The sequence below is a fragment of the Manis javanica genome, chromosome 3 (genome assembly GCF_040802235.1).
Source record: "Manis javanica isolate MJ-LG chromosome 3, MJ_LKY, whole genome shotgun sequence".
In the NCBI taxonomy this organism is placed as follows: Eukaryota; Metazoa; Chordata; class Mammalia; order Pholidota; family Manidae; genus Manis; species Manis javanica.
In genome coordinates this window covers 24,525,252-25,101,967 of record NC_133158.1, presented here as the reverse complement: position 1 = coordinate 25,101,967, position 576,716 = coordinate 24,525,252, and the positions used below count along the sequence as shown (strand labels likewise).

The following is a 576,716-nucleotide window of genomic DNA, read 5'->3' as shown; positions in this document are numbered from 1 at the left end:
GTGGGGGATGTAGTCAGAGTACATAAGAAGGGCCAAGGTAAAGAACTGGAGACCCAGTGAATGTTTCGAATAGATCAGTGAATTGGAATCATTGCCCACTGGTTTATGCTCCTGAGCCACCTTCTACTCACATGTTGCCTTTTCAGTCCTGAGTCCAGAGTCACTGTTGTCTCATTTAACTTTAATTTACTTCTCCTTACTCTATCTTTCATGCTGCTCTTCTCACACATCATATCAATCTCTTGCATCTTTCCTTATGCTGAGCTCTCTACCTGGAATACCCTTTACCTGTTCCTTTCTCCTTAATCAAATCTGCCCTAATCAGTCATGCATTTAACTAACCTGCCCATAGTGATTTCTTCTTCCTTAGCATATTTAACACTTTCCATCTCACCAGCTAATTGACCCATCTCCCAACAAAAGTAAGACCTTTGAATGCAGAGAGTGTGCTTTCTATTTTCATTATTCCCTATGTTACTGGATGCACAGAAAGTGCTCAGCAAATGCTTGGCTGATGAGACAGGTAGCCCTTAAGATACCCAAGGGTCTCAGCATGAATCCAACAGGTCAGTGATGTCTTTCTGTAATATGCATAGTCATGACTGGTAGAGCAAAATATGACCGGCCTGTCTCGGCCCCTTCTAAAGAGGGTCTGATGATGTTAACATTATATGGCTGTTCTGTGAAATGGGAAATGTGCAGCTTCCAGGTAGCAATTTGGGAATAAAAACTGACTCATTCTATAATGTTTCAGATATAATTGACTTACATGCTTTTAAATTTCACCTTGATTCACTACTTGCTCTAGGCTAGAAGATAAGAGACTCAGTTTTAGTTCCAGCCTTGCCATTAATTAGCTATGTTGACTTTGGGCAAGTCTTTTCCTTTCTCTATTAATAATAGCTATCACTTATTGGACATTAAGTGCTAGGTACTTTACTAGGTGCTATACATTCATTATTCCATTTAATCCTATGTTAGCTCCATGAGGTGGGACCATGACTATTTCTGTTTTCAGGTAAATAAAATGAAGCTCAGGTCATTGAAATACTTTGCCCAGGGTCATAGAGCTAATAAGTGACAGTATCAGAGCTCAAAACTAGGACTGTCTGGTTCCAAAGTTGATGAGCTTAACTGTTAAGACTTTACTTCAGTTCTTTAAGTCTCAGCATTTTTGGCCTTAAATGAAGAGATGAGATTAGGATCTCTAGGATGCTTTCCAAGTGTGTGGCTCTTCTCTAAGAACATGTGTTATTTCAGGCATGAAATTGATATCTATAATTTGTAACCTAACTACAGTCAACTCAGCTTCTAGCAAAAGCTACTCCAATTTCACTGGGGAAACTCTCTCACCTACCCTCTTACCTGGCAGTTTTGCAGGGCATATGGAGGGGAAGTGACCTGGATCCAGGACCAAGCTGGTCTCATATTTCATCCTTGGGCCTCACTGCTTGATTCAGGCTTGGTCATGTAACTCAATTCAGGCTAGTAGTAGTCATACTCAGGGCTTTTATTATGACTTTTGGGGGAAAAAAGTACTTACTTATATTAAAATTGCATCTTGGAGAAAGCACACAGTCATTCTGCATGTTGCATTCTTCCATGTTGCTACTTGTGGAACTTAACCAACCCAGGGTAAAGCAGAGCCCAAAGAGAGGACTGGGTCCTGGTGACATTGTGTTATCCCTTCAACCCAACCTTACCTGAAGTCAGGCCTAAAGTTGGACTCTCCAGATAATCAAGCCAATGTTTTCCCTTTTGGGGGGTTTAGTTTTCTGTCACTAGCCACTGAAAAATAAGATGAGATTATGGGTCTTTTCTTTTTTTGCCAGAAATCTACCAAAATCTTATTGAAGAAGCAATTTCTTCAGAATCAGGCCCAGCCAGAGTGCATTAGGCCTTGAATCCTCTTTAATTATTGTAGGAAATATATTATTACAGTGAATGGAAAGGCACCTAATTTGTCATGTGATAAAATATCTGCTAAGTGGTACAGTGAAAAGTTTATGATTCCCTTCTGCCATTCGGCTTCCTGATCATTTGCTTACCTCCAGAAGATGTTAATTGCTAATTGTCAATGTGCATTTCAGGAAATTGAGCTGTGCCTGTGATGTCTATTAATTTTAACTGGCAACTCGTTTCTGTCCCTTCCATTTCTTTGTAATTACATCTGAACTTGGATATATATAATCATTTAGGTTAAGGCAATGTGACTTGATTGACTGAATTATCTCTGCACTTTTACATAAGTCACTATGTTTCACTGAATCGTAGAATTTTAGATTTGGAAGAGACCATTAGAGAACAGCTTCTCCAACCCTTCTAATTTAGTAGATGAGGTAAATGGCAGGCAGACTTTGGTACAGAGTCACATGGTAGAGATTGTCAGGGTTTAGAATCAAGGTCTTCTGACCTCAAGTCAGGATGATTTTCATCGGATCACACCACCACTTCTCCTGACCCTGTATTCATATACTACATGAATATAAACTACAAAAGCCTGAGAAACATGTCAAATATTTGCAAGTCTGCTGGATAAGAATTTGCCTCATTGACAGTCTCTCCATTGAGACAGGCTAAAGGGAGCACAAACTCCTCCTGAGTAGCCAATCCAATCACAAAACCTATCCAGAAGTTAATGTAAAAATGTTAGGCATTTTTCCTCAGAAATTAAGGAATTTGTGATGGGTTTTTGTGCCTAGAAAAGAAAATAATTTTCTAGAAAAGCACTTAAAAATACAGATAATTCTGGAGTTTTTATTTCTGTAGATTAGATCCATAACTCTTCTTAGTAATACCGTTAGAACTTCAATTTGTGTTAACTATCCTTGGAAATAAGAATATCCCAATTATTCATTATACTCTGTAAGTTTATCTATTTCTCCATTTCATATTCACTTTGTTCACCAAGATTTGAACCATATAAGGTTTACTACCATTGTAAGAGAATACTAAATTTATTTTAAGATCACTGAGTTCATTGTAGACTCAAGCTACTTAGCAAGTAGCAAGATTATAGCAATGTTATCCTAAGTTAATGGATCATTAGGGAGTCCTCCTCAGGAACTTAATCTGTATACTGCTGTCAGTCACTTGCTGGAAATAAGAAATCAGAGGAGAATCAGAAGGGAGACCAATAGGAGACTTAGAAGCTCAATACTTTTTTAGATTTATAGGGACACATTTTAGTGACAGTAAATAGCTGGCACTGCCAACAATCATCCCTAAGGTTGGCTAACGGAGGGCACAGGTTGTTACACTGTCTCTTGGAGTGGAGGGACAGCTGCACAAATTACCCTTTGAAAATGGACATGTTTAAGTGATGGCACTTTTCTGTTGTCTTTGAAAACTGCAGTTTATGTTGCAATTCATCAATAGAGCATCAAAGACAAGGTTTAGGTTCCCTGAAATTCAAGCTTTTTATAAACTGACTTTACAATAGACTATGAGAGCCTCAGTTCAGAATTAGAAACATAAATTGCAAACTTATTAAGTAAACTTAGATTTTCACACCAACTAAAAAAATAACATTACAAATATGTGTTCAATTATTGATTAGTATTAGTAGCATTAAGTTCAGAAGAAAAAGAAGAGTAATTTTGGGAGATTCCAAAATAAGTCCCAGTATAATTTTTCCTACAGAAAAATGACTTGTAGATGGTTGTACACCTTTCTTAAGTGACTAAGCAAGTGATACTATTGATCCTGATAAGTTGGAGTTTTAGATGAAGACAATAACCTTAGGATCCAGTTCTATCTTATGGAAGAGCTGTTGGGAGCTTTGTGGGTGCCTATTAGAAAATGTTGAATTCCTGTTAAAAATTCTGTTAAGCAAGAAGGAAAAGTCTCCACCCTCTGCCAGTAGTAAAGCATAATTTATGGACTCGAAGGGTTAAAGGTGAGCGGACAAGTTTACTGCTGATTTAGTGTCCTGTCTCTGCCGTTTTTTAAAGCTGCACATAGTAAAGAAAGGAAGGGCCTGTTGACAGGAACTGCCCCCTTGGAGCCACGGATGAGGGTGGAAGGAGAGCAGGAGACTGAATGGGGCTATTTAACAAAGTTGGCAGGTGTTACAAACGTGGCCGAGTTAACAACACAGAAAGGCCCCCCAGAGCCTATTCACAAAACTACTACAACAACTACCACCATAACAAAAAGCCTCCCAAGTCAGTGAAAGAAGGGAGAAGAGCTGGATTGTAGGCCCCCAGTGACATCTGATAGGCAAGTATAATGCCAGCTCTTCCTGAGCACATGAACACCCCTAGGACCTTCCAGGGCCCATAATCTTACAAGTCTTAAGTCATGGCAAAGGTGGCCTTTACCTGATGTCTGTGTAGTGGTGTGGACCTATATTTGAATACTTCTCTAAGAGCCACAGAATGCCCAAGTTAGAAGAGACTTACTCATTTCAATTAGTTAAAACCCTTTGTTGTGAAGATTAAATCATTAATGCAAATCAACAAATACTTATTGAGCCTCTATTGGGTATCAGACTTTATTGCCTGATAACCCAGGAAGGCTGTTTGTTTATTGAGTAACAACTGTGTGCCAGGCATGACACTAAATTAGTAAGATAAATACAGTTCTTGCCTTTTGGGAATTTTCAGTCTAGGGAGAAGACAGACAATAAGCAAATAAACAAAAAGAGAGCATATAAATTGTTTTAAGTACTAAGATGAAAACTAACAAGAACAGTATAAAAGAATAACAGGAGAAAGCACAAAGGTGAGACCAAGAGATGGATCATGTCTTGTTCTAGACCCTCAAGAAGTTAATGGTTGACAGGGATTGTTTGTTGAATTATTGAGCTCTTACTATGTACCAGGTTCTAATCTGGGCCCTGGTGATACAGCAGTGAAAACAAAACAGATTAAAGACCCAATGTTCTGGATCTTAAATTTTAGTTTGGAGAGATAGGCAAAAATAAATGGGCAAATAAAACATATAGTATGCTTGATATTTCTAATTACTTTACATTTCTAATTGCTTAGTTCTAGAAATTAAAAAAAACAAAGCAGGAATGGATAAGAGGACTACCAGATGAGGGGTGACATACTCTTTTAAATAGCTTGATCAGAGAAGGCCTCACTGATAAAGTGACATTTGAGCAGGTACCTGAAAGAGGAGAGGAAATGAACTGTGTGGGTATGTCAAGGAAGAACAGTCTAGACCTGCTCCTGCTCTCAGAGTGTCCTCACTTGTGCTCACCACATTTCACATGCTCAGTAGCCACAGCTGTCCAGTGGCTACAGTGTTAGACATCACAGGTATAGAAGATTTCCATCATTATAGAAGTTTTCTTGGGTAGGAAAAAGGTGTAGGCAGTGTGCAAAGTCCTTCAGATGAAAGAGGGCTTTTTGAACAACAGCAAAAAGACTGGTATGACAGAAGCAGAAGATTGAGAATAGGAGGGGAGGAGTTCATAAAAGTAATTGGCAGAATAATAGGATTTTATCTTGCAAGGATGTGGGCTTCCACTCTAGGGAGACGGGAAGCCATTGGAGAGTTTTGTGATAAAGAATTATGTGCTTGGTCTTCTATTTTAAGGGCTCATTTTAGCTACTCTGTTAAGAATAGTGTAGAGGGCAAGGGAAACCAGTGAAGAGACTTTTACAGTCAACCAGGCAAGAGATGATGGCTTTTGATCCAGGTGAGAACCCGTCAGACTATGGGTATTTTAAAGGAAAACCCCACAGAATTTGGCAGTAATTTCAAGTCAGAGGTGATTATGATGTGGATTGGGTTTGTATCATTGGAAGTAGCGAAAGTAGTTGGATTCCAATTTTATACTGAAGGCAGAGCCAACAGGATTTGCCAGGGGAATATGTAAGTGATATGAGAGGCATGGAAGACCCCAGGGTGATTCCAAGTTTTGAGGTTTGAATGAATGAAGGATGGAGTTGCTCTTAACTGATATGGAGAAGATTTTGGGTAGAGTATGGGGGAAAGATTGATGGTTCAGTTTTGAACACATTAACTTTAAGATACTGGTTCGGCATCAGCATAGAGATGCCAAGTAAGCCGTTGCATATTGAAGGCTGGAATTCGAGACAGAGTTCTGAACTGGAGATGAATTTCATAGTCATAAATGTGCAGATGGCACTTAAAGCCTGAGACTCCAGTGAATGTGGGCAGAGATGTGAGAACTGAGCCCTGGAGCACTCCACTGTGAAGTGGTCAGGGAGATAAGGAGAAACCAGCAAAGGAGACTAAGAAGGACTGGACAGTAAGGTAGGAGGAAAACCACAAGGGTGTGATGCTGTGAATGCCAATGGAAGAAACCATTTCCAGGGGGAGGACATGATCAACTGTGTCAAATGCTGCTCACTGTTCAAGTAAGATAAGGACTTAAAATCAGTGATTTGTCTTAGCTTCATGGAGGCCATTGTCATGGAGGTGACAGTAGAGGTGTCTTTGTCAAGACGAGTTTCAGGGAACTGGATTCCAGAGAGATTGGGAGGAGAGCAAGTAGAAAAGTTCTGCTGTAAAGGGCTGTCGAGAAATGAGGCTGAAGCAAGGGGGAGAAGTGAGTCAAGGTTGTTTTCTTTTGTTGAGATGGAAGAAATTACTGCACATTTAAATGCTGACAAGGATAATTCAGTAGAGAGGGAAAATTAATTATGCATGAAAGAGGGAACAATTGCTATGGCAATATCTTAAAGCAGACAAGAGGGGATGGGATCTAGTGCACAAACAGGGATAAGGAATTTAGGTAGGATCAAGGATGGTTATTCCAGGATGCCAACAAGAATAACAGGAGGGAAAGAAGAGAATATGGACACAGTGCAAATGGGTGTGTAGTTGTGACAGTGAGAGCTTAAGGAGTTTCTCTTTTGATTGGGTCTGATTTCCTAGTGAAATAGGAAGCAAGGTGATTAGCTGAGAGGGAGGCAGTAGAAGGAATTGGGGGTGGGAGGAGAGAGAAAGCATGAAATAATCCAGGAGAGGGGGAGAGGGGATAATTGGGAAATGCAATAGGATTATTGGTGAGCACTGAAGCCCTTTTGAGATTAATGATCATGAACTTAAAGGCAGAACATTTCTAGGAGTTGTAATTTTTCCCTAGCCATGTTCCGTTACACAGATAATTTCAGTGTTGCAAAGAGCTGGAGTTAGCTAGGGTGGGGTTTGGTTGGAGAGTATGAAAGCAAGAGGAGAGGCCGGGCAGTGGGGGTCATGTGCACATCAAGGAATGTAATGATGTAACAGGAATGCAAGCTTGGTAAGGAGATGAAGCTCTGGGGGTGTAGGGACAGGAAAATAGCATTAGTACTAGTGGATTGCTTGTTTTGGTTAGGTACAGAGAATAATCAGAGTGAGCTGGAATGATAGAAGATGGTGGATGGAGAATGGGATATTGGAGATTAGTGTATAGAAAGTTGCTAAGATCTAGAGTGTGGCTGTGAGGGTGAGTGGCTGGGGTCATGTGGGGGACAAAGCCATTGAAAGAGAGGAACTAAGTTAAGGGATTAAAATGCCAGGCAATTGGAAGTTACCTATGTGGATATTAAAGTCATCAGAAATTATGACAGGAGAAGTACTGGAGAAAGTGACAAACAAGTTGGGACCTAGAATATCCAGGAATAATGGAGAGTGACCTAGGGGTCTGTAGAAGCCTGTAACAAGGAGAAATAGTAAGTGGTATGTATAGCCAGATAGTGTAGGTTTTCTGGAGGAGGCAAGAAGTGTCTTTAAGTAGGGTGAGGCTCCTGCCACCTCAGGACCAATTCTTTCCCTAAACACCTTTGGTGTCACCTAACTCCATAATAGGGGATTCCTTCTGGATGAAGCAAAAGGGCTGGGTCTGCTTCCCACTTGATAGAATTGGTATTAGTCATGATTTTTGTCAGTTGAAAACAATACTGTGCACTGTAATATTTTTGGGTCTCAGTGTCTTGAATAGACGCATGATTGTAGGCGATGCTGGAGAGAATACAGTCCATTGGTGAAAGCCCTCAGTTTCAGAACTAGAGAATCCTATGATCAAATGCCCCTTTCACTGCTTTGTAACTGTGTGGCTGTGGGCGAATCACTGAACCTATTTTTCCCTCCATGTCCTCATCTGCGTAACAGAGTTAATAGCAGTATCTGCTGCCTCAGCTTATGGTGAGGATTAAGGGAAATAATCTAAGTTAAGGGCCTTGAATGTACTATGCATTTGGTAAATTTTCCTATTTTTAAAATTCAGTTTGTGAGGTTTATCTTTATTCAGTAAGGTTTATTTTACAAAATTAATTCATTCCCTAAATTGGCAAGTGGTTCATTCCTTTCAAGAACTGTACTTGTAATTCAAGTAGGTGCCACTAGGGGCAGGACGGCCTGTTAGATTTCCCAGACATACCTCCTCTCGCCGCTGGCCTGGCAGGTTGTGTCCTCTATTCATTTGAGAGGAAAATTTACTTGTGACCTTGAGCAAACCATTTAATCTTCTGCACCTTTGTTTCTGTAGGTGTAAGCCAAGATAATAACACTTCTATTACCTAACTCAGGATTACAGGAAGAATCAAATGATAAGGGTGAATTACATTGTATACCATACTATTTTATGTAAACATAAGAGCTTTGTGTTACTCTTACTACTAACACTAGCCATTTATACATTTTAAATGAGCTTTTCCCCAAATATCTGGGTAAACTGATGTTTGTGTAACTGGGGTTCATAAAGTTTTGCCCTTGTCCTCATCTGAAACTTTATATGTTTTTTTATATAAACAAAATCTCCCATGACAACCTTGTAGCTAACAGTTCACCAGAAGACAAGTTCTGTCAGGATGGGGCTATGTCTGTCTTGTTCCCCATTTTATTCTTAGTACGTGACATAATATCTGACAATAAATCAATCATTGAACCCATCAGTCAGTTTGTTACTACTTGGAAGACGTCTACCTTCCCAACCTACCTAATTTTTCACTGCTCCCCATCTTAAAATCCATGTTCTAGCCATAACAGACTACTTGCATTTCCAGGAATGCATCATTTACTTTTATACCTTTGTACTTTGCCTGTATTGCTCTATCAACTGGAATTTATCCCTGCTTTTCCAAACTGCAAAATTCTACTTTGCTTCAAAGACCACTCATAAAACAACCTCATTTTTAAAATGTGTTATGTGCCCAGATGAATTTATTCAAACATTTGAAAACTGAGTAACAGTAGCAACAAAACAAAAACTAATCACAGTCTCTATTGTATTTAAAGGCTGCAGAGGGAAATGGGTTGTAGAATAATATCTCTATGTGTTTATCAGGTCACCCTTCAGGACTGGTGATTGTCCCACTAAGTTGGTAATTGAAAATGACAACCGAACAGCTAAATATCCAGATATAACCAGTCACTTATTTGAAACTTTTCAAAGCAAAGACATCATAACACCTTCTATTCTTTAGCATTTCCTTGAAGGTAAAATGGGATTCTGAAACTTGCTACATTCAGTTTATTAGAATTTACAAACAATACTCCGTGCTCTGGGAGAGGAAAGTAATAGAGCCAGGAGGAAATAAGGCAAATGTGTTCAAATCCAAATTGTGAGGCCTGATAACTTGCATCCCAGACTTTTTTAAGAGATGGGCTTTTCATTTTGTTACAACTCTTGTAGTTAAGGATTTATGTTAAAACCGTGCAGTCCATAAAGGTTGGAAAAACTGAGTTTCTTTATTAAACAATAGGGGTAGAGGTGGGGACTAATACTTTTAGACCAGGAAATGGTAGCCATAGGAATACTATCCTTTTTGAAATCTCCTTTATTGTCCCTATTAAAAGATGTTCACTCCCAGCTTTTCCTCTGCACTGCATTCTGTGTGTGCAGTTATGTTTGTATTGACTATAATGTCATATAGTGGAGCATATAAGCATTTTTACTGCTACATAAGGGATCTCTATGGGCAGAGATGAGTCTTATTTATAATTGTATCCCCAATGGCTACTACAGTACCTCAAAAGTAGTACATGCCTAAGAACTACTGGCTGGGTATATAAGTTGCCAGTAACTCTGTGCTGATTATTTTACATGAATTATCTTTTAAATAATTGCAGTAATATCCCATGGGTGTGATTGCTATTATTATCTTCATTTTACAGGTGAGTTAAAAATCTTAAAGAGGTTATCCAAGGTTTCAGTAAATCAGAGAGCCTATATTTGACCTTAGACAGTTTAACTCCAGAGCCTATACTCCTGAGAACTTTGCAGTTAAAATGAAGGCTTTAAATACAGCACTCTCATCTTGAGCATCTCTAGTTCATGTTTCAAGAAGACAACTTTGCAGAATATTTTTGTGAAAAATAGTATTGGCTGCAACCGTGCACTGCTGAAATCTGCTGTCTTCCCTTACATTGTACAGTTATTGCTGCCTTTCAACTTTATTTCTTTAGCAAAATAGAGTCGCTTCATTTCATCTCTTCTTGAAAACTTAGCTGTCAATTCCCAGAAGTACTGTATTTCTAGAGAGATGGGAAAAGGAGCAAAACATGAAAGAGGCACTAGAAGAATAGGGTGATTAGACAGAGTAATGCTCATCTGGGCCTGTTTCTTTTGTATTCATGGTTTGGTATGAAGCAGATTCTAGTAGGTCATAAAAGAGCCTTTTCTTTGATATTTTCATTGCCTTTTTATAAAATTTCCCTATCCATTCTTTCCTCCTCTGAACTCCTGATTTAGGAATCTAGAATATACAATTTAGCATTTTGTGTTTATCTAGATGTTTCATAACTGCAAGATACCCTAAGATTCTGAGATTTTAGGGAGTTAAGACTAAGAGATACCTTAGATACCATTTGTCCAAGTCTCTCCTTTTCAAGTGGGAGAATGTAAATGACTTTCCTCGGGTCCAAAAGCAGGCAAGAAGTGGCCGGGCCACAATCAGGAGGTAGGGCTGCTTGCTTTCAGATTAGGAGTTTGGCCACTATATCAAACTTCCTCTTGCCTTTTAAATTAGATTTTTAAAAATCTCTTAAAATATATTCTTTCATTTAGCTAACAGACATCTGTAGAATGTCTCCTATGTGCCATGCATGTCTTGGTATGAGGTCCAAAGAATAAGCTGTGGTTTAAGGAGCTCAGGCATGGAGTGAAACATTCCCTGAAAACATATTCTTACACATGGTGAGCATTAACAGCGGTGTGTACAGAATGCTCCCAGGGCTTGTCTGCCCAGAGAATTCCCAGAGCAGGAGCTTCCCCAGACACGGTGGAAGGTGAAGAGCACCCCAGCAAAGGGCTGGGCTTTTGCAATCGCATGGTGCATGGAGGAGGATGGTGTGGCTGAAGGCAGAGTGTGTGAGGTAGGGGTGGTGTGAGGGTGCGGTGGCCCTGCAGGGAGGGAGGGAGCTGCTTGGGAAGTGGTGGGCAGAGGAGCACCAAATTGTGAAGGGCTAGTATGGCATCCCAAAAAGGACAAACTTTATCCTGTAGGGAAATGGGGAATTACTGCAAGGTTTTAGGTGAGAAATAATAGGATCAGATAATATTCCTTCTACCTTTTTTTCAAACCTCACATAGAGTCAGGCTGGTGCTGGGAAGATAAAACATGACTCTAATTAATTTAAAAAGAGAGTGATAAATTTCTTATCAATATGCACTTTCTCCTTTAGGAATTTCTGGAAAATAGCATACTTTATGAAAATTTAGCAGCATTTTTGGACAATACCTACCCTGGTTTATACATATGGTGGTGGTTGTAAAAGTTACCACCTTTAAAATAAAGGTGTAGTCCACTTATTCTGTTTTTTATTTTTTACATGTTTTTATTCAGATGTAATTCATATACCAAAAAATTCACCATTTTAACGTGACTACTTAAGTGCTTTTTATTTTAGTATGTTCACATAGTCGTGCAGCCAGCACCACTAGTCCTGGAACATTTTCATGGCCCTGAAAGAAACCCTGTGCCTCTTACCAGTCGCTCCTTATTCTCTCTTCCCTCCCCAGTCCCTGACAAACAGTAATATACTTTATGTAGATTTTTTTTCTAGACCTATTCTGGACTTTTCATATAAATAGAATTATACAATCTGTGGTCCTTTGTAAATGGTTTCTTTCACGTAGTGTTAATATTTTCAAGATTCAGCCATGTAGGAGCATGAATCAGTACTTCATTCCTTCTTATGGCAAAATAATACTCCATTGTGTACACACACACACCACATTTTGTTTATCCCTTCATCAACTGATGGACATTTGGGTCATTTCTACTTTTTGGCTATTATGAATAATGTCACTAGGAATGCTCGTGAATAAGTTTTTGTGTGGACGTATGTTTTCAATTCTCTTGGTTATATGCCTGGTAGTAGAATTGCTGGGTCATATGGTAACTGCATGTTTAAGCTTTGAGGAACTGCCAGACTGTTTTCTACAGGAGCTGCACCATGTTACATTTCCTCTAGCTGTATATAAGGGCTTCAGTTTCTCCATATACTAACCAGCACTTGTTATTGTTTGTCCTCTCTTTATATGGAGTAGTTCTCCATTCGCCATAAACATCAGAATCTCACTATAATGCTGCCCTCCAGGCATGCACATAGATGAAGAAGAAATAGAGAAAGAGGCAGCATGGATTAGTAGAAAATGCTCAGAAAGATCTTCAGGGATCCATACTGGGCACTTGACCTAATGATCAGAGGTTGACAGTTAGTGGGTATTTCAAACCCTCATTGGCCTTCATTTCTCTGAGTTGTTTCCTTATGTACAGATTATATTTGGTATTTCCTTCTGTGGAGAGTGCCATATAGTAACGTTCTCCAATTTTCTTTTCTTTTTTTTTTAATTTCTATTCTTATAATTTTTCTTTTTGTGATTTTAGTATATAAATTGAGATCTTTAGCTCTTCCTGGGCTTGTTCTGTAGATGTTTGTAAACTCACTTTTGGTCTTCTCTGTGATAGTTGGATGTTAAACATTGCAGAGGATGTTGTGAAGCTAAGCTTTATCACCACCAGTATATTATAAGCCCGTCCTTATGTAACACCTTTTTACATGGTAATACACAAGGCCATTTATTTTAAAATGCCAAGAACACCACGGCAAGAAAGTAACACTCTAAGATGAGATCCCCAGCGAGACTTGTCAAAATGTGCTTCTTTTGCCTCTTTTAGTAATAATACTCCTCAGTGATTATTTAATGATTGAGTTGTTGCAGCAGGAGAGGGTGCTTGTTGCTCTGGGAAGGGACCAGGGATGGGCCGCGGCTTGGTGATGCAGTAGAGGCAGTGTTCTTCCCTTACCTTGCTGAATGCACACCAGTCTGAGATGCAGATGCCAGCACCTTCATCTCTTTGCCTGAGGGCTTTCTGCGATTACCTTAGTACACTCGCCTGCCTGTAGGCTGAAAGTGCTATGAAATTAACACTGCAGGAGTTGTCCCTAACCAGTGACTGATGGGAGCTGGGTGTGCATTAGTTTCCTCTGGCTGCTGTAACAAATCCCTGTGAACTCAGTGAGTTAAAACAACACAGATTTATTATGTTACAGTTCTGGAGGTCAGAAGTCTATCTCAGCTTTCAGGGGCTAATGTCACAGTGTCAGCATGGCTGTGTTCCTTCTAGAGGATCTACTGGCTTTTTCTATCTTCTAGAATTATTTGGCTTGTGGCCCTCTCATCTCTCTGACCTCTGCTCCATGGTCACATTTCCTTCTCTGACTCTGACCCAGTCAGTTCCCTCTTACAACTGATCCTCATGACTACTTTGCATCTGCCTAGATAACCCCATATAATCTCCCTATTGCAATATGCTTAACTGAATCACACTAGCAAAGTCCTATTTGCCTTGTAAGGTAATATATAGATTCTTGGAATAAGGATGTGGACATCTCTGGAGGTCATTATTCTGTTTACCCCAGTATATAAACACCCCAGTTCCCTCACTCCTTGAGTGGGTTAACCCTGAGCGTGTGTTCTACACACTTCCCAGAGTTGCCCAGGGGCATTTAGCTCTGGCTGTCCCCATTTGGTTACTCACTTGACAATACACCCTTTCCTGGTTTCCTTCCCATTATTGTTTTTTTGCTGTACCTATTTCCTGGGTTTGCTTCTCAGAGCTCAGTTTCTTAACTTTTGTAAACCCTTAGAAGAGTGAATTTCATTACATTCTCAAAGAATGAGAACAAGTCAAAAGGACAGAAGAGCCAGTTTGAAGGAACTCCTACTGACCAAATCTGGGATAGTTAGAGCATCAAAATAAATAATGATCATAAAGGAATACAATCTATTGAACTAAAATTAAGAGTTCAATAATAAATAAACAACAAAACAAACAACTAAATAAGAAGAGGAAGCTCTTCCTTACTGTCAAAATCTAATAAATGTAGAAGGGAGGATCGACTTTTAAAATAATTATTTGGCAGATGTCATAAAAATAACTGATCCAAACAAGAATATTCCATGGATGCTAAAACCATGAAGGGTGTGAAAGGTTGAGAATAATAGACATTTTTGTGTTCTCATAGTATTTTCCTACAAGGTCATTACAAGGGGTAAGTGAGTAACTTTACACTGGAGAAACCGTGGAGAAAACCTGGTAGACATCACCCTAACCAAACGATCCATTTGGTTAATGGGATGCATTCATAGCATATGCCTTCTGATAAGATGCACTAAGAGGACCTCAGCATCACAGCCCAAAGTGCATACATAACTTGAATCTAATTGTGACAAAAGGTGTGACAAAACCAAATTGAGAGACATTTTATAAAAGAACTCGTCTGTCCTCTTCAGAAATGTCTGTGTCATGAAATATAAAGATGCAAGAACTATTCAAGATTAAAGGATACTAAAAATACGTGAAAACTAAATGAAACATATGCACTTGTATCTTTGTATTGCTATAAAAACCATTATTGGAGCAATTGGAAAAATCTGAATAAGGCCTGGAGATTAGATAATAGTATTTTATCAGTATTAATTGCCCTGATTTTGTAAATTGTACTGTGGTCATATGCAAGAATATTCTTGTTTTTTATGTTTAGAATGTTTAAGACAATATTTTAATTTTTCAGAAATACACACCAAATTACTTAAGGATAAAGGAACATCACAATGGAAACTTAAAACGGTTCAGAAAACAGGGTGGGGAAGAGTGAGTGAGTGTATTTTTTAAAATGTAGTAAAATATCATTTAGAGGATCAGGTTTAAAAGTATCTGGGGATTATTTGTATGATTCTTGCAACTTCCATATATACCTTAATTATGACAAAACTTAAAAAATGTAAACAAGTGCAAGGAATTGAAGTCATTGGGTTCATTGCTCTGCTTACTTACAGATACTATCTTGTCATTATAAGTAAAATGTCCTCCACATTCTTAAGCCACAATATCTCTGTCTTCACCATGTCTCAGGAAAGCGCTGACTCTTGAATTGAATTTCTAATACTTGTTAACAGAGCACTGGATTTAGAATCAAGAAACTGGAATTTGAGTTCTGGCCCAATAGTTGTGAGACCTTTGATAAGTCATTTTACTTTTCTTGGCTTCAAACCATGTCTGGAATGTTAAGGTTTGAACTAGTAGTTATTCCTTATTCCTTCCAGAACACTTATTTATGATTCTCTAATGTCCTTTGGATATTTAGATAACTGAATCTTTTCTTCTGGAGGTAAGAAGTCTATCGCAGGTTCCAGGGGCTGTGATTCATGATGACTCTGCCTCATGATAAATTTACTATGAATTTACATCAAAGATATTTCCAATGTAGGATTGTTTGCTAGATTTCTCATATAGGAAATTGCATAAGTGTAGGTAAACAAACTTCATATTAGTGACTGTTGGGAACAATTTTCTTGGTGTAATGAATAAGCCCTTTTTGCTGAGTTGAGTCTGAACTGGTTTGCTTCTGTAATCTCCAGGCATGTGTGGGTTCCCAAGTTACCACTGAAGTCTGAAATGAACAATATAGTGGAAAGTGCTAGGAACAGGGTGATCTGAGCTTAGCTACAGCATCAACCCCACAGCTGCTTCTTCACTCCTTGATATTTGGCTGGGGGTTGTTCTCTAGTCATTGCCCTTCCTCTACCTTAAATAGAGGTAATGAGGCTTGAATCTCCCTCTTGCCTCTCAGGAGTGCTGTATTGATGAATGGAAATGCCATTTGCTAACTGCTGTGAGTCCTTTTCTTGGGAATATTTAAGTAACAAAGCACCCTCATCAGAGTACAGTCAGCTCACTTCAAAGCCAGCACCAAGGGACTGAGTCTTTTCACATTAGTGTGATCTAGAATGTACCCTAGATAACTTTGCAAGAGGAAAGGAATAGACTGCCCTCTCTCTCTCACACCAGTTCTTCATTTTGCAGTACTTTCAGATTTTCTTCATAGCTCTTGTCATAAGCTGCAATTAATTAATTATTTAATCTATTTATTCATGAGTTCCCCTCAAGAACATAGGTTCAAAAGAGGGCAGGAACAAATCTGCTTTGTTCTCCCTGTGTCCCTAGAGCCCAGAACACTGCCTGACCAATAGAAAGAGCTCAATAAAGACTTAATTTAGTGATAAGCAAATTAATTATATAATTCATATATTTTTGCTATTCCTTATGAGATGATTTGACCACATTTGCCAAGATACTTACTTAAAACTGCTCATGAGCTTTCAGATTTCAATAACCAAACAACAATTTTCCATGCATGTAGTTTTACCAATTATGGACAGCAGATAAATAAGTTGGCACATGATACTTGACATGTCAGTCTCTCATATATCCGTGGCCACTTCTTAAGGTGTTTCAGCATATATACTTGGTAACAGTGAAATGGATAATTCAAAATGTGGATTCTTTTTAGGTTTGTGAAGTAATCTGTGATCTATTTATCTGGTGAAGAATCTCTCACATTTTGTTGTGTTAAGTTGCTGTAAAAACTGCTTCAGTTTTATGTCAGTTTTGAAAAGCTAAACAGCCCACATGGCTGAAGGCAGAAAAGGAGTTAAGGGGGCGCAGTAGGGATGCACACTGGGATTAATTATTTGCCCTAAATAATCCCCAACCTGTATATTTCTTCTATGGGTGATTTTTGCTTCTATATAGCTTTAAAAGTTGAGGCAATTTGTGTGTTAAACCTTCCAACAGCCATCTGCGAGGAGTGGAGTCACCTGCCCCTCCAGTCCTGTCTGTGCTGAAGCCCAGAGTCTGATGACCTGCAGCCATGCATGAAATGGTCGAGGGGAAAGATGGAGGCTCTTTTATTGACTGTATCAATGCTTTAATGGCAGCTGAATTTGGAAAATAGACAATGTTCTTGAAATTGTACTTCATTTTTTTACCCTCTCTGAATTCTAGGGAGGTTATTTTTGTATATATGTAGGACACCTGATCTATGGTCATAGATCCCTTTGCCTTTCTGAAGAATGCCATTGACTGTGTCATTTTCATTGCCCAAAACTCTCCACTGGCTCCCCAACACTTGCAGAATAAAGTCTCAAGCCTTCTCTTTGGCACTTGGTTTTCCTCATAATCAAATTTCAGGATAGTGTCTTGGTTATGAGCATAAATTCTGTGATGAAATATCTGATTCTGCCTCTTGGGTGATCTTGGGCAAATTGCTCAACCTTTCTAAGCCTTCAGTTTTCTTGTGGAGAAAACAGTGGAACCTGTCTTATGGGGTCTTTTTGAAGACTAAATGAAATTATACATGTGCAGTGCTCACAGTTGTGCCTAGGACATTGTAAAGGCTCAATAAAAGTTTATAAAAGTTTACCTCTCCTGATTCAGCAACAGAATTAATTACTGTTGTAAGCACTATTGTAAGAACCCCCTAATTTACATTTTCTTTCAGAATTCTTTAGTCTCACACTTTTCATCACTCCTTTTCCCATTTCCCAAGTTCAAATGATGTTCCTCATTTGCTGATATGCCCTGTCACAGGGTTGCCTCCTCTCTAAGTGCTTCTACAAAAGCAATTCCTGCTTTCCTGCTCTTCACAATCGAAAGTGATCTCTCCTTTCTCTAAATTCCCTTGACATTTCTTCTGAGATGAAAGTGACAGCTACTTGAATCAAGGATGCTCTTAGGTGGTTGAGAGCTGGAGAATGTATTTCTTTCCTATGCGTCTCTGGGATGAGGTGATGTCAGTCCTTCCTAGAATGCTGCTTGGCCCTAAGTGATCATGGCCAGCATATAGTAGATGCTCAAAAAAATATTTACTCAAGAAAAGGAACTCTGTGGAGTGAAAGGAACTTTCTTTGGCTACCATGTGTATCAGTCCATCAGAAGACCTCCTTTCATCCTAAATTGAAATTCTTCAGGGAGTGTATAAAGTGAGATTCCAGGGGCCTTTTTGAACTTTGAGCCTGTGGAGAATTCGGTGACATTTCAGATATATCTTATGGCTCATAAATTTAAATTGGTTTTGAGGATTCTATATGTGAGAACTGAATCTTTCCTGATTATTAGTTCTTTTCCCTATAATGATTGTTTTCATTCATGGCCCAGGTAAAAAAATGATTGCAAGGGGAACAGAGTGCTTTGGTATTTGAAAATATTATTATGGATTATTTCTATCTTGCTATCTTCTTCCTTCACAAAATGGCAGAAAAAAGATGAAGTACCCTGTATTTTGAAAAAAATGTCTCTTTTCAAGAAGATAGAAATGGCCTGTGGTTTTGCTTAGCAGCATTGATTTGGTCAAGGTGTTGGGGTAAAAACAGAAAGGCACTGCCCACATATATTATAGGAGCTAAAAGCAAGACTTTCATAACCAGAACTGTATGTGAGCATAGATTATTCATCCTTGACAGATTAAATGAAGTAAACCTGAGACAATTATCCTGATATTGCAAGGTAGAAAAATTGGGCGGAAATTTCAAGTTTTCCTGTTTCTGAAATTCAGGACGCCTGGGCTCTAGTTTCAGTTTCTCCACTCACTGGTTGAGAGATCTTGGCCCAGTTGATATTTTTACCCTGGATCTCAGTTTGTCCATCTGCAAAAGAAGGGTGTTAAACTCCATGGTCTGCAAAGTTTCCTCCAACTTTCATTAATCAGTAAACTGTTATGACATGCAATCAGGTTGGAGGCGCCCACTGGTAAGTGAGGAAGCAGAACTTGCTTTGTGTATCATTTTAATGAATGTGCCCTACCTAGAGTTCACCATGGCAGCTGGCTAACTGTATTACCCATCCAAGCAGGACTTTTATGGGCTGAATTGCGTCCCCCCAGATTCATATGTTGAAATCCTAACTCCCAGTACCTCAAAATGTCACTATATTTGAAGATAGAGCCTCTAAAAGAGGTAATTAAGTTAAAACCAGGACATGTATATGGTTCTGATACAATATGAGTGATGCCCTTATAAGAAGAGGTGATCAGGACACAGACACACACAAAGGGAAGACCCTGTAAAGACACAGGAAGAAGACAGCCATCTATAAGCCATAAAGAGAAGCCTTAGAGGAAACCAGCCTTGCTGACATTTTACATCAGATCTCTTTTCTCCAGAATAGTGAGGAAATAAATTTCTGTTAAGTTTAAGTCATTCAGTCAGTGGTGCTTTGTAATGGTAGCTACAGAAAACCAATACAAGGACTCTGTGTTCTCTAAAGGTAAGTAGAAATTCTATTAGGGGGCAGGAGGGAGGATTTTAGAAAAATTAAAGTGAGAGGAAATAGTTTGAGGGGCTACCCCTAAAATTTTGTTTCCTAAGTACCCAGTGTTTGGGGCAGAAGTTGGACATATATTCACTTATTGCTTGGTGTTAATGGCAGATTATGCAGGGAATAACAATTAAGAAGGTACCCAGGGTCATGTGCTATCTTAGGCCTAGGGATGCAGTAAGTGAGTGATGACAATCTGATTCCCTCCTCTCTGTCTTCTAGTGGTGGATAAAGTCAGCATCTTTCATGATTGGTCAGGAGAAAACAGGCTGGTGAGATAAGGTGTAACAGGGTGAACTGACTTAGTCTGAGAGTTTGGGGAAGTCTTGTCTAAGAAGCTCCAAGGAAAGAGTAAGAGTGAAGCAGAGAAAGAGGAGGCAGTGTTCCAGGGATAGGGTATGTGTGAAGGTGGGAAGGTCTGGTCAAGGATATGAAAAGTAGCCTCGTGTGGTTGCAGTGCTGAGAGCAAGAAGCAGGGATGTGTAAATTGAAGCTACTAAATTAGAAAAGATAAGCAGCTTCATAGAGGAAGAGACCAAGACTAGGACTGGGATTGAATCATCCAACCATTTGGCTTTGCCTGCTGGCTCTTCTTGATCATATCAGTCATTCTCTTCTCTCCAAGAGGAACAACCAAGGGATGCTCAAGCCAGCCATGTGCGATTTCTTAGAATTCATGGAAAGAGCTTTTACTGTGGATTTCCCTTTCCATGTTCCCTGGAGAACTGACAGGGCCAACTTAAAAGAACATGTGAAGACTAGGATCCTGCCTCCACTCTTCTAGGTCTGCCTTGATGCTCTCTTCACTCCCCAGAATTGATGTTGCCTGTGGAGAAGAGAACCCAAGTGAACGAGGGGCTGGGAATAATTATAGAAATGTCAGAGAAAAGGCCGGAAGGAGAGAGTAAAGAAGACTGAAACACAGAAGATCAGTTTAAAAGGCTCCTCCTTCAGGAAACTTTGATTTGTCCTTTCTCCGTTCCTACCACGGTTGCATAGTACAGAGCTTTTAGGGAGGTAGATGTCTGCCTGCACTCTGCCACTGAGCAGAGTTTTCTGTCTGTACTGTCCCCATTGTTTAACATTCCTATGGCGGGTACATGATTTTCTTTCCATGTCTCCCCTACTCTTCCCCAGACTCCTTCCCAGCCTGGCCATTGGTAGTTGTGTAATATGAGGAAGATTACGTATGCACTCCTGCTAGTTGTCTTCAAAGAGCAAGGTTTTCTGGGAAGAAACAAACAAAAAGGATGGCTGTGCTATTTTGAATAAGGCTTCCAGAGTTTGGAAATTGGGAAAGTGTACTTCGCTGAATTACAGAGAATATGTACTTATCTGCCTGAGGAGTGTATGAAGCTACCACATTCGATGACAATTGCTATTTGCCCAGAAAATGTGAGTCATTGTATCATGTGTCCAGGAAACCACCTTGGGGGGCTAAGTACAAATCCCAACAGTCCTGGGTTACCAAAGTGCTCAGCCCAAACAGATATCCTGGGTTGCCTGGTTTCTATAAACTCGGATGGAAGTTAAGGCAAAATTTTCCAGGCTTCAATACAGAAGAAGAAAAAAAATGGAGAACACAGGAAATACATTTTATTTCCTAAATCAACCAAATGCCAGCCAGCTTGCTCTTTGCAGCAGTCCAAAGCTCTATTATCAGACAAAACAGAATCTAACTAGGAAGATGAATTTGCTTCTAGCAACTTATATTTACTCCAAAGTCACAGTTATGAATGAATGAATTCATTCAAAAAAGCTCTGTTGACTCTTGGGTTGTCCAGCATTTTTCATTGTCCATAAATCTGCTTGTCTCACTTTATATACCTAATAGGAAGCTAACTATGACTTACATTGTCTGTCTGTGGAAATTGATTGGAATGAAGCTATCTGTAGAATGGTTATTTAAATCTTTCTCTGGAAGAGACAAATAATTCAGAAGGAGTGGGCGGGGCTGGGGGATGTTGGTAAAATCTATAGACAGTCTTGGCAAAATTTCCCATTTATAAAAACACCATTATGTGCTATGTCCACCAATATATTTGTTAAAAGCAGAATTAGGACAAAGCAACTTTTTTTTTAAATCAATCTCTTCTTGTTATCTTGAATTTCTATTCTCAGGAATTAATCAAATTAAGAGTCCAAAGGAAATCCCATAGGAATAGATTCTAGCTTCAGAAATATTTTGTATTAGGCTGTATTACAATGTCTTTGACCTGTTTTACTTTTGGGGGACAAAGAGTGAAGTAGATGTGTCAAAATATGCCTTGTTCTTTATTGCTATTCACAGCCCAAGGCCTTGTCTGTTATAACACTAAAATAATCATTTTATTCTAAGCAAGTGAACCATAAATATTTGTATTAATGGTCTAGGAATAAGTTGAAAAGAGGGTTACTTTGTGCTTTAAAACCCCACATAATCAGTTTCCATTTCCAAACATGCATTCCTATTTTCTTGTTACCACAGACACCAAAGGAAACTTGTATTAACTGCAGACTGCTAACTGGGGTAGACATCAGGATTTAGGGCAACCTCTCATCTGTTCAATGCTTGGGTTTTCCATATTACCACAACTGAGATTCTACATTGAGGCCCCAAGGGCTAGGAAGGTTTATCAAGCTGCTCTTGCGGGCTTCTTATCTTACCAGTTAGTCACTCCCCCAGGGATTATGTGCAATGGCTACAAAAAAAAATCAGAAACAAAGCTCCTTCTGGGCCCCACAGCCTTATTGTATAACTCAGCCTCTCCCTCTCATCCTTGCACAAAAAGTTGTATTTTCTCTTGTACCTTGGATTTCTATTAGTCACTCTATAATTTTGGTAGCCCTTTCTCTATCACCAGAGTGCCTCCAGAATCCCCAGCTCCTCTGGGAAGCTTTCTTCCCTATCCTTGGAAACTGGGATAACAGGGATTTGCTCCCTCTTCCCAGAATGCTCTTCCTCTGGATGCTGGCTTATTGAGTGCTACCTCATCTTCAAATTCTGAGCTGTAGTGAGATTTGAAGTTTGAGTTCCCAAAGCAGCCTGGGTCCTTCTTCCTTGTGCTTTTGTGCTACCATTTCATGCTGCTGGTAGTACTTCCATACTGAGTGGTCATTTACATAGGTACAGATTTTAACGTCATGCTTTCCAAAGTAACTCAATTATATGGGAAGTTACTTATTTTTGTGTGATGGAAAAAAAAACTGGTTTACAAAACCATGTATACCAGGATTCTAATTGTATATTCATAAGGATATATATCTTTATAATCATATGTATGTATACATATATAAATATACACACAGAGGGAAAAAAGACTAGAAGAAGGTACACCAAATTCTCACGTGGTTATTTTGGAACTGTGGAATCATACACTATTTTTCCTTAACACATGTTTCTCTAGATTGTCTATGATGAATATATATTACTTTTATAATCAGAAGAAGAAAATACCATGTTAAAATGAATGGCAGATAGGAACTGTCTTATGGGGGGCCACACCTAAGCACTTAGAATAGATTTGGTGAAGTCAAACATTGTTATAAGGGTGTGGTATCCTAACAAGAGGGAATATGGGAACATGCATTTTAGTTAATATTCATAGAGGCCTTCTTTTCATAGTTTCATCAGTAGAACAGGAGATATGTAAACCAATTTGTCTCTTAGAAGATAGAGAGTCATATATTTTTAAATTAAAGCCTGTTGAGATCACAGAGATAAGGGATTAGGCATAAAACTCTTCATTTTAGCAGTTCCAGGGATGATTTACCAGGAATGATTTACAGGAAAGTTAACATTAGGTTACACAGGGCATCAGAGCAAGGCTGTGCTCCAGATGATGTGGTATAGCTTAAAAGAATAGATCAGAGGAGTGGTTAAAATGTAGGACTAATCTTAACAGTTAGAAAGGAAAAAGTGAGGCAATGTTTTCCCTTACCTAAGCCTGTGGCATCGATCTCACATTAACCAACTTTTTATGGAAAGGACCATGAAATATCCTGGAAAGTCTTGAATCCTTTTTCCTTCTCCCCAGTCTCAGGAAAGAACTAAATCAATCAAGTAAATGAGATGCCCAGCACGTGACCCCGAGTTCCTCTTTATCTAGAAAATGGTTTTGCGGTTAGTCTTGGCCTTGGAGTCTGATAGCCAGGGTTGAAATCTTGGCTTCCTAACTTATGACTCATGAACAGATGCTCAGTTTCTCCATGTTAAAAACAGGATATACCAACTTCAAAAAGTTATTAAAGGTTACATGAGATAACACAGGTAAAGTGCTCTCAGCACATCTAAAACATTCCAACTTCTTAATAATGACAATATATGATATCTACTCTGACTTCCCCCACACCCCAGTGGCCTTTTACTTTTTCCTCTTTGGTTTGCTGTTATTTTCACATATTGATCTCGGGTGGGGGGCCTTAAATTAGATGCCTGTACTCTGAGGCCTCACTGTTCAGCAGTGCCTCCCTTTGCTCCACTTTTCCTTCTGTCTCAAGTGCCAAATTGGATTTTGGTTTATGTGTTCTACATTCCTGATCCAGATTTAGCTGACAGGCCACTTTGTAACTGAAAATCTACAAGCTTTAGTCATAGAGACTCTGTGTTTAAGTTCTGCTTCTTACCAGTGGTGGGATTTCAGATTAAATTGCTTGCCTCTCTGAGGTTGAGTATTCATTTTTCTTCTCTCTAATGGAGGGACAGGGGCACTAACCTGGGGCAATTAAGCAGATTAAATGAAAACGATCTTTTTGACACTCCTAGCAGAGGGCTCTGTATACAATAAATGTCTCTCCCTCCTTAGTCCTTCATAAGTAATATTTAAATAGTTTGTTTTCCTTTCCCCCATGACCACCCTGTCTTCCATTTATATAAATGATACAAGCTAACTTGCAGATTGATGAATTAGAATGCTACTTAATTCAGGACAGCCTCCGTGTTAGGAATTCATGAACATTCTGTCAGGACCCAGGCTGAGACTTACCTTGTCAGTTCAATCTTAGGGGAGAAAGAGAGGGAGGCCAAGGCGGAGAGGAGAAGAGTGGCATGGGCTGACCCATTTGGCACCCAGAGCTACTTTCATGAGGCGTATGCAACTAGTTTTGTGTCATATCAAGTAGACAAATGGGGCATTTGTTTTTTAAAAGGAGGGCTGTGTGTTTATTTTTTAAAAGACAGCCTTTTAATGTCCTATGGCATCTAGATGGACTTATTCAGGGGAATGGTTGCCTGAATATTAAATATCCCACAAACTGCAAACTTGGTGATTATAAAAAAGTCATTTGTTTCCAGATGTCAGATACCATTCTTGCAACTGCCCAATTATATGAACTCCACATTTCCCCATTTAAGCTTTGGAGCTAACAATTGAGTTTGTCACTAATTTTACATAGCCTTCCATGGTGTACTGCTAAGGAAAGAATGAGCTTGGAATCTCCTCCCCAAAATCTTCAAAATTATCTGAGTGGGTAACAGAGAGGAGAGTATAGGGAGAACTGAAAGTTACAATTAAAATTTATCCTGATGTAGACATAGTTTTATTGTGTATGTCACAGATCCCCAGCACATAAAGCTACTTAGGGGGAAGAGAAGAGCATTTGAAGACATAAAGAAAGCTTTCCAGGTTAACTCTGATGAGCTCTCCTTTATCCACTTTGCTTTTTTCCCATGTGCCCTGCGATCTCTGCCTTAGAACAGATGCTCCTCCCTCCACCACAGAAGGGCACTGGATGGGAGAGAGAGGAAAAAGATGTGGAGGGCCCCATCCTGGTCACCAGTTTACAGAGCTGTATGGTCTCAGGCAAATGATGACTCCTATGGGTGTGTTTCTTTATGTGCAAATTAGGAAGAATAATACCCAATTTACCAGAACCATTTTTGGGGATTAAATTAAATCCTCAGTTTCTCAGAATATATAGTACTCTGAGCTACACCAGTGGTCAAATGGCTGTGGGAAATGCTGAGTACTTCATATTCATACTATCAGATCTCTGAGGAGTTCTACAATAAAAAAAAGTACCACTTAATTCTGTTCACCTGTTCTGGGCAGTGCTGATCCAGCAAGTACAGAACTAATGAGCTCCCTCATCATCTCGCTCTTCTTACCAGCTCCTCTAACTTGGAGGGCAGAGGAGAGCCAGTGTCAGTGCAGAGGAGAGCCAGTGTCAGTGCTGGAGGACAGGGCAGGGAAATCATCCCCACCGGATTAGATCAAGTCCTGCAGAGGCTCCAGGCCAAAATCATTCTAGAGCTCAGGATGATGATTCTAAAACTCATCTTTAAAGAAACATTTTTCCTCCAGCTACTCCCTTATAAATAATAATAAAAAAATCTATTTGCAGGCAGGTTGAGAGAGGAAGAATTGAGGTGAAGAAAGCATTTTCAGTTGTAGTTGGAATGCATCAGAAGTAGTTAAATTCTCCTTTTCAATGACTAGAAAAACAGAAAGTATGGTTTTCCCAGTAAAGTGTTAAAAATATGAAATGATTTTTTTCTAATGGCAAAAACAATAATGAAGTAAAAAAAATGACTCAGAATATGAATGGAAAGATAGAAAGCAAACACCAAGGAAGGATTGATTGTGGTATCCTGAGGAAATGAGTGAACGAATAAATAGGGATCCACAGAGAGAAAATAATGGACTTTGGTATTAAAGCTGATTCCTTTTTGTCAATTACACAGCCAAATTAGAAAAAAATATACTGCATTTTCTTATACTCATGGCATCAGTTCAGTTTGTTAAGTAAATGGGCAAATTTAGGAGAGCCTGTTTTAAGAAACTGCTCCAAAAATAACCTTGTAAAATCAGGTTAGAGATGCATTATAATGTCCCAAGGGCAGCAGGAAGCAAAAGGGAAAATATGAAATTAGAAAGTGGCCTGTAATAGTCACTTGGCTGGTAAAGACGCTACAACCTCCATTATCAATCAGGACCCAGTTTGATGCCTAATTTCACTGGCTAAATTACCAAATTAAATTAAGTACAAATGAGGAAATACTTGGCTAGGGAAAAGAAGACTATACCATTTTGCTGTCTATCAACTGAAAACCAACTGAATTAGCACAGACAAGGAAAAATAAGCTCAAATATTTTATTGGAGGAGGAAAAGTTACAAGGGATTTTCTCCCCAAAACGGCCTGGCAAAATGTAGTTGACAGAAGGACCCAGATACCCTGGTGCCTGCTCTAAATGGCTGTTTTCAGTCATTTACCCCACTAATATTTGAGCACTGATTAGCACTGATTATGTGCCAGGTTCAAACCGTTGCTTTATGGGGTAAACAATGCCTCCTCTCTGCTCTGGGCCTAATGCTTCAGTGTCGCTCCCCTTTTACTGCTTGCAGAGTTAGCAGGAGAGTTGGTTAGATGTCTACTACTCTTTGGAGATATTTCAAGACAAGAATCTTCCAGTGGGAAACCCTTCAATGTGGCATCCAAAGCATCTCCAATTCCCTGTTTCCTGCATGTGCTCTGCAGCACCAACAATGTAGATGCTTTCCTGATCCTCCAGTCTGCCCTTGTGCTAAAATTTTTTTCGTGAGTAAACGGAAATTTGAGTATATAGTGTATTTTTAAAGCATGGGCACCAGAGCTTGTTAAGAATTGTAAAAGATGAGTTTTCCATGGGAGTCTGGAAGGCTCCTGGCCTCAGAGCAATAGACAGAATAAAGGGTCCTCAGTGGCCAGGAGAATTAGGGGAAGTTACAGTTCTTCCCTGGGCCTAGGATTTTCTCAGCAACAAATGAAGGCTGTGGGAAGAGATGCTTCTAGCTTAGATACTAATTTTTCTACTGTAGCTCATTGCTTCAGAATTTGAAAATCTTTTTTTGTCCTTAGAAATGGGAAGGAAAGTGATGATCTTATTTTCTAAGTGACTCATGAAATAAGGGATTTTACAAAGACATCCTTCAGCCTGCCTCACCTGCACTTTTTTTCTCTTGCTCGCTTTTGCTCAGCTGGCACCTGATTGCTCTCAGTCCCTTTTTACAGTCTCATCATTCCTGTTATAACAGTATGTCCCTGGCAGCAGGTGCCATATGGGACAGCCTTTCTTTGTTTCTCTGCTTTATCAATCCACATTTTCAGATGGTTCGTTTCCTCTAACACCTTTATATGCACCACCCACCCAAACCAAAAACACACACACAATTTGTAGACTGACCTCCTACCTATGTCTAACTTCTTTTGTTCTAGTTTTCACACATGCATTTATTTCCCAGGAAACAATTAAATCGGCAGAATTGTCTCTTTATATTATTTGGATGAAAAATGCCAACTGTACAGACGCTGTCCTATTTTCTTTTAATCATTTACTTATCTAGGTGGGTATCTCCCCACTGATCCATGAACTAATATGGGTCTAAGCATGTAGACAACTGTTAAAAAAGGAATAATATGTAATAGACTTCAGAGTACTACACAGCTGTATGTTTTAGACTTTGATGGAGGGCATGATTATACTAAAAGAAACCAAATTTTAACAAAACCGTTAAATAAAAGGAATGTGAGACATACCTAATCTCTATTTTTTTTTACCATGTTTAGTTATGCATGGGAAACAGTAATCAATACAGCTTTTTTAAAAATATGAACTTTTCCCTCCATTAGGTCTGGCTGGTAATATTTAAAATATAGGAATCCTGCTCATTAAAATAGCTTCATTAAAATAGAAATTTATCCCCTTAAAAAAGATTTCAAAACTTTCTAGGGCCTACTTGTAAAAAGCATCATGCTGTAGCTGATTTTGGTGATTGTTTTTAGGGGCGTGAAAAATACCACCACTACAACTAGCAAGAACTATAAATGATACATTATTGCAAGTGTTCTAAAAAATCAGAACAAAACTAATTTATTATAGTTCTGTCTTCATTATACACCACATGTTGGTGAGTTAAACACAACAAAATTATTGTCTTTTCTTTTAAAAGTGTCTACTAAAGATAAAAAGAATAAGGTAACAATTAACATGTAGTTCGTTACATTAAAAAATTTGATGTACATATTCTATTGCCTGTTAGTTTGTTCTATGCCTCTTTAACCATTACAAAAAAAAAAGTCATTGTTCAAAGGCAAACATTCAATTCAGTTGATACAACATTACAGTACAGTCAACTAACATCATTCAAAGAAGGTAACAAATCTAGCCTTAGCTTCTTGAGTTAAAAAGTCTGCAGACCAGATTGCTACAAAAAGGCTCAATGCTGCTTCACAACTGTATGTTAGCTTTTTGTAGGACATGGTACTTTCTGCTGATGGCTTCTGAAGAAGGGGTCATGCTACTGGTAAAAGCACAGGGGAACCCCAACCTGTCATTAATCATTTTATTGAGCATTGTAGTTAGAACAGCATTATTGAGTTTAGCACAACAACTAAAACAAAACAATAATAATAATAATAATAATATAATAATCATAATAATGATAAGAATAAAAACCAAACACAAACTGGAAGCCTAGAGATGCTGCCAGCGTGTCAAACCCTTGCGATACGCTATACTAAAAAAGTTTGAAATATCCACCTGTCCTTTCCACTCTGCCACAAACTAGCAAAGTCAAAAATACAAAAGTCTTCAACTTGTTACTTTTGCAGAATAAAGCAAAAACGTCTTTGTGCTCCTTACTACCAGAAGCAAAATAGCCACTGAATTACCACATGTAATAGCTTCTGGATGTATCAACTTGGGTTGGCTTGGTGTCTGCAGAACCATCTTTGTCTTTCTCACTGTCACCTTCCCAGAGGTTAATGAGTGGTGGATACAGCTCATTTAATGGGATTGAAGAGGTTTTTTGCATATACTTTTTTAATGAATGGTGGTAGTTTTTCCTCTTAAATCTTTTGGCAATGTACACAGCAATGGACGCGAGGCTAATGACGGCAAACATGGACCCCATTACTGCAGCAAGTGCTGTACTGGTTTCTTGATCAGAAATGTCCAGCGCAAAGGCTGCATTTTTGGTTGTGACATTAACACATGACTTTTGAGTCTGCTGATGAATATTAGATACCGTGAGACACACCTCATAATCTGTGGAAGGCTGCAGATGTGTTAGGTTGTACTCATGAACATCTACTGGGACCCTGGCAGTATACGTTATGTGGGGGTTGTCAATCTTCATGGTGGCAGATGACCATTTTAAGTTTGATGTCATGACATTGGAATTAACTTTCCAGGATACTAAAATGGAATGAGATTCTGTCTGCTTGACATATATTTTCAGCACCTGGGTACCATCCAGAAGGGTTCCATTGACCTTAATTGTCACCACACGAGTGTCTGCCCCTTCAACATTCTGGGCAACACAGGTATATCTTCCTGAGTCTTCAATTTGAATGTTAGATATTTCCAAGGTACCTTCACTACTTAGCTTGTATTTATCTGAAAGCATTTCCACAGTTATCTTATTTCCAAGAGGAGTGACCCAGTAAATTTCAGGTTCTGGTTCAGCCATGGCCCGGCAGTCTAGGAAAACTACTGTGCCGATATCCATGTTTAAATAATTTGGGAATGTGTCGTGAGATATCATTGGGAGGCACTGTTCACTTGAATCCTGAATTAGAACTTCCTTCACTTGCTGCCCTCTGTATTCAGGCGGCATGGCACAGAACATGGATAAGGGCTCCATGAAGCGGATGTTTGTCTTGTTGGAGCTGATCCAGTGGATGACACAGTCACACCTCAGGGGATTGCTGTGGATGCTGATCTCACGCAAGTTGGGGAGGGATTCTACCGTCTTTTGGTAAACGGCATTCAAGGCATTGTTGTTCAGCATCAGGCTTTCCAGGGCAGGAACACTTCGAAAAGCCAAGCGGTGGATGTACGATAATTTGGGATTGTTGGTGGCTTCTAACTTAGTGAGTTCAGGCAAGTTATCCAGGGCATAGCGGTCCACAGAAACAAGTTCCCCCATATTGTTGATTCCCAATTCTTTTAACCGAAGCATGTTTTTGAAGTCTCCTTCTTGGATTTTGTGGATGGGATTTTTATTGAGGTCTAAAAACTTCAAATTTGGAACTTTCTGCAGGGCAAGTTGAGGGACCTTGATCAGTTTGTTATCATAGAAAGACAAGCTTTCAAGGCTATCCAGGCCCACCAGGGCATTTCCAGGAATATCAGTGAGATACATTCCTGCCAAAACCAAGCTTCTCAAATTTGAGAGGGGTCTGAAGTTCATATCCAGAATTCCAATCACAGGGTTTTCCCCAATCATGAGAATTTCAAGGTTGGGTGTTGAATCAAACCAGCGGCTGTCGATAACTTTTAATTTATTGGAGTTCAGGTGGAGCCTTAAAAGATTTCTTAAGCCTGAAAATGCATTAGCAGAAATAGTGCTAATCTGGTTATGGTTGATGTAGAGTTCTTGAAGGTTGCTGAGGTCTTGAAGACAGTAATCAGTCATTTCTGCAATCTGATTTTCCTCCAGATGTAGAGTAGTAAGCTGGCTCAAGTTTGCCAGCCCTACCTCCTTAATATTTGTAAAGTTGTTTTGGGAGAAATCTAGCTCAGTCAAGTTGAAAAGCTGCTGAAGCTCATCCATGGTCTTTGCAATGTTATTGCTCTGTAAGAGAAGCACTTGAGTATCACTGGAAAGGTTACTGGGAATCCTTGTTAAGCGGAGATCATTGCAATCAACAGTGGTGGCTTCTCTGTATGTTGACTGCGGGGTAAACCAGGGCCTTATTTCACATACACAGAGGTGTGGACACTCACTGTTTTGTAGAGAAGACCCAGTTAATGAAGTCATTAGCAAACCCAGCACCAGTTGGCAAGCTGCTAAAATAAAGCTCATCCTAGCCATGCTGGCTTGTTGAGCAAGATCAACTCCCGGCACTTGAAAGTTTTAACAGAAGGCGGACACTGTCTGGTGATATGTAGGACAGCAAACTAAAAATGTAAACATTCAAGCAAAGCAAAATCTCTGCTGAGATGTGTAGAATTCCAGAGTCCAAAGGGATGGGTTTCTGGAGTTTCCAAAGGCAGGAAGTGATTTGGAGGCTTTAATTGTGTCTCTCAATTCCAGGCATGCCCACAGTTCTGTGGTGTGGGCTTCAGCCACAAAGTATGGAGATGTGCCTGAAAATTAAATTAGAACAGATGTTATGTTTATTCCATACATTTTCTATATTATAGCTTTGTCTATTAAAAATACATAATCACTTACAAACCCAATAACAGACTGTCCAAAATGATCAAACAAGATTTAAAGTTGCAGGACACTTACACCATGTTCTACTTACTACATTACAACTAGTTTCCACTTTTACAATTAAATTGAGACTGTTTGTATTACTGGGCAAAATCATCACAAACACACACACACACTTTTAATAGGAACACTCAGAAATAACCCAAGATATCATTTCTTTAAAAACAAAGATGATCTTAGAAATTACAGGTATTTATAGCTCTAAAAACAAAAAGTTGAAGAGCAAACATGAAAGAGTTTATTAAAGACCCAAAATTCATTTTTAGTTATTTATACTTCAACTAACACTTCATTTATCTTCAGCAATTCTTTCTTTTACAAACAGTACACTCTGTAGACATATTCAGCCAGAGCTTTTGTAGCTCAATTATTCTTATGCAAGATAACAAAACTACAAAAGGAATGTTTTTTATATTCTAATAAATCTTGCCTGAATAAAATAGTAAAAGGACTATTCCACCATACCACTAGTCTTCATTAAAAACACATATGTGTGCATATACCTCACATGTATAATTTCATCAGTTTCTTGGGAATGTCACTGGAGACTCACTAGTTATAGACCATGGATATACTGGATATGTTACTAACCACTTGAACCTCTGCTTCTTCAACTATGAAATAGGGTTTGTCCTAAAAGTATCTTTCTCATAGGGTCCCTGAGAGAATTAAAGGAATCTGTAAAGTTCTTAGTGTAGTGCCTGGCAGATATTAAGTGCTTATAAAAGTTAATTATATTTATTATCACTTTATGATACTGATTTATTATTACATTTTATTTATTATTTATAATAAAATTTATTTATCATTTTATTTAAAAATGGATTTTTTCATCCATTTTAGGTTTAGCTGAATAGTGGCTAATGGAAAAAAGTAGAAGAAGGAAAGCTGGGCAAACTTTATTTTATTGAGCCATCATTCTGTTGGCTTTAATAAGGTCTTCTCAGGTCAAATACATATTGCTCATTTGCTGATAAAGGTAATATTAGTAGTTAATGGTTCTAAATGTTCTGGATTCCAATCAGGTATAAAAAGTCATTATGAATCTAGTGTCTATCTTGCTTTCTCAAGATTAGGCCAGTCACTTGCTAAGATATTAAAAATAGAGTTATATGTTCCCTTATATTTATCTTTCTATAATGAACTTCAGCTTTGAGTATTAAGGGAACTTTAGTGACTAGTACTTTCTTTACCCTTATAAGATTCCTATAACGATTCAGTAAAATTCAGCATATAATGTACTTGAAGCCGAGTGGTCAACATAATAAGCTCTCAATGCCTACTAGTTGCTATTAGTATCTTTTTAATATGCAAAATATAGTTATCCTTGTGATTGAATAAGAAGGATAATACAAGGACCCTGACAGTCCTAAAAGTTCTGTATTTGTCATACTTTAGTAGAAAGAAAGAAAAGTGTGTGTTGCATAATGCTGGATGCTTGCTATTTTCTGCAGGAAGGAAACATGTTGGCATTTCCCTCCCCTAATTTAGTTATTTTACCATATACCATGTATGTACAAAATTTTACAATGTTATAAAACTATTTGATTCTGACTCTTACTAGGAAATGCCATAAAGTGAAAACATACCTCAGAGAATAACATTTTCTGAATAGTCTTACCTCCCAAATTTAGTTCAGTCTTTTTGTTTCCATTTAGAGTAATCCTAAACCAGGTTCATTGACCACAGTAAATGATCAGTTAAGAAAAGTTCTGCTATATGTTATTCCTTAATCTTAATTCAATATAAAAAACAAAAGAATAAATCTACTTTTCATAACTGTGAGATGGAATTTCAACCAACTTTTATGTTTTGATTGAATTTAAGGAAACATAGTGAAAAGTAACATGTATTAAAGTTATGTAAGACTCTCAAAACAATCTGTTGCCATTGAAAAATATATTTTATGGGGCTATATTTTGAATATTGTTATGAGTGATATCTCCACTTTAGATTAAATGATATGATTTGGGGTAACTGCATTGCAGTACTCAAATTTCTCTGTGATACATACACATACCTCTTTAAACAACCAACCAACCAAACCATATAAGCTCAGAATGACAAATGTATCAAACCTAGAGGGAAGACATTTTCCTCTCCCAAACCTGCATTTGGCTCCTTTGGGAGCAGAGAATGAAATTTACTTTAACACAAAAGTAGGTGTTTAAGATGTTCCTACTTATATACCATTCTGAATTCTCATTAGCATATTTTCCTAGCATAATGTTTGAACATGACATTATCCATAGAACAAAACTTCATAAAGTTCTTAAACCATTTTATATGTTTAAAACATAAGGCACATCTCAGGAGCTATTCATTAACTGTTTAAAAGTAAATATATTATTACAGCAAGAGAAGCAACCTACAGACTAATATTCCTGATGAATATTGATGCAAAAATACTCAACAAAATACTATCATACTGAATTCAACAGCACATTAAAAGGATTAAGTTGGATTTATACCTAGCATGCAAGTATGGTTCAATGTAATATACCAAAAATCAATGTATTAACAAAATGAATGACAAAACCCATATGATCATCTCAGTTGATATTGAAAATGCATTTAACAAAATTCAATACCCTTTCCTGATAAAAACACTAAAGAAACTGGGAATAAAAGTAAACTGCTACAACATAATAAAAGCCATATATGCAAAGCCCACAGCTAAAACCATATTCAATGATTAAAGAGTATATGCTTTTCCTCTAAGATCAGGAATGATGTAAAGCCTACTCTAGCCACTTCTATTCAGATTAGTACTGTAAGCCCTAATTAGAGCGATTAGATAATTAAAAACATCAAAACTGGAAAGGAAGAAATAAAATTTTCCTGTTTGCTGATGGTATGACCTCATGTATACAAAACCCTAAAGGTGACAGAGAAAACCCCAAACTATTATAACAAACAATTTCAGCAAAGTTACATGACACAAAACAAGCAAGTAAAAATCAGTTGTGTTTCTGAACACTAACAATGACCAATCTAGAAAGGAAATGAAGAAAATAACCTGACTTAAAATAGTGTAAAAAAAGAATCAAATACTTAAGAATAAATTTAACCAAGGAGATGAAAGGTTTGTACACAAACTACAAAACATTTCTGAAAGAAATAATAGATACAAACACATGAAAAGATATTCCATGTTATTGGGTTGGAAGGCTTAATATTATTTAAATGACCACAGTACCCAAATGACCTACAGATTCAATGCAATCCCTATCAAAATCTCATTGGCAATTTTTGCAAAAGTAGAGAAAAACATCTTAAAATCCACATGGAATCTCAGGGGATCCTAAAGAGCCAAAACAATCTTGAAAAAGAAGAGAGTTGGAATCCACACAATTCATGACTTCAGAAAATGCAACAAAGCAATACTCAAGATGGTGTGGTACTGGCATAAGACAGACATACAGACCAATGGAATAGAGAGCCCAGAAATAAACTGTTCCATATATGGTCAAATGATCTTTGACAAAGTGGCAAGACTACAAAGGAAATGGTGTTGGTTATACACATGCAAAAGAATGAGGTTGGACCCTTATCCTACATCATGTACAATTAACTCAAATGGACTGAAGACCTAAATGTAAGACCTAACCTGAAAAACATCTAGGAGAAAATATAGGGGAAAAGCTTCAGAACACTGGATTTGGCAATGACTTCTTGGGTATGCCACCAAAGGCACAGGCAACAGATAATCTGATTAAAAAATAGGCAAAAGATCTGAATAGACAGTTCTCCAAAAAAAGACACACAGATGGCCAATAGACATATGAAAAGATGCTCAGCATCACTGATCATAGAAGTACAAATCCAAACCACAGTGAGATACCACCTCATACCCATGAGGATGGCAACCCTCGGAAGAATGGAAAATTACAAGTGATGGTGAGGATGTGGAGAAATTGGAACTCTTGTGCATTGTTGGTGGGAATGTAAAATAGTGCATCCATTATGGAAAACAGTATGGAGGTTCCTCAAAAGAATAAAAATGGAATTACCATATGATCCAGTAATCCCTCTTCTAGGGGATTCAAAGCAAGATCTCAACGAGATATTTCTCACCCATGTTGACTGCAGCATTAATCACAACAGCCAAGAGCAGCCCATATGTCCGTTGGGTGGATGGATGGAAAAAGAAAATGTGGCATACAACATAAAATGGAATTGTAAACAGCTTTTAAAAAGAAGGAAATCCTATCATGTTTACAATATGGATGAAGCTTGAGGACATTATACTAGATGAAATAAGCCAGTTACAAAGGACAAATACTGTATTACTTTTATATGATGTACCTAAAGTAGTCAAAATCATATAAACAGAAAGCCAGGATGGTAGTTGCTGAGGGCTGTGGGAAAGGGAGTGGGAATTGGTGTTCAGGCACGTAATATCAGTTTTGTAAGATGAAAGAACGTGAGAGATCTGTTGCACAACAATGTGAACATACTTAACAACTCTGAACAGTATACTTAAAAATGAAAGATGGTAAATTAATGCTAGCTTTTAACAAAATTCTCCCTGTAGCCACTCTCCCTGGGGTGGGGAACAGCAAGTTGGAGCCAGACTCAGCTCTGTGTATTGATCTTCCAGAAAGGAATCCCCGTACCTGAAGGCAGCCCTGACTTCTGCAGGCACAAGTGGCTGATTGTTATATTTACAAGGCCTGTAAACTTTTTGAAACAGATGAGTTCAGCACAGAGTTAAAAGTGTAGCTTCTGGAAAGAGGCCTGGTTTCCAAGTCAGTTCAGTGACTTTGGGCAGATTATTGAAACTTAGTGAGCCTCAGTTTCCTTATTTTAGAAAGTGCATCATAAAACCTACCTTGCAGTATTTAAAATGAGAATGAGTTGTTGAATGTAAAGATTATACTAAAAATGTAAATCCATTATAATTCAGGACAACTTATATCACACACATACAAATTAATTATCTTAAATTCTGCAACAAATAAAAAATGGCTGGCATAGATTTTTTTTTTAAGTGGAATTGCTTTGTACTAGGGCTTACTGGGTTAAGTCAGTCAAATGTGAGAAGAAAATGTCTATGAGAATGATGTTCCACAAACAAATCTGCCAGTAAAGAAACAACCCCTTAAATAACAAACTATGCCTTAAAAGGCCCAGAATTGGCAAGGGACACATTTCAAAGAGGCCCATGAACAATTGTATAATTACATTTGATATGCGTCTTTTCCCAAAAATATATGTTTGGGACACTGTGCTCTGAATGTAAAATTCTAGAGGAAGTGGACTACATGGCCATCACCACCAGTGAATTTGGCACTGACCTCCATTTGCCCCATGGAATCATGTCAGAGGGGATGTTAGTTTAACAAAATCACAATATTTGATAGGGCTTCAGGTTAGGATCCTTCTGCATTAGGTTCTTATGGAATTGGGCAAAAGGAAATAAGCAGCCATGATCTCATGATGGTTATGTGAATTCTAGGTAGACTAAAAACCAGAGAGCTCTCAGTTTGTTCAAAGAATTCTGGCGTGGTGGAATTAAGCGATCTGTATTCAGATCCTGACTTCTTCATTTATTGTATGTGTTACCTTGTACAAACTATGTACATTCTTTGTGTTTTCAGTTTCCATAGCTAATTTAAGGCTCATTATGCATACTTCATATATGAAAATTATGGCAACTAAATAAAGTAATCTATGTGAAAGTATATACCTCAGAACCTGGTAAAGAGTCCAGCACAGAGGGAGCCCTCAAATATGTATTTGTACATCTGAAACCATATCAAGTTCACCATTAAATTTCATTTTCACCCACTGGGCTATTGGGAGGTAATGAATAAACAAATCTCTTTATGACCCTTGAGCATGACAGGTATTTAGACAAAAGTAATCGTTATTGTTCACCATTTCTGTTATATTTTCAACTGGGCACTATCATAATTAACTGTTAGAAATCTACAGACCATCTATTATACTGGGGCTAAATGAAACGCTATGCAGAAAAGCAAATTATGAAATACAAACCTTCAACCTGGAAATCAACATCACTTCATAGATACTGTAGACACAACAATGAAGAACTAAAGTTTTGATCCCAAAATATGAATGAAAATGCCTTCTGATGACATGTGCTTTTATTCATACTTTCTTTGGTGACCAAATTTATACCATGTATATAATGTTTACAAAAATCATTCTTTTACCTCTGTTGGTCCCTAAATAGATCCAGGGCTAGTGCAAGACTCAAAATTTGCTTATCTCCTGTTGGGAATGGCTGCAATCATGGGTAAATGGGATTTTTGTTCAAGTAAACTTTCCTTCTGGTTAAAAAAATTAATTACCTCAATAAAAATTCTCCCTGTAGCCACTCTCCCTGGGGTGGGGAACAGCAAGTTGGAGCCAGACTCAGCTCTGTGTATTGATCTTCCAGAAAGGAATCCCCGTACCTGAAGGCAGCCCTGACTTCTGCAGGCACAAGTGGCTGATTGTTATATTTACAAGGCCTGTAAGCTTTTTGAAACAGATGAGTTCAGCACAGAGTTAAAAGTGTAGCTTCTGGAAAGAGGCCTGGTTTCCAAGTCAGTTCAGTGACTTTGAGCAGATTATTGAAACTTAGTGAGCCTCAGTTTCCTTATTTTAGAAAGTGCATCATAAAACCTACTTTGCAGTATTTAAAATGAGAATGAGTTGTTGAATGTAAAGCTTTTGGCAGGGGGCCAGGCACATAGCGACTGTCCCAAAGATGTTAGCTATTATTATTTACAGATTTGATATATCATGTTGGATCTCTTTAAGGGCATTGAGGACGAAAGGAAGGAGTAGGTAGTTGAAATCAATACAGGGTGCCTTTTGTGGTATTATTAGCAACTGCAAGTTCTGAAAAGTGCATGAGCAGAGGTCTTCTAACAATATAGAATGCGAGTGCAGTTAGAGCCAGAGATTACAGCAAATTCTTTATGGAGGATATATTTTATTTCCCTTGGGAAGGGAAGAAGGTCTTGCAAATGCATTCTGAATGCTGAATCTGCATGGCCTGTTTTTAAAGATGTTTAGTTTCTTGGACTTTTGTCTGGCCCCTGCCTGACCCTTTCTGACTCTCAGATTTCTTTCACCAACCATTTTCCAAAGTTATGTTCCTTGTTCGCACATTATCTAAGGCAAAACACTCTGTAGTGTGTGTTAGTGATCACAGACGGGGGATGTGCATGGGAGAAAGAGCTGTAATAGTCTCTCCATAATGCATTAAGGGAACAATAAAGTGTATCCCCTTGCAAGGACATAATGGAGCTTGCTGAGGCTCTTTTGCATAAGGAACTGTTCCTGAGAACCCACATTATTCATCAGCAAGCCGTGAAGCAGCACGTCTGAGTGGGCTGAGCAACAGAATAAGGATGCCAGGGAAGGGATTCTTAATTTTGGCTTCACCACAGACTTCCTATGTGACCTTGAACAAATCTAGTAACTTTGTGTCCTATTTTACTTATCTTAAAGTAAGGAGGTTGATAGGAAAGGTAGTCTCAGCTTCCCAGGCCAAAAGGAACCTCAGGAAGTCATCATATCAATCCGTTCTCCTGATGTCATGAAAACCTATACTTCTAGCCATTTTCAGAGGCAGCCCTTCCCTCCCTCCCTCCCTCTCTCGCTCCCTTCTTTTCCCTTTTTTTGTTACTAAATTGTTATGGAGGCACACAGTTTGATCATGCCAAGGATCTCAAACTCCAATGCCTTCATGGGCTAGAGAGGAGAAGTCATTTGAATCAAACACAGTCATAAAAAGCTGTAGTGTGCACACACTCCAAAAGGCACGCAAAAATGTTTTTTAACTGTACAGGCCAAACAAAGTCCACCTGTTTTCTAAGGCCTTTTATGGCTTGTGACAAGTTTGTAACCTCCGAATTCTGTAAGTATGATAATAATAATAATAATAATAATAATAATAATAATAATAATGATATCACCTATAATGCTGAGCTAATGGGAGTATTTGATAAGTAGATTAGATATAAATTTTAATGTATTATTGGAAATACTCAATATTTGAAAATGTATAATTGGAAATTCCATGTATTACAGTGTGAATCTTTGAGGAAAATGTCTTTGATGCCTTTTAAAAAAGCATTATATTTATAAAAAATTATCTTACACTCCTTCATGTTGGAAGACCTACTTTTAAAAGCAGGCGAAACCTTAGAGATCCCCTAGGTGATCCAAAATGAGCCAGTTAATTGGCCGAGGAACAAAATAAAATCCAAATGCCCTGATGCCAAATTCAGCATTTCCTAATTTGACCACTTTAAATTTGTGTTGGTTTTCCTATTCCCAGAGAAAAATTTGTCCTTTCCCTAATTTTATGTTCTTCTATTTTTTCTTCCTGTACTCACCATTATTATTTATTAATAGTTTCAAAAATTCTCTGTTATGCTTGGGTATAAATGCACTAGTATGGGAAGAGGATGAACACAAGTGATCTTTTGATTCCCCTCAATTTTGAGCAGGGCAAACCCATCACCCTGCAGGTGCAATCTCAGCCAGAATCTCTGAGAAAAGCCTAAGGACATAGCTGGTCTCCAAGCTGCGCATAAAAGCTGGGGCACCATTCATCAGCTCATCAGCTCCTGAGAGGAAGCGGGCATGGAGAGCACATTAGCCCTTGCAGGAGTGTTGGCCAGGCAGGGTAAAGGGGGCAGGGCAACTGGATGGACTGAAGAATTACAAAAAAAATTAAAAAAAAGAAGAAGAAAAATGAAAAGCCAAAAAGCCCAGACAGAGCCAGCTGGCCTAAATCCAAATCCACGTAGGTGGCTTGGCATGCTTGGGAAAAGATGCTTGTGGAAGAACTGTTAGAGAATAACATGTACTCCAGATTTTGATTAGGCTTCAGCTGATTAAAGGCAAGCAGTCCAGCCTCCCTGTGAAATAGGAGAAGCACAGTCTGAAGGTTGGATAAGGCCTCAGAGATCACCTGGCACCTCTGAAACAACCTCTCACTTCATGGGGGATGTCTCAGTGAGGTGAGGTCCTATATTTGCAAGCTAAGCTTGACTCCATTCCTACTCCCCACAGACACAATCCTTCACCCTATAGAATCACATACTGCTTCACTTAGCTGAGGGCTAGTTGGCATTTGTGTCCCTGCTCTCTTGAATGGGGTCCTAACTCTTTGAAGGCTGTTGACCTTTGGCACTCCATTAATTAGTTACCATTTATTAGAAGCATAGGAGCACATCATTCAGTTTAGGGAGCATGCAGTGGGTTGTTTAATAACCTCCAGCTTGACCTCTGCTTAGGTAGATCAGAATTCGGGTGGACAGTTCAACCAATTATGCTGATAGCCAACTTATTCCAAAAAATTAAGTCAGGTCAGCTTAGCAACCCATACTGATTTTCTTTAGCATGGCAGTGAATCGATCATAATGCCTGATATACATAAGCATAGCCAAATTGCAAGTTTAATTTGTAAAATGCATAAATTAAACCTCTCTTAATTCAATGATGGATAGTGTGTTGCAAACTCTATAAGGGCGTAGAACTTCCAATGTAAGAAGTGTAAAGTGGATTTGAAGAATGAGTATGAGTTGGACATGTCCCTTCACAAAGGAAAAGCCTCCTGAATAATATTATAATAATATGAATACAGTTAACTTTACTAGTGGACTTACTAAAAACTCTGTATTAACAACTAGAGCAAGTGGCTCACACATGTTTGTTATAAAGTATCATCACCCCTATTTTTCACAAAGGAGTCATTACTTGTCCAAGATCTCTAGTGAGACAGTGAGTCAAGGACATAGGCCTGTGCCTTAATGCTCTCTTAGCTCAGAGTCCTTTCAGGTTTTGGACCAAGAGTTAGGAGACCCAAGTCCTTAGCTCTTTTTTGTTGCCAGCTCAGCTCATGCGGGCCATCTTCCCTACCTGCTAAGTGATGAGGCTGGGCTAAACCTCACTGATGATTTCTTTGGGCTCCTCCAGCTCCAGGATTTGATGCTGCTTTTCTGGGATGCTGCTTTTAAAGGTACCCATGTAAGTGGCACTCATTACGACTAGGCTCAAAACACTCAGTCATAGCTTTTAAAGAGAAATTGTGTTTAGCATTTTTTCTTTTTTTTAAAAGCATGGTCTAAGGAGGCAGGCAGAGCTAAGTCCATATCCTGGCAGTAACTCTGGTGCCTTAGACAAATGAGTCCCCTTGTCTAGGCCTTGGATGCCTCATCTGTTAAAAGAGGATAGTTACAGATCTGCTTCATGTGGGTGTTGTGAAGATTAAATGAGAGAACATTTCTTGAGCAGCACTTGGTACATACTAGATTCTCAACAATCATAAGTTTCCTTTGGAGTCCTGAATTTAGACAATTAGAATCTGGTACTGAAAACCTAAGTTAATATTTGCTTTTCTGACAAAGAAATTAATGTACTTGCTGAAAATGATCTAGAACAGATTTCTTTTCTTTATTTTTTTAAAACTCAACCCTCCTTTGGTGTTTTATTTTTTCTCTCAACATCCCTAGGAGGTTAAGCAGTATGATTGTCCCTTTTCACACTGGGGAAGCCAATGCATAGAGATAGTAAGTGACTTGCCTAAGACATACAGCAAGGAAGTGATGATCCATACCCTAAACACCACCTTCCACATGTCACATGAGCATCCCAAAGAACCTCCAAGTTTGAATAGGATAAGAGGACTGCTGGCTGGGAGCAGTTATAGCTCTTGAAGGCAATGGAGCTCCATAACTGGAGCTCAACAAATCACAGTGAAGATCAAGGGATGGGTCATCTCTGCCAAATAGCTTGATTACCACTGAGACATCCTCTATCCCTCAGGTAAGGATGGAATAGATTTCTAGAACACTAGAAAGGTTTTAAAGCGAGGCACAGGAATATTTCTGCAGTTTGGTTTGTATTGACTCTTGTGAGATAATCCAGAAGGTCCCAAGGTTTTTATTTTATTTTATTTTAATATGGTATACAGGTATATAAGCAGGTGTCCTCCCTCCGACCAAACAATGGGCAGGACTCAGAAAAGGCTCAACCTGCAAACTTCCCAAGTACATGACTGCCTTTTAAGTTCAATCCCCTCTCTTTCCCAGCTCCTTTCCAGAATGTATTTTCGAAGGCTATGTCATTTTTGGAAGAAAAAAGTCACACATTTACCTTGATGAGACAATGCTAATTAAATCTTTGCATGCTAGTTACTCAGGATTTCAATTTTGCAGTTTAATGGTAAGCCTCTTTAAACGACTCTCCTTTACAAGCACAATATTAAGAAGTGTATACCTCTTGCACCAAGAGGTTGAATGACACACCCAAAGCATTTCCATCCCTAATTGTCTTGGAAAGAAGTATTCCAAATGATTTAAAACATTTACCAAGCAAGGAAACAAAAAGAAGAAATGGACATTTACTAACACATTTGTATGTCAATCTTAGTTACTCTGGGTGCAAAGATATAAACAATAAGCAAAGGGAATTAAAATGGTTAGCTCAAGAAAGACAGGGTGCATCCTTTCCAAATAATGAGGTATTTTCTAGCCTTACACTTTTCATTTTTTATATCTAATGTTCACTGCAGGGTCACTTTGGCTGAGTGGTAGACCTAAGAATAACAGCAACTAGCTCTTACTATGCAACATGCACTCCACTAAGCACTTTCCATAAATTGTTTCATTTAATGCTCACAACCCTATGAGGTGGGAGCCATTATTTTTCTTATTTTTATGGATGACAAAATGGAGACTCAGAAAAATGAAACAGCCTGGCCAAGGTCTTGGAGCCTATAGGGCAGGAGAGGTTCTGTGTGAATCCAGGCATCCAAGGCTAGATCCCAAATCATACTCCTCTTCTGTCCCAACATTTCTGGCCAGGAGAAGTCCTTGGCAATGTTTTAATCTGCCAGGACTAGAATGAGTCTCACAGGGCAAAGTCCATGTTTCTGTCTCGTTCAGTTTGAGTCATTCACAGCCAGGCACTGGCGTAGTATGTACATGCTGGGCACTCAATAAATAAATTTAAAAATGAACAGAATCAATTAAAATGTGCTTTCCAGATGTTCACATAAGCTTGGAAATATTCACAGTCCTGTTGGGTCTCTTCTGCATAAGGGGTGGTACAAACTCTGTACCTTTAAAAGCTATATTCTTATTTTTTTTTAAAAAAAGCTTGTAACCTAGGAAAAACCTGCTCTCTGATTCATCCTTTACTCCAGACCCTGATTAAATCTGGATTCAGTCTAAATGCAGAAAAGGTCCAATGAACTGGTGCCTAATTTAATTAGATTGATTTAATTAAACAAATATTTATTAGGTGTTTACTTTGTCACAGGGCCAGAAAGACCAGACCTTGCCCTTAAAGAGTTTATTACCCTATAAAGAGAGAAAAAGAAAATACACAAGTGACTCTGAACATACATGTCAGAAGGGAGGAATGAAGGAGTAGTAGACATGTGGGTCCTTGGGAGGAAGAGATGAGAGTTGCTGGCCTGTGATTTCTCCATCAGTGATATCCAGTATGGTTCTCATCGATCACAGAAATGTTTTTATTGGCACTGCCTGATAGGGTAGCTATTCAATACTTGAATTGCGGCTGGTATCAATGAGAAATGTACTTAAGATTTTTTATCTTACTTCAGTTTATTTCAATAACATTTAAACACCCAGATGTGGCCAGCTGCTACTGTATTGAGCAGCACAGTCCTAGATCCCCAAACCTAGCTATTCATTAACTAGAGGAGCTTTTTAAGAATGTGAGTTCTCATACCTTATGGAGATTTTGATGAAGTCTGGGAATGTATATATAAAAAAGTTCCACAGAGGGCTCTAATGCAGACCAAATCTCAGTATAAATCTCCTGGATGGGAGCATTTATAGCTCTTGAAGGCAGTGAAGATTCTTCCCATAATTGGAGCCATGCTGGCTTGGCTGTGCCTACCAGCACTCACACAAGCTTAGAGGGGTCTAGGATATGTGTTGGCCTGGGACTGATAATCGCAAAGATGTGATATGACTTGGCTTTGTTCTATGCCACTGTTCCCTTCCTCTACCCACTCATCCTGGTATTTTCAGAGGTGACCCAAACTCCAAGTAGTATGTCACTGGGGAAGGTTATGTTCTATTTGTCCTAGTAGCACTGTGCCTGGCTTGTGAGTGTTTAGTGAATGTTAGCTGAAACAACCAAGGTTATGCCACAAGACACATTTTAGACAGTCTTCCATTCACATGGTCTGCTATACCACAGAACAAAGGCCACCTGAAATGGATGTTATGGACAGTGGATTACCAAAATCAAACACAAGAAAGCCAATGCTTTCTTAAAAAGGCTTATGATTTGAATCCAGAAGGAGAGTTATAAAAAGAGATTTATTTTGTCCAGAATCCTAGGATGAGGCAAACAAAGTTGTCGTCATCAGAATAGCGCTCCTGTTCTCAAACCAAGTATCAGAGTGCAGCTTTGTTCTGAGTACCATTTTTTTGAAGGAATAGTTGACAAAGAACATTTTGCATAGAAAATAACCTAAGCAAAAAAATGTTTAACCCTGTACCAAATGCCATGACTCTTAGCATATTTCCTAAAAGAAAGTCTGGTTATGAGAAATGTCAGAAATTAAGAATTTTGATGGAAAGTTTGCTACACGGTGTCTAGTAGAGTGCTGGGCATAGAGTAAGCACTCAAACATGGCTAATGAATGAATAAGCCTATGTAGGTGATAATGTACCTATTTTGTATTGCCTGTCATCAAAACATTTGTCATTTCACGATGGCATCCTTGGGTGAGGTAACTGCAGGAGATAAGAGATAGAGGCAATTCTAAAAACTAGCAAGGCCAATTCATATTATTGTGGCAAAGGTGGAAATGGTTTTTGGGAACTCAGGAAATTATCTCTATATTTCCCAATGGGAGAAAAAGATATGGGGAATTGTGCATGACACCTGATAAGGGAGCTCTTCAGAATATGAGCATAAATTCAGGCTTTTAAGCCAACAGATTGAATGAAAACCCAGCTCTGCATACACATGTGTGTCACTGTTCTAGTCTCCATGTCTTCTTCTCAGAGCAGGGTCAGTATTCTTTCTTTGTGGGTTTGTTAAGAGGTTCAAATGAGTTAACATACATAAAATGCCTAGAATATTACCATGTGTCCTATCATCTGGAACAAAGTGCTTGTTATGGGTTGAACTGGGTCTTCCCCCCAAAAATATATGTTGAATTCTTAATCCCAGGACTTCAGAATGTGACGTTTTTTGGAAATAGGGTTGTTGCAAATGTAATTACTTAACATGAGGTCTTTCTAAGGTAGAGTAGGTCCCTGATCCAGTGTGACTGGTGTTCTTATAAGAGGGAAGATGTGAAGGCAGAGGCACATGGAGAGGACAGACTACTGAGACAATTCCATGTGTCACTGAAAGCAGAGATTGGAATTACACAGCTGTAAACCAAGGAACACCAAAATTAGCCAATAGAGACCCCTAGAGCTAGGAGGAGGCAAGGAAGGATTCCTTTGTAGGTTTCAGACAGAGCACGACCCTGCTGACAGCTTGTTGCCTTGATTTCAGAATTCTAGCAGGCAGAACTGTGAAACAAGACATTTCTGTTGTTTAATCACTCAGCTGTTTGGTACTTTGTTACAGCAGCCCTGGGAAACTAAGGCAGTGCTACCTAAATATCAACTACTTTCCTAAGTATTATTAAAGACTTAAGTGCTGATTCTCCTCACCCTCCTTCTCCCCACTGTATACCTACTACATGTAAGAACTGATTATGAAAGGAGGTTGTTTTCTCCTGGTGCCTGTAAATCCTGTGGGTAGGGAGGTATCCGTTTCTTAATTTTAAAAGCTGTGGTGAGCTTGGTGATCTTTGCAGCTTCTTTTTCTAGGACCCGGCAAGACTAATACTTATTCACAAACTATCTCAGCTCTATGCCAAAATCATTTTCCAACCACTATTTTGAAAGTCATATACCAGATACAGTTTGAAGAATTCCCATAGCTATGGTCTTTAAAATCCCTTTTAAACCTGATGACAGGAAAGGGAGTAAGACCAGGGGAAAAAAAAAAAATTCTGTTTTAATCACTTGTAGAATCAAGAGTTTGCTTTTTTTGTTGCTTGTAAGAAATTAGCTATTTGCATAGCTGGAATCGTAAAGTAGCAATTTAACATTATTGAACTGAAAAACTGACAGAAGGCTAAACAGAAAAAAAACATGAACCAACAACTGGGCTATTTTTATTGCTCCTTTTTAGTACCAGCAAGTGCAGTGATAGAAAAAGTACCATGAAATCAATTAATTTCAGTCTTTTTACAAATTGTTTTAATTCTCCTCCTGTAATATGTCTATATGAAATAATTGCTTTGTAATTACTGACATGATTAAATGTTAAATAAATGCAAAATATTTAGTTTGGAAGCCTTAATATGCCTAGAAGTCTCAGTTTCATTACTTCTTTTTAACTACTTCACAATGTATTGCTTAGTATTTTCAGTGCAGACATAGATTTTGCCATACCATGTTAATAAATGTTGCATACAGAGCCAGATTCTACAGTGGCTCTTGATTATACATTCAAAACTATAGCTAGGCCAATGAAGAAGTAGATCACCATGGTTGGTACTGAAAGTGCCAATATGTAGGCTGATAATACCAATACTGTAGATTTTTGGATGTTAACCAAGGCAAGCAATTCCATTATATTGTTTCAGATTTGCGTTTGCTCCCAGACCAAATTTAAGTTTAGTTCATAATAGTGAAAATAACTTCTCATCAACAAAATGGCAAACATTTTCACATCCACTTCAGAATATTTACTGCATTTTTCTTTGTCCCATTCTGTACTGTCTATTGTTATATTTTTTTAATACAGTAGTCATCTTTATGAAATATCTGACACTGCAACAAAAATTTTATTAAAAAAAACATCCAATGTCCTTAAGATGGGAGCCTATATTTTTAGCCCTGATCTAGTGATATATCTCCAAAGTGACTGACTGCTTAGAATTTGCCCACTAGAAGACAAAGTGCTGTTTAAATTTTTGACAGAGAAAATGTCAAACACATATCCCTTCCATATTAAAGTGTTCCTTTAAAATTTGAAGACCAATATATGGAAGCATACATATTTTTAACATAAAAGTTTCCATTTACTCAAGGTTAAAGACAGCAGTGTTCAAGTGAATGACAGTATTTGCCCTTCAACTTGATAGACCTTAAGCACATTGTATTTCTCCAGAATGCCATCTTTTTTAAAGAAGCAAAATAAAGCCATCTGTCTCCGAACTTTTAAAATACACATGGTTTCATGTTCTTTTTCTAAACTATTTTTATGTGACAGTTTGTTATAACAAGGACTTAAAGAACTTGATTTTCTTCACCACTTGGAGAGGATGAATATAATAAAAAGTGTGCCTGCCTGTTCACACCTTCCCTCTGAAGGTGTGGGGACCACAGTGGCTCTCTAGGGAATGTGTCACAATGGCCAAAGGACAGGGGTGGAGAGCAAGCTACAGAACAGAAGCGACAGCACGGTGCAAAGTGCTTTACCTACAAGTTCAAAGCATTCAATGGAGGTAGTAGACATGGTTGATTTCCTTTTACAAATGGCTTTAGGGCTCAGAGTAAGACCTGTCCAAATTACCCCAGCTATTTGGTGAAAGAGCCGAGGTTAAAACCTAGTTTGTTGCATTCTGAAGTCAGGCCCTTGTGATACTACCTGTCTCAGTCATCTGACTGGACTTCTGGGAAAAGTTGTGGGTGCACCGCAGCATTCTCTTATGCATACACAAGAAAACAAACTTGTGCAGTAAAACTGTGGTTAACCAGAAAATAAGGCTCAGGGAATTCGCAAATTTAATTTTCTGGATAGCTGAAGGTTCCCAAGAAAGCTTTAGGTTTCCATCTTTAACACCCATTTTCCTGCCTTTGATAGGGTGGTTATGTTTTGGGGTTTTTTAGACATTTTTCTTCGAAGGCCCCGCTACTAAACTCATATGGGAAATATCTTTTTCAAATCCGAAGTCTTGGATATTAACTTATTTTCTTCTAAAAATGGACTCCACTACAAAAAATTCTAGTTAATTAGGATTTCTGGTAATCTGGTTTTTAAATTGTTTTGGTAAATTAAAATCAGATGAAAACTACCTCCCTGAATTTGAAATAGTTTCTTATAGATTCTCCTTGATGCCAATGTGTTTCCGTATGTTAGTATGCATTTGAAACTAATGGTGCAATACTCAAAGTGCTCAGATCGTTGATGACCTGGATGTGCCATAAATCCACCAGAGCGCATTAGTGAGACGGTCCTTAATTACACAGTTTAGGCTTTGTGTAATCAAATGGTGGAAAGGAACAGCTGAGAACATTAAAATGCCAGCAGGCATTATAAATCATGTGCTTTCTATAGGCTCTCTTTAATTCACATGTTCTATTAAATTCAAAGAATAATTTTAATTGAATATCCATATTGTCGTTCATAAACATTAACATGTAAAATAATCCTGCTATAATAAGATCATCTTTATTACTTTACCTCTTAGTATTCTAATATAAATTATAGTTAACTTTTGAACTTTAAATATAGGAATCATTTTTTTAATGAAGCAAAATTAGTTATCTCTTAGAAAGTTGACTAAACAAAATATAACATAAAATAAATAAATATAAAATATAATAAAATATATTTTAGAATAAATTGCAGTGCAATCTTACCTATCTAGGACTGACATGCACTTAATAGTTTTCTGTAGGTATTTAGGTTTAAAGGGTCACAATTTAAATTGTGGAATGTTCAAATGGTTATAATGGAGAGGAGAGATATATTAAATGAGGATAATGAAGACATAATTTGAAAACAAAACCAGCAAATGAGAATTATTTTTTTTGGAGAATTAAACAACTTAAAGTAGTTAAGTTTGGCAACTTGGTGCACAATGTGGACTGGTAGCTTATTCTTGCTTCAGGAATTTTAAGTCTCAAAAATCTAGCTAGCACCCAAGTTAGCACTCAAGAGAAAATTCTAGTTTAAAAGTATTACCGTCAACATGTAATTGCTGGTAATTTGGTACCATTTCAAATACCCACAGGAGTGATAGTAATCAATTAGAAGATAGTAGACCCTTGAGTAACACAAGGGTTAGGGGAACAATCCCACTCCCCTACCACTGTGCAGTCAAAACCTTCATATAATATTTGACTCCCCAAAACATAACCATGATAGCCTACTGATGACCAAAAGCTTACAGATAACACAATTAACACATATTATATGTTATATGTATTATATACTGTAGTCTTATAAAAACATAAGCTAGAGAAAAGAGTTTTTTCAAATTGTCACCAATCTCCAAAAGTCTCCCAGTATATCTGTTGAAAAAAATCTTGTATAAGTGGACCTGCATAGTTCAAACCCATGTTGTTCAAGGGTCAGCTGTAGTTTGCTGAGCAGCAATTCTGTGTAAGGCCCTGGATGGGTGAGGGGGGCACCCTAGGTAGGGGGAAGTTGTATGCATAGTAGTGGTGTCTTTAGTCATTTGTGAGCATTTCTTTACAAATCCAAGTTCAGAGACATCATGTTAGTAACTTAAAATTGGTCATAGTGGGCATATTTATATCACAGATATTGGCATGCACTGCAATTCAGGGCCTATCTTTTTGGAGAACCTCCCTTTAGACACTGACCATCACACTACAAGTGTAAAGGCACCAAAGCGGTAGAGCTGGAATAGGCATAGGGAATAGGAGCTATTTCATTTTGCATGTGATTTAAGGACTGCCAAGAGAGGAGTGGAAATCATGGCAGAAAGGTAGGATGGTACCTACATATGGAGGGCCTTTAATGATTTGCTAAGGAGTTTTCCCTCATTTATTATCCTGACACCTAGAAGAAAACAGATGGTACACTGAAAAGGAAGTGAACAAGGAAAGATTTAAGAAGGGATACTTTACAAGGCATGGACAAGGTTGAGGCAAACTCATAAAGGATGGCCAAGCACCCCTGGAGCTACCTACTGCAGAATGCAGGGGCCAAGAAGAAACCAGCTGACAAAGGCCCCATGGATACAGTCCATACAGCTCTGATTCCAGAGCACAAACCAAAGTGGAGAAGGACAGGGCGGATCTGGAGGGTGTGTCGAATATACAGCACAATCCTATAGCCAGTGGGGAACCACTGAATGTCATTTGCCTGGAACTACAGGATTATTCTATAATTCAGAAAGATTGACCCAACAGCTGTGTGTAAGAGAGACTAGAGAGGGAACATAATGGACATGGGGAGACCCAGTTAAGAAGCACTTAAAAGCTAAATAAGAGGTCATGAGACCTGGACTTGGGATTGTGGTGATGGGAACAGAGAAGGCCACAGTTAGGAGACATTAGGGAACTACAGGGGAGGGGTGCCTACTAGATAGTAGTTGACTAGATGTGGAGAAAGAGGAGGGAAGAGTTAAAAATACTACCATGGTTTTGAGCCTTGATGGCTTTGATGACAGTGGTTGTCAAACAAGAGAGGGGTGTGCAAGATCAAGAGCTCATTTTGAAACTCGGGTAAGTTACCATTTGTATGATTAGAGGGTGGGAAGAGAGAGAGCTTGGAGTACCTCTCCCCCTGGTACCCTCTCTGCTGGGCCAGTTTCCTGCAGCTTTGCTCCTCTGAAGAAGGCTCTGGTATCCTCTTGTATAGCCACAGCTCTTTCTGGATCCTAGAAACCACTGCCTCCTCCTGACCCATTAGTGGTGTTGTGATTTAGGATAAAAATATTAAGTAGGCATTTGGAAATACAGGACTTTAACCCTAGGGGTCAGGTTAAGGCCAGATAGAAATTTGGGTGTTTTTCTCATAAAGGTCTAGTATTGAAGACTGAAATCTCAAGAGGCATAGAGAGAAAAGCAGCTTAATAATGAAAGGGTTCAGGGGAGCCAGAGGTGTACTGCCCTAAAGCTAAGTGAAACTCTGCATCTTGCTGAAAAATAAGTGACTCTATTTCCACCATCTCCTTTGACAATTATTTGGTGATAGTGTCTCAGTTTCATTATATATCAATACAAAGATGGAGTTAAAACAAATTGTTACAGGGGCAGCCTGCTAACTCAGTGCTGAAATGGTCTCTGTATTATAAACCATAATAATTGAGATCAAGCAGAAAAGTAGATCTCTCCATGGAGGACAGATCAATAACAACTAGGTTTTATGGTCATTAGCACCCTAATGAAATTACTCACCACCTGAATCTCTTGAAGGATCTTACACACTGAGCATCAGTCACCTCTTTCACGCAATCACCAGCCAGATGTGGTTAAGGGCAGTGTACATAATGGAGATTGTGAACAAGAATGATACTCCACATATGCAAAGCATTTGCATGCTAAGCAAGAGGGATTTTTTGAGATATGCCCAAACTGGTATTTAAAATATATATCTGTATCTCTGGGCAGCACAGGTGATGAGTTGTCAGTCAGCCAATGTCATTGATCGGGTTCATATATAATAAAAGGAAAATGTATTATATGGGGGAAAAATGCAATGGAAAGCAGAAGATTAAAGAAGGTAGACTAACACTATATATACTGTGTCCACTTCATGTACATTTTATCCATAACCAAGAGTCAGAGAAGTTGAGTGACATGCACAAGACCACACAGAAATGAAGGAGAAACTTTCTCTGTGGTGTGCTATTTAACTCTTGGAGCTTGGCATGTGTCAGACCAATTATGCCAGGCACTGGCATGCCACTGAAGCAGCCAAGGCCCCTGAACCTTTGCTTATGCAGTTCGTCTCCAGGCATTCCAGCCTTTTGTTGTCTTTGCTCTTCCATGACTAAATTCAACACATCCCAACTTTCTGTACATAATGCAAACTTTCCCTTTGTGGAACTTCGTGCCAGTCTTCTCTGAACTCCAGGTGTACTCTAATAAGGGGGGAAAGGAAGGTCTGAGATGAATGAGCCCCTTTTGTTCTATTCTAAGCCACACTGGTCTCTTTCTATTCCTCAAACCCACCAAGCTCTTTCCAACCTCCAGGCCAAGCTCTCCCCTGCACTCCCTGTGCCTGAGTAACTCTCACCCTTGATATTTTGGATGAAATATCACTTCTTCAGGAAGGTTCTCTCTTAGAAGCCTCCAACTAATGTTCTCTTCTGGCCTTGTGTACTTTTTTCACCAGCCGTAAAAGAGCCATACTTTCACATTTACTTGTGTGATAATTGGATTAATGCTTTTATCCCCGATCAGATGACAAACCCTATATGGGAAAGGACTCCATTCCATGTTTCAGTCACCACTGTATCCCGAGGCCACAGAAAAAGATCTGCAAGGAGGTAGTGCTGTCAATATTTATGCCAAGTGACTGAAGTGAATGACTATTATGCTCTAAGTGTTGTTATCAAGTGCTTTCCCACATATCCACATAGCAACCCTGTGGGTTCATATCACTCCTCCACTCTATAAATGAGAGGCTTGGGAGCTAAATAAATTGAGTCTTTTAATTGAGATCACACAGGTAGTATGCGATAAAGTTGAGATTCAAACCCAGACTTGTTTTGTCTGAGCTCGTTTTTTTTCTGTCTTGTGGAATTTCCAGAGATGATCACTTAATTATTTTCTGTCTTGTCTCTTTTTATTCAATCTCCCCAGTGAGTCTTGAAACTCATTTGAGATGGAAATAACACCATGTACATTTTTTCACCCCCCCCACCCTTCTTTTAAAAGGATTTGATATTCTATATGCATTTAGTGAATTTTTTGATTAGTAACATTTTCTTGGCATTAATAGCATAAAAGCATTCCCCAATAAATTCAACTTTCTATAATATAATAACTTTCCTCAAGGTAGTAATGCACTAACATCTCTGGTATAATGCAGGTTTATGATCTACTCATTTCTACCAAACTATGTAAGGAAAAATTTTGTAAAAATTATTTAGAAATAGCAGTAGGATACAATGAGACAGGCATGATATGAAAATCCCTTTCCACTTTCATTCACTGAATATTTATTTATGAAGTACATTTTCTATATGCCATATGCTTTTCTAGGTGCCAGGGACCCAAGACAGAATAAGTCATAGTCTTTTCCCTTAAGGAACTGGTAGTGGTGGTGGTGGTGGTATCAGAACAATGCAAATAAATAGTCCTCAGTTAAGATAACACACGCTATACTTGAAGTAAGAGTAACTAGATGTGGGAACAATCAAGAACAATGTGACTAACTCGGCCTGGAGGAAAACCAGAGTTAAAGAGTACCTGATCTGACACATTTACTACCTGTTAAGATATTGAGCAAATTACTCGTCTCAGGTCTTTTTTCATCTTTAAAGTGGAGATAATACTTATTCCTGACAGTTGCTATGAACTCCTCTTAGCACACTTAGTAAATGCTATCTATTGGCCCACAAGCATAGCCAGAGGTGACTAGCTTGGTGGTAACGGCTGCCCCAAGAGCTGAGACAATTGATATCTACAATTAACTGTAAATACTGCCACCTATCAGTTGGGAAGCTCTGATTAGGAAGATTAAGCAAGACAATGAGAATGAAGTTCTCAGTAAATAATGATTATTTCTAGTACTGAAAGAATTCAAAGAAAATGGGGCATTTAATTAATAATATTCTCAACTCTTCACTTCATGTGTGTATGAAAATCTGCTAGCTGTACAGGGTAGAGGCTAAGTCATGGCAACCTGTCCCTGTGTCAGTATACCAGGGGTCTCCTTAAGGGCTACTTGATTTGTTTTGCTTGGTGACTGACCTTGCTTCCAGGAGGACTCTTGGTTATACTACTTTGGGTTCTAATGTGATTCCCAAACAGAAGCCTTGCATTTTGGTCAAGAAGCAAAATGATGATGTGGGAAGAATAATACTAAGAGTCAACAATTACAAGGATAGCATTGTGTTGTTGATTTATTGAGCACTTACAAGATGCTAGCCATTGTCCTAAGAATTTTACATGCCCCCAAAACTTTATTATGTAACAGTAGAGAGGTGAAGCTTTTGAACTGCTAGTCCTGATAATCTATTGAACTCAGTTCCTCTTTGGGGAATGGTAGCTCTGAACCAAATCTATTCTCTCTGGTTAGACAATGTGATTCTGTGAATTACAACTTGGGGCATTACAGTATTATCATAGAGAGAAAATAGAGAGTGGATAGCGAAGAGAATCTAGAAACATAAAAGGCTCTACCTAGTATATTCATCTGTTTGCCAGTTCTTTCAAAGCACATCAACTCACTGATTTCTTCATGTCACAAATATAAAGTTCCCTTGGGGTCTACTAAGGTGACAGCCAGTAGACCTACTGATCTCACACCCAGCCTGAATCTTCTTGTTTCTTAACATCTCTACACTTGCCTCTGAATAAGCATCCTTGGCATGTAGACACCATAGCAGTCAGAAATGTTCTATTTCAGCCATATCAACTCTACTCATTGTTGCTATTTCCTAAGTACTTATCTTAGTCCAGGAACTGTGCCCAGGGCTTTACATGCATGATCTCATTGAACAAATCTAATGATTCTATAAGGTAGATTCGATTATTATCCCTATTACACAGATGATACTGAGGTTCACTGAAATCACTCCAGACAACGGAGCTAACAGGTAGTTTTGGAACTAATTCTTCCCAGCTCTAAGATCTGTCTTGTTATCCACTTTCTTTGTCCTGCCTTGGGCTGTACATCCTGTAACACCATGGCAGTGACTCACATTGTTCTGAATCATTACTTGCATCTTAGAAGGACCCCTTACAGCAAAACAATCATAAGAAGCAAATCTCAAGTAGTTTTCATAACTGCTAGCAGTTTTAAGCTCTTATAACAATCATTTAATACTTTTCATAAGATTCAGCAATCTGCTTATGTCTGCAAATACCAAAGACAGTGACTTTTTTCAAAAGTAATCATTTTACTTATATCTTTTCTCTATGTAACAGAAAGATACTTTTCAATTATTAAAAACCTAAATTTAGACAATGATGATATAACTTAATATGCAGTATGATGACAATGGTTAGGAGAATGCAATCTTTAAGTACATGTTTTCATCCATTTAAAATTATTTGATCTTAAATACAGTTTAAAAATATGCTGTTAATAATTCCAGTGTAATTTTAAAGGATAATTCAATGATGATTGGTTAAATAAAAATACCAAGATTGAGTTCAAAGTTTAAAGTAATAAAAAATACATTATGCTTTATTTTACATAAACCTTACATTAACAATGGGATATAGAATCTTTAGGGCCAGATGGGCTATGAGAGCTAGTCTAGTCCAATCCTTTTGTTTTATAGCTGCAATTAAAAAGAAACACTGTCCCGTGCTGTAACAGTGCAGGTTCCGAGTCAGTCAGACCCATGTTCACTGCTCTGACACTTACCAGCTCTGACACTATCTGTCCATTAGTCACAGGGCCAGTTCTTGAAGTGCCCTGCCTAGAAAGCAGGACTGTTATAAACTGACAAGTGGAAAAAGGACTCTCTTCTCTAAAACAGATGTTCATTTATTCATTCATTCAGCAAATATTTATTGAATACACACTAGTTGTGTGACCTTGGGCAAGTTACTGAATCGTTTTGTGCCTAGTTTCCTGAGTTGTTAAGTGGGATCTACTTTACATAGTTGTTGCAAGGCTTTAATGAGTTAATAGATATAAGGTGCAAGAGATGGTTGCTAGCACACTGCAAAGGCACAATAACAACATGCCTCTACACTCTATACTAGGTAACAGGGTGACCCTGGGGATATCATTTGGGAGGCCTATGTAATATTTTCCTCCTTATTACTAAAGCATCTCATTTGCATGGAGCAAATCTCTCCTTCCATTTCCTACTCCTGAGGGTGAAGCCATTTGGAAACTTCTTCACCTAGGATTCTATTTTGACAGTGCTATCCTTCACACATGAAGAGAAAAATATCCCACCAGCATTTTCCAGCACACTTTTTGTTTTTTCTTGGGTTGGCTTTGAAGAGATCTAAGTTTTTTACTGTGCCTCCCAAGTGAGAAATGTAAGTTTGTGAGTATGTGAGGATTCCCCTTGGGATACAGCAAAGCTAACTGGTCCTTCGGGGGTTAAACCTTACATATAGTCCTTACGGCATGGAATCATAATCAGCTGGAAGAACAAGCAGAGAGAATCCAGTTAATTGTCACCCCAGGGTCTTCAGTGGTTTCTATCATGGTCAGATGAGTTAATATAGATTCCATTAGTGTCTTGGAAACTCAAGTCACGGCTGAACTTCCATATAACTCTCACTCATGATCTTGGAAATCACAGAATTATGAAGATGAAAAGAACCATGAGTGGTTCATAAATTTCTCAGTCTTCCTTCTCACAAGAAAACACTACACCATCCTAGAGAAGTGAGAAGTTGTTACATCTTTAAGACCTTGAGAGAAGGCTCTCTCTAAAAATTCATTTTGATGTGCAAGTTTAGTATTAAAAACAAAAACATAAACCTCTCAGTATGGAAACTAATATGCCTCCCCTGTTGTGTGGATGTATACACTGGTCATGATTATGTGGAAGTAAAGTTAAAAAAGCCCTGCCAAGAAAAGAAAGCACAAAAATCAAACAAAACCAGCAAACTATACCGCTATTGTATTTCTGTGCTAGGCAGAATACCCTCAGTTCTTTCCACATGTTCTGGGGTGTCTCATTTTCTTACCCTAGTATCACTCTCCTATGAACCTTTCTTCCTAGCCTGTCATGGAAATTTTTTTAAACTTCCAAGGTCATCTTCTGATAAGATACTAGAGAGAAAGTCTAATTAGTCCTTGGGTGTTGGGGAAACCCAGCTTAAGTTTCCCTGCATGGTACATTTTATTCAATGCATCCCAGGTCCTTGCAAGGGCCTGGGATGCATTGAATAAAATGCTAGAATGCTAGAATGCTAAATCACTGCCATACCCTTCCCCGTTCTGACTCCGCAGTTCAGGAAGCAGCCTCAGTGTGAATGGAAAAGGCATTGGGTCTGAAAGAGGCAGAGAGCCGCGGGGCTTATCCCAGCTTCAGCCTCCCCTTAGATGTGTGACCTTAGACAAATTCAACTTGAGCCAGCAAGAGGCAACTTGTCACTCCTCTTCTTTTACAGTTAAACCTTAGAGATGTATTAAGTGACTTGTCCAAGGTCACACTGAACCTCTCTATGGCCCTGGATGCTCAGTTATTGAAAAAAGGGGGAAAGAATAAGAATGCTTGGTGTGTCAGAATGTTACAGGTCAAATGAGATACGTATTTCAGGACTCTGCACAATTTGTTCTAAAACATGAGGCATGATTCACTTTCTTTGTGAACTCAGCCCCACCTTCTCTTCACGCAGTTTTTGCTGTTCTGTATTTCTTGCTACTGACTTTCATAGTTTCCAGCCTCCTTTCTTGCTTGCTCTAGACATTCTGAATTCTGAGTCCTACGAGGACTTACAAATCCATCCCAGTTAAGAGTTCTCAACACACTGAAGGAGTGTACCTTCTCTCAAGCAACCATCCCACTCACTTGTGCTCAGTGAGCCTAGATCTAAAATTGTCTCCTACTGAACACTCAGGCTCCAGGTGAGAGGCTCTTCTGTGAGTTAACTGGTTTGTCCTAAAACCTTCGCTGACACCCAAAATCTAATTAAGGCTCCTCCTACTGCAGCTCAGAGGCTCACACTTTCGCCATCATGGCACACTTCACTGTACTTGTCCTTTCTGTAACCCTATGAACTTAAAAAACTCACAGTGGGCAGGGCTGAGGTCGGCTAGAGCAGTGTTTCTCCGCCTTGGCCCCAGTGACAGTGGAACAGGTAATTCTCTGTTGGAGGATGTCCTGCCTATTTTAGGATATTTAGCAGTACCCCTGGCTTCTACTCACTAGGTGCCAGTAGTACCCTCCACCCTCAGCTGTGACAGCTGACAAAATGTCCACAGATATTCCCAGATATGCCCTTGGGGGCTAAATCACCCCCAGTTGAAAACCTCTGTGCTATATACCTAGCAAAGTGCCCTTGTCATACTGAGCACAATAAATATTTGTAGAATACACGATGGACAGAAACAAAATGCTTATGAAGAATTTAATGTATAAGCTGCGGAAAAATCAGAGCTAATTTTTTTCTGGCTTTAGGACCTCCTACAATGCCTGGCACACAGCTGAGGCTCACTCTATCTAGAGATAGATCTATCTATCTATCTATCTATCTATCTATCTATCTATCTATCTATCTATCTATCTATCTATCTATGTATCTATCTACCTACCTACCTACCTACCTATCTTCCTTGGGTAAACAACGGTTCTGTGGTCAAAAACAGCTTCCTGTTCCCAAAATTCTTTCCCTCAAGAAGGTCTAGGTGAGGTGGTGGGTGATTGTCATATTAGAGGGAGAACATTTTAAAAAGAACAACAAATCTCTTAGCTGTGGAATTAAAACCAGAAAAATCAGTTAGATGCAAAAAAGAGCATCATGGCTGTGTCCCCCAGACCTTTAGCTCTCAATTTAGTCATGGCATTTGGGGCAGAAACAGAACCGTTTGTAGTGGTGATACCAGAAACATCTAGCATTCCTGGATTCTTTTAAAAACATAACTTGGCAAGATGCAGGACATCTAGAAGGTCACACATTTCAGTCATTAGTGTCAGAGCTGGGAAATGAGCCTGTGCCTTCCTGACTCCCTGTACAGTACTGATTACAGTGATTATTATGGATGCAAATTAAGACTTATTACTATTGTGAAATAACAATGCAGGTTAATGATATTCTTTATTGCCATGCTAACATTTTTTCTAGAGGGGAAAATTATAGGCATGAAACCAATTAAGCAACCTTTCTTTCTTTGTAAAGCTTTTTTAGTGTTCCTAAATGAAGATTCTCTTTGTGCTTACTGCTTAATAGTATAAACCGAGTTTTTGTCTCTTAGGTCTTACTGAGATGGATGCTGTCCATTTTTCCTGTATGAATTGAAAATGACTATGCTAATATATTACCTCACAAAGGGCAGTCATAAATAGGAAGAACAAATATTTTGAAATGAATATTTAACGGACATCTCCTGTAGAGGGGAGGCATTGTTGGAAATGCCTCTTTTGGAAATCTTTGTTAGCTAGAGGCTTGCGATAACCCCTTCCTGGACACCACTGTAGGACAGCTCTCCTCCCGTGATTGAAATGGTGGCTCCAGAAAACAATGGCAGACTAATTTATATATCTCCCCAACTTTCAATAGTTGTCCTTTACTCCCAAGTCTACAAAACGTCTGCCACAAGAACCTTTCATGTAGAAGGATGTCATGTCACATGTATGGTGTTAATGTAACTATGGTAACCAAAAAATGCCACCAGTATGTCTGTTTCATATACAAATGAGGGGATAGCTGTGGAGTCCACATGTCTGCCAGTCATATAATAGATGTGAGTGAGGATGGCCTGGGTCAGAAAATCACAACTCATTTATATTAATCAGAGCTTTCAAAAAATAGTCTCACCCCTGGGCTGTAAAGGGTGTAAATGGAAGGCAGAAAGCCACTGTAAAAGCAGCCTTCCCTCACAGCTTTGCAAAGGAAGCATGGTATGTACATAGCTGGTGCAGCGTCTGTGCAGGGTACCGCCATGTCAAGAGGGGGCTGGCTTTTGGTGTGTATCATTGCATGGTTAAGTCAACATTCACTGCATCTCAGGGATGATTTTCAGTGTATTAAGTATAACTGTTCCATCTAAGTTAAATGTTTACCTTAGTTGTGGTACTGGAGGCACAGGTTCCATAAACCTTTAACAGTTTCACTGATTAAGTTAGTCCTTCCAGCTCTAATTATTCAATCCTGTCATGTTACAAATGAGAAAACTCAGGGTTGGCGGGGTTAAGAAACTGATCCAAGATCAGCTAGTTATGAGCAGATAATAGCTTTCTTACCAGTCAAATAACTATTAAAATTGCTAATAACATTCTACCTTTACTAGACCTTTTGAAAATGTTAAGAAGTAAAAAATAAAATAATATGTAAGCCTGCATATAATATTTCTTTTAAAAAAGCATATTGAGTGATATGCTTAATCATTCCAAACAGTGGCTGTAAGTTCTGTAAATACATACTATATTATTTTATCAAGTACTGTAACTGCAGTTGCAATAAACCATTGACTGTATTTGTCTACATTTCAAGACTCAGAGGCTATACTCTGATATATCCATAAAGTAGATGAATGATAGTATGTTAAAACAAGAAAATTTAAAAAGGAAAACTTCATTTAAGAAGATGTGTAGAATGAATGGTCACTGAAGTATTGAATTTTACAAATAGGGTTTAATTTTTATCTCTATTCTGTACTTTAAGCCAAAACAAGAGAAAATACATGTTTTCCAGACTTCATCTATATAATTATAATTTCAGCCTGAATAAGATACTAATCAAAGCTCTACTCATGAGTTAAAGATACTTTCATTGTTCCCAGAAACCAAAATATAATTCTAAAATAGGATTTGCTTTATCTCCAGACTGGCTTAACCCAAAATAGATGTTCAGCATAATAAGTTTGAAAAATTAAATACAACATTTGAGTAACCTTACATTAGTTTTCAAGTGACTCATTCAAAGAACCATTATTTTGTAGCCTAAAAATAAATTTTAAGAAAGCATAATCAAAGTCTAGTAAAAAATGACATCCAGGTCCTATTATTTAACATATATTGTTTATGGCATATGGCTTATTTATTGTGGCATAAAAAGCCCACCATTCTGATTTTTTTCATAATCATACCGAACTGGCTTGTGAAGTAGGGGCTGAGTTTTTTAGTACTTAACTGTTCCCATGAGTATCCCTGCTTTAGAATATGAGGTTATTGCCCCAGCAGTTCAGATCAAGAAGCTAGCCTAGAAGGGCCTGCCCAGAGAAAGATCAATGGTTGAGTTTTCCTTTGTGTTTTTGGAATTCCAGACACTACCCAGAGCTACCTGTGTTGTTGTTTAGAAACGGGTCTGTAGTTTGATCTGATCTAAGATTTTATTTAGCAGAGTGATTCTTTTCTAACATTTAGTACTTCTTCACTTTTATTTACCAAGGAATGAACTCTAATCTTTCCTTTCCTTAGAATTGCAGAATAAAGATTTCACAAAGACATGATAATAGCCAAAGATAAGTTCTCACAAATATGAGGCTTTGGTCATTTTAAAGTTACCAGTTTTTTTTTCCAAAAATACCTAGGTGGTAACTTTACAATAAAATGATTTATAGCCTAGTTTAGAGATGTCAACTGCGTTTTATTGTGAACCCTCAAGACCATAATGAAGACAGAATCCCAGGCTTAAGTCACATAAGAGTTTATATAATGATTTGCTACCTCCTGACTTCTAGACAGAAAATGTAATCTTGGCTATAACATTCACTCCCTTAAATTTAACTCATTCATTTTTTCCCCTCATGGGAAAATACTGCCTTATGCATGAAAGTCACTGAACCAGCAAAAAATAACTTAAAGAAACATTTAAAATAGCAGACTAACATCTGTTGCCCAATCCCCCACCAAATACTGAGCCCTCAAAACAATGTTGTCTTTTTTTTGGTTGTATTTTAATGTCCTTTTCAGTGACTATATAGAATACAGGGGCAAATGCTGTTCAGTGAATAGAGGCTTTTGCCCTTCAACAGTGTTTGAGACTGACAAAAGAAGAGGCCACTAGGCTGGCTTGTCAGTAGGTATAATCCCCAGGGCTCACGTGCAGTCCACACCGCCTGCCTTTTGTTCAGCGATCATCCAGCACCAGGAGGTAAGCAGTGCAGTGGTCTCCTAGTTAATGTTAAGACAAGGCAGAAATTTCCCTGCTTTGGGGTCCATTGAGTGACTGCCTCCCCATTCACTGTTCTGTCCTGTGACCCAACAACCTCTCAGGTGACTAAGGAGGAGAAGGTTTCATCACCTGCAGTTCCATAAGTTTGGTGCTTTAACAACTACAATAATTTTGACTGGACATTGAACATTCTAGTCTTCATATCAGTTAACTATAACTATCTCCTATGTTGTATATCTCTGAGGATGGAGAGCAAATGTGATCAGCTGGTAGAAATACAAAAAGAAAAAGAAAAGAAAGTCTAAAAGTTGGGAGGTCAATTCAGAAATCACTTCAAACTACCAGAAGAGGATTAAAGTTACTGTCTGCTTCACATAAACATTTTCCTCATTAGCACAGAACATCCAACTTGAATATTGCACAAAAATATATAGCCAGGTAAAGAGCAAGCAGTACTTTGAGCTTTCAGTACAACACTCAGAGAATTTGGCTCTTGCATAAAGGTGTCAGCAAGCCATGGAATTCCCAAACAGAAAAATTCACACTGCGCCTTTATTCCATTTTCTTAAGGTCTATTGTCAACTAAAGACTCCTTGTCTTTTCAAATTCCTTCATGTGAATGGATGAGGCCAGACATCTGCCAGGATCCCTTACATTTGCATGCAAATCAGAGACTTGGGAGCACACATGGCCCCAGAGCCACCACCACCACTTTTACTCTTGACCTAACACTGATCAAAGTACCTTCCTGAACTTCACACTCCTGTAACCCTAGCTCTTAGAAACGAAGTAGTAAGCATATTCAAGTAGTAATTATTTAGACCGTCCTGGCAAAGCAAATTGCAAAACAAAACATACTGTCTTTCAGAAAATCCTACAAGCAAAAGCCCAAGTCAGCAATACCTGTTACCTCGTTAAGTCTCACTTCTTTATTATCTAGGTCTGGGAATGAAAATGTTAATGGTGGTATGAAACTTAGAGAACGGTTCATTTTCCTGTACTATTGTCCTTTGCCTGTGCGGTTCAAATGCCTCAAAAACCATTCACACTCTCGTCATTCATTGCCAGGCACTGTTCTTGGCACAGGGGCTAAAGCGGTGAACCTAGCAGGTGAAGTCTTGGTCTCTCAGTGTGCATGTTCCACAGCCGAATCTCCCTCCCAGTCCAAGCATCCATCCCGGCTCCCTAGTAACCGTCCCGGGACGGCTTTTCCCTCCTGACTCGGGCGCGCGGCGCTCCGCCAGCTGCTGGATCTTTCTGCCCCACCGCAGCCTGCCAGGCAGGGACTCCCTCCACGGAAGGCGGTCGCTGCGAGGCCCTGGGAAGCACCAAGACGACGGCTGCCCACACCCCTCCACGCAGCACAAAGGACACTCGCTGGCAAACTTTCCTCTCTACCGACGCCAGCGGAGCGGGGAACCCAGCACGGGCTCCGTTTCTGGAGCCGAGCGAGGCTTCCCTGACATTTCAGCATCCCCGGCGAACCTCGTGAGGCTTTGACCAGTTCTAGGTTCAGAGCATGTAGAGTGTGGTCTTTTCTCCATTTAGACCTCCCGACAATTGAGTAGATTGTTCTGAATGCTCTGACTTGATACACTCAACGCTTTGCAAATTACGCCCTTTGCTTCTTTCTTTCACCAACAAGGCCACCACCACCAACACATCCTCTTTTCTCTTCCCACAACATCTCACCTTCCTTTTCCTTTCCCTCTCTCCGACCTCTTTCTAACTCCTCGGGGCCCCTTTCGCGCCCTTCTGAGACCCCGGCTGCCTACCCCGATCCCATCCCAGCAGCCCTCCTTCCTCCGGGTCTGCGGGCACCACGCTCCCCCGCGATGGTTCCTGAAATTCAGCGGGCTTGCCTCCTGACACAGCCATTTGCCTCTTTCTGCCTGGCCTTCCTTCCGAACTATCGCTCTACCCCACCCCAGTGTGTTTTGTTCCCCCGCCCCCCTTCCTTGGCGCTGGGGAAGGCGTGGGGGTACTAGATTCCCGTTTCCCCGACTTGGTCATTTCCCCCAGCTCGAAGAGCCGCGCCCCCTCGTACCCCTTAGGCCCGCAATCTTATCCCGCGGTTCCCCAGACCTTCTCGGGTTCGCCACGACGCCAAGTTTGCCTTGACTTCCCCTCGCTGCCGCCCACACCTCTCGCCGTCGCCCGGTTGGTTGAGCGCACTTACCCCGAGGCTCGGCTGGCGGGGATGTCGGGGTGCGCACGGGCCGGGCACCCGCGGCGGCAGCAGGAGGGAGAGGAGGAGGACCAGCTGAACAGCGCCTCCCCACCAACCCGCAGCGTGCACAGGCTCCTTGGGGGCCCCCCTAGCAGAGAACCGAGATGGGATGCGAGGCAGTGACACGAGCAACAGCTGCTGCGCGGGCCTCGACTCAATCAGGCTCTCGCGCGCCGGGGCACACAGGCAGGCAGGATTGGGAAGGAGGGTAGAATTGGGGTGCAGAGGGCGGGGCAGAGAGCGGCCAGGTGCCGAGGAAGGTGCCCAGGGCGCCTAGGGATGCCACCGCGCGGTTACCACCGCCCGGGCTAACGCCGCCGGCCCCTCTCCCCACCCAGAGGTCGCTGCAGGCGCGGGCGCACGGGCCTCGCCCAGCTCCCGGCTTGCTGCCGGCGCCCTCGGTGCGCCCTGCTTTGTGCTCCCCGCAGCCGGCGTGCACCTGGTGTAAGCAAAAGCGGTCAGCTGATGGGCTGTGCACTGATTGGCTGCCTCGCGGTCTCCTCCCCTCCCGCCCGACCCCCTTCCTGGCCTCCCGCCCCCGGCTCAATCCCGTGCTGGGGCACCATCTGTAGTCAGCCCAACAAAGGCGCAGCGCCTCGGGTCCCGAGTGGCCCGGCAGCCCTGCACCGCAGCCGCTGCCGCTGCAGGGAGCAGCCTGCCGCCGCTTTTTGTCTGGGGGACGACAGGCTGTGGCTGGGTTAGGGAGGCAAGCACCCTGCCGTTTCTTAGCAAAAGACATACCAAAAAAAAAGCCCGTGCTGGGGGGCCAGCCAGGCGCAATGGGATCAGATTTCTCCGCAGCGTAATTGTGCTCAGGGGCTGAGAAGCAGATAAAATTCAACCCGGGGGAGACCCAAGTTTTAGGATTAAATCTGACCCTACGTCTTTGCATGTTGATTCCTTCGGTTGTGTGTGCATGCCCCTGTGTGTGTATATGCCTCAGTGTGCATACACGCCTCAACTGATCTTCGCCCTTGCCGCGTGAAGTAGTATTTGCGATCATTTAAATGAATGGCGAAGCCATTTCTGATTTAGGGAGAGTTTCAGAAAACGTTTCTGAAACTTTGTAATTACAGCTTTCTGATTTGTTTGGTGTGAAACTTGTATTTAAATAAGCAGTGAATTGAGGATGCCGTTTGTTTGGAATGGGGGATCTCTGAGATCAAGGAATGAGAATGCGTCTTTGGAAATGGCTCATGAACCTGATTCTCCACTTCCAGTGGCGAGCTTAAGCCAGGCTCCAGGAAAGTTCTGGGTACTTGCTATTGAGAAATCTGTTTTAAACTAGAGAATTATTAACCTCTCAGCTGTAGACAGCTTTGAGGGAGAATGTGGTGACAGTTCCTGATAATGTCCAAGCTTGGAACTTCTGGAAAGTTTGGAAAGATACATTATTACAGAATCATTTTCTGAATTCCTTGAAGACATAAATTTAATAGCAATAATCTTATACCTTGATCCCGATAGCACTTCCTGGAGTCTTTCACAGATGTCTGCTAAATATTTGATGCTCTAATGTGTCCTGAAATGTTATCATGAAACTGGCATGTAAATACCAATGGATCACAGTGTGCCTTACAAAACTCTAGGGAAAGAATGATTAGGATTCAGGGTAGAATGTAGGTGAAAAGTAGAGCAGCTATACAAAAAGGCCCATTGTAATGAGGGTGGGAGGATGATGCCTATAAATGATTTTAAAACTTTCAAAGCGAGTTGAGTCTAGAACTTTACCCCAGGTCCATACTTGGGTGTCTTTCCCCCTTTCTCATACTAATTATATGTTGTTTGGAGTTTGTCTGAAAGAAGGTGGGCCTTTGGTGGAAATACAGAACTTGAATGATCAGGGAAAGATAGAACATGTATTTCTTGGGAATCTCCATCAAGTTTCACAAACTCTTTCTGAGAGCAGAGGGGAAATGATGCTGTACCCTGCATAGTGGGGTTTTACACAGGTATATCCTATGGGGCAGTTGGAGCAGTTAATGGTGGTAGGTAGTTTTTCTTTCTAGGAGGCAAGATCTGTCAGCCTCCAGGTTTGGGAAGAGATTCCATGAGAACGGTATGACACCCAGCTGAGAAGAAACCAAGTCAAACATAAGTATGTGAGCTTTGAAACCAGGCCCAACCTGCTTTAAACCCAAGTGCTGCAATTTATGAGATGTGTCCCTCTGGGGCAGGTCACTTTACGTCTTTAAGCCTTAGTTTCTTTGGCTGTAAAGTGGGCTTAATAATGGCACCTATCCCAAAGAGTTGTGCTGGTTAAGGAAGAGGAAGCATGTGAAATGCTTTGTGAAGTTCTTGCATATAGTAAGCATTTAACAAGTATAAGCACCAGGCATTATTAACCAGGTAGCGAAGACCAAAAGAGGACACCAGGTCTGACAGGCGGGCTGGTTGTTCAGAGAACTGACACAGCTGACAGAATATCTTAAAGGCACTAGCAACTCCAATGAGAGAAGCAGACTCTGTCTCCCCAGTGTTCAATCCATTTCTTTTTAAATCAGCATATCACTTTAAAAAACTGATTTCTTTCTTCCCCAAGGCAAGAGTGACAAAGGAACTCTGCTTTTTTTGCTTGACCAGTCCATTGATTTGGCTCTAGACTGAAGGAGCATTATCATTAGAAAGAAATGTATGTGTCAGAGGTGGGGAAGGAGCTTGAGCAGGAGGATGGGGATTGCTGTGTGTTGGACACATTGCTGTGGGATAGAAGGGGGCAAATGCAGGCTTAGCAATCAAAAAGGTGTCTGAAATTTGGTCCAATGACAGAAAATTTGGTGAACTGCCTAAATGGTTGCTTGGTCCAAATTTTAGGAACAACCATTTTGTGACTCTGCAAATGGATTTCTGGATTCTTTCAACCAACTGACACTTAAAGGTCCAGGACTTTATCTTAATATTTATTTATTTCAGTCATTGTAGACCTTGGAGGCTTTGGAGAAGAATGAAAGTAGATAGAAAGGCCTAAGATTTCCCAAGAGAGCCATATCTTACTGTTGATCTACGAGGAGTTCTTGCTCGTGGAGCTGGCCTTGTCGAGATAACTACACATCCCTCCTGGGTCCCCCACCATCCCCTTGAGGTTCTTTAGTTTCAGTTTGAAAGAGCGTTGTAATTGTATATGCCTAATTGTACTGATTCACGTGATAAATGAGGGGAGAAAAAGAAAGATGAAACTTTAGATGGTGATCATATTAGAATAATCTTTAAAAGAACGTCTGTATTTTGCAAACAAAACTATAATATGACATCTAAAGCCACAATTTTTAAGTTGAAAATATGTCTTCCTCTAATGAAATATGAATAGAGTGCTGGTAGTCAGTGTTCCTTCCAGCCTCTGAATTGATATAGTTTAAAAATGACCACCACCAAACTCTTAGAGGATGGTGACTGTACAACTCCTAATTATGTGACTATTGTGATTATTATTAACTTCCATATCAAATATGTTGTTTCTCTAAAAACTTTTGACATGAGTGAGTTTACTATATATACATAGTTCTTGTTCTTCTTGTTTTGTACCACATGCAAAATCATTCCAGTGTAAAAAAGCTGTTTGTTGAGGTTTTTGTAACTAAGTTTATTTTAGCATTTGTGTCTAATAATTTGACATGAAACTCAGATGACCAACCATCTCAGTATGCCTGAGACTCTCATTTAGTCCTAAAGGTCTCACATCTCACAAAACCCCTCAGTCTGGGGCAAAACAAGCTAGTTCTTTGCCCTAAATAGAACTCACATTAATAAGTGTATGTACTGTTGTGACTTTAGCTGGTATAATCTTGCAGGTACACTAAATAGCCTTCTTATGTGTGATTGGATCAGGAATTCTGTTTCCACTTGTAGAACTTAATTGCTGCAGAGCCCTCGAAAGTTACCTAATCCATTCTCTTCATTTTTATAGATAAGGAAAATAATCCCTAGAAAGGGCCTCTGCTGGTTTGTTAATAAAGAGTACACTAAAAAGCTAGACTGCCATTTGAAGGCAGAGGTCAGATGGTCAGCTTCTAGTCCAGCACCCAGCATGTAACAGGTACTCAGTAAACATTTTTTGAACAAATGAACTGAACCAATAAATAAATGAATACCTTTATGTAATTAGAGCACCTTATATCATGAGCATTTTCTTCATATTCTTAAAAAGTCATTGAAATTATAATGCTTAATGGCTATATACTTCCACCATTCTTCTGTTGAGAAATAAGGGCTTTATCAGTTATTTCATATAATATACATACCATATATATATAGTTAACATACTTATTAGAAATGTCCTTCTATTGAGCTATAGATACTTAAAGTTCAGTTTGAATTACCGATTTAATATAATCAATTTTTTTCTATTTTCATTACTATTTACCTTTAGACAGCCTGACTTTACTAAGAAAATAAAAGTTTATTTAGGTTTATTGCTTTTATAATGTAAATATTTTAGTTGGTAAGAGAAGTTTAGAATCAAGTTTCTTAGTTTTCAATTATTTGCTTTCCGTTTTACTTTGCCTATATAATAATAGCTAACATAAATTAAGTACTTACACGGAGTAAGTACTTAAGTTGTTAACAAGGTACTACACTTGTTAATATTTCCTATATGGAGAGAAGCAGTATAATATAGTAGTTATGAGCTCTTGGTTTGTGCTGTTGAGATTGGTATTCCACCTCAACATAGCTGTGTGAATGTGAAAAAGTTACATAAACTCTCTGTGTTTATAAAAGTATATATATTATGGGGTTTATGAGTCTGTGCCTAGCATTTACTTAGTACTAGCATATTAGTTAATGTAATGTTAGATGCTTGAACAAATAAACTGAAGAACCCCAGAGGCTTAAATAGGGCAAGTTTATTTCATACTCACGTAACAAGTGTGTTTCTCACCAAGTGGACATAGTCATTCAGAGCCCAGACTGCTTCCGTTTTTGGTTCTTCCTCCTCTGTTCTGCTGACTTCCTTCCATTCCCACAGAGGATGAGGAAAAAAGAGAAATATAAACAAGGACCACCTGGGAAAACTTTATGAACCAGGCTAAGAAATGGCTTGCATCACCTTCCCCTACATTCTATTGGCAAGAACTCAGATACATAGCTACACCTTTCAGCAAGGGAAGATGGGGAATGTAGAGGTGTGTGCCTGAAAGGTAGAGGAAGAAATTCTGCAGCATACACTGATCTACATTAAAATTATAGCAACATATTTTAGAAAGACAGCAGTCTCTCCTGTCAGCTCTTATCTTACTTAATCCTCGTAATGAATCTGATAAAGTAGGAGGGAGAGAATGTCTGGATCAGGATCATACAGCAAGTGAAAGGCCATCATCACAGCAAACAAAATACATCTGAAACAGCTAATAGACAGGGCTTTCAAATTCTTGGCTCCTCTTAAAACTGTTCTTGGCTGTTTGCCAACCTGATTACCATTACCACCTTGCCTTCCCAAAGTTCCCGGAGACCTCAAGCAAGGATAGGAAGACTGTCAGCTGCCCCATCAGTCATTTATACTCCATTTTCTTTCAGTACCTATAAAACCTTAAGGAAGTTCAGAATTGTTTCTCATAAGATAATGCTTAGAGACTACTGCCCTGGAATTCAGTGTCCCTATTACCATAAATTTAATATCCACATTTACTTTTAGTCCTAGGGGCCTACCAGGCTGTAAAAGAAAGATTGGCAGGTAGAGTAGACACAACTGGTTTATATACATTCTGCAGAAACACTGAGGCTCACAGAATTTTCCCTACATTTTATCTAAAACCTTCCTCTGTCAAGTTTGTCTGCATTTTGCCTGCACTTCAATTTATTTTTATAATAGAGATGCTCACGCTTTTTATCTCTGTGCATGTTAACAGTCTCTTCTGGTAAGACATAGCCCATATTCCATTTTCATGGATAACTAAGTACTCGTTTACCAGATTAATCATCTGCTGAAATCCTTACTCTCTTAAATTTGATTCAAATTTTACCCTTGATTTTGTATCTGTGCTTAAACCTTGCACTGAACACACTCTGTCTTTTGGAGAATGGACTTAATTTTTGAGTTTTGTGACTTCAGGAATGAAAAGCTGAAGAGAGGTATGTGATATATAAATGGTGATTTATGCTAGTCATTAGAAGCAAGTCCATATTGTAATTCAGTTCAACCAGTGCCATCAGTTTGAGGGTTGAAAAGAACCTTAGAGATAATCTGGCACAACCCTCTCATTTTATAGATGAACAAACTCAAGTGCCTGGGACACTAACACTTCCATGTATTTCAGAGCATCTGGGAAATTGACCCAAGGTCATACCGCTATTTAACAGGAGCACTAAGCCTAGAGCGTAGTTCTCTTGATATTCAGGTCAGGAATCTCTCTAATGTTAGCATGACCGTAATGACGATCCTCAGGCCTCCCAGAAGTCTGTGAATATACTCTCAGGAGTCAGCTAGGTTGCTATAAGAAATCTTTATATATCTGATTCCAGTGATAATAAGAAAAATTAATATAAGCTTATTCTGAATCATCTGAGTGACCTTCTTATAATTGAATGCAGACAATGACATCTAGCGCCAATGTCTTTGTTTGTGTTTATGATCATGTTGATGCCAAACAGTACCACTTAAACGAGAGTTGGAGTTAACGAGAGAAAAGCAGAGAAGTTTTGATGTATAAATGATGTCTTTTCACCAGGTAAAGGCCAAATGATTTCTGCGTGTATTCTAAGAAAGGTCCACAGAAATTTCATGAGTTTAAGGTGAAGAGAGAAAAAACATGGGTGAGAAAACCAAGTCACCTATGACATGTAATAGTCTAAGCATGCAAAAAGAGAAGAAAAAAATAGATTATCAGTACCATAATCACACTCCAAGAGGTGTCTTAATTTCAGAAAAAAAGAAGGAAAAAAGTTCAAGTATTATATAAAATTGATGGTTGAATTTGTGTTTAACTGGTTTGGTAGATTTTTTTTAACAGTTTTAGGTAGTTAGATATAATTGCTGGTGTGATTTGAATTGTGTCCCCCACCAAATTCATATGTTAAAGTCCTTACCCCCCAGTACCTCAGAATGTGACCTGATTTAGAAATGGGGTCATTGCAGGTGTAATCAGTGAGTCACATTGGAGTAGGGTGGGCCCTGATCCAATATGACTAGTGTCTTTGTAAAAAGGGTAAATTTTAACATAGACGCACATACACAAGGGGAATGCCATGTGAAAACAAAGGCAGAGATCTCTGTGATCCTTCTACAGACTAAGGAACAAACCAAAGCTTACCAGCAAACCACCAGAAGCTAAGCAAAGTGGCCTGGAGCATTCTCCTGCACAGCCTCAGAACTGCTCAGCTCTGCCAATATCTCAATCCCCAACTTCCAGTTTTCAAAACTATGAAAATATAAATTGCTATTGTTTAAGTCACTCAGTTGGTTGTATTTTGTTACAGCAGCCCTTGGCAAACCAATACAATTGCCATACAATAAACTGCACATATTTAAAATGTATAATTTTGACCTTTGTATACACCTGTGAAACCATCTTCACAATCAAGATAATGAACATATCCATCACCTTCAAAGGGGTCTTTGTGCCTTTTTGTACTAGCTTCCTTCCTCCCCACCATGCCCTCTTCCTTGCTGCCCATCGGTAGAGTCAGTAAACTTACCTACTTTCTGTCATTGTAGACTTATCTGTATTTCTTAGAATTTCTTTCACTTAGCATAATTATTTTGAGATTCATCCATGATGTTGTGTGCATTAAAGTTTGCTAACTTATTGCTGAAAAGAACTTTATTACATGGACATACCAATAAGTTTATTCATTCACCTGTCGATGGACATGTGAATTGTTTCCAGTTTTTGCCTGTAATGCTGCTTTGGATATTTGTGTTCAAGTCTTTGTCTGGATATGTGCTTTCATTCTCTTGGGTAAATACCCAAACATGAAGTCACTGAATTATGTGGTAGATGTATCTTTTAACTTTTTATGAAAATGCCAGACTGCATTCCAAAATGGTGGCACCATTTTTCATTCCCACCACCAATGTGTGAGAACACCGTATGACTTGCACATTAAAAACTCTTGAAGATGAATTCCTTAAAGGAAGTAGGAACTCTTAGATCACAGTTACCACCCTCCCTGTTGCCTTACACAAAGCTTGATTCATAAACTTATGTTACCCAACTGTATGGTTTTGAATGTGCAATCTCTGATTTATAAATTGGTTCAGAAATGGCTATTCACAGTGTTAGTCACACGCTGCATGTGCATAAATCTCTAAGGAGACCTGGAGCAAAAATCAGAAGATAGTAGTGTGCCACTGACAAGTCATGTACCTCTCTCTCACTGTGCCATCGTCCATCTCTCAGCTTTAATGTGCCCCCAGAAAAGTCAGAGTAAAGATATCTGTCCAGTCTTCTTCCTCATAGGGTTGTTTTCTGGATCAAATCAAACTGTTCAGGGAAGCCTTTTGCAAACTGTGGGATATGTAGACTATTTTTTTCATGATGCCAGGATAGTGGACAACTCTTTGAGAGGTGGGTTTCCATAATGAGGTTCTCACAGATTGTGACAGCCTGGATGATGTGGAGGTGTCTAATATAGAGTACACTGGCTGATTGTACCTACGCCTTTCCCACTCATTCCTGGGCAGAAACAATTTATCAGCAGAACTTGGGACAAATGGCTAACTGCCCTCTAGGACAGTTTCTCTTGAAGTCTGAAAAGAGTCTGGGATTGGAAGGCAAGAGGCAATTTTCTGTGCAATATTTCCCATCATAGTTAAGTTTTTGCTGTAGTAATAATAAGTATAGCAGCTAACTCTTAATAAGCACATATTATATACTAGGTTCAATTTTGCATAAATCCCATGTGATTTTATGACAATCCCATAAAATAGATAAGTAAGATTATTACTGTCAGTTTTTCAGATGTGATCATTGAGATCCTAATGATTGTAGATTGCCCCAGACACCAGAGTTCATGCTCTTAGCTATGATATGATCTATAGTCTCTGATCCTATTTATGTTACAGTGGTATAATCGGGAGGGTCTGTACCATTTTGATGGGAAAAAATTTGAAATTAAAAAAACAGAAAGGAATTGAAGTAGTGTGCCAGGAACTGTCCTCAAATACCTTAATACTTTAAGGAAGTAGGACTATGAGGAACATTACTCATATTTTATTAGAGTAAGAGTGATATTCACAAAATAGTAAGATCTGAAAGTCGACAGTGGGGGATTTGAAAATTTGTGAAATGTAAAAGGCAATGAAATTTCAATTTGTAACACTGGAAGTTGTTGAGAGGTGTGCAGGTAGGGCCAGCCTTGGGCTACGTAGTTTATTTTTAAGGGCTGAGCAATCATACTACACATAGTTTGCCAAGGACTGATTCCTGGAATGTTACTTGGTGAGCCTATAATGAGAATTGGATTCTAGATTAAGCTTTACCACTGATAGTTTTCACTTCTCCAAACCCCAGTTACTTTATGTGTAAAATGAAGCAGCTGTTTGAATGTATGTTCACATTTTCTTCCCAACAGAATTATTTGGTTAAGTTAAATCATAAGGAAGTAACACATTAAGACATGAAAGCCTCCTCACCGTTGTCACTGTTGCCTGTCACTTGCTGCCCTAGGCACCATGGAATAGAATCCAGAAACCCTGAACAGCTCTCCCTGTCTGATGATGCTGCCATTGTCTTTGCCAGAAGATCTGGGTCCCCAGCCTGTGGCTGCCTGTTCTTGTAGCTCTCTTGTATCTCTGTGTTGCTTAACTGAACCCAGGCCCTGTGCAGGGCAGGAAGCCAGCTAGAAAGTGGTTGGACTGGGTGCTGGGTAGGCCAGCTCACCGTATTTGCAGTCATTGCTCAGTGAAGATGGCTGGAGCAGGAGCCCCTACTGAACCTTCACCATCACTGCTCCTTGACAATGAGGGATCCTGTTGGCTGGTCACTCACTAAATAGGCTCCCAGAACTCTAAAGACTCAAGTTATAAAACCATCCAACTAGATTATTTCTAAGGTTCTCTCTAGTGCTAAAATTTCTTGACTCTGTGCATTTCCAAGGTTAAATTAAATTAGAGGTGTTTCAAGAAGTATTTTCCTGTAGGGCTTAGTACTTCCAAGATATTCTCTTTAATAAGGAGTAATTAAGAATATTATACTGAAGGGATATGACTTCATGTACATTTGTGTTTGGGTTGAATTCCTCAATTAGGTATATTAGTACAAGAATATCCAATCACACAAAACAGAAGGAAAGGGCAAGGGAGAAAAGGAGGAACGATAAACAAAGATGTATGGGTAATCTTTTCAGAAGGGTATATATTGAGTCCTTCAAGGGTGTATGTTTAAGTAGTGAGTACTTGCAGATGCAGTTATAGGAGAAGTGCTTATAGTGTTTGGCATGGGTTCAGATCTACACGCTCCAAGAATAGAATTCCAAAAATCAAAAGAAAGAGAAGGCAAACTTAAGCTACCTTAAATCATACAGATATCTGTTTACATAATCTTTTGCTTTCTAACGTTTCTCAATTGCTAGAAAATGACTATTCTAGTTATTATCTAGTCACCCTGACAACATCAGAACTCAGTGAGGTACCATATTACTAGGCATGGTATGTCCATCAACTATGATAGCTGGGAATGTACTATGTGATTATGCCTTAGAGCTTGGGATCTGGATTCATTCCCTTTACAATCATTAGTTAGTTTACCCGTTAGATGGAAATAATGATAAAGGCTGCATGGTGTTATTGCAAATGCAGTGGAATAACATATTAAATTATTAACATGTTGCCTAGGGCATAAGAGATGTTGTCTTGTACAGTCACAGGGACACTACATTGGCCTTTGGTCCTTTGGAAGCTGCTTGATGTTGGCAGCTGAGCAGTGATTTGGGGAGGCTGCAGCTTGAGAGGGAAAGCAGCTCTTCTAGTTGATCTTTTAGAGAAGAGAGATGTGATACTCATAAATGTGTAATCAACCCACAAGTTCTCCACCATCACTAAAACATAGATATGAATCACCCCTCTTCCTTGGAGTCTTGTTTAACTCTTTAATTATTCTTGCTCTTTCTTATGGGCCGATTTCATCCATGTTCATTTCAGTAAACATCGGCAGGCATTGACTACATGCAAAGCCTTTGAACTGACAGACTGGATAAACAAGGACCCTAATTCAGCAAATATTTGTTGAATTTCTACTACTATTTTATGGAATGTTTTTAGCTCAGAGCTTAGCTAGGCCCTAGAGGACCAAAATGGCCCATGGTAGAGACATGAGGGGATGATTAAAGGAATAGATTTAGGATTGAATCTACCCCTATATATGTGGGAAAACCACAGGTAGAGTAACAACCATCCCAGTTTTCCTGGGACTGAGGGGTTGCCTGGTGCACAAACTTTTTCTTTTTTAAACCAGGACTGAAATCCTTTCCCATATGTGATATGTTGGTGCTAAAACCAGGAAGGTTCTGGCTAACCCTGGATGAACTGGTCATACTGACAGATTTTATATCCCATCATTGGACAATCCTCTATCTTTGAGGAATTTAATTCCCTGCATTCAAAATGAGAAAATGTGCCCTGGGATGCAGCTGTGATGTGGTACAAAGAGATCTGGAAAGGGACTTAAGAGAGCTGCTGAGAACTGGGCCCTGGCTCTTGCTACTGTGATCACCCTTGACAAATCAGTCACCTCTCTGCACCATAACACCCCCATCCAGAGAAGCAGGGATACCTACCCCGTGGGTGTTTGTTTGAACAGGTTAAATGAGATAATGTTTTTAAATTTTCAATTTTTACACAAGGAAAACATACTATGGTAGCTTAAAAATAAGAAGTTTCATGTCCACACTTGTCTGCCTTAGCTTTCCATCATTTGTGCTTCTTGTATTGCCCTGAAAATGCTCTTTAAATGTTTCCATTGTTTGTGTTCTAAGCTACTCACAGAACTGTAAACTCCCTCAGTACAAGAATGATCTTTTAACGTCTTGGGTATCTCCTAAAAACTTCTAAAGATAGCATGGTCAAATTTGGGAACACAGAGTGCTTAGGTTGGTTTCAAACACCCTTTAAAATATGCAGCAAATACTGCCTTTATTTTTTATCTGCATTTTAGACTACAAGGCTACTACCACAAATGTTATTCTTACATAGATAAAAGGAGCCTGCTCAGACCATACCCTTTGGAATACTCCCCCTTAGCAAAATTACTGCATTTTAACACCTTTACCTGTGTGATTCTCTTGCCATGTGCAAATTTAATGGAAGGGAAAGGTGGCAGAGAGAGAACAGATGTATACCCTGCCATGCTAAGTAGGCAGAAATCCTTCCAAGCCCATGAGCCTGAGAAAACACAATTGAAATGTCAAACCTAACAGTGTGGTTTGTGGAGTTTATAATCAGCAAGAAGTCAGTACATACAACCGCACATTAGCCAAATGGTGATCAACTTCTTTGTAATTTCTAATTTTCTGTTAACGTAATAGGTTAGTGGGCCTGCTCATTTAGGAAATCTTAAAAAGCTTTCTTTAAAAGTACCAGGAGAGAAAATGTCAGCCATTATCAGCTAGCTTGACTCTTCCTGTATTAATTCCCTATCTCTCTTTCCAGCCTCCCTCCATCTCTTTCACATCAGGCAGTTTCTGCCACTAATTTCATATGGAATGGTCATTTGGCATCCCTGGTACATGTGGTGGTGCCGGTCTTTATATGAGGTCTCCTCCTGGTGATTGAATCAGCTGGGCCAGGTGCCCTTATGGCTAAAGGTGCCACAGATTCTGAGAGCTGGCTCATCACAAAGTCCTTATGCTCAACCCCTAAACCAGACTGGAGAGATGTACTAAAAATCACCAACTAGAATCATCCCCTTCTGATGCTTGAAGGGTGTTCCTGAGTTTGTGCCCATAGATTATAAGACATTATTCCCAGTGTTTTATTTTTAGGGTGGGAGAGGTGAGGAGGGTTTAACAGCATATTTGTAATTGCTAAACAAACTAATGTAACCTCAGGCTGTATTAAAAAAGGTATTGTGTTAGAAACAAGGGAGGAGGAGTTTTAGCAGCCCATGAGTAGCTGTCTTCAAATTATTCATTTGTTCAACTAAAATGTATGACATCTATTCTGTGAAAAGGCATTGGGCTGTGAAAGATACAAATATAATAAGTAGCACCCTAGGACAGATATAAGTCATATTAAATGATAATTCTGTGAGGGGACTTCTGCTTTTCTGGTTTGGCTCATGGGACTATCAGTCTTTACCACAGCAATCGTAAACCAAGATGTCTACATGAGGCTGGCTGATAAGTAAGAAAAATGGCCCAATGGAGATGTGCCAAATTGGATATACTAAGCCGTGTTTAAACTGATCAGCTGCTATTCAGTGCAATTAGATTGCCATATTGTGAGAATGTGGATCTGGTTTTGTCAAGAGAAACTGGGGATCAAGAATCTTACGTGAAATATTTCATTATAAAATGTTGTCAGGATGGTAGCTAATTCAAGTGTTTAAAAATTCTGAGTATTCTTATATGTCCTTGAGCTACATCCTGCTCATGGGCCTCCAATTTATAAATTCTGCTCTAATCAGTAAAGTTTACCCAATCAAGGTATATTTGCTAATATTTAGAGGGGATCTTCAATGTGAGACTCTGTGTAAATAACCGTTTGGTATAGATTGCCAGGACTCTGTAATAAGAATGACTCAGTTTACTTCATTTAAGTAGTAGGTGAACATAAGAGTGACATATGTATATTTATATGATTTTGGTGGATGGATTTGGTTCTTAACTTACAGTGGAAAGTTTTTAGCATATTCAGCTGCCTGCAACCTGGAAGCATTTCACACTTCCACTGGGACAGGTAAAGGGAATACAAACTCCTGGACTCCACTTGCTAATACAAGAGTGACTAAAACTATTTCTTTGGAGCTTTCTCAGGATAGATTAATGGCGCCTGCAGGCCAAATTATCTGCTGATGCTTTGAACTTGATGTCCAGAGCATCCTATCCATTACAAAGGAGGTTGCCTTCTCTGTGTCCTGACAAAAAAAGAAATGCATGTGCTCAATTACTGGGTTGGTGGTTCTCAAGTCAAGTCTGGAATTGCCTGGATGGAACTTCTGTTTCTCATGGACCATAACCACATCTCATGTCTTCTTCACCTGTTGTCTGTATCATGCCAAAAATAGAAACGTCCCAATTTAACCACATAGATGAACTAGTCCTATTAATGAGAGAAGCAATGGACCATTTTCTCCTCAGTTATTAATTATGTATAAAAAATTTGCAATACCAAATCTGATAATGGTTAGTATTTTCTATGTTAGTGTGGAATAGAGAAGGTAGATGGCATGTACTTAATATTTTTTTTTTTTGGCTAAGTAAAATAAATGGAGTAATAGTTGTTAATATCAAAGAAGGGTGATCATTCACTATTTGTAAAGAAGTAAAAATTTGGCTGGCAAATTTGTTCAGATTTTTCTTTCCTAGAGTGGGAAAGCTAGAATTCAGGCAGACCCTGTTACCCACACAGAAACTGAAGTTAACTATTTTGCTTATGATTCAATTGAATTAGGCAGTTTTCTTGTTAACCAGGCTGTCCTATATTTTCATAGGTAGAGTATGGTTAACATTCTTTGGGAGAGGCTGAGGAGTGAGGAACACATTTTATAAGGTATTTGAAGCATTTGAAGCATTATCAGGTGTTGAACTTTTCATCTTTATTTTTATTTTCTTAATGAAAGATTGTTATTTTTACATCTTTTGTATAGCAAATAGAACAGTAAGTTATGTTTCACAATTATCTGTAGGTAATATAAGGTACTTTTGACAAGTCTTTCATTTTCAACATTTATAATTTTATTACAATGGGGAGTTGAAGTTTTTGTGCCCATTTTATCTTTGTTTATGCAGTGTGTTTTCTAAATTTCTTTTTTGAGTGTGTGCTTTCTAAGCATTAAGTACTTCACAAAAATAACCCATTATTCATTCCACCAATCTCATGAGTTACATATTATTATCCTGCTTTTTGTAAGAGCTGAGGCTTAGCATAATTAGCAACTTGCTTGAAATATTATTGTTAATAACTTAAAAGAGCAGTATTTGAACCCAACTCTGTCTTATTCTTATGATAATTACACTGCCAGCTTTGAAATATCCATGTAGCCTGTTCAAGCCTCAAAAAAAATACTTTTATATTTACACTTACCCAGAACATAGTTGAGTCCAAATATTTCTAGCAAATACATTTAAACTGGGAAGTTAACACTTGAGAGGCAAAGAGATGGCACATACCCATGTGCCCATTAAATTTAAAATGGAACAGGAACACAATCAATACCAGGGTCTTGTGGCAAACTAACTGATATAACTAAGTAGGAATCATCTTCTTTCTTATGGAGAGTGGTAGTTGGATCTATGCTCTTACCTTATGAACATCTAGACTGAGGCTTGAGAACAGAATCCATCCAGGTGTCTGGACTCTCGGATTTTTTAGGCATATTATTTAGATCTGATCTCATCAAACTGTCTGTGTCAAAATGTGTGTAACCCAAATAAAAGCTGGTGCTCTACATAGTCCAGTCCTTGTCAGTGTTGCCTTAGAAGACAATTACAATTCATGAATCAAAAGCAATTTAGAGAATTTGAATCTTTACCGGAATCTCTTGAATATTGTCAAGGCAGATACATGAAAGCCCCATCAATTTTTTATTAAAATCATCTTCTCATAGTTCTCTCAAAAAGATCTCTCCTATCAGTAGCTGCTCTTAAATTTTTCTTTCTCTCTCCTGTCAACACTCCAACTTCTTTCTTTTATAGGTTTAGCAAGTCTCTGTTTCCAGTATCTTATCTCTTTTCCTTCTACTACTTGTTCTTTTCTTCCATGATTATTTTTTAAAATACTGCCTCTCTCTAGCCATTACCTAGATTCTCCTTCACAAAATCCCAGGAATTCATATTAGAGAACTCTTGAGGAAAGTAAGGCTAGGCATTTTCATATTTTAATAATTTTTGTTCTGCCACACATAAAAATACTGTATGTAATTCCTGAAGATGATACGTAACAGGTATGCCTGAGCATGCTTAATCCTCGAGTGCTCCTTGCGCCCTTACTGTGAACAAAACTGAAGAGCAGCATCAGGTTCAGGTACAGAGTGTGATTCAGTAATGGTTCAAGTATATGGTGAGGTGTAAGGTCAGGTTCACAGACAGAGTGAGTTTCAGGCCTGGGTTGAAGCTTAGCATTGGGTGGATAGGGTGGTATGTTTTTTGGGTGGTTTTTAAAATAACAGGTGATCACTTCTACTTTAAACAGCATTAAAGTCCCATGCCAAAATAATGGTGTCAGAATGTCATTTGCTTTGCCTTTGATGGAGTGTAATATTCTTGCTGCACTCTTTTCTAGTTTGATCAGTTTGTCCAAATGTCTAGATACCAGATGAAATATTAGGTTGGCAATCATAGAATCTCTGGCATAGAAAAGTAAAGGTCATGAAGTTCAGCAGTTTCCAAATCTCAAACCTCAGCTGCTTTTTCAAAATGCATGTTGTTGTATTCTACTCCTCAGAGGTTCTCATTTATTAGTATGCTCTAAGGCGTCAGAATTTGTTTGTTTTTTTTTTAAAGTCTTTCTGAGTGTTTTGTTAGCCATTCTGGTTTGACAAATTCTGATCAAATTCAGCTCCTTCCATCTCACCTGGTGCCTGAATTCCTTCCAAAAGCACACTTCTTGGTGTTTAGCCTAGGGATACTGTTGGTGCTGGTGAAGAAAGCTCAGATTTACCAGATGCTTGCTAATGGCTAGGCACTGAACTAGTCCGAATGTGTAGATCAAATATTAGGTTGGCAATTAGAATCTCAGGCATGGAAATGTAAAGGTCATGGAGTTCAGCAGTTTCCAAATCTCATACCTGAGCTGCTTTTTCATATTTAATTTGTCAAATTTGATACATATAACAATATCAGGAGATAGGTACAGTTTTTATACACATTTACCTACAAGTTTTTGAATTTGCTATGAACTCACTGTTTTCTAGGTTTTTGCTCAGCTGATACCTATCTTCTGAGACACTCCCTGTGTAATCTATAGCTTTGGTTACATGCCTCTCCTTTGAGCTTCTATAGCACGTACGCTTACTTTTATTCTTCTGTATATTGTGGAGAAGTCAGTAGAGTTTAACAGCTGAAAGTCTGAATTCTGGAGCCAGACTCTGTGGGTTTCAACCAGCTCTGCCAGTCTCTGGAAATGTTACTCTGGGCAAGCTCACCTTGCTCTGCAGTTTTCTCATCTCTGAAATGAGGATTTAAAATAGCACCTCCTCTTTCAGTCTTGAAGGAGTGGCCTTCGCTATGAGATGAACCTTACCATTCAATCCTGCCTCAGCTCTTAGTTGTTTTTTGGATCTTTGTACTTGTCCAATCAGCCTATTATATTTTTAACAGCTCCCAGTAGTTGAGGATGCACCAAGACCTGTCAGGGAGGATCTCAGTCAGCACCTAGATTCAGGCTGATTGGGAGCCAGACCCTCAAGCATCAGGTTTTAAAAGTACACAAATAAATACAGTCCTGTGGGACCATAGTCATAAGCCTTGCTGGCCACCAAAGTCAGGAGATCTGGAGCTGTCCCCTGAGCAGCCATCACAAAAATTAGGCTCTAGATGAGTGTATAAGCTCTTCTGGGTGATACAGGTGAGCCGAAATGAGGCAGACAGAGAGCACCAAGATGGTATCCACATCATATATTTCTTAAGAGCATTTCTGTGGTTCATTAAATGTGTGCCAGACTTGAAGCCTGCACCTCAGACAAAGTTCCAGGACAAGCAAAGAACCCTCTTCACAGAAAGACCAGGACTGTGCTTCATTCTGCTGTCTGCGCTGTGCCCTGTGGGTGGTAACCTGCCAAGAATGGCTCTCTAATTGGCAAAGTCTCTTGGGTCCAAGAGGGCAAGGCCTCCTGGCCACCAAAGTCAGTTATCAAGGGTGACTTCTAGACATCAGCCACAAAAACTGAGGCACGAGACATAAAAACCAGGGTACCAGGCATATGTAAAGCTCCTTTTCAGGAGACAGTGGCATTCTGGAGCATGGCAGAGAGAGAACACAGAGAGAGCGTCTGCATTGCAGTGTCTCTGAGAAGGATTACAGACAGCTCCTACATGCATTTTAATTAGAAACCTATCTGTCAGGCCACAGTCAAGATGATTAGCTAATATGCTAACTTCACAGTAGGACTGAGCTCCTGGGTCTGTTGTCTCTTGCTGTGTCCTGGGGATGGTAGGTGTTTAAGAACTATTTCTCCATTGGCTACAGCCCTGTGGGATCCACAGATGTGAGTCCCACTGGCTACCAGAGGGATAATGTAGAGGTGTCCCCAGGCAGCAGTTGTAAAAGTCAGGATACCAGACAAGAATATGAGCTCCTTTCGGGGTGACACTAATTATTATACTCCCATGGGACCAGGAATTCAAGCTTCCCCAGCCTCCAGAGCCAGGCAATCAGGAGGCATCCCCTAGGAAGCAAACACAAAACTGGGGCATCAGACGTGTGTAAAAGCTCCCTTCCAAGAGATACTGGTGCTCTGGAGCATGGCAAAGAAAGAGAGAGTGTGAAGATGATGCCTCTCATTCTCCAACCCTGAAGAGTGTTCTAGCAGGTGCCTAGATATGTGTTAAAGCAGATGCCTGCTGGTCAGGTCAGTGCTTATGTATAACCAGGTAAGCCTCCTTCACTTTAAGTCTAGGTGCAGTTGGCTCTCTCAGAGCTGGACAGGTGAGCTTGAGCATGGGGGCTATTTCAGTGTGGTTTCTCACATTGCTTCAGTCTTGTGGGTTTCAGGATGTGAGCCCCACTGGTTTTCAAAATAAGATGTTTAGGGGGCCCATCTCTCAAGTTGTGTTTTGGAAGTTGGGATGTCTAATTTGGGGTTTAAACCTTTTGCTCCTTAGGGAGAAGTTCTGAATTTTGAGTTCCCTTCTGGTTGTGGGTCACTGTACCAGGGGTGGGGTTTATGGTGATATTGTGTCCCAGTCTCTCCTACCCGTTTGATGTGGTTTTCTTCTCATTTGCTCTATGTGCATTTGTCATTCAGTGAGCCTATAGCCTAAAAGGAAATGATAGATATATAGACGGGAAGGAAGAAATAAAACCATTTGCTGCTGAGATTTCTATGAAGACAATGGTTTCTATCCAAATAAATGGCTAGAAACAATAAGTGAGTTCAGCAAGGTTGCAGTATACCAAAATGCCATCCAAAAAAACAATTATCTTTCTGTATACTACTAAAGATCACGTAGAAAATGAAAGTTTAAAAATCAATGCCATTTGTAATCACTCAAAAAGAAAAAAAAGAACCTATAGGTTTCTTTTAAAAGGCACTTGTTCCACATGTAGCTGTTGACTCAGTGTATCCGGGAGGAGGTCAGTTCAGGATCTTTCTACATCTTCATCTTAATCAAAACCTTAATTGTTGTTTCATCTATGGCATAAAACAAACACAAGAATTAAGCAGAATAAAGAAACAGAGGAATATGTTCTAAATGAAAGAACAAGACAAAACCTCTAAAATAAACAATGAAAGGGAGATAGGTAATTTACCTGATAACTCAAACTAATGGTCATAAAGTTGCTCAGTAAACTGGGGAGAATAGATGAATACAATGAGAACTTCAAAGGACACAGAAACTATAAGAAAGTACCATGCAGAAGTCACAGAGCTGAAGAATATGGTAACTGAACTGAGAAATACACTGGATGGGTTCAACCACACACTAGATGAAGAAGAAGAAATAGTCAACTCAAAGACAAAGCAGTGGAATTTACCCAGTCAGAGCAGCCAAAAGAAAAAAAAAAGGAATGAAAAAAAGTGAAGATAGCTTGAGTGGATTATGGGACCACAAAAAAGGACTAACATTTGCATCATAGGGTTCCCAAAAGGAAAAAAGAGAGAAAGAGGCAGAAATCTTATTTGAAGAAATAATGGCTGAAAACTTCACTAACTGGGGGAAAGAAACAGACATCCAGATCCAAGAAGCCCAGTGAGTTCCAGTAAGAGAAACCTAAAGAGAACAATACCAAGGTACATCATATGTAAAATGTCAAAAGTTAAAGGAAATATTAAAAACAGCAAGAGAAAAACAATTTATTATATACAAGGGGACCTCCACAAGTCTCTAAACAGATTTTTCAGCAGAATCTTTGCAGGCCAGAGGTAGTGGCATTTTATATTCAAATAAATAATCATATGACCAAGAAAAGTTATGCAGTTGTGAGAGAAAGAACTTTACAGACACATAGAAACTAAAGGAGTTTATCATCACTAAACCAGCCTTACAAGAAATGTTAAAGATACTTCTTTAAGCCGGAAAAAATGGTGCTAATTAGTACAAGAACACGTATGAAAGTATGAATCTCACTGGGAAGGTAAATCTGTAGTAAGGGTAGTGGATTAGTCACTTATAAAGCTGGTATGAAGGTTAAAGACATAAGTAATAAAAAAAAAACTATGATTACAAAAATTAGTTTAAGTACACACAGGGTAAAAAGATGTAAAATGTCACATCAAAAACAAAACATCAGGGAGAGAGTTTTATGGGATCAACCTTAAGATGTTGTCAACTTAAAACAGACTGTTACACATATAAGTTGTTACATGTAAGTCTCACCATAACCATAAAGTAAAAACATACAGTAAATATGCAAAAAAGAAAGGGAGGCATTAAGCATACCACTAAAGAAATTCATCAAACCACAAAAGAAGAGAGCAAGGGAACAAAAAAGAAACAAAGAGGAACTACAAAGCAACCAGAAAACAATAAACAAAAATGGCAGTAAACATGCTTTTCAATAACTATTTTAAATGTAAATGCACTAATTTCTCCAATAAAAAATCAGAGTGGAAAATGGATGAAAAGACAAGAATCATCAGTATGCTGCCTAAAAGAGATTTACTTTAGGTGTAAGTACATACTCAGACTAAGATGAAGGGATAGAAAAAGGTATACCATGAAAATGGTAACCAGAAGAAAGCTGGAGTAGATATACTTATATCAGACAAAATGGATTTTTAAATGCAGACTGTAATAAGAGACAAGGAGGGGTGTTACCTAATGATAAAGAGGTCCACTCATTGTGAAGATATAATATTTGTAAATATTTATGCACTTAATATAGAAGAACCTAAATATAGAAAGCAAATCTTAACAGATGTAAAAGGAGAAATAGATGGCAATACCATAATAATAGGGGTCTTTAATACCCAGTTTACATCAGTGGATGGATCATACAGACAAAAAAACCAATAAAGGAAATCAGTCTTAAATTACACATTAGACCAGACAGACTTAACAGATATTTAGAGATCATTTAATCCAAAAGCAACATAGTATACATGCACCATTTTCCAATATAGATAAAGTGTTAGGCCACAAAACAAGCTTAATAAATTTAAGAGTACTGAAATCATATCAAGCATCTTATCTAACCACAGTGGTATGGAGCCAGAAAATAATTAAGTAAAAAAACTGGAAACTTCACCAATATATGGAGATTAAACAACATGTTACTGAACAACTAGTGGGCAAATGAAGAAATCAAAAGAGTAATAAAAAATAGCTTGAAGCAAATGAAATTGGAAATGTACTAAAATTTATGGGATGAAAAAAAAGCAGTTCTAAGAAGGAAATTTTCATGGTTGTAGGTGCCTACCTCATGGAATTAGAAAAGTCTCAAGTAAACAGCTTTATACCTCCAAGAACTAGAAAAATAAGAAAAAAGTAGCCCAAAGTTAGTAGAAGGAAAGAAATAATCAAGTACAGTAGAAAAAAAAATGAAATAGAGACTAAGAAGACAATACAGAAGGTCAAGGACACTAACAGCTGGTTCTTTGAAAGGATAAACAAAAATGACAGACAAACCCTTAACTAGACTCACCAAGAAAAAAAGAGAGGACTCAAATAAAATCAGAAATGAAAGATATGTTACAACTGATACAGCAGGAATACAAATGATCATAAGAGACCACTATGAACAATTAGACACCAACAAATTGGACAGCCTAGAAGCAATGGAAAAATTCCTAGAAACAAACAACTACTGAAACTGAATCATGAAGAAACAGAAAATATGAACAGACTAATTACAGTAAGGAGATGGAATCAGTAACAAAAATTCCAATAAACAAAAGTCCAGGACCAGATGCCTTCACTGGTGAAAGAAGAACACCAGTCTTTCTCAAATGCTTCCAAAAAATGGAAAATTCTTCCAAACTAATTTTACAAGGCCAGCATCACCTTAATACTAAAACCAAACAAGGATGCCACAAGAAAACTGCAAGTCAATATCACTGATGAACATAGATACAAAAATCCTCAACAAAATTTTAGCAAGCCAAATTCAATAATGCATTAAAAGGATCATATACCATGATCAAGCAGGATTTATTCCAGGGATGCAAGGATTGTTTGACATCCACAAATCAGTCATTGTGACACACCACATTAATAGAATGAGTGAAAAATTCATGTGATCATCACAATAAGTGCAGAAAAGGTTTTTGAGAAAATTCAAAATTAGTTTATGATAAAAACTCTCAAAAGTAGGTATAGAGGGAACATACCTTGACATAATAAAGGTCATATGTGACAAGCCTATGCTAATATCACACTCAACAGTGAAAAGCTGAAAGTTTTCCTCTATGATTAGGAGCAAGACAACAATGCCCACTCTTTTCACTTTTATTCAGCATAGTATTGGAAGTTCTAGTTACAGCAATAAAGCAAGGGAAAGATAAAAGGCAGGAGTAAAATTGTCAGTTTGCAGATGACATGGTATTATATATTGAAATGTCCTAAAAATGCCATAAAAAACTATGAGAACTAATAAATGAATTCAATACATTTGCAAGAACCAAAATCAATATACAAAAATCTGTTGCATTTCTATATCCTAATAATGAACTATCAGAAAGAGAAATTAAGAAAACAATCCCATTCACAATTGTATCAAAAAGAGTAAAATACACAGGAATAAATTTACCCAAGGAGGTAAAAGACCTGTATATTGAAAACTGCAAGATATTAATGAAAGAAATTGAAGAAGGCACATACACAAGCATACCTCAGAGAGACTGCAGGTTCATTTCCAGCCACTGCAATAAAGCAAATACCATAATAAAGTGAGTCATTTAAATTTTTGATTTCCCAGTGCATATGTTATATTTATACTACACCATAGTCAGTTAAGTGTGCAATAGCACTATGTCTAAGAAAAATTATATATACTTTAATTTAAAAATAATTTATTGCTAAAAAATGGTAACCATCATCTTGAGCTTTCAGTGAGTTTCAGTTACTGATCACAGACCACCATAACAAATATAATAATATGAAAAAGTTTGAAATGTTGCAAAAATTATCAAAAGGTGACATGAAGTGAGCAAATGGCTGTTGGAAAAATGGTACTGATAGACTTGCTCAATATAGCATTGCCACAAACCTTCAGTTTGTTAAAAAAAAAATGCAGTATCTGTGGAGTACAAGAAAGCAAAGTGCAACAAACTGAGGTATTGCTTATAAATGGAAAGATGCGCCATGCTCATGGATTGGAAGGATTAATATTGTTAAACTGTCCCTACTACTCAAAATAATATACAGGTTCAATGCAATCCCTATCAAAATTCCAATGGCATTTTCCACAGAAATACAATTATAACAATCGTAAAATTTGTGTGGAACCATAAAAGACCCTGAATAGCCAAAGTAATTTTCAGACAGAAGAATAAAGCTGTAGGCATGCTCCCTGATTTTGAACTGTATTACAAAGCTATAGTAATTAAAACAACATGGTCTTGACATAAAAAAACAGACACATAAATCAGTGAAACAGAATAAAGAGCCTGGAAATAAACCCATGTATATATGATCAATTAATTTAAAACAAAGGAGCCAAGAAAATACATCAGAGAATAAGAAGCCTATTCAATAAATGGCAATAGGAAAATTGGAGAGCCACATGCAAAATAATTAAACTGACACACTGTCTTATACCATACACAAAATTAACTCAAAATGGATTGAAGATTTGAATGTATGACCTGAAAGCATTAAACTCCTAGAAGAAAATACAGCCAATAAGCTCCTTGACATAGGACTTGGCTATGATTTTTTAAATTTGACACCAAAAGTAGCATCAACAAAAGCAAAAATAAGTAAGTGGGACTCTATCAAACAAATATAGCCTGAACAGCCAAGGAAACCATCAGAAAATGAAAAGGTACTTATTTTTTATATAAACTGAATGGGAGAAAATAGTTGCAAATCATATAGGGGATGTTTGAAGTTCCCAGATGCCACTTTGCTTTTAGGAAAGATCTACATTAGTACTTTGCACTAACCAAAATAAATCTGAAGAGGATTTTCAAAAGACAAAGTATGAACATAGGCTTTTGGTTTGGGTTGCCCCAAGGCCTTTTAGAGACAGCATTCACCCTGAGCAGTGAGAGTGGCCAAACTCTTTTCCCAGAAACTACAGTCAGCCTCTCGGCATTAGCCACCATAGCTTTGAACTGAGTCTATTAGCATCTGTGCTTTATCTCGATTTATTTTGTGCATCCTTTGGCAAGATGTGTCCTAAAGTATCAGAAAAGCCTGAGAGAGGTTATTTTTTAGGTTTGGAAATGCTAAGACATTTTTCCATATAAATTAATGGTAATTCTTTCTTTGCTTTATGTCATTTTCAGCTTACAAATTGTTTCATAGGAATACTCTACTTTTGGATAGTAAGGGATACCAGTCAATAAAAATAAAAAAAAAATTGGTGGTTGCTAGGAGTGTGGGGTCTGGGGTCACTTCTTTTTAATAAAGTGAATTTTAAAAATAATTATACCAAAGTAAAGTTTGTGGAAGCACTTTTAACCATCATGTATCAGATTACATATGTAATAAAAAATTATAAATCATGTAATTGAACAAAAACTAATTTTTTATATAAATTGTTAATAGATACCTAACTATAATATAGTTTAAAAATGAAATCATGAGTATATAGTTTATAAGGATAAATACGCTAATCAAAAGCTATACAACAACATTAACAGCAAATCCAAATACAAAAGAAGATATTCCTCTCAGTTTCATTTTTCACTGAACATCAGAAACTGTCGCTGTATTAAACTGAGTTAAGGACAAAGAAAATATTTAAAAGTTAAATAAAAAGAGTTAATGCTTCCAAATCTCTTTCTTTTGAAACAAGGCAGTTTGTTATTTGATTTAAAATGTGCAAGAGAATTGAATTCAGCTTACTGTGACAATGGCAAATGAGTTAAAAAAAACCTATTTCAATTTTTATTAGTCCCCTTTCCGTGATACAAAAGACCAGCCCCCTGAACATTGAACCACTGAACCAATGTTAAAGGTGATAACTTAGTGATTTAAAAAATAATATTAGTTATCACATAACAATTTACTTTCAGTCTTTTAGCAAATATATAAGCTTCACTTTTTCCATTACAGAGCTTGCATACACTATATTTATATTCCTCATTGTATAATTTCATTTGTCTATAAACTCAAGCTCAAGAGTGAGTATTTAAGTATGGAATCCCTGAAAAATAGATTTATGAGAACCAAAATCAACTAGTATTTAGATTATTTAGTGTATAGTATTTACTTTTTAAGAAAATCATGCATTTTCTTAAAAAGTAATGCAAAAGTTATACCATTTTTACTATCAACAGAAGCCTTATTCTGCACTTCCTCATACCTCATATTTAGAAAGCATAGTTAAAAGGATACATCTTTTATTCCTTTTGTCAAGTATTATTCTCTGTGGATACATTCTCTGCATCTGATTGGATCTTTCAATTTTATTTTATTTTCTGTGTGATACTGTAGAAAAGAAAATGTGTTTAATCAATGTCTAAAATGAAAATATTACAAACAAGCAGTTAACCATATTTTTCACCCAAAGCGCTAAGACAAACTCAATCTCCAGGGTTTATTGCTATTACCAATGTATTAAAAGGGAAAGAGTTGTAGACAATGCATGTAAAAATATAAGTAAGTGAATAAATAAAATATGCACCTTTTCATAGGACTTATGTTAGGATTAATGCATTAATATATGTTACGTACTTATAATTGACCCAGGAATGGAATAAATGCCTGATAAATGTTGCCTAATTATTATCTTACTACACCAAATTTTAATTGTCCATTTATTTATCTTTTTAACTTGCTAGGCTATAAGCATCTTGATGAAAAAGATTATATCTTGTTCAGTCTTTTATCTCAAGTGTCCAAGTGCAAGGCCTCACAGATGATAAGTGCTCAGTAATTCATTAATTCTTTATGTAATTCTGATGTGCAAGAGGGTTCAGAATAAAACATCATAAAGACCTCCAGCTCACACACTGATTTCTCAGAACATTTACAACCCTTCTAACTGAAACCATTCTACTGTCAATTAGTAATAACTTATTTTATTGTTATTTAACCACATGGCTCTCTAAGTTTATTCACTGCTTTGCCTGTCAGACAAACTTGGATGTGAATCTTGTTTGCTTCTCTTACTCTCAGCTTGGTACATCATTGCACCTCTTAATTAAATGCTCACTTTCCTCATCCGTAGGCCTGAAATGAAATGTGTACTAGTAGGAGTCACAGTGTTATATGAGAGACATGATGTTGGTGCCTGTGATGGAAAAGATGCTTAGGAAGAGGAAGGCAGGCTTCTTGTTGCATGGAAGGAATTCATCACCAATGTTTGTTGATATGGTCTTGGCCTCTTTTCGGTATTCTTCATTTACATGGCCTGAAATCTTCTGGGGTCAGATTTTTTTAAGCCCTATGATGGTTGAATTGTGTCCCTGAAAATAAAAAACAAACAAAAACATTGAAATCCTAACCCCCAGAACTCAGAATGTGACCTTTTTTGGAAATAGGATCATTGTGGCTGGAATTAGTTAAGGTGAGGTCACACTGGGTGGGTTGGACCTCTAATCCAATATGACTGATGCCTTGTAAGAGGAGAAAGAGACACAGGAAGAAGAACACCAAGTGGTGCCAGAGAGACTGGATCGATGCTGCTGCAAGCCAGGGAACACCAAGAACTGAGGCCACCACTAGAAGCTAGGAAGGGACAAGGAGGGATCCCACCCAGAGTCACAGGGAGCATGGCGTTGTTGATACCTTGACATTGGACAGGTAGCCCTCAGAACTGTGAGAGAATATATTTTAATTTGTTTTAAACTACCTGGTTTGTAGTTCTTTGTTATGGTGGTCCTAGGAAATTAATACAAGTACAATGCTAAACTTAATGATGACCACTTTCCAAAGTTACTATAGAAAAAAAGGGAACTTGCACCCTATTAAAAAAATGGGCAGAGGATCTGAACAGACACTTCTCCAAAGAAGAAATCCAGATGGCCAACAGGCACATGAAAAGATGCTCCACATTGCTAATTATCAGAGAAATGCGAATTAAAACCACAATGAGATATCACCTCACACCAGTTAGGATGGCCAACATTCAAAAGGCAAACAACAACAAATGTTGGTGAGGATGTGGAGAAAGGGGAACCCTCCTACACTGCTGGTGGGAATGTAAACTAGTTCAACCAAGCAGTATGGAAGTTCCTCAAAATACTAAAAATATAAACACCATTTGACCCAGGAATTCCACTCCTAGGAATTTACCCTAAGAATGCAGGATCCCAGGCTCAAAAAGACATATGGAAGCAACCTAAGTGTCCATAAATAGAGGAATGGATAAAGAAGAGGTGGTACATATACACAATGGAATATCATTGAGCCATAAGAAGAAAACAAACCCTACCATTTGCAACAACATGGATGGAGCTAGAGGGTATTATGCTCATTGAAATAAGCCAGGCTGAGAAAGACAAGTACCAAATGATTTCACTCATCTGTGGAGCATAAGGACAAAGCAAAAACTGAAGGAATAAAACAGCAGCAGACTCACAGAACCCAAGAATGGGCTAACAGTTGCCAAAGGGAAAGGAACTGGGGAGGATGGGTGGGAAAGGAGGGAGAAAGGGAATAAGGGGCATTATGATTAGCACACATAATGTTGGGGGGGAGCACGGGGATGGCAGTATTGCACAGAGAAGACAAGTAGTGACTCTATAGCATCTTATTACACTGATGGACAGTGACTGTAATGGGGTATGTGGTGGGGACTTGATAATGGGGGGAATCTCGTAACCACAGTGTTGCTCATGTGATTATATATTAATGATACCAAAATTTAAAAAAATAGAAGAAATAAAAAAGGGAACTTGTGAAACTTACTCCCCAAAATGAGCAAATTGAGTTTTCCACAGATATCACATTTTTCCTCTTTAAAAACTAGTGTAACTATAGAATGGTAAATTTATGGGGAAAAGAGAGAGAAACAAATCCTTGATCTGCCACACTCCTCAGAGGCTTTCGTTTTAAAAAATTTTCTCTCTGAACTTCCAAACTTTTTGTAAAAAAGTTTGAGTACCTGGAGGAGCTGAAGGCTTTCAGTTGTACTTGCTCAGAAAGGTTAGAAAATCCTGTTTGCATTTATTATTTATGAGCTGTGGCTTCATATTACCACGTGACCACCTATTGCTTGCTTTTAAGAACCTGCAAATGAGACCAGATTCATTATTTTTTAATGTAAAGAGGATAATAGCAAACTCTGCAGTGCAATATACAGCCAATCTGTCACTCTTGCCCTAGAATATGTATTAACATTGTTCATTTAGAGACTAGTAAACTGTATGCCATATTTACAAACATCATATTTGACGTAATAGCAGTATTTGTTGGAAATAGCTTTCAGATGTTTAATTGTAGTACATGATTCATGGGAAAATCTTTAATTCTGAGTAATTTTATGGTACTAGAACTTGGGAGCACATTTTTCATTAAAGCACACATCTAATAAGGAAACCTATTAGCTTTACTCTCATATTTCTCGTTCAACAAGGCAGCAGCTGCCATTTCTGCTGCTAAGTTTCCCTCAGTATCTAAGTACAATGAGGATGAAACCAAAATAGTCAAATGAGTTGGGGTAAAAAGTAAAAACTAACCTTAAAGTAATCCAAAGTGTTCTGGAAGATAATTTTGTTTGTATTTATTTTAAAACAGCCTTTCTCCTGGGGAGAAAAGGTTTTCTGCTGCCAGTCTGAATTCATGTAACTGGGAATCCAGTCCTGTCCTGGAAAAGCTGCCATACTCTGACTTTTGCATCTGTCCACCTCTCATTTATCCCTCCTGACTTGAACTCGAAGGAATGTCTTCAGCTGTGGAATGATGAAATTCCTCTCTTGAAGGATGCAGTTCCACATTCCTGAGGCGATTTTTTTGGTTCTGGTTATTAATACACAGTTGTGATTTTTTAGTGTTTTTTTTTTTTTTTTACAGATTAGCCTATATTCTTCCTGGAATCTTCCTAAAATAGCTGGACTATCATAGAATTATTTTTTCCTCTTGAAATCCACCTTCCATTGCTTCTGGTGTCTCTATCTCTGTTCCCCAAAACACCTAATAAATCATTGTCACTTCATTATTCAACTATAATCTACTGGAGTTTACAAACTAAAGCCCCTGCCTGTGTTTGTACTACTCACAAACTAAGAATGTTTTTAATATTTTTAAATGATTGGATAAAAAAAAATGGAAGAATGGTATTTTGTGACATTTGAAAATTATATAAAATTCAAATTTCAGTGTTCAAATTAAGTTTTACTGGAACACAGCTGCACTACCTGTGTGCATATTATCTATGGGGGTCATGGCCTATAAAAGCCCCATGATTAGTCTAGTCCAGTCCACTACCTCAGGAGTTCTGCCTGCTCCTCACAGTTCTGAATCCACCAGCACCACCTTAAGACTTCTTGTTACTGTCATGTCCCTTGGCCTTGCATCTGTTTATTTCTGCCCTTTCCAGATCCTTCTGTGTGGCACTGCAGTAGTGTTCTCCATGACCAGATCCCAAAGCTGTCCAAGACGGCTCTGTAGGCCATGATCTAGTGTCAGGCACCCCTGATTCCAGCTCATCTGTCAGTATTGCATCTGTCCTAATCAGCTTGGGCTGTATAACAAAAGCATGAATAACAAACATGTCTTTTACATAGTTCTGGAGGCTGGGAAATCCAAGATCAAGGCACTGACAGATTCCAGATCAGTTGAGGACATGTTTCCTAGTTCACAGACAGCCATCTATGTCCTCACATGATGGAAAGGGGCAAGAGAGCTCCTTGGGGCATGTTTCATAAGGGTACGAATCTCATTTATGAGGCTCCGTCATCACCTAAGCACCTTCCAAAGACCCCACCTCTTTGTACTATCACATTGGGGATTATTATTTCCATACATGAATTATGGGGGCACACAAAGAATCAGCCCAGAATAGTACCCCATGTACTCTTTTCCAAGAGGAGGGCTTAGACAGTGAGGAGATAGAAGTCATGAATTTTTTTGAAAGGAATGGCTCTTAAGCTGACCCTCTCTCATCTTGTATTTGTTTGATTTTTTAATTAAAGCTTAAATATAGGAATCTGTTTTTATACTTGTTAAATTTCTTGATAGATTTCAGCTCAACATTTGCAGCCTGTGTGATGGTTTTGAAACTTCACTTTGTCACCCATTGTACTGCTATCTTTTCAACCACAGTTGTGTTGTCCTAAAAATCTTTTTGCAGACACGTTTTACATTTTCAATACATCTGATGTATTGATTAAAATATTGAAGAGAATTGGACCCCAAATAGAGCTTTGTGGCACCATCCTGGAGACTTCTTTCCAATTCAATATTGATTGATTAAGCAGCACTCATTGGGAATGGTTCAAATAATTACCAATCCCTATAACAACAGGTGATTATGGAAGACTGTGTGAGTGCTTTGCTAAAATGGATATGAACTGTATCTAAGCCCTTCCCCTGATTCAGTAGTTTAGAGGTTCCCATCAGGTTGTCTTTGAGAATGACAGGGTCAAAGGAGAAATTTTTGGAGGCAGAGAGACCTGAGTTCAAATGCTGTGTGCTGCCACTTCACTCAGTGAAGTGCTTGTCTAACCTTCGGTGCGGTTGCAAGGATTCGATGAATTGATAGGTACACTATTAAGGCAATCAGAACATGGCATTACACATAGCAACTGCCCTGTCAATCGTAGCTTCTATTATGATTAGCAATGAGATTATCAAGAAAGGAATGAGATCATTTTAGGACGACTTGCTCTCAGCGAATTCACAAAGGCATCCAGTGGAGAAGAAATTTGTTTCTAAATGCCCACATACAGGCATACTTTGTTCATTGTGCTGCACTGTACTGTGCTTCCCAGGTACTGCATTTTTTACTAATGGAAGGTTTGTGGCAGCCCTGTGTCAAGCAAGTCTGTTAGCTCCATTTTTCCAAAAGCATTTGCTCACTTTGTGTTTCTGTGCCATACTTTGGTAATTCTCACAATATTTCAAAGTTTTTCTTTGTTTTTATATTTGCTCTGGTGATCTGTGATTAGTGATCTTTGACAGTACTATTCTGATTGTTTTGGGTGCCACCAACTGTGCCCATATAAGACACTGAGCTTAATTGCTGAGTGGTGCGTGTGTTCTGACTGTTCCCCTAAACAGTTGTTCTCCATCTCTCTTCCTCCCCTTGGGCCTCCCTAGTCCCTGAGACACAACAATATTGAAATTAGGCCAATTATCACCCTACAGTGGTCTCTTAAGTGTTCAAGTGAGGAGAAGAGTCATATGTTTCTCACTTTGAATTAAAAGCCAGAAATGATTAACCTTTGTGAAGCAGGCATGTTGAAAGCTGAGATAGTCTGAAAGCTGAACCTCTTGTGCCAAACAGTTAAGCCAAGTTGTAAATGCAAAGGAAAAGCTCTTGAAGGAAATTTAAAGTACCATTCCATTGAACACATGAAGGATAGGAAAGACAGCCTCATTGCTGATGTGGAGAAAGTTTTAGTGGTCTGGATAGAAGATGGAACTGGCGGCAACATTCCCTTAAGCCAAAGCCTCATCCAGAGCAAGGCCCTCACTCTCTTCAATTCTAGGAAAGCTGAAAGAGGTGAGGAAGCTGCAGAAGAAAAATTTGGAGCTAGCCTAGGTTGATCCCTGAAGCTTAGGGAAAGAAGTTGTCTGTGTAGCATAAAAATGCCAGGTGAAAGCAGCAAGTTATCCAGAAGATCTATCTAAGATCATTAATGAAAGTGGCTATTCTAAACAATAGATTTTCAGTGTAGATCAAATAGCCTTAAATTGGAAGAAGGTGCTATCTGGGGCATTCATAGCTAGAGAAGAACGTGGCTTCAAAGCTTCAAAGAATATGTTGGCTCTTTGTAAGGGTTACTGCAGCTGCTGACTTGAGGTTGAAGCCAGTGCTCATTTACCCTTCTGAAAATTCTATGGCCCTTAAGAATTATGCTAAATCTATACTTACTGTGCTCTATAAATGGAACAACAAAGCCTGGATGATAGCACATCTCTATACATGTTTTAATGAATATTTAAAGCGCATTTTTGAGAACTGCTCAGAAAAAAGATTCCTTTCAAAATACTACTTCTCATTGACAGTGCACCTGGTCACCTAAGAGCTCTGATGGAGATGTATAATGAGATTAATGTTGTTTTTGTGCTTGCTAATGAAACAGCCGTTCCGCAGCCCAAGGATCAAGAAGTAATATTGACTTTCAAATCTTGTTATTTAAGAAATATTACATTTCATAAAGCTTTAGCTACCACACATAGTGATTCCTATAATGAATCTGGGAAAAGTAAATTGAAAACCTTCTGTAAAGGAGACACTATTTTAGATGCCATTTAGAGTATTTGTGATTCATGGGAAGAAGTCAAGCCATCAACATGAACAGGAGTTTGGAAGAAGTTGATTGCAACTCCGATGGATGACTTTGAGGGGTTCGAGACTTGAGTGGAGGAAGTCACTGCAGATATGGAAATAGCAAGAGAACTAGAAGTAGCAGTAGCAGTAGGGCCTGAAGATGTGAGTGAATCGCTACAATCTTGTAATTTACAAGACTTTATTGGGTGAGGGATTACTTCTTTGCATGAGCAAAGAAAGAGATGGATTCTACTCCTGGTGAGGATACTGTGAAAATTGCTGAAATGGCAACAAAGGATTTAAAATATTACACAAACTTGGTTGATAAAGCAGCAGCAGAGTTTGAGAGGATTGCCTCCAATTTTGAAAGCAATTCTGCTATGAGTAAAATGCTCTAAAACAGCATCATATGTTCATCAACATTTCAGAAAAATTGTTCATAAGAGGAAGAGTTGATTGATGTGGCAAACTTCATCATTGTCTTATTTTAAAGAATTGCCACAATCACCCTAATCTTCAGCAAACATCACCTTCATCAGTCAGCAGCCATCAACCTCAAGGCAAAACCCTCCACCAGCAAACACATAACTCACTGAAAACTCAGATAAAGGTTAGCATTTCTTAGCAATAAAGTATTTTTTAGTTAGTGTACCTTGATGTTTAGACATAATGTTATTGCACACTTAATAGACTACAGTATAGCATAAACACAACTTTTTTTTTTTGAGAGGGCATCTCTCATATTTATTGATCAAATGGTTGTTAACAACAATAAAATTCTGTATAGGGGGGTCAATGCTCAATGCACAATCATTAATCCATCTCAAGCCTAATTCTTGTCAGTCTCCAATCTTCTGAAGCATAATGAACAAGTTCTTACATGGTGAACAAATTCTTACATAGTGAATAAGTTCTTACATGGTGAACAGTACAAGGGCATTCATCACAAAAACTTTCGGTTTTGGTCACGTATTGTGAACTATAAACAATCAGGTCAAATATGAATATTCGTTTGATTTTTATACTTGATTTATATGTGGATCCCACATTTCTCCCTTTATTATTATTATTATTTTTTTTATTTCTAATAAAATGCTGAAGTGGTAGGTAGATGCAAGATAAAGGTAGAAAACATAGTTTAGTGTTGTAAGAGAGCAATTGTAGATGATCATGTGCGTGCCTGTAGACTATGTGCTAATCCGACCTAGACAAGGGCAATACAACATCCACGGATACAGAAGCTTTCTCTCAAAACAGGGAGGGTGAGGTTCTAAGCTTCACCACTGTTGTTCCCCGATTTCTCACCTGATGGCCCCCCTGCGACTGTGCCTGTCTTAGGTTGTTCCTCCCTTGAGGAATCTTACCCGTCTCTGGCTAACCAGTCATCTTCCGGGGCCATACAGGGAAATGTAAAGTTGGTAAGTGAGAGAGAAGCCATAGTGTTTGAAAAGGTTAGCTTTTTACTTCTTTGCAGATTTATGCCCTGTGGCTTCTATGCCCAGCACTTGTCTCGAGGTATCTTTACCACCTGGAGGAATTATGATGCTCGGTAAATTCGATATGAGGCACGAATTCTATTTAAGGGTTGTAATTAGGAAGGAAGAAGAAAAGCTATAGAGGTAGCATATGGAAGAAAACATGGGAGGATTGATTATTTCTTTGACATATCTTCTTGTAGAGTACCTTAAGCATGTATAGGTTTTAAACTACTAACTAACTTGTGCACACATATTAACATAATAGGAATACGGTGACATAAACTAAGCAAATCTATAATTACCAGCCATCTCCAGTGAAGCCAAGAAGCCCAGTTAGGCACCCTAGGCATTTGTGAAAATTTGTCTATGATATGATGGATATTGTCCAACTGTACTTGAACAGTCTGAGAGAAATCAGACAAATTAAAGCAACCCATTTCTGGGATCTGTTCACATCCCATATGTTCTTTTAACCGTAGATAGTCTGTAGTCTTAAGATTTTGGAGCGCTACAACTTGCACCCCTCCCAACTCCTGGTTGAGTTCCAACAGTACAGATCCACTCAAATTCGTTGTCTCACTGTATGCACATGCCAGCCTAGACATCTCCCTCCTCATTCCAGTGGCAAGTCCAGGAAATGGTGGGATGGACGCAGCCACAACCGCAGCTCGCCCAGATTCCTGTGGAGACTTTTTGATGATCATCCCCCGGCACGAGTCCTCCAGAGAGTGCTGATGCTGGAAGCTCCTCCTCATATTGTATCTTAGTTCATTTTCTGGGTATCCAAGCTAGGCCTTGATCTTCTGCATAAAAACAAACAGACCCTTTGCCCACACTTTGACATGCCCTCTATACCACTGTGTAGAACTCATTGGAGGTCAGCACACAGGAACTGCTTTTTTTTTTTATTTTTTATTTTTATTTTTAATAAGAGAAAGGAATATTATCAGAAAAGAGTACCTCCATAGCTGATCATCTGACACCCTTTAAGTGATCAAAATTAAGGATATTTAAAGCATGCGTTAATCTTTGATTTACCAATAGTTTTATCCTATCAAGGAGTAATCCCCCTTTTCTTTCTTTCTTTTTTTTTAATCTTTAATCTACACTTACATGAAGAATACTATGTTTACTATGCTCTCTCCTATACCAAGTCCCCCCTAAAAACCACATTACAGTCACTGTCCATCAGCATAGCAAAATGTTGTAGAATCACTACTTGTCCTCTCTGTGTTGTACAGCCCTCCCTCCCCTTTCTCCCTCCCCCCCATGCATGCTAATCTTAATACCCCCTTTCTTCTCCCCCACCCCTTATCCCTCCCTGCCCACCCATCCTCCCCAGTTCCTTTCCCTTTGGTACCTGTTAGTCCATTTTTGGGTTCTGTAATTCCGCTGCTGTTTTGTTCCTTCAGTTTTTCCTTTGTTTTTATACTCCTCAGATGAGTGAAATCATTTGGTATTTCTCTTTCTCCACTTGGCTTATTTCACTGAGCATAATACTCTCCAGCTCCATCCATGTTGCTGCAAATGGTAGGATTTACCCACAATGGTTGAATTAATTTACATTCCCACCAGCAGTGTAGGAGGGTTCCCCTTTCTCCACAGCCTCGCCAACATTTGTTGTTGTTTGTCTTTTGGATGGCAGCCATCCTTACTGGTGTGAGGTGATACCTCATTGTAGTTTCAATTTGCATTTCTCTGATAATTAGCAATGTGGAGCATCTTTTCATGTGTCTGTTGGCTATCTGTATTTCTTTTTTAGAGAACTGTCTGTTCAGTTCCTATGCCCATTTTTTAATTGGGTTATTTGTTTTTTGTTTGTTGAGGCATGTGAGCTCTTTATATATTCTGGACGTCAAGCCTTTATCGGATCTGTCATTTTCAAATATATTCTCCCATACTGTAGGGTTCCTTTTTGTTCTATTGATGGTGTCTTTTGCTGTACAGAAGCTTTTCAGCTTAATGTAGTCCCACTTGCTCATTTTTGCTGCATAAACACAACTTTTATATGCACTAGGAAACCAAGAAATACATTTGACTTGCTTTACGGTGATAATTGTTTATTGTGGTGGCCTGGAATCAAATCTTCAATATTGCAAAAGTATGGTTGTATCATTTTTTTGATCCTTGATTCTTGTATTTTGCATTCATTTGATGTTATGTATACTGTCCTGTGGTTCCTACAGTCTACTCTTCGCTGAAATTTGCCATCCTACATATGTTCCTTCAATTGACAAATCTCCTTTTTATTTAAATCCTTAAATATTTCTGATGATATTTTTGTTTTCAGGCTTTCTGTTATATAATTTGCTTGAATATGTGGATATGAGCATGTGGAAGCAACTAGGTATTTCTGTGTAATTTATTTTTGGGGAGGCTTCTCATCAGCTGAAAAACTTGATTTGGGGTTAAGAGCTCAGGATCAGGAATGAAAATACCTAGATACTGTTGCTTCATCTGCTACTTAACTAGCTGTGTGACCTAAGATGTAATGCCCAACCTCTCTTAGTTTATTCCTCTGTACATACTGGGTTCAACAAGATGCTTTCCATGAATTCCTTCTTGTACTAAAAAACATCATAAATGATCTATTGAGCATATACAAGAAACCCTCAGAGGAGTTTTTTGGGAGAGAGATGTGTGGTATCATTCAATAACTACACAAATTTCAAAAGATAGCAGCAAAAATAAGGGTGGCATATAAACTCTGCAGAAATTCAGAGAAGGGAGGGAACTATGGGTATCAGACTGTTGGGAATAGATTTCATGGATGAAGTCTAAACACAAGAGAGAATAGAGATGATAAAGAGTTGATGTTAGAAATATTTTTTATTCTTGTTTTATCTTGTTGATGTTTTAATCCTCTCCAAGGTCAGTGTCAGTGCCAGGGTATCTGCCAGTCTTCTTTGGAGTATTCCCTTGACCCTTAATGAGGAGTCCTGACTTCTACTTTGATTTCAGAAATGGACAAGACATCACCAGTTATTTCCAAGCACACTATTTTGAAGTGGAATATCATCTTAGTTAGAGTGAAATTATATTCAACAAGGAGTCATGCAGCTAGGCAGAACAATTTAATAATTGTTCTTTGGCTTTAGCAGCATTTGAAAGAAAATATCAGAGTTGCTTGCAACTCTGAAAAGTGCTACTGTTTGCTTCTTAAAGTTGAATAAAGATAGAAAAAAACCAGAAATAATTGATGACATCAATTTAGCTTGCTCTTTTGAGGTGCAATGAAATGGGGTAGTTAGGAATATAGTCTCTGGAGTTGGACTCTGGACCCATCATTTGTGTTTGGATGTGGCTGGGGAAGTTACTTAGCCTTTTTTACCTCAATTTCTTCATTCATAAAATAGGAAAATAAAATTTTTAGAGATTTTGTTAGGGTGAAATGCATTATGACATAAACAGCTTAAACTTGTTGGATTGGAGTAAATGCTCACTAAATATCATTTATTATTATTATTATTACTGTTATTATTATTAGTGTTTTCGTGTTCTATAAATGCATGTGTTTACTAAAAAGAGTACAAGATAGAAACAGGGCTGAGAACTAGAAGGGAGGAATGAGAAAAATTTTGAATATTTTTAAAGGCATAAATTATAATAGATGGAGTATTGGCTACTATAAATTCTTGAGAAGTGAATTCTTCAACAGTCAATGCCTCATGCCTGTTTATTTTTCATGCCTCTTCACTTTTTTTTGGTTGTAATCACCAGTCTGTTCTCTGTGTTTATGAGTTTCTTTCTGTTTTGTTTCTTTGTTCATTTGTTTTTTCAGACCCTACATATAAATGAAATTGTGTAATATTTGTCTTTCTCTGTCTTACTTATTTCACTTAGCATAATACCTTCCAGATACATCCATATTGTTGTAAATGGTCAGATTTCTTTTTCATGGCTAAGCAATATTCCATTGTGTATATATGTACTACTTATTTTTTATCCATTCATTTCTTGCTAGACATTTTGGTTGCTTCTATACCTTGCCTATTATAAATAATGCAGCCATAAACAAAGGGGTGCATATATCTTTTAAAATAAAGAATTCTGTTTTCTTTGGGTAAATGTCTAGAAGTGGAATTTCTATTTTTGTTTGTCCATACTGATTTCCATGGGAGCTTCACTAGTTTATATTCCCAGAAGTGGTGTATAAGGACTGCCTTTTCTCCACTTCCTCAACAACACTTGTTATTTCTTGTTTTGTTGATATTAGCCACTCTAACTAGTGTGAGGTGAAATCTCATTGTGGTTTTGATTTGCATTTCCTTGATGATTAGTGATGCTGAGCATCTTTTTTGTGTGTCTGTTGGCTATTTGTATGTCTTCTTTGGCAAAATGTCTACTCAAGTCCTCTGCCCATTTTTCAGTCAGATTATTTGGTTTTTTGGTGTTGAGTTTTATGAGTTCTTTATATATTTTGGATATTAGCCTCTTATTGGAAGTAACATTTGAAAATATCTTCTGTTCAATTGGTTGCCTTTTCATGTTTTTTATGGTGTCCTTTGCAATGCAGAAGCTTTTTAGTTTGAGGTAGCCCTACTTGTTTATTTTTTATTTTGTTTCCCTTGCCTGGGGAGACATAGAGAAAAATTTTACTAGTGCTTATGTTCAGGAGTTTGCTGCCTATATTTTCTTCTTGGAGTTTTATGATTTTAGGTCTTATATTTAAGTCTTTAATCCATTTCAAGTTTTGGTGTATAGCATAAGACTGTGGTCCAATTTCATTCTTTTGCATGTAGCTGTCCAGTTTTCCTAGTACCATTAATTGAAGAGACTGCCTTTATCTATTATGTTTTCTTGCCTCCTTTGTCCAATATATTAATTGACCATATAGGTGTGGGTTCGTTTCTGGGCTCTCTATTCTGGTCCATTGGCATATGTATCTGTTTTTGTGCTAATACCATACTGTTTTAATTATTGTAGCTTCATAGTATAGTTTGAAATCAAGGAGCATGATACCCACAGGCTTGTTCTTCTTTCTCAAATTGCTGTTATTTGGGGTCTTTTATGGTTCCATACAAATTTTAGGATTATTTGTTGTAGGTGAGTGAAAAATGCCATTGGTATTTTGATAGGCATTACTTTGAATCTGTAGATTGCTTTGTATAGTATGACCCTTTTGACAATATGAATTCTTCTTCTCCATGAGCATGAAATATCTTTCCATTTATTTGTGTCTTCTCCAGTTTCTTTTATCAGTGTCATATAGTTTTCCACATATAGTTATTTCACCTCCCTGGTTAATTCATTCTAGGTATTATATTCTTTCTGATGAAACTGTAAATGGGATTGATTTATTAATTTCTCTTTGAATTAAATTTCTGTTATTTCATTATTTGTATATGGAAATGGAACAGATCTCTGTGTATTGATTTTATATCCTATGACTTTACTAAATTTGTCAATTCTAGTGGTTTTTTGGTGGAGTCTTCAGGGTTTTCTTTATGTAATATGTCATCTGCAAATGTGACAATTTTATTTCCTCCTTACACATTTGGATGCCTTTTCTTTTTCTTGCCTTATTGCTATGGCTTACAGTATTTTGTTGAATAAAAGTGATGGGAATAGGCATCCTTGTCTTGTTCCTGATCTTAGAGGAAAAGCTTCCAGTTTTCCTCCACTGAATATGATATTAGGTGTGGATTTGTCATATAATGGCTTTATTATGTTAAAGCCATGCCTCTTTACTCTTAAATTCATAATTGTTTGCAAGTTGAAAAGATCTAGAATTTTGAGATCTCTCTGGACTCTAGAAACATAATTGTCATGTGACTCTATTATTTTATTGTTTAAGACTCATTTATTATTGGAATGTCATTCATTAAACATGGCATGAATGTAACAATATAAAAATTAAGCATTGCTTTGCCTAGCCTGTGAATTCATTTTATGATTAACTATGTAAAGAATTTAATTATACAACAAAACAGTAAAAAAACCAAAGCACATTTGTTGAAATTGTTAAAATGAATATGAATAATCAAAGATAAATACATCCCTTTAGGGGTTTTTGACAAAAAAATTATTCCTAACCCTCAAATGGGCATAATAAATACTCCCCTTTCTAAATTGCTCTGATCTGTTTGTCTTGGGTTAACTCAGTTATAAGAATCAACCCCTGGAGACTATAGAATATGAAATATGTAGAAATGAAGAAAGCACAATAAGGCATTAAGACTTGGAGCACCAGGTAGGAAATTCATCTGCTACTGCAGGGGGTCAACTAATTGATGATTATAGCACTGCATGCATTTTTAATTCTATAGCAGAGCTAAGAGGTATTTCCTCAACTCTGTATGTATTTTCTTTTCAGTCTTCTGACAATCAATTCTCTGTCTCTTTCTTTTTTCCCCTCTTTCCATATCTACTTTTACTGGGGACAAAATGGGTGCTAGTGGGAAGCAGTAAAAAGAAATAATGGGATGAACACAGTCTAATGTATATGTAAGTACAGGGAAAGGAAATCCCAGGGTAAAATACCCCTAAAAACCAAAATCAAATCAAAGGGAGAAATAAAGTTTAAAACCCGTTTATTTCTCACAAACTGTAGTCCCAGTCCATCTTTCTTTCTGCTCCAGCAGTCACCACACCAACCTTCCCCCTCACCCCTCAGGTACAGATAAACCCTCTGTTGCCCAGGTAATCACCCACTGATATGGAGATGAAAGATGTAAATGCACTAAAGCCTACTTCTTTACACCTCTGAACACCTGTTGATATGCAGATGTACCAAAGCCAGGTGAGATATTCTGGAAATATTACAATTTTACCCACACTCCACCCCTCCAGGATTCTCGCCTTACAATCTACATGCTTTCAATCTTCTGCAATGGTCCCTGTGCCAGAAAGCTGGAGCACTGTAACTAGATTCTACAATAGCAACAGAGGATAACAACAATTTAGAGATAATAAAGAGATAAAAATTAAGATACAGCAAGATTTTGGTACAAAAATTATAATAATCCTCAAGCCAGAGGAGGTTCCAGTCCACAAAGACTTTAGGGCCGATAAGACACGTGTTTTAATGTCACCAACATAGGTAAATCTTGTCCATCAGGTAGGATGCATGCAAGAGAATGCTCCTGTGATAGGACTGTAGCAGGAAGGGGGGCCCTTCCAGGGCTAGTACGCCATACTTTTACTCCTTTCCCCGTGGGGGTTACTGAAGGGTCTATATATAGTGCTACTGGAGGTGCATGCACTGGCCATAATGATAAAACAAAACTCCCCGGTAAGATGCTCTTACCTTCTGGCCTTTCAGGATATACTACTGTGACCTTTGGCGGCCACTCTGTGTTATTCCAGGAATACACAGGAGGCCAGCTTCCAGGCCTTGTCCCCAAGGTGCCAGGAGAGCCAGCCATCGTTGGTCCATGTGTCAAAAGGTCCAAGGCCACGTCCACTCAATGGAGGCTCTGGGGTTCAGTGCAGTTGGTGCTGGCAGCAAGATGTTATTCTGGTGGCCAAACCTCAGTTTCAGTGATTCTTCCTTGGTTTGTACTTGCAGTTGTATAGGGGAGGCAGCCATATGTGTTAACATGTCTATGGGGCTCAGAGCTCCCTTTCAGGGTCTCTCATTCAAACACTGTAGCACGGTCCATAAGCAGACTGACCATCCCTGAAGACTATTGGTATCTGACTTTTAGTCCTGATTTTAACAAACCATTGTGCCTCTCTATCATGCCTGCTGTGGTAGGATTGTATGGCACATGAAACTTCCACTTGATTCCCAGCTGTTGCACCCATTCTTGTAGTGTATGTCCAGTAAAATGGGTGCCCTGATCACTCTCAATCACCTGTGGTCGGCCATAGGCAGCAAAGAGATGCTCCAGGCCTCTTTTGGTCATTTTACTCCTAATTGCTGCACACATCCTTGCAACACATGTCCAATAAAGTGGGTACCTTGATTGCTCTCAGTAACCAGCGATCAACCATAGGCTGCAGAGAGACGCTCTAGGCCCCTCTTGGTGGTTTGCTTATCTGCACAACATGCAGGGCACTCCTTCTGAGCTTGGCTGACTTCTTCAAAGGTGAAAGGCAAGCCCCACAGACAGGCCCACATTGTCCGTTGCCCCATGTGCAACAAACACTGATGTAGCCATTGGGCCACATCAGAGGCAGGCTTTCCTTCTAGCCAGCGCATCTGGGCCAATGTGTCTGCTTCATCATTCCCTGGGCATGCCAAAGGCAAGTGGCCAGTCAAATGATACATGGTAGGTGTCTGTGCCACACCATTCCATGGCCTTTGGGTCCAGTCTCGCACCCACCCTGCGATGGGATAGGAGGTTATTACCTTGGTCAGAGCCATTCTGGCGATGGGCACTGTAGCCAGCAAGGCGTGGTACACAGCAGCCAGTTGCTTCTCTATCAAGGTGACCCGGATCTCTGCCCCTTTCCATGGTTGTGGCCATGCTCCAGCTGGCAGCAAGAGCAGCAGCAGAGACAGAAGCAGTAGCCTTAGGCACGGGCCACAGGCCGGGGTCGGCATGGCCAGCAGTGGTGGTGGTGCCTCCACGACCACACGAGTGTAGACACATGTCCCTCGGTGCGAATGCCACTTCTCCCCATCATTTCTAAGGGCTGCCTTCTCAAAGGTCGCACCCATTATAACAGATTTTGGGTTTGGAGGAATCCTGCCAATATTACGCCAATTCTAAGTCCAGGGAAAGGAAATCCCGGGGCAAAATACCCCTAAAAACCAAAATCAGTCAAAGGGAGAAATAAAGTTTAAAACCTGTTTATTTCTTACAAACTGCAGTCCCAGTCCGTCTTTCTTCTCTGCTCCAGCAGCCACCACACCAGCCCTCCCCCTCCCCTCTCCAGTACAGATAAGCCCTCTGTTGCCCAGGTAATCACTCATTGATATGGAGATGAGATGCAAAGGCACTAAAGCCTACTTCTTTACACCTCTGAACGCCTGTTGATATGCAGATGTACTAAAGGCAGGCGAGATATTCTGGAAATATTACAATTTTACCCACAGTATATTTAAAGGTAAGAAAGGGTATCTCTTCGCCAGTGCGAGGTTTTAGGGAGTGAAATGCTCCTTCCTTGATCCATTAAACAAGACTAAGCAAAGCACTCGAAAATACTTACCAAGAAAACCTCTGTTTTGGCAGGAAGATGGGTTAGATGCCCCAGTTTCTCCATCTTGAAGTTATCTATTTTGGTAACATAAGACTTGAATTTATCATACTGAGTACTGAGAAAATGTTTGCTTTCTCAATATGGCAATATCTGAGCAGTTGAAAATACAGCCAATAAAAAGCTGCAAGACAATAGCTTATACACAAAACCAAACAAACTTGGCCTCACAATGAGCCTCTTATTGACTAGAAGGCTTAGTTTTCTTCCAGGTAGGAAGTCACCAGTGAATGTATTGAAATGTGAATAGACTTACCTTTCCTCAAAGAGGAAGTTACTGTAGATAAGACACATGCAGTATTTGTCACCTGAGCATTTCTTTATCATTCATTCTCTTACCAACTTCATTTTCTTTGCTCACAAAATACACTGCTCCTTCTCTGCAAAACCCGTTTTTTTCTACTTAGAAAAAGGCATCATACTTGAAATGATACAATGTGTGTTCATGCACCCTCCTACCAAAGGACTGAAAACTACTAACATGAAAAACAAAGTTTTTTTTAACCTTTTCAAGAGTTTTGACTTGTAACATTTATGTTTTTACCTCCTGCCTGATTATCCATCATCACTTTGACATGGATAATGTGTTCTCTTTTATGATCTTCTTTCTTAAAATGAGTATGTAAAGTAAAGGCCCCTGTTGCCATTTAGGAGTACAATTTTTCTCTAAACCCATCTGACATTTCAAGGCTTCACATCTGCTACTTTGTGATAACATTTTCTTTATAGACCATGTGGTTTCTAAAATGGTGTCATGTGAATCAAAATCTAGCTAGGAATGTTTAACATTCCTAAGCTTAAGGTTGTTTTAGTATTTCATCCCTTATAGGGGAGAGGGCGCATGGTGATTATACTGTGCCCTTATCTAAAATGTATGAAGCACATTTTTTCTCTTGTGACCATTCTGCTCAATTGGAAGTAACTACCTGGATTATTGGGTTGATATTGGCTATTTATGGATGCACAAGTAAAAGAGTCCTTGCAATTTGAGGTGTCTGTCTTAGGTGAGGGATTGGGCAATGTCCTGTACTTGACAGTCCTTCTTTGGAGACTCTTTACAGATGAGAGAAGGATGTCAATTCTGTCCCAAACACACTTAAACATTCCTGGCTAAGACAACTGGGTGGCCATGGGCATATGACAACAAACTTCTACCTACCTCTACTACTCTTTCTCCTCCTCTCCTAGCTTGACTGATAATTAATCCCTGTGAGTTTTCTGAACAGAGAGGAATAATTGCTGGCCTTTATCAAAAAACCGTTGGCAATTTGATGTGTGCTCATCAAGATAAACGTTTATCTGCAGCACTCATTTCTGGGCCTCCGGGAGTTTCTTAATCAACAAAGAGATTCAGGTTGCAGCAATATTTGTTGATGCATTTTCAGAGGCCAAGGTAATTTGATGGCCTGCAAATGAAGATAAGAGGCAGGTTGCAGACTGGGGAGCAGTTGCCAGTAGATAAGAGCATGTTATTCCATGCCAGAGGTTAATGGGACTTGTCAGTGTGGTGGTGATTTTCCCAGTCCTTTGTCCCCATTTTCAGAGAGGACACAGCATGAGCCAAACACAAGATCCTGTTTCCAAGAACACCTGTTGCTTCATGAATCAAGCATATGGATACTTCTTGGGAACTCCTTCTATTCTGATATTCTGTCTACATTCCTGGCGTGAGCTTTCCTCTAGCTGTGCCTTTGGTTACCAAATGGCTAATCTTCTCTTTGATGCATGTTGTGTCCTTGCAAAGTTTAAAAATTTTTCTTTTTTGTTTCTGAGCAGGATATATAAATGACAGAAATATATTACAAGTCAACATGTAAATATCTGTCAGCTTTAGCAGAGAGCTCTGAGTAATAATGATCTGTGAAGGAGTCAAAGTTAATTTTTATCTTTGTATTTAGAATGCAGGCAGTCAGACACATATAAACTCAATACCCAGGACTCCTCTCATGCCTCTTGTCTGCATGTGAGTCCGTATCTAGGGAAATCTGGCCTCTGCACTCTAAGTGATTCAAACACGGTAACTAAATTACTAGCATTAATTTTCAGTGGGTTTTTTTTCTTTCTGCTTCTCTGAATAGCTGTAAATGAGTTCTATTAATTTAAAAATGAAAATATGTAGTGGCCCAGTGTATAACAGATAAGTGCCATTCACCAGCCTAAATAAAGCAATTTACTGTAATCAGGTTCTTTCACCTAGAAAAAGAAGGGTCATCTTGAGAAAATAAAAAGGCTTGTTGGCTCTGTTTTGGAGGCATTAGTCATTGGGTAATTTGCTCCCTATTATAATAATACCATATCCCATTTGTTGAGTACTTACCATGAGCCAAGCTTTGAGCTAATGTTGCATGCATGATCCCATTTCATCCTTATGGAAACGTCCCGAGGTGGGTATGTATTTCCACCTGAGAGGTGAGGATACTGGCTTAGAGTGAGGAAGCAGCTTGCCCAAGGTCACACAGCCCAGAGATTGAACTAGGTCTTTCTGTTTCCAGTGCCCATGTCCTTTCCTGCCTCCCAATAAAGCGACAAACAGCTTTCAAACAAACAGTGCAATAGAATGTCCTTCTAGTTACTGAATTTCTCAAGCCTTCCCAATTTTTGCCCAGGGTCTTGAATATACGCATCCTAACAAGAGTGAGCCCTTGGTGAGGAGGCTACAACTAAAGCCCGTCTCCTGGCTCCTGACCCAGAACTCGTTCTCAGATTCCCCACTCCCTATGGGGACTGATGGCAGGAGGAACACAATGGCGAACCATTTTCATGAGCCCTTCCTTCACGTACCCCCTCTTTTCTCTCTGTACTCCACAGCCCTTCCTCTTTTGTTGCTGTATTCATTTCAGACTATTCTGCCTTGGCATTTTGTTGCATATGTATTTGCTCTCTGTTCATCCTGTTTCCCCAGAAGAGAACACCTGCCTCAGGAGAGGATGCACACACTTTCACTCACTGCTGTGTCCTCAGGACCTAGAAGAGTATCTGGCCCTAGGCCCTCAGTAAATATTTGTGGGATGAACGAAGACACAGACCTTCACAAGGCTAACTAAGATGACTTCATTCCCTTGAACTCTTTGTTGTTTGAAATTTTGCAAAAACCCCTCTCCTTCACATGGTACATATGAAGAGCTGTGGACACTTTGTTCTATACTCTAGAAGCAGTGGGTTTTTTGCTTTATAAAAATGATTTAATACATCATTAATATAGTAACGCTTCATACTCAGGACATACCTATCTACACACTGTCTCTTTTGAAAGCTCAAGCCAGTTTGTAATTAAATACACTCAGAAGTAATTGCCCTAATTTTTTATGCAACATCATAGCACTTGGAAACATTTGACGTTTCCTCTCCTCCTCCATTTTTCAATAAGTAAAAAAAAACAAAACAGTAACAAAAGAACCTGTTCTATTGATTCAGTTTCTTGTAGAACCTTTCAAATGTTCTTAAATTTTGGCGGAGTGTGTACATACAATCTCATGCTAGTGGGTACAGATTTCCCAATTCTGAAAGCTGCAAAGGAAACTTAAGCTTCAGTGAGGTTTTGTTGTCTTTTGGGGAAGAAAGAAAAAAAGCTTCAGGATTTCCCAAGGCATTTCTGGTCTTGGGTGATCCCATGCATCGCAGAGTTCTTAAGGACTGTGGTTCAGGCAACATTACAAACTTTCTCAGGAATGAATATTTACGAAGGTGTGAATGTTGAAGGGTTAAGAAAGGCCATGAAAGTTTGGCACTTGCAGGAAAGAAAATATTTATATGTTTCTACTGTTAATCTAGGAAATCATATTCCTTGTGTTTGGGTAAGGGGAAAAAGCTTTCTCCAAATTTGATAATGCAACTACATAAAAAGTGATCTTCCTTGCATATGCAAATGACTCATTCTGAAAGGGTTTTCTCAGTTACCAGCTTTTTCACCTTTCCTTCAGTGCTACTAAAGGTTCTTTGCTTTCTCTTTTCTTACCTCCCCACAGTGAGCTTTTGCTATCTTTGCTTTCTCTTTTCTTACCTCCCCACAGTGAGCTTTTGCTATGTAATTTCTTCTGAAAGATCCAAATTCCATTGACTCCTTTTACTTTAAAGTGTTTAACAGCGAATGATCAATGTTGAGCTAAATAGGGAAGAATCATCTGTATAGTTACATTTCTTTATATCTCTCAGCACATGTTTGCCTATTTTAAATGCTAACATGGCAAACTATGTTGGGTAAGCGTTCTGGGGTGTCAGTGTGTTCGTTATTTTGCAATATAAAGTGGAGATATTCAATCCTTGAAATTGCTTTCTGAGATTGGATGCTGTACCGTTTCTCCTAACTCATACTTTTCCTTAATAAAAAGCTACTATAGGAGGAATATGCTTGTTCATACTAGATCAACTCTCTACTATAAAAATGGATTAAGATATTTTGACATTTGTTCTTTTGGGAAAAACTGTTTCAGAGTGTGTGTGTGTATGTGTGTGTGTGTTTAATATGCTGCTATTTATCAGCTAGGTCGACTTTTTTAGGAAAGGCATGGCTCCATTATAAGAAAGTCAAGAGTTACGAGTATGGCAGCTCTGGAAAGGCAGATCTGGATTTGAGTTTTCACTTCAGTTTCTAGCTTTGGGCAAGTGCTGAATCCATGTAGGGCTCTGCTTGCTTGCTCATCTACACAATGGGGATAATAAGAGCATCTGTCTTAAAGTAGAATTAGTATGAGGGCTAAATGGTTAATCTGTGTAAAGCACTCACCACAAAGCTGAGCACAAGACATGTCCTTAGTTTAAGTTAGCTACTATTATTATTTATTCAGCTGGCAAGTGAACACACACCGAAGCAGACCAGGGTTTGGAATGGGAATGGTCAGTAGCCTGTGGGTCTTAATTAGTTAATGCCATGCCCTCTGAGAAACCTGCTTTGAATCCCCAGATTAGGGTAGGCAAGCCCTGGTATAAGCTTTCACAGCATCCTTTATTTTTTTCTTTATAACATTTACCAGAGGTTTAATAATTTATGTGATTATCCATTTAGGTTCCAGTGCATAATGTAAGGGATCCTATATGTGTTTTGCCCACTGCTGTATGCCAAGTGCATTTTCCACAGTGCCTGGAACAGAGGGGATACTCAGAACCACTTTGTGGATGAATGATGAATTCAGGAGAGTTGGGAGGTATTCGGGTACCTGATGGAGCACCTTTGTTAATGAATGAATGGATAGATGGATGAATGGATGAACTCTCTGGTTTTATCTGACTTCTTTGGCTGCGCTTTTTTTTTCTAGGGTGCTTTCTGGAAAAGGTTGGCGCTTGCTCCTTTGATTAATGTTTAATTGTATTTATATATTTAAGAGTACAAATTCAGATTACTTTGCATTTCCAATTCCATGTCAGGAGAACTATCATATCACTTGGTTATATCACCATTCTAGAGTCTTCAGGCCAAATAGAGAAACATGGTCCTTGAGGCCTTGAAATAGGATCTATCTCTGTGTTGTGCATGATGCTATAAAATCCCCCTTTGATGATGGCTTCTACAAGCATACAGTGACTTGAGGGTCTTTGTGCAGTTGGTTTCATACAGTGTGCAGTGGGAACCACATGTTTACATGCACACGGGGCTAGACAAGTAACAAGCTAGTGAAGTTGGCAAGCTGGGGACAGTGGCAAACTGGACATGAGTCCCTCATTCCAGGGACAGCCCTCACTCAGTTCCTGCTGATTTTTATCATATTCAATAGAGTCTGGTATTGCCAAATCTGCCAATTTTTTCAAGAGAAGCTAGACATCTACATTTCTGTGAGAAATTCTTCTACTTAAAAGTACTGTCAACTAATTCTTTTATTTTTTGTTATGAAAAACTTATGTGGTCCCAGACAGTAGTTCTAATGGTTGAATTTCAGCACATAGGGAACTTGTTTTGACAGTTGTGTAAAACCCCAAATCATTCACTGTCAAGTGAAAAAAAATAGTGGCCTAAATAGTGTGAGAAAAGCTACTACAAAAAAATGTCTATAAAGAGTTGGCTTGTATAGATATAAATACAGGCTTTGGATTGATACAGATTTGAGTTTGAAATTTGACCTTGAACAAATTACTGAACCTCTCTGAGATTGTTTCTACTGATAAGATTCTTTGATTTTCTGGGGGCTTATTTAGCAAGAGAGGAACATAAACTTCTATCTGTACTTCTTAAATTTGATCAATTTACTCAATGCACATATGTAAAAAACTTGAAACATCAAAATGAACATTTAAAATTTATTACAAATGCAATTAACTGAACTCTTACAGTTCAGATTACAAATATTAATGTGCCTAGAAGTTTTAACACTATAAATACTGTAAAGAGTATACACTTGAACTGTTCAAAATTATTATTGCTGTCTGATTTATTTCTTCATTATTTCTGTATATAGTCTTAAGTACCCTTGTAAGGTTACAACAGTATTTGTTTTAATTTAATTTAAAAATTATAATAGGATTTATATTGACATCTTCCCAGGATTACAATGTCTTCGCTAGTTAAAAAAAAAAGGCAACCCCAGTATCTTATCATACCACCTCAGTTCTGGACCAAGGATTATCAACAAAGTTAATTATTAATCTAGGACCTGGATTATCAACAAGCTGATTTCTCATCTGTCAATGGTACTGATTATATGTTCCAAATTAATTCAAATTTTAGCCACTGATCATTTGTTAAGGTCCCTATGAAACTATACTTTGTTATATTAGTGGCATGGTTTGTTTTAGTTAGGTGTCTTTCTCTTAGATTCAGAAATTTTCAAGTAGTGTTTTTCTCCAGAATAAGGCATTCTTTAAGTTTTGCATGGCCAGCACCATACCATCAATTATTTTGCCAATGATTATGCATTGTGCAGTCCTATACATATTATTAGCAACTTACCTGTGCTTCATTAATATTTTATTATGAGTAGGGCCATCTAGCTCTCTGGTGGCATTTGGCAAACCAGTCATCACAAAATTCCCTGTTGAACCCTCTCCATTTGGTCATTGAGTCTGACCACTCTTTGGACCTCATTTACCTGGTTATTACCCAGTGACCATAATCAGTCTTTCATATTTGGGAGGCTAGTTCCAAAGTTCCCTGGAACCACTTGGCTGACTCATAATTCCTTTATCTACTCTTCTCTACTTATACATCAAGTACAATATCTACACCTTATGAACATATGTGCAGAAGAATAGAAGAAACAACACACCTACATGCAATCTCTTTTAATGATTACACCCAGTTAAAAAAAATATGTATTTATAGTCACTCTTCTTTTTTGCATTAGAACTGCTGTTTAGTTTGTTTTGTGTTAACTTTCCCCATTTTATCAGGATGGAATTTTGGCCTTTCAAAGACTCAAACGTGTTCCATTTAGTCATAATTATTTCTTGCTCTTTAATGTTCAAATTGCCTTGAGTTGGCTGGTATGGGTCTCTGAGCTGGCCATTTGCCCTGATGTTCTCAAGGGTATCATTGTTTTCTGGCAATATTGGATGCTACAGGCTTTTCTGATATTATTCAGCTCCAAGGCAGGGGAGCTGTTACCTTCTGAGAATTCCAGGCTTCTTTTTAGGAAAAACATATTAGAAACTCACGTCTGTTCTCCAGAGACCCACATAAAAAGATGATGGGGTCAAAGTGCTGCTAACACTAATGGGTCATTTTTAAAGGAAAAGGTGAAAAAGTACATTTCCTTTTAGGAAACTGAGTTCACATTAATTTTCCAACTTAGCTATTCTCTTACTCAACCTTCCCTTATATATGATTTTCTAAGTAATTTTCTCCATATTGGAAAAAAAGGTATCCCCCCAACCATATTGAAATTGTATAATCTCTATTACCATCCTTACATAGTTTTATATTCCACCGATCTTCAGTCACTGTGGGGGTTCTTCTTCCTATGGAATAATGTTTCTACTCCCGACCCAGAGCTCCTAAATCCCTTGGAATTTCCTGGGTGGTAGGAGCATGTTTTGTTCTAAGGAGGTAACTCTTGATGGGCCCCTGGATCAGGCTGGTGGCCCGAAAGACTAAGCCATGTTTAGAACCTTGGAACTTTCAACCCTACTCCCCATTCTACAGAGAGGTGAGAAGAGTTGGAAATGGGCTTAATAATTGATCATGCCTTTGTGATGAAGCCTCCATAAAAATCCCCAAAGTATGGGGTTTGAAGAGCTTTGAGGTTAATGAGCACACCCACAAACCAGGAGGGTGAGCACCCCAACTCTGCGGGGATGGAAGCTCTTGAGCTCAAGACCAACCAGACCTTGCCCTGTAAGCCTCTTCATCTGGCTGTTCCTTTGTATTCTTTAACATGTCCTTTGTAATAAACCAAAAGTAGTAATAAGCAAGCTTTTTTCCTGGGTTCTGGGAGCTGCTGTAGCGAATGATCAGATTTGAGGGAAGGGGCCATGGGAACCTCCCATTTGTATCCAAGTCAATCAGAAGCACGGGTAACCTGGGGCCATTACTTATGATTGGCATCTGAAGTGAGGGGTAGTGTCATGGGACTGAGTTCCTAACCTGTGGGGTCTGTCCTAACTCCAGGCAGTTAGTGCCAGAGTTGCTTGGTGTGGAAGACACACATGTGTCCTCAGTAGCATGGCTCTAGTTACATGTAGCTTGCAGGGTCATTGTGAGGAGTAAAGAAGTCTCACAGTACACAGCACAGAGGATACATTTGGCAAATGGAAAAGCTAACATGGATGCATAACCATAGATATGCTTACCTACTACGCAAGCTATCTCTTGCTTAGAAAGCAGAATTCATAGTAAGCTGTAGAAGCTCTATTTAAAATGTATAAGTGTTACACAGAAAAAAAGTTTTTTCCAGAAATTATTGCCATCTATATCTTTTGTATTGGTATTCCTTATGTGACATTCTTAGCTCTTTTAAATATTTTTGTATTAACATTGAAATTATCCATGTGAGTGTTTTCTGCATCTGCTTGGGTATTAATAGTTTGTTTTCATCTGTCTCCATCTGTGGAGCTGTTATACCATAAAGGATTGGATGGCTTGGCCTGCAACCGATGGGCAAAGCAAATCCGAAGGTTAGGTGACTCATGTATGTGGAGCAACCATGGCCACAATCCCACGGTTCTTTTTGTAGCTGCCTTTTAAATCCAAAAATTACCATGGGTGACACTATGAAAGTATAATCTTTATCCCCACTTCTTTTGCATTACTGATTAAGCTGATTTTGAAGGAGGCCTTATTTTTTCTATTAGTCAGAATTCAACCAGTCTTTCCATACATGCCCACTAAATACCTATTGTGTTATTAAAGCTGTCTGGAATACATAGAGGCATGATACCAAGGGTCCTATATTAAAACAACTCTTCGCTGTTAAGGAAAAAGAGCACTAATCTTAGAGCCAAAAGTTCTTGTTTTAAACTCAGTTAAATCTTACTAGCTGTGTAATCTCAGATTAATTGGCTTCCTTTTCTGGGGCCCTGTTTACTCTGTACATGAGGGAAGGAAATACTTACCTAGTTGGATTGTAGTGAGGGTTAAATTTAACAAGATAAAGTTTTTCAAAATTCTATTTATACACTATAAATGTAAATACAAATGTTTTACTAGTGAAAAGCAGAGTATGAGGTACATTGCTTTTATGACTTAGGCAGACATAGCTAATTTGCTAACTGTAAAGTAATAAATTGCCATTGTCAAAAAAGTATCATATTCATAAGGTGCCTTATAAGTTCTGAGGAGAAAAAGAGCATACTTTAGAAACTGAGGTGGTCAGGCAATGCTATATATAGGAGATAAGACTTAAATTAGACTTTGAAGAATTGCTAAGAATTTGGGAAGAAAACAAAGGAACAGAAGTAAGGAACCCCCTAACATTTCAGTGCACAGTAAATAGACCCATCTGGTTGTAACTGATTCTGAAAAGACCAGAGAGATGTAAATTTGGAGAAGTAAGATGGAGCTAAATTCTGGGGGTTCATGAATCTCTGGCTAAGGATTTCAGACTGTACAGTCAGCAGCAGGGAAACTTTAATGGCCCACAAATCAATTTTAAGCTATAAGTCTCCTGAAAGAGATTTTGTCTATCCTTTGACTCACACATAGGTAATTGCTTTATTTGATAATGGGGTGAGGTTTGCCTTGATGCTATTTTCAATGTTTTAAATAATTCTTTTGGCAGTCCTTGAAGATGATTCTGGGAAATATTTTTCTTTTCCTTTACAAAGGTGAAATTTCTGGATGAAGTTTTTGAGCCCAGTGTGTTGGATTTTCTAAGCCCATGTCTTCCTTTCCCCCTTCTTCTTAGAGACAAATATTTGGATCTCTTCCCAAGCCTTCCTGTGTGGAGCCCTCCTGTGCTGCCCAGCGTGCTGTCCTGTGGCAGCATTCCATTGCTGCGTGAGCGTGCACCCTCTGTCTTCTTTGCTGTCTCCCTGGCCCCTGCCCTAGTACCAGGTACATAGTAGCTCTCAAAAGAAGTTTGTTGAACAGATGAAAGAAGGAAAGAGGGAAGGCTAAAAAGGAAGGAAGGAAGGCAGGAAAGCAAGCCCTCCTAGAAAATGAAGGGCAACATCATCTGAACACAGCAGATTGCAACCCCATGTGTTGGACCATTTATAAGCTCAGTTCTTCATGATTTGGGTGTTAAAAAGTGAAATCAGTAAGAAAGATTTACCTTGCAAAAATATAGAATGTTTGAGAAGCACCTACGAATGGAAGGCCAGTGGGGAATTTCTAATTAACCATATTTTCCTGGCCATTTTTCCCATCCATCGACTTGGTATGATATAAGTTAAAATGGCTTAGATGCTTGAGGCAGATTTAAAGGAACTCTGAGTGGCATGAAGGATAGGAGTGTTGGGTAATAGTTGCTGTGTTGGCTGGTTGCCACTGTGTATTGACAAAAAGAAAGTCACAGGACTGTTTTGTTCTCTGTTGCCTTCTGACTTTTTTCTTCCATCAAAGAGGAAGCCCTTATGTCCAAAATGTGGTGGTATTTTTTATGAGAAAATGAATAAACAAGCGCAAGTAATAAATAACACTAATCTATTATTTAGAGACATTAACAAGTTCTCCTGTGTATATATGGTATTGAATAGGGGGAGAAAAGGGCAGAAAATAGCATCAGAAGATGAAATTACAGAGTGACCTTTGAAATGCCTTCATTGTATCACTGCTGTCCTATGGGACTAAGTTTATATGAGAGCAGGGGTTTCCTCTAGCTATAAAAATGAGGAAATCACCACTTTTTATTTTACCATTAATAGTCTCTAGAACGGTGGTATACATTTTGGTTGCCAAAACCATATATGGCTATTTAAATTTAACTTAGATGAATTAATTTTACGTAATTTTACATAAATGAATTAATACATAAAATTTGAAATTCCATGCCTCAGTCACATTACCACATTTCAAGTGCTCAGTAGACACATGTGGCTAGTGACAGGATCCTGGGGTCAAAGCTAAAAAGATACAGACCTTTCCATCATCAGAGAACATTCTATTAGATAGCGCTGCTTTACAACCAGCTTCACCTGTTTTCCTGACAACAACCAGGCTTTGGTCAGAAACACGAACAATGGTGACATCTGACCCGAATCTCAGTGTCTCTAGACCTTCCACTTCAGATTTTTTTTTAAGTTGTTCTCATTTTCATTACATGTATGGACAGTTGAGATTGCACTGAGCCTGTTGGGAAAGTCTAGGATGGTTTGGTAGGGAGCAGCAAAGGAGGAGCTTCTACTAATCACACTTACGTATTTATTTCTTGCTGCATGGGACAGGTTGAAAAATGATGTTAACTAATTACATGCTTCTTCAAAACTCCAAAAAAACATTTTCCAAAATATGCTCTGAGGGGCACTCCAGAGAAAGGTCCTTAGACAGACAGGGCTCCATGTCAGATAAGTGTAGGAAATATTCCAGGTCATTCTCCACACAGCAGTCGAAGAGAGCTTGTAAAATTGCTCAGGATATTTCCCTTCCTTCTTAAAACCAAAATCCAGACTCCCTACTAGGAGGTCCAAGGCCATGTGGATCCTGCTTGCCTTTGCAACTTCACTTCTTGCCACTCTCTCCTGCTTTACGCCGTCCAGACACATTAGCCTTTTTAGTCCTTTAAAGCACCATATTCTTTGTGGGCTTCTGTTTTTGCACATGCTGTTCCTCTCTCATGCAAAGTTTTCCTCCCCCTGCTCCTTTGGCAGGCTTCTTCTCATAAATTAGTTTGCAGCTAGAATATCCCTTCTCTGGGGAGGAATCATGTGCCCACCTCCCCAGTTCCCAGTAGTTGTCTATCTCAGAGGGCTAAGTTTTTTTTCCCCTGGCCATCCCCTTTGCAATTCATCTTTACATATTGGCTTATTAACTTGTTTATTTTCTGTTGACTCCATTAGTCTGTAAGTTCTACAAGTGTAGACTCCATGACTATTTTGTTCATTAGTTAGCACCTAGTGTGCTAAAGCCAGCTTGAGCTGGCTGGAAAGGGCTGACTGTGTGCATTTTTTCCCTACTCTGTGTTCAGTGATGTCACATTGATAGCTTGAAATCAACCACATTGGAATATATTCATTATAGAAATTGGCAAACACTACAAGTCAGGGTGTTTGGTTTCCTTTTCCTTGGAGAGCTGGTTTTTATACTTTTAAAATGTGCCAGCATACCTCTATTACTATGTTGCCTGGCATATGGTAAATCCTTAATCTTTGTTAGAGAATGAATTAGTGGCTCTTGGACAGTCAAAATACCCACCAAATAGGTTAATGTTCCAAGAAGTTCTGTGCATCAAATTTGTACATAACCTTATATTCCCAAGCATATATGGACAAGCAACACTTTCTCAAGTTTTTGAGTGTCACTCAAAAAAACACTGGAAAACACTGCCCAAAACATTAGGGAAAGGAAATACACACACCCTAATTTGGCTCCCGCACTGTATAAAGACTCCTAACAGAAGATCCACAGCATCTATTGTAAGGAAACTGAATCTTATAATCATTAGGTGTTACTGTTGTGCCTACTCTACAGAACACAGTGCTGGGATAATCTTACAGCAGTAATCTTATTCAGTAGGGAGCCCTTACGGGAGGTTATTTATATAATCTATAAGCATAAATTAGCTATGTGTTGTATATAGAAATTGTGTAGAAGCTATGTAGCATTCAAAAGAAGTAACAAAAATATTTCCTGCCCACTAGTAATTACAGTCTCATTGAGAAGACAGAGCCACTGTCTAAGGAGATGCTAAGTGGCTGTGCATCTGATCATGTATCCATTTTATGGACCATAATTGAGGCTAGATCAGAGAGATAGTATCTTCCAGATGAAGTAAGAGAGGTGGGAATACATGATCAGTTGTTTCTGTCACTTCAAGTCATCAGAGACGTTGGAAAAGGAAAATCAGATTTTGGGGATCTTGTAAACTTAACTAATGGGGGAGGAGGGCTCTGAAAATTTGGGTAAGTGAGGCTAAAATTCATAATGGAAGAGTCTGCTTTATAGAGACTCTTCTTGGGCTCTTAGAGTACAGCCAATCCTTAACCTGTCCTATGGAGAGCTTGCATGGTCTGGCCAGGCATCTGTAGCATCACTGTGCATGATTCTACCATGACCACTCTTCTTTATTCCAGACAAGACACCGTGCCCTCGGTTCTGATGCCTGAATTATGCTCTGCTTCCTTCTCCAGGACTTTTTCTGTGGTTAGAATGCTTTTCTCCATCCCTACCTCTTTATCTAGTTAACTTTTACTTATCCTTTAAGTCTCAACTTGACCATCACTAATTGAGCAAAGTCTTTTCTTACCATCACCCTGCTTGTATGTACATTAGATTATGTGGTTTTAGTCACAAATAAAATTGTATTTTTAGGATTTCAGAAGTTATATCAGTTTGTAATTACATATTCATTAATCTGAGCAGTTATGACCTGTCATTCTCACTACACCATGTATTTCCTAAGAGTAGAGACTGATGTTTTCTTTGTATCCCTAGAACCTGACACTATAATTGACACTTAATACATATTGGTTGAATGAATGAAATGAATTAAATGCAGTTGATCAAAATCACAAGTATCACAAAACAGGGTAAGGGAGCTGATACTTGTATAGTAGATACAGTCTTCAAAATTATCTTGACAGAGTAATACAATAGGTCATATGTAACAAGATGAAATTGAAGAGGGGAAAGTTTGAAGAATGGAGAATGCAGAGTAGAGCAGATGGGGAAGGAGCACGTTTTAACTAACGAGTTTTAATGTGATCTCAGTGTGGCAGGAAAGCTGATGGAGCTTCCAACTATAGTAGCTAGAGTGTATACACACTGCATGAGAAATAATTGTTTCCCTCTCCCCTGCATTCATGGAAGATTGTGCCCAATTCTGAATAAAAAATACAGAAAAGGAAGCATATCCAAAGGAGGATGAGCAGAATAAGTTGGAGACACAAAATGATATTATAAGAGCAAACTTCAAGGGATTAGCAATGCCTGTCCAGGAGAAAAAAAAGTCTGTGAGGGGTCATGTCCATTGTCTGAAAGCCTCTGGCTGTTTTGAATATTTTAAGAGAATAGATTGCAATGGTGGACAAAAACATAATAACACCAATGACTCTGTTACTTTTTTTCCTTTAAACAGTAGAAAAAATACTGAGATTTTAATTTTAAAAGATACTTTTGGAAATGCACATGGAAAGGAACTAGGCCTATTTTGAAAGGTATAGGAAAAGGTCACTATTAGAACAACTATTAATAATAATTAGAAATATCCTGTAATGGGCTGCCTTATGAAAATGGTGAGTAACTTGTAGGTAGAGGAAGAAAACTAAGTCAGTCTGGTAGAATGTTGAATTTGTTGTTGAGGGCACTTCATGTATTAGTTTAAAGCTTGGCTGGGTCGCCTCTAAAATTCAATGAGGAAGTAAGGATGGCAATTGATCTCAGATGGCTGCTCTTTGAAGATGGAGTTTGCAAATGACTTGTTGAATTTGGAGACAACCAAGATGTCCTTCAATAGGTGAGTGAGTAAAACTGTGGTACATCCAGACTGGACTCTTATTCAGCTAAAAAGAAATGAGCTATCAAGTTATGAAAAGACATGAAGGAATCTTAGATGCATATAACTAAGTGTTGGAAGCTAATCTGAAAAGGCTACATAGTGTATGATTCCATGTGTATGCCGGAAAAGGCAAAACTACGAGACAGTAGAAGGAGCCATAGTTGCCAGGGGTTGCTGGGAGGGAGGGATGAATAGGTAGGGCACAGATTTTCAGTGCAGTGAAACTATTCTGTCTGATACTATAATGGTGGATATATTTGTCAAAACCCATAGAATGCATATAACTGAGAATGAACTATAATGTAAACTTTGGGTGACCGTGATGTATCAGTGCAGATTCATAGACTGTTACAAATAAAGCAATCTGGTGAAGGATTGTCCGGGTCAGGAGTGCTATGCATGCTTCACATGGAAACTCTATTTCCTGCTCAATTTTGCTGTGAATCTAAAACTGCTCTAAGAAATAAAGCCTTTAAAAAAATAAGTTGTGCCCATTCAAAGAACTGTGGCCGTTCATCTTTTGTTTTTGAATGTTAGACTTAGAACTTTTATTTTCAAACTTTTACCATGTCTCTCCAATTTTGTCAAATAATTTTGTTGTAATTTTCCTGAAAATGTAGGAACACTTTTCTTGAGTATTGGTACCAAAATCACTTAGGCTTTTCCCCAAGTATCATTTGTATGAAAACCTAAATTTAGTCACAAAATAGTTTTAGATTTATCTGGTAATGTATGCAGAATCTTGTCCTGTATTCAGGACAATATAGCGCTTTGCTGTCCAGGACAATAAAAAGGGGGAAATAGGAGAATGTGACATTTCAATATATTTTTTTCCCTTCTTTAGTAAATGGAAATTCAGAATCAGTTACCCCAAAGGGAGTATTAGTACTTTGGGCAATAAAGAAGAATGCTTGATTCTGTTCAGTTGCCAATATAATGAAGATTCTAGAACATAGATCTGGAAACTCTGAAAGATTACGTGCTTTTGACGTTCGTTGTTTCTGAAATGCATCTTCTCTTAGTAACCTGTGGTCGCATATAGCTGGAGGGATTATTGGTTTCCTGAGGTGTGCCTTGATATGAGAACAGTGTATGTGGTTTTGAGCACATGGAACAAAGCACTGCTTTGATTTTTATCAACTACAAAATTTTAAAACTTTAAACTTGGGATCTCTATCTATTTATCCATCTATCTATGAAAGAATATATATGTATTCTTAGAAGCAGTAGTGAGAATTTTCAGGCTGTTACTATCATTTTTTAATTCAAGTCTACCCTAGGTCAGCATTTTCATTTTCTGTGCTTGCTTAATGTTTACCGAGTGGCTGTTCATACAGGAGAGGAAAGGTGGTATCAATGAGTCCATGCCTAATAGTCAGCATGACTCAAACTCTAAAGAGCCTCCACCTTTGGAGAATTACTCAGTGTTCATGCTGACCTACAGGGAAATGATGCCTGAGCTTTCTAATGGTTGGTAAGAAAAATAGGATCAAAAGTGAGCATTTTTATTAAATACAGCTGGGAAGTGGAATGTCTGAAAAAGGGAAAATCTTGAGCTGAGAGTACATGAAGGCACTGAGCTAAGGCTTGGGGATCAGGGCTGCCTGCTTCCAGGTAAATGAACCCAGGACACTGAGGGCACCCAGGACACCCAGCATCTCTGTGTAGCTCAGTCATAGCTGGCTGAGTCGGTGTTCCTGAGGAGCCCTTTCAGCACAGTGCCTTCTGGTCAGGCAAAAGTTTTTCTTCTCAACAAGTAACCTCATTGCTTTCTTCTATGAGTGAAAGTCATGTTGAGATTTTTTACAGTGGCTTCCAAAGAGGAGGTGAAATATCTCTTGCTTTTTTCCTCTTGGCCCTCTTCTTGCCTCTTTCCCTCTGCTTTTTCCATAGGGCACAAGTGAAGTACTGATTCCAGGGTCTCAAGGTTCCACGGAAATGTCATCTGGAGGTTCCCTGGGATAGAACGAAGGGGAACAGGCAAAGCCAGGCAGACCCTACTCATGCATAGGGCTCTCCACAGCCCTGCTCTCTAGTGTCATCTGCCCAGTTACCCCCTTTCTGTGTTGTGCTTCCCAGCACACCAAGTTGTTTCTCACATGTGCTTTATGATTTTGGCTTGCCTGGTATGATTTCCCTCATCAATAACTTGCTAGCTCTCCTTCTCTTCTTCAGGAAACTTCCCTGCTCCCGCTCAGCACGTGTTTGGTGCTGCCATAACATTCTGTGTGTGATCCTCCTTACATTTTCCACAGTTCTTTACAATACCAGACGGTGAGCTCCTTGATCATACAGACTGTCTGATTCATGGTAGTGCTTAACAATTGCCTATAATGTAGTTGATGACAAAGAAATGTTTTTGAATGAATGAATGAATGAATGAATAAACTCCCTGCTATGCCTTTCCCAGAGCTTGAAATCATTTATACATGTCTTTATTGAGCATCTGCTAAACTGTGGGGTTACTGAAGGTGTTAGGCACTGATGCTTTCTTTCCCCCTCCATTATATCTTCATGAAAATGGATGGAAAGGCCTCCTCTAAAATCCACTTAAACATTACTTACAATAAATGGCTAGATGGATTGTAGGGCTTAGACTACTAAAGCTCTATCATTATTGACTAATTCCCAGCTGAATGCACTGAGAGGGCATTTACATTTTTTAATAGAGCACATGACATTGATTTTCAAACTTGCCTACTGGTGCTGGAGTCATCTTCAGAGGGCTCAGAGGCAGACTCAGGGAACAAGGAGAGACTTTTTGTTTAGTAAACCACATCTAATACTCCATTTTAAAATCCATATTTTTTAACACTCATTTTCCCATAAAACTTCCTTTGAAGAATGGATTTTCTATCTAAAGAAAATTTTGCACACCATTGGTATTGCTTTTGAGAAGTGAGGTTAAAGAGAGAAAATAAAGAAATGTGCCCATATTCTTTTATTTTATTATTGTGGTAAAGAAACACATAAAAATTACCATCTTATTCATCTTACAAAACAATATTCTTTTAAATACGGTAACACTTGAACAGTATGACATTTTGCTATTAATTGCTCATTTCAGTTTTTTTTTAAATCTCTTTCCCTTTGTCTGACCAATTTACCATGCTAGCATGATAAAAGATATTTATTTCCCCTCTCCCATTATTTGCATGAAGAGGATATATTTGCATTGTAAAACTATGATTCTTCATTCTTAAATATGATGTCTTGGCTGTATTGTCTATAAACCTCTAAGGACTAGGGTTAATATGAATCATCTAGTTCAACTTCTTATTTGACAAATGGGAAAATATGTCCAAAGAAGCTAAGTGACTTGCTCACAATCATAGAAGTCAGCAATAGCAACGTATGGACTAGTTATCGTACCTCTTGATCCAACGTCATTCACACTATTAGCTTCATTTCAAAACTAAGGGTTAGTGGATTATCTGCCATCTTTTACATTGAATCCTATGCTGTGCAATTCTTTTTGTAGGTATTGGTGGGAGGAAGGAGAATATTAATGATGGAATGTGTGTAATTGCTGCCTGCTGTATGCCAGGCATTAATTAAAGCTTTACTTAGGCCATCTCATTTTTAACTTTAAAGAACTTATTTTAAAAATTATTTTTAAAATTGTAGTAAAATACACATAGCATAAAAATTACCACTGTAACCGTTTTGTAGTGTAGAATTCAGTGGCATTAAGAACATTTACATTGTTGTGCCACCATCATCACCATCCATCTCCAGAACTCTGCACCTTGCAAACTGTGCTTCTATACCCATTAAACTGACTCCCCTTCTCCCCTCCCCACAGCCCCTGGCAGCCACCATTCTGCTTTCTGTCTCTATGAATCTAAGTACCCTAGGTAGCTCATAGAAGTGGATGGTACAGTATTTATCTTTTTGTGAATGGCTTTTTTCGCTTAACATGATATCCTGAAGTCTCATGCATGTTGTAACCTGTGTCAGAATTTCCTTCTTTTTAGAGGCTGAACAATATTCCACTATATTTTGGTTATCCATCCATCTGTAAATGGTTAGGCTGTGTCACTTCTGAGGGAGAACTATTATCCTCATTTCATGGATGGTGGAACTGAGAATGAAAAATGCACAATAACTTCATGCTGTTCACAGAGCTGTAAGCATAGAGTTATAAGCTGAGCCCAGATATACATGAATGTTAAGGGCATGCTCTTTTCAGTGAATGAGGCTCTCTCTGAATGTCTGCAGTATAGTTTACTCATATCGACATGGTTGGGGAACAGAAGTCTGTAATATTACATTTTAGAGCTTTATTTCTTGTACTTTAGAGATAATCTAAAAGGAGCATTTACTAATCTTTTAAAAATTGATCAGATTTTTAACCTTTAAGGTTTATTTACTTGCTGGGAGTAAGGTGTTTATTCAAAGTGGTTTTTATCATATTTTGAATAAATGGAAATATTCAAATTAAAAAAGTGGATTTTTTTTTCAAACACATAGTTCCTTGATAAAATGCAAGTTGTGAAAATCAACTCACACTGTTAAGAAAAAATCATTACGCCCTTTAGACATGGAGGGAAATATTACTGGCATGGGCTTCTCTTCTGTAAAGCAAAGCAAAACAAACTGAGCTTTAAGTATCTATATCTCCACTTTCATAATAATAATAATTTACTGCCTACAGCTGTGTGCCAGGCATTTGGCTAAACACTTTATATACATTATCTCATTTCATCCTCTCAGCAACCCTGTGAGGTCAGCACTCCTTGTATCTCCTTCTGTAAGGGTAAGTGAGGTTAGGAAAGAGGTTAGGTAACTGAAATGTGTCCCTGCCAGAAAGCTATGTTGAGCTCCTAACTATTAGTGTCTCAAGATATGACCTTATTTGGCAATAGGGTCTTTGCAGAGTTAATCTAATTAAAATGAGGTTATTAGGGTGGGCCTTAATCCAACATAACTGGTGTCCTTATAAAAAGAGAAAGTTTGTACACAGAGAGGGAGACACATAGGAAGAAAAAGGCCACGTGACTGAAGTGATGCATCTATAAGCCACAGAACACTGAGGGTTGCCAGCAAATACTAGAAGCTAGAAGAGGCCAGGCTTTTTCCCTTAGAGCCAGCAGAGAAAACATGGCCCTGCTGACATCTTGATTTCAGACTTCCAGCCTCCAGAACTCCCAAACAATAAATGTCTGTTGTTGAAGGCATTTGGCTTTTGGAACTTGGTTATGGCAGCCTTGAGAAACTAATACAGTGACATTCCAAGGTCAAACTGACAGCAAGTGATAAGAGCTAATATTTGGACATAGGTGCCTATTAAGAACTAAGTAAGTGTTATCTACTATCATCGTAACACTACTAGCAATACTATTTAATACTGTTATTACTAAAAACAAAATTTAGAGCTATTGTTTCTTTTCTTCCAAGCATGTGCTATTATCCATCCACTTGCTTGTCATAGACTCAAAAATCTCTTATTCTCACTCAAATCTGAATGTGAAACCAGCTTGGCAAGTTCAGACACCAAATAGTCCCCACTTAAAGGAAATGTGCCTTATAGTCTGCTGAGATGTCTGTGAAATTTTGTGAGAGAACATTTGTGAAGTGGTCATTAAATATAGGCCTTTTACATGATACCTACCCAAACCTGAAGTGCTACATCCTGAGCAAGTAAAGAGAACAGACTATGGAAGTTTTGTGTTTGACGAGGATTTTTCTAGAGAAGCTTATTATAACTTTCAACTCTGCACTAGCATCTGGCATCTGAATGTGCATGCACGGAAACAAAGCTTCTTAATTTTCTAGACCTAAAGATAATTGGTTCCGTAGAGACACGAGGATTCTTGTTCTTAACACATACCCAAGAGACACTGCTTACTGGTAATCAGAGGATCAGTTCTCTTTGAAGTTAGAAAAGTGTGTGTGTGTGTGTGTGTGTGTGTGTGTGTGTGTGTGTGTGTGTGTGTGTGTGTGTGTGTGAAGGGGGTTGTGGGAGAAACTGAGGATCATTTCTGGGTTCTTTAGTATAATTATAGAAGATATTTTTTTTAAGGTGAAGCAAATTAGCAGAACCAGACCCCAAAGTTTTCACCCTCTCCCTGTTCTAGACCTCAGCTGAAATCTCATGTGGTTCACCATGCTGAAGAGTTCACTGGAATTTAGTGGAAAACAAAGCAAGCAGTTTTTCTAGTTTCATAAATTATCCCTGTCCTCATCTTTGAGGGAATTATGAACAGTTAAGTGAGGCCTGAGCTGGCCTTGTGGATAAAACCATAGGCAAGATATTTGGAGATGTGGTTTCTAAATTAGGCTCTGTCTCTGGCTTGCTTTGACCACCCCACCACTCTGGGAAATCACATGGTTCCTGTGACCTTGACTGGGTTATTTGCAAAATTCCAGAAACACACAGCCCAGAGCTGCAGCACAAAGGTGCTGGGCGGGTTACCATGGTGGTGGGTTTGTAAATATGGTGGTCTTCAAAAGCCAAGGGCACTACTAGGGAACCTTTTGTTTATGTTGAATTTATTTGTATGACATAATGCATCAGATTCTTAGAATAGCTGGGGAGAAGATTATCATGGCTAATATTAGGCATCCTTCTCATCTAACCTTTTATCATAGTTTTGGAGTCAAAATAGTTCCACAGGTCTTCATTATATTCCAGTTATGCCATGTGACTCTGGCTGTCTCCAAGGGTGAAAGAGTCAAGGCCAAGCAATTATAAGCAACCAGCAATGATTAACTCAGACGTGGGCTGTATCTCTTGGAGTAGTGAGAACCATTCCTTTATCCTGACCTGAACTCCAGCTCTAAACTGCTTCCCCCTCTAGTACAGGCACTATGAACTTCAAATTATTTTGTTTCAATCCCTCTTGTTTTAGCATTTGATAATAGTTCAGTTGTTCTCTTTGCTTGAACTCTTACCTTTGGCAGTTGCCTCTTGCTTGAGAAATTTAGATCCAAAAGAACAAATCTCACAGTATTGTGAACAATAGCTCTAGACACTGAATTCATAATATAATCAAGGGTTCCAGTGTGTGGCCCATCTCAGTCTCAGTCCTAGAGACATTCAGAGAAAGGAAAGCAGTGAATGTTTTGCTTATTCCCATTAGGGAACAGTTAAGGCAACTGCTTTCTAAATCTTATACACTATTTACAGATTCATCTTAAGGCCTCAGTTATGTTGCCTTACTACCTGCAAAAACCTTCAATGACTTCCCAGTTGTATAAGTTATCTTTCACTGTAGGCCATTCCAAAATTTAGTGGACTACAATAATAACTACTTACTTTTTCTCACAACTCTGTGGGTTGTTTCTTGGGCTGAGCTGGGCCGGGTTGGCTCTATTGGGCTAGAACGCCTTGGTTGGCCTCATCCATATGCCTGGAGGTGAGCAAGCTTGTCTGGCATGGCTTGTCTGAAGCCATCTCTCATTCTCCAGTAGGCTTACCCTAGTGTCTTCACCCCTGATCTCAGAGTTCCTAAAAGCAGTCATAGAGGGCAGGCGCCAATGCACAAGTACTTCTCATGACTTTGTTTGCATCACACTTGCTAGTGTATCATTGGCCAATCCCCGAATCAAAGCAGGGATACTGGAAGCTGTGATGGTTTCAGGAGGTCATCACTACAGCACCACTTTAATAAGGTCCAAACTCCTTAAGATGCTCCTGATTCATTCTGAATGTTACCTACGACATCCACACTCTACACCACTAGCACTTATGCTCCAGCCAAACTGAACTTGCTGTTTCTAATAGCCGCCATACTTCCTGGTCTACATGCCATCATTCATGCACTTATCTCTGTTATAATGTCTTTCCTCTATTTGCCACTTGGCCAGAATCATCACAGAATAAAAATATTTTAAGCCAATACAATGTACTATATGCTAGGTGCTGAAGACACAGCTGTGCAGAACATCAGAGCTACCCATCCTGCGTAGTTTGCTAGGGCTACTGTAACAAAGTAACATGAGCTAGGTGGTATGGACAGCAGAATGTATTTTCCCACAGTTCTGGAAGCTAGAAGTCTGAGATCAAAGTGTCAGCAGGATAGGTTTATTTAGAGGACCATAAGGAAAAGATTTATTCCAGAATTCTCTCATTGTATTCTCCCTGTGTTTTCACAGGGTCTTCCTTCTCTATGTGTCTCTGTCTGAATTTCCTCTTCTTCTAAGGACACCAATCATAATAGATTAGAGGCCATCCTTATGGCCTCAATTTAACTTCATTACTTCTTATGGACCCTGTTGCCAAATACAGTCACATTCTCACGTATTGGGTGTTAGGAATTTACCATATGAATTTCTTTGGGGATACATTTCAGCCCATAACATATCCTTAAATACCCCCACTCAAATGCTACCTCTTCTTTAAGACCTTCTTAATACCTCCTAAAGTAATTTTACCTTCTATTAACCTCACCTGCTAATTAATTGCCTCTTTGACAATTCTGATCAGGTACTATCTTGTATTACAGTTATCAAATTTGTTGATTGATTCATTCGTTCATTCATTCAATATTTATTGAGCACCAATCATGTGCCAATCATTGTGCTGAATGCCAGGTAATGGAGGAGCAGCAGACCTGCTGGTGCCCTGTCTATTTTCCTGTGGGCTCTCACTATTGTAGTGCATTCTGATGGGCTCTCATGCAAGCGCCACAAGTCTCTGCCCTAGGGCTTTCTACCAGCTATTCATGGCAGGTGGGAGTTAATGCCCCTGGGAGCAGCCCTCACCAGCGGTGGACAGGAGTCAGTGGCTAAATATTCCAGCTTCCTCGCCTCCCCAGTGGAACAACTCAGAGGTCTGACCTCTCAGAGACTCCTAATGGGATGGAGCCTCAGCTGCCCACAGCAGTAACTGGCTAGATAATGCATGCCCTCCTGATTGGCTCCCTCCCCCAATCTTGCCATATTTTCCTAGTCCTCTACCGGGTTTCTTGGGATCACTTCTAAATGAACTACTCCTTCCCAAATCCTTGTCTAGTTGACTGTGTCTGGGGCAACTCAACCTAAGTCAAGAGGTGAGCATGGAAATTGTAGTTTCTGTTCTTATAATTTATTCATTAGTGGGGGATACAGACACAACAATGGGGAATTTTCAGTACAGAATGATAATAGCTAACATGTGATTGTGTAGTCTCAAAGCAATTCTAGTAAAAATAAGAAAATCATCATTCCCATTTTAGATATAAGGAAACCAAGGCTTACAGAAGTTGAGAAGTGGTCCAGGGGCAACACAAACTGATAGCTACTGGGGATTTAAACCCAGGTCTGTAAGATTGCAGAGCCTGAATTCTGTCAAACCATTTAGTTACATGACTGTCACTTAGTTCTTCCTCCTCTGTTGGCAGATGGCTTCAAAGCATTTGATTTATAAAAGAACAAAAACAAAAAAACAAAAATCCTTAACAAGGATTGAAGTTACGGGCCGTAACTATTGCCCAGGTGTCTAATTAATGGTTACAGTCCATTGTGTGGAAACCTGGCATGAAGTGGTGAGGCACTAGGGCCCAGAGATGCCCCAGGCCCTGAGATGTGCTCATCCCTTCAAGCCAGCTGGTTACTTACAGCAAATCCCCTCTCCTCAAAGTCCCGCATGACTTGGGAACACTGGCTTGCTTCCTGTAGCAGAGCCAGAGGACCTAGCATCTTGGGTAATGGGAGCAGCTAGGATTGTCAGCTTCCAAGTAAAGTTCTCCTCCAGCCCTGCCTCCTCTCCTGACTGCTGCAGTAGTGGCATGGCCGGGTCACTGATGACAGACAGTTCATCCCGGGGAAGCTAATTGCTACATTCATTCTCCAGGTGACCCTTTCGTCTGGTCCAGGGCACTGGGGCACCCTTTCCCATGGGAAGCCAGAGAGACGGCTCATTCCTGAGAGCTGGTCTGGTGGGGAGGGCGGCACCAGGCACCTGGGGACAGCTGCGAAGCAGTCTCTGCACCGGTGAGCCACAGGACTGTGCCAGTTAGCAGGATGTCACAGCTAGGTTTCAGCACCTAGAAAGCCAGCAACCACTTTCACTTTTACTTTCCTCTTCGTATTAAAACCAACCAAACAACAATGAAAACCTCAAACAATGACAACCGTAACCATAGTTAATCATTCCATTCTGCTTTACCAGTTGCTATAATAGAAAACCTAGATTTGAACTTTTGTCCCACTAGTCCCTGGCTGTGTGACTTTGGGCAAGTGTCTTCCGTGCTCCCAACATCGGCATCTCCAGTAGTTAAGGAGGATAAGCATGTTGTTTAGGGCTGCATGGCTAATGTGCCCTGGCTAGGATTTGATCCTGTGCCTTTCTTTGTTGGTATCAAAACACATGTTTCTTCCTTTTAGAAAGGTGCGAGCAGATAGTAAAGGCTTGCTAAGTTCAGTTCTAGGACACTGTGCCGTCACTGAGGTGAAATTGTGAAGAAGTATTTGCTCAGCTGTCTCAGTGTCACCCTTTTCTAAATTCCTTAGAATCTCTGCCCTTTTCCCCATTCCACCCTCTTAGAAACAGCCTAGAACTTGGATTCTCCAGAAGTCCTTGGACAGGGGTCTAGCTCAGCCGCTTAACGCCCGCATCTTGGTGGACGCATCACTTCTACTTTATGCATCTCAATTTTGCACTTTTAAAAAAGAAGGGACTAGTCTGGATGGTCAGTAAATTTTCCTAATTTTAAAATAATAGCTTCAAAATCAGTCAGGTGTGTGAACTTGGACAAGCCCTTGCTTTCTCCAAGTCTGAAGTTCCTCATTTGTAAAACAGGAATAATGAACGCCCCTCGCTCACACGTTATGGTGAGAAAGGATCAATGCAAGTGAAGCATTTCTTTGGACAGTGCCTGGCAGGTGCTTTTGGTAGGAGGAGGAGTAGCAGTAATATTCCTAATTTAAAATTCTCTTATCTAGAATTAAGTTGGTCAGTTCTACCTCAGCCTGAATTTCATTCATTGGGGGAGTTGCTTTATAAAGATGTGGTTAGTTGTTAAGGGGATTTCAGTTAAAAGAAAGTATTCGAGTGGCTTTCCAAGCTCCCTGGAAAGCATGCCCCTTGGGTAGCTACTCCAGCGAAAACACGTTTTGTGTGGCGCACCCATGTTTTAGGCCAGGAGGTCGGGTATTTTTCCCAGATGCTCTCTGGAACCCCTGGGGCTGTATGCTGGAGTTGTCCGTTTCAGGGTGTGTTTGTGTCGGTGGAGGCAGGTTGAGGATCAGGGATGACGACGCCAACCCTGCCTGGTCTGATATTTTCTTTTGGAATTCAGAAAGATTTCCTTATGTCTTTGCTTTCTCTTGGCTCTGCCAGCTTGACAATCTTATTCAAATCAGCCCCAATCCGAGGGGAGTATGCATCAGTCAGCTGGACACGCTTGCGCGCCTGGGCTTTAATTACCCTGTGCCTTCCGACTGTTCACACCCAAAGGAAATTACTGCAGCAGAGGCTCTCAAAGGCAACATTTGGTGAATTGAAAGTGCAAAACCTGTGAAATGTGATAGAAATTGGCATGCAGACAGAGATAGTGGCAATCCATGGAAACTTCCCCAGTTGACTCTCAGAACCTGGCAGAGAACCTTAACTACTAAACACACTACGTTGCCCCAGGAGTGTCTATTTAAATATTTTTGCTTGTGGTTTGTAAGCTCCCACAACAGAAGTCCTAATCATAGGAGCATTAGCTTCATGAGATTCAAATGGACCTTAGTGGACTCACATGGTCCAATCATCCGTCTAATGTCTGAATCCCCACTACGCCATGTCTGCAAACAGGCCTGCTAGTCTCTGCTGGACTGTCTCCAGTAACAGAATACTTTCCTGGTCCAGTCCATCTTTGTTCAGCAATCTTAGAAAGTTCTTCTATGTTATCTTTTGCTTCTAGAACCTCTTTAGGCCATTCAGCATATATATCTCAATGTTTCCCAAAATTTGGGCAGTCGTGCACCACTTTTACAATCGTTCAGCATCTGTGTGTTATGTATAATGTGATCAATTTAATATTTTCTTAACTGACTTGTTTTTAACTTAAATACTTTCATTTTGTCCTAAGCAAAATTACCTATGACTCCATGTGTTTTAAGAATGAAAATTGTTTTTTTTTCACAATATATATAAAAATAAATACATGTGCCAGGTAAAAGCATCTGTGTGACATTAAGGGTAGCACACCATAGTTCTGCACTTTTAATATCAATGCTTTATAATCAATTGAATGAAATAAATTTGGGGGATTAATCATTATTGAGCACTTATTATATGCCAGTACACAATAGGTGCTTCATGTATGTTATCTCAATGAATAGTTTAATGCCCATGATAACTCTCTGAACTCAGTGTTATTTTTATACTTGTTAAAGTTAAAAAAAAAAGTAAAAGCTAAGAGAAGGGGAAATACTTGCCTAAAGTTACACAGTGAATGAAAAAGGACTTGAATTTATGTTTTATGATTTCAGATGCTAAGTTTTGCCTAGTGGGCCACATAATGACCAGAAGTTCTATTTGCCCCAGAAAAAAGGTACTTCCAGGGGTTTGGTGCCTTTTAATTTATTGTCTCAGTCATGGTGGAAGAAGATGTCTTTGTTTTTAAACAGCTTAGTGCTGATTAAAACAGTTGTTCCTTTTTCAGTGAGTGCTCTTAGAGGCCCTAAATAGCCAGCTGAGTAGACAGGCAAAAATGTGGCAGGTGTATCTTAGCCACAATTCCTTTCTTCTGAGAAATGTCTCAGCCTGTAATTGAGTCCATGACATGCCAGACACAAATAACAGATGTCAACATAAAAGTCTGAGATGGATTGGAGGAAGGGACAAGAATAGTTTCTCCCTAACATCCCAGATCAAATCCTTTCTACCTTTCATGTGCTACTTTGAATGTGCTGTGTACCATTTAGTGGGGTAGGAAGGTGGGAATGTGAGGAAAGGTAAGGACAAATTGCAGGAAACCTGATGGAAATAATTGCTCACCCAGCAGTGAGGGAACACCCTGAGAGTCTCCAAGATCCTCAGGCAAAGGGAGTGATGGCCTCCTGCCCTTTTCTTCTGTTATTTCTGGGAGGCTGTGGTGCTCACGTGCGTGGCTCCCGAAACAGTACCATGGAGTACTGATATTTTATAGTATCTTAAAAAGAATTCCATGAAAAACAGTCCCATGAACAAATAAATATTGGAACTGGTCCCTGCTATATTCTGTTCTTATTGGTTCTAAATGTACATTACCCGGTAAAGACTCTGAAAGAAAAAACAACCTGATAACTTTGTTTAACCCATTATCTCAAAATTACTTGACCACTGTCAGAAAAAGTTGAAAGACTTTGAAATGGTCAAAAGAGATTTCTGGGTGTCCTTTCAGTTAAATCTGAGGCATTAACTGCCTTATCCTTCTGGATTATTTGATTTTTTTTGGAGGTCTTGGCCTTTCATTGTCTTTGACCAAGCTATTTTACAGATACGTAAGTTGTAGATAACTGATGGTAACGCCAGTGATTCTTGTTCTTGGAAATGCAAACACATTTTTCTCTGGTGGAGTTGCACAGATGCATCTGCTAGTAAATTTATGTCAGCATTTATGGTTGCCTATGTGTTTCTGTTCCTTCGATTCTCCTTTGTACTCTTACATCTTATTTGGTCCCTCCTTATTTAATGAGCTAAATAATATCTTTAACACATCTACCTTTTACATTTGTAAAAAATGCACAATTTTCTCTTTTAAAAAAATTAGCCTTTCATACCCAGAACTTGATTTTGTTTCTAGTCTGTTATAAATTTGGTCTCTTCCCATATCTGTGCATCTCGTCCCTGTAGCCTATCACTTCTGGCTGCTGGCTTCTCTTTCTCATCCATCTCAGCACCTTGTGAGTAAGACCCAAATCTTACCCTTACTGGGTACTAGAAACCCCTCTCACTCCTCCCAACAATCTGAATCTTGCAGTAACCAAACACTTTCTGGTCTCAGGACACCCCTTTTGCAAAACCTGTGGGCCAGGTAGCCTTCAGAAGCACGGCATCCAACATGATTTCTCTACCGGCTTTTCCCGGTGCATACTTTCTATTTTCCCATCTTCATTTCTGGCACCATTTTCTACTTTTCCTGAGCTACTATCCTCCAGTCTTCACTTACCCAAATCTTTCCTATCTTTTCAGGCCCAACCCCCTCTTCCATGCAACCATCCTTGGCTGAATTACTTTCTTCCTGGCCTGAAGCACCTTAACATTTTCTATCACTCCTATGGCCTTCTTCATATGCTTCCTGATGCTATTTATGTACAATTAAAAAATCTTGACAAATTCCAGAAGGAGAGCATAATTCTTTTATTTTTTGATGGAAGAATCATCTGGCCAGTCCTGGGATGTGGATTCGTTCTTGCCAACTCAGTCACAAGGGGAACAGTAATGGCGTGTGTATGTGTGTGTGTCTCCATCCATGCACACAAGTGATTTACTAAGGAAGGGCTCCCAGAGCCTTTACTAAGGAAGGGCAGCACGACAGGGAACCAGGAATGGGAGGAAGCCAGGAAAAAGTCTGACTCCATGCAAAAATCTTTCAGAGGCTATTTCAGCCTGATCCCACTGGAATCTGGAGCTGTGCCTCAGAGTTGTCCTGACTGGGAAGCATCCGTGAGTTCTTGGCTAAGAGCCACTCAGGCACTTCCTGGACATTGTGAGCGCAGAGTGGCTCAGCTAGCTTCAGGGGAGCTCTCTAAAGATAAGCTCTGACTGCTGGTGGTTAGAAGCAAAATCACACAGGAAAAGGGTGCACAGAAATGTCAGACAGGAATCTGACAGCATCTAAGCGGAACACCAACATTGCCTGTGACACTCCTTCATAAGAAAAAAAATTAAATTCCAGTAAAATACATACAACATAAAACTGACCATCTTAACCATTTGTAAGTTGTCAGCAGCAGTTACATTCACAGCACTCTTTTCCTCTTACAGAACTGAAACTCTTCTTAAGAAACAATAGCTCCCTTCCCTTTTCCTAGCGCCTGACAACTACCATTCTATTTTATTTCTTTGTGAGTTCGGACTACTCCAGGGACCCCATATAAGTAGAATCATACAGTATTCTTCTTTTGGGGAAACTATAATGTTTGTAAACAAGGGCCAATAATCCTTTAAAAAATAGTCCCCTGAAATGTTTATATCACATAAATGACCTCTCCAGTCCACTCTCACCCTTACTGGGTACTAGAGACCCTCTCACACCTCCCAACAGTTCCAAACACTCATTCAATCAACAATGAGCCCAGGAGGGGCCTGATTTACCTGAAGCTATAAGACACACAATTCTGGTGACAAGATCAAGTCACCGTGGTACCTCTTAAGATAAAGATTCCAAGGTCCCTCTCCACACATGTGGCTCAGAGAGTCTCCCACTCTGGGAGTATATGTTCTGGTTAAGAAAATTCTTTTCCACATGAATTTTGTATAGCCATAAAGCATTTTCAGAGTCACCAGTTTTGAATGGTAGGCTTGTTTTTAAACCACTGAATTCTTCCTTGAAAAGACATTTCTTGCAAGATCCCATTTTCCGAAACAGAAAAAAGGCAAAGAGGTTCATGGTGGTGGGAGAGGGATAGGCCTCAGGATTCAGTTATGTCTTTCCTTCCTCTGTAATCCCTGCTATTCCACCTCTGAGCCACAAGTCTTTTTGGAAACAGATTGAAAACTAATGACCTAAAAATATATATTGAAAACTTCTTTTCTCTCCCTATGTGTGATATTTGAAGAATACCCGCCACCCCCAAAGAAATCCATGCCAGGTCCTTGGATCGTGAATGTTACCTATGTGGAAAAAGGGTCTCTGAAGATGTGATAAAGTCAGGGATTTTGAGATGAGAACATTACCCTGGATCACTCTTGTTGGCCCTGAATGCCATCACCTTTACACAGTGTCATTACACAAGAGAAAAGAGGGAGATTTCAGACAGAGTGGAGAGGGCACAGTGACAGAGAGGATCAGGCAACGTGAAGGCAGAGCAAGGCCAGCACGAATGGCAAAGGGATGCGAGGCAGACACCATGAACTGGAGGACGCAAGAAATGGGCTCTTCCCTGGAGCCTCCACAGAGAACATAGTCCTGCCAGATTACCGACCTGTAGCCTCCACGACTGTGTGGCAATCAGTTTATGTCCTTTTAAGCCATCAAGCTAGTGGTACCTTGTTAGAGCAGCCACAGGAAACTAATATGCCATGCAATTAAAACATGTTTTCAAAGGTGCTAAAAATTTCTGTAGTTACTCTCTACAAAAACAGCCGTTGATTGTTGTCATCCCCTCCTTGGGCAGAAGATGGTCCCAATACTGACATCTTGGATAAGCACCCCAATGGAATCATAAACCTTCCTGTCTCTTTCTTTCTTAGGGGAAATAATATATTGCTATCATTTCAGTTGTTTGATTTTCAACTGTTCCTCACCAACTTAGGCTTTGGAAAAACTCTTATGAGTGAAAAGATTCAGACAGTTTCAGGGTACAAGCCCTTTTCCAGTCAAATGTTCCTTTGCAAGAACGATATTCTGTTTCTATGCTGCTAATATATTTGCGTAAATTCTGTCTTGGGGAGATGGAAATGGAAAAGGACTCAGTAAGAGATAATGCACCTTTTGTTTTGTGGAAATTAAGCTGTTACTGAATCCACATGATATAAATATTTAAGCCATTAAGTGGCATTTTATGCAAATCAATAAGTGAGAAGGAAACAGCACTTGCAGGAAAAATAACTTCACTTTCATTGAAGCAGCAAGGCTACTTCTGGATAATTCTTATGTGCAGGATAATCATTAGGGTAGCATGTGCTGAAAGTCTCAAAAATCAAACTCCCAAGTATTTTAAGTCCTAGTAATTCCTTGTGTTTGTAGTACTTTATAGTTTGTAAAATGCTTTTATGTTTAGACTTTCCCCCAGATTTGGCAAGTAGGTAGAACAGGGATTACCAATTGTTAAGGGTTAAATTTAGTCTGTCCCCACCAAATTCACAGACTGAAATCCTAACCTCTACTATCTCAGAATGTGACCTTGTTTAAAAACAGAGTCACTGCAGGGGTAATTAATTAAGCTGAGGTCATAATGGAGTCATAATGGATCAGGCTGGGCTCCTGATCCAGTATCACTGGTGTCCTTATAAAAAGGGAAAATTGAACACAAACATATATAGAGGGAAGATTATGTAAGGAGACACAGGAAGATGATGGTCATCTAGAAACTAAGGAACACGGAGGCTGTGAGAAGCTCCAGGAGAGGCCTGGGACAGACCCCTCACACACAGCCCTCAGAAGAGGCCAAACCTGCTTACACCTTGATCTTGGGCTTTCAGTCTCCAGAGCTCTGAGACAATAAATGTGCATTCTTTCAGCCACTCAGGCTATGGCACTTCGTTATGGCAGCCCTAGAAAACTAATTTGTCAGTGGAGTTTAGGAAGTGACTTCATATCAAGAGATTATTGCCAAGATCATGTAAGAATGGATCCAGGACTGAAATACGGACTTTTTGATTCCTGGTAGAGTGATGTGAAAATTTCCAATTCTGTCATTTATCAGTGCCAGAGCTGGGTACGGGGAAGTAGGGAGACGTGCAACTGACTCTGAATAATGGCAAAAAGACTTTGCAGCAGGGATTGAGGAAGCAAAGTGGGAAGCCTACAGCTTCAGATTCAGTGCACATTCGCTAAGAATTTAACATGGGTTACATGCTGGGCTTGATGCTTTTACCGATTTCATTTGAAGATGAAAGCAGGATACCTCTTAAGGAGGGAGTTGTTTCTGTTTATGAACTACTTGGGCTGGTAGCTTTTCTGGATGTGCCAGAAGAAGTCTTCTCTGCACCTCACTTTTTGTGGGCAACAGCCAGATATGGAAAGATCTAATACTCTATGTAATGAACCCAGGGAATGTCTTCTTTCCAAAAATAGCTGAACAAGGAGGGATGATAGCTTCATATAATTTAATCCTCACAATGACTGTATGAGAGAGAGACCATTGTTATTTTCATATCAGAAAATAGAAGACTGTGCACAGTCAGGTTGAGCACCTGTTCAAGGCCACACAGCTAACTAGAGACAGAGATGAGGTTGGGAAGCATTCTGTTTGAAAGCAAAACCTGTGCTTTTAATTTTAACCATTAGGCTATACCATTTAGAGACATTTGCCTGTTAGTATGTATCTAATGCAGTAATAGAAAATAAATCTTTAGTGTCTCCAGATAGAGTTCCACTTGGCTTAAAGAATCCAACCTCTCTTTGGTATTCCTACATGGTTAGTGTATTTGCAGCTGTGTAGCCTGCAAAATGCTCTTGCAGACAGTCATCGTGAGGGAGACTAGAGAGTCATCTCTTCTTCCTCCAAGAGCTGGTGTGACACCTACAGCACAAAATGGCATCTCAACAGTGCTGCCTCCAGACGGGCTTGTATTTTTGGCTTAGACTTGATGTCGTAATATTTTTTGACTGACTGAAAGAGAGGCTGAAAGTTATGTTGTTCTTGAGATAATACAGCCCACTGGAATGTCTAGGTAACGTGCCAGGGGTATTACTTACCAAAACATGGAAAACAGTTTCTATTTGGAAATCTTACACTGTTTCAGAAATCTTAAATTTGGACTGGAGAACCTATTGCTCATGTGGTTATGTTAGCTAATTTTAAGTTTCTTGAAGGCTTAATTCCTCAGGTTAGTGGTAGGAATGGATTGAGTGTCAAGTTCCATTTGTGGAAGAGACCATGTATTTGGGCTCAAAAACTCACAAAAGTAGTTCTTAGTTTGCCTCCCCTGTAAGCGGATTATATAGAATTTGATTTTCACGTTCTGGGGATCTTACTTCAAAGCAGCCACTATTACCAAAGCTGTCAGCGGAAGGGAGATTCTCCTGTCTGCTAAGCCAAGTCACCGTGTTAACTTTGAATTTAGCAGCAGCAAAAAGTAGTACTTTCCCCAGATATACTTTGCTTTAAATCCTGAAAAACCTGGGGATGTTACACACCTACCTGACTTTGAAAACAGGATTCCTGAGGGGTGTTTATTTCTTTTATAACCATAAGATGAATTGATAGTGTGTGTGCTGGGACAGAGGAAACAAATAGACCATTTCCAAATGCTTTTGCAATGAATATAACTAAGCTATCTTTAAAAAGCCGGACTAGTCAAAATAAATGCAGTTATTTTTAAAAAATAAGTCATCTTTATAGGAGAAGCTGTCTGGAAATTTATACTGGAGAAAGTGGAGAGAGGAGAGTGAGGGGGGTGAAGAGAGAGAGAGAGAGAGAGAGAGTGTGTGTGTGTGTGTGTTATTGGGTGTCATTCTTCAAAGGCTACAGTTATCTGACAGTACTTGCTTAAATGCTTCAGGAGGTTTTTTCACTATATTGTATATCAAATGAAGGAGGAGAATAAAATCTGACCCACTATTTTATAATTCAGGATGCAGTCTGTATACTGTGCCCAGGGTTCTTATGATGTACAACATTGGTTTTCCTTAGTTTCTAGAAAGGTTTTGGAATCTACATGTCCATTCCCAGCTCTGTGAAAATGTATTTTTATTTACTTATTTTATACTCATGAAAACTAATTATTCCCATTTAGCCTCAGGATGCACTAATGCCATTTAAAAATACTCAGAATTAATGACAATATAAAAACTCCTCAGAAACCTCAATTTTTCCATTGTCTTTGTATCCTTTAGAAAGAAGGCACGGTGGAAAGAAAAAAAGATAGAAAACAGATCAAACTGGCCATGTGATAGCTTGAGTGCTGAGTCCCTTTCCTCACTTAGTAAATGACCTGTGTTACAAAGTAATGTCTTTGGAAAAACAGTGGCTGGTCATTAAATATTTGTTTCTTTGAGTCTGTTGGAAGAAGAAACCTACAAATTGAGTAATAATGACCATAGCATAAACTATGGTCATTATATGTAGTGCTTTAGCGATTACAAGGCAGATATCACACCACTATACCCTAGTGGCTATTGGGATTTGCCAGATAACTTGTGGCCAGAGATTGGGGTGTATTGGAGAGACAAAGAGGGAAGAGGGTGGCCCTTCACTGGTAATAACTCCTTATTTATTCCTTTTTACTATTGGTTGTTAACTTTTAAAGTTAAGAATTGGAGAAATGAATAGCTCTTTTTACTATTGGTTGTTAACTTTTAAAGTTAAGAATTGGAGAAATGAATAAAAGCCATGAACCCATTCCTTAGAAAAATAAACACACAAGCAATCAAAACCCTGTACTTCCAGGAGGTTAATAGGCCAGCTGTGGCTTGCCTTAGAGCACTGGGCTCCTTGGCTTAAGCTGAACGGCAGAGTGGTGAGCTACGAGATTGTGGGTAGGGAACTTGCACTTTTGTTTACCATTGTATGCTTAATGTCTAGTACTTCAATGACATATAGTAGGTGTTTAATAGACTCACTGAATGAATGAATGAAAATGAGACTTTGAATTTCTATAATGTGCCTTTCAAGATGCGTCTCAAAATATTAACATGGTCAGCTCATGATTATTCAAGTCTGGTTTTGGTTTTGAGGATTATCAGCAGAAAATATTCACTGTGGGTCAGTTTTTCCTCCTACTATGCCATCTTGTCTTATTTCTAACCAAGTGAGTACTTACGGAAAAACAACTGGTTCTAGTATCTGTACGTAGCTTTGTGAACTTAAGCAAATTTTGTCTTTGCTCATGTTGACATGTGAATTTAATGCCCTCTCTCTATATACCACTGGGTGTTGGAGAAAGGAAGTGATGTATGTATGAATTTTCTTTAAATAGGGCTAAGTATCTTCCAAAGCATTCTAACTTAACATTGGTGTGGTGCTTGGAATAAAGGTTCATCCCATTGGTTAAAGGGAAAGAGGTACCATATGCTGTTAAATATTTAGTGGCCAAGGTTTGGCCTGCCACATGGGTGATATATATATATATTTTTTTTGAGAGGGCATCTCTCATATTTATTGATCAAATGGTTGTTAACAACAATAAAATTCAGTATAGGGGGGTCAATGCTCAATGTACAATCATTAATCCATCTCAAGTCTAATTCTCGTCAGTCTCCAATCTTCTGAAGCATAACGAACAAGTTCTTACATGGTGAACGAATTCTTACATAGTGAATAAATTCTTACATGGTGAACAGTACAAGGGCATTCATCACAGAAACTTTCGGTTTTGATCACGCATTATGACCTATAAACAATCAGGTCAAATATGAATATTCGTTTGATTTTTGTACTTGATTTATATGTTGATCCCACATTTCTCCCTTTCTTCTTCTTATTATTTTTATTTTTAATAAAATGCTGAAGTGGTAGGTAGATGCAAGATAAAGGTAGAAAACATAGTTTAGTGCTGTAAGAAGGCAAATGTAGATGATCAGATGATCAGGTGTGTGCCTATGGACTAAGTATTAATCCAGGCTAGACAAGGGCAGCAAAACATCCACGGATGCAGAAGATTTCTCTCAAAGCAGGGGGGGTGAGGTTCTGAGCCTCACCTCTGTTGATCCCCAAATTCTCACCTGATGGCCCCCCTGCGACTGTGCCTGTCTTAGGTTGTTCCTCCCTTGAGGAATCTTACCCGTCTCTGGCTAACCAGTCATCTTCCGGGGCCATACAGGGAGATGTAAAGTTGGTAAGTGAGAGAGAAGCCATATTGTTTGAAAAGGTTAGCTTTTTACTTCTTTGCAGATTTATGCCCTGTGGCTTCTATGCCCAGCATTTGTCTCGAGGTATCTTTACCACCTGGAGGAATTATGATACTTGGTAAATTCGATATGAGGCACGAATTCTATTTAAGGGTTGTAATTAGGAAGAAAGAAGAAAAGCTACAGATGTAGCATATGGAAGGAAACATGGGAGGACTGATTATTTCTTTGACATATCTTCTTGTAGAGTACCTTAAGTATGTATAGGTTTTAAACTACTAACTAATTTGCACACACATATTAACATAATAGGAATATGGTGACATAAACAAAGCAAATCTATAATTACCATCCATCTCCAGTGAAGCCAAGAAAACCATTTAGGCACCCTAGGCATTTGTGAAAATTTATCTATGATATGATGGATATTGTCCAACTGTACTTGAACCGTCTGAGAGAAATCAGACAAATTAAAGCAGCCCATTTCTGGGATCTGTTCACATCCATATGTTCTTTTAACTGTAGGTAGTCTATAGTCATAAGATTTTGGAGTGCTACACCTTGCACCCCTCCCAACTCCTGGTTGAGTTCCAACAGTACAGATCCGGTCAAATTCATTGTCTCACTGTATGCACATGCCAGCCTAGACATCTCCCTCCTCATTCCTATGGCAAGTCCAGGAGACGGCGGGCTGGATGCAGCCACAACCGCAGCATCGTCCAGATCCCTGTGGAGGCTTTTAGATGATCATCCCCTGGCACAAGTCCTCCAGAGAGTGCTGATGCCGGAAGCTCCTCCTCATATTGTATCTTAGTTCATTTTCTGGGTATCCAAGCTCGGCCTTGATCTTCTGCATAGAAACAAACAGACCCTTTGCCCACACTTTGACATGCCCTCTATACCACTGTGCAGAACTCATTGGAGGACAGCACACAGTAACTGCTTTTTTTTTTTTATTAAGAGAAAGGAATATTATCAGAAAAGAGTACCTCCATAGCTGATCATCTGACACCCTTTAAGTGATCAACATTAAGGATATTTAAAGCATGCGTTAATCTTTGATTTACCAATAGTTTTATCCTACCAAGGAGTAATCCCCCTTTTCTTTCTTTCTTTCTTTCTTTTTTTTTTTTTTTAATTTTTAATCTATACCTACATGAAGAATACTATGTTTACTATGCTCTCCCCTATATCAGGTCCCCCCTAACAACCACATTACGATTACTGTCCATCAGCTTAGCAAAATGTTGTAGAGTCACTACTTGTCCTCTCTGTGTTGTGCAGCCCACCCTCCCCTTTCTCCCTCCCCCCCATGCATGCTAATCTTAATATCCCCCTTCTTCTTCTCCCCCCTTATCCCTCCCTGCCCACACATCCTCCCCAGTTCCTTTCCCTTTGGTACCTGTTAGTCCATTTTTGGGTTCTGTAATTCCACTCCTGTTTTGTTCCTTCAGTTTTTCCTTTGCTCCTATACTCCTCAGATGAGTGAAATCATTTGGTATTTCTCTTTCTCCGCTTGGCTTATTTCACTGAGCATAATACTCTCCAGCTCCATCCATGTTGCTGCAAATGCTTGGATTTTTCCACTTCTTATGGCTGAGTAGTATTCCATTGTGTATATGTACCACATCTTCTTTATCCATTCATCTACCGATGGACATTTAGGTTGCTTCCAATTCTTGGCTATTGTAAATAGTGCTGCGATAAACATAGGGGTGCATCTGTCTTTCTCAAACTTGATTGCTGCGTTCTTAGGGTAAATTCCTAGGAGTGGAATTCCTGGGTCAAATTGTAGGTCTGTTTTGAGCATTTTGATGAACCTCCATACTGCTTTCCACAATGGTTGAACTAATTTACATTCCCACCAGCAGTGTAGAAGGGTTCCCCTTTCTCCACAGCCTCGCCAACATTTGTTGTTGTTTGTCTTTTGGATGGCAGCTATCCTTACTGGTGTGAGGTGATACCTCATTGTAGTTTTAATTTGCATTTCTCTGATAATTAGCGATGTGGAGCATCTTTTCATGTGTCTGTTGGCCATCTGTATTTCTTTTTTAGAGAACTGTCTGTTCAGTTCCTCTGCCCATTTGTTAATTGGGTTATTTGTTTTTTGTTTGTTGAGACGTGTGAGCTCTTTATATATTCTGGACGTCAAGCCTTTATCGGATGTGTCATTTTCAAATATATTCTCCCATACTGTAGGGTTCCTTTTTGTTCTATTGATGGTGTCTTTCACTGCACAGAAACTTTTCAGCTTAATGTAGTCCCACTTGCTCATTTTTGCTGTTGTTTTCCTTGCCCGGGGAGATATGTTCAAGAAGAGGTCACTCATGTTTATGTCTAAGAGTTTTTTGCCTATGTTTTTTTCCAAGAGTTTAATGGTTTCATGACTTACATTCAGGTCTTTGATCCATTTTGAGTTTACCTTTGTATATGGGGTTAGACAAAGGTCCAGTTTCATTCTCCTACATGTAGCTGTCCAGTTTTGCCAGCACCATCTGTTGAAGAGACTGTCATTTTGCCATTGTATGTCCATGGCTCCTTTATCAAATATTAATTGACCATATATGTTTGGGTTAATTTCTGGAGTCTCTAATCTGTTCCACTGGTCTGTGGCTCTGTTCTTGTGCCAGTACCAAATTGTCTTGATTACTATGGCTTTGTAGTAGAGCTTGAAGTTGGGGAGTGAGATCCCCCCTACTTTATTCTTCTTTTTCAGGATTGCTTTGGCTATTCGGGGTCTTTGGTGTTTCCATATGAATTTTTGAATTATTTCTTCCAGTTCATTGAAGAATGTTGCTGGTAATTTGAGAGGGATTGCATGAAATCTGTATATTGCTTTGGGCAGGATGGCCATTTTGACGATATTAATTCTTCCTAGCCATGAGCATGGGATGAGTTTCCATTTATTAGTGTCCCCTTTAATTTCTCTTAAGAGTGACTCGTAGTTTTCAGAGTATAAGTCTTTCACTTCTTTGGTTAGGTTTATTCCTAGGTATTTTATTCTTTTTGATGCAATGGTGAATGGAATTGTTTTCCTGATTTCTCTTTCTATTGATTCATTGTTAGTGTATAGGAAAGCTACAGATTTCTGTGTGTTAATTTTGTATCCTGCAACATTGCTGTATTCCGATATCAGTTCTAGTAGTTTTGGAGTGGCGTCTTTAGGGTTTTTTACGTACAGTACCATATCATCTGCAAATAGTGACAGTTTGACTTCTTCTTTACCAATCTGTATTCCTTGTATTTCTTTGTTTTGTCTGATTGCCGTGGCTAGGACCTCCAGTACTATGTTAAATAACAGTGGGGAGAGTGGGCATCCCTGTCTGGTTCCCGATGTCAGAGGAAATGCTTTCAGCTTCTCACTGTTCAGTATAATGCTGGCTGTGGGTTTATCATATATGGCCTTTATTATGTTGAGGTACGTGCCCTCTATTCCCATTTTGATGAGAGTTTTTATCATGAATGGATGTTGAATATTGTCAAATGCTTTTTCAGCATCTATGGAGATGATCATGTGGTTTTTGTCTTTCTTTTTGTTGATGTGGTGGATGATGTTGATGGATTTTCGAATGTTGTGCCATCCTTGCATCCCTGGGATGAATCCCTCTTGGTCATGGTGTATGATCCTTTTGATATACTGTTGAATTCTGTTTGCTAATATTTTATTGAGTATTTTTGCATCTACATTCATCAGGGATATTGGTCTGTAATTTTCTTTTTTGGTGGGGTCTTTGCCTGGTTTTGGTATTAGGGTGATATTGCCTTCACAGAATGAGTTTGGGAGTATTCCCTCTTCTTCTATTTTTTGGAACACTTTAAGGAGAATGGGTATTATGTCTTCTCTGTGTGTCTGATAAAATTCCAAGTTAAATCCGTCCGGCCCCGGGGTTTTGTTCTTAGGTAGTTTTTTGATTACCGTTTCAATTTCTTTGCTTGTAATTGGTTTGTTTAACTTTTGTGTTTCTTCCTTGGTCAGTCTTGGGAGGTTGTATTTTTCTAGGAAGTTGTCCATTTCTTCTAGGTGTTCCAGCTTGTTGGCATATAGGTTTTCATAGTAGTCTTTATTAATTCTTTGTATTTCTGTGGAGTCTGTCGTGATTTTTCCATTCTCATTTCTGATTATGTTGATTTGTGTTGATTCTCTTTTTCTCTTAATAAGTTGGGCTAGAGGCTTATCTTTTTGTTTATTTTCTCAAAGAACCAGCTCTTGGTTTCGTTGATTTTTGCTATTGTTTTATTCTTCTCAATTTTGTTTATTTCTTCTCTGATTTTTATTATGTCCCTCCTTCTGCTGACTTTAGGCCTCATTTGTTCTTCTTTTCCCAGTTTTGATAATTGTGATGTTAGACTATTCATTTGGGATTGTTCTTCCTTCTTCAAGTGTGCCTGGATTGCTATATACTTTCCTCTTAAGACTGCTTTCGCTGCGTCCCACAGAAGTTGGGGCTTAGTGTTGTTGTTGTCATTTGTTTCTATATATTCCTTGATCTCTATTTTGATTTGTTCATTGATCCATTGATTATTTAGTAGCATGTTGTTAAGCCTCCATGTGTTTGTGAGCCTTTTTGTTTTCTTTGTAGAATTTATTTCTACTTTTATACCTTTGTGGTCTGAAAAATTGGTTGGTAGAATTTCAATATTTTGGAGTTTACTGAGGCTCTTTTTGTGAGCTAGTATGTGGTCTATTCTGGAGAATGTTCCATGTGCACTTGAGAAGAATGTATATCCTGTTGCTTTTGGATGTAGAGTTCTATAGATGTCTATTAGGTCCATCTGTTCTAGGGTGTTGTTCAGTGCCTCTGTGTCCTTACTTATTTTCTGCCCGGTGGATCTATCCTTCGGGGTGAGTGGTGTGTTGAAGTCTCCTACAATGAATGCATTGCAGTCTATTTCCCTCTTTAGTTCTGTTAGTATTTGCTTCACATATGCTGGTGCTCCTGTATTGGGTGCATATATATTTAGAATGGTTATATCCTCTTGTTGGACTGAGCTCTTTGTCATTATGTAGTGTCCTTCTTTATCTCTTGTTACTTTCTTTGTTTTGAAGTCTATTTTGTCTGATATTAGTACTGCAACCCCTGCTTTCTTCTCACTGTTGTTTGCCTGAAATATGTTTTTCCATCCCTTGACTTTTAGTCTATGCTTATCTTTGGGTTTAAGGTGAGTTTCTTGTAAGCAGCATATAGATGGGTCTTGCTTTTTTATCCATTCTATTAGTCTGTGTCTTTTGATTGGTGCATTAAGTCCATTTACATTTAGGGTGACTATTGAGAGATATGTACTTACTGCCATTGCAGGCTTTAGATTCGTGGTTACCAAAGGTTCAAGGTTAGCTTCTTTAGTATCTTACTGCCTAACTTAGCTCGCTTATTGAGCTGTTATATACACTGTCTGGAGATTCTTTTCTTCTCTCCCTTCTTATTCCTCCTCCTCCATTCTTCATATGTTGTGTGTTTTGTTCTGTGCTCTTTTTAGGGGTGCTCCCACTTAGAGCAGTCCCTGTAGGATGCCCTGTAGAGGTGGTTTGTGGGAAGTAAATTCCCTCAGCTTTTGCTTGTCTGGGAATTGTTTAATCCCACCATCATATTTAAATGATAGTCGTGCTGGATACAGTATCCTTGGTTCAAAGCCCTTCTGTTTCATTGCATTAAGTATATCATGCCATTCTCTTCTGGCCTGTAGGGTTTCTGTTGAGAAGTCTGATGTTAGCCTGATGGGTTTTCCTTTATAGGTGACCTTTTTCTCTCTAGCTGCCTTTAAAATTCTTTCCTCGTCCTTGATCCTTGCCATTTTAATTACTATGTATCTTGGTGTTGTTCTCCTTGGATCCTTTCTGTTGGGTGTTCTGTGTAATTCCATGGTCTGTTCGATTATTTCCTCCCCCAGTTTGGGGAAGTTTTCAGCAATTATTTCTTCAAAGAGACTTTCTATCCCTTTTCCTCTTTCTTCCTCTTCTGGTATCCCTATAATACGAATGTTTTTCCTTTTGTATTGGTCACATATTTCTCTTAGTGTTGTTTCATTCCTGGAGATCCTTTTATCTCTCTCTATGTCAGCTTCTATACGTTCCTGTTCTCTGGCTTCTATTCCTTCAATGGCCTCTTGCATCTTATCCATTCTGCTTATAAATCCTTCCAGGGATTGTTTCACTTCTGTGATCTCCTTCCTGACATCTGTGATCTCCCTCCAGACTTCATCCCACTGCTCTTGCATTTTTCTCTGCATCTCTGTCAGCATGTTCATGATTTTTATTTTGAATCTTTTTCAGGAGGACTGGTTAGGTCTGTCTCCTTCTCAAGTGTTGTCTCTGTGATCTTTGTCTGCCTGTAGTTTTGTCTTTTCATGGTGATAGAGATAGTGTGCAGAGCTGGTACAAGTGACCACTGGAAGAGCTTCCCTTCTTGTTGGTTTGTTGCCTTCCTCACCTGGGAGAATAGCGACCTCTAGTGGCTTGTGCTGGGCAGCTGTGTGCAGACAGGGATTCTGCTTCCTGCCCGGTTGCTATGGGGTTTATCTCTGCTGTTGCTGTGGGCGTGGCCTGGCTGGGGCTGCTCCTCCAAAGTGGTGGAGCCCTGTTGGAGGGGGAGCGGCTGGGAGGCTATTTATCTCCGTAAGGGGCCTCTGTGCTCCCTGCTGCCCAGGGTTTTAGAGTGCCCAGAGATCCCCAGATTCCCTGCCTCTGGTCTAAGTGACCTGTCCTGCCCCTTTAAGACTTCCAAAAAGCACTCTCCAAACCAAAACAACAAAAGCAAAATTAGAGAGTGAACAGAAAAAAAAAAAAGGAAAAAACACTTGATTTTCTTTTTTTGTCCTCAGGCGCCAGTCCCAGGCACCCGCTCATTGGTCCTGTTGCCCTGCCTCCCTAGCACCAGGGTCCCTGTCCCTTTAAGTCTTCCAAAAAGCACCCGCCCACTGGTCCCACAGGGAAAAACGCGCTATATTCTTTGTCCTCAGGTGCCGTTCCCATGCACCCGCTCACCAGTCCCGCCGCCCTGCCTCCCTAGCACCAGAGTCCCTGTCCCTTTAAGGCTTCCAAAAAGCACTCGCCAAAAAGAGAAGAAAAAAGGGGAAAAACGCGTGATTTCCTCCGTCCTCAGGTGCCAGTCTCAGGCACCCGCCCACCGGTCCCGCAGGGAAAAATGCGGGATATTCTTTGTCCTCAGGCGCCGGTCCCAGGCACCCTCTCACCAGTCCCACCGCCCTGCCTTCCTAGCACCGAGGTCCCTGTCCCTTTAAGGCTTCCCAAAAGCACTCGCCAGAAAGAGAAAAAAAAATGGGAAAAAAGCACGATTTCCTCTGTCCTCAAGTGCCGGTCTCAGGCACCTGCCCACCGGTCCTGCAGGGAAAAACGCGGGATATTCTTTGTCCTCAGGCGCCGCTCCCAGGCACCCGCTCACCAGTCCCGCCACCCTGCCTCCCTAGCACTGGGGTCCCTGTCCCTTTAAGGCTTCCAAAAAGCACTTGCCAAAAAGAGAAAAAAAAAGGGGAAAAACGCGTGATTTCCTCCATCCTGAAGTGCCGGTCCCAGGCACCCGCTCACCGGTCCCGCCACCCTGCCTACCTAGCAACGGGGTCCCTGTCCCTTTAAGGCTTCCAGAAAGCACTCGCCAAAAAAAAAACAAAAAACCGCTCCGGTTTCTTTCCACCCGCCAGGAGCCGGGGGGAGGGGCGCTCGGGTCCCGCTGGGCTGGGGCTTGTATCTTACCCCCTTCGCAAGGCGCTGGATTCTTGCAGGTGTGGATGTGTTCTGGATGTTGTCCTGTGTCCTGTGGGCCCTATTTTAGGAAGATTTTTCTTTGTTATATTTTCATAGCTCTATGTGTTTTTGGGAGGAGATTTCCACTGCTCTGCTCACGCCGCCATCTTGGCTCCGCCTCCCACATGGGTGATATTTTAAGGCAGTATTTTATCATGTGATTTTCTCAGACAGAGCTAAAACAAAAAATAAATTGGAGTGGCTGCTTATCTGTCTGATATTAAACCATGACTCCCCTACTTCTGTTTTTAGATCTTCAGGATCCCCTATTATTCATTATCATTAACCCAAACGGGTTAGTCCAGATTTCCTCACCAGGGAAATGGCATTGTTGACCCGCTGTTTTGTCCAGGAAACGCTAAAGCCTTTTTGCATCATCTGTATTGCTGATGTGGAAGCTTCAGCTTCACTCTGCCTGCAGGGATTCCATTTAAATAATTGCAACTGTTGTTCTTAAAATCACAGCATGCTCCTTTATAAATAACCATCCCAGTGAGGACTCCCCTTTTCTCCTTCTTGTTCTGTCATGTGATTGAAGACCTTGGTCCTACTGTAAAAGAGACTTGGCTTCAAACCCAAGCTCTGCTGTTTATTAGCTGTATGTTCATAAGTTTATAACCTCCTATGACCCGGTGCTCTTGTTTGTGGGTGAGGCTAATAGGATATTAGTTATTGTTATTTTGGATATTTTGATAGAGCATTGTACAGCTTAGGTAAGGAAATGTCTTTACAACACTTAGAACTGTGCCTGCATGAGAAAGAACTTTATAGCTGTTAGTTGCTGCTGCTCCTATCATGGATGCTGGTGATATTTGTTTGTTGAAGCAGCCGTCCTGAGGGTTCTAGTCTGACTCCAAGCTTAGAGGGAGTGCTGTGGCCCAGCCCAAGGGTGTTCCCTTCAGGCGACTCTGCTGGGTCTTTAGTCAAGGAAGAGGAGGGCCCAGGTGTCTGCTGTGCTCATGGTCTGGCACCCTGAGCCTTTTCTCAGGATGCTTAGGGGCCTACTTTCTCCCTGGGTCTGGATGGATGGAAACTTCATCAGGGGCTGAGTCTTTAAATATTCGAGGAGCTGGTGAAGTCAGCTACATCTGAAAGTGGAGCTTACTAGAGCCCCAGAACTCTCTGCCTACTCTCTGACAGCAGTTCCCAGAACCACAGTCCTGCAGCAAGGCTCTCTTCAGTCCGTTATTAATTCTGCCCGCCTCAGGGTGTCTCTTTGCGAATAGTTTCGTGATTTTTCTATTCATAGCCGGATTGCTGCATCAGAAACTCCTAACCAGTCTCCTCCCACCCTCCCAGTAACCAGTGCTTTCAGTCCCTCTGTGCAGCATATTGCCTAATGCCCTAAGAATGCTCCCAGCTAGTAGGCTGCTTTGTTTCACCCTGGCTCTTCTGTTCTCACCAGGACAGTTGCATATTTGCCAAGAGTCACTTGTTCACTGCCCATATCTATTTATGCCAGTTCTATTTGTTACTCAATTACATATATCAATTAAGTCTTTCACAAATGACTTAATATAAGTACAAAAGGAGAGGTCTTGACTCAATGAATGTTTTGGAAAGAGTTAGTAAGGTTGATTTGCTAAAAATGCTGTTGGATTAGATGTGGGTGAGGCAACTCTAAAAGCTGTGGGGGTGGAAGGAATCATTAAAATTAGAAAGATTTTCTCACAAAGGTCTGGGCATTCTCACTCTGCTTTATAAAAGCAACCCTGAAAATCCTAATTGACGACGTATTGTTTGAGTCATTTATGCAAGAGAGATGGTACAACTGATCATTGGACCAATTTAAACTCAACCACAACAAACCTTGACCTGCATGTAAAGCTTAGAACTGGATCCAATTTATATATTTTAAGTTGCAATTAAAATGTAAGATATGTAGGCATCATTTTTAAGTGTTTTCCAATTTAACCAGTATTTTTTTTTTCTTAACTGGCCAACTACAGGCTTCGCCTAGTATCCCAAAGTAGAGCATTTAGAGTGTCCCACCAAGTCTCCTTTGAGCTCACAGTGAAGCTGGTATCCAGGACAGCACCCTATGGCCAAAGTAAATAGGTATCGACCTACCTATATCAATAAATATTTTATGGATAATTTTTCCTGCACTGCTTTATTCAATCTCCAAATAGCCCCTGGAAAATAGGAATTATTATCACTGTTTTAAAGATGGAGCTGCTGAGGGTCAGAGAAGTTAAATAACTTGGGCCTAGTCCCACATCAAATAACACCAGGCTAAGGTGAGACCTGGACTCCAAATCCTATGATATATCCATCAGAATTGATTTGCCAATTGATTCAGATGGTGGCATTAACTGATCCACTCAGTACTGAGATCCAGGCCCTGATACCATCAGCTTTAACGAGCTTCACCTAAACACGGTTCTCACATTCTTAAGAGTCTGATCAGTTGGACTAGTTACAGGCAGGAAACTTGACGCACACCATCCTCTGGGCATCTGAGTCAGGGATTTGTCAAAGCAATACAACTCCCGATATCATAGTCTCTGATTGCCTTCCACGCTCCCGCTGATTCTGTGGCAGGTGTTCTGTGAAGAAAGAGACCCCAGAATATTCAAAGGGAGCCACCGAAATGGGAGGGGAATGCTTGGCAGTCCTTGTCATTTGCGCTGTCCCAACACTTGCTTATTTTGGTGCAAGATAAACATCTTCCAGAATTTCCATCATTTCCCCTATTCAGTGGGAGAGTCATTTGGCTAACTCTTTTCCCTCTTGTCTACAATTTTGGTAGATCACGGTATGGTGGTTCAGCTAGTGTTGCTTTATCATGGAGATTGTTGTTGACCATTTTAAGTTAATAGTGAACCAAACGCACATATGTGTTTTTTGTTCTCCAGAATACTTGTGGAAAAGTGCAGGAAAAAGATCTTGGCTTTTGATAAAAGCTGAGGAAAAAAGGAAAGCACTTGGGTAGTTTAAATTAGTGTTTTGTACAACTTTTCTGTGATGACCAGTATTAGAATTACCAGAGGAACTTATTAACCACACACACTTCTGGACTTTATCCCATATCTACTCAATTAGATGTTGTAGAAGTGGAACCTCAGATCAAAAGTCTAAGAGCCATCAGTTTAAATGAATTACATGGAACGATAAATATCTGTATCAGCTTCCTTGGCTGCTATAACAAATTACCTCAAATTTGGTGGCTTAAAGCAATAACAATTCATTCTCTTACAGTTCTGGGACCAAAAGTTTGAATTAGAGTGTCAGGTAGGCTGTGCCGTCTCTGCATTCTCCTGGAGAGAATCTTTTCCACGCCTTTCTCTTAGTTTCTAGTGTTGCAGGTAACCCTTGATGTTCCTGGACTTAAGATGAATCACTCCGACTTCTGCCTCCATCTTCACATGGTGTTCTCTGTGCTTCTGTGTCTCTTCTTTTCTTATAATACTATGCCAGTCATATTGGATTATAACTCACCCTATGAAGTGGGACCTTACTTTAATTTGATTACATCTGTAAGACCCTGCTTCCAAATAAGGTCACATTCATAGCAACAGGGTATAAGACTTCAACTTATCTTCTTAGGAGAAACAATTCCAACCATAATAACTTCCTATATATTTTTTGGCAGGACCTTTATATCAATGGAGACTATATATTTTACATCCTAATGTGAACATTTTAGCAAGACTTATGATTATGAGAAATAAGCATTCAACTCAAACTTAGAGATATTATTTTTTCATTGGTGAAAGCCATTTGAAATTCTGAAACCTTTTTAAAGTATGTTTTCAGTTGTGAAACCTCCTTCATGTAAAGAACTCTTGAATTTCTTATTTTTTAAAATATTTTTTCTACTAACTCAGGAAAATAGTAGTGAATTTCTCTTCTTTGTAACTTATTGTAAAGAAAGACATTATTTTAGTATCAATTGCATCCATTTATTCATCCAAAAGTATTTATTGCAGAGTCTCTTATGTTCTGTGCACTGATTTAGTCCCTGAAGATAACAAAAGCAAATGATACATAAGCTTTGGTATTTTAACATATGTATTTTTTTCTCACTAGAAATTTAATTTTTTCTCCATTGCTAGAGTGCACTTATTATCATCAGATATTTTGTTCACATGCTTTTTCCAGCTTTTCTGAGATATAATTGACATGTAACCTTGCATAAATTGAAGGTGTACAGTGTGTTAACTGATACACTTATATATTACAAAATGATTTACACCAAGGGTTAGCTAATAGCTCCATCGTGTCACATAATTGCCAATTCTTTTTATATTGAGAACATTTAAGATTTATCCTCTTAGTAATTTCAAGTATATAATACAGTATTATTAACTGTAGCCACTGTGCTGTACTTTTGATCCCCACAACTTATTAATCTTATAATGGGAAGTTTATACTCTTTGACCAAAATCTCCCCTTTTCCCCCACCTTCCTGCCTCTAATACCCATGACTCTACTCTCTGTTTCTATGAATTCACATAAGCCCTCACTATTGAGGGATTTGCATTCTAGTGCTAGAGATTGATATGTGCATTAGACATTACATATAGAGTGGCAAGTATTATGGTCAAAGTAAACTACAGGGGAATGTGGCAGGTGGGAGAGGAAGAACATGAGCATGGAAGTCTTCCTGGAGGGGATATTTTTGAATAAAGGTTTGAAAGAAAAATAGAAATTTGTTAGGTGGAAAGGATGGGAAGGGTGAGACAAAAGATTATTACTGAAACCTCAGGGATTTGTTAAGGTAGAGTAAGAAGAATAGTGAGCTGGCACTGGGGGATAGAAAGGTTGACAAGCTTGGACCACTAAGAGACTGTTTTTGGATGAGATGCCCAAGATTTTCTGTGGCACAGTGTTTGCTGAAGTTCACTAATTGATAGGAAAATCTGTTAAAGAAAAAAAAGGCTCCTCCTTGTAAAGTGCTTTCTTAACACTGCATGTTACTGTGAATTCCTTTCTTGTAGATTCACAACAATCTTTCACTATTAAAGGCTTTAAGTTACACTGTAGAAAGGAAATCTATTTTACTTTAACTCAGCATTTACCAAACTTCTTTGATAATGACACTCCATTACAAAACTGAATCTAAGTGTTTACTGGGCCTGCATTGAAATAGCCTAAGGGGACAGGGCTGGAGCTGGCTAAGGAAGACTCAGTGATAACCTCTGGACTGACTGCCCAAGAGTGATTTAAAAGCAATCTTCTAATAGTTTCAAATGGAAAGCTTTCCAAGGCTGCTGCTCTGACTTAAGAATGAGAGGAAGCAGGAGGAATAACAAGGGATATCGTATTAAGGGGTGTAAACAATCCTAAGGTTAAGGATTTTTTTTTGCTAAAGAAAAAGTTAACTTAAAAAACATAGTTACAATGATAATACAGTTTCATTGGTAAAAGTGTTAAAACAATACAGAAATACATAAAGTAAAGCTTTAGCTATTTTTATGCATATATTTTGTATTTATTTAAAAATTTTGATCATGCTCTGCTCTGTTTTCCAAGGCGCTTTTGTATTTAACTAAGTACTTTAACCGTATCTGTACAAAGAACATTATCACATTGTATTGGCATGCCAGTTAATTTATCCAAATGCTCGGTCTCCTAAGTTTGGTTGTTTTGAATAGTGCTATACTAACTATCCTTATGCTCGTATCTTTGATATGTCTGTAACTAGTTTCTGGAAGTGGAAATCTTATGGTCGATAGAGAGCAGAGATTGTTAGTTGCTTCTCAATATCTACGATTTCCTACTTCTTTAATGATGTAACTTCACATTTCTTCCTGGCAGCAGTGCAGCCAACTGAAAGACTATATTTCACAGTCTCCTTGGCAGCTATGGATGGCCGTGCGACTTATTTTTAACCAATTAAATACAAGCACAAGTGTTAAATAATTGTTTTAAGAAGTCTCCATACTAAGAAAATAGCAAGCATTTCTTTCTCCTTTCTCCTTTATGCTGGCTGGACTCCAGCAGCCTCTTGGGTCATGAGGTGACGTGCTAAGAGGGGTGAGTAGCAGGACTGCCAGAGCCCCAGAGTCTGATAATATAAAGCTACCATAGTCACCCTGGAGTGCTTCCCTCTGAAATTCTTTTACATAAAGAGAACTAAATTTCTATCTTGTTTTTGCTACTATATATATATTTTTCATATTACATACTCTCAAATGAGATCCTAACAATCAAACTGAATTTATATTGAGAAATTAAAAAATAATATACAAATGCCCTGAAAAGGGCCTGTACCAATGTACATTCTAACCAGCAGTTAATAAGATTGCCTGGAAAAAAAAAATAAATTTAGAGGGTTTTCAGAACTTTTATGGGAAGTCTCCAAACATATCTAAAGTCAACAGGATTCAGTACAGAAGTAAAATCATAGAAACATCTTCTCATATCTTTATTTGGGTGCTTAAAGTTGTCTAACTATGACCCTGAGCTAGTTATACATTTTAGAACCTCAGTTTCCTAATTTTTTAAATGGGGTAATTTTTGGGTTATTATGAAGAGTCAATAAGATAATGCCATAATGTACTTAGCATTGAACCTGGTATAAGACACTCAACAAATGTTAACCATTATTATTATGCAATAAGCAAAAAGAGTACCTGCTTTTGTGAGCTCTCATGTGGGATACAAGTGTGGAGAACCAGTAGCTCAATAGACTAGTTGGAAGGAAAAAACCTGGTCACACATAACTTAACCGCCGCAGTGAAGAAAGTAGGAAACTCAAAAAAAGAAAAGCTCACAATCATAGGAATTAGGGGAGAGGGAGATTACTTCTGTTTAGGAGCATGGTGTCAAGAAAGGCATCCGAAAGCTTAGAAGGTTGGGGAAAATTCTAGCTGGCAGAAGTAAAAGAGGACTTCATTCTAAATGAGCCAGCATGCAGCAAAAACATGGAGAAGGCGTGGGCTAGCCTGTGAGCCAGGTGGCTGAGGTGCAAGGAACATGTGGGTAACACAGAGCGGTAGCAGAAAGGTAAGTCCAGATGCTAAAGGACCTCTTCTCAGTGAACAGCTTAAATGGATCCTTAATGCACTGGGGAGTCACTGAGGGGCTTTAGCATGAGTGTGAGGACAGACAGAGGGTGAGTATGAGGACCGACAGTGCTATATGAAAGTTAACCTGCTATTGGTGTGCACTGTGGATTGGACAGAGATGAGACTGGAGGTGGGACTGGTAACTATTCTGCAGTGTTGAGTTATCACAATGGGAATGAGCAGGAACATAATTAACCCTGCACAGAACATCCACTGTTGTAAGTTTTTGCGTTTACCATTTGGAGAAACCAATAGGCAGAGCAGCCCATGTCTTCCAAGGTTGATAAATGAATCAGTAATGAAACCATTAACAAGTTGCCTTTGATTCTTGCTCCTTATTCACAAGGCAGGTTTGTCTCTTAGCAACACATTTTGAACTTGGCAACACTCAAAGCGCTCTCTGAATGAATAAAGCAAAGTGGAGAGAAATGTGAACATTACTCTGATGTGAGGAAGTGTGCCTGCTGGGGATGTGTATGTAGGCATGTGCTGGATCCCCAAAACATGGGGAGCCAGTGAAATGTACAGTAGGAGATTCAGCGTTCAGTAAATAGAAAGTTCCCTACTCCCTGGCATTGCAAATAGTACAAATCAGGCACTTATGGAAAATTGCCTAGTTTTTGTTATTAAAGAAAAGGTCAGCTAGGTATGAGAGATGACTTTTCAAAGGATGCGAAGAATAGCTATAAAGCTAAAATTAAAGCAGAATAACCACTATCTTGCCCTCCTCATCTGCCCTGGAACATAGATGTGATGCATCTTGAGGGCCTGTGCTGTGTCTTTTCAAACTGATTAATACATTCCCAAGATTGTGTTATAGGTGGGTAACTTAATGCTTTTATGTTTTTGTTCATTTAACACATTTACTGAAACCTTACACATATGGTTCAGGGTTTCTCACAAGGCGGCAGTCAAGGTGTTGGGCAGATTGCATTCCCCTCTGGAGGCTTGGCTGGTTAATTATCTGCCTTAAGCTTTCTTGGGTTATTGGCAGAATATTTGTATTTATTTGTCTTTACAGCATAGTTCTGAGAGCTTAAGCATTTTTGTTGGCTGTCAGCCATAGGCTGCCCTCGGCTCCTAGAGGCCTTCCTCAGTTTCCTGCCAGGTGGCCTTTTCCATATGCTGTGTACCTCCCCTCAGCTCACTTCTACAAAAGCATCAGTGGAGAAAGATACTCCACAGCAAGGCTGCTAGGGTGTTATTCAATGTATGGTAATCGTGGATTGGTTTATTTTGCCAAATTATATTGGTTAGAAGCAAGCCACAGATTCAATCCTGCACATATTCAAAGGGAAGAGATTACGGAAAGGTGTGAAGACCAGAAGGCAGATTTCAGGGGCGGGGGGTGGGGGTGGGGGGGTCATCTTAAAGTCTGCAACCAGAGAGGGCATTGAAGACAGATATTCAAGGCAGGCCCAAAGAGCTCTTACTTAACTTTCTCTCCTCATTGCCTGGTTCATAGTGACTAAGAGAGAAAACAAACATGTTGGGGCTTCTTTACTGATTGGATATGAGGAGTGATGGAGTAAGTAAAGAGGAAGCCTTGAGGATGTCTCCAAGGTTTCTAGCCAGGGCAACTGAATGCAGATGCCATTAACATCAGGGCACGGAAGTAAGTGGAAGAAATGTTGAAAGGCTAAAGGGATAATAGGCTAACTTGGAGATACTATCCAGTTGAAGAAATCTTGTAGAGCAGTTCTTAAAACTTTCATAAGATTCAGATCACTTGGGAATCTTAGTAAAATGATTCTGACTCAGCAGGTCTGAGGTAGGGCCCAACATCTGTATTTCTAACAAGGTCCTAGATGATGCTGACCAAGTCCAAGGACCACACTTGAGTAGCGAGTTCCAAGACCAAAGCACTTCAAATGTTTTTGTTTCTGAACCACTGAAATAATTCTGAAAATCTGCCTTTTTGTACACTTGTAAGTTGATACCAATATTTTTCATTGTCTTTAAACAAGGAATATGATTTCTAATGTGTTGTTACTATTCATATTTTAAAATAAAATGTTACATCTCTCTTCTAAATGTAATCTGAGGTGTAAAAGCCACAGTGATATGATCATCATCTATTTAACAATATACTTAAATTTTTCGTACATGGTCAAAAAATGATACATTTTCCTTTTCCTCATTGAACTCACAATTCCATTCTACTTTTCCCACAGAATTTTATCCTAAAGTGATACATTTTTCTGTTAATAACTTTTATTGTTCTACTTCCCTACTGCAAAAATATACATATGAATTAAAATTAAAAAAATAAATTTCTGTGTCCATAAAGTCTAAATGTTAAAAATGTATTTGGGATGAAATTATTTGTTACAATTCAACAATTGATCAAAATAACACATAATACAAAGTACAATAAACACTAGAGTTATGTTAGAAATGCAAATTTTACTGAGATAATTGGGGCTGGTTTTATTTTTTGATTAGCCCCTGTATCAAGGATAAAATTACCTGTTATTAGAATAAGACATGAGGCAGCATCAATTCTTTGTTATTCTCTCTTTTCTTTTGTAAGTAGCAGTGTTACTCAATTCTATGAACACCATTTAAGGATATATGCCTAAAATCACATAATCTACCATCAAACTTACTTGTAATGATGTGTTAGTGGAGATGTTCATTCAATTCTCCTTCAAGCTTATCTTAAAATCCTAAGAAACAGGATGGGTAAGAACTATGCCCTTCTTTTGCATAAAGAGAGAAAACACGGCTGGAGGAGTGGAAAGGAAATCAGCATAATGCTGACCAGCAGCACGTTCTTAGAAGATAAAGGGAAAAGTATAGATTGAAATTGAAGATCTGGAAACATATTTCCTGGAACCTATTCATGCCCATGTAATCTTTAGAAAGTCTATTCATGGGAAGGTACAAGAATTCCAGTGTGAAGACTGCTAATGGGAAGAACTGGAAATGTGTGGTGCTCTCAGGAGAGAGGCTGAGATGAAGGCAAAGTGAGGGAATGTACACAAATTCATGCGCGTTAAAATCTGCATTGCAGAGGCCCCATTGATTCAGAATTTTAGGGGTAGAGTCTGGATCAAAGGAGATTTTGTCCTATATGTGGAAAGAAGAAAAGTAGTTAGCAAACTCAGGGGCCAAATAGGAAGACTGAAAAACACAAAGTACTTCCAAATCCTTTAGGACATTGCAACTTTGTCAAAGTAATTGATAAGAAAATGCTGTAATCCAAGGCTGGGGAATTTTTGGCCTTAGCTGAACAAGGAAAAGGCAGACAACTAGACAGTTGCAAGCCACTTGTGTACAGAAGTAATGATACGTGATTGATGCATGATTATAAACCATCCTTATCTGTTTGTTAAACTTGGTTCTCTGCTCAGTAACACTGTCAGTTTCATTCTAGTTACTCTGTACACAGTGTGCCTGAGGTAATGAAACCTCATTACTTGAAAGGAAAAGAGGAGGAAGGAAGGAAGGAAGGAAAGAGGGGAGGGAAAGAGGAAGGGGAGGAATCCAACTTGGTCCTTTTGCTCAATCTGCCTGTCCTTCTGCCACAGCACATGTGCCTAAATCTAGGTAGCTTTAGAGGGGTCGCTCAACACCAACGTGTTTTGATTCTACGATTCATGTTTTTAAGACATGAAACGAGCCATGTCACACTTTTCTTTTTTCTTTTTCTTTGAAACTAATCCTTGGAAAGGCCTAGTCAGAAATGCCTCATTTATTTTCATAGGGAGGCCAGGTGGGAGAAAGAGGGTGAGAACTTCTACTACCAAGCAGATGCTGGAAGGCCCCTATTTGCAACTTTGTCAAAATAATTGATAAGAAAATGCTATCATCCAAGGCTGGGGAATTTTTGGCCTTAGCTTAACAAGCAAAAGGAAGACAACTAGACAGTCGCAAGCCACATTGAAAAATTAAATAGCCACATTCAGAAAGAATGTGTTATCCGCCTCTGACATCCGCACATCTTCATTGCGCCTACTTCTGTCATTCTGTTGTGCTCTCCTCTTTCTGGGCTGTAGGCTTTTGCCTGCCCTGTCGGTGTCTATCTATGATCAAATATTTTTTGACATTTAAGCTTAAGCAGCAAGATACTCCTGAGAACAGCTGTGGTTCAATATTTTCCATAGAACTAATAATAATCTGCTGCCTTAATAGCTATAAAGAGCAACAGATGCCTCACGGAAAATGTGGAGATGGAATTTTCCCAGGACAGACTCTCAGGGTCAGAAGAGACCTTTCTTTGTTCCTATATATCCATCCAGCACTTTTTTCCTCTCACTTACCATGTGAGGAAGTTGAAGGAGGCATAATAAAAGGTTCTAGATTCTTGCCTACACATTCGTTACATCTCCTCCCCCCACTTCTGTCCTATTTCTCCACTTCTGACCTAATATTCATTTACACTTCTCCCAGTTAAATAGGTTACAGGAGATGCTGACACTCCACAGTGCAAGTCAGCAGGGAGAATAATCTAAAATCAAAACTCCTCTTTGCCGCAAATCTTCAGTGCTGAAAGGCAAAGCTGTTTTTCTTCCAAATACATCTTTTATCTTTTCTTCCGAAGTGTGATTGGCTTTATATAGAGACTTAATTTTTAAAATCTGTTGCAGAATTTTGCATGATGGGGAGTTTTTCCCCATAGCTTTCATCAGACCCTTGAAGAGAAAAATTTCTCCCTGAACATCAAGAACCACTAATAGAATGGGCTGGTTTCTCTCCATGGCATTGAATTACTCCTAGGGCTGCCCTGGTTAAATGTAGAATTCATGGCACCTTCCACTCCACAGCCTTTTGAGACTTGGAAACATCAGATAAATAAATGCCAAAGTTTGCCCTCTGCTGTGTGCTCTCTAATAACAACTCTTCTCCTTCCCTCTAGACAATCTGAATTGCCTTTTTTATAAAAAATTTAGAAATAATGAGAATGTTTTTTCAAGGTCTGCTATGTAACTAGAGAGTCCTGCTGATAATAATTGGATAGTAATTCCCTAGTCCCTAACTACACCACCCCTCCTAACATCCACTGGTCCTCACTATGTGTCACGCACCATGCTAAGCACTCATGAGCATTATTTTGCTAAACCATCATAGTTGCTCTTTTAGGTAGGCACTAAATACATAGCTAGTAGGCATGAAATAGATATTCACATTCTAGATAATGCCATTATGGATAAGGAAACTACAGCACAGAGATGTAAGGACCTTGCTTATAGTCACAGAGCAAATATGTGATGAAACCCGAACTCATACCTCTACAGCCTGCTTGTGGAACCTGAACTCTAGCTCATCAAGCCATTCCTGTCACTTAGGTGACATCCATAATGGTGTGATCAATCTACCAAACAAATGGGAAAATGCAGAGAAGTAATCAGAAGTTTGGTATAGGAAAAGAAGCATTGGGTTGGGATTCCAGGAATCTGTTTCTTAATATCCCCTGCTCAGCAACTTCTGGGGTAATATTAGGACAGTTATTTGTTTAATATTTCTGTGCTATTTTTTAAAACAAAATTATTCTTTAAAATTTTCATTTGTTTATTATCAAAATTAATAGGTGGTATCAAGGGCTTTGGTAATGTTAATAATAATGATAATAACAAAAATAATTTATCTATAGATTTACATTAGGGCCTGAATGCAGGAAGGCCTCATATTTCTGTTGTGGGAAAAAAAAAATTCTTTTTGCAGTATTATCTTGACTACGGTTCTTATTGTCAAGAAGTGAATTCTCATCTTTTCTCCAGGTTTCTGCCTTTTCTCTCCACCTCTTCCCCCTCTTCCAATGCTCTCCTCATCCCTCTCCCTCCCCTCACCCCTTTCCTCCTCCTTTCTTCCCTTCCCCTGCACCCCTGTCTTAGATCACAAAGGCAGCACTGTGCCTGGGAGAGTGCCGAAGGGGTGCACTGTGAGATGAAAATGAGGCCACATAAGTTTTAACAAACTCTGTCTCTTTTTGCAGCTGCTGTTTGGAAAGCAGGCTTCCTGCCATTCTCGGGCTAAAACTGCCAAATGACTTGTCCTGGGCTGAGCCCCAGGACCTCAGCCACAGACCACTGTCTATGGCATTTCCAAATGCAGACCCTCAGCTGTGCTTCAGGCAATAAATATCTCTTTCTGTAATGGGGAAATGGGCCTGTGAAATCTACCCGTTCATCCTTCAGAGCCTCCACTAGGCTGCCTCTTTATTTTTCACCCAAATTGTATTATGGCTCTTTAAGATAGAATCTGGAGACATTTATCAAGGGCCTGTGTGCCAGAGTTCTGGGTATTAGAATATTATCAAATTCTTCAAGGAAGGGATCAATAGAACACTGTAGCCAAAGGACTGATTAGCAAGATAGTATGGAAGATATTTTTCTTTCCTAGAGAACGTAGCTAGTTCAATTCACATCATTTAAACTTTCTTAGCCTCTTATTATTAAAGACAGTAAGTAACTCAAAGTCTAAAGGTTAGAAACATAAGACTTATTTACTTAACAGTAAAGAATAGAACTGGGACCACTACAAATAGCTAATTTAATCTGGCAGGTTAAACCAAATGATAATAATAATATCAGTTATTATTATTTATTCATATATAATTTGTGGGTCAGACAATGTATGGAATTTCTTTCTATGCCAACTCATGTAATGTCCAAAACAGCCTTGCAAAAGAGATACTGTTAGCTAACTTTTAAAAGTAAGGAAAGCAAAGCTGAGAGAGTTTGACCATAGTTTTTTTTTCAGTACTCTACATCTTAAATATACATGCTGAAAAACAGACATTCTCATACATTGTGGGTAGGAATGTGAATGTTATAGTACATGATTTTTCAATATGAATCAAAGTTAAATACAAGCATAGCATAGTCTCTTTCAAAAGAGAGAATATGTATCTGTACTTACGCATGTGTGTATATATATGTATATACACAAGCACAGTTGTGTTTTTTATTGGGCAAAAGTTATAGAAGGACACACATGGTTATCTCTAAGGAATGATCCTGGAGGATTGTGGAGAGAAAGAAGGCTTTTATTCATAACTTAATGCTCATCCAAATTTTTTATTTATTTTTTGCCAAAATCATATATTGCCTTCATATTATAAAAATCTAGTTTAAGATGAAATGGAAATGAACATGCTCTTTAACTCAGCAGTTATACTTTTAGTAATTGACCATAAGAAAATAATTGGACAAAAAAGTGTAAAGGTGTTCATTGCAGTTTCATTAGAAATACCTGAATATCTATCAGTAGATACTCAGTTAAATAAAATACAGTGCATTCATACAATAGAATGTCAAAACACTTCTTTTTTAATAAACTTGTAGGGACATACATACTGACATCAAATTCCCTCCAGCCAATGCCCACCAGGAACTCTATAGTTGAAGAAGTTGGGATTGTTCCTCGTTTCAGAGAAGGTGGGGCATATCAGAGCATGATGGGAGGATTTACAGGGCAGTTGGCCGTGTGTCAGGTGGTTTGGGGGAGAGTTTAGGGAAGTAGGACTTTGCTGTGGACTGGATACTGTCAAATAGTGGACCGATTCCATGAAGGTATATCTTAATCTTTATAGAAGGAAGACAAAATCGAGATAGGCCAAATATATGATTTATAGAGGAAAAGCAGTCATTGATATTAGTCAGGAAAGGGGAATGAATATCTGGTTACTTTTGTGGTATCTTGGACAATGTTCATGTTTTGTCTATATTCAGGCATGAGTACAGGTTGTCTTTTTTTTTTTTTTTGTCTTGATGCATTATGGTCAGAGTGGCCTTGTCTGTTGTTGATGTTCCATAAAATTCTTTATGCTTAACAGCAGAATATCAAGTTCTAGCTAATAATACCAGGCCAGCTCTCAGATGTCAGAGGCTACTTTTCTTTTTCTCAAGAGATACCCATAGCATATTCAGGAAAAAATAAAGCAAACTATAGAACAGTACTTACGACATAATCTCACTTTGAAAATACCAACACGAAAGTTTGTTCAAACATAGAAAAAATATTGGGAGAATATACTCCTTATTATCAACAATGTTTCTGTTAAAGAGGGCTAGATTGTGGAATTTTTTGTTTTTGTTTTTGTTTTTTACTTTCTGCTTCTCAGTTTTGTTTGAAATTTAAAAAATATAATGAGCATGTATTGTTTTTACAATCAAGCAATTAAAATATTTCTAAATTAAAAATAAAAATTGCGTGGTATCCAGGTAAACTTGTGTTTGTTCTTCTCCACCCAGTATCCACATGGTAAACAAATCATCTTCTCCTTGCTGGCTCTGTCCCATGGAAGACTGGAGATAAAGCCACATCTTTGATTTTTTAAACATGATGGCCACAATTTGAGTTGTACTTGATCACTACAGAAACAGGAATTGGGGAGATGGTTTGAATTTCAATAAGCAAAGTAGTCTGTAACCCCGTCCTTCATCTCTACTCTCTCATCCGTCTATATACCTATACAAGGGACTATAAGCACATGTAATGGGAAGGTTCCAGCCAGTTGTCCCAGCTTAATTTTTGACAGCATTCTTGCTTTTAGAAGTATCCTGAATTGGATGACAGTTTTATAGTCACCCCAAGAAAGGCTTCCCAGAAGAAAGATGATTGGGTTGGGTGGTTGACAAGGGTAGAGGAGGTTGGCTAAGAAGGAAGGGAATACAAGGCAGATGGAGCAGTGTGTGCAAAGGCCTGTGGTGGGTGGGAGTAGGGCACATTTGAGGAACTGAAAAGCCAGTGTGGCTGGAGTTCAGGAGGAGTTAGGGGGAATGTGGTAAAATACAGAGCTGGAAAGGATTTGAGAGCTGAGTACCTGGGGCTTGTTGACCTGGTTAAGGAGTCTGGACTTTATTTTGAGAGCCATGGAGAGTCGCTGATTTGCTTTAAGCAGGGTGTGACATAATGAGGATGGTATTTTGAAATTAATCCTTTAACAATAGTGAGGAGAGAAACAATAGTGAAAAAGTTGCTTCCTGGAGGCTGTTTAGAAAGTTGTTGCCCAATTCCAAGTGAGAAGTGCTGGTGCCTTACACTATAGCCACCGTAGTGAAAATGGTGACAAAGGGACCACTTGGACAGATATATAGGAATTAATAGCATTCTTTAAAAATTATAAACTGTAAGTCCTAGAAAGAAAATATATGCACAGGAGAGCCTGGGGGAAAATAATGAGAATGGCCTATGGAAAATCCACCCTTAGTATCAGCAGAAGTTGGACAAGGTTGATTACATCATCATTTTATCCAGCATGTTGTGCCCGCCCCAGAACTGCACCCCACTGGCCTGCCTTTCTGCACCTATACAGTGGGCATCACTAACTGATCACAGCACTCTCTCCTTCTGAGCCCTGGCAGGGTTAAAGATCCATTTTCAAATCAACATTCCAAATGGCCTCTAATAATTGTTTGGGATTAACATATGAAAATGTCTCTCTGCCATTTGCTTAATTTTAAGAGAGATTATTGCCTGAAAGCTCTTGCTGATTAAGCAAGTCCCCTACCACTCTCTTTCTCCCTTGAACTAGACCGTATGAGCATCTGGAGGGCAGAATTGGACAAAATGAAAAGGAGCTCTGTGGATGCTGCATTCTTGGGATTCAGAGGGGTCTTATGACATTAAAATGAGATAAATCGAGGGGAAAATGAAGCATGTTCATGTTGGACTGAGGATATGTGTGCCATTATAATGCACCTTCAGATCTGGCATTGCCATGCAGGAGGAATTTGATGTTTTTTTAATCTTTTTCTCTGCTTAAAAGGACATACTGACTAGAAGAATGGAGTAGGTGAAGCACCCCTATATTTACAGTGTGCTTGTGAATGTCTTATATGCTAATAGGCAAAGTGGGCGGAATGGAATTGGTGTTAAAGTAAAAATCTTAACATTCAATTACCTTAAAACATGGGCTTAATTTGGAGAGTTTCATTTAACATATTGTTGGTAAAATCTCATTTTGTTTTTTAAACTTTCTTTTGCTAACACAAGGCAGAATAGGTTTGTGTACTAAATAAATAGAACAAGGTCTCATTGCAGAAGGTCAGAGATCCAGGATTCTTATATTTTGGAGAAAGTGATTTTATTTCCCTAGGATTTTCCATAGTCATGGGGATGACCCAGTAAATAGGGGCGGGGGTGGGGTGTCACAGAATTTTGCAAATGCTCGAGTCTGTCCCTAGAGGGGAAATACCCCTACCCACCCAAAGACATATCATAGGACTTTTGCTTCTTACAGAAATTGCTTCAGACAGCTCCTTTTTTTCAGACTCTGTGTCTTTCCTTTGCTATTTTTATTTCCTCTGATTGTACCACTGCAGAGGAAACCCTTTGTTTTAGTGGAGGGTCTAGGAGCAAGGCCTCTGAAGTCACACAGGCCTCCCAGCAAATTAGACACTACTAGTTACATACAGCACGATCTTCACTATTTCACTGAATCCCTTTGAGCCTTATTATTTTGTATTTTTTTAACATAGGAAATGAGGATGGTAATATTTCCTAACAAATAGAGTTGTTCGAACAGTGAATGAAATTGTGCATGTGAAGTGGTGAGCACTAAATGGGTATTGGCAGTTATCATTATTGTTGCTAGTATTGTTTTCATCTGTAAGGTTTTATCCAGCTCATGTCCTTGTACACTTGTTGGTTCCCATAGCTGTGCCTGCAGTGTCACGGGGGCCCTCTGGCTGTGGTGGTAACAGTGGAGGAGGAGGTGGTGGTGAAATGGGAGAGAAGTAAAGTTTTGGGGGAGGAAGGCATGGAGCAAAGGTGTAGCCTGGGAGAACATCCAGAATCAGGAAGCATCACGTAGTTGGAACAGATTCTGAACACATGAATCAGAAGGGTTTCTTACACAAAGTGCAATGCAAATGAATAATAACTAACAATATGAGATTCTCTTGTAGTGCTTAATTATACCTGAAACATGTCTGACAAAGAGCTTTTGCCCTTGGCATTTAGAATAGGCATTAATATTGAGAACAACCATTTTGAACAATAGTGGTTGGACCACGTAAAAAGGAATGTTGCAAACAGTCCATCCAGACAGAATGCAAGAAGTGATTTCACTTAACCACCGAGAATATTAACTGGCTGACATATCCATAGGACAGCTGACATAACACTTATCTCTACATGCTTGATTAGACAATTGTAGTTATTTGGTTTCTGTCAAATACACCTGGATTCTTTGTAAACACCCCAATTTACGTCTGTTAGAATTTGAAATAGAACCAACTTAAAATCAGGACAGAGCTGTTTAGGATCCTATTTGTATATGGAAAAATGGATAATTTTTTTAGGCCTGGAATCATCACAAAATAACCACTCAAAGGTCTTATTTGCTGTGGATTGCATGAGGCTATGTTTAATAGGCATAACCCTTGTTGCCTTCCTGCCAGGCCAGTTGGAGTAGTTATTAGGAACCAGACTAGGCATGTAAGTCTTGGCTCTACCGTTTGCTACCTTTCTTAGGTTGAGAAAATCACTTGCTATTCCATGCCTGCATGACAATAATAAAAGTATCTACCTCACTGGGATGCTTTCAAGATTAAATGAGTTAGTATGTGTATGTGGTTTGCCTGAGATGCTGGCAGGAAGGGGGCGGGCTACACTTTCTGTGGAGAGCTTAGAAAGAATAATGAAACCAACTAAAAATCTGGGTGCTTTTTACTATCATCATGGGCCTGCAGTTCTAAACAATATCAGCCCTGGAGTAGACTGCACCTTCTACCCCCATCCTTGATTACACCACTGGGGAGCAGTATTAAGAAGAGTGCTTGGCACAGAGAGCTCTCAGTGCATTGTCACCTGCTATTATTTTTCCTTGAAGTCCCAGCTCTCATTACCTGCTGAAAACCCTGCAATGGCTTCCTCCTGCCTACAGGAGGGTGGCTCAGGCTCAGCCTGTCACTCAAGGCCTTCCCTTTCTGAGTTTTTGTTATCCCCAAGGTATACTTATTAGGCCCTATCTTTTAACTTACAAGGAAACCAACAGAATTATTTTTTCCTGAAAGCCTTGAGGCATATGCACATAGGAAATTTTTTCTTCAATCTCTTCATGACCAAAGAACCCATGTAAGACCTAACCCAAAGGAAACCTATTCAGAAATCCTCCATCAAAATCATTGCTCTTGCTAAGAACTCGCCTAGCTTTTATCTTTTTATTTTCCTAAAGGGTTCTCTTTTCTTCTTTATACCTAGTTACAGCAGTACTTTATCTCTTCCACCACACTCTAAATTCCCTGGGACACAATCTAAGTCAAATTGACCTTTGATTTTTCATGCCTTGTACAGTACTTCACTCCTTGTGCATATTAATAAAGGCATGTTGAGTGAATGAACGCCAGGGATTACTATGGAGTTAAATCCAAAGCCAGTCTTTGTAAGGAGAGGAGACTTCATACCTTGCCACCATGATCATCATTCAACATAAACACTGTATAAAGCAACTAGCCACACTGTGTATTTTATTGGGCTTTTCCTAGAGATTGAGTGGTGGACATCCTGGACTCCCACGCTAGATCTGCTCTCCCTCTTGCCCACTCCACTCTGTGCCCCAGGGGCTGACCTTGATGGGCAGCAGGACACTCGGCCATGCTCACAGCTTCCCACAGGGCTCAGCCAGTGGAGGCACTTGGCAGGAGTCAGAGGGCAGGGGAAAGTGAGTTTGTGACAGGATATGTGTCACTGACTCCCGACCTCCCACAGAGAAGGGGAGACCCCACTTCATACCTGTGGCTTCAGCTGCTTTCTCAGGGTTCTCATAACTGCATTCCTTGATGGGGAATTTACCCTCACTCTGAGTAGACTTTGAAAGTCATCCATTTAGTCACCTCTCCTCAGTTACCTGGTGTGAGTGGGCATCAGTTTCTAGCCGACATCCTGACTAATACAAGTCAGGAGCTTAGTGCAACAGTTCGGTTCCAAAGAGCCCACTGAACATTCCTACATGTGAACCATGGGTCTACGCACTGGGGATAACGAGATAAAACACAATCTCTGTCATTAATAAACTTCTCGTGTTGCAGGAAAGACAAATACACAGATGGTTTCAAAATGACAATGGGTGTCAGAACAATGTAATATACCAGGTTATGAAAGAGACTAATAAAGCTTAAGCCAGCTGTCTGATGTTTTATTGTAAAATATGTTTAGGATTTTTAGAACCAAAAGCAATAATAGCTGTTTATCCGGACCAATGCCTTTATTTTAGAGAAGAGGGATTGCAGAGTCCATTGAATTAAAATTACCTGTCCCCACCTCTGAGTAGTGAAAAAACTGGTGTGAGACCCGAGAATTCTCACTTCTAGTCACCCATCCTCTCTCCCCCTTTCCTCGATACTGTGGATACTGCCAGCTCTAGCTTTCACCTCTGCCCTCCCTGTCTCTGCCTTGGCTTCTTCCATCTGAACCATTTTTCATTTCCAAGCACTTGAGTATTTGCAGCAAGGAGAGTGACCTTATTGATTTCAATATTCTCATTGTCACAGTCAGAGGGAAAGGTGAAGAGGGCTGAGACATAAGGAGGTGAAGTGTGTGGCTAAGGACAGACCACCGATACTAATCCACCCACCATCAGAAGCAATCTGAGTGTCAGCAGGCTTTGAAGTGTTTCCAAGCTCCTCCTGTGCTTGCAAGCTTACTGGAGGTTCTGGCCCAACTTGGGGTGCACTATTAAACATTATTAAACATCACGTAGGGGCTGATTTCATCCTTCCTTCCACCAGCACCAGAGAGAAACTGAAGTACAGGGTGGATTGTTCCACATGGTATTTTAGGTGATAGGAAAAGAAGTTTCTTTGTATGAAGTGACTTTGAATGTTACAACTTAATTTGCTTGAGGGCTGAAAGACTAGTATAATTCATACAAGTAACTGAATGACTTGGAGTTATCTTACATATTAGGGTTTTAATAATCTTCATAACTTCCATTTATGGAGTGACATTGTGTGCAGACACTGTTCTGAGCGCTTCACATGTGTCGATTAATTTAATTCTATGAGGTAGTCCCTATTATGATTATTAATGTTATTATTATTATTTCTTCCTTACAGATGAGGAAACAGGCACACAGAGCAGAAGTAACGTGACCAAGTTCATACGTCCTTGTAAGTGATGGAGCAGTGATACAGCCCAGGTACCTGGCCCCAGAGTCAGCCTTGTACATGTTAGGATATTTATATAGTCACCCAAAAACTAGTTTGCCCTTGTATTTGCTCTTCTTTGCTTACCTTTCATTTTCTGGAGTTCCTCTATTTCCAGGTATGAAGATGAGGGAATTTGGGGTAGATACATGATCTCTGGGAGCAGGACCTTCAGCCCAGGACCTCATGAGATTCTAACCTTCAGATCTTACCTGAATAAATATCATATTTGACTCAAGAAAGGAGTAACATAAAGTGTGTGTGTGGAATAGAAATGCTGGCGCCATAGGCAGTCCCCAGCATTGCAGAGAACTGAGGTGATGATGTGTAGGTAGGTCTTCAGTGAGCTACTGGGCACGGCGGAACTTCCCCGTATGCTAGAGACAGCATGGTTTCCTGGGACATAGCACTTTTCATGCTGAAACTTAGATCGTTTTGGGTACACAGACGGTCCGCAACTTACAGTAGTTCAGCTTAGAATTTTTCAACTTTATGCTAGTGTGAAATGGATAGGCACTCAGTAGAAACCATAGTTTGATTTTTGAATTTTGATCTTTTCCTGGCCTAGCCATATGCTGCACGATCCTCTCTCACGATGCTGGGCAGTGGCAGCGAACCGTAGACCCCAGTCAGCCACACCACCACCAGGTAGGCAACTTGGGACCATCTGTACCCACACAGCCATTCTGTTTTTCACTTTCAGTATAGTATTCAATAACTTACATGAGATATTCAATACTTTACTATAAAATAGGCTTTGTGTTAGATGACTTTGCCCAACTGAAGGCTGATGAAAGTGTGAGCATGTCTGAGGCAGGGTAGGCTAAGCAACGATGTGTGGTAGGTCAGGTGTACTGAACACGTTTTCAACTGAGGATGTTTTCAACTTATGATCGGTTTATCAGAATGTAACCCAATGTAAGTCAAGGAAGATCTGTACTGGGATGAGTTGATCACCCTACCATAAACATTGTTGAGGCCAGTTGAGGCTCTTTCCTTTTCTAGACGCTGGCCTCACCCTTACCTTGATTCATTGTTTCCTATCACATAGTGCACAGATCGACCACCTGTATCCTCGTCACTTGAGACTCTTGTTAAAAATGCGGATTCCTAGACTTCACTCCAGATCTGTAGAAGTGTGATATGTGGACAGGGCAAGGTTAGAGCTTAGGGCACCTGCATGTTTAAAACAAGTCTGCTAAATGATTCTTGTGCTCATGAATATTCCCAAACTGCTGACTTAGTGTCTAAGAAAATGAAGACACTAATTTTATAGCTTAGGAGTCTAGGTTATGTGAAAGAATGAGTTACATGTCAGTGACATAATAATGTTTCTGAGGTACTGTAAAATCTTAAAATATGTCCTAAAGCAGCCATTGTAGTCCTATAGGAGTTGTAATGTAGTAAAATTGAAAAATTTACTAGGGTTCTATAGGTTTCTTAATATCACCTCTCTTATTGGATTAACCAGAATACCCCATTCCTTCTATTGAAAACCTTCCATTGAAAACCAGTGCCAATTCCTAACAGAGCCTGCTGGGTGTATCATTCTCGCGGCTGCTCTTGTGCTGTCTTGGTGCCTCAGTTCTAGTCAATGGGATCCTGCTTTGTTTCTCCTTTCCTATTTGGATCACAATTTCAGGAACAGTGCTTCTGGTCTCTACTTCTATTCTACTTTGTAGTACCTGCCTTGAAGACTGATCCACATCCCCATTTTCTATGAGACCAAAGCCTCACCTGCCCTCTTCTGTTCTCCTGGGACTTAGTTTCTCTGCTGAAGTTTCAGTACCTGCAGAATTCCTGTGTCTGCTTGTCTGCTTTCAGCTTCCTGATGCCACCTCCACATCTTTTGGTCAAAGCCAAAGTTGAGAAGTAAAGCAGTTGTTTCTATAATTCTCGCAGGAAACTGTCCATTGTATAGTCAGTAGCTTGAAACGTCCACATTGGCTTTGAAAACTGGCCCATTGAGCATGTATCTACCTAAGGAAAAGCACATATACATTTATTTAAGCAGTGAATTTGATCACAGCCAAGTAGAGGTAGGACTCCATGCTCACTGACCTCTCTGTAATATCTTATTCCACTATATGTATCTGCAAATAAGTAGTAGCCCTCCACATCACTCCCTTACATTTACCCAAAGAAAAGCTACTCTGCTTACGTTCCTGCTGTCCTGTGAAGTCTCCCCTGACTCATCAGGTAGAACTGATTCTTCCCTCTTCTGGCTCCCTACTCTACAGTAATTGACTTCTACAACATCATCTGTAGCAGAGGCTGCTGTTACTACATCCCACATGCTCTTGGCTACCTCAAAGCCTACCTGCACCTGTGGTGGACAGTTTCCCCTGCATGCCAATGGCTTCCCTCCTCAAAAGCCTTTCTACCTCAGAGCCTTCCCACTTCTGCCGCTCTGCCTAAGGGTGTTTCCTAGCTGATAGCGCAGAACTTCCAGAGACAACCTCCAGCCAATGAGGAAGAGCATGATGGAAACCTCACCTTACTCAGCCCTCATCAGGTCAGTTCTGAGGTGTGCTGTACCTGGTTCCTCACAAGGCCCCATGGAATTGAGCCTCACTTGTCCATATAGTAACCTGCTCATTTGTGATTTTAGGATCTCCTTCTAAATAAACTATCCATGTCTTCCTAACAGAGTCTGCTTTTAGGGAGATCCAAATTCAGCTACCATATTTTACATATTACCGGACGTATATATTTATATGTCTGTCTCCTCCTCTCAGACTAGAAGCTTCTTTACAGAAAGGGTCATATCTTACATGTATTTGTATCCTAACATGTAGCCTGACACCCAATAAACACTCAGTCAATATTTGTTATGTGAAAGAATGAGTTACATGTCAGTGACATAATAATGTTTCTGAGGTACTATAAAATCTTAAAATATGTCCTAAAGCAGCCATTGTAGTCCTATAGGAGTTGTAATGTAGTAAAATTCTTTAAAATTGAAAAAATTTACTAGGATTCTATAGGTTTCTTAATATCACCTCTCTTATTGGATTAACCAGAATACCCCATTCCTCCTAATGAAAACCAAATAAGAGATCATGTATTATACATTTCTAATTATTGTATTACCTTTTGCCTAACCCAGGATAAAATCTTGTGTCTTCTTCTTGGTCTATAATAAATATTAAGCCTATCTTGAAAGTAAGACTTTCATCTGTGAGTGATGATAATATCAATGAGTGATATGGGAAAATTGTTAAAAAATTGAGGACTCCCTTTTTATTCTTTTATTTAAATGTCTTTTAAAAAATATGTTAGACTGAGAAGAATGCCAATCAGTTTATTCTCAAAGGACAACAGTTTTTAAGTATCTTTAAATGGAGAAAGATCTAGCTCTGGCAGTTGTATGTCATTTTGCTAATATTTTCAGAAAGCTGGTAGTTCTTGAGCAATATTATTAAACCAATAATTTATTCCAATTTTCATCTGAATCAGTAAGTAAAACATTTGTCATCAGTGAGCTCTTCCTTCACCACAAAATTTTTTTTCCTTCAAAGTTATGCACATTCAGTTGGTTCAGCAGCGAAAAAACACAAAGCCTGCAGAATTATGACTGTGTCCCTTTGCTTCTAGCAGAAGTATGGGAAGGATGGAAAGAAAGCAATGTGGACTAAAATAAAGACAGATGAACTGGTTGATAAGGAGCAAGTTCTCATGAATATTTATGGTTAAAAACATAATAATTTCCTATTTATCAACCTTGCTTTACACCAAAATAAGTGATATTATATTCATAACAGCAATGAAAAGGCTTAGCTTACAAGAGGGCTTTTAAATAATTTATGTTAGAAATACTGCTTTCATGAGATATTATTTTTAATAAATCACTCTAATAATCACATATTATTGAGCTTTGAGGTATCCTGTTTTTCATTAAAATATATAATGAGTCAAAATAGAAAAACTTTGTTAGCTTACTATATAGCTGAGGATCTTAATCATAAAAGACTTTTCAGGAATAATGTAAGTGTTGATATGGACTTTTCAACCAATACTAAAAAGTAGCAAAATTTTCATTATTTTTATACCGTAAGGTCTAAAAGGAAAGGGCTAGCATCACAATAACGTAACTAGTTAGATATAATAAATAAATAAGCTCCTAAACCATGCTGTGGTAGATAATTACTAATCTTGAGTGACCTCAATGTTGTTCCTTATTATATTGTAAACTTCTCAAGAGTAACACCTTTACATATCCCTTGGTGAATGCACATGGTAAAATTTCAATCATCTGTTGAATGTATATTCTCCCTTTAAATATTAAAAAAAAAATGTACCTTAAAAGGAACTCTGGAAATCCTCGTGAAAGGATGATATAGAAAGAGAACATTGTGATTTATTCCAACATCTCAAAAAAAAAAATCTTCTAAGCAAACGTATGTTATAGATTATGTGTTATAAAATGTTAAGTTTTCCCCCAAGAAAAATAGATTTTTTTATACTAACAGATGGTAAAGTCTGAACAACTAAAGACAACATATTCCAAAAGTCTAAATTTGTCAGTGATTCTAAAAGCAAAATAATAAATATAATAATTCTTTTCTTTGTAAAGAGGTATCATCTTCCTTCTTGCAAAGTTCCCAAAAAGTTTAATTCATGTAAGGTTTAATCTCCATGTTAATCCTCAACCAGTGTGCAATACCAGGAAATGCCAATCCCATGATTATTCAGTCACACTACTACATAGTTGTATGGAAAGTCCCAGTGGACATTCAGCCCACACACTGAGATTCTTTCAATAGTACGAAAAGTTAACCAGATATGAGGGAGATTGGTTTCTCAACCTATATTTAGCCAGATAATATTTTGATATGTTGAGGTTTTCCCTGGAGTTCTCTTTAAAGGGACCCATTTCCTTGAAAAAAAACTATTTTTCTCTTTTTAATCATAAGCATTCATTACCTCAGGTAAGGGGGAAATATGGCAGAAAAGCAGAGAAATTACTTTTGAATACAAAAAACTAAGGCTTTTGAGTCTTAAGAATCTTGGGATTAGTTTCAAAATTTGAAGTCCTTAAGATTTCAGGATGTAAAATTTATGCAGTAAACAATAGAGGAACAGAAATATAGGATGACCCCACCCCCTCCAAGCATACTTAAGTATAGTTTGGGATTGTTACAGTGGGAACAGGGCTCTCCGGGGTAACTAAACTTGAGCAAAGCATTTAGTAAATATTTATATAATATCCTGAGGGAAATATCTGACAAATGATAGTGATGTATTGGAAGTCAAAAGTTAAATGTGTTATCAGCATCAGCTTTGTGGCAGGTTCATTCTGCTCAGGCTGTGCTTTGTTCAAAATTTTAATAATTTAGATAACATGTGGAAAACTTGCCAATCAGATTTTTGGGAGGACTAAAATTAGGAGAGAATAGAAATTAGTTATAACAATAGCAAGGATATAGAAACAACCCAAGAGCCTACTGGTAGATGTATGGACAAAGAAGTGGTACATATACACAATGGAATATTACTCAGCCATAACAAATAAGGAAATCTTGCCATTTGTGATAACATGGATGGACCTAGAGGGCATCATGCTAAGTGAAATAGGCCAGGCAAAGAAAGACAGATACCATATAATTTCACTTAAATTGAAATATAAAAAGCAAACAAGAAGAAATAGACCCACAAATATAGACAGCAGACCATTGGTTATCATAAGGAAGGAGATGAGGAAATGGGTGCAATCACTGAAGGGGATAAAAAGGTACAAACTGAAAATTGTAAATTAATTAGACATAGGAATGGAAATACAACATAGAGAATTTTAGTTTTTATTTTTTTTATTATTTTTATTTTGGTTTCATTAATGTACAATTACTTAAACAATATTATGGTTACTAAATTCACCCATTATCAAGTCCCCACCACATACCCCATTACAGTCACTGTCCATCACTGTAGTAAGATGCTATAGAATCATTACTTGTCTTTTCTGTGTTATCTGCCTTCCCCGTGTCCGCCCCCTTCATTATGTCTGCTAATCATAACGTCCCTTTTTTCCCCTTATCCCTCCCTTCCCACCCATCCACCCCAGTCCCTTTCCCTTTGGTAACTGTTGGTCCATTCTTGGGTTCTGTGAGTCTGCTGCTGTTTTGTTCCTTCAGTTTTTAAAACATAGAGAATTTAACCAATAATATTTGTAACATCTTAGTATGACAATGGGGTAACTACATCTACTGTGGCAAGCATATAGTGATGTACACAGTTATCAAGTCACTGTGTTGTATATCTGAAACCAATATTGTTTATCAACTTCATTGCAAAAAAAAAATCATGTTGTAAACCACATGGGAGATTTAAAGAAAACCAGCCAACCAGAAAATTGGGAAGGATTTGGCAATTTAAAATCACAGGGATAAATGTAAAGACCTGTGTTTAGATTAAAAACAAAAACAAAAAACAAAAACCTGCACAAATGAGGGGCTGGCAAGTCTTGCCTGTAAAAATGTTTCTATGAGCATTGAGTTAAGTTCATATTCAAGCTGAATGAGTGACATTTTGCCAGAAAAGATAATGTTTCGTTGGATTCAAGGGAATGGCATGGACTTTGCAGTGGTCAAACTATACCCAGAAGAGTGTGCTCATTTCTAATTTTCATCTTCTGGGTGGATATCAGTAAACTGTAGGACATTTGGGTTAGTGGCTAGGATTTTATATCCAGCGAAAATGTTTTTGAATTCCTCTTATGTCCAAAGTACTAGGGATATAGTCACAAACAAGTTAAACATGGTGAAGTTTCTGGAAAGGGGATAGTTAATCTGGAGATGATACGAGGGTGTTTGTTAGCTGACACCCATTGAACAGCTGACATGTGGAAAAAGAATTAACAGTCATACAGTGTGGCTCCAGGGGGATTAAGTTAAAGGGATGCAGATTTTGGTTACAGCATCTGTTCACAAGTTGAGTATGGCCTTGGGTTAGAGAGTAACTTGTCATTTTTTTAGCAGAGGCAGAAGTGCATCTGTCAGGGTAAATGATACAATGCAGAAAACACTTAACACAGTACCCAGGCATGTTATAGGTGTACACATAATGCAACAGAAAAGTTGGGCAGGGTTTCTATATGTCTTTTGGGAGTATGTGATAGATGATTCTAGAATTCTAAAGATCAGGGACTTTTACCCACATTGTTTTTCTCTGTGTCCACCACAGTGTTTGGCATATGGTTGATGGTCTTTGCATGCCAGATAAATGAACGAGGGATTTGTATCATGTCCAAGATTATACGTTATTAATTATGATGTTAAAAGAAGTAGCATTTAGAATTCAGAAATCATTGTTTCCTGTTTCATTTTTAGTGATGATGTGGAGAACTAATGTTTCATTTTATTCAGTTTTTTTTCCTGCCTGTTACTTAAAGAAAATCTCAGTCATTCTCATGAGCACATGTATTTTTTTTGTCATTTCATAGAATGTCAACATTCAGTGACTTGTGGATTTACTGAGGATCCATAATTTCATTCTCCAAATCAAGTAGGATCCTTTGAAAGCTCAGCTCATTCTATTATAACCTGCCTTATTCTGATCCACACAACACATCTTTCTCTTCATTTATGAAGTCTTTTTATTCCCATTAGGTTCTCTTTATCCACTTTCTTCTCAAATGAACATTATTATTATTCTCAACACCTTTTCTAATCATGCTTCTCCCCCTGATAGTTCCCCATGAGCTGGATAAATGTGTCAATGTGAAACATCCCAAGGTTCCTCTACCATCTTGTCTCCTTTAGTGCTTTTGACAACTTTGTCATGGTGGTGTTATTATTCCCAATTAACAGATGAGGAAATGGAGGGTCAGGAAGGTAGGTAATTTCACTACTGCTACACAGCTCATTAGTAAAGGAGCTAGGATTTGAACCCACTTCTTTCTCCTAACCTCACATTCTATGGATTCTTTGTGTCAACTAGAATTTTGGATTGAAACTGTAAACAGGCAAAAAAGAGAAATGGAATATTAGGCTTTGTTTTGAATGGAATGGAGTTTGTCAAATAAGTTGCATAGCTCCTTTGTACAATTAACCACAAACAATTAGAGACTCAAAATGCTGATATCTCTCTATGTGTCCTCAGCCCTTCAGGGCTAAATAAATCACTATCAATCAGACTAGACAGTTTCTTTAAGTTTCAGGCCAATCTCCGGGTCTTAGAACAAAGAGTGGTGCACTGACTCTCTCAAGGTCACCTAGTGGTTAATAGCACAGAGGGGACCAAAGGCCAGGCCTCTAGATTTCCAGACTCTCAGACTATTCCTGCAAAGTTTTTGTGAAATCTCAACATTTTTCCCTGAATAGAATCTCTGTTCAGTCATAAGATACAATAGAAAAGATGTATCTCGATAGTTTCAAGCTAAAAAAATAATAATCTTGATTTAAGATCAAGCAAATATTTATAAAGCATTTCTGAACCCCTTAGAGAAAGGTACTTTCTAAATAAAAATTTCATTTGATCATTTTGAAATGTTTATTTTAGGCAAGCATTCTTTTCATAAAATATTTACACGTGTTCTAATAGCAAACATTCTCATTAGCATGTGCTAAAGATCTGAAATTTACTTAACAAAAACTGTTTGCTTTCCTAGGTCCAACCAGCAGGATTTCCTGAAATCCAAAAGAGATAAAGGGATTTACTTAAAAAGCCTGTGAAAGTATCAGGTAGGAATTTGGAAAGGGCGATTCAAAATAAAACAAGGCTCATTTAGAATAAGGTCTTCCTTAAGATCTTGACTTGAAGAGTCTACACTAGCTCACACACCTGCAAAATGAGCAGATAAGGCATAATTTCCTCAAGACATCATGCCAAAATCTTACTAAATTCTTTTCACTGCCAAGGACTCAGTTATGTTTCAAAGAGTAAAGCACATCAGGTTTTAGCAGTTTTTCTGGATTTCCAGAAGAGAGAATAGATTTGGGAATTGCTTGTTTTATCAAAAGAAAAGCAGTAAGAAGTAAACTTCTGCCTCTATTAGAGGTGGTTCTAGAGGTGTCAAAATATCTGAAAGTTGGCAGCAAGCCCCGTGATAGGCACATTTTGATTGGAAAACACCTTTTCCTTTGAGTTTATTTGAATAAATCTCCTGGGAAATCATCAAGAACAAGCTCTTTCTGATAAAAAGGAAATCTCACTGCTGGAAGTCCTATGATGTAGTGGGAAGAGGGTCAGGATGAAATAGCAGGATTTAGGTTCTTCTTCCAGCTTTGCTGCCTTTCAGACATGTGCCCTAAGGTATATCACTTAACTACCTAGGCCTCTGTTTCTCCCTCTGTAAAAGGAAGGCATCGGGCAATTTCTAAGGCATCTCTAGTATTCTTATTATCAATGTCATTTTCTAGTGATTTAGGTATGACTTTTCCCCAGGTTTCTCATGAATCCACCATCCAGGTGGCACTATATCATTATGAGATAATAGCTTCTATCTAACCTTGCAAATGATATTTATAAGATAAGAGGCACATATATCAGTTCTTCATCTTTTTAATCACTTTTTCAATATTTTAAAGCCTATCTAGTAAAACTTCTTTGTCGTAAACTGTATGCAGTTTTCTCTTTGCTCTCCCTCAAAAAAGGTGGCACTTAAAAAAGTATTTCATAGGGGAGAGCCTAGTAAACATAATGTTCTTCAAAAAAATAAAAATTAAAAAAAATATATTTCAGAATGTTTCATTTCCTTATGAAAATAAACTATTCAAGCATTGCAGCCGTTTGTTCTAATGATGCAAGAGTGAATGACAAGACTATAAATGGAGTAGGTTTTAGCAGTGCCTTACAATCTTTTAGCCTTAGTTGAATTTACAAAACATGATTGAAAGTAATGAGACACAGTTCCTTAAAAGTGGTCTGTGGATGAGCTTTTCTACTTTGTGCCTATACACATAGAACTAATTAGGTCTTTGGATCCAAATTGACCTATCAAATTGAGTAAGGGGGGGAAAAATAATTAGTTACATTTTAAAAGTACCATCCTCCAAAAGAGTTAATCTATTTCTACATCTAAATAAATGTTTTTCAGTCTGTAGATCAAGACCAATTAGCAGGTTGTGAGATCCATGCATTGGCTCATGGACAGCAGTAAAAAAAAAATAATAATAAAGTACACTGTAATAGAAAATATCAGACTATACCCTTATAATGGTTAGTATTGGTTTGTGAAAATTAAGTTTATTTATACAGAGAGAACACACATATATGCATATATATTCCTAGTTACAATGTAAATTTTATTTCTCTAGGTCAGGTTAAGAAAGGGACAAAGTTCCTGGGGAGACAAATTCTGAGATGGAAATTTTTGTGCAGTGGGTTTAGTGGGAAGTACAGTAGAGGAACAACACTTGTGGGAATGAGAGGGAGGCAGGAGCGGACAACAGCAGTTGAACAGAGATGCAATGACAACAGAGGTCTCAGTCAATCCATATGGGAACCCCTGGAGCTTGGATGGCCCTGCAGATTGTTCTAAATCGAGGCAGGGAGCTGGGCCTTTGTACCCCGCAGCCAGGTGTTGGTTGTGGGCTGCTCCCAGGATGAGGCATTGGCTTGGGTGAGGTGGTTTCCTTTGGTGGCCAAGTGCATTCCAGCAGCAGTTAGCAGCCTGACAGCACCCTCACGGGCATGATGAGGGGTGCCACCTAGAGGCACCCACAGAATCTACCCAGCCACTAGCTTGATACAGCTTGGGTTAGACTACCCCAACTCTAGCATGGGGCCTTTCAACCTGAGCATTTTTAAAATTTGAGCCTGGAAAATCTTTGTGTTGGGGGCTGCCTTGTATAATAAAAAAATCTGACTCCATTTTTGACAGTTGACCACTGATAACTTTCCAATCCCACCACTCCCCACTGCCTTTTTGCCCCCATCTGAACAAACTCTAAGACAGTTAGGGCATTCCTTCCCTTGGCTCCAGCAGGGAAGTTCAGATCAGGCAGACCCAGGCCTGTGGGTGGGCATCCTCACCCAAGCTTCACTTCCTAACCACAGTAAAAACCAAAGCCATCTTCAGAGTGGCTTAGATATCTGTCCTGCTCTGTCCAGGAAGCCTCATTATGTAATCAATAAACCTTTTCATACCCTCTTAGTGTGCTTGTGTGTGTCCTAAGTCTTGATATCTGAACCAAATTTTGGACCTATATATTCAACCATATCCCCATTCTCTACCCAGTAGATGCCAGTAGTATCCTCCCCTCTAATCTGGTGCAACCAAAATGTCCTCAGACATGGTCAGGTGCCCCTGGGAGACAAATCACACATGGCTGAGAATGACTGCTCCAGAGCATAAATGAACTTTGCTATATGGAAAATTGATAGCAAGATTTTTTAAGTCCAGTGTGCTGTGTTCCAAGTATTTTTGTATGATGCCCAGAAAATACCTGTGGTTATTCTATATTCTCGTGATTCAGTTGGATAGTAAAGATAGTTTCAAGGGTTCAGTGTGGCTAGTGAGAATGTCTGATTTCCTACTTACAGTCTAGCTATGAAGTCAGAATGGATGGTCTGGTGCGAAAACAGGCTGGAGGCTTTTACTTTGGTAGTTTTATTTATGGGGCATATTAGCTCCTTCTTTGGAAGGCACATAAAATCATTTAGACCCAGTAAAATGGGATAATGTGGCAATTTGCATTTGCCTGCCATTCTAAAAATCCATTTTATGAAGTGGGAGTGAAACAGAATGGTGTAGTTGGATTTTAATCACCAGAGTTCTGACCTCCTCTCCTGAGAGCTATTACACTATTTCAAGGATTAGAAACTGCAGAGACCAAGAGAATGGGGGCGGTGGAACCGGAAGGAGCCCCTTTGAGATGAGTGATCACTGAGGGGTGTTCTTGCTAACACCGTAGATCACAGAATCCCACGCTTTACCTTGGTTTCTTTAATTTTTAAATTCATGCTTACACTAAAATACAGGGATTGAAATGAGGTACAGTGGCTACACAATTGCATTAGACTCACTCAAAAATTATTTCCAAGTATTTATTTGGCACATACTAGAAAATATCTTCCCCCAGCTCTAATTCAGAGATCCCTTTTTCTTCATGGCAATGACTAACATTGTTTCTATGATTTGAAAGTTAGAAACTCTTCAGAGATCCCTTTTTCTTCATGGCAATGACTAACATTGTTTCTATGATTTGAAAGTTAGAAACTCTTCTATTTCAGTGGTACCGTTACCCAATGTTTTTAAAGAACATAATTTTTAAAAAATCAACTCATTTGTAGAGTACTTTAATCTTGACACACACTAATATGTATTTCAGCATTGCATGTTTTAGGTTGGTCAGTTCAAGACTAATTTTATTGAAGAGAAAATGTCTTTTAATGGGGAAATTAGTAACTAATCTGTGAGGGAGTCATCTTATTGCCGTGCTTGGGTGCTAAGAACATGCTGGGAGGTAACATCATGTTTTAAAAAAAAGTATAAGTGTTGGGAAACACTGTAGAAATCACTTAGTGCAATGACTTCTTCTCTGGACTCAATTATTTGATTGCTAGGAACAGAGGTTACTCAAATTAGAGCAAGAAAATTGGACATTATTATAAGGATTCAAACAGGTTTCATGGAACCCAAGAACAGGATACAGAGCATTGCTTGCTCTCATGGAAACCAGAAATTTGGCAGATACTAGGTCTACCTTTGCCACCGTCTCAGAATTTTTTGCCTCTACTCCAGGTTTGCTTTATTTTCTTGCTGTTCACTATAGATTGTTTTCTTCGGTGTTCCTAATATTATTAATGGTCCAAAATATTGGACTAAGGGCAATAGTAGAGATCACTTTCTCATAACTTCACACAGTTACTGCTCCAGAGTCCCAGAGCCAAATGTCTAAGAGAAGAATCTGATTGGCTTAGCCCAAAGGATGTGTTCCTTCATCCTCTCAGCTGTGGCTGCCTGAGCCAACTCCTGTGGCATTGTGGGTGGGTGAGCACAGCAAATCAGTTCTGCTGGGCTTTCACTTTAAAGATTAAATAACTGAATGCCAGTGAGGGGATGTGATTTGTCCTTGGTTGGATAGCCAGTTATTGACTGACGGACAGTAATAGAAGCCAGGGATCCTGTCCTCAAGCCTCTACAGTCCACACCACACTGCCCCACCCCCACACTGTTTTTTTAATCGTCAAAGATGTTTTACTTTGTTACACCTCTAGCATTTCTCCCTAATTAGAGGGAAGGAACACATTCTTGGACTGAGAAACTGAGACAACAGGTGACTGGCAAGTTAGAGATGCATCTAGGTTTTCTGCATTACTATTCTGTAATTCACTAGGTTGTCCATCCATTCAATTTCTTTTAAACAGCTTTATTGAAGTATAATTTACATACCATAAAATGTCCCATTTTAAGTAGAAGTCAATACATTTTAGTATATTTGCAGTTGTACAACCATCACCATAATCTAGTTGAGAACATTTCCATCACTGTATGCCATTTACAGCCCCTGCACATTTCAAACCACAACCTAAGTGATCACGCTTCTACTGTCTGTCTCTATATGTGTGCCTTTTTGGAACATTTTATAAATACGGAATAATATAATGTTCTTTCATGCCTGTTTTCTCTTACAAAGGATAATGGTTTTGAAGTTCATTTATGCCATAACATGTATCAGTACTTAGTTACTTTTTATTACTGATTAATAGTCCATTGTATAGATATGCCACCACCTTTCTCTCTCCACCACCTGACAGATAAGTATTTGGGTTGTTTCCATCTTTTGGCTATTGAAAATACTGCTTCTGTGAGTATTTGTGTACCAGTCTCTCCGTGAACGTAAGTTTGTTTTCTCTTGGATGGCAGTGGACCTCTAAATTACACGATAACTCTGTGTGTTTGAGGAACTGCCAGGTTTCCCAAAGCAGCTCCACCATTTTACATTTCCACCAGCAACAGCTGCAGCTTTCAGCATCTGTACATCCTCCCCACCCATCCACTTCAAGTACACTTGTTTCTCTACTCCTGCAGTCTATTTCTAATCCCTTCCTGCAGTCTATTTCTAAGCCTAGTTTTGTCAATTTTTACAGAAAAGCAAACTGCATTTTTTTCTGTCTCCAACCTCTGCTAGCTAGTTACTTTTTTAAAGTACACATTTTAAAAGTACTTTTTAAAAGTTATTTGAAGTTACTTGAAGTTATTCAATAAATCGGAGTGTTTGTTTCTGGTTGACTGTGAGCTTAGGGATAAAGGTGCGTTATAACACTGCCAAAACAATGAATCCAGTAAGGCTGTTACCTAGTTCTATCTAGGGCAATGGGGGTGGGTCTGGAAAAATTCATGAATAGGGATACATTTGTTTTGCGTGCAGTCCCTGTGGTCCAGTTTCAAAATGCAGTATCTCACGGAAGTAGAGAAAAATTTGTTTCTCAGCAACGAACAAAGAACAACATCACATATGACAAAGGAATTGTGATTTACTAGGAAGATCGAACAATGTCTCTGGAATGTGACAACAACCAAAAGGATTGTTGATAGATGAAAAATGGTGCTGATTTTTTTTAAATGTAGTTTTGTTTAGAATAGGACCTGTGAACAAATTAGCTGCACTAAAAACTTGGACCTAACTTAAAAACTAGTTAGTTTGGAAGAGGTTAAGGTATATCTTTCACAGAAGCTGCCTATGCACATACTTAGACATCTAATGTTTGATAGTTTTTGAGAACAATTATATTTCATCAGGTCCTTTGCTCTAAGGATTACATAGGCCCTTCCCACAAAACACCAAGAGGAAAACTGTCTATGAAATGCTAAGGTGGGATATGTATATGTGGGATATTTTCCAAGATATTATGTGGAAGTTAAAAGCATCTTAAATTATGACCTGAAGAACCTCCAGCTAGTTTCCCATCTATCCGTATTTCACTGTGCATAATAAAATACAATATCATACGATTTCCAGAGCCTATATAACTCTCTAATTTCCATATAAAATATTAATGTTAAGTAGCTTTGAAGGAAAATAGGATCCTGGTTTCATGTGCTTCTACAGCAATTTAATAGATACCATTGCACTAAATTGGCAACATTTCAAAGATACCTAGTGAAGAGCTACAAAATGAAAAGAGGTGATCTTTACGTTCACTAAGCAAACTACAAAAGAACTTGATAGTTAAAGGTTTTTCATTTTTATTGTAAGTCAAAGTGTAATCAATATAGTTAAAACAATATAATAAGATACTGATATTTTCATTCCAATGTTGCTCCTATAAAGTGAGACACATTGGAACCATCATTATTCTGTTAAAAATGAGTCAGCATTGAGTGTCTGTAAAAATTTATCATGGTCTGATTATAAAGTCGCATTAGCTATAGTTTATTTAAGCTGCAGTACACAATAAGCTCTAGAGAGATTGTTATTAAAAGCATAAATCCAACAAGTGAATAAATCCATAGCATTACTTCAATAAACAGAGAAAATTGTTTCTTTGTATCATAAACATTACACAATTTTACCCAAATGAAGAGCACTGGACTTCATATTCTCCAACCTAATATTTTATAATTGAAGAAATTGAGAATCAGTAAGTTAATTGATTTATCCAAAATCATACAGCTAATCAGCAATTAATCTAGAACTAGAATCCGTGTGACAGAGTAAAAGTAAAATATGCTCACAGGAAGTAGTATTCTTCATAGAGTATTGGTATGCTGAGTTGTGACACTTGCTGGTAAAACGGTTTTGCAGAAAGATGTGTGTTTTAATTAAGGATGGATGGGCACGTATCTCTTTCTGTCATTTATAAGCTAAAGCCAAATCACTTAATCTCAGTGTCATGATTTACTTGTTGGCTAATGGAGATAATCTCTGCCATGCTTCCTTCTTAGGTTTGTTGTGAAAAACAAATTAAGGGCAGATTCCTTTATTTACTTTGTATTTTATTGAACACTTAGATGTTTATACTGTCATGTTGGGTGTTAGCTCAAAAATAAATTGGGATGGAGTTTGCCTGTGAAGGCTTGCAGGATAGTCAGGAGCTAAGACTTGTCTATCTATCGTTCTTGTCCAGCAGAATGCAAAATTGTGTCCATTGCTGTATTCCCATTATGCACCTAGCATAATGTCTGGCATGTAGTCAGTGTTCAGTAACTACTAAGTGTGTAAATGAATAAAGGGCCAATTCAGCACATAGAAATAATTCTAATATAAGGTAAGAAGTACTAAGAGCCATAAGAGAAGAGTAGATTGAATGCTCTGGGTATTTATAGGTCTTTCTTAAATTCCAGAGAGCCCCTGAAACTGATGTTAATACCCTCAACTCAAACTCCAGAAGTCTTGGTTCCTAGAGCCAGTCCTAACACTGTCCCTATTTCTATAATTTTGGTCAAACCACAAAGACTTTTTCAATTTTATTTGTAAAATAAAAAGGTTAGACCACAGAGACTAGGCCAATATTATAAGTGAATAAAGTAGATGAGGGCAAGATAATGGGAACTGGTAGAGACTCTGCTTATCTCTCATGCATCCCTATCTGGAAGGGATCACCTCTTCTTAATCCAACATATTGTTTCCATCAGGAAGAAGGATCAAGTGTTATCTGATCTTTCATGTTTTCAAGAGAAATCCAGGTTTTCCAATTTTTAGAGTTTTCCAATTTTTAAATGTTGCAAACTATCTCAAAACTTTTTTTTAAAAAAAGCAAGTCAAACATATCTGACTCTGGACCAGATCTGGCCCATGAGTCCCGAGTATTTTACTTCTTGATTAGATGATCTTCAAGATTCCAATAATCTACAATTCTTTGTTTTGCTACATCTTAAACTAAGGTTGCTGAAGTTAGGAAATGATGCAACTAACTTTGGAGTGGCCCCTGATTTTTCCGAACTTTTATTCATGATGTTTGTGCTGACACACACTTATGATGTTTGTGCTGACAATTTCCTTGCAGGTATGGCCTGTGTCATCACAACATAAATATTGCTTCCTGGAATTTTCAAAGGATAATTAATATGTGAAAATCATGCTGAGTTCTGGAATTGCTGCTGACCACAGACAGGAGGACAAAAGCAGTTTATCTTTATTAGGGTTTCTCTATTCACTTTGTCTTACAATCTTTTTATAAACTGCGTTACCAGAGAGTATACCCTTAATTTAATGTTGACAGCTTAGAACTAACTGGAAGAGGTTCTTGGCTTTCCCATCATGCATTTCTCTTTCTGGTCTGGATATCCATTTACAATGAGCTGACTGTTTTAGAACAGTAGATGCCTTTTATTATTGCTGACATAGGTTTTGGAGTTTTTTCCCCCACATTTGCACCATGTAGATTGATTTCTTTTATGTTTATTCAGCTAAAACTTGCATGCCTGAGAGAAATTCAAATGGTATGCCATTTGTCATTTTACCTGGCCATGTTTTTAAATAATGCCTCCTTTTTTAATCGAATATTTGCAAAAATTATTTATGAAATTTATAGGAAAGCAGGCTGCTAACATATTACAATATCTTCCATCTAGGGACCTCATACTGCATGCCTCCCTGTTTACTTTTGTAAATGCACTTTTAGAAGGGGGAATTCATAGACTTCCTTTTACTCTCCTGTAATACAGTACAGTCTGCCTTCAGTAGTTTATATTCATTGCAAGCTTTCTGTAGTACTTTTTGAACTAAAAATTAAAATGTCACATGTAATAGTATGGTACAGGCTCTGGATTATATTGTCTGGGTGTGATTTTCATTTCTTTCCTCCATAACTGTGTCACTTTGGCAAGTTACTTAACCATGCTATCCTCAGTTTCCTCATCTGTAAAATGGACATAATAACACCACCTCATTCAACTGTTTTAAGAATTAACTGTGAAAATTAATAGTACGTAGTACACAATTGTTATTATGCAATAGTTATTGCTGTTATTTTCATTAATTCTGTTTTTAACTCTCGTAGGAAGAATAGCATGAGGCTGCAGTTTAGGGAATAACATTTGTCCTGCACTGTCTTTCTTTCCAAAAATCCCTTCCTTCCTCTTGTCCTTTCTTTCTGCTCTCCATTGTCATCTCTCCCTGTTTTCTTATACTCTTTCTTTAACTCTTTCTTAAATGTCTGAGTACCCATTCAGTGTCAGGCGTGGGCAAGAGACCAAGAAGACAGTGGTGATCAAAAGAGACTCAGTCCCAGCTCTCAGGGAGCTCGCAGGATGTTGGGTGCAGGAGGCAGCCATCAGGCCAGCACTAGCATGAGTATACAATTACAAACTGTGACAACTAAACAAAAATAATGAACACCTTCAGTTTGTCCTTGCTCAAAGCACTGTAAAGTATAGCAACATCAGCAACCAATATTTGTAAGATATTTTTCAAAGCTCTTGCACTTATTTTGTTTCATTTGAACCTTATAATGGTGGTATGATACAGATATTATTAATTCCCACTTCATGCATGAAGAAACTGAGAAGTTAAATGACTGGCTTAAGGTCACACAGTAGTCTTTACTAAAGATTTAATGCAGGGTTTTGACCTCTAGACTCTGCATTCTTTCTGATAATCTGCAAAATAAGAGTTTTTGATATTGTTGAACTCACCTGGCAGCTTCTGGAAATGACTGTTCCTCTCAAGGGTATTTTTGGGCCCACACTCTAGCCTTTAATGCTTTAGATTCCTTGACCAGTTTACCTTTATACTGTGGTTCTAATCCCAGCCAGTTTTTCCCAAAGCACATTGTGAATACCAAGGAAAGCCATGAAGATTATAGCCCTGACTTAACAGGCCCCATCACTGCTTCTGACAAAGCTCACTTAACAGACAGATGAATATGTAGATTTTTTTCCTACTCTGTGTTGCCAGCCTCTATACCAGAGTTCCTTTTCTTGCTCTCACAATGACTGGTCTGATTTTCTCTCAGTTTACAAAGACAAAAAGACAACAGTAGAAAATATCCACTTCTTTCCAGCAGAACAGAACATCTAAGAACAAAGTTGCAAAGGCACCATGGCATAACCAGTTAGACTTTTTCTGTGTGTTCGTGTGCTGTGCTGAGCACAGTGATGCCTGTGACGTTCACACATTTTAAGAAAATGGACGTGGGAATGGTCATTACAGCTGGGATCCATGATCAGAGGAATGTCTGCAGGAAACTTTGAAGTATACCTTTAAACAGTTCATAACATTGACTTGCTTTCTTGATAATACAACATGGCTCTAAAAGAAATGATTTTATTTTATAACATTCAGGAGGATCATAAGTAGCCTCAACACCTGGTTTCAGGGATCAGCCCTGATCATGCTCTGGAGGCTCTAGAGTGGTTATACAGGCTCAACACTGTAACTTACTCTCCTTTATTGGTCCTAGATGAAATGAGCACCCTCTTCAAATGAGAGATTGTTGCCTTCAATTTAGCAAAGTTTTCATGAGTTGTTAGAGAAAAGAAATATGACTTCTAGTTTTGAGAAGACATGGAGCAAAACAAGTCATGGCACTTGAGATTTGAAAGAGTTTTAGTTCAGTGCCTTCATTTACCAATTTACCAAAAAGGAAACTGAGCAGTGTGGTAGGCAAAATAATGCCCCCTCAAAGGCACACATTTCCCACTCCTCAGATCCTGTGAAGATGTCACCTTCCATGGCAAAAGGGACTTTGCACATGTGATCAAGGTTAAGTACCTTGAAATGGGGAGATGATCCAGGACCATCCTGGTGGGCCCCGTCTAATCACATGAGCCCTTAACAATAAGAGAGAGAGGCAAAGGGGAGATCAGAGAGATGCAGTGTGAGAGGGACTCTACCAGTGGGTGCTGGCTTTGAAGATGAAGGAAGGGGATCTCTAGCCAGCGAATGTAAGTCCTGTACAAGCAGAGAGTGGCTCTCTCTTATTGTCAGCAAGATACTAGGAGCCTTGGTCTGACAACAAGGTAATCAATTTTACCAACAACCTGAAGGAAAAAGAAATTAATTCTTCCCTAGAGCTTTCAGAAAGAAACAGTCTTGCCTACACCTTGATTTTAGCCCAGTGAGACCTGTGATTGATTTCTGACCTACAGAAATATAAGTAAGATATTTGTGTTGTTTTAAATTGCTAAATTTATGGCAGTTTGTTCTGGCAACAATAGGAAATGAATACAACCATGTAGAGGCAAAGAGACTTGGTTAATGTTGCATACCTTTTTTGCAGCCCAGCAGGGCTGTGCCCAGGACTTTCAATCACTCGTTGCTCTAGGTCTTCCCCACTCATCTCAACTTCAGTTGCCCCCTAACACATCACGTGGGTTTTTTTCCTTACCCCTGTGACCATCCCTTAAACAAATCTGAAAGTATTTTGTTCCTTTATTTAGTTTCCTATTATCTGTCTCACTGTGTAGAATGGCGGCTGCATGAGGACAGGGAATCTATTTTTATTTCTCACCACTTTATGCTTAGTAACTAATACAATGCCGCACGTGGAGTAGGGCTCAATAAAATTGCCTGAGCAAATGAATAAAATGAATGAGTGATCACTATGTTAAAATCAATGGAAATGGAACTATCAAGCTAAAAGAAATGTCACAAATTTGTGCTCAAATTTCTCATTTTATAAAATGAGGGAACCTGAGTCAAAGGAGCTCATAGATCCAATTCTTAGCAGGTCTAGAACAGAACCCAGGCCCCCTGATCACATGCATGGCACGTTCCTGTTTTTCATTTGATGTGCACCAAAAGACATGCAGAAGTAGATGGATGCTGTGTGACCAATGGGTAGAAATTGGAACTAATACTTCTTGGGGGTATATATTTCTGAAAATACCCAAGGCAGTACCTGTCTTGAAATTCTTTGCCTTTTTAAATCTGCCTTTCTGTGTTAGCTCAGATGGACCACACATATCTCAAGCAGGCAATTTCATTCAATCTTGAAAAAAGATTGTGAAGCTCTTTAGAAGGAGAAAATTTGGCAGCTCTGCCCAGCATCCTGATTGCAGTGGTCTGGACTAAAAGGAGTTGGCTGCCTGTCTGGGCTCCAATTTAAGAGTGGCTTTTAAAATCCACTCCTAAGTGTCTCCTTTGTTGTTCCTATTTCTTTTAGATTTTTACAGATTGTTTCCAACCTATCAGTTACCACCTGTATGTGTTTTATTTAGTCAACTCGTTTTTTGGTTGTGTTTGTGGGGTTTTTTATGCTAGAAAAGAATTTGAGATCAAACAGTTTCTTATGTCATCTACCACTTTCCTCATCAAATACCTATTGAGAATTCTACAGGAACAAGAGCAGAGATGCCAGCTTTGAGGGGACATTCAGACTAACATGAAGGGAATCTTGGCAGTGGCCATCATGGATAGCTGCCAGGTGGGGTGTCCCTGACATGGTCACAGCCAGGCCACTGGCTCCTGTGAAGCAAGGCTTCCGCCCAGATTGCAGTTTGCTCTCCTGCATATACTTGGTGCTATAGACTGGATGGTTGTTTCTCCCCAAAATTCATATGTTGAGACTTAATCCCCAATATAAGGGCAGTGGGGTGAGCCTCTGGGAGGTGCTGAGGTCACGAGGGCAAAGCCCTCATGAAGGGGATGTGCTCTTAGGAAAGAGGCTCCAGAGAGCTCCCCCAGCCCTTCAGCCATGTGAGGACACAGCAGAGGACAGCCTCCAGGACTATGAGAAATAAGTTTGTGTTGTTTATAAGCCATATAGTCTATGGCTCTTCATTGCAGCAGCCCAGACAGACTTGGACACGTGAGGTATGATTTTCTACTGAACCATTTTCCTTTAATTTACAAACCTTTCCTTACTTGTCCCACACTGGCTTCATCTCCTTCTCTTCCAGAAAATAATAACCCTTTCACCATCAGGGCCAAGGATGAAAAAAATAGGACATGTTAAAAATAGAAAATAATCAGACCAGCAGAATCAAGGGAAAGACAGGTAAAACATCAATTTCTAGCCACGAGTGACTCAAATCTTACTGGGTTTCTCTCCTTTCTCGTCCTGCCCTGCCATTCCCACCTCTGCCAGGCAGTGTCTTCAGTCAGGCTACAAGGCCATGTGAGATAAGCCTCCCAGGCTGTCAAGAAGCCCAACCCATGCCCAGACTGGTGGCTTCTATGAGCACAGCAGCCTCTGTCTGCTTCTCCTCAGCATCCTACAGCCTCCCGCCTGCAGTGAGGAGGTGGCAGGTGCACCCGGGCTCCAACAGGTGAATGCCACAAATCAAATCGTGTTTGCTTTCAAACCTGACCCAGGCAGGCACTCCCACGAAATAGCCATTTTCTAGGAGAGCTTTTTCCATTCTGACAAAACCCATGAGGCAACTATTTTTGTGAAGAGATTGATTCCAGCTTTTTCATCAGAAAGAAAACTGTCAAAATTATATTCTAAGCAGTGCCAAGTCACAGGAGACATGCCCAGAGTCCAGCTTCATTTCTGCCACTTGCCAGCTGGGCCACCCTGGGAAAATGTTTCAACCTCCCTGGGCCTAAAGTGAGAGTTGATCTGGTATCAGATATGACAAAATGGAGGCATGGTGTGTAAATTCAGTCTGCATGTGTATTTTATTTATTTTTCTTCCTTTCTGTTAAAGCAAGAATTTTAATGCCTCCAGTTACCCACCATTCTCTCACAGTCTCTTCCAATCTGTCTTGGCTTAAACTGAGTTCTACAGGTTTACCTCATCTATTTGGGCCCTGGAGGCATTACAGTTTGCAGCCTCTGGACTAGGTGACCTAAAAGTTTATTCTGACTTTAGGACTTCTTGAGGAGTCCCCACTTCTAAGTCATCTGCAATTGAACAAATCAAAGAGGGATGGATTGAACATTTCAAGCGTGCATTCCTATAGACTAGATTCTAGAGGACTAATGCTTGTTCCTATCTCACACGTCATCAGGTTTCCATGTGTGGTGATCATTTCCTGCAGTAACCCTGTTTCTGAACCCTGCCGTTTTCCAGAGAGATGGAGGAAATAACTAAAAAACTCCATCCATAATAAAATACAGTTAGCCCTTGAACAATGTGGGGATTAGGGGAACTGACTCCTCTTGCAGTCAAAAATCTGCATATAACTTTTAACTCCCCAGAAATGTAACTACCAATAGCCTACTGTTGATCATAAGCCTTTACAGTAACATAAACTCAATTAACCTAGATTCTGTATGTCATATGTATTATATACTGTATTTTTATAATAAAGTAAGCTAGAGAAAAGAAAATATTTTTTCAAATTGTCACAAATCCCCCCCAAATTTTCCAACATATATTGGAAAAAATCCACAGGTAAATAAAATGGTCCTGTGCTGTTCAAACACATGTTGTTCAAGGGTTTGCAATAACTATATATTATTGCATGGTTCACAATAAATAAAAGGCATGAACTAAATGACAATACAAAAGTAGCTGATCCCTCATTAGAGCTATGAGCCCCTAGAAAGAGGTTCAATATTTTCCAGTGTTCTATAGGATCTCATGGTCCAGTAAGTTTAGGAAATGCCACATGCTCTAAACTTCTCATGGAGATTAATTCTTCATTTTAACATATTAATACTCTGAGAAGTTTAAAAAGACCAGTGTAACACCAGTACTTCTTGAGAAACAACTAAAACGTCTCAGCAAACTTTGGTCTAACCTGACCTTCTCCTTTTGAGAAGGAGGACTGAGTTACTAGGTTAAGTTGTTTACTCAACCCCGTTAGTGCTAGAGATGAATTAGCACCGCAGTCTCCCAAGAAATTCTCGATCCTGGGTGTTCTTTCTTGGACTTCTCTTCATCTCAAACAAGGTAGTCATAGACCCTACCCCTGAATGTCAGGACAGTGAGGACAGTGAGTGCCATCAGTAGCAAGCCGCTGCCTTGCAAGTGAGAACCAATGTGGGCAAGCTCCCTGGCCATGGTGGAACTTGGGTTGGATTCTGAGTGACAGGGAGTACTTGGACAGGACAAATGAAGCAGAGCACATTCCAGAGGGCACACAGAACACCTCAGAGAGGACTCAACTTTCACTGCTGAATCCTCCATTTTTCCCCCAATTTTTATTTTAATAGCCTTTTTTTTTAAAAGGAGATTTAGATTCACAGCAAAATTGAGCAGAAGATAGTTTTCTTACATATAAACATAGCTTCCCCCACTATTACCTTCCAGCAGTGATACATTAGGTACATCTTATGAACCTGCACTGACACCTCATAATCACCTGGAGTCCCTGGTTTCCCTTAGGGTTACTCGTGGTGGTATTCATTCTGTGGGTTTGGACGACTTTATGATGACATGTATCCACTATTATAGTATCATACAGAATGCATCTGTCTTTATATTTGCCATACAGGTAAAATCAAAATACAAAAACAAGATACTTTCACTCTGTACAAATAAAGCAAAATCCAATTAGGGGAAAGAACCAAACTGCGCTGGGAAGGCAGTTTTATAAATCATTTGAGTTTGGAAATTTTTTTTCAACAGTGCATTCATGCTGTGATATTATGAATCATATCCAGAAGCATAATAGGGTAGGGAGGGTTCCCTCCTCTCTGTTCTCTCTTATTCTTGAGTATGTGATCAATAATTATTCCTGTCCTCTGCATATGAGTTTGCCTTCAGAGCATATTAATTCAGCTAAGATTGAGGAATAAGCCAGAAGCTTTTTAGGAAATTATGAGGGCAAGGTAGTGAAGAGAGATTTATTTAAGGTATTAATTACACAGTGTTGTGAAGATGCAGTGTGGGGGTCATGTAGATTAGAGGTGTAAGAATTGCACAGAATGTCCGGATAAAGTGATTAGATGTTCAAACAAATAATGGGTGTTTTCCAGGCCAGAATTCCATTAAACCTGATGTGCTCTCAGTCTCCAGCATGACAAACGGGCCTTTTGTTCTTGCTTGAGTATTTCACAACAAAGCAAGGAGAGCTCACTTAGGAATGAAGGGAGGAAAACACAAGAAATGAAGAAAAAAAGTGTGTAGATTATGAAGAATTAAAGTGTGTAATTGATCTTAGGTTTGAGGGCAAAGGGCCTTAGGTTTGAGGGCAAAGGGCCTTCTACAAAGTGTTTTGAATGACTTTCTTGCTCCTTCATTTACTCCCAATAAATGGACATGAATTTAATGCCAGGTTGACTATTCAGCAGAGGGATTTTTCTCCCTTCTCAGAACAGACGTACTGCAGAACTTCTCAAAGATCTTGTCTCTCCGTATTGCCCTTCCATTTTTCTCTGCCTTCCATTTCAAGAGCTGTAGCTTGCTCTGCCTGGGACTTCTTTCCCTGTGATTCGAAGCATGCACATTTTTAGAGGGAAGGTTATTTTCCTTTCTCATTTAAATCTGTCAGCCCTGCTTCCAGAGCTCTACCTTCCTATGGAAGGGTCACACTAGTGTAGCAGGTGTAAGTGACCCCTTTGTGTGGCTAGTTTCTCCTCTCTAAAGTGTTCATGAAAAACATGTTTTCAAAGGTCTCTGAAACTTTGGTTCCATCTTTTGAAGCCTCAGGTTAACTTCTGGAGTGTGGTTGGACTAAATCGTACAACAAACAGGCTCCAGCTTAGACATGACAATCTATTTCTTCAACCAGATTTTGTCTCTCCTCTAAAAATGCCCACTGCTTTCTCTGCTGGCTGTGTCCTGCTTCTCCCTCTCCCTGCCTAGAAACACAAACTGCTTCTTGCTTCTGGGGGGAACAGAAGCACAAGTGAACTGCAGTGGAGTTAGTGTTCAACTTTCAGGCGGCACAGGGAGTCTGATTTACAAAGACTCTGCTCATAATGGCCAATCTGGGACCAATAAAGACTTTTAAAGGAGGGGATTATAGAGAAGGAATGGCCCAGCCATTTTCGTGAGAATTTCTCTGTACTCCAGAGAGGCTCTGAGTTTCACCAGATGGCAGGATCAACTGCAAATTACAGCTTTCTGGATTATGGGGGGCGTGGGGGTTCTCTAGGCAAGGCTAGAAGGGGCTGGGTGGGGGCAGTTAGGAAGAGAGGTTATAAGGCACTAGAGAAGGCTCTCAACTGATAGATAACATATGCCTCCCCTCCAGGAGCATGGAGTCAATTCTAGGTAACCACTTAGGACCCAAAGGAGAGGGGATTAAGGAGCTACAAGTCACTAACATGTTATATGATAAAGGAGTGTCATAGGCAACAATTGTGAAAGAACTTGGGAAAAATTATCTTTCCAGAAGGTTTTGGAAAGGTTTCAAAGGGAAAGTAGTATATAATTTAGAGTTCAAAAGAACCAGCATTACATCAATTTAAAAATTATAAAAATAATTTTTTAATGTAAAAATCCCCTAACAAACAAAATCATAATCCTATCATGTAACCAAATTTTTATCATTTCATGTACTTTTATAATTTTGGTCTGGGATTATCTTTTCAGAATTAAAATATTGTGTGAAAATGATTATTGTAATTTTTTCTGCATTTTTTTCCTTATGCACATTTTGAACCTATTTTGTAGACAATGTGGTAGGTGTTCTGAAACAGCAGTGTACAATACAATGATCAAATTGTTGTCCTGTTTCAGTTTTTATGATTTTCCCAGTTTTAGCACAAATTCTTGCGTCAAGCAATCCTCCTCCTCACCCACCCAGCCCCAGCAAACCAGGACTGCTAGCCGTCCTATAAGAAAACCATGGTCTGTGGTAGGGACAAGACTGGAAGCCGGTAATTTTATGTGCACTGCATATTCCAAGGGAAGTGAAGGGGCCGTTATACTGGCCAGGGGAAGGCACCTGGAGGAGGTTATATTTCATGAAGACCAAAGAAGAGTTAGTTAGGGAAACAACCACCTTAAATATTCTACACCTGACAGCAGACCCATTGTGGGTAGTTAAATTCTGTTCCCAAAGTTGTTTTTGAACCTAGAATCAAATGCTAGTAGAACATAGGGTTGATCATAGTGTATAGATATGGTGGGGAGTATGTCTACATGGTTCAGTAGTAGAACTACATATTGGTTTTATTCTTCCGAAGTGGGAAGGTTTGTTTGTTTTCTATATTGGTAACGAATTTTTCAATTTTTCAATTATTGAACTTAAGATAGAATGCTGACTTCAGGGTCATAATTTACGTAGATGATTTCATGTATTTCTGAGACCTTTTCCTATATGTGTAGCATGACAGTTACACATATTTACTTCCTGTCTGAAAAATTTGGGACACCTGACCTCCATCTTCTCTTTGCCTTACCATGCTTAAGAAAGGGTGATAATTTTAAAGGATGCCTCTCCTGACATTGAAATGACTCTGTAAGAACAGACTAGTGGGGGGCAGTGCATCTCCACGGCTTGGGTGAGTACTGTCCAAATCTTCCCCCTTTTCTTATATTCCATGTAGACCACCCCCCATTTCTATCAGTGTGCTCTTTCTTTAGATATGTTAATACCATTGATTAAGCTACTGCTTTTTGTAGTCAAACTTTGATTAGGTTTTCCAAGTCCTTTTTTTCTCTTACTTTTTAAATTGAATTCTAATTGAAATACAATATATATTGGCTTTAGGTGTATGGCATAGTGATTTGATATCTTTATATATTACAAAGTGATCACCTCAGTAGCTTTACTTACCATCTGTCACTGTACAAAGTTATTACAATATTATTAACTGTTATAATATCCTATGCTGTATATTACACCCCCTGATTTATTTATTTTACAATTGAAAGTTTGTATATTTTGACTCCTTTCACCTATATTTCACTTGTTCATCCACCCCCTTTCCCTGTTGCAACCACTAGTTTGTTCTCTGTATCTATGCATCTGCTTCTGTTTTGTTTGTTTTGTTTTCCACATATAAGTGAAATCATACAGTATTTGTCTTTCTCTGTCTGACTTACTTCACTTGGCATAATACCCTGTAGGCCCTACCATGTTGCTGCAAATAGCAAGACTTCATTCTTTGTTATGGCTGACTAGTATTCCATTGTGTGTATCCTTTTTATCCATTCATCTCAGTCTTTTTTTTTCCCTTGCTTTTAGCTTGGGAAATATTCTACAAGGACGGTTGCTTTCTGAAACAGTTGAAAATCATCAATTAGGATTATACTAGTGAAGTTCTAAGAGGTGGTGGGGTTTTCACAGGTTCCCTTATGTTTTAAACACATTTCTTTGTTTATAGTATTTCCCCACCCTGTCCCTTGCCTTGCTCCAAAAAGAGGATTTTATGTGGCCAGTGCCTCTTTAGGTTTCCAAATAAGGTACAAACCCCTGAGCTAGAATAATGGGTCAGCCTCAAATGGAAGCTTAGAAGTAGAAGTCATCCCTGTCCCTAAAAAATGTGACATTGAGGAGCTGTCATAATGCAATGTTTATTTCTGAATGAAGGATAGGAAGAAAATAAGAGTTTTTAAGTTCAGGAGAGAGAGAAATTTTCACGTAGCGCAGGAATGTTTAATGGAGGGACAGACTTAATCTTTGAAAACTAGGGAGAGAGGAGCTCCCAGGAGAGACTGACATTTTCCTTACCAGTGTGTTATTGTGAGTAATTGAAAAGTGTGGTGGTATTTTTATGTACCACTTGGGGCTTCTACATCAAGCTCACTGACCTGTTAAAAGAGGTCTTAGGAATATTCTTCAAATAGACTACTCCTTATCTGGAATAGGTTAAGATTAGTAATCTAAGGTAGAAGGTTTTGCTTCTCGATTTCAGTCCAAGCTTGTGAGTCTATGGCCAGCCCAACTACTGTGCCATTCGTATATCCACCTCTTTTGAGGAGGGGATGATATATAATGTCCTTTCAGGTATAGGACTGTAGTAGGGACGTGGGGAACAAGGAAGAAGTTCTCTCATGAAGGAGAATATCTGATCAGATTACAGATCTTGTAAAATACCCAACAGGCACAAATACAGCTTTACTACTGCTGAAAATGATAAATCTTAAAGAAGGATGTGCTAAGTTTTTTCTAAATTAAATTTTCAATGTTGCCCATGGCTTCTGAAGATTAAAGTGAAGGTAGGACAGAATGTATTTTGTGTAGGCTTAAAATAGAATTTCAACTGAACAACAACAAAAAATAATAAATAAATGCAAGTTTAATGTCTAAAAAGACATACAGTATGTAATTAAAGTCAACTTTATCAGCTCCAGCATTCATTAATAGATTCTAAGCCTGAGGAGCTATGAAGTTCTTTAAGAGGCAATCAATAATCCATTACAATTGTGACACAAACTCTGAACCTAATTACCAGCAGCAGAAGAATGGTAGCCCGTTTAATAAGATAGTAGTATTATTAGAGGTGAGCAAAGGTATGTGGGGGTTAATTGACACTGGTTTATATTTCAGCAAACCTATACCTTAATTTTTCCTATATAATACCATCTAGGAAAAATGCTAATCAGAGCTATTCATTAAACATTCCTCTTCTTTCTAACCTTGAACTCCAGGTTTGTTCTTTCCAAAGACTTTGCTTTTCAAGTGCAGTGAGGAGTGAATCATTTAATTTTATGGTATTTTAGAAGATTTCTATGGAATGTTTCTCATTTTCAGCAGCCTTGTGAATTGCCTTTACCATTGTTTCTTTTAATGCTCTTTAATTTACTCTGATGGAAACATACTCCCCTATAGGCATTTTCACTTGGGTCTTTGCAGGGTCATTGACACTGAACATTCTATGTTGAGACTTCTAAGTGCCCGCTCTTCTAGAAAAGATTTGAAAGAACCCATTTTGTACATGCTGCCACTTTGTTACTGATGTTACCTACTTTCTTAATTTGGCTTCCCCAGAAGCAAACCCTGAGACAGAATTTGATGATGTACGTAGTATATTAGGGAGGTAAAGAGAACACTGTTAGGGGTTGGGCAAGTAAGACAGTGAAGGAAAGGTAACCATCAAAGTAGGGTAAAGCCAGATTTACCATGGGCCAATGGAATTTAATCCTGTAGGATGCACATTCCAGAGTTCTGCTACCCGATGGGTCAAGGAGCTGGTATTTATACACTGCCACTCATTGGTTGAGAACTGCTTCAAGGGGCAATAGCCTTGTCTACCTGGATGGCGAAGAGTGCTCAAGAACTAGAAGAAAGCCATCAGTGTAGGCAGTTGGAAATGAGGCAGGGTGCACTGACATGGTGAGGGCCAGGGGTGCGGGGAAGCTACCCAAAGCTTCTGCTCCATCTGCCATTGGTACTTCCTTAAGGACTTGAGGTCTGTAAGGACCTTGACTAAAATCTCACATTCCTAGCAATGCTGTTGTCCTGGCAGACATTTTAGATTTACATTAAATATCATTGACAAGAAAAATGGATTCGGATAGTTACTGAAATAACAAAAGGAAAGATACTGGCAGGAGATGAAGCTAAATGTCTTCAGATGAGAAGGGGAGGGGAGAAGGAGCTTAAAGACTGTTCCTGGAGTTTTCCAGATGATTACCACCAGGGATAGAGAGAAACCACACAAAGAGATCATTTGCCAAGTTCTGGTAGCACCCAAAGTGTGAAAATCAGGTAATAGCCTAGGATCACCCTTGCTGAGGTATGTAAGGTTTGGTGTGTGTGTGTGCATGCACATGCATGTGTACATGTGTGATCCAGAGCATATGTGATGTATATACATATTCTGGGAAAGGACAACAAATCAGAGGTAACAGTCTTGTTTTGGTTTGCTTTAGGCTGTATTCCCTGGTGCAACCTATGGTTTCCCATCTTTTCCCTTGTCTTAAAACACTGTTCTTCAGGTTGTATTCAAAACCATGGCCTGTGTCTAAAGACTGAAAGACTCTAAGTAGTTATAATACTCTAAGTATTATTTTAATGAAGAAGCAAAAGCACTTCTTAAGGAATTCAGCTGATTATCTTGAACATAACCCACGAGGCTTTTCTGTGATCTCAGTTTTCTCTTCAAGAGTGTTATTTTGAGGAGCAAAATCAGCATGTGTGAGGTTAGACTTCCAGATTGAGTAAGAGTGAGAAAAATCACTTAGCTCTTCAGCGTGGATTGTTCAGTCATCTTTCTTTGGGACTGTTCAGGTTCCTGTCGGTTGCTTAAGTTGGTCAACCCTGCAGTTATATACACTTACCTATGTGATCTAGACATGGACGTGCATTGGTTTCATTGTGCATGTGCATGCAAATGGGATCCCATGAAAAATTTTACAGTCTGAAAGTTTCTTTTGTTTTGATTGAGCTCTCATCCAAATCATTTTTTTCTCATTCATTTTCTACTTCTCAAGGAGCATTAATATACCTTGAAACAATTTTATGTGCAGCAGTCATGTGGAAGCTCATTAGGAAATTATCAGCCTTTGTAGTCTCTTGGAATCTCTTAGAAAATGAACATAATTGGCTATTTCTTGCCAATATTCTGAAGTTTGCCACATTTGGTGAAGGACGCATTCATCTTGCATTGATCTTTCCTCAATTTCACCTCCCTCTGTTCTTTGCACTTAATGGGAGTTCAATAAATCTTAGTTGAAATAAATATATCCTCTAAATCTTTCAAAGTCCGTCCTTCAGTCCTTTGTGCAGCTGACAGTCAAGTTGTTTGTTGACCAGGCCCTTTCAGCTGCTGTAACCTGAGTCCCGCTGCCAGCTCAGCGTACTCAGCCCTATGGGAGTAGGCAGGATGATATTAGAAGAGGGGGCTTTGGGATTGGACTTATTGCTTTGAATTTGGAATCTGTATTACCTGAGAGTACATGTCCACTGAGCTTTCACATGCTTCTCCTGTGGTGGCTTAGGATGTATGGCTGTAACTGCCTTGATTTCCTTCCCTAGGTAGCACTTAGTTCTCTGCTAGAACGGCACCTTTCTGGGAGCTGACTTACTCACTTGGGGCCCTGAGAACTTGTTCAAATCACAGTGGCTCCTTCTCTCAGAAGCCAAGTCATACACAAATAGCTGAAGACCACTATCTGTAGTTCTCCTAATGCATGTATTTAGGAGCCAAACTATTCTTCCACTGCACACTGGACCTAAGGGATTTGATGCCATCGGATCTGTGACTCTGTACCTTGCTGACTAAATTTGATCACTTTGCTTTTCTGTTTTCCTCAGCCATTCAAACATCTGTCTACCCCCCAGTTATTTATTCATTAATTTTTTACCCTTCTGTGAGAACTACTCTGCCCTAGGCACAATTTCAAAAGAGATTCTGTCTTTTGCACCCGTACTTTGGAGTGTCAAATAATATACCAAAAGCCAATTCTGTAAACAGGTATCTTTTTTGTGGCATTTTAGTGCCATGTTTTATATATTTTGTTTGTGAGTCTGCTATTTAAAATGGCCCCCAAGCTTAGTACTGAAGTGCTGTCTAGTGTTGCTAAGAAGGCTGTGATGTGGCCTTACCAAAAAAATATGTATGTTAAATAAGCTTCTTTTACTTGTGATTATAGTGCTATTGACCCTGATTTTAATGCTAATGAATCAACAATCTATATTAAATAAGGCATCTTTAACCAGATACACACATAAAGCAAGGTTATAGGTTGAGCAGTTGACAAAAGTGCAGTGACCAGAGACTCATAGGAAATCCAGCCCGTGTCTCCCCTGGAAGCAATGCTTCATTCGGTATTCACTAATGCAGTGCTCACGGTGACTTTAGAGAACATAAGTACTGGGAATAACCAGAATTGACTGTAATTTTATGAAAAACTCTTTAATTGCTTACATGATAAGTACTACAAGTTAATGGCATCCCATACTCTGAGAGTGCATAAGAGGGGCACTTCATCTGAGAGGTTAGGAAAGGCTTCCCTGAAGGAGTGATGTTATAGCTGCAACATGGAAGAGATGTGGAGATTGGCTGGGTCGAGAGAAGAGGAAGAACCCTTCAGATAAAGGGAACAGCACGGGCAAGGCCTGGTAGAGGAGTATGTGATTCACTTGAGAAATAAAAGAAGGCCACTGTGAAAAGATGATCATGGGTGCCCATGGGGGTGAGGAGAGTGGTGGAAAATAAAGCTGTAAAGATGGGCAGGGGGCAGTTCATGTGGGACCTTGTGGGCTAGGTTAAAGACTTAAGCTTTACTGGACAGCAGTGAAAAGATGCTGATGGGTTTATTGGAAGACTGATTACTTTTTTTTGCTTGAGGAAGAATGGGTTAAAGACAGGCAAAGGGAAAATGGGGTGACTACTGAGAGTCTATTTCAGGAGCCCAGACAGGTGGTGATGATGACTTGGACTAAGTCGTGTATATAGAGAGAAGATGATCGATTCATCAAAAATTTTAGAGGTAGAAAGGTAACATTCAGTGATTAAGGAGACAGAGAGGATGAGGGTAACGGCAGGTGCTCATGGTAGGAACATCTAGGTAGATGTTGACATCATTTATGGAAATGGGAACTCTGGAAGAGGAAGGAAATTAGAGTGTTGTGGTAAATTTTGTTCCCAAAGATGGCTGCACAATATCTCTTGTCTCAGCTGCTCTTTTGCAGTGTGACATTTCCACTTTTCCAGTAAAAGGTAGGATTTATTTTCCAGGATTTGAATCTGGGCTGGTCCTGTGACCTGCTTTGTCTAATAGAAAATAGTAAAAGTGATGCTGCATAACTTTTGAGGTGGGGCCATAAGAGAACTGCAGCTTTTGCCTTCATCTCTCAGAAGGCTCCTTCTTGAAATCCAGTTGCCATCAGCAAGGAAGCCCAAACAGCTACATGGAGGAGCTCATCAGGACCATGATTGATCACCCTAGCTGCCTTCATGTGACTTTTGGACCTTCCAGCCTTCTTAGCACCTGAGTTGCCCCACTTGGAGCAGAAGAACCATAGAGATAGCCTGTACAATCATGAGAAAAAATAGCTTTCTGTTTTAAACTATTAATCTTTGGGGTGATTCATTGTATAGCAATAGATATCCAAAACAGAGTTCAGGAGAAATTCAGTTTTGGACATGTACCTGTGACACTATGGAACATTCAGGTGAAGATAGCTGTTGGGGAGTTGGTTATAAGGTCTAGAGCTGAGAAGTGAGATCTGGGCTTGAGAGTTGTTAGCATGTAAGTGGCATTTTTAGTTATGGAAGTTGATAAAACAAACTAATGTAAAACTAGTGAGAATGTAGTGAAGAAAAAAAAAACACAGCAAGATGAAATTGGGACAGGCTTTGAAGGATTCTAACATTTAATGGTCATGTTTTGAGAAGGTAGCCTCTGTGGAGATTCAGGAGGAGCAGCCAGGGAGGATTTTTTTGGTATCACAGAATCCAAGCAAAGAGACTATCTCCAGAAGGAGTGTGTGCTTAATAGAGTTTCAAGAACCTGCATAAGCTGAGTTCAAAAAGTATCCTTTATTGACTTAAGAAGCAAGGGGGCAATTGATGAGTCATCTAAGTAAACTTCCAAAGAACTGTAATTGAATTCTTACACTGCCGCTATTTTTATTTTAGCCGCTTTAGGTATAAAAGCTGACAGGCACTCTTAAGTGTATACAAGGCACTGTGTTGTATTCTCCATATATACGGTGTCATCTCTAATTTAACCATTATAACAATCATATTTAGTTTTGAAACAACTGAAGCTTAAGGAAATTAAATTTCCCTAAAATTATTCAGCTAGTAGGTGGCTACGTGACCTCCCTCCTCACCTCCACTCTCCCCTCAACACCACCTTACTGCTCCAAGCCTATTGAAGGAAAGAAAGCCACAGAAGCAAGCTTGATGCAGTTATGTCCACAAAGAGTAGAAAGTAGCTGTTACCGAGATATTATTGTTAATTAATTTAAGTGTAACAATTGTCATTTTATGGTTGTTTTTTTAAAGCCCATATCTTTTAGAGCACAAACTGAAATATCTACAGATAAAATTTTCTATATTGCATATGTTTTAAAATAATCTGAGAGGGGAAGCGGATTAGGTATAGAGGCAATGGGGCAGGCTGTGAGTTGCTACCTGTTCAGACTGTGTGATGGGTAAAGAGGGACTCATTCATTATACCATACTCTTGTCTTTTCTGTAGTTTGAAATTTTAAAAACAAAGTTAAAACAAAAGTAAGTGGTTCAGTGAGGTTCTGAGATCTTCCCAGTGAGTAAAGGTGAATGGGCTTTATAATAGCTATTTTGGTACTTAGTTCTTTATTTCTGGTGGGATTTTTTTGTTTTGTTTTGTTCTTTCCCCTAGTGTTGTGGATAGCTAGAGGCACTAGACAAGTGGCAGTGGACATAGGAGGAACTATTTATTAAGTACTCCGTAAAATCTGTAAAAAGAAAATTGGACCTCACACTTCAATTTACTGAATAATCGCTAAATGTGACATTCATCATCACTCCATAAGCTTAGTAGTGTTTGTAAGATGACAGCCCAATAGCATTGTAAAATGCATGTTGCTTTTAATTGCTATGGCCCATTTTCCTTGTTTCACACAAAATCGGAAGCTCTTAAATGCATCAGAAATCTTTCTGGATTTGCTGTTGCAGGGTTCCACAGACATTTTTTCCCTGGAGACATGGTAATTTTGCAACTTTTAAATATTCAACACAACTCTAATTATAAATAGTTCTCTTTCAAAAGTGATAGCCAGACTCTTGGCAGAAACAACCTCTTGTTATATGGATAAGAATGACAGCACAGTGACTGATGATACAGGTTAGATTCCCTCATTTCTCTTAATTAGAATTTTCTCTGCATTATCATGCTTTGTAATAATCAGCTCATTCCTGACAATGGTTAATGTGAATGGGACTGGTTTTAATTTTGTATTTCATCTGGAGAAACAGCCCAGCCAGTCTGTCTGATAACCTGTTGGGCAGAGGAAGAAACCTCCCCCAACTCCCTCCAATTTTCTGTTCTACTTGGGATGGTCAGGATATGAGGGCAGAGAAGGGAAAAGGGAGCATGTTTTGTTCTCTTAGAAATGGAGGAGTAGATGCAGAGGGAGGAAGGACACAGCAGTGGGCTAAAAGGCAATGAGAAGGTTGGAGAAGGTGACCATATGGAGCCATAAATCAGTAGCTACCCAGGCAACAAAGCTGACCCTGGACATATGGTTTGTGATTCACCAGCATTTATTGAGCACCTGCTGTGAGTATAACCCTGCCATGGGCACTGTGGAGGAACACAAAAGACTCCAGAGACCTTTCTCCTGCCTTCAATTATAGTTGGAGGCAGGCTATCCACAAATTAATAGCCTCCATGAAGACAAAGACCCAAGTCTTTTGGTTCAGCCCTACATCCCATTGCCTGATTCTGGGTATAGCTCACAGTAGTTACCTTTAATAGATTATTTGCCAATAAATAGGTGGATGAATTAATAGTTAAGGGGCCACTTATAAAATGCCTAAACAACCCACTGCAGACTAAATATGTAAATGCTGAGGGGTGGTCACAGAATATAGGGATGATCAGAGCATGGTGAGATTTTACAGGAAGACGTCAGGCTTCTGAAAAGCCTGACCTGGGTTCCATTCTTGGACTTCTGGCCCCCACCTATGAGAAGATACATTTCTGTTGTTTAAGCCGCCCAGTCCATGGCATTCTGTTATGGCAGCCCTAGCAGACTATACAGTCATCTAAATGTAAATAAATAAAGCATGGCTCCTGTTTCTAATGAACTTAAGTTCAGTTGAGGAGAAAAGACTAATGTGCGTGAAATAGAGAAGGCATATTGCTATGCTGAATGGTGCTAACAGTATATGATACAAATAATAGCCTATTTTAATGGTTAGCTTACTATGTGACCATTAAACACTGTGTAATCATATCAACTTTATGTTAGACCCTTGTTATGGGCTGAATTGTGCCCTTGCCCCCAAAAAGATATGTTGAAGTCCTGACCCTCAGAATGCAGCCATATTTGGAAATAGGGTCTTACAGAGATAATCAAGTTAAAATGAGATGATAATTGTGGGTCCTAATCCCCAATGACTAATGTCCTCATAAAAGGGAGAAATTTGGACATGGAGACAGACATGCACAGAGGGAGGACAATGTGAAGGTGCACAGGGAGCAGGAGCCGTGTAACTGGAGTGATGCCTGGATAGGCCCAAGAACACTAAGGATTTCTAGCACAGACCAGAAGCTGCAAGGAAGGATTCTCTTCAGAGAAAGCATGGTCCTGCTGACACATGGATTTCAGACTCCTAGCCTTCAGAACTGTGAGACAAGAAATTGCTGCAGTTTTAAGCCACCAAGTTTTTGTTCTTTGGTACTTCCTGGCAGTCCTAGGAAACCAACACAACACTGTTCTCAGAGCTAAATAAAAGGTCGTTTATCAGGACAGCTTCTCAGCCGCTAATCCACAAGAGGCTCTCAGCTATCACTGGAATGACTTAGAAATTATAGTGCCAACCAATTCAGGTTTCCTCACATGTGGCAAAATGTCCACGCCGAAGTAGTATAGTGTTTCTACTGGAAAGAAAACGTAATAATAATTTAAAAGTAGCACTTGCCGTCACCCAACCAATGCTGCTGCGTATTTTTGTGACACACTCACAATTTGCATCATGACTTCCTAGTGAGCAGATGCTGTCAGTATGTCATTTCACAGCTCAGGAAATAAAGGCCAGAGAAATTAAATGATTGGCTGACTTGCCCTTGGTCACACAGCTAGTAAACTGTAGAGCTTGCATTCACTTTAAGGTTTCTTAAAGCTAGGAACTGAAAAGTGAAAGGACTTGGGTAAATAAAAAAGAGAGTAAGAGGCGTTTCAGAACTGGGAAAGTAAACTCAACTTTTTCCCCCTGAGATATTTGCAGGCCTATATAAAAGAGAGAGGGGAAATCGCGATTGGGGCACGAGGAGCCTAACCAAACAGGAATGGAGTGGGCAGAAGTTCAAGGTGACCCTGTAGTTTACTATAGGGTCAACTTTTTCTCATCCTGAGGATTTCCTGCTTCTAAGAGTAGGGTAAGAATAGATGAGCAGAAAGGAAGACTTGACCTGCATCCATTCTGCCCTGCAGAACCTGAAATTCAGGGTCCTTTCTCACTCCTCCTCTATGGCCTTCTGGAGGGCATTGAAAATCACAGAAAATCCATGTGTCCCTTGTGAGATTTACATAGAAGAATTTAAACAAACAATAATCATATAAGATAATTATGAAACAAAATAAAAATAGAGGGATAATAATCTAAGCAAAAAATGGAGAAAAATGCCCATTTTCCACAGAACTATCCAGTATTTTGCAAACAAGTAGTAGTAAGATCTATTATCTTCAAATTCTCCATTCATTAAGCACTGTGCTGTAGTAAATTAATCATCATGATAATAATAACAATAAACAGTGATAAAACAGTAACAACAAACTTAATGCAAATGTTCTGATGGGAAGACCAGCCTACTTCACAGGAATTCTGAATTATGGAGTAATTAATAAGGTGTGGTTTTGTAGCAAAAGTGTGCAGCTAATTATGGGCCAATGGAGTATGGCCAAATACAAACCTAAAGATTTATTAATATGTAAGACCAATTCGTCATTAACAAAGTAGGGAGAGGGGTATAGCCTTCGGTAAAAAAAGTTGTCACTTGTGACTGGAATATCTGATTTTGGTTCCACCACCGTGTGGGCTTCGGGAGGCCCTTCACTTCTCAGGGCCTCGTTGTTCTCATCTATGAAATGAGGGGATTTTGTTAAAAATCACAGATTGCTCTTGAGTTCCTTCCTTATCACGTGTATAACTCTGTGATTCTCGAGTGCCTGAAGTTACTTCCAAATGTCTCCGATACCTGAACTTTGTTAAAGTGGGGAGGATCTCCATGCAATACCTTTCAGCTTGGAAAACCCTGCCTTGGTCCAACTAGAATTACAACAAATGCAAATAAGTGATGTCTCAAGATGAAGGTGTATAGTTGAGCCCATAAGAAGGCCTGGATGGTTACACTGACACGATCTTTCTGTAATCAGAACCCTCTTGTGTCGTATTGATCATTTATTCCTTAAAAATGATGGTCTTAGATTCTGAACATAGTTATTTACAGTTGCACCAGTTTACAAGTGCTAGCCAATTGCTTGCATTACCACCCCCAACTGTAGAATCCTTATTGAGGTCACCTCAGGCTCCAGCATTTTAGTTACTATTTATATGGAGTTCCTCCAGTGTATCACTTAGGTAAAAAGCAGGTAATGACACAAATCATAATTTTGGGGGAAAAGATCAATGTTTCTCTCTCCTAATTAATCTCCCCATCCTGGAGGGAAGTTCTGTCCCCATCCTTTGTTGTCATTATTCTTCACCATGTTAGGAGGAATAAATAATTTAATTTGTCAAAACTGGGGAACATTCATTAAGCCATATGTTCTAGGGGCAGGATAACTAAATTTAAAAAAGAAGCCCAGATTATCTGTCACTTTGTTGTGTGCTTCTCAACAGCTTCTCAGCCACTAGTCCACAAGAGGCTCTCAGCTATCACTGGAAAGACTTAGAAATTATTCTGCTGCTGCTGATGTTGGCCACAGGAACTTGTCTTCCGTTGCTGTGGCTTGCAGAGGAAGCACGTCTCTTCTAAAACTCCAGTTATCCTCACACAGGTTGACCCCAAGATCCATGTGTATAAAAGGAAACGAGAGGTGCTCAATGACCTCAAATCTAGTCTACATTCTGTAAAACCATTTACAGAACCCCCCATTTGAGGGTCATTGGGTGCTTGCTTGGCCATGGGTAAAGCTGATAAGTTGTATCAGTTTCATGCCTCTATTGGTTAGGACCTTGGTAAGGAGGAGGGGTGAATCTTGGCCTTCTCCCAACTTCCATCATTCTTGTGCATCCGCATCGCAGACGAGAGCTTGCAAACTCCTGAGTCTTCATCAGATTCAGTCTGCCTCTTCAGACAGTCTCTCTATCCTAGTTTTCAAGATGTGTGTGTGTGTGTGTGCATGCGTGCGCATGTGTGTGTATATGCATACATTTTAAAGTAATCTGTTTTAAGTAGCATAGCTGTTACTTTTATGTGTTATTATAAAACAGAACTTCAGCTGTCAGCATACTGTTCTCTTTCCATATGTCTCCCTTGTGTCTTCTGACACTGCCTCTCCCAGGGCCCAGAGGAAGCAGAGGGAGCCTACAGCTTGCTTGGAGGGCTGCCTCTGGGTCACAGTGCAATTCTGAACAGTTCCGCCTTCGCACTTAGTGCTTTTCATTCACCCTTTTGCTGAGTCAGGAAGATGCTCCCATATCTCCTCCACTTTGTGCTTTTGGGCATGAAGCCTAGTTCTTAAACCCAAGTCTCATAACCCAATGCTGAAATTGCTATCACTGCCATTTTACTGTAGCAGGTGGGAAGATAGACAGTGTTTTGGAATGTTATATCTTCTAAGGACAAAAACTATCATGTTCTTTTGGGCCTGTAAAAATCTCTTGCATTTGTATAGTGCTTTGTGCTTCACAAGGTGTTTTCATATTAATTTATCTCCATTATGGTTAAAGGCATTAAATATTTGCTCAGTACTTATTACCAATAGAACAATTAGAATGGTGACAAATTAACCACTCAACAGGCATTATTTGAGCCCTTTCCTGTATGCTGGGCATTAGGAATTTGAGGGTACGTTTTTACTGTTGTTATTAATATTGTAATTTAATATTTATTTGCTTGTTGTCAACTATTTAGTACAATTTTATAGATAAGCACCCAAGCTGGTTGAAATTAAGTAAATTATGCTAAGACATTAAGGTAGTAAAAAGTGGAATGAAATTCTCAAGCTAGGTTTTTTCATTTCAGGTTAGTATAGTCCTTTTATATTCCATTCTAATTTGTCCCTCAGGTCCTTCTAAGTTACTACTTCTCTTCTGAGAGATTTTTTTTTTTCTGATTTAGCTCAAAGGCTAACAGAATAAGCAATTATTTACTGAGTATCAGAGAGCCATTGATTATTAGTCATTAATGCTAGGTTTAGTGTCATAAATGAGAAGGAATGTCTTGAAAACATAGATTTAGAAGATTCAGAGTAAAGAGTTACAGAAACAAACAGGAAAATAGCCCTCAAGGAGAAAACAGACGCATTAGAATGATCTATTTTGTACTTTCCACACTGGTGGGCAGATTTGTCAAATCTTTTCTGGACTGGCAGTTACACTACTTGGGTGTATTGGAAATTGAACTTCATTAAAAAAAATGGTTTCTATTATAATATAGTTTTAACTTATATAAATATTAAATTCAAGATAGGAAATTATTGTTTAGAAATGATCTAATGAATAGTAAGGACTTAACTGAAAAACTGTTAGAGATACCAACCAAACTCCAAAATAAAGATATAAAATAAATGTTTAAAAATTATCTCTCCTGTGTACCAGCAATAATATGCTATTACCACAAGAGATGATTGCAGAATAGCAAGAAAAATACTAAAGACCTAGGAATGAACTTAGAATGTAACATACTATTCCTAGAGGAAAATAACTAAGGGATCAAATACTGATCTTCAACACATACATAGGAAAACTAAATATTATAAGTACTTTAATTTTTCATTAAAAAAACACACAGGTTAGAGGAGAGGATCCAAGATGGTGACATAGGAGACCCTGAAATCATCCCCTCCCATGGACAGACCAAATCTATAGCTACGTATCACTCATTCCCTCTGAACCTGAAATCTGCATGAACTGCTCTCTATAACAAAGTGTAAAAGGATTACATCAGGACTGAAAGGAAAGGCAGAGATGCCATCTCACAGAACACATTCTTACAGAAACCTGGCACAGCAACAAACAGTAGAGAGGGATCCCATCAGTCAGGTGCTTCTCCTGGAGAAACAGGGGGTTGGTGGCCCACATCAGGCATTCTAGCCCTGGGGATTTGCACTTGAAAGATATACCCCAAGAATGGCTGGATCGGAGAACCAAGAGTGCTGATGTCTGAGGGTCCCAAAGTATAGGAAACTGAAATTCTCCTCTTGCAAGACTTACATGATGCCTCCCTTGCCCTGAGACTCGGTGATAAAAGAGCAGTGTGAAAAGCACCTAGACTATATGTGAGTAAGATTCATTTGCTGGCCCAGCAGCATTAGCCAGAGGGGTTGGGGACAGTTGAGATGCTCCATGGAGAGGAAAGAGCTGGTGGATGCCATTGTTGCCCTTACCACACAGCCTGCTAACACAGGCAGGCAAGCGTGGGCATGGCACCCCAGCACTACATCGATGGATGGGTAGGGGTGAGTGGTTGTAGCACTTGCTGAGGCCAAAGAGCATGTGAATTTGCATGGTTCCCCACTCCCTAGTAGGATAGATAAGCAGGAATAGTCATGTAGTTCTCCCAGTCCCTAGCTAAAGTCTGCTAGTGCAGGCAGTTGCAACACTACCACACCCCTTGCTAGGATAGCAGGTGCAAGCCGCAGTGGCATTATCCCACTCCCAGCCTAGCTGCGGTTGCACAAGGCCTTCCTTGCTGCATTGTTTGCACAATTGAGACATTTTCTCCTTGCTTTCCTGATGTCAGTGAGCATGGCCTGATCCTTGATCTCTCCAGTTGCCTTGATAAAGCCAGTGGGCACTCTTAACCCACATGGGGGGTACCCAGTGATTGCCTGGCCCTAGGGGCAAAGAAGACTGACATTCCAGAGCTCCATGGAACTATAACAATTGTTAGGTCATCATCACCAAAGCAGTGCACAGACAGCAGAGTGAAACACAATCCCAGTATTCCTGGGAAAAAAGGGCTATTTGTTAGCTTGGAGCTTCAGCCTGAGGGACAGGCTTCAGGTTTCAATACATCTAGAGGCTAAGGAGGTGCTCCAAGGAAATATAAGTAAGGAGACACCATCCTTGTGCACCCCTTGATGTTACTACAGCTCAGTGAGACTTCCCAGAAAGAAGCTTATACACTCACCTGGAACTCTGAATTTTGCAGTTATCATCCTGGGGACAACTCCAGATCTTCTGGTCTGGAGGCCAGAAGTGATTGCAGTTGTGGCCCCATAGGACTTTATATGTTTGCATACTTTAAAAGCTGCTGCCTGAGGGTCTGGCTTCCAGTTAGCCTGAAAATAGGTGCTTAATGAGATTCCTCCCCTTGGATCACTGACGGGTTTTAGCCACCCTCAACAATGGGGCATATCAAAAATAAATCAGGCAGGTTAGAAAATCAAAAGCTTGAGAGACAAGCAAGAGCTAGGGTAGGGTTGAACAAGAAGGGTCATCACCTCCAAAAGGCCACTCCTTCAAGATTAAACGAGGCAGTAGCTATTTCACCTAATACATAGAAACAGAGAGTCAAGCAAAATGAGGTAACAGAAATACATTCCAAATGAAAGAACAAGACAAAACATCAGAAAAGGGGTGTGGAGATAACTAACATCCCTTTAAAGGATTCAACATTACTTTAAAGGATTCAAAGTAATGGTCATGAAGATGCTCACCAAACTCAGGAAAAGAATGGTGGAACACAGTGAGAACTTTAACAAAGAGATCAAAAACATAAGAAGGCACCGCACAGAAGTCACAGAGCTGAAGAACACAGTGACACTGAGACACACCAGAGGGGTTTACAGCACAGTGGATGAAGTAGAAGAACAGGTTAGCAAGCTGGAAGGTAAAGCAATGGAACTCACCCAGATAGAAGAGCAAACAAAAAAAAAAAATTTAAAAAATGAAGATAATTTAAGGGACCTCCAGAATGACATCAAGTGGAATAGCATTCACTTTATAGGAATCCCAGAAGGAGACAAGAGAGAGAAAGGGGCAGAAAACTTATCTGAAGAACTTATGGTTGAAAACTGGGGAAGGAAACAGACATCAAGGTCCAGGAAGCCTAGAGAGTTCCAAGTAAGATAAATGCAAAATGAACCACACCAAATACACTATAATTAAAATGTCAAAAGTTAAAGAAAAAACCTTAAAAGAAGCAAGAGAAAGACAAATTATTATGTACAAGAAAATCCCATAAAGTTATCGGCAGATTTCTCACCAGAAATATTGCTAGCCAGAAGGGAGTGGCATGACATATTCAAAATGCTGAAAGAAAAGAACCTCCAAACAAGAATATTTTAGATTGCAAGGTTAATATTCTGATATGACAGAGAGAGAGAGAGTTTTTCAGACAAGAAAAGTTAAGGAATTCAGCACTGCTAGACTGTCCTTAAAGAAATATTAAAGGTGCTTCTTTAACCTGAAAAGAAATGGCACTAATGAATACTGGGCAAACATGTGGAAGTAAAAAGCTCACTGAAAAGGGTAAATATAAAGTGAATATATGGATTAATCACATATAAAAAAAACTACTAAGAAGGTTTAAAAAACGAAAGTAGCAAAACTAACTGAAACTACAATAATTAGTTATGGTTATATAAAATAAAAAGACGTTAAAAGTGACATCAGAAATAAAGTGTGAAATAGGGGGAAAAATTTAGAGTTTTGAAACTCATTCAAATTTAAGTTGCTATATACATAGTATGATACATGTGAACCTCATGGTAACCACAAAGCAAAAACTTACACTAAATACACAAAAGAAAATAAGAAATGAGTCTAGATATAACACTAAAGAAAGTTATTACACTGTACGGAAAGAGAGAAAGAAAAAGAAAAGAGAGAAATTACAATAATATCTAAACAATTCACAAAATGGCAATAAACACATACCTATCAATAATTAAATGTAAAGGGACTCAATTCTCCAATCAAGTGAGAGAGCCTGAAAGGATAAAAATATAGGACACATCTATATATTACTTGTAAGAGACTCAATTCAGAAGTGAGACTACACACAGATGGGAAGTAAAGGAATGGAAAAGTTATCCCATGAAAATTGAAATGGAAAGAAAGCTGGTATAGTTATACTCATACCAGACAAAATTGACTTTAAAACAAAGAATGTAGTAATAGAGGGGTATTACTTTATGATAAAGAGATTGATCCAGTAAGAAGATACAGTATATACAGCATATATAATATATATAATATATATATATATATATATATATATATATGCACTTAATATAGGAGCCCAAAATATGGAAAGTAAATATTAACAAACCTAAAGGGAGAAATTGATGGCAGTACAATAAAAGTAGGGGATTTTAACACCCAATTTACATCAATGGATAAATCACCTAGACAGAAAATCAATAAGGCAATGTCGGCCTTAAATAACACATTAGAACAAGTGGACTTAATAGATATATACAGACCATTACATCCAAAAGCAGCAGAATACACATTCTTCTCAAGTGCACATGGAACATTTTCCAAGATAGATTGCATGTTAGACCACAAAACAAGTCTCAGAAAAATCAGGAAGATTGAAATCATGTCAGGTATCTTAACCAACCACAATGGTATGAAACTAGAAATCAATTACAAGAAGAAAACCGGAAAACAAACAAGTACATGGAGATTAAAAAACATGTTAATGAACAACTGCTGGGCAGTAAAAGAAGTCAAAGCAGAGTTTTAAAAATACCTGCAGACAAATGCAACAGAAATACGACATATCCAAGTCTATAGAATGCAGCAAAAGCAGTTCTAAGAAGAAAGTTCATAGGAATCCAGGCCTAACTCAAGAAACAAGAAAAATGTCAAATAAATAATTAAACTTTACACTTCAAGAACTAGAAAAAGAACAAACAAAGGCCAAAATTGGTGGAAGAAATGAAATAATAAAGATCAGCATGGAAATAAATGAAAGAGAGACTAAAAAGACAATACAAAAGATCAGTGAAACTAAGAGCTGGTTCTTTGAAATGAAATAAAATTGCCACACCTTTAGTTAGACTACCAAGAAAAAAAAGAGAGGACTCAAATAAAAAAATCATAAATAAAAGAGAAGGTACAATTGATGCCACAGAAATACAAAGGTTCATAAGAAATGACTATGAACAATTATATGCAAAAAAATTAGACAACCAAGAAAAAAATGGATAAATTCCTAGAAATGTACATTCTTCCCCAAGACTAAGTTATGGAGAAATAGAAAAATCTGAATAAACCAATCACTAGTAATAATATTGTATCATTAATCAAAAACCTTCCAACATAAAAAAGTCAGTACCAGATGGCTTCACTAGTGAATTCTACAAAGCTTTCAAAGATTTAATACTTATCCTTCTCAAACTCTTCCAAAAAATAAGAGAAGGGAACTCTTCCAGAATCATTTTAACAAGGCCAGCATCAATCTGATACCAAACCATTACAAGAAGACAAATACACTACAAAAGAGAAAATTACAAGCCAATGTTCTTATGAACATAGATGCAAAAATTCTCAACAAAATATTAGCAAATAAAATTCAACAATATATTAAAAGGATTATGCACAGTAATCAAGTAGGAATTATTCCCAATATGTAAGGACCATTTAACACATCTGTAAATCAATCAGTATGGTTAATGTGATGTCATTAACAAAGTAAAGGATAAAAATTATATGATCATCTCAATAAATGCAGAAAAGTGTTTAACAAAATTCAGCATTCATTTATAATAAAAGCTCTCAACAAAGTGTGTAAAGAGAGAATATCCATCAATATAATGAAGACTATATAGGACAAACCCATAGCTAACATCATACTCAATTGTGAAAAACTGAAAGCTTTTCCTCAGAGATCAGGAACAAGGATTCTCACTCTCCCCACTTTTATTCAACATTGAAAGTTGTAGCCATAACAATGAGACAAGAAAAACTATATAAGAGGCATCCAAATTGGAAAGGAAGAAGTAAAACTGTAACTGTTGGCAGATGAGATGATACTATATGTAGAAAACCCTAATTACTCCACAAAAAACTGTTATAATGAATAAATGAATTCAGTAAATTTTCAGTATACTAAATTAATATACAAGAATCTCTTGTATTTCTATACACTAAATACAGAACTATCAGAAAGAGAAGTCAAGACAACAATCCCATTTACAATTGCATATAAAATAATAAAATAAGAATAAATTTAACCAATGAAGTAAAGCTATATGCTGAAAATTATAAGACATTGATGAAAGAAATTGAAGAAGACATAAATAAATGGAAAGATACTCCATGCTTATGGACTGAAAGAATTAACATTGCTAAAATGCCCATACTACCCAAAGCAATCTACAGATTCAGTGGAATGTCTATCAGAATTCCAATGAATTTTCTACTGAACTAAAAAAATAATTTTAAAATTTCTATGGAAACACAGAAGGGCCCCCAAGTAGCCAAAACAGTCTTGAGAAAGAAGAACAAGGTCAAAGATATCACACTCCTTGATTTGAAACTACACTTGAAAACTGTAGTAATCAAAACAATATGTATTAGCATAAAAGCAGACACACAGATCAACAAAACATAATAGAGATCCAAGAATAAACCCAAGCATGTATGGTCCATTGACTTACAACAAAGGAGGCAAGAATAGATTATAGGAAAAGGACAATCTATTTAATAAATGGTTCTGGGAAAATTGGACAGCTATATACAAAAAATGAAATTGAACCACTTTCTCACATGACATAGAAAAATTAATTCAAAATGGATTAGATACATGGATGTAAGACCTGAAACCATAAATCTGAAACCATAAATCTTCTACAGGAAAACATAAGTGATAAGTTTGACTTTGGTCTTAGCGATGTTTTTTTTGGATTTGACCGGAAATGCAAAGGAAACAAAAGCAAAAGTAAACAAATGGGATTATATCAGACTAAAAAGCTTCAACACAGCAAAGCAAACCATGAACAAAGTGAAAAGGCAATGTACTGAATGGAGCAAGGTATTTGCAAATGGTATATCTGATAAGGGGTTAATATCCAATAGAAAGAGAACTCATAGAACTTAATAACAAAAAACAAGCAACCCAATTAAAAAATGGGCACAGGGTCTGAATAGACATTTTTTTTCCAAAGAAGATATGCAGATGGCCAAAAGGCACGTGAAAAGAAGTTTAACATTACTTATCATTGGGAAATGCAAATCAAAACCACAAGGAGAATACCACCTTACACCTGTCAGAATGGCTGTTATCAAAAAGACAAGAAATAAGAAGTGCTGTCCAGGATGTGGAGAAAAAGAACCTTTGTGCACTGTTGGTGGGAATGTTTATTGGCACAGCCACTAGGAAAAACAGTTTGGAGGCTCCTCAAAAAATTAAAAATAGAGCTACCATAGGATACAGCAATTCCATTGTTGGGTATGTAGACAAATAATATGAAAAATAGTCAATTTAAATATATATATGTTCCCTATGTTCATTGCAGCATTATTTATAGTAGCCAAGGCATGGAAATAAGTGTCCATTGGTGAATGAATGGATAAAGAAGATGTAGTGTATATATACTATAGAATACTACTCAACCATGAAAAAGAATAAAATCTTGCTATTTGTAGCAACATGGGTGTATCTTGAATGTATTATGTTAAGTGAATTAAGTCAGACAGACAAAGACAAATACCATATGATTTCCCTTACATGTGGGATCTAGAAAACAAAACAGTCAAAACAAAACAAAACCCAGACTCATAGATGCAGAGAACAAATTGGTGATTGCCACTGGGGGTGGGGTTTTTGAGGTTGTGAAATGGGTAAAGGGGATTAAGAAATACAAACTTCGAGTTATAAAGTGAATAAGTCATCGGGATGTAATGTACAGCATGGGGAATATAGTCAATAATAGTGCATTAACTTTGTAAGATCACAAATGGTAACTAGTCTAATTGCCCAGTTCACAAAGTATACAAATGTCAAACCACTAGTTGTACAGCTGAACCTAATATAATACTGTATGTAATTTTACCTCCATGAAAAACAGTCCCCTAAGGAGGTGTGGGAAATGTTGATGTATTGTTCAAAGGATACAGACTTCCAGTTATAAGATTAATAAATCCTCGGCATGTAATATACAAGATGGTGACTATAGTTAATACTGTATTATATACTTGAAAGTTGCAAAGAGAGTAGATCTTAAATGTCTCATCACAGACACATACAAATTATAAATATGTGAGGTAATGGCTGTGTTTACTAACCATATGGTGGTAATCATTATGTAATCATAATATTGTACACCTTAAACTTACACAATATTACATGTCAATTATATTTCAATAAAGCCTGAAAAAACAAAGAAAATAAACAATCACCTATTGTCCCAGTGGAACAACAATAAAAAGAAATATACAGGTGATATTAATTTCAGTTAAAATCTCTAAAGGACATTCTCTAGATTTTGTCATTGTTATTCTGCAGTGTGTCTGAAAGAAAAGACATAGCAATAAAATAAAATTTTGAACAAGAAGAATAATGAAAGGGAAACTTGACTTCCTAGATGACAAAATATTTTAAAATACATCTATAATCAAAATATGATCTTAGTGGCTCTTGACTGGGCAGACAGCACAGAAATGGGCTTTGCTGCAAATAAGCAATAGAAGGACAAATGGAAGATAAATGTAAAGAAGGGCTCAAGCATCAAATAATAAGAAATCCAATTTAAACATCATAATATACTATTTTTCATCTATTAAGGTGAAAATTATTTGGCAACATTTAAAAAATGATCCATATTTAGTGTTAGTACATTCAAGATATGATCACAGAAATGGGCATGGGAAATATATGCGGAGAAATAGAATAAGCTATTATAGTGTTTATGGCTAGATAGGGAGTATGAATTGGTATGTTAGTCCTAGAGGTAATCAAATAGCAACAATATGAAAAATATCCATGACCTTTGACACAATCATTGACTTCTACAAGTGCAAGAAAATAGAGATGTTTACAAACAAAAACTCTATGTATATTAACTGCATCATTATTTATTTTAAGAAAAATTAGAACCCCCTTGTTAATGTTTAATGCTAATGACTAATTAAATTCTGATATATATAAATGCATACATAAATGTAATTAGCACCCATGTGCGTATATATATATATATATATACACACACGTATGTATATGTATATATATATATATATATATATCTTGTAATTCATCAATATATTTTCAAAGAATATTTCATAAAGTGGAGAAATGATCAAAATAGAATGTTAGGTTAGAACAAAACAGGATCCACAATTATATATATGAATATATTACTGGGTTAAAGGACATATCACACTATAAATAATGACTATGGAAGATAGACAATGTCATTTCAATATTAGTCTTTGTATTTTTTCATATTTTAAAGTTGTCTGTAAAGAGCATGTGTTAGTTATTTTTAAAAGTGAATGATATTTATTATTTAATAATTTTTATTATTTAGTTAAAAGTATTATTTCATGTATCCAAATCCAGATTCCCAGTTAATTAGAAGTCAGTTATTATTCCATTTCCCAAAGTATTTTCCTTGGTTAATATTATAATTTTACAAATTTCTACTTGATATGCCATTTGATAGTTATAAGTAGTATTTTTGGTGTTTTGACATTTCTTTGATATTAGTAACATTAAACATAGTTTTCTACATTTAGAGGTCATTATTATTTCTACTAAATACTTTTATATACTGAAGTATGATTACTATACCTTCTATTCCATTAATTTCTTTGGCTCTTCCTGTGCCACTACCAAATATTAATTATGTAATACTTAATTTTATAATATGCTTTAATAATGATTGTTGCAAGGGGAAATTATTCTACCTTTCTTTGCAGCACTGCCTTTTTTTTTCTTTTTAATATTCTGTCCGCTGTTAAATTCTTTGAATGTACATTGTTACACAGTGGAACTTATTTTCTGAGATTAACTGAGTATTGCACTTACAGTTAAGTAGTTAGGGCATTCTTTTAAATATACGTATATTGGATTTAAGTTGCTGATATAAGTCACCACTGCTAAATAATTTTCAATCAAGAATTCAATCTTGTGCTACTGAACCAAAATGAATATCACAAATTTAAGAGTTGTAGGCACTCAAGAAATGAACAGATCCAAATGACCATTATTTCTCCTTTTATATGAAGAGTTTAAGTGCTTGACTCAAAAAGGACTTGGCTTCATTTGGTACTTATTGGAAAGAGAAGAGCAGAGCGAATAGAATACTGGACCTAAGTTGAGATATAAATATGATGTTTGGGTTGGTGTATGCATGATGGTCATGTATACTTTTTTAAGTCATAGAGAGACTATCCCTCTTTTGACCTAGAATAGTGGTTCTCAACCAGTGGTGATTTGGAGCCCTAGGGATTGCCTAGCAAAATCTGGAGATATTTTGGGTTGTCACAACTGTGTGTGTGTGTGCACGCATGCTCACGAATGTGCCATTGACATCTAGTGGTTAAAGACCAAGGATTTCGTTGCATTCTGCAATGTACAGAACATGACCCAATAGCAAAGAATTATCTGGCCCCAAATGTCAATAATGCTGAGGTTGAGAAATCCCAGTCTAAAATGCCAAAACAACTCTTTCTGAAAAAAACGTCACATATGAAAGAACAATTTCTCCTATTTGGAGACATTAGTTATCTTCTTTTGTAGCCATATGCTCAATATGCACAAGCCATTAAAAAAAAAACAATCTCTATTCTGAAACCAGTTCTCAAAAAACTAGTGCTAGTGCTTCAGTACTAGGACTCAAGAGACTAGTGTACCTGCCTGTTCCCTGTTTCCACGTTGCCATGTGGTATGAAACAATTTACCCCATCTTTCTGGGGATCTTCATACCTTAATCTATAACATGATATAAAGACAGATAGAGAGATAATTGATATAAAAGTAATCAAAACTATGATGTGCTGTGTAGAAATATAGGTGCTGTTGAATGTAAGATGGTTACATGCTTAGTATGGCCAGCTGGTGGCCACTCTTTGGTTCTGACTATAGCGTCACCTTCACGAAGGGCATTAGCCTTTCCACTAATTTGTCCTTTACTTGCAGTAAATAAGAACTGATTGAATGAAACAAGGCTAAAAAGTATCTGCTAAGTTTGAGTAACAATCTTTCATCCAGAATCTCAAGAGCCATTTCCCTTACTGAAGAGTCTGTGGAACTTTCTACAGTTCCTGTACTGGATGGTGTTACCAGCTAAGTTGTGTCCCCCAAAATTCACTTGTCGAAGTCCTAACCCCCGGAACTGGAAAATATAACTCTATTTGGAGATAAGATATTTAAAGAGGTAATCAAGTTAAAATGAGGTCATTAGAGTGGGGTCTTAACCCACTATTACTGGTATCCTTATAAAAAGAGGAGATTTAGGACACGGACGTGTATAGAAGGAAAACCATGTCAAGATGCAGCAAACAGGCCACCATCTGTTGTCCAAGAAGGGGGACCTCAGAAGAAACTGACCTAGTGACATCTTGATTTCAGACTTCTGGCTTCCAGAATTGTGAGAAAATACACTTCTATTACTTAAACCACCCAATCTGTCATACTTTGTAACGGCAGCCCTAGGAAACTCATCCAGATGGGCCATTCTAAATGTTTCTCTCCGGAAAGCTACTGCACATAAAATACACATCTGGTCTTCTGACTCCAAGTTGCTGGGGTAATTTCAGCAAATAAAACTTGGCTCTAGAAAAGGCTTTGTGCTTTCATTACCTGCCATACTAGGGCTCTTTTGTGGAGAGCAGGGACAAGAGCCAAGCCCACATAAACTCAAGTGGAATCGGTTCAAGAGAACTGTTATAAATCCATCACTTCTGGATTACAGAGGAATTCTTAATCACTCCTTCTCTCCTGCAGCTTTAAAGACCAAGGGCCTGTAACCTTCGTGGGCAGCATCTGTCGATCCTGTGTGTTCTCAGCCTCCGGGCAGTGTGCCCTGCTTGTTTGTAAATATCTCACTAAAACCAAATGTCTTGGTCTCTTGAGGATGGCACTGTGAAACAAAGTCTGTAGGTCGCAAATGTTTTGTATCCATCTTGCCCAAGCTTAGCAGATGAGACCTAAAAGCATTTTGTTTCTCTCCTGGGATAATGGGTAATTTGACCTTGGGGCATCTTGAGAGCAAGATGCTTTCTGTTCTCCTGCTTTCCCTTCCAGGATAATTCTGGGAAGTTCTCAGACATGCTTTGTTGTTTGTACTTGTTTCTGCAAGAATGTGAGTCGAGGGCAGCGCTCAGGCTGGGCCAGATCACATGAGTTTGAGTACTGATCTGCTATCTCTGTGTGACTGCATGACTTTGGGCATGTTCAACCATGTGCTGCTTTGATTTGCGTACCTGTGTAAAAGGATACTACCAGTACCTGTATCCTATGGCAGTTGTGGTGATTAAATGGATTAGTGCATGCAAAACTATTAGAGGAGTACTTGGCACATAGTAAGCATTCAATAAATATCACCAATGTGTATGGAATATACCAGCTGTTGAATATGAGTTTATTTGTTGTCTTTTAATATGATAGAATGAAAGAGGAAATGAGAATGGACTTCACAAAAATTTTGCTGTGTAAATGCTACACTATATCTGTTCCCTGAGGCAGAATTAAAACAGTACTATTGAGGCTTCTTATATGACAGGTGCCATTATGCTGCACAGTTTATGTGTTTTATCTCATTTAAACTTCGTAACAATCCCATGAGATAAACAGTATCTATCTGTCAGGATAGGGTAGGTTACGCTGTAGGTTTTTTTTTTTTTTAAACTAAATTCTCAATGGCTTACTGAATCAAAGATGTCTTTCTTGTTCACACTACATTTCCAGTGCAGATAGACAGGAGTGTTTGCTTATCATTATTATTCAGGAAGCCAGGCTGATGGAGGGTGATTCAGTCATCTCACCACAAGTGTTTAGGATGAACCGTAGCAGAGGAAGAGAGCCAGGAGAATGCAGTGCTAACTCTACAGTATTTTTATGAGGGAGTGGCATGTATCGTTTCTGCTAGAATTAGCCATAGAACGTCAAATCACCGTGTAGAACATCAAAGGGGAGTATGGCTGCAGGGAGAGGAGAGAAAAATCTCAGTGAGCACATATTGCTCTTGTTCCTGTTTTACATACGAAGAAACTTCAGCTTTGGAGGGAAAAGTAACTTGTTCAGTGACACATAGTAAGTGGAATGTCACAGTTTCAGCTTTAGATGATCCAACTCTGAAACAGGTGCCTCTAACCAGTGACTATTGACTGCCTAGGCTGGTGACATTCTTTTGAAGCCTGTTGTGGTTAAATTGTGTCCACCAAAAGGCATGTTGAAAGGCTAACCCTCGGAACCTCAGAATGTGACATTTTTGGGGAGGGTCTTTACAGATGTAATCCTGTTAAGATGCAGTCCTCCTCCTTCAGGGTGGGCCCTATTCCAGTATGACTGGTGTCCTTATAAGAAGAGAAAACAGAGACACAGACAGGTACATAGGGAGGAGACCATGTGTTGATGGAGGCAGAGCCGAAATTACCAAGTATTTCCAGTGACATCAGAAGCTAGGAAGAGGCAAGAACACATGCTTCCCGAGAACCTGCAAAGGGAGCATGGCTCTGCTGACACCTTAATTTTGGACTACTAGCCTCTAGAATTGTTAGACAATAAATTTCTGATGTTTACAAATCCACCCAGTTTGTGGCACTTTGTTATAACTGCCCCAGGAAACGAATACAGACAAGCCCGCCTGTGATTGTGTGCTCGAGATGTTTATTTTCACACTGCTGCTTTCGCTCTCACGTCCTGTCTGACCAGCTTAGGCCTTGTCAGGGGATATCTGCAGGAAGCCTTCCATGAGGGCCCTGCGACATGTCTTACTCTGTGTCCCTGATGTCTCTGTTTCTGACTCTGAGTTGGCACTCATAAATGCTTGCTGAATGCATACAACAGAGTTGTTTTTATTCTTCATTCTGTTTTCCCAGCTTTGCAACAGGACAGGATGCTTATTTCAGACTTTGGGAAATAATGAGAGTCTATCAGAGGGCAGTCCATGCGTTGGTTCTCCTGATGAAACTCTTCAGCTCAGGTAACAGCCCTGGCTTTCATAGACAGCGGCTGTTGTGGTTTCTTCCATGCTGGTTGCTGCGGCTGATAAGGCTGGATTCTCCAGCGCAGACATGAGATGGAGTTTGGGGTTCAAAATATTTACTGGAGAACAATGCCAGTGAAAAGAAGGAGGGAAGAAGCATTGAAAAAGAGAAGTAAAACTGGGACACAGGCATGACACAGCCTCTATCTGCCTACCTATTGGGGGCTCTGGCTATGTTATGCCCATCAGAGTGCCTGCTGTCAGGCCAACGTGAACGGGCCTTTACACCCTATAGGCTTCCCCAGAACAAAGCTTCAGACAAAGCAGCTCTGTGCAGCTTACGCTGACCTGAAGTCAGAGAGCTGGAGGCCAGCTGCAGACTGCACTCCTGCAGCTGGAGAGCTAGTCCTTACTTCAAGAGGAACCCGAGTGGCCCTTCTCCACATCTCCTGCCTCTATCCGCCTCTCTGACTTCATCTCACGACCCTTGTCTTTTCCCACCATTACCTCCAGCAAGCACCAGCTACCCCTCCACTATAGTAACCATTTGCAGATCTTCAAAACCTCCTGTTTTGCACCTCTTCTCTTCACATTGCTGCCTCCTCACCCTGGAATGCCACCCTTCTCTCTCTCATCCACCAAACACTCTGCAACACTCCAGATCTTATCTTTTTAGGAAGATTTTATTAACCTCATGTCAATTTATTCTTTGTACTCCTTAATATCTTGTCACACCATCATAGCAGTGCTTATCACACACATCAGCTACTCACTGAACCATAAGCTGTCCTTCAAAAGGACTTCAGGTTCAAATTCTATGACACCTGTGCCTAGTTTGGTGCCTGGGACATAGAGGCAATTAATAAGTGTTGATTGATGATGGGCTGACTTAAGTGTACTGAAGGAAGCAGAAGGAGCCTTGTGATATGAAAAGAGGGAATGTTTAACTTGATTGTAGAAAACTCAAACTAAAAGGAAGTGTCTACTATCCGCTTCCACTTGGCCTCAGACCAGCCAGAACTGTCTCATGAAATCTAACAGATCAGTTCCTCCTAGACCTGAAATCCACACAGGAAAGGTACAAGCACAAATAGGGAAGACATATTTAGAGAATCAGCTTGCCCAAAGGACGTATCGTATAAACCAGACTCTAATTGCAGAGGGAAATGTCCCTTAAACACTCATCACTAGAATTGGCCTGGTCTTTAATCTACTGAAAGGCTCCAAAAGTAGCTGGTGTCTAAAGTCAGGGCTTAAAGAGCCTTGGATGGTCTAACAGACATCTTCTGTCTTTGTCTAAGCCAGTGCAAATTTCTTATTTATCTGAATCAACCCCAGTTTTTCATTAGGAACTCTTCTTCTCTCATTTGCATCGTTCTGAGGACACTGTTGGTCAAGGACTCTGCCCTCCCCAGATACCATAAATAGTTTTGCAGAGGGCTTGGGACTGAAGCCAAGCCAGTCAAACCAGTGGGCATCAGTTCTGGGAGGGAGAAACTCTTATTCTATTAGTTGTTAGGATAATAGAAAGTAAGATTGGAGCTATTGGAGATTTTCAGGACACCACGCAGGTAGAGATGCCTGATAGGAAGCCAACACAAAGAATGTCAGTGACAAAGGGTGGAAAGAGGCAAGCTCTTGATGGCAGAGTCGCAGGACTTAGACTTGCTTGAATTTAGCATAATCATCAGTTTTAATTAGTGAGTCAATAAATCCCCATTTTTTGGTTAATGCTGGTTTGAATTGTGTTCCTAGTACTTGAAAATTTCCTTATCAGACACAGTCTTTGTTTTCATTTAAATTTTGGTAATGGGACAGCTAGAGTAGGATCCCATGTTTAGGCTGTATATCCTAACCTCTGTACTTAAGACCAAAAGCCAAACAAAACTGTTTTATGTCATTTGGAAAGTGAATTGTGTCTCTGAAAATGCCAAAATATATATGAGAGGTTTTCTCTACTCTCAAGTGAGTCATAGTCTTAGATGGGGTGTATGGAAACAGGGCAGTGTAAGGGCTTACGTCTTGTTAGTCAGGGCAAAAGCTCTGACCTCTGATGACCTCAGTGCTTATCCTTTGGTAGGACTGGCAGCCAACGCAGAAGGTTTATATTTCTACCAGCATCTTGAACAGGCAGCTTCATTTGGGTGATGAGTGGTGACTTCTTCACCCTGGTAGTTAAGTTTTGCCAGCCTGGGACATAATGGAAATTAATAAAGTGGTATATTGAGGTGCCTTGCCTGGCCTTGTCAACAGGAGCATAGTTCCTTGGGGATAGACTTCTCAAGCTTCAGGCTTTTCAGGATTGGACTGAATCATTCATTGCTTACATTGTTTAAGAAACAAATAGCTTAGTTTTGGGAGGGTTTTGCAATGTAGTTAAGGAACCCTGGACATGGTTCCACAGATAACATAGCTTTTTATAGTTACCAACTTATTGGACATTTACAATATGCCAGGCATTGTGCTAAACACTTTACATGGATGGTTTCATTTAATTCTCATAGTAACCTTATGAGGTGTGCAATTCATCCTTTTTTGCAGATATGCAATCTATGGCTCAGAAAAATAAATTCAGTTGCCCAGAGTTCCAGAGCTAATAAACACAGGAGTCAGGATTTGAAATCAGTTCCAGAGCCTGCATCCTAACATATCTGTGCTGTCTTCCCAGCAAGGGAAATGACCCGGTCAGGAATCAGTGACTGGTGAAGAAGGTCACCGCACAGAGAGAGCTGGATTCTAACAGACCAACTCAGAATTTGCTTAACCTACCCCAGACCCAAGTAAAGAAGGCCTGGATTGATGTGGTGGCAGGAGGAGAGACGAGAAGGGTAACAATAAGAGATTTTTGCAAAGGAATGTTGCAGGATTTATATAGTGGGTGAAAGAAAAAGAAAGAACAATGAGTCAAAACATTTCAGAGCCCATTTTAAACATGGGTAGAAAGTATCAGGGTCTAAAATAGTACCTGTCAAGAGATTACTTGTAGTGTATTCCGGGAATGCATTTAGATTTCATGGCAGAAAGCTGTGTCAAGGAAAAGAACTGTTCACAAGTACATTTATTGGAGACTCATTAAGCTATTAAATGTATTTTTAAATTTAAAAAAAAACCGCTCACCACAATTGGGTGTGGGCACACATACAAGAGGGAAAAAAATCAATGTGAATTTTACAAGTAGATGCCTGTCTGCCCTCACTTTATCAGCCCATTAGGCAAATGACAAATCAACAGTAGTTTGCAGAGTTGAGATGTTTAGCAGGCCTGAAGAAAGTCTCTAAGATGCAAGTCTGTTCTTTTTAAACAAGTTCTTCACACTAGGCTTTCTTCAGTTTCATTCTCACAGGGACCCATACTATATTTATTATTTATTAAGACTCAAGTTGAAGTAGATGGGTATGAAGGTTAGCAAATGGGTTTCCCCAAGCCTGCAGGCTGGTGCAAGGCTGTAACACAAAGATGTCCACTGAATACTATAGAAGAAATAGCAGGCAGGACCTGGCCAGCAATAAACCAGATGTTGGTGACCATGGAGCCTGACTACAAAGCCTGCCTTACTGTGTTCCATGGCTGAGAGCTGGTCAGCTCAGCTCGCCATCCTCAGCACTTCCACATGGCCCTCTCCTTAAGCTGCTATCAGTGTTTAGTACAAAAAGAAGCCTGCCAGGCTCTCCCTTACCTCCTGACTTACAGTTCACCCTCCGAACAGTTCCACACTGGGGAAGGAGCTCAGTACTAGAGCTCAAGAGATGGCAATGGACTTGGGTTTGGTCTTCCTTGTGCTGGGCCGCAGCTTCCTCACATATTAAATGAGAGAATGGGGCAGTGTGGCTGTGACAGCTCCTTGGAGCTCATGCGATCTCATTTTACTTATATAGAACATTACTAAGACACATAAAAGAATATGAATTTGTTGGAGAAATAATGTAATAAACTTAACTCTTAAAAATGGAAGAGTAAATCTTGATATGAGATGATTTTTGTTACTATGCTTATAAGCATTTTAAATTTTCAGTCACTCATTTCTCTTACTGTGTATTAGAAAAGGTATGAATAGCACATCAAACCTGTGATTATGTTATTGCTTACAGTAATGGTAAATTTATTGAAGGCAAAAGTGAGTTGGTTTAAAAGTATTTTGTAATAAATAATTTTGCTGGCCTTTGTTCCTGGGAGGTAACCTCTTAATTCTTGGAATTACCAGTGAAAGAAATGTTTTTGTTATTCACAGTGGGCTTTTTCCAAATTTGTGCTATGAAGTGGCTCACAGTGGACCCCTAGGTAGCTTCAGAATAGGGGCCAGCCATGCTGGAAAGAACAGCCGCCATGTGATTCAAGGGTTGGGTTTCTGAGCTGCGTGAGGTTGGAGATGGAATACCATCATGTGACCAGTGATTCTCTCATGCCTGTATAATGAATCCCAGCAAAAATTCTGGACAGTGAGCCCTGATTGAATTTCCCGATTGTTGACACACATTAATGTACTAAGAGGGTGATACATCCTGAGGACATGGGATTTTTGTTTTGGGAGACCCTCCTCAATCTTGTCTTATGTGTCTCTGTATATGTCTGGTCCTGGTTATATTCTTTATAACAACCTATAATCATAGGTATAGAACTTTCCTGAGCTTTGTGAATCATTCTGGCAAATCATCAAACCTGAGGAGGTAGTGGGAGCCCTGAATTTGTGGGTGGTCTGGGAGCCCTAGAGCTTGTGGCTGTGTCTGAAGTGAGGCTAGTTGTATGGGGAACTGTTTCTTAACATTTGAAATTTGATCTGACTCTAGGTAGTGAATCACAGTTGCATTGCAAAAAGGTTATATTAGGTAAAAGTAATATTAATTCTTTAATAATACAATGGTACATAGTTATATGGCCCAAATCTTGTATATGGTATAAAAATGACCAAAGTTTGAGAAACTATAGTATAATGTTCTCTGTAGTGAGATTAGCTTTTAAGCCTGCTATATGTATTTTGTAATTTATTCCTCACAACAATCCTAAGAGATAAATAAGTACTAATATTCCCACTTTACAGATTAAGAAACTGAGGCCTAGTAAAATCGAGTAATTTGTCCAAGGTCATATCACAAGTAAGTGGCAGTGTTGGGATACTAACTCTCGCAGTCTGCCTTGTTTGCAGTGTTTTCATCACACAATTAAAATATCTACCCTGTAGGATCACTGTGAAAGTTAAATGAAATATTGCATATCAAGTTCGTTGTAAAGCTTCTGGCACATAGTAAGCACTCAGTGAATGTTAGCTTTAATTTTCTTGTAATTAGAAATATATTTCTGTATTAAGTAATATCAATCCTTAAAATAAATTAGGGAACATTTAATTTGGTCATAGTCTATAACATTGTCTAGAATCAGTTGGAAGTCATAAATGCTTTCTTACATATGAAAAAGAAGAGCTTTCCGTTTGTAAGGTAGAGAAGGTATAGGATTTGCACCACAGACTTTTCTAGGCATGAAGCAATCCCTTTTCCAGTCAATGAATATCATTAAATCCGAAAGTAAAGTCAGCATGACAATGAACCTGGCTTTTGCAGCCTTTTCTTGGTATTATGTGATTCTGGGTCACATAGTAGAAGACAATGAGAGGAGAAATTTCAGCTAACATAGCAAAATGTGGGTTTTGAGATTCATTTAAGTGACTGTAGTGGCTTAGTTAGTTAAAATGCTCTAGACTGGTGATTTGTCTTTTGTATTTGTCAGCTCCCAAGGGCTGAGTTCTTAGGAAGGGCAAAAAGTGAGTAGGAAAAAAAAAAAACTGCTGTTTTTTTTGAGTAGTGGTTGTCCTCAGATTTGGGGTTAATATATCTCTAAAATTTTGGTGGAAGAAAATCTAAATACTCTCTTAAAATATTAAATGTATGACCTAGCAAGAATTGGAAAACATGTTAATAGTTCACTTATTTTCTTTCACCTGATATATGATGCTGTTAATAATATTGGCTGGGGATGTAATAACTAGATATATTAATTTGAGAAAAAACACAATTTATTAGAAAAAAGGGGCTTGTGACATTATACAGGAAAAATTTTGACATGAGCCCCTTATCTGGACACAGCATCTGTGAGCAGTTTTGAGCTCTGAGAGAGACATGACTCTGTGAGTTTTCATGAAGGGAAAGAGCTTCAACTTTTACCCTGAAGTTATAGCAAAGGGAGGAAGATCCTATCTCCTTTGCAAATTCACTGACTGTATGGAAGAGGAGAACAGTGAAGGAAACAGTTTTAGCACAGTAGAAGAAAAATAAACAGATGCATCTCCAGAACAGAAGGAAAGGGTAAGTAAATTTCTATTAGTCAGCTCTATCCTAGGTGGTCAATTTCCACTGGATACAAATTACATGTGTTTTTCTTGCTTTCTACATAGGCCTGATCAGTTGGGCACTTTAAACGATTCCATTGGGGCAGCAGTTAACACTGATCAATGAATTAGAAATTCTGTTTTCTGGCCTGTTCTGGAAGGGGTTATTCTAGTTTGGTTAGTTAAATATTCTGATTAATAGATGCCATCATACATATTGTGGCAGATGGCAGTCATGATATTCATTCATTCATTCATCCACCCACCCAGCAAATGTTTATTGAGGGCTTCCCATGTTCTAGGCACCATTTTGGATACTATGGATGCAAGATGTTTGTGAATAGACAAACAAGATCCCTGCTCTTGTGGAATTTATATTTAGTAGGACAGAAAACAAGTAAATTCTTCAATGAATATGGTGATTTCAAATTGTAGAAAGTGTTTGAGGAAAGGGTACTGGGATCAGAAAGTAACTGTAGGAAGGTGGGCCTTAGACAGGGTGGTCAGGGAAGGCTTCTCTGAAGAAGAGCCATCAGAGTTGAGACTCCAATGACAAGAAAGGAGCAATGTTGTAAAGTACTCAGAGAAGATCTTCAACAGAGAGAGAAAATCAAGTGCCCTGAGGCTGAAGCAAGGTAGGTGGCTTAATGAGCAGAAGAAGGTAGGCTGGTATGAGGTGGAGTGCTGCAAGCAGGGAGGCTAAGGTGGGGGTGGTGGTCAAGATCCACTTGAACTTCCCACCAAGACACTGCAGGGTCTTGATAGTGTGGGGCCTTCATGCCTTGAGATTTAAAAAGTCTGGGATTTTATTTTGTATGTGATAGGAAAGCAGTGGAGGTCTAAAGCCGGGGTGTGGTGTGATATGATACATATTTTGAAACATTACTCTGACAGCTATTGTACAATGGAGAGAGAGGGCTGGAAATTTATTTGGGATGATGAGAAAAGGATGATCTGAGGAGGTGGTATGTGAACAGAAGGCCTGAGAAAATGACACACAGAATCGTGCAGATATAAAGGTGGAAGGAAGTGCTGGCTGGAAGCACATTTGGTATGTGATCTGAGTAAGGAGGCCAGTGTGGGGGGAATTACAGCAGCTGAGGTTCTAGAAAATAGTCGGGAGCCAGAGCGTGCAAGGATTGGTAAGCCATTGTGAGGATTTCCGTTTTAACTCTGATGGCTCACCCAGGCTGCTGTGTGTCTGGCCTCATAGTTTTCTTCAAACTATCAACAGCATATATAGAAGAAATTTTGGCTTAATGATGCTTAATATAGCAAAACAGGTAATTCAAGAAGGGGGCTGTTTGTGGTAAACATCTCAAGTCTCAGTACCAAGAACTGGGAGAAAGATTTTTGAGATTTTCCTCTGCTACCCAATGAGACTTTAACAGTGGGATTTAGCTAGACTTGTGTTTTTTCTGGTTCTTTAAATTTTAGTTTTCCTTCTTTTTATTCTTTCACATTTTGATGTTTTGAGCTAACAATTGTTCTTTAAAAAGAAAATTTCAGAAAGTGACCTCAAATGTAATAGCAACCACTTACCTCTCTAGCATCAATCCCTCACTTGGAAATTGGAGTTCAAATAATTAAAATCAATTTTTATGCTTTTTACTACCACCATGACAGGATATTCCTGTCAGACAGCTCCTAAGGGCTCCAGAGTACGTTTGCTAATGGGATCCGGCCCATCTACAGCTAAAGCATTTTCAGCAAAATACCCATAAAGCTCCAATTGCATAGGCTGGTCTTTTAAAAATCCTCATGGTGATTGTATTGAGCCACATTACAAGAAGTGAAATTGCATTATTAAAATGACCTTTAGATTATTTTTGTCTGTTTTTTTTTCCCTTCTTGCTTCTGAGAAAAAATAAATCTGATTTCAGACCTCCTTAGGATTTGTTTCTTCCAAGAATTTTCTGTACAATAAAGGATGGTAGGGTAGATACAAGACTCTTTGCAATTAGTAATTGATCAGTTTACAGAGTTAACCAATATACCAATATTAAATAAGCATGCTTGTGAAGAATACATTGGGATAGTGGTAAAATGGTCATAAACTGAATCAGAATCACCCTCAGGGCTTGGAAGATACAGATTGCAGGGCCCACCCCCAGAGTTTCTGAATCAGGAGGTCTAGTGGGCCCAATAATTCACATTTCTCCCAAGTTCCCAGTGAAGATAATGCTGCTGGTTTGCTCCAGTTATGGGACACTGTGCTGGGACCACTCTGCAATGCTGCACAGCCCTGGGCTTCATTCCAGCGGTTAATGTTGGTTCCCATCGGAGCCAATCTAGGTATTAGAGATTTCTGAACTTTGCTTTAATGCATACTCAGTGTAACAGGTGTCTAAGGCATGTTCTTAAGTCAGCAAGTCTTGATTTGAATTGGTTCAAATTCAGTTGGTTCAATTTTGAATTAGCTCAGATTGATTTGAGTAAGGTTCAAGTCTTCAAAAAGAAGCTGATCAATTTTAGAAAGTTTCTTTATCAGTTTTGGGTCTACTATAGCTAATTATTTGAAAACACATTCTCCACATCAGCTGGTTTACTTTTTGCTTTGGACACCCTCTGGATACATCATGGCTTCATTTCTGTTTTCCCACTCAGAGCGCCTCCTATCTTGTTCTGGGTCAAATCCCAACTCTCTTACGAAACCTTCCATAAAGCAGTTTGTCCTTCTTCTAAGAACCTATAGCTTTTATTATTCAGGCAATTAATATGGAATGACCCAGTGACCTGTTCTTGCCTTGAATTACTAGATAAACATCATTGTTACCTAAAAGTTTTGCAGAAATAGGTTTGACCTCAATTTAGACTGTAAGCTCCCATAAGCAGAGATTGAGGCTACCATGCAGTTGTTGCTTAACATGTATTTATTTGAATGTGAATGAAGGCACAAAATCTACCAGACTAAATGTACTATCTCAAATGCAAGAAAAATAATTAACGTGTATTGAGCACTTGCTGTGTACCAGGAATTTGTCCTGTCTCATTATTTTCCCTATAATAACTGTGCATACCATGTCAATACCGTTATTATCCTTGTCATACCAGTGAGGAAACAAAGACTTAAAGAGGTGAAATGCTTTGCCCAAGGTCACACATCCAGAGAAGGTAAAGGTGGAATTGGAAGCCAGTCATACTCCAGAGCCTGCACCTTGTCCTTTGCAATATTACTGAACTGTAGTCCTTTCCTCTCTGCCCTCTCTTGGCAGCCCATACCTTCAGCTCTGTGGGAAGCTTTCAGCAAAAAGTATAAAGCTAGCTTCTCTTGTCTCTGGTCCAAGCTCACATGAAACCACATGAAAAATTAGGGTCTGGTGACCTCTAATCTATGGATCCTAGCTCTCTTCTTCTCTCGTGATTCACCACCAAGGGGCCTACAAGCCATGGCAGCAATAAAGGACTCTTGTATTGATCTTTGAAATTATAGAGGAAAACAAATTATGCTGAGCTTTTTTATTGACATCAAGTATTGGTCTGGACATATTCTAGAAAAATATAGCTTTTAACGTTTAATTCAAAAGTCCCTTTTAAACAATGGATGCAGGAAAATAAATTATTTTATATTCGGAAGATAATGATGATAAATGCCTTTTTGAAAGTTTTGCGTTCCAAACATAAGCCTTTCCCTAATAGTTCATCAGAGTTGATTAGAAGCTCCAAAAATCCCATTATGAGACTTTTGATACCTGAGAGACACGCATACAGGCAAGCTGTTCGTAGACTCCAAGGTTTAGGTAAACCTGGGAGGAGCAGTCCTTCCCTGGTCCCACAAGGCTCCAAGATGTTAAAGAATCATAAAATAAAGAAAATGAAAAACACGATTAATACATTTTTCCATTTGGTGAACGTTTTGCTGTTTCTAGCTTGTTATTTTTGTTCTCATTCTGGCTACCTCACGAAGTGTGAAGGTCAAACAAGACAATGGATATGCAAAGACTGTCAGTTGAAAAGTGATGTGCACATGTGTGGGATGTTATTATCGTCTACAGTACCCGTGGTTGACTATGCTATCGCTGTAATGTTCTATATATTTTCATATATTTATATTGCCCTTATCTATATTATTATTAAGATATGGATGAAAGTAACATGTAAGCTAGCTGTAGACAGGGTTGTGTATAAAAATAGTAACATTTTATGCAGTCCCCATAATGATGTTAACTGCTAGGTCTTATGCCCATTTTGCAGATGACAACTTGGGAGCTTTAAAAAGTTAAAGTAGTTTGTACAAGGTGTCTCAGTTCCTAAGACAAGAACCAGCTGTGGTTTCTAACTTAGCTTTCTCTTGTCCTAAAATTCTTACTATGCATTTCTGATAATTCCAACACCCTCCCTCTTCTTTCTCCCACATTTAGGAACTATATCTATAAGTTAGGATCCCTGTCTGTAAGTCAGCTCTGCCTTTGGCCTCTGAGCTGGAAAGCTAAAGTAACACCATAGTAACCTGCCTGCCACAGGAACACTTGTATAGGGCACCTTATGAGATTTCACAGTGTCTCTGCCAAAGGCTGAGGTCACCCTGAACCTTGGTCTGTCCCTGGGATCTGATTGCCTGCCCAGAGATTCTCCAGATGCAGCCTGCCTCCTGGATTCCCTTTGATGATTCTGGCCAAGTTTCCTCCCCGACTAGAACCCAGGTGCCTGCTGCTTGCTTACTTCATGGCCCATTTTTTGCTTAGCCCTTTGAATGCTCTGCAGTGCCTGCCAGGCTGGGTTTTTCCTCAGCATCTGTAGTTGCTCTGTCCCCTGGTATCGCTCTAGTTCCAGGCACAGCTTCTGTAGCCAATCAGGCTGTGCTCAGCTGTGCCTCTAGTTGTGATCTTCTAGCTGCCCACCACCTCAAAGACCAGATAAAGCCCCTTATTTTTAATTCCCATTTTAAAAGATCACTGTTCTTCCCACTATTCTCTGCCTCCTTAAGTAGGTGCACTAACTTCTGTTCATGATAGGCTGATATGTCAGCACTTAATCCATCTGAGTTGTACCCATGCTGGAGGATGGAACCCACTCTCACTAGGGCCAGTCTGTCAGGATCTGTACTCTCAGGACAAACAGACCTCTTGCTACACCTCTCAAATCTTCACTCTTACATTTACCTAGAAGACTCACTGTGGCTGTCCTATGTATTAGACCACGTCTGGGTTGCATGCAATGTCAGAGGTGCTGTATGAGTGAAGCAGCCAGGGCTACTCATCAGCACAAGGGACTGGAGAAGAAGCAGAATTAACGTATAAAAGCAGTAAACTGGGTGTCGCTGAACTTGGATCCTAATCTTGCCTCTGCCTCTCGCTCATATTTAAAATGTGGGGAATAGCCAGAAAGGGCATCTCTTATTGCAAATCCTATTGACTGGGTAGTACTGCTTAGAGCGTGGTGTTGGAAGGATGTTCAGGCTGTATCTGGGCTCGGTAGTGCATCTGCGGAGGCGGGCGCTGTGAGTGTCAGGGATTTCCTTCCCTGAAAACTAACATCGAAACCCTAACATTCAGATACTATTGTTCTTTTCGTCTCCTTGAACCCGCACACAGGAGAGTCCAGGACAGGTCCCTCTTGAGAATTAGTATGAGTTGCTTCTACAGGGACCTTTCACACAGCTCTGAGGAAATGGCACACAGGTTAGCTGGTTAGTTGTGCTGAAAACTACTAAAACCTTTTAACCTAAAAGGAGGACTTTTCCTTGAAGACCTAAAAGGCTTGACACCCTTAAGTTCTTGAGGCACAATCCATGTTCTGATATTTTTGTCCTTCATCTCGGCCAGCAGTGTGTTAAGTACACACTACATAAGCTGGACAGAAAGTCGTTTCCTTAATGGGGGAGACAGAGGAGTGGAGGTGTTGAGGGTTGTTTCCCCTCTCATGTCAACATTGTTAACTGGAAGCTGAAGCCCATTTTGTGGCCCTAGAAGGCTTTTGCTTAGTCTTCCCATTAGCCTTTTAGCATATACTTTCCATTTGCCCAGCCCTTTTCCCTTTTATGAAAGTTCCTTCAGCCACAGAGAGGCACTTGGCCCTCTGTGACCCATGATACAGCAAAGGACAGGGGAGCTGTTATGCTCTAACTGACTCAGGCACCCAGGGACCCCCTCCATGACTGTTGGATACAGCAGGAAAGCTCAACTGTAAGTTATAAAGCTCTTAGTATTCCTCCATCAAAATTTGTGCTTCTTTCCAGACACGCATAGCACTCCATTCCAGTCCCTTCTTCTGGGTTTTGTATTTGTACGTTACAGGTGAATGCTTCTTTCATGGTAAGAAAACCACGAAGTAGCCAGCCCTGTCATTCCTTTGTGACACTGGGATGGCAGTTCTATACTGGGCTTCCCACTTGGGACCTTGTCCAAGACTCCCTTCCTCATTGTTGTCACCCATAGTATCTACTCTTTCCTTAACCAATCAGTGGGCTTGGTGCCTTGAACCACATTAAATATCATTCTTACTATTGAGAAGCAGCAGTAGGGAGAGTTAACACCCAAGAACAGTTCTCTGTTGCATCCATCATAAATAACCTGGGGACCCAGGTGATAAATGGCTCTAGACTCTTGGACAATATCCATGTTTCAGCTCTTCCTCCATCTCAGGACCAAGGCCGTGGAAGCTGTAATACGTTATGTCCTGAAGCTCCTCGCAAAATTCCTTGCAATTCTGTGTTGAGCTTTTTAGTTGTCTCTCACTTTTCTCTTCTTTGTCTCAATTTTTATTGTCAGAAATTAATTTGTAGGAGCCTGTAGTTATGCCTGTGAATTATTGAAAACAATCTCATTGTGTTCTTTCTGTATCTTTTCTGATGCTCTCTGTTGGATCTATTTTACAGTTTCTTTTATGCATTTTCTCCCCCTGCCCTTTGCTCATCATTTAAAAAAACCTCCACTCTGTCCCCTGTTTGCCAATCAGGATGAGGAGTGACCTGGAGAAGAGCCTGCAGTGGAGCCCTGGGCTGCCCTTCATTTCCTCTTTGGCAGCTCATTCCCCTTCTCTGACGTTTCTTCCCCTGTTAAATGAGAGGTTTGAACTAGATAATCTCTCATTTCTTCTTCCATGCTATATTGCGATTCTAGTTGACTCATAGATAAAAATACCTGAAATTTATTGAATACTTAATGAGCATTGGTCACTGGGCTCAATGCTTTTCTTGCATGCAGGTGATGTATGTACAAATTGCACAGCATCCCTAGGATGGTGATAATGATAATAACAACAACGGCAGGCATTTAGGATATGCATCCTGTGTGTCAGGCACTGTGTTAAGCTCCTTCTGTGTATCATCTCATTAAACAGTCACAATAATGATTATTGGTTTTTATTATCATGCCTATTGTACAGATGGGAAACAGAATCTCAGGGAGATTTAAGTTTCTCATTGAAAACCATGCAGCCAAAAAGTAGGGGTGCAAGAATTTGCATTCCAACCAGTTATACTCCAGTAGCCAAGATCATTTCTGGGTTAAATGATTCTAGTAGTTATTTCCACAGTGAGTGGCAAGGTTGGCCTGTGATTACCATGACTAGATTTCAGGAGTTGCAGGTGGATCCCCCAATATTAATAATTTGGCAAGGGAAGGTATAAGGCACATAGAAATAAGGCAGTTGGGGAAAGGGGTAACAGGAAAGGAAATTCAGTTTTAAGAAAAGAATAAACAAACCCAGGAGTAGGCCTTCTAAAAGCTTATGGAGAATAAAGAGGGAATAATTGAAATTAAGAAGATTATAAACTCTGTGGGCACCCATGACCCTGAGCCACTCAGCAGGCACCCACAAGGGCTGACATTTCAATGGTCCATGAAATCAAAAGACAGTTAATGAATTTAGCCAGTCCTGTGCCTCAGGAGGGAGTAACACAGTTCAAACTTAGTTCACCCAAAGATATAATATAATTAGAATACTTCAGAATCAATTTTTTTATTAAAAAAATAGTCTAAAAATAAAATATTGAATCGTGTAGAAATAAATGAGGCAATTAAGTTAATTCAGTGAACTTTAGACGGCCACCCATTCCTGCATTGCTTAGAAGCCCATGCTGTCAGGCTGAGGAATTTGTATTTAATCCCTTCACTCACAATCTATATTTAACAAACTCTTAATGTCTTCTATTACTTTGATATTTCCAACTTGGGAGATGCATGTAAGAGGTAAATCACTAAGGGATTTTTGTTGTGGGGGCTAAGAAAAAGTAGACAAATGCTTCTGAATTCAAGATGCATGAAAATCACAGAACACAACAGATGAAAAATGCAACTTAATTCTATAGAATGAGGGCAACTTCACAAGGTACCTATGTAATATCGGCATTCCATCTACTGAAAATGGAGCATCTCCCCATGTTCTGCAGCAAATAAAGCCCCTTTATAAAGATTATGTTTCAGTAGCCTGAAGGTTACACGACTGTTTTCAGTAGGACATTCTAATAGCAAAACCCAGCATCACTACATCCTTCCACAAATGTATTTAATCCCTTCAATTGCTTTTTTAATATCCTCAGCAGAGAGAGGTGAGAAGAGCACTAGTAAATCTATATGTTAGTTGTGAATTTGACCCCAAAGTTATCCTCTGTTATTCCACCATTCCTTATGGACACTGATGACCAAACATGTGGTCATACCAAAAACCTAAGGAACCCTGAATTTGTCCCTCTCCCTTACCCTGCACATACAATCAGGCAACAAATCCTGTTGTTGATATTCTAAAATATAATCCAACTGCACTCATTTCTCCTCATCACTTGTCTCCTGGACTCTTGCAATAGCCTTTATTACTCTTCCTGACTTCATTATTTTCCCCTTCTAGTGTACTTTCCAAAGAGCAGCTGTTATAAACTTGAAAAAAAACCTCCCCCACACAAGGGAACCTCCATAAGGCTATCAGTGATTTCTCAGCAGAAACCTTGTAAGCCAGGAGAAAGTGGGATAATATATTCAAAGTGCTGAAAGAAAATAAACTTCCAAACAAGAATACTTTCCTTGCCAAAGATTTCCTTCAGAAATGAAGGAGAATTAAAGATTTTCCAAGATAAACAAAAGCTGAGGGAATGCATCACCTTACAAGAAATTGCCTTATAAGCAATGTTCAAGGGAGTTAGCTGAAATAAAAGGATGCTAATTAGTAACATAAAAACATATAAAGGTATAAAGTTTACTGGTAAATATAAGAATACAGTCAAATTCAGGATTATTTAATACTGTAATGATGCTGTATAAATCCCTTAACTAAGATAGTATAAGATTAAAAGACAAAATAGTAAAAATAACTGTAATATATAACATATATATTACATATACCTACAAAAAATAATTTAATAGATACACAATATAAAAAGATGTATATGGTGACATCTAAACCATGAAATGTGGGGGGGGGGGGTAAAAGTGTAGCTTTTGTATGTAAAAGTTAACTTGTTACTAGCTTAAAATAGAATGTTATAACTATATGATGTTTTGAGTAAGCCTCATGGTAACCACAAAGCAAAAATTTGTGGTAGATACACAAAGATAAAAAGAAAGGAATCAAGGCATACTACATGGAAAATCATCAAGAGAGAGTAAGAGAGGAAGAACGAAATGAAGGAAGTATTAAACAGTTAGAAAACAATTAACAAGAGGGCAATAGTAAATCCTTACCTATCAATAATTACTTTAAATGGAAATTGATTAATTATTCAATCAAACAGTGGCTAACTGGGTAATAGAAAAAAAATACCCAACTGTATGCTGCCTAGAAGAGACTCACTTCAGATTTATAGACACATATAGGTTGAAATTGAAGGAATGGAAAAAGATATTCCTTGTAATTGGAACCCAAAAGAGCAGGGATCTGATATAAGCTCTAGTTATATCAGGCAAAATAGATGTTCAGTCAAAAACTGTAACAAAAAACAAAGAAAGGCCATTATATAGTGATAAAGGAATCAATTCACCAAGAGGGTTTAACAATTTGTATGTATCCAACATCAGAGCACCTAAATATATTAAGCAAATATTAATAGATCTGAAGGGAGATATAGACAGCAATCCAAAAATAGTAGGGGACTTCAATAGCCCACTTTCAATAATGGATAGGTCATCCAGATAGAACATCAACAATATGCTCAGTGAAATAAGTCAGGCAGAGAAAGACAAATACTAAATAATTTCCCTCATTTGTGGAGTATAACAACAAAGCAAAACTGAAGGAACCAAATAGCAGCAGACTCACAGACTCCAAGAAGGGACTAGTGGTTACCAAAGGGGAGGGCTAGAGGAGGGTGGGTGGGGAGGGAGGGAAAAGGGGATTGTGGGCTATCATGATTAACACACATAGTATGTGTGGGGTCATGGGGAAGACTGAGTAGCACAGAGAAGATAAATAGTGACTCTGTGGCATCTTGCTACACTGATGGACAGTGACTGCAATGGGGTATGAGGGGGACTCAATAATAAGGGTGAATGTAATAACCACATTATTTTTCTTGTGAAACCTTCATAAGAGTATATGTCAATGATACCTTAAAAAAAAAGGAGAAAAAATTAAAAAAAAAGAAAATCAACAATGAATTGTTGGATTACACTTTAGACTAAATGGATCTAACAAACATAAAGAACATTCCCTCAGTCTTCTCAAGTATATATGGAAGTTTTCCAGGATAGCTCATATGGTAGATCACAGAACAAATGTGAACAAATTTAAGAAGATTGAAATCATATTTTTTAGTGATAACAATGAGAGGACAATAGAAACTAATAACCAGAGAAAAACTGGAAAATTCACAATATGTGGGAATTAAACAACACATTCCTGAACAATCAATGGGTCAAAGAAGGAGTAAAAAAATTATCTCTGGACAAATGTAAATGGAAACAAAACATACCAAAATTTATGGGCTACAGCAAAAGCAATTCCAAGAGAGATTTACAGTGCTCAATGCATATGGTAAGGGAGAAAAAAACTTCAAATAACCTAATTTTATATCTCAAAAAAATAGGAGAAGAGAATAACTAAGACTAAAATTAGAAGAAAGAAGGAAATAATAAAAATCAGGAGAGAAGTAAATGAAATAGAGACTAGAAAAATTATAAAAACGTCATTGAAAGTAAGAGCTTGTTTTTTGAAAAGATACACAAAACTGAAAAACCTTTAGCTAGACTAAGAAAGAAAGAGAAAATACAAATAAGATTAGAAATGAAAGAGGAGACATTCTAAATGAGGATGGAGAAATACAAACAATCATAACCAAAGGAAGTGTAAAAATTATGATTCTCTCAATAAGATGCTAAAAAAGCATTTGAGAAAATTCAATATCCATTCACAATGAAAAACTGTTAAAAATTAGGTATAAAAGAAATATACTTCAATATAATAAAGGTCATATACAACAGGTAGCTAACATCATACTCAATAATGAAAAGCTGTAAACTTTTTTAAGATTAGAAAGAAGACAATAGTGCCTACTCTCACCTCTTCTATTCAACATGGTACTGGAAGTCCTAGAGCAATTAGGCAAGAAAAAGAAAAAGAGACATCCAAAATAGAAAGGAAGAAGTAAAATTGTCTGCTTAGAGATGATATTATATATGGAAAACCCTCAAGACTACACCACAAAACTGTACATTTACCTAGAACTAATAAATTAAGTAAAGTTGCAGGATACAAAATACAAAGACCAGTTGCATTTCTATACATAATAAATTATCTGAAAGAGAAATTAAGAAATCAATCTGTCCATCAAAAGGATATAACATTTGTAAATATTTTTTCACCTAACATAGGATCACTTAAATATATAAGGCGAATATTAATAGACCTAAAGGGAGAAATAGCAATATAATAACAGCAGGGGACTTTAATACTCCACTTATGTCATTGGACAGATCAACCACATCGAAAATCGAAAAAGGAAACATTGGCCGTACACAACACTTTAGGCCAGAAAGACTTAACAAATTTTACATAAGAATCCATCCAAAGCAGCAGACTACACGATCTTTGCAAGTGCACAGGGAACATTTTCCAAGATAGATAAAATGTTAGGCCACAAAGCAAGTCTTAATAAATTTACAAGTATTGAAATCATATCAAACCTTTTCTCTGATCACAATATGAAATTAGAAAATAATTAAATGAAGAAAACTGGAATATTCACAAACAAGTGGAGATCAAACAACATTCTAATGAATAGCCAATGGTTCAATGAAGAAATCAAAAGAGAATTAAAAAAATACCTTGAGGCAAATGAAAATACAGGTGTAACAACCAAAATTTGGGGAATGCAGCAAGAGTAGTTCTAAAAGGGAAGTTCACAGCAATAAATATCCACCTCAAGAAAAAAAAAAGCCTCAAACAGCCTAACTTTACACCTCAAGGAACTAAAAAAAAAATACAGTGGAATATTATTCAGCCATAAAAGGAAGGAAATTCTATATTTTGGAAAAACATAGTTGAATCTGGGTCACATTACAGTAAGTGAAAGAAACCAGATAGAAAGACAAATACTGAATTGCATTACTTAAATGTAGAATCTTTAAAAAAGGTTTAACTCATAGAAACAGAGCATAGAATGATGGTGGCCAGGGGCTGGGGGTGGGGAAAATAGAGCACACAATGTTAGCCAAAATATAACAAAATTTTGGTTGTAAGGTGAATAAATTCTAGGATTCTACCATATGGCCTGGTGACTAAAGTTAATAAAACTTGCATTGTACTCTAGAAATTGCTAAGAGAGTAGATCTCTTAGGCATTCTTGCCAAAAAAAGAACTATGTGAGGTGATGGATGTGTTAACTTGATTGTCGTAATCATTTCAAGGATTATAATATATACATATATCAAATCATCAGATTATGAACTGTAAATATATACAGTTTTATTTGTCAGCTAAACTTTAGTAAACTCGGGAAAAAAAGAAAAAGGAAAAAAAATCCCTGATAATTTGCAGTACTAAAACACTATTGTGAGGGTCAGCTTGCTCCCTGTTTGTGTACTCATACCTCAACCCAACAATTCTTATTTTCAGAGCCCTCTTAAAACCCTTACTTTGGCATACAAAATCGTACACAATACTTTCTGCTTTCTGGTCACAGTGGATTTTTCTCTCTCCCTTGACCTTGACGCCGTCTATCCTACAGGGCATTGGTGCCTCTAGTCCTGATTTTGGGAATGCTCTTGCTTGTCTTCTACTTCTACAGATCTCACCACTGTTTCTTCTGAGCATGACTGTCAGGGAAGGGAATCCAACTTTAGCTGAAATATTCCAAAACAGTATCTGTAGCCAAATCATGACTGATTTCTAAATTTGGCCAAATTATTGCAAACATGCGAAGTGCTGCCCAGAACAAAAGCACCTGTACTCTGAGGAATATGGGAAACTGATACAGCACCAAGACTGGCAGAGAGAGAGAGAGAGAGAGAGAGAGAGAGAGAGAGATTTTCTGTGTGTGTGTGTGTGTGTGTGTGTGTGTGTGTGTGTAGGTGATTATCAGGATATTTAGGCTCAGGAAGTGGAGTTTGTTGTTGGAATCACCAACTTTATTTTCCACTTCAATAATGAAGTTTAGCAGATAACTGTTTAATTTTATATTTCAGTTTGGAGAACACACACACACACACACACACACACACACACACACACACACACAGAGGTGTCTCATGCTCCTGTGTCTCAAAATGGGTTATGGTATGCCACAGGAATGTATTTGTGCTTATTTCTTTTTTTGTCTGTTAGCTCAGGATATTAATGTTGCTGTGGAAATTGTTACCATGGTCGTTCCAGGAGCATCTGCAAATGTGTACATATATTCCCCCTTGATATTTCTTTCACCTCGAAGATTAGCATCAGTATACAAATAGTTCAGATAGTCAGTATCACCCATTTGAGTGGAACAGTTGGGATGATATATGAAAGCCTGTGAGGTGTTTATTTTTGGGGGATGCATTAGATTTTCGGTCCTAAAGGATATTTTAGAAAGGTACAGAATATATGGAAATATATCTAAACGTGAACAAGACCACCTATGGGTCACCTTGATGAATATAAATTCTGTTCGGGAGAAGGAGCATCCTTTAGAAAAGACAGCTATCGATATAATTTGAGCTGACTTTAATAAGACAACTTTGAAAAGGACTATGTTGAAATCTGTGCTTGGAACTCCATCAGAACTTGAAGGCAATTGCCTAAGAAAGCTGTATTATCTCTTATGCTTCAGTTGCTCCTCAGGAAAAAGAAAATTAAGAATGAAAGTATACATAATGAATAGATTAACTGCCTAGCAATTGGGTTACATTGCCTCCCTAACTCAGTGGGGCCCAACTAATCTTTTAGGAGGCAAGTTCCTTAAATACATTTTAGACCAACTGGAAAATTAACTAGGATGTTGACTGGAGAGATCTCATTTCCATGCTAAAACTTGCCAAGTAGAAATGAGAAAGTTGTCCAACTCCTCATTTTTCAAATTGTGTCTGCTGTTGCTGGACCTTTTCATGTACATTATCTCTTCCAGGAAAAGGAGAGGAATTGAAAGTGTCCCTAGTCATTTAAAAAAAGATCAAAACATTAAACAAGGCTGTGATTAAGTCAAATGACAACTTCTCTAAATAGCCTGACATAATACTGGCCAAATGAATTTAGTCAATGTTAAGTTTCCATGACAGTTATATCTAATCTAACTCAAACTGTTAGGAAAAAAAGGGAGAAATATTTGCACATATACTTAAACATTTCAGGAGTGACTGGTTCAGCACATCTGGAACCAGGGGTCTGCAGGATATCAACTGTGTTTATTCCATCTTTCATGCTCTCTCATCAGGTTCCTTGCATTGACTCCTTTCTCAAGATTGTCCTCTCTTTGTAAGAAGGTGGCTTAAGCTCATGTTCATGACTTAAGCCTCACAGCAACTTCCATCAGAAAGAGACTTCTCTATCCCAATAACTCCAACAAAATTCCTAGAATTTAATCTCTTTTTGTCCTGGCTTGGGTCATATGCTTATCTCTGAACCAATGGCTGCGGCCAGAGTGGATAGAAGGCTGTCATTGTGCAGATCTAAGACATACCCCATACTAGGGAGTTGGGAGTGAGAACCAACCACACAGGGACCAAAAGTGTAGGAGTGGCTTCACTTAGGGATGGTTAGGATGTCCTCACTGGAAGTAGATATGGATGCAGAGCAGAGGGGAAAAGAGATGTTTGCTATGGTGGATTGCATTAATGCCTTCTTCCTCTGTCTATGAACTTTGCCATGAGACTTTGCTGTTCCTCTAAGAGAAGATGGAGCATATTTCTCTGTCCCTTGATTCTGTATTTGGCCATATGACTTGCTTTAGCAATGAGTTTTAGCAGAAATGATGCAAGCAGAAACATAAAAAAATAATCCCTACTGAATGGGCCTGCCTCTTGCACTTGTGTTACAACTATAAAGAGACTAGACAATTGGCCCCAGAGGAGGGAGAGAGACATACAAAGGAGAGTTTCCCCAGCTAAGGGGCCCTCAGCTGAGTCTAGCCCAGAGCAGAGGTCCCAGTTGACTAAAAAACACATGATGGATCCAACCAAGATCAGCTGACCCATTTGTCACTTGTGAGGCATAATGATTAGTGGCCATTACTTAGAGCCACTGCATTTTAAAGTGGTTTGTTAGGCAGAGATAGCTGCCTGATACATTTGTTGTTTCTGTTAATATCATTTCCAGGGTTAATTATCAACTGTTGTATACTAATTCTGATGTTCCAGTAGTTATAATAGTGAAATACTTTTGAATCAGTGGGTAGTTTCTTCCCCAAACTCTCCGAGCCTGCCCTAACTCTGACCCATCTTCTAGCACCCTTGGGTTTCCCTACAATCCAACAACTTAAGGAGTAATGCTTGCCCTGGCTGGGATCCGTCAATGCCCTCACCTAATTCTATAGCAGAAATCCATTCTGACTGCTCAGTGCCCAGGCTATACCATTTGTTAGATATTCTGAATAACAGTTCTGCTCATTTATAGACCTTCTCATTTCCTCTTTGGGCAGGTAGCTTCCCTAGGTAGTCTCTGTGACCAAGTCATCCTGATTACTTCCTCTGGGCCTTGCACAGTAAATACTGGTTGAATGAATTCTAGATGGAAATACATACTAGAAGAAGCAGTTATGGTCCACTGTGGTCACCAAAAAGCCTAAGGTCATTTGCTGCCCAAGTTTAAGTGCCTGATAGACTGGAGCTTAGAGTTCAGCCTCTGCCCAGAAGAGGCTTTAAGGCTATTGGAGACCACCTTGACTTTGGTGTCTTACCTGCTCTGTTAGCTAATCTGCCACCAGTCAGCAGATCCTGACACTTTCCTCCACAAAGGATCACATCTGTTTCTTCCTTTACATTCCTGGAGCCCGCAGCTTGAGTGAGCCCTTATCACAGGGCACAGAGACCTGCGCTGGCTCCTTAATATTGAAACAGGCTACCCCCAAACCTCTCCAGGATCTACTTTGTTTCCTTTTCAGACTTCCACAGGTTTAGAATTCCAAAATGGAGAGTAGAATGAGGTAGAAAATGATGCTGAAAGCAAAATCCCCAAATGGAAGCACTGGGATTACTGCTCCATTTTTTTTAATAGAATCTAGAAAATGTGGCAGTTATGCCCATGGGGCTCCGTGGTTTATTTGGGTTGTCTGAAGTGCTGAGATTTCTCTTATCTAGCACTGTCCTGCCAATTGCCTCATCTTCATTCTGCACTACCACCTGATAACTGACCTCTCTTCCGTGCACATTAAAATGTTGCTTTGTGGCAAGAGTCACAGAGTCTTAGTCAGAATTGCAAATCCAGCACTTATTCCTTGGGCAAGTGTCTTAGCCCGAGACTTTATTTATCTTTACAATGGTGGGAGATGGTGGTTAGTAGTGAGAATTAAGTGAGATCATTTATGTTATGCACCTGATATAGTGTTAGGCAGAAGAATAGATATGAGCAGGGTGGAGAGAGAATAAGGCCAGTGAAGTCCATTAAAAGGGACTAAAAGAGTTAACCAGATAAAACTAGAGAGCTGGAAACTCATAGTGTTAATGAGTTCATCAGTTGAAGCTCAAAAGGCCAGGAGTAACTTGGTATGTCCAAATGGTCCCCAGATAAAGAAAAGTATCTAAGCGCAGCCCGTGTCTTCCTTGTATCAATTAGATCATGCCATTGTAATATTACTTTAGCCTGCTTAAAGGCCCAATTTATTCTTTAACTTAACCTAGATGCTGTTTTTTTCCCTCCTCCTCCAGCCCCTAAACAAGTAATTTGGAACCTGGGCAGGAGACAAGCATCGTGATTAATTTTCCAAACAAGCCCAGATATAAACAGTGTAGTAAAAACAGGAAAGATACCATCTTAAAGCTAAGATTCCATTTTAAAACCCAGGAATTTAAGAAGTAAGATTCTTAACATATTCTTTAGCAAACAGGTAATAACTCAGCCCACCTTGGGGGCAGGGCAGACAGTCTTGATTGAGATGTTCCCAGAGGAAAGCTGCTATCCTGGGGAGGAACTGGATCAGTAATTTCTTGTGTTAAACTAATTTTGCAGAATTACCTAGTGGATTGATAATAGAAGAGACATAATATCCCATATCAAAGATAAACTTAAGACCAATTGACAAGTCCACATCCCAGCCCTTTGTCGCATTCCTGAAAAATCCTTAAAAGGGGGAACCCCCAATCTTTCCACGCACCTTTCTCTGAGTCACCCACACTCTTTCTCAACCTTTCAGGGCGCACCTCCTCTCCAAGGACACCTGCACTTTTTCTCTCTTTGAGTGTGTAAATTTAAATTAAACTTCTACTTTGCTTCACTCTTGTGTCTCTGCCCTTCAATTCTTTGTTGCAGCGAGGACAAGAACTGAGGAAAATAAACAACGCCCCACTAACAGTGCTTGGCACATATTAGAAACTACTACTATTATTGTTATGCATGCCTTCTCTCCCCTTGATTAATGCTTTCTGTTTTAGTTAGACAAAGTCTGCCTATGTATTGGTCAGGAGCCCCCAGAGCAATAGAACCAACAGGATATATCTATAGAAAGAGATTTATTACTGGAGATTGCCTTGTGCAATTATAGAGGCAGAGAAACCCCACAACCTGCCGTCAGCAAGCTGGGGACCCAGGAAAACTGGTCATCTGATTCTAGTCCAAGTCCAGAGATCTGGGAACCAGGGTAGCTTATGGTGCAAATCCCAGTCCAAGGGCATGAAGATGCCTATGTCCCAGCTGAAGCAGGCAGGCAGGAAGCAAAGAGGGGCAAATTCCTCCTTCCTTTTGTTCTATTCAGGCCCTCAGTGGATTGGATGATGCCCACCCACAGTGGAGAGAGCCATTTACTTTACTGAGTGCCCCCAGGTAAAGCTAATCTCATCCAGGAACACGTGGAGAGACACACCAGAAATAATCTTTAATCTGGGCAACTGGTGGCCTCATCAAACTGAGACATAAAAATTAACCAGCACAGCCTGTTTTCCCTTTCTCTGGCAGAATATAGACTTGAAACTCCTACTAACCACAATGATCAATTTTCTACACACTTCTGTTAAAATATAGAAACCAAACCCAGCATTCTGTTAAACTGTTATTTTCAAGTTCAGCCTCCTGGAGTGGTGGGTGTGTTCATTTGAGGCACAAAACCCCTGCGTAAATATATAAACCACACGGTAGCTAGTTCTTCTGGGTGTGCATGCCTTGGACCAAGACTGTTACCCCCAGCCAAAGCAGAAAATGTTGCCATCAAAGAATTGGAAGGGACTTAAAAGGTCATCCAGATTCTAGTCCGTCACCCTGTTGGATGTCTGATTCTCTTTTACATTCCCCAGGGCAAAGGTTTGTCCTACTCTACTTCAGCACAGCCTCTTAAAACAAAAAGTCCGTCTTTTGTCAGGTCTGATGACTCTGGGTCATTCACCTGTCCTGTGAGTCCCAAACCGGCCTTTCTTTAGATTCCCTTCTTCTGCTGAAACATGGATTGCAGAACTAGAGTGAGAACAGCTTTTGAGCTAGAATGCAGTCCTCCCGTTGAAACCTTGCATCTGAGGTCAACTACGCTGGAAATGAATTGGGCTCAACTGTCATTAGTTATTCATATGAACAATGTTTCAGGCAAGGGGAAAGTATCAAATGAAATTACAGTCAGGGAAATTCTCTAGATAGCTACCCACCACACTGAAATGCATGACTTCAGGGTGGGTACTGGGCTTGAATGTTCCCCAGTAGGAATATTTTCAGCCATTTTGAGTTTCCAGTTCCTTCCTTCTTTGGCAGCCACATGACACAGTGCACTCTTGGCGCTCTCCTTGGCTCCTTGGTTCACATGGATGTGTCTGTCCTTGGCACCCAACTTCAAGTGTGGACGCAGGAGGTCTGAGCAATCCAGACCTTCTTGGAGAACTTCACTCACGTGGAAAGGTAGGGGAACTTGGAGCAGGGAGAGTTAAAACCGAGGTTCTCCTGAGGACCCTCTTCTGAAAGTGCTGTCGGAACCCTCCTGATCTCAGGAGGGGCCGCGTAGCCTCAGACGCTCCACACCTCACCTCTGACACTCTGAGGCCAAGAGGCTGGCTTCTTGTGCCAAAAAGCCTACTTGGTCTGAAATTCTTCGTAAACATGAGACTGTCATTATCATCTTTAGCAGTTCCTACTGGGTCTGTCTGTGCCTTTTAGCAGCATACAGTTTGCAGTGCAGGAGGTGGGTGTATCTTAGTCCTAGAGGAACTCAGCTTGCTCTCTTTGTGGTTTCTTTTTTCCCCTTTTGGTTATTATTTTTTCTTTTCAGCTTTTGATTTTTTTCTACCAGGTCAGCCTTAGGCCAAACTGGAAAGTAGAGGATTAATGAAACTTTACTTGGGTGTTGTACTTTATAGATATTAAAGTGTTTCTACATCTATGACCTGATTTTATTGGGTGTTCACAAACCAAAGAAGGCAAGGCTACTTTCCTGCAGTTTGCAGAAGAGCTGGCTAGAGCCCAGAGAGGCTAAGCAGTATACCCAGTAACTCACACTAGGCCGAGTGGGAGTGAGAAATAGGACCCAGATATTCTCTTCTAGGCTCTACTTCCTTTTCTTTGTTTCTGAGCACTACCGGCCACTCCTCCCCAGTGGTCCAGTCGGTGGGGCCAGTCTATAACCCAGGGCAGCCAGGCTCTGGATCATTTCCTAAGCCTTTGCCCATCACAACTTCATGCCAATGTGTTGTTTTTTTAAGGCCTATTCTCTGCTAATGAATTAATTCAAAATATGTAGATAGTTAACTAAACAAATGTTTCTAGAAATAGGACACCAGGGGTCAGGGGTACAACAGGCTATAGACTCAAATGCCTCAGGCAGGCAGGAAGTGCCAATGAGTGGAATTGTCTTGGTGTCCACACTAGGGAGTGATAGGGACTGCAGCAAACAAGATAGCTTGTGACCTGTTTGATGGGAGCAGCTGCTACTCAGCCCCAGCTCTCTGTGGCATGGGGTGATGTAGACCTGACACTGTCAGATCTCCCCATATATTTTTTTCTTCCATGAAAAACTGAACATCCGGATATTCATGAGGGTTTTTCCTACATATTAAAACATTGGGCAGGCTTCACAAAACACACCCATGTGTGTAGCTGGCCATGTAACTGGCCAGTGTGTATCTTCTGATCTGGAGAGACAGAGAAGGAGGCCTGGGTTCTTGGCCCCATGGGACTTTAATAATAAAACAGCCAGTCGGGCTATCACTCATTATTTTATAAGGATACAGACCAACTTAAACATGTTTAGGGACATAGGACCATGGTGGCCGAGAGTCAGACAGATCTGAGGGAAGGTGAAGGAACAAGACACATTTTCTCTGGATGAGAGAATATTTGATGGGCTGCCATACATAAAACAGTAGGAAATTGCCCTGCTCTGTCCTAAGGGTTACTACATTTTGGCACTGGGCTTGTTGTTTCCTTCCCTCCACCCTCTCCCTGCTTTTCCTAACCGTACTTAACTTTATATACTCAGGATATAAGGATTTAATTTAAAAAAAATTTAATGTCCTAGGGCAGGGACAGGCAAATGTGATTTATAAAGGGCCAGATGAGCCACGCAGGTCTCATTGCATATTCTTCTTTATGGTTTTGTTTTTGTTTTTATTTTTACAACTGTTTACAAGTGTAAAAAGCCTTATTAGCTCCAGGGCCTTATAAAATAAGTGACAGGCCTCCTTTTGTGATTTGCTGACCCCTGTCCTGCTGGAGTGAATAGTTAAACATATCAGCTGAGATATTCTTTCATTTCTCTTAAAACAGCAATTTCTATACTCTGTTGCCACAAATATCAGTAGGTGTTACAAATAAAAGAAATCTTGGATCAAATAAATTTGGGAAACATTGGACTAAGCCCTGTTAAAAAGGGTTTTTTTTTTTTCAGAACATTTAATATGATAATGTAAATTAAGAGTTTTTAAGAAAAGCCACTTCCAAAAATGACCATGGACCCTTTGTCCTGAGGATTTTATCAACATCTCTCAGTATATTTGCTTAGGAGATGCTCTCCATCATGAAACTGTTCTTGCAAAACACCCAAACCAAATCAAAACAACAGTAATAAAACTTCCTCCAGTTCCTAATTCTCCTTTTTAAAACCACTGTACCTGAACTGTGGAAAAGATGTTTATTTAGAACCTTTCATATTCTAGAAAGGCGTGAGAGGTGCAATTAATATTCTTTGGAGGAAAAGGGCAACCAGCTGAGTTGGAGAGAAGAGGGGAAATATTTGGATTGCTTTCTACCTAAGGGTGATTTCTGTGAAGTGAGTTCCTAAATGCTTTAAATTACTCTGTTACTAACCATTAATCTGTGGAGCCCACACAGCAACCAATAGTGAATTACTTGATCAATTTAATTAAAAACAATTACCAGAAACTTTGTCTCTTTGCAGCTAAGTGCTAATTTCCCCAAAGGAAAAAAAAAATCTGCTTAAAATGTAAAGACTTGGCTCTAAGCTTTACAAGGCAAAAGAAGAGAACACCTTGCCCATTTTGTATAAGAAAGGAGCTACACTGAGGGGGTGATACAAAGGGCAGCCAGGCTTGGCTCCGAGCCTGAGGTAAGTCTTCTTGCGAACTGGGGATAGCACATGACCAGTTCTGCCGTGACCTGGGTGTGCTGTGAGCCACATGCATCTGCCTCTGAGCCCAGCCCTACCTCTTAATCACTGCCTGTCCTCAGTCACCTCGTTTAAACTTATATGATTCTCAATTTACTCATCTGTAAAGTGGAGACAGTAAAATTTATCTCACAGGGCTCTTTATAGTGTTTAAGAGAGTGCAATTAAAATAGGTTGCACACAGGGGGCACTTAGTTGCTAGTAGCTGGGACAAGTGACTCAAGAGGAAGGTGACTCGGCACTGCTGCAGCTGATGACCTTGGCTTCCAACTTTCTGCTCTGTCATTCTTAACAGGAAGCCTTCTGCCTCATGGCTGCAAGAGAACTGCTCCCTCTCTGTCTATTGTGGCTATATTCCAAACAGGACCATGAGTAGTGATTGAGGGGGAAATAATTTCTGTCAGCTTAGTTTGTTTACTTTTCACCATGAAATCAATAGCTTTCTCTGAAATCCCACAGTTTATTCTGCTTTTATGTCATTGGCCAAAAATAGATCACAAAGTAACTCTTATCTGCAAGGGAGTCTGGAGGGGAGAGTATTTTTAAAAAGCACAGTGGTATGTGAACAAAACTGAGTAATGAAATAAAGTAAGAGGAAACAAGAAGGGGAGAGTGAATAGGATGACCAGGTAAAAAGCAGAATCGGCCCCCAGGGATTTCAACCATACTTGCAGGCTGTACTCTAATTCCAGCCAGTTGGTTCCAGTTTGTCCTCCAAGATACAGAGAAGCTGACTGGGTTCTTCTGTCTTTGCCTCCAGAGGAAATGCTAATGATGGCTCTCAACTACTGGGCATTTACTACTGTTCCCAGTCCTCATATAAGTATTTATGTGTATTATCTCATATAATCCTCACAATAGCTCTAAGGGTTAGATACTGGTATTCTCTTCTTTGTATAGAGGAGAACCCTGATGAACAGAGAAGTTCAGTAACTTGCTCCAGGCCAAACAGCTATTGAAAGGCAGAATTAAGACCCCTTTCTTGGTTGTTCAGATCCATAGCCAAACTCTTAAGCACTATTCCAAATTTCCTCATTAAAAATAAGTGATCTTAGATATATTGCAATGCATATTTCACATGTATATTTTTTACGTATGTTAAATGTATCCCTTATGTATTTACTATAGTCCAGTTTGTAAGTTTTTTTCTTTACAGCTAGCTATTCTTGTATCTTGCTAAAATATTTTTTCATTAAAATTTTCTTTCATAATGCAAATAAATGCTCCCCTAATTAAAAAAAAAATAAGTGACCTTGTATTTATGGCCAATTGATTTTCAACAAAGGGGTATTGAGAAAAACAATATTCTTTTTAACATATATTGCTGGAATAATTTAGTATGCATGTGCAAAGAGATTAATTTAGACCTTTACCTCATACTGTACACAAAAATTAAATGAATCAGACCTAAATGTAAGAACTAAAAATTTTATGAGGAAAATTTGGGTTAGGCAGAGACTACTTAGAAATGGCATCAAAAGCATAATCCATGAAAGAAATTGCTGAGTCAAACTTAATCAAAATAAAGACTTTTGTGCTTCAAATAACACAACTTTAAAAATGAAAACTAAGCTATAGACTGGAAGAAATATTGAAAATTATGTCTATTAATGGACTTATATCCAGAATATATAAAGAACTTTCACAATTTAATAATAAGACAAATTACCTGATTGAAATTGAACAGATTTGAATAGACATTTCATCAAAGAAGAGACACGAATGAGTAATAATCATATGAAAAGATGCTCCACATCATTTGTTATTAGAGAAAAGCAAAGTATCACCACAATGAGATCCTTCACATCCACTAAAATGGCTTTAGTTAAAAAGACAGGCCATGACATATATTGGTGAGGATGTGGATAAACTGGATTCCTTTATATCCCAGGAATGTAAAAGTGACTGAAGAAAACAGCTTGGTATTTTCTTAAAAAGTTAAACATATTTTTATCATTTCACATAGTAATGCCATGTCTAGATAACTACCATTAGGGAAATGAAAACTACCTCCCTACAAAGAGTTATACACAAATGTTCATAGCACCATTATTCATAATAGCCAAGAAGTAGAAACAAACCAAATGTATATCAACAGGTGATAAGGAAAATCTGCTAGACCCATACAATCGAATACTGTTCAGCAGTAAAAAGGAATTAAATACTGATATGTTCTACAACATGCATTGGCCTCAAACACACTCAGCCAAGTGAAACAAGCCAGGTGCAAAAGGCTATATGTTGTATGATTCTATTTAGGCGAAATGTCCAGAAAAGGCAAATCTATAAAAAAAAAAAGCAGATTAGTGGTTTCCCAGGCAGGGAGGGGGACTAACTGCAAGTGGCCCTGTGGGATCTTTTCAGAGTGATGGAAATGTTCTGAAATTGCATTTTGATGATGTTTGTGCAACTCTGTGAATGTGTGAAGTCAATGTATTATGTACTTTAAATAGGTGAATTTTATGTTATGTAAAGTGTACATTAATAAAGCTGTTAAAATAAAAAGTGGTTTCAAAGGAAGAAGTTATATTCTAGATAACCCTCTCTACTTTGCTTTATTAATGAATTTGATTAAATGCATAAAATCAAGCAATTCCTGTCAGAAGCCAGCTGGCTTTCAATGCTAAATTTTGAAATCATTCTGTATCCATTCACTATGAGTATTTTATTGACTAAGCCGTTACTCAGGCTTCCAATCATGTAAGAAGTGTACTCCAATAAACAGTTATTAGCCAATCCAAACAAAAATTACCATTGACTTTACCCAACACTTTCATCTTGCACAAATTCTTTTTCAGTGTGTGTTGTGGAGTCAGGATTAACATGGAGCAGGGATCCTGGGGCTGGTCCTTGTGCTTGTCCAAGTCCCTTCATGGCCGCGGTATCATTTTGAAGTAGTTATTTGTCCCTTTGTCATAAAATCCTCTGCTAAATTAACTTACTTGTTCTGTATAGGACCTGGCACAGTATTATAATGTACATTCTGAAAACTGATCTAATATAATAAAAGATTTGCATAATTGAAACAAATCATCAAACCATCAAAATTTGGCATTTCTGTCAAACTGAAGTTTTACCATTTCCCTTGGGTAGCTTATATCAATTTACAACTTTGAAGTATTGAGAAAATATATTTGTGATGTTCTAACTGTGCAAAGCTCTTTAGACCCAGCTAACATGATTCCAAGGATGTAGCATTTCTTTTTTTTTAATTAAAAGAATGACATTATGTCTTAAAAAAAAATTAACCCATGACATGTTTTCTCTAGACCCCTCATTTGTCTAAAAAGAATCAGTTGCATACACAAGTCTCCTGTTCTGCCTTAACGCCACAAAAGAAAATGAGATTTTTTTTTTGAATTTTAGAGGGCCTGCCTGCATAGCTTTAAACTTTTGAAAACAGTTTATGTGGTACCAGGCAGCTTGTCCTCAGATCCTTGTCTCTACTTCACTACATTACAGCAGCATAGAGTATGAGCATGGGAGGGATCTCAGAAGATGCACAGCTCACCCTTCCCTTTGCAAATGGACCAACTAGTGCCCAGAGAGGTTCTGTAACTTGTTTCATCCAAAACCACATAGCCAGTTGGTGGGTCCCAGCCTAGTGCTCGTCCTGCCATACTGTTCTCTAAACATCTCAGAATTTCAGAGCCTGAAGATGCCTTTGAGACAGTGCCATCCAATGACTTGTAGACAGGCAGCTGACCACAGAGATGTGAAATGGCTTCTGCAAGGTGGTCTCAGAGCTCTCTTCTCCTTGGATAGCTTCCCTTTAGGGTGTGGTGCTGGTGTTCTGGAGACTTAAGATCTGCATATGTAGGGCACACTTCTAATACTTCAAGCTATTTTCAGTTACTTGTCACTGTAGCAAGCTAAGAGAGCAATGATCAATGCAACTGTTTAAGTCTGTTCAGGTGACCATTTAGAGACCAGCATGCCTGATGGCGAGAAGTGACTGGGGGAGTAAGTGCATTTTATTTTTATTAGGAAAGTAATGTGTAAATTAACTCATTTAACATGTGTTTCAGCCTTATTTTTATAAAGTCATTTTTGTTTGTACAGTGCTTTCATTTACTCTTACTTTACCAGATCATCCTAATAGCACCATAAGGTTGGTATTGCTATTTCAATTTAACAGGTTAAAATACAGAGTGTTAGAAACCGCGGGTGGATTGCCCAAGGTCACACTGCTAAACTGCATGGAGGATGTATTTAGAACACAGTCTTCTCATCCCAGAATATGCTCTTCTGAATCCATCTTACTACTTTTTGGAACTTAATAATACTGTTGTCAAATGGTTTTCAGTTTCCTGGTAAAACGAATAATTTATCACAGACTATATCCACAAGCAGGCTAGTTTGAAAAAATTCAGTAAAGCCCAGGGGCTATTGCTCTGACTGTGCTTTTTTATTTTTCAAGTTCTACTTTGTTGTGAGGTGAGTTTAACCTTAGATTATTTTTCTTCTGAAATACTGACTAGAAGCATTCCTTACTTTAAGAAGGCAAGATATTCATAGAGTTGAAACTGCAAAGCAGAGAAATTAGGAGTGATTGTTCTTTTCATATGCATCCACTTTATAAAAGATTTACCAAAAGAATCCTATAAGTAATGCACAAGTATTCCTTGTACATTTCAAATATGATTTGGTTGACCAAAAAAAAAAAAAAAAGAACAATTTTGCAATCAATTTTCCCAAGAAATTCATCTCTTATTCTTTGTTGACTTCTTGAAAATTTCTTTTTGTTCACCTTTGGACAGTAAGATTGGCCTTATCCTCTGTTTACAAAACTAGTGTGGAGTCATGGACTCCAAAAGGATCAGGGGAAATACTTAAGATTGAACCTGAATGTGCAGCGACTGGAGCTACCTCCAAATTCCTGAATGATGGAGTGCTGTTCACTCTGCTGTTATTGACATTGCTCCTGTTCTCATATTTGTAGCCCAAGAATGAGATTCCCTTGGCTTTCAGTGTAGGTGAGGAGTAAGGAGCTTCATTCCCAAAGGGTGCAAGAGCAGCAGGGGACTTCAGAGGCCCACAGTGTTTGCATAAGCACTCTCTGATCAATTAATTTATTATTTTTAGTCTGACAATGGAAGCATTTCTCTTGCAATTATATTTCTCTCCTGAGATGAAACAAAACTGATTTTTAAGATCTTCAGATGAATAAAAAATACATTTTTTTGTGGATGGAGGGGTAGGCATGGGGGGGTAGGGTTGGGTATTTGTGAGTTGTTCAAAGAAAAGAGGTTGGTGGTGAACAGATGGCCTCTTCCAACCATAAATATTCATGAGTGCATTAATTTCATTATGTCATCCCCTGGGAAACCCTACACTTCAGCTTTTATAAGTTTGTATGGCCATCAAATTGAACAGTCGGAAGCCCTCTGTCAAAAACTGTGTTGCTGCAAAATTTTAAAAGCCTTTGCTTCACACTTTTGTCTTAACTTTTCATTGCTGAAACACCTGTTATTTTGAGATATAAGACAAGAATGTCATTGAACATAATAAATGTGAAGTGTTGATAGCTGAGCTGACATGTTTCATTAATCAGATGGTGCTGTGCTATGTTTAGAGTATCACTAAGCACATTCTTTGCTAATTTCTTAAGAAACATGAAATTAAAACATGTCTGCATGTCTTGTTGCGGTATCTCCAAAGTTCATGCCAGGCTGTCCTCATTTGTAGATATGCATCAGGTCGATTGATGGTTTGGAAAATGTTCATTATTGAATTCCCTGTGTGTATGATGATTTGGCGGGAAACTGCCTATTATGTACTTCATCAAATTCTTTTCCACTGGACCAAGACACAGAGAGGACTGTGAACAGCACCGATTGTTCCCCCAGCTCATCCCCCTTACATTATGAGCGAGCTCCTGCCTAGCGATTAATGAAGCCATCTCAGTAAACTTTGTTTTAAATGATGTTATCACTGTCTCTGTTTAACTCCACATTCCTTTACCCCGAACAGGAATAAGAGCATTTCTGTCTTTTCCCATTGGCACCTGGCCTTGAGAGGCTGTGATGGATGATGGTGTGCTTTACAGAGCCGTCGGGATTATTACTTGTGCTCTTCTTTATCAAATGACAAGATGCCCTCTGCCCTGAGAATTTATGTGGGAATTGAGGCATTCATGAAGTCTACCCACTCAGATGAAGTAGGTCATTCATTTTTTTTAAATCCTTAAAATAATTTTCACGATGAATTTAGTAATAACCATAACAGTAACCATAACATAACCTAATATTTATAAAGTAGTTACTATATGGGAGGCACTATGCTAGAATTTTACAGAGACCTTATGACATTGACACTATTAGCATTCACATTTTGCAGCAAAGATACTGGTACTTAAAAAAATTGGGTGTCTTTTTATATTGTGTCAAAAAATGTGAGAGCCTTTTCAACAAAATGTTATCTAATTTAATTGTTGTGATTCCTCAGTAACAAGAGATCCAAGAATTGTGAGAAACTGAAAGGTCCCATAGAGTTCAGGCTGAGTAGATTTCATAGCAATAAAAGTCATGTACAAATGAGTTGCTAGGCATCAAAACCATGAAAAAGAAGAGAAAACTATTTTGCAGAGAAGATGATAGAGTAGAAAACAGAGAAGTATGCAGCTGGGTGTTTGGGTCTCTCATGGCTTCATAGCTCCTGCCTGTGTTTCCCAGGAACTCCAGCTGCAGTTCACCTGTAGATATGATATATAGTCTTAAAATAACCTTCCCTTGGCTTTAGGTCACTTCAGTGGGCTTCTGTTCCTTGCAACCAACAGTCTGGTCTTGCATATAATGAAGCTAAGATTCAAATTCTTGCTTTCAGACCTTAAGCCAAAGCCTGGGCTTGCTCTAGGTCATCCTCCATTTAGTGGCCTTCCACGTTAGATGAAAGAGGGCCCAGGGAGCATGGCCATGGAACAACACATCTAATTTTTTAGGACTTGGTATATATGATTTCACAAACAGGGTAGACAAACACAGCACAGAGAATATAACAATACTGAGAAAATTTAGAGAATTTCTGGTAATGTTTTACAAAATATGAGGAGTTTCCTTACTGAGGATGCAGAATACATCTATCCAAAAGCTGTGTGTTGTATGATTATTTACTGCCTTCTGAAGTCATGGTCCATATGGAAATCTTAAAAATGAATTGATATATGTGATAGCTATCTCAATGCTTCTTTATTAAGAACCAAGTAGGCAAAAATTCCATGTTAAACACTTTAGAAGATGTAAACACTAAAAAAACACAGACCCTACACAAAAAGCTGTATAATAAATTCATATATATTTAGTTTAAAAAAAGTGAAAAGTAATTAAAGGTCAATTTGTTGCCATGTTTTCATCAGTTCCTAAAAACAAACTTAACAGCTATATATGATTTTCCTAACAATACTCTTCTTTGCTCATATTCATCCAGTGCAAGGGGTTTGATTTGTTTGGTTGCTAAAAGGTCCTTGGGTAAGATTTTTATTTGATGAAAAATTTCAACTGTCATTGATTAAGGGCTTACTGGTTGGTCAGAACTATACTAAAAGCTTTAGGTGGGTTTGTAAAATTCTCCCAGCATACCCCTATGGAAGATTTTTACAGATGCAGAATCTGACAGCTATTAAGTGGCCAAGCTGGGGTCCTGTGCCAGGCTCTGTACCACTCTGTACCATTCTGCCAGCATTTACCCCAGTCATTGTCAAGTCACCTCAAGATGTTGGCCTTATCTCAGTACCACCCAAATTGTACTTTCTTAATGTTTTTCCTAAATCAACTCATTTTTCTTACCTGTTACTTGAGCCATTATTGTCTGTGTTGCTGTATAAAGAGCTCCACCTGGTGCTCTGCCTAGAGGCAGAGACAGAGATGGATTGTGGACTTGCTGGATGTGGATGGGACTCTAGCACTTGACCTATCACCTCTAGAATAAAGCTTGGTATAAGGCCTTTTATCCCCAACATTCTGTTGTCATTTGATTTTACTGAACCCAGAGTGAACTTGCCTGAAGCTGGAAACCTCCAGTGCAACAATTGGTGTAGTCAGCAGGATTCACTGCAGACCAAAAAGCAGAACAAGCTGCCCTCATGGGAGGGGTGTTTCAATGGGCTGCCCTTATGTGTGGGGAAATACTGAAGGAAACCCCTATAGATGAGGAGATACTTGAGTATCCCCCGAAGGGCATGTGGACTGAGTGGTTTTCCTCCTAGAGGAGTGGACCCCTCCCAGAGGTGGAGATGATGCCTAAGGCAGTGATAGAAGCATTCCACAAGATTGGGAGATTCTCAGAGAAACAGAGTGTTCATGTTGTGGGGGGAGCCATGGGTTGGCTATTTATCATAGTGTTAAGAAAGGCCATGAAGTGGAACAACAAACCCTATGGAAAGCATAAGAAGTGGCAACATGAGAACATGATCTGCAAGGTGCTGTGGAAGAGGCAAAGGATATGAAGGAGAAGGATGTACTACTGTGAGAAGCATGAGAAAAGGCAGCATAAGAATGCCAGCTGCAAGGTACTGAGGAGAAGGTAGATAGTTGTTAAAGACTGAGAAAGCGTCACTGCAAAGGATGTAAAGGATGCAGCAGAGAAGACATTCTGTGGAGTGGCGAGAGAGCTGCTGTCAGCCCCAGAAATGGTGGGGGATATGCCAGGGGAGAATGAGGAGGTAAAGGTGGTACCTCTGGTGGCACCAACCCCTCATCTATTGAAATCCTGCCTAGTAGTAGTTAAAAAAATGAAGACACAGCAACTGTGGGTTCCTCCGGGAGAGGAGAAACCCTCCTCCCAGGTTGTGGAGCACTCCATGCTCTGCACCAATACACAGGCAGACCTGGTAGATTTGGGCTCCCGGTTTCAGCAGAAACCCTCAGAGTCCATGTCAGCCTGACTTCTGTGCCCTTAGGATGTGGAGGTGGATATGATCAATGTGTCTGGATCAGAGATAGGAAAGCTGGCTTCCCTAACAACTCGTCCTCCATTATATCAGTGACTGAAGAATGCACACTAGACCCCTGGGACCCTTTTCCTTCTTGAATGACTGTTGGCTACCCTTCACACTATATGGCCCAAACAGGGTGACTTATCATCTTCCCCCATTAGATGAAAGACACATGCCATGCTCCAGCAGGTGTTGTGGTAGTTGGGCATAAAAAATGCCTATATAACCTAGTAAATTATGGCCCAGAAGTGGAACTGCTTACAGAAGGGATGAGGGATACAGTGCAGCAAATGGCTCCTTCGTCCTTCTTTGGGCCATTAATGACCATTTTTGCCTCTCACTTAGAACAGCCCATAAATTCAGTTATCCATACTGCGGCAGATTTGGGGATGGGGGGCAGCTGAAGCAATGCAGGCACAGAAGGGAGTATGGCTCACTATTGAGAGGAAGAGTTCAAAGAGCCCAGTTAAGGTCACAAGGACCCATATGTGGGTTGATTTGATAAAAGCAGGAGCAGACATAGAAATTGGATAGGAAGTCAAATAGGATCTTAATTGTACTGTGGCAATAAATGAAGCCAGAGCAATGGTTTCAGCTGTTGAGTACCAAGAAGGGAAGCCAGAGACAAAGCCACAAGTCCACCTTGTGTGCCTGCAAGATTTCCTGCTGGAGAGTGAGCTGATCTCACCTGGACCCTCATAGGAAGAAATTGGGTGATACTGTTTGACTGAGGGGAAGGTCGAGACACCTGCTTTGGGGGACTTCATGGGGACTGGAGGATACATGTTGAAATATCGTTTCATTGATATATTGAATGTACAGTGAAGGTACAATATGTCTTGGCTCTTGTAGACACAGAAGCTGAATGCTCACTGATTTATGGCAAAACTGAGCAGCTTCCTGGGATCACTGCTATTACAGATGGATATGGGAGCAAGGCTATTATTTCAGAATGAAACAAGCCTGAATCCTGTTGGGAATAGGGCATCTAATACTGTGTAGGATGTTATTCTTATTTCTCATTCTCTTAGACAACTATAACACTATTGCAAGGTTTTTTCATCTTTTAGGCTACTGGAGAGTGTTTATCCCATACTTGGCACAAATTCTGAAGCCCTTATATCCTTTGGTATGAAAGGGCATTAGGAGGAACTAGAACAAAACATGTGCTGTGTAGGCCTTGAGTGTGATAGACCCACCAAGGCTCTGCAAGTTAGATGTCTTTGTGACCAAAGATGCTTATGGCTGGGGCCTCTGATAGGGGGGCCAAGTTTGGAGCTTGAACAAACTTGCTAACCTATTAGATTCCGGTCCCAATTCTGGGAAGGAGCCAAGGTATGGTACACCTTAGTAGAGAAGCATTTGGCTGCCATGTACCATTCCTTGCTGGCTATGGAGGCCATTATTGAGGCTTGACTGTGGCTACTGACATGGTACCATGCTGACTGGTTGGTTGGTTACTGACCTCTTTGGAGGCAAGAGTTGTAAGACTTACAGGCCTCTGTTCATACTAAAATAGTTACCGTATATCATGTGACAGGCCATTTGCCACGGGCAATCCCAGGAATTGATGAAGCCAATGAATTGGCCCAGCTGTGTTGGCATTTGGGACAGAAGACAATGTGGGCTGTTGCCCATTCGTGGGGTACCTTTGACCTTTGAAGAAGTCAGCTAAGCCTGGCAAGAATATATTGATACTCTGAAAGGGATTTACACCGAGTCCCACAGCAACATGGGACGTCCCCTACACAACTGAAAATCTGGCCTGAAGTCAGACACCAGTAGTCTACAGGGGTGATCAGTCCACTTAGGGACAGTGCTATGGTATTTGAATGAGAAGCCCTGGAAGAGTACATTGAGCTCCGCAGACTTGCTAACACACATTGCTGCCTCCCCTATACAACTGCAAGTACAAACCAAGGAGGGATCGTTGAAGCTGAGATTTGGCCACCAGAATAATATCTTGCTACTAGCACTGACTACAATAACCCTGGAGACTCTGTACAATGGACATGGCCTTGGACATTTTGACACATGGACCAGCAATGACTGGCCCTCCTAGCACCTCGGAGGTAAGGCCTGAAAGCTGATGTCCTGAAGTAATGGCAGAGTGGCCCCCAAGGATCATGGTAGTATACCCTAAATGGCTAAAAATTAGGAGACCCTTACCAGGGAGTTTTGTTTTATCTTTATGGCCAGTGCATGCACCTCCAGTAGCACTATACACAGACCCGTCAGCAACCATTGGCAGTCCCCACAAAAGGGGTAAAGGTATGGTATACTAGACCTAGCAGGAACCCCTTTCTGCCATGTTCCTATCACAGAACCACTCTCTTACGTGCATCCTGCCTGATGAACAAGATTTGCCTGTATTAGTATGATTTAAATATGTGTCTTATCACCCTTAAGGTTATTCTCCTCTATTGTCTTCATGGATTGGACAAATAACCTAGCAAAAACTGCTACTCATTAGGTGTCCTTGGAGCTCCCTGTCAGTTCAACCATTGGCCTCCCATGGGAAGTGCAAATAGTGAACTGGAACTGGTTTGAATATAGCTAGAATGATGCCAGTCAGTTTCCTCAGGCTTGAGGATGACTGTTATGAATGTAATCTTTGTTGTCATCCTCTGTTGCTGTTGTGGAATCTGGTTACATTGCTCCAGCTTTCGTTCAAAGGGAACATTATAAAAGATTGAGGATGTGCAGATTGTGAGGCAAAAAACCTGGAAGGGTAAAGTGGAGGGAAAATAGAAGTTCCTGTGGCCAGGATCCTCACCTGACCCTAATCTACTTGCCCACAAGCACACTGCAATGATGTAATTGACCTACTGCATTACACACCTATTGGCAATGAACCATTATTGTCTGTGTTCTATATAAAGATCTCTGCCCAGTGCTCTACTCTGGGAAGAGATGGATTGTGGCCTTGTTGAATGTGATTGGAATTCTAACACTTGACCTTCCACGTCAAGAATAGAGCTTGGTAAAAGACCTTTTGCCCTTTTGCCCACAATATTCTGTTGTGTTCACTCAGTCTCACTGAATCCAGAGTGAACTTGCCTGGAGCTGGAAACTTCTGGCATGATAACATGTTTATTAACAATTTCTACTTCTTTAAAGGAAAATGGATGTGTAAAATTACGTTTGCATTTCAATTCATCATGAAAGCATACGTTTGTGTGTGGAGGAAATAATCAGTCCAAAGAGTTCATCTCACAAAAGCTGAACACAACAGGAAGTATGCTTCTATAGGTGATCCTAACAAATGCAACTTGGCAATAAAAGTTTTCAGTTGTCTGAAGACACTGGAATATGCCCTTAGCAGCAAAATCTTGCCATACGGGTTATTTTATCACTTAATTATTCTGGCTTTCTTTAAAAGGTAATTTAAAAATAAAAATAATAACAGGAGAAAAGGATTATATTTTTTACCATTTGGATTAATTGATAAAGTATACCACTTAATTAACTATTTCATTCTGTTATTAATATTATTAGTATTATGGAAAATCAAAGGAATATACTGTTCCAAAGGGCATTTAAAGGCTTTATTCATTTTGAGTAATCAGAGGGTCAAACATAACTTACAGAGCAATATATCTAATCAAAAGAAGCAATGGCCATAAGATAAATTATTATTTGTCTGCTTGTCATCGGTCAGTTTTTTACTTCATAGTCCCCACAGAAAGAGGAGTTGAGAAAAACATAATAGTATGTAAAGCTGTCCTTTCAGAAAATTAATTTTCAAAGCCATGCAACAGACTAAAAGGAAAATGAATTGAAGAGGTACCAGAAAAATTTTTTTACGACATTTTGGACTTCTCCCAGTTAGGTCAAAGTCCTCTTGCTTTTCTGAATGAGGAAGTCCATTAATTTGTGCAATGTGTGTGGGATATATAACTTTCTTTGGTTTTTAGAATTTCAGGACAAGGCAAAAATCTTCATTAACTGCCTATCCTGAGAGGTAGATAAGAATGACTAAGTTTACTCTTTCAATAATTTGGAGGTTGAAGCAGAATGTTAAACTGCGTGGTTCTGTTTTCAAATTTTCCACTTTGCATGTGATTCAAGCATGTAGACAATGTTTGCCTTCAAGGTCTAGTATCCTGGAGCTTAGAACCTCAAGGTTCCAAAAATAGTTGCATCGTATTACCAGCAGGCATCAGGAGGAACCTGAGAAGACTGCATAGCTCTGTGCCCAGTGTATCCAGCTCTGTATTTTGGGAGAAGAATGGGAAGAACTGGTCTCTTTCCAAAAAGCCAGTGTCCAGAGGGAGTTGGCAGTACAGTGCAGACACAAACTTTGCTCTGCCCCTGCAGTGCAGGTATTGGATTTTAGAGAGGAGTAGTACAGTAAGACAAGTCTTGACATAAGGACAAGTTCCACCCTGATGTCATGTTAGGTCCTACATTGGAGAACACCTTCTTTTGTGAGGGAGTGGGGTGCCAGGAAAGCCCTCGGGGCATTATGAGTCTGATATAACGACCTGAGAAGAGATTGTATTCTTTCTTTTGAATTCTGAATTTGTTACTGGATATTGAGATATGAGCTAAGGCATTTCCTCATAAGAAGATCTTTCATAATAGAATAAACTATGTACTTAGAAATGAGGAAGCCCTCAAGAAATTGAAGGTTATTTTTGTTGTTTCTTCATGGGGAAAATCATGGCTACACAGTGAAGATTTTTCTTCACATTCCAGAAGAATGAGACTGACTACTTGGAAATTGGCCTAATTTGGTAACTTGGAAAACTTGATAGATTGGCTTTGCATGGTAGGTTATTGGGTATTTTTCATGACACCCTTATTGTATTGCTTTCCCACTTTGGGTTGAAATCCTGTCCTTCAAACAGCTCACTTCACTAGAATAGCTCTTGACTTGATTGCAAATTAAAACTCTTGAAGGGGTGGCTCGCTCCAGTGATTTTTCAATGACTGTACTGTCAGTGGGGATTTGTGATTATCGCCACTGCTCCAAATTTCTGTAAGCATTCATATTTTGAGATGATTACGATGACCATTCACTGGGAGTGTAATATATAATTTTTTTCTTTTGGTGTTTTAGCAGCTTTTTGCAAGGAGAACAATGAGAGAGTAAGTTGCTATTGTATCCATTTGGATAGAAGCCCATTTCAGGGAGATTTGGGAGACATGGCTCACACTTTGGCTTTTACTTAGCCCTTTAGAAGTATTTCCACTTGAATCATTGAATGGCTCTTAGAGCCTTACAGCTTTCCAGCAGCTATGAATTCTTAATGAAAAAAGAAATTTGACTTTTATTTTGAGGTAGTATGGCTAATGCTGAAGATGGGGAAGGAATGGGGGTAAGTACAGCAGAATAAACATTTTCTTGAAGGCTAAAAGTTTCAGTTTTCTCTCTTCCTTCCTATTCCCCCACCCCCTGATCTCCCCTTTTCCTCTCTCTGGTAGTTTGATGTAGCACCTGGGAGAGGGAGTACTTGACACCATTACTCAAAGCATGGTCCACTTATGATGCCCTTTAGTAGAGTTAGGTGGGATATTTACTAAACATTCAGATTCCTGACCATTACACCAAGCCTGCCAAGTCAGGAGAGTCTCCACATTATGTGAATTTTTATTTAAAAAACATTATGCACTTTAGAGTTTATGAACAATTGGTTGGATTCAGGGAAGTAAAATTAAGCCTAATTAAAAAAAAAAATCTTTTCTCAAGCCTAAATATTTCATTTTTACAAGTAATTTGTAAAAACCTCATTTAAAAAAATGACATCATTTCTCCTATTGTAAAATAGGAAGGCCCATTGGTGACAATTCTGTGGCAGTCCCGAGGCAGTGGGACAGGTGCCTCCTGGGCTGCCCTGCACAGCCACAGCAGGTGCATTGATGCAGTAAAGCACCACACACAGAGCAGAACCGGGCATCATCTGAAGTCTTCATCATGTGCGGCAGCATCTCCATGGCTCCTCCTTAGCTAACATCACATGTGACTTCATAGAGCTGATGGCCCATTTTTCTACACCTAATGGAAAAAATGGGTTTTATATGGCAGGTAAATCATGCTCCTTCTCTTTAAAATCATATTGATGTAACCAAATTTAGTACTGATCTCCTCCTTAATATGTTTTTAAAAGCAGCAAGGGAATCACATTTCAACGCTAAAATCAATTCCTGTCATTCCACAGGACTGTTAAATGTTTCACTGCAAAATAATATTTCTTTCTACCAAACTCTGACATTTGCATCTATGAGATTGTTTACCCTTGATTTTTTAAAATCAGTTTACTGAAGTTTTGACAGATGCTGTATAATCACATCCTCTATTACCAGGTATTGTTCATGTTTTTTAAATTAGATTTTAATTCATTTTGCATATATAAACTATCAAGTAAAAGCCAGCAATTTGGTGATCAAAATTCAGCTGTGCATATGTCTGGGGAAAACTTTCTATTTCTTACTACAGGTTCCCTGTTGACAACAACAGAGCAAAGTGTGATCATGAAAAGTCGATTGGTAATGAAAATGCTTGGTAGTGAGAAAGAAAATCACCAACATGGTCACTAAGGTATCTCAAGGTGATGGCAGGAACGAGACAGGAGGAAAATGTCTGAGAGCCAGATGCCACAATTTTAAATGACTGTAAGGAGTAGAAGATATTGATTGCATGCCAATTTCACAATTCAATTACAAATAATTGAACTGTGTAAACTTAGAGGTATGGTGGTCAGAAAATTCCCCCAAGATCTCAATGGCCTAAAAGCTGAAGTGTGTTACACAATAAGACAAAAGGGACTTTGGTGATCAAATGCAGGTTAAGGACCTTAAAATAAGGAGATTGTCTTGGATTATCCAAGGAGGTCCAATCTAGTTACATGATCCTTAGAAGTAGAGAACTTTCTTTAGCTAGAAATAGGAGTGATGAGGCTGAAGGGGAAGTTAGAGTGATACGAAGTGTAAGAAATACTTGACCCACTATTACCGACTTGGAATAGGAGGGAGCCACAAATGAGGGAATGTAGAGGCCTCTATCTACTATGACCCCTGGCCAACAGCTAGCAAGAGAATAGGGACCTCCACCCTACAACCGCATGGAACTGAATTGTGCCACTAATCTAAATGGGTCTGTAAACAGCTTCTCCTCCAGAGCCTCTGGTCTGTCTGAGACTTTGATTTTGGTTTTGTGAAACCTACCAGCAGTGCAATTAGCCAAGCACCCTGGGACTTCTGACCCTCAGGGCTTTGAGGTAATAAATGTGTGTCGTTGTAAGCAGCCAAATTTGTGGTAGTCTCTTTTGGTAGCAATAGAAACCAACACAGAAGGCAGTGGGATTGTTGAAGAAGAGCTGATGATCTCTAATCTGGCATGGGCATGGGGAGACAGGCAGTAATGGTAACCTTTGGGCTTGGAAACAGTGAAATACAAATCCTAGCTGACACTTAGAAGCTGAGTGAGCTTACTCAGGAGATCACACCTTCATAAAGCTTGATTTCCTCCCCTACAAACTGGAAATAATGGCAGCATCTCCTACACTAGCTCGTGGTAGGGCTTAAAGGAAGATAATGGACATTCAAGCATTTATCAGCTCCTGACACAGAATTGGCACTGAGTAGAGTGGCCTTTACTAAAACATAACGTACACATCAGTTAATGGTAAAGGATAGTCTTTTCAACAATGGTGCTAGGAAAACTGGATACCACAGGCAAAAGAATGAATTTGGACCTTGGCCTAACACCATCTACAAAAATACATCAAAGGCCTAAATGTAAGACCTAACTAAAAAAAAAAACCCTTAGAAGAAAACACTGGCCAAAAGCTTCGTGACATTGAGTTTGGCAATGACTTCTTGGATATCTCATCAAAGGCACCTGCAGTGGAAGAAGTAGTATACAATTGGACTTCATGAAAATTTAAAAAAATTGTTTAGCAAAAACCAGTATCAAGAGTAAAAAGGCAACCCGCAGAATGGGAGTATATTCAAATCATATATCTGATAAGGGGTTAATATCTAGAATACATAGAGAATTCCTAAAACTATAACAAGAACAATGCAATTAAGAATGGGAAAGGACCTGAATATACATCGCTCCAAAGAAGATACACAAATGGCCAATAAATACATGAAAAAATGCTTAATATTACTGATAATTAAGGAAATGCAAGCCACAACTACAATCAGATACCACCTCACATCCATTAGGATAGCTACTATTTAAAAAAACAAATGAAAAAATATCGGCAAGGATGTGGAGAAGTTGGAACCCTTGTGCACTGTTGTGGGAATGTACAATGGAACAAAAAGATCCCCTTCTGCTATAGAAAACAGTACAGCAGTTCACCAAAAAATGAAAAGTACAATTACCATATGATCCAGCAGTTCCACTTCTGGGTATATGCCCAAAATAATTCAAAGCAGAGTTTTGAAACTTTATTTTTACACCCACATTCATAGCAGTGCTATTCATAATAGCTAAAAGGTGGAAGCAATGAAAGTGTGCAGAGACAGATGAGAGGATAAGCAAAATATGGTGTATACACACAATGGAATATTATTCAGCCTCAAAAAGGGAAGCAATGCTAACATGGTACAACATAGATGAATTGTGAAGACATGCTGACTAAAATAAGCCTGTCACAGACATATAAATGATCCCCCTTAGATACTTAGAGTTGTCACAACCATCGGGACAGAAAGTGGAGTGGTGATTTTTCAGAGGCTGGGGAGGGAGGAATTGAGTATTTTTTTAATGGATATAGAGTTTCAGCTTTACATTGAAAAAGAGCTGTGGAGATGGATGGTGGTGGAAGCTGCATAACATTATGGCAATATTTAATACCATGGAACTGTACACTTAAAGCTGGTTTAGGTAGGAAATTTTATATCATGTGTTATTTTACCACAGAAAAAATTGAGAAAATGAAAAATTGAAAGAACTAAAAAAAGAATCACGTGGAGATCTGGGTACACAGGTTCTGACCTAATTTGGGGGCCCGGAGTGCTGAGACTGCATTTCCAGGTTCCCAGGTCTGGCAGGTGCTGCGGGCCCGAGAACCGCACCTTGAGCAGCGAGGAACAGGGACTGTGAGAGGAGGGTCACGCGCTCGCCCACGCGAGGGGCGGTGGAGGGAGAGCCGGCGGAATCCCGGGGCAGGGCTGCCCGAGCCCCGCGGAGGGAATGGGCTGCGTAGGCGCAGGGTGTGCGTGTGTGTGCGTGCGTGTGCGTGAGTGTGCGTGCGCACGCACGGCTAGCACCTGCAAACGGGGAACTTCTTTGAGGCCCGTGTTTCTTCACAGCGCCTCTAAGAAAGCCCACGCTGCGGGCTGCTGGTGGGACGACCTCGGGACGCAGGTGGGTGAAACCCAGCCTGTCCTCACCGTGCTGCAGAGCCGAGGTGCGCATCAGAAGTGCGACAGGTAGGACGAATGACGTGAGGCCTTGGCTCACTCTGACTGACACTTCCCTCCATCCTTTCCGATCACTTCTGTCATACCTTGTTTTCACGATTTTGTTTTTCTGGGTTTTTTTTTTCTTAACTCTAAAACCATCGTGCAGTTTCTAAGTGTGATGCTTTGCCTTCTCGCCCGAAATTAAACAAGTGAGCACGTTTGCTGCCCCTGAAGTCTTAGCCCACAGGGTGTTCACTCTCTTCTTTGCCTTTCACATAAGGAAGCACCCATCGTGCTCCTCACAGCCTCAGGAAGTTAGCTGGTGGGGAGCACCGCGATTGTTGTTGCTTGGCCTCCTGGCTGAGTAGCCAGGGCAAATACCTGGAGCTGATTTAGGAATATTGATAAGGTTTTTATCACTTGAAAAATTAATTAGAATGAAGAGAATGTGGTAAGGTGCCAGGAGAGTGGAGTGTGACTTCCTGGCCAAGGTTCTGGCTAATGCTTATGCTTACAGTATTTCTTGTGGGCGATTAAGCATTTCTGGGGCTCTAATTTTGTGTTTTCTTTTGTTGGTGGATGGAAAATGTTGTGCTCTCATTATAGGAAATATTTTACATAAGCTGTTCTCATGTTCCTGTAAAGTAGAGCAAAATGATAGTAAATGCATAGCTAAGCAGGGAATATATTAATATTTTTATATATTCATTACTGTTGATGTTTTGTTACCACTGTAAGACTGAATCGTACAGTTACTGACTGAACTTTATGATCTAATCTTCAGGGATGCAATGCATGAATGAATTTATCAACTTCTATGGGTTTAAAAGTGATTTCATGAAAAATGAATTTTTAAGAAAAAGGATGGCAGGTAATAAATGAGATACTTTCCACCTGCTTCTGATATATGACCCAAGGGTAATTCTATTCACTTGTGCAAAATGTGGATCATTTTAGCCACACCAGAAAGAAACTTTAACTGAACGTTGTGAATGGCAATCAGAGAAAACAGGTCTCTTGGAGTCCCTCAGAAAGATTGTCTTGTCTAAAGTGAGATTTCAAAAGGAGAGGCTTATTAGTTTGAAGTGGGTTACGCTGCAGTAAAATTCCAGGAAATTAACCTACTTGCTTATTCAAATTCAATGAAAACTAAAAGTTTGACTCTCAGTTTATGGTGTTACTGCTGAAAAGGTGGGTTTGATACATCCTTTTCTATCTCCAGAGTTCATTGCCTCAGACACACTCACTTTGTGATTTAGGGCCGTGAAATCATTGAAGCAGAGTGGTTGAGGAAGTACTGAAGTTGTCCTTTGCAGGTCTGGGTTATGTCAAACTGTTTTCAGTCTACCCCCAGGTATTATGGGCCTACTGTGTCCCAGGCTCCAAACTAGTCACTACTGAACAGTGCTGAGCCAAAAGGGCAGTGCCCCCTGCGGTTACAGTTCCGCTTGGGATAGTGGATGATAAACCTATAAAAACATGGGCTTTGAGAGGGATAAATGCTGTGAAGGAGAGAGAAGCATGTCAGAGACTAACGCAGGGGAGGAGCTGTTCTTGCTAAGCGCTAGAAAGGCACTGAGATAGCACACGGCAGGGCTCAGGTTCCTGGGGATTCCTCTCAACGTGGGCACCTGCTTTGAAGAGGTTGCCAGCAGAAGCAAAAGTCAGAGGTTTGCTAGCTCCTCGACGTGGCGGTTACATTGAGCCGGTGGCACGTTCAAGTGTGGCTCTCAAACTTGGTTGAACTTGGAAACCAGCTGGCGAGTTTCCAACAGCCGTCACTTGATCCCTGCCCTAGGGATTCTGATATAATTGGCCGGGAAGGTTGGCTGGGGAGTTCCTAAAGCTTCCCAGGTGCTTTCTGTCTGCTCTCACCTGCAGCAAGGCCGGAGAACTCCAACACAGTGGCCTCTCCAGGGCAGTGTTCCCGTGCATCTGCAGCACCTAGTGGGCTTATCCAATCACAGACTGATGATCTCCCCGAGTTTCTGGTCAGTAGGTCTGGGCTGGGGCCCAAGAACTTACCAGCAGGTGTGCTGCTGCTTGCCCAGTAACCATGTTTTGAGAGCTATCCCTGTACTCCATTTCCTGTGTTACTGGTGGGAGACGGCTCACAGCAGAGCACAATTCAAATCATGATAGTCTTTGCTGTCTCTTCCATCCCTCCTCCCCTGGGAGGGAAACACTGCAGTTAGAAATCCCAACTTTTATTTTCTAAATACTAATTTTATTTCCTGTTCTTCCCGTATTTTCTTTGTTATATAGGAAATGGAGAACAGAGGCTGTTTCCCCAGTGTGAGACCACTTTGGTTTTTGTGTCTTACTACCCAGCAGTTGGGTTAATTAGAATGTAATTACTTAGGTAGAAATCAGGTAATTCTGTGACAGAGTGTATTCAGGCGCCCTCGCGGCATTCCGTTCTCCTTCTCTCTGCAGATTCTCTGTCTCAGGTGCTATTATAAAATATCTAGGCCTCTTGCTACACTTGGGAATCCCAGTGAGGTCATATGCCTTAAGTGGTGTTTTCTATGAACTTGTTAATTTATGATTTTAATAATAATAATGAATGTTAGAGGCTTACATAAAGAGGAGGATCCTAGCTATGAGGACTCAGCCTAAAGGCTTTCTTCCCCTTTTAGAGATGGGAAAATGGTTTAGAAGTTCTGTTTTAGAACTTTGTTTCAGTTGATACCCCAGCTCAAGCAAAATGATCCATTTCTGGATTCCTTACCTGAAAAGTCCAGGGATAGATCTAGCTAGCATCAAGTACCTGAATCTGGGTACTCACACAGCCTTTCCCCATCCCTGGACTTGGCTTTTTCTGTGTTGGCTTCAACCACCCCAGTGAACTCTCCCACTGGGGTGACAAAGATGGTATCACCACCCTCTGCCTTTATTCTATCATAGTTGTATCCCAGTGGAAAGCAAGTGCCTCTATCTCAGTGGCCCCAGCAAAACTCTCAAGGCTGTGTTAGGTAACATATGTCTGTTCCTCAACCAGTCACTCTGTTATTAATATAGAGGGCATCCTGGTGGAGATAAGGGCTGAAGTTGCTGTTAAAGAGTGGATGCAGGGAGAACAGAAGGCACTCAAGGCTGGCATAGAGGGAGAAGAAAAGAAAAAGTATAATATGTGGGAAATATTCACAGTACCTAACCTGTATGACATGGGCATTGTGCAGGGAGAACAAAGGTCTGGGGGGTTCTGGAGGGCCCTAGTGGAGGGAATTGCTGGATCAGGGGACCTACTGGGGCTCTCAGGGGTAGCGATAGTAGGAATTTGGGGTGACAGATATTTACCAGTCACTATACAAGTACAGTTGACTGTTGGACAGCACAGGTTTGAACTGCTTGGATCCGCTCATATGTGGAATTTTTTCTATTAGCTATATTGGAAAATTTGGGGGGGGGGATTTGCAACAATTTGAAAAAACATTTTTTTTCTAGCTTCATTATAAGAATGCAGTATAAAACACATACAAAATATGTGTCAAATCAACTTTGTTTTTGGCAAGAATTCTGGACAACAGGCTATGACTTAAGTTTTGGGGGAGTCAAACGTTATATACAGATATTTGATTGTGTAAGGGATTGGGGCTCCTAACCCTCATGTTGTTCAAGGGTCAACTGTATTTCAATATTTTACCAACCAGCACTTGCTGTTGTATGTGTAACACCCAATAACAACCCTGGTGTGCTGTTAAAATAGCAGCCCATGTTGTGGGGCAAAAAGAACCCAAGGACTCTCAGAAATCCCTTTGAATACCTTTGTGTAGTGAAAGTACCTTGAACTTGCAAAACAATTTTGTATTGTCAAAGCTCATTACATACTCAGTGTGTTTTTTAAAGAACTCATAAAAGTGAGTGAATTAACAGGTATCACTTGAATGGAAGTGGCCCGCAATGGACTGAATGTACAGCAAGATATTTCCAGTCACAAGTTCATACCAATTTTGTATTCTAGTCCTTGATATGTATTTACTTTGCACCTTGAAATGTTATTTTAAATCTTCTACTAGGAAGAATGTAGGAAAATACTTACAGTTCTTTAGCCATATGTTACATTGCATCTACCCATTTGGGACAATTAGTACAAATTAAACATCACCCAACATAGTGGGTACAATGTTTCAGCAATTTCTTCTGGGTCTTGGTGTCAAGTCTTCCACGAGTTCAGAATCATGTAATTATGTAGGTATAGATGATAGTATTTCTTACTATATTTCTTATACAGGATAGTACTTCATCAGTAAGTTGGAGTTTCACAACCTTAGCACTGAGTAGAGGTGCTCACAAATGCTACCCACAGGTGATCAAGCAAAACATTTTCAGACTTTAGCGGTTCTTCTACACACATTTTTAAGGGGTACTTATGTTACTGGTAGATTGAAAGGGTCACTGTTTCGGTCAGCCTCTTTTATCACCTCTGGGAAATACTCATCAAAGGAATTTTGCAGTGAAGAAAGATGGTGAATGGTAAAGAACTTATTATACTATGAATATTATATGTTTTCATAACAAATTTACATAAAGGATCTGGTTTATGTAGTGAGAACACACATGTGAAACTAGCTTGTGGGCCAGCCACTCTGATGGATACTCAAAATTCTGTATGCCAATGATAAGAATTTAATATATTCTCTTGTAAGTGGCTTATTGATATGATGTTTGTGCCAAAACCATTGGCTTCATTGAATTCTGAAGCACATTTTCCCATCAGTCACTGCAGATTAATTTTTAAGTCTCTGGGTTTGTACATATTCTTCCTTCTACACATACATACTCACACTCAAAGAAAAATTTAAAAAAATAGATTGTTGGTGAGAATGTGGAGAAAAGGGAGCCCTCCTACACTGCTGGTGGGATTGCACATTGGTACAGCCACTGTGGAAAGCAGTACAGAGGTTTCTAAAAAAACTAAAAATAGAAATACACAACCCAGCTATTCCACTTTGGGGAATCTACCTGAAGAACATGAAATCATTAATTCAAAGAGATATATGCTCCCCTGTGTTTATTGCCACATTATTTACAATAGCCAAGATATGAAAACAACCAAAGTGCCCATCAACAGATGAATGGATAAAGAAGATGTGATACATACACACACCAGAATATTATTCAGTCATAAAAAAGAAAGAAATCTTGCCACATATGACATCATGGAAGGACCAAGAGGGTATTATGGTAAGTGAAATAAGTCAGAGAAGGATGACTACCATGATTTCACTTACATGTAGAATCTGAAGAACAAAACAAATGGACAAACAAAACAGAGATAGACTCAAACACAGAGAATGGATGGTTGGTTACCATGGGGAGGGGGTGAAACAGGTGAAGGGGTTAAAAAGACATAAACTTCAAATTATAAAATAATTTAGTCACAGTGATGGAAGTGTAGCATAGGGATATAGCTCATACTGTTGTGTCTCTGGTGACAGATGACAACTATCCTTATTATGGGGAGCATTTAGTAATGTCTATAATTGATGAATCATTAATTTCATCTGAAACCAGTATAATATTGTATAAAAACTATTTCAATTAAAAAGTAAAAAAAAAAAAACAGGCCAGCATGAGAAATGAGTAAGCTTTGTGAGGCAATGTATTGGAGTGATTTTTATTCTATAACTTGTGTGTGTATGAAATGGCACATTTATTTCTCTAAACCAGCATTCACGTCCTCTCAGTGCCTACGTTTCCTGGCTGGTGGGAAATTCAGACTCAATCATTATTCTTAACCATTATTTGGGTTTCTTGTCCCATAGAGGTGTCTGAAGTCACAGAATCTTACATTGTCCACCTGGGAGGGCCTTTTGGCATTGCTGCTCTGTATGGAACTCTGTCCCTTCCCCTTCTTCACCCCACCAGAAAGAACCTCTTCCTCATCATAGGGGCATCTTTCGTCCTCTCTTCCCCTCTGGCCCAATTAGCATAATTGTCCTCAGCATTCCAGTTTTTTGGAGTTTTTTTTTTAGAACAAAAATGAGCTGCTGTTTTCACACAACACACATACTCCTGGGGTAAAGGAATAAGAATAAGAATTCCAGACTTCCTCCTTATAATAGGGTGGGAGAAAATGCAGAAAAAACAAAATACTAAAAACTAATGTTTTTAAAAATTATCCTATTAATAATATAAAAATTGAAAAACAGTTCTTCCCCTGAATATACTTGTTTAGCTTTACATAGTCTTAGAATTCCAGATGATTCCCTGGGGCATATGTATTCCAGTTGGAGAAACAGGGACGTCAATTCTCATTTGATTCTTCAAAACCATATGTGCTATGGGCTGTCATCTCCCTTTTACAGATGTTAAAACAGGCTCAAATAATTTGGGACTTGCCCTGGGTTAGCGATTGATACATTCAGCAAATCCTTTTAGTAGTACATGCCAGACACTGTTTTAAATACATTTGTGAAGAACAATGACCAGCTTCCTCCTCTTGGGAGACTTCTACTATAGTTGGGGGGGTGGAAGGCAGGGTAAAAGCAAACAGTAAAGTAAATAAAAAAAGGTGTTTGGGTTATGGCAATATGCATAGCTAAGATTTATTGAGTCATCAGTTTTTGCCAGTCCCAGGTGTAAGTGCTTAAATGTATTGTCATCTGATCCTTAAAAGCACCTTGTGCAGTGAGGAATGTCTTACACTATTTAGATGAAGAAACTAAGGGAGGCCCAGAGAGGTTAAGCAATGAATTCAATCCCAGATACCCATGAATAACTGTAGTGAAAGTAAATACTCTGTTGAAAGTAAAACAGGTCATGGCGTGGTGGGTATGGAGGGAGACTCCTTTCATAAGGCTGTGCTGGCTGCTCTGGAGTTATTAGTGGGCTGAGAGCTGAAGGAGAAGCTAGCTATGCACACAGCTAGGAAGACGAGTGTTCCAGTGCAAAGGCCCTGGGGTAGGACAGGACAAGGTGAGAAATATATCTGTTGGACTCCTAAATACAGAGATCTTTTCTGCTTTATCAAGAGTAAATTACAACTGTAGGGCCTCTAGCAAATCAAATACAAAGCCTTTATTACAAAAGAATAGCTATGGCTGACAAAGGCTTTTAACCCATTTGCAGGGCATTCAGCAGGAGGTTTTAAGACTTCCACAACAGCCTCATTCTTTTCTCAGTTTAGGCAGCCAGCTGAGGATGCCAGAGTTATCTAGAAGTTCACATTTTCTCTCAGTAATTGCTTTCATAAACATATGCCAATTCTTATTTTTTGGATACTTTTCTAGCCCTTAGTTTTGAATCAAAATATTTAGAAATAATTACTATTTCTACTGTATTGCTGAAGCAGTTTTCTTTCTGTTCTGTAATATTTGGGGAGCAGGGTTTTATTTTTTCCCCCAGATTTATTCAGCTTAGCTAAAGTTGTCAGTAGCTACCTCACCTCTGCCATTTTCAAGAAGTCTTTTAAGTGTTAACTGTGTGATGGATGGTTTTCTCCCAAGGCTGAAGTTCAGTGTGTGGCAGAGTGCTGTTTTTGCAAGCACAGGGATGAGAGATCCCCCAGCCTGGCAGGTTAAGTACCCCCCAAAATATATTTTAGTACCAAGGCAGAGCAGTGATGGACTGAGCTACAACACTTACTAAAATGGTCTGTTCCTCATTTGGCCAGAATTCCCTATTTTCTAGACATGTCAGGTAATTGAAATGTATTCAGTTATTGCTTCATTCATTCAACAGTGAATGGAGAGAACAGTAATAATGTCTGCTGAGCCCTGTGCCCAGTTCTGCCTTGAGCCAGCAAGGTGATCATCTCTAAATGAACTTGCATCTCTATGTTGGTTTCCATATCTATAAAATGAAGGAAGACAGAATGGGAGGGATGGAAATAGTTAAGGTTCAGGATACTGAATCCTTGCATGTATCAATATCTGGCCACCTAACCTCCTTTGAGTTCCAGAGGAAGAGAGTGACACCAGGCAAAGTAATGCTTTCCTTACTACTGACGGCCTCGGTCCCTGGACCAGTGTAGAGCTGCAGCTGTAGTTCCTCAGTTGCCTGAGGTCCTGTTGACCTGAGAGATGCTCCTTTTACCCATACAAGTGGCTGGCTGAGCCTAGAAGCAAAGCAAACCAGGGGAGCCAGCTGGTGACCTTCCCTCAGGTTTCCACTGATCCTGCTCTTCTGATTCACCATTCTGGCAGGAAGGAATGAATGGCCCTTCTGGGAAGAGCATATCTTCCTATGGGATGCTACAAGCCCCAAAGAAGGAGACCTGGAGAATGGTGTGATATGTGCCAATGCTCAGAATCTCTCAGCCCCTACATCTTTTCAGGTCTGAACAACTCCAAAGCCAGAGCACAGCCTTAGGAGGGCAAGATAGCAGGGCTGGGAATCCTCAACTGTTTTTTTCAGTCCATTCTCATGAAATGAAATTCCTAAAAAGAATTTCCTCCAAATAGGCTTATTTATGTATTTCTGCAAAGGCTCTGTACCCTGGAAAACACAGCCTAATGAATGCCTCTGAACCTGATCAGCCAGTGGCAGGTGTGCACTCGCTGTGGCGCTGGAGGGTATGAGAGGTGAAGGTGGGGAAGGAAAGGAGCTGTGCACTGCTGCAGACAGCAGGGAGGTCTCACTGTGTGATTCCTACGGCATCTCCACCGGCAGATGATGACTCTGATCCCAGCAGTCACGAGCCCTCAGGTGATAGCAAGGAAACGGGGAGCTCAGTCCTGCATCACGAGGAACTGAACTCTGCCGAAAACCTGAACGAGCAGGAACACAGTTTCTTCCCTAGAACCTACAGAAAGGAACACAATTCTGCTAACACCTTGATTTTAGCCCAGTGAGATTCATACCAACTTCTGACCTGCGGAAGTATATGATTATAAATTTGTGGTATTGTAAGCCACTAAGGTTGTGGTAATTTGTTGCAGTAGCAATAGGAAACAATACATCGAGAAAGGGAAATGTTGGAGTACTTTATGATTCAGACAGGAAATGACAGCAACCTAAGTGTTGAGTCAGCAGAGCATCTGACTTAATTTCCTTTACTATCAGGGTTATGGGAGTAACAGGGAGACCAGTTGAGTTGAGTGAATGAGATTTCAGTGTTCAGCCCCAGTGTCTGCTCTGAGTCCCATCAAGAGTGCCCTGAGGCATCTTCACCAAGTATGCTCTTTCCTTCTGTCCCTCTGGAGCTAGGTAAACATTTCTATTTTCGTGTCTAGTTAACCCTGCTGAGCCAGCCCCAAGTAGTATTTCGTAAGTAGTGTCAGCAACAGTTTTGTTTTTGGGACATAGTTTTTTGAAGCTGTGTTTGTTTCTATCAGAATTTCTGCAGAACAGAAGATATCAACTTTAATAAAATTTAGATTTCACTACATTTAAGTAGAGCTGGAGAGGTTATTAACCCTAGCCCCTAATATAACAATTTGAGATAAAAATCATAGCAACAGCCTGAGTTAAAAAGAAATGAAAGGCCCACTTCGTGCTGAAAGCTTGCAGGGTTTCTGCAGTTTGTTTGGGCCTGAAGGGAAGACTTCATCTGTTACTTTAGTGAAGCCTGCTATCTGATGAGTGGTGCCATTGACATCACTGTAGGCATTTTGTTTATTTCTGAAAGTAGAAGCAGCAGGAAAAACAGTTAAGCCCTTTAGAGAATTAAGGCTTGAAATAGAAAATTCAGCTTTGTCCTTAGTGACAAGCTTCCTCTAAGAGCTGTTTGAAAATAAAGCTCTCACTTGCAAATAAACAACTTGGAATCTTCTCCCACCGCTGACTGACTTTCCATGAGGAACTTCACCTGCACACACTCTCTGTGGGGATAATAAAACCAGCTGCTGGGATCCAAGTCGTCAGTTTCCTCTTTGGAAAGTCTGGATGCTGATTGGCTGTGCTTCCTCCCCATGGGTTATACGCAGGACCAATGATAAAGGATGGAGCACTGTGGTGACTGCTTCCTGCAGGGGCAGAGCAAAGTGTGGCTGGGCTTTGGGTCTCCTTAATCACACTGGCTCAGGCCCAATAACCAGGTCTCAGGATGAGACAGAGCCAGGCCATTTCCCTGTGCTGAGATAGGAAAGCAAATCAGAGAGTAGTAGTTATTTAATGAACATAGTGTTTCATAAGCATAAAGCATCATAGAATCAATAAGGAGCTGGGAAGTTTTAAAATCCAACCTATAGTACAAGGGACAAAGTTCTTCTACTATTCCCCAAAGACAAGACTGAACCGCACAGGGACAGAGACTTGTCATGTCCACAAAACTGTGTTTGTTAGAAGTCCAACCCCCATGTTGACCTGAATCCGGACTTTTGTACACATTCTCCTAGGGGTTCTGCAGTCTGTGGCTATAGAACAAGTCCAGTCTTGTTTCCTGTAGAATTCTCGAGCCCTGGAGGTTCTTAAAAAATCATGTCACTCAAACCTATCATTTTATAGGTAAGAAAACTTGGGGCAATGAAGTTCAGCATTTTACTCAGTTACAGAGCTGGTCTGTGGCAGTCAACAACCTGAGTAGCTCAGCTGCCTGGGTTTTCTCCACTCTGAGTAAGCGGCCCAGTGAGAGGACTGTGTGTGGTGCATGCTCCTCACCCAACCTGCTTGCTGTCGGTGTTGGGAGAAAAAATAAATTCAGGAGTGGAACACCTCTGCGTTCTAATCATGACCTTGAAATTTATTATCTCTTTGATCTTGGATGTTTTCTTAAATGTTCTTATTCTCAAGTTTATTAATTATAATTATAAAATACATGTACTATAGGTTGGACTCAACACTTGAGGGAATTACCCCGAGGATGAAATGAGCCCATAGTGTTCTGGAGCAGCACAGTGCCTCAAAGAGAGTGAACATGAACATGTTTTGTGTTCTTATTTGTTAAAATGTTCAGCAAATACTTCCTGAGTGCCCTTTTGGTTCTGGGCACTTGTAAAGACGCAGGGCATGTTGAACTGAACCAAAACATAGCCAGTCCTACAGTCATGTGAAGGGAGATAAGGAGCTAATACACAGATATATCCCAGTCAGGTGTTCATGTTTTCCAAAGAAAATACAACAAGCCCGGGGCATAGAGAGTAACAAGGTGCTCTTTTCTACAGACAGGTCAGGGAAGGCATCTCTGGGGAGGCGATATTTTAGGAGAGACGTGAATGAAGTCATGTTATGAACCATGTTAATATACGAGGGAGTGTATTCCAGGAGAAGGGAACATCAAGGGGAGAAGAACTTTGAAGAGTTGGGGAACATCTGGGTATGAGGACAGACAGCCAGGGACTAAGTCATGTAGAACACGTATGGACTTTGGTAAGAAATTTGGGTGGTGGTTTTGATGTAGTGGGCATTCTGAGCATGAGTGTGACATCATATAATGTACATTTTAAAGCAGTATGTTATCCAGTTCCTGGATGCACACTGGAATTGCATAGGGCTGTTTTTTAATTTTTAAATGCCAGTGCTTATTGCCAGAGACTTGTTGCCAAAGACTCAGACCTAAGTGGTCTGAGGTGAGGCTAAGCATCTGTGCATTATAAAAGCCCTCTGAGAGATGCTAATGGGCATCCAGAGAGGGAAGGACTCTTATAAAAGGATATCAATAGTTAATAGGGTAAGAAATGTATATGATGAGCCAATGAGTTCGATTGTGTGCTAAGGTGAGCGCTGCTTCAGTGCTGTGTGAAAGTCAGTATGATCAGATATCCCTTAATGATGAATGAGCCAAGAGTGCTTGCAAATCTTGGTCAAGAGTTAGGAAAATCTTGACAAAGAAAAATAATTTTCTCCCTTCCTGCTGGTCCTTCAGATTCTTTGAGTTATAATAAAGAAAAGATGAGAGGACCAAAAAACCAGGGGGGCACCCAATGGATCTATAAGAATGGGCTTCTAGAAGTTTGTTTCATAAAAGCATTTGAACTACAAAGAAATTCCTGGTGGCTGATGAGGATGCTAAATTTGATATTACATGTTAGACTTAAGTTGATTAATGACTGTGGCTTCCAGTGTCTTGAATACTTGGAGTAGAACTTGTGTAAGTAAGGTATCAGCCTTGTGTTTTAGCTAGTCTGCATTCTTTTAAACATTATTTAGCTCAGCATAAAAACCATACGGCTTCAGCAGTTAAAAATGATCTAGTCCAAAATGTTGGGGTTTCTCAATGGTTTTCACCTGGGGACAGTTTTACTCCTTATGGAACATTTGGTAATGTCTGGAGACATATTTGGTATTCAAACTGGGGTGGGGATGCCACTGGCATCTAGTAAGTAGAGATTAGAGATGGCTCAAAATGTCAATAGAGGCAAGGTTGAAAAATCCTGCCTTAAGGTCATTGTTCCCTAACATGGGAGGGAGGAAAGTTCAATTCTACATTTCCTGCCACTTAGCTATATAATAATAAGCAAGAAGTTTGACCTCTCTAAACTTAGAGGGCTTTCTCCTCTTAAGGTAAATTGTTGGTTTAGGTTCAATACAATGCAGCAAAAGGCAGTACATACCTGTTACCATCCTGAGCTGAAACATAAAAGTGTTCCTTCCTGTTTAGGAAAAAAACAATCTATGAGAATATATAAGTCAGCTATTGATATAGTTAGCTGTTTAACAAACCACATCAACTTTCACTGACTAAAAAACACCATCATATATTCTCACTCGTGCGTGGTCAGTTTGGCTGGGGTTCAAGTGATCTAGGCTTGGCTTGTCTCCTAGATAGGATCAAGTTCTAATGCACCTGTGATTGTCATTCTGTTTGGACCAGTAAATTATCCATAGCCTGATTTTCTCATGGTGATGGCAAAAAGCAGATGGGGCAAGTAGAAACATTCACTGCCTATCACAGTTTGAGGTCAGAACTGTTATCACTGACCTTTTTAACTACACTATTTTGGCCAAAACATGCCATATGGCTAAAACAGAAGGCAAAGAGGTGGTAAAAAATAAGTTTTCAGAGTTACAGACACTTATGTTCAAACCCCAGCTCTGCCTTTAATGGGAAAAATTCAAAAATCACATGTCAAATGGCATGAACCTAAGCAAAGGTGAAAATTAGGAACAGTAATGTATCTGTACAAATAGACCTTCCAACTCAAATGTGGAATAGTTTAAAAGCTCTATACTTGTCTTTGGATCTCTTGAGATTTTTTCATTTATTAAGCTGAATTCAATGGTGTCTCTTCATTTAAAGTTAATCTTAAGCCAAATTTCCAATTTGGCTTCCAAGATCCACTTAAAATTCCTTTGCAACCATGTCCTTTGATAGGAAGACTTCCCAGCAGTTTTTGTCCCTAGTTTTATTTGGCCTGATGTATTCCTTTCACCATGGAGGCTTGCTTCAGAAAGGGGCAGAACTTGATTGCTGCAAAGGATAATTTATGATGCTTTGGCTGTGGAAGGAGAAGGACCAGATGGCTGGCATCGTCAGTACCATACAGCATGTCAGCTGAGTGATGTGGCAGGTGTTCTTCCTCCTCAGCTGTCGGCGGGAATGGCTTCCTCCCAGTTACTGCTGCTTGAATCTGAGCACCAGTAAACCTTGTATTTCATAAGTGGTTCTGTAAAGTGCTTTGAAGAGTCCTCTAATACTGAGACTATGGACTAGATGCTTTACAAAATTGCCCCTGTGCCTAACGACAGTGCTAAAGATAGCTACTCAGATGTAGTTATAAAATATGTATTGTGTACATGCATGTGTTTATAATGCATAGAATATCTCCAGAAAAGAACTCAGGAAATAGTTAATAGTTTTACCAGGAGAAGCATTGAGTGGCTGTGGGACAGAGGAGAGAAGAATTTGTTTCATGAATATTCTTTTTTACCTCATATATTTAGTATCATGAGCACATATTACCTATTCAATATTTCAATAAGATGAAAAAGGACACTGGTATTCACATTCTACAACTGGGGGAACTGGGTAAGTTTCTTTACTATTCAAAATCTCAAACCATTATTCCTAGAAAAATGTCAGAGCTGGGATTTGAATACAAGTCTCTGTAAGTCTGAAAACTTTATTTTTTATCCTGCTGTCAAGTTACTTCTCAGAATTTTCTGGGAATGGATAGCTGTTCCTACATTTGACTTACTGTTTAGGAGACATGCATGTATTTTCATCAATAATGTCTCCATTAGCATCGTTTCTGTTCGTCAGGAGTTCTGTTTGAACAGGCTCTACAAAGCCCAGTAAGCAGGATGACCACAGCCGTTGAGCCGTCCACTAAGAGGAGCTGAGAAGTCTAGTTTGCTGACTCTTGCATTTGCATCCTCTTCAACTTTTACAAAAACTTGTAATAACATCACCCGCAAATATTGATCACTTGTGTCTTCCAGGAATAAAAGTTTCCTGAAGGACTCTTCTAAGTCTAGCCAGTCTCTGGAGACTCTATTTTTTTCTGACATTGGGAAATGGGCATCTAAGAACTCTGAAGTGTCAGTGAAGGAGAAAGTTACCCAAAGATCATGAACTTATTTTGCACCAAATATCCATGTGATCCACTTTGCCCAGGAGCACGTTAGGAAGTAAAGAGTCATTGTAAATAAACTAAGTTAAGAAATAGGTGGTGGTTTCTTCTCTGAGAGCATTTGCACTGCTATGAAGCAGACACAACGCCAGTTCTCCTAAACTGTTGAAGATTGGTTCTCAAGAGGAACTTCTATCAACTTTTATCTCAGCTCTCCTTTGGCTCCTTGTAGGTTTGGAGCACTTCGTTGTTGTCATTTGTTGTGATCTGTCTTTATGGAGAAGGGAGGGCATGGTATGGACAAATTCATGGCTTGGGAGTTTGGCCACTGGGACTTAAGTCCTTGCTCTTCATCCAGGCTGCTGGGTGACCCTCATTAAGTCTTTTCTCTCTGAACTTCAGTTTCCCAGTGTCTAAAAAAGAGTCAGTATCCACTCTAAGGTGTCTTCTGTCCCAAATATGATCATCTCAGAATTATTTTCCAGGATACTGTAACTAAAGAGCATGCTTCCCACCTGAGGCAGTTCTAGATAAAATGGTCAAATTGTACAAGTTTTCTTTGGTGGAATCTTATTTCCCTGCCCTGTGTGTCTCCTCCCTTTCCCTGCTTCTTCCCAGCTGTCTTCTCTACAGCAAAGGCTGTTTATGTCAGCCAGCTGCCCACTAGGCAACGAGAGTGCAGGAGAAAGAAACATCAGATATGGAGTCAAGCAGGAGCTGCTTTTATTTCCTGCTTTCCCATAAGTTGTATGATCTTGAAAGAGCCACTCAACTTCATTAGCAGAATTGCAGGGTAACTTAGTGTTGGTAATTCCTTCTAAATTCTAAAAAAGCTATTCTGTGTGCCACTAAAGTAGCAATGTATGGTGTTTTTCTCAAACCCCTCACCCAAGCCTAGGTAATCTTACAGAGTGCATTTTTTTCCTCTTGATTTTAATTTATATCAAGTAGTAAAGAAAGGAGACCCACCCCACAGTTCCACCACCCTGACATGTTAAGTGTCTTCATTATCCAGTGAATTCTGGTTTGGGTTGGGCTAGGAATTTGATTCACTGTAATGATCAGTGGGAGAGAGTTGAGGGCTCCCTGCCTAGCCCTGTGAAGTCACTGCATGGGCACTGAGTTTGTTGTAAGGGCAACCTATTTTTGTTACAAGGTGAGCCTCTCTCTGGCTTTGCCACCTATAAGATCATAGGAAAGATAGAACAGCAGCTTTCAAAATGTTTTTATTGAGACCCACAATAAGAAATAGATTGTGATTTATTCACACACAAATATACAAACTGAAATATCTTTAAAAACAATGACTATCCTTATATCCAGTGTACTCTGATACTTCTTATTCTATTTCCTTGAAAAAAAAACACAAAACCCACAAGTCATGACCTACTAAACTGATTTCACAGCCGTCTAATGGGTCTTGACCTGCTGTTTTGAAAAACAGTCACAGCCATTTACCATTTAGCCAGGATGCCCTAGGGACCCAAAACCATCTTGGCTTAGCTTTCAGCAAAGAGGTAAACAGCATCCATTAAACCACACATACTGGAGAGAGTATGGTACAGCGGAGAGCTTGTCAGATGGTCGTTTGGAATCCTCACATACGTATTAGCAGTGTCAAAACCCTGGAGGGTCTTATTAGGGTCGCCATTCTCTGTGGTACATGTTTTCAAGGTTTTTCATATTAAAAGAATTTCATATAATGTAGCAATGAGTGACTTTGTCATCCTGGAAATACTCTATAGCTTAGGTAGCTTATGGTACTCTAGGCATACCACCCTGTGTCCCTGTGCTGTGGCAGCCGCAGGTGGAGAGCCTGCATCTTTGCCCGAGAAGAGAAAAGGCCTGAACTCTGACAGACTGGCTGGGAGGCAGTGGGCAGGTCAGGACTCAGTGGTAGCACAAAGCAGGTGGAATAAGGTCTTCCGCTGAAGCCCTTTGACACATGAGCTGATCAACTTGTTTTCAACTGACTTCTAGAAACCAGCAATTTCCTGAGATCTCTCTCGAGCCCGAAATCCTCATCATTTTGTACATGGGGGTTATTCCCATGGCCCTGACGTTGTTTTCAAAGACAGAAGTAATCTTAGGAAAGGCTGGTATTTCCATAAAGGAAATAGAGAATAAAGGATATGTATTATGATTCTCAAACTGTTAAAGTGCCGTGATTTGTGGAAAATTGTTTAAGTTTGGGACTCAAAATAGGGTTTTGGCTCCTAGATTTTCTCAGTTCATACGCACATACCTAGTTATTTAGTTTAAAAAGGTTCTTCTATGCATCATTCTGTTACCGCTTCTTGCTCTAACTGTAAGATACCTGCATACATCTTTTCATACTAGGACCAAAGATATACTTTTATCTTCTGTAATGATTTCCTAGTATTCCATTTTATAAATGTATTTCATTTTCTAAGCTCCTGTTGGTGAATATATAGGTTGTTGCCATGTTTGTGCTATTATAAATAGTACATTTTAGCTAGTAGTTTTTTAATCTATATATCATTCTGTGTGAGTTAGTTCTATCAGATCGACTCAGATGAATTTGGGGGTCAGTGTGACCATGTAAAAAAAATGTTGATGTACTCTCCAATCATCTTCTACAAATGTTGTGTTTAATTAACAGCTAAGAGAGACCCTGTTTTCTCACACATTCCCACACAATGACCTTGACACTTTTTCCAGTTACCTAAATGGCTATTAGCTTCCATTGTATAAATCTGCATAACTTATGCAACAATAAGGAGACAAATAACCTAATTAAATAGTGGGCAAAGGATTTGATGAGACTTTTTTCCAAGGAAGACATACAAATGATTTGTAAGCATATGAAAAAATGCTTGACGTCTTTAGTCATTAGGGAAATGTAAATAAAAATCACAATGAAATACCATTTTGAACCCACTAGGATACCAGAATCAGAAAAGTCAGATAATTGAGTGTTAATGAGCATACACAGAAATCAAAACCCACTGTCGGAGAGAATGCCACTTTACAAAGTCTGTCAGTTCCCTAAATTATTAAACATAGAGTTTCCCTTTGACCCAGTAATTGCATTCCTAGGTATTTATCCAAGAAAAATGAAAATGTTTGTCTACAGAAAAATGTTTACATAACAGCTCATAGTAGCATTATTAACAGTAGCCAAAAAAGTAGAAAACCCAAATGTCCATCAACTAATGAATGGATAAATGGTTAAACAAAATATGGCCTATCCATAATTATTCACCCTTAAAAAGAAATAAATTCTGATATGTGCTATAACATAAATTAACTTGGGAAACATTATGCTAAATGAAAGAAGCCAGACAAAAAGATCACACTTTGTATGATTCCATTTGTATAAAATAGGCAAAGCCATAGAAACAGAAAGTAGATGAGTGATTGGGAGAGGTAACAGTGAATGAGTGAATTGGTTTGAGATTTCTATTTGGGGTGATAAAAATGCTCTAAAATTGGACAGTGGTGATGGTTCCACATTGTCAATATACTGAAGACACTAAGTATTATGCTTTATGACACATAAATAATATCTCAGTAAAGTTACTTTTAAAATTTCCGTATCATTTATTAGTAAAACTGAGTATATTTCTATATATTTATTAAACATTTACATTTCTTTAGGGATTTCCAGTTCTGTTCCTATCCATTGCCATTTATTTTCTAAAAAAATTGTGAATTTTATTTATTATTGTGATAAAATGGTGATAATATGAAACTCTATTTTAACCATTTTTATGTGCACGGTTCTGCGGCATTAAGAACGTTCATGCTATGCAGCAATCAGCACCCGTTGCAGAGCATTTTCATCTTTCTAAACTAATGCTCTGTGTCCGTCAAATAACAACTCCCGTTCCTCGGTTCCTCCAGCCCCTGGAGACCACCATTTATTTTCTGTCTTTGAATTTGATGGTTCTAGGTATCTAATGTTAAGTGGAATTGTATTTGCCCTATTGTGACTGGCTTATTTCACTTAGCATGTCTGCCAGATTCATTTATGTTGTAGCTTTTATCCGAATTTTCTTCCTTTTCTAAGGCTGACACAGGTATAGAATTCTTTTGGGAGGAGATAACAGAAACCTTTTACTTCTTTTTTGTTGCATTATATGAAGTTCTTACAGTGAGTGTATTTCACTTTTGTAAGTCAAAACTTTGAATTAAAAAAAAATCTGTGAGGAAAGTGTATGACTCATGAATGGATGTTAGGATAAATTGGCTTGTTGGACAGCAGATTTAATTACTACCTCATACCATATATAAAGATAAATTCCCCTTGGAACGATATTTGTATTCCCCTTGGAATGATCCCAGGGACTATGCTAGGATTTTTCTATGTACTTATTAATTCTCACAACCAAAAAATATGCACGTGCATATATTCCATTTTATAGGAAAAGCAAAAGGTTGCTTAGAGCAGATCTGGGCTTTAAATGCATATGTTTCTTTCTCTTCCTCCTTGCCTGCTTAGGTGTTAGCTTGCATTTCTCTTAAGCACGTAAGAGAAGTGTAAAGAAGTTTTGGATGAAATATAATGCATTGATTTGTTTAAAATAACAGAGGAAAATTTATTAAATTTCATTAGAAAAGATGGGAGAAAAATTAATTTCATAGTGTTTTCCTCATATTGTTATAGTAGGTAAATAGCCAGGCATAAGCACGGGAGGGGGAGGGCGACTTTGGCCGGTGTTTACATGTGGCTAGATATTCGCTTGTATTCTACACATTCTGTGTAAGCTGTTCCTGCAGGATGAAGGGAGTGACAATACAGATTACAGACCAGCCAAATCCGGCTAGTTCCAACATGGCGGACAAATGGACCTGAACTTCACCCTAAAATTCATTACTGTAGTAAAAATCATGCCCCTTTGTCATTAGCATAGTACAAAATCACTCCTTCCTGCTCACTGACAATTCTGATGGGGACCAAACAGAGTAAAAAATGGCCGATGGGAGCAGGCAGCAAGCCTGAACTCCTTAAAAACGCTACCTGTTCCCTTTGAAACCTAACCCTCCTTAGTGAATATTCATCTCCATGTGAAAAAGGCTCCCTATTGTTTCCCCTGCTTGACTCCCTGTGGGTCTGCCCACACCCCAACTCTTGGGTGTATATTCTTGTCTTTCTCTAAAATCTCATTTTCCAATAAACTCTTAAGGTTCAATGCCTTTTTGCATCTCTTCTTGAATTCTTTCTCACAAGGAGACCAAGAACCCATGTCTGGTAACATTGTCACCTCACTGTTGGAGTGCAATGTATTTCAAACCATGTGGACCTAGTGACAGAAGATTCTGATTATCATAATCTCCAAGTGGAAGAACTAAATTTGACTCTGACATTGAAGCCTTCAATCAGGGTGTTATTACATGAAATCAGAATGCAAGGCCATGCAGTGTTCTGTAAATAATCCTGCAGTTATATCATCTAGAATCTTCTGAACTATGACTGTTTTCCCGTGTGGTGACTTGTACTAGCCAGCAAACACAATTTATTACCTTTTTATTGTAAAAGTAATGGGTATCCATAGTTAGGTATTTTGATAAGTATGATCAGTATCGACTTCCACAGTAGAAGGGATTTGATTTTTTCCTATCTTCCTCTCCCAGGAGAAAGACTTACAGTAGTCCACAGCCAACTTACAGTAGTTGTTCAATTAATATTTCAAGTGACTAAATTAAATGACACTTTTTGCTTTTGTTTCCTACCCTGGAAATATATCAGTCATAACAGTCTGTAAGACATTTTTAATTAAATTTGTAACATCTTCATTATTTCTAAAGGATTATTTAGCCCTCATGTTAAACAGTTAACACCGTAAACTAATCTGTTTTCTCTGCCTCACTTGCTAATTGTATAGTTAGTACTTTAACCATCAAACAAGTTATGGAAATTGTGTGTCCAGTTAAGAGATATCAGGGTGTAATGAAAACAGGATAATGTATCTCAAGGTGGGATCATCTCTACAAACCTTGTCAAGTGCTGTGTGACCTCAGTGGTAACTTCCATGAGAACGGGTCTTCATTTTATGTAGTCTCCCCAACACTTGCCTAGCATGTAAGGGTAAATGATAATTGCTTATTGACTTTAAAAAAGGAAATGAGAAACCTATTACACTTTATATTTCCTAACTAAAAGTAGGTGTAGTTCTTCATGCCATACCCAAGTCGCTGAAGATGTGATGGGCAAATGATATAACAAATGGGTGAATATTTCTTGAAAAGAGATGAAGCTTTGTAAGAACATACAACAGGCTTGGGACCTTTTCTAGCTCCCTCATCCCCATAGCCAAAGAAGCAGTCATTTCTGCAGGGTATTTAGAGTTGTGTCCAGAATGTGACATTCTCCATGTGGTTGTCCTGTCTTGCCTTCCATTTTGAGTCCCCTACATTCAGATTTTGTGACATTTTCTTTCATGAAGTTTATGTCCCCCTCTCACAGGCTTTTGAATTGAAGACATTTGCCCAGTTCTCCTAGCTTCAGTGTAAGTTTAACTCTAGTTCCTCTTCACCCTGAACCCCACCCTGTTCAACAGTTTTTCTCTGACAAAATCCTGCCTCTCACCCCGCTTCCTCTTCAGCCTGTCCTTCACTACACCTGCACCCAGGCCAGGCTCCTAGCAGCCCAACACCCTAGGCTTGCACAAAATACAACAAATTCTGGTTAAACTGGGTCCTGCACCAAACCTCTGAAGTGTAACATTTCAGTGCTCTATGTCTGTGAGGCAACATTCCACAGAGGATGATTTAAAGAATAACATCAATTCAGTGGGCCTGTCTTTCAGTGCTGGTCCAGCAGCTTTTAATATTCAACTGGCACATGCAACAGCTTGCAGAGCATCCTAGTGTTTATGCTAACCATTAAAATCTAATCTAAATTTACCTTGAACTTCAGCACCAACTCTAGGGTTAGGAGACAAAATATTTGTTTACCTCTGAATGCTTTTATGGACTCTTTTTTCTGTTATTGTTACATCTTTGCCCCTAGAAGATCACATAAATCTTGAAATAAGGAGATACTCAGGATTATTTCACCTTATTCAGTCAAGTACTTTCATTTAATGTTAAGGTTGAAAGATGACATAATTATTCTTTCTTGGTAGAAACTTGCTAAAGTCAGTCTTTCTATCTATTCTAATTCTGTGTGTCCTAGTGAATTAAAAGTAGTCTTTGGAGTGCTTGGCTTTTTCCTGAATGGCTTGCCTGAGACTCATTTTATCAACTGGAAAATGAGGACACAGATGAAAGCTAACACTTACAGGTTTGCTATCTAGGTTTTTGCTTAATACTTCACAATAAAGGCAGTTCTAGCCAAACTAGAAGGTTGTCACATGAGGTCATTATGGCCCCCACTGACTCTGAAGGGACAGGGGGGACGTGGGCCAACATTTGGGAATCAGCTTACTTACTTAACAATATATCAAGTGTTCTGACTCCAGAGGAAAGATGTATGACCTAGGTTGACTTTGAGAGAAGCAAGGTTGATGGGGAGAGGTAGGGAAAGCAGTAGTTTCCATTTACTGTTGTGCTGTGGGGCTGATTCTTGCTCATCCCCTCATCTCTGTTCAGAAGCATGTTGCCACTTCTTCCATGACCTCCAAACACATGCCCTGGTACACCAGTAAATATCACTTGAAAAGCCCAGACCACACGATCATTTTTCTGCAGCTCCAGTATCAATGGGGGAAAGCACAGGACTAATAATTCCATATTAATTGGAATTAGCTGGTTTTGATCTGATCAGAAGATAAAACTGACCAGACCTATTTGTAGACTTTTTTCTTCTTGAACACATAGGAGCTTTCATTTATTTTTTTATTTAAAGATGGGAATCTTTCTTAAGAGTAAATCAAATTTAAATACCACATTAACCTCATAATCCTGGGCTTTGAAAGTGTTTTCAGAGCTTTCAAGTTGAAGTGAAAGTCAACATACTGGCAATAGCTAGATTCACCCCAGAAAGCTATTTCCTGGAGAAAGTGGCATTGCACATACTAAAAGGAGTATAATGCTCATGATACTAATAAAGGTAACTCAGAGATATACACAGTTCAATATCTGTTACCATTTTGAGTAGTATGTTACCATAATATTTAAATAGTATGTTACCATAGTATTATTAAACATAATCGTTTAGAATGAAATAACATCACTTTATGGATAGTCCTGTGACAATGGCTATGCTGGTCTGTGATATATTTAACCATCTACATAGGTGTTAGAGTAAATTGAGTATTACCTCCTTCAAAATTAATGTCCACCAGAACCTCGAATGTGACATTATTTGGAAATAGGGTCTTTGAAGATGTAATTAGTTAAGCTGAATTGAGGCCATGATGAATTAGGGTGGGCCCTAAATCCAGTGACTGATGCCGTTATAAGAAAAGGAAAGGACACACAGAGGTACAAACTGGGAGAAATGCCACATGAAGGTGGAGTCATGGGACTGGTGTAGCTCTACACTAAAAATGCTAACGATTGCTTGAAGCCACCAGAAGCTAAGAAGAGGCATCTAGGAATCATGGCTACCCTAGAGCCTTCAGAAGGAGCATGGCCCTGGCCACTCCTTGATGTTGGACTTTGACCTCCAGAAGTGTGAGAGAATAAATTTCTGTTGTTTTAGTGGTCATCTGCTATGGCAGCCCTAGGAAACTAATATGAGAGAGAAATCATTCTTTAAGCAAATTCACAAGAGGCAGGCTATAGAAGCTGGTGGAGTAGGAGGATCCTGAACCTACCTTTTGCCACAGACACATCAAGGCTGCAACTTCCTAGAGGGTAACTCTCTGAGAATGACCTGATGACTAGCATATTAGCTCTTCCACAGCTAAAGATAAAAATAAAAAGCCAGGATGGGTACAAAGAGGCAGAGATGTAGTCTGGTCAGAACCCACCCCTGGTTAAGGTAACCTCCAAGCAGAAGGACTATAACAGGCGTAGACTTCCTTGTAAGGAACGGAGGTTTCAAGCCCTGCATTGGGCGTCCCCTACCCTGGGTACCTGCACCAAGGAGATGAGCCACCATAATGTCTGGCTTTGAAAATCAATGGGGTGTAACTTCAGGAACTCAGAAAACCAGGACTTAACTCCAGGATTGCCAGAGACCTATAGGAAGCCAAGACTCTGACTCCGAAAGGCCCACACACAAACTCACTCTGAGACCCGGCCCAGAGGCAGCAGTTTGGGAAGCACCCTGGTTGTATGTGAGGGAGATTAGTCGACTAACTTTGGGGTGTGTGCCAGAGGGTCAGGGATCTGTAGGGACTTTCTCCAGTAACAGAGTGCAGGCAAGTGCCATTCTTCTTGCCTGCCTTCTGCTTGCCTGGCCCACTTCTGGTGGATGCCAGTTCTGACACTTGCCAACCACCTTGCTAGCACTGCTCACCCTGCCCTGGCATTCCCCTGTGGACCCACCCTATCCAACCTGTCTGTCCTGGAAGGCACCCCTCTAAAGTTTCTCCCACCCCACCACACTCAGCAGGAGGCCTCAGCCAGAACTAGTGCCCTGCCAAAGCAGCTCCCACCCCTTGTACCTGGTGGGTGGCCTTGGGTGAGACCAGTGTCCCTCCAAAGTGGTTACTGCCCTGAGTCAGGGGCAGCCCTGCCCACCAGTTGTGCCTGAAACAGTTGTGTCTGGGATGTGCAGTTAGGAGCTGGCACTGCCCACCAACATGCCCACAGCAGACACAGCTGGGTCTCCTAACTGGCCCTGGCTACCATTGCATCTATAGCAGTTGTGGCCAGGCATTGTAGTCACTTGGGGCAAGGGCCAGCCCCACATATTAGCCTGCCCGAAGCAGTCATGGCTCAGCCACAGTGGGAGAGCACATACAGCCCACACAGGATATCCCCAGGAGTGCCTGGTTCTAGTGACCAGGAGGGATTGAGCTGCTGTGCCCCACAGGATGTCTCCTACTTACGGGTACTCCTTCCTAGACCAGGAGAGGTAGCTGATCTACCTAGTACATAGAAACAAACACAGAGGGGCAAAATGAGAAAGGAATATGTTCCAAACAAAAGAATGAAGTAAAAACTCTGAAAACAAAACTTAATGAAATGGAGATAAGTAATTTACCTGATAATGAGTTCAATGTAATGATCATAAGATATTCATTGAACTCAGAAGAATGGCTAAACACATTTAAGAACTTCAACAAGACAGAGAAAATATTAAAAAAGAATCAATTAGGGCTGAATAATTCAATAACTGAAATGAAAAATACACTGAAAGAAATGAACAACAAATTAGAGGATGCAGAAGAACAGATCAGCAATCCAGAAGACAGGGTAATGGAAATCATCCAGGATGAACAGAAAAAAATATTTTAAAATGAGGCAGTTTAAGTGACTCTAGGACAGCATCATGTGTACTAACATTTGCATTTTAGGGGTCCCAGAAGAAGAAGAAAGAAAGAGGCAGACCATATATTTGAAAAAATAATAGCTGAACGCTTGCTGTGCAGATGGAATGAATGACACATGAAAAGGTCTTAGTAACATGCTGGGCCTGAGTCAGAACTAACAGTTGTGGCAGTTGCTCTTATTTGGTGTGACAATGATGCAGATGTGAAAGAACCAGAGCTTGTAAATAAATCCTCTTAACTAGGATTAAGGTGAGATTTATACCTCTCCTATATACCTTAAAACATTCTCCCTTAATGACCTAGACAACAAAAAATGAAAACAGGTCTTTGTCATCCTAACATATTCATAATCTGAATCACTTGCCACAACCTATCTCAAACTCTGGATTCACAATTATTTCCTGATCCCTCCTGTATGTTGTCAATATTTACTTCTGTTCTTGTGCTTTTGATTTGTCCTGATGTTTGACACATTTTCTATGGTGACATTTAGCTGCTCAACTTCACTACAATGAGATGTTCCCTTTAGTATCTTCCCATTTCTATGCATGTTCCTCTCTAGTTTCATCCCTAGAGCACATAGTAGAGGAAGTCCTAGGAAGGCAATTAGAATGTGATTATCTGAGGGCTCAAGCAATAGAAAGTTAGGAAGTAGCTCAAGGAAGCAGCTGTGGAGATAGGTTACAGGGAAGGAGATTACAGTTGTTTTGTTTGGGGTCTTGTTTTTTGTTTATTTGCTTTTTGATAATCTGTAACTAGTGGCTAGTTGTTAGGAAATACTATACCTGATCCCTTGGGCTTTAAACTAAAGACCAAATGGAAAGAATAATAGATAAATGGATCCTACTGACATACTGAGAGATGTTATTTCAGCATATAATGTGATTTGTAGAATCTCACATCCTGGATTGACTCCAGATACTTTGTACCCCAGAAATTCTTAACTGATGAAAATTAGGAAGCATTTGTACATTGTAATCCATGGCCATAATATATGCACACAAAATTGAACATACAGTTTTTCATAGACTTCCTGACCTTGGAAACCAAAGCTCATATAAAGAACCCCTAACTAGACCCAAACAGTAATATATTCAGTGGGGTAACAGAAGTTTAGGCAGGATACATGATCTGCCCAGGATGGCAGGGAGTATGTTACAGTCAAGAATGTAAGACCAGAACTTGAATCTAAGTTCTGGTTATGCAGAATATCAATAAAGAAAAAAGGTGTTCTGATGTCAGTCAAGAAGTGAGGCTGAATGAACTAAAGAAGCAATTTTGGGTGAAAGGGGAAGAAGCTTATGTGTTAGGTTCTTAAGTAGATAGTAATGCATTAAAGAAATTGTCCTTGTAGATCTTGAAGACCAGTAGGGGTTATTAGTTAGACTCCATTTAATTCCCTGCACAATCTGAGGCATGCAGATTTAGTTTTGGAGGAAAAAGGCATATTATGAAAATAGAAATGGTTCCTTACCCTGATTTTCTCATTAGCTCTCTGAGCATCTTTAAGCAGATCATTAAGTCATCTGTGAATAAGGGGTTTTACTGAGGGGAGCCTCTGATGTCTCCTAGCTTGGGCACTAATGACCCAAAGATCTCTCTACTGTGATTTAAGGAGATCTGCAGCTGGGCTTGCCTTTTGCTGTTGGTAGATGTGAGGACTGACCCAGCCGGCAAATGCTGGGTTTTGCAGCAAGTGTGCACCCAGCCAGGCTGCCCTTGTCCCCTTGCTGGAGTTCGCTCTCCAGAGCTGTTGAGTGAATGCTGCTCGATTATGACTGTTCATAAAAGGCACCAAGAGACAGTTTCATCTTGGGGATGTGGTTATTTTTGTCATTAGCATCCCAAGAGGTCTTGTCAAAGAAGTCCTGAAATGTTAGTCTGTCTACATGGGAAGAATTAATAGCTCAATCCTTACATAGTAAAATTGAAAAAGAACATCAAGAAGATTTATAGTCATTTTGGCCCAAAGAAGATGTGTGTTATTGAAATCAAATCCAATATTGTAATGTTATCCATTTCCCGTGGGAGAACCTGTGTTAGGTGATTTTGGACCCAGAAAAGGGCTCTTATGGGAAATCAAAAGGGAGTTGTTGATTTATCACTTGATATTAATGAAGGATGAAGTTCATAAGATCCTGTACAGAAAGGCAAATTACATTACCTGAATCCTACCACCACAGACTTTCTCTGTGATCCTCTGGAAGCACAGTACAAGCCTAAAAGCAATGGCATAAGAGAGGAATTTGTCACATTTGTTTTCATAGAAACTAAAATGTGAAGGCGTAGCTCCCAATAGAGTCTTTTCAACATATAGGGAGTGACAGAGAAGATGGTTTTCCATTTTAGATCAAAGACAGCATAGGGCAGGATTTTCATTTTCAGGACACTTGAACGGTATTAGATTTTTTTCTAACCCACTTAATGATGAGTTAACAACGGCAAACAGCTGCACAACTATGTTCTTTGGGGCTTTTTACATATTACACAAACCCTTGATAGCTGGATTGGTGGATAAATTCCAATATGTGGGAGGAGGTATTTCTCACACACAGAACCAAACAATTCTCAGACACCAGCAGGGTGTCAAAGTTCAACTCGATTCAGACACTGTCTACCTTGTGATAGCACCAGACTCCACAGGTCAAGGATTCAGTCTTACAAGACTGTCCCCAGCCTCCACTTCAGAGGCCAGCAGCAAGCCCAGGTTGTTACTCATGCTTCTGACCAACGAGCTATCTATTGGAGGTTCCCATGACCTCCTCTTTGGACTTCAAACCCCAGTTGCAAGTCTAGGCTGTTTATTACCTGCTCTTCTCACTGACTGTCTATAAATCAGAGGTTCCCAGGACATCTGCCCCCTAGGTTCAATTAAGGTGCTAGAGTGGCTCACAGAATTCAGAGAAACATTTTACTTACTAGATCACCAGTTTATTATAAGAGGATAAAGCTGAGAATTGGCCAGATGGCAGAGATGCAGAAGGTAAGGTATGGGGGAGGGGTGCGTAGCTCCCATTTTTTCTCCAGGTGTGCCACTCTCCCAGATCTCCTTGTGTTCATCAATCCAGAAGCTCTTTGACCCTGTTCTTTGGGGTTTTTTTTGAAGGCTTAATTGTATAGGCAGAAGTGATTAAATCATTGGCAATGGGCAATTAGACTATATTTCCAGCTACTCTCCAGCTACTCTCCCCTCCCTGGAGGTCAGATGGATGAGACGGGAAGTTCCGACCCTCTAATCACATGGCTGGTTCTCCTGGCTCCAGCCCCAGCCCCAAGTGCTTCAGAAAGTCAGCTCATTCACAGAACAGAAGACCCTTTTATCACTTTCAACATGTAGGAAATTCCAAAGGTTTTGGAAGCTGTGAGCCAGAAACTGTGGACCAAGACCAAATAAAATATAATATTTAATAGCATCAGATTCTAAAATGTAAAGATGTAACTCTTACTACAGTGTGCCAACACATGAGAGGGTGGTGGAAAAGGTTTTCAATTTTAGAGCCAAGACAACATATGGCAGGATTTTCATTTTCAGTGTACTTGATATACATTAGATTTTTTTCTTAACCATTTAGTGATAGTGTTTCTAACCCATAATGATAATGAAATAACACATGACATGTAATCTCATATATATTGCTCATCTGAATGACCAAGTTACTCTTTCTTAAAAATCACAATGTCACAGTGGAACAATGGCATGGCGTAACTCCAGGGGGAAGATATTTTCCCAGCCTGTGGCAAAATACCTTTCAACCAAAATCAGTCAGAGAGAAATGAAGTGGGTGAAATCTGTTTATTGCTTACAAGCAGTCGTCCACTTCTGCCTGCCCACGTCTCTCACCACCCAACCCCTCTGGTCCTGATATATATGCCCTGTTCCCCTTGCAGTTATCTATTGATACAGAGATGGCTACTTCTCTCCACCCCTTGGAAACACCTATTGATATGTAGATGCACCAAGGCCAGCGGACAGATTCTGGAAATGTTGCAATTTTACCCAAACATGGAAACTATAAGGAATCATGTGATAAAAACAAAACAAAAAAAACATGGCTTGGTAATGTGCTAGGTGAAGCTTATGATTCTATATTGTTTGCAGTATAAGTGTTTTTTAATTATTCCACCACACATAATTGAAGCGTAGGGTTACAAGTTGGTGAAAACTGTATATGGAGGATATTTACCATTATATTATACATATATTTATATAATTTCATATATATAGTAACAGGATAATTGAATGTTCACAATATTTTCATATTTCTTTTTTCTTTTTGCTGTTTCAATGCAGATTAAGTCTATGAGTTGCCAACCCAAGGGAGACTGGAAGTGGTTTCCAGCCTGGATTTTGTTTCTATGGTAACTCATGTGCCACCGTAGCTTGTTCTACTTCTTTTTCTAGCTGTTTAACTGACTTAGATCTTTAATATAGTGAAAAAGAATTGACTATTTGTAGGAGGTAGGCCAAGTGCAAAAAATCTGAAGAGTAAGAAAAGGCAGATTTCCAAGGGGAGAAGATTAGAAGTATTGGATTTACTGATGCTGTTCTTGTCAGCAATGCCTGATTTAGAAACCAGTGGTGCAGTTAGATTGTCATTTAGGCAGAGAATAGAGGAATATCCAAATCCCATTTACTGTCAATCAGTGGTGTTCTTTCACAAGGTCCCTGAAAGAGACACAGGCCCTAAACTCTCCAGCCAGCCAAGCCTGGGCCCCAAACCAATACAGAGAGCTGCCAGGGAGCCCCACTTTTCCTGAGCAGCCTCAAACCAAACACACGGTGAGGCTGTGTGGTCTGCACCACAGCCTTCACCCCTCACCCCTGAGCTCACAGGTGAGATTGCAGCGCCCAAGGGTTCTTCCCCTTCCCCTTTGTCAGACAGAGTGAGCGAGTCTGTCTCAAGGCAAGTCGCAGGCTGCAGAGGGGGTCTTCGTGGAAGATGGTCAGCCCATGGGTTGGTTTGTTTTCCCAATGTTATAGGACAGTAATGACGAAGACTTCCTGCTTGCATGTGTGCTGGTGTTTTAATCTCCCGTGGCTTCTCTGTCTAGAGAAAAGGCACTGTCTGTGCTGTGCAGATGGGGATGAGGGTGAGAAGTACGGAGCCTACTTGTTCCCTAGGAGCAAATGAGAATAAACTGCCGACTCTCCGGTTTTCTTTTTCTAACTTGGCATATCACTTTCCGTTGACAAATTAGTAGGTCATCCTGAGGAGACACCTTCCTGCTTTAACTGTTCTTGACTCAGAGATGCCTTGAATATTTAAACCCCAGGGGGACTTTTAAAATCATCGGCCTGTCTGCCAACATCCCAGCTGAGGAAATGGTGCCCGGGGCAGTTCAGTGACTTTCTCCAGATCACGAGGAGGCTGCCAAGCCAGGAAGGGAGTTGGGTGCCTTGTCTTGGGTTCCGTCTCCCATGTCAGCTGACCCTTACTCTTACTTCTGCTGCTTCACCTGCTCTTTCTTACCATGACTTTATTTTTCTCATGTTTACTCATTTGCCTTGATGCAACTGTGTTCTTCGCTCTGAGCTCAGTGTGGTTTAAATGTTGTTGGTTTAACACCCCAGATTCTGTTTGAGATAGCACTCCCGTATTATTGTTACTGAGTTCATTCTTTCTCTCTCTTTTAAGTTTATGGGGCAAATAAAAATCTGAGTTTTTTACAATGAATTTATACAATAAGATATCAGCACCTTATTGCTATGAAAGAAGGAAAGAATGTAGTTAGGTGCTAACTATCTTGAGGAGAACTCTCAACTGATCATTTGTCAAATCAAATGTTCTAAGACCTTCCTGACTCCGCTTGCAGAGTTCCCACCTTTCCTCTGCGACCTCAGAATAGTCAGCTCAGTTTTAGCACTCTCCACACTGTTTTAATTATCTTTGTCATGCAAACTGACCCATGCCATTCTCTGCAATGGTTTACCACTCTAATGAGGATAAAAGAGATCCTTCGAACTGTGCCAAGTGAGGCTCTCCAGCTTAAGTTAGTGCCATTGCCTTTCTTAACCTCACACAGGCCTGCTGTTCATCTCACAACCTCTTTTCTTTTTATGTCACTTATGTTAATTGTCACATATTTACCAGGATGATACAGTGACACAACACTTAGGAAGTGGTAAGAACTTTGCCTGACACAAAAAAAGACAGCAGTAAAGGTTAGCTATGTTATTATTTAAGGAGAATGAAGGAATCTCACAGTTGTTGTGGATGACAGGACAGCCTTCTTACTAGAGGAACATGGGAAGATAACTGGATGCCGTTTTCTCCAACACTGCTTATGTTTTGGAGAGGGTTTAGTCCCTGTGTCAGTGTGGTGGCATGAGGCAGCAAATTCCTTCTTTTCCTTATTGATATCATACTAAAGCAAAGAGATAAATGAGACAAGACCTGGTAAGTAATTTTTCAGTGGATGTAGGTGACAGCTGTAATATGCTGAGTCAGAAGTTCCTGGGGGCTGCCAAAAGCCCCTAAGATGATCACAGACACTCCGTGGGGGGACATGCAGCGCAAGCTTCATGGGGAAGGTGGGGAGGGAAGTGGGGGTGAAAAGATAGAACAGGGAAAGAGAGTCTGTACACTGACTATAATAGCTGGGACTCAAAAGTCATGATCAATTTCATAGATGCGTAAGACGTGTGACAAGTTTAACTAATGGGAATAGATAAATGTACTCTTAACATTATAAATCATGCCTATCTCAACTCAAGGTTAGCATCAAACTCTGATGAGACAACAGTAGGCTCATTTCTGACTAAAGATAGGAATAAAATAAGGAAGCCCCCTTTTGCCACTGTTAACATTTACTGGATATGCTATTAAAGATATTACATCTTAACCAATTTAAAAGAAGGTTATGATAAGGATGAATTTTATGGTATGAGAATTATATCCAAATAAAGTTCTTACAAAATAGAAGTGGAAAAACAAAAATGATTCCTCTTTTGTAAGTGATACAGATATTATCACATACCTGGGAAATTTGATGAAGTTATCAAAAATTCAGCTAGGTACTAGAGTGAACAATTCATATGCAGGTATCAACAGCTTTCATGTAAATAACAATCAAAGGAGGCATTTCATACTGGAGGTAGGAAGGTAGCAGTGGAGAGAAGGAGTATGCAGCATAGCTGGTCAAATTGGTAGTATTCCAGAAAAAAATAAAAGTTGCATCTGTCTCTTTTATCACATAGCAAGAAAAACTTCAAATGCATTAAAGATCTGAACGAAAAAAATTATAAAACTTCAGGAAAAAAACATGGAAGGACCACAATATAACTGGAGTAGAGAAAGAAGTACTTGGAATAAAATAAAATAATATAAAAGTAAAAATAGTACAAAAATATAAAGGCAGAGACCCTTTGAACCAGTTTTCTTTTGAGGAATTTAGAGTCAAATTTTTACAGGTGATGTCATAGGTAGTGTTATTTATTGAAACATTGTTTTTTATAGCACAGGTTAGAATGAACTCAAGTGCCCATCACTAGAGGGTTAAATTATGGTTCATCTATCACAGAGGTCAGCAAACTACAGTGCACAGGCCAGGTTGAGCTCAACATCTAGGTTTATATGGTCCCCAAGTTAGCAGTGGCTTTTACATATTAAATGGTTTTAAAACCCAGGTAATATTCTGTGGCACAGGCAAATTATATGAAATTCTAAATTCAGTGTCAATAAAGTTTTATTGGGACACAGCCATACTCCTCCATTTATTTATTATCTATGGCTGCTTTTGCCCTGTGGAGTTGAGTCGTCGTGTCAGAGACCATCCGTGCCTCTCTCGTTGCTTCCTACTGCTGCTTGGCTCAGTATAAATTTACGTGATGCAATTAGAATTTGACAGTATTTCAAGTGCCTGGCAACTTAAATATAACAACAAAAATGATAAATCTCCACATATGCGAGAAACTTTTTTTGAGGAGGGTAATAGTTACATTTTAGGATGCAGAGTCTTCTGGAACTGTGAAAGGAACATCCTATATGTTACTGACAAAAAGAGTGGCTGAAAAATAATTTTGTGCTGTTTGATCATTTTCTGGAACAATAAAAAATCCAATGATAAGACATAGTTTTACCAAAATGTTGACTTCATCTCAGAGATATGTAACACATTTACTAGAGAATGAGGAATTTATTTGGTATATTCAGCTGATTGGAGGGATACTTCTAACACTTAACGATGACTGTATGCAACTAACTCTTAGGATTCAATGACGTTTTTCACGGTTCTGAGTTTCATAGCATAGGTTTTATCTGTTGCAAACTAAACTTTTTTCCATGTTTTTGCCAAAATAAACATGAGCTCCAAGCACTTGGTTCCATGGCATTTGTAATGCATTTTCAGCTTTCATCAGTATTTGTTATTTTAACTTCATGGTTTTCATGGAAACCACTCTTCATTTCCCTTGAGTCATGTTGTGTCTGCTTTTCAGGTGCAACTCAGTTAACACCCTGCTAATTTATCAGTGATCAGATAATTGTTAAATAATTTTGACCAAAATTTTCCCATCTTCTCTTGCCGTAGCAGTGCAGCCAGAATCATTTATTGGCCTCCACACATCAGTTTCTCTATGTGCTTGCTCTTAAGAGGATTTTAATACTCTGATGGGGAAAAAATAAAATTTGAACAGTGTATTCATTTGATTAGTGAATCAAAGCATACTCACATTGAATGATTAGAAATTCCCTGTTAATTATTAGAAAGGAAAATAATTAAATTATAATTCAGCTTTTATTAGTTACTGGAGTGAATGCTGAGATGGGCCTCTTCAATTATTTTTCCATTAAAAGGAAGCAGATATATTGATGTAATTTTCCTTTTTCTACCCTTTCCAAATTATATCACTTAAATTGTATTTTGTGCCTCAGTTGTTTATGCAGACAACTCTGTATAATGTTAATTGGCTCCTGAGACTAAAGCTCAGCCTATGTATATATACTAAGAAGCATTGGGAATTCCTAAGTAAATATTCAGGTTAAAATTGATAGCCTGATTTTCTGATTATATTGATTTATTTGAGAGCACAACTTATAGTGGAAATTGATAATTCTAAAGGGGACTTTATGATGTTACGTGATTTGTAGTTACAGTACTAATCATAACTAAGCAGCACAGTTAAATGTTTGAAATAGAAAATAGGAAGTTTTATTACTTTAAACCTTTGAAATGAGGTAAGTGAACAAAACCCATAAGTATTTTTGAATCTTGCCATGCATTTACTTCATAATAAATGATTAAAGTAAGGAAGGAGAACATAAATGTAGATGGAAATAAATGCCTTCCTACTGAAATTAAGGTGACTGTGGGAGGAGAAATTCTCAGAACTCTGGACCAGGGCCAGTCTCAAACATGAATCACAGATATGTCTTCTATTATGGGAATATAGGGTTGCATGACGTATGCCCCAAATCACAGCTTTAGGAAGTGTTTGTTTGTCTGTTTGTTTATTAAGCTTCCTCAATGTCAGCCATCCTCTTTAAAGTGTTAACAATTCCTAGGAGAACTGTTCCCTCAGGCTTTCCTCATCAAAATGAGTGAGTACAGCAGAAGCACTGGCCATGGAGGCTGGGAGAGCTGAGAAGAGGGGAAGACGGAGGGGTGGGGAACGGTGGTAAGCGTCCACTCTGGTAGTGCTGACAACATTCACCTGTGTACTTAGGTGCCCACTAAGGCCACCACCAAGGTTAGCAGTACGTGTTCATTCGTGGTATCTCCTCACAGAGTAGTTTTCAAGGTGTAGCATTTGGGGGGTGAGGCTCAAGAATCTGCATCTCTAAGAATTTACCTGGTAATCCTGATACTCCTGGTTCAGAGGCTACACTTTAGAACCACTGTTAACTAGGCAACTGACATGCATTTGGTGGAAAAGAGGGAAGGGTGCACCTGGCACTGAAAAAGACTTAGTGCTGGGGTCTCAGTGGCCCTCTGACTTTTTTATTACATGAAGGTTAAATTGAGAGAATTTGGGAAAGTTGTGTGGAGAAACTATAAACACCTTACAGAATATGCTCACACTTTACCAGTAAAAAGATTATGTTCCTCATGTTTTGTGCCCATTTTACTAGCTAATAGCAAAAAGATTTCTGTAATCCTGCAGGCTGTACTATCAGAACATGATCCTCATTCATTTCACTATCCAAATTCCAGTCTGTCGGTGAAAAGACCAAGCTAAGTGATAAACTACCAGATGTCATATGTTCAGAAGTGGTTCACCCAATAAAAGGCCTTAGACAGCTTGGTGAGTGAGCTCTGTCCACTGTGCAGCCATCAGTGAAGGGACATAGAATAGCTTCCAAGAAGAGGTGAAACTTGAAGTTTGAAAATTACACAATCTAATGACTGATTCTCCAAATTTGGTCAATCAGAATTGCCTCCAGGAGTAAGGGAAAGCACAGAGGCCCAGGCTTGCTGAATTAGTAGGGGGCTTGGATCTCTCTTTACTAAGTTCCTCCAGTGAGTTTATAGCAATGCTTGAGAATCTCTGTTTTAGAACTGTGCTTCTCAAACTATCTATAACTATCTCCTCAAACTATATATAATCGGATTAAAAAAAAATTTCTAATCATCACAGACCAATACTTTGTAAAATGCAGGATCCTCCCAGAGGGCTCCTACCCTGGAAACGGCTATAAAACTCAGAGGCATTGAAGAGTGAAGAGAAGCAGACAGACTGGTGGGGAGTATGTGGGCAGAGGAGGGATAGTAGGGAGCTCTCAGAAGTAAGTTGCCCATTTCTGTAGCGTTTACCCTGCTCTAAGTGTGGTTTGATTTTCATGGCTCTTGTTTGTGGTGGTGGTTAGATGACTATATCCAACTACCAGAGTTCATCAGACTGCATCTAAGAGGAGTGTATGGATTACTGTGTGTGTCTTATAACTCAAAAAAGTACCAAAAATATTCATCAAGTTAGATTTAACCTAAAAAAATGAAACATGATATTCCAAGGAAGTTAGAAAGTAATGAAGAAATTGAATAGTTATTCGTTCAGAAAACACAAGTTGGTTTTTGTTATATTTTCCAAATTCTAAATAGAGTAAAATGTCAACATAATAAGATACCTCATCCAACATCCTGATTTTTACAGTTTAGGTAACTGAACACTAGAATCCTTGCAAAACAACCAGATTGTTGTGAGAGCTAATGTAATTAATATTGGGCTTCGTTTTCGGAGTTTTCCAGAACTAACGAGTACAGGTACATAAAATAGCCATAATTCATTGTTAAGGTCAAATTAGTAGTAAAAATACAAACTTCAGTGTTTTATTATTATAGTCAACAGGCCCAATTACCTTATCAAATTTATAAACATTTCTAATCACTCCAAATTTGTGTCTGTCTCTCTGTCATTGAGGACTAGTAATATACACTTTACAGGCCTACGCAGGTCTATGGAACACACTTTGAGTAATACTGGTCTCAAGAACTGATTTCAGCTGGTTAGCCCAGACAGCATAACCAAAGGTGAATTTATAACCCCTGCTTTGGGGCATTGCCAATAATTCATTATAATTGGCCAGTATCCAGATTGTTGCTATAAAACTAAGGCAAACATATAATTTTTGTCATTCTATTAGTTATTCAAGTACATATTTGTCTCCATTAAGTAAACTCTGAGTTGCTTGAAGCAGACACATGACCTACTCAGTTCTTTCTCTGAAGAGACTAGCACAGTCTTATAAATAGTAGCCATTCAGTATAATATTTGTGGAATTTAATGCTTGTTGAAAGAACACCAGCTATGTTTTAGATCTTCATAAAATCACTGATGGTATACTTAAAGCAACATGATATTTTCAGCATGCCTGAAGATTCTGATGGAAACAGACCAGAACAGAGTCATAGTTTTGATATTAATTATCATGAGGGAATAGCAAATAAAGCAAACCTTATTTGATCATATATGTGAATTCTGATATTATAAGACACATGAAACTTAAAACTGACCACCATGGGCTACTGCCATAGTATGTTCAACTCAATATCATGAAGAGAAGGCCCAGACTATGTCAAACGATGGTCTAAAAAAATGTAAGTTATGTAACTGTTTAACAGAGTAATAAATTCTTGCCACAAACCAGAAATTTTGCTGCTTGGAGTAAGTCTATACCTCGGCTTGCTCTTTTGTTCAGAAGATAGACTTCAGGAGTACACACCAAGAAGATCAATAAAGAAAATAATTCAGGTAGAGCTGAATCAAATGTGGAAGTTGAAGGAACACTCAGATTAAGACTGGAAAATCACACACTGGAAACTATCTTATAACCAAGATACAATTTTAATAATATGTAATTATGATGACTTTTGTTTATATTTCATTATTTAAAGCAAGATTAGAAATCTGACAAAATATCATTTTTTTAATTGAGATATCATTGATATACACACTTATGAAGGTTTCACATGAGCAACATTGAAACCTCCAACCTCCATTGCAGTCACTATCCATCAGTGTAGTACGATGCCACAGACTCACAACTTGTCTTCTCTGTGCTACATTGTCCTCCCTGTGACCCCTATGACCCACACCATTTGTGTCAATCATAATGCCCCTCAATACCCTTCTCCCTCCCTTCCCACCCTCCCTCTCCAATCCCTCCCCTTTGGTAACCTCTAATCCCTTCTTGGACTCCGTGAGTCTGCTGCTGTTTTGTTCTTTCAGTTTTGGTCTGTTGTTATACTCCACAAATAAGTGAAATCATTTAGAACTTGTCTTTCACCACCTGGCTTATTTCATAGAGCATAATGCCCTCTAGCTCCATCCATGTTGTTGCAAATGGTAGGATTTGTTTTCTTCTTATGGCTGAATAATATTCCATTGTGTATATGTACCACATCTTCTTTATCCATTCATCTTTTGATGGACACTTACGTTGTTTCCATGTCTTGGCTATTGTAAATAATGCTGCAACAAACATAGGGGTATATATGTTTTTTTTTTATCAGGGATCTTGCTTTCTTTGGGTAAATTCCTAGGAGTGGAATTCCTGGGTCAAGTGTTATTTCCATTTTCAGTATTTTGAGGAACCTCCATATTGCTTTCTACAATGGTCGAACTAATTTACATTCCCACCAACAGTGTAGGAGGGTTCCCCTTTCTCCGCATCCTCCCTAGCATTTGTTGTTCCTTGTTTTTTGGATGTTAGCCATCCTAACCAGTGTGAGGTGATATCTCATTGTGGTTTTAATTTGCATTTCCCTGATAATTAGTGATGTGGAGCATCTTTTCATGTGTCTGTTGGCCATTTGAATTTCTTCTTTGGAGAAATGTCTATTCATATCCTCTGCCCATTTTTTAATCGGGTTATTTGCATTTTGGGTGTCAAGGCATGTGAGTTCTTTATATATTTTGAATGTTAACCCCTTGTCACATATGTCATTTATGAATATATTCTCCCATATTGTAGGATGCCTTTTTGTTCTACTGATGGTATCCTTTGTTGTGCAGAAGCTTTTTAGTTTGATGTAGTCCTATTTGCTCAATTTTGCTTTTTTTCCCTTGCCCAAGGAGAAATGTTCAGAAAAAATTTCTTATGTTTATATTCAAGAGATATTTGCCTATGTTTTCTTCTTTTTATGGTTTCATGACTTACATTCAGGTCTTTGATCCATTTTGAGTTTACTTTTATGTGTGGAGTTAGACAATAATCCAGTTCATTCTCTTACATGTAGCTGTCCAGTTTTGGCAACACCAGCTGTTGGTGAGGCTGTCATTTCCCCATTGTATATCCAAGGCTCCTTTATCATATATTAATTGACCATATATGCTTCTATCTATATCTGGGCTCTCTGTTCTGGTCCATTGGTCTATGAGTTTGTTCTTGTGCCAGTAACAAATTTGTCTTGATTACTGTGCCTTTGTAGTAGAGCTTGAAGTTGGGAAGCATAATCCCCCCAGCTTTATTCTTCCTTCTCAGGATTGCTTTGGCTATTTGGAATCTTTAATGTTTCCATATGAATTTTAGAACTACATATTCTACTTTGTTGAAGAATGCTGTTGGTATTTTGATAGAGATTGCACTGAATCTATAGATTGCTTTCGGCAGGATGGTCATTTTGACAATATTCATTCTTCCTATCCATGAGCATGGGATGTATTTCCGTTTATTGGTGTCTTCTTTAATTTCTCTCATGAGTGTCTTCTAGTTTTCAGGGTATGGGTCTTTCCCTATTTGGCTAGGTTTATACCTAGGTATTTTAATCTTTTTGATGCAATTGTAAATGGAATTGTTTTCCTGATTTCTCTTCCTGCTAGTTCATCATTAGTATACAGGAATGTGACAGATTTCTGTGTATTAATTTTGTATCCTGCAGCTTTGCTGACATCTGCCCTTAGTTCTAGTAGTGTTGGGGTAGATTCTTTAGGGTTTTTTACATAGAATATCATGTCAAGTGCAAACAGTGACAGTTTAAATTATTCCTTACCAGTCTGGATGCCTTTTATTTCTTTCTGTTGTCTGATTGCTGTGGTGAGGTCCTCCAGTACTATGTGGAATAAAAGTGGGGAGAGTGGGCATCATCCTTGTCTTGTTCCCTGGCTTAGAGGAAAAGCTTTCAGTTTTTTGCTGTTAAGTATGATGTTGGTTGTGGCTTTGCATATATGGCCTTTATTATGTTGAGGTACTTGCCCTATATACCCATTTTGTTGAGAGTTTTTATGGCGAATGGATGTTGAATTTTTGAAGTGGTTTTTCAGCATCTATTGAGATGATCATGAGATTTTTGTCTGTTTTTTTGTTAATGTGGATGATGTTGATGGATTTTCAGATATTGTACCATCTTGTATTCCAGGAATAAATCCCACTTGATCATCATGTATGATCTTTTTGATGTATTTTTGAATCTGGTTTGGTAATATTTTCTTGAGGATTTTTGCCTGTATGTTCATCAGGGATATTGGTCTGTAATTTTCTTTTTTTGTGGTGTCTTTGCCTGGTTTTGGTATGAGAGTGATGCTGGCCTCATAGAATGAACTTAGAAATATTCTTTCCTCTTCTACTTTTTGGAAAACTTTAAGGAGGATGGATATTAAGTTGTCTCTAAATGCTTGATAAAATTCAGCAGTGAAGCCATCTGGTTCAGGCATTTTGTTCTTAGGTAATTTTTTGGTTACCAGTTCAACTTCATTGCTGGTAATTGCTCTGTTCAGATTCTGTTTCTTCGTGGTCAGTCTTGGAAGGTTGTATTTTTCTAGAAAGTTGTCCATTTCTTCTAGGTTATTCAGTCTGTTAGTATATAGTTTTTCATAGTATTCTCTAATAATTCTTTGTATTTCTGTGGTGTCCATAGTGATTGCTCCTTTTTCATTTCTGATTCTGTTTAGGTGTGTACACTCCTTTTTTCTTGATTAGTCTGGCCAGGGGTTTATATATTTTATTTATTTTCTCAAAGAACAGCTTCTGGTTTCATTGATTCTTTCTATTGTTTTATTCTTCTCAAGTTTATTTATTTCTGTTCTGATCTTTATTATGTCTCTCCTCCTACTGACTTGGGGCCTCATTTGTTCTTCTTTTTCTAGTTTCATTAATTGTGAGTTTAGACTGTTCATTTGGGATTGTTCTTCTTTCCTGAGGTAAGCTTGTATTGCATGCAGTGTACTTCCCTCTCAGCACAGTCTTCACTGCCTCCCGCAGATTTTGCAGTGTTGAGTTATTGTTTTCATTTGTCTCCATATATTGTTGATCTCTGTTTTTATTTGGTCATTGATCCATTGATTATTAAGGAGCATGTAGTTAAGCCTCCATGTGTTTGTGGGCTTTATTTGTTTTCTTTGTGCAATTCATTTCTAGTTTTCTACTTTTGTGGTCTGAGAAGCTGGTTGGTGTGATTTCAATCTTTTTAAATTTCCTGAGGCTCTTTTTGTGGCCTAATACATTATCTATTCTTGAAAATGTTCCATGTGCACTTGAGAAGAATGTGCATCCTGCTGCTTTTGAATGGAGTGTTCTGTAGATGTCTGTTAGGTCCATCTGTTCTGATGTATTGTTCAGTGCCTCTGTCTCCTTACTTCTTTTCTGTCTGGTTGATCTGTCCTTTGGAGTGAGTGGTGTGTTGAAGTCTCCTAAAATGAATACATTGCATTCTATTTCCCCCTTAATTCTGTTAGTATTTGTTTCACATTTTTGGGTATTCCTATCTTGGGTACATAGGTATTTATAATGGTTATATCCTCTTCTTGGACTGACCCCTTTATATAATGTCCTTTTTTGTCTGTTCTTATTCTCTTTGCTTTGAAGTCTATTTTGTTTGACAGAAGTACTGCACCTCTTGCTTTTTTCTCCCTATTATTTGCATGAGACATATTTTGCATCCCTTCACTTTTAGTCCATGTATGTCTTTGGGTTTGAAGCTAGTCTCTCTCTCTCTTTTTTAACAGGTCTTGTTTTCTTATCCATTCATTAACTCTTTTCTTTTCATTGATGCATTCAGACTATTTACATATGGGTGATTGTTGACAGATATGTACTGATTGCCATTACAGGCTTTAGATTCATGGTTATCAAAGGTTCAAGAGTTGCTTTTTTACTATCTAACAGTGTAACTTAGCACGCTATTTCAAACACAATCTAAAGGTTCTTTTCTTTTTCTTCCTTCTTTTTCTTCTTCCTCCCTTCTTTGTATATTAGGTGTCATATTCTGTTCTCTTTGTGTATCCTTTGAGTGACTTTGGGTGTACTTGATTTAATTTTGCATTTCCTTAGTAATGGCCTAATTCCTTTACAGTGGTTTTATTTTCTCTGGTGACAGTTATTTAGCCTTAGGATAATTCCCATCTAGAGCAGTCCCTCTAAAACACACTGTAGAGATCGTTTGTGGGAGGTAAATTCCCTTAAATTTTGCTTATCTAGAAATTGTTTAATCCCTGCTTCACGTTTAAATGGTAATCTTGCTGGGTAAAGTATTCTTGGTTCGAGGCCCTTCTGTTTCATTGCATTAAATGTATCATGCCACTCCCTTCAGGTCTGTGAGGTTTTTGCTGAGAAGTCTGATGAGAGCCTGATGGGTTTTCCTTTGTTTGTGATCTTTTTTTCTCTCTCTGGCTGCTTTTAATATTCTGTCCTTATACTTGATCTTTGCCATTTTGATTATTATATGTCTTGATATTGTCATCCCTGGGTACCTTGTGTTGGGAAATCTGTGCAGTTCCATGGCCTGAGAGAATATTTCTTTCCCCAGATTGGGACTTTTTCATCAATTATTTCCTCAGACACTTTCTATCCCCTTTTCTCTCTCTTCTTCTTCTGGTACTACTGTAATATGAATATTGTTCCACTGGATTGGTCACACAGTTCTCTTAATATTCTTTCATTTCTAGATATCCTTTTTTTTTTCTCTCTGCCTCAGCTTATTTTTATATTCCTGTTCTCTAATTTCTATTTCATTTGTCCTCTCCTCTACCTCATGTAATCTGCTTTTAAATCCCTCCATTGTATGTTTCATTTCAGATACTCCATTTTTTTAAAGTTTCTATCTCTTTCTTGAAGTCCTCCTGAGGTCCTGAGTATTTTTCTGTAGCTCCGTGAGCATGTTTATGATTTTTATTTTGAAATATTTATCAGGAAGTTTGATGATTTTAGTTTCACTTGGCCCTTGTTCTGGTGTTTGTGGGATTTTGGTTTGTACCAGGTTCTTTTAACATTTCATATTTGTAATGAAAAATATGGAATAATAACTTTGTAGGTGTTACCCTCTAGTGCCCAGAAACTTCTCTCTCTCTGGAGCTGCTCTGCACCTGGAGTGATGACGGGGCTTGCAGATGAGTGGTTCTTGTGCCTGTCAGAAGGAAAGAGCTCTTTCCTGCTTCCCTGCAGCAATGCCTGCCTCCACTCTGAGGGCCAGTAGGGCAAGCATGCAGGGAGGTGCCTCCGCAGCTTCCATAGTTAGGACTTTTCTCTGGCTGGCCTGACACAGTGGCAGTGGTAGCAGTTTTGTGAGCCAGTGCTGGCCTGGAGGAAGGAGTGGTAGGCTGCCTATCATAGTGGGGGGCCTCTGGGCTGCATTGCCAGCCAGGGGAATGGAGTGCCTGAAGCTCCTGAATGTTGCCAACCTTCTCAGCCGAGTGTGCAGGGACGATTTTGCCCACCTCTCCTTTCTCCTGAGTAGCAAACTCTATGTAATCCTTGCCCCTTTAGCAGCCCTCTCACTGTTGGGAAGTCTTTCAAAGTGCCTGCCTTTCTTTTGTTCTGCTGGGCCAGTTTGGTTACCTGTTTCCATAAGCAGCTGGAATCCCAGTCTCTCTGAGTATTCCACCTATCTTTGCTTTCCAACCTCTCCAGTCTCCATAGCTCCATGTAGTGTGGGTTTGTACTCCCAGAGTATATCTCCACAGGTGGGTATTTAGCAGTCCTTGGCTTCTACTCCCTCCCTGCTCCATTTATCTTCCTCCTGCCAGTGAGCTGGTGTAGGGGGAGGGCTTGGGTTCTGCCAGTTCACAGCTTTGCTACTTAACCCTTTTCTGTGAGGTCTTCTTTTTTCCCCAGATGTAGGCAATCTGTTGCAGTCTTCTTTTCTTTTGCTCTTTCATGATTAATTGTATATGCTGTATTTTCATATTATTGTGGTTTTTGGAGGAGGTTTCTGTCTAACTTCTCACACCTCCATCTTTAAGCCAAAATATCATTTTATTAATTCCATTTGGCATCAGGAGGCAACCATGATGACCATGAGCAGTATGGGATTGGTAATTGTGGAGGTTCCCTGAAGTTAGCTGGAGTAGGCTTCTGGAGAATGGGACAGTCAGTGAAGAGAATGAGATGTAATCCCTGTAAAGAGGTCTGGCGAGGCCAGAGAGAGAGGAAGGTTGTGTTAAGGCAAGCACAGGAAACAGGAGAGGCACTGGGAGAGAAGACAACAGAACAGCAGTCCTGACTCATGTAGAGACCAAGGAGAAGATGTATTCTTCATCCTTCAGTCCTTGATTTATATCCCAACTCTGCTTGCCAACCTATGTGAACCTGGACAAATTGCATGATGTCTCTGTGTCTTAGTTTCATTATCTATAAAATTTGCCTTTCTTAGAAGGTGAAGATAAATAGGAGTGTCTGCTTCATGTACACACACACTGAATGTTACATTCTTGTATTGATGATGTCTGTCTGTCTCTGCATATGCCATTAATCCTTTTCTGTGGTATCTGCTGCAAATAGTTTCTTCCAGTTTGTCAGTTCCTTGATTTTTGTGTATAAGTGGATTTTTTCTACAAAATTTATAAAAATCATAATCATATCTATTTTTTCTTTTATTGCCTCTGAATTTAAGTATTAGTAAGGCTTTTCCTACACATAGGTTAAAGAGAGATTTATTCATGCTTTCAAATACTTGTTTGGTTTCTTTTTTTTTTTTTTCATTAGAATGCCAATCCTTTTGGAGATTACTCTTGCATATGATGTGAGACGTGGACCTATTAGCCTTTTTCCAAATGGCTGTGCAGTTGTCCTAGCATGTTTATTTTCATTTCCTGTTCACATCATTGTTACCTATTATGTGCTAGGCATGTTCACTAAACAAATAAATGAATGGTCACTCATGTCCTTTAACATGTTTGGCAGGTGCTATAAAGGAAACAAATGGGATGCTAGGAGAGGAGATGAGGGGCATGAAGTCATCCAGGAGCTCATCTGGAAGAGAACAAACTCCTCTCTCCAGTCATAAGTGGGAGGAAACTGTGGAGAAGAAATGGGTGTTTGGATGTTTAATTAACAAATAATAGCAACTTTCGTGGGAAGGAAGAGACCATGTTCCACAGTTATTTAGGATCAGAAAAATTAGGGCTCTGGGCTTCTCTTGAGCCCTCTCACATGGAAGCATTTGAGCATTGTAGAGGCCAAATGAGCAGTCAGATGTTTTATAGCAGGGATTCTGGCATGGATGAAACATTGTACTACATAGTCTATTCCATCTTGGTACTCTATTATGAGTTTGTGTTCTCGTACTTCATTTATCTTCTGTCTTTTTCATGATACTTCTTTGAATTATTTTTGGTAGTTTCTTTAGGGGTTACAGTCTATATCCTTACCTTGTCACTGTCAACTCAGATTTAATATTATATCACTTTACATAAAATGAAAGAACTTTGCTGCTGTGTAGCCGTATTTACTCATTTTTCCTCATTCCTCTTTTATCTAGTTGTCACATGTACTTATTTCATCTAGATACATTATAAAACCCAAAGTGCAATTTTGTGATTCTTGTTTTAAACAACTCCATGTTTTTAAAGAAAATTAGAAGCAAAAAGGTAATCTTTATATTTACCCACATATTTAACATTTCTGGTACTCTTGGTTCCTTTCTAAAGGTCCAGGGGGTGTTTGCCTTCAGCCTGAAGACTTTCCTTTAGCATTTTGTGCAGTGCAGGTTGGCTAATGACAAAAATTATTATTTTTAATTTAGCTAAAATTCTGTTTTGCTTTCATACTTGAAGAATATTTTTGGCTGGTGCATGATTCTGGGCTGACAGTTTTTCTTTTCCTTTCAGAACTTTAAAGATGCCATTCTGCTGTCTTCTGGACTTCATATTTCTGAAGAGAAGTCAGTAGTAAGTGGCATTGCTGTTCCCTTGAATGTAATGTTTTCCTCTTGCTGAATTGAGGTTTTGAAATCTTTGGATTTCAGTAGTTTAATTATGGTGTGGTTTTCTTTGTATTTGTCTGTCTTAGGATTTGCTATGCATCTTGAAATCTGTAAATGCATGTCTCTGACAAAAGTTCACCATTATTTTTTAAAATAGTTTTTGTATCCCATTCTCTATATTTTCTTCTGGAATCCAATTACTTGTATATTAGACCATTTTATTTTGTCCCACAGGTCTTTGAAGCACTGTTACATTTTCAACCCTTTTACCCCCTCATTTTTGGTCTTGGGTGCTTTCTACTGATTTATTTTCCAGGGCATTGATTCTTATGTCCCCTCAATCTGCTGCTAACTTCATAAAATTAACTCCTTTACATACTGTATTTTTAGGTCTCAAATTTCCATTTGATTATTTTGTACACTTTCTATTTCTCTACTCAGATTTACTGTTTGTTCTTTTACTAAGGCCATATTCTCCTTTATGACATTTACCATAGTTATATTAAATGATTTATGTCTTTTAGATATTTAGAATACATGGTATGCAGCCTTCTCTTTTCTCTTTTCTGGGGACTGAAATAGGGGGTTATAGAGGATAAGATTGAAAGCGTTAGATTGTAAGTGAATAGAATTCTAAACCATTCCAGGTTTGAATATTATTTTAAGAATGTGTTTTGTTGATTTAAAAATTTGGAGCTATATGGTACCATATGTTATAGAGAATGATCTAGTAGAAAGTATGAAGGAGAGATGAGGAAGGCAGGACTAGAAGGAGCACAGGCAAGACTCGGTGTGGGAAATGACAAAGGCTCAAAGTGATAACACTGTAAATGTGGATTTACAAAAAAGGAAATGCAGTGAAGAAAGAATTTGCATGATGTCCCTTGGAAATATGTTATGGAACTTGGACAGTTAGGGCTGAAGATAATAGCATTGAATGAGAAACAAGTGGAGCTTTTCAAATCATCACTTTGTGGTAAAGGCTTGGCATTTGCAAAGGAAGTCCTTGTATCAAGTTCTAGTCTCCTTTATAAGCTATCTGTGAAACTGGAAACATATCACTTGAATTCATCAAACATTAGTGTTTTTTTTCTAGCCTTATTGAGATATAATTAACATATTATAATATTTTGTAAGTTTAAGGTATATATAATGTAATGATTTAATACATGTATATACTGTGAAATGATTAGCACAGTAAATTTAGTTAATGTTCATCACCTACATAATTGCAAACTTTTTTTTCTTGTGATGAGTAATTTTGTGATTTACTCTCAACAACTTTCAAATAACTGTTAACTATAGTCAACATGCTGTACACTAATTTCCCAGAACTTACTTATTTTATATTAGAAATTTCTATCTGTTGACCACCCTCATCCATTTGCCCCACCCATACACCCATACTTCTGGCAACTACAAATCTTTTCTGTTTCAGTGAGTTCAGTTTTTTACATTCCACATATAAGTGAGATTATATATTTGTCTTTCTCTGTTTGACTTATTTCACTTATTATAATGCCCTCAGTGTCCATCCACGTGGTCACAAGTGGTGAGATTTCCTTCTTTTTTACTACCGAATAATATTCCATTGTAAATATACACCACATTTTCTTTATCCATTCATCCATTGATGGACAATTATGTTGCTTTTAGGTCTTAGCTATTATAAATAATAATGTTGCAGTGAGCATGGGGGTACATATATCTTTTTGAATTAGTGCTTTGTTTCCTTCAGATAAATATCCAGAAGTGGAATTGCTAGATCATATGATAGATCTATTTTTAATTTTTTGGAGAGCCTCTGTACTGTTTCACATAGCAGCTGCACTAGTTTACATTCTCACCAACACGAGGGGACACGAGAGTTCCCTTTTCTCCACATCCTCACCAGCATTTATTTCTTGTCTTTTTGATAATATCCATTCTGGCAGGTATGAAGTAATACCTCATTGAGGTTTTGACTTGCATTTCCCTGATTATTAGTCATGTTGAGCACCTTCTCAATGACCTGTTGGTCCTTTGAGAATCTCCTTTGGAAAAATTGGCTATTTACACCCTTTACTTGTTTTTAAATTGGACTATTTGGATTTTTTTGCTATTGACTTGTGTGAGTTCTACATATTTTTTTGGATATTAATCTCTTATTAGGTATGTGGTTTACAAATGTTTTCTCCCATTCTGTAAGTGCCTTTTCATTTAGTTGATCATTTGCTGTGCAGAAGCTTTTTAGTTCAATATAGTCTCACTTGTTTATTTTTATTTTTATTTTTAATTGCATTTGATGTGATATTAGCTATTTTGAAGTGCTTTCTGCTACTTTAACATTTTAAGATTAATCTAGATTAATTTCCTTTTCTCATAATTATATGCTATGTTTTCTTTGTTTAAATTTTTTTCCTGTGTTTGAATTTTGGATTTTATCCTTGATTTTTCAGTGATATGTTGTGGAGACTCTGGGCTCTATTCTCTGATGAATGTTAACAAAAAAATTTTAGAAGACAGTTAACTTGGCTAAATTCAAATTCCAGACTCTTATCTCCTCTGTGATTGTAGTAGCTGGAATCTCTATGTGGCTCCTTTCAGTATTAGCTGGGCTGCCTGGAGTCTGTCCTATTCATGGGGTCAGACAAAGACCTGGACAGAGTTTATTCCCAGAATATGGGGGTTTCCCTCTCTGTTTCCTTCGTGTCATCCTCACTAACTTTCTACTTGTTGTGGGTCCTTCAAATGCTATCCCCTGTCTCTTCAAGCCAGTAACACTGCAGATTTGTATCTGAGTTATAGCATCTCACATTGCATTGATTGGAGCCTGACCTCTGATAAAAAAAAGATGTAAAAACAGGATCTTCACTGTACCACTGCCTTCCTCCAAGTGTATATTCCCCATTACTCCCCCAACCCCCTCCAGTGTCTGCCTACTTTTTATTAGTCTCCATTGCCTTCAGGTAATTTTATTCAGAGTTTGTAGTTTTTCTCTGTGGTGTAGTAGAAACCATACCACTGTAACTAGAAGTAAACTCCTCTCATTATGCTTGAAGGGATGAGCATGATACTGCAATATAGCACTGGTTTGAATTTGTCCACGAATCTGTGACTCAAACAAGATTTCCCCTCCTCTGTTGTTACCAGGGCTGCTCAGAATAGAATATGTGCTCTAAGTATCCTCAAATTCAGGCTGATCAAGAGCAAAATGAAAGAGAAATACATATGTAATGATAATGCATTTGATACTGTTTCTACTACTTTCCAAATTATGATTTACTTTAGTGTTACTGACCTTTTTCTTTCATAAAACAATTACAGCCAATCTAGTGTTACAATAAAACTGGTATGTATTGTGGCATGAGCACGAACTTCAATAGCCAAGAACAATGAAATAGGTTAGCATCAGTTACTCCACTTTTATTTAAGAAAATGCATCTTTTTTTAAGATATTTTTGAACTTAAAAGTTACATCTTAGAAAAATAAGTCAAGTTCAAAGATATTCATTGGTTTACTCAAGAATATAGTAAAGAAATTTACATAAGTAGGTGAAGGGAATCAGGAAATATTTTTTATATGTATCTGGTTGAGTCCTGTATTATTAGAATATAGCAGGGCAGCTCCCAAGCTGTATTTAATTCAGAGGTTAACATTTTCTGGAAAATCCAATCAGCCTTCTACTCTGCACTGCTTACAATGATGATAGCTGAAATGGAAAATACTGTGAAAATGGAAAATATTCTGTTACAAATGTTCTCTTCTGAATCTCCCCTGTTCTCCTATATAAAATTCAGGGAGTAAATAGTTGGTTTGGAGGTCCTCAGACCTCTCCCTTTTTTTTTTCTTTGTACTTTAATGCATAAGCTTAGAACAAACTCCAAGACAAATGCTTTTCTTCTGTAGTCTTCTTGATTCCATATATCTATCTTGGAGCAAGGCAGAATAGAAAATAAGAGAAAAATACATACATCTCTTCTCTAAAGTAAGTGGTGGTATGTGATCCCACTTCACTAGCAAAATAAATGAGACTGACAATGAGGAAGCTGGAGCTACTCCTTTTATTTTAAACCAATGTCTTGTGAGAGAAAGTACAGCTTTTTTGCTTACTTGTTTCTCATTTTCTCAGTATAATTTGGTGTGTTCTTAGGGCTGATTACTTCAGAATTGCACAAACAGATTTGTAATAAGAATGTCATTATGGGGGAGGGGGTCCAAGATGGTGTTGTCGGAAGATCTGTAACTCACTTCCCCCTGTAGACACACCAGATCAACAGCTACATATGGATCATTTCACTCTGAAAAAGATCTGAAATCTAAATGAACTACTTTCTGCACCAAAGGTTAAAAGGATCACACTGAGATGAGTAGGAGAGGCAGAGACACAGTCTTGCAAAAGACCACTCCCTTGGTGTGACGACACAGAATAGGGGCAGAGCTCACCAGATGGGTGCCTGTACCAGAACAGCAAGTGGCTAGAACCTGGGATCTGCCCAGGAGAGTCAAGCACCCAGAACAGCTGGCTTGGAAAACTAATGAGGTTTATGTCTAGGGGGTCCCAATGTGCTATTAGGAACTGAGATTCCCCTTTTGGAGGGCTTACTGTGGTCTTTTTGCTCCAATATCCAGTGAGAAAACAGCAGTTGGAAAATTGCCTGAAGTATATGTGAAGGAGAGTCATTTTCAGATCAGGGGCTATCGCTGGAAAGTCAGGGGACAACAGAGACACTGTCCAGAGACAGAGGTGCTCGTGGGCCCCCTGTTGCACTCTCCTCATAGCCCGCTAGCACAGGCAGGTGAGCTGTGATGTGCCACCTTCCATGGGCTTCTACCATACACCATACAGAAATGTTAACCCAAAGTGGATAAAAGAATGTAAAACCTGAAGCCATAAAGATCCTAGAAGTCAAATATAGGTGGTAAGCTCCTTGACATAGGTCTTAGGGATACTTTTTGGATCTGGCTCCAATGGCAAGGGAAACAAAAGCAAAAATAAACGAATGGGGCTACTTCAAAGCACATCTGGGCAGTGAAGGAAACCATCAACAAAATGAAAAGTCAGTCTACTGAATGGAAGAGGCATTTGCATATCATATATCCCATTAAGGGTTAATATCCAAAATATGTAAAGAACTCATACAACTTTATAAAAACATCTGATTGAAAAATGGGCAGAAGATCTGAAAAGACATTTTTTCAAGAAGTTATGCTGATGGCTGACAGGCACTTAAAAAGATCTCAACATCACTAATCATTAGGGGAATGGAAACTAAAATCACAATGAGATATCACCTCACACCTTTCAGGGTGGCTGTTATCCAAAAGACAAGAAATAACAAGTGCTTGTGAGCAATTGGAGAAAATAATCGCTTGTATACCATTGGTAGGGATGTGAATTGGTGCATCCACTATAAAAAACAATTTGGACGCTCCTCAAAAATTTAAAAATAGAGTTATCAGATGAGCCAGCAATTTCACTCCTGCATATCTATCCAAATAAAATGAAAACACTAATTCAAAAAGAGATATGCACCTCTGTGTTCATTTGCAGTATTATTTACAATAGCCAAGATACAGATACAATCTAAGTGTCCATCATGGATCAATGGATAAAGAAGATGTGGTGTGTATGGATATATACACGCAATGGAATACTACTCAGCCATAATAAAGAATGAAATCTTGCAATTTGCAGCAATGTGGATGGACCCTGAGGGTATTATGCTAAGTGAAATAAGGCAGACGGAAAGACAAATATTACATGATTTCACTTATATGTGGAATTTAAAAACAAAACAAAATCCAGACTAATAACAGAGAACAGATTGATGTTTGCCAGATGATGAGGAATTGGGGGGAATGGTGAAATGAATGAGGGGATTAATAAGTACAAACTTTCAGTTATGAAATAAATGAGTAAATAAGCATGAGGAATATAGTCATTGTAGGATATAATATACAGCATGAGGAATATAGTCAATGATAGTGTATTAACTTTGTAAGGTAACAGATGGTAGCTAGACTTATAGTGGTGACCATTTCACAGTGTATATGAATATGAAATCATTATGTTGTATACCTGAAACATAGTATTGTACATCAATTATGCCTTAATTAAAAAAGGTCATTACAAAAATATTCATTGTCATCTGGATAATGTTTGACCTCTGGGTCTTCATTCTGACTAGATTAATGACTTCATATTGATTTTTGTCTGTGTATTGCTATAGATAAACATGATGATCTATTTTTTTTTGAGGGGGCATCTCTCATATTTATTGATCAAATGGTTGTTAACAACAATAAAATTCAGTATAGGGGGGTCAACGCTCAATGTACAATCATTAATCCATCTCAAGCCTAATTCTCGTCAGTCTCCAATCTTCTGAAGCATAACGAACAAGTTCTTACATGGTGAACGAATTCTTACATAATGTAAATTCTTACACCATGTAAATTCTTACATGGTGAACAGTACAAGGGCATTCATCACAGAAACTTTCGGTTTTGATCACGCATTATGAACTATAAAAAATCAGGTAAAATATGAATATTCGTTTGATTTTTATATTTGATTTATATGTTGATCCCACATTTCTCCCTTTATTATTATTATTATTTTTATTTTTAATAAAATGCTGAAGTGGTAGGTAGATGCAAGATAAAGGTAGAAAACATAGTTTAGTGCTGTAAGAGGGCAAATGTAGATGATCAGATGAACAGGTGTGTGCCTATGGACTAAGTCTTAATCCAAGCTAGACAAGGGCAGCGAAACATCCACGGATGCAGAAAATTTCTCTCAAAGCAGGGGGGATGAGGTTCTGAGCCTCACCTCTGTTGATCCCCAATTTCTCACCTGATGGCCCCCCTGCGACTGTGCCTGTCTTAGGTTGTTCCTCCCTTGAGGAATCTTACCCGTCTCTGGCTAACCAGTCATCTTCCGGGCCCATACAGGGAAATGTAAAGTTGGTAAGTGAGAGAGAAGCCATATTGTTTGAAAAGGTTAGCTTTTTACTTCTTTGCAGATTTATGCCCTGTAGCTTCTATGCCCAGCACTTGTCTCGAGGTATCTTTACCACTTGGAGGAATTATGATACTTGGTAAAGTCGATATGAGGCATGAATTCTATTTAAGGGTTGTAATTAGGAAGGAAGAAGAAAAGCTGTAGAGGTAGCATATGGAAGAAAACATGAGAGGATTGATTATTTCTTTGACATATCTTCTTGTAGAGTACCTTAAGTATGTATAGGTTTTAAACTACTAACTAATTTGCACACACATATTAACATAATAGGAATATGGTGACATAAACAAAGCAAATCTATAATTACCATCCATCTCCAGTGAAGCCAAGAAAACCATTTCGGCACCCTAGGCATTTGTGAAAATTTGTCTATGATATGATGGATATTGTCCTACTGTACTTGAACAGTCTGAGAAAAATCAGACAAAGCAGCCCATTTCTGGGATCTGTTCACCTCCCATATGTTCTTTTAACCGTAGATAGTCTATAGTCATAAGATTTTGGAGTGCTACAACTTGCACCCCTCCCAACTCCTGGTTGAGTTCCAACAGTACAGATCCGGTCAAATTCGTTGTCTCACTGTATGCACATGCCAGCCTAGACATCTCCCTCCTCATTCCAATGGCAAGTCCAGGAAACGGTGGGGTGGACGCAGCCACAACCCGGATCCCTGTGGAAGCTTTTTGATGATCATCCCCCGGCACGAGTCCTCCAGAGAGTGCTGATGCCGGAAGTTCCTCCTCATATGGTATCTTAGTTCATTTTCTGGGTATCCAAGCTAGGCCTTGATCTTCTGCATAGAAACAAACAGACCCTTTGCCCACACTTTGACATGCCCTCTATACCACTGTGCAGAACTCATTGGAGGTCAGCACACAGGGACTGCCTTCTTTTTTTTTATTTATTAAGAGAAAGGAATATTATCAGAAAAGAGTACCTCCATAGCTGATCATCTGACACCCTTTAAGTGATCAACATTAAGGATATTTAAAGCATGCATTGATCTTTGATTTACCAATAGTTTTATCCTATCAAGGAGTAATCCCCCTTTTCTTTCTTTCTCTTTCTTTCTTTCTTTCTTTCTTTCTTTCTTTCTCTTTCTTTCTTTCTTTCTTTCTTTCTTTCTTTCTTTCTTTCTTTTTTTCTTTCTTTCTTTCTTTCTTTCTTTCTTTCTTTCTTTCTTTCTTTCTTTCTTTCTTTCTTTCTTTCTTTCTTTCCTTTCTTTCCTTTTCTTTCCTTTTCTTTCCTTTTCTTTCCTTTTCTTTCCTTTTCTTTTCTTTCTTTCTTTCTTTCTTTCTTTTCATCTTTAATCTACACTTACATGAAGAGTACTATATTTACTATGCTCTCCCCTATATCAGGTCCCCCCTAACAACCACATTACGGTTACTGTCCATCAGCTTAGCAAAATGTTGTAGAATCCCTACTTGTCCTCTCTGTGTTGTGCAGCCCACCCTCCCCTTTCTCCCTACCCCCCCCATGCATGCTAATCTTAATACTCCCCTTCTTCTTCCCCCCCCTTATCCCTCCCTGCCCACCCATCCTCCCCAGTTCCTTTCCCTTTGGTACCTGTTAGTCCATTTTTGGGTTCTGTAATTCCACTGCTGTTTTGTTCCTTCAGTTTTTCCTTTGTTCTTATACGCCTCAGATGAGTGAAATCATTTGGTATTTCTCTTTCTCCACTTCGCTTATTTCACTGAGCATAATACTGTCCAGCTCCATCCATGTTGCTGCAAATGGTTGGATTTTTCCACTTCTTATGGCTAAGTAGTATTCCATTGTGTATATGTACCACATCTTCTTTATCCATTCATCTACCGATGGACATTTAGGTTGCTTCCAATTCTTGGCTATTGTAAATAGTGCTGCAATGAACATAGGGGTGCATCTGTCTTTCTCAAACTTGATTGCTGCGTTCTTAGGGTAAATTCCTAGGAGTGGAATTCCTGGGTCAAATGGTAGGTCTGTTTTGAGCATTTTGATGAACCTCCAAACTGCTTTCCACAATGGTTGAACTAATTTACATTCCCACCAGCAGTGTAGGAGGGTTCCCCTTTCTCCACAGCCTCGCCAACATTTGTTGTTGTTTGTCTTTTTGATGGCAGCTATCCTTACTGGTGTGAGGTGATACCTCATTGTAGTTTTAATTTGCATTTCTCTGATAATTAGCGATGTGGAGCATCTTTTCATGTGTCTGTTGGCCATCTGTATTTCTTTTTTAGAGAACTGTCTGTTCAGTTCCTCTGCCCATTTTTTAATTGGGTTATTTGTTTTTTCTTGAGGCGTGTGAGCTCTCTATATATTCTGGACGTCAAGCCTTTATCGGATGTGTCATTTTCAAATATATTCTCCCATACTGTAGGGTTCCTTTTTGTTCTATTGATGATGTCTTTCGCTGTACAGAAGCTTTTCAGCTTAATGTAGTCCCACTTGCTCATTTTTGCTGTTGTTTTCCTTGCCCGGGTAGATATGTTCAAGAAGAGGTCACTCATGTTTATGTCTAAGAGGTTTTTGCCTATGTTTTTTTCCAAGAGTTTAATGGTTTCATGACTTACATTCAGGTCTTTGATCCATTTTGAGTTTACCTTTGTATATGGGGTTAGACAATGGTCCAGTTTCATTCTCCTACATGTAGCTGTCCAGTTTTGCCAACACCATCTGTTGAAGAGACTGTCATTTCCCCATTGTATGTCCATGGCTCCTTTATCAAATATTAATTGACCATATTTGTTTGGGTTAATTTCTGGAATCTCTAATCCATTCCACTGGTCTGTGGCTCTGTTCTTGTGCCAGTACCAAATTGTCTTGATTACTATGGCTTTGTAGTAGAGCTTGAAGTTGGGGAGTGAGATCCCCCCAACTTTATTCTTCTTTTTCAGGACTGCTTTGGCTATTTGGGGTCTTTGGTGTTTCCATATGAATTTTTGAATTATTTGTTCCAATTCATTGAAGAATGTTGCTGGTAATTTGATAGGGATTGCATCAAATCTGTATATTGCTTTGGGCAGGATGGCCATTTTGACTATATTAATTCTTCCTAGCCATGAGCATCGGATGAGTTTCCATTTATTAGTGTCCCCTTTAATTTCTCTTAAGAGTGACTTGTAGTTTTCAGAGTATAAGTCTTTCACTTCTTTGGTTAGGTTTATTCCTAGGTATTTTATTCTTTTTGATGCAATGGTGAATGGAATTGTTTTCCTGATTTCTCTTTCTATTGATTCATTGTTAGTATATAGGAAAGCTACAGATTTCTGTGTGTTAATTTTGTATCCCGCAACTTTGCTGTATTCCGATGTCAGTTCTAGTAGTTTTGGAGTGGAGTCTTTAGGGTTTTTTATGTACAGTATCATATCATCTGCAAATAGTGACAGTTTAACTTCTTCTTTACCAATCTGGATTCCTTGTATTTCTTTGTTTTGTCTGATTGCCGTGGCTAGGACCTCTAGTACTAGGTTAAATAACAATGGGGAGAGTGGGCATCCCTGTCTAGTTCCCGATCTCAGAGGAAATGCTTTCAGCTTCTGGCTGTTCAGTATAATGCTGGCTGTGGCTTTATCATATATGGCCTTTATTATGTTGAGGTACTTGCCCTCTATTCCCATTTTGCTGAGAGTTTTTATCATGAATGGATGTTGAATTTTGTCAAATGTTTTTTCAGCATCTATGGAGATGATCATGTGGTTTTTGTCTTTCTTTTTGTTGATGTGGTGGATGATGTTGATGGATTTTCGAATGTTGTACCATCCTTGCATCCCTGGGATGAACCCCACTTGGTCATGGTGTATGATCCTTTTGATATACTGTTGAATTCTGTTTGCTAATATTTTATTGAGTATTTTTGCATCTACATTCATCAGGGATATTGGTCTGTAATTTTCTTTTTTGGTGGGGTCTTTTCCTGGTTTTGGTATTAGGGTGATGTTGGCTTCATAGAATGAGTTTCGGAGTATTCGTCTTCTTCTATTTTTTGGAACACTTTAAGGAGAATGGGTATTATGTCTTCTCTGTGTGTCTGATAAAATTCCGAGGTAAATCCGTCCGGCCCCGGGGTTTTGTTCTTGGGTAGTTTTTTGATTACTGTTTCAATTTCTTTGCTGGTGATTGGTTTGTTTAACTTTTGTGTTTCTTCCTTAATCAGTCTTGGGAGGTTGTATTTTTCTAGGAAGTCGTCCATTTCTTCTAGATTTTCCAGCTTGTTGGCATATAGGTTTTCATAGTAGTCTTTAATAATTCTTTGTATTTCTGTGGAGTCTGTCGTGATTTTTCCATTCTCATGTCTGATTATGTTGATTTGTGTTGATTCTCTTTTTCTCTTAGTAAGTTTGGCTAGAGGCTTATCTATTTTGTTTATTTTCTCAAAGAACCAGCTCTTGGTTTCGTTGATGTTTGCTATTGTTTTATTCTTCTCAATTTTGTTTATTTCTTCTCTAATCTTTATTATGTCCCTCCTTCTGCTGACTTTAGGCCTCATTTGTTCTTCTTTTTCCAGTTTCGATAATTGTGATGTTAGACTATTCATTTGGGATTGTTCTTCCTTCTTCAAGTGTGCCTGGATTGCTATATACTTTCCTCTTAAGACTGCTTTCACTGTGTCCCACAAAAGTTGGGGCTTAGTGTTGTTGTTGTCATTTGTTTCTATATATTCCTAGATCTTTATTTTGATTTGTTCATTGATCCATTGATTATTTAGTAGCATGTTTTTAAGCCTCCATGTGTTTGTGAGCCTTTTTGTTTTCTTTGTAGAATTTATTTCTACTTTTATACCTTTGTGGTCTGAAAAATTGGTTGGTAGAATTTCAATATTTTGGAATTTACTGAGACTCTTTGTGAGCTAGTATGTGGTCTATTCTGGAGAATGTTCCATGTGCACTTGAGAAGAATGTGTATCCTGTTGCTTTTGGATGTAGAGTTCTATAGATGTCTATTAGGTCTATCTGTTCTAGTGTGGTGTTCAGTGCCTGTGTGTCCTTACTTATTTCCTGCCCGGTGGATCTATCCTTTGGGGTGAGTGGTGTGTTGAAGTCTCCTACAATGAATGCATTGCAGTCTATTTCCCTCTTTAGTTCTGTTAGTATTTGCTTCACATATGCTGGTGCTCCTGTATTGGGTGCATATATATTTAGAATGGTTATATCCTCTTGTTGGACTGAGCCCTTTATCATTATGTAGTGTCCTTCTTTATCTCTTGTTACTTTCTTTGTTTTGAAGTCTATTTTCTCTGATATTAGTACTGCAACCCCTGCTTTCTTCTCACTGTTGTTTGCCTGAAATATGTTTTTCCATCCCTTGACTTTTAGTCTGTGCATGTCTTTGGGTTTGAGGTGAGTTTCTTGTAAGCAGCATATAGATGGGTCCTGCTTTTTTATCCATTCTATTACTCTGTGTCTTTTGATTGATGCATTAAGTCCTTTTACATTTAGGGTGACTATTGAGAGATATGTACTTATTGCCATTGCAGGCTTTAAATTCGTGGTTACCAAAGGTTCAGGGTTAGCCTCTTTAGTATCTTACTGCCTAATTTAGCTCGCTTATTGAGCTGTTATATACACTGTCTGGAGATTCTTTTCTTCTCTCCCTTCTTATTCCTCCTCCTCCATTCTTCATATGTTGTGTGTTTTGTTCTTTGCTCTTTTTAGGAGTGCTCCCGTCTAGAGCAGTCCCTGTAGGATGCCCTGTAGAGGTGGTTTGTGGGAAGCAAAATCCCTCAGCTTTTGCTTGTCTGGGAATTGTTTAATCCTGCCATCATATTTAAATGATAGTCGTGCTGGATACAGTATCCTTGGTTCAAGGCCCTTCTGTTTCTTTGCATTAAGTATATCATGCCATTATCTTCTGGCCTGTAGGGTTTCTGTCGAGAAGTCTGATGTTAGCCTGATGGGTTTTCCTTTATAGGTGACCTTTTTCTCCCTAGCTGCCTTTAAAACTCTTTCCTTGTCCTTGATCCTTGCCATTTTAATTACTATGTGTCTTGGTGTTGTCCTCCTTGGATTCTTTCTGTTGGGGGTTCTGTGTAATTCCATGGTCTGTTCGATTTTTTCCTCCCCCAGTTTGGGGAAGATTTCAGCAATTATTTCTTCAAAGAAACTTTCTATCCCTTTCCTCTTTCTTCTTCTTCTGGTACCCCTATAATATGAATATTATTCCTTTTGGCTTGGTCACATAGTTCTCTTAGTGTTGTTTCATTCCTGGAGATCCTTTTATCTCTCTATGTCAGCTTCTATACGTTCCTGTTCTCTGGCTTCTATTCCTCTAATAGCCTCTTGCATCTTATCCATTCTGCTTATAAATCCTTCCAGGGATTGTTTCACTTCTGTGATCTCCTTCCTGACATCTGTGATCTCCCTCTGGACTTCATCTCATTGCTCTTGCATTTTTCTCTGCATCGCATCCCATTGCTCTTGCATTTTTCTCTGCATTTCTGTCAGCATGTTCATGATTTTTATTTTGAATTCTTTTTCAGGAGGACTGGTTAGGTCTGTCTCCTTCTCAGGTGTTGTCTCTGTGATCTTTGTCTGCCTGTAGTTTTGCCTTTTCATGGTGATAGAGATAGTTTGCAGAGCTGGTACAAGTGACTGCTGGAAGAGCTTCCCTTCTTGTTGGTTTGTGGCCTTCCTCTCCTGGGAGAATAGCGACCTCTAGTGGCTTGTGCTTGTCAGCTGTGCACAGGCAGGGCTTCTGCTACCTGCCCGTTTGCTATGGAGTTTATCTCCGCTGTTGCTGTGGGCATGGCCTGGCTGGGGCTGCTCCTCCAAAGTGGTGGTGCCCCGATGGAGGGGGAGCGGCCGGGAGGCTATTTATCTCTGTAAGGGGCCTCTGTGCTCCCTGTTGCCCAGGGGTTAGAGTGCCCAGAGATCCCCAGATTCCCTTCCTCTGGTCCTGTCCTGCCCCTTTAAGACTTCCAAAAAGCACTCTCCAAACCAAAACAACAACAGCAACAATGAGAGAGGGAACAGAAAAAAAAAAAAAAAAAAAGAAAAATCATGCGATTGTTTTTTTTTTTTTTACCTCAGGCGCCGGTCCCAGGCACCCACTCACTGGTCCTGCTGCCCTGCCTCCCTAGCACCGGGATCCCTGTCCCTTCATGGCTTCCAAAAAGCACCCGCCCACCGGTCCCGCAGGGAAAAACGCGCAATATTCTTTGTCTTCAGGCGCTGGTCCCAGGCACCCGCTCATCAGTCCTGCTGCTCTGCCTCCCTAGCACTGGGTTCCCTGTCCCTTTAAGACTTCCAAAAAGCACTTGCCAAAAAGAGAAAAAAAAGGGGAATAATGCGCAATTTCCTCCGTCCTCAGGCGCCAGTCTCAGGCACCCGCCCACCGGTCCCGCAGGGAAAAATGCGCGATAATCTTTGTCCTCAGGAGCCGGTCCCAGGAACCCGCTCACCGGTCCCGCCGCCCTGCCTCCCTAGCAACGGGGTCCCTGTCCCTTTAAGGCTTCCAAAAAGCACTCGCCAAAAAAAAAAAAAACCACTCCGTTTTCTTTCCACCCGCCGGGAGCTGGGGGGAGGGGCGCTCGGGTCCCGCCGGGCCGGGGCTTGTGTCTTACCCCTTTCGCAAGGCGCTGGGTTCTTGCAGGTGTGGATGTGGTCTGGATGTTGTCCTGTGTTCTCTGGTCTCTATTTTAGGAAGAGTTTTCTTTGTTATATTTTCATAGCTCTATGTGTTTTTGGGAGATTTCCACTGCTCTACTCACACCGCCATCCTGGCTCCACCCCCCTGATGATCTATTTTTATATTGATCATCTTTCTTCCAGGCAAGTTATAGACATGGAGGGATGTTTTCAGTATCTTCATGTAAATGCTAAAATCTTAGGACCATGCTAAATAAGATTTGGAATTTCTTATGAGGAAATGTTTGCTGTTTTTCTTGTTTATTTATGGAGCTGCCAAGTAAATGGTTTTATCAAAAGATTTTTGGGGGAATCCATCTTCATGGCAACTGCCCTTTAGGAAAAGATACTGAAAACCAAATGAACAACAGGTTTTTGTTGGGGGCAGTCACCAAACTACACAAAGCAATTATTTAGTTAAATTATATATTTACCATTTGTTATTTGAAGAAGTGCTCATGAAGCATTGGGAAGCAGACCAGAGCAGTCCGTCACGTAGTTAAGGTGCACAGTTTGAGTCACTTTTATTCATTCTGGGCACTGTCACTTGCTGAGCTGCAGTGGGCCACTCCCCCAACCTCAGTGTAATTTTGCTTATGCATTCCTAGATGGGTTAGTGTCATGGGTAATATTATACCCCTCGCAAGGCCATTGTGAGAAATAAAGAAATAAATATGTAGAGAACCTAAAACATGGTAATGGTCATTAAATGTTGGCTTTTATTATTACAGACAAGTCTAGAAGACAGCTATATAAACATAGTACTATTCTTTTAAGGGTCAGTTACCTTGATGAGGATTAAGCTTGGGATCTGCTGTTCTGTAGATTTCTAAACATGAGCCAGAAATAACTAGTAGTCAGAATGCATTGGTTTCACCTGTGACAAAAAAAATAATAATAATCAGGTTTACCTATATTATCTTCAGCAAATTTCTTTTGTTTACTTTCCATATTACTGTAGATTCTCTGTAGTTTTGACTATGAGATCCAAGATAAGGATATTTTCAGGAAAAACTGAACTTTTTTCTTTATACCACTCCATATCTGCTGAAAAATAAAGGACAATAGCCCTAGGTATCTGAAATAGACTGTGTCATGAAACACTGATTTAAAAATTGTCATATGGGATTAAAGGAACAACATTGTACTTTTTTTAAGTCTATTCTTTTAAATAACAAATTGATCAATAGATAAAAGACAAAAGTGATAAAAAGTAATTTTGAAGTTCTACCTGAAAGGATCTGCAGTCCTTTAATGTTTTTAAAAAAGGAACCATATGCCAGTTGAAGTTAGGAACTGAGCAAAAAAAGAGACCACAAAGCTGTATTACTAAAGTTTCCTCTTCTGGATTGGCAGAATTTCTCTAGGGCCACTTCATTACTTGGCATCCCACATTACGTATGCATTCACTGTGTATGGTGTGAGTTCACACTGGTCAGTATATTCATTTGTTCTCAAGCATATGGAGAAATAGCTTGTCATACCAGAAAAACCGCAAATGAGCTGTGGAATCCTAAAGTTTTCAGTTGTACTTTTAATTCTAAGACTTTTTAGTTCACTTGTTTAGTCCCAGTCTTCATCTGCAATTTGAGAAAAATAATACGTACCTCCCCCAGTGGGAAGTCTCAGTGAAATAGTGAATGGATAGTACATGTGTTTCCTGCAGAGTAGAGACTCAACAGTTGGGCACTGCTTTTTTATCCCATTAACCCAGAGGTTGGCAGTTCTCTTGTGAAATGCCAGATTGTAACTAGTTTAGGTTTTCTGGTGTGGGTTGTCATTGTAGCTACTCACCTCTGTTGTTGTAGCATGAAAACAACCTTTGATGATATGTAAAGATTTGGTTGTGTCCCAGTAAAACTTTATTGAAAATGTTGATATTGAATTTCATATCATTTTCACATGCCATAGAGTATTATTACTATTTTGATTTTTTCCAACCATTTAAAATTTAAAAATCATTCTTTAATTGCCGGTAATAATAACAAAAGGTGACAGGATGCAGTTTGCCAACCTCTTCATTACTCTGAAAATTATAATGAAGTTCAGAGAGCTTACAAGAATGGTGTACTTTTGTAACTGTGATAGTTAACGGATGCATTTTGGAAAATAATGAGAAATACGACTGGATTAGAGAAACCTTTTGACTCACACAGATGAGTTTTTGATTAAATGTGTAGACAATAGGAAACTACTGAAAACATTGAGTGAGGGCCTTCTGTATGGTTTATGGGAGAGATATCTGGGATTTGGCAAGGGAAGATATCACAGCGAAGCAGGACAGTTAGATACTGCTACAGTTACTGGGGTAGGAGGTGGGATCAGTGGGAACAGAGAAGCAAAGACCTTTTCTCAGACCATCTTTTTTTCTGTTATTTTCCTCCCAAAGAAAGTGTAGGGGAGATGCAAGCTAATTACTGCCTTTTTACTTGGTAACTATTTGACAGTACCGAAAGAATAAGCAGTCACCACCCTATGGGCTAAAGCTGAAGCCCCCTCTGAACTGAAAATATTTGTTCATTCCTTCATTGATTCCTCTGCGATGTCTGGTATTTTGCTAAGTCCTGAGGGGCAGAATTAAATAAAGTGTGTGGCCTGTAAAGGCCTTGCACTTAATGGTTAAGAGTATATAGACCCTAAAATCTGACCAGCCTGAATTAAAATCTCACTTGGGTTACTCTGAAGCTGTGCAAACAAGGGCAGGTACCCCTCTCTGAGGCATATTACTCTACTCTGCTCTAATATAATCATGATATAGTACCTGCTGTCGGGGAGGCTTGCAGCAGATGTCAGGCAGGGAGGTTGAGAGGATGAGAAGGCCTCATACTGCCTGAAAAGTGAGGGCAACCTTCCCAGAAGATGCCCTGTGAGGAAGCTAAGTGTCAGGTAACCAGGAAGACTGGCCAAGGGGTAGGAGGGAGGGGCTTGAGATGAGGGGAAAAGCCTCAAGTGCCAGATTTATTATTTAAACAATTAAAGATATTTGTACATGTACACGTTGTAAAAATGTAGTTAAGGTACTACAGTTTATTGAATAAAATAATGCAGAACTGATCTCTTAAAAAGTTCACAGTCTGAATTACTTCAGTTTGAAAGATAAAGCAGTGCCTCGTAAATTTTCATGTCCACTAAGGTTTCAGCAAGTGTCTTATAACATTGGTTAAGAGTCCATGGGTAATAGACTGCTTGCTAGAGAAATAATGTGTGATAAGATAGCATCTTTTAAAATAGCATCCTACTTATCTCTGATGTTTCTCCAAAGATATCAGTAATTCTACCAGTTATACCAATGAAACAGATTTTCATCTCAGATTTTTATTAATCAGTATTGACACATTCAAATTTTTTAGATATTGACATCTATTTTAATACAAGGTCTAGGAAATGCTTTCAAACATTGAGGGCAGATTTCAAATATCTTAATCATATACTGTAGCCTGTGTTCAAATCCAGACTCCATTTTTTTATAAACTGAGATTTAGGGCAAGTCCTTTAAACTACTTAACAGTTGCTGACACAAAATTGGGGTTGTTTACTGTGCCTGATTCACAGGGCTTTTGTAAAGATTGGAGACATTGTGTATGAAATGCCTCTAGGGCATGGTTGATAGTACCGGAGAGGTTTTCTCTAAGCAACGGATCTTGTCATTATCCTCATTCGCTGTTACATGTAGCGATCCATTAGGGCATTTCATGGTTTCAAAATAAGGACCACTACCCTAGACAAAGACTTCACAGAGATTCCTGAAATTGCTTCTCAGTGCATACCTGCCATCTCCCTCCTGCCGCCCCAATACATCCCACACACAGCTGCCAGAACAGTCTTCCGTTAGTATGCTTTCCTTAGCAGCTCATACCTTTTCTAGAATCTGAGGTGCTGCCCTATCCTTACTCTGTGTTTAAACTCTGAATGCTGATGTCATCATCTTCTTTTCCTTTTCCTGCTTGCCATACTTTTTATCTGATTATTCCTTCACAAAACAGTCAGTTCTAGATAAGCCAGCAGATTTGACATGCCCAGAAAACTTCCTCCACCCACCTTGCCCCTTCCATGCCTTTAGAACTGCCATTATCTTCCCTATACCCAGAATCAGATTATTTATTTGTGTTCTCGAAATATGAGCCAGGACTCATGCCCCAAAGCCACTTTTGGCTCCTGCCTCTTTTTCTTATTTTTCCACAGCTGCATCCTCTTGATATTTCCCTAAAAGGTCTTCATTAGAAGATAGATTAATTAATTAGTCCTTCCCCTGGAGGATTGGTATGGGGTTTTTGAGGTGATATATCTGTGCATATTAGTCAAATTAGTAATAGGAGCACCAGTCCTTCCTAGAGAACTTGAATAGATATTGGAAAGAATGAGGACCCATTGATGGAGTTAAATGACTTCTCATTGCTAATCCGACACCAGCCTTTTGGTCAGTGTCATAGTTACAACTGCTGAGCTTCTACGTTAGCTCCTGAGAGTCTCACTCAGGTAAGAATTCATTAGGCCCACAGTAAGTTCTGGGGGGCTGTGTAAGTGACTTAGATCCACCTTCTAGGATGTACTATGTTGGCTCTGATGATAGGACTGAAATCTTGCCTAGCCTTTCCTCATCTCCTTCCATACACATCCCGAGAATGGAGTCTGCCATGAGCTCTAGTTCTCACCTGGGACTCCGGAGCACACAACTCTTCTTGGTCCCATCCTTCCTCATTGCTAGGTTCTGCCCGTTGGCCCTGTCTTGCAGAATGCAGCAACGCTTAGATTCCCTGCCTTCTTGAAGGCCTCTAGTTATTGACAGAAAATAACTGTTTACACTATATTAGTATTCTCTTCCCAAAGTAATTGATCATTGAGAAGTCAAAGACAAAATAAGAGATGATACCACTGAAAATTAGAAAAGCTTTATTTGCCTACTGGTTTTCTGTATACTTAAACTTGACTTTCTTAGAATCTCGTAAATTATTTACCATCATTTAAAGCATCTATCACATCAGCAAAATGCCTTGGAGATACAGAACCCAGGCACCGATTCAATAAGGATCCTTATATGTTTCTAAACTTTGAGAGCACCTCTGCTGTTGAGGTCCTAGGTACCTTCCCCAGAACTGACATCTGTCACCCCCTTGATAGCATGAGCTAACAGGCTTTCTCTTAGAAGCGGGAAAGCTCTCATTCAATCTACAAATGCTTATGAGCATCTACTGTGTATAAAATTTTATTGGCCGCATTAGGGAAAACTCTCTTTGGGTCTAAACCAGAACACTGCCAGCTATTTAAAGAACTTCTAATGTTTTAATTCCTAATTATGATGATTTAACTAGCCATGGCTTTGGGCTCTGGTAGCCCTACAAACAGGTGAGTTAGTTTCCTTAACCATTATCCTTTTCCCAGCAAGCCCTGCTTTCCCATCCCTCCCCACTGGCTCATGTTGCCTCAAGCCTAATAAGTAATGAAGTTATGATGCAGTGATCCCAAGCTACTTCATGTTTCCAATGTCAGAACCACACATTTGCAACTCTGAAAGCTGCATCCTTATGGAACAGTCCCTGAAATCGATACCCAGCAAAGGGTGGTGATTTGGTTAAGGGCAAGCAGCCATCTGAAACCTCATATTCTATACAGTTCACTGTCAAACATCACATAATTACTTTGTGAATGTAACTTCATTTAGGAATACTTGTTTTTACAAAGCAGGATAAAAATTGTCAAGGTATTTCAAGTACAACTTTGTAAATGTGGTTAAAAAGTGTATTAACTAAATTACTATGTTTAATAATGCATGGTATATATCATGTCTTTTTTTCAAATACTGTGCTTATTCAAAATACTTAAATCATGAAGGCCTTTTTGGAAGGGGTGAGAAAAACCTTTGTGACCAGTGATAAATAACCATCCAAGAAAACAAACATTCATTTATCAGATACTTACTAGGTGTTTCCTTTATGCTAAGCAGTGTGCCAGTGTAGCATGGTAATTAAAATTGGCTTTTGAGACAGGCAGGATGGGATTCAAAGCCCAACTTGCTGGTTGTATGATTCTGAGCAAGTTACTCAAAATGTAAGCTTCAAATTCCTTATCTGAAAGATGAGGATGATGGTAATATTTACCTCCTAACTTTGGAGAGTTGTGCATGCAGAATGCTTAGAATCATTCCTGACATTTAATAAATATTTGTAATTAAAGAAATGTACATTCCACTAAGTATTCAAGTTATTGTGGAAAGCTTTTTGTCACTTTGGAATTGGCTCACCTTTGTTTCAGGGCTGGCACATTCTACTTTATAACACCACTTGCACAAAGTGGTAGTCACCGAATTATGGCATGTTCCCTTGAAAGTATTCTCAAGTTGGTATATGGGCATGTATTTTGCCAGTGTAATTAGACAGCAAGCTTCCCAAGAGCCACTAGTATGTTTCTGGTTCCTTTTTCCTTTTTCTTTCTTTCTTTTTGGAGTTAGCACTTACTAAATACTGGTTGCTCATCCAACTGGGAGCCTAATTCCCAGCCTTCCCACAGACATATAGATGACCATCAAACACAAATATGAGACAACACAAACAAGAAATGGTAGGAACCACTTGAAATATTTCTACACTTGGAGAAAAAGGCATCCCTGAAGGAAACCCATTTAAAAATACATGTTTAATCTCACAGAAGTCAATTTGAGTTCCCCCAAGCCATGCATATCCATGTACTGACTGCTTCTCATGTGGGAATTTAATATGCAGTCAAACAGTGAATAGGATGTCAGCTCCTCTGCATTTCCTTAGCATTGCGAATGTTGTTGTGTTTGCAGTGAAAAAAGTCAGTTAACTGTGAAATTGGAATTTAATTGTGATAAGATAGCCTCTCAAAAAATCACTGCCCGGGGAAGGATATGCAAGAAGTTTCCCTCCTACAGTCGGCTCTTCTTTAATTAAGCACAGTGGCAAACTCGCAGCAGCTAAGCCACTTACTATCTGTGCTCATCCTGGCAGCCCCAAGGAGGTGAGATCGCTTTGGGTCTGTGAAAAGGGCGAAGGGCCAAGTGTGTTTCAAGTCTTACAAGTCACCCAGAAATTAGGAATGAAATATTTTCCATTGCATTTGTGCCTAAAGTGTGTCATTACCTGAATGAAATTAGAAACTTGGCCCTGAGGGGAAAATGAACCACTAATTTTTAAGAACTTGCTTATCAAGTGCCTAAACTAAAATTTGAAGACTTGTAAAGGCCACTGTATATGTTGAATTTGGAATATTGTCCTGTATTGCACTTCCTAACACTCTTCAGTTAGTTGCCAAAATAAAATTTTCACATATAAATCCATATTTTTAGTTTCTTTTGAAAAAAAATTAGAGAACTTAAAATACAGGACTTGTATTCTTCTATATAATCTATTACTGGGAGCTGAGTAGTGTCTGCCCTCTTTAGCTGGGGCACCCATTTCCAGTTTTGCAGACTTCCCCCTATCCTGTTGTATACATGATATTGATATTGTGTCACTTAGCATTTATTTGTAAACCAGCATTGATTTTCTTTTTTTTGCTTTAAAGTCACATTCTATCCTTGTCTAAAAATGTTTCAAAGCAAAATATGTATCAAGAGAGTTGCAAGTTTCATGAAAAATAGGGGTATATTTTACCAGCTAATTTTCTAGTTAACTTTCTTGATTATATGGGGTTAAAATGACTATTAGTTTTAACACAAGAGGCCATGTAGCGTAGCAACTAAATATGAAGTCAGACAAGCTTGGACTAAATTCTGGCTCCTCCTAAACACACGCTATTACTTTAGCTTACCTAGCCTCATTCCCCATCCATAAAATAGGCAATGGAATGGCCACCACATGGAGTTGCTGTGAGGATTAAATGAAATAATGCTTATGGAACACTGGTAATATATCTACCAGCTGGCACTACATAAATAATAGCTGCTACTACCGGGACTATAATAGTAATAAGAATATGTTTTAGCACTACTAATATTACTAGCACGTTTGACTTGCCTGTTCTTTCATTTACTCTGTATTTCTTTGTGGTCTCTGGCTCAGTGGCTCATCTACTCAGTGGACAGAAGTGCTCCTACTGTGGCTCATCCAAAGAGAACAGGGCTCATGCAAACACTTGGTGCTGATCATGAATGAACGAGAAAATGCATTTGCCTGCATAGTTTTTGAAATTAAAAATGACATTTTTTATTGCTCTACTAGGAAAATAAATTCCTTCCATTCTAGCAAAAGGGAAAGTAGGATAAGACACTGATGGAGGTAAGAGAAATGGGAACAAGGCTTTCTACTTTATTTTTTAATCACAAAAGCATACAGTTAGATATTAAACATTACTGTGCCAATGGGAAGTAGGACAGAAAACAAATCCCAGCATTTCTTGCTGGATTGCTGTGACACTGCGTTATCAGCGGCTGCTGTCAACAGACATGATAGTGAGAACTCTCAGCTGTCATTAAAAATGTAATATACAGTGTTGGAGTCGATGAAGGAGGGCTCAGCTAGCTGCCTAATTTATGAGGTTTCGGGAAGCTAAGCTAAGAATGAGGAATGTGGCTTTCTTATTTCTTATTTCACTCAAGCGGTAGGCATGACTTCGGGTGAAACGCTGTCTCCAAGAATCAGCTAATTACTGCTTTCAAACAGAACCTGTAAGTTACTTGGTTAGCAAGCACAGTAATTTTCTTGATCACAAACTGCAATGTTCAAACATTTTTTAAAAGTACAAGCTTAGAAGTCTTCAATTCCGTAGCTTGATTTCCTTGTTTCATTATTAGTATTTTTTTACAATGACAGTTGCTAACCCAGATGCATCTGTCTTATTCTTGGGTCTTACTTTGTCTTCATAGTTCCTTTCTTTCCTCCTCACCCCTGAGAATGCTTCAAAAGGATATACTGTGCTGTGTTGCCTCCCAAGAGCTTGTCAGAGAGAACAGTTTTGTCATCTGAAGAATGTGTTCACAATGCCGTGACAGATTTGCCAGCATCCTTCCAGTGCCGTGCCTGAGATATGATAAGAGTCAGAAACCCCTTTCCTTTCCCAGAATCCTTCTGCCCTACCGCAAATGAGAAATCTTATTTGCCTTGGAAGGATTACTGAATCTGAAAACTGGTTTAGCTTGTGACCTTGAAAGAACTTCTAATTCTTTAGCTCCCAACCTCTTCATTTTCGTAGAAAACTACATTTCCCATAAAAATTTCTTTTTTTTTTAACCATCATGTTAGCAGATTAAAACATTTTAAAATAAATGTGATGCTAAAAAGAGTCAAAATTTATAAGCAAGGACTATTAAAAACATCTAATACTTTATGATGTTCTCAATAAACATCACAATTCCAGAAGAATATTTACTTGCATTAAACCTATGAATAAGAGTAAAACAAAAAGTCTAACAATAAGATTGATGATTAACAGATATCAGTGCTTAGAATCAAGTCTCAGTTTGGAAGCAGAGACTTGGTTCACTGTCAGGTTTGTTCATGCCCCACCCTTCCCACACCAACAGCCCACCATGCTGTGACCCTCCTGTCAGGTGGGCACAGACCCAGGGTAGTGTCTTTTGACTTAATCTAGCTCTCTGTCTCTTATGTTTATGTGGTGTAGCATAAACCAGTCCTTCGGCTTCTTGTTGACCATGTCTAGTGATAGAATCTCAATAACTCAAGAGAAAGTCGATTTGAGTGGGGGTACCTCTAAGTACTGGAGCGCTTTATCTCATTTTGAGCAGAACTCTAGCTCTCTAATACATATGGTCCCTTTCCATTTTACCATCTTCTGCATGACAATCTACCATCAAAGGAGGACTTGCTTCTGTCTCCTATGTTGAGGTGAATAGAAGCCAGTGATAGGGCACTCTCTATTTAAAAATGACCACTACTCTACCAGGTAGATATTTTTGTTCCTATGTTGTGGATGGGAATTCTAAGACTCATCAAGTTTAAGTAATGTGCCCAATGTTACCATGTTAGTAGTCATGGAGTCAGTATTCAAATCTATGGTTATATGAATTCTGAGATTGTTCTGCAAATTCATTCTTAATTTGAGATTTGCCAATAGCTTAGGCTTCTATAAATGGGCTCCAAGTTTCACAGCCTCCCTTGAATCCCAAATTGAATTCCAAATTTGCTGTGTATGGGCATGTTATTATTGTACAAGCAATCATAGAACTTCCTCATCTGTTTTTCGGCTAGGTGTGCAATCTCAAATGATGTTAATAGCCGTATTTTGTATTACCCCTTTTAATTTGCTCATATTATATGAAAACCTTGTACTCTGGTTTACATGTATTAGTCGTGTCTCGTTCTGCATTTTTTCTCCTTTTTAAGCCCAAGTGTTGACTTATATCTGTTTTGCTGAACTTAATCTTACTAAACTCAGCCTTTTCCTATCAGCTCATTCCAAACTCTTGGGATCCTGATTCTGCTGTCTAGTGTTCTTACCTATCTCTATTTCATGTCATCTGTCAATTCATACTAAAAAACCTGAAAAACCAATATATATGTACATATATATAGTCCAGCAATTCTGGGCTATATATGGGCTATTGCTAGCCTCCCAGAATCCAGGATGCAAATACCATCTCTTGCTATCAGGCTTCTGACAAAATAATTCCTTGAGAATAATCTCTTAAAGATATTAACCCCTGGGGGTCTGTTTTGTCAGAATATTATGGGTGTCCCTGTACACACCTTGGAGACCGACTAGATGGAGACAGTGGGCACCTCAGGCAGCCTAACAATATGGACATACCCATTCAAACTGATATTCTTCATATACTTGTTTAACATTTATTTAATAGACACCAAAAATACTAGCTTTTCTGATAATAAGATATATACATTTTCCGGTGACTTTTTAAACTTAGTTGGAGTTGTTTTTAGGTTTTTATTTTTAATTACCCATAACTAGATACTATGTCACTCAAAATCATGAAGAAAAGAAGTAACTTACATAGGTAAATGCTTTACGTTTTGTTCAAATATATCCCAAATTCTACTTTTTCTGGCTTCAGGTTGATGAATCTTTTCATACCTATCACCATTCTCATTCTCACTTCCAATTTATATTAATTTTTTGAAACAAAGTGTCTTAGGAGCATATTCCAAGGATAGAAATTTATATAATAAACTAAATCACTCATTTTTAGATTAGAAAAAAGAAAGACAACACTTTACCATGCCTTACTCAGTTTTGGAACATCAACTGACTGTCAGCAGGCCTGTCTCAAGGCTCCTGGAGCAGCCTGTAATTGCAACATGCAATTTGCAATTATGCTTTGCAAAATAACAGAGCAAGTTCAGTACCGTGAGAAGTGTTTTCACAATTTCCACTTGAGCGTGTTGCCAGCTTTTGCCAATTATATTAGTAGTCTCATGTGGAAACCTGAGTTAACTAGCACCATATTTACACTTTAGGGATGTTTTAATGCTCTGTGTGAACTGATGTCCCAGGCAGCTGTCCAGGTGACACCTCCTACCCCTTAAGTTAGCTCTGTAGAAAGAATGTAATAAAGATTAAGCACATATACTTATCAGACACTCCAGGCATGTAGTAAATACAGGCAGTAACCACAAAAGAGGTTTGATTAAACTAATCTGAGTGACTCCTTCCTTTCTTCAGAGAAAAAAACATGATTCATCACATCTTCAACTTTGGGCTGATTTAATACTGCTTAAGTAGGAAATGATTTATCAACCTGATAAACCAGAAAGTTAGAGTTTAGGTATACATTTTAAATAAAAATTTTCCATTTCACCCTTGTAAGTTACCTCTTTGGGGGTGTCAGGTACATGTGGCTTCCTTCTCTCTGTGACTTCCACATGCCTTAGGGATTGAGAAGAGTTGAACATGAAAATCCTTCTGCCATAGTTTGGAGTTTAAATATACTCCTAAATAAAGCCTTTAAGCAGAGACATGGCATATTTAGGAAAATGACAATGGAAAAGATTGGTTGGAAGGGAAAGGTCCTGAGGGTCAGGAGACCAACTCCTAGATCCCAGTAATAGTTCAGGTGAAAAGCATGTGAACTTGAACTAAGGCAGTAGTGAGGATGGAGTTGATCTCTGAAGAAAACTCCTCTGACTTCTCTCAGATACTGGTTCATTCAGTCTTACACTCTTTCCTATAGGAGTCACAGATTAGGACATAGACATCGAGGACAATAGGAGAAAGCTTTAATTATGCTTCAGTCTGGAAAAACCTAACACTTTTCTGACTGCACAATGAAGAAGAAAATGACTTTCCCCCAGGTTTACATTGGGAAGATGACACACTCCTTGACTTGCCTCCCTACGATGGATGATGGCAGGACATGGAGCCATCACCATACATCAGCTCCAAACCAGATGACTAGCCTATGCAAATAGTAATTTTACTCTTATACAGCTGAGCCCATGGGAGAAAACTCATTTAAATTCTTCCATGGTTTAGAGATATTTAAATGAATCAGATGGCTTTTACAAATGAATATATTACAAGGTTTATGTCAAGATATTGGTGATAAGCCTTAATGGACTTCATTAGTTTCATAAAAGTCACCTTGTTATTAGCAACACAGGTAAGGCAACTTTACAAAAGATTCCATTATCTATTGAATGAAACATTGAATTTGTTGAGCTGGAGTTAGGCATTCCCATTTCACCTTCATAATTCAACTTTATGTTGAGGTCCACATGCATAACCAATATGATGTTTAAAACTTAGTAAGATTCTATTTTCATAAAAAGATAAAATTTCTACATTAAACATTTATAATTGTTTTCTAGAAAAGTGGCACAGCCAGAGAGAAGTACAGTAATTGCATACAGAAGCCAGTTGTGTTACCAGCATTTCTTGTGAGTATCTTTTGGAACCCACATTCTGTCCAAGTCCAAGAATATGGAAGAACCATATTCTTCTGCATTTTAATCAGAGTAAGGATAGGGGTGTGCAGGGCAGAGGTTCTGTGTTGTCTTGTCAATCTTCTCCTTTTTCAAAGTTTATGAGGCCAGGCAGGTCACATTCAGGAGACATGGAATCATCTTGAAAATATTCTATAAATCCTTAAATGTTACATTAGAAAAAAATTGTCAAGTTTAGCTACTGAGAGAGGCTTTACTTTGGGAGACATTAATAAGTATTTAGAAAATGAAGATAGCAAAATTGTCAGGATAGTAACTTCAGAATCACACTGAGAATTATGGTAGAATAATTAAATTCTCTGTGCTAAGACCAATTATCTGTATTTTTTTTTTAAGAAGGAATTCTGGAAAAAATTTAGCAGGAATCCATGAGATTTCTCATGAGCTTTACCTAATCAGTAGACTCTTGCTTAGCATTGGCCACACCTATATGCCCAGCACCCCAGCCTTTACCTTCTTCATCGTCTCACTGCTTGCCATCTGCTTGCCGTGTCAGACAGTCATGAGTCACTTGTTCATGCAACAGATATATGCTTACTAGTCCTAGATGCCAGGCACTGTTCCAGGAATTGCTCCAAGAATTGGAGTGGAGCTGACTCCAAGCAGTAACTTGAAACTCCAGTCCAGTAAGAGAGATGCATTTTAAAGAAATAAGTACAAAATAATGCAATTGTAGGGAAAAAGATGGTGGCAAGAGAAGTGATGCAGAAATCTCCTCCCAAAACCCCATATACCATGAAAATACAGCAAATACAACTGATCCTGAAAGAGTGACCAGAAAGAAGACTACAACAGATGGTTTACATCTGGGGAAAAAGAGGAGATGTCACAGAAAGGGGTAAAGTAGCAAAGCCATGATCAGGCAGGACCCAAGACTGCCCTTCACCCCAGCTCACCAGTGGGAGGAAGAGAAATGTAGTTGAGAGGGAGTAGAAACCCAGGACTACTAAATACCCACCCCTGGAGATCTTCTCTGGGAGCACAAACCCACATTACGTGGTGTTCTAGAGATTAAAGGGGTTGGAAAACAAAGACAGGTGGAATACTCAGAGAGACTGAGATTCCAGCTAATTATGAAGCACAGATTACCCACACTGGCTGCACAAGGCCAAAGAAATTGCAGGCAATTTGAAAGACTTCCCACAGTAAGAGGGCTGCTAAAGGGGCAAGGACTACACAAAGCTTGATGCTCTGGAGAAAGGACAGGTGGACAAAATCTTCCCAGCACACTCAGCCCAGCAGGTTGGGAACTTTCAGAAGATTCAGGTACTCCAACTCCCTGGCTGGCAATGCAGTCCAGAGGCCCACCACCATGATGGAGCTGGCCACTCCTTCCTCCTGTCCTGCACCAGCCTACAAACCTGATGCCTCTGCTGTTGTGCCAGGCCAGCCAGAGGGCAGCCCTGCCAATGGCAGCTACAGGGGCATAACACAGAGGCTGCTCCATGGACGCTCAGCCCACTGGCCCTGGCAGTGGAGGCAGACACTGTGGCTGGGAAGGAGTAAAGAGCTCCTTCCTCCCCACAGGCACCAGCGCCTCTCGACTGCAACCCCCACCATTGCCCCAGGAGCTGGGAAATTCCATAGAGTAGAGCTACTGGACACTTGAAGGTGACACCAATACAAATTATTATTCCATATTATTCAGTAGACATATGAAGCTGCAAAAGAATCTTGTTCAATCCAAAATCCCTAAAACACCAGAAAGAGGGCTCAGTGGAACTGAATTCACCAATCTTCTGCATAAAGAATTCAAAGTAAAAATCATAAACGTGCTCATAGAGCTACAAAAAATATTCATGATATCAGGGAGGACTTCAAGAAAGAGATAGAAACTTTGAAAAATACAGTATCTGAAATGAAACATACCATGGAAGGATTTAAAAACAGACAAGAAGAGGTAGAGGAGATGGTAAATGGAATAGAAATTAGAAAATGAGAATACAAAGAAGCTGAGGCACAGAGAGAAAAAAGGATCTTTGGGAATGAAAGAATAATAAGAAAACCCTATGACCAATCCAAATAGAACAATATTCACATTATAGGGAAACCAGAAGAATAAGAGAGAGAAAAAGGGATAATAGAATGTCTTTGAGGAAATAATTGCTGAAAACTTCCCCAATGTGTGGAAGGAAATAGTCTCTCAGGCCATGGAAGTGTACAGATCTCCCAACACAAGGAACCAAATGAAGACAACACCAAGACATATAATAATTAAAATGGCAAAGATCAAGGACAACAACAGAGAATTAAAAAGAGCCAGAGAGAGAAAAAAGATCACATACAAAGGAAAACTCATTAGGCTATCATCAGATTTCTCAGCAGAAACCTTACAGGCCAGAAGGGAGTGGAATGATATATTTAATGCAATGAAACAGAAGGACCTCCAAGTAAGGATACTCTGTCTGGCAGGATTATCATTTAAATTTGAAGCAGGGATTAAACAATTTCCAGATAAGCAGAAGTTGAGGGAATTTTACCTCCCACAAACCATCTCCACAGTGTAATTTTTAGGGGCTGCTCTAAATGGAAGTGTTCCTAAGGCTAAATAGCTGTCATGAGAGAAAATAAAACCACAGTAAAAGAAGTAGACCAATTAATTGCTAAGCAAATGCAAAATTTAAATCAGGCAAGGGATACACAAAGAGTACAGAATATGACACCTAACATATAAAGGGTGGAGGAGGAAAAAAAGAAGATAAAAAAAAAATGAACCTTTAGATTGTGTTTGTAATAGCATAATAAGTGAATTAAGTTGAACTGTTAGATAGTGACAAAGCTGCCCTGGAACCTTTGGTCAACACAAATCTAAAGCCTGCAATGGCAATAAGTACATATCTATTGATAATCACCCTAAACTAAATCGACCAAATGCACCAATTAAAAGACATAGAGCTACAGAATGGAAAAAAAAACAAGACCCATCTATATACTGCCTACAAGAGACTCACTTCAAACCCAAAGACACACAGACTAAAAATGAAGGGATGGAAAATATATTTCATGCAAATAATAGGGAGAAAAAAGCTGGAGTTATACTACTTGTATCAAATAAAATAGATTTCAAAACAAAGAGAGTAAGAAGAGACAAAGAAGGTCATTATATAATGATAAAGCAGTCAGTCCAAAAAGAGGATATAACCATTATAAATATCTTCATACCCAACATAGGAGTACCCAGATACGTGAAACAAATACTAACAATTAAAGGGGGAAATATATAATCCAATGCATTCATTTTAGGAGACTTTAACACACCACTCACTCCAATGGACACATCAACCAGACAGAATATAAGTAAGGAGACAGAGGCACTGAACAACAAGTTAGAACAGAGGGACCTAACAGATATATACAGAATATTCCACCCAAAAGGAACAGGATACACATTCTTCTCAAATGCACATGAAACATTTTCCAGAATAGATCACATACTAGGCCACAAAAAGAGCCTTAGTAAATTCAGAAGGATTGAAATTGTACCAACCAAATTCTCAGACCACAAAGGTATAAAACTAGAAATAAATTGTGCAAAGAAAACAAAAAAGCCGACAAACACAGGGAAGCTTAACAACATTGCTTCAAATAATCAGTGGATCAATGACCAAATAAAAACAGAGATCAAGCAATATATGGAGACAAATGAAAACAGCAGCTCAACACCCCATCTTCTGTGGTACACATTGAAGGCTGTTCTAAGAGCTAATTATATAGTAATACATGCTCATCTCAAAGAGAAGAAAAATCCTAATGAACAGTCTGAACTCACAATTAATGAAACTAAAAAAAGATCAAATGAGGCACAAAGTCAGTCGAAGGAGGGACATAATTAAGATCAGAGAATAAAAAAAATCAAATTGAGAAGAATAAATAGTAAAAAGAATCAACAAGACCAGGAGCTGGTTCTTTGAGAAAATAAACAAAATAGATAACCCCCTACCCAGACTTATGGAGAAAAAAAGAGAGTGTACACATATAAACAGAATCAGAAATGAGAAAGGAAAAATCAATTACAGACACCACAGACATACAAAGAATTATTAGAGAATACTATGAAAAAATTATATGCTAACAAATTGGATAATCTAGGAGAAATAGACAACTTCCTAGAAAAATACAACCTTGTAAGACAGACCCAGGAAGAAACAGAAAATCTGAACAGACCAATTACCACCAGTGAAATTGAATTGGTAATCAAAAAACCACCTGACAACAAAAGCACCAGGCAAGATGGCTTCACCACTGAATTTTATCAAACATTTAGAGAAGAACTAATACCAATCTTCCTTAAAGTTCTCCAAAAAGTGGAAGAGGAAGGATTACTCCCAAACTCATTCTATGAGGTCAGCATTACTCTGATACCAAAACCAGGCAAAGAAATCACAAAAGAAGAAAATTAAAGACCAATATCCCTGATGAACATAGATGGAAAAATACTCAACAAAATTTTTGCAAACCAAATTCAAAAATACATAAAAAAGATAATCCATCATGGCCAAATGGAATTTAGTCCAAGGATGCAGGGATGGTACAATATTCAAAAATCTATCAACATCATATACCACATCAACAAAAAGGACAAAAATCACAGATCATGACAATACATGCTGAAAAAGCATTCGACAAACTTCAACTTCCATTTGTGATAAAAACTCTCAACAAAATGTATATAGAGATCAAATACCTCTACATATAAATATAAAGGCCATATATGACAAACCCACAGCCAACATTATACTTAACAGAGAGAAGCTGAAAGCTTTTCCTTTAAGATTGGGAACATGACAAGGATGCCCACTCTCCCCACTTTTATTCAACATAGTACTGGAGGTCCTAGCCACGGCAATCAGACAAAGAAATAAAAGGCATCCAGATTGGTAAGGAAGAATTAAACTGTCACTGTTTGCAGTTGACAAGATATTGGACACAAAACTCCCAAAGAATCTACCCCAATACTACTAGAACTGATAACTGAATTCAGCAAAGCTGCAGGATACAAAATTAATACACAGAAATCTGTTGCATTCCTATCCACTAATGATGAGCTTAGCAGAAAGAGAAATCAGGAAAACAATTCCATGTACAATTGCATCAAAAAGAATATAATACCAGGAATAAACCTAACCAAAGGAGTGAAAGACCTATACTGTGAAAAACTACAAGACACTCATGAGAGAAATTAAAGAAGACACTTGTAAATGGAAATACATCCCATGCTTACAGATAGGAACAATTAATATTGTCAAAGAAAATGGCCATCCTGCCTAAAGCAATCTACAGATTCAATGCAATCCCTATCAAAATACCAAAATCATTCTTCAACAAATTAGAACAAATACTTCCAAAATTCATATGGAATCACCAAAAACCCCAAATATCCAATGTAATCCTGAGAAGGAAGAATAAAGCTGGGGGGATTATGCTCCCCAACTTTAAGCTCCACTACAAAGCCACAGTAATCAAGCAGTTTGGTCCTAGCACAAGAACAGACCCATAGATCAATGGAATAGAATGGATAGCACAGATATAAACCCACACATATATGGACAATTAATATACCATGAAGGAGCCATGGATACACAATGGGGAAATGACAGTCTCTTCAACAACTGGTGTTGGCAAAACTGGACAGCTACATGTAAGAGAATGAAACTGGATTAGTGTCTAACCCCATACACAGAAGTAAACTCAAAATGGATTAAAGACCTGAATGTAAATCATGAAACCATAAAACTCTTAGAAGAAAATATAGGCAAAAATCTCTTGAATATAAACATGAACAACTTTTTTCTGAACACATCTCCTTGGGTAAGGGAAATAAAAGCAAAAATGAACAAATGGCACAACATCAAACTAAAAAGCTTCTGTACAGCAAAGGATACCATCAGTACAACAAAAGTCATCCACAGTATGGAAGAATATATTTGTAAATGACATATCTGACAAGGGGTTGACTTTATGTATTCAGTTGGAATATATAAAGAACTCACATGCCTCAACACTCAAAAATCAAGTAACCCAATTAAAAAATGGGCACAGGATATGAGCAGACACATCTCCAAAGAAGAAATTCATATGGCTAAGAGGCACATGAAAAGATGCTCCACATGGCTAATCATCAGGGAGATGCAAATTAAAACCACAATGAGAAATTACCTCACACTTGTTAGGATGGTCAACATTCAAAAGACAAGGAACAAATGCTAGCAAGAATGTGGAGAAAGGGGAACCCTCCTACACTGTTGGAGGGAGTGTAAATTAGTTCAACCACTGTGGAAAGCAATATGGAGGTTCCTCAAAACACTAAAAATAGAAATACCATTTGACCCAGGAACTCTACTCCTGGGAATTTACCTGAAGAAAGCAAGATCCCAGATTCAAAAAGACATATGTACCCCTATGTTTATTGCAGCACTATTTACAGTAGCCAAGAAATGGAAGCAACCTAAGGGTCCGTCAGTAGATGAATGGATAAAGAAGATGTCGTACATATACACAATGGAATATTATTCAGCCATAAGAAGAAAACAAATCCTACCATTTGCAACAACATGGATGGAGCTAGAGGGTGTTATGCTCAGTGAAATAAGCTAGGCAGAAAAAGACAAGTACCAAATGATTTTGCTCATTTGTGGAGTATAGTAACCAAGCAAAACTGAAGAAACAAAATAGCAGCAGACTCACAGTCTCCAAGAAGGAATGGAACTAGCAGTTACCAAAGGAAAAGGGGTGGGGAAGGCAGGAGAAATAGATTAAGGGGTATTATCAGCACACATAATGTGGGGGTGTATGGGGAAGCCAGTATAGCACAGAGAAGACAAGTAGTGACTCTGTAGCATCTTAGTATGTTGATAGACAGAGACTGCCATGGGGTGTGGGTGGGAGACTTGATAATATGGGTGAATGTAGTAACCACAATGTTGCTCCATGTGAAACCTTCAGAAGATTGTGTATCAATGATACCTTCATTAAAAGAATGAAAGCTGTGAGGAGAAAATACTCTAGGGTAAGTCAGCAACTGTTGGAGTCACACATTGTCCAGGAGGGAAAGGGAAGGATCCGAAGTAAGTAATTAACTGTTGCTTGAAGACCAAAAGGGACATGAATAAATAACAATCAACTGAGTAATAAACATGGGCAATACAAATATGCAAGCAGTAGAAACTGTGCGTATGTGTGTGTAGGACTCCGAGACGAAGAACTTGGCTAACTGGAGAAACAGAAATGCAGAGAGGCCAAGTACGGAAAGTCATGGAGGAGGTTTCATGGGGGTCAAGATCTAGCCCTCCCTCCCTCTTCTTTCATCTTGTTAAGGCTCTTATGAATTTTTGGCCACATTCATCAAACATGGATAATCACTGGAGTAGTTAAGCAAGGAAATGACATTATCAGATTTGTTATTGGGATATCATTTGACTTCTTGACAAAATTGCTCTACTGATTGTGGAGCAACATAGTAGGTCACAGTAAGTTTCTCTTCAGACCTATGGAACGACTTACTTTCAGCCCTCCATGATTTCTTTTGGAAACCAGTTAAGCAGACCATTGGCTATTTTCATGTCTGTTTAATCAGGCAGTGTTAAAATAACTCAGACATTGTGTGCCAGAGAGTTAAACTTCTTCAAAGTGTTCAGTAAGTTTTTAAATATAAATACACACATACACACACAGCCTTAGAAAGAGAGTTTTTTTTTAAAATTTGTTTGACGGCAGGCGGTGGTATGGTGAAGGGTTAGGAAAGTATCAGTTGGAATGCAGGATGCAGATTTGCTCATGACCAATATGTCCATTTTCTCTCTTGCACGCAGCTGAGAGGAGGAAACTATAGGAAGGAGCCTTGGAAGAAGACCATAGAGAAAGGGGTCTGGACTTCCAGGGCATGTCTGCTGTGTCTTTGCTCTTTTGCATGCAGAGACCCCTCCACTACACTACCTTTCTTTGTGTCAAACTGTCTGTTTTTTCAGATTATAGCCTAATGTTTATCATCAAAGTTACTGAGGTTAGGTCTCAGTTACAACTCCCCATAACCAACTGTACTACCCAGAGCCATATGTTGGGTAACATGGTTGAAGATGAGACATGGGCTGTGCTGGCCACATGCATTCAGGAGCCCCATCTGGGCATTGTTGAAATGCAAACCACTGAGCTCAGATGGACTCATCTTACTATCTGGTTGCAGTTTTGGTGCCTGGGCCCTGGATGTATTACTCCTCCATATTTGAATTATCTTGGAATAACCAATTTTTAAAAGGGAATCCAGAAACATGTCAATGCATATACTCAGTCTGATTATTTTGTCTGTTTAATTCAACCAACTTTTAAAAGGACATGACTGTATTCCTAGTTCTACAATATAAATATCAGATTGTGTGTTAAGACTCTTGGCAGAAGATGTTTTTTTTTTGTTTTTGTTTTTTGCTCTTTATTTACTAGGGCTAATGTTAATCTATGTGAACAAGATTCAATTTGCCATAACTTCCAAGTTTTATAGTGTTTGGCTAAAGCATGAAAAATAATTTTCTTATTTATAAAATGTTATTTTTATTGTTAATAGGGAATTGTTTGTGTTGTAATATTTTGAAAAAATGATTTCTTTCCCAGTACATTTTATGGCTCCTGTTTTAAAATGTACTCCTGTCAGTCCATGTTCATGGGGATGCAGGTGGTTTTGTGAGTTGAAACAGGGTAGGTTTGAAGGTTAAGTCTTAAATTGTTCTACTCTCTAGTGCATTCCAGGGCAACCTGGTGGACAGGGAAATCAAAGTCCTCTTCTAAACTTCCTTCTGTAGGCCTCTTCTTGGATTAGGCTGCTTGTTGAGAGGCTGAGCTCAGCCAGCTGCACCACCTCTAGCTCCCCGGCAGGCAGTTCTGCTGGCCACGTTCAGAATGAGTGGGGGAATATGGGCTAATACTTAAGATTATTACCATGTGCCAGGTACTGTCCAAAGCACTTTAGAAACATTGAATTATTTTAATCCTTATAAAAGCTTGTGAGTGAGGTATCTTTCTCACCCCATTTTACGGATGAGGATAACAAAGGGTTTCACTGGGAGAGGTTGAAAACTCCCTCTCCCTTATTTCCTGCATTTCCAACGCATCTTCCCTTAGTGCTGTTCCAGGCACATTTTATCCTGCTGGCCGTGTGTCATGTGAATAGACACAAGCCAAGTTTCCACTTGCCTCTTTGGAGGACAGACATTCTTTCCCTCTTCACCTGCCCCTCTCCAGGGAGCCTTTCACAGGCTGCCTTGACTGCCACCCATCCCACGGGTCAGATAATGTGGCTCACTCCATGTTAGGATTTCTGTTTGGTGTATTAATCTACTTACGTGTTTTTCCCTCCATCATAAAGTTGACTTCAGGTTTATTGCAAATTATATAAAGATAAAAGATGTTTCTAATGACCATCTCCAGATACTATAAAAAGAAATTCCTTCATTTGTTTACTTAATTATTTATTCAATGGCCATTTATTAAGCCACTTTGCTTGCTAGAATGTCAGCTCACTGGGTACAAGAAGGAAGTGACCAGCCACTCTGGGTTGCCCAGGACTGAGGGGTTTCCTAGAATGTGGCTTTTAGTGCTAAAACCAAAACAGTGCTGGGCAAATTGGGGCAAGTTGATCACCCTTTGCAGGAACCAGGTCTGCTTAGGTTTACTTGTATAAACTAGCAAATTGCTTGATGCATAGTAAGTGTTTAGTGTATATTAATTGTAAAATGAATAGATGCTAGGCTGAGTAGAAAATGTAGAAAGATTTAAATTCAGTAGAAGACATTTGAGACAGAGGGAATAACATATGTGAAGTTCTGGAGGTGGGAACACTTAGCATATGATTGTATAAGCACAGAAAACCCCGTGCAATGGAGGAGTAAACAGAGCAAAACAGAGGCTTGTGCTGTAAGGAGGAAGGCTTGTGAGATACAGATAATGGAGAACATTGTATTTAACGCTAAGGAGTTTAGTTTCATAAGGAGGAACAACTTGAGAATTTTAAACAAGGGCATTATCTGATCCTATTCCCACAAAGGAAGCTTTGTAGCCAGGAAAGGAGGGGAAGTTAGGAGGATTGAAAGAAGAGATGAGTGTGATGGATGGAGGGAGCAAGACCAGCTGGAAGGCTACTGCAGTAATGCCGGCAGAAGGTGATGAGAGCTTTCACTAGGCTGGTAAGATGGTGATGGAGAGAGAAAGGGCAAACAGGAGGAAGTCTTGCGTTTGAGAACCAGGTGGATGTTGAAATTCATTGAGCCTGCTCACCTGCTGTCCAGATGGGGACAGAATAGATGAGCTGTCTGGGGTGACTTCCGTTTTCCTTCTTGGATGGCTGGGTGGGTGGTGTCACCAACTCACCAAGAAAAGGAGTGAGGGTGAGAAGGTCTAGAGAGAAGGTGGACTTCCATCCATCTGGAACTGGTTGAGTTTGGGTTGACTGTCTTGGAATGCCAAGACATTCAACAGAATAGCTGAATCACCATAAAAGAACGAAGCTCTGTTCAGTATATGAAACATTTTCCCCAAAATGATAATAGCTGTTGATATTTATTTCCTGATTACAAAATACATATTTTCAAGGGAAAATAGTTATGTGTCACTCCATTTTTAAATAACAAAATGAGCATAACAGAAAATCCTGTTCCAATATCTGGAAATGATTATCATTACCGTGAACACGGCTATGTATTGATTCACCTGTCTGTCTCTCCATTCATCAATCTTTCCATCTTAATGAGACCATGGGAAATTTCCTTACCCTCTTTCTGTGTCTCAGTTTCCTGGTTTATCAGGTGGTAACTGGTACTCACGTGCAGAGTGAGGATTAAATGAATCAATACATGTAAAGCACTCAGAACAATGCCTGGCCTGTGGAGAGCACCAGGTGAGTGCTATCACAACATATCCATCTTTGTAAAACAAATGCGTTGTATTACATGCTGTTTTATAACCTGCTTCATTGTACATTACTGTTCTTTAATGCTTACTGACTCTTAATTGATGAAAATGTCTTTCTTCCACATTCCTTAACACTTTATGAGACTGACGGGCTACCTACTGCGCTAATGAGGCACCTTCGCATTCCTTAACACTTTAGTCCAAACTTAATTTTCACTACCAAAAGTCAGAACAAAACAAAAATGAAAAAACAAAACAAAAATGGAAAACCACTACCACTATGACACACTTAATTAGGTTAGTAATTGAAGATGCTTTAACTTGGCCTTTAGCCAATAGTAACAGTTGCAAGACATAATTCATTACATATAGATTATTTTATATTGTGATTTATAAAAGAAAACAGAGTTTTGCTTTCCTACTGTCCTTTGCTCTTCTGCATCCACATTAATAATTCTTCTAACCTTTACTGTCTCATGGATCACCCGTCAGGGAAGATTTCTACCTCTCATCCTGGCAGCATCTTTGCAGTGTTAGCTTTTCATTCACCTTTACTATGTGCTAATAAGATCTAAATTTGTTTCTGTGACTAACTAGAGGAATTTATACCTTTAACCCAAACCACTTCTTTTTATTTCTCAAAAGACAAAATCCAAATGGCTGTAATCCTTTATCAGAGGCACTTGAAAAATCAATTTTTCTTAGAGCTGAGAGTGAGGGCACAGAGAGTTTTGCCACTGTATTGGAATTCTAACAAACTCTTCCGTCATCCTCTAGAAGTGGCTCTGGAAAAAAATTAAAGTTACGATAACCTTTAGAAAGTTAAGTGATTGAAGTGCAGACATTCTGAGAGAATATAACCTCTAAAATATAGGATGTGGGTAAAGCGATTTTTAAATTACGTGGTGAGGAGGTGAAATAAATTAGCATTTCTTTTATAGCATTTGATGTATCTGCAGGCATACTGTTCTTTCTGTTAACTGGGGAATACCTCTTCTACTACAGTTCATACTAGTGCTTTGCATTTATATAGCACGTTTTGGGCCCTGAGCATTTTACCGGCATTAAGTGTAAATAGTGTGCCTACAAGCCAGGTAACTGAATATTCCAATGTCACAGACAGAGAAGCCCCAGCATAGAGAGCTGTAATACCCTGGGGCTCTTAGTCACCATGAGAAACTGAAATGGAAGCAGTGAGTCATTTTCCAGGTTGGAAAACAACTTACCTGGTCTAAAAATTTAAGTTTGTTCTACCTGCTCAGAATTTGGTTTTCTGGAAGTAGCAGCCTGAGATTTTTGGAAACTACTTCTACTTTTTGTCCTCATGTTTTGGTGATGTTGAAACCTGGCCCTAAGGGTTGAGAAAATGACCCAAACATGGCTATTTGGTATAGTCCATTTTCCTGGCTACTATAATAAGAACAATCCCAAGATAATGGTGTTACCAGAGTTTGAACTGTTAGACCCTTTCTTGACACTGGAGATGCTGAAAGAATATGCTGCAGTCCTGGTGCCATAGGTAGCAAGCAGTGAAAAACCATTTTAAATGAAACAGAGGTAAGCAAAGCTGAAAATATTAAGTCTTGAAGCTATCTGTTGATTCCTGGATTAAATTGTACCTGAAGAATTTTTAGTTACACAAGCCACTAAATTATGTGTATTTCACCTAATCAGTGTGAAGATTTTTTTTTTGAGTGGACTATGCGAATCACTTATACAAGATCTTTAAAAACTGATTTTTATATTAGAACATAAACTAATCTTAAATCAAGGCTTTTGTACCCTGATGTGCATTTCAGCAAAAGTATCAAAGTATTCTTAAGGAGAAACTCTGTTGAATATATAACAGAGGGCAAGCTTGGAGATAGCAAAGTAGACTATATTTCATTGGTTTTTTAAAGATATAGAGAAAAATCTCAAGTATATTTTTATGAGTATACAGTTGTATTAGATTTTTTAAGAATTAATTTTGAGAGATCCATGTTGATTTTAATCATGTTGTTCCCATATAATATAGTATCATATCAATTGCTCTGATGTCAGACTAGAGCTTCCATTGTTTGTGTTTAATCCTAGGTACTTTTTTTTTTCTATTAAGTGTTCTTTAGCCTGTTGTTTCATAAAGTAGTGATATAAGTTCATGTATTGCTTTGTTATAGGCAGGTATTTGGCAGAAGAATCCAAATGTTTGTGTTTTAAAGGTCAAGTCTGGACAGGGATAAAAAATGAGCTCTCATTGCTTCCATGAGGTAGCTTCCTCCCCAAAGGGGGTGTTCCTGGGTCATCCATCAATGTCTCCCCAAGAAAGCTAAAAGAGATGGAGAGTTCATGTTTCTCATTAATGCTAATCAAGTATAAGACTTAATAGGCTAATGATTGGTCCTAAATTGCATGGAAAGCATGAGAAGTGAGTTTTCCATCTCAGTCATGGAATGAATTTTGGTCTTGGGTATCTTCATTCTCATCTTTTTTCCCTTCTGTATGACAATTACAAAAGTGTACTATTAGCTACATGCAGGTCACTCAGCACCCCCAGCAGGACCACGTGCCAACGCTACCTTCTCCTGAAAGTTGGGACGAGTGTTGGTGGAGTGTGAGCAGGACTAGCAGAGGGCTAGTATGTGTCTGCAGTGCCTGTACCAATATCTGAACAACTGAATTATTTATAGATGTAAAGGGAGGCAAAGTGAACAGCTGTCACTTTCAGAGTTGTAGCTTAAAGTGCAGCCTCATAGAGCTACAGCAGACTTCCTTACAGGTGTGGGCAGAGCAAGCCTGCGGGGGTGGGGGTGGCAGCACTGGGAGGAGTGTAGGGGGAGTAGTTATGGGACTACTGCTAATTGTATGCTGACTACATCTAAGACATTGACTTTAAAAATGCCATCTCATTCCATCTTCACCGCAATCCCATGAGGGATATTTAGGTGCTTCATTAAACCTGTTTTATGGACAAAAAAAAATGAGGTTTAACAAGGGTTTTTAGTTTATAACTTTTAGCTCATAATCATAATCTGTGCTACAGCCAGGTATGTTGCTGAGCTGGCAACAGATTTCCTTGTCAGCCTGCCTGCATTCTTTCCCACTCTACAGCCTCAGCCCACCCATTTAAGGAAATATAAGAGCTCTACTTCCACTAAAAGAATGGAGGACAGTGGCATTGTTGACTGCGTAGCTCATTGACTAACCTGGATGAGAAAGAACAAATAAAATAGTAAGTGTTCCACATATTCTCATTATGATCACAGCATTGATGTTTCCTTTTCGTTGCGTTTGTTTCATTATCATATAAATGGGATTTTATGTGCCCCCTGTTTGCTGTGCACATTGTAGAAGGGTCAGTTGAAATGGATGGTCATGTTAGCAGTACTTAATGCAGACTTTATGCAGCATTTAGAGGGCGTTTGGCAAGCTTTTCAGTGCTGTAAGACTCACTGTTCTCATCTGTAAAATGGAGGCCTTGAATATCTATGTCTCCTATGTCCAAGTAAGCTGTGATTTGGTACTGTGACTGTAATGAGCCTATTCAGTTTTCCTTCCCCTCCACTTCTTCAGAGATAAGCTTTACTAATTTTGTACCATATTCAAACTAGAAACTAAACTGAACTCACCATTCCTCTGGACCTGTGTCTGCCTGGTATCCGTCCTGGTTGGCTACTGCTCAGCTGTCCCAGCTATCAATGTCTACTGTGTTGTATCTAAATATCACTCTTTACCTTATTTTAAAAATATATCCCTTATATCTAGTCTTTCAGTGATGGCTCTTTTTAATTGGGGTAAAATATATATAACATAAAATTTGCCATTTTTACCATTTTTTAATGTATAATTCAGTGGTATTAATTATATTCACATATTGTGCAACCATCATCACTATTTCCAAATCTTTTTCATTACTCCAAACAGAATCTGTTTAGTCATTAAGCAATAATTCCTTATTACCACAACCCCCAGCCCCTGGTAATCTCTATTATACATTCTGTCTCTTTCTGTTTGTCTATCCTGGATATTTCATGTAAGTGGATTCATACAATATATGTCCCTTTGTGTCTGGCTTCACTTAGCATAATGTTTTCACGGTTCATCCATTTATTGCATGCATCAGAACTTCGTTCCTTTTTAAGACTAAGTCATATTTCAGTGTATAGACGTGTCTTACTGTGCACACTCATCTGCTGATGGACACTTGGATCGTTCCCATCTTTTGGCTGTTATGAGTAGTGCTGCTGTGACATGTGTGTACATGTGTTTGTTTGAATCTCTGTTTTCTGTTCTTTGGAGGATATACCTTAGAGTAGAACTGCTGCATCATATAATAACTCTGTTTTTGACTCTTTGAGGAACTGCTAAATTGTTTTCCACAGCAGCTGTACCATTTTACATTCTCACCAGCAAGGTACAAGAGTTGCAATTTCTCCATATCCTTGCCAACGTGTGTTAGGTTCTTTTCTTATATTACAGTAATTGTAGGAGGCATGAAGTGGTACCCCATGTGGGTTTGGTTTGTATTTCCCTAATGACTAATGATGTTGAACATTTTTATTGGTGAACATGGTTTTGGTGATTTTTATGTGTTTTTGCAGAAATGTGTATTCAAGTCCTTTGCCCATTTTTGAATTGGGTTGTCTTTTTGTTGTTGAGTTGTAGGAGTTTTTAATACACCCTGAATACTAAACCCTTATCAGATAGATGATTTGCAAATATTTGCCCATCATAGATCATCTTTTTACTTGTTCATAATGTCCTTTGATAAGCAAAGTTTTAAAAAATTTTGATGTGGTGTAAATTGTGTACTTTTTTGTTTACTTTTCATGGTTTTGTTGGCCTATCAAGGAATTCCCCTGCCAAATCTAAGGTTATGAAGATTCAGCATTTTTTTTCTAACAGTTTTATGGTTTTAGCTCTTCTGTTGAGGTCAGTGATATATTTTGAGTTAATTTTTGTACATGGTATGGGGTAGAAGTACAACTTTATTCTCTTCCCTGTTGAAATCCATTTGTCCCCACACCATCTATTAAACAGACTATTCGATATTCATTGTGTCGACTTAGTACACTTGTCAGAAATCAACTGGGCAGAGATATATGGGCTTATCTTGGGCTCTGAGCTTCATTCCACTGGTCAGTGTCTGTTCCTGTGCCAGTACAACACTGTTTTGATTGCTGTAGCTTTGTGTCAGTGATTGCTTTTAGTCAAAGTAAAACAGCAACCTGGTCTTTCACTACCCCATCTCAGATTTGCTACTACTGGTCTACCTAAATTAAATGTACCAGCCAACAAAGTTCGTGATACCTGTGTGTTCTGGGCTCTGGAGCCTCCTTTGAGGAGCAAGTGGCACTTGGTCCCTGGCTTTCTGTTACTGGGCCCTGGCGGACGACCTGTTCTCTCTCTGCCACTCTCTCAACAGAACCCCGGGTGGCCGGGTATAAACAGAAGTGTTCAAGTTGCAGGGCAGAGTGTTCCATGGGCTCAGTTTCTCCAGAATCTGTATGTTCTAAAAGCTATTAGGGTAGACGTGACACTATTTGAAAACCTCTGGCACTGAGGCATTTTCGGTTTATTTTACTGTTGTGTTTTGTGTGGTTGTAGTTTTCTAAAATTCACCCTCCAGATAAACTGAGAATTACACTAACTGAAAAAACCCTACATTATTATTGATTTCTCCTTTTATGACTAGCTTTGGGGAAAAAAAGATGTTTACATGTATATTTTGTATAATTATAACCTATGATTTACATACTCCACAGACTATTTTCAGAGTCTTTTACTGAAGCTTCTTAAAATAGTGAGCAATTCATGGTTGACTGTGCAGTGTCACCCGTGGGTCACCGGGAGTATCATGTGTAACATGAAAGCACACACCCCTGAGCATATTGCCACAGTGCCCTCAGGTTCATCTTCCCGTGGACGGTCACTTTAAATATCACTGAATATGCAAAATGAAAAATCAAACCAGTAGTTAGTGCTATTATGCAGCAGAACCAGAATTACAGTTGTTTCAAATAATGTCATTATATGCTTTATAAATTCACTAAGGTGACCCAGGAGTGTTGATATACTTTAGCCTCACTTATTGTCACTTAACAGAGTAAACTAGAACTGAGGGCTCTTCAAACACTAATAGTAAATTATAGTTATGGTAAACACAAATGCCTAATTATGTCTAGTCAAGGTCTATTTCCCTTTTATAGAGCTAACTGGTAGAAAGTACTGTTTTTAACTTATGAATGAATATGTGTAGAAATCTTAGCTCCCCTATTTACATAAACCTGATAGACAGTTAATCTTCAACAAAGGAGCTAGAGATGGTTTAGAAAATGCAAACCACAACTGAAGTAAAAATTATAGTTCCAAAATATCAAGTGCTTTAAACACCAAAATGCCAAACCTTTATAACCTTGTATTATCTCACTTGTAAACACTTAAAAGTGGTAACGGTTTAACTAAATTATAAGGCATACATGCACTTGGATTACGTAAATTAGTAAATCAATCAATGTTGGTTAATTAAACACTGGAAAAGGAATTTAAATGTTTGGATTCTAAAAAGGTATTCTTTAGGGTTTTTTTTTGACTTACTTTGAACTGGTTTTGAAATTTGTGTTGTGAGGTCAACACAATTTAGAAAGGATTTGTTAGCAAGAATGAGAGAACTTTCAGTGGTGACAGAATTTCACTTACTTTGATATGTTGGGGAGACAGTTGTATACATTTATTAAAACTCACTGAATTGTGTAAGATTTGGGTATTTCACTGTGTGTCTATACACACACATGCACACAGATAGAGTCAGAGATTCCTGATAATATGTGTGGAACCAGTCATCCCTGTGGCTAGACTGACTCTCCTGTGATTTGGGTATATGCATCAGTAAGCTTCCTTAGGGATAAATTAATCTTCATTGTGTCTTTGTTACAATGAGAAGAATCCTAATACAGATTTCTACCTGAGATCTCTTTGGTTTGGGGAGAGGGGCCACTGTTCTTACCTCTGGGAGTATGAATACAACCTATTTGCTCCAAAGCCCCAGGTAGAGATGAACTTACCAACCTTACTCAGAAACTGGATTTTGTAAGAATGAAGATACATAAATGAGTGTGGGTGTCAGGGAGAAGCCTGTTATTTTGAGGCTGAGCGGTGCTAACAGGGTTAGCAATAATTTTGTTTTTGATAAGGCCTGTCTCTTAGATAATTGAGATTTTACACTCTTTATCCTAATAAATACTTCACTCTCAAGGATTTCCTTCTCCCAGGGCTATCATAAAATTCTAGTAATAGGATGGTGGTATGGTCCTTCCTCATGTCATTCTATGTAGAGATAGATCTGAAGACTACATGTAGCATTGTTTTTCCTATGATTTGGGAACATGCAATAGTGCCGTAGCTACAAGTTATTTTTCCAAGTAAAATAAAGCTGCTCAAGCCAATGTTACCACTTTCTTCTTCTTCTTTTTTTTTTTAAGGTTTGCTTTTACTCTGCAGGCAGTAAGAACAACAAAGACTTGTATTCTCTGTACTAGGAAAGCCCTCAGAAACAATTCAGTCGTGTACTTTTGTCAATTCATCTATCAAAGCTTCTTTTATACTTAGACCTGGGCTTATAAAGACAAGAAAAGTGATCAATAGTTACTTTGGTTTGATAACTCAAATGCTAGGGGTACCAGCATACAAACAGTATTTAGCTAAAACAAATTTGAGTGGGTTATATTTGATTTCTACCCTGAGGAAGCAAACTGAAATTCAGCAAATATCTACTCATTGTGGGCATAGAACCCTCATCTTTATAACAGCTGTGCCCAAGTTTGATTATTACCCACTGTTTTGTAGATTGTAACCTCACAAGAGCAGGGATTATGTCCCTTTGTCCAAAGTAGGCATCAAAAATAATTTGTTTACTGATAGTGTCAGAGAAGTTAAGTAATTTACCCGAAGGTCAACTTTATCTGCCTTCTCTTTCAGATCAAGGACATCGAGGTTAGTTGTTCTTATGGGCCAAAGTTAGCCAAGGTCACTTGAGACTTGCTGAGCAGCAGACTGCCAGTACTTAGCCAGCACATGTGGAGTTTTTAATCAGAATAAGCTATCAGGATAGAGAAATAACTAAAATGAACCAAAATTATAGCTATATAGGAAGAAGGTAAGATTGCATAGGAACTAGGGACCCAGAGAAAAATTAGCATTTATTAAGGATATTGTCTTTGAAATCAGAAAATCTGAGTTCATATCCCATTTCTGTCACTTCAAGTTAAGTGATATTAGATAAATTATTGTTTCCTTGTCTGCAAAGCATGGATTATACACCTATCACTGTTTTAAGGATTAAATAAAATAATCTATTTTATTTATAGAGGTAAGGTAATTGGAGGATGTCTGGCATACAGTAGTTCAGTAAATTTTTGATGGTGCTTGGATTCATAAAGCCATAGGCAGCTAACAATAGGGAAGGAAGCGATGACTTTTAAGGACATAGATCAACTTTTAGAGTCCCCACTTTGTGGCTCTTAGCGTCTTAATGATAGGTGTGCAGAATTTACTCTAGGAAATCCACCTGACATCTTCCTCCCTAGACTGTAGATCCTAAAACTCTCAGGTTCCCAAAATGCCCCTATTCTAGTGATTTACTGCACCTTGCTCCCATGTGGTATCGCCATGTTCTTCTTCGGCCCCATCAAAATTACTGTTCCCTCAGTGCATATGTGCTCTCAACTAGGTGGTAAGGTTAAAATTCTCATTAAATTAATTAACCCAAAGATATGATGAGTGTTTAACAGTCATTCCATTTAGTTTTTGTAATTTTAGAAGATGTGAGTTTATTTAAATACCCTCATATATTTCAGGTGTGCATTAGTGAGACCAAGGGAAGTAATGAGTTTCAGACAGCACGGAGAGATATTTTCGGGAAGGAGGATGAGATCACATTGCAAGAATTTACAGCCAACTAAGCTTTACTAACTTTCATTTCTAAATATTCTGGGCAAGCAGCTGAACATATTTTTATTACCACCTCCTTCCTACATTATTATGAAGTCTGAGACATCTGTGTTTTTTATACACAGCAATCCAAATCTCCTGGTTAATTATAAGTTAATTTGTTACTGCAAAGTTATACCGCCCATGCAAGGCAAAGCTGAAGGAGGCTTTAGAAAGTAGAGTCTTGGTGACTAGTTCACTATCTAACTTAATCTGGCACTCCTCTAGGACTAACAGTGTAACCACTTAATGGGCCATGTGAACTGTTTATTTTGATCATTGCATGAAGGTAGTTACACTGTCCATGAAAAGAATCGTGGTTTTGAGCTGTACCTAATTGACTTTTTATTAAGTTTCTGTGCACTGGCCTTGAGCACCACAGAGAGACTTCAGAGACGGTGAGGTAATTCTCTTTTCCTTCTCCATCCTTTCCGAATGGTGGCTGTGCATATGGCTTTGGTGCACATTTTGTATATTGCAAGCTGTTTCTTGTGCAGAGCGACCTATTTGATCTGCTTATTTCCTTCTTTTGAAAATAGTTACCCTATTTTCTGGATAGTACATTTGTTCTTTGTACTTTCAAAGACTCTTTTTAGAAGGACAGTTAAATGTATATGTAAAGACAAAGACAGTTGAATGTGTTCCCACTTCCCTTTTCAAAAAGCTATTCTTTATATCCAGAATTGCTTCCCTTTCTTAATTTAATGCAGATATTATAGAGCTGTTATCCACATCAAGTCAACACCCTAGAATGTGCAAAAGGAGCTTTTAAATCTGCCACGAATATTTGACGATTTGCGTGAATATTTCTAGTGGCTCTTTTCTGGGAAGGGATTTTCCTTAAGTTCTCATAATGATTGGTTCACATGTTTTTCATAAGACTTATTAATAGCTTCTGTTGTACTGAGGACTCTTGGCATTTGTGGTTTTGACTATTTTCAGATGACCCTGATAATCCATGACATGCTTTGATTTAAAGTTTTGCTGAGGTGCATATTCAAATTGAGCACACAGACAAGCTGATGTGTGGGATCAAGTCACCTAAGCTAATGGGTAATTGTAGCTCAGTGCCTGACACCCACATTTCAACAATCCTGTATTATTCTCTCCTCACTGGGAATATGGTAATTCCTCTGCAGTAATTGAAAACTTTGCTTCTTTGTGGAAAATGTCCACAAATCAGGGAAAAATCTTCAATAAAGGTCAATGTATATTATGGATATATGCAAAAAGAAAACCAAAATGGTACATTCTGGGATCTGTAGAAGCAGCATTCACAAAGTGAGGTGTTCTGAAGGTAATACATCCATCCAGAATGGGAAGGATATATTTCAGGGGTGGAAGACTCAACTCTAATACCAACTCTGAATTAGGAGGATGCACGCTTACTTTCTTATGTCTTACGTTGTAATTATTTGTGTGTCTTTCTTGCCTCCTATCCTACCACTATGCAAAAATAAATGATAAAATCAATGTGGACGTTATTGTCAGTTCATTATCCAACATCCATCTCTTTTCTCCTCACTTCCTCACAGAATCACAATTTTATTTCTTTATCCAGTCCTCCGCTAAACATCCATATTCTCTGATGTGGAGATGGGCACACCGGTTATTCTAAGCCATTCATTGCCTGGCATTCCTCCTGGAACCTACTCTTGGTCCAGAGCACCTATATTAAATGGTCCCCATCAATTGAAAGAGCAGGGCTTACGTTCTGTAATTGGGGAAGTTTTTCACTCTGTATTTTTGTGCCCTTGTCTTCCCGCTCTCAGTTTCTCTCTCTCCCTTGCTCCTCTGAATCCTCTCTCCTCATTCACATACTCACTCACACACACTAGATATCAACAGGAGAGGACCTAATCCTAATCATCCTCACAGCCACCCTGTAACCAAAAGAAGAACCTACTTATAGGGGATATCAGTGTGAAAAATACCAAGAATTGTATCTTTAGTGTCATAATTAAGTTACGTATTAAATCATGCCAAGAAACTGCCCACCTGCTAAAATTCTAATGTGAAATGGTATATTGTCTTTTAAAATATTTGAGCTCAAACAGTATGTTCTGTTTTTAGTGGACAGTTTCCTAACTGGTATACTCATGAAGGTAGGAACTTCACCATTTTCATTTTGAGGGCACTTGTGGTACCCAACACAGTGTTTTATATTAAAAAGTATTTGCACATAAAATCTTTATCTAGGTACATCAATTTCTTTATGAGTAAACTTACTACAAATCCCCTTATTTCTCCACTACCACTATCTTCCAGTAATCCTCCTGAACCAGTCCTTCAAAATATCCAGCCCAATTTGAAATGTATTAGCTTTAGATTTGTATAAACAAAGCTCCACAAGGGTAGAAGCTTAGCCAAAGCTTAATTACAAATGTGAAAAAAAAAATCAGTCAAATCATTTTGTCTACTTGGTGACACATTGAAGTGTTTTCATTGTGGTTTTGTCCATGTTGTACCCAAGAAACCTAAAATCTGTTCAGTTCAATTAAATAACTGATTAATTCACCAGAGAAAAACTGTAAGCCACTTACCTGACTAGATTGATCAGCCAGTTCAATTGCAATAGCAAATCCACCATTCCCATGGGGATAAAATTGGCTGCACATTTTTTCCCCTGATAATAAAAGATATTTTTATAAAATTTACCAAATCAATCATTTATTCAGATGTTTTGGAGATACAGCCTTATTCAGCATTTAGATAACAGTGCCATGCTTCCAAGCATGGTAAACCTGAAAGTTTAAAACCTTTCTGAAGGAGAAAAGAAAGAAAATGCCTTGAAGAGAAAATGGCTGAGACCTTTCCAGAGTTGATGACAAAGATACCTTCTTATACATTAAAGAAAGTTGTATAAGCAGATCTTGTCTTTACAAAGGAGAGGACCATCCCTAGTTCCTTTCCAGAAGAGACCAGGAAAGGTTTTATTCCAAGAAGCCCAGAAAAAACTAGTACACAGCATAGTCAAGGAAGGAATCTGGAAGTCATAGAGGCTGCTCTACACATCACATCTGTGGGATGAAATGAGATTCAAAGTGGGAAAAAACAAAAACAAAAACAATCCTAATGTCAGGAGGCAGAAAATATAAAATATTGGGACAAACTGTTCAGTGAAGATGCTTTTAACAATATGGACATATGGGAAACCCATTGGTGTGGTGTTTTCAGGTATACCCAGGTGTTCTCTCATTTTTCATCCCTACCAACCTTTTGCTAATATTTTACTTATTTCTTATTCAAAGCCACACCTTTCCTAATTTCTCTTTTCAAATGTTTTCCTGTTTTCCATCTCTTTTCCCCTCTCTCCTTCTGTACTGTCTGAAGAGGTATTTCTCTTGAGTTCCAAATGTAACTCTGTCTACCTGTTCATCTCATTCTTTTGCAAGGATTTCAAACTCACAAGTTTTCAGAACCCAGGTAAATAAAGAAAATGACCTAGTGGAAGACACAAGGGATTGGTGGGGACTGTGAATATAGAAAGTATATGCCTCACATAAAAATATTCACATTTTGAGTAGTTCTGTGCTGACTAAATTTGCACATCTATTGGTTACATGGGCCTCACTGGCCAGCAGTTTGTGACTTCTTTCTCAGATTTAAAAGTTATTACTCTCTGCCCGCTTTCTTCTGCCTGCAGAATTCTGTTTGAAAAATACAGTCTTCCTTTCATTGCTACTCATTCAGCCACACCTGCCTTTCATGGTTATGCTTGTCTCCACCTTGATTTTCCTCATTGCATGTTTATTTTTCTGTTTTTTTTCACAGTATCATTAATTCAAGAAACAAATTTAATTGAAGAATAGTTAGATTATACATGTAAGTACTGAAAGCAATATAACTGACTCCTATGCATGTATTGCACACATTTAATAGCTGGTAAGGTTTGATTCCTATAGCCTTTGACTTGGGAAATAAACTTAAGGCTCTTCCCCAATTCTTTTTCCTCTCTTAGAGGTACCAGTAACTTGAAGGTTATTATATTGTTCTTATGTGTTTTTTTAAAATCTTTGCTGTGTATGTGTGTAGCCATAAATCACATGTGGGTGTTGTGTACTTTTATCATTCAGGTATACATTTTTTTATGTTGAACATACCTTTTGAAACTGGCACAGTTGTGATTTTTAATTCCTATAGTTAACAAGTGCCTTAATGAATATCTTTGTAAATTACTTCTCATCCTTAGACATGTGAGAGCATCTCCAAAGTATAGTTCTTGTATTGGAGAGTTTATAATTTTTTAAATTCTCCTAAATATCAGCTGTGTATAAAAATCCCCAGTTGTTATATCTTTATGAACACTTGTTATTTCCAGACTTTTGAAGTTTTGCCAGTGTGATGGATATGAAATTGTATCAGTGTTTTAATTTGCATGTTCTCACTAAAAGTTAAATTGGACAAGTCTTCATATGTGTATTAGCCATTCAAATTTCATCTTCTGTGAGTTACAGGTCCACACCCTGTCTTTTCCCCCATTGGGTTATGCATCTCTTTGTATTTTGATTCATAGGAAATATTTATATATTCTAATTTTGCCACTTACTAGCATTGTGATCTTGGGTGACTCACTTTATTTCCCTTATAATTCAGCTTCCTTCTCTGTAAAATGGGAAGGGTGATCACATCAGCAAATTTGTTGTGAAGATTAAATAAATTTGATACAACGTGCTTGGAACAATGTCCAGCATATAATGGGTATTATGTAACTCTTTGCTGGCATATTACTTTTTTCTTAAATTTTACCTAATTGATCCATTTATTTTTTATTGCCTTATTATAATAGTTATTATTATTAACTGTGGTTGCCTTATAATAATTATTAAACTTGTACAAGTTATAAGTAATTATCCTCATCAACAACTTGCCCTTTGACTATGTTTATAATACCATTTTTCATATATGAAATTTTAACTTTAATGTAGACAAACTTGATGTTCACCTTTATGGTTTGTACTTGGCATGCCTTGTTTAAGAAAGTATTCTTTAGCCTAATACACAAAATGTATTCTTGCATGTTTTCTTATAAATTATTTGCCTATGGCATTTCCAAATTTCCCTAGTGTGTCCTCTAGGGAATGGGTCCTCTTTGCCTCATTGATTTGCTATGCCTCCTTCCTCTGTCATGTTCTATGTTCTCATTTATATTTAGGACGATTTTAAGTTTCTCTGTTTTGTGCCATTGATCTATTTGTCTATTCTTACAACTTTTCAGCCCTTGATCTGGAAAGTTTTCTTTCTTGTGAATCTTCAGAAACCTCTTTTTTGTTGGCAGTTCTTGAAACTCTTTCTTTCCTAACAATGTTACCTTTTTATTTTGAGTGTTGGTTCATTTACATATTTTGTGTGCTTACAATTTTATCTTGTCCATTATAAGGGCTCAAACATCTGGGAATAGAGATTTTAATAAAGACCATGTTTAGCTAAAATTTATAGTGTGTATTTGTAAGCCTTTAAATTGTTCTAGAGCCTGTTTGTTGCCTTGGAAAGATAAAAAATATATATAATTTTTGGTGTTAGGAATTAAATATTTTGAAATGATCATGTTACCTTTCTTGTTTAGAGCAAATCGTACTAATCTCTTCTGCAGTATCATTTATAGTGTTGCGTCCTCATTCTTTTCTGGATGTAAAAGAACATACCACATTTCACAGATTTGACTCTGCAGTGGATTAATTTGTTGCCATGGACTTTAAATATCCATTGAGGAGGGAGTCAGAACTAGTGAATTAATTTGAAATCCTTTGTTGGTATGGATGAAGTGAGAAACATATTTATAAAGCCATTAATCGTACTTCAAAATATATTCAAAAATTAATCAGAAGACAGGTGTAATAACTGTATTTCCATTTTGCTATCTCTTTAGAAGTCTTAGCACTTTAGAAAGCCTTATAAATGTTGCTTAATATTACGTGTTTTTCCATTTCCTTTATTTTGATAAATAAATATTGTCATGGAGCTATCTGTACTACCATGGGATGTAAATTGTTACCTAATACTAGGTCTGTACAGTTTCAGTGAATAAAAAAATTAAAAACCCAATAAAGTGCAAAATCATAAATCAAATAAATGTAATTCATGGCATTAAATAGCTCTCTGAAATCACAGCCCCCATTAGTTATTAAAGTTAGATCTGTTCCAAACAGCTACAAGTGCTGTTCTTTGAGTCTTTAAACTGTAGTTACAAAGCTGCCCTCAAGATAAGAAAAAGTTTCAAGATGATATTTATTTGTTATTTCACTGAAGTAAATAAAGGGGAAGCTATAATGTTTGTATCTAAAAAGAAAATGATGCCACGGAAATATGTTCTTGATTTACTGGTTTAACACATTAATTATTTTCTGAAACATTATTGCTTGTTCAGTTTTCTGAGAGTTGAGCTTGAATCTAGTTTTTCATGTAGGGGTCAAAATAGCATTTTAGATGTGTTATTCAAAATTCAGCACTTACTCCTAATAATAATAATTTTTAAAAAAGCAAAATAGGAATAGAAGAAAACTTCCTAAATGATGATGTAATACTGAATAGAAACAAAGAGTGAATGTCTTAATAAATAGCATTCCTATTAAAATCAGAACTATGATATGGGCACTATAATCCTTTTTATTCAAATCATTTTAGAAGTTCTTGTTAATGCACTGAGACAAACAGCATAAATGATACAGCTATTTGGAAGGAGGAAACATTTTTAAAAATTATTCACAGAAGAAATTCTATTAAAACCAATAAAAGAATTCAGTAAGTAGCTAGATTGAAGAAAAATACCACAAAAGGAGCAATATTTTCCCTTTATGTTAGCAATAACCAGTTAGAAATTGAAATGGGTAAAAACCATTTCTCATAGACAGAAATTAGAAAGACTTAAAATTTAACAAGAAATCTATAAAACCTAGTTAAATGAAAAGCATGAAATTTGATTGACTAGTACTAAATAAGACTTGAATAAATGGAGATACATACTCTGAAATCAAAGTACTATAAATATGTCAGTATTTTCAAATTAATGAATGTGTGGATTGTTAAGTGGATTTCACATAATGGAAAGCTTGTATCTTCCCAACTACAATGTTTTGACTATAACATCCTGTATGTTGATGTGTTAGAGACTTTAGAAAGTGTCGTATTATAATGAAAGAAATTTAAATATGTGATTTCAAGTTCTAAGCAAATAATCAATGGCTTTATTTGTAATGCAAACATCCATTGTGAGCTTTAGCTTTATCTGACACAAGAAATCTTTAATTTTTCAAATGAAATAGCAAATGCTTTAAATAAACTAGCTATAAATTTCCTTTGATAAGGATATAATACATTGATAATATCATAAATCTAGAGGTTTTTCCCCTGTATTTGATTTTATGTTTCTAGTTAAAAGTTTTAGTTCGCAAAGCTACATCATCTATAATTCCTTGGTAATAAATTCCTTGGTATCTAAATAGCACTTGGAGTAGTGTGCCTACATAGTAGGTATTCAATAAATGTCCTTGAAAGAAATGAATCCAGTGTGAAATGGTGTTACAGATCAAATGTGGATTTTAAATAGCAGTATCTAAAAGACTGGGTTAGGTATTCAATGCTTCTGTGATTACCTTATGGAGGTGGGATGTTCTCCACTCAAAATTTTGTTCAGCTTTTGAGACTAATGATGCCACACATGCATCAAGAGCCTGAGAAATGCTTATTCCTCACTTAATGAGGCTTTCTGGGAGACAGAGCAGGCTCCCACGCAGGTCTCAAAATGGCTTTGGAGAACAGGACAGACAGCCTAGCTTGGGGCTTCATGAATGTTAAGGACTGGGGCTGGGCTGCAGATTCCCTCAACAAGGCCTAGGATTTGAGAGTTTGGGGCTTCCCATGGGTGCTAGTGGTGCAACCAGCTTTCTTAATACTTGCTTAGATGAGCAGCAGAGAGGAAAGAGAGATAAGTGGTGCTTGAAAGCTGTCAATAGTCAAAGAACAATAATGCAGTTAGTATCTTTATTACAAGTGCTTTTTTGTATAGTTTGGAAATTTAGAATTTCACTTGTGCAACTCTCTGTTCATTATGGTATGTACTGTAGGACATGCGAAGTCTTTGCCCTTTATGTTCTTGTGGACACCTTGGTCAGAAATACAATTTGGCAGTTTGGTTTAGTAGAAAAAAAAGTGTCATTTCCAGGCAGGTACACCTGTTAGCCACTAACTAACATTTTAGTTTGGGGAAATTTATTTAACAACTCTGAACTTCAGTTTTCTTGTCTTGAAATAGATAATTCCCTTGTCTCATAGGGTTGTGAGGATTTAACTAGCTGAATTTTTTAAAACACGTAGCACATATGTAAGTCTCAAGGGACATTTAATTGATGTTCCTATTACAAATATTACTGTTACTCAGAGAAAATGTAGAAAATAAAGTAAGTGTTAAGAAAACAAGAATCTGTATAAATAGAAGTCCTGATATCATAAAAAGGTCACTGCCTCTCAAATTAATATATACATGTAATGCATTTCCAGTAAGAATCCCAAAGAATAACCAAAATATTTTTAGCGATTATATTAAAAAATCCACCTAAACAAAATATTTTTAGAGATTATATTTAAAAATCCACATGTGAGAATTGCCAAGAAAAATTTGAAAAACAATAGAAACTTGCCTACGAGTTGCTAAAATTTAGCATGTAACTAATATAGTCAAAACAACAGTATGAACCTGGCACAGAAACTGGCTGAATGGACAGGTGGAGTTTTTTAAACATAAATTTAAAATAAATTACCTTAATATGTAATTTATTTCCTTTGTCATCCTACATATCTCATTTTATTCATTTAGGAAGAAAATAATGAGGTTTCTCTTCAATTGCTAAAGGGATACCTGGCACAATAAAAATACATTAGATTAAATAGACTAAGAACCCTCTAGAAACACCAAGTAAAAATTGGTGAAGGAATAGTGGTCTATTGCTGCATAATAAATTACCTAAAAATTTATTGGCTTAAAGCATTAACATTTATTCCTTAATAGTTTCTGTGGGTCGGCATTCCAAGTGCAGTTTAGCCGTTCTCCTATCTCAGAGTTGCTCAGAAGACTAGTCTTGTCTGGAGGGTTGTCTGGGGAAGGATCCCGTGCCAGGCTCACTTGCGTGGTTGTTGCTGGGTTTAGTTCCTTCCACACTCTTAGAGTGTGGCCAGTGAGGTATCCCTCAGTTGTTTGCCACATCAGACAGTGTGCTTCATCCAGTGTGCCAGCAGAGAGAGGGCCACCGAAAGAGAGTTCTTGTAAACAGAGGTCATAGTCTTTGGAACCTGATCTCAAAAGTGATGCCCCATTGTGTTTTTCATATTCTGTTCATTAGAAGCAAATGACTAACTCCAGCTCACACTGAAGGGAAGAGGACTTCACGAGATATGGATATTAGTGGGCATAGGAATCACTGGGAGTCATTTTAGAAGCTGCCTGCTACAGTGAAGTTATTCCAATCCAGGGTAGATAGATTATTTAGTACATAGGTTTAGGATGTGTGGCTATGAAATTGACATATCATAAAGTTGTGTTCTCTGTCTTGCCCATATATAAAAACACATTCCAGGAGAACAAAGTATCTCAGTGAAAGCAGTTAAAAATTTTAACTATTAGAAGAAAAGTAGAATATAGTAGAGTTGGAATTTCATCTCAAGGATGTTTTCCAGAGAAAAACAGGGAAGCCACATTGATTTAGTTAATGATGGGTTTGATTAGAGATTGTAGGAAATGTTTATATAAATGAAGTAAAACATAAGAGTCACACTGGTAGAAAATATTTATGATTTTGTAACATAGAAAAAGTATCTTCATTTACATGTTATATATATATATGTATATATGTATATATAAGTAATGAATAATAAAGAGTCAACTCAGTTAAAAAAAGAAAATCTTAATAGCTGTTTATAGAAGAGCACACACAAATGGACCACAGGTATTTGGAAACATACTTACCTTCATCAGTACTTACATAAATTGAGGTAGACTTTTACTTCCACCAAATTGGCAGAAATTATCAAACAAGGAGCATGCAGTGCTAGAAAGTACAGAGGAAGTACACATTTGAAAGGTTGTAAAATTAAAAATACATTTACCCTTTAACTCAGAATTGCACTTATAGAAATATATTTTATAGAAGTAAAATGGTTTTTCAATGCACCACTGTTTGAATAACAAAATTTTTAAATTCCTAATTGTCCAATAATAGGAAAATTCTTGAATTATGGCACTTCAGTAACATGAGCTACTATATATTTGAATAATTTAAAAGAATTATATTTACATATATATATGGCATGACTGTCATACTGTTAAATGAAAAATGCAAGTTTCAGATCAGTATCAATAGCATGACTTTGTTTCAAGATATACCCACAGCCACATATATAGCTATTATATCTGCTTCTATATTCAGAAATTAAATTGCATGAAATTAGAAAAAATAACAATTTAGAATACCAAAATTAATTAGGAGTATCTATGGTTACTTCTTGTGAGAGGCAGGGAGAGACGAGCTGGGCGTGCAGAACTTCCATCACCTTGTACTTCATCTCACCTTGTACAATCACCTTAATAGGTAAGGACTTTTTTTTTTAAGTTGTGGGTTCAGGGTGATAAAAATACAAACTATGGCCACTGCCATCCTTAAGTGTTTTCTGGAACAATGCAGTACATAAATAAATGTATATGATGCTAGAGTTGTTTTTTTATAGCCTTTATTTTTTGACTAAATGAAATGCTAAAACATCCCAAAATTATGAAGCTTACTTATAAATAAAAATAGTAAGTATTATAGCACTTCCTAACTTTATCACCCTGTAGCCTATTAGTGTGAATACAGTTTAAGGTAGATACTGCCTGACAGTGATTTGGAAGAATCTCTCCTGTTAATTGCTTAATGCATTAGAGTTTTGTTGTTCTTGGGATTTAAGCACAGAGGTTGCCTTGTACATGAGGTTCCTAGAACTCTGCTCTATTAATTTTCCTCTAACTCCTTGATGATCCCACCTAAATATTCCTTTATATCCCTAACTGTTCATAAGGTTGAAACTACAAATTTCCAAAGTCTAAGTTATCAGGAAATCATTTATTTAAACCAAATCTGACACACAAGTGTCTCAAACAGTGATTCTCTTCTTTCTCAGGAGACACAGGAGGAAAAAAAGGGGGGTGGGAAAGGAATAGAGGGTAGTAAAGCAGGGAGACCAGTATTCCATGAAGGTTCAAAGTGTTGTCTTTTGTTACACATCATATAGGCACATATATAGTTCCATATAATTTCCAAAGTCTGCATAGTTTTGTAACTTTCACTGATTTATGTCCAAATACTCAATGAAATTATTTGGTAAAACTTAGGCTTTTGCTCATGAAATTAAATTGTTCAAATGCCTGGGCCTTACAGAGTCAGAGAACTATGGGACCTTAGTTATAGTATGCAACTTTAACCTTCATCTTGTCTAGCCTCCTCATTTTAGAAATGGGGAGACTGAGGCCCAGAGAAGGGAAGGGCAGACCCAGGGTACCCTACCTTGGAATGTTCAGAGGGAACACTTTTAAGTCAGTTCTTCTGAATTCACCCCATTGTTACTTTCACTGTTCTACTTTTGTGGAGGTAGTAGTATTTTTCCCCTGAAGAAATATACAATATTTACAAATACCATATGACTACATGTAAGTGCAATTTAAAGAACAAAACAAACATCTGTGTACCCATCAACCAAGAAATAGGTCATGACCATATTCCAGAAGCCTCCCAGTTGCATGTTCCCTCCCAGATACCCCAGAGGTAATCACTGTTCTCAGTATTTATCACTCTTATGCTTTCTTCGTAGTTTTTACTTATCCATCCTTCTGCATGGATTATTTAAACATATTTTTATTGTTTTGAATGCTAAAAAATGGAATCGTTTTTGTATGTTTTGAGTATATATGAGTATAGTATGTTTTGCTTCTGGACAGAATAATATGTATCTGAGATTCACCCACATTGATTTGTGTAACTAGAATTAACTCATGTTCTTTGCTGAATAATATTCTATTACATGAATACACTATTTATTCTGTTGTTATAGTTTTGGATTGTTTTCAGTTTTGAGTGTGTGTGTGTGTTATTTCAAGGGCAGCTGTAATAGTGTTCTTGTACATGACTTCTTGTACAGATAGAGAAGAGTTTTTATACCTTATTTATCTAGTATTGAACATTTTGGGAATTAGAGTGTACATAGGTTTCACTTTAATAGGTAATAGTGAACAGTTTCCAAAGCAGTAACAATTTGCCTACCCATCAGCATTTTGATAGCTGGTTGCTTCACACATTCACGAGTATTCAGTATTTGTCCAGTTCTCTAATTTTTGCCAATCATTTGGTATGAAATGGAATGTCATTGTGGTTTCATTTTCTTTTCTCAATAATTCATGAAGTTGAACAAATTTTTATACATTGATGGGCTGGGCCACTTGTACTTCTTTGTCCATAAAATTCCTGTTTCCTATGTTCATTTTCTATTTTGTTGCTTACTTTTTTATTGCTATAGAAGCCAGTTATATATTCTGAGTAGTCATCTTTTGCCAGTTAATGAATTGCTAATAGGTATAATTGCTAATAACATTTTCTACTGTAGGAATATGTGCAAGTCAATTTCTTTTCCTAGTAAGATAATATCCATACTATTTTTTTCAAACTAGGAAATCTTTTTACTAAATGCGGGTATGAGAACATGAAAATATCTGGGGGGAAATAATGTTCAAAGCTGAGGGATTAGGAAGTGCAAAAACCTTGAGGCAGCTAAAACAAAGTAATTTTTAAAGCCATTTTGTTGTGTAATACATGGTAGTTTTTTTTCCACAAATGAAGAATCATAAATGCAGTTTGGTTTTCCCTTAGCATTTTCTTGCTCAATAAACACCTTTGAAATAACCATAGATTAATCATAAAGACACCATTGTTCTAAGTGCAATTGCTCTAACAGTTCAGTGCTAACTCACCAGTTTTAGTTCAATGCAAGTTACTGAAATCTGCTGGCTTGATTGAAATTTATCATTATACATCCAATAAAAATACATTGAGCCCTAACTTTGCATTAAAAAGTACTTTAAGTGATTTAGATAAAATAGCAAATGGAATAGGCAAAGTCCCTCCTCTGTGGATTGTATGTTCTTATGAAGGAGATACACATTAGACATATATATATATGTGTGTGTGTGTGTGTGTGTGTGTGTGTGTGTGTGTGTATATACACACATATATATATAAAAATGTCAATAATTAAAAAATCTCAAGTAGTAGTAATATAATATCTGTATTGATGTTAGGTTTAAAATCTCTAGAGAAAATTTAAACAGGGTATTGATTGAGTAGTCAGGGAGTAAAGTGAGTACATGACCTCATAGGCATATATGAGGAAAGAATGTTCCAGATCAATAAAGAGTAGAAGAAAATGAGAGATGTGTGTGTGGAAGCCAGATGACATAGTGTCTAGAATTAGGTACCTGGTCCCTTACTTGGCTTTATTTTAAATACTATGTAATCATTAGGGAATTTTAAGTTTGAGAGTGTTATGATTTGATTTACAGTTTTAAAAGGGAGTATGTGGCAACATGAAGAATGATGCAGGGTGTTAATTAGAAGGCAACTTACATAGTACAAGAAAAATACAATGAGAACCTGTATTGGGGGTGGTGGTGAGATTGTGACAAGTGATAGTCACTTGGGTAGCCAGTTGGGTTTGCTAATAAACCTAATTTAAGCTGTGAGAGAAAGAGGGAACCAAAGATGACTCTTAGGTTTCTGAACTGAAAAACCAGCAAATGTTGGAACCATTTAACAAAACAGAGAATCCTTAAGAATAAGCATAATTGCTGCTGGCAGTGGGAATGAAGAGTTCACTATAGGGCATATTAACTTTGAAGTGCTTGTTAGCTAAGTAAAGATGCTCAGTAGGAATAAATATGAATATGGAGTTAGGGGAAAGTAGAGGCTAGAGATTGTATTTGAGATACATCGTTACACAGGTAGCACTTGAAGCCATGGGGCATGTTAAGATGGTCGAGGAAGGAGTGAGAACTGAGACAAGGGCTTATCTCTGGGGTATTCCCACATTTAGAAATGGGAAGAGATGGAGGGCCCAGCAGAGATGAGTGAGCAGCAGACTTTTTACCTTACTGGAGGGAGACAGAATGGTGTGGGATCCCAGAAGCTAGGGCAGCAAAGTGCTTCAAGGAGGAAGTAAACAACTGCATTAAAGCAAGATGCTGCTAAGAGGCTGAAACAAGAGAGGAATGGAGAATGGTTCTCTATCTGGCACCATAGAAACTGCTGGTGACTGATGCATCTGAAAGCCTGACTATGGTGGGCTGAGAAAGAATGGCGGGGCTGAGGAGGGGACAAAGGGGAGACCACAGCATACATAGCATGTTTCAGAGTTTTGCTCTAAAGGAAGCAGAGAGACCGTGCACACGTGGAAGAGAATATAGAATCAAGAAGACATGTGTTTAAGATGGAGTTATGACAGCACATTGCAGTGCTGATAGGAAGGATCAGGGTAGCGAATGAAGGTACAGGAAAGAGAATGGCTGGGGCATCATCCTGAGCAGAGGAGCGGGGGAATGAGTGGGTCTCCTGCACAAGTGGAGTGGCTGCTTTAAGTAGGAACATAAGAGGTGAATCCTTTGGGATGGGAGGTAGGTGATATGCTTAGAGACAGTGCACAAGGTGGGGAGATTTGGTATGAGAGTGAGAAATTTCTCTTCTTAGCTTATAGCCAAATACAGATAGGAAGCATCATTTAGTAAAATTAGTGAGAAGTCTTGAATCAGTTCTGCCCTCACTCCTGAAACTGGAGTGATATCAGACTTCCAAGACCAAGACAGCCCCCCAGACTTAGAGGAGATACCTCGGGGTATGTGTGCACTGGCCCAGGGCATCACATGCCTCATGTGCACATGATGCTGCCAGAGAGGGCCGCTGCCCTGCTACAGGGGACTCTGCTGCTCACCCCAGTTGCCTTTTACAACAGGTCTTCTCACACAGCAGCACCAAGTCCCTGTGCCCAAGCCAGGGGGCTCAGCATGCCACCTCACTGTGGGGCCTTAGACTGTACACCACCCAGAGTCCTTCCGGTGTGGGGTGGGGTCCTGCAAGTAGGGCACAGGTGCCGACCCTTCCCCCAGTGCACAGACCCCTCCACTGCTCTCATCTGATCCAAATCTCAAGAGCTGGGAAGCGTTCCTCAAAGCACTACAGCCTCCATTCCTTTTTGCCATCTGGAATGGGGAGAATATGATGCTTGTTATTTTCCCTGACCCAAGGGACAGGGCCATCTAAATCTATCTGTGATAGTTTTAACTTTGCTTTTTACATTTCTCCTTTATTTGAAATACAAAATCCTCTTTGTAAAAGTGTACCTGAAAAAGACCTATAATAATAAGTGGTGGGTGGTCTGAATGATGGAGATAGAGGGACAGCTGACTTACCTCTGGTTCTGGCAGCACCCCCAGGATCTCAGGCTGCTTCTCTAGAGAGCAGAGAGTGCTTGGCGGTTAAAAGTTGGCAGTGCATGTATCTGCAATTTACATGGAACAGAAGGAGAGAAAGTCAGCCAGGGATGCTCTGTTCCCGTTAGAGCATTAAATTTCTAATACTTCTATCTCGTTTACCCAGTCCTGGAGATTGTGCCACCACTTTCTTCCATATGTCATGCTGTTGTCCATTTATTGATAATCTACATCTACATGCAGCCCAGTGCTGAGTCCTGGGGAAGCCACTCCTTTCAAGGGGGTCATGGTTTGAAAAAGTCTTTGACCAAATCAGTGACATTACCATCATAAGTGCCTGACATTAAGCTGTGGGCCTTTTGCTTCTGGGATGTCTCTCTAAGAATTTGGTGCTCGGTAGCTTCTACTGAATCCCAGGTAATATCAGATGCCTCTGGTACAAATGTAGAAGGTTTAGACGAGGCCTTAAAACTAAAAGAAATAGTAACATGTTATATGCAAGATGGATAAAATGATTATCAGTATCAACAATATAGAATTAAGTATTGATAGCACTAGGAAATTATGAAATTCTGACTTGGGAATTGAAATACAAATGCCTCAAAGGCTGAAGGTAAGGATTAGCTATGACTTTCATTTGGAGCCAATGGTTGTAACATTTTTCCTTAGTCTTGAAATGTCTCCTTTTGTGTCTCCACATGCCCTCACATATTCACATCTTGGAGCCACTGATTAGCTGTGCAAATTTGGGCAAGTGGCTTAACCCTTCTGGCCTAAACCTGAAGTTCTTCATCTGTAAAATATGCAGTATTTGAACAGCAAAGCCATAAGGTTTCCTCTAAATTATTATTTGGCAAAGCTAAGAATTTCCTTTTTTTTAAAAAAAAATAACATTTACCTTGTATGTTAATTTGAGCTGCAGCCACACTTCAGTTGATGGCTTAATGTACATGATCAGATATCAGGCCAATGAATAGCATTGGCCTTTCAAAGCAGTCCAAGCCTTTCTTGTTATTCTGTGTTGACAGAAAATTGCATTCAGAAGAGTATCAGTTTTAACTGCCCTCTAGAACTGGGTTGATGATTTGATAAAGGTGCCTGCATTACTGCGTCTGAGGTTGTGGCCATGGCAGGAAAATATGGGAATAGCTTTTATCTGATCATCAATCCATATTGCCTGCTAACCACCTTGTGATTTCTAGTTGTACTTCTTAGCCAGCCTTGCTGGATACATAAGTATCCCTACTGTTGTGTTAATTAAATGCTGTTGTCCAAAGCTAATAGAATAAAGAAGGTAAGAGATTGCATCTTTCTCTTGGCTGTTGACATCTTAAGGTGCTGGGCTGCACGCAAAGTTCTACTCAGGTATTGTTGCACATTTTTATTTTTTAAAGGGAGCATATGTCAGAGGGGAAGTGCTTTGAAAAATGGAATTGGGAAGATATATTAGAAGGTCAGCCAAAATCATCTGTAAATGTTTCCTCTCAGTTAGGTTTAAGGAAGAAAGGTGTCCCCAACCCTCTAATTTAAGTTGGTAGAATCCTCTGAGAAAGTGCTATTAGCATTTGTCTCAATAGGCTTATCTATGTTTAGTGTAACTCCCTTTATCTCTTCGATGTGAGACTATCCAGTCATGAATGACACATATCATAAATATCTTGGAGAATTTTCTTGGTCATCAACAATAGCTGCAGGGATTTTTTGTCTTACTCCAGCCCACACTAGAGGCAGGCTGCTTACCCGTGAGAACTGCACTGCAGTCTTCTGTGTGAGCAGAGCCAGCAGAGCCCTCTGTCCTGTCAGATAACCAGGGCTTTACTGCTCAGTCCCGGGATGTACCAAGGCCCTGCCTTAGGACATTAGCTCAAGGGAAGATGGTGGTAAAGGGTCATTACTTTTAATGTCTTGATTTGTTCCTGAACATTGATTTTAATGGATAATAAACACAAATAATACATTTTTTGAGTGTGCTTTTAAAAACCGTAGGTCTACCCAGGCTTTCCTATATTTGTTCTATGAACACATACTTGTAATCAGTGCATATATGTTGCAACAACAAAAAAGATACACCTATTGCCTATTTTCAGTTGTGAGTTAATGGTCTGAGGAATGTATATGTAGACAGAAAGATAGATAATTATAAATATGACCACAAATGCATTTGATGCACATAGCCTGTAAATCTTGAAAAAACCTGGGTAGACCTTTCCATTTCATCTCCTTTTGATCCTCTTTAGTCCCCTTGCCTGTTTCCCCACATGGAACAGCTGCTCAGGAACGTTTCCTTGCTAATGCCACCCAGTCACACCTTCCCAAGTTCTGGCCAGCTCCCTCGCATCTTTTCTCTTCTTATGTCCTTTCCCCTCCATTTCCAGTGTGCACTCTCTCTCTCTGCATCCCCATCCCATCTTCTGATCTCCAATTTCAAAAAATCAAGGAGCCAGGCTTGGATGGGAGCGAGTGGGAATGGGGGAAAGGGAGTAGACAAGAAAGAAATTCTATTTAGCAGGAAGAGGGGAAAAACTAGGGGGCTGAGGACATCACAATAAATCTGTTAGCCCTGTCACCCAAATGAACAATAACTGTAATAAAGTAATTATAAGGGCTGAAAGTTGTCCACAGATGAAGGGAAAAAGAGCCGTCCCTTTCGGCTCAGGACAGAAGAAATGAGGAGGAGGAAGGGGAAAGATTAGAGTAGTGGTAGTAATAATGATCATAACTATTGTTGTCATACAGCAGCCACTGTAGAGTAGTGGTAGTAATAATGATCATAACTATTGTTGTCATACAGCAGCCACTGTATACTGAGCATTTCCTATATTTGAAGCCCTGACAGGGCACAGTGCATGGACCATTTCACTTAATCTTCATGACAGATTTGGCATGGAGGGGAAGAGGAAGCGACTGTCATCTCCATTTCTCAAATAAGGAAACTGAGCTTCCTAGTGGTTATTTAATTAGTTCAAGTTTATGCAACCAGGAAATAGTAGAGCTGGAATTTGAACTCAAGCCATCTGATAAATTCTGTGTTCCTGCTGCTAAGCCACACTGCTTCCTGGAGTGAGGCACCAGAACAGGGCTGGTGTGGCCAGGATTTGGTGGTGGTGGTTATGTTTGCTCAGTATCCTTCACACTTTCTTTTGGTGGATTCCCCTCCCTTTCTGTGCAGAAAGGCCCCTTCCCCCTCCATGTGGTGCACCATGTGGCCCATGCTTGACCTATCCTTAGTAACCTCTGCCTCAGCATTTAATGCAAATCAGGCCACACACAGTTATCTTCTGACACTGCTTATTTCCAGGTGCTGGCAGTAACTGCACTCTCTCCTCCAGGGTCACTAAACTAGGATGATGTAAGCCTGGACCTTTCTACACTCCCGGTGACAGCCCCCTGCCCCATATGCAAGGAAGAATGGCCACAAAAGGACAGAATGAGGCCAGTCTTCAGGAAAAAAGGAAACACAACACAGAGCTGTTGGAGACTAGGGAGATGGGGAACAGGAGAAGTCATCTCATTCCTCAGGGCCATGTCAGCACCCGGACTTCAGTCCTCAGCCAAGCAAGCCCAGATGTCAAGTTCATCGAGTTGGTTTTCTACCTCTTGTAACCGAGGCAGAATGAATGCTGCCTTCAAGAATGGGAAGGACTTTGAGGGGCAGGACAGTTGAGATTGAGAGAAGGGAAAGGGTAAAGGAAGAGAGACCAAAGCTCAGGGTCATTTCAGGGGCCAGCGTGTTCTAGTCTAGTGTCAGTGTCAGTTGGTGAAGTGGAGGGCTGGAGTGACATTTGGGGGATTAAGTGGTGGGGGTCACTGGGAGTTCCAAGGTGAGTCCTTAGGAAAATTCTGTTACTACCAAGTGTGTCCAGGTTAAGGCAGAACATAGCCCAGAGGAATTAAGAATGTTGTAGTAGCAATGAACCCAGAGCTATGTAGCCTGCAAGATGCTTTTTGTTTGAATGCCTTTAGGCCAGGCACCCAGTTTCCAACAGTCTCCACAGTCCTTATTTTCTCAGCCATAACCTGCTTCCCTCATTTATGTTATCTGCTTCTCCACAGGAAGAACTCCAGATGCCATCTCTGCATTCTGTCTTTTAAGTTTCCATCATTCCATTTCGATAAAATTGAAGTGTGTTGCTCCTCTAAGTCATACATCATGTTGTATGGTAATTCTTTGCTAGGAGGGTCCTGTCACTCCTGCACATCAATGGATTTAGTCCAGCTCATGTGGTTGTCGTGTTCATTTGGGCTGAAGAATGCCTTGTGCTCCCCTCTCTCTCTAAGTCCCACCTGACCTTCAGAGCATCCTTGAGACCCTAGGTCCATCAGACACCTTCCCTGATGTCTTTCCTCATCTCCTCAGCCTCCACTGACAGCTGGGGAATCGCTTCAGTAGTTCAAGTTAATTCACAAATTTAGTGCTCACTTTTACTACTACTAATTATTTGTTTCATGTGTCTAATTCTATTTATTCAAGAAAATTGTCAACTTCTTAAGGGCAGGGATCACTTCTTATGATTTGTTGCATTATTCTGTAGTTTTGCGGACACTATCGGAGCACCAGCAGAATGAGTGGTTCATGACAATAAGTCATATAATCCTATCTGTCAGTAAACCTCAAGTTTACATAGTAATTATTTGGAGAAAATTCATCTACTCCCATCTTCTAGTGTCTTGTCGTAATAGTCGGCCATAATGGTAGATAAAATCTTGGTCAAAATTCAAACTTTGTTCTCATTGGTGTAAGGTAGAATATTATGGTGAGAACATCCGACTATTAACTGGGACCCAGCTCCTCCAGCTCAGGGAAGTAGGGTGACCTCAGCTTCTGAGAATGTAAAAAGCCTTCAAGTTGGAGCCAAAGTGAAGCATGTCTTTGATGTTGCCTTCCATATTTGACAAGCAGTCTTTATACAAGGCTGTTTAAAGAGAAGAAAATGAATTTTGATCTAATAAAATCCATCTTCCAAGGACTTCTCTCTGTTCTTTTCTAGAAAAAGCTTTAGAAACTATAGCATTTTCAATTTTAATTGTCTTTGAAATAAAAAAGAACTTTAAAATGGCAACTAGAAAATAAAGAGGAGATTTACTTCTAGAAAAACAACTTCTTTTCAAGGCACTTGCTTTCTCACTTTTTTCCTGTTCATCTGTATTCTACTAATTTTGAAGGCCCATCTCAAATCACACTCTGCAGCCATGACAGACTCTGTAAAACAGTTTCATTGCTGTGACCACCTCCCTCAAGTGTGGAAAAACAGACATGGATCAATTAATTCACTTTGCGTGGCAAGTGCCCCAATGGCTGACTCCTCCCATCTGTATGTTTATCCTCTAAAATGCAGGGTCCTCAGGAGGAAGTGTGTGTTTAAATTTCAGGCACCATTGCACTTCCACAGGGAAGACATTTTTTGGAAAAATGAGTCTTCATGACATTCTTTGAGAAACGCATGGTAGATGAGCACTTCCAGGAGCATTGCTCAAGCAATTATTCAGAGCCTCATGGGGGTGGCCACCAGCAAGCCAGGCTTGGCACCCATGGAATCGCCCTCACGCCTCACTGAATCTGTCCAACTGCATGTTGGCTCCCAAATTCTTGACTGCAGGAATAAGCCTGCAAGCCTGCACCTTCCAGACATCTGCAGACCCTTGCCTGAAGGGAGCGAGACTTAGAGCTCCTAAGTTGGTAATAAGCTATTTACCTTAAAGTGTTTGCTTCCGCACTCCAGCTATTTTAACAAGGACCGTCATTTCACACACTGTTGTCCCAGAAATGTGATAGTGCTTGCCCTGCTTTAGATGGAAAGAGCTCACAGCTCGTAAGTTCGTAATGGGATCCTGTATTAAAACATTTGCTTCCGCAGTCTGGTGATTGCGGTCCTCCCGGCATTTCATGCACTGTTGTCTTGGAAACGCAGTGGTATTTGTGGAGCCTCAGTGCGCCTACCCTGAGACCCAGTCTTGCACTCCATCTAATAGGATAAGAGTGAGACAGGTGTGTACTAACACTAAGAATTGACTTGTGATGAATTTTTTAAAACACTGCTTGACTGCCTCCTGGGAAAAGCCCTCTGATGCTCTCTTACAAGGCTGGTTTGCCTTATTCTCTTCCACCCAGGTCAAATGAACAATTTACATGAGATCCTTTGGAAGATGTGGTGGATATGAATATACTTCCCACCAAATAGGATGAAGGATGTTTAGATTTGGAGCAATCAAATATAATCTGATACTTCTCTGTAGATAAGTGACTGCCTAGGCTCTTGTCATAATTATAGTTCATGGATTCCCACTATGTGCCAACCACTTTCTATACGATCTCCTCAACAAACCCTGGAGGAAAGTGATAATATCTCAAGTCCATCCAGTTAGCAAGGTCATTCCTTCAGAACCAAGATTTAAATGTGGGATTGGGTTACAAGGCTTTCTACTATATTACATTGCCTATAGCCATTTATGTTGTTTTAAAGCACCACTTTCTTCCAGAATAGAATGAAAAAGTAATAGCACTTGAAAGGGGAAGTGTCATTTAAATTCCCCAGGAAACAGCATTGAGAGCAGTCAACTTGACTTTGCTCTCAACTGGCTACATCATGTTGGATGTATCATTTAACCTCTCAAAATCCATTTTCTTCAGAAGGCCTGTTTTCCTCTTCGATAAGTAAGTTCAATTAGAAGATGTCTAAGTTTACTCCAATCTCTATGAAGGTTAATGATTCTATGAGGTAGTCTTAGTTTTCTTGTTAAGGTACTTTTTTTCTTTTTTTAACTGGTTGGGTTTCTAAGAAGATACCTTTTAAAGATAGAAAAATCAATAGAGTTTGGCCTTATCTGCCATATTCTACACAGCTGTTTTTTCTCTCCCATTTTTTCTCTCTCACTGGCACAGAGCCTCAGTTCTTGACTTAAGAAGAATCCACACAGGCAGGAGAGAGAAACTGCACCCCCCACCCCACCTGCAAGGCCTGCTGTGTTTGATGACAGCCAGTTCTCTGCTTAAGGGACCTTTCTTTTCTTGCCCTGGTCTTCACTACTTCAGCTCCATTGCTTCCCAGCTGGGTGGCCACAGGGTTCAAGGTCAAGGTGAAAGAGGAGAGGAAAAGGAGGTCTGTTCACAGTGATCTGACTTCAGCAGGTGGCATTTGCAATTTCTCCCTCCTTGATCACTCTGATCTACTTATATTGTCCTCATGTACCTCAGGTTAAGTTCCTGTCTCAGGGCCCTTGCATTTGCTCTTGCCACCTACAGTTATCTACTCTATGTATACATATGGACCACTTCCTTCAGGCATTAACTCCTATCTCAGTGAGGCTTACCCTGGCCAACCTGGTCAACTGTCTTCTCCCTACCCTAACCCCCAGCCCTTCTTGTCCTTTTGTTCACTGTATGGTATGCCAAGTATAGTTTTATTTACCACTCTATCTCTAGGACCTAGAACAATGCTTGACAGATTGCAAGTAGTCAATAAATATTTCATACCTGAATGCCCAGTAAGTAGCATCTATGGTGTCCTGTCACCTCCCCCTTAAGATCCAGCTCCCTCGAACCAACCCAAAGAACAGTTGACATTTTGTTATTATTATATGCAGCATACAAATAAAAACATCTGTAGTGAACTTTGCTTTTTATTTGGGAGCTGCTATTGTGAAATAGTACTTGTTTCCTGTTTTATACTTGACCTTGAAAGCAGAAAAGGAAGTTGACAGGAAAAAAACCCACCTTGCCACTGTCATACTGCCATTGCATGCATGCCATTGCCATACCATACACATGGACTGCAGTAGTCTATGAAATTTATAGTTTCTTTTATGTGGGTAATTCATTCATAATATGAGCAACTATCTGCCTTTATTTTCCTTATTTGACTCTACAACTTGGTAGCAAGGTCATTTCTACCTAACTTTAACAAAGTGTATTCTTCGACAGCTCTGTACTCAGCATTCAATAAAAAATGGTCTCAGTGAACTCTCCACAGTGTGAGCTCTGAAGCTTACTCATTCCAAGCAAGAAATTATCTTTTGAAAAATGAAAACTAAGACACCTATGGGTGTTTTAATTTTTTCAAGAGCTTTAGATCATGAAAAGAGCAGAACATGTTCCTCCTTGATAGTGGGTCCCCTTTCTCAATTAAAGTATAAAATAAGAATCAGTACCCCAAATTATAGACCTAGTTTTAAGAATAAAATGGTTATGAAATTTTCTAAGAAAGTTATTAAAGTTCTATGGAAATGTAATCATCAATCCTCATTAATTTTACTAGGCAGTACCTACAAAATGTTTGCCCCCACTAACCTGTTTGGTCTAATACAGAGTAGATAGGCCTAGGCTTTCTGCTTTACTAATGACTCTGAAGTCTTAGTGGGTAAGCACAGTGACAGTTTATTGTTCTTTCACCTCACAGTCCAGTGTGTTTTACAGGGTGAAGGGGGAGGACTGTGCTCCACAGTTATTCAAGGCTCCCAGCTCTCCCTCTGTGACATGGCCTTCTTTCACACGTGGCTCCAGGGCTCCAGCATGAAGAAGGAGGAAGACCATGCTGAGAGATATTTCATGGTCCATGTCTAGAAGGGGCAAAGGTTTCCCCAGCCAGAACCTACTCACATGGCCTCATCTAACTGTAAAGGGCTGGAATGGAGCTGGCCACCGACTCAGGTAGAATAGGGAGAAATGACCCCTGGTGCTCCTAGGCAGTCTCCGCAATGGTATCAGGTCTCCTTTGTATAGTTGCAGGGCTTTGAATGTGGTGCTGGCATAGAAGTCCACAAAGCAGCCTTTCCCAGTCTCTGTCAACACTTCAAATTAGTTACAGTAAGAGATTAATGATAATTAATAATAATATAGAATACTTATAATGGTATACCGTAATGAAAGTTACGCAAATATGGTCTCTTTCGCTCTTTCAAAATACCTTATTATACCGAACTCACCCTTATTCTTATGAGGATGTGAGAAGATAAAAAGGCTTACATCGTCAGATGCAGCGAGATGAATGATGTAGGCATAGGGACATAGCACTAGGCTACTCCTGACCATCTGAAGGTACATCACAAGGGGGATACATACAGCTGCTCCCAGACCACAGCTGACCATGGGAAACAAATCATGGAAAGCAAAATGCAGATGAGGGAGGACCACAGGACTACATTTAATACTGTGTTGCCTGAAGAGAATTCCTAGTGGTAGGAAGAAACAATATTGAGTAAAGGAAAAATGGTTGAATTTAGACTCAAAATCCTAGATGCTGCCAACTTTTTTTTGCCAAGTCACTTACCTTCCCTACAAAGCTCTAAGACTAGGCTGAGAAGGTCCTGCATTCCACAGCACGTAAAGTAGTGCCTTTTCTCCTGATTGCAGATAAAGACCTGTTCACATTTTCTATGACAATTGTAAAATAGGGCTGTGACATTTCAGATTAGGATGTGGCTTAAATATCAATATACCAAAGATTCCTCTGCTTAAACTTCTCCATTTTATGACACAAAACATTTTGCTGATATCTGAGTAACGAGTGTAATGAATGGAAACTTGAGCCATTCCCAGCTCCTTGTAAGCCCTGAACATTTGTTCCTCTAGTTCTTTGGGGGTGGTTCTTTCCAGGGGCCTGGGGTAGATAGTTTTCTGATACACACACCCTGGTCCCTATTCTGCTGGGTACTCAAGGGAGACAATTTAGAGATCCCCAGAGTTCTCTCCCTGGGCCGATCTCTCCCCTGCAGTACTCTGTCCTGTGAACCCCATCCATCTTGGTCTCCCCTGAGTCTCAAATCCATCATCTTTGCCCATGGTGTCTGCCAAACGCCACCTCAGTCTCCCATCCCTATATTAGGGCTCAGAAGTTCTCTTGGCACAGTCATAGGGCACCTCACTTGTTTCCTGTCTCTCAGAGATCATTGTCCTTTACTGTCTTATGTCCAGGATCTTGAAAACCACTTGCATGTATTTTGCACAGCTTTTTATTGTTTCAGGCAGTAAGTCAATCTAGTACCTGCTATTCCATCTTGGGTAGAAGCAGAAACCCTGTCCCCAACAGCCCCAAGTGCTATTTTAAGTATATTGAGCACATTACCTACCCCTTTAGAATTTAGTAAGTTTTTTTCCCTGTGTATTGGATATAATGTTACTTTACAAGCCTGTGTATGTTGTCCTCCACCTGGAAGGCTCATCATTCCCCATTGACTTTCTAAATGTATGAAGTTGCCAATTTGAAGTTGCTATGAAGTACACCACTTCATAGCATTTACATTCTCTTTTGTCTTTCTTCTAAAGAAGCCATGGCTATCATTTCTCAACATGTTCTTTAGATCATTTGAGCATGTTTGTGAGAATAACCCAGTAAACATTTGGGCGCCAAATGCACTGGGAAGAAAGAAAAGTGATACACAGTCTTCTCACTCAGCGACTCCCCGTGTGCGAGCACACCAGCCTAACATGGCCATTTCTGTCTATCTGCAATCTGGGTGGTGAGCAGAGGCCAGAAATAGCCTTAAAGGCTTTTCTGAGCCAGAGAAAGGTAAGACGGACTGGAAAATGTGACCTATTTTGAGCACTTCTCGCCCGTACCATTGTTGTTCAGCCTTACACCCAGAGAACTATGTTCACGATATAGACTACTTGGCAGACAGACCGTCTTGGTCAAAAACCTAGTGACACCCTTAACTGCCTTCCTGTGGCAACCTGAGACAGTGCTGACAGAAGAGAGTCTTGCTTCTTATGAGAGAGAGAAACCTGGTCCTTGACACTTTTGAAATAATCCTACGTAACACCATTTTGGCAAAGTGTGTTCAAGGAAATTGCTTTTTCTTACTGATAAAATTTAAATTGTGGGTATTTGAACATGATCTTTAGATTCAAAGTAGTTTTGTTTCTGCCACGTCAAAATTGTTACGAAACATGTTTAGTTCACTTAGGAAACTTTTGTTAGGTTGGCAACCTGGGAGATGTGCCAGTTACAAACACTTGATGCCATGAAGAATTTTGGCCAATATTTTGTAGTGAAACAATTTGAATCTCTATGAAAGAACCAGCAGTTTAGGATGAATGTAGAATACGTTGACATACTTCCTTTGCAAACAACTATCCCAGAAACATTCCTGAGATCTACAGAATAATGTAGTCATTCAAGGCTTGCTACAGCTGAACCCAAACCCAAACCCACCCAAAAACATGTTTCCACACATGGCTAGCAGAATTAGATATAAAAATCCCTGTTGCTCACTAAACTATGTTTTCTACCTTTATCTTGCATCTACCTACCACTTCAGCATTTTATTAAAAATAATAATAATAAAGAGAGAAATGTGGTATCCACATATAAATCAAGTATAAAAATCAAACGAATATTCATATTTGAACTGATTGTTTATAGTTCATAATGAGTGATCAAAACCGAAAGTTTCTGTGATGACTGCCCTTGTACTGTTCACCATGTAACTTATTCACTATGTAAGAATTTGTTCTCCATGTAAGAACTTGTTTGTTATGCTTCAGAAGATTGGAGACTGATGAAAATTAGGCTTGGGGTGGATTAATGATTGTGCATTGAGCATTGACTCCCCTATACAGAATTTTATTGTTGTTAACAACCATTTGATCAATAAATATGAGAGATGCCCTCTCAAAAAAAAAAATCCCTGTTGCTGTTGAAAATACAAAATCCAGCTACCTGCATTTGTTGGCCTGTTCTCTCTCACATCTCTCTCTGCTATGAAAACAATTGCTCTTCTTCGTCAAGACCAGGGCTGATCAACTCTTACACCCATTTAACAGGGAATAGCAATTGGCTTAGAGATGGAAGTGTGACCCAAAGTAAGCTAGACAGAACTCCCCCACAGTTCTTTTCTAATAGGAACTGACAGAAAGAGTGTTTTTCATTTCTGTCTGGTCAGAGATTTATTAAGATACACTTTTACTTGGGAGAGCCTGTCCATAGACTGGGAGAGTAAAGCTGGAATGGTGAAGGAGAGAAAGAGATGGAGAGAGAAAAAGGTTGCCATTATAGTTCAGTCCTTTTAGTGTCCCTATCCTTCTAGAAATTTGGAAATGTGAACCAACACATTACCGTATCTTACACTATTTGAGTTTTTGTCACTTGATTATACATTTGAGTTTTGACTGATACAAGCAGATGATATTAAAGACAGCATTTATTTTTTCATCTTTATGAAAGGCATCACTAATACTTATTCAATACCTTTTAAGTGGAAAAAAGCCATTTGTTACTCAAACATAAGAGAGATGGTGTTGCAAACAAGGGATATGGTTAAACAGTTTTAGTATTTTATTGCAAAAAATAAATGAAACACATGAAAAATGAATAAAAACCAAGTAGAATATTTTCCTTACTAATGAAAGAAACAATAAAAACATTAATATTGAATAACTTATTATCATATAATATAGTCCATGCCTTTTTTCTTTGTTGAAAGGCCTGAAATGGTATACAGTATAAGAAAATAAAAATTACCAAAAGAAATTTTCTTTGCCTGAGGTAGAAATAAAAATAAAATTAAGAGCCATAGACTCTGAAAGCTCTAAAGGAGAAGAAACATGCCCTTTGGGCAATTGGAGGTCATGTTTGAGATGCCTCAGCATTTTCAGGCCTGCATTTCCAACTTTTTCCTCACCTGCCAAGGACCCTTCACTCCAGGCACAGCTGCTTACCTATAAGGCTCAGCTCAGACAGCGCCTTCCCAGGCCCAAGTGGGGCTTTTCTCTTCAACTCAGGTAATCATTGATGCTGATTTTGTGCTCAGGATTAGCTTTAAAGTAAGAATATGTATCAAGTTTTCCCATTTCAAAGGCATGCCGAAAGCATACAAAAGCACTCAGAAGGAAGCAGAAAAAAAAAAAAAGTCATCTGCAGACTCAGATCCCTGTGATAACTGTGAGGAATTTGATGGGTTTCCTTGTGTGGGTTTTATCACTATTTTATGTAGTGGCAAACCTAGCACATACAAATGTGTAAGCTTTCTTGCCTCTGAACATTGGAACAAAAGTATTTTATTATGATATCTTTAATTCTCCATGCCCATATTTTTTTTTACTGAATAATATTGAATAATATTTTCCCTTTTTTATGGGTTATAAATAACATCACTATTCATTTATGTGCATATACTTCCTTTGTTAACACTACCTCCCGAAAGTTCACGTGTAAAATTTTTGAAATAGAATTGACAGGAAAACCTCGTAACATCAAATTTCTTCTACATGATAGAAATTATAAAGAGAAGAGAGTAAATTAAAGAACTATTAAAAAAAAACTGTGAGAAAGTATCTCTGGAATTTAAAAAAAAAGGAAACTTTAAAAAAGTATATTGACCAAGCTTTCCAGGCACTAAATAAATGAACATATCCTTATTCTAACAGATTTCTGAGCCCCAAGATTTAAAAAAAATATATATATATATATATATAAAATATATATATATATATATATTACAAGGAAAAAAATCAATGGCATCAGACTTCTAGCATTTGTTGTTTCAGGTAAGGCAGTATTAGGAGACTGTTCAGAATATGATGTTTAGAAAATTAGATTTTTATTTAAAAATACATCTATATTTAAAAAGAGTTCTAGGTTGGTTAAAAAGATTTAACTAAATAACAAGAGATAATCTAAAAGATGGTTTTAATATTGGGTGGTGGCAAGGAGCCGGGAATGTCCGTAGAGAGAATGAATTGACTATACAGTAATCCTTGGTAATGGACTTTTTCCTTTGGTTAAAAAAAATGCTACCACACAAACATAAGATATTAGATATATGACTATGAGAAAGATATATATGACTGAGAAAGTTAATATCTTTAACATATAGTAAGATGGTAACAGTCAACAAAAAATGAAACCCCATCTCAAATGAAAAATGGACAGATAGATACACTGACAGTTGAGATAGAGAAATAACCAATAAATATTTGAAAAGATATGCACAGATGAATGTCCTTTAAAAGACTGGAAGATATATGCAAGCATCTGTTCAGTAATTAAATACTGTTTAAATGATATGTCCAGGATAATGTTTCTTAAACTTGGAAAAGTAAAGAAGCCTACGCTCTACCCATTTCAATTGCTGTCTGGAAGGTTGGATGTGAGGCTCTTTGATGTACATTGTGTACGTTGAAAGTAGGTGTTTATATCAAGATATTTTGAGAAATACTGGACTAGAAGTTTTAAAAGTAAGGAGAGGCCCTCTTGTATGATCTTGGCAGGTTTAATTTTGTATAAACCTTCTTGGAGGGTTGTCTGGCAATATATCTTAAGATTTTAAATGTGCATACACTTTAATCCAGCAATGTTTAGAATTTTAAGCTGTATTTGTTGAACATGTAAAGGAAATTATCTGAAAATCAGGCCAAGATGTAGGTAATGTGTTTGTCAAGGCATTATTTATTACAAACATAGAAATAACCTCTGTGTCCATTAAAAGAGGATAGGTTATATGAAGGTACATTCATTAAGTAGGATACTAAGCTACACTATAAGGAATGAGGTAAATCTGCATGAAGTAATATTGAAGAAATAACCATGATATGCTAAATGTGTGTACATTGACAAAGGGGCAGGGTGCACAATATAAAACAATATGTAGGGTTTGATTCAAAGTATGCTTACATGGTTAAATATATATAAAAATCTGTAAAATAATACACAAAATTTAATAGTGGTTCTTTCTTAGGATTTTGATATCTATTTTATATACCTTATGTGATCTTATAAGTGTGGTGTGTGCATGTGTGTGTGAATAATTAATAAAAATACTTCATTTCAGGTAGTTCTGTTCAAAGAAAAAGTAACCCCAGACTCTTTTCACAGTTGAAAAGAAACGTTTGGCTAATTAATGAATTTGGATAAACTTGTCTCATGTAGACAAAGTGGAGCCAAATTTATGAGTAATGACAAGCTTGCATTATTGGGTAGAGTAGCATCGGACAGACTGAAAGGAAAAGAAGGGGCGTGAACTCCATAGTCCAAGCAGGTTTATTGCTAAACCTGAGAGGGACCCTTCTGTTCTGGCAAGCAAGCCAAAGAAGGTGTTTCTTACAGGCTAAGAGGCTTTTTGTGCCCACGTTTTTGGCGGGCTTTTTCAGGGGAGGGGTCAGGGGAAAGGTGGGTTTGTGGCTTGCTGATGTGTCCTCTGGAAAATGCCAAAGTAAGACGAAACCGAGGTCTCTGGGATGATGGGCGGGCTTCTTCAAAAAGCAGGTACTCCTGTCTGGGCTCTATCACAGACTACATTACAAAATAAATACCTTACATATTAATATGATTCTTCTAGAGACAGGCTTCAATTAGAGGTTTTGATTGAATTATGAGTGTCTTCGCAGAGTTATATTCAGTTAACTAGAATTGTAAAGCTTAAGCCAAAGTTTGTCAGAGATGAAATCAGAATGTGTATTACCAGGAAATATCTAAGCAGAAGAAAAGTTTCTCTATGACTCTAATAAGAAGAACATCATAAAAGAGCAAAATTAAATATTGATAATCTTTTCAAAGAAAGATAGGCCACATGGTGAGATGTAGAAAATTTATTACAGTTTTTTAACAGTGCAGCAGATTTCATTAAGAGCTGTATCTCTACATTCAAAAACAAAATGTCTTCAGCTTTTAAAATTTAATTTACTTTATTGTGAAGGAAATAATTAAAATGTAATTTGAAGTCACTGACTTTCATTTTCTTAAAGTCAAACAATAGCAAGATCACTTGAGGGAAATATCAAGGCCAAGAGGCAAACATTGGATAAAAAATTATTCTTAAGGGCTTATGAACTCATAAAAATAAACCTTTCTTGGGAATTAGGATGTAATTCCCATTCCAAGGGTGAATAGTGTTAAATTTAAAATGACAACTGAATAGACAGGGTAAAAGGCGCTTATTTTAGTGTATATTGGTATCCATTGCAGTACAGTTGTGGTAGTAAGGTCTCATTTAGTTGCAAGTGACAGATACCTCAAACTGACTTAAGAAAATTAAAAAGGAGGGAGGAAGAACATATTCTCTTAGAAGAGGCAGAGATTGCAGCTTTTAACAGTTGGATTCAGGTACTCAGATGTCCTTCAGGACTCTTTCCCTACCTTGGCTCTGCTTTCCTACCTGTTGATTTCATTCTCAGATGGCCTTTGTTCATGGAGAGGAAACCTGGCCACCAGCAGCTCCAGGTTACACTGTACCCTGCTGGTGGTGTATCAGAAATACTTATATTCAATAGCTATAGCCAAAAATTCTAGTAAGAGTTTTTGGTCCATCTGGGTATAGTATTGTGGTTTATGATTTATAATTAGAAACACATGTTTGGTCTCCATCCCCATTTCTTGTACAGAGCTCCTAAAAGCCTTGGAATTTCCTGATGAGAGTGTTTTGTTACGTGAATAAGGTGTCATTTGGAAAACACTGAGGATGGAGTCTGGCTGCTGTGGGTATAATCATGAGATTAGAAGGTTGGAACTTTCAGTCTCACCATCTCCACTTTTGTGGATGGGAGAGGAGCTGGAAGTTAGGTTCAGTCACCAATAGCCAATGACTTATCAATCATGCCTGCATATTGAAGCCTCCATAAATACCTAAATGGCCAGGGTTTGGAGCGTTTCCAGGTGGGCGAACATGTAGATGGGCAGGTGAGTGGTGCACCTGGAGAAAGCAGGAAGCTCCGGGTCGTCTCTCCATATCTGCCTAGTGCATCTCTTCCATCTGGCTGTTCCTGAGTAATAGCTTTTTACAATGAACCAATAATCTCATGAGTAAAATATTTCTCAAGTAGTGTGAGCCTCTCTACCAAATTAATGAAGCCCAAGGAGGGGGTTGTGAGAGCCTCCAATCTATAGCTACTCAGAATTCCAGGTGCCAGCACGGAATGGTGAGCGGTATCTGAAGTGAAGGTGGGGGCAGTCTTGCAGGACTGAGCCCTTAATCTGTGGGAAATGATGCCACACCCCAGAGGACAGTATCAGAATTAAGTTAAATTATAGAACAACCAGCCGGTTTTGGAGAATTGCTTGACTGGGGGATATAACCCACATGGTGGAATTAGAATGAGAATTGTTACATGCCCAATGCTGAGACCATAAGAATCACAGATGCCACCAGGAAGAGGAGGGAAATTTCCCCAAAAAAGAATTTGTGGGTACTCTAAAAGTAACAAGAGTCCACCACATCTCTCTATCAACCTGTATGTCTTAAGGAATTCTGCTGCATACCAGGCAGTCAGCTAAGCACTACCAGGAAATAGAACAGTGTGTTAGACAAGGTTCAAGCATTTGCTCTGTAAGATTAAGGTTAACAAAGATATGTAAGAGTGATGCAGATAGTAAGCACAAAGTGAGTTTGAGAACTTTGTTGAGGAAGCTAAGATTTGAACCAGACCTGAAAGCATGAATAGTGCTTGAATAAGAAATGGCAAGAGAAAGGTTGGGAGGTTGCAAAAATATTTTTAATAGGTTTGGTTGACATTTTTGACCACTGAATTGCTCTTGGGTGACACTGGCCCATAACTGCAGATATCAAGGTTAGTTTTACTGTTTAGGACCATTCAGGGACAAACACTTTTAAAGAAATGCATGCTGCTACAAGAAAGAACTTCCTTTCTGGAAACTGTTGGTTACAGTTTCAAAACAGGGGGTTTTGTTTGTTTGCTTTGTTTTATGTTTTTTTCCCTTTAATTGAGTTATTCCACTTTAATCCATCCAAAAAGAATCCAAAATGCAGACAGCTGTTCACACATTTACTGCAGTGTTTTTTATATTATGAAAAAAAAACCTTAAATGGCAAATAAGGGGGAAATATGTAAATTGTATTACATTTCTATAACTAGAGTATGCAATTATTTAAAAGTGTCTTTCACCAAGAAAGATAAAAAAGCTTTGAAATGGTAAGCTGCTCATGTTTATTACCTACAAAAAAGCAGTATGCAAATTTTCATGTGCCTTTAGTAAAGTTTTATCAAATGAATTATGATAATAATTAAGTGGTTCTATGGATATGTGTGTATGTGTACAGAGAGAGACAAAGGGAGATTGGAGGGTGGGAGGGAAGAAGAGAAGAAAATAACTGACATTCACAGTACTTATTCATGCTTTCCACAACCATTTATCAAGCATCTATTTGGCAGGCATAGTGGGCACGTGGTTGGCACTAGAGGTCAAAAGAACAGCAGCATTGTAAGGGAAGACAGACAGGAAAGAAGTAATTAGAAAGCTGAGAACAGTCAAGGAGAAAAACAGTACAAAGAAATTGCATAAGGGGAAGCTAGTGTAGCCTGGCAGGTCAGGAAAGCCTTCTCTGAGGAAGAGATCAGTAAGCTGAGAATTAGAGGGCGGGCAGCTGGAGGTGGGAAAGATGCAGGGTGGGAGGTGGTGGGGCAAAGATTAGGTGGGTAAAAGCAAGGCGCGGAAAGGACCGAAAACAGTGGGTAGGCGAGAGTTGGGCAAGAGCTGTGGAGAGGACGGAAGCAATCCGGGCAGGGCCCCAGACAGTGTGTCACCACACAGTGAGATTATTGGCCTGTTTCTCTCCTTGTTTTCATACTTTTCAGTACATGCCACCATTTTGGCATGAATATACATGTTTCTATAAATAGGGAGGAAAATAAGTAATTCGGAGAATAGGGCCCTGGACACAGAAGAAAAACTCAGCTGGGAGGCTGGGCTGAGCTGCTTTTCTGCTCTGGGCTCTTCATCTGTAAAATGTAGGAACTGGATGTTGACTTCCAAAAGTCCATTTGCCTCTGCAGCTCTCCCTCCCTGTGGATGCCAGCAGTAAACAGTGCACAAAGCACGACGGGGAGCCCGCATCCCAGCCTGCCTTTGTCTCTGGTGTCATTCCCCTGACCCTGCGTCAAGGTTAGGTAGTTCCTTCTCTCTGTGTGCATTTTACATCATCACTTGCTTGTGTTTGAGAAGGGAGCCTCTTTAGCTGTTCAAAAAAAATTATTTGTCAGGTAAACCTGGGGTTGAATGAAAGGGAACAGAAGGGATAAACAAAACAAAGCAAAACTCAACCAAGCAATCATTATTGAGTAGTTTCTGTTTAAGGCACCCTTTAGGTACTGTGAGCTTTAAAGGTTTGGAAAGATGGGGTCCCTGCCCCCAGAGAGGTTGATGGTCTAAATAGCAAGAGAAGTTAGAGATCTATTAAGCATTAAGTAAATATACCAGGTCCGGGGAAGGGGCTGTAGTAAAAGCAGGTCTTGAAAGGATATATGGGCTTTAGAATTAGACAGAAGTGGCCAGACCACTCCCAGCTATGTGATGATAAGGGACTTTGTGGCTTCTCAGAGCTCTCTTTTCATTAAATTAATGCCTTCTTTACCTCAGGGTGAGGGTTAAATTATATAATACAGACAAAAACACTTGGCTCTTTGTGGATTATTCAGTAGACATCAACTTTCCTCCTGTGGGACTGCAGAGCATCACAGGGCTAGCTGGAGGTTAGAAAGGGTTTCAACGAGGTGTTGGGATTTGCCCTTTAAAGTTAGAGTAAATATTAGATGGATCAAGGCAAGGATGGAGGTAATGTTATCGAGTGTGGAGAAGAAAGTGGGAAAGAAAAGGCAGAGGTGGGAAAGGCAGCAAATATTCAGAGAACCCTTACGAGTCAGACCAACCACAGTGAATTTTTAGTTCCTCGCAGGATGGGTGTTAAATGAGGGAAGGCTGTGCAGAAGGTTTGGATCCCCACCTTCAGGGCCAGATGGCCCAGGGGTGGGAAGGTGTAGACCCTCCCACTTTGTTCATGTCTTTCTTTTATGGGTCAAGGGTGATTCTGTAGACCTTCAGCAGTGCCTTTTCCTTTCTGCTTCCACAGAGGCACATCAAAAGTAGCCTCATGCAGGGCACACAGAAAGTAGTCATTTCCCTGTGAGCTGAATTGAAAGAGACTTTAACATGTTTGTAATTTAAAAAATTGCATTAAAATGCAATTAAATTTTTAAAGACAAAATTCATTTAAAAAATTATTTAATGGATATGCCCTTACATCTTGGTGCTTACATATTTAATTCTTCACTTTTTAGAAGCATATCTATACTCACTTAAGAGAACAGGACTAAAGAACAGTGTGTTTAGCCTGTTCATTTTATGGAGAGCCGTCTAAATGGAGAGCCGTCTAGAATACTTTAAATAGTAATAGAGGGGAATGTATTAGATCTGGACACTTTGGGCAGCATCCTTTAGCATTAATTTCTTTCTAGGCAGCTTCTCCGTATTGAGAAGAGCGGCATGAGAGCATTCTGTGAAATTGTTTCTTCGCCATCTTGCTTTAGGTTACACCTGGGAACTGTGGAACATTAGGACTGTTCCCACAGGGTTTCCATGGAATGGCAGTCAGTAACTCCCACAGAACATACTAGAAGCATCACAAAAGGACATACTCATCAAGTTTTGTTTTGTTTTCCTCGATGCATATATATATTTTTAATTAAACTTTAAGAAGTCATATAACACACTGACCTGGGGATTGCAGGGGAAACCAGGACATATATGCAAGTTTCTCTAAAATATCTTCATGGTCTTAACTTTCATCATCTTTCCCAAATCCCCAAGGCCGGAAACGAGTCTCTGTTTGTTTTTCTGTGGCCAGAAGAGGACCCGAAGCGGAACTCTCTAGATTGCTTTTTGTCTTCTTCTTTTTCCCCCTTCATACTAGCATGACCGTGCTGAGCTGTGGGGCCTGACAGAAACATACATTAATCTTTCCCTTCTTCCTGTTTTGGGGCCACTGATAGGCTGGGGACACTAAAGTAATAAATAAATGTGAAAACCATGAGATGGCAGCCTCAGGGGTGAGGTTCTTGTCAGAGATTTTTAAATGGAGAATGTAAAGGGGAGAGTAGCAAAAAATGAAGAGTTGGTATGGTAGGAAATAGGATTAATTATAAGCACCCCCCAAAAAATAATTAAGCTTTTTTTCCTTTAAATCACTGAACTTACATTAAAAAAAAATCTATTCTCAACTGAGAAAACTATAGTTTTGGAGAACAGACCATGGTTGCCAGCGTTAGGGTGGGGTCAGGGTGTGACTACTGAGGGACAGTCTGAGAGAGATGCTTCTCGGTGATGGGTCAGTTCTGGATGCGGACTTTGGTCGTGGTTCCAAGGGTCCACATTCATGCTGACATTTCCTAGGGCTCTTCATCACTAGGGGGAGAGTCTGCAGGAGTGTGTCTGATTAGTGCATCACTGCCTTGGTTCTGACAAGTTCATGTGGTGCTGCCATATGGTACCAGGAAGGTGCTTGTGGGGACTTCTCACATGTCGCACTGTTTCAAAATAAAAGGTATTTTGTAGAAGTCCAGTATTTCCCTATGAGAAAATCAAAAGGTCATTTGTTGCCCCATGTTTTGGAAGAAGAAACTGAGCCCCACTGCAGGTGAGCTGTTTGGAGTCCCGTAGGCAGGCTCTAAGGTTGCGCCCTCATCAGCTGAGTCTATGCTCACTTAGTGTCACAGGAGATTGGCCTCTGACATCAGTAGGATGTACTCTGGTTATGATATTTTGCTCACTCTCATCTGCTCTAAGTTCTTCATTTAGAGCAAACAACATTAAGCAAGATTTGCCAAAGGCCCTCTCGAGTTTCCTCTGTTCTGTTCCACTTTGTGGCGCAGTGCTCGGCAACCACATGTTCAATAAATACATTAGAGGGATATGGGATGGGAACTTCAAGAGTTAGGGAACTTGTCTTAACATACACACCATAATCACCGGGCTCTCTGACCCCTAGACAAGGTTCTGGTCCATAGAAAGAGCTCATAAGCATGTTTCATATGAAAGACTCTATATTCTGTAGTCTGTCAGCCAGCCAGCCAGCTTTCATTCTGCTTTGAAATGGTCCTGAGGGAAATTGATCCTAACTTCAGGGCAACACCCTCCCCAAAATAAACCACGACAACCAGCCAGTAATCAGTGAGTAAGTCATGGCTGTGATTTTCACAAAAATGCAGTATAACTATTAACTATGGTAACTACAGCGTAAGAGGAAAAGGACTTGGTGCGCGATATGCAATATGACTGTTCTCAAACCTGAAGGGAAAATACAGGAGTAATCCTTCACACAGGTCCTCCCGTAGTCAGATCCCATCCTTTGTCTTATTTTCAGGGATCTATCCTTGCTTGATATCCCTTTCCATTCTCTCCTTCTCCAAAATCCTCAAAATAAAAACTTCAGACGCTGAATCTCTGTGGCTTTATTTTTGAGAGAACATTAGCTCTTCTTTTCCCTAACAAATTGTCCCCATGTTTATCATCTCATTTGTCCAAAATGGTCAGCCAAGTGGGCTAAGCAGGGAAGCTGCCCAACTCTGGGGTGTATGCTGCCTCTTTCCTAGAATACAGAACAGGTCAGAAGGTACTGCAGCTGTGGACCAGCATGGAAAAGACACAGAGGCAAAAAGAACATGGTATGTTTCAGAGACAGGAAGGTAGGCTTGATTGAAGGGGAGAATGCTTTGTGGGGAAAAAATGGCAAACCCAGTTTGCCAGGTAGAGGTGTGTTAGAATACACATCAAAAGATGCCAGGATCAATCTAGTAATGGGCACTGGCAGTGAGTGGATAAAGGAAGGCATGGCAAACACTCTATAGTCAGCGTCTGGTCTGAGTCTTTTCCAGCTTCATCACCCACAGCCCATTGGCTCTCTGCCCAAGCAACACTGGGCTTCCTTCAGTCCCTCTTGCTTGCCAGGCTGTTCCCGCTACATTAATTTTTTTGGTTTGTTTCTTTGTTTTATTGTAATATTATCCTCATAACATAAAATTCATCCTCTTAGGCTATTCAATTTAGTGTTGTTTAGTGTATTTACAGAATTACACAACCATCCCCACTACCTACCTTCACATCACTTTATGATCCCCAAAAGAAATGCTGTACCCACACTCAGCCACTCCTCATTCTCCCCTCCCCGCCACCACTAATCTACTGTCTGTCTCTGGGGATTTGCCTAATATGGTCTTGGCTTAGAAGACAGTCATATGATATGTGGTCTTTGTGTATGGCTCCATTCTCTTAGCACAATGTTTCCAAGATTCATCCAATTTGTAAGATGAATTGGTGCACTTTTTCTTTTTATGACTGAATAATATTCCAATGTATGGATATAACACTCTATGTTTATTCATTATTCAGTCGATGGGCATTTAGGTTATTTCCACTTTGGCCACTAGGAATAATGCTGCTGTGAACAGGCATGTGAAAGTGTTTTGTGGACATATGTTTTAAATTCTCTAGGGTATTATCTAGTTAACTCTTATTCGTTCTTCACACATGGGCTTTAGCCTCCCTTTCCCCAGGGAAGTCTCCCGTCCAGTGTATTACATTACTACTTCCAATTATATGGTTTTGTGAGACCTTATGCCTTTCCTTTAGCGATCTATCGCAGATGTGCTTTACCTTATTAAATGGATATATATTTAATTCCAATCAGTTTAGTTAACACAAAGAGTCTAAGACTGGAAGCATGGACACTAGCCTGCTGAATTTTACAGTCAATTCCATGTAAATTCTTATGTCTAATGATGTCTCTTAAAGATACTAGAAGTTCACTATAAAATTAACACCAACATAAAGGTGTTATTTGCCTGACACACCTGGAATCTAGAGCATTGCCTGCTCTTCTCTCGTGTCAATTTTTTAATTTAATTTTATTTTATATAACTAAGAAGTAAAAAGCTTCTAAGTGGGGGAAAATTAACTACCTACATAGTGCTTCCCACACTACTGAATTACTTGAGAAAAAATAGAGAATTAAATGCTATTACAATGTGGTCTTGACAAAGGCATTTTTAATAACAACACATTGTAACTTTCAAGGTTTGTAATTCTCTTGGGTTTGAAACAAAACCATCAGAGAAAGTTAACCCTAGTTAAGAAAAAAATAACTTTGTCCTATATATTTTGTGTTTTGAGTAAGTTCTGCATATATAACTGAATAATTAAAACTTCTTTCTAAATGCTGTGAACATAAAATTAGCCACAGCTAAAAGCTTTGCCTGTTTATCTGGATGCTGTAATAACTGAACTTATTGACCATGTGAAAGATTAGTTAAAATTTTTTAAATATTAAAAAGTAATTTGTGGGCCAACTGTAATTTTTTCTAGTAGTTAAGAAATCTAATGTCAAAAACCTTCTTGGAAGTTTTCTTTTCCTGTAAATTATTTCAATGTGTGTGTGCACATGTATGTCTGTATACGTGCATGTGTGTGTATGTGCATGTATATGTATTGTGTTGTTTTATTTTTGTCTTTCCTTCAGACCTTTTGCATCTGTCTGTTCTGGTGGCCACAATTGTCCTAAACTACAAATGCTCACTTTTTTCAAGGCTTAGTACACAACAGCTGATGTTCTTTTTCAAGACAGATTCCATGGGAATCTTCCATTTTGCTGAAACTGTTGTGTTATGTTGTGTTATGTTATTTTTTAAATGATTGCAAATATTTGAAAATGATTGCAGTTTCAGAAACAGTAATATATTTTTAAGTAAAAAGTTTGGTTTTGAAATGTAGCATTTCATTGAGATCATTTAAAGTCGTGTTTTTCTAAGGATGCATTCATGGTTTTGCGTCCATTAACCTATATTTAAGAAGCACCTACTCTGTGCTAGCATGTTTCTAGTCATTGGGGATATAAATAGTTCATGTAAACTGTATAAAGCAGTTTAACCTCTACCACAAACCCTAGTAAATTTCAGTTTCTTCAGGATAGAATCAGCTGGTTCTCCTTACCAGTCTAGTAAGCCATCCAGGTAGTCATGTTTTCTCTAAAGATCAGCAAAATAAGGTTCTGGGAGGATAGGGGACTCTCTATATTCAATACCTGATTTAGGACAGATCCCTGAATAGGCCCCAGATGTTCTGACTTCAGGCCAGAGTTCCTACCACAGCTGAGGCCTTCATCTGTGCAAACACTGTCTGCTAAGCAAATAAAGAGTGCAAGATTTAAATACAGGTAAACATTTCCTTAATGTGAGAAAGAAACAAAGAAAAAAAATTGTCCTCTGACTTTAAGATTTTTAGAAACATTGTTTAAATAAAACAAGAGAAAGCTCTGTTTGTTAAAGGGTCCATTTCAGAAAAAAATTTAAAACCAGTCCTGGATGAATGATTGTTGAGTGTCTGCATATATACTTTGGGGTTTCATCATGTTTGAACTTTATACATTTATTTGTTTTTCCAAAAGTTTTGCTCATTCAGACTGGCTTACCTCCCAGTGATTTGGAAAAGAGTAATGCTTTGTACCTCTCAGAAAAATGGAGTGCCTCACTTGGCTTGCCCTTTTATTTGACATTAAGAAACCGGTGGATATAAGAATAAGGCTAAGCCAAATGAATTCATCTGGTGATAGGGCAAAGTAGTGGACTGCAAAATAAGAAAGTCTCAGCAAAAAGACTGAAATACAGCCCGGTCACTGAAGTGAGACACTTTCTGTTCGACTTCAGAGATTTAATAATAACTTTATGACTGACAGCCACTACCCAATGCGTGGCTGAAGTGCCCTGGCCTGGGAGCTGTCAGGGAGCTCACAGAATCATGGGCTTCATGGGTAAGGATTTTAATAGAAATAGAAATTTAACTCTATTAGGGGTTGAGTTTTATCCCCCTAGAAATGGTATGTTGGGGTCCTAACCCCCAGGGCCTCAAAATATGACCTCATTGAGAAATACAGAGGTAATTTACAGAGGTCTTAGCAGAGGTCATCAAGTTAAAATGAGGTCTTTCAGGGGAGTTCAAACCCAGTAGGACTGGTATCCTCATAAAAAGGGGAGATTTGGACACATACACACACACACACACACACACACACATGTACATATTTGGGGGAATGCCATGTGGACATGAGGAGGGCCATCTCAGGCCAAGGAGAGAGGGGCCTGGAACAGGGCCCTCCCTCACGGCCCCAGAAGGAAGCAGCCCCTCAACACCTTGGCTTCAGACTTCCAGCCTCCAGAATTATGAGCCAATACATCTCTGCTGTTTAAGCCACCCACCGTGTGGTGCTTTGTTAAGCAGCCCTGGAAGATCAATACAGACTCCAGTGTTGTGTTCATGCTCCTTACTGCCTTCCATCAGATGACCCACCAGTAAGCCTATATTTAATGAGACCCTGTTACGAGTGCATTCCTGGGGTAATGCCAGAGAAATACTGAAGAAATTTGAGCACAGTCCCTGCTGCCCCACAGTTTTATCGTCTAGCTGGGCCAAAAGACTTAATCCCAGGAAATACGAAGTAATGACACAAGACAATTGATTAAGTGAATGAAATGGAGCTATATACTAGTGTCCCTCAACCCTAAATAATAGAGAGACTTCTTTGTTTTTGGTAGATTTTTATGGCTTTATTGAGATATAATTAATAAATCATAACATTCACCCATTTAAAGTGTTCAGTGGTTTTTAGTTGTGCAGAATTGTGCAACCTTCCCCACTGCCTAATTTTAGAATATTTTTAGCACTTGTTTATGCCTGTTAGTGGTCCTCTCCTCACTCCTCCAGACCCAGCAACATTAATCTACTTTATCTCTCTATTCAGTTACCTATTCTGAACATTTCACATAAATGGAAGCATAAAACATATGACCTGTGTCTGGCTTCTTTCACTTAACCTAATGTTTTCAGTACAACTGTGTGAAGCATATATCGGTACATTCTTTTTCATACCCAAATGAAATTCCATTGTGAAGCTACACCACATTTTCCTTATCCATCACCAGTTTATGGGCATAGGGTTGTTTTCATATTTTGGCTATTAGGAATAATGCTGCTACAAACATTCATGTATGGATTTTTGTATGAATGTATCTTTACATTTCTCTTGGGTCCATACCTAGGAGTGGAAGTACTGGGTCATAGAGTAACTATGTTTAGCATTTTGGAAACCCCTTTCTAAAAGTAAAAAAAAAAAAAGTATTACTTGCTCCTAGCATTGTCTTTTGCTATTTTTATTATGTTCTTTGCATAAATATGTTCAAACATCAGGTCTGCCCTGTCTAAAATAGCTCCTTTCCCCCACAGCCGCTGTAACATGTAATTCTGTTTAATCTCTTTCACAGCACTTATCACTCTCATGTTTGCTTTCTTATTTGTTTATTTCCATCACTAGATACTTGTTATTTATTGCCCATTACTAATCCCTCACTAGAATATGAATGGAAGCAAAAGCCTCGACTATCTTGTTCATTTCTCTGTTCCCAGTACTTATCATTGAGCTTGGCACAAAGAAAGTGCTTGGTGAAGAGTTAACACAGAAGAATAAGTTTAAAGACCTTCCCTGGATCACATGAGCATCATGGGGATTCTTGAATTCTAGTTTGATAAATTTATATATATATTATGTCCTATGTAAGAAGTTCCCCAAAAATGAGGGAAAGAAGATAAGTGAAGAAATGGGACTTGAGTTGGACCATAAGGTTTAACTGGGCAGAGGAGAAGAGTTCCAAACAGGGCAAGCAGCATGACCAACAGATGTACATGTGCGGTATTCAGAGCCTTACTCACTATTACGTAGTTTTCATAAAATAGGCAAAGTCTAGATTACTGTTAAGACCTCTTTATGTTGCATATCATAGAATCCAAAGTCACTTAAACCACATGACAAAGTACAGGGTTAATGAAATCACCAGCCCATATGGCTACAGAAACCTGTATGATGTCTCAGAGCTTTGACTTTTACTCCATCTCTCAGCTCTGCTTACCTCTACATGTTGACTTCATTCTCTGGCTGCTTATTTCCATTTGTAGAGTGATACGGCACCGGGGAATCCCAAACCTACAGGGTTATGGTTGGTGATTAAAGGAAGGAGACAGTCTTTTTCCAAGTGTCTACATTGCAAATCTCAAGGAATCTTGTACTTGACACTATGTAAGTCATGTGCTCATCCCAACAACCACTGGGATAGAGTGTTCTGGTTGGCTGGGCCTGAGTCACACCGAGGAGGGAGCATATCTTGCATGTCACATGGTCGAGAGCATTTAGTCTCACCAAACCTACATGGGATAAATTTCCTGTTGAAAAGAAGCATTCTAGTCTCAAAAGAGTAGATGGTGCTGGAAAGACTAGTAGTAAAAAACAAAAAAACCCCCACAATAGTAACAGAATGATTCTACAATGAAATAGGTAAACAAAAACATTTCTGGGCTGGAGAAACTAGATTTTTAAGACCCAGATAGGATGACACTTAAATTCATGACCATGCTGGGAAACCCTTTCTTAAGATTTCTCTTTAAAACAGGGATATTTCTGAAATCCAGCAGCACAATTTCTTTTTGAAGATGAAAAGTCCTTCATATGTGCTGCAAATTTATGATTAACTGAACATAGGCTTTGGTAAGGAGTTCTATATTCATCTTTTGTCAACACAGTTTGAAAAATGTGAGTCTCCCTAAAAGGACATGTTTTTATCTCTCTGGGCCCTTAACACAGGAACATCTGTTTCTCATGGGAAGAGGTCGCAATTGCTTTTCCAGAGTTACATCTGAGCATCACTCCTTGGAGAAAGCTGGCGTCTGAGTATGTAGACAGCTTTCCACTGCATCTATCTATTTTAGATGGTTTGTTTTTCTTTGAGAACCAAAACGGGAAACACCATTAGTGGGAGTACCAATTATGAAGCTCCCATGAACAAAGAGAGATTAAATAATACACATTTTGAACATTTACTTCCATTAGCCCACTTCTCTCTTCAAACTCTGTTCTCTACCAAAAGTTAAATAAAAGGCCTGTTACTTTATGAGCTGATATTAAGGAAAACTGAAAAATAATTAAGTAAACAAGAAGACCTGAATATTTTTGCTAAAGCATGGGTGGCTATTCTTCAAATTCAGTAACTTTAGCCATAAATAAGGTAACAATACCATGGTTATGGATCTTTTACCTTCTTTATTTAAAAAAATGGTCATTAAATCATTTCTGTAAAACAGATATGAGTACTGCTATGTTTTCTATATTAAGTGCTAGATACATAATTAATTTTTTAATTACTCAGACTTTGTTTCAAGAAATCTACTGATAGCAGAGGAAACTGATAAAATAACAAAAATCAAATAAAATTTCTGAAAGTGCTTTGGTAGTGGTATATGCAGCATGATGTGGGAGCTCAAGAATACATAAAAATGAAGCAGTTTTGAAAGAGGAAGATAGGTTAAAGTTTCACAAAGTAGATGGCATTTGAATGATGAATATGTTTGCAGTGGGCATAAAAGTGAATGCTTTCTCTTCTTCAATATTCTACTCATTCACTTCTAATTTTCCTTTAATTATTAGATTCTGTCACTGAGGAGTTTTTTCTAATCTTCACAACCTGGTTTTATTTATTAGAAGTGTGTCCCCATGAAACTTGGTGATTGTTCTCTTAGTAGATCAAAGTTCATGGGCCACATCTTTCAGACTTTGCAGAGCTGAGCTTCTCCCCACATGATACAACTTCACTGCAGATGCCCCAGCACTCCAGGCACCAGTCACAGAAATGAGTCAGGGAGCCTTTACCTGTGTGTAAGCAAAGACCCTAATTTGTCACTATACTGTGTGACTTGCAGACCACAGTGTGATGCCTCAGTTTGTACAGACTCAGAGTCCACGGCCCAGCGTGCAGGTTCTCAAGCAATTGATCAAGCCAATGATGACGTATCTCCTGTGCTCCTGCAATCCTGCCAAGACTGGACATGAGCTGAGCTGGGCTATCTGTGCCATCAGACAATTGTCAGCATATCATATGAGAGATCACCCTTTAGATCCCCAATTTTGAGACTAGCATGAGGGGAGATTGAGGTCAGCTTCCACTGAGTGGCTTATGACTTCAGATATGTGGCCTTGTCATGGAGAGTGATGTTCATCAGAGGACATCTTCAGTCCAATAGTATATTCAGTCTGGACCACATTTTATTGTCATTAATGAAGCAACATGCTCTCTCTCTCTAATTTTTTTTTTTTACTTTTTTCAACACTAGGTATGGTACTAAATTAACAACTTAACAAAATTTAAAATTATCTGCCTCTGTCACTCAAGGGCTTGTCATCTCTTCTCTACTTAGTTCTGTCTCCACATGCATTTTCTCTCCTGGTTGTTAGAAATGACTTCAGATGTTCATACACAGCGTGTCTTCTGATTGTGCGAATGCTTTCTTGTGTTCCCCATGATTAAGATGCTTGTGTGTGCCCGATAGAGTCTATTGAATTTCTAAGGTCACAGTAATTGGCAGATGGGAGAGGTTCCATCCTATCAACTTTGAGAAAGACTCTGGCCACCTTCCTGATGGATGGAGCAGTGAGAGAAATGAATTCTGCTTAGACTGACAGTGGGATGCATAATAAACAGCCCAAGTCATCAAACTGTATTCTTTTTAACCAACATGCATATTCCCTTTGAAAAACAAAATCTCCTGTGGATAATTTTCCTCCTCTAAAGAGTGCACTTTCCTCTCCTGCAAATGGCTCCTCTCCTTCTAGACACTTAGCATGGACAGTTACTGCACCAAATGATGGATGAGCTCTCTCTTCGGTGTCTTCTTTCGGCCTCTCATCAGCAGCACTAGACAGTCTGGCAAATCTCTCCTGGGCTGTAGGGCTCTCAGACCTGCCGCTGTCTCCCCTCAGCTGAGCTGGGCGTAGCCCACTTTCATCTCCTGACCTGGCCTCAGCCCTCTCTCTCCTTGGCAGTTATCTCTCTGTAGCCCCACTTATTTCCCTGCAGACTCAGTTTCTTAGGAAAGTATTGGCTGGCCACTTTGGGCCAGCACTGCCTCCTGGGAGTGCTCACCACGCTGGTGGGATTCCACACGGGTGCTGCTGCAGCGCCCACCTCCTCCCTGCCGGAGCTGGGTTCTGCAAAGGGACTGTGCTCTCGGTCCTTACATGAATAACCAGCACCATGGAGGGTCAAACTGAAAATCTCACACTGGAGACCACATAGCACCCTCCGTAGATCTAACACAGCCAGTTTTTCTTCCAGAGTTGCAGTAGATTGCTATTTCCTCATTTGGACATGTGATGAATTACTTTTTTCATTTTAGTAGCCACTGTGTAAAATCACACCTGGCATGACAGGAAGCTCACACTGTAAGAAGCAAGGGGAATGACCCTCAGCTGCAGCACCAGCCTAGGGGTGTTTCACCACTTGTATTCACCTAAAACGGGTGCTCCTGCCATGGAATAGCCTCCGAACTTCACTCTCCTAGAAGCTCTTTCTGTCTCTCCCAGTCTCTCCCTGTTTCCTTCTCCCTCTCTCACTCCTTCCCTTGTCTTTCCCTGGCTCAGTCTCACCATCTTTTCCTCTCTTTCTTCTCTCTCTTATTTCTCTTCCTCCTCTCTCTCTTTTCATCTCAACTTGATCCTCCTCCTCCTCTCCCTCCCTTCCTCTGTTCTCCAACATATATACAGGACTCACTGGATTTGCTTGTAAGATGTCTTCCTGTACATGTATTAAGAAGCCAAACCATCCTGCTCTGTCCCACCTGGAGTGGTCACCACGGGAAGCTTGGCCTTAGCTTGCTCCACTGTTTTCCTATTGTTTCTTTATTGCCAGTGTCTCTCCTCCTCCCCATGACCCCCCCACATCAGCCTTACTTTGCCATCTTTACACTCTCAGAGGGCTTAATCTCCTTTCTGATGTTTTTGCTAAGGCACTTGACTGACAGACTTGAACTAGGTTATTAAATGATCCTCGGGGCAGTTTCTGTGCTCCACTAACCCTGGGTTACAATCTGTTGGACAGACTTTGGCAGAGCATTGGGAGTGGAGGGGGCCTTTCCTGCAGCAGAGCCTTGCCTCCCCCACCCACCCCGCCCAGTGCCCTGGCAGAACAACACCCTCTCTCCATTCAGCATTTCCATCTGCGTTGGCTGTGCCCCAGCCTCCCTAGAACTCAGCCCATGTGGGGTGCTTCACGGGCTGGCCCTTCCAGAGGTAATCTACAGGTTAAAGGACAATGCCCTCCAGAATTATTTTTCCAGCTTGATGCATCCAGTCTTAGTTCCTTCATTACCAGAAAGATGTCTCGCTCATTCCTACTAATTAGAGTGTCTCACATATATTTCTTCTTGCTGAAATGCCCCTTTTCACTCTGCCTGTTTGATGATCATTTTTAGGAACATATTAAGTATGAACTTCTTCTACCAAACTTTCTCTGACACAAATCATTAATTCCTCTTCTCAACTTACCCAGTACCTGAAGTCTATATTTAGCACTTAGTGATAATTAAACGGCACCATTTATTTCACAGGTCTCAGTATATGTGGACCATATTATCCTAGCAAATGTGTTTATTTTTCCTTCACCATGTTTTCAGGTTTTTTAAGTTCCCATTACTACAAAATGGAATGATTTCATATTTAAATTCTGGTTTCCTGCTTCTCCCCACCCTGAAAAAGGCAGATTGGCACACTGGTTCTACATTCCCCCTACGGGCAGAATGGCGGCCACCTCCCACCCAACTCAGCTGAGGCACAGGCCCTCTTGGGCCCGTCCCTCCTGTCCAGCCCCCTCTTTCCATTTGTATCATCTGGCTTCAGCCATGAAAAGCACTTAGTACAATGTCTGGTGATAACTGCTGTTGTGGTTGTGGTCATGCTTATGCTGTATCTTGAATGTGTTATTGATTCGGGCCTGTCTTCCAACTGGCCTGTGAGTTCCTGAGAACAGGGATCGTATGGGAGGGGATAATAAAACACTGTTTTTATAGAGGAAATTGGGACATACTAGAATTGGTCAGAGCTTTTATAACAGGAAAATAATGTTCCTTGAGCCTTCATGAGGGAAGTGGATGAGGGAGGTGAATGTGCTCCTAAGGGGAGCAATATAGGAACCCTAGTTGCCAAACAAGAGAAGAAACATATCTATATGGCATTCTTTCCGAGGAGGAATACCTAGAATGCATGGGTCTAAAATGAGATCTAGTTTTGTTCAATTTCAGTCATTCAGTCAAAGAAGAATTAGTTAGCCTCTGTTATATGGCATTCGTTGGGCTAGGTCCTGGAGACTCGAGGATGCCTAAGACATAAAGTCTGTTGTACTAAAAGAAAGAAGGAAAACACCAGGAATTATTTTTCAGGCTTATTGAAATTTCCCTTTTGTTTATATTATTTATTCTTGTTTCCCTGGTTACTACCAGAAAAAAAAAGCACTTCAAGATTAGAAGAGAGAAACAGGATTATAGGAAAGCAAATGGAAGATCTCATAGCTTCAAAGCCAGAAGTCAGACTAGGGAATCACCGAGTACACATTCCTCACCTTACGCATAAGGAAACTGAGACTGAATGTGCTAATGTGCCATTCACATTTCTCTCTGCAGGAAGCATAGTTGACTGACATCCCTAGGGGCCATCTCCCTGGACCCACACCCATGGTCTGGTCAGGGCCATGCTTCCCCAGGCTGCTCCCAGGCAGTGACTGAACCAGAAAGGATACTAGTGGGAGTCCGTTCATCTGGGGTGTGGCACTCCTCTACTAAGGGATTTGGCTCCACGCACCCTCAGCCTAGCCTAAACTTTCTCAGGACCCAGATGCAATCCTCCTTCCATCCCCCAGCCTTTCACAGACGTCAGACTGACACTGAAGACTCTGGGCCTATTCCTGTTGCTTCCCTTTCAACCTCCACAGGCATTCCCTTAATAAACTTCTTGCACGTCTAACTCTGTTTTGGTTTCTGCTCCTGGGATGACCCAGACAGACATCCTGAGCAACGTCACGTCACTTGAGCCTGTTTCCACAGCTGGTGAGTGACATCGCTGGTGCCTAGACCCAGTTTGCTGACACCAATCTGGTGTTCTTTCCATGAAACCCCAGTTCTGCCATGATCCAGGAAGAGAATAGAAAATGCTGAAGGAGGAATAAAGAAATGGCTCAACAACTATCTGCTGCTGTTCTTAGAAGAAAAAATAAAGCACATCCTGTGGAAGAGCCTAGACCAGTATCTGTTCTGGTTTTGAACTGGCACATGACTCATGTATTTTGCCTACTGTTTCCTGTTTCTTTACTAGGAGGAAACAGTGTGTGGTGAGAATAGCACCAGCCTTTAGAGACAAACAGACCTCGATTCAAAGTTCACCTCTTCTGTTTATCAGTGATAGTTGAGATAACTGGAAGTGGTAATTGACCAACTGAAAAAGTGGGGATGGAGGAGGTATTCACAACAGAGGAATTTGCGTGTGTGAAGGCTCTGAGATGAGCAGAAGAATAGCTCCTTCAGGAACCCTGCAGAAGGCCACAGAAGTTGGAGCACAGAGAGTAAGGATGAAAGTGGCAGAAGCTAAGGCAAAGAGGAGGCAGGAACAAGAACATGCAGGGCCTCGTGGGCTGTGCCGTGGGTGTTTGCTATCCTCAGAGCAATGCCAGAACATCGAATGGCTCTCACAAGTATGTGGGGGTGCGGAGAGTAAATAGATCTGATGTACCAGTGGAACATACCACTCCAGCTTCAGGGAGAACAGCTGGAGAGGCTAGGGTGGCTGCTGGAACACCACTTAGGAGACAAAAGATGGTGGCTTCATCTCGGGTAATGGTGATGAAGATGGAAAGAAGTGGGCTCCTTGGAAAGAGGCTTGGGAGCTAAATTAAGAGGATTTGTTGATTGATTGGATATGCATGGGGCAAGGTGGACTGCTTGGTTCATAACTAGTGTAACTCCACTGCCTCTTGGCCTTGGTCTGGTGCAGTGCATGTGGTAAGTGCTAATGAATACTCGCTCTTTGATGGAGAATAGAGGGAGGCATAAGGAGCTGAAGGCTTTCATCCCAGCAGCCCTGGAAAGAAGAGCGTATCTAATTTGCCTCACCTCACAGAGCTGGCAGAGAAGGAAGAAGCAGGTGTGTGCCCCAGGGCAGAAGCAATCTTCTTGGCAAGGGAAGATATTACACTGGGGCACCAGATCCATCTTACTGACCTTATTCAATATGTTCTCCTGAGCAAAGGGGAAGAAATAAGGTCATGGGATAAAGGCCAGAAATGATGTAATGACAAAACCTCTTCAGACACCAGTTCTACTTTGGCTCAGGAGCAATGATGAGAAAGTAAATTTGAAAGTCAAAGAACAATTTCTCTTTTATCACATTCCTGCATCTAAACCTGGCTTACCCACAAGTCAAGCTTTTTTTTTCAGCTCTATTTGTTGAATGCCTACTCTGTGTGCCAGGAAACTCACAGTGTGCTACTATGAATTTAGGGAGCTGGGTACTTTTGGGAGAGATTGACATTAATCACATCTTCAAACAAACAATATATAATTGCAGATACTGCTGATTGTGAGGAAGGGAAATCATATGGTATTATGACAACATAAAAGGGGATTCTTGACCTAGACTGGAGTGTCAGGGATCTGAGATTTAAAGAATAAGTTGGCATTGCCCTCTGCTCCCTTCCAGCATCCTGAGGGGTGTGTGTCTTCATGTAGAAGATAGACTGAACTGTGGCACCAGAGGTAAGTGCCAACATTGAAAGATGGAAGTTGACAAGAAAACTATTCTGGGTCAACATTCAGGTGGAGCCCTCTTAAAAGGATTAGATGACCTCAGAAGGTAGAGAGCCCCTATTGATGGAAGTGTGCAAGAGTAAAGTATCAGAATGTTGTGTAAAGGAGAGTGAGCCTAAGGGGGAGTTTGGAATAAATTACTTTTAAAATGTCAAGCTGGTGATGTAAGAAACAGTAAATTGTGTTGAAATATTCTCTCTCTTTTGCATACACATCTATTCTTTTCTTTTTCAGCGTTGTTGAAGTACAGTTGACAAATAAAATTACAATATATTTAATGAAAAAAGAATAAGTTGGCATTGATAGGCGAAAAGATGAAAGGCGCCTAATGATAAAGCATTTGAAGAGGAAGGAACAGTGTAAGCAGATTGTGTGGCACATCCTCTTAGAACCTGCCTTCCCAGTGGTCTTCCCCTTGCTCCGAATACTCTTCCCATTAGAAAGGCAGCTCAGTGAGGGTGGAGGGACCACAGAAAGCTGAAAGTGCAGGACCAAGGCTAAGAATAAATAGTGACTTGGAATCCTACAAAATGTTTCCATGACTAGTGAGAATATCATGCTCCCTTCCATTGAGTTGTAACTCAGCAAGAACTAAAATTACAGCTTATTTTCTGAGGTGGGCACAACATGGGTGATGTGAATGTTACCAACGAATAAAGGCAAATGTCAGCAGTCTTCATTCCATAGCCCAAGGTTACAGATCTATTTCCCCACCAATCTGTAAGCTCCTTGAGGAAGGAGACCATATTTAGCTCCTTAATTTCTGATTCAATCACTTAGCAAAATCTCTGACCCATAGTTGGTTTTGAACAAAATTTAGTGAGTAAATACTGATATTCTAATTTTTTATTACTACCTTAGTGTAAATGAAATTAGTCAAAAAATATCAGAACCACTAGAAGTCACATCTCAAGTCCATTTTCTTTGCGAGGTTATTGTAGTGGTGGGTGTCCAGTCATGCATCATCCATTCAACAAATACTGGGCATTTGATATGTACTAGAGACTATGCAAGGTACATGGATACAGTCTAACAGCTGAGACAGGAATATAGATAAGTAATTACAGTAAAACGATGAGACTTTCACAGAAGAAACACAGAAGGGAAATGTTCTAATTACTGTCCGTCTTTGCAAGGTTTCAATAGCTGTGAATTTTTGTTACCAGGTTTAGATAAATAACATAAATCCCCCAACAGCATCATTCAAGTTTTAGTTATCATGTTATATTCACAGTAAGTAATTTCATAAAATGCAAATTTTGCCATTAAATCTTTGGTCTACTATGTAAATAACAGATGTGCACCATGGTCACTGACAAATCGTGCCCCTTTTTCAGTCTGCCAGCGATTTGTCACTGAGCATCTGTTATTCATTTGACACACAGACAGCAAAAGCATGTAGTCAGTTTTACCTCTTTGCCTTCAAGTGATAAACCCATGACATCTAGCAAAAAAAAAAAAATGGGTGTTTAAAAAAGGGAATTAGCAAACAAAGATGAAGTGCAGCAAAGGAACTGAAAGGGATAATACTGGAAATAAAATACAAAATACACATCAATGAAGTTATAAAAGAAATAGCTGGCCATGGGAATGTTGACTGCAAAAATGTAGCCAGAGGAATGTTGAAAGGAAGGAGAGACACACAGCAGCAATTCACCGGAGAATTCCGCTTTATTAGGGAAAGGTGCTGGGTTATATAGGAAGGGGCATGGGGTGATTGTGGAGTTACTTCTGCGGGGCTGGTGGCTATTGGCTAGCTGCTGGGATTGGGAGGGGGGCGAGAGGTGATTTGGCTTCAGGTGGCACCGGCGTGAACCGAGGACCCGGAAGAGAAGCCGGAAGTTCACCATCTTACGGGTGGGTGCCCTTCATTCCCCCCTTTCTCCTCTATGGGGTTGTGGACATTGCTTTCTCTCTGACTGCTTCCTGCTGAATGGGGGTGGAGAAGGGAGTGAGGGCTTGAGGATTGGGAGGAAAGGGTTAATAGGACTCCCCACAGTAAGGACGAGTAGATGTGGACTTCTTCAGGTTGGAAATCAATGAAGGTTCCCTGTAACCATAGGTCAAGGACTTGTTGATTCCAATGGTGCCAAGAGGATACGGGTGCCAGAAGCCAGGCATCTGCAGCCATTGTTTCTAGGAACAGTTTCCAGTGGAGAAAGGGGTCCATCTCAGCATGTGGTGGGGAGCTCACGTGAGGGTGAGTGATCTTCTGTGGCCAGAAGCTGACAGTTCCTGAGTAAAAGCTGGTTGAAAGTTTGATTAGAGATTTTTCCGACTTGGGATTTGATGAACTTTATTATACAGGGTAAGAAGAGACAGGCGAGAAGAATGATTATTATGGGGCCTGCAATGGGCCAGAGCCAGGTAAGGAGGGGGTTTGTTAGTATTGAAGAGAATGGGTTGGAATTGGAAGCAGAGTGGAGGCTGGAGGCAAGGTCGGTGAGTTTGGTAATGTCAGTTTCTACAATGCCAGATTCGTTGATGTAATAGCAGCACTCTTCCCGGAGGAAGACGCAGGTGCTGCCCTTCTCGGCTGTAAGCAGATCTAAGGCCCACTGGTTTTGAAGGGTGACCTTAGCTAGCGAAGTGACCTGTCTTTGGAGAGAGGCTAGGGAATCGGCAGTGGATGTCAGGGCTCCCTCAAGTTTGGCGTTGAGATCTCTAATTGCCCATAGAGAGTGATCCAAGGCTCCTCCCGAAAACCCTGCCCCAGTGGCTGAGGTGGTCAAAGAGATACCGACCATGATGGGAAGGAAAGCAGCCCTTTTTGTGCGCGAGGGCAAGGGAGGTGGAGCTCAAGAAATTCTGCCATGCTGTAAAGTGTAAGCTGTGGGATTAGGGTGATGAGAATGCAGGGTATATTGGAGTTGGGAGGCAGTGAGTTTAAAAGACTGCCATTACACCAAAAGAAGTGTCCCGGTTGCGTAAAAGTCTTAGAGCTGGAGGTAGGGGTGTAGATAGAGAGGCAGTGAAGTGCGCTGGAGGGGGTGGAGTTGGGCCTACACAGTGGTGGATGGTGAGATTATCTGCGTATTCTGGTTCCCATAGGGGTATGTCTGCCAGGAGGCAGAGGGGTTGTCCTTCTGGAAGAAGTAGTTGGAAATATTAAGGGGCATGGCGGCCAGCAGTGGGCACTGTAGTGATGTGCACAAGAAACAATTGGCAGTGTTGAGGGTGTGGTTGAGAAAGATGGTGGTGTCTTGAATGAGCTGTAACCAAGAGTAGGAGGAATAAGAAGATGAAGAGGCGCCGTCAAGAGTTTGGATAATGACTTTTTCGAATGTCCGATATCTGATGCAACTTGAGAGATCTGGGAGTGAGAGGGAACATACTCTCGAGAGATATGAAGGGTACCGTGGGGGGTCGAGGACCCCCCCGTAGTAAACTGAGGCTGTGACTCCAGCGGCCCATCGAGAGTCCCAGGGATCTGGAATTGATAAGGAGAATGAGCCGTTGGGATATTTCATGAAATGGTTGGAGGAGTAATACTGTGGGTACCGGGAGTTACCCTGTAGTGAATGGCGCAAGACCAGTAGGGACATACCCCGTAGGTGTCTTGCCATCACCTGCAATAGGCTTGTCTTTGGTCATAGAGGAAGCAGAGGTAGGGAGAATAAAGGTAGCTGCTAGTGAACACTTCGGTGGAGGGAGGAAAGTGGAGGTATAAAGGCTCAGAGCAGCCTTTCCGAGGGCAGTCTGATGTGGCAATGAGGGCAGTAACTTTTGTTTGATGCTGTGTGTAAGTCTGTCTGACTTTGAATCGCCATACAAAGGAGGCTGGGGTGGTGGGGAAGACAATAGGAATGAGGAAAAAAAGTGAGAGAGCAGTAAAGGAGGAAAAAATCATGATTCGGGTATGGATGGCAAAGGGGGTGAATGGGAGATGTGGAGTTTCAAGGGATCAGAGGGATGAGGCGTGGTAGAGTAGACAGCGTCTTGGGCTGTATCCCAAGGAGTCTGGATTGTAACTGATGGGTCTTGGGTGTCCAGAGAAGGTGGGTCCTGGGTATTTGGTTTCAACCTGAAGATATGAATCCAAGGGGTGACAGAGTTATCAGGCAGTAAGAGCTTGGCAGCTGAGGGGGTGTAGAGAATAACTGGGTGTGGACCTTCCCATTTCGGGGTGAGAGAGGGCCGATCCTCTGGCGGCTTATAAAACACTTCTTGGCCAGGCTGTAAGACAGGAGGATTTTGGGAGGCGGATGGATCAGGAAGGAGCCAATCCTGATATTTCCACGATTCAGTGCAGAGGAGAGAGAGTAGTGGAAGGGCCATATTGGGAGGAATTGGTCCTTTGTGGGAAGGGAGTCCCGGGGGTAGAATCGGGCGGCCATACATGATCTCAAAGGGCGACAAGAAGAAAGGTTTCTTTGGGAGGGCCTGAATGCGGAGTAGAGCTAAGAGAAGTAAGCGAACCCAGTCAAGGTGTAGTTCTAGAGATAGTTTGGTCAGGATGTCCTTTAGAGTCCTATTGGTTCTTTCTACTTTACCCAAAGCCTGTGGTCGATAAGGACAATGTAAATGCCAGGGGAGCGAGAGCGACTTGGAGAGGTTCTGGATAATTTGGGCAGTGAACTCAGGGCTGTTATCTGATTGGAGGGAAGTGGGCATCCCGAACCTAGGAAAGATCTGGGTGAGGAGGATAGAGGTGACCGTGGACGCTCGTTTGTTAGTGGTGGGGAAAGCTTCGACCCATCCTGAAAATGTATCTACTAACACGAGTAGGTATCTGGTATGCCCTACAGGGGTCATGTTAGTGAAGTCTATTTGCCAATCTGCGGCGGGGACATTACCCCTTGCTTGATGAGCCGGGAAGGGTCGGGCCTTGAGGGGCATATTAGGGTTAGTGCGTTGGCAGATGGTGCACCTGCGGGTAATTTGGTTAAGTAGGGTTTTGTCTTCAGGAGAGAGAGAAAAAAAGGATTGTAAAAAATGGATCAAGGATTGGGGACTGGGATGGAACAGATCATGTAAGAAGCGGAAGAGAGACTCTTTGTCCTCGGAACAGAGGGTGTCTTGTGATAAGGCTAAAACTGCAAGGGCAGACGGATTGTTGTCTGGTGTGTCTTCTGATAGGGCAATTGACCTGGCTACTCTGTCGGCTTTGTTGTTACCTCTTACAATGGGGGAGTCATCCTTTTGACGTGATTTGCAGTGGACTATGCCTAGTCAGTGTGGGAGTTGTGAAGCCTCTACAAGTTTAGTAATTAAGGCTGAATTAGTGATGGAATTTCCTTTTGTGGTGAGGAGGCCTTGTTCTTTCCATACTGCCGTGTGAGACAAGAGAATGTGGAATATGTATTTGGAGCCAGTGTACAGTGTGAGAGACGTGTCCCGGGCCAGAGTGCAAGCTCTGGTGGCTGCAGTGAGTTCGGCCTGTTGATTGGTTGTACCGGGGGGTAGGGCTCGTCCCTCAATGACGTCTTCGAGGGAGACTACTGTGTATCCTGCGTAGTGGGTGCCCTCATGTTTAAAGGAGGACCCATCAGTAAACCAGATGAGGTCGAAGTGTGAGAGGGCTTCTTTGGAGATTGTGGAGTGGCATGGAAGGAAGTTGTGAAGGGCTTCCAGGCAATCATGCGAGGGATTATGAAGAGAGTGGGGTAGAGGAAGAAGAGTGGCTGGATTCAGGGGCTGGCAGGGGAGGAAAGAAATGTCTGGATTTTGGAGGAAAGAGGACAGTAAGGTCAGGAGTCTGGAGGGAGGGAGAGTCTGTAAACTTTTGTAGGTTAAGAGATCTTTTAGGTGATGTGGGAACAGAATGGTAAGGGGTGCCCCGAATGTTAGTTTATGAGCTTCTTTCGCTTCTTTCTGCAAGAGCTGCCCAGCGGCTAATGCCCGTAGGCAGGGGGGGCCCATCCTCGAACTGTGGGGTCTAATTGCTTGGAGAGATAAGCTACTGGGGCAAAGGATGGGCCATAATATTGGCCTAGGACTCCTAGAGCTTGACTGGACCTCTCATGAATGTATAATGAGAAGGGCTTCGACAAATCAGGAAGATGGAGAGCTGGGTCTTCCACAAGGGCTTGACAGAGCTTAATGAAGGAGTGTCGGGGTGAGGATGATAATGGTTCTTCAGGGGGGCCCTTGCTGAGGTCGTATAGGGGTCTTGCCAACAGGGAGAAGTTAGGGATCCACGCTCTAAAATACCCAGCCAGGCCTAGAAAGGAAAGGATTTCTGTCTTGGTTTTGGGAATGGGCAGGTCAGAGAGGAGTCATTTTCTGTCTAAGGTAATGGACTTTGTTTATTGAGACAGAAAGAATCCGAGGTAAGTTACAGAAGGGGAAGAGATTTGAGCCTTGATGGGGGATACCCGGTAACCTCTGGAAGCTAGAAGGTTAAGTAGGGAGGCAGTGTCAAGTTGAGACTGTTCCCACAAGGGACTGCAGAGTAGAAGATCGTCTATGTATTGTAATAAGGTGGACTCGGAGTGATCATGATGAAACTGTTTGAGGTCCTGAGCTAGGACCTGTCCAAAAATATGGGGACTATCTCGGAAACCTTGTGGCAAAACTGTCCAAGTGAGTTGTTCAGAATGTCTTGTGTATGGGTCCGTCCAGGTTAAGGTGAAAAAATCTTGGGAGGAGGGGTCCAGAGGGATAGAAAAAAATGCATCCTTGAGATCTAGGACTGAGAAGTGGGATGCCGAGGCAGGGATCTGCGATAAAAGGGTGTATGGATTTGGAACTAAGGGATGGATAGGGACAACGGCCTCGTTGATGAGGTGAAGGTCTTGGACAAGGCGGAAAGATCCACTGGTTTTTTTTAACAGCTAATATGGGGGTATTAAATGGGGAGTGAGTGGGTCTGAGGTAATTTTTGTTTAAGAGATCTTGAATGATGGGTTGGAGGCCTGTGAGGGCTGAAGTGGTTAGGGGGTATTGGGCCTGACAGATATACTGAGAGGGGTCACGCAATTTGATAGAGGCAGGAGGACATAAAGCCATGGAGGGGCTTGTAATGTCCCAAACTTTGGGATTTACAGGGTGTATGAGGGTGGTACCAGAGCTTTCATTGGATAGAGGGGGGTTGTCGGCTATGAGGACCATCAGAAAGGGAATACTGGGGGCTTTGGGAGTGGATATAGTTATGGAAACGTGGAGGAGGAAAGGATGTCCCGTCCTAGTAAAGGAATGGGACACTGGGGCATAACCAGGAAGGAGTGGGAGAAAGGTATGGGATTGTCTTGGATTATGCATAAAAGGGGTGGGGGCTTAATGGGAAAATCTGTTTACCTCCTACCCCAAGTATAGGAGTAATGGCAGGTGTGGTAGGGCCCCGGTATTCTTGCAAGACTGAGAAGGTGGCTCCTGTATCTAGGAGGAAGGAGATGGGGCGACTGTCTACTATTAAAGTAACCCTGGGCTCCTGTTTGGTGATGGAAATGGTCGGACGAGAAGCCCCCGGCACCCGTCAATCTTCTTCTGCCAGCCCCACTACGGCAGGCTTAGGATGGGGGTTGTTCGTCCAGCCTCCCCTTCGGGTGGTTGGGCAATCAGACCTCCAGTGGCCCTTTTTGTGGCATCTGGGGCATGGGTGGTAGGAGATCTGGGAGAGGCACACACCCTTGACCAATGCCCTCTTTTCCGCACTTGAAACAAGCTCCTGGGTGGGGGGGCTTGTTTGTAGAGGGGCACCCAGGTTGTCGTTTTATCAGCTGGGCCAACATTTGGAAATTGGCCTGATCAGCCTTTTGTTTATGGCGTTCTTTCTCCTCCTCCCAGTTATGGAAGACTTTAAAGGCCACTGTTAGGATCTCAGTCTGTGGGGTAGCGGGGCCCTGTTCTAACTTTTTGAGTTTAGCTTTAATGTCAGGTTAGCTTTGAGCTAGGAAGTATGTCATAAGGACATGTCTTCTGTCAGGCGTTTCTGGGTCCAGGCTGGTATACTGTAATAGGGCTTGAGTGAGTCTGTCTAAGAACTCGGAGGGAGTTTCCTCCCTCCTTTGAATTATGTCTTGGAGCTTTTGAAAATTGACTACTTTACGAGCTGCCTTTTTCAGACCTGCTATTAAGCAGGAGGCGAAAATATCTCGAGAGCGGAGACCCACGGCGGTGTAATAATCCCAGTTTGGGTCTTATTCGGGGACAGCGGTGGGGCCAGGGGGATAGGTGGGGTCAGTCCTGTGGGTTTCAGTAGTGTGCATTTGGGCGAAGTCCCAAACTCGTCTATGCTCTTCAGGGAGGAGGGTATTGGCCAGGAGCATGAAAATGTCATGATGTGTGAGGCTGTAAGACTGGAGGGTCCATTGAAACTCCCTGATGTATGTTGCGGGATCAGTGGAAAAGGAACCTAGGTGTTTCTCAAGTTGGGCTAAATCTCCTAAGGAGAAAGGGACATGAACGCGCACGATGCCTTCGGATTTTGCTACCTCCTGGAGGGGGGCCATAATTTTGGGAGGTCCTCGGGATTGAGTCTGAGGGGGACTGAAGGGTTCTGGCTCAGTCTGTGGGGGGGAAACAGGTGATGGGGGCAAAGACGCGATAATTTTGGGAGGCCCCCGGGACCGAGTCTGAGGGGGCAAAGATGGAGGAGGCTCCTGGGACTTAGTTAGAGGGGGGCTGAAAGGCTCAGGCTTGATCTGCGGGAGGGGGGAAGGTGAGGGGGACGGAGGCGGAGGGGGTGGGGGGGGGGAGGAGATAGTGAGGGAGGAAGGAGAGGAGGGGGAAGGGAGAGGACGGGAGGCTTCTTCAGGGGAGGAGGTGGTGGCGACGGTGGTGGTGGAGGAAGAGGGAAGGGCTGTTGTAGGAGAGGAGGGGGAAGGGAGAGGACGGGAGGCTTCTGTGCGGGGTGGGAGGTGGAGGCGGCGGCGATGGGGGAAGAGGGCGGAGGGGTTGTAGGAGGGGAAGGGGCTGAAGGGGGAAGCCTGTATGGCGGAGGCTCGTCGGCTGGGGCAAAGGTAATTGAAGAGGGACTGGGAGTGTGTGGAGGGGAGGGAGACAGCTTGCAGGCTAGGAGAACTTGGGGCAGGGAACAGTTGGTGCAGAGGCTGGGATTTTGAGCTAAGATGCGAAAAGCTTCGATGTAGGGAATCTCCTTCCATTTTTTCAGGCACTGGCAGTAGTTAAAAAGATCGCAAGTGATGTTAGGATCAAGAGTTCCCCCTGTGGGCCATTGGTTGTTATTGTCTAGGGGGTATGTCAGCCAATCTTGGGAGCAGTATTTACAGAGAAGTTTTGGTTTTATATCAGGTGTCAGGGAGAGGGTAGTTAGATGCTTGAGCAGGCATTCAAGAGGTGAACTTTCAGGGAGGGATGAGGAGGCTCCCATGGCTAAAGGACAGAGAAGGAGACAAACGGGAAGAGGAACGGAGATCCTCAGACTGGGAGCAGACCGCAAGGAGACAAAGGGCATCCCCGATGATCCTTGGTGGTCTACAGAAACTCGTATATGAGTCAGAATTTCTTAGGAAGTGTGGTTTGTCACCCAGACTTCTCTAAGAAGGCAAAGTGCCAGAGTCACGAGGTACCTAGTACTAGGAATTTTTGGCGGACGAAACGGGAGGAGGGGGGAAAAAAGGGGGCATTCTCATCCGCAAAGGAGTCACCTCGTTTATGGCTGTTGGAGGAGGGGCCTGAGGGTCCGCCGCAGCCGTGAAGGCCTGAGGTGGGGATTTATGGCTGTTGGAGGGGGGCCTGAGGGTCTGCCGCAGCTGTGAAGGCCTGAGGTGGGGAGAGTTCCCTCCTCGTCCCCAAGCGTCAGGGCCTTGCCGGGCCATCACGGTCAATGGCACTGCAATAGCTCGGGGAAGAGTGGCCCACTCCGGGGGAAAACTTACCTAAGGGCCAGAGAGGAGTGGTGAGTGTGATGAGCCAGCACCGGAAAAAGAGGACGAGGGCAAGCTGCTGCTGGTGTCGGGGGGAAGACAGGGCCCAGTTGGGGTGTCCCGTCTCCCGGGTTTTGGCACCAATGAAAGGAAGGAGCGACACACAGCAGTAATTCACTGGAGAATTCCGCTTTATTAGGGAAAGGTGCTGGGTTATATAGGAAGGGGCATGGGGTGATTGTGGTGTTACTTCTGCGGGGCTGGTGGCTATTGGCTAGGTGCTGGGATTGGGAGGGGGGGGCGAGAGGTGATTGGGCTTCAGGTGGCGCCGTCAGGAACCGAGGACCCGGAAGAGAAGCCAGAAGTTCACCATCTTACGGGTGGGGGCCCTTCAAATGTAATGGTAAATTGTCAACATAAAAGAAAAAAGGAGCTGTGATAAAATGAGCAAAGATGTCCTGGAAGTCATGTTTAAGGGCTTCTCAAAAATATTTCACAATATATTTGGAAGCTGATCCAAACTTAGAAAAGAATATAACAATCCAAAAGCTGCTTTCTCTGTATCACAAGTTATACCACAAGATGTCAAGCGCTAGTCAAACTATTCTTGATAATATTTTTACAAAGAAATAAAATACTTCATTTTTCTAACTTTTTAAGTTGCAATGTACTAAGTAAATGTTAGTGTTACTATTTTTAAATCTCCCTGTACATTTAAAACATGGAGAGTGTTTAGTTCTGGTAAAATAAATAAAATAAAGTCAGAAAAATTGTAATTTCTTAAGTTATTTCCATTGATTAAATAAAGAATTTCAGCTTACTCTGTCATTTTTAGAGTCTTCTACTACAACACAAAGGAGAGCACCTATACTTTCTTTTAAAGCAAACCTTTATATGTACGCATGTATCATATATATAGGAATTGTATCATACAAACAGTTTCTAAAAAATCCACACTGTTGATGACCATAGTGTTATTTCTAGGTTGGGGAAATTTTTAATAATGCTGTAATGGACATTCCAGTATATGTCTTTTGGTTTCCATATGCACATATCTCTTTTGTGTATATGCTGTGGAGTGACATGCATGGGTTGGAGGTTATACACACGTTCAGCATTTAGCAAATACTAAATTGGTTACCCCAAGTGATTGTACTGATTTTTACTCCCACCTGAAATACACAATTGCTCCACATCCTTGCCAAAATTTGATACAACCTGGTGTCACTCTTGGTCACTTGTTTTACTTTTGAAGGTTATTCTGGTAAATTAAAAGTGATAAGCCATTGTGGTTATATTTGCATTTCCCAGTGAATGATGAAATTGAGCACTTTTTTATTTGCTTATTGGCCATTTGAAGATACTCTTCTGTGAAGTACTTTTTCATATAGTTTGTCTATTTTTTAATTGTGTTATCTGTCATTTTCTTACATACTTACTGGAGTTCCTTTTATTTTATGCATACCGGCATACTGGTCTTTTGTTGGCTATTTAATATTGATCATTTTGCTATGACTGTCAACTTTATTGAGTCTTTTCAAAGAACCACCTTTTGGATTTATTTATTCTAACAAATTTTTAAAAAATTTTTATACTTATTTATAATTTACTTCTACTTTTTTGAGGAGTGTTAATTTGCTCTTCCTTATATATTTTATTCAGATATATATTTATGTGAAAGATTTTTATTTCTTTCTAATATAAATAGGCTATATATTTCCCTCTACTCAGGACTTTAACTGTATCTCACAAATTTTTATATTTGTTTTTTCTGGTATCACTCAGTTCAAAATATTCTGTAATTTGTATTGTCATTTCTTGTCTTACTGGTGTAGAGATATAAGGCTTAATTTCCAAACATTTGGGGAGTTCCTCATTCTGTTTTTTTATTGACTTCTAGTTTAATTCTACTGTAGCTAGAAAAAACATACTGTAGGTTTCAGTCCTTTAAAATGTGTTGATCTTTGCTTCAGTCAGTTTTGGTGTATGTTTTGCATATGCTTTAAAATAATGCAGTCTAAAGTTTTTGGAGCAACATTCTCTATGTGACCATCAGATCAATTTGATTATGTTATTTAAATATTTTATACCATACTGATTTGGGGGTTGTCGGTCCTTTTAGGTACTGATAAAGGTATGTTAGAATCTCCCATGCTGGTTGTGCCTTTTGTTTTTGCTTTTTTAAAAAATTTCTCCTTTTGTTCTCTCCATTTTGGCTGAATATTTTGAGACCGTTTATAAGGTGTGTGCAAATCTAGGATTCTTGAGGTTTACCAGTGGATGGACTCCTGTGATTATGGAAGGCCTCTCTTCATCTCCACTGATGCTTCTTCCCTTAAAGACTGCTCTGTAATTAGCAGCACAGTAGCTCTTATTGCAGGTATACAGCTCTTTCTGTTACATGGTATATTTTTTGCCATCCTTTCACTCTCAGTCCTCTTATACCTTTATATTTGAAGTATGCTCTTGTGAGCAATATAAAATTGGATTTTGAAAAATTCAGTCTCTCTTGTTTCTAAGTTGGACTGACTGTTCATTCTGTTTACTGTAAAGACTGTTTAATGTAAAGACTGATAAATTTGATTTTAACTATGCCATCTTACAATATATTTTCTATTTGTCATACCTGTTTCATTTTTTCTCTTCTCTTTCCTTTTATATTAAATATTATTCTCTATTCCCTTCTATTGGCTCTTTAGTTACACATCATTTTATTCTTCAGTAGCTGCACTAAATATTATAGTCTCATATCGACTTATTAAAGCCAAATATAAATTGGAAACTTTGCCATTTATCAGACAATGCGTAAAGTATCTTTACCCCCTCCCAATCAGTTGTACCGTTGTGCTCATAGATCTCATTCCAGAAACATCCTGAATCACATAAGACATGGTACTTATATTATACAGTCAACATTTCTTCAGATTTACTCACATATTTACCCTTTCTGTTTCTCATTTTCACCTATGTTTGTACTTCCATCTGAGATAATTTTCTTTCTACTTCAAGAATTAATTCCCTTATGATTTTCTTCAGTTTAAGCCTAATAGTGACAAATTCTTCCAAGTGTTATTTGCTTAAAAGTGTCTTTTTTTCACTTTAATTTTTGAGTATAGATTTCTGTGTTAAGAGGTCTTCTATTTCAGCATTTTGAAAATGTCAGTCCATTGTCTTCTGCCTTCTATTTTTCCTGTTGAGCATTTAAATATCAGTCTTCTGTTTCTCTTTGAAGGTCATATTTTGTTTTCCTAGCTGCCCTTAAGATTCTTTTTCTTTCTCTTTGTCTTTTAGCAGTTTTCGTATGACATCACCAGGTATTTTTCTACTTTGGTTCCTAGCAATTCTTATTGTATTTGAGTCTATTTTAGAAAATTCGCAATCATTGCCCTTTTGAGGTATTGTTTCTGATCTCGTTCTTTCCTCCTTTTTTACTGAAATTTTAAAACACAGCTTGCATCATCTCACTGTGTTCCATGCATCTTTTATTCTCTTTTCTGTATTTTCCTTCCTTTATTCTCTCTGTGTTTCAGGCCAGGCATTTTCTTCTAAACTTGCTTGATAGTTACTAACCCTTATTCTTCTGTGTATAATCTGCCATGAAACCCATACTCTGAGTTCTCAATTTCTGTAATGTTTAGCTGTGGAAGTTTTATTTGACTCTTTTTTTATATAGGTTTTAGTACTCAGCAGTTTTCAATTCTTTAAATGTTCATTAACAGGTGTTTCCCCTGGTATTCCTTGTTACTTTTTAAGAAATGTTGAATATTGCATATGAAAAAATGATAAAGGTAATTTGAGGCTTTTGGGTGATGTTGCATTCTTTCAGAGAGGATATAAGAAATGGCCATAGGGCAAATATCAAAGCTAGAGAATTTTCAATAAAATGTCTCAGTGAAAATGAAGACAAGTGTGTGATTAAAGTAATTTCTTAAGAAAGCCGAAATATTTAAAGAGGTACTTGATAGATTCTTTTAAATAAAACTTCCTAAGGCTGTTAAGAAAAAACTCCACAAACTTTCAGTTAAACAGCAGGGCTTCTAAGAATATTAATGTGTTATCCCATGGCAGTACAACAGGGAATCAGAGATAGAGAAAGATACCTATTTCAAAGATATTTATGAGTGTGGCTTTTATTAAATGGAATGGCTTATAAATGTATACACAGGGAGGCCAACATGCTTTGAAAGACATATCAACTTGTTTTGAAAAAAGGAGGGAGATGTCACAAAATAAATATAAATTAGAATGAAAATACTAAATTGGCAACATGGGCCATTTCTTATAGAAAAGGTGAACGAACAATCCAGAGGAGGATGAAGATCTGAGAAAAAGCTACGTCTAAGTCAAGGAACTGGAAAGACATGCCGTGTTGGATTTCAGAATTGCTGTGGACCAGAGACTGCTTCTGCCTCCTATTTTCCCCATTTTGCAACAAGAGTGTGTGTAGTAGATATTTTATGTTGATCACCGATTGAATGTTATATGGGAACAGAGAGGGAGACAAGTAATTTCTTTAGTTTTCAGGTCAAGAGGACTCATATTCAAGGAATGATATCTAAGGACCCTTGTCCACCCTTGATGTGCCTTAGACGACAAGGTCCTGGACTTCAGGTTTTTGTCACAACAAGAGGAGACTTTGGGAATACAGATGGAGGGACAAGGGTATTTTTCAAATGAGAGGGAATGTAAATAATTTGTATCTCTGAGGAAAGGTTTTTTTTTTAATAGTCACACATTTTTTTATAATCCTACTATTGAATGGAAGGCTCTATGCCCCCTCATCATGAGTCTGGTCAGGTTTCTGACTACTTCAATCAAGAGATTATGCCAGAAGTGACACTATGTGACTTCGTGGATGGGTCAGAAAAAGCTTTGCTGCTTCCAGTTGGTTCTGTCGGGAAACTCACTGTGGAGGAAATCAGCTGTCAGAGAAGTCTAACAGATGCCACTATGCCGGTGAGGCACAGAGAGGGGTTCTGTTTTACAGTTGTATCTAAACTCCCAGACAACAGTCAGCATCAGTTGCTCATGATGTAGGTGAGACATACTGAGTGTCCAACACAAGTGATCCTTCAGATGGGTGTAGTCTCAGCCAATACCTGATACAAACCATATGAGAGATGCCAACAATTGAAAACATCCTATCTGAACTCTTCCTGAATTTCTGGCCCACAAATATTGAGCAAAATAAAAATTTAAGCCACTATGTTTTGTGAGAATTTATTACGTAAACCATTACACTAGGTGTGGATCCCAGGAATCTGTATTTTAATAATTATATATAAGTGATACTTTTGCACACCCAAGTCTAAAATTTTTATCACACGTAATTATTTCACTGACACAAGTTTCTTTCCCTTGATGCCCTAGTAGAGGTGTTAAAAGCAAATTAGAGGGACACCAAAGACATCACCCCAACCTCAGCCACTGGAAATGAAACACAAACCATCTAAGACCTGGCTAAGGAGTAATCTCATGACTAATGGAGAAGGCAGCTTTAGACTTGCCTCAATTCTTTGATTTAATGTTTTGGAAAGAGATGGTTTTCTCTCACAGACTGGATTCCCTGCTGCTATCTCAAAACATCTAGAGCATAAAAAATCTTAACTTCATTCCTTTTCATTCCCACTGCTTCCTGAGCCAATGAGAGAGCAGGAAGCAGGGTCTGAGTTATTCATCATCCACAAGCACTGCTGTGCCTGTCTCTGAGGTAAAAGGCACTCATGAAAGTGAGTTAGCAGGAAAATGGTCTTCCAGATACGCAAGAAGTTGAGTTACATTAGCATTTGCATGCAAAAACCTCTATTTTCTCTAATGCGTTATAATCATAGGTTGGCTATTTACAATCATGTGGATTGTAGGTTACAATCTGACATTAGTTCTTTTCAATGAACTAGCACACCTGGTACTTTCAGCCCCAATCCTCATTGCTTCTATTTCTTTCTGCCAGTCACCAGAGATGATAGGGAAAGTCAACAGAAAGAAAGTGTGTGTGTCAAAGAGAAGCCAAATGCAGGTGGTGAGGAAATTTGCGTTCACACCTTGGGTCATTCATCTTCCCATCTGGCTTTCAGAGTGAAATAAACTTTAAATCTTAAAGGTAGGGCTCCTTATTTTTTAAAGTGTCATTGATATACAATCTTATGAAGGTTTCACATGAGCAACATTGTGGTCACTGCATTCACCCATGTTGCAAAGTCCCCCGCCACACACACACTATTGTGTCTATCAGCATAGTAAGATACTGTACAGAATCGCTACTTGTCTTCTCTGTGCTGTACTGCCTTCCCTGTGACCTCCCCTACAATTATATGTTCTAATGATAATGCCCCTTAATCCCCTTCTCCATTCCCCCCACCCCATGCACCCTCCCAACCCTTCCCTTTGGTAATGCTAGTTCCTTCTTGGAGTCTGTGATTCTGTTGCTGTTCTGTTCCTTCACTTTTGCTTTGTTGTCGTACTCCACAAATGAGTGAAACCATTTGGTACTTGTCTTTCTCTCCTGGCTTATTTCACTGAGCATAATACCCTCTAGCTCCATCCATGTTGTTGCCAATGGTAGGATTTGTTTTCTTCTCATGGGCTGAATAGTATTCATTGTGTATATGTACCACCTCTTCTTTATCCATTCATGTACTGATGGACACTTAGGTTGCTTCCATTTCTTGGCTATTGTAAATAGTGCTGCGATAAACATAGGGGTGCAATTGTCTTTTTGAATATGGGATCTTATTTTCTTTGAGTAAATTCTTAGGAGTAGAATTACTGGGTCAAATGGTATTTCTATTTTTAGTTTTTTGAGGAACCTTCATATTGCTTTTCACAATGTTTGAACTAGTTTACATTCCCACCAGCAGTGTAGGAGGGTTCCCCTTACTCCACATCCTCACCAGCATTTGTTGTTCCTAGTCTTTTCTATGTTGGCCATCCTAACTGGTGTGGGGTGATAGCTCATTATGGTTTTAATTTGCATTTCCATGTTGATTAGAGATGTGGAGCATGTTTTCATGTGCCTGTTGGCCATCTGAATTTCTTCTTTGGAGAAGTGTCTGTTCAGATCCTCTGCCCATTTTTTAATTGGGTAATTTGCTTTTTGGCTGTTGAGGTGTGTGAGTTCCTTATATACTTTGGATGTTAACCCCTTATTGGATGTGTCATTTATGGATATATTCTCCCAAATTGTAGGATGCCTTTTTGTTCTACTGATGGTATCCTTTGCTGTACAGAAGCTTTTTAGTTTGATGTAGTCCCATGTGTTCATTTTTGCTTTTGATTTCCTTGCCAGAGGAGATGTGTTCAGCAGAAAGTTGCTCATGTTTGTATTCAAGAGATTTTTGCCTAAGTTTTCTTGTAAGAGTTTTAGGGCTTCATGACTTACATTCAGGTCTTTGATCCATTTTGAGTTTACTTTTGTGTATGGAGTTAGACACTAATCCAGTTTTATTCTCTTACATGTAGCTGTCTAGTTTTGCCAACACCAATTGTTGCAGAGGCTGTCATTTCTCCATTGTATATCCATGGTTCCTTTACCATATATTAATTGTCCATGTATGTGTGGATTTATATCTGGGCTCTCTCTATTCTGTTCCATTCATTTCTGGGTCTTTTCTTATGTGGCTTTATAGTAGGGCTTGAAGTTAGGAAGTATAACCCTTCTCAGGGTTGCTTTGGCTATTCATGGTCTTTTGTGGTTCTATATGAATTTTAGACCTATTTGTTCTAGTTCATTGATGAATGCTGTCAGTATTTTGCATTGAATCTGTAGATTGTTTTAGGCAGGATGGCTATTTTGACAATATTAATCCTTCCTATCCTTGAGCTCGGGATGTATTTCCATTTATTGGTATCTTCTTTACTATCTCTCATGAGTATATTACAGTTTTCAAGTTATAGGTCTTTCACCTCCTTGGTTAGGTTTCCTCCAAGGTATTTTATTCTTTTTGATGCAATTGAAAATTGAATTGTTTTCCTGAATTCTCTTTCTGCTAGTTCATTGTTAGTGTATAGGAATGCAACAGATCTTTGTGTATTAATTTTGTATCCTGCAGCTTTGCCAAATTCAGTTATTAGTTCTAATAGTGTTGCAGTGGATTCTTCAGGGTTTTTTTATGTACTTTATCATGCTATCTGCCAACAGGGACAGTTTAACTTCTTCCTTCTCATCTGGATGCCTTTTATTTCTTTGTGTTGTCTCATGGCTCTGGCTAGGACCTCCAGTATTAGGCTGAATAAAAGTGGTGAGAGTGGGCATCCTTTTCTTGTTCCCGATTTTGGAGGAAAAGCTTTCAGCTTTTCACTGTTAAGTATGATGTTGGCTGTGTTTTAGTCATATATGGCTTTTATTATGTTGAGGTACTTGCCCTCTGTACCCATTTTGTTGAGAGTTTTTATCATGAATGGATGTTGAATTTTGTCAAATGCTTTTTCAGCATCTATGGAGATGATTATGTGGTTTTTGTCCTTCTTTTTGTTGATGTGGTGGATGATGTTGATGGATTTTCGAATGTTGTACCATCCTTGCATTCCTGAAATAAATCCTACTTTATCATGATGGATGGTCTTTTTGATGAATTTTTGAATTCGGTTTGCTAATATTTTGTTGAGTATTATTTCATCTTTGTTCATCAGGGATATTGGTCTGTAATTTTCTTTTTTTGTGGTGTCTTTGCCTGGTTTTGGTATTAGAGTGATGCTGGCCTCATAGAATGAGTTTGAAAGTGTTCCCTCCTCTTGTATTTTTTGGAAAACTTTGAGGAGGATGAATATTAGGTCTTCACTAAATGTTTGATAAAATTTAGTGGTGAAGCCATCTGGATCAGGGGTCTTGTTTTAGGTAGTTTTTTGTTTACCAATTCAGTTTGGTTGCTGATAATTGGTCTGTTCAGATTTTCTGTTTCTTCTTGGTCTTGGAAGGTTGTATTTTTCCAGGAAGTTGTCCATTTCTTCTAGATTTTTGAATTTGTTAACATATAATTTTTCATAGTATTCTCTAATAATTCTTTGCATTTCTGTGGTGTCCATAGTGATTTTTCCTTTCTCATTTCTGATTCTGTTTATGTGTGTAGACTCTCTTTTTTTCTTGATAAGTCTGGCTAGGGGTTTTTCTATTTTGTTTATTTTCTCAAATAAGCAGCTCCTGGTTTCATTGATTGTTCCTATTTTTTTATTATTCTCAATTTTATTTATTTCTGCTTTAAATATTTCTGCTGATATTTATATGTCCTTCCTTCTACTGACTTTGGGCCTCATTTGTTCTTTTTTCTAGTTTCATTAATTATGAGTTTAGACTGTTCATTTGGGATTGTTGTTCTTTCTTGAGAGAAGCCTGTATTGCTATTTACTTCCCTCTTAGAACTACCTTCACTGCCTCCCACAGGTTTCGGGTTGTTGAGTTGTTGTTTTCATTTGTTTCCATATAGTGCTTAATCTCTGTTTTTATTTGTTCATTAATCCATTGATTGTTTAGGAGCATGTTGTGAAGCCTCCATGTGTTTGTGAGCTTTTTTATTTTCTTTGAATGATTTATTTCTAGTTTCATACTTTGTGATCTGAGAAGCTGGTTGGTACAATTTCAATCCTTCTGAATTTACTGAGGCTCTTTTTGTGGCCCATATGTAATTTATTCTGGAAAATATTCCATGTGCATTTGAGAAGAATGTGTATCCTGCTGCTTTTGGATGGAAAGTTCTATAGGTGTCTGGGTAGGTCCATGTGTTTTAATGTGTTGTTCAGTACCTTTGTCTTCTTGTTTTCTGTCTGGATGATCTGTCCTTTGGAGTGAGTGGAGTATTGAAGTCTCCTAAAATGAATGCATTGCATTCTATTTTGTCCTTTAGTTCTGTTAGTATTTGTTTCACATATGCTGGTGCTCCTGTGTTGGGTGCATATATATTTATAATGGTTATATCCTCTTGTTGGACTGACTTCTTTGTCATTATGTAATGTCCTTCTTTGTCTCTTGTTACTTTCTTTGTTTTTGAAGTCTGTTTTACCTGATACAAGTACTGCAACACTTGATTTTTTCCTCCCTATTATTTGCAGGAAATATATTTTTCCATCTTTTCCCTTTTAGTCTGTTGATGTATTTGGGATTGAAGTGAGTCTCTTATAGAAAGCATATAGATGGGTCTCACTTTTTTATTCATTGTGTAGCTCTGTCTTTTGATTGGTACATTTAATCCATTTACATTTAGGGTGATTATTGATAGATATGTACTTATTGTCATTGCAGGTTTTAGATTCATGGTTACCGAAGGTTCAAGGATAACTTATTTACTATCTAGCAGTCTACTTTAACTCAGTATGCTATTTCAAACACAATCTAAAGGGTTTTTTTCCTCCCTTCTTTTTCTTCCTCCACCACTCTATATGTAGGTGTCATGTTCTGTACTCTGTGTATCCCTAGACTGACTTCGGGTGTAGTTGAGTTAATTTTGCATTTGGTTAGCAATTACTTGGTTTACTTCCTTTGCTGTTGTTTTATTTTTTCTGGTGACAGCTATTTAGCCTTAGGAGCATTTCCATCTATAGTTTATTAAAATAAACTGTAGAGGTGGTTTGTGGGAGGTAAATTTCCTCAACTTTTGTGTATCTGGAAATTATTTAATTCTTTTTCAAATTTAAATGATAAACTTGCTGGGTAGAATATTCTTGGTTGGAGATCTTTCTGTTTTATTGCATTCAGAGTTTCTTTTGGCCTGTAAGGTTTCTGCTGAAAGGTCTGATGATAACATGATGGGTTTTTCTTTGCATGTGATCTTTTTTCCTCCCTGTCTGCTTTGAATACTCTGTTGTTGTCCTTGATCTTTGTCATTTTAATTATTATATGTCTTGGTGTTGTCTTTCTTGGATCCCTTGTGTTGGGAGATCTGTGCAGTTCCACAAACTGAGAGACTATTTCCTTCCCCAGAGTGGGTAAGTTTTCTGCAATTATTTCCTCAAAGACACTTTCTATCCCTTTTTCTCTTTCTTCTTTTTCTGGTAAGCCCTATAATGCAAATATCTTTCTGTTTGGATTGGACACACAGTTCGCTCAATATTCTTTCATTCCTAGAGATCCTTTTTCTCTCTGTGCCTCAGCTTCTTTGTATTTCTGTCCTCTAATTTCTATTTCATTTACTGTCCCCCGTATGTCATCTAATCTTCTAATCTGATTTTAAATCCCTCCATTGTATATTCCATTCCAGATACTGTATTTTTCAAAGTTTCTATCTCTAATTCTTCCCCGAGATCTTGAATATTTTTTGGTAGTTCCATGAGCATGTTTATGATTCATTTTTTGAAATCTTTATCAAGAAGATTGGTGATTTTAGTTTCACTGAGTCTTTTTTCTGGTGTTTGAGGGATTTTGCTGTTTCATATTTCTAGTGATTACTATGAAATAATAAATTTGTGTAGGCACTGTCCACTAATGCCCAGAAGCTCTACTCTCTGAAGCTGTCCAGTGCCTGGAGCGGTGGTGTGGGTTGCAGGCATGTGGCTCTGTTGCCTCCCAGGAGGTTAGAGCTCTTTCCTGCTTCCCAGCCACCTTCCTTCCTCTACTGCCTGGGCCAGTTGGCCCAGCCCACAGGAAGGAGCCTCTCTGCTATACCCCTGTAGCTGCTGTAGATGGAGATGCCATCCAGCTGGCCTGGCATGATGGCAGGGGAAGCAGGTATGCAGACCAGTGACTTCCAAAAGGAGCAGCAAGCTGGGTATCCCAGTGTGAAGTCTCTGGGCTGCTTTGCCAGCCAAAGAGATGGAGTGCCTGCAGTTCCTGAAAGTTCCCAACCTGCTGGGATGAATGTGCCTGGACTATTTGGTACCTGTCCTTTCTCCTGAGTAGCAAACTCTGTATAATCCTTGTCTCTTTAGCATCCCTCTTGCTGTTGGTAAGTCTTTCACAGTGCCCACCTTTCTTTTGTCCCAGAGTGGCTGGTTGTGAGTACCTGTTCTTCACAAGTGACTGTAATCTCAGTTTCTCTGAGTATACACCTGTATTTGCTTTCTAATCCCTCTATTCTGCAGAGCACCATGTGATGTGGTTTTGTGCTCCCGGAGCATATCTGCACAGGTGGGTGTTCAGTCCTAGGCTTCTGTTCCCTCCCTGCTCTGTTTCTCTTCCTCCTGCCTGTGAGCTGGGATGGGGGGAGGGCTTGGGTCCTGCAGGATTGTGCTTTTGGTACTTTACCCTTTTCTGTGAGGTCTTCTATTTTTCCCCAATGTAAACAGTCTGTTGCAGTCTTCTTAGGGTTGCTCTTTCAGGATTAGTTGTATTTGCTGTACTTTTGTGTTACACGAGATATTGGGAGGAGGTTTCTGCCTCTCTTCTCACATCACCATCTTTTCCTCAGTCAAGGTAGGTTCGTTTTTAAAATTTCCCAATTTTCTGACCTAGTGCTGATTTTTCTGAATGATATGAGGGGAAACAAGATGGGGAACTGTGGATACTAACAATACCTACTATCTTCATTGTGATAAGCTTATAGTGAGCAATTTGCTACATTTAACTTTCCATCCTTAGCGACTTGAGTATGTATCTGTCATGCTGCTTAAGTGCTCAGTAAACAACTTAGGTTCTTTTGGTAGCATTGATCATTTAGTTTAACAACTCACCTGTGGTTGCAATTTGTTTCCTTGTTTTTTATTTTCCTTTTTTTTTCTCCCAAGAATTTTAGGCTTGTCATAATCATACAGAAGGAAAGGATATGGAATTGGACATAGAAAGACAAAGTCTGTATTGGTGGAGTCATGAACTTTTTAATCATCCAATTTGTAGAAGTAATCATTTACTATACACTTTATTGACCCTGAAAATACTTAAACACAAGTCTCTGCATAAAATGATTCTGGTAAAGCTGCTTATTTTGTTTACATTCTAAACTTCAGGTATGACTGATTAGAAACAGATGTTGGGAAGGGGTACTAATTTTAGCATTTCTTTAAAAAATTCTTGTTTTTTCGTTATCATTGCAATAAATGTGTGTGTGTGTATGTATATATATGTATGTGTATATATGTATATATATGTGTATATGTATATGTGTGTGTGTGTGTGTGTATATATATATATAAATATACACATATACATACACTGGTAAATATATATATGTATAATAGTTTATCATTGGTCCAATTGTCAAAACATCAAGAAAAATATGGCTTTGCTAATTACTTATTAAACAGTAGAAAGAGAAGCATTTCAGGTTTGGAGGGTGATAACTTGGCATTTTCCTGTTGGTAAAGATTTCCAATGTTTTCCAGTTCACAGAGCTACTTCATATACTTAGTGGGCTCTAAGCAGCATCACAAATCTGCTCACATGTATGAAGATATTTAGAAAAAACTTACTCTTTTCAATTAAGCTTTTTGGTCTGCATTTGTAAATATCTGTTTGGATCCTGCACAAAAAAGAGAAAAATGAGAGTAATTTAGTTTTGCATAGATTGAAAAATGAGAAGAGAATTCCACATCCATAAAAAGAGTGTTATATGTGGGAAATGCTCCTAAGATTATAGAGAAAAGGGAACTGGACCAGTTATAAATAGAAACCCCACCTGATTGTACAACAGTGGTACAGGGTAAGATGCTGTGGAGGGGGACCACTGGACTGGTAATCAAGACACCTGACTGTACCAGAGTCTAATTGAATGACCTTGGACACTTCAACCCCCTGATTCATGAAGTCTTTATGGAAGCTACCAATTTGACCAACATAATCTCTTCAGTAAATTCTTACAATATTAATCCTAAAAAATAAAAGCTTCAGTCTATAATTATTTAGTTTTCAGGACATTTTTTTAATTTTATAGAAACCCAAGGAGCAGATCCAAATTGGATATCCATGTTGAGGCCCACTGAAAATGAAACCCTCAGGATGTGACTAAACAGATTGTGATGGCAGGCATATCCTTTTCATCTCTGGATTAGTCTTGGATGGATGTACAAGCCAAGCTCCCTGCCAAGACTAAGATAGGGACATATGTCAAGCAAGTTGTTGTAGGTTGTTATAGTTATTTCATTCTTCTATATAGTAAAATTGCATACATTTATACATCTCAAAGTTTAGAATTTTAGATACTAGATATATAGAATGTGATTAATACTTGGCATCTGAGTCATGTAAGAAAATGCGTTTATAAAAAGAATATTTGCAGCAAGGAAAAAGCTTTTCTATATACTTTAAAACCATGTATCTGTTTAGCCATAATGATAAATCATTCTTAACCATAATTTCATTCAGTTCATTCAAATAGAATGGAAGATATACTGTGGTAGACACTTTAATCATTTAATTTTTTGGTGCATTCTCAGCACCTAGCAAAATGCTTGACATAAAAAAGTGAATTATATGGATTAGAAAGGATAATTCTGCATTTTTTCTTTAATATTACAGTTGCTTAAATTTAATAAAATACCAATAATTATAGTACAATTAGAATTTCATGTGAATATAAAAATGAAAAAAATAAAGTTGTATGCTCCTTATTTCCATGTATCATGGAAAATAGGGCTATTAGCACTTTTATATGTCCTTCAGGAAAAACTGTATGCAAGTATCAGTGTATGTACACACACACACACACACATATTTATATATACACACACACACACATGCTCATACTGTATTTATAGGATATCTATGTATATCCTTTTCAAAAATGGAATTAATCTATTTGTGCCTTGCATTTATGACCTAGAAACCTTTTGTAAAGATATATATGGATCTACCCTTTCCTCTGTGGTGGCTACAGGGAATTCCATTGGATGGGTATAGTATAATGTATTTAAATATTTCTGATTCATCAATCCTTTTAATGAATTCTTTCTTGAAAATTGGAAACAACATTCACTGTGTCTTTGTTTATTCTATAGACAAGAGGGTAAGTTTCTAACTGTGAATTTTTTGAGTCAAAAAGATGTAAATTCAGAATTGTTTTAATGTTCTATCACCTTCCAGAAAAGTGTCACCAGTTTGCATCATCTGAGGTTGCCATTTCTCCTCAGCTACATTGACTTTGGGCTTTATCAAACTCTTCTGATAGTCTGATATTTAAAAGGAATACTGCACAAAAATTTTTGAAATTTTTGTGAGTTTGTTTCTGCTGTATTTTTTAATCCATTTTTTTTCCTGGTTCTTCCTCATCGTGCTTAGTTTCCTTGTGGGTTTATTTGGATTCATTATCGATAGCAAATTAATTGTGGGTATTCATCATAGCCTAAGGTAAGATGCATTCATCCATGGAGTCTTTGTGTTTGCTACTGCCAGGCACTAATGGACACTTAACTGTCAGCAACTATTTTTATGACATCTGATTGAAGTTTGCAAAACTACAAAGGTGATGTGACTTTTTAGCTACATATTAGTTACCTGTAGAGGTTAATTTTCTTGGGAGGATGATTTCCACACAACATCCCTTTCCTTGTCCTCAGAATCAAGGCAATGTATTTGCAGTCACCTAAAACTGAGGTGGTGTTGTATAGGTTTATTTCAGGCCGCTGTTATTTGAACAAATTACCTTTTGGGGATTTGACCTTATTGCCCTGGTATTTGATTGCTCTACTCTAAATCCTGTAAGACTGTCAAAAATTAAGCTCTACTATTCAGGTTTGGCACAAACTCTCAGAACTAGTGGTATCAGTGGTCTGCTCCTCTCCTTGGATTCTTGCCCTTGCTTAATATTAAGCCTGATAATTCATTAGTCTCTTGTCAGCTCTGCATTTTTTTTACAGAGATCCTTAAAGATATTTTATCCATCATCTTAAATTGTTAGAAAGTTGATCAAATTAACTGAAAGAAAATACCTTCTGTGTCTATTAAACTTTCTTTTATATTTTTCATTTCTTGCTTTGTATTCATTATGTATAATTTCCTCAGATCTAGCTTCCAGTTCTCAAGTTCTCTCCCTACTTGTTCCCTCACTTCCACAGCTCACTTCCACCTCTCATGGGCATGCTCCTGCATTTGTGTGTATCTTTACCCCAGAACATATTCTTTGTCTTCTTGCACTACCTCTGCTGCTCCTCCCCATCTTTATTTGAAGTAATTTTGTTTCTCTTGCTAGTTTTCTTAATATCCTATCTTATTTTGTACATTTTCTTTAAACATTGAAAGACTTATTTTATACTGTTAACTCATCTATGAGATCCTTGGTCATTTAAAAAAAAGTCTGTTGTTTCTGCTGAAGAGAATAAGTAATGGGGTTATATTTAATTTCGTTAGTTTTGGATGGTTTTTAGTATATGTTTATTAATTCATTGGCCATTTGTATTCTTTTCCTATGACATCCCTTTTATTTCCCATTTGTTCATTGTGTTTGCCCTTTTCTTATTGATTTGCAAGAACTCTGGGTATTAAAAGGTAATTAGTCCTTTATCTGGCCTGTTAGCTTGCCATTCATCCTTTTTATTTAACTTATTATTATTACTTTTTAATATTTTATTTTATTTTGGTATCATTAATCTACAATTATATGAAGAACATTATGTTTACTAGGCTCCCCCCTTCACCAAGTCCCCCCCACATATCCCTTCACAGTCACTGTCCATCAGTGAAGTAAGATGCTCTAAAATCACTACTTGTCTTCTCTGTGTTGCACAGCCCTCCCCGTGTCCCCCATGCACTATACATGATAATCGTAATGCCCCCTTTCTTTTTCCCTGCCCTTATCCCTCCCTTCCCACCCATCCTCCCCAGTCCCTTTCCCTTTGTAACTGTTAGTCCATTCTTGGGTTCTGTGATTCTGCTGCTGTTTTGTTCCTTCAGTTTTCCTTTGTTCTTATACTTCACATATGAGTGAAATCATTTGGTACTTGTCTTTCTCCACCTGGCTTATTTCACTGAGCATAATACCCTCTAGCTCCATCCATGTTGTTGCGAATGGTAGAATCTGTTTTTTTCTTATGGCTGAGTAATATTCCATTGTATATATGTACCACATCTTCTTTATCCATTCATCTACTGATGGACATTTAGGTTGCTTCCATATCTTGGCTATTGTAAATAGTGCAGTGATGAACAGGGGTTCATCTGTCTTTTTCAAACTGGAGTGTTGCATTCTTAGGGTAAATTCCTAGGAATAGAATTCCTGGGTCAAATGGTAAGTCTATTTTGAGCATTTTGAGGAACCTCCATATTGCTTTCCACATGGTTGAACTAATTTACATTCCCACCAGCAGTGTAGGAGGGTTCCCCTTTGTCCACAACCACACCAACATTTGTTGTTGTTTATCTTTTCGATGATGGCAATCCTTACTGGTGTGAGGTGATATCTCATTGTGGTTTTAATTTGCATTTCTCTGATGACAAGCGATGTGGAGCATCTTTACATGTGTCTGTTGGCAATCTGAATTTTTTCTTTAGAGAACTGTCCATTCAACTCCTCTGCCCATTTTTTAATTGGATTATTTGCTTTTTGTTTGTTGAGGTGTGTGAGCTCTTTATATATTTTGGATGTCAACCCTTTATCGGATCTGTCATTTATGAATATATTCTCCCATACTGTAGGATACCTTTTTGTTCTATTGATGGTGTCCTTTGCTGTACAGAAGCTTTTCAGCTTGATATAGTCCCACTTGTTCCTTTTTCCTTTTGTTTCCCTTGCCTGGGGAGATATGTTCATGAAGAAGTCACTCATGTTTATGTCCATGAGATTTTTGCCTATGTTTTTTTCTAAGAGTTTTATGGTTTCATGACTTACATTCAGGTCTTTGATCCATTTTGAATTTACTTTTGTGTATGGGGTTACACAGTGATTCAGTTTCATTCTCTTACATGTAGCTGTCCAGTTTTGCCAGCACCATCTGTTGAAGAGACTGTCATTTCCTCATTGTATGTCCATGGGTCCTTTATTGTATATTAATTGGCCATGTATGTTTGGGTTAATGTTTGGAGTCTCTATTCTGTTCCACTGATTTGTAGCTCTGTTCTTGTGCCAGTACCAAATTGTCTTGATTACTGTGGCTTTGTAGTAGAGCTTGAAGCTGGGGAGCAATATCCCCCCCACTTTATTCTTCCTTCTCAGAATTGCTTTGGCTATTCGGGGTCTTTGGTGGTTCCATATGAATTTTTGAACTAGTTGTTCCAGTTCATTGAAGAATGCTGTTGGTAATTTGATAGGGATTGCATCAAATCTGTATATTGCTTTGGGCAGGATGGCCATTTTGATGATATTAATTCTTCCTAGCCAGGAGCATGGGATGAGTTTCCATTTGTTAGTGCCCTCTTTAATTTCTCTTAAGAGTGTCTTGTAGTTTTCAGGGTATAGGTCTTTCACTTCCTTGGTTAGGTTTATTCCTAGGTATTTTATTCTTTTTGATGCTCTTGTAAATGAAATTATTTTCCTGATTTCTCTTTCTATTAGTTCATTGTTAGTGTATAGGAAAGCCACAGATTTCTGTGTGTTAATTTTGTATCCTGCAACTTTGCTGAATTCCGATATTAGTTCTAGTAGTTTTGGAGTGGAGTCTTTAGGGTTTTTTATCACACAGAAATCTGTGACTTTCCTATACACTAACAATGAACTAATAGAAAGAGAAATCAGGAAAACAATTTCATTGTACAATATCATGTCATCTGCAAATAGTGTCAGTTTGACTTCTTCTTTACCTGTCTGGATTCCTTGTATTTCTTTGTTTTGTCTGATTGCCATGGCTAGGACCTCCAGTATTATGTTGAATAACAGTGGGGAGAGTGGGCATCCCTGTCTTGTTCCTGATCTCAGAGGAAAAGCTTTCAGCCTCTCACTGTTCAGTATGATGTTAGCTGTGGGTTTATCATATATGGCCTTTATTATGTAGAGGTACTTGCCCTCTATACCCATTTTGTTGAGAGTTTTTATCATGAATGGATATTGAATTTTGTCAAATGTTCTTTCAGCATCTATGGAGATGATCATGTGGTTTTTGTCCTTTTTGTTTATGTGGTGGATGATGTTGGTAGATTTTCGAATGTTGTACCATCCTTGCATCCCTGGGATTAATCCCACTTGGTCATGGTGTATGATCCTTTTGATGTGTTTTTGAATTCAGTTTGCTAATATTTTGTTGAGTATTTTTACATCTACGTTCATCAGGGATATTGGTCTGTAATTTTCTTTTTTGGTGGGGTCTTTGCCTGGTTTTGGTATTAGGGTGATGTTGGCTTCATAGAATGAGTTTGGGAGTATTCCCTCCTCTTCTATTTTTTGGAAAACTTTAAGGAGAATGGGTATTATGTCTTCCCTGTATGTCTGATAAAATTCTGAGGTAAATCCACCTGGCCTTGGGGTTTTGTTCTTGGGTAGTTTTTCGATTACTGCTTCAGTTGCTGGTAATTGGTCTGTTTAGATTTTCTGTTTCTTTCTGGGTCAGTCTTGGAAGGTTGTATATTTCTAGGAAGTTGTCCATTTCTCCTAGGTTTCCCAGTTTGTTAGCATATAGGTTTTCATAGTATTCTCTAATAATTCTTTGTATTTCTGTGGGGTCCGTCGTGTTTTTTCCTTTCTCGTTTCTGATTCTGTTGATGTGTGTAGACTCTCTTTTCCTCTTAATAAGTCTGGCTAGAGGCTTATCTATTTTGTTTATTTTCTTGAAGAACCAGCTCTTGGTTTCATTGATTTTTTTCTATTGTTTTATTCTCCTCAATTTTATTTATTTCTTCTCTGATCTTTATTATGTGCCTCCTTCTGCTGACCTTAGGCCTCATTTGTTCTTCTTTTTCCAATTTCGATAACTGTGACATCAGACTACTCATTTGGGATTGTTCTTCCTTCTTTAAATATGCCTGGATTGCTATATACTTTCCTCTTAAGGCTTCTTTTGCTGCATCCCACAGAAGTTGGGGCTTTGTGTTGTTGTTGTCATTTGTTTCCATATATTGCTGGATCTCCATTTTGATTTGTTCATTGATTCATTGATTATTTAGGAGCATGTTGTTAAGCCTCCATGTGTTTGTGAGCCTTTTTGCTTTCTTTGTACAACTTATTTCTAGTTTTATAACTTTGTGGTATGAAAAGTTGATTGGTAGGATTTCAGTCTTTTGGAATTTACTGAAGCTCTTTTTGTGGCCTAGTATGTGGTCTATTCTGGAGAATGTTCCATGTGCACTTGAGAAGAATGTATATCCTGTTGCTTTTGAATGTAGAGTTCTGTAGATGTCTATTAGGTCCATCTGTTCTAGTGTGTTGTTCAGTGCCTCTGTGTCCTTATTTATTTTCTGTCTGGTGGATCTGTCCTTTGGAGTGAGTGGTATGTTAAAGTCTCCCAAAATGAATGCATTGCATTCTTTTTCCTCCTTTAATTCTGTTAGTATTTATTTCACATATGTTGGTGCTCCTGTATTGGGTGCATATATGTTTTTAATGGTTATATCCTCTTGTTGGACTGAGCCTTTTGTCATTATGTAATGTCCTTCTTTATCTCTTGTTACTTTCTTTGTTTTTAAGTCTATTTTGTCTGATACTAGTATTGCAACACCTGCTTTTTCTCCCTATTGTTTGCATGAAATATCTTTTTCCATCCCTTGACTTTTAATCTGTTCATGTCTTTGGGTTTGAGGTGAGTCTCTTGTAAGCAGCATATAGATGGGTCTTGCTTTTTTATCCATTCTATTACTCTGTGTCTTTTGATTGGTGCATTCATTCCATTTACATTTAGGGTGATTATTGAAAGTTATATACTTATTGCCATTGCAGGCTTTAGATTCGTGGTTACCAAAGGTTCAATGTTAGCTCGTTTACTACCTTACTGTCTGACCTCACTCACTTATTGAGCTGTTATAAACACAGTCTGATGATTATTTCCTTCCCTTCTTTTTCCTCCTCCTCCGTTCTTCATATGTTGGATGTTTTGTTCTGTGCTCTTTTTAGGAGTGCTCCCATCTAGAGCAGTCCCTGTAAGATGCCCTGTAGCAGTATTTTGTGGGAGGCAAATTCCCTCGACTTTTGCTTGTCTGGAAATTGTTTAATCCCTCCTTCATATTTAAATGATAATCGTGCTGGATACAGTATCCTTGGTTCAAGGCCCTTCTGTTTCATTGCATTACATATATCATGCAATTCTCTTCTGGCCTGTAAGGTTTCTGTAGAGATGTCTGATGATAGCGTGATGGGTTTTCCTTTGTAGGTGACCTTTTAACTCTCTCTGGCTGCCTTTAATACTCTGTTCTTGTCCTTGATCTTTGCCATTTTAATTATTATATGTCTTGGTTTTGTCCTCCTTGGGTCCTTTCTGTTGGGAGTTCTGTGTAGTTCCGTGGTCTGATCGATTATTTCCTCCCCCAGTTTGGGGAAGTTTTCATCAATTATTTCTTCAAAGACACTTTCTATCCCTTTTTGTCTCTCTTCTTCTTCTGGTACCCTTATAATGCGGATATTGTTCCTTTTGGATTGGTCACACAGTTCTCTTAATATTCTTCCATTCCTGGAGATCGTTTTATCTCTCTCTGCATCAGCTTCTATGTGTTCCTGTCTTCTGGTCTCTATTCCATCAACAGCCTCTTGCATCTTATCCATTTTGCTTCTAAATCCTTCCAGAGATTGTTTCACTTCTGTAATCTCCCTCCGGACGTCATCCCTTAGCTCTTGTATATTTCTTTGCAGCTCTGTCAGCATGTTTATAAATTTTATTTTGAATTCTTTTTTAGGGAGACTGGTTAGATCTGTCTCTGCAGATTCTCTCTCAGGTGTTGTCTGAACTATCCTGGACTAAATTTTTTTGCCTTTTCATGGTGATAGTGGTGGCTGTAGGCAGGTTGTGGGTGTGTCAGCTGGGAGAAGAAAGTCCTTTCCTGCTTGCTGGATGCCTTGCCCTTCTCCGCTACCTGTGTCAGTTACCCAGACTCTGGAGCAGCCACCGGGTTAATCCCCTAAGCTGCTGTGTGTGGGGTCTCCATCAGAGCAGCGTGGAGTCCTGCAGGAAGTGGCAGGCACACCAGGTGCACTCTTCCACGATAGCGGTGCCCCTGCCAGGCAGCTGTGTGCTGGCCCAGGCAGCTGTGAATCGGGCTGGGATTCCGGTCAGCTGCTGGAAGTGCGGCTGCTCCCTCTGGCACTGCTGCAGGTGCACGCCGGCTTCTCCCGTGTGGACCTCTCCCAGGCTCCTCTGGCGCCACTGACGCCGGTGCATGGGCCACACCTGGGCTGTTTGGTCACCGCTGTGGCGGGCTCACACAAGCTGCTCCAAGTCCCCTCCGGTGCCGCCACCCCCAGCGCACACTGCCACTCTCCCACTACTGGGCTGGTGTGTCATGGTCCGCGCCAGTTGGAGGAATGACTGTCAGGCTGCTTAGTGCTGTGAGGGGCTTCAGAGCTGCGCTGCCGCCCTGGGGTTTAGGGCGCCTAAAGTTCCCCGGGATTCCCAGCTGCTGGCTAATTGTGCTGGGATGACTTCGTCCAGCTGTGGGGTCCCTGTCTCTTTAAGACTTGCAGAAAGCAATCGCTTTTCTTTTGTCTCAGGGGCACCAGTTGTGGGGACCTGCCCACAGGTTTTGCTTTTCCGTTTCTCTATTATCCAGCACCCCATGCACCTTGTGTCTGTGTTCCAGGTGTGGATTTCTAGAGCTGGTTGTTTAGCAGTCCTGGGCTTTCACTCCCTTCCCGTTCTGACTCCTTTCTTCCCGCTGGGTTTTGGGGTGGGGTAACGTTTGGGTCCCGCCTGGCCGCAGCTTGTATCTTATCCCCTTCATGTGATGTTGAGTTCTCGCAGATGTAGATGTATCCTGGCTGTTGTACTCTATCCACTGGTGTCTCTTTTAGGAATAGTTGTATTTATTGTATTTTCATAAATATATATGTTTTGGGGAGGAGATTTCCACTGAACTACTCACACTGCCATCTTCCTGTGATCCCCTTATTTAACTTATTTTTAACCACAGAAATTTAAAAAAATTAGATGTTAATGTGTCAAATATTCTGACATTAGAATTAATTCATTAACCAGAAAAAAAAATAATTTGTGTCAATTGGATATAAGAAACTGTTTTAAGTGCTTAAGATACCTCAGTGAACAAAGATAAATACCCTCATCCTCATGGAATCAGCATTCCTATGCACAATAAATACCTATAAATTAGTTATATTGTGTAGCAAAAGGCAAGTGCTATGGGAGCAGAAAAGGTAGAGCATAGTAATGGGAGATAGTGGTAGGGGATAGAGGTCATGGTCAAGGCAGGTCTTGTATTAAATAAGAAGTCAGGATAATCATTGAGAAAGCAAGACTTGAGTAGTGACCCAAAGGATATAAGGGAGTTTACCAAGTGGACATCTAGGGAGTTGTACTCTGTCTACTCAATGGAAGTCCTGTGCAAAAGACCCAAGGCTTTTGTCAGGTCCCAGGAATACTAAGCGTGGAGTGTGAATGGAGTCCAGGTTATCCACGGGCAGACATGTAAGAAAGAGGGTCATCTATGTAGAGGGGTTGAGGTCACATAAAGCCCAGTGAGTCTGTGTAATGACTTTATTCTGAGTGAAGTGAGGAGCCATTAATAAAACTTATATTTCAGTAGGATTCATCAGGAATAGAAGTAAAATATAAGGGGACAAAAGTAGAAGCTGGGATATAAGTAAGAAGCTACTGCAATAATCTATTCAATGCTTTGGAATGGGGTGGTAGCGAGGGCAATAGAGAAAAAGGATTCTGGAATATATTTTGAAGAGATGTAGATAGCATGATTTCTTGATAAACTGAGTATGGGGTGTGAGAGGGAGAGCCAAGTCAAGGATGACTCCATGATTTTTGGCCTGAACAACTAGGATGATGTGCAATCAGCAGAGATGGTGAAGGATGTGGGTGGTACAGGCCTTGGAGATAGGTTCAAGTTTAATTTTGAACATGGTGAGTTTTCAGTGTCTCTTAACTCTATGTTTAGGAGAGGCGCCACAGATGAAGGTAGATCAATGAGCCTAATGATTAGGGAAGTAGTTTGGGGTAGAAAATGCATTTTGGAATAGTCCAGGCTATGGATGGTGGTATATAAAGCCAAGACAAATATAGGATGGGGACTGGAACCAAGTTATCCCAAGATGAGGAGATTAAGGAAAAGTTGAAGAAATACAAAGGAGACTTAAGAAGAGGCATCTAGTAAGATGGGAGGAAAACCAGGAGCAGGTGGAATCCTATAAACTAAGTGAAGAAAGTATGTCCGAGAAGAGAGAGTGATCCGTGTCAAAAGCTGATAATAGATCAAGATAAAAGGATTGTGAATCGTTCAGTGGGTTTGGCAACATTAAGGGCTTTAGTTACTTTGATGAGAGGCGTTTATATAGAATGGTAAAGGCAAAAGCCAGATTGGAACAGGTTGAAGAGAAAATAAGAGGAGAAATGGAAATGGCAAGTATGAACAGTTACTTCAAGGGGGTTTGCTGCAGAAGAACAAAGATAAGGAAACGGCTGACTTGGCTTTTTTTTTGAAGATGCGAAAAATAACAGTTAAAAATGTTGATAGGAACTATCTAGTGGAGAGAGGAAAAAAATGATAGGAGAACGGGAGAAGGGAGAATTGCTAGAGTGATCCTTGAATAGATGAGAGGAGATGGCTTGGTATTGAATGAGAGCACAGGTAGTTCACCTGGTTCACCTGAGGGTGGGAGCAGCAGACACTCCACAGTGGATAGAGTGGTGTTGGGAATCTGGAAGTTCTATGCTGATCTGTTGTTTTTCCCCAGGAATTAGGAAGAAAGGACTTCAGCTCTGAGGGGAGCTGGTGGAGAAAGTGCAAAGGGTTTGAGAGCAAAAAATTTGAAATGGTGCTCTAGGAGACTGGGCAAGGATATGCACTGGGGAATAGGAGCCTTAAAAATGGTGCTGAAAAGCATGCAAGGCCCAAGATATGCAGAACCTAAGGGGGTGTCATATAAATATCTTCAGAGACCTAATGAAAAGCAAAATCCAGTCCAAGGGGTATAAAGTGTCAGATAACAGGCTTTTTGAAGCCTCATCACAACTTGAGAATTTAGTATTTGATGACTTGAATCTTGGGGATGTTGCCTGCACACCAAACCATTTAGAGAGGACATGGACTTGAGTTTCCTAGTGGCCTAAACATTTTTTGACTGGACTTCTTTTTGTCTTTATTGTCCTAAGAAAAATTGTCTTGGGTCTCTACATTTCCAGGTCTAGAAAATCTGGTCAGTGTTTATCTTCAGTCAGCTGCCACAATACCCGCTAAAAATCTTATTGGTTAGGATGTCCCAAAAGAGGCTGGACTGACACGTTGCTTCCTTAGTAGGGAACTCTGTTTTGACTCTGTGTTAAGTTAATGTAAAGTGAAATGTAGAGATGATGACATAAATATATCCTATGATAATAATGTTTTAAAGACTCACCTGCATGAAACTGGCTTAGTAGAGTCATCAACTAGCTTAGAGGTTCCAATAAAAATGTTCAGCCGAGTCATCCATTGATCTGGGATTGTAAACCATAAGTGAGAATTTTAGTAAGATCATTTGGAACATTGGTAATAGCATATGACTTTCCACACTTAAAAATTTAACTTATTATTGTTTGCAAGATTTAGTTAAGAACTCATGAAGGCTTCATATGTTAATGAGATTTTCAAGATTCTCAAAGTCTAGTTGAATATATAAAATTTATGAAATCAGCTAAAAATAAATATTAGAAAGTTTTCTAAGCTTGTAAGCAAAAACTTCTGTAACATTTATTCAGTTAACTAGTACACTAATAGATTTATTTTAGGTTGATCTTAAAAGCTGCAGAAAGAATTAGGTGCTTTTAATTAGTAGCTAAAATTAATTGAACATAATTTTTTAAATAACTAAATCAGTTCTGAATAATTATAACCATATTTGCTCTCAGGGCCATCTCAATTCACATAGACATTTTATTTATGGCTTATAGTTTTTTTTTCTAATATCTTATTGTTTCCATAGAATTTATTTTGAAGTAAAGCTCGGAAAGGACACGTTATAATTTTCCACTTGGTCAATCACTGATGATACCACCATCTCTTCATGCATGATTTGAAATGCCACTTTAATCATGTACTAAATTCCCAGATATGTTTGTCTATTTATTGACTCTATTTGCTTTTCTTATTTGGCTTCTTCCTTCCATAGTAAATAACTATTCTTATGACTCCCATTCTATAATGCCATGCTCTGCTACGACATTATTAGATAAAAGGTTAGTTAGGATAAGGCCCTGTTATCTGCTTATTTTATAAAACTTTTCTGGATATTTTTGTTTTCCATGTGATCTTAGTATTTTATTGAGATAAAGTGTATAAATGATAGTATTTCATTGGGAAACATTGAATTTGTAATGTATTATGCATACATACACACACACTACTCTGAATCAGCAATAGTGGTTGAATAGTCTCATTTGGCTTTTTGATATTATTGAGATCATGTTTCCTCTTTTGACCTACTAATATAATGAACAATATTAATGAGGTTCTTTAGGTTGAAATAATTTTACATTCCTGAGATAACCCCTATTTGATTGAGAATGATCATTCTTTAAATTTGGTGCTGAACCCTATTTGCTAGTATTTTGAGATTTTTGCATCCTTGACATTTTTCTAAATAATATCCATCACTGTGGATCTATTAAACTTCCCTCATTCTCGGACTTAATTTTGTGTATTATATTTTACTGGAAAACGATTCATTTTAGTCAGATATGAGTTTTTTTTTACTTGAAAGTTTTAAAAATATATGTAATTTTCTTTATTTGCTATTTCCCTCTCTTCATTTGTGCCAAACAATGCTTTCTCCCATTTAAAATTCTTAGTGTCACAGTGGTTTATTTCATTATTATTCCTTGGTTGTCATTGTTATTTGGTTTAGTTTTTGAAACAGTAGTTCTTGGATTTCTTTTTAACTCTTGTCTTTTTAATTGCCTTCCTCTTTCTTCTTTATATAATTCATTTATTGATGTATAACTCCTTCTTTTTTTGCTTTCATTAGGTGTAGTTTATGAGATGTTTTTTTCCCTGGGATTTTAATGCTGAAAACTTGATTCGTTTAGTTCAGTCTTTTTTGTTTAATAATGTGTTTGTCTGTAACATTTGCTATGAGCATAGCTTTATTAGTAGTCATAGGTTTTGTCTTTTTATTATCATTATTTTCTGTATAGTCTTTGATTTTATTTCAATTTCTCCATTAACCCAAGTGTTAAATGAGAATTCATTGCATTTTCCAAGTAGTTGTCTAGTAATATTTTGTTCTAAATAAAAGACCAGTAGTGAAACCCTTACTGATTTATGCTCCTTAGTCTAATTAATTAATGTATATTGTGTTAACATGCATAGAAACTTGTGGAATTATTAGCACAGATTTCCTTATGTCTATATGATACCAACATGAATGTGATTTTTTAAAGAGAAGTAGAAGCAAAACATTTAGGAATATTTTTATACTTAACAAATCCAGTTATATTTTCACTCCTGGGTGCTCACAGTCACAATATGCTCAATTAGAAAAAGAAATTACTGTGAATGTTTTCATTCTCCTGGGACTTTAAGAAGATGCGATTCAATTAATAACATCATATTCTGTAGACAAATGGTAAAAAAGCAAATCTTTCCTTTCTAATCTGTAGCTCTGTGCCCTGTGTCAGTTTCACTGGGCCATTGGAAGGGAGAGGCCTGAGAACACAGAAGCAGGAGATCAAGAAAACATTAAAGGACTGAAATATTTTCACTGAAATTCTTTCACTTGAAATAATGGTCATTTTGACATTTTTATCTAAGCTCTTATATCTCTTCTGATGTTACTAAAATAGATTACAAAATTAGAACAAATTTTAGTAACTGAAGCTATTGAACAATGTTCCTGCACAGCCAGAAAGAGACATTTGGAAATGTTCCATGGTGACCAAGTGTTCTAAAAGCAATGTGTGGTTTCTCAGAAGTCAGGGTCAGATCACAGTAAAATTATTCTATACTGAGGTGAATCCTAACAAGAGTTCATCTCCTGAGTCCAAACTGCTATTATCTGCTTAATATAGCCATCAGTTTTGATCAGCTCAGGTTGACAAGAAGTGGGGGAAAAAAATCAGCTTGGCTGGACTTGCATTTGATCAACTGCCGAGTGAAACAACAAGCCTGTTTGCAAACATGGAGCAGATTTCTTAACATCAGTTGGTATTTAGTAAAGTGGTGTCCATCCCCAGGAACAATCATAGACTGTTTTCTGGAGGCCAGACTACTAACCAGGTAAAACCCTTTTTGCACAGCTAACTCCACCCTTTGAAAGAGAGCAGAATCTGTCAAAGAGAAGATGGACAAAGATGGTGGTGATCCTGGTGGTGGTGATGGTGGCAGCTCACACTGACTGTGGTTTTCCTGTGTGCTGGGTATCATGCTAAGTTTTTCATCTTAAATATTGCTTTTAATTGCACAGTACTATGTTTGTTCTGCCTGGGATATAAAGGTGATGCTGTGTAATTCAGTATCAGAGTAGAAATGTGTGAAATATTGAATAGACACACAGATCAGTATTCTCACAAATGTAAATGAACAAAGTCACAAAGCCTTCAGCATTGCATCTTCCATATGGTGTTAACCCTTTGCATTCCCACTAAGCACACAGTCTTTTTTAGACTGTGGTGATCTAGGTCCTATGAAATATTCACCATGTTGCACTTAGACTTACAAGGTACTCCGTATGGAAAACATCTGTGAGCGAAAATGGGAAGGCGGGCTAGGGGAGACAGGGCGTGATTCAAAGACAGAAAGGTTGTATGGTGGAGTTTGGCAAGGCCTTTGGGGAGACCCCTAGCCACTGGCTCCTAACAGAGGAACCCTGCATCTGTCAGGAATGGGTCTGCCTTAGCATCCCTGGCGTGCCCAGTCATTGGCTGAGAACTGCCTGGGAGAAGCATGGCCTGGATGCCAACACAGTGATGGGTTTCAGAGCTGATCCGCAGGGGCCTTCCATCAGTTGTCCTACCTGCTGTCCATTGTGAACAGGCAACTTTTCACAGTGACTACGGAGACCAAATGTAGCCATCAGCTTCAGTTTGGTATTTAGTACAGACTAAAAGGTAGCACAGTCATTCACACAGGCATTAACTCATTCTCTCATTCATTCAGCAGACATTTTTTTTAGTAAGTCATGGAGATGAAAAGTACAGCATAGGCTATATAGCCAATAATGTATTTTTTATTAAGGTATCATTGATATGCAATCTTATACTCAGGTTTCACATGAACAACATTGTGTTTACTATATTCCCCCTTTTGTCAAGTCCCCACCATATACCCCATTACAGTCACTGTCCATCAGCTTAGTAAGATGCTATAGAGTCACTACTTGCATTTAGCAGACATTAATTGTATATGCATGTGCAAGAGATCATGCCATTTTAATAGGAGGGTCAAACAGAAATAAAATATTGACACAGGTAAATATAAACCTCTAAGCACTATGAAGTTTCACAGAGGTGTGACAGTGTAAAATAGAGAAGTCTAACCTAGTCATGGAGTTAGGGAAGGCTTCTCTGGGGACAGCATTTAAGCTGAGGTCTGAAAGATAAGTACGCATTAACTGAATAAAGGAGGAATAAGCAGAAGGCAGCATGAGCAAAGGTCTTGTGGCACGAAGAAGAAAGATAAATACCACATGTGGGTGACCCTGAGTTAGTCTTGAACAAGTTGAGTTGGAGGCATCTTTGAGATACTCAAGAGGAGTCTTAGAGCAGAATCAAGTTGCCAGAAGAGCAGAGACTGTACATATAACTTCACAAGTCATCTGAGCATTAGTAATAACTAATTACTAAGTGGAATCTGTTCACTTGCATATATATATATATATTTTCCATCTCAGAATGAGAGGTATAAAACCTCTTATCCTGTCTTTGGGTGGAAGGAACTCCAAAATTTATGATTGTTTTCAACTTCTTACATATGGAAACAAGATGGAATCATTTTTTAAGCTACTGTTTTCTGGAGCTTAAAGAACCAGATAGCTTTTTGTAGATATTTTATGAATGTTTCTCATCCTCTGATTCTTTAAAAATAGTTTTGTCTGTTTACAGTTCTATTTATGCTGTATAATTTGTAATAACCTTTAAAAAATTTTCTCTGTAGTCAGCACAATGTGAATAAAGAACAGCCAAATGAAAAATATTATTTTTTGAAAAGTTGGTAGCTAGTGTCTCATTTTAGAGACTTGTTCTTCTGAATTTAAGTTTGTTTTGGAATCCCATATACTGAGTTCCAATGTGGAATCTGATTCTGGTGGCTAAATAAAATGTGAATGATGACTACTTGCACTTTGATAAATTGTTTATATATAGGGATTTCATAGTGAAAGCCACTGTCACCATTTCAGTGTATTAAGGGACAGTTATGTGCAGATGGTGTACATAGTCATTTCCTGAGTGTACAGGAGCCTGGGGTAAGTTGATTCATGATTTAATGATTTTTATCAGAATGAAATAAGCATTTGGTCTTTGGATTTGATCAACCTCTATCTGCAGCTGCGCCCCCACTAGCAATTACTTCCTCCCTGGGCTCTTTGCCCAGGCAAATGGGGTTCGTCCTTGTTTCCTGTCTCACTGACTGGCCTCCTAATAGACGTGGTAACTGCTTGAGCTGTCACTGCCTCTGAACTGCAGAGCTCTGAAAACTTCAGAAGAGGCTTTTTCTCCTATCATTCCCCCCACCACAACAAAATCCTTGCTCTAATAATACACTTTGGGGACCAATTAATTTTCTTACCAACAAAACATAAACTTTTGAGACCTGTCAACAGCAGGATACACCATGTAGCAATTTTATTTAAAAAGAACAACTCAAGATGACTATGGCAAGGGTAACACTCCTACCAGTGTATTTGCCTCCTTACTGAGGTTATTCCGGGAGGATGCTATATGTGGTTGGCACCGAGCATTCTCTCCAGCTGCCAAGCGTGTCTTGTTTAAGGCAGAAGCCAAAAAGAAATTCCCTACTCGTTTCGTATTCCTTCCATGATTCCTTCTTCCTATTTACTGCTCAGTAATTAAGAGCACCATTTCTGTTTTACAGTGTACCATTTTGTCCTTCCGTGATTGTTTCAGTGTAATTGTGAACGAAATAGGGGCTATGACCAGGCATTTTTCATGCGTACGTGGTGGTTTCTGACTTCAAATGGAACACATTAAATAAATTGAGCTTTGCTCATGGAAAAGTTGGGTATATGCAGTATTTATTGTCTCTATCCATGTTCACAAAAGCCCATCTATACTCTGAATGGCATAATTTCCCTACCTTCCTCATTAAAAAGAGAGCATAATGAAAATGGTAACTCCCCAATCACAGGAGATGCATCTGTTGCCAGCTAAAGTCTTCTATGTAGTTAGTTGGTAAAATGATTCTAGTTATCTGGTAAAAAGATGCTCACTGCTCCACTTGTCTCTATGTGGTTAGATTAAGGCCTAGGATCTTTCATCTCAGAAAATTAAAACTGCCTCTGATTGTCATACTGATGGGCCATCTGTTGTTCCAGGCGCTTCCCTAGATTTTAGGAGCTGTGAAGTGAGCTATCTCACAACTCCTCTGCATAGGCGGGAGTCTTCCCAGAGATGCTATGCTTGAGGCTCCAATCTGATATATTTACAAGACTGGCAGGGAGACTGTGAGCCACATGGATATGTCATATATACAGAGTACAGGTGTTTTAAATGTATGCAAGGTGGAATATAGTTCTCACTACTCTGAACAAAGATAGATAGATAGCAAACAAAGAACCAGATAGCTTTTTGTAGATATTTTATGAATGTTTTTCATCCTCTGATTCTTTAAAAATAGTTTTGTCTGTTTACAGTTCTATTTATGCTGTATAATTTGTAATAACCTTTAAAAAATTTTCTCTGTAGTCAGCACAATGTGAATAAAGAACAGCCAAATGAGAAATACTATTTTTTGAAAAGTTGGTAGCTAATGTCTCATTTTAGAGACTTGTTCTTCTGAATTTAAGTTTGTTTTGGAATCCCATATACTGAGTTCCAATGTGGAATCTGATTCTGGTGGCTAAATAAAATGTGAATGATGACTACTTGCACTTTGATAAATTGTTTATATATAGGGATTTCATAGTGAAATAAAAAAATTCATTCAATAAAATGGGTCATTTTAATATCCCAACAGGCCAGTGGAAAAACACAACAGGAGAGCCCAAGACGTATTTCACAGAATGTTAGACCTGTGATCAATAAATATTTGATTATTGCTGATATATTTTAGCTCAGCAAAAAGCTAACTGAGGAATATTTTGTTAAATAATGAAGTTTAAAAAATAAAGGTCTAATGTGTAACATTTTGTTTGGAGGTCTCATTAAAGTTTGAAATTTCAGAGTCAAGTGCTCTATTATCTTAATATAAATTTTACTGAAATATACACACACACATATCATCAGTGTAGAGTTCAATGAATATTCTTAAAGTAAATGTATCCACAGAACCTCAGGAGCTTCCTCAGGCCCCCTTCTAACCACTCCCCTCAGCCATAAGGTTCACTCCTACCTTGACTTCAAATAGTTGGTTTCCTTTGTGGGGGAAGGAGAGGTAGAAAAAAATCTGTTCTTTTCCTAGTTTCGTTAACTGTGAGTTTAGACTGTTCATATGGGATTGTTCTTCTTTCCTGAAGTATGCCTGTATTACAATATACTTCCCTCTTAGCACAGCCTTTGCTGCATCCCACAGATTTTGCAGTGTTGAATTATTGTTGTCATTTGTCTCCATATATTGCTTGATCTCTGTTTTTATTTGGTCATTGATCCATTGATTATTTAGGAGCATGTTGTTAAGCCTCCATGTATTTGTGGGCTTTTTTGTTTTCTTTGCATGATTTATTTCTAGTTTCATACCTTAGTGGTCTGAGAAGCTGGTTGGTACAATTTTAATCCTTCTGAATTTAATGAGACTGTGACCTGGTATGTGCTCTATTCTGGAAAATGTTCCATGTGTACTTGAGAAGAATGTGTATCCTGATACTTTTGGGTGGAGTGTTCTGTAGATGTCTCTTAGGTCCATCTGTTCTAATGTGTTGTTTAGTGCCTCTGTCTCATTACTTATTTTCTGTCTCATTGATCTGTATATTGGTGTGAGTGGTGTGTTAAAGTCTTGTAAAATGAATGTGTTGCATCCTGTTTCCCCCTTTAATTCTGTTAGTATTTGCTTCTCATATATAGGTGCTCCTGTATTGGGTACACAGATATTTATAATGGTTGTATCTTCTTGTCAGACTAACTTCTTTTTCATTATGCTATGTCCTTCTTTGTCTCTTGTTACCTTCTTTGTTTCGAAATCTATTTTGTCTGATATATATACTGCTACTCCTGCTTTTCTATTATTTGCATGAAATATCTTTTTACATTCCTTCACTTTTAGTCTGTGTATGTTTTTGGGTTTGAAGTTAAGTCTCTTGTAGGCAGCATATAGATGGGTCTTGTCTTTTTGCCCATTCTACATCACTATGTCTTTTGATTGGTACATTCAGTCCATTTACATTTAGGGTGATTATCAACAGACATGTACTAATTGCCCTTGGAGGTTTTAGATTTGTGGTTGCCAAAGGTTCAAGGATAACATCCTTACTACCCAAAAGTCTCTTAAATTTCTGATTTCTCCATTTCACACACAATCTAAAGGTACTTTTTTCCCTCTCCCCTCCTTCTTCTTCCTCCTCCACACTTTAAACATTAGGTGCAATATTCTGCGCTGTTTGTGTATCCTGTGAATAACCTTTTGAATATTTGATTTAATTTTGTATTTGCTTAGTAATTAATTGGTCTACTACCTTTACTGTAGGTTTGTTTTCTCTGGTGACACTTGGCCTTAGGAGTATTTCCATCTAGAGCAGTCACTTTAAGAAATCTTCTAGAAATGATTTAGTGGTAGTGAATTCCCTCAAATTTTTGCATATCTGGAAATTGTTTAATCCCTGCTTCAATTTTAATGATTCTCTTGCCAGGTAAAATATTCTTGGTTGGAGGCCCTTCTGTTTCATTACATTAAATATATCATGTCACTCCCTTCTGTCCTGTTAGATTTCTGCTGAGAAGTCTGCTGATAGTTTGATGAGGTTTTCTCTATAAATGATCTGTTTTCTCTCTCTGTCTGCTTTCAGTACTCTCTCCTTGTCCTTGATCTTTGAAATTTGAATTATTATGTCTTGCTGTTGTCTTCCTAGGATTCCTTTTTTTGGAAGATCTCTCCACATCCATGACTTGAGTGTCTATTTCCTTCCCCAGATTGTGGAAGTTTTCAACAATTATTTCCTCAAAAAATCTTTCTATCCCTTTGTGTCTCTCTTTTCTTTTGGTACTCCTATAATGCGAATATTGTTCTATTCAGATTGGTCACATAGCTCTTTTATTCTTTCATTCCTAGAGGTCCTTTTTTCTCTCTGTTCCTCAGCTTCTTTGTTTCTATGTTCCTTAAGTTCTATTTCATTTATCATCTCCTCTACATCATCTAATCTGCTTTTAAATCCCTCCATTGTATGTTTCATTTCAGATATTCTTTTGCCCGAAGTGGATCTTTTTCAAGACTTATACCTCCCTGAGATGTTGAATATTTTTCTGTAAATCTATTAGCATATTTACTACTCTTATTTTGAAATCTTTATCAAGAATATTGGTGATTTCAGTTTCACTAAGCCATCTTTTGGAGTTTTTTTCCTTGTATTTTTGTTTGAACCAAATTACTTTGTGTCTTCTTTTTTTTTAATTGTTTTCTATGGAATAATAGCTCTGTGTTGAAGGTGCCCTCTAGTGCCCAGAAGCTCAATTTCCTGTGTGGGAGTGCCAGCTGTTAGCATGCAGTGGGTGTGGCATCTTTCTGCCTTTCTCTTAGTGGTCTGATTTCAGGTGGGCTTTGTGGGCCTTCAGGTGATTGCTCAAGCTGGGAGAATACTCTTTGGAGCTGGCAGCCATAAGTGGAGTCACCCTCCCTCTGGTCTGCCACAATTGCAAAGAACACATGGGACCAGCACCTGCCAGGAGGAAAGAGCTCAGCTGGGAAGGTTTCCTGCCTTCCCAGCTATAACACCTGCCTCCACTGCCAAGTCAAGTGGTCTGTGCACAGAGGGAGGAACCTTGCTGCTGTGCCCCTGTGGCTGCAGTGGATGGAACAGCACTCCCACCATCCTGCTGCGATGGAGCAGGTGGTAAGCAATCAGGTCCAGCACCTGTTGGGAGGAAGGAGCGACAGGCTGCACACCACAGGGGAGAGCCTCAGGGCAGTGTTACCAGTCAGGGAAATTGAGCCTCTGAAGCTCCTGAGAGTTCCCAACTGTTGGGATGAGTGAACCGGGAAGGTGTTGTCTACCTGCCCTTTTTTCTGAGCAGAGAGCTCTGTGTATTCTTCTTCCTTCAAAACCCCTCTTGCTGCTGGGAAGTTGTTCAGACTACCAGCTTTTCTTTTGTACCAGGGGGCCAGGAATGAATTTCTGTTCTCCATACATAGCTGGAATCTCAGCCTCTCCAAGTGTTCCATCCTTCTAGGCTTTTCAGCCCCGCTAGTCTCCAGAGCACCATGTAATATGGGTTCATTTTCCCGAAGGAGATGGCTGTGGCCAGGTGTTCAGAGGTCCTGGGCTTCTACTCCCTCCCCTCTCCACTTCTCTTCCTCTCACATGTGGGTTTGGGTTGGGGGAGGGCTTGGTTCCTGCTGGATCTCGTCTTTGCCACTTTACCCTCTTCTGTAAGGTCTTCTCTTCTTCCCAAATGTAGGCAGTCTGTTCTGCAGTCTTCAGGTTGTTTGCAGGATTAGTTGTATTTGTTCTATGTGATTTTGGGAGGAGGTTTCTGCCTTACTTCTTACACCACCATCTTTTTCTTAGAATCTAAAAAAATCTTGCTTCCTATAAGCACAGACAAATTTAATTTGATCTTATTTATGGAATGTCTTCATTGCCTGGAGCCCCCTCAAACACTTTGGGAAAATAAGATGGGTTTGGCTAGCTGGTTAGATAGGTAAAACTTTTATACCCACCACTCTTCTAGGCATATGGTGAATACAAGGCATTTGAGCTCTCAAGGAGATCCTGATCAAGCTAAAAGACAAGATTTGCATTTTTAAAAGTATGAGCTCATCATGACTGTGCTCTGTAAAAGAGCCCATGAAATGGTAACAGACAAACCATTATCCAGATGTTAAGCTGAACCAAGGGGAGCATTAGCCTTCCTGCCTTCTCATTACTGTGGAGCTATTGCTTTGTGCCCATGGGTGCTGTCTGAGATGGCTGGAGCAGCCAGCTGGGAGTCATCCCCCATCAGGACAGCACTATTTCCTGTATCAAAACATCAGGAAGCCAACAGTCAACGCAACAGGAGAATCACAGTAGTAAGTTCATGGAGAAGAATCTACCTGTTTTTCTGACTTAATCTGTACCATGTAGGATTGCTCTTTTTGACTGATGTACCTCAAGCTTTTTCACCAAAGACTCTAAGAGAAAAAATGTGCACATAATTGATTACCCCTCACAGCTGTGGGGACTCAGTTTCTAGTAAGCTATCACAAGTCTTTGACAGTTTTTATTTCATTTTAAAAACTCAGGTGAACTTTACATAAGGCTACAATGTATCTCTGATTACTTTAAGAAAAACTAATACATTATTTTCTGTAAAATAAGGCTTTAGGCCTATGTACTTTACTCATAGGCACCCTCCCATATACCCTAAGGCTTATTATGCTTCTTCCAATTTAACAGGATAAATACTATTCTCTTGGTTAAGTTTAAGTTTCTAAGATCCTTTTGAACCTAAATAATATACTTCATGAGAGTTATGAAACTTCTTTGCTTTTAAAAGTTAGCAAAGTTACCTCAATATAATATATATAGATATATTATATATATATATATATATATATATATATATATATATATATATATATATATATATATATATATATATATATACAGTATCAGGGTGATTTCTGGCTTTGTAAAATAAGTTTGAAAGCATTCCTCTTCTATTTTTTTTTAATTGCTTGGAAGAATTGGTCTTAATTCCTCTTTAATGTTTGGTAGAATTCACCAGTGGAACCATTCTGTCCAAGACTTTTGTTTGTTGGAAGTTGTGATGACTGATTCAGACTCCTTACTGGTAATTGGTCTTTTTCAGTCTTGATAGTTTGTATGTTCATCATAGCTCTTATGATCCTTTGTATTTGTGTGGTATCAGTTATAATATCTCCTCCTTAATTTCTAATTTTATTTGTGTCCACTCTCTTTTTTCCTTGTAAATTTAGCTAAAGGTTTGTCTATTTTATCTTTTTCAAAAACCAACTTAGATTCATTGATCTTTTTTATTGCATTCTTAGCTTCTTTTTAGTCTCTATTTCATTTATTTCTGCTCTGATTTTTGTTATTTCCTTTCTTTTATGAACTCTGGCCTTAGTTGAGTTTTGTTTTTCTAGTTCTTTGAGGTTTTAATTCTTTGAGATCTTTCTTTTTTCTTAACATAGACATTCATTGCTATAAATTTTCCTCTTAGAACTGCTTTTGCTGTAACTCATAAGTTTTAGTGTGTTTTATTTTTCATTTCTCTCAAAATGCCTTTTTTTGCCTATTGGTTGTTCAGTGGTATAGTGCTTAATTTACACATATTTGTGAATTTTCCAGTTCCTTCTTGTAATTGATCTTTAATTTCATATCATTACAGTAACTAAAATTGTTTGATGTGATTACAATCTTCTGAAATTTATTCAGACGCAGACTTGTTTTGTGACCTAACATATGATCTATCCTGGAAAATGTTCCATGTGCACTTCAGAAGAATGTGTGTTATGCTGCTTGTAGATAGAATGTTCTTCATATATCTATTAAGTCATTCTGGTCTAATGTATCATTTAAGACCTATATTTCCTTATTGATTTTCTATCTGGAGGGTTATTGTTGAGAGTAGGGAACCAATTTGTTAACATTTATTTTTTATATTTAGGTCATCCTATGTTGCGCATATGCATATTTACAAATGTTTGTCCTCTTGTTGGATTGGCCCCTTCATCATTTTATAATGACCTTTGTCTCTTTTTACAGTCTTTATCTTAAAGTCTACTTTGTATGATATATCTACAGCTGCTTTCTTTTGGTTTCCATTTGCATGGAATTTTTTTTTTTCAGTCCTTTTACTTTACACCTACGTGTGTTTCCTAAAGCTGAGGTGAGCTTCTTATAGGCATCATTCATTGGGTCTTACTATTTTATCCATTCAGCCACTCTTTTTTGACTAGAGAATTTAGTCTACTTAATATTTAAAACCCAGCATCTGACTACAAAGACTTATCCCTGAAGTGGTATAGTACAGGCATTTATGGCATTAGTTTGCATAGATCAGTTGACAAAGGCTTACATTTTTTAATGTTTTTAATTGTGAAATATATATACTAAAACTACATAGAAAGACTCAATAAATTAAGATTAATGTATTATTGTAAAGAAAAAAAATCAGTTATCTAACACCCACATCAGAAAATGGAATATTTTTACCACTCTGGAATTGCTTAATTTCCCATTTTTGCTTTCTCCAAAGATAATCACTATTCTGACTTCCAAAGTAATTATCTTAATGGTTATACTATGTAAGTTTATATCCAATAAATAATATATATTAGGTTTACCTATTTTTGAACTTTGGATAAATGGAATCATATCTTTTTGTCTGGCTTCTTTTGATCATGTCTATGGGAGTCATCCTTCTGTCATATAGCTAGTCTGTTCATTGCTGTATATTCATCCTAGGAATATATCACCATTTATTTATTCTATTAATGGGTTGTTTACCATTAAGGACTATTACAAAAATATGCTGCCATGAATGTCCCTCTGTTGCTTATTACATATGTGCATGAATTTCTGTTGAGTATATGCTTAAAAGTGAAATTGCAGGAACTGCATATAATTTGACTTTGGGTAGATATCACCAAACTGAGTGGTAGTACCAATTTGTATTTCTACAAGCAGTGTATAAGAGTTTCTGTTACTGAACAACAATACCTATTTTTTTAAATTTTACCCACTCTGATGAATTGTGTAGTAGTAGTTCATTGTGATTTTGATTGACATCACCTTTATTACTGAGACTGAATATCATTTATTTGTTCAGTGTCATTTGGACATCCTCTTTTGTCAATTGTTCAACCTCTTTTGTCAATTGCACAGTTTTTTAAATTGTTTTATTATTGGGAGTCTGTGGATCCTGTCTGAGTGCTTTTTTAGTTATGCATTTTACAAATATCCTCTCTCCCTTTGTGGTAGCCCCCTTCTCTGAAGTCATTAAGATAGTCATCTAAATTATCTTCTATTATTCTGCAGAGTAATGGGGAAAGATGATCTTTCCAGTAGTGGTGCTAGGGCAACTGGATACAATGTAGGGGAAAAAAGAACTGTTGACTTCTACCCCATACCCTACACAAGAAACAATTGTAGTGGACTGGTGATATAAATATGCAAAATAAAACAATAAATACAATTTAGGCAGCTATCTTCATGACTTCACAGAAGGGTATTCTTTATTAAAAGGACATAAAAAGCACTAACCAAGAAAAAAAAAGTTGATGATTATATTATATTAAAATTAAGATTTTCTTTTCCTCAGAAGACACAAGTTCTCTCTTTAACTGGGTCTAATCTGCTGTTCAATTTTCTCAGTTCTTATTTCACAATTTTAATTTTTCATTCTAGAATTTCTATTCCTCTGAGATCATTTTTTCATTTATATAGTATCCTATTGTCTATCAGTATATCTTTTAGCTCCTTGAAATAATAAGCATAGTTGTTTATAAATATATATATATATGTAAAATAACCATAGTCTGAGTCCAGTATTTATAGACATTGTGATTTTCTTTGTGGTTTTTGCTTTTTCTTCTGGTAATGCCTTTCAAGCTGTCTCACTTCCTTGTGTGTCTTCTTATCTTTGATTGTGTGCCAGCCATTGTTTATAAGAATTAAAGTATTAATTGTGTCCTATGGTGATACTGTCTTCCTCCATAAAATATTTTTGTTTTTTTCTGCTACATATATTAGGGCCTTAGTAATCTGGGATTACTTTAATTCAACTTTGGAAGTGGATCTTTTTCTAGATTATCTGGATATCTCATAGCTGAGATCAATCCATGTGAGAAATGTTTTACTTTCAATTTACTCTTCCTCCTAGGATGCAGACATTCAGGGCCCCAAAACAAATTTCAATTAATTTTCATTATCTCCTCTTTAGCAAGCTTCCTCCCTATGAACTTTCAGAAGAATTGCTCAGTCTCTTAGTTTCCTCCTTTAGAACAGCAAATTCTGGACACAACATCTTTTAAGTACCATCTTCTCCAAGGTTTTGGCCCAATAATTCTTGCCTATTTTATTAGCATTCCCATACCTTTATTGTATTTCTGGGTTTTTTTTCCCCCCAGCTTTAATGGCTATCCACATCAAAAAGTTTGGTCCATATTGCCCTGTCAACAATGATCAGAAGTGAAAGGTCCTACTCCTCACTTCTCATATCATAAGGTAGGACTTTTATTTTTTTGGAAGGAGATATATGATATTTTAATGTTTTCTTATTTCTGGGTTAAAGCACCAGGTTCTGTCTAAAAGAGACAAAATTTTGGGACTGTTTCAAAGTTTTAGAATTCAGGGCTCTAATTCAAACTGTCTTTTTAAAAAATGGAAAGATTCTTTTAGTTCACTTAATCCAGAAGAAGGGGCTACCTTCAGGAGGGGCTTTTTCCAGGTGCTCCAGTAATGCCAGCAGAATTGGTTTCAGATGATCTTCCACTTCAATCTTTCATGCTGGCAGAAGTTCTCAACTTACCTGTAGTGGCCTTTGGAGACTCTACATTTATATTCTTACCATCTTGAGGCCACCAACAAGTGTCCAAGTTTCCTATATTCTAATATCTTACTGGCTCTTTGGGTCATTGGTCCATTCATGAACCAATCACTGTGATTTGGAGAATGAGATGCCATAATATGCCACACTTAAGTCAAATATCTCAACCCTGAAAAAAGGCATGGAGCTCAACCATAAGCTCAAGATCTGAAAGTGGTAGAGGACATACTTTGTGGAAAAAAAGTTAGGAAATTATTTTTGGTATAAGGGAAATGCATTGTGGATAAAAGAAAACAGTTAAATGTCCTTTTCACCAGCCCACTAGAAAGCAATGGTGTAGTTTTCCTCAGTGGCCTGTGTGTTTTCCAGTACCTTAGAAAGCATTTTATTGTTTATTATGCAATAAGTGCACAGTCTGCATTTGCATCTCAGATGTGCTTGACATGAATCTCTTTTGCTTCTTAGTTCTGAAAGATTTTTAAAACTATTGTACATTTGTGCAGTAGAAAGGATTGGTGGTCTGCCACGAGTTGATTTCTAGAGAAAGAGCTAATCTAAATACAATATACTATCTTGATGAGCGTCCTATGGGATTAAAAGTTTGGAATGGAAATCAAGTAAAGGCAGTCAGTTTAGAATCATGCCTGAGAAAAATCCGTGGTGTTATCTGTTCTGAAACTCAATGAAAATGAATTGGTGAGTGGACAATAGCTCGGGTGTCCAGCTGATTGATCTGTGCAGCCCTGAGCATCCCGAAGCTATTTGGCAGCAAGCCATCCTTCTTCCATTCTTTCTTTATTAATTCAGGCTATGATAAATGGCCATGCTGACAGCCCACTACAATGAAAATAAAATCCTTGTCAGGCAGTCTTCCATCTTTCAAAAAGCAAAGAAAAACTTGCCCATAACCCTCTTGCAGTGGAATTTTCTCACACAACTTTAGCAGCAATGTGTGAGTGTGATAGTGGATGTGTCTGTGAATATGTATATCCTGCTGAATGCTGTGCATTCACTTTGAGGCAACAAAGCATAAAGGTCTTTTAAAGACAGGTTTGTGCAAACAGAAACCACCATGCTATACTTTATGTATGTTATAAGCAAACCTGAGGAAATGTAGAACTCTTAGTAACATCTGAGCTCAGCAGCACAGGGGAGAAGAAAATACATGTTTTTTTTCCCCTTTGTAGTCTTATAAAAGCAAGTAGCAACTGCAAGCAGAGAAAGATTAGATGTAAACTCTTCTCATCCATTGCTTGGAATATTTTACACTAATCAGTTTACTTCCCTTAACTTCTTAAACATGTCTCTCTCTCCTGATCTGTATTGTGTGGTGCTCCACAACACACTGCAGAAGCTGGAATACAGTTAGTGAGATGTTTTCTTTATCAGCAAAGGTTTACGTATTCTAATGTTGCTGAAACAGAGTGCTCTGTGAGGACAGCTGAGACCAACGGAAGTATAACCATCCCTAGGAATCATCAGATGAGGGGACAAGACAAACATAGTGGCAGGTGCTGTATGCAGGTGTTTGCCCCACAGCTATATTCACACACATATCCAAGGAGAAGCTTTTTTTTTTTTGCCACATTTCTTATACTAGCAAAAATTTGGAAGCAACCTATAGGCCAGCAGTAGTAAATTAAAATAAGATGGACTAATTCAATGGGATAACCATTAGAAAGAATAAGGAAACTCAACATATGTCAGTAGCAATGGTTTTCACGGGGAAAAAGTTACAGGAGAGTATATGTAATTTATTTTCTGTTAAAACAAGAGAAAGTAATGAATATGTATACATGTTCATATATTCAAAACAAATTTCTAGAGGGATAACCAAGAAATGTAAAACCTTTGTCTATAGGGAAAGACAATAGGCATTTTGGAGTAAGTGGAAAATTCTCATAGGTGTTTTATACAGTTTGAGTTTCACTTTTATATTATTGTGTGTATTATGTTTTCTTAAAAATGTAATGCCATTTTTTAAAATGTTCTTTTGATCCCAATCCTTCATTTCAGTTTGCCAGCCTGCCTTCTGAAGGTGTATACAGACCATGCATGGTTATAGGCTGAGATCCTTGAGGCCAGTCACCTCCAGGTACTGCTCTCCATGCTGACCAGTGTCTCTGGGCTGCTGGAGAGGAAGCTTACACTTCTCCTCAGCGATGCTTTCTCAGAGCATAGGCTGCAGGGTAGCCTGCTAGTTCTCAAGGTCAGCATGAATAAGCACCTGGAGATCCCAGTTAAACAGGTCCTTAAGTCCCCTTCTCCAGAGTGCAGTTCAGAATCAGTAGAGTCAGGTGAAACCTCTGAATCTGCATTCCTGACAAGCTCCCAGGCTTTGCCAGTACCACTGGTCTGCAGGTCATACAGTGAAGTGCAAAGGTATGGGGCATCCACGTAATATGAATGTTTCAGGATAGGATCATTCCCTCAAAACAGTTTCTTATTTAATGATCAGTATTGGAAATACCACCAGTCTAAAGGAGAAGCAGTGAAGATGGAGGCAATTCTTTTGGAGGCAATGCTCCTAAGACTTGTCATGGTTTCTGGTAGAGCAGTTGAGTGGATGATAATGATGGCATCAAGATACTTGAAACAAGTGAGGCGTGGAAATGGGAGAACAGGTTTAGGTTGCAAGTTGGAGTTCAGTTTGAGATTCATTTATCTTGAGATGCCAGAGATCTCCAAGAGGAGATACCATCTAATTTAAGCAATTGGAGATGAAAATCTAAGGCTCAGGAAAGAGGTCTAGGAATAGAGATATAAATGGGAATGTGAGGATGTAGGCATATTTAAAGCAATGGGAAAGGATTGAATCACACTGGAAATATAGAGAAAAACTAGAAGAATCTGAGCAGAACCCTGAGGAACTCCAGCATTTAGGGGTCTTAGAGACCAGGGGCAGCACTAAAGGGGAGTAAAAAGGACCATCCAGGGGACACAGCGAGGACTGGAAGCACAGGATCCCAGGAGCCAAGAGGGGTGGGTGAGGACACGGTGTTCGCCTGATCGAAGTGCTGAGGGGGGTCCAAGTGACAAAGGAAGGTGTCTGTCAGGCTTGGCCACATGGAGATCGGATACCACTGGCAAGAGGAGGGTCTTTGGAGAGGTTAGGACAGAGCCCACCCTGGAATGGGGTGAGGAAAGAATGGAGATGAGAAAATGAAGCTGGCGTGTATAGAGACCTGTTTTGCTAACTTTGATTCTAAAGTGTGTAGGGCGGCGGGACACGAGCTGGAGGAAGGTGTGGAGTCGAGGAAGGCGTTTTAATGACAGGAAATACAAGAGCTTGTTGCTGTGTCCCCAGGGATGGTCCGGCAGAAAGAGAGCCATCCACGGTGCAATAAAGGGGGGATAAGCCAAAGAGTGCAAGGCTGGAGAAACTGGGGGGATTGCATTTTGACAGGATGAGCCACACTTGCTCTATTTTCTCAGGAGGGTCCAGATCTAGGCAGGTGTGGGAGTGTGGTGTGGAACGTGAGGAGTGCTTTCTTTGGTGAAATGTGGTGTGATGTATCAATGCAGGGAATAATAGGAAAGGAGGGATCTTAACAGCGAATGAAAAAATTGTGAAAAAAGTAGGAAACAGATGTTTTAGGGACGAGGTGGCAGATAACATGGGAAAGCACGGCATGTACGCCCTGGCTCTATCCCCACTGGAAGTCAGTCTCTTGCTTGCTTTGAGCATTAGTTTCATCTGTAGACGGCAACCCCCACCTTCTTTTGAGGATTTTCACAATACTCAGGTAAGTGTTAGTAGAGATAAACTGCAAATTGTAAAGCCATATATAAACAGCCATATATAAAAAGTTTTGTATTTTATCTACAAAATGGAGACAACATTCATACCTACCCAGCAGGGTTGTGCTGAAGATTAAAGGAAATAATACCAGATAAAGAAAGCCTTCTCTCTGGTTCATAGTAAGTTCTCATAAAGGTTAGCTCTTCATTTCATTTGCTTATTTACTGAATTTGGTCTGTTTGGTGCCAATGCCTGTTATCCTCACACTGACTGCATCACCTGTGAAAGGAGAGCCATCTGCCCTTAGTCATAGTCATTGTCAGTGCAGCCTTAAAATGCACGAGAAAGGCACATCTGCCATGTTCTTTCATTCACTTGCTTCCAGCGAACTTGACATTGTGCCAAACAGTTCACAGAGTTTCAGTGGTGGAGGGGCCCTTAGCAATCATCATGTCCAATCCCTACCCTTAAAAAAATATTAAAAAGGAATCCAAAATTCAGAGCAGTTCTCAGGGTATTAGAAAGTCACAGCAGAAGGAGACTGTTGGTCCGGAGCTCTGTCCACTCTCCGCATGATCCCTCCCGCTTTGCTGGTCATGCCACCATTGGAAGCATAGTGCAGCCCTCATTAGCAATTGGTCTTAGACTTTCCTGGAAGAGATGACACATTTTTGTCTTTAAAAATACAAAGATATTCAAGGTAAACAGTATAGTAGCAACCCAGGATGAATGGTGTAGAAGATTCTAACCATGCAAATGGCATGTTAGATAAACTTTAACCATCTAAAATGAATACCCCTGGGTGGGGAACCAGCTCTGGCCTTTCCTATAGGCTTGCCTGATGGGCAGTCTTAACCATGACCAGGCTTCTCTGAATCCCAGGAAGTTGAAGTGCTAATCATGGAACTAACACCATGCTCGCCCTGGGGACATATGTCCTGTTCTCTGTTCCCATCATGGTGAATTTAGACAGTGCTAATTAAATACTATTTATTAAGCAATTACTGTATGCCAGGTGCTATGCTAAGTATTTGAAATATATTCTCTTTTTGGATCTTCATAGGAACCCTGTGTGAAAGCTATTACAGAGTCCCTAGAGTGTAGATGAGGACACTAAGGCTCAGAGGGTTTAGGTAACTTTCCCAAGGGTCACACAGCCAGGAAATGGCAGCAGCAGGGTTTAGGTGCAGCTCTGTCTGAGTCCACGGTCTAGCTCTTGAGCACCATGTTATTTCTCCAAGCTGCTTAACATTTTTATGCCTTACCTTCTTGATCTGCAGAATGAGGATGTTGGTATAGAGAATTTCTGAGTTTCCATCCAACTCTTCTTTCTGTGAGTCTATGAGTTGAAAGTTAAGCAGGTTTGACAGAGGGCCACAAATTTGCTCATGCTCCCAGTGGGATGTGCAGAGAAAATACTTCTTCATTTTTATCTATAACTGATTTATGTTCTCCATGAGTTCCCACTTAAACTTCTAGTCCAAACCGTGACCTAGTTCCGCATAACAATATAAATCCTTTAGGTGAAGTGCAGTCTCTGCATCCTCTTTCTCCCTCTGCTTCTCTCTAAGATGGTCAGAGAAGGGGGCTTACTTGGCCTTGAGAATTTAGAAGAAAGGGCTTTTACGCCCCGACTAGCCTCTCTGGTCATGTCCCTCAGCTGCCTGAGCCCCTCTCCCCTTTGTGGCATTTGCGGTTGATGCCAGGAGCTGGTAGACCCTCTCAAGCCTGGTCGGGTGGAGTAGCCTCTGGCACTGGGAACCCCTCCCCTTTCCCCACCACCATAATCTGGATGTGACTGGTTTGGCACAAGCCTGGGCAGCCACCCTGCAATGACTACAGCGGATCTCCCTGACTCAGTTACGGTGAGCCTGCAGCAAGGCCCCAGCCAGACTCCGGCCTACCTCTGGGGCCCAGTGGCGTGAACCCAGTGCAGCCTAGAAATGGTGAATGTTGTGCTGCCTGCTCCCACCTGAGGAGCCCAGCAGGGTCACTCTGACGCGGCCTCTCCCAGGCCAGTGTGGGAGCCCTTGAGGCTTCTCGGTCAGCTATTTCCTATGCATGTTAACTATCCTTCTGCATCTGACAAATTAAATGTATAATTGTGATAAATTTTATCTGAATGTAGTAGTAAGATTTCACCTTGAAATCCCAACTGTATATCAGTTGCTCAATCGCACATTTTACAGAGGAATTATACAGTTAACTTAATAGGACAGATTCTTTTAAACATTAGAATTACATAAAACACCAAATTATGTAAAATACCAAGTGTACAACCTCCTTTAGTCTAAAATGTTTTCACTTTAGGTCTTATAAACATTTCTATACTTAATACAAAATCTCCCAAGGGTTCAAATAAATTTGCTCTCTAAGAAAACTATAGTTTTATCCCACGCTTTTAGGAAATTACCTGAAGCATAATATGTGTGGTTTCAGCTTAGTCTCTGACTGGGCTCTGTGGGCAAGTTTTGATGGAAAGCATCAAATATTATTGATAATCTTCCATCAGGGATGCTGTAAATTGAAAGGGAGAATGGCTATAGCCCGTATGTCCGAATTTAGCTTATACCCTACCTGATACTTCTTGACAAAGAATTCTGGAGCCTACCCAAACTGATCGTTCATTAGTTTTAGCATTTCTGGAATACTGGTGTTTTTAATTGTTACTTCCTTCAACTCGATAGACTACACCCGACAGAACCATGCATTTTGTCATATTCTCAGGACTGTACACTTCTTTTGGATATCATAATGATAGCTAGGTGACTTGGACTATATTGCATGACTCCACTGCCCAGTTGGGCTCACTTTCAAAGGGCACTAGGCAGGCATCCTCTGCCTGAAGCCACAGACTCTCCTTGCAGTTCCTTCAACTACCTTTACACATTCTCACATCCGTGTCCTCTGCACACTGTCCTTCTGTTCTAAGAGGCCCTGTCCCTCCCTCTAGTCAATAGTTAATAAAAGAACTTCATAAGAATCACTTGGGAAACTTTTTGAAAATGTGCATTCTGATCTGATTAAGTCTGACAACTAATGGTCTAAAACAACCCAATGCTTGCCCAAATTACATCTCTGCAGAGCAACAGAAAATGGCCATAGATTAGGCATTATAACAGCTGAGTTACAGTAGTAATTCTCCCAGCCAATCAGCTCTGTAGCCTTGCATAGATGATCTGCCCTTGGCGGGCATTTATTTCTGCAAGAATTCTTATTTGCACGTACTGGGCATTTACTATGTACAGGGCACTGTCCTAAGACTGTATATACTAATCTGATGTAGTTATCACTGCAGACTATCAGCCCTCTGGCTTTTTAACCATGTGATAGATAAGGAAACTGAAGCTTAGAGAGTTTAAATAAATTGTTCAAGGTTAGCTCTATGGCTGATAAATAGCCTCATCTAAATTCAAATGCAGGTCTGCCGACTCTGCAGCTGGTAGCCCTGACCAGTTATCAACTTCCTTCTGTCTCTCTGTGACATTTAATTTACTGGTCTGTTTAAGGAGAAATACTTTTAATTCTTGTTGAACCATTAGGGTTCATTGCAGCTGAAAATCTGCCCCCCTCCCCCTTTTTTTTTGATACAGCCCTGTTCAGGATATGAGAAGTATGAGGACTGTAAGTGGAAGTTTGTAGACTTTTTTGTTTTGTCTTGTTTTGTTTAAAGCTGATTGGATCGTCTTTGCTGTTTGGCTCCAGAAGGCTCAGAAGGCAGAGGAAGTAGTCACTGTAGGCTTTTGAGCTCAGGAATGCCTAAACCCCTTAAGGAATCACACGGATAAGCAAATGACAGCTGCTGCCCTCCCTAGCCCCACCCCAGACCAGTAGGTTGCACTGTACTTCACTCTGGTATCAAGGGTGTGAAGGATAAGAGATTTGTTTACTTAAATGCACCCACAGTTTTCCAGTTGAGCTGCAATGACTTTTCTTTTCCTCTTTTCAGGGCAGGCTATAAATCTGTGGGTGTGAGATGGCTTAATTCCTGCCGGCATTGAGTTGAATTTTAATCACATTTTTCTGTTTACTTGCTGTTCCTTTTGCATTGAAATAAGGTGTCCCTCTTCACACTTCAGCACTTGAAAGTGAAGAAATTATTTGGTGAGGACAGAGATGCGCTGTAGTTTGCAGAAAATGTTAGAAGGTTCAGGAATGGTTCAGCTTCATTTACAGGCAAGGGTGAGAAATTCCACACGGTTTATATTGCGGCCTTGGGGACTATGTTTGCAGAGATTAAACAAGACCATATATTGCACCACGACTCAGCAATTACCTCAGTCTCCCACCTGCACCCCTGGGATGGCAAAGGGAGGCCATCCATTGCGGGTACACGAGGCAGGTTAGAATGTAGGACATAGCTCAAGTCATGGACAGCCAGATGCTTCTCTAGAAATATAAACAAAAAGCCTGGGGTCAGAGTGGTGTAAGAGCAGCACAGTGGGGTCTCTTGTGATGAGACCAGTGCACATGGACACTGCCCTCCTGCTCATCTCAGAAAGTTGAGGTAAGTTTAAACTCAGGCTGTGTCTTGCCTCTGCTGATACTAATTCCCATGCAGGCAGAAGAAGCTGTGAAAGTGCATGGGGTCAGTAAAAGAGAAAGAGTCAGAACAAAACCGCCTATGAAAACAGCCCTGGAAGAACAGGCACACCACTCAAGTGTTCTAGAGGAACTGACCCCACTCAGCACTGAGAATTAGAGTTCATGCCGGGGAAGTGTTGTTGCTTGGGTTATAAAGTCAGCTTCTGAGCCTGTGTTCTTCCTGTGTCTTGGGGAGAGGCACTGAGGACAGAGGGAAGCTGGCCTTGTTAGTGAGCCTAAAGGCAGAAGTGGGGACAGAGTCTAGCTCACTACTGGGGGCACTAGGGCATGTCAACCACCGGGACTGTGGGGTGGGGCCCCTGTCATTGAGAGAAACCTTGCTTTGAGGGTCAGGCCTCAACTATGGTGACAGTCTTAGGTCTTCCACTTGGGCTACCGTCACCATGGTGGCACAAGGCCCTTTCATACGACCCTGTCAACTCTATCGACCCTCTCAGTGTGGACATACACAGCCGTCCAAGACTACAAATCAACCCTAGAGCACTGGGTTGAGATGATTTCAGCCATCTGCTTTTTCTAGAACCCATAGCTATTGTTCTCATTCTCTCTGGATTTCTTCCCCCCACCCCAACCCCCCCAAGGGAATGGATAGCTCTTCTTTCAAGCCTTCACATTCAAAGCACCACCAATTACATTATTTTCTTGGAAGACAAGACCAGCCTTTCCAAGCCTACTTTTAGAGGGAAGCTACTTGTGTGATTTTCAATTGCGTTTTACCTTTCTAAGGGTAACCACCATCAGTAACACTAAGGCAAGGTTAAGGTTAAGTGACTTCCGCATGGTTTTCTAGTTCCTTTCTTACTGAACTAGTAAGAAAACAAAGAAGAATAAAGTGTAGTCTCTAGCAGGCACCCCCATTAAATCTTGCTCTAGGTAGGTTCCAGGTTACAAATGAGAAAGGAAAACGGCGCTGTTTGTGAAAGACCTGGGTTTCTGACTCTCCATCAATTTGCTGGGAAAACTTGGACAAGTGACCTCTTTTCCCTGAGTCCTAGTTTGCTTATCTATGACACAAGATAAAAATATTCCCTATTTGCCTTAGAGCACTGAGAAAGACTCCAATGTAATTAATTACTGCTTTCTCTCCCTCTCCCCCTTCTCTCTCTCTCCATCTCTCCCTTCTTCCTGCCACCACCAACTGTGTCAAGACTCAGAATACATTGGAAGGGAGACAGAAAGGGGAGGAAATTCCTTTGCAGATTCAAGCAAGGAAGGGCTTTGGCCTGCAGGCAGGATGTAGGGAGAGGTCTCTTTCAGTGTATACGACTAGAGTACAGAATAGCTTCTACTACTACCAAACCCTAAGGTATGGACTCTCTCCACCCCCAAACTGAGGGTTCTGTGTTTGGAGGTAAGGGTTAATCTCCCCCAAGGAAGCATTATCTGCTAAAGGGCACAGTCACTACAAGTCTTTGGTAAATCAATGAAAGCAATCACAGTGTTGGCAATGGTAATAACAACTAGGCACTTACACTTTCCTGGTGGAAGAAGCATGAAGATCTGTAGACTAACCCACTAACCAATTGAGCACTTGTCATGCATCAGGGACTAGATTAATCAACTTGTGTGTAGTTATCTTATTAATTCTTCCCACAACAACAAGAGCAACTATTACTATAGTCGGCCTCCAAGATTCCACAGTGATTCCCACCTCCTAGTATTTATGCCCTTGTGTAGTCCCCACCCTTGGTGTATGAAGTTTAGTCTTTGTGACCAGTAGAAAATGAAAGAAATGTTGGTGTATTGCTTCCAAGGCTAGTTCATAAAAGGCACCCCAGCTTCCATTGTTGCTCTTTCTTGTATCACTTGCTCTGGGGAAAAAGCCAGCTGCCATGATGTGAGGATACTTAAGCAGCCCACTGGAGAGGTTCACGTGGGGAGGCATCAAATCTTCCAGCCAGTAGCCATGCACACCAGCCATTGTGGAAGTGGATTCTCCAGCCTCAGCAAAGTATTCAGATGACTACAGCTCTAGTCCCCATCTTGACTGCAGCCTTATTAGAAACTTTGAGCCAGAACCACCCAGCTAAGCTGCTCCAGGATCCATGACTCTCTGAAACTGCATAAGATATTAGATGTTATTTGAAGCCAAAAGGTTTGGGAAAATTTGTTATGCAGAATTCAATAACTAGTACCCAGTATTTTACAGAAATATAAACAGAAGCTCAAAGAGAGAAATAAGTTGTCCAAAACCACAATCCTAGGGAACAGCAGGGTAAACACACGTTATGTTCCAGTCTGTATGGCACACCCGTTTCTATATGAAATTACCTAGTAAACCAAGTTAGTTTTCAAAAGCTTCATGGAACAAAGCAAAATTTTGTTTTGTCTTATGGTCTAAAGGGATATTTCACTGAGCCTTGAAAACTTTTCTCATTAATATAATCCTCTCATATTTTACCCTTGGACAAAGCTTGTTAGTATCTTATGCATTTTAACTCTGTTAGGCAAGTTTCAGAACAAGTAAGTGTAACACAGCTTCCTGTGCTCTGCTTGGAAGCCAGTGAGCCTAAGGACGTGCCTTTGTTAATCTGATTAGATTCGGGAGCCACTCAAGACTCCTCGGGACCATATTCACAAATGTTCTGCTTACTCCAGCAGTCGGCTAATCTCATTCATTTAGTGTTTGGTTCTTACTAGTTGCAGTTGAAGAAGATAACCATTTTATGGCCTCTTTCTTAAAACCAGGATCTGGAGGGGACCTCTGTGGTGCCCACTTTCAACTGACTCTGAAAAGAATTATTCTTTCTTCTGCCAACTCATCTTAATGATAGTCCAAAGGGAATAGACTGTATATTGGCTTTCATGAGATCCCCCAAATTTTAAGCCAATGCTCAACTTAAATGTGGATGTGAAAAGGAGCAGGTGTCTCTATTAGCGAATTGCTTGGAGATCTACTGCCTAACCTAAGTGCTGCCTGAAACCCGTAGCTTCATAATGGCACTTTTTATTGAGTATCTTTGTACCAAGCACTCTGCTAGCTGTTTTATTTACATAATTATCTTTAATCTTCACAAAAGGAGTGGAAATGCTCTTTTCTTTATGTGAAAAAAATTAAAGATCGGAGATAAAGAAGCATGTCCACAGTCACAGTGATAGAAAGTAATGGAATTAGAAGAATCTATGTCAGCCTGACTTCAAGCACTAGGTTGTTTTCACACGCCACAAACCCACCTTTCATAGGACTTTACCAAGCATTTTTGACAGGCTAAGACACTAGCCCACAAAAAAAGTAATTTACTACTAACTGACAACCATTTCCCATACTGATACTACTTGGCGTTTGTTTTACACTGCTTTCCTGCATAGAAAGACATATCATCAAAACAGCACCCTTTCAATTTGGCAATTATTTTGCAAATGAGACAGCATGAGGAGTCAAGTGGCTTGTCCAAGGTAGGTGGATTGTGGAGCTCTGGGAGATGCAGTGACTAAGTCTTTCATTCATTTCAGAATACCATGTTGCATCTCTTTGATAAACTTCTACCTCCCACTTTCAGTGTAAAGATAAAATACACCATAGTTAAGTTTTGATGGAGATCTACTGCCTAACCTAAGTGCTGCCTGAAACCCGTAGCTTCGTAATGGCACCAAATAATCTTGCTAGTCAGAAAAAGACAGAGGGACATTCAGGCACACAGTCTATTTCCTGGGCATGGTCAAAAGACATGTTTAGAAGTGGCCACATGATAATACAGGATTCTGAGTGAGCGGAATGGCAGGGTTTGGTGAACAACTGTCCATCAAGGTACAAGTTGTATAGGTCAGGACGCCAGGCAGAAGGTAGGGTTGTTTGCTTACACTTCTTTCCTTCATTCTCCTGTGGCTCTTTGAAGTAGGTATTAGCATACTCATTTTGTAAGTAACAAAATGAAAGTTGAGACAGTGTAAGTAACATGTCCTTGCCCAAGTTTGTAGACATTTAAGGGCCAAACCAGGACTGGAACCCGGGTGTCCGTGAGTCTGGAACTTCTGCTCCCTCCAGCGCACCCTTAGAGTGAGAGGAAGACTGCGTAGACCACCAGCTTCTCAATTTCACCGTCTTTTGTTTCTGCATAGATACACTTCATCCCTCCATGAAACCGTATAGTCAAAGTAAAGAGTTTTTCCCCTTGCCCTCTAAGCATACTTTCAGAAAGTCTGTTTTAAAAGGTAGGGAAAAAAGAAGAAGAAAAGTTTTAAAACTTTGCTGCAACAGAACAGTTACAAAAGAAGTACAATTTCCTATTCTTTCAAGGGAAAAATCAAGTATTTTGTTTGATACATTTGAAACTACTTTTGTACATCAAGAGCCCCTTCAGTTCTGCATCAAATAGAGGATGTCTTTTCTTCACATTAGTAGAAACAGGTCCTGATCACAGATCTCTTCAGGTCTTTAGTTTCTACCTCCTGAGCCATGCACAAGCTGATTTTGAAATTCTGAAAGTGTTCCAAATAGGAGAGGTCTCCTCCACTGCACATAAAATGCAGGAGGGTAGGATTTGGATTCTCATTTCAATTAACCCAGCAAGACTAGATAATAAGGACCTTTGCTGGAAAACAGCCTGCCTGTGAATCCGTGACTATTGCTCGTTGCTCTTCTCATTTATCAAACATTGTCTTGGTTGTCACATGGTAGAATAACTTTGCATTATTACTATGTACTTAAGATTTCATAACTAGTGCTAATAATATAATAATATGGTATTCTATTAAATGAACCATAAATTTCATTCTCTCCTATACAACTGGTGGCATGGAAATATTAAGCCAACTTACTGTTTTGTAATCAGAAGTTTTTTAAAAAAATGGAATGTTTTAATTTGTATTGACACATTTAGGCCCCAAATGTATGATGGAAGGATGGATGGGTGGATGAGAAGGGAGAAAATGACATTTGTTGAGCATATTTTATGTCTCAAACATTCTTCGTAGCATTCTGTGTTTTTCTTACCAAATTGATATATTTATTAATAGCCAAACAAGGCTTTGTTTGAGATACACATCCCAAATAATCTTGCCAGTCAGGATGTGCAACAATAAGGCATGCCTGTGGTACTTTATCATTGCAGTCTTCAAGCATGTTAATTCCATTTCCAAAAGAATGATCTTTCAGAAGGAGCATTTGGAAAATTGTATTTTTGTAATGCTTTTGAAAGTATACACTTAGATTCTGGCATCCATGATGACTTCCCCTGCTACAGAGAGGGAAGAAGATGATTGCGCGTGTTGCGGGGAGGGGTTTGCCCACATTAAAGTGAATTGTTCTGTGTGGTTCCCAGCAAATTAGGATGTCTATTTTCTCATAAAATTGCTAAAAATAATCATATCCTTGGACTTTTTTGAGGCAGCTGATAGTATCAAAGTCATGTTTTCAAAAGTGAGGATACTCTTGTCAGGACGGCCAATAGCATGGGGTAGAGAGGGTGCCTGTTACCATCATGGGTGCTGTTGCTGATTTATAAAGGACGATGGTCATAGAAGCTATCAATTATTGAACACAGTATGTGCTAAAAATAGTGCTGAGTATTTTACATCCAATATTTCACATTATATGAAAGCAAAATCTAAGGCAAACAGATTAACCGATTTTCCTAAAGTCAGCATATAAAAGAAAGCAACAAATAATTCCAACATTGTTTGTAACTTACTTTTGGGCTTTAGAGTCAGGAGTCTTAGGTGAAAGCAACTGAAAATCCAACTCAAATGGGCTTATGCAAAAATGAGGATTTATTGACTCATATAATTGAAAAATCACAGGTCACTATATGTTCAAGTAAAGCTGTATCCGGGAGCTCAAATGTTGTCTCATTCCTTTCCCCCACCTCTACTCCCTCCCTCTCTCCTATTTCCCCCATCTATCCACCTTTTGGTTCTGCTTTCTTTTCTGTTGTATTTATTCTCTGACCCAAAGACAGCCAACAGCAGCTCAAGGCTTATATTTTATCAGGTAGGTAAGTCAGTGGGAACAGTATGTTACTCCTGTGGTTCCAGGAAGAAGTCCCTGAAGTGAGTGCTGTTGGCCAGCCTTGGTCCACATGCGCATACCTCAACCAATACCTGGAGGGCAAGTGGCGTGTTCTGACTGGCCAGGCTTTGGTCATGAACCCCATCCTTTCCATGGGTTGGGACTAGCACTACCCAAGCCAAGTGGACCAAGAGTGGGAGAGGGTTGTTTCCCCAAATAAAACAATGTTTTATCAGAAGAGGAAATAACAGATGTCTGCTGCAACCACTTAGACACAGAAACTGCCTTCTCTTCTGCTTGAGACGTCAGGGATCAGCCCGATGCATGAAGCTGGGTGGCCCAGTCACATTAAGCCTGGAGGCATTAACTCAGTAGGTTATCCAGCTTACTCTTTTAGAGAAAGATTGAAAAGCTTCCAAATGGCAAAATGTACAACTGGAGAGCATATTAATTACATAAACTGACTCTTCCCACAACTCACCGAAAGCTACCAGAATTATAAATATTAAAGGATGAGGATTGAGGTTAAAGTAGTTCCCACTAGTGAACAAACCAAAGATTGTAGTTACAGCGGGTATCTGGCCCATCCTGAAATGTTTCACTGTAAAGACTCAAGTCACATTCAAATCTAAACCAGTGTAATGGGCAGGATTTTTTTAAAGGGACAGATGAGTAGCTCGCGATGAAAGATAATGTAAAAGATGTTAAAGTTAATTTGCTTTTAGACCATTTGTTTTTCTGTATTTTTATTCTCCCTGAACTGGCTCAGTCCTGAAACAGCTGCTTCTTGAATTTATTAGAGCACATGGTTAAGGAAGGAAGGGGTTGGCGGCTGAACAAATGACAGGGCAATGCCTAAATGGGGAAATACAGAGTTCTGTACGCAGCTGACGCACCCACATCCAAACCCAGGCAAACAGCCCTCTCTGCTTAACAGTCTCCAAACTGCCACCTCTGGTGGTCCATTCTTCTGACTCACAAGCCAGCTCTGCCACACAACTGTAGCCAGAAAGAAATGAAGAGAGAAAGGACCTGACTGTACTGTTTCCTAAAAGTAACTGTGCTGAGGCCTCTCTGGCCTCCCCATTTGGGAGCAAAAGCAATGCCAATATATCTGTAGAGAGACTGGCTTTTTGTGCCAAAACCCTCCAAGCCAGAAAAAAAAAAAATGAATGAATGCTTAATCAACAAGAATCTTACTGCTGGGGTAGTGAGCATTAATAGCTAAAGACTCTCACATCCTGTGAAAAATCAGAGATGAAGCATCTTACTTCAAAATGTCCATGTCATGGTAGTTGTTAGGTTGAAAGGCCCAGCTTTGTTTCTTCATCTCCTGCAGGGACACTTAGAGCCACAGCATAATCCTTTGTATTTAAAAAGCAGGAATCACTTGCTATTTAATACTAGTAAAGCTAACATAGCTGCTTCCAGTTCCATTTTTACTCCTCTCAGCTTGAGAACAGGATGCTCTCTCTTTGTGTCCCTCCTAGCAATTTGCAATCATAGACAATTTTAATATTTCATGGTTGTGTGATTATGAATCTGGCAAGCCCAGTTGCTGCTTCTTGGTGAGATAACTAGTTGTATGTGCGCTTGAATTATATTTTATTCTTGTAATAAAAGACACTGCTACATGTCTTCCAAATTTTCGGCAGTATAGCTAAGGCAAAATCGTGTACTCACCACTCATAATTTCATTTAATTTAACCCCCCCGGAATCCTTCCTGTCTCTCTGTTCCACCAATAAGGAAGGAGGAAAGTGAGACTCACAGATGTTAAGTAACTCAACCAAGCTTATGTAGCAGCAGCAGCAGAGACAGGATTCAAACTCAGTCCCTCCTCACAACAAAGCCTGTACTTTTCTGTCTGAATCCTAGCAATCTCCCTCTTTCTAACCACTAATACTGTGAATATCTTCAAATTATTTACATTCATCTTTGGTTCAAAACTTGCTCTCTGGTTCTTCTTCCACACTGAGATGACAGTTATTACTGGGGCAGACCTTCAGTGGGACCTGTTGTATTTATTCCATTTTATTATTGTCAGCTGTCTAAGCCATTGGTTCCCAACATGACTGTGCATCAAGATGACCTGCAGAGAGATTTCTGGCCTTTTGTCATATAAATGCCTGAGCCTCATCCTTGTGAGGCTACTAACTCAGCAGGGCTGGGGAGGGTCCAATTTCTAAAAGGCATAGAGAGATTCTGACAACCAGTCAGGGTAGAGAATCACACATTTTAAAAATGAATCAAGTTCTCATTGTTGATTATTTTCTTGGTTATACAGGAACTTTTTAGTTTAATGTAGTTCCACTTTTCTATCTTTGCTTTTGTTCCCTGTACTTTTGGTGTTCTATCAGCAAACTCATTGGCAAGACCACTGTTCACAAACCTTTCCCCTGTTTTCTTCTAGGAGTTTTACAGTTTCAGGTCTGAACATGTATTTGTCTTTACTCCATTCTCAGTTCATTTTTGTGCATCATGTAGGACAGAGGTGTAATTTCATCCTTTTGCATGTGGATATCCAACTTCTCCAACATGATCTGTTGAGTGGGCTATCCTTTCCCCATTCTGTATTTTTGGTGTCCTTTTACAATCTTTTGACCATATATTCATGGACTTCTTTCTGGGTTCTCTATCTTATTCCATTGTCAGTATTTATCTTTATGCCAGTACTATGCCTGTGCCATATTGTTTCTTTGTAATGTGTTTTGAAATAAGAAAGTTTTTGAGTCATTTGCATCCAGAAGCACTTTTCAGTGTGTCTCCCATAAAAATACTAAACAAAACAAAATATTCCATGATCAAATATGTTTTGAAAAATTACTATGTATTTTAATTCCTTCATGGGGATTCATGGCATTATCATTTAGAAAAATAACATATAATTATATATGTATAATAAAATTCTGTAAAGTCTTGAAGTAAACCAGTTGGGTAACCTAGAATTTTACAACCTCCATGATCACTGAAATCTTTATCCCTTTAATTCCTATTAACATTTCCCAGACATGGTATTTCACAAATACATGTTGGGAGCAAACCAATACTGAGGTCTCTGTATTCAAAATAAAATAATATGAATATTATAAATATAATATTTAACATTTACTTATATTCTAAATTACCTCTTTACATATCTCAAAAATACTCTCATGAACTCTTTGAGCTCAAGAGGAATTTTTATGTTTACTTCTAATTATAAGCATCCCTCAAGCATCCCCATTCACATTGTCTCTGAATATCTCTGACCATTACCTTAATCTGACTCTAAGGCACCCTATATTATATATTCCTTTTATATTAAAACAAACTTGTTTACCATTATTAATATATATAACCGTTTTGCCATGCTAATTCAGTCAACAAATATCTATTGAATGGTCATCACTGGCCAGCCCTTGTTCCAATTGCTGGATATAACAAACAGTACCCAGATGAAGCCCCTGCTCTATGGAGCTTACATTTAATGGTGGAGACTGAATCAAAACATCAAGAAGTTAAATATCAGGTGATAACAAACACTATAAAAAGTAAAAAGGGAAATGTGGTGTCCAGATGAGGGTAACATTTATAAAGGGTGGTCAGAGAATGCCTGTGTAATATGATACCATTTGGATAAGAACCTAAAAGATTTCAGCAGCAAAGCAATGTACATCCTTGGGGGTAAGAGAGTTCCAGATAAAGGAAAAAGTATGTGCAAAGGCCCACATGACTCAGGACCAGGCAGGTCCCAGTGAGGCAGTTAGATTTCTCTTTGCATGAAAATATTCCTCCCCCTACTTTTAATGACAAATCACTTCATTAAATCTGCCCTACATCAGCAACTTCCCAACTCTCACAAGAAAGTGATTTGTGAGCCTCACTCCAGCATCTCCATTCTCTGGCCATTGAATAAAGCCTGCACTGCTGGGCACTAACTTTCAATTTCCTATATTGGTTTCCAGACACTGAAGAGGGAAAGACCCCATCTTTTAGGGACTGACTGTGTGTGTAACAGGTTGGGACTTCAAAATATGAATTTTGGGGAACAGCGCTGCCTGTGACAGTGCCTGTTTTCTACTTGGGAGCATGCACATGTGTGTGTGTGTGAAATGGAAGTTCATATAGACAAATACTAACTTTTTATCTTACAATCTTGTGGGTCAGAAGTCTAACATACTAAAATCAAGATATAGACAGGGCTACACTCCCTCCTGGAAGCTCTAGGGGGGGATCTGTGTCCTCACCTTTTCCAGCTTCCAGAGGCTTCCGCAGTCCTTAGCTCCATCTTCCTCCATCTCAAAGCTAACAATGGCCAGTCAAGTCTTTCTCACACCGCATCACTCTGACCTCCTCTTCTGCCTCCCTCTTCCACTATTAACCACCCTTGTGATTACATTGGGCTCTTCTGAATAATCCAGACTAATCTATTTTACGGACATCTTAATTCCATCTACAGAATTGATTCCAATTTGTCATGTAAGGTGACATGTTTACAGGTTCCAGAAATTCAGACATGGATATTGTTGCAGAGTTGGGGCATTTTTCTACCTTCATGGGTATAGAAATTGGTAAAATTGAATGATTACAAAAGGCATAAATAAGAAAAATAGTCCAATCCATGAGGTTGGGGAGGTAAGGGCTAAACAACAAAGGAGATTGAGTAAAAGCATGTGGAGGAAGAGGAAGAAAACTAAGGGGAAATGGTGTCCCAGAAGCCGAATGAGGACAGCCTTTCAAGGAATAGCGAATGACCCACTGTACCGAGGCTGCAGATGGGCCACTCAGATGGAGGCTGGAAGTGGACTGCTGGATCTGGCAGTATGCAAGTCATTGGTGATTTTGATGCAAGCTATCTGGATGCTCAATTTTGTGCGAATCTCTTTCCTGCCCTGCTCGCTGACACCATTCATACTAGTTTCCCAAGCACCTGAATGCATACTAGTTTCCCAAGCACCTGAATTTCCCAAGTCCATTCTTTATGACAGTATCTTCCACCTTTCAAAACCATCATTTCCACCACTGTATTTTTCTTTTCTGCTACCAGAGAAACTTCTTTATAATATTATCTTTGTTTCTTGGCTCCTGCTTCTCTCTTGCAATCACCTCTCCACCAAAACAAGCTTCTATGAGTAGAAAATTGATAAGTGTTGCTACGGTATTACTAAGCAATACACTATTGCAAGTAAAAATGTGGCTGTGTCTGAGATGGAAAAGCCAAATTGTAGAGAAAACAGTGTAGCGTGTCCCCTTGTGACACAGCAAGGTGGGAAGTTTTACTCTGATAGAGAAAAAGAAAAAAAAAACCTTAGTTCTGAGGTATTTGCATTTCTGATGGCATCTCCCCGCTTCACAGTTTTCATCCTCATTGTCTTGCTTGTTAAAGCTGTGTATGAGGAGGGACACAGGTACTCTGAAGACATGGAGGTCTAAAAGGCACAACCTCTTCTCTGTGACTAACCTGGAAGGAGTAAGGGCACTCTTGTTGCAATAAGTTAAATTATTGGCTGGTGCAATGTAAGCTAGCTGCGAAGGGCTTTGATGCCAAGAATCTGAGTCCTGGACCATGTGTCAGACTCTTGGCATCTGAATTCCAGTATGTACTGTGGTCTGTTTCTGAATTCTATTATATACAGAATATACTTTAAAAACTCAGAGGGAAAAATCATGGGAAAGCTCTTTCAATAACTTTGCCACCTCATATGATATTTACATTAAATTTACAGTGCACCAAGAAATGTTGCAAAATGTTAAAGGATCAAAAAAATACTTATTGCTAGCACCCATTTAGAGATCAGGAGACAAAGAATTTTTGCCCACGGTTCCACAGCTGACCAGCTTAGACAGCTACACAATACTTTTCTGAAGCTTAAAACTAAAATTGAAAAGAGAAATGGTAGTTGTTCAGCTATCTAAGTCAGCAGCATGAAGCTTAATAATCAAGGTGAGATGTTGGGAAACATACTATTAGAGACAAATGATAACAGTAATTTAACAAGAAATGGCAGCTGTAGATTGCTATGGAACTGAATAACACCTTTCTCTGGTTACAGAAAGTCATCACTTAGTGTAATAGTTGATACATGGTTGGCTACCATACTTTGATTCTGGGTCTTTGAATGACTCTAAAGTCAGAAGACCTTGAGCCTTACCTCACACTGTATAAAAAAAATAACTCAAATTGGATCACAGACTTAAACATAAGCTATAAACCCATAACATTTCTAAAACAAAACAAAAAACAAACCTTTGTAACTTTGGGTTAAGCAAATATTTTTTAGATAATACTGAAAAGTATAAACCCTACTTTTACTCTTAACTTCTATTCTTAAAACACTCTAAAGAAAATAAGCAGACAAGCTACAGACTGTAAAAAATACTTGCAAACCACCTATTTGGTAAAAGGACTGTTATCCAGAATATATAAGGAACTTTTAATTTCAATAAGAAGATAAAGAAGCTAATAAAAAGGGCAAAAGATATGAAAAAATGCTTGTCCAAAAGAGATATATGGGTATATGCAAATGACATATGCAAATGAGCCCACACAAAAAATCTCAAAGTTTGTAGTTATTAAGGAGGTGCAAGTTACAAGTACAATGAATACCAATATATATGGAATAACTGAAACTTACACACCAAGATGCTGTGTTTGGAAAAGAGTGTGGCAGTTTCTTATAAAATGAAACATACTTAATATGACCCAACAATTCCACTCCTAGGTGTTTACCCAAGAGAAATGTAACATGTCCACAAGATAACCTTTGCAAGAATATACAGCTTTATTCATAATAGCCATAAAATGAGAGAGAAAAAAAACACAAATGCCCATCAACTGGTAAATGGCTTAATAAATTGTGGTGCATCTGTAGAAACAGAATATTCCTTAGCAATAAAAAGCAAAGAAGCTAACACATTCAACAACATTCTAGAGAAAGCAAAACTATAGTGACTAAAAGCAGATCGGGGTTGCCAGAAGCTAAGGGTCTGCAAAGTAATGGATTGTAAAGGAGCATCAGGGAACTTTTTGGGGTAAGGGAAATGGTCTGTATTTTAATTGTAGAGGTAGTTACATTACTATAACTTTTGCCAAAACTCATCAAACTGTACACTTGAAGAGGATGAATTTTGTATTATTTAAGTTATACTTCAATAGACCTAACTTTAAGTCATAGGGAGGACTAAATTTAAAATAAAGGAAGCTTAACCCAGGGAGACAAAAATGGGGAGGTTCTAGCTAAAAGAAAGAGCAATGAGTCTTTTTTTTTTTAAAGGAGTTTTCCAAATGGCTGTGCATGGATTATAATTTCAGCTCATTGTCGTCATTTTTTTTAATGCATGCTGTTAGCCTACACTATGTATAAGTGAATGTTTTTAATGATTTTCCAATTAAAACACAAGAAACTTCAGATAAAATCTATATTTTTGACCTTTTGTCAAAATGATCTGAAGATCTGGTCGCATTGGAACAGGATTCCACTATGGCAAAGCCTGGCTGGTTGAATAGCGCTGGGCCTGTTTCTCTCCTCTTGCCTGTCTGGCCCCCACAGCTATTTCTGTTTTCAAATGGGGCTTTAAATGTCCACCCGACGAATGCCATTCTCTGAGGACCACCATGTTGCATAACTGCGATTAGTTAATTTGGCGCATGCAGACTAACAGGCTGAGCCTTTACACCATGAAGAATCTTGAATGTAGATTTTTGTTTTTAAAATTTTATGTTGGTTATAAGGTACTCAGTTGTACTTAAATAGTCCTTCTTATTTAAAACATGTTTTGAGTGGTACTTTAATGTTAATGAGGCTTAATCAGTATCAATGATGATATTTTAAGAATTATTATGGAGGAAGGGGGAAATCTTCCCAGCACATCCCTGCTCAATGCCTGGAGTAATTGTAGCCGTAGAAACAAGCCCTCGTTGGCAAATCCACCTTTAGAAGAAGCTAAGGGAATCCTAGACCAAAGTGTGAGACTACCTAAGCAGCGTATAGGGGTATACTTGCAGTCAGCGTGTATTGGTTCTATTCCAAGTTGCAGCTAGAATTCACAATTAGAGAGGAACATTTCATTTAAAACTATAACTAAATAACTAGTAACAGTCAAACGATTTGTGAAAAAGACACAAAATTTTTACCTAGGTGGTTTTCTTTTTTCTCCTTCAAATATTCCACAATGAAAATTATCTTCTTTACTGGTTAAGGTTTTGTTAAAGTTCAGATGTTTTAATACAGGCCCGTGCTTATGACATTAACAACAGTTTATACAGAAAGGCTGATATGAGTCAGCATGTAGTGATAGCCAATTAGGAAAAGTTTTTAACAGATGGAAAGGAAGTTTTAAGGAAGGAAAACAACCCTCCCCCAATGGCCCCCAATGATGCCATGTCACAATACAGAAGGTTTTCCAGAAGGGCTAGAGTGTTCATTTGTGGGTGAAAAATTTAAAGGTACTCCTACATTTCTTTAACTTGAATCCAAGCATGCCTATGGCCATCGTCACATAGCCCCGTAAGAATTAGGGACCCCTCAAAAACGAAGAATATTTTGAACAAGGCAGAGAGGCTTTTGACAAATTTGATTCTGAAGTCCAGATTTAAATGTTATAACTGTTCTGAAAGGGGGAAAAATGTTTATGGTCTATAGATCCAACTTCCTCTCTCATAGCTTTAAGCCAAGTGGTCAAATAAACTCTGGAGAGATCTAATGTCAGGAAATGTCAACCCACTAATGCAAATTCTACTTTCTGGTTTAAATCCTGCAATTTGTACCGCAGAGCCAACACACATCCTGTGAGTATCCTGTGCAGTGTTATTTTCAATGACTGAGTTATTCTCAGTAGACAAACTTAGATGCTCATAATTCTATCTGCTTTTTTATTATCTCCCTGACATAGTACAGAGTCCCTCAGCTTCATACAAAGATAGATGCATATATGAAACTTGCAATTATTCTTCCATCTACCACCATTTTATTTATGTGTACCCAAGTACAGTATAATTCGTATCTGTCAAATGTCGTCAAGAGTCATTTTAAACCCATGCAGTAGATGAAAACAAGAGGATACCAAGATTTGTTACCAAGACCCTGCCTGGTTCACAGAAGTCATTGGCTTTCCTAGTGGACATAGAACTGCAAGCATTAAGCATAATGACGAATAAAAAAGGTCAGATTCCAAAGCTGCTCCCTTTGGAATCTGTTTGAGTAGTTTAATAAACTGATCAAAATGAAAGAGTACACAGGGCTTTCTTTCAGAGAGTGAAAGATTTAGGCGATAGAAAATGCCATTTTGAAGAGAGAAAAATCCTAGCAAATTAGCACTGTATCCTCAGGGAACACTTGGCCTTTGTGCAGATCTGTTTCCTGACCTACTCACCAAGACTATTCATAAAATTAGTTTCCCTGACAGTTGAATACAGCCAAAATTGGTCATTCCTTATGACCAATATTAACAGGTTAAATTTAACAATGCTTCCAGATAGCCAGATTACCAGGGGAGACTGTCAAGGAGGAGAATGTTTCTTTCTTTTTGCTGAATTGTTTCGCTTCCCTCTTTCGGTCACTCTCTGTTGCCTCTGTGCTTTTACAGAGGCTTTACTTTGCTTGAATTGCCTTTCTCATTCCATGATCTAGAACATTCCAGGAAGACTCTTCACCCCACCCTCCACCAAGTGAATCGCATGCTCCATTTCTGGGCTCCCTTAGCACCCTGTCCTTGCCACACTGTATTGCAGTCACTGATCAACGTCACTGTCTCCACCAAAATACTACTACGTTAGGATGATGACTTTTGCCTTTGATGTAGTTTGTACTTGGTACAGTGTACACAGTAGGTCATCTGAACAGTGGGAGGATAAAGCAGAAGCCATTTCAGGAGCTTACCACATAGGCTTTAAGTTTGTGTGTTGTTATTTTATCCTTTAAACAAACATCTGTCAAACTGCAGTAAATCTCTGTACTTCTGGCACTGTAGGTACACCTTGGCAACATACACATGCACAACTCTTGAGGAATAGCCCACCTACGCTGATGTTCCCATTTGTAAAAAATTAAATTCACCACAAATGAAAGTACCTCACAGGAGCTAGATACTCGCAGCCTGTACGTTTTGTGTTTTAATGTTTGAGAAGACACAGCACATAACCATAATGAAGCTCTCATTTTCTGTTAAGTTGAAAACATAATCATATTCCTGAATCACAGATCAGTAGTGTTGGGATAAAAGATGAAAATGTTCCTTTGTTTTTATGTTTTCCCCATCCAACCTAACAATCCAAAGTATTACTGAGACACAGAAAAAGGGGGATTTCTGTAGCTTTTATGCTTTTTTGTTGCCCAGTTATTCAGAAGGAAACATGGGGAGGTGATCTCTTGATAAAGTATCTAGTGTCTGCTCCTGAGATGAAAGAGCAATGCACAGTGGTACAAACCTTTGTGTTTAAAAGCTAAGTATGACCATCAGCTGACTGTTCTCCTTAAAGAGTTTTACACAGTTTTAGAATATTCTACCAACACCAGGAACCAAAAGGATAGATTGTTCGCAAGACAAGAATGAAGCAGGTGGTGTGGGTCATAGTATGAATGACGGGCATGGAGCATCTGGGTGAATAAGTTGGGCAGTTTCTTCAGCTCCAAAATGAGGTTGAAGAAAATATCTTTAAAGAGTTCATTTAGTTACAAGATTATATAGTGCTCTGAGTACTATATCATCAACCATGTTCTTCAGTAGGAGATGGAAATCATGCCGAACATTTGTGCAATGCCTTACAAATGGTTTTCACATCCTTTACCACAGTCAAGCCTTAGGTTTGACTTGATAAAAAGACAAAGAGATTTTCTGGAATAACATATAGATGCAATCTATTCATTCATGTATTTATTCCACAAGCAGTTCATTGTTTGCCCCTATGTGCTATCCAATGTGCCAAGAGTTTAGGAAACAAAACTGAACATAAGGCAGGCCCTGTTTATGAAGGATGCAGTCTAATAAACACATTAAATATACATATGAAATATATTCATATTGATATATATCTAGAAATTACATTTTTTATTCAGTGATATTAATAATTGTTTGTGTAGTTTTATTTACACATATACAATTACTAGTTGTGAAAATGACATAAAAGAAAGAGAGTTTGATGAGTGAAAACACCAGGTTGAAGTATTTTAGGTAGGGCTGCCAAAGCAATCCTGAGGGGCCAACATAGAAGCTGAGACCTGAATCACGCAAAGGAGGCAGCCTTTCAAATAGCTGGGGAGGAATGCTCCAGGCAGGAGGAATAGCATCATTGACGGGTTTCAGGAGGAAAGAGGGTAGCATATCAAAGTCATTACGAAGGCCAGTGTGCCTGGAGCAGGATTAGTGAGCTCAGGGCGGCAGAAGATAGGATGAGAGAGGTTTATAGGTGCCATGTCTCCTGGGCCATGGGAAAGAGTGTAGATTTATTCACGGTGCAAGGAGAAAACTAGAGTGCATTTTCCATTGGGAATGATACGTTCTCATTTATCTGTTTAACAGACTCTGCCAGCCTCTGTTTGGACAATAAGTCATAGAGAACAAGAAAGGAAGCAGGAGTGTGGTTAGGAGACCTTTGCACTTCACTTGTCCAGGTGAGGGATGATGAAGTGGGCTGGGCAGAGGAGGGGGGCAGGAGGGAGTACATCTTGAGTGCAGGTTAGAGGCTAAGTCAGCAGGGCTTACTGGTGCTCTGGGTGATGGACACAAGACAGGAAGAAGATTCTGATAACACCCAGGTTTCTCTCAAGCAGCCAAGTTGATTGAAGTGTCATTTACTAAGATAGGAATAATTGAGAGAGACAGAGATTGAGGAGGGGAAATAGAAAGGCTTGATTTAGATTATAATCCTGAAATTATATATCCAGTCAGATATCCACACATACCTCCAGCAGGTAACAGACACACTAGCCCAAGAGCACCTAAAAGAAGACAGACTTGGAGATACAATTTGCAAGTTGCCTTGCATGTAAAGCAGATTTAAAGTCACAGGGTAAAAAGGATCTAGAAAGCTATAATGAGGCAAGTGGTTCCATTCTTTGTTGGGAAACTTGATAAATCAAGATTCTTAGCCTATCTTTTTTTTTTCTTTTTTTTGATTGTAGTAAAATACAATGCAAAATGTGCTGGCTTAAGCATTTTTCAATTTACAGTTCAGTGGCATTAAAACATTCATATATTGTATAACCACCACCACCACCATCCATCTCCAGAACTCTTCATCTTGCCCAATTGAAACTACAAGCTCATTAAACACCAAATCACCCCTATACCCCCTCCTCCCAGCCCACAGCAACCACATACTCTTTTCTGTCTTTATGATTTTGAGTACTCTAAGTATTTCATACAAATGGAATCACGCAGTATTTGTCTTTTTGTGACTGGCTTATTTCACTTATCATGATGTCCTCAAGGATCATCCATGTTGTAGCATGAGTCAGAATGTTCTTTCTTTTTAAGACTGAATAATATTCCATTGCATTTATATACCATATTTTGTTTATCTGTTTGTTTGTTGACAGACACTTGGGTTGCTCCCATGTTTTAGCTCTTGTGGAGTTCAGCCCACCTCATATTTAACCTACCAAACTACACATGTCCATCAGTCTGCCAAAGCATGTTTATTAAACACCTATTATGTGAACAGCACTGTCACATGAGCAAATCATAAACTGCTTACCTTAAATTAATCATTTTTAATATTTTGATATACTTTTCTGTAGTAAGTCAGAACTTCACTTGGTATTGTCTGAACTGGTTTTACTTTGTGTATTGCCTGTAGTCATCAGAATCACTGTAATTGTGGTGGAATAGAATTAGATAACACTGTAATACTTAGTAATATTTCTGGATGAAAGGAAAATTCTGGTTCCTTTGGTACACTTTTAGGAAATAGAGTAATGCAAGCATAATTTTAAATACATAATATATATATAGTGCATATCACATTTAAGGTGACTTATTTACATTTACTCTACATTTTCCCAGAAAGAGTGGGTGGAAAGAATGTACATAATCAGCAAATTTTTTCTGAAAGAAATAGTTCCATTACCCACAGATAAAATTCACTGCAAAATTATACACGAGAAATTGTAACGAAAGTGTGCACAATTGAAACTACTGTAGATGTCTTTTAGGGAGAAGTGTTAGCTAGAAACCCAGTTTCCTTATATAATAACAGCAAAATCAACTGGCATTTCTGGTAAGCAAAGTCACAAAGTTGTCACAGCCATATTTTGGTTCATAAATACAAATTTCATGTATGTTTTCAACTGCAGGGCATGTTTACAGAACAGGAGGGACTATATTATGCAATTTAGTGCATGGGGGAGATTTTATTTGTGCAAAGGAGCATACAAGCCATGATATAAAACAGGAATTTAGAATATATTAAATGACTGTGATGACTCCAGAGATTCGTATTTATTTTGCAATTTCTCTTTCTTGAAAATTGATATTCAAAGTGTCTTTTGCTGAGACACTGTTTTACACTAGAAATTCCATATTTGTTATTTATTAGAATGAGGGAGCATTTTATGGCAGTATTTGTATAGAAATGAGTGGTTTCTATAGTATAAAGTTGTTCCTCAGCAACCCCCCACTTGACCACAAGTCACAGGTCCATTAATCCCAGAAACCGAATCTATGCAATAAAAATAAGCTCCTTGCTTCATTTATTAATGACATCATCTAAGTGTCTTCTCTACAAGGTCATAAGTGCACTTCTTGGCCACATTAATGTTTGCTGATGGACTGCTGAATTACGATAATGTTCCCCTCTTCTCTCTTTGGGATTTCAGCACACTTCAGATCAAAGTGCTGGCAGAGACATTAGCTGTATGGGATTGGTTTTTGGTTTTCAGAAGTTTGGTGGAATGGACTCTCACCTTGACAAGCATTCATATCAAAAATCACTTCAGAGGAAGAGGAAAAAGTACCTTAAATAATGAATAATATTGTTGATACCAGTGCTAATCATTTGAATGAGACCATTAGTTTTTTTTTAACATTGACAGGGCCATCAGTATGTACTTCCGGTTTAAGTCTATATCTAATGACACCCAGAAAAATCTGGAGGAGGTATAATTGGAGGGTCCCACAATAGGGAGCTGCTTTGGGCCTGAAGGGCACCCCAGCTCCATGAACCACCCTCTCAGTTCACAGGTTATGGGGAACTCACTTCAGAGCTGCTGGCTGCCTTGATTAAAATGTGATCTTATTCCGCTGAGAAAGAATCCTTGAGAGCTAGAGCTAGAACACAATTTATTGGATTTTTAAGAGACTAATTATAACACTGCTGTGGGGGAGTCCCCTTACTTTCTAACTTTTTCCCCTCTGAGTTTGCATAATTCCAGGCAATAAAAATCATACATTTTGGCAATTGTAGACTAGGTCTGTACCTTCCTAGGCTGTTGCCTTCCACTAAAACCCCTGAGGGCTTGTTTTCTTCATTTTCGCAGTCTCCTTCCACCACCACCCCCCTGCTCCCACCCATCCTGAGTCCTCTTTAACAGTTCCTCCATTTCCTCTGACCGTGATTCATTTATTCAATGTTACATCAACATGTAAAGATTCACATGTCTGGTGCACAGGGAGATTTCACTAAATGGGGAAGAAATGCACACCCTGAGTCTGATGGAAGGGCAAGGTTACCATAGTTACTTTAGATACCAAGCTTCTACTTATGTAAATTGCCTTCTGTGTAAAAGTGCAAGAGAAACTGGCCTCTGAGGATCCTTAAACCAAAGTCCTCAAAAGACTCCATTCAAAGCCTAATTTGCAGCTGAATAAAACCTTTCCTTCTTTCTCTGCTTCCTCAGTTATCTTTTTAAGTCACTATTTATATGGGAAATATTCTCCTCCTAGTCTTTCTACCTTAGTCCCTGTGCAAACTGTGAGATGAGAATGATTGAATAATAGCTAGAAGTCTCTTTATATATGACAGAATGTTACCAGAGTTGACTGACAGTTGAACATTGTAGAGAGATTGTAATGAGCAGGCACTATATATGAAGTGACTCCCCAAGGGCCCAAACATACACATTAATGAAGAATAATGTGGCCACGATTTCTGATCAGTGAATCAAGGGGTATTAATTTCACCACTCTGACTATCAGAAGTCACACCATTCAGTTTGCTCATTTCTATTAAATACATTTGTTTCCATGTTTGCCAGAATTGTGGAAGATCACTTAGGAGTTAAGAGCAAAAACACCCTTTTTAAAAATGTATAGACCATTCATGAAAAGACATCATTAGGAGAGAGAAGGCAAGCCACAGTACAGAAGATGTTTCATTCATAGATAGATGATAGATAGATAGATAGATAGATAGATAGATAGATAGATAGATAGATAGATAGATAGATAGATAATCTGACAGAGTTCAAATCCAGAATACATTAGTTCCTACAAATTAAGAAGAAAGTTCAGGTGACCCAACTGAAAAATGAGAAGAAGACTTGAACAAAATCTCAAAGAGAGATTGCCCAATGGTAGTAAATAGATAGCAAGGTGCTCAACCTTGTTAATTAACAAGGAAATGCAATTTGAAATGTGCGCACACTAGCTTGGTTTAAATGAAAGACAACACAAGTTGGAACACCCATGCACTGTTGCTGGGACCTGAAGTTCAGACCTTGGTGAGAAACTATCTGGCAGTATCTATTAAAGCTGAACAGAAACATGTCCATGACTCAGAATTGCCTACAGTGATCACCAAGATACTTGCACAGGAATAATTATAACAGTGTTATTTCTAATAGCTCCAGACTAGGACTTGACCAACTATCTATCAACAATTGAATAAATAAGTTGAGATATACTTATAGTTTGGAATACTATGCAACAGTGAAAACAGATACACTCCTGATACTTAAATGAACTGACCCCATGAACATAATATTGAGTGAAAGAAGCCAGGCACAACTGAGAACCTATGGCATGATCCCATTTATATAAAGAAAGTTCAGAGACAAAAGCAATCTACAGTGTTGAAGTCAGGATATGCTTATTCTGTGGACAGGGGGAGTCTCTGGGAAGACAGGGAAAGTGAGCTTCTGGGATGTTGGTAATATTCTACGTTTTGATTTGTGTTTGAATGACTTGGGGCTTACTTACATTCACTTACTTCACTAATCAAAGAGCCCAGTCTTTTAACACCTCAATCCTACCAGAGGATTCCAAGAGAAGCTGGTCAGAGACCAAAAAGGGAAACTGGCCAGGAGTATGGAGTGGGATGGATGTATAGACCAAAGAATCACTTAAATAAGCAACTGGTGCTGTCCCCACCCCTCAGTTTTCCTGTTTGTTTGCCCAAATGGCAGAATGGTCTGGATGACCCTTCAGGTCAGAGTTGACTCGTGTTCCCCCTCATCCTGCTACTACTAGGTTTCTTGGTTATAGACACAACTCTCCTTGCTCATAGTACAGTGGATTTGTGATGCTAGTCAGCCCCAGGAGTGAGAACTTTGCCAACTGAACTTAAGAAACTAAGGAATCTGATTGGTTTTGGCTACTCGTCAACTTCTCTGAGATGTCATAATAAACTTGCCTTAATGTCAAATCAGACAAGATCTAAAGCTAAACTTCTGAAAAGCAGGAGTCAGAAATGGCAGTTGCTAGGAAAATGGGATAGAGAGAGAGAAGAGAGCCATCAGTGATGCCCTTTGCCCACTAGGTGTAAACCTTCCTTTGAACAAGTGAGACTGGTCGGGTATGACAGGGAAGAACCGTTTCCCTTTTCACTCTCCCTTCAAACCCTCTGAGAAAGTGGTTCTGGAAGTGGGATCGTGGGTCAGCAGCATCAGCATGGCTTGGGAATGTGTTAGAAATGCAGATTCTCAGGCTCACCCACACCTACTGACTCAGAAACCTGGGGGTGGGAGCGGGGGCAGGCGGTCTCTTTTGGGAGGCCCTCTGGGTGAGTCTGGTGCCTGCTAGCATCTGGAACCACCTCTTAGTCAGCTTCGTTCTTCAGTGTGTGTGTTGAAAGGAAAGAGACATATGACTTACATATGCTTCAGTTTGGACTTTAGGGGAGAAATGTCTACTAAAGAAAACAATTGAGACTCTTCAAAGAGTGCTCAAGATAGCCCAGGGGTCAAAGGGCCTTCTACTGGGGTGACCAGCAGTTCTTAAGTTACACATTACAGTCACCAGAGGAAAGCCGTAAAAATACTGCGAGGCCTGTTCCCAGAGATTCCAACTTAATCTCTGGTTTTGGGTGAAGTCTCAGGCATCAGTGTTTTTATAAAAAACCCTAACATACAGCCAGGGTTTTAAACTGATAGGTTAGATCACTGAACCCTTCATCACTCCCGATGGAATTACTCCGTTTTTGAAGAGTTGTTTCCACCAGTTACAGGTTCTGTTCAGTTTTCTGTTCATCTTCATGTCCACTCAGTCTCTCTTTCTGTGGTTTGACACATTTGAATCAGAATTTGAATTAAATTTTTTGAAGTAAAATACTCATTGATTACCTGCAACATAACTGGTATGACTATGAAAATGAGGGTCGCCATCACCTCCCAGCTGGCCCATGTGACTCTTAGGTGATATGTCAAAGGTGTTACGGTGATTTGTTGTGTGTAGATGAGTGTGGGGGCTTCTGGGGCCGAGCATTTCTGTGTTTGTGTGCCAGCCCACCCCAATCATGAAAGAAGTGATCTGAGCCAGTAACTTCACCTGTGGGAGCCCTGGTTTCCTCAGCAGGAAAAGGAGGCTGGCACTGTGCCACATCATCGGGCATTGTTATGAGGATTGAGTGAGTGCAAAGGAACTGCTCAACAGAGTCTAGACTCTTGGTAAGCCCTCACTGTGCAGTCTCCATGGCAGAGGACTGAGGACCCATTGTAGGTCCTCTGTCATCTTAATACCTTCTCTGATTAGACTAAGTACACCGCAGCCCAGCCCACCCCCCACATGCTAGCTGTTTTGTCATCTTTCTAAGCCTCTGACTCCTCATCTGTAAAATTATAATGATATTAAAATTTCATGTGAAAATTAGATGAGATAAGGCCTGGAAATTATGTAGCCCAATGCAAATCATTTATCATTACATTAAAAAAAGAGACAACAGGTCCAAAATGGAGTCACTTGTGGTAAGCCCTCATCACCAAACTGAGATTTAATACCTAACTTAATCAGTTTCAGCCTCTCCCAGGAGTGGAATCTGGAACCAATTGATCTGAAATGACCTGGTCAGCATTAGTGAGATAGTCTGCCTGACAAACCCCCCTGCCCTCTCCTAACGGAAATTAACCTTGTAAAAACCAACCTGCTCTTTTGCCTTGTATAACTTCTGTTCCTACTCCCTTTTGTCTATAAAAATCTTTTATTTTGTATAGTTCCTTGGAGCTCCTTTCTATCTGCTAGATAGGGTGGCGCCCAATTCATGAATCATTAAATAATGCCAATAAGATCTTTAAAATTTACTCAGTTTGAATTTTGTTTTTTAACAGTTATGACAATAACATAATTTCATGAATTGATACTAATGTAAACATAAGTTTAGGGAAATTCTTATATTTAAAAGCTTTCAGGGTTTAGATTCCAGATCACTGGTCTTCAAGTAAGTGGGTGTTTGGGTTGGGGTTCGGGTTGTGTGGGAGTTAGTATAGGTATTAATTTAACGTAAGTAATTGTGGGTGCAGGGTACAGAAGGGAACAAGCAGGCTCTACCTCTTACCAGTTTCCCAGGCCTCCCTGATGCCTCCTATTCTTCTTTCCAGGGCTTCTCCTCTCACTTATCCCTCCAAAAGAGCCCTTTCCTTTCCTCAGCCCTGCAGCTCTCTTCAGCGGGACTAAGAAGTATAACCTTGGTAGGCAACAGCGCTGTCTTCAGAGCCAGACTTGATCTGGCTCCAGATGCTCTTCACCTCCCCTAACCAAGGACTAGATCCTCCTGATTCTCAGAAAACATACCACCTCCTTAAGGTGGTTAAATTCTTTTGAATCCACTAAAACCACCCCCTTCCTAATGGCTTCTAATTTGAGAACCAATACCATCTGTGAAGCAACTGATTCAGTTACATTTAGAGATAAGTGCACATGAAGAATAATTGAGAAGAGACAAGAGAAGCTTGCCTTAAGAAATGATAAAGACTTCTCAGTAACTATAGGACTACGTGCATTGTCATTCTCTGCCTTCCAAATATGCCTGCTACTCATGAGTCACACCATCTTTTGCCAGCTTGTGCAAACTGTTGTCAGTGCTGTCAAGCTGATTTCCCTGTGTCTGTGCATGAACGATCTTCAGGAGAGTTAATAGCGTTCCATGTGCTCACTGCTTGGAGAAGCACTGGGGGAGTAATTAAAGGGATTATCCCACATGCATTCTTTAAGAAGATTTGAATGGAGTCAAAAGTCCTTTGTGATTCAAACAGGAGCCAACATTTTTCTTTATTCCCCAAACTGACTAGCAAGGCATTATGAAACATTTCACTGATAATCAACTACTAACTAATCTAGGTAAGTATTGTCATCTTCCTGGTTTCCTGTCAAAAACTAAACACATGTCTTACAACAGCCTCTCGTTTTAGTCCAGTCCTTACTAGCCTTCCTAAATTAGTTGGGTTTTGGAGTTTAATGGAGTTGTTGTTTGATCTTGTTTTTGTTTCTTTTTTTATTAAGGTATCATTGATATACAATCTTATGAAGGTTTCACATGAGCAACACTGGTTACAACATTCACTCATATTATCAAGTCCTCCCCACACCCCATTGCAGTCACTGTCCATCAGCATAGTAAGATGCTATAGAGACTACTTGTCTTCTCTGTGCTATATTGCCTTCCCGGTTGCGCACCCCTACATTATGTGTGCTAATCATAATGCCCCTTAATCCCCTTTTTCCTCCCTACCCCCCTATCCTCCCCAACCCCATCCTTTTGGTAACAGCTAGTTCCTTCTTGGAGTCTGTGAGTCTGCTGCTGGTTTGTTCCTTCAGTTTTGCTCTGTCCTTATACTCCACAAATGAGGGAAATCATTTGGTACTTGCCTTTCTCTGCCTGGCTTATTTCACTGAGCATAATACCCTCTAGCTCCATCCATGTTGTTGAAATGGTAGAATGTGTCTTCTTTTTATGGCTGAATAGTATTCCATTGTATATATGTACCACATCTTCTGTACCCATTTATCTGTTGATGGACACTTAGGTTGCTTCCATATCTTGGCTATTTTAAATAGTGCTGTGATAAACGTAGGGATGCATATATCTCTTTAAATCTGGAACCTTGTTTTCTTCGGGTAAATTACTAGGAGTGGAATTCCTGGGTCAAATGGTATTTCTATTTTTACTTTTTTGAGGAACACCCATATTGCTTTCCACAATGGTTGAACTAATTTACATTCCCAGCAACAGTGTAGGAGGGTTTCCCTTTCTCTGCATCCTTACCAGCATTTGTTGTTTCTTGTCAGTTGGATGTTGGCCATCCTAACTGGTGTGAGGTGGTATCTCATTGTTGTTTTAATTTGCATTTTCCTGATGATTAGTGACTTTCATTGTGCCTGTTGGCCATTTGAATTTCTTCTTTGGAGAAGTGTCTCTTCATATTCTCTTTCCATTTTTTAATCGGCTTATTTACTTTTTGGATGTTGAGGCATGTGCGCTCTTTATATATTTTGGATGTCAACCCCTTCTTGGATATGTCCTTTATGAATATATTCTCCCATACTGTAGGATGCCTTTTTGTTCTGCTGATGGTATCCTTTCTGTACAGAGATTTTTAGTTTGATGTAGTCCCATTTGTTCATTTTTGCTTTTGTTTCCCTTGCCTAAGAAGATGTGTTCAGGAAAAAATTGCTTATGTTTATATTTAAGAGATTTTTGCCTTTGTTTTCTTCTATGAGTTTTATGGTTTCATGACTTGCATTCAGGTCTTTAATCCATTTCCAGTTTACTTTTGTGTATGGATGTAGACAATCCAGTTTCATTCTCTTACATGTAAGGGTCCAGTTTTGCCAACACCAGTTGTTGAAGAGGCTGGCATTTGCCCATTGTATATCCATGACTCCTTTACTGTGTATTAATTGGCTGTATATGTGTGGGTTTATATCTAAGCTTTCTATTCTGTTCCATTGATCTAGGGTCTGTTCTTATGCCAGTACCAAATTGTTTTGATTTCTGTGGCTCTGTAGTAGAGCTTGAAGTTGAGGAGCATAGTCCCCCCAGGTTTGTCCTTCTCAGGATTGCTTTGGCTATTTGGGGTCTTCTGTGGTTTCATATGAATTTTAGAACTATTTGTTCCCAGTGCCTGCTGGGAGGAAAGAGCTCTATCCTTCTTCCTGGCTGCAGTGCCTGCCTCCACTACCAGGGCCAGTGGGCCAAGCATGTGGGGAGGAGCCTCTGTGCTATGCCCCTGTAGCTGCTGTAGACTGTGCTGCCCTCTGGCTCTCCTGGCACAAAGGCAGGGGCAGCAGGTGTGTGGACTGGTACCTGCCAGGAGGAAGGAACAGCAGGCTGCATATCGCAGTGGGGGCTCTGGCTGTGTTACCAACCAGGGGGATGGAATGCCTGAAGCTCCTGAAAGTTCCCAACCTGCTGGGCTCAGTGTGTTGGGACAGTTTTGTCCACCTGTCCTTTTTCCTGAGCTGGACACTCTGTATAATCCTTGCCCCTTTAACAGCCCTCTTGCTGTTGGATATTCTTCTCAGAGTGCCCACATTTCTTTCATCCTGGAGCAGCCAGTTGTAGGTACCTGCTCTCCTCAAGTTACTGGAATCTCAGTCCCTCTGAGTATTCTGCCTTTCTTTGCTTTCCAACCCCTCTCATCTCCAGAGCACCATGTAATGTGGGTTCATGCTCCTGGAGCAGATTTCCAGGGGTGGGTGTTTAGCAGTCCTGGGCTTCTACTCCCTCCCCACTCTGTTTCTCTTCCTCCTGCCTGTGAGCTGGGGAAGAAGGGCTTGGGTCCTGCCAGAGTCTTCTCTTTTCCCCAGATGTGGACAGTCTGTAGCACTCTTCAGGCTGCTCTTCCAGGATTAGTTGTATTTGCAGAATTTTCATGTTATATATCATTTTGGGAGGAGGTTTCTGCCTCACTTCTAATGCCACCATCTTTTTCCCCCTCCTAAAGCAGTTTTGAAGATCACAAAGCCCAGGTCTTGGCTAAGCATGAATTCACTCTATTGGTTTGTAAAACTCAGTTCACTACAGCCCTGTCCCCAGCCTTTGACGCCTCTGTGGAATGATTGCTGGATGCTCCCTACTCCTGCTTTGGTTCCCCTGGACCTGGGCACACTGCTTCCTGCGCTCCAACACCACCTATGTACAAGGAGTGATAGAGCTGATGGTACTGTGTCTGCTCTGTCTCATCTTAGGCAGACTAGCTGCATCACAGCCTACATATTAGCTTCAAATTTCCATGAACAGGGAATTCACCACCATGGGGGCAGCCAGTTACCCTTACAAAAACCCTTGGTTGTTTAAATATTCCCACCACTGAGCAGACAGCTCTACTTCCGCAGTGCCAAGAAAGCACAGTGAGATGGGTTCACATGCCACACTGACCAGGTTCTGATCTTAGCTCCACCACTCCCTTCATTGAGGCTTTAGCAAATGGTTCAGGATAATCATTCCTCACTTTTCCAGTCCTTAAAATAGAAATAGACTGGTAAGTGTTTAGTAGAGATGTTGTAAACATAAATGAGGATTTTTCTAAAGCACTTGACAATGCAGTGACTTGTATATGTAAGTTCTTAAATTTTATTGTTGTATTTGTTATGCTGTCATTCTGCTTGTTCACCTTACTCTTTCCCACTGAAATTATATGTAATGAGCCCAAGTATTTTGAATAGCAGCCCTTTGTTTGTTTGAAGACATCTTTCATATCCAACAAAAGGGGTTTTTCCAGAATGAAGATGACTATTTTGATCATTCATTGTGTAAGATGGATTTGAATCCTATCCCTCTAGCATAGAGCATCAGGGCATGTGGTGTGAACTCAGACAAGGTCGATTCAAATATAATCTCCACTTCTTATTAACTGCAGGAATTATGCAAATCATACTCTCTTGAGAAAGATAGACTGATACCGAGTTGTGATTTAGGGCGAGTTACATCATAATGTTCCTCACATGTAATTTATCATAAAACCCCCCAAATCTTTGTCATTTGTGGAGTCCTTTTGCAGTCGGTGTTTACTTCAGGGAGATGGAAAGCTGAAGGGAGAGTATCAGAGAGGACTCGTAATCTTAGCCTGTGGGCCCACAAAGAGAGGAGTAAGGAAAAGGTAAATGAGCCAAAAACATGGTATGATGTCCTGCTGGCCTCTGTAGAGAACCAAGTATGGCCGAATGCCAGATTTTGCAGGTCCACCAGGTTCTGAGAGGCTTATGGAAACAACTGTTTCTTGGGACTGTGAGGAAAGGAGGTGTATTGATCTACTCATGTCGATTTCCATTTTCAAGGGCTTTCTCTATAGGGCTGTTATTCCCACACACTTCCAAACAGCTCATGTGTGGATCCTAAGCAGATGCTTGGATGTCTCACTCCCAGCAACAGGCAAGCAATATATGAGACAGGTGTAAGATAAAGTGCAATCAGTTGTGCCCATCTGAAGTTGGTCACTTGAGCTGTGTTGGGTCCAAAAAAAAGTGACCAAGACTCTAGAGACCAATGAGGCCAACAGGACCCAGAATGCATCAAGATGTATCACGGATTGTGTTACATTTATGTAACTAATGTTTTTAACCTATAGCATGACTTTGTATGTATGCCTGTTACATGTCCTTGTGTTAATCGGGTCATCAAAATATTGTGGGGATTGGGAGGTTGAAAGACTGCAGGGCCTGTGAAGCAATTCACTTCCACTATGCCAATGGGAATCCTCCCATCCTTGGAACTGGTCCTGACCAGAGTTGCCAGAATTCACCCCTTTCCCCTATTAGACTGGCCTACACACATTATATCAGCTTTAATAGAAGAAAATAACCATTATGCTACCAGAGTATTTAGATGTCCTCTCAAAATTGGCTTATCTGTTGTCTCAGTCATATCCACCTTTGGCTTTCCAGTCCTGTGGATCAACTGAAGGTTAAGTTGCCTGAAGATGTTCAATGCAAATACAGCTGCCAACCTATTAGATGATAAGTCCTATTTTATGTGCTACAGATCCTCTATGTTTGATCTAATCCCTTTCTTGAAGTTTCAGCAGAAATAAAGATACAAAGTGCATAAGTCTAATAAATGCAACTGAGAGACATTTAAACATAAAATAACATTTCATATTTATAGGCCTTTCTACTTAAGTTATATTGGTGTATTCAACTGTTTCCATTTGTTAATCCTCTAATTTGCCATTTTAAATAATACATTTAAAGACCTAAAATATTATTAGAGATCCCACTTACTGAGACTATAGTCACAAACACTATAATAGAATCAATGATAATAGAATTAATTTAATTCACTGCATCTTATAAACATATATGACTATTCTATGTCACTATTTTATCTCCTCTTAGTTTAACTCAATTTTAATTAAAATATTAAGAGAAGTATCTTTTGCAACATTGTTTAAAAGCCAAAGTCAAAAGTATGACATAACAAAATGACATTCTATCTTTTTAGTTGATGGAAAGTCAAATTCCTTTCTGGGAATGAGGAAGCTTCCAGGGTGAGGAAAGTAGTGAAGTGAAGAAATAAGAAGGCATCTACTTATATTCCTGTTTTATGTGTTAAATACCAGTCCTTCCAGGTTAATTTCCGTAATGTGTCATCATATTATGGAGTTCTAGAAGAGCAGGACTGTATCACCTGGTTGGCTCTGAATGGTACCGAACCATCCACAAAAATGCATTAGTAAATCTTTTGAAGATCACAGTCAATCCAAAGACTGTCATCATTTTATTTTAGATCTATAAATGTTTCTTCACTTTGTTTACCATTGACAAAGCACTTTTATGTACATTATCTCATTTGATCTTCACAATTATCTGCTGATATAGGCAGGGAAAGTAATCTTTATTTTACAGATGGATAATCTGAGGTTAGAAGAGGTGATCATGTTGAGCAAGGAATTGATTCCTTACTTAGATGGTGGTATCTGGGGTACTGTGAATGTGGGGTGTTTCAGAAAAGATGTGTAAGTGCATTCTGAGATTTAAGACTGTGAGATTAATTTTGTGTTTGTTGCCTTAAATACACTAGATAATAGACTTAAATGCTTAACGTTTTCAGTGTGTGACAGCTGACAACACAGAGTGAAATAGGTAAGTAGGGTTGTATATGTACTAGTCATCTAAAAATAGTATTGGTTAATAGAACATGACCAAGGAAAAGAGCACTAAATGAAAGATATTTCTAATATTTGACATAGTTTCTAAGATGTCTTGGGAGAAAAGAATCATTTGTAAACAAGACCTCTCCACTTAACTCCTAATTCCTAAAGCAATACTAGTGAATATTTAACAAGCAGCGCTCTGGGGAAGCAAAGCCCTGACTTGAGCATTTGCCAATTTCTGTGGTGAAAATACTCCTACCATGGCTGATTTCAAGTTACCAGTATATTAGTAATTAGTCTTTAAAATTCTTGGAATGTCTATAATTGGTTCTCACTGCTGGTCCAAGCTGGCTCCAGCACATCGCTGTGTATAATTGTTTAACTTCTTCCTCAGCATGTCTACTTGCATGTCTGATGACCACCGCAAACTGCATGTACCCAAAGCTGAACTCTGAATCTCCCCCTGCTTCGCATACTACTCCATCCTGTGGCCTTTCCTGCCTCAGTTAATGATAACTCCATATTTTTAATTGGGCCAAAATCCTTAGTGTCATCCCTGACTCTCTTTCTCACACTCCTTTTCAAGTGTGTCAGAAAATCTGGTGGGCACTGCCTTCAGAATACATCCAGGATCTAACCACATTTCACAACTGCCAGTACTCACTACCAGATCCAAGTCATTCTAACTTCTCATGGTTCATCGCACTGGCCTCCTATGTTTTTCAGGGTGAGTTTTTCTAGATGCTATAACAAACATCCCCAATTATTGATGGCCTAACATAATAAAAGCTTCCTTCTAATTCACTTCATTGCTTGAAGCAGTCCTAGGGGCACTACTGGGTAGCTCCCCTCTAAGTGGTAACTTGGGGTCCACACTACTTTCATCACGTCTCTACTGTTAAGAGTTCTCAGTTTCCAGCTTTGCAAGAAGAGAGCATATAAGAGCATGGGACCTATCAGGAGCCAGGCCTGGAAATAACATACATCTCTTCTGCTTATGTTCCACTGTCCAGAGCTAGGCAGAGGGTTGCACCTGGACTCAAAGGGACTGGAAAATGTAGTCTTCCTGTGCAGTTAAAGGAGAACAAAGCTGTTCTAGGTGTCGTGTAGTGTTGACTGTGTCATACTTCCTTGATGGTGTCTTTGCACCCACCCTTGACTTTATTATCAACACAACAGAAGTTCAAATATCTGTTTTGTGATAGTTAAACTATAAACTGTAGTCACCCCTCCACATTAAACTACTCAATGGCCTCATAAGTCATGAATGGAAAAAACTGAGGTCACTAGGGTGGCTTATTCAGGCCTTTCACGGCCTGCCTCCTGCACCCTCTGTGATCTCGGTGACTCTGCTCCTCCACACTCCCTCACTCCTGGTCACACTGGGCTTGCCGTCGCACCCACATGCCAGGCACACTAACTGCTTTGGAGCCTTTGCACTTGCTCTTCTCTTTGCTTGGGCACCCTTCACCCTGCTACTTCCTGGCTGATTCCCTCCTCTGCCTCCAATCTTAAATGTAACCTTCCTTGGCCATTCTGTTTAAAATGCCAACAACCTTGCTCAGTTCTTTTCATCCCTGCCATACCCCTTAGCCACTTCCCTGTGTTACTTTCCTCTACAGCTTGTAGCACTTCAGATACATTCATAATTCACTTTTTCATTCATTACTGTTCCACCAACCCTACTAGAATTTAAGGGAGTTCAGTATATTTTGTTCCTGCTGTATCCCAACACCTAAAACAGTATCTAGCACTTAATAAATATTCAGTAAGTATTTGGTTAATAAATGAATAAATAATTAAAATTAAGATTTTAATTTTTTTTTATATTCTGAAGTTGTGATGTGAAATACTGAGTATTCAAAGTTTTTTCCTTTATCATAAATGAAGACAAATTATGTAATCCAAACCTATAGTAATAATATAATGCCAGACATTTTTCAAACTACTCACATTTGGTTATGATGTTTAATCTTGACAAAATCCCAACAATATAGATAATTAACATTTTCCTTATTTTACAGCTGAGGACTGAAGTATAGGATAGTCATTTGCCCTGTCTTACATGCTGAGGAGGAGACAGACGGGGAATTTGAGTCCAACAATGTGACTCAGCGTGAAACATTTCTAGTCTGTGTTTAAAGGGAGAAAGACTTGTTGTAAAGTGACTTAGCTCTGCCACTAATTAGCTGTGTGAACCCTGGACACGTCTGAGGCCCTTTGGATCTTAGTGTGCTCATCTGCAGAGGAGATCCCGGCACCAGATCATCATTGAAGTCCCTTCTGGCTTAATGAACCACTAACTTGCCTGCGGCCACACATGCAGTAAATACAAGAGCCACCATTCAAAGCCCTATCTTCTGAGCTTTCTCAGGGGCTTTTTTCTACCCATATGGCATCAGCCACACAAATACCTCAAACAAACAGGGGCACTGACTGACTGAGTAGTACCATATGGGCGTAAATATAAAGCAAATCATGTCACAAAAGAAATACAGAGAGTGGTTGCCTTTGCTGGTATGTATATTAAATGTGCTTCCTGTACAGTGACTTGCACATTATCAAATTAACAAATGTTAGGATGGGGGGTACTCTTAATAATTTTACCATGATTTACATACTCTTGTGTATAAGTTCATTTAATATTTAAAATTACCATGAACCTTATACCTTGATCAGCTCTGCTTTACAATTAAAGAAACAGAGACATAGAAATGTTAAGTATTTTTCCTGTAGTTAAAAGGTGAAGTAGGATTTGAATCCAGGCCAGTCTAATTCCTAGAGGGTGAGCTCTTAATCAGTCCCCTTACTGAGGCTCAGTACAAATGTATCCCTGTGCATTTGGGAGAAAATTGAAAGAAAACAAGGAAAGACCACTGCATTTTTTAATGTAATTACACGAAGTTCTTTTCCTTTGTAATAATGCTGCTCTCATGCTTTTTTCATTGTATTACATGAAACAGACCCCATTTAAAAATGCATACCTCTCCAAATGCATGCCAACTTAGCATAAAAAAAAAAACTAGTTCCATGATGACATTCTGCAGAGCCTGTGATATATATGATAAATATATATCATATATATATATTTGTTTGTTTATGGGGATTTTTACAGTAACTACATTTCCCTGAAATTGGTCTCCTTATTTCAGAAAACTAAAGAAGGGAAATGTGGGTGCTAGAACCCAAATCAAAATGGTATTGCAGCTGGAACTGTTTTTGACAGCCCACCCTACACTCACATTAACCTCCCCTTATGTTTTCCTAGCACTCTGTTTCTAGAAACTCTTAAATGATGAACCAAACAGTCTAATATTGTGTGTTGTTGAGCTCCTGAGGGCAGAGATGCTGTCCCATTCAGCCTTATATCCCCAGTAACTACCTTTAGCAGGTGCTTCATAAGCTCTAGATGGGTGAGTGGGGGGTGGATCAATGCTTGCCTAGACTTGTGAGTGGAGGCAAGGATGGATGGAGGATGAACGAAAGTGGATGCGTGGATGGAAGGGTGTACATAATGAATGTTGGATAGTAGTCAGGAAATCTGGTTTCTAATCTCAAATCTTTATTTGACTTGCCTTTAGTAATAGATAAGACCCTTCTCATTTCTAGTCCTTAGTTTCCTTATTTGAGAATACCTATGATTCCATTAGATTAAAAACATGACAGGATATGTGATTCAGCTCCCTCATAGTGGCTTTTAAACACAACTCCACCCAGGAAAGAATAATTTTTTTCTGTGTTTTGTCTCTGTCTCTCCCCTCAGAAGTAAAATCATTCAGTCAGGGTAATTGAATCCTAGCAATAAGATGACATTGATTGCAGTGGTTTGCCATGAGGCCTAATGGTTGACTGTAGGAATTCTCTGCTGTAATTTGCTTTCTACTGATTAAGTAGTTGAGTGCTTGGTCATTTGCCTTAAAGTTCTATATTCACCCTCAAGGAGTAGGACAAGAGAGTAAAGCAGGAAGAGGGGTATTTGTCTCTGAGAGCTGAGAGTTTGGGAGATGCCACCGTCACCATCATCCTCAGGAGACCGTTGAGTATCGTTGTGAAGAGCATGCACCCCATTGTGAAGTACAAAGTTCAAGTCCTGGTTCAGCCACTTGCTCTGGTTCCTTGGGCAAGTGAGTGTAGAATGAGGATAATAGTAATTAAACCCACCTCACAGGATTGTGACGAGGATTAGAGCGAACAATCCATGTAAAAGACTTGGCTAGTGCTTAACTCATAGTAATCTGATAAATGTAAGTTACCAGTATCATTATCATCATTTTTCATGATAAGGTGGGGTGGACATATACTAGTTTCCTAGGGCTTCCCTAACAGATCACCAAACTGGGTGGCTTAAAACAGTAGAAATGTATTAACTCACCAAATTTATTCTGGAGGGCACAAGTCTTAAGTCAAGGTGTGGGCAGGCCCAGGTTTCCTCTCAAGGCTCTGTGGGTGGGTTCCTCCTGCAGTGTCAGCTGGAATCCTTGGCTTCTTTGGCTTGTAGCTGCCTTGTTCCAGTTCCTGCCTCCATCTTCACCTGGGCTCTCCCCTTTCTCCCCACCGGGCTTTCTTATAAGGGCAGCAGCTGCTGGCTTTGGGGCTCACCCAAATCCATTATGACTCATCTTCATTAATTACATTAGAAAAGACCTGTTTCCAAATAAGGAAAGAGTCACATTCTGAGGTTCTAGATGGACATGACCCTGTGGGGGACACTATTAAAGCCAGTGTAGATGATTCCCATTCTTGCCTTACCTTCTTCATCGCATTTCCCCAACTGAGTCCCTGATCACGTTTCATGTCTCTGCAAGTATGTCCTGTTGTTCTAGAAACTTCTACTGCTACCGAGAGCTGGAACAGGAAGCATAGGCATTGGTCTTTTAAACAAGTTTTTTTTATTTTTAGAATGAAGGATTGGAGCTCTTACCCTGAAACCCCTTCCAACTAGCCAAGTGTAAAAAGAGCTTTTCTTCACTCCACGTTATCTGTGAGTGTTCAGAGGGACACTAATTTGAGTAGCGTTGATCACGTGTGAAAGGAACAAGATTGCAAATACCAAGTAAGCATTTTTAATATGTTGATAAATGTGTGAAACTCCTATGGCAGGTGCTAGAGAAAATGCCAATTAAAAATTAGCTGCCATACACATTTATAGATTGTGTTGTTGACTCCAGCATTTTGCTGTTGCTTGTTAAAGCAGAAGTTGACAGGTAAATTTCCTCTGCTGAATTCTTCTGTGGGTCAGAAAACAGTCTTGCACAGCTTTGGAAAACATCCAGACTGTTTAATGAGTCCTTCCTTGGCTACAGATGCTGTAATTCAACCCGTTTGCTTCGTTAAGAAACTGTTGTTTAAAATGGAAATACAATGTTAGATGGTGTTCAAAAATCATAGAAATACAAGTTCTCTCCTGAAAGAGATGGTAAAGGTCACCTGGTCACTCTGATCACTTAAAGCTTGTGTCCCTGCTAAATCCTGTCAGTGGGTCATCCATGCTGCTTTGTGAAGCTCATTTCTCCAGGGATGGCCCTGACTCACAGAAATTTCTCTTTGTTAACTCTTAGGATAAATGAAAAAAAATGTGTGCTTTGGTCATGTAAATACTAGAATCGTTTTTAGGTATTTGAGCACCATCTTAAAGGATCTTGAATGCCTCCCTGATCCATGTCCAAGGCAGTTGGCACTTACACGTTCCTTCTCGCTGAGTTGCATTGGAATTCCACTTTGAGAGAGATTTTACCAGTGGTAGTTCCATTCATAGGCCTCTCCCCAGCCTGTTAGTATAGCACGCACCCTCCATCAAATGGTGACCTCAGATCTTCCAACAAGTGAGAGGCAGCTTTTCACCAAAAGGCTGCTGAGGAGAAGTAGCAATAAGAATTTATAGAATGTATCAGGATTTTGTTTCCAATCTGAATAAAAACAAAATTATTTATATTAGTTTCCTGTGACTATTTTAACAGATTATGACAAACTTGGTGACTTAAAACATCAGGAATAATTTTCTTATAGTTTCTGGAGGCCAGAAGTTGGTAATTCGTTTTACTAGGCAAAAATCAAGGTGTCAGAAGGGCCATGCTCCCTCCAGAGGCTCCAGGGAAGGATTTGTTCTTGCTTCTTTCAGGTTCCTGTGGCTGCCAGCATTGCATGGCTTGTGGTCACATCCTCCAATTTCTGCCTCCATAGCCATGTTGCCTGCTTCTCTTCTGTCTGAAATCTCTGTGATCTCACTCTTAACAGACACTTTTGACTTTGTTTAGGACATACCTAGATTATCCAGGAAAACCTCATCTCAAAATCTTTAATCACATCCTCAAAGACCCTATTTCCAAGGTGATAATCAGGTTGCTAAGTAAGGTAATACTTAGAGGTTGCAGGGTTAGGACTGGGTAGTCTTTTGGGTTCTTACCTATTTAGCTTACCACAATATTCCTGTATCAAAATGCATATTTCCTGGGTGTGTCCTAATGTAGCAAAAAGCAAAACATCAGGTACAGGTAGGTTCAAGTCAGACCTAGAACCCTGTTTCATTTCAGGTAATGGAGAATGTTCTCCTTTCTTTTGATTTCTTGTGTGCACACAGTGTGTTAAGCATATTTCTTGCAGTTGTTCAATTTTTTTAATGGGTGCTTAGGAACAAACTTTCCAAATCTGTCTTGTTTTGTGTTAATCCACATCAAGAGATAAAAAAGTAACACCAATACAATTAATCCTGACATGAAGCCAGGGGATTGCATATTCCAAGTATATTTTAACTTTTTAGATGCCAGTCGCATATCTAAGGACTATTGATCAGAAAATTTCAAGGAGAAGGCCTTTTCCTACTTTGACCCTGGAAACAGAACTCTTAAAATATTAATGTCATAGGATAATAGTTCTTATGTTGGGTAGCATACTGTTAAGTTGACATTGTTGTATGGTGTTCATTTATTCACTTATTTATTCATGTATTATTAATTCAGTCAGGTTTGACAGGGAAGTAGATGCTAGAGATACTGAAGATCCAGTGCCTGCCCTCAGGATGCATGTGCAGGATATAAAACCAAAACAAGACAAATGAAGAACAAAGTCAGCCATGAAAAAATACAGGAATTTAAAATTTTGGCTTTAAAATGTTGCTTTAATATGGCACATAATTGCTACCAACAATGGCAAATTTCTAAATCCATCCTGAACCCTTCATAGAAAAAAGGGCCATGTCAATTTAAAACAACCACTTAAACATATAACCATATGGCATGAATAATCAAATTCTATCCATGATTTTTTCAGTTCATTGCTGTAATTTTCAGAAGGCACAGATTTTCTCTTTTGACCAATTATTTGAAACAGGTGAAAGTTATGATCTAGTAAAATAACTACTATCATGCAAAGCAGGAACAATAGAATTTTCAGACTAGTAAGTTTATGCTCATGTGTGTGTTTTTAATCAGACTCTGATGATGGCCTCCCTGCCCTCTAGTCTGATGCAGATGATTATTTAAGGTGTGCTAAACTCCAGTTCATACTGAAAACATGGAGAGTGGAATCTAATCACCATTTAGCAGCAATTAGCAAGCCATCCTTTCCGGAATTCACAGTCCAAAGCCACTCAATGGATAATTGCAACAATTAACTCCTCGTACCTTTCTGTAATTTTGGACAAGACAGTTTTGCCTTCATTAGCATAATATCCAGACTTGATAGAGACCTCCCAGTGCTTCAAGCTGAAGCACATATTTAAAAAACAATAATAAAAAGTAACTCTTATGAAATGGTCAGCATCTGTAAGATATGACTAACTGATGGTAGTTCTCATGTAGTATAAAGTATCTGTGGGAAATGTAGTGTCTCAGAACTCAGTCTTACCACTAGAAGAATTATCTTTCCAAGGGCGAATGCACTGTTCATGCATATAATCATGGACAAGGGCAATTATGTGATGCGAAACTAAAAATGTGAGAAATCTCTGACCATTTGGATTTTTTATTCTGGTTTCTAGCAAAAGCTGTGTTAGAGGTCTTGAACATGCTGTAGCCAAAGACAAAGAAGTAGCTGTAAAACCATTAGCTGGATTATCTCTGATATGAATTCATACACCTAAGAGATATATAATGATAAGGATGGTGATAGAGAGATGGATGATAGGTAGATGATAGATTTATATATATGGCAGAGATGATAGATGATAGATAGACAGATGAATAGATCATTGATATATATGATAAAAATAGGTAGCTAGAAGATAGTTTACTGATATATGATAGAGATGATAGAGACTGATAGATGACAGATGGTAGGTATAATAGAGATGGTAGATTGTAGCTGATGGACTGAAAGATAGTGGATGATGGGTGCACATGATAGAGATGACAGAAATACATAATACATGCATACTGCTAATTATGTTTTTACTGTGTGCCAGGCACTGGGCTGAGCACTTTGCATATGCTTTTCTCATTTTATATTTATGATATTATGAAGCATTATTTGTTTGCCTTTTATAGAAATTAGCTACAAAGGAGAACATTCCAGGCAGTAGTGTCAGCTTATACAAAAACTTATGGGCCTGAGGAGGCTTCCTGAAGAAGGAAAAGGATTGTCCAAGCCTGGGAAGATTTTCAGCAAGCAGGAAGGGTTTACCAGGTGACTAGAACTTTAGTGCTAAGATGCAGTAGGTGAGAAGAAGGTCAGCAGAATGCTTCCATTGATAGCACTGTGGCTGGGACCTGCTCTCAAGCACACAACTCAATTGCAGATTTTAAAGGATTTAAAGGCCTTTCAATGTTCTTGGGCTTGTGTAGCTATGGTGCCTTTTTCCTGTCTCTGTGTAGTGGGGGACAAAGACAGCTCCATGTTACTTAAGTCCAACTAGGCATTTTCTCATTAAACACCCTGTTGGTCCTTCCCACTGGCCCATGTGAGGACCACAAAGGAACAGAATAGGTGATTAACGATGAAGTCTGGGGAGAGCTACGCTTTACTTTTGCCACGGAAGCCAGGCACCCTGTTAGGTCCTACGTGTGCCAAGACAGAAGGTTCCCAGGAGAGCTCTTAGAGCAGTGGGAAGTCAAGTACAAGAATAAGACTTTAGGTCAGAGATTAGCAAATGGAAGCCAAGTTCAAAGACAAATCTAGCCTACCAGTTCTTACTGTGGATTATAGCTAAGACTGGTTTTCACATTTCTTTATGGCCAGAAAATGAAATCAAAAGAAGGATATTATTTCATGACGTGAAAGTGATATGAAATTCAGATTTCAGCATCCATCAATGAAGTTTTACTGGAATACTGCCACACCCACAGCTGCTTTTAAGCTAGAGACAGAGTGGAATAGTTGCAACACTTTATGGGGCTCATACAGCTGGGTATATTTACTCTCTGGTTCTTTCTGGATAGTGTAATCTGACTCTTGCTGTAGGTAGCTGGAAGCACCATGAGAGTGTCACAAAGGGACGTGTAACACAGTTTCAAGGATCAAGGGTGTCTTCCTGAAGCTAAACTTGGAATTGGCTCTTCAGTGATGAAAAGCAAGCCAGATAGAACATTCTAGGGATAAGAGAGCAACTTAGTTTTCTTGTTTGGGATATCAAAATAATGGCTTTTAATTTGACCTGATTGTTTATAGGTCATAATGCGTGATCAAAACCGAAAGTTTCTGTGATGAATGCCCTTGTACTGTTCACCATGTAAGGATTTATTCACTATGTAAGAATTCGTTCACCATGTAAGAACTTGTTCGTTATGCTTCAGAAGATTGGAGACTGACGAGAATTAGGCTTGAGATGGATTAATGATTGTACATTGAGCATTGACCCCCCTATACTGAATTTTATTGTTGTTAACAACCATTTGATCAATAAATATGAGAGATGCCCTCTCAAAAAAAAAAATAATAATCGCTTTTAGAGAGAAAACAGTTCACCATCAGGGAATAAAGATGTGCAGAGATAAAGATGAGAATTTTCATTATATAACAGTGTCCCAACACCCTGATAAACAACTACCCTTTTCACCTATGACATCTACACACAATGTTGGTGACATCATACTGCCAGACTTAATAATTATAAAATAAATGGGACAAGGTGCAAGGGCTGTAAATCCAGAGTATAATTCTGGAGGCTGTGGAGATCTGGGAAGGCTCTATGAAAGAGGGGGGAGGTGGGGAGAAGGAGGGATCAAAGCAGACTTTGAGAACTCTGAACAAGCAGGAGGGTGTCCCAGATCTAGAGCTGCATGAGGAGTGAGTCATCCTCCCAGTAACCAAGTTGTTTTTAACTGTATAGGGGCTCTTCCTCCAAGCACATGATCCAGTTGAAGAGGATTTTGTAGGACTTTAGACACTCTTTAATGTTCTCCAGTCTGCACTGAAATCATGCTTCTCTGTGTTGTGAGTTAGAGTAGAGGGACCCTTCAAATAAATTAAACCCAGTCTTCTCCTTTTCTCATTAAATACTGGAGCAGCTCAATTCCTCAGGCCCACAGGATCATGGTAGACAGAGCAGGTGATTAGCAGTTTTAGAAAAGATGCCCACAGTACATGACTTTAAATTTATAACTACTCTGCATCTAGACATTTATCTCAAGCATCTGGGGGAAACTGAAAAGTTATTTATTTCCATGTAGCTCTAGTATATTGGGGTTACAGATGAGCAAGGCTCATATGAAATTTAATCTGCCTGCCAGAAGTTACTGAAAACTTCTCATCCTCTTTTTCACACTTTAAACCTGAAATCAGAATAATGATCTTGACCTTCAGAACTTTCTGGAATGTATCAACAAATATCCTGAGGAGAGAAATGTATCCAACTATTCCTATTTTTGCAGGGACAGAATTCAGAGTTTCACAGAACATCCCGTGGTGAGGAGGAACTTGGCTGATGGCTGTGTGGGTTTGGATAAGCTTCTCACCAACCCCTGGACTTCAGTTTCTTCCTCTGCATAGTAGAAATGGAGAGCTGGCCAGAGTTGGGCAAGCAAGAGAAAATTAGCTCAGCAGGTATGCAAGATAATTTTTTTTGGTTATCATTAATATAAAATTACATGAGCAACATTGTGATTACTAGATTCCCCCCATTATCAAGTCCCCACACATTCCCCAATACAGTCACTGTCCATTAATGTAGTAAGATGCTATAGAATCACTACTTGTCTTTTCTGTGCTATACTGCTTTCCCTGTGCCTGCCCCCTGCTACATTATGTGTGCTAATCGTAATGTCCCTTATTGTGCTTCTCCCTCCCTTCCCATCCCCCACCCCAGTCCCTTTCCCTTTGGCAACTGTTAGTCCATTCTTGGGTGCTGTGAGTCTGCTGCTGTTTTGTTCCTTCAGTTTTTGCTTTGTTCTTATGCTCTACACATGAGTGAATTCATTTGGTACTTGCCTTTCTCTGCCTGGCTTATTTCACTGAACATAATATCCTCTACCTCCATCCATGTTGTCGCAAATGGTGGGATTTGTTTTCTTCTTATGGCTGAGTAATATTCCATGGTGTATATGTACCACTTCTTTATCCATTCATCTACTGATGGACACTTAGGTTGCTTCCATTTCCTGGCTATTTGTAAATAGAATGAACTGGTTTACATTCCCACCAGCAGTTTAGGAGGGTTCCCCTTTTTCCCCATTGCCAACATTTGTTGTTCCTGTTCTTTTCTATGTTGGCCATCCTAACTGGTGTGAGGTGATATCTCATTGTGGTTTTAATTTGCATTTCCCTGATAATTAGCGATGTGGAGCATCTTTTCATGTACCTGTTGGCCATCTGAATTTCTTCTTTGGAGAATTGTCTGTTCATATCCTCTGCCCATTTTTTAATAGGATTATTTGCTTTATGGGTGTTAAGGTGTATGAGTTCTTTATGTATTTTGGATGTTAGCCCCTTGTCAGATATGTCATTTACAAATATATTCTCCCATACTGTAGGATGCCTTTTTGTTCTGCTGATAGTGTCCTTTGCTGTACAGAAGCTTTTTAGCATGATGTAGTTCATTTGTTCATTTTTTATTTTGTATCCCTTGCCCAAGAAAATACATTCAGGAAAAATTTGCTGAATTCAAAGAGATTTTTGCTTATGTTTTCTTCTAAGACTTTTATCATTTCATGACTTACATTCAGGTCTTTGATCCATTTTGAGTTTACTTTTGTGTATGGGGTTAGACAATAATCCAGTTTCATTCTCTTACATGTAGCTGTCCAGTTTTGCCAACACCAGCTGTTGAAGAGGCTGTCATTTCCCCATTGTATATTCATGGCTCCTTTACCATATATTAATTGACCATATATGCTTGGGTTTATATCTAGGCTCTCTATTCTGTTCCACTCATCTGCGGGTCTGTTCTTGTGCCAGTACCAAATTGTCTTGATTACTGTGGCTTTGTATCAGAACTTGAAGTCAGAGAACGTAATTCCCCACACTTTATACTTCCTTCTCAGGATTGCTTTGGCTATTCAGGGTCTTTTGTGGTTCCATATGACTTTTAGAACTATTTGCTCTAGTTCGTTGAAGAATGCTGTAGGTATTTTGATAGGGATTGCATTGAATCTGTAGATTGCTCTAGGCAGGATGGCCATTTTGACAATATTAATTCTTCCTATCCATGAGCATGGGATGTGTTTCCATTTATTGGTATCTTCTTTAATTTCTCTCATGAGTGTCTTGTAGTTTTCAGAGTATAGGTCTTTCACTTCCTTGGTTAGGTTTATTCCTAGGTATTTTATTCTTTATGATGCAATTGTGAATGGAATTGTTTTCCTGATTTCTCTTTCTGCTAGTTCATCATTAGTGTATAGGAATGCAACAGATTTCTGTGTCTTAATTTTGTATCCCACAACATTGCTGAATTCAGATATTAGATTTAGTAGTTTTGGAGTGGTTTCTTTAGGGTTTTTTATGTACAATATCATGTAATCTGCAAGCAGGGACAGTTGAACTTCTTCCTTGTCGATCTGGATGTCTTTTATTTCTTTGTGCTGTCTGATGGCCGTGGCTAGGACTTCCAGAACTATGTTGAATAAAAGTGGGGAGAGTGGGCATCCTTGTCTTGTTCCCGATCTTAAAGGAAAAGCTTTCAACTTCTCACTGTTAAGTATAATGTTGGCTGTGGGCTTGCCATTTATGACCTTTATTATGTTGAGGTACTTGCCCTCTATACCCATTTTGTTGAGAGTTTTTATCATGAGTGGATGTTGAATTTTGTCAAGTGCTTTTTCATCATCTATGGAAATGATCATATGGTTTTTGTCCTTTTTTTTGTTGATGTGGTGGATGATGTTGATGGATTTTTTAATGTTGTACCATCCTTGCATCCCTGGGATGAATCCCGCTTGATCATGATGGATGCTCTTTTTGTTGTATTTTTGAATTCGGTTTGCTAATATTTTGTTGAGTATTTTTGCATCTATGTTCATCAGGGATATTGGTCTGTAATTTTCTTTTTTTGTGGTGTCTTTGCCTAGTTTTGGTATTAGAGTGATGTTGGCCTCATAGAATGAGTTTGGAAGTATTCCCTCCTCTTCTACTTTTGGAAAACATTAAGGAGGATGGGTATTAGGTCTTCACTAATTCTTTGATAAAATTCAGCAGTAAAACCATTTGGTTTGGGAGTTTTGTTCTTAGGTAGTTTTTTGATTACCAGTTCAATTTCCTTGCTGGTAATTGGTCTACTCAGATTTTCTGTTTATTTCTGGGTCAGCCTTGGGAGGTTGTATTTTTCTAGAAAGTTGTCCATTTCTTCTAGGTTATCCTGTTTGTTAGCATATAATTTTTCATAGTATTCTCTCATAATTCTTTGCATTTCTGTGGTGTCCATAGTGGTTTTGCCTTTCATTTCTGATTCTGTTTATGTATGCAGACTCTTTTTTTTTTTTTGATAATTGTGGCTAGGGGTTTATCTATTTTGTTTATTTTCTCTGAGAACCAACTCCTGCTTTCATTGATTCTTTCTATTATTTTATTCTTCTCAATCTTATTTATTTCTGCTCTAGTCTTTATTATGTCCTCCTTCTACTGACTTTGGGCCTCATTTGTTCTTTCTTTTCTAGTTTTGTTAATTGTGAATTTAGACTGTACATTTGGGATTGTTCTTATTTCCTGAGGTAGGCCTGTATTGCAATATACTTCCCTCTTTGCACAGCCTCCGCTGCATCCCACAGATTTTGCAGTGTTGAATTATTGTTGTCATTTGTCTCCATATATTGCTTGATGTCTGTTTTTATTTGGTCACTGATCCATTGATTATTTAGGAGCATGTTATTAAGCCTCCATGTGTTTGTGGACTTTTTAGTTTTCTTTGTGTAATTTATTTCTAGTTTCATACCTTTGTGATCTGAGAAGCTGGTTGATACAATTTCAATCTTTTTGAATTTACTGAGACTCTTTTTGTGGCCTAGTATATGATCTATTCTTGAAAATGTTCCATGTGCACTTGAGAAGAATGTATATCCTGTTGCTTTTGGATGGAATGTTCTGTAGATGTCTGTTAGGTCCATCTGTTCTAGTGTGTTGTTCAGTGCCTCTGTCTCTTTACTTATTTTCTGTCTGGTTGATCTGTCCTTTGGAGTGAGTGGTGTGTTGAAGTCTCCTAAAATGAATGCATTGCATTCTATTTCCCCCTTTAATTCTGTTAGTATTTGTTTCACATATGTAGATGATCCTGTGTTGGGTGCATAGATATTTTGCAAGATAATCTTAAATAAAAATGTGTGATCATGTCATAAGACACAGCAAAGAACTTTTGTGGTGCCGAATCACATCATGAGATATTTATTCTGTAATATTCAATTCACTTTCTGTTGTTTCTACGTTAGGGGAAAAGTGTCAGGTTAATCATAGAATATATGTAAGACTTGCTAATGTCTCTCTCTTTTTTTAGGGGAAAAAAAATAGGCCTAGACTAAGATCTGTCTGCATAAAGTTGCCAGCTTTAGCAAATGAAAATAGAGTTAAATTTGAATTTTAGATAAACAGCAAATCATTTTTTAGGATAATTGTGTTCCATGCAATATTTGGGCCTACTTATCTTAAAATATGATTTGTTGCTTATGTGAAATTTAAATTTAAATGAGAATCCTATATTTTATCTGGAAATCTTACTTTCAGAGGCAGTGATGGCTAACCAAACTTTTAAAGTATTGTTGTTTTCATTATATTGACTATGTCTTTTCTGCATGTGGTAAATAAGATTTTTGTTATTTTTGGCAAATACTCTCTCATTCCTCCTTCTACCACCACCAGGAGAGGAGCATCTCTCCCTGCCTGGGTGGTGTTGGGATTGGCCATGTGACTTGCTTTGGCCAATGGACTGTAGGTAAGGGACTGTGTGCTGGTTTCAAACCCCAGGCAGGGCAGCCTCTGTCCCGTAATTCCAGGTTCCAGCATGATTCCCTGGAGTAGGCCCACAACCTGGAGCCTGGTCAGCTCAGCCAGCTGGAGTAGCCAGACTGTGGTCAGCTGCATGTCTGTGCTCCCAAGAATAAGCACACTTTGTTATAAGCCATTGAGTTGGGGGGAAGTTTCTCAGCAGGACTATTGTAAGCATAGTTGAGTACTATACTTCTCATTTATGGCAAGTGATACTGACTTTTTCACTTATGGTAGTGATAAAAAGCATTTTTTTCAAATTAATGAATTTTTGTAAAAATTACAAATCAATTTAAATAAAAATATGAAGTCATATCCGTGGTTTAGGTGTTACATGGGACTGTTAGAATTTGTGGAGAAGATGCTTGAATGACTGAGGTTTGGGGAATTACTTCACTAGATGAACTCTGAAGTTCCTTCCAGGCTAGCATTTCATGCACACTGGGGTAGAAGGAACCTGAGACTTGCAGTGAGATGGGTCTTAGTTTTATTCTGTCTCTGATACCATCTGTGTGGCCCCAGGAGTCACTAAGTGACTGGTGTATAATGGGCTTGGGAATATCATCCAACTTCTCCCAGTTGTCTCATTTCTGAGGTTGGAATGATACAACTGAGCTCAGAGGACCACTGTGAATATTTAAAAAGAAAATTCCACCATGTGCCTGGCCAGCTCTAGGTCCTCAGTATTACCTCCCAGACCCTCCCAGTGATTGGTTAGGATGCAGATCCATAAGAAATATTAGGGAAATTTCCGTATGTCCCCACCAATAGTCAGTGTGTGGGGGATGGAAAAGGGGGCAGTTGTGGGCCCATGTTTACAAAGCAAATCAAGAGACACAGGACTTCGAAATTTCTTCTAGTCCTTTTAATGACCTCTGTTTTTTTCTTTAAGGACAATGTTGGAGTCTTCTGGTTCCTTAACAACCAGAAATCACTTTACCCAGAAATGAATGACTTCTATCCTTGAGCATTAAGCAGCCACTACATATTTTGTCTTCCCTCTTCCCCCTCCACAAGCACACAGTGACTCACAATGGCACACATTTAAATTTAGGGGTCCAAACAAGTTTGGCGGCTTGGGTATCTAGTCCAGAAAACTCAGGATCCTCTTGTTCACCAAAAAGTTTCAGTCTGGCCTCTCAGAAAGTAGACCTCCAGCATCTTGGGGAAACTAGGGTTTGGGGCAGTGTGCCCAGGGAATGTTAAAGTCCCTGTTGACAAATAACCACAGGCTCCAAAGAGAAGAGGCTCAGCAGACTCCATGCCAGGCAAAGCCTACATGATTATCAAAGGGCATAATGGGCCTGTGTCCTCAGTCCTGCCCCTTGGGTTAGTGACTGTCGTTGAGGGATGGACTGATAAGAACTTGTTCAAAATCAGTGAAATAAATAAGGAAGGTTAACAAAATTAAAAGCTGAATCCTTGAAAATATTAATGCAGATAAACAATGCAAATACAGTATACAGTCGAAAACCAGTAAATCTCTAGAGGCAGAAAGTGTATTAGTGGCTGCCTGGGACTGAGTTCGAGAATAGGGGGTGACTGGACTCTCCCTCCAAAGTTGGGATCTTTCATGGAAATGGTCTAACATTAGGCTGTGGTGATAGTTGCATGGCTCTGTAACTTTACTGAAGTCATTCAATTCACTTTTAAAACAAGTGTATTTAGACAAGTGAATTTTATGCTGTATAAATGATATTTCAGTAAAGCAATTAAGAAAAAGAAATAACCACAAATACAATAGTTATAAAAACAGTAAGTGTTATCAATAACTATATGCTGTTCATTTTGTAAACATAATGAGAATGTATAAATTACTAGAAAATCAGAGTAAGAAGAAAAAGGTGATTTGGTCAAATACTAATTTTTAAATATTAGCCAAAGAGTCTGCTCTAAAACAATCTCAGGTCGAGATACCTTTATAAGTAGTCCTACCAAATGTTCAAGGGACAGTTCATTCTTGTTTTGCTAGCTGCTTAAGAAAATTTTTTAAAAAGCAAAAAATCCCCCAGCTTGTGTTCTTAACTTCAAATACAGATAAAGACAAGAGCAGGAAAAATATTATAGAAAATATATGAAACACAAGCATAAAAATACATTAGCTAACTGAATTCACCAGTGTATAAAATATAATCAAGGTGAATATAGGTCAGAAACATGAAATATCATAAAACAGTAGGAAACTCATATGATTATGGGCAACTGATGTAAAAAAAAAAAGCTTTCAAAATAATTCACTCATCTTCAGGATGAATATAGAACATTCCCATCTGGGATACATCCCAGGAAACTGTGACCTAGATCCCAAATAAGGGACATATTGTCATTGGAGACAACATTTTCTAAAATAGTGGTAGGAAGATAGATCATTGAGGACACACACCCAAAAGGGTTTGCAGCAGAGGAAGCAGTAGAACAGTACAGATCTTAAAAACAAAATAAAAATAGAAAGAAAAAGGAACAATAAAATATGTAACACTACCATGTACATAAATCAAAAATGCATGCACACAGAGCAATACACATTTTGCAATAGTAATATAAAATAGAATGCACATTTAACATGTTAAAATGTTTGAGAGAGGCATAGCAGTGAGGTATTGGGTAGACTTAATGAATCAATGAATCAAGCAAACAGCCCAGACAATCAAGTGATCATTTACCATGATGTGAAGAGCACAATTTACTCAACCCTTGCACTGGGTCTCATAGAAATGTGATCTCCTCCTAAGTTTCTCTGGGACTGAGATAATTTTCTTCATATGCTCTAAGACTACTTGCTTTGTTTAATATTGACAAGACTCTTGGATTATTGTACACATGGATTAAGTTGTCTATTAAAAACCAAAATAGTGGTTCCCAGACTTTTGAATTTCAATAACAAGAACACTTTTTTAAATGTAGATACCAACAGCTACCTAATGTTTAATTTGCTAAGAAAGGGAAAATCTGAAAGTAAACTCTAGATTTTTCCCCATAAAGTCCTATTAGCAAAATTGCATGGATTATTTATATTATCCATACTATACAGACATATATACATACACATATAAAAACATGCACTTTGGGCTGGGAAAAATATCCCCATAAGCCTGTATTTCTTAACCTTGCTTTCATTATCATCTTCCTGCAAAGAGTTATTTCAGACATTTTTTTCCCAATCTCACATCCCCATGAAATTCTAATACCACTGATATACCGATTATGTATTGTGGCCCTTCGGAGGGTCACAGAAAATTGTAATATCTGAGCATTTTTTCTCTCCTCTGCCAAGAACCAGTTTTCACCCTCTTGGGGCTAGTATCGCCCCACTGAGAATGAATACCCCACACCAAAGCCAGTCTGTGAGCCAGGACTTGGAACCACTCTTAGGCAGTAAGATTCCAAGAAGTGTTTCCCCTACCTTTACATCTGAAATCCCCACTTCAGCACTTTATTCTTTCTTGTTCATCATTTTCTATTCTCATACCATCTCTCTTCTAAGTAGCAAACAGTACTGAGATACAACACATTAAGAATATAACACATTATTTTTAAAATTAAAATACATAGAACACCTGCTAAGAACAATATGCTTTGCTAAGCACTAGGAGAGTTTGAAAGTTGACTCTGCTGCAGGCTCATCCCTCAAAGGAGTTGAGAACTGGTTGGGGAGCAGTAGGTACAAGAGAGTGACTAAAGGTGTGGAGAGGAGGTTGTCTGTGTGGGTGGAGGTGGACGGACCCAGCCTCAAAGTGAGAGACTGGAACACACTGGTTTCATCATATTCATCATATGATTAAGTTTACTCAGTCTTTTCTCTGGCAATGGAGAGAAGAAAAGGAGCAGCTGATAAGCTTGGGAAGGAAAGATGTTCATTCATTCATTCATTCGTTCATTCATTCATTCATACAGCCTTGCAGCAAGCACTTATTGAAAACATGCCTGTGTCAGATGCTGGGTTAGGGGTTCATGCAGAGACCCAGGGTTAAGGGAGGCATTGAGATTTTACTCTGAAGCCAGTCCTTGTCCCAGGGAGAAGGATGGGACCCCGGGAGAGCAAACATTCTAACAACAGTGCAATCTACTCTCATTTATCAGTCACTGCCACTCTGGCCCCTGCAACCCTTCTGCTGGAACAAGTGTTGTCTCCTTTCTCAGGCTGTGGGCTGTCAGCAGCACAGTAATGAGACAGGCACATTGTGCAGCAACCCCGTCTCCCCTGCAACTGCCTGACAGTGCTTAGAACCATTTGTCACACAGCTAAACAATGAGCTCAAAGCCTTAGCAAGGTGGCAATTAAGAAAATTCAAGCATATCTTCACTTACCCCAGTGGAGTTCTTCATTCCTGACAGTTTGTGAAATTACAATGTTAAGTAAAGACATCACCAGAATATTCTTAGCTTATGTGAAAACTCATTAACTAGAAAATAATGAAGTAAATTTGTACACCTAAATGATGTTTACAATTCTGTGCACTGTCTGGAGTTTTTTTTCCTCCCCTCTTTATGTCTGTCATTCTGTCTTTATTTTTGTTTGATGCTTTCTGAATTTCAAGGATTTTTTTGTGTTTCATTTTTATCTTTGATTTTAAACAACATGTTGTGTTGTTACTATGTAAGACAAGATTTACCTTCTGCCGAATCTGAAAAAGAAGTTTGTGGGAAGTCTAAACTTTTGGGCTTGGCCTTGCTTAGGAACCTTTCCTTAATTATTCCTGCAAATGCAACTGAGCCATAGTATGCATAATCCCCAAAGCCTTTCTAACTGGGATGCAAGCTAACTAAAAATATTAAAAACCAAGGCCTCTCTGCTCAAATGTTGGATGTTACTCCTTCTGTAGCTCATTATAGCTGAAATATGTTTTTTTCATTGTGGTGTCTTGGAGAACACCTGGTCTAGGAATAGGGACTGGAGGCTTAAATCAGCCCTGTTACTAAGTTGCTGGTGCCTGTAGCAATCAGTCTAGAGTGTATGAAGTTGTGGGAACAAATGACCTCAAGTGGCAGCTTACACCAGTAAAGGTTTATTTCTCGTGTAAGTTGCTCTGCCTTGCTTCATCCCTGACCTGGAACCCAGGCTGAAGGGTTACTCCCTGTCCAGGACCATGCTTATTGCATAAAAAGAGGTACAGAACATGGAAGAATCACTTGATGGCTCTTAAAATCACTGCTTGAAAGTGGCATGTGCCGTTTCTGCTCATGGGTCATTTGCCACAACAAATAAAGAAGCTAAATCTGATGGTAGAGGAGGAAAGAAATAAAGTCGTTGCGCAAAGAGTAGTAGCAAATATCTTGAAGAATAAACATCTGCAAAGTAATCTCAGACAAGGCATTAGACTTCAGATTCCTCATCCGTAAAATGGGAGGATAGAACTGGGCATCTCTGAAAATCTGTGCTCCTAGTAAAATGAGTGTAAAGTTTAAGAAGCTAGGAAGGAGCATATTTGGCGAAGTCAGGCTGAGATTAAATATTATCTCTGGAAAACAAATATATGAAAATATAACCACCCTGGACAATACAGTGTCTGTATTCCATGAGGGAAAGTCGTAGCAATAGTTTGGAAAGAAAGCTTTTTAAATAATAGATTTTGAAAAATGGCTTCACACAGTCACTAAGTAAGCCATCCAATGGTATGATCTGGGCCGTGCTAAGATCCTCCCCTGCCAAACTTGCTGAGGCAGGGCCAGAGATCCCCATAATTGTAGACACGCCCCGCTGCTTTTCCAGAAAGCCCCATATTGACAGATATGGGACAACCTAATGTCAAGGTACCTTAGCAAAGAGTAGGTCCTTGTTCAAGGTGAGAAAGGAATGGGAGAAACATTTGTAGGAAGGTTGACCCCAGAGTCTCAGTGGGATATTCTCTGGGCATCCAGACATGTGGGAGAATGGAATACCAATAGAAACAGCTTGGACTGGGGCAAAAGAGAGAAGGTAGCTGCATAGCACATTAAACTTTGTTTAATGTATGATTATTCCTGAAAGAGCTGATTTGGACAATTTTTTAAATCCAAATTTAGCTTTTCTATTATAGTAAAAATGAAGTTTTCTAGCAATGTGAAATGGGAACATATGTTTAGCAGAAGAAGCAGGGAAAGGAAGCAGAGAAAAGCCATATTACTGTGAGGTCTTGTGGACCTACTGGTGGGTTTGATATGAAGTCTGTCATACTGTTTTGGATACACTACAGAGTAGTTACTGTCAGCTTTTGCACAACATAAGGTAAATTGTACATCAGATTACGTGAGGCATCAACATGCAATATTTGGGCATGTGATACAGATGCATATAGAAGAGCTCTGCAATGATCTCATTGTTTCATGTACACCTTTACCATTAGTTACCTAGAAGCTAGCTCTGTAAATATTTTCGATAGTAAAGGTCTAGGCATTCCCAAACAAACAAGGACTGAGACTCAGAGGAAAGAGCCAAGGTAAATTTTCCCATTGGGCATCCTGTTGGCTGTCTGTCCAGCATGGCCCTTTCTCTGATGCATTGAGCTGTCTGCTCCACAACAGCGTCTTAGCAGCCAGCAGCTAGGTGGCTGTGATATATGCCCCTGCACTCGGGAGCAGATAGAGCTAGAAGAAAAATGAAGGGATTTGCCAATCCTTTGTGCCAAATAGAGACCTCAATCAAAAGAAGTGGAGGTGAACCATTCATCTTGGACCTGTCATAGCTGCTCCTTGCCCTTTCCATCGGGACTCTCACCACCTGCTTTGTGAGCTGTGTCTCAGAGCAGTTGATGACACTTAGGCAGGGCCTACACCCTGAGTTTCTTAACACTGGCACTGTTAACATTGGTGGCTAGGTTATTCTGTGTCCTGGGGGCTCTCCTGTGCATTATAGAATGTGTAGCATCATCTCTGGCTTCCACCCACCAGATATCAGTAGCACCCATGCCCAAGACTGGGACAACCAAAAATGTCTCCTGCCACTGCCAAATGTTCCCTTAGGGACAAAGACATCTCCAGTTGAGAACCAAGAATCTGGAGGATGAGACTTTGATGCACTTGCACCAGTTGACTGTTGACTACAGCACACAGGCGTGTGCCTTACAGTGACGGCTTCTGCACACTTTAGGTTTCCATGTTAAAGGGTGATCAAGAGTCTGGCTCTCCCAGGTTAGTAATTACTTCTGTTGTTATTAATTTTTCAGAGCAACCCAGTCAAATGAGTCATTATCATCTCAAACCGTCTGCCAGGGCTGATTGATTTCACTCCCTTATTGTTTCTAATTTCATGTAATGTCTGATTATTATAGAGAAGTAGTCAATATGCTTCTCATGTAAGAGTCATTACAAATAGGTTTATTCCTCAGCTCTAAATAGGAATGGACGAAGGGTTTTATATCACTTCATGGAAATGAATGTCTTCCTAGAAGCAAAATGCTTGAACACTCCACAAATTGATAGTGTGGTACAAAAAGTCAAAGTAAGTCAATACAGGAGCCTAATTATTTTAAAATATACCAAAGATTCATATTTATGATTTTCTTTCATATATGTTGTATAAATTAGAGCATCAATTCAGTGATAAGCACCTCTAAATGGTAAATATCATTCATCTTCCTGGAATCCTTCGGACGTGACTGTCAGATATATGTGGCATTTGCTTCTATTTGAAAAATATATCAGGAGCTCCTTGCTGATCTTAGGAACCAACCTTGACAGGTATAAAATAAAGTAAAAGGAATGGGTCTTCTGCCTAATGAGTGTCTGGGTCCCTGGCAATAAATAAGACATGTAAATAGTATATCCTCCTGTTGTTGGGCAGCTGCATCTGGGAAGGTCTCTCTTCCTGTGCACTAGGTGAAACCTCAGCATGGACAGAAAAGGGTTCCTGACTCATAGGGAAAGAATTCTTGATCAGGCCAAACAGGTGCAGCAAGGAAGGAATTCATTAAGTAAGAGTAGAAGTGAATGTCAGCAGCCATGTAGGCAAAAGACAGAAAGGAAGAATAGGGAGAAAAGGGAATTTAATTGAACTCCTGCTCAGCATAGGGTAGATCCTTTGCCAACTCCTGAAGCCAGAGTCACCTGGCATCTAGGGTCCACTTGATCTGCACAGCATGGGACTTATATCGCAGCCACCCCAGGATATGGGGGAGCCCTGGAGCCCTGGATGGAGTGAGTTTTATGTTCTGAGAACTTCCACTTCTCCACTGGTCTGAAATAAAAGAGGCAGAGAGAAAATCCATGTTAAGACTAGAAAGCTGAATGAAATAGCAAAGTAACAAAGACAGTTACCGACAGGGGTAGAAGTTGGAGAGTTCTTGTCTTTAATATGGAAAAGAGTTCAGAGACAAGCTCAGTCAGCTTCTGCAACAAGAAAGTTCATTTGATCTAACACAGTACCCAGATGGGAGTGTGGGCAACCTCAGGAGGTGAGCTTAAGGGTTTAGGATTTTATAGGACCTTTGGGTAGGGGTTTGCAAAAGGTATGATGTATATAGGTGATTCATAATTTCTTTGAAGTTTTGTCTTAAGAAAATTTAGGTGACTGTATTGATGGGGATCTCAGCATTCTTTACCCAGGTAGATTTGTTTACACTCAGGAGGTCTGTCTCTTGTCTTGGTTACAAAGTTACTTAATTGATTAAGGGGCTGGAATAAGAGGAAGAACAGCATATAGATTAAGTTAAAGGACAAACTGGGCCTGTTTTGCAGGCTAAGTAGGGTTTACAATGGCATGACCCTTGTCCCATTCCCCTGCTCTGTCTCACTCCTCCTTGGCTCCCGCTGGGCCCTATTGCTCATTGTGTTTCCAGGAACACGCCTGGCAAAGCAAGAGTCTGGGCCAATGTGGGTACAATGTGCTGTAATGCTACCTTTTCCTCATGTGGCACAACTAAAGTGACTATTACAAGCGAGGTAAGGACTTGTAATAACTGTCCCTAAACAGTTAACATCTTGCCGGCAGGGTTTTGCAAAACAAATGTTGGTATGGAATTGTATTGCCTGCAAATAAGCTCTGAGAAAATACATTCTAGGTCACATCGGAATCTTCCAATGTGAAAAGTGTTACCCAGGGAAACTTAGAGGAAGCCATAAAGGGCACGTGTAGATGAGAAGCCAGTCAACTGCAGCCATCCACAGGATGGTGGTCAGCTTCCAGGAAGGACTCTCTGGGGCTCCTTTCAACATTGGAGGTCCTTTTTCTTGGAACTGTGCTTTTGGTTTTAAGGGCTGAGCCAACAGTTAAAGCGTTAGGATTCCCTATGTTTAAAGAGCCATGATGAGGTGCTTTTCCCAGTCACTGTGTGTGACCCAGGCCTTGCCTAGCCAAATATGTGGTAGTTGAGAGTGAAGATGCTAAAGCCAGGCTTCCTATTTTCAAGTCCGGGTTCTGCCCTTTCCCAGTTTGTCACCCTGGGCAAGTTAGTTAATCTCTGTGTGCCTCAATTTCTTCCTCTGGAAAGAAGAGAATAAAGTAGTAACATTGATCTCATAGGTTTTTATAAGGATAAATGAGTCAAAATGTGTCAAGTGCCCAGAGTAAAACCTGGCACATAGTAAGTGCTATTTAGTATTGATGGGAACATCTTTAAAACTTGCTAATCCCTTTTTTCGAAAAAGAAAGTGATTTTCTGTTGGGCAGCTGCATCTGGGGAGGTCTCTCCCTGTGTACTAGATGAAACCTCAACCTGGACAGGGGAGCATTCTTGATGCTGATCGAGAAAGAATTCCCAAACAGGTCTGATGAGTAGAGGTAAGGAAGGAATTCATTAAAGTGAGAGTAGCAGGGAATGGCAGCAGCCATGTAGGCAGCAGAGAGCAAGGGAGAACAGAAGGAGGGAAGGGAAGCTCATTGAACTCCTGCTCAGCACAGAGCAGATCCCTTGCCAACTCCTGAAGCCAGAGTTACCCAGCATCCTGTGTCTGCTTGAGTCTGCACAGCGTGGGACCTAAGCCCCTACCACCCCAGGATCTGGGGGAGCCACAGAGCATTGGATGGAGTGAGAGTATGTTCTGAGAACTTCCACTTCCCTACTGGTCTAAAATAAAGCAGAGAGAGAGAAGACTAGTGCTTACATCTAGAAAATAGAATGAAATAGCTAAGTAACAAAGACACTTACCACTGGAAAAGCACAGAGACAAAACGCAGTAAAGCTGAGCATCAAGAAGTCTTTATTTAAGACACAGTACACACTTGAAGAGAGGGGAGTGTGGGCAACCTGAGAGAGAATACATGATTAAAGGCTTAGGATTCTGTCTTTTAAGGATTTCAAGGATGGAGCAAAGAGGGCAGGGTATGTGTAGGCCTCATGATGTCTATCTCCAGTGAGAGACATTACGTCACCATCCATAGTCTGTCCTCTAGATATTCTCTAAGACAAACTTATCACAAGGAATTTATTGACCCTGTTCTTCTCCAAGATGGTGGTTACCCTCAAGCACTGGGAATATACCATTTAGGACTGCTTACCATGCCTTAAGATAGATTGCTGACTGATTACCAAAGAACGTGGTCATAACTGTCTGCTTTTAAAATGGAATCTTAGCCTTAAGACGGAGTCCCTCCTTTTCTTACTATACTACTTATATCACATTTTTCATCATAGACAGAAGTTAATCATCACGCTTGTTTCATGTCCCTGCAATACCTTACTTTGACTAAGATCCTTATGCGCAGAGTTTACAGATTTAGTCAATGAAAATACAGGATGCCTTGTAAAGTTTTAATTTCAGATAAGCAATAAAATGATTATTTTAGTATAAGCATGTCCCATCTAATATTTGGGCATTTGGGTATACTTTAACTAAAAATACTTAAAAATTAAAAAAACAATCTACCACTGCTATTGCTGTTAGACAACACTCCTTAAAAGAGATGGATGTGCCCTATTGACTGATATTTTAGATAGTGTAAAATGAAATCCTCTTCAGTCATGCCACACGATAATGTTGTCTGGCCCTCATTTATAAACTGCCTCCCTTCACTGCTCATAAAAACATGCAGCTCTTAAAATATTCCCAATATATGCATACTCCAAATCTTCTAGAAAAGCTCATGGTGAAGCTTAATGCCTCCAGTAAGCTGTTTGTCATTAATTCCATCTAGCTTTCTCTCTTTGTGATTTTTTTTATTTGTTTGATCAGTTATCAAATAGCTAAATGTTTCCTTAAAGAGTTTCTTCGCGTCTCCCATAGACTTCCAATAAGTTGCCTTATAATTTGAAGCAAGAACTTGTCTGTTTTACATTTTCAGTAGTAAAATATATTTCTCCATTCTGAACACAGTGATTGTTCAGAAGAGGCTAATGAATATTACACATGCATATGATGACACAGATTCCCTATTATTCAGTGGCTGTTTATTTGCTCGTGTTTAAGTTATGTTGGCACAAACAGCTTTGAATAAAGTGACAGAATACAGATTATCAGCTGAATTGTAGCCATTTAAAAAGGAATAATTTAGATTTTTTTTTCTACAAGTGTGGTTCACATAAACTCATCTTTCTGAGTCAGACTTGCTTTAGGAAACCATGAAGATATCTGTAATTCATAGATTAACTCTTGGGCATATTATACCATCTAACACCCCACAGTTTATGGTAAAATGACACTATCATTTCCCTATAAATGTTAGTAGTAAAACTGAGTAAGTGCATTTCTTAAAACTGTTTCACTTTGTCATGTGCTCCTTTTCAGTAGAAGATCATTTGGGAAGCCAAAGAGTGATTTTTCTTGTTTCTGAGTGACATTGAAAGACTCTGATGTGACCTAGAATGTATTTTCTCAGAGCTTATTTGCAGACAACACTATTCAATACCAACATTTGTTTTGCAAAACCCTGCCATCAAGATGTTGTTTCACATTATGCCTCACAGTCTCATCAAATGGCAGATCTAAAACTCCTGCCTTCCCTGCCTATCCCTGTTTGAACATTTCAGAAAACAGAGACTCTGAGAAATGGTGTCATTTCCCAGGGTCACACAGCTTGGGAGTGTCTGTTTCTTCCTCTGTTACAGAGTGAAGAGAAAGTAAATGTATATTAGGTTATTTGAATCCTTCAGAAGAAATCTCCCAAGAAATGTAGGCATTGTTATTAATAACCTGTTCTGTGCGGTCTTAGCCACAGTATGTGGGCCTGAGGATCACAGTAGCTTCAGTGCAGTGCTGGGGGTGGTTCAAGCTGCCTTTGAACTAGGTGTTGACAGAAAAATAACACAGCACAGCAGGGCTGTTCGGGGAGGAGTCTCATAAGAACATGTGGGATGGACATGCTGGATTCCTCAGCACTCTTTCTGTTGTGACAGATTATTTCTCAAGTTTGCTTAAGTACAAATGCAAATTATTGTGTTTGTCTGAGTGAGAAGTCCAAGTGGGAGATTCAGGCACACCTGGATCCAGAGGCTAAACTGAAGTCATCCAGCCTCTCTCCATATCTAGATTGTGCTTTATTCCCAGATAAGCGGTCCCTGTGCAGTGATAAGGGGGTCCAGAGTTCCCACACTCACATTGTTCTCATGATTGAAGGGAGAGTAAATTTCCTGACAGCACCAGTAGAATTCATAGAGGGGACACTCATTGTCCCAGCATGGTGAGGTTGTGTGTCTCTTAACCAATTCCCAGTGAGAGGAATAGAGTAATCTGACTGGCCAGGCTCAGGCACATGCTGGAGGGAAAGGAAGGTACCACCAGAGCCACATGAACTGAGAAGGAAGGACTGGGACTTTCCCTAAAAGAAGGGACATTAGACCACAGGTGTTTTGGCTGTATACTTATTTACACACACACACACACACACACACACACACACACACACACACACACACACACACCTGTAGCCACTGTACCTACTCCTGAGCGTATCCTAGGACAATCCCTGGAGTCACACACACACACACACACACACACACACACACACACACACCTGTAGCCACTGTACCTACTCCTGAGCATAGCCTAGGACAATCCCTGGAGAGAGAGAGAAAGAGAGAGAGACACACACACACACACACACACACACACACACACACACACACACACACACACACACACACACACACACACCTGTAGCCACTGTACCTACTCCTGAGTGTAGCCTAGGACAATCCCTGGACAGCAGCAGAGTCTAAGGGCATTTATGGATAGTGCTTGGAGTCAGTGTCCCATCTCTCAAAATTCATTAGCCCCTTAAAGATCTTGTTTTGTACTTTACTCAAATAGTGAGGAAAATCTGTTCGGTGGCCATTCTTGTCACCATATTCCTTTCCCGGAATTTGTTTCTGATTCACACAGCTGTAAGATGGCCTTTGTCTTCCATAGTTGTTTTTGTTTCCAGAATGGCAAAGAAAGTTACAGGCTTCATTGAAGTTGTTCTGGGTTGAGTTCGTTCTCCTCAGTTCTTGTCCTTAGTGCAACAAAGAATGGAAAGGCAGAGATGCAGTAGCAAAGCACAGCGAACCTTTTATTTGAGTACACTCCAAGGGAGGAGCAGGCCAGAGACAAGTTAGACAGAAAAACTTTCTGTTAGGCAGGAAGCTTATCTGTTGCATTCTGGTTAGGAGGGGGCTCTTGGACTGACAAGGTGGGGTTACTTGGTTTACAGGTCCTTCTGTGTAGCCGTCCCTCTCAGAGGGCATGTACTTTCCCCGTGCTGAGCTGTGAGTTGGGCAATTCTTAGTTTCATTCATTATGCCCCCATTGGGATTGTTGCCAGGCAGCTGCTTCTGGGGAGGTCTCTCCCTGTGCACCAGATGAAACCTCTGCCTAGATTGGGAGGGTTCTTGACTCTGAATGAGAAAGAATTCTCGAGCAGGTTGGAAGAGTGTAGGTGAGGAAGAAATCCATCAGAATAAAAGGAGAAATGAATGGCAGTGGCCTTGCAGGCTGCTGAGAGCAGGAGAATGCAGAGATGCAGAGGGAAAGTTTGCTAAACAATTTCTTAGTATAGGGCAGATTCCCTTGCCGTCTCTTAAAGCCAGAGTCACTTGGCATCCCATGTCTGCTTGGATCTGCACTGCGTGAGGACTAGCCCCTCCCTACTTATGGGTAAAATGGAGACTTGGAATAGAATGAAATAGCAAAAACACAAAACATAGGAAGTTGAGCAGTGAGAAAACTTTATTTAAAGGTACAGACTTAAACAGAGAAAAAGTGCAGGCATCCTCAGAGGGAGATGTGCTAAAAGGCTGGGAGGATTTTTCAAAGGGTCATGGAGTGTAGACTTGTAAAGGGGTCTCAAAATGCTTACCTCTGGTGAGAGACATTAAGTCTCTTCTGTTCTATTATCAGTCAGAAATTCTGCAAAATTAACAACACGAGAAATTGGTCAGTTACTCTCCAGGATAGCAGCTTCCCTCTGGGAATATATCAATCAAGTAGATTGAATTAGGAATATGTTAGGAATCTTACTTCCTAACTTCCTGCTTTTTAAAATGGAATCTTAGCTTTAAGTTGGAATCCTTCCTGTTCTTACTATACTATTTATATCTCAGCATTTTTTATCATAGGCAGAAGTTAATTATGCTGTTTGTCCAAGGTCCCTGCCCTATATCAGGATCTGGTTGGGCAGGAAGTTATCTCCCTGCAAAGCCTTTGTTGTCTTCACATGGGCCCCCTACCTGGGCAGAGTTTGGGCAACTTTCTCTTTGAAACTTATCTTGCCCTTTTCTAGCAGCTTATGTCAGTCTTTCTACCTAACAAACTGATCACTGACCCTCAGAGATTCACAGGCACAAGACCTGGAGTCCCAACTAGACCACTAACCTGAGGGGTACTGTGGGCTTTAAGGCAGTCTTAGAGGCTCCGGCATTCACCAGGTAATTACTAGATACCGCTATACAAGAGACGTGGTTTTAGGCACAGAGTCCAGAGTAGTAGATAAGGCAGACAATGGCTCAGTTCTCTTAAAGTGTGTATTCTGGTGGTAGGGGAAGAAAATGATCAACAAATAGGAAGGTAAGAACAAGGTGGGAGAGTCACTAGGAGGGTAACTCCTAACAAGCTAGGGAGGGCCTCTGTGGGGAGACCCATCCTGACCTGACACTTAGCTGACAAGGAGGAGCCATACATTCAGAGATTGGGAAGGAACATTCCTGGTCAGAGGCTCTGAGGGAAGAAACTTGAATGATGAGCAGGGGAAAATAGGCTCAGTGAACATGCAGGAAGTGAGGTGAGGGATTTTCAGAAGCCATATCCAAAAAGACGTCATGGGCCAGGATGAGGGGTCAGATATGTGTAATGGATACAAATGAGAAGGTATCAGAAGCTTGTATGCAAGGGTGGGGATCTAATTTGAATTAGGGAAGATCACTCTGGCTGTTACATAAGAAACAGATTTTGTACAGCAGTGGTTTTCAAATGTGGCCCTGCAACCAGCAGCAGCAGCACCAGGGAACTTATTAAATGTGCATTCTCGGGTCCCATCCAGAAATACGGAGTCTGAAACTCCAGGGTGGGACCCAGCCGTCTGTGCTCTGATGAGCCCTCCAGGGATTCTGATGCTCATTCCAGTTGAGAACCACTGGTGCAAACATAAGAATGATGGGAGGGAGATCCCATAGGAAGCTACTGCAGTCCTCCCGGCAGGACTGATGGCGGGTTAGACTTTGGGCAGCAGCTGTTCAAAACTGAAAAAGACAAAATTACCAATTCAGAAGGAAAAATTTTGAGGACTTGCTAATGGATTGGATGTAGAAATGAGAGAGAGAAAGGTTAACTCCGGGGTTTGTGGCTTCAGTTGCTGCTTTACATAACCTCTGCTTTCCACGTGCCGTGGGAGCACAGGCAAACAAGTGAAGACCTAGAGGCCCAAGGGCAGGAGTAGAGAAGCAATGACTCAGGTCTGGGCCCTGCGCTTAGTAGGTGTTTCCTTGGTAAAGTCACCTATGCTTTTTGAGCCTGCATTTTCTCAATTGTAAAATGGGATTATTGATAATCTACCTCAGAAAATGGACAGTAGCATTTAGCATTAACTTTATGAACAATTAAATATCATACAAATGGAAATTGTTATTAATATTTTTCATTCTGGAAGTGGGTGAGAGCCAGGTGAGGGCTGGTTGACAGACAGACACAGACACATTTTTTGAAACTCCACTAAACAGCCCTCTTTCAATGGTTAAGCCCTGTTAATCCCTATGCTGAATTCCAGTTTAACAGGCATTCCAGATAGTGGTAGTTGTAGCAAAGTCACTTTTATACCTTGAGGGGTATAGCTGATTGGTATCTATACTTAGAATGTACCTTTCCTCCACACACACAAAATACAGATTTGTAAGACCCCATGCTAAACACTATGAGAGCAAATGAAACCTATTTACTGCTTTTTTAACCAGTAAAAGGTAAAATGTATATTAGAAGGACATTACACTCTGTGGAAGTTCAGAAGAGAAAGATTTCCAGTAACTACTCTATCCTCCTTAAAACCTGCTTATAACTTCTAATGTATTACCAGCCCTCCAGAGCTCCCAGTTGTGTTCCACTCAAGATGTTCCATTTTGAGAAACAGAATCAGAAACACCACAAGTCTCAAAAGAGAGAAAGCAATGTGGAACCTCTGCAGAAGCCTTAAGATGAGCAAATCTACCTCTGAATTTTAAAGAGGAGGAGAAAACTGGATTTTGTGCACCACTGACCAGTGTATTAATTATAATCTCAGGCAATTTTTCTGAAATACAGTTTCCAAAGAAACCAACAGCAGATCTGAAACTTGACTCTGCAGAAGGAGACTCTGCCTGAGAATTTATCTTAGATTCACCTAAATCTTGCAGTGAACACTCAGGAATGTGCCGGGTCTGTTTTCTACTAATTAATTGCACCTGATTAGTAGTGGCTCACAGCCAAAATCTTGAGGGCAGTTGGAAGGCAAGGAGGATATAAAGACCTTTGAGACTAAGATGATGCTAGCTTTTTGCTTATGGAGGCTCCAACACTGCATGAAGAGGGTACCAGCTGTAGGTTCCCATGGGGAATTTGAGAAGCCAAGAGTGTGCTAAGTATCTCCTACTTTGAGAAGTCACCTCTAACCAGATAAATTTCCTTATCCTTTGCAATTAAAGAAAACTTGCCTCTTGTTTCTGAGTCTACTGCTGTCTTTTCATGAATCACATGCACTACAACAAGCCTGTAGATGGTTTCTGAGCTGGAGCAATCAAAGCTCTAGCCACTATGCCAGACCAAACTCATTTCCCTTTTTAAAAGGGTTTCCAGAACAGAAGAGACTTAATGTGGGAGAAATAGTATATTGACATTGCAGAAAGGCATCAACTAGTTCTTTCATAATGTGATTATGGACAGATACAGGAAAGTATGCATTCAAGGACAGTAGCCATTTTCAGCCTATAAAATGGTTGAAAAGCCAATACCTGAGGGTGAAGATGAATCTATTTTCTCTGATTTCCAAGCCCATATCTGCAACTTGGTAGAGGGTGATTTACCCAGTGTCAGAGGACAAGATAGTGGTAGTCTCTAGGAGAATGCCAGCTCAGTACCAGGTAAGCACAAATGAACACCAGTTCAGTTCCATCTGTGATATGGGAAGCAGCATCTTGCATAGGTAGATGAGTAGTGATGGATCAAATATGATGTTTAATGAGACACTAAAAGCTAATCCAGAATGAGCCCAAATCTGAAGCCAAGGCTATAGCATTCAGAGAGCTATCAGAAAGGAAGCAGCTTTGATCAGAGAGTATATCAAACATTCTCAAACACATTTCTTGGCACTCCAAGCATCTTTTAATTTGACTTTCCTATGTGGCAGGTCCTTCTGTTGGGAAGGAATTCAGTTTGGAGACGCAGGGAAATCAGAGTGAAAGCAAAGTCAAGAAAGCAATGTGAATTTTATTGCACCCTGTAATAGAGTAACAGAGAGGGCCTGCCTGAGGCAGACTGCTGAAGAGCATGGTCGTATAGCTGCAGTCCTGTCCAGGTCACCCAGGTGATGGGAACTTGCAAGCCCAAATCAGAGCTCTCAGTAGCCCCTCCCTCCTTGTCTGAGGTAGGATAGAGAGAGTGCAGACTTGTGCCTAAGTCTAGAAAATAGAATGAAATAGCAAAGTAATAAAAACTCTTACCACTGGAAGAGCACAAAAATAAATAACAGTAAGTTGAGCAGTAAGAAGTCTTTATTTAAGGCAAAAAGTGCACGCTTGAAGGGAAGTGCAAGCACTTAAGTGCAGTGTCCTTAAGGATTAAGGGTGTGGGGTTTTCTAAAGCCTTTTGGGTAGAGGTCAGCATAATACATGATGTGTACAGGTGATTCATAATTCTTTTGAAGTTTTGTCTTAAAAATGGGGTTATTTAGGTGACTGTGTTGGTCCAGATCTTGGCATTCTTTATCCACATAAGTTCATTTACACTTTAGAGGTATCTCTTTGTCCTGGTTACAGTTACTTAACTGATGAAGGGTCTAGGAGAAGAGAAATAATAGTATATAGATAAGGAATAAGCGGGACCTTTTTCACAGGCTAAGAAGATTTTGCAGTGGCATGACCCCTGCCCCGTTTTCGTGCCCCACCTCGTGAGGCAGAGCAGAGAAGTCCTTGACTGACATTCTTTGGCCTTGGAGGCCTGATCTAATTGGTACATTGAAGACATGGGCTGCCCTCTGATGTTTTTCTTTATCTGGGAAATATCCTAACATTCCATGACACTCCTGACCTTTGAAATTTCAACTAATTAACTAATTAATGTGTGAGTTTTATCTAGTTAACTCTTTGAGTCCCTTTTGGTGGGCTTAACTGGCTTTATTCTCTCTCCACCCCACTCATGTCTGTTTTTTTGCCTAACACTTCCAGGGACATCTAAAACACACTTTAAGTGGGGCAGAAAATTTCTGGAGTAACCAACATGGTGAGTAGAGTGGCAGATCGTCACATTTTGTTGGGCACAGAGAGAGATTCCCAGTATGTGGACTTTCACTCTTAAAAGCAAGATAAGTTTGTCGCCCTGATAGTGAGGAGATTCAAAACCATGTCACATGAGGACATACTGGAATTTGTCTCTTCAGAAACAGACATAATAGTAATAACTAGCATTTACTGAGTGCTTACCATTTGACATACTCTCTCTCAAGCACTTTGGATAAATATCTTCATTTAATCTTCACAACTATTTTTATGAGGAGGAAATCAAGGCTTACAGTCACTGAGTAATTGCCCAAACTTGTAATAAGCAGTAGATCCCCAAACTGCACCTGAGCAGTTGGATTCCAGAGCCTATAATCTTAAACCCCTACAGAAAATTTAAGGGGATCAATAGTTGCTTTGTTACTTGAAGGGCTCTCATGGGAGAAAGACTGGGCTTATTTTATGAAACCATAGTGGTCAGTGAGTAGGTGAAGTCATGGAGAGCCAGGGTTCTGAATTTCTGAAATTTCCATAATGGAAATAGGCTTCTTTAGAAAAGAGAATTTCCTGAGCTTGATAAGAACATTTAGAGAAAATTCAAACTTGTGTAATTGGCCTAATCTTCAAAATCTCCCTTAATGATGCGATGCTATTTTTAAAAAATTTTCTAACAGTGTCAAAATTAGAAAGGACTCCCCCATACAGATTCAGAAACATGATTTTAAAAACATAATAGAAAGGCAACTTATCATACAACAAAACTTAAGATTTATCATAAATCCTTTCTTTCTTAATAAATGCTGATGTACCATATGCCCCCTTCAGTTCAAATTTGAGTGTAAATCATAAAACGTCCATAATCCAAAACGCTGTGGGTTTTTATGATCACAGAATGCTGCCTTGCCTTCCATTCATGATTAAATTTTTTTGATGGCTCCCTTTAGATCTTAGAAAATAATTAAAACTAATGAACAATCTGCAATAGCAGTAAAGCAAAGAGCATATTGTTTCCTGTCTGGGTTCCAAGTTCGATGAAAGGGAAGGCTCGCTGAGACACCACACACTGATGTTTTGTACTTCACTCCCTGACCACCCACTGAGACCAAATGACAGCTTCGAGGAAAATCATGAATTAAGATTTTTAGTGCTTTATAGAATAGTTAGAGTTTGCAAAAAATACAATTAGTCAGTGTAACTGCTGATTCCCCAACAGAGAAGGATTCTAAGATATGCACTTTTGATTTTCTTCCCTCTTCCCTGTATCCATGGATTCGTGTTTACATTAAACCATATCCCCTGATCACAAAGCATCACATAAGCCAGGGTGACGACTGTAAAAAAAAAGAAAGGCAAGAGAGTGACATTCACAAATTACCATTTTATCATATTTTTCCAAGGTGTGTTTTCAACAGCTATTTCAGAGAGTGTTTTATTCATATGCTTATCCAATCAAAGAGAAGAAGAAAAGCAAAGCTTCAGGTTAAATCAATCCTTTGGGGAATGGGAAAGTTGAATTGTGAAGTGTTTCTGTAGAAGGTAAGAGGGAAATAGGAATTTTGTAGATTACTTCCATCTATTTTCTATTGTATATTCTGTGGCTACTTCTATGGGTAAGTGAGTGACTTTTTTGGCTGACGTGATACTTATTTCAATTTAATTTGACCAGTCAAGCATTGAACAAACCAGTCAGTCAAAATAGAAGCTTTGTCCTCTCTTACTTTTCTTCTGCAAATGACTTTTTCAAAAATAAATCCTGTACATTAAAGATACAGCCAAAGAGAATTAGCTTTTAACATCGACCTCAAAGGGGAACTAGATGATAATAAAAATATAGTCAATTCTTAATTGCTCTGAAGCTGATTACATTTGAGGCCCTCCTGAGAGCATCTTCCTCCTTTCATTTCCTGTCTTCCTGTTAATTGGCTCCAAAGGGGGAGGAAGAAACCACAGATGGTCCAGAAGCACTTGTTAAAAGACTTTGTTATAGAAGAGTTGCCAGGAGTTGGTTAGATTTCGATCATCCAAGTTTGCTCCATTGTCTGGTTGGCATAGTAAATTGAGATTTGGCAGTACATTTCTAGAACCCTAAGTTAGAAAGTTTGTGGGGATTTGCCACCAGCATTGGCCCCGAGCAAGGCAGTGAAGAGAGCGAAGTCCTACCTTCTGACTGTCTTCAGCTTCCCCCACCTTCTGTCTCTGTTACAGAATCTTAAAACTTCAAGAATGGAAAAACTGGCTCTTCCTTCCTTAACCCCTCAGGTCAAACCTTGCTCTCAGGGAAGGATCTCACACCTGCAGAATTTCATATGGGTTCTTAATCATTTTATGTACTGTGGAATAAAGGAGATTATAGATTGAAAAAAGGACAGCAAATATCTGTGAGTTGGTAGAGGAAGAATCTTAAGGGATGAAGGACATTCAGAGTTTGAAACCTTGGGTGTTGAAGTCATATTTTATATATTACACACCCACTTAGCATTTATCTAAGATTGTCCCTCCTCCTTTATACATAATGCAGGTAGAGTTCTCCATGAGGGTTCTTTGATGAAGGTCTAGTTCAGGGCTCAGCAATTTACAAACCACAGACCAAATCCAGCCCACCACCCATTTTTAAATGGCCTGTGAGCTGAAGCGTTTTTCACATTTTAAAATAGTTGAAAAAATTAAGATTTTATAGCACATGAAAATGTTATGAATTTCAAATTTTAGTATCCACACCACAGTCTTACTGGAACACAACCATGCACACTCATTGGCATGTTGCTTCTGTATACTTTTGTGCTACAGTGGCAGAGCTGAGTCCTTGTAACAGCCTCTGGAGCCTAAAATATTTACTCTCTGACCCTCTAAGAGAAAATTTGCTTAAAGTCTGGGTCAGTGTTAACTAGAACAGCTCATCTCAGAGCAGAGAATGGGAAAGGGATGTCCCAGGAAGTGACTACATGGAAGATGTGTCATCTTTAGCCATGTTTCTGCTGTTACCTCTAAGGCTTCAGGAATCTATGACTGAGCAGAGGTTTCTGTGGAAGAAAGCTGGAGCTGGGAACTCCTCAGGACTCGGAGCAGTGCTGGCAGTCCCTCCACCTCCTTCTGCCTGGCTGCTCATCTCAGCCTTTCCGGTCTGCACTTCATCTGTTCTGTTCTCCTCCTCTGTCTTCATACTCACTTCTTTAACATCTACACGCTTTCTTATTTCTTCATAAATGAAGCTTACAGGTGGGTTTAGTTTGCCATGGCATCTTTTTAACTTCTGCCCCTATTATTTTGCACATTCTTCTTGTTTCCTTCCAGGAGAGAAAAAACTACCATTAAGGGTATGAGCTTTGGAGCCAGACCACCCATATTTGAATTCTGAGCCTATTACTCAGTAGCTGGACAAACTATTCCACCTCTTTGTGCTCCAGTTTTCTTTTGCGTAGAATGGGGTAATAATTGTGCATATCTCATAAGGATGTAGGGAGGTCTAAATAATAGATGTAAAATAGTTAGAACTGTGCATCGTGTACAGCAAGCATAATATAGATGTTTGCTGGTATTAGTAGCTGACTGGCTCACTCCAGCCAGGGTTGGACCCCTGGTCAATTTACAAGATTTTTAGGACTGATCTTTTGTCAACTACCAACCCTTGGTCTAATCAGCAAAGACTGAGAGGTAGGGTATAGTAGATTACATTAAAGGCCCCAATTCCTTGCCCCTCCCTGGATCTACTCCCTGTGTTGTGTGATGTTGTGGTACATATCCTGGTAGACATGCTGGTGTGTAACTTAATTTGGCCAGTGGAAAGTTGGCAGACCCAATACAGAAGCCTGAAAATGTGTACACAATTGAATTCACACTCTCTGCCAGCCTTGCCGTCACTGTAAGAAGGTCATGCCCAAATTGACATGCTAATCCTGAGGGTAGGAAGAAAATCACGTGGAGCAGAGCCATCCCTGGTCCAACCAGCCTACATGAGCCAACCCCAGTCAACCTGCAGACTGATGAGATAAAAGATAGGATTATTATGCCATCAGGTGTTTTATGCCATCAGGTTCTAGGTGGTTTATGAAGTAACATAAACCATTTCGGAAGAAAAATACCTGCTTAAGCCTAGTAACATATCAACTTATCTAATTTTTAAAAAATCATACTCAAACATGTTTATAAAATAGTCTTCACTGAATTCATCAAGACTTTGTTTCCTTTGAAACTAGCTTATTAAGAGTTCCTAACTCCAGAATTCCAAATGTTTCCTCTCCTTCCACCGATTTTTCCTGGCTCTAAATTTTCTTAAACCATTTTTCCCACAAACTCCACAAGTATCTCTAAGAGTTGAAACAAGATATTTTGCCTTACCAGTGCAAATTCTCATCGGGATTCTCTTAAAATTCATCTGCTGTCAAAGGGAGCTGCATGTGGGCATAGTGGTGGAGGGTGAAATCAATTCCAGATGTCCAGCTCAGAGCTGTTCCCATGAAATCTGAGGAAAAAAGGAATGGAGTCCATGGGAATGGAGGAGCTGGCTGACTTCTACATGTTTGCAAACTGGAGATACTGTTCTGCAAGGGAGAAACAAAATGTGACAGATACACACACACACACACACACACACAAACCAAGGTTCACCTACAACCTAATCCTTCCTTTGAAGAAAGCCCTGTATTTATTGAAGTTGAGACTAGAGAGATAGGGCCAAAACAGAGTACAGAAACTGAAAGTCAACAGTTTAGCTTTTGATCCCAGATGTGTTCCTTTTCCAAATAGACCAGATAGTCTTGGGTCAGGATATAACTTATAGTCAGCTGAAGAGCATGTTAAGAAATGCCTTCCAAGAAGGCATACTGACCATTGTGTATTCTTGGACCCTGCCTTCCAAGAGAGCTCTTTGGCTTTTATGGTCCCATGGCTGTGATGCAGCAATATTGAGCAGTGGTTGATAGTACTAAACTGTCTAGGTTCAAATCCTGGTTCTACTACTTTTTAGCCATGTAAACATGGGTGAGAGGAATGACCTCTTCCTTTACTATAGATCAGTGTCTGCCCTCCATCCTCCTTAGCCCTCTCTGACCCATTAAAGTCTTAATCACCTGGCACAGTGATGGACTGAGGCTTGGCCATGTGACTGTGTAACAGATCATCTATAACCTTTAGATATGGTGGGGCTATGAGAGAGAGACATACGTTCTCTCTTCACTGGACATCAACTCATAAGGCAGTGGATGAGAATGATGTCATTACAAAGAGTAAAGCCAAAAGATGGACCAAGAGTGGGTGCTGATGACAATGTGTGAACCCCTAGATTAAGCCCTCCCTGACCCATGGATTTTTTTTTAATGTGAGGCTACAAATTCCTTTTTTGCTTAAGTGAGTTCAAGTTGGATTTAACAAATGAAGGCCTTACCTCCCGCCTAATTATTTTTACAGAATGTTTTATCGAAACTTTGGTTCCTTTTTAAAAATTTTTCATGAATATTCAGGACATTTCAGGTCAAATGTGAATAAGCAAACATTAATCAAAAAGTGACAGTCTCATTTGGATTGAGCTGCCAAGAATCATCATTTGAGGGGATTTTTACTTTTATGTTGTGGGGTTTGGATGCAGGAACACACCATGGAAATCACCATGTTGCACTTCTCTCCTAAGTTGTGCATTAAACCACGTCAAATCTAAGAATCCATGGAATACAGACATGGCAAATAGAAGAAAGCAGCTTTGATCCTCTCTCCTCATGAGATTTATTCTGACAGTTTGCAACTAGATGAAATAGATAATGGAAGTCCCTTGTCCCAATAACTAAATTTAAATGTATTGTCAGATTAATAAATAGACTGTTATCCACTTCACCAAGAAGTACAGGAAGGAAGCAAGGCTTTGCATCATCCCTTCTTATAAGCATCTGAGAGAATTAAAAGGGTTTCTAAATAAATGAAATTGTGAAGTGGGCATATTTTGTCTTCAGTGAGCTATTCCCTATTTCCCCTTTCTCTGTATGGATTATTTGTCTTCCTTCCCTTCCTATATGCTCCTTCTAAAATGGTTGTCTTTATGCCTAGGAAGAATCTCCACTATCTTTTCTGGCAATGGTCCCATAGGGTGTGCACATAGTTCAGGCTGAACCAATCATAGTCCCTCCCCTCCTCAGCCACGGTGACTGGTCCAGGCTATGGGCATGGGATGCAAGGTAAGCCAATCACAACCCTTCCCCAAATTTCTTTTTTTTTTTTAATTTGAAGCTAAAGAGGAAGGTTCTTTGCTTGTGTGGTAACAGAGCTGTTAGGGTGTGAGTCCAGAGCTGACTGTAACCATGGAGAAAACAGGTCATCACCAGTCAGCAGTGGTCAAGAGCAATGCTGTAACAGAGAGGAATCAAAATGAAGAGAAGCAGTCCTAGCATCATTAAGGCTTTAATCCTGGTGGTTCCTGAAGCCAGCTCTGCCTCTGCCCGTCACGTGAATTTATGTATGTAGGTAGATAAATTTGTCTTCATTTCTTGAGACAAGGACTTCTGGTATCATCTCTGATGTGAAAAGAGCTTGGGGGGCATATTCTCACTCTCATAAGAAGAAAAAGCTGAACAAACTGAGAATCAGGTAGTTTCCTTGGACTTTTCTTGAAAGTCCTAAGGGCCACAGACTCTGGGAAGCCCACCCTTCCATGAGCATTACCTCTAGGGACCCCACTCATGGTGGAGTGGATTTTCATGGTGAAGATCCCAGAAAGATCCGCTCATGGGGCAGGCAGGGGCAGGGGAAGAGTGAGCACTATAAAATTTCACCCAGAACCTTCTCCATAACAAAGATCTACTCTCCAGGGAAAAAGACTTTACCAGAGCCTTCTCCTAGTAAAGGAAAGGGTATTCCTCTAATTCCAGTCCTTCAAGCTTTCTATTTTCCTCTCAGGGGTGAGGACGGGGCATGAAGACTCAACAGGGGTCAGAGATTCAAGAAATAGCCTGCAAAAGCTTTAGACAGAGAAGGGAATAGGAGACGGGGAGAAAAATGTATACTACAGGAGAAATACTTGTGAAGGTCACAATACCAAGATTCAGGCCCACTAAAACACTGAGATTTAATCAGATTGTAAGGCCCCCCTTTCCCTACCCTTAGCACTACACTAGTAGGGCCTCATCATAACAACAGTGGATTATGGCTGTGAAAGAGTTACAAAATACAGACTCTGTCTATATACAATGAATACAGAACAAACCTGAAAGAAATTATCTCAATAATCACTTTAAATGTGAATGGTCTATCTATACCAATTAAAAGTAAGAGATTGTAAGAGTGGGTTAAAACAAAAACAAAATGATGCCCAACTATATGTTGTCTATAATAAACCCAATTTAACCTAAAGATTTAAATAGGTTAAGTGAGAAGGGACATGCCATGCTAACACTAATTTTTTTTAAATCTTGGCATAGCTATATTAATTTCAAACAGAGAAGATTTTTCAACAAGGAGGATTTTCAGGGACCAAGAGGAGCCTTATGTAATGATAAAGGATTCAAGTCTTCAGGAAGATACAGCACTCCTTGCTGGGTATAAACCTAACAAGAGTGTCAAAATACAGAAGGCAAAAACTGATAGAACCAAAGGAGAAATTGACAAATCCATTATTACAGTGGAGACTTCAACCCTCCTTTCTCAGTAACTGATAGGTCAAGCAGGTGGAAAATCAGTAGTGATATTAATGATATGAGTAGCACTGTTAATCAGCTTGATCTGATTGGCATTTATAGAATACTCCATTCAACAGTTCCAGAACACACATTCTTTCCCAGCTCACATTGAACTTCCAAGATAGACTACATTCTGAACAGTAAAACCTATTGAATAAACTTACACAAATAATACAAATTATGTTCTTTATATAAAAGAGATGTGTGACCACAGTGGAATTAAAATAGAAATCAATAATAGAAGTATAACTGGAAAATTCCCAAGTATCTTAAAAATTAAATGACATACATCAAAATAACATGTGCATCATAGAAAGTGTCCAGAAAAATCTTAAAATAATTTGAACTAAATGACAGTACTTGTCAAAATTATAGACTGCAGCATAGAAGCATTTAAAGGGAAATATACAGCATAAATACATATAGTAGAAAAGAAGAAATATTTATAATCAGTAACCTAAGCTTCCATTTAAACAAGCAGAAGAAAAGAAATAATAAACATTAGAGGGGTAGTCAATAAAATTGAAAATAAAGTAAAGAAAATGAGCCAAACCAAAAACTGGTCCTTTGAAAAGACTGTATCTTAAGATAGAGAATCTTCTGTTACTAACGACCAGATGTTGTGACTAATTACACCACAGTTTCTGAATGTTCCGCTGCTTTTCTCCCTCCCACCTCTTCCTCTCTCCCCTTTATAGGGGACATAATTCTGATAAAGGTATTCACACTAATGCATTGATGATATAATCCATTATTCATTTTAGGATTATTGTTCATTGCTTATCAGCAGTGCTTGAGATGAAGGTGCTCAATAAATAACTGGTTTGAATAGTAACTGAAATATATACATTTTAAACAGGAGCCACTAGAAGTAATCAGCTCATCTTTAATGCTAGAAATTTGGAAGCTGCAGAGTCAAGACTGGGGAAACTATATGTGACAGGAGCCACTAGAAGTAATCAGCTCATCTTTAATGCTAGAAATTTGAAAGCTGCAGAGTCAAGATTGGGGAAACTATATGTGACAGATGTCCCTTCATTCAGATTACATATATTGGGCTACCTTCTGAGACCAGTTCTCCAAAATTAGATTTACAGGCTCATTTTTGTTATTAATATTTGCTCTTGCTCCCTAATACCAGGCTTGAGATGACATTTATCATCATCTGTGGTAAGCAAATGTATAGTATCCTTGCCAGCTAAGTGTATTCAAGCCTGAGGTTGTATGTGTGAGAGCAGCAAGAAGGTGGTGGTTCACTTTTACTCACCTAGCACATCACCACAAAAAGAAACAAACAAACAAACAAACTTCTACCTAGTGGCTGAGGAGAGTGCTCCTGTTTTAGATAGAGATGGTCAGCTTGAATCATTATCAGAGGGCTATCCAGATTCTGAAGTTTAGCTCCGAAAGCCTCAAGTGGTTTCTGTTACTTTATTTTGCCTAATGGTGTGACTTTGTTTATAAGCTTTTTTTGGTTCATTTAATTTAACTTGATATATAAATGGTAAACCTACTGTTCCATTATAGAAGTAGTTCACAGTAGTTCTCTATATAGATAAATCAACTTAGAAAATTGGCTTATCAAACCCAGGGCCCATCTGTTTTCCTTGAACGATAATCATAGAGTATCTGCTGGTGTTAATTTGTGAAGATGGCACTAATATATGAGAACAAAAAATATTTCCATTAAAATCATGCACTTCCTGAGCTTTTGGCAACTCTCTGTTACCAAATACTTTTAGAGCATCTCTGATAGAGTTCTTTGTCTTTATTAATGATAGAAGATTAAATCAAATACAAGAAATAGCTTCCCGTTTTGTAGACTGCTAATTGTGACAATGCAAATTGACATAGATTTTTAAAATATGAAATGCTATATTGTCAAGATTGCATTTTAATAAAATCCACATTCCCTTATTATCATGAACTTGGCAATATCCATAAAATTTTAAGAAATCTCCTTTTTAGTCTAGAACAACAGTGGCTGACATTTATTAACTCCTGTGTGCAAAATGCTGTATTAATGCTCCATTTAGAGTAACTCTCTTGGTTATCATGGCAATGCTGTCAGTACTATTGCCTCAGTTTAACAGATGTGTGAATCAGTTTTAAGGCCTTATGTCCCTTGGCTGACATAGTAAGCTGAGATCAAATCCAGGCATGTATTACATTGAAAGTCACTCCATTTCAAATACATGGCCTCTGTGGACCTCAGAGTCAGTGAACAAATGCTTATTAAGCACCTAGTATGTGCCAGGCCCCAGTGTAAATGCTATGGGTACAGCAATTGTTAACACAGAGACCTTGCCCCAGTGCTGCAGTTATACTGGAGATTTTTTTTTTAATTACCCAGTAAGTAATTTAAAACATAGCAGCAAGATGCTCTCACAAATAAGTAGCAGGAGAGACTCCACATCACAGTTTTCTCTGCCGCAGACAGCTATTCTTTTCCACATGGCACAAAAATTTTGGAAAGTTACATGTGAGGAAGGACAAAGGAATACAAACAGCTGAACTGCAGTTTTCCGTAGCTGACCTCATCCCACTGATTTTGAGCTCTTTCCTTAATATAGTGTCTCTTAAGGGACAGGTTACGGCCCTTGTGACACAGAACAACTTGTAGTGTGAATTTTAAGAAGAGTTTTGAGAATCTTAGTCTCTGCAAAACATTATGTTCCATCACAAAATTGAAATAATTGCTGGGTTTTTGCAGTTTCCAGAAAATATAGCTTAATGAATAAAATTTTCTCAATTCTAAGCTTTTCTTTGCCAAAATTTTTCAGCCTTTCTGCACCTGCTACTGCTCATCTGCTCATGAGTGCTAGCTGATAACAAATCAAATGAATGAGTAGCAAGCAAAAGCTAGTGCAAACAGCCAATCACTCTTAATTCAACAGCATGGTTTTTTGGAGGTTGTGTGTTTGTGGTAATGATTTTGTATTGTGACATACAATAGAGCCATATTTTTCTGCCTGAAATTGTTCCTAGAATTAAATGTATCAACATTGCATGGTGTTCTAAGAAGAGTATAACTTCTAAGTATTCTCTCATTAGGAACTCTTTTTAGAAGCTCAAGAAACTATTGTTTCTGTGGATCATATACCAGATACAGAAATCACATCCTCTGCCATATATACCCTATAACACTCAACCTCAGCTCAGTCGAACTGCCAGGAGAAGGAGGGGCAGAGGAGAAGAGGGCCCCTCATCTCATGATTCTGGCATTTTCTGTAGGGAAAAATCATGAGGGAACACTAAGTTCCCGACAGAGGAAGAGCTGTTCATGTGGGGTGCTCTCAGGGCCATATTTTCCTAGTGAGGTGTGTTAGTCCACTTGGGCTACTTGTGACTCAATACCGTAGACTGGGTGGCTTCAAGTGACATTTACTTCTCACAGTTCTGGAGGATGGGAGGCCCAAGCTCAAGGTGCTGGCTGGTTCAGTTCCTGGGGAGGGCCTCCCTCCTGGCTCACAGACAGCTGTCTCTTCTTGGTGTGTCTTCACATAGAGAAATAAAGTGAGAAAAAGCTTTCTATTCACATGAGGACTGTAATTCCATCTTGAGGACCATGCCCTCAGGACCTCATATAACACGAATTACCTCCCAAAGGCCCCATCTCCAAATACCCAGACTTTGGGGTTAGGGCTTCAACATACGAATCTGGGGGGACACACGTCAGTCCATAGCAGCAGGATACGTGTACCTTGTCAAGAATACAACCATTCCCACTTACCTCTTCAATTTCTATCCCCGTCCTGTGAGGACACTCTTCCCACCACCTCTTTAACTTCTTGTTTCCATATAATAAAGATGAGAAGCTTGATTCCAAGGGCCAGGCCACATGTTCAGATTTATGCTCCAGTTTGATTTTATCAAAAAAGGCTACCTGTTAGAATTCAGTGTTTGCCAAGTGGCTGCAAGCTCTTACCTTCTTTTCTGTTCTTAGATTTATTCTTCCTTGGAATTTAGCTTCTTGCACTGACAACCTTGAAGAGAAAGAGCTACCAAGGCAAGACACAGCTCCCTGAATTCTTAACCCCAGCCATTTCCTTCCTTCCCTGTCAGAGGTAATCATGTAATTATCATGTGATTATGCAACAGGTCATGGCCTCTACCTTCAATTCAGCTATTTCTGTGTTCTCTGCCCTAGTAAATGTTACCAGTGACCTCTAATTATACAATTCAATAGGCTTCACAGTCCCTATGTTATTTGAACTTTCTAGGTCCTTTACTGTTATGAACCACTCCCATTATTAGACCTTTTCCTCCTTCCTTAGTTCCTATCACAGCAGTATCCCTACTATCTTCCTACTATTATGACCACTAACATTTGTTTACTGGTTCCTCTTCCTCTGTACTCCCTTGGGAGGCATTTCCCATAACTCTGGTTCTCCTCTCACTCCCCCTGCTTTCCCTTTGCACTCTCATCCAGCAACTAGTTCCCACATGACATCAGCAGCTCAGAAATCTCCTTTGAGCTCCAGGACAATGTCTCCATTTATCTGCTGATATCCCACAGGTACCTCACAGCAAGCATGCCAGAAGGGAACCTATCAACAATTTACCCATCTGCCCCTAAATTTCTCCTTTTCCTGTAGTCTCAATGATGGTGATTATTAGTGGAGATGAGGGAGGAGGAGAAGACAGCAAATAATTATGCATCCTATCTTCTAGCACAGTTCTAAGTGCATTATGTGTGTTAAAAAGTTTGGTCCTTCCACCAGTTCTACAAGTTGGGTACTGTTACTATCTTCATTTTACAGATAAAGAAATAGAGGCAATAAGATATTGAGTAACTTGCCCAGAGTTACATAGCCAGGAGTGACGGTGTCAGGATTCAAACCCAGAGAGACCTGCTGGCAATACTACCCTGAATACTTCTTCTTGCCATCTCAAAATGTGACACTACCCCAGTCACCTGAGAATTGAACCCAGATGCCTCCCTTTTCTTTAGTGCACAGTCAGCCACTCTGCCATTTAGCTAGAGTTCTACAGCGTGGTAAACATATGAACAAGCATTAAAAAATCATTCACATTTTTTTAAGTGCTCATATCTCAATCTGGGATTTCATATCTTATTTCTAAATATTGTTCAAACAATTGTTCTCTATAAGCATGACCATTGTAAGAATTAACATGAAGATAGTGCTTTAGTAACAGTGGAATTTAGAACTTGTGCTTAAGTAAAATGAGATGTGTTATTCTTATTCCAAGGAGCATTTTTCCTTAACATGGAATGCAGAACAAAAGACAGAGTCCTGGGGGGTTTTCAAATTCTACCACATTGGGATCAGTATAGTAAGATTATAGTATAAACAGTGTTGCCTTAGTAATAAAATCCTTTTGGTCAGTGGAAAATAGATTCCAAGAAGAGCCTATCTCGAGTTAAACTTTCCTCTGAATGAAGAGTGTCCAGTACGTGGTCCTAATTTTCAAGATTGACTATTGACAGCCCATTATAGTTGTTGATTCTGATGAGTGAATATTACAGATATGAAGGCAAAAGTCAGTTTGTTTGGAAGTTAGTTCTTTAGTGGGGACTATTTCATAAATTTTTTCCCCAGTATTTAGGGAACATAAACTAACATCACTGTTTTGTCTTATAACCTGAGCTATTATGCATTTAAGAAATATTTGTTGAGCAAAGGCAATATACCAGGCACTGAGGTAGCCACTGAGAACACAGCAGTAGTGAGCAGACATGACTTTGCCTCAAATTGCTAGAGGATAGAGTTAAAAGAGAAAGCAGAAAAGTCAAATAATTTTAAGTCATTAAAATGTTTTAAAGGAAATAAAAATTCTTTTTTCTAATGTAAAACATAATTCATGCTAAAAAAGCAACCAAGGAAGATTTCTGTGAGGGGGTGGCATGTAACTGAGTCCTAAAGTTTGAAAGGAGGTATTAACATTCACCCCCTACATCCATCTACCTTACCTCCTGCCCTAGGATGCAGGTGAAATGTGTAGCTTCTCTTTTCTCTATCCCCTTCCATGTTCATCTCCCTAGTTCCATTTACCACACAGAGTGCATTTCCCAGCAATAGATAAAGTCATTCCAAAACCTGAGGCCAAGTTCTGTTCACCAAACATATTGCCACTGCTATTGAAATGATGGATCCAGTTTAGAAAAGAGCTAATAATCCAAATGGATATTTCTTCAAAAAAGATGTAAAAATGGCCACCAAGCACATAAAACAATGTTCAACCTCCTTAGCCATCAAGTAAATGCAAGTCAGAATCAATGAGATAACCACTTCACACCCACAAGGATGATTAAATCAAAAGACATGTATGTACTAGCAAGGATGTGGAGAAATTGCAAGCCGTGTGCCCTGCTGGTGGGAATATAAAGTTATGTAGCCATTTTGGAAACAGCATGGAAGTTCCTTAACAAGTTAAAAATAGAATTACCAAGTAACCCAGCATTTCCATTACAAGGATATTCTCAGGAGAAATGAAAATCTATGTCCACATGAACACTGTACATGAACACAAATGTTCATAGCAACATTATTCATAATAGCCAAAAAGTGGAAACAGCCAGATGTGTGGCTAAAAAAAAGGTGGTATATCCATACAATAGAATATTACTGTGCCATGAAAAGAAATGGGGTGCTGATACCTGAATGGGTGAACCTGGAAGACATGATGCTAAGTGAAGAAGCCAGTCACAAGAGATCACCTATTGTATGATTCCATTGATAAGAAATCTCAGCATGGGCAAATCCATAGAGACAGAAAGCAGATGAGTGTTTACCAGGGACCGGGGGAAAGAGGGAGACCTGCAAGGCACCTGTTAAAGGTACAAAGTTTCTTTGGGAAGTGATGAGAATCCTCTAAAATGGATTGTGGTGATGATTGCACAAGTCTAAATATACTAAAACCATTGAATTGTACATTTAAACTAGGTGAATTATATATGAAATATATCTCAGAAAGCTGTTATTTAAAAAAATTAGTGATAAAAAATGGAAGTCTGAAATGGAGAGTAGGGTACAAGTATTAAGGGATTATTTTTCTCAATGACAAATCTTGATATTTAAAGACAACTGTTGCTGTCTTTGTCCAAGCGGAAATGGCTGTACACCACTGGGGCTGCTCTGACTATGATGGTAACATCCTAGCTCTAAAATTTAAACAAAATCTCCTCCCACGTGTGGGGGGAAAAAAATGGCCTCTTGCCTGACTTCACCTTAATGTGACTGTTATCACTCTCATAAAAAATTTAAAAAAGAAATTCAAATAATCATTTCATGAAGTCTAAAATCAGAAATCTAGTCTGAGTCGTGCCTAGACTTGGGTCATGATAGAATGAGGTATGGAAAAGTTTAATTGATTCCCTTCATTTCAATTGCATTTTTTAAAATAACTCTGTTAGCCAGAATTCTTTATTTCAAGTGCTAGTAACCTAACTCAAACTGGCTGCATGAAGAAATAGAGGAAGTGAGATATGAGTTTATGTACCTGGGAGTCCAAGTGTGGATTTATTCCTGCCGCCAGAATGCAGTATGAGTGCAGCTCTGTGACTCGCTCTCCATGTCTGGCCCTGCTTTTCTTTGGTGACCTGTCTTGTCCTTTCCTGCCCACATGATGGGAAAGATGGGTGCTGATGACGCTGGCCCACGTGTTCACAACTTTCGAGCCAAAGCTAAGAGTAAGCTGTCTCTCTAATTTGGCAAAGTGAGAGATCAGATTGGACTGGACTGACTTTGGCCACATACCTTTCCAGAGCCAATCCCCCTTTTCAGATGGGAAGTGAACTGATTGGTCCAGACAGTCTGCACACCTAGTCCAGTCGCAGTGTTGTATACGAATGGAGAACTATGATTGGCAGCCCCACAAAGTCCACATGTACTGGTGGAGGAGTTTCCCAAAGGAAGGGAGATTCTGTTACCAGAAGGGAGATGGGAATACATGCTAAGGTGATAAGCCGGTGCCCCTCACACACATTTCTTCACCATGAGCTCTGGAGCAGAACCCAGGCAGAGCTGCCCCCAGTGCCATCTGCCTGGGGCTGCCACCATGAGTGTGTCCTCACTGCTTTTTGACACTCCCCACTGCATTCCACCCTGTGCCCTTCCTTTCCCTTCTGCAGTCATTTCTCATCACAGGAAAAAGGCAGATGCTTGATGAACTGCAAGCGCAAGTGGGGAACATCATCCATGCTGCTGTTGGAGACTAAATTAGGTATCACAAAACACCCCATCAAACATTTTGATGGCACAACCAAATGAGAGGTTTATGGTTCCAAATACGCTAATGATACATCTACACTTTTTGCAAATTGTTGTTTTATGCAAAGGGTTTGTAATACCAGTTGCCATGTTGTATGAACAGCTCTTTTTCATCTTTGACCCAGGTACTCAATCAAAGAGCCAGTCTGCTATAAAGAATAACTCACCACCTGCCAAGTTAGTTGGCCAGGCTTTGGAAAGTAGATGTGAGAATAATTGCTTAAACTGGGTTTGTTCTGGTCCAAAACACACTTTGTCAATCTGGTTGAAGAGAGGAATTCATTGAATTATCTTCAAGGTCCAGATGTGTAAACTGACAAGTGTTTCTCTAAGACAAACTTAAACATCTAAATCTTATGAGTTAAATGCAAGGTCGGTGTCTTGATCATTAACTGTAAATTACAGTACAGTGAGCCCAGCTGGTATCAAGGATCCAGGAAAAGAACCACACTAGAGGTATGTTATGGGATAGTAGGACCTGCACAATACATGTTTACTGAGTACCTCATGCATTTCCACCTGTTCACAAAGAGGCCTTTTGGAAGTTAATTTGATATTATTGTAAAGAAGGGTTATTCTGAATTGTCCAACTATCTACAGGCCTGAGTGCCTTTGGAAGAAATGAGAAAACATAGGAACACTTATCCCCATCATGGAACATTTCTTACTACTCTTAGTAGCCAAAGGATTGAGACATAAGAGTAGTTTGAGGAAACTACGAAATGCAAGGCCTCAGAGGATGTGCTGGAAGATAGGATGGCCTCCAAGACATCTGAGCATGTGACGTCCCCAAGTGCAGTTCAGGGAAGCTAGTTAAGGAAAACTCAACTTTATCCTTAACACGCTCTGAGGGAAATGTTGGGCTCACTGGGGAGGACACCACCCCACAGTGATTGTGAGGTTGACCCACCAGAGCAAAAAGTGATCCTTCTCCACAGAAAACTGCACCTCTCAAGGGTCTTTAGGTTACAGTGCTCTTTAGACCTCTGGGTGGAGGGAACTGGACACTGCTGACATAGGTTCTGTCTCTGGGTAACAGCCATCCCTTTATAAAGCTCTGTAGTGCCAGATCCACGTGCAGGGCCTCATTTAATCCTGACAAATACCTTGCAGGCCAGAGGTTCTCTTCTACATTGTACAGTAAACCTGAACCTACAGGGATAAAATCCATGTACTAACCTAAGAGCAAAACCAAAACTGACCAATTTATCATGTAATCTAAGTTCTCTGCACCAGCCCATCCCATGCCAGCATTTTTCTCTGGCTCTAGCTCTTTGTACCCTTTCTCTCCCTTATCCACTGGCCACCAAATCCTGCCACTTCCTCTAGTCCCATTGCCTCCTCATTGGTTGGGACTACTTCCCCTCCCTGCTTTCCAGGATTAGAATGCTGCCTTTGCACTGGCCACCCTGCCTGTAGTCTTGTTCCCTTCATCCTTCATACAACCACCAGAATTACCTTTCAGAAACTCCTGTCTGATTATAACCCATTAGTTTTGTCCTTTGAATCAAGCTTAAACTCCTTCAAGATATGCATCTTGCAGATTTCTCTTACTTCCACCCGTATCCCATTCTCTGCTCAGGCCATACTGAACCTCTTCCAGCCAGTCCCCACAGTGAGCAGCCTTCCCTGGGTACTCAGGAACCTCTACTCCTTCCGTCCTATGGCTTCGCCATCTTCCACATTCCAAGAGCAGAAGGGAGTGGCGAAGTTAGAGCTAGTTCTTAACCCTGTCAGCCTAACGAGGACACACGTTACCTCACTCATGTGTTATCAGCAAGAGCTCATTACGTGGCTACACTTGAATGCAGGGACAGCTGCAAATAGTCCTGGCTGGACAGCTGCTTCCTAGCAACAAGGCTACTTTATTGAAAAGGAGCATATATCTTCAGTTAACTGGCCATCTCTGCCATCCCTCTGTTCTTTTTTTTCCCTATTAGCTCAGAAATAGAGGCTGTGTCTCTCTGAGACTGTGTTTAGGGAATTAATAGATATATGAAAATATTCTTTGGACAGTGGTCCCAATAAATGGATGAATTTATGTGTGTGTCAGTATTCATCAGTAACTTTCATATTTTGTGGGTCCCAGATACCACTGAGAATATGTCATTTAAACATAAAGTCATGTACATTTTCTCCAGGAAAATGCACATTCATGAACTTTTACCTATAATTTCATATCATGTCACAAAATAGATAAATTCATTACCTTCCCTCAGATAGAATGAAGCAAGGCCCAGAGGACAATGAAGCCCACTCATAAAATCTCCAGGGGAGCCTTGGACTTCATGTTAAGAACTATGGTGTGGTGTGCACAGTGGATCTGAGCAAATTCTTTGCAACTTAGTTTGGATGGTTGGTTCGAAAGAAGGTTTTCATTCCTGGGAAATGACAGCCGGTGGCCCCCTTGCCCTCCTGATTGGGCACTCCCGTCTCCGTGATCCCAGCATTCCTGACACCCCTCTGTCAGTGCCCGATGTGTGTCGAAGGTGGTCTCCCCCTTAAGTTGATTGACTCAGCATCAGTTCCTCGGGATGCCTAATGCACGACAGAGCACACTAAACATACCGCGAAGGGAGTCAGCAGGACCAGCCGAGCCTGAGCGCGGTACAGCACCTGCCTCAAGGTGAGCCAGCTCAGGATCCTCCCTCCGGAGAAGACCCAGCACAGCCCAGGAGCGACTGAGAGGACAGTTACATAGCAGAGTGACTAATTCCCAGCTAAAGGGGAGAGGCGGGCTCCATCTGGAAAGCAGATGGAATGCTCTCTCTTAGTGCTAAACATAAATTAAATCTCACTATCTGCCAAAATGGAAAGTTGACTTTGATTTTGTGGGATTTTTTTCCCCTCCTTATAGAAAAAAGCCATTTGTTTATGAGCTAAAACTTCATGATGAATTTTTGCTCCATATTGTGATTATAACACCTAATTTCCTGATTAAACATGCTAATTGTGAGTTACCTCACATAACTACAAAGCACAGAAGTATGATTATGTGATAAAAAGATTTTATAAAACTTTTGTGGGAAAGAGAAGCTGCCTGAGGAGAGCGCTGCTTAGCCGGAACAGCCCTCCCTCGGGCCGCCCAGTGTCTGACTGCTGGGGCCTTGCAAGTCAAATTGACTCAAGACTCAAGCTCTTTCTGTAACAGAGGGCACGACAGCAAAGCCGCTGTGTGTGGGAAAGGTGAAACCTCTTTGTGGACAATAGGAACGGTGCTAACTTCAGACTGAGAGTGAAGGAGCCGAAACCTTCCCCAAACCTCAGGCTTCATGGCCATAAGATTGTGCCCAGATCCACTGCCACCCTCACCAAATACACACACCTCTGCTGTCATCACCTCCCTGCTCAAAGAGGGTCTCAAAGACTCCACTTTCCTGAGCTTTATGAAACAGAATCACAGGGACAGAGTAGATCAGAGAAGCAAGTGGACAGCTAGTAGACTGGACCTACATACAAAGAAGCGGGAGAAAAAGAATACAAATAGCGGAAGAGAAGCCCTTATCTCAGATTTGAGTTTGGTGCTTTGGTATAAGAAAGAGTTGGGAAATGCAGGAAGGAGCTTTGGAGAAGAACCCCTACCAGTGTGAAAGGGGTTCCTTCAATGTTTTGCAGAAGGCACAAGGATTGTTTTGTTTTGTTTTTGTTTTTTTATTACCTTTCAATGCCAAGGCTGTGCTTCTTAGGGTGAAACTTTGTCTATATATTGGGCCATATGAAGCCCACATATACATTTAGGTTACATCCTGTCATCTTATCCAGATTCACCCCCATAAAGCAAATAACTTTTATGTCTCCATTCTTTTTCTCCCCATACATAACTTACCTTCAGATATATATGTATACACACATGTTGTATATAATATCTATCTATAATTATTATATGTCCTATATACAATGCTATCTGGGTTTTTTTTATAAGTCATCATTAATATTACAATTATCACACCCACAAGTATTTCGTTATCCCAAAAGACCTCAGATTCAAGCACGCCTTCCTATTCTCTTGACAATTTTGATTTATCTTTTTTTTTCCTCAGCTCACCACCATCAAATCTGTCAAGTAGGCCTTTATTTTTCTTATCAGTTGTCCAGTGTTTAAGGCAAGCAAACACTTAAGCTGAAGCATACAAAAGAAATTGATAGGTTGAAAGTGTGTAATGTCAATTGACTGAACTACAACCACTATAATGTCCCATGATTATGTTCCTCTTACTCCCTGCAAGATGCTATGTAATCCTCTCATCAAACTATGCATTTAAAATATTATCTATGAGCAAAACTATCAAGTTAGATCGATTTTCCCAGTACATGTTATGCACATTATTGAAGCTATAGCCCAGCGGGCCTAAATTAAGTTGCATCGCATTGAAATGATGGTAGATTTTTTATGGTGGGCATGAGGGGGACACTTTGATATTACCTTGTCAGGATTTCACTCCTAGTTCTTCTCTCCTGTGAAGTGAGAGACCAGCTAAGCCTGATGTTTCCCAAGCTGACTGGCTTGATAACATGGTCTCACTTATTTACTAAGGGAACTCAGAAGCACTATGATTTATGCTTCCAGAGTTGAACACAGCAAAAATGTCCTGAACTCTCACATAGCCAATGGCATCCAGAGTAGCACAAGGAAACAAATAAACCAGAAACCCCATCTGGGCCATTTTGGTGGCACAACCTGACCAGAAACAAGTTCTTCAAAGAAGATAGGCAGGCTTATGTCTGGAAAATTCCACTTCCTATGTCAGAATAAAGATTTTGAAGTGACAGTTATATAAAATAGCAGAGACTGTATTCATGATAGCACAGTACCTAGGGCATAGTAGGAGATCCATAAATTTTCTTGAATTAACCTTTTTAAGTAACAGATGTCCCTTTCAGTGGTTTAGTTTTTCTACAAGCTTTGCACTTTTCTCCAATCTTTGTGCTTATTTTAGTAATTCCATAGACAATTACATACATTTGATGAAAGAGGGGGACTGATCCATGATAGAGAAAACTCTCACAGGTTTTGATTCCTAAATTCATTTTAAAAAATCTTTTGAGACATATTTATGCTTAGAAAAAAGTTGGAAAACTACTACAGAGAGTTCCCACGTGCTTTCTTACTTGTCTTTCCCTTATGTTAACCTCTTAGAAATCCATAGAACAATGATCAAAGCTGAAAAATTAACCTTCTGCCCTACTAGCTAAACTGCAGAATGCATTCAAGTTCACAAGTTTTCCACAAATGACCTCTTTCTGCCCCAGGAGCCTGTGTAGTAGCCCAAACTGCATTTGGCTGTCATGTCTTGTTAGTCCCCTCTAATGTATGACAATTTTGTTAATTTTCTTTGTCTCCATGATCTTGACACTTGTTAAGAGAACTGGTCACTTGTCTTATAGATAGTGTCTCTGTGTCCAGTGTTTTCTCACCATTAAACTAGGGATATGCATTATTGGAAAGGATATCATAGAGGTGATGTGTCCTTCTCCATGTGTCAAATCAGGGTGGACATTATACTGAAGGGCATTATGGATGATGTTAACCACACTTATGCTAGAATTCTCTGCTGTAAAGTTATTTTTTTCCCCTTGTAATTACTAAGTGTTTGGGGAAATCCGTTATGCAAATACTCCTTTCTGCTTAAATTTTCACCCTCCAATTTTAGCATCCATCAGTGGGTCTTGCTAGTACCAGTTACTCCTGTGGTGTTCCAAAGGTGATTTTTCTATTTCATTCCCTTTATGTTTATTACCTGGAATTCATCTGGAAAGAAGAGTTATCACTTCCCCCTCATTTATTTGTTCAGTTACTTATTTATATCAGCATGGGCTCATGGATATTTAATTTTATCCTTTGGGTTATAATCCAACACTGTCATTTATTTTGATGCTAAAGTGGTTCTAACTTTACCCATTCAGAGCTCTTTGAAGTTGTGTCCTATGCCTTTTCAGTATGCTCCCACCCTTCCTGTTCTGTTTATTGTTGTTCACTTCCTCACTGACTGGCCCTCCAAGATGCTGCAGACTCATTTTGTGTATTTCCTGCCCTAGCCCTGGAACCCACCAATTAACCAAAGAGCTCAGTTGCCTTCATTAGAGCTGGTACCACTGAAGTGTCACAAATTCATTGTTTATAATATTACCCGTCAGGCCAGTGCTTCAGGAATTCTGGTATGGATTGGATGTTTGTGCCCTGTGCCCAAAGTCATAGGTTGAATGTGATGTAATAGGAGGTAGGGTCTTTGGAAGGCTCTTAGGCCATGAAGGGTGGAGCCCCAGTGAATGGGATTAGTGCCCTTGTAAAAAAGACCCTAAAGAGACCTCAGCCCTTCTGCCATGTGAGGCACAGCAAGTATGCAGAGCCTGTGAACCAGGAAGCGAGCTCTCACCAGACACCAGATCTGGGGGCACCTTGGTCTTAGATTCCAGGACTCCAAAAATGTGAGAAATGAGTATTTGTTGTTTAAGCCACCCAGTCTATGGTATTTTTGTCACAGCAGCTCAAACGAACTGAGACTGTCTCCCATACCAGCCACCCACATCCACCCATAAATCAGCACAGACCCTCAGCCCCAAACATACACAACACACTGACGCATACTCCTGTTTCCCAGGGGTGATACTCTTTAGAAGTCATCACTACCACATGGGCAACAACCAGCCAAATGAGATGCCAGCCTGAATCCTGGGACAAGGTCCTGGCCTTCCCTGTGAGAGGTATTAACTATCACTGGGTCTTGAGGAGATACCAGGAACTAGGCAGGTGTCGGGGGGCCACCACAGGGGGTGCCACAACAGCTCAGGACCAGGGGACATGCACTCAGGACAGAAACGATTCTTAACCAGTAGGACATTTCCTGTATTTCAGGGATGGGTAAAGCCTCTGTGATATTGTGATTTATGATAAGAAATATATATTTGGTCTTTGTCCCCATTTGTGGCACTGAGCTCCTAAAACCATTAGAATTTCCTAAGTGAGGAGTAAAGGTGTCTTTTGTTCTTTTGATGAGGAGCTTTTGGAAAGTACCTAAAGGTGGGGGCTGTTTACCAGTGGACTCAACCATGTGATTAGGGTTTGAGTCCCACCCCCAGCCTTCAGGGAGGGCAAGGAACTGGAGGTTATGATTTAGTCAATCCTGACTATGTAATGAAGCCTCCATAAAACCCCACAAGGAGGGTGTTCAGAGAGATTCCAGGCTGTTGAACACATGGAGGTTTGAGGAGAGAAGCACGCTCAGAGAGGACAGAGAAGCTCCGTCCCTTTCCCCGTACCTTGCGCTGAGCAGTGATAACTGTGTGTGAATCAGTTTAACCTTCCAGTGAGAGCCAGGGCTCTGCAGTTAGCTTGAACAGCATTCAGATCCCATTTCTACCACACCAGCTGTGTAATCCCCATCGAGTTACTTGACTTCTCTGAGCCTCAACTTCCTCAGCAAAGAGGGATCATGAGAGCATCTACCTCACAGCATTGTGTAAATATAACCCATATGAAACATCCATCATAATGCCCATCACATAGTATATGCTCAGCAAACATTAGCACTATTACTGCTACTGCTATTATTACAAGTAATAATAATAATAAAAATTGTGTTACCCACTATTTTATCTACCATTGAGGAGTGTTTTTTTTTTCTCTCTTCTCTCCTTCACAGAACTGGCAAACATGTACAGATTTTGGTACAGTCCCTGCAAGAGGGGAGGGACTCATATTTTGTCAAGTTGACTCTGTAACAGTGAGTTGTAGAGTTTCCATGCCAGTCATTCATTTCCCAGCATATGTCACACAACTGAGCGGTGTTGCATGGAATGGTGAGATCATGAAATTTTGCTTCACTTTGTGTTTATGAAGCCAGAAACAGTAATTGCATAGGAGAAACTTGATCTCTATTGGCATGATTAGGTCATTCATTAATTTTAATGCTATAAATAACCTTGGGCACAGTTTTCAAGTTTGTGCCACTTGTAATTATAGAATACTGGAGGCAAAAGTAATCTTAATGATAATTTAGTTGGATAACTTTGCTTTGTACAAAAGAAAACTGAAACCCAGAAATGACTTTCCCTCAGTCACATAATAAGATGGTATGTCAACTGTAGGACCCCAGTGCTTTCTTTCAAACACCAAACACCATTCTGCTGATAATTAATTAGTACTTGCTGTTTAGAGGTGAAAACTTTTACCTGATAACTCTAGTCTTTCTCTGACATCTGTGTTGTATCCCATGTCTTTAAGAGGGCAACATCTTAACAGGTAAGCAGAGAAAAACTCGCAACAGTGATAATCATATCCTCTCACTATCTGCAAAGATTAGCTCATTTTATCCTCGGCATAGCCCATGGTCACCATATGGTAGATGAAAAAATACTGAAGCTCCTGGATCAGGGGTTTGTGATGTTGGCTCCTCTTTTGGCAGTCGAGGGAGACCTCATGGAAGAAGCAGTTGATGTCTTAAATTGGCTGCTGTGATAGAACATCATAGACTGGGGGGCTTAAACAACAAACATTTATTTCTCTCAACTCTGGAGGCTGCAAGTCCAAGATCAAGGTGCCAGCATGGCCGGATTCTCGGTGAAGGCCCTCTGCCTCGTTTGCAGATGGGCATCTCATTGATCCTCCCACAACAGAAAGCAGAATGAGAGGAGACAAGTTCTTGTCTCTTCTTATTAAGGGCACTAATTCCACCCATGACACCTCTACCCTCACGACCTAATTACCACCCAAAGGACCTCCTAATACCATCATATTGGAAGTTAGAATTTTGACATGAATTTTAGGGAGACACAACTATTCAGTCTATAACAGCTGGCATCTAAGCTGGGACTTTAAGGATAAGGAGAATTTTACTCATCAGACCAGAAGAAAATGGAGACATTGCAAGCAGAGGAAAACAGCATGAGCAAAAAACAAGTTGTTTATCAGGATGTTTATTAACAAACTTCCTCTTGTGCCTTGATTAAATGTATTAAATACTGAATGAGAAGAAAAGAATGATAAAGGCATTTTTATTGCCTGTGGAATTTCAAGGTCTTATCAAACAGTTAATGAACAAGGATTGTGTACATTTTGTGGTTACAACTTAAACTAATAGGCAGAAGGGGAATTTGAATTTTATCTTCCAGTGTCCATAAAACAGCATCATGGTACTGTAATTATTAACATAATCATTAAGAAACAGCTTAGTTAAATTTAAGAAAACCTAGACACATGAAGACATAGTGTCTTCATCAAAGCAGCTCAAGTCCAGATAAAGCAAGCCTTCTAAATTGACTTTGATGCTTTGAAATAAAATCCTTGGAGCACCAATTACAGCAGTCTCTGAAAAGCAATTATTATCAGCTAACTCTGCTTTCCACCATGAATTCTAATTTAATTACATCTTCTCTGTTTAAAATGGAGTGCTGTACTGTAAGGTACCACAGTGGAAAAGGAGTTAAGGTTACTGAGAAAAGTTGTGTTTTTTATACTGAAGGTAATTAGTCTTGGTCATAACTGCTTCCAAGAGAGACATGGGATTATGAACTCATTAATTTCAAGTGGTCATTCCTGCAAAGGGGTTTCCGTCTTCAGAGCTGGGGGAATTGTAATCCTTGGGTGAGACGGATCTGGAAGGAAAGAGACAGAGCCTGCATGCATTTGCGCTGCTGGTCTGCTCAGGGTCTTCCAGAGATCTCTTCCTCCAGGCTCCCTCGTTCCAAGCAAAATCAAGTTTGCAGATTTGTTTTATGGATCGTGAGTGTTTAACAGGTGCCTTTGGCTCCCAACTCCTGTTGATGAAACAGCCATTTGCACAAGTTGTAGATTTGCTTTTCACACTTATAGCACTGAGGAATGAAAGTGGAGATGTGTTTCCATAGCAGAGAACTAAGCCATATTGGCTTTTTACGAAACAGGCTTTGCCCATCATTCTCACAGCTCATTGCTTATCTGATGGCACTAAAAGTCCTCCTGTTGCTAAATTCACCATCTCCCTAGAAGGTGGAGAAGGGTCATTCCATTTTCCAAATGACAAGAGTCCTTTTGATCATAGGCTCACTGATTTATTTTGTAGCTGAGGAGGTCCAGAGGCACTTGGACATTAAATGAATTCCTCAAGGGTCACCAGGACGCCAGGCAGAGCAGATCACCAACTTTTCAGTTCCACTGAGGGCAGGCATTACTCTAGGAGAATTGAAAGTGCATTTGGCCTTGATCTGTAGCATGAAGTTAATCTCTACCCCTTCCCCACCATTTTCTTTTTAGGCTTTGGCTAGTCATTGCTGGCCACAGTCTTCATACCAGTGTTTCAAATCTCCTATATGACATTCTTTTAAGAAAAAAAAATAATAAGTGCATGTTTCTGAACCCTATGCTAGACCTACTGGTTCAGAATGTATCACACTTAAATTTTAAAATACCACTCTTCACAAATAGCTCTCAATCTGAGTGGAAGAAGGATCATTCATCAAGGAGCCTTTTCTGAACCACACATACCTGGTATTCCTGTATTTCCTCAGTACCGATGGTGATGTACCCAAAATAAACACTTAAAAAGAATATTCCCCACTATGAAAGTTACTGATTTAAAGATCACGAGGAACAAAGATGTATCATGTTGACTAGTCTATTGGCAGAATAAATGGGTTCTATGCAGTTATTTCAGGCTGCTTATACTGAAAGACAAAGATGTAACAGAATGATTGAAAACAAAGAAAAAAGATCAAAATCAGTGTAACAAAGTGTCTTGGCAGAGGAAAACTGTGAGAAAATTGAGATTACTGAAACTCACTAAAGACAGATCACACAGCAATTTCTGAGCTTCTTGGCAGCCAGTGCAAAAAAGGAAATGTAATATGTTGGCATGTTCTTAAAATCTTATAGCAATACTGGTTTCTTTCTAAGCATGATTCTAAAAGCATTTAATGAGGTGACATTTAACAACACTGGAGCTATGTTTGTCCTTACATCTTTTGGAAGATGTAGAACAATCGTTTGTATGGCTCTTCTTGCACTTGTCGATTGCGTAGGCCAAAGCAGTAGAACTCTGGCCCCTACATATCCTTTTGTCTCAATTCATAGTGTATCATGGGGAAATTAGAAAGGCAGAGGCAGAAAAGGACATTTCGGAGGAGTCTTAATACAGCATACCGGGTTTGCCTGCATCATGCATGTAAAGGTTTCCACGTGAAGCTGTTAGCAGGCACAAGGAATTCAGCAGCTGCCACTAAATTAGCCTCAAATTGAATGATTCCCATAGGGATCCAGTCAGGGCAGCCTTGCAGTAGATGGACTGCAGTTCACCGTTACTGCAGCACAGTCTTAAACGCCAAGAGCTAACCAAGAACTTGCCAGAGCCAAGAACATGGTCTTACAGACTCAACCATCCAGCTAGTCATAGACTTTGGCAAATTGTAGGGAAAGCTGAGCTTTAGTTTACTGCAGGAGCTTACTGCAGCACCCCTTAAATTACCACCTCAGAAGCGTCATCATGAAAACCAATCTGCTCTTCTCTTTGGCTGAAAAGTGCACACCTTGAGTGGTGTTCTGTCAAAATATTTCTTAGAACATCTCTTTAGGCTATAAAATGAAACAAAATAAAATCACTTATTTCCAGGTCAGTAACTCTCCAGAGAGCCATAAAAATAATTTTTTGTTTAGGTAAAGGGGCAAAGAACATTAAAAAAAACAAAACCACAAAACCTGGCCTACATTTTTCCTGACTCCTTTTGGACGGTGTAATAGAACTCTGAAATATCATAAGATTGTCCTCCAAAGGGAGAGGTTATCAAAAGTAATGCAGAGAGTCAATTTTGACAATGTTTTATTGAGCAAAAAGGTTAGGACTTCCATAATTTCTCTCTTCCCATAGTGAGTGGCTATGTTCTCAATTTTATTTTTGTAAACCCTGGGTCTGTGACACCACAAGAGCCTATCAATCCTAACAATGTACCATCCATCTCCCAGGAGGAAGCAGCCTCAGAGGCAGCAGGCAGTGTTGTGTGTGTGCCCAGTGCTCTGAAAAAGAGATGATGAGGGGATGTAACTCTGGCCCATGACTCGTATTGCTGATTGCTCTTGTGCCCAATTCTCCAGTCATGATTCAAATCATCCAATTCAAAGAGGAGCGCCTAAGAGTTTATTTCTCTTCTGCCAAGTTGATACTCAAAGAATGGAAGCTACAAGTCTCTGTGCCTCTTCTTTGTTTATTGATCTTTCCAAAGAGTTATCTTCTCCGCTGCTCCATCTCAGCCAGAAAGAACTGAGGTCCTATGCCAGTGGCAGCTTGAAACACTGAAGATTTCTGCAAGGAAATTCATATCTGAAGTCTAGCCGTGACATCTGCCACTTCATTTAGGGTTGGGCTGGATAAATGATTGGATAGTTGAGTTCAGAAAGCTGTCAGAACTGTTGGGAGACAGGTCAAAAATGGTATCCACATAATACTGAAGACTGGAGCGTAAGACTTAGTGTCCTGCCACCTCATAGAGTCACCTACTGCCCATGCATTGTCCCAGATAAGAGCTTTCTACTCTCAGATAACTCACATCACCTTTCTGAGGCCAGAGGGTCCTCCCTTCAAAATTATAAAGTCTGACTAGGGAGAATCTTAATGACTGTTTAGAGAGCCTTCTTTCATTCTCTTACTCTCTTAGAAGTCTAAAGTTATGTAGGAGCATGTAAAATATCTCTCCAAAGCACACAAGAATGTGCAGATTGTCAAGGAGGCTAAAAGCTCCCAAGGTAGCATAACCCATTAAATCCTCCTGACGGGACCAAGTCGGGACTGACTGGAGCTTTGAGCATCCCCTGAGCCAAGGGCTGGTGACAAGCAGTGAGGAGTGGGCCCCATTCAAACTCACTTCCCCACTTCTTCACCTAGGGCTGAAAATGCAACTTCCTATATTCATTTTGAAGTGTAAGTAACTCTGTCCCTTCTGGAGAGCAGGCCAGAGAGAGAAGATAAAGGTCAGCAAGACAACATAACAGAAAGGAGAGATCTCTGAATGGCAAAGGAATCAGAGGCAGTTGTTTACCCAGTGAGAAACCTCTGCTTTTCAGTATTTTGACCTAGGCCAGACTAGCTAGTTCAACTTACGAGACCAAAAACAAAACAAAACAAAACACAAAACTCTGAAGTGCTAAGTATGATCCTTACTGTACATTTTACTAAGGATTTCCAAACACGATATTTTCACTTAACCTTCACAATAGCAAGACTAGACAATAATATTATCTTCTTTCTTAAGAGGGTCCTGACACTATTCTCACATTTGACTTTATGGGTAGTAAAACATATGTATCTCACCAACCCAGGATTACTTGAAAACATATTTATAAGAGGGTGAAAGAAAAATGAAATTAAATGACAGTAGACGAGTAGCAGAAGAAAACTTAAGAAACTCAGAGAATAAGAACAAATAGTATAAATGGAATGACCTTCAACATCTTCTGGCTCTCAGCATTCTAGCTCATTCCCCAGTGGCGTGCCACAAACACCTATAGGGGACTAGGTATGCTGAGAACACAGGTGTTCTGTGCTCAGACGTCTTCAGGAACCCAATACAATAAAGCCAGTGTCTTTGCTGCAGGACTTCTAGGGATGGTTAACATGTCTCATATGTCTCCCCAAAGTGTGCCAAACATTTCTCAAGTTCTTGCAGGCTCCTTCCTTGCTGCTTTCACAGCAGGAGACCAAGGTCTGTGGCTCTATAGCCACTTCCAGGTAGCTGATCAAGTATCTCAAGGTGCACCTCCTGAGTCATTGCATCCTTGCTACTCTCTGCTCTGAAGGACTGCGGATAAATGACTCCTGTAGCTCATGCAGGAAAAGAACAGCCGGTCACAGCTCCATTGGCTAAATCAATGCTCATGCCCAGCCCTAAAAAATGAAACTTCAGTCTGATTGTTTTATGATCTCATACACAAAACAAAAGAAGAATCTGTTTTCTGCATGGGTCATTGATACTCGGGTCTGAAGCAATCATCATTGGTTCCATATGGTAAAAGGTTATTTCCAGTAATTTCTATATCAGTCAGTATTTAAAGTGTTCTTTCCTCTCACCACTCCACAAAAGAGAACAGAATGCTTAAACTGAATTGTCATGAAAAGTAAATGTCAAAAGTTTATTATATACACAGTAATGTGATTTCAAGAATATCAAAAGCCTCCCATGCTTTTGTTCTTGGCTTCAGTAACTTTCCCAGAGCCACTCAGAGCCAGTTCTCAAACACAGTCATGGGGCTCCAAGGCTTTTGTGCCAGTGAGGCACCAGGAGATATGAAAAGGTAATCAGGCCAGGTGGGAAGGGGTGCTTGAGAGCTACTCATGCTTTCTAGGTGTGGTTGCGTGATGGTCATCCATATAGTGTAAGAGAGCAAAATTATATCAGGTAAACCAAATAGAACAATCCTTTAAACAAGAAGAAACAGTTCACAGGTGCAAACAAGCATGGAATAAGATTCTGCTAGTGAGTTTCCATTACTAGCTAAATACATAATCAAATTACTTAGGTCCTACTCATGACAGTGAGAAATCAATTATTCATCATAAACCTGGGGATGTGTATTGACCATCTCAGTATGTGTCTAACCTGGTCTGTAATGAATGAGTGCTTCAATTTCAAGAGCATGTTGTCATGAGCACATAGGTAATGAAAAATCAATACCAGCTAAAAAGTTCTGAAGCAATGAAATGAAAAATCAAAAAAGCTGAAAAGTTCTCCTTAAATATTTTTTTAAATAGAAGAAATATGTGCAGATAAAAACTGAATTTCTTCTTTTCAAGAAATGGTGCTAGAGTAATTGGGCATCCATGTTTAAAACAGTAAACTTGAACCCACACTTTGTACCTATAAAAATTTCACACAAAGTGGATCATCAATCCAAATGTGAAACCTAAAACTAAAATTTCTAGAAGAAAATCTTTGTGACCTTGGGTTAGGCAAAGATTTCCAAGGACATAAAAACCATGAATCATCAATAAAGTGACAAATTAGATGTCACTAAAATTAATATCTTCTTTTCAAAAACACTATTAAAGAAGATGAAAAGCCATAGACTGGGAGAAATTGTTTTCCAAATGTCTATCTGATAAAAGAGTACCAGCAAGAATATGTACAGAATTCTCAAACTCAATAAGAAACAAGCAACTTAACTTTTTAAATGCACCAAAGAGTTGAACAAACATTTCACCAGAGAAGATATATAAAGGCAAATAAAAACACTGAAAAGATGCTCAACATTATTAGTGACTAGAGAAATGCAATTTAAAACCATAATTAGTTGCTACTACACAAGCATTGAAATGACTTGGTTTAAAAAAAAAGGCAGTATTATATGCTTGGGAGGTTGCAGACTGGGGTAGACAGAATAATGCTGCCCCTCCTCCTCAAAGATGTCCCTGTCCTAATCCCCACACCTGTGATTAGGTTATGTTACATGGCAAAGGGGGATTAAGGAAGCAAGTCAAAATGCATTTGCTGATAAGCCTGACTTTAAGATAAGATGATTATCCAATGTAGACACAAGGAAGGGTTTTTTAAGTGATAGAAGGAGGCAGAGTGATGCTGTGTGAGAAAGACATGACCAGCCGTTGCGGGCTATGAAGATGGCAGGGGGTCACAAGCCAAGGAATGTGGGCAGCCAGTAGAAGCTGGAAAGACAAGGAAGCAGCTCCTCCTGGAAGAGCCCCCGCAAAGGGACACAGCCTACCCATTGCTGTGGTTTCAGCCCAGAGAGATCCATTTTGGACATCTGACCTTCAGAATTATAAGACAATACATCTGTGTTGATTAAAGACACAAATGTTGTCGTAATTTATTCTAACAGCCATAGAAAATTAATATAGCAGTTCTCCTAAATCTTGGTTGAGTATCAGATGGTGCAGCTACTTTGGAAAACAAAATTGGGCAGTGTCTAATAAAGTAAAAAATATGCCTAACATATGATCCAGGAATCTCATCCCTAGGTATTTAAACATATATCCATCCACTCAAGAGTCTGTTGTAAATGTTTCATAAGTCATCACTGGTTAATAGAGAAACAAACTGTGGCCTATTCACACAATGCAACACTACTGAACAATAAAAAGAGGTGACCTACTGATACCTTGGATAGCATGGATGGTTCTCAAATGTAATCAGGTGAAAGAGGCAGACTCAAGTCTAATGCTGTGTGACTACATTTACCTGACCTTCTAGAAAAGACAAAACTCTAGGGACAGAAACAGACCAGTAGTTGCCAGGGACTGGGTGGGGTGAGGACATGACTGCAAAGGGTCATGAGGACACTTTTTGGGATGATGGAAGTATATCTTGATTGTGGTGGTGTTTATATGACTGTATGTGTTGGTCAGAATTCATAGAGCTGTATTCCAAAAAAAGAGTGAACTTTGCTGTATGTAAATTTTGCCTCAGTGCACTTGAACATATGTATATACTCCCCGTGTAAGACATCCTATGTTTGAAGGCAAGGAATCTGAGAAACTCTGTCTTTTGATGGCTCTTTTCTGCTCTCACATAGGCCACTTTTCAGTAAAAGGATTTTTAGAACTAGAAGCAATTTTAGAGATCCTTTAGTCCATTGATATTTTAAGTCATTTTTAGGTTTCAGAATCCTTTCCCCAAATATATTTTCAAGTAGACCTTGCATACGAGACACACTGTTGCAAACACTTTGCATTGTTCTTTTAACCCTCCAGATAACCCTGAAGGTGAGTATTGTCAACAGTAGAAGTTGTTAATAATGATTGAACAAGTGTGGAAATGGAGGTTTATATAACTTCACACAGCTGGCCAGTTGGGGAATGGCCACTCGGACTCTTGTCAGTTTGATTCTAGAGCACATTCTTATGACCATTATATTGTACAGCTGCTTTTCTGTGAAATCCCTACATGAAATCCCTAAAAAACAATTTCTACATGAAATCCCTAAAAAATGAACACATATGAGCTGCTCTGGTTGTCACATACACATGTTTGTGTGTGTAGGTGTAGGAGTGTGGATCCTGTTTGTAGTTTCATAATAACAGTATGATTTGAGCCCTACTGATCTGGCCCAGTGATGGGATTATGAGAGGAGGAGCTTGCGTCCTGGAGAGTTCAAGTGACTTGCTCTAAGTCACAGACCAGTCAGGGAAGTCTTCTTCCTCAACACAGGCCAGCTTGTAAGAAAAGTTCAGTTTTAATATAATCGTGTAGCCCCTTAACCCATTTAAGACAAGTCCAATAGAAAATATAACCTATCAAGTTGGATATCCCTTCATTATGCTGTATTTTTCCATTTAAAAAATAAATTCCAAGGAGAATTAGTGAGTCCAAAGAGATGAGTTGTAGAAGGGTAAATAAATGCCCAACTGTTTCTAAAATCAGGACTTTTGGAATCCCACATTCTTCTGACTCTTTCTTATGAATAGTGTCTGGCACATGCGTTATAAGCCCCATAACCTAAATCACGTTTTGTAAGGGAGAAATTAATTTATTTGTACTTAACAGGCAGAACTTGCTTGCGCTCCCCATTCTATTCTCTGATGGAAATTATCCTCCTTTTCTCTTGAAGCCTGCTCTGTGCTAGAGCCCCCTGCATAAATTTCCCCTGAGAACTGCACAGCGGACTTAGCCGGGAACAAAGACTTGGCCAAACTTCCTCCAAGGAAATCCCAGGAAATACTACAGCAGTTGATAAAGTCATGTGAACCAATTAAGAGTGCAGTATGGTAAGGTGCTAAAAAGTGAGCTATATGAATTTCACTGTACATATTCTCACATAAGACAAGAGCAAGTGGATTTCTACATTTTCTCATTATAGAGAACAGGAGTAAGGATTGGTGGCTTTAAGTAGCTTTTACTGGAAGGTGGGTGCAAGATGGTCTCAGTTCATTAATATGAGTCTAATTCTGTTAGCTCCACAGGCCTCCTGTAGGTATCTGGGAACTATTCCAGATCTAGTTGGCATTCTGTCATTAAGCAGTGACTGCAGAGCAGGGATGGGCTTGCTTAATTCATTCATTCAATAACTGATTTGAGTGTCTGCTATGTACCAGAGCTGTGCTCAGTGTTTGACATCCATTATCTTCTGCATCCCCTGTAACATTCCTGGGTGGCAACCATTGTTAGTCTTTTTTTGTCCTTTGATCTTTTTCAAGGATGCTGAAGAGATGAAGTAAATGACTCAAGGTCACAGGCCTACAAAGTAAGAGAATCAGAATTTAGGCCAGGGCTGGTCCTACGCCGTAGGCTTCTTTCTATAGATTAATCATCTTCCGAGGTGGAAGCAATGGCAGCATAGCACAAAGTAAGCCGA

At 39.3% G+C, this 576,716-nt stretch overlaps 1 protein-coding gene and 1 long non-coding RNA gene across 2 annotated transcripts; one reads left to right on the top strand and one right to left on the bottom strand.

Annotated features, from left to right (window-relative positions):
* Window positions 1-26,625: 26,625 nt before the first annotated feature.
* LRRN1 (leucine rich repeat neuronal 1) lies at window positions 26,626-65,126 on the bottom strand. The gene is made up of 2 exons (XM_017664971.3): window positions 64,638-65,126; window positions 26,626-31,618 (listed from the first exon to the last, which is right to left on the bottom strand). The coding sequence occupies exon 2, from the start codon at window positions 31,341-31,343 to the stop codon at window positions 29,193-29,195; it is 2,151 nt and encodes a 716-aa protein (XP_017520460.2). The 5' UTR covers window positions 31,344-31,618; window positions 64,638-65,126; the 3' UTR covers window positions 26,626-29,192.
* A 209,577-nt stretch (window positions 65,127-274,703) lies between these two features.
* LOC118972516 (uncharacterized) lies at window positions 274,704-576,123 on the top strand. The gene is made up of 4 exons (XR_012128977.1): window positions 274,704-274,858; window positions 320,056-320,115; window positions 519,244-519,415; window positions 575,973-576,123. It is a non-coding gene; the product is annotated as an uncharacterized lncRNA (long non-coding RNA).
* The last annotated feature ends 593 nt before the right edge of the window (window positions 576,124-576,716 follow it).

Coding starts and splice junctions, on each gene's coding strand:
- LRRN1 (XM_017664971.3), bottom strand. CDS start 31,343: ATGGCTAGGATGAGCTTTATTTTAGCAGCTTGCCAACTGGTGCTGGGT.